This window comes from Rhinolophus ferrumequinum, chromosome 26, assembly GCF_004115265.2.
Source record: "Rhinolophus ferrumequinum isolate MPI-CBG mRhiFer1 chromosome 26, mRhiFer1_v1.p, whole genome shotgun sequence".
NCBI lineage: Eukaryota > Metazoa > Chordata > Mammalia > Chiroptera > Rhinolophidae > Rhinolophus > Rhinolophus ferrumequinum.
The window spans coordinates 3540588-4059272 of NC_046309.1; the positions used below are offsets into that span (position 1 = coordinate 3540588).

Here is a 518685-nt window from a genome sequence, read left to right on the forward strand (position 1 = left end):
TAAATCTTCATACCCAGGAATCCAATCTTGCCGCTCAGCTTCCTGGGGCTCCTTCTCTGTGTTCACTGGAAAAGGCAAAAAGCCATGCATGACCAGCAAGTTGTCCCACTCAACAGGTCAACACTGTCTAACAGCCGGAGGCCAACGGGTCATTCGTACGAGTAGCGGGGTATCTGCTTTTTTAGCAATCACCAAGGGCAGGAATATCTACCATGATGGAAGTCTCCCTAGCTGGAAATCTCCCAACTGTCCTCACTTCCCAGGCCTGGCTTTCCCCTTCATTTTCCATGACGGAGGCCCCGGGCTGCTGTCCCTGCACTCATCATTGGTGCCCCGCCAAGGGCTCTTCACCAGCACCGGGGAAAAGGGGTTGTCAGTGCGCCTTTTGTGGAAAACACGGCCGCGTCTGGAGAGGTCAGCCCACACCGGAGAGCGAGCCCCGTCGGAATGACGGTTCTGGAACGTTCGCAGCCAACAACAACTAGTGTTTTAAGTTTGTCTACTGAGGTGTGCCGCGTCGGCACGTGGCAGGGTTGAGACCGGAACTGGGGAAACGCACACATTTTGAATGAAATGAAAAACATTTTGAATTAATGCACTGTCCATTCTTCTCACGGCCCCTCACCTTGGATGACGTTTAGTCACCACGTACACCTCCAAACCCAGACTTAAACGCCAATATATCAAAGGGCCTTTAAAAAAACACAGCCAACCCACGGGCCAGGAGGTAACAGCCACGCGCCTCGCGCCTCTCGCCTTTTAACGGCTCGGGGGTAGCGAGTCCACCAACCGCTCGTCGTTTCGCCAATCACCGCGCCCCCCGCAGCTTGCTCCGCCTCTCAACCTGCTCTAACCAATCACTGGGAAGCTAGCTTCTCTCCGCTCCCGCCCGCCCCCCACCCCTGCGACTTCCGAAGCCTTCAAACCTCACTGGCGCACAACCGCGCGGTCGCAGCCTGATTTTATTTTTAGCTCCAGGGCGAGCAGCCCCGCCCTCAGGCTCCGCCTCCTCGCCACCCCCAATGGGAAACGGAGTTTCCGTCGCGTCACCGCGCGGGCGGGCGAAAGTTGTCCAATACACATTGGAGGAGAACTGGCGTAATTAAAAAGCGGCGGAAGACGGAGGGAGGGTCATGACGCAGCGAGTTTCAGTCGTGACATTTCCGGGGGTATCTCGGCGTCGCCTTTTTCTCCCTTTAAAGTAAAACGTTGCCCGACGCACCCCTGTGCTTTTCTGGGGCGGGGGCGGCCGCCGCGGTTGGGGCGGGGGCGCTGACGCGAGTCGCTGGGGAGCCGCCGGCGGCGGCGGCGGGAGGTCACGTGGGCGTGTTTGGGGGCGGGTCCACGCGGCGGTTCCGGGCGGTTGGGCGCGCGAGCTTGGAGCCGAGGCAGCCGCGCCCGCCCGCGCCCGCCCGCCCCGCCCCGCCCCTGGATGCCGCTCTGCCCCGGCGCGGCCGCCGCCGATCGCAGCACAGGAGCCGCCGCCGCCGCAGTTGATGTGGTTGGCCCGGGCCTGAGGAGGCCGCCAAGATGCCGCAGTCCAAGTCCCGGAAGATCGCGATCTTGGGCTACCGGTCCGTGGGTGAGTGGCGGGCGCCGCGCGGCCTCCTTGCGCCCGAGCCCGGCCTCGTCTAGGCGCCGGGACGCGGCGGACCCGGCCAAGTTTGGGGCTGGCGCGGCCATGTGGCGGCCGCGCGTTTCGTAACCAGCCGCCCGCCGCCGCCACCTCCATTTTGAGCGGCGCCGGCGGTGAGGCCGGGCCCCGCGGGGCGGCGGCGGCAGGGGGCGGCCGGGACGCGGGGAGGACGTGTCTGGGGAGGCCGCGGACGCGAGGGGAGTCACAGGTTCGTTCGGGCCCGGGTGGCGCTGGAGGGGTCCGCCGCCCTCCCAGAACTGCCGCAGGGCACCCCAGAGGGAGAAATCGCACCTGTCTCACCGCCTTTTCGCGGCTTGCTGTCGTGATCGCGGCTAGCAGCCTTTCCGCCGCAAATTAAATAAAGTCCGTGGGATTTTAACAAAGGAAACATCACCTCGGGTTTTTTTCTGTCTATGAAGTTAAACATTTTAAAGAAAACCAGGGGCCTAAAGGACGTTTGGCTACTGAGAGCAAGTTTCCTATCGAAGAAGCCCTACAAGAGCCCTCTTGGGTAGCCCCCAGATGCCGCCCCGACCAAAGTAGGAAGGCAGGGAGAAAAACATTTCTGATCTCTCGGTGTCCTATTTTTTTTTTTTTTTTTTTTTTGGCGCAAATAAGGTCAAGTACTTGTAACCGGGCTGTTGAAGTAATTCAGAAGTTTGTTGTGGTGGGGTTTTTTTCCCCCCCAACAAAAGGTTGACGTATTTAAAACTGTTCCCGGCAGTCGCCTTTTTACCGAACTGAGGTGGTCTGTGGTTGGGGTGGGGGGTGGACCGCGTGCCAAAAAAAAGAGTAAGAGAACAGAACCGTTGAACTTCACCGTGCTTCAGGGTGAGGCTTTATTGTCTTTGACAAGCAGAAGCCGGGGGAAATTACATTTATCTTTTCAAGTTGTTTTTAAGGAGTAGCTGTCCAAGGAAAATGTGCACTTGAGTGCAGTGGGGGGAAGGAGCTGAAAGCGAGGGCTTGGAGTCTATGGTGATTGCAACGGGTGGTAACTATACCTGCTGTAGGAAAGCTTGTAACTGCTCACAGCTCTGGATGAACTCCCGACTGCACTTGCTGTTCTCTTCCTCCCCCCATTTTCCACCGTGGGTTCCAGGGTCTGTGCTCTTTGACCAAGATCAGCTACCGCATGCTTACTCATCCTTTTATCATCTCTCTCTGTCAAAGTGCTTTGGGATGGGGGCATCCATCCCAAAGCACTTTGACAGAGAGAGATAGGGGCTTCCAAGAGTCATAGGATGACTGTTGTATGATGCAGTGCCAAATCCTGGGTGTATGTGGGGGAAGAATAGGTGACAGCCTTAACAGCGGCAGCCAAAAGGACCCATGCCTCAAAGTGAGGCTTTTACAGTCACGAATAGTGCACTCCCGAAATGTCCATATGGAACCCCGCATTCATCCATTATTGGCAGCCTGAATCACCCAGCCCTTGCTTCTGTGTTCTCCTTATTTCCTCCTCCTCTGCATTTTGAAGAGTGGGCCTGTGACATGTCTAATCAGATACATAGTGCCCACTAAATGAAGATAGCAGTCTCTGAATAATCAAGTTACAGGTGATATGTACCTGGGCTACCAGATTTCAATTCGAGAATGTCCCAAAGATGCTGACTTACTCACACCTTGAAATTCTTGAGGTGATGATTCTGTAAGCAAGTCTAGTGTTTTATCACTCTTTTGCTAAAGAAGTTCCTTATGTTCAGTTGAAATCCTTCTGTTTTCTCTTCCTTCTCATCATCCCCTTCTAAAGACCCAGATGTGACAGGTCACCGGTTAGTCTTCTCTTCACAAACGTTTATTTTAAACTGTTTATTTTAACAAACAGGCTGTTAAAATACTGTGCTAAATTAGCGTCCAGTGGGACACAAAGTAAGTTCTAGTCCCTATTTTCTGTGCCCTCAATATGTCCTGTTACTATATCCTACTCCATTTTCTCCATATTTATTTTCAAGTGTAGTGATGATTAAAGTAAAAGGTATTTTGCAAAGATTAAATTACTCCCAGTTTTTGCATTTGATTTTAAAGTTCTTAACCTTTGTTCTGAGTCAGGATACTTTGGAGTTTGTGGGGTCTTTTGTTTTGCCAGCAAGGAAGAAGAAAGTGGTTCCCTGATTCCCATGCACTAGCCAGTCTTCAGAGAATTATTCAGTGTGTGGACCTCTAGGAGGTGACTGATGTGTTTGCTTGCAAATGGTGCTATACTAGAGAAAATTTAGCACATTTGTTTCTAGGTTGTGTTATTTTGTGATGCTAATTTGTTGTATCATATTGACTGGGGTTAGAAGTGGTAGATAAAGGTATAGCTAGAAACCATGCCTTTCTTAGAATGTTCTCCTTTTTTTAAAATTTTTCTTTCTTTCTTTTTTTAAGTTTACCTTCAGGTAAAAACTACTAAATGCTATAATTGTTTTAGTACTTGACTTTCAGATTTTGTACTTTTTTGTAAACACTGACGAAACTTCCAGTAAGGAAAATAAAATTCTCAGGTAATTTATACAACTCTTCTTTTCCTGAAGTACTTTTTCCTGTTGTTTACCCTGTGACGCTTTTAAGGACACGTCACCAAAACGCAAGCTGGCTTTCAGGGAGTGCTTTGTATTAATTGTTGTAGTGGTGGCCAAATGTACCAGCTCCCTTACATCCATTGTTTCTGATACAAACAAGTATTCCCATGAGAGGGGGTAACTAAACTTAATCAAGTTAAAGTTGTAGTGTGTGGTAACTATCTTCAAATAAAATCTGCTGCATCTTTCACTGGAATCTTCTACAGAGGCTGTGATAATCTAGTGAACCACTAGAGCATAATCAAAGGTTGTTTGCCATATATCAGCCTCTGAGGTTAACAAGAGAAATGGGATCACAGGAATGTGAAAGATTGTGAGAGAGAAAAATGAAACTGTGTGGTTTGATAAAAGGCAATTCAGCAGAAGTAACTCAAATTATTACCTTGTCAAATGTTTTATGTAGTAAGGAAGATGCATCCTTTGATTTGGTACTTCATAGGGAAAGATGTCATTAAATTTGTTATAAATAGCATATCCGATTGTATTCTGATTTACTATTTTTAAATTATCTTGTTCTTTTCTGATACATTTAGTTGGAAAAATTAAAAAGTCAAACATTGTTTGCCGCCTGTAAAATCTATTAGTATGTGAAATTGTGTGTTCTGGCACTTAATAGCATTTTGAAGTTGTGTACTCGGGTCGGGGGAGTCCTGTAGTGACCACTTTTTGTTGAAGCTTGAAATTAACTTTTTCAGTGTCATTCATTGTTCTGTACAAGAGAATAATCAGAGCTTGCAATCAGGGCATGTGGGTTGCTTCTACATTTTGGCTGTTAGGAATTACGCTGTCCTGGACATTCCTGTGCAAAGTTTTGTGTAGACATGTTTTCACTATTCTTGGGTATATTTTAGGAGTGGAATTGCTGGGTAATACGGTGACTTTATGTTTGACATTTTGAGGCACTGCCAGACTGTTTTCCAAAGCAGCTGGACCATTTTACATTCCCATCAATAGTTGAAATTGGTTTCAATTTCACCAACACTTGTAATTGTCTTTTTTATTCTATCACTCATAATGGAGGCAAAGTAGTATCGTACATGATTTACAAATATTTTGTATTCTGTGGGTTATCTTTTCACTTTTTTGATGATGTCCTTTAAAGCAAAAGGTTTTAAATTTTGACAAAGTCTAATTTAGTTTTTCTTTTGTCATTTTTGCTTTTCGTATCTAAGAAACCATTGCCTAATCCAAGGCCTTGTAGATTTATTACTGTGTTTTCTTCTAAATGCTTTATACTTTGAGCTTTTACGTTTGGGTCTAAGATATATTCAGAGTTAGTTTTTGTACATGGTGGGAGGTAGGAGTACAGATTCATTCTTTTGCACGCAGCTATCGAGTTGTCCCAGCCCCTTTCGTTACAACTGGTCTTTCCTCATGGAATTGTCTGACATCCTTGTCCAAAACTACGTGACCATTAATGCACGTGTTTTTTTCTGGACTCTGTTCCTTTGATCTATGTCTGTCCAATATGCCATTATCACTCCATTTTGATTACTGTAGTTTTGTAGTAAGTTTCAAAACAGGGAATGTGAGTCCTCTAACTTTATTCTTTTTCAAGATTGTTACGGCTTTTCTGAGTCCCTTGCATTTCCATATACATTAAACTTCCTAAAGGACTCTTATCAGTTTCTGCAAAAAAGCAACTGTGATTTTGATAGAATGTTTTACAATTTTGCAAGTACCTTTAAAAGTCTGGTTTTAAAAACAGCTGAATTCTCCTATCTGCTTCTGAATTCATTCCCTTGCAATGTGATACTTTAATGAAGTATATGAAGGAAAATCCAGCTTTGCACAGGTACATAGTTGGGAAAGGGAGGAGTATTTTAATAGCTTTCTCAGATAATTGTAGATATTCTTTGATACCCACCTAAACTGCCAGAGGTGGTGAGTTTCTTAGAGGTTAGTTGTAGTATGCAATCTGAAATCATATGGATGAATTTTTCTGTTCTGTTACATTGAACTCTATTGGTTTGTTTTACACTTTGAATGGATCTACCCATGCCTGATTTTAGAACATTATACATTGGTCATTTGGAAAATATTGGTTCACTATTATGTAGATCCTTCCACATTTTGACACGTTTCAACACAGTGTTTTTTAAATCACTTTTTTAATATCACCACCAGTCTCCTCAGAAAAATCTAGATAATGGGAAGCTGTTAAGCTCACCATAAGTGATGCAAGTTTTCCAAAATCCTAATTTCCTTTCGAGAGTTTGATTTTATTGTTAGCAAAGTGCTAGCAGTTATACTTGGAGTGACAGTCTCATTTCTTTCATTTTCAAGAAAAAGTCTGCCAAATACCCACATTTGAAATAATGATCTTTTGTTGGTAAAAATGGTGTTCCATGATAAAAATGGCTATTTCAGATCACTTCTCAGACAATTGCACATGTGCTTTACTTTGAGATAGCCGTCACGCTTCAGTATGCATATGTCCCGCTTTGTCATGCAGAATATTAAAAAGACATGTTCTTAAGGGTCAAGATTTAGTAAAATTAATAATTTTACTGCTTCCTCAAGGACACTGTTAAGTGAATTTTTTTATTTTTATTTTTGTAATGTAAGTACATGATAGTGAAGAATACAGTGACTTTCCACTACAGTTTGTAACCACTCTTGATTCCTGCTAAGGATACCAAGCCAGAAGTTTTACCCGCCATTGCTTTTGCACCATTAGTACAAATATGAACATAGTGACAAAGGCAGATAATATCTTGGCTTTTTTATGAAAATAGTTTTGATCTCATGAGCCTTCTGGAAAAGTCTCGAGGACCCCCAGAGTTTCACAGATTACACTTTGAGAACCATTGAACTGTGGGTACAGAATCTTGCTAGACAGCTGCTCAGTGTTCCACGGAGTTGAATCGAGAGTGGCTGCATCCTAGATGCTGTTCAAGGGAATGTGGAGAGCACAGTCTTCGGGGAGAGGCTGCAGGGGAGAGGCCCTGCAGCGTGGGAAGAGTCAGGGATGGGAGGCAGGAAAGGAGACGGGGGGTGGCCAGAACATCCTGAGGTTGTAGGAAAGGGAGTCAGGAGCTGGTTTTCCCAGGAACATTAGGGGATCATTCCTTCTGAGCAGTAAGTTACTAAAGCCTGGGCAGACTTAGGATATCTCAATGCCAGTTGACTTGACCTCTGATCGTGGTGCAATTTGGGGTGTGTTGTTTTTTTGACCTAATAAGGGCGAGGCTCCCAAAGAGTAATAAAAATTGCCAAGGGTGGCAACGTACCAGGACCTGTATACCACTACTAACGTGGTTTTCAAATATAGCTATCAGGATAAAAGTAAAAACAGCAACTTTATCACAAAATGAGAAACAGCCATCTCTACCTGTGATTATGAAGTCAAAAATGTACACCACTTTCCTTAGTTTAAGGTCTGCAATAAGGAGTTAGTAACTTCAGTATTGTTCATGAGTAGATGAGTTATTTGAATAAATCAGAACTGAACTTGAACATGATTGTGTAAGTTAAAGCATTATGAAATCTTTAGTGATCACATTTGAGAGAACCTTTATTCTTGTGCGTAGTTTATCATAAAGTACCAAATTAAGTTTTACCAGTTGTTAGAGTACTCACTGTCTGAAACTGGGAACTGTCAGAATGCAGACTGCTCAGTACCTTTTACATGAATTGCATGATTGATTTAGAAATATAACTTAATATCTCAAACAGAAAGATCCTGGAATACTGTTTTAGTATTTTAATATCCTTAAATGTATATTGGGCTTCTGATGAAAAAGAGTTTTATGTAGGACATCTGAATTTGAAGTCTAAATTGGTATTAGTTTAGAACAGAAGTGCTAGAAACCTTGTATTGCTCTCTGTGGACAAGTGGAAGTAGGGTGATTTAAGGATCCTGATAAAATTAACTCCTTCGTGTCCTTGGTTCGTTGGTGGTGGAACTGTAATATAATTGAGTTCCCCCTTACTTCTGTTCCCCCTCCATTTATCTTGTTATTGTGCTTGCTTGCTTGCAGAAGGACTCTTTGGGGACTTTTGAAACAGAAATTGGTATTTTAACAAGACCTGTGATCCTGCTTTTTGCAAGATTAAAAGTTGGATGTTAATTCCTTGATGGCATGATAAAGAATTTGTGAACATGGAGACAAAGATACTGGCTTTTATAGTTAATATAGTTCTATGAAATGGAAATGCTTTTCTAAGACTTGTAAGTCTTAGATGGAAATGCTTTTTAGATATTTTGCTTTTTTCCAAATTTAAATCAGTCACTTTGGAATTTTTTAATTTTTTCCTTGTGACTTTAATTATTATGAATAAGCAAGTATGAGCCCCTTCAGTGCAAGGACACTGAAAAAATCCCGTTCTCGGACCCGTGTAGGTGAGGCCCAGCTTCTCAGCTAGGTTGATCTTACCAAGCACCAGTATTTCTGCCTGGGCAGGAATTCGTCATTTGGAAATTATTTCAAATATAGAAACAAGTAAAAAACGTATTTGTCATGGCTGTTGAGGAGAGAAACTGGCATTTAAAACCAGTCAATCAGACTTCAGTTTCCAATCAGGCACGTAAGTACCTTCAAAGTCATGTCTACATGAGAATGTCCAAACCTGTAAGAGAGTGTTTATTTGAGACAGACAGAATACACCTGGAGGCAGGATCGCAACAGACTGAGAAAATGCTTCCCATTTGGAGTTTATTTTAAAGAGAATGTTTTAAAATATAGGTTCCTTTTATTCTTGTTCATGATTTGGATGAGTGACTGAATAAAAACATAAATGGCAAGGTTCAATCATGGTGGCCAACATCAAGACAGAGAAGGCGTGGCAAACTGCACAGCACACCGAGGTAAAATGCGACAGTCCACGGCGTGAGTGGGAGTGGGAACACACTATGGAATTTCCACTCTGCCTGCTAGGAAGTAACGACATGAGGTCTGGTGCGTTTCTGACCCCGCTTATATGGCCCCGGGGACAGCAGGGGCAGGAAGGAGTACATGGCGCTGAGATACGAGAGCGTCACTGAGGTGGCTCCTGAAGGAAAGGAGGACCATGACACACAAGCCACAAATGTGAAAAGGCTTCTATTTACGTGTCAGAAAAACTGTGTGTATGGGGTGAGAGACCTGGATTGATTTTTCTGGGCCTTTTCGTTGGCCTTGTTCTCACTGTGAACTCTGAACCACTGGGAGAGCAGAGCGTTCCCTCCAGTCTGGGTGTCACATGGTGGGGAGCATTGCCAGCTGAGAGTGGTGGTTCTTCACTTGGAGTTCCTGAGCTTTCCCTGAGAGTGCAGGTCTGTTGTTCTGGGGAGAGTCCGGGGCTCTGATCATCCATCCATCCAGAGGATTTCAGTGCCCTCCAAAAATTGAATTGCTGAAATGACTGGTTGAAGCAGGACAGTTTGTGGCTTGTGTCACATGTTCAAATAGGTGTGCGTTAAGTGTTTGAAGAAACAAGTCCCTACTGTGTATTTAGTGGCAAAGACTATTGCAGGCCTGATCCCTGCCCTCAGGGAGCTTCAGCCTAGTGAGGGAGCCACGCTGCTCTTGGTGGGGTGCTGCTCTTGGTGGGGTGCGCATGAACTCTGTGAGTAGGTAGTATTAATGGGCCTGTTTCGCAGATGAGGAAGCCGAGCTACAGAAAGTTTAAATGATTTGCCCAAGGTCAGTTACTCAGTGTCTGAGCCGGGATTTGAACTTATGCAGTGGCTCCAGAGCCAGCACTCCTTAACCAGCTGCTACACACATTATAATTTAAATACAGCTGGGAGAAATGCTTTGAGAGGAATTATCCAAGGGACAGCTGATGGAACCATGGGTGGGGGTGGGAGAACTGTCCCTAGAGAACTGTCATTAAGGCTGGAGTTGGCCGGGCAGCGGGTGGGGCACAGGGGCAGGAGAAGAAGGGCGGAGCCTGCCAGTAGAAAGGAACTGCGTGCAGGGCTCCAAGGCGTGAGAAAGAGCTTGGCATTGGGAGGAGTAAAGAGGAGGCTGTGTCCGGACTGGTGAATGAGGGGAAGAAGACTCAGCTGGGAGTGGCCAGGAGGTCACATGGGACTTCTCTGGGTGCCCAGTGTCTACCGTGGGGCCCTGTTGAAAGTTTTAGACGTTTCCCTAGAAACGGTGGAAAGTCACTGAAGGGTTTGAAGCAACGAGTACAATGATCTTCTGCACCAGGATTGGCCAACTTTTTCTGTGAAAGGCTGGGTAGTAAACATCGCAGGCTTTGTAGGCCACGTGGCCTCTGTCACAGCTACTCACTTCTGCCTTTTGTAACACACAGCAGTCATAGACGATACGTAAACAAACGGACATGGCCGTGGGCCAGTAACACTTCATTTATGGACACTGACGTTTGAATTTCATTTCATTTTCAAGTGACATGCAATATTATTGATTCTTCTTCAAACATTTAAAGATGTAAAAACCATTCTTAGTTCATAGGCTGTACACAAACAGACCGTGGGCCCAGTCTGGCCCCTGGTCTGTAGTTTGCTGATCCCGTTTTAGCTCCTCAAAGAGATCCCTCCCACTGCTCTGTGCAGTGGATGGGGACAGCCCGGGAATGGAAGGGGGAATGAAGTTCACCCTCAAGGTGTCATGGACGAGTGTAGTGCAGGTGACATGAAGAGAGATTGGAGATGTCATGAGGAAGAATCAGTAAGACTTGTGATGTGGGAGAAGGTGAGGGTACCTTCAGGTGCTCAGCTGAGTGTCCGAGTGGGCACTGGTGCCACTGGCTAAAGTGAGAAACGGTAAACGAGGGACGGGGCTGGGGGTGGACCGGTCATTGCTTACCTGCCGGGTCCACACCCTTGCCTTGTCTTCCGGCAAAGAGGCCTCAGGGATCCACCCTGTTCTCGTGGTCAGCTGCGTCTCCATGGGTGCATTGAACCTGGGTTAGTGGAACTGGAAGTAACAGATCCTTTTCTGGAGAGTGCAGTCACGTTCATGGTCAAGCATGGAGCAGCCGACAGCTGCAGCGACCACGAGGTCTTTCTGTAGCACCGAGAGCAAAAGAGGGAAGGGACATCCGCCAGGATACCGCCTTGGATTTTCAAAGATACTAGGTTGGTGCAAAAGGCACTGCGGCTTAAAATGCAAAAACCACAATTACTTTTGCACCAACCTAATAGTTCAATATTTCAGAGGCACCATTAACAAAGCACATGGAATGCAGTAAACCAATAGAAAAACTAAGTGTTTCTTGGTTCTGAGAAACTAAGAATAGTTTATAACTATTTCAGGAGGAGGGTTTAGAGGAGACCAGGAGGGAATGGATCTTGAGTACAAGGGGCTAGAATAGCTTTTGTGGGAAGAGGGGTGTGATGACATCTTCCTTTGACCCTTGTGATAATGTAAAGAGGGCCAGACAGACAGGGCTGCATTGCATAACCCGGGGATGCAAGGAGGCGTCCACAGGGTGAGTGGAAGATAGAGGTGGTCGCAGCAGGTTGACCCCCAGGTTAGGGACCACCCCTTAGTCATGGCTGCGTCTTAGTGCCCTATGAAGTGTTGTGTGATCTGAGCTGCTGGAAGGAACTGGAGGATTTGGGGACACCCTGGAGGCTGGAGGAAATAGGTGATTTAGGGTGATGGGTTAGATTTGAACTTGTTGCCTGAGGACAGTGGTTCTTAAACTTGAGTATGCAGCGAATGGATGGGTGAGGGTGTTGTTAATATTCCCATCCTGTAGGTTTGGGTGGGACACAAGAATGTGAATTTGTAGTGAGTGACCGTGTGATGTTGCTGGGACACTTTCCTGCTGTGGGAGGAAAAGAAGCAATGACAGAGGATCCCTAACGAGACTGGGGGCGGGGTGCACACCTTCGCTTGAGAATGGTCACCAACCCACTTGCTTGTGGGACTTTTCTGCAGCAGAGCTCAACAGGCTCAACAAAGCAAATGACTAGATTAAGATCACAGGATTTATCGGGGAGCCCAGAGAAAGGAAATTGGAGGGTTCTGACAAAAGACGAGTGGACAGTGACTTAGCTTGGGACTTAAACTGATAGGGAAGAAGCAGTGGAGATTGGCAATTCAGGGTATGACGTATAAAGTACTCTATTTCTAAGCTTTTTGGCTATAACCTGTAGTAAAAAATACATCCTACCTTGTGACCCAGTCATAAATGTGTCTATAACCAAAACAAAAAAGTCTCGTAACACCTTTATTATTTGCATTCCATTCTGGTGTTCCTATTTTTTAAAAAACAGTGTTGGTCATAGTTCAGTGTGTTGATTTCATGACCTGGTGGGTTCCAAGCCCTGATTAGAAGACATTGCTTCCAGAGATGGTCTGGATGAGATGCTGGGAGTCAGAAAGTGGGGGCCCTGAGATGGGTCCATGGGGGTACAGGTGTTGGAGGTGGAGTCGTCTGGGTGGTAACCAGGTCATGGCGCGCTCCTGAGATGGGTCTCTGACGTGGCATGCAGATAGTTAATGGAGGCAGGGCCAGTGCCTGGGAAGCATCCATATACCTGGACATAAGTGATGTCAAGAATTTGAGATGAAAATGAAAGCAGTCTAGGAACAGGTTGTATCCCAAATACATTACAGGATCCTAAGTGGACCCTTCTGCCGCATGACTTGATGGATTAGGGCCTAGATTATGTCCCAGGGAACAAGGAACGTGTCAGCTGTTACAGAGAGTGTGGGTTTGAAGTGGGGAGGGGGAGAGTCATATACAAGTAGTTATTTTTTTAGGAGAAGCATGAAAACTAGTTCAAAATTCATCTGAAAACTGTTGCAGTATTTTGTGTAAGCAGTACCGTTTTGCAAAAATCATGAAGTGTGCGATTCAATCAACAATTTTGAAAGGTTGTCTTCTGCAGTGAAAATAACTGGATTAAAAAATTTACGGTGCCATTATATCATTGCAAAAATATATGTAACAGTACTATTTTTACCTGGTGAAGTTTAGGTGAAACTTTTTTAAAATAATTAAGATTTTTAAAGTTAGGGTAGTTTTTAGTTTGCAGGAAGAGTATTTGGAAGTTAATGTGAGATACTGGAGTGATGATTTTCAAACCTTTCATAATACTGTGTTATGTCATCCAATGAGTGATTTATGTCTCTGTATGTTGATAAACACACACCTGGGTGTGTGCTGCTGTCAGTTTAGTTCAGGTCATTGCTGTATTATTGTCATGCAACATTTTTCCAGGAACTGAGCTGGAGTTTGAGATTCCCCTCCGGTTGCACATATTTATGAGCCTTCTGAGAGCATGATCGTTGCTAAAATAACCAGTGTTCCAGAATCTGAATTTGACAAGGACAGAGGCCAAAATTTGTAAATGTATGAGGTTATTGGGGAAATTCAAAAGGTGATCAAGTGCAGAATATAATTTGCTCTAGATCAACCAGGCCTTTTGTAGCTGCAAGCAGACTGCATGGAAAATTTGACCAAAAGAGCTGAATTCCTTGCTTTAGAGAACAAGGACGTCCCTTAAAGCCACAAATTACTAGAACCACAACTGACAACACTATGTGCAGTGGAATTTATTTACTAAGATTAATTATCATGTAGTGCTGACTTGTAAAAATTTCAACACTAGTAGTCTAATAATACTAATTTTAATGGAAACAGCAGAAAACCACTGTGTCATGTCAGCAAATGTAGCCTTCCGGTCCCTTCTTAATTTAAATAATTAACGACCTCCCCCTAGGGGAGAGTCCAGTGGAGTGGAGGCCCTGGGGAGAGGAAGCTTTTCTTCAGTCCTGCTTCTGCTAATGAATAAGCCCTTTTCTCCCAGGACCATCTGGTTGAGAAATCCAGCTTGCTCCTTGCTGTCAACCTCCATTGTGATTTGGGTTGGACTACGTTGTCTGCTCTTGGCAGAATGATTACTTATGTTTTCAAGTTAAGTGTGACTTTAGCCTGTCAACTAGTGTATGTCCTTTGTGATACAAATGAGGAAGTCTCCTTTGGATATGTCCCAGTAATTGTATTTTTTTAAATGTGATCCACTTGTTAGCTGTAATATCTCTTGCTGTCTTATTTAATGGGTATAATTTTCTTTTCAATTTGTGGTTTCCTAACTTTCACCTCCTGAGGCTATTCTCACCCTCCCTCTGCCCCTGCAGGTAGGGCTGTTGAGACAGACCTACCTGGTGCCAATGAAGAGAACCAAATAATAGTGATTCCTACTGGTTTCCCTCAGCTTTGGAGGAGTTTTCACATGTATCGTACATAACGCCTTTCTTTACTATTTTTAATCCAGTTCTACTTCCAAAAAAGTTAGAAAAATCTTTTAAATTTCTTTCTTCCCTTTTTCCTTTGTAACTCTTACCTTCAGGGAAGAGTTTTATCTTCAGGGAAAAAAATTGTCTCTTTCTTCTTCCCTTCTTTCCATTTGTAAGGCAAAAAAACCCACTTACCCTACATAAGGGTATCAAAAGCCCACCAGAGTGCCTGGAAGTATTCTTGAGAAGCCCTAAAAAAGTTTCTTTCTTTTTAATTCTTTTGCGTCAAGCAATAACATTCAATGTAAAGAAGAATTTTCTTATTCTTTAACATTTTTCAGTTTTGCTAACATATTACAAAAGAGGGTTTTTTTATCTTGCTATTTACATTTCATAAAACAGTTGTGCTATATTCTGAGCTAAATGCTCCTTTATGAGCTAGCTTACATAACATGGTTTCTTTTGAACACAATTCATTTGAAATGTGTGCAGTTCCTGGACAACTGCCGTATCCCAATGCCACAGGCAGGCCCATGCGTGGGTACCAATAAATACTAGATAATTGTTTCTTAATTTCTGTTGAACTATGTTTCCTAGTCACATGTATAAAAGTGGGATTTTTTGTAAGATCCGAATGTATGAGCGAGCCCTTTGGAGGTCTGAGTTTTAATTCATTTGTCCAGAAACTCAAGTGTCTGCAGGGTCTCCATAGACTAATTAATGAATAAAAATAATTTCAGATAACTGCAAGCGCTCAAAAGAAAGAAAACAGGATGGTGTGATGGAGTGACTGGCGGGAGGGAGTGGCTGCCACCTTAATGGGGTAGTTTTAGTGAAGGCTTCTCTGAAGAGACGTTTGAGCTTAGACCAGAATGATGACAAAAATGAGTCAGACCTTCAGGATCTAGAGATGCCAGAACAAAGGTGCTAAGGCGGTAGGACGTGGCAGGGACAGACGGGATGTGACAGGCACCTAGGGAGAGGCTGGGTAGGGGGAAGTGGTAGCAGACAGGTTAGGGAGGTGGGCAGAGCAGGGGCTGGCCGAGAGGGCCTGCCGTCAGGAGCCATGGTTTGGAGCAGGACAGGAACGTGTAGTTGCCAGAAACTCTTGTAATCTGCTTTGTAGAGAGTGATTTCAGTTTTCAGTAATTCTAGAGACATTTCTGCGGAGCCTGCCAACCTGGGGGTGTTCTAGCTGTCTCCCAGCAGCTCCCACTGTAAGCCAGCTTTTTCATGAATAAATGTCTCAGTACATGGGGACTGCGTGTGGCGTGAACACGGTGTGCCCCTGTGAGCTGCGTCTCCGCGCTGTGGAGGAAGGCAGGCAGAACTGAAACCCCTGCACTTAGCGAATCCCACTCTTGGCTCTGCCGGCAGGACCTTTGAGATGGAAGTTGATAGGACAGCAGCATCTGGAGGGTGTGTTTAATAATGCTCTGAGGACTAGGACTGACAGGCGAGAGAGGGAAGGGCTTGGGGGAGTCAGGGAGGAACCACTTCCTATTTCCTGGTGAGAACATAATCTGGACTTGGTGCTCACACTGTTTCTCCACAAGGAAGCTTGCTCTAGTCCCCTGGTCGAAATTTAGGTAACACATAGAGGGGCGAACACTTAGTTGGTGCTTCGTTAGCGTGCAGACTCAGTTATTACTGGTGATAGTTGTGAAGTCCAGACGCTCCTAGGCCTTTGATCTGAATGATTAGGACGGGATTTCTACCTTCAAAGAGCTTTTAAATAAAGACTTTGTCATTTTTTTTCAGATGACCCTCTGTAAAAGCTGTACCTGGTAACACTTGTAACAGCCATTAGGAAGGCGCCCAAAGAAACTAATCATGTTTTATTAATTTCCATATTAAAATTAATGGCCAGATTTCAAGGAGACTAGAGGAAATCAGGTTAGCTTAGACCTAATTTAAGAGTTTACCTTTAACAGCATATGTAATGTGCTTGTTAGTCAGCAATGTTTGTTAATGTCACAAAAGTATTTAATTCATAATAGCTTAATTGCCTAAGTGCTAATTAAAAGAATGTTTTCTGATCTCAGTACCTTCACTTTCTTCATGTTTTGTTTTGTTTATTGTAAGATTAATTTTTTTTTTAATTTTTATTGGGGACTATTGGGGAACAGTGTGTTTTTCCAGGACCCATCAGCTCCAAGTCAAGCCGTTGTGTTCACTCTAGTTGTGGAGGGCGCAGCTCACTGTCCCATGTGGGAATCGAACTGGCGACCTTGGTATTATGAGCTCGCACTCTCACCAACTGAGCCAACCAGCCGCCCTAAAATTAATTTTTTTACCTTGATATGCCACTATATACTGAGCTGTTGCTTTCTTTTATAGGGAAATCCTCGTTGACAATTCAGTTTGTTGAAGGCCAATTTGTTGACTCCTACGATCCAACCATAGAGAACAGTAAGTATTGTTTTCAAGAATTTATAAACTGAGAAGCCTGCCTGTTGCGTACAAACAGCCATTGTGTGTTCCTGGAGGCTTTGGTTGCAGGGCTATTCCATTAAACATATAGATCTCCAACTCGGATCTAAAGCTGCTGCCAAAAACTTTGCCCACTATGCAGTGAATCACTTTTTATTCCTTGTCCAGTGTAGAAATCGTTACTCAATTCCACAGGAACCCGGAGTCCTCATTTTCCAGGCTTTGCTTTAGGAAGATGGAAGTAGTGTGCACCCTTTCCCCCCGCTCAACAGTACCCTTTCTTAGGGATCCTGAGCTTGAACAGAAAGGATGGAGACGCTCCTGATCTTTTGTATCCTACCCTCGTGCTGCCGCAAGCCGCCCCAATGCCTTCCAGTTTGAGAGACTTCGAGAAGGCTGTGGAGACGTGAGTTGTCATGGGGTTGGAGAGAGCAGCTGCAGCATGAAAACAAAGCCTGTCGGCCCCTCAGGCCAGGCGCAGACAAAGCACTGAAGACCAGACCAGCCACAGCTTTTATCTTGTCCAGTTTCAGTGGTTTCAGAATCTTCCTGTCGGATTCTAGGGCCCTGAGCCAAGTCTTAATTCTAGGGCTCGTGGATGAGAATCTGAAATAATTCCATTCGGGGAAGTTGTTGGGAACTGGTCTTGTTTCAGGCCACCTTACAACCCCACGTAGCTTGGAACCAGTCTTCTCAGCTTCTTGACACCTCAGATTTGTCACTAGGAACATAACACATTTAAACATGGGAGTCATGAACACCTGACTGGCATATTAGACATGAAGCCGCCTTAACAGCCAGGCTCACAAACTTGAACAGCTAGATTCGCAGATTTCACCAGCCCAGAGCTTGCGAGAGAGACTTCAAAAGAGGCTCTTGACAGGGGGGTTGACAGACAACATACAGCCCGCAGGCCAAATAGGTTTTTGCATTTTTTATATTTGTAACAAGTCAAAAGAAGAGTAATGTTTGTGATATGTGAACGTTATATGAAATTCAAATTTCAGCATCTATAAATAAAGTTTTATTGGAACACAGCCATGCTCATTCATGTACATACTGTCTATGGCTGCTTGTTCTCTACAATAGCAGAGTTGGTGAATAGTTGCAACAGAGACCATATGGCCCACAAAGCTTAAAATACTTACTATCTGGCCCTCTGGCTAAAAATACTCAGCTGTCCTGTGTGTCCCAGTGTGACAGGGAAGGTACCTGACAGCGTGTCTGTGTCCTGTCTCCTTCCTTCGTTGGGGTGTCAGCTCACTAAGGTCGAGGACTGCAGTCTTCAGCACCAAGAGCAGTGCTAGTGGTGATAACGGGCACTCGAGAAATAATTCTGGAATGAATGAATGAATGGTGTTTTGTTTCGATAATCTTTTCATAATAGCCATACTTCATAACCACGGTTACCTAGTTCTAATCGAAGGTTGCTGTTTTCTTGCTCGCCATCATTTCTTATATCATTTTCATTGAGTCTAAAATGTACTTTTTGATCTTATCAAAGGTATCTGAGGCAGGTTTTCACACAGGTACCACATGACTGCCTCCTGGCCACCAGGGATTGAAAGCATAGTTACGCACTACGCCTCCCAAGTTCAGGGAAGTTGTGGTGTGAAAAAAAAAATACAGTAGAATATTTTCTTGGAATTGATAAAACGGGTTCTATTGGGTGTTCCCTATCTTGAAACAATCTGATTTAGTTTTCATCTAATTTAACTATTTCCTTAGGTGATAATTTCCAGAAAAGGAATGATATCAAGTGTGGCAGTTGGCTTGAGTAGTCTGGTCTGATTTTCACTCTCCTATCCTAGCACCCCTGCTGGCATAGGAAAAGTATGATGCTAGTACGCTTCTCCTGGATTATTGCTTCTCTTCCAGCGCCCTTTCTTTCCCCAGGGAGCTCATCCTTCTGCTAAGATCTCCTCTCTGCCTTCCTTGTTGCTTGCAGTTTTCTCTCCTAACTGTCATCTGTCTGTTTTTTTTCCTTTTGGCTGTGGGACAAAGTGGGCAAAAGTGCACATAGATTCTGCTGCCCAGCTTTGATCAAGTCGAATGGGCAGCCAGGACATTTGAGGACTCCTCATGAGCCAAGATGCTGGGACAGCGTGCAGAAATCTCTTCCGTTTAGTTGTCAGGGTTCCAGATGGTTCCTTGTAATAGTCAGTTACTATTAATAGTTCTTTCCTCTTTTGTCTATATTTGTTTGAAGTCTGCCTCCTCAGAATTCTGAATTGTCTTTTCCGGAAGTTTTTTGAGTCTGATTTTTTTTCCCCCCCTTAGTAGGGAAAAGAAATTGTGACAAATTGCTTGGATCCTTAAGCTAAATGGGAATGATGGCTTCACACAACACAGCACATCTGTTCCATTGCGGTTTTATCTGTCAATAAAATTGTTAAATTTTTTTATGCTAAAAAATGTAGCATTTCAGTTAATATTAGCTCTTTGTGCTCTGACACCAGACTTCCTATAAATTAATGAAAAGTTTTGTGCTTTTGATTCATTCTAGAAATCAAACTTCATGTAATACATTTCACTTTTTCACAGGAGAACAGACTGTCCACAGATAGAACACTCAGATTACTTTGATCAGATAGGAATTATTGCTTGATTTCAGTTTCTTTGAAAACATTCATTATTTACCCAATCTTGATTTTAGTCAGCCAGTGTTTTTTGGTTAAATAATGGAAGTAGGGAAGCATCTATAAACTCAGAGATCTTTTCTGCTCTGTGAAATGTGGTAAGGAGATTATTAGGGACTCTGCTTACTTACGTGTCATTATTCAAGATTTAGTGATCTAAAGTGAATTCCTTTTTTATTTAGCTAACATGTGACTTCCTTTTCCCCTATAGCTTTCACAAAATTGATCACAGTAAATGGACAAGAATATCATCTTCAACTCGTAGACACAGCCGGGCAGGTAAGTATCTCTAGGAGCTCAGACTCTCCATCACACAGCAGCTATGATGGTCCTGGCTCTGGCTTTGATGCTAAAACACAGCAGCAGCAAGACTGAGAAAACCTCAGATGATTTATGTGTGACTATCGATAGGCTGTCTCCTTTACCTTTTTTAAAACATTTGTAGCAGTTTTTCAAATAATCACTTTGGTTTTCTGCTTTAGAATTGTTTTAACTATATCCATAACATTGTGAAGGTTTATGTTTATTACAGGAGAGTGGTTTTTCTGTTTTCTAAGCTTGAATTCTATATCAGAGACTCGTGTTAGTGCCTTTTCTCCCTTCGTAGTATGTGTTCTCCTTCCTTAAGAACAAAAGTACATTTTTTCTAGGGGAAAGGCATGAGAAAAGCATGGGGCAGAAACGAGTTGGTGTATAGTATTATTATATATGATTACAAGATTAAGAGGTTTCGATTTGATTTACTAGACAGTAGGTAATTGTCAAGGGTTAAGTAACCCAAAAAAAGAGATTCTTGGGTTAATGTGACAGTGATTTGGGGAATGGATCACTAGGGGAATTGCCTGGAAGCAAAGGGTAAAAAAAATTAAGAACTTGAAGGGAACAAAGAAACCCCTTTTGACAGCTTAATTTCCCCATTACCATAGCATCCAGTCCAACTTTTACTAGAAGCCATTCCATTAAGCTGAATTTATTTCAGTTCACTGGAGGATGGGGAGTGGAAAGCAGCTGCAGTGCTAGTTTCTAACACCTCACCTCACCTTGCATCTTATGATCAGCAAAGGACCAGGCTAGCAGGAGGGGGAGTGTATTTTAGTTTGGTTGGCCATGTTAAATGGAGGCCTTTTTCTGGAACTTGGGAAACTTGGGATAGGCCTATCTTGGTTTGGGATGAACTCCCTCTGCTTTGTTTTGAAGTGAACCTGGAAGGAAAGTGTAACCCCTAGTGAAGCAAGAAAATAGCTGTATTGAGTCGTCATAGCACTGGAGAAACCCTGGAATTCCCCATTCTGGAAGCTTCAAATAAAGTAAATCAAATGTCTGTGCCAGAGGGTTATGACATGTAACTCTCATTCACGCTACACACTCCTACCTGGTGGTGGACATAACAGGTGTGACACAGGCCTTTCTTTCTGCTGCAGTTCCATCCTCATTCTGTAGAGACTGGATGGGATGACACAAACGCTTATTGCTCCAAGATCTGTTTTTAAATTAGATTCATATGGGCTGGCTCTGGGGTTAAGACACCTAGTACGAGAGAAAGGTGATTAAAGGGCAAATTCTTTAAAAGTAATCTAATCATTTTGTTCACTAGCTTGCAGATTTTAGGAGTAAAAACGCCCATAATAAATTGCTGTATAGCAATATATGACAGTAAGTGCTGTTTACTTAGTTTATGTTCTAGCCGATAGAGTTGCCCAGCTAGGGATGATGATGAACATAGTTAAATACAAGTTGATTATTTTTAGTTTGTCTGAAATACTTTGTTTTGGTCTAATTTCAGTAGACTTAATGACAAGTGAGTCAATGACAATTGATGTTATGTCAGATTCCCCTTTTAAAAAAAAAGTATTAAGCTTGTTTTCTTAAAATAGTGATAAATGCATGTTACAAAAATAAAGTAGCACAAAAGAGTAAGTAGCAAAACTTAAATTTTTCCCATTCTACCTACCTAAGCTCCACCCCCATAACAGCAACCTGTCGATCAGTTTCGAGTATATGCTTCCAAGATATTTTATACATGAACATGCAAAGGGAGTTTTAAGTCAGTTTTTTACACAAAAAGTAACATAGCTCTGTATCTCCATCTTGGAGATTATTCCATATGAGTACATATGGCCTCTTTTTTTTCTCCCCAGGGCTGCAGAATATCCCGTTGTTTGGCTCTATCGTAATTTAACTTGACGTACAGTTAGGTTGTTTCCAGCCTTGCTCCCACCAGTGGTGCTGCCATCAATACTTTGTGTCATTTTAGACAGATGGTACGATGTAAGAGGATGCCTGGGTGGACTTGCTGGGTCATAGGGTCACCGTTTACATGCTCCCCAGCGGCGAATCGGAGTGCCCGCTTCCGTAACCCTCCCCGACACCGTCCATCTGCTAGGGAAAAACAGGATCTCAGCATTATTTTAACAAGTATTTTTCTTATTAGGAGGAAGTTCGATCATATTTGCCCATGTTGGAGGGTATTTGTCTTTCTTTTTCTGTTATTTATCCTGTTTATTCATGTACTTTGCTGTTGGGTCTCTGCTTACTGATTTGAGAGACCCCTTAATATGTGAAGAAAATTAGTGTTTTGTATATGATATGCAAGGTTTCGTTTTCAGTTTGTTTTCATTCATGGTTTTGTTTCAAAGGTTTTCAAACAAAAGAACTTTTTCATTATTTTTTCTTAAATTCTCACATCTACTGTGCACGTAGTTTCAATTTCCATCTTTAAGTCTTTGATTCCTCCGGAATACATTTTCACTGAGGTGTGAGTTAGAGATCCAGCTTAGCCATTTACCCCCAGATGGCTCTGCGTTTGTTCCCTATACATTTTGTTGAGGGTTACTTTTTATCCTTACTGATTTGAAATGCCAATATTATCATATCCCTAAGTCCCATATGTGTTTGGGTCTGTAGATTTTTAATTCCTGAAGCTTTATGGTTTCCACCCACCTGCCTCCACAGTTGCTATTCTTTGTCAGAAATTATGCTTCTATCCAGGATTGTGTTACATTTATATATTAATTTAGGGTTAATTAATGGGTGTCCTCTGACGATTCTGCAAGTTCCTGCTGGAGACTGGCATTCTGTTCTGTTTAAGTCTTATCTCTTGGGAGTATTTTAACCTTTTCTTCAGATGAATCATATATTTTTATTTTGTTTGGTTTATTCCTAGGCAGTTTGTCCTTTTTGGTTGCTGCTGCAGCTAAGAATCTTTTTCCTCCATTATACTTTCTAACCAAGTTGTTTTTTGCACCATGCTTCTTAAATATGATTACTCTTTATTTCCACATCTTCCCTTCAGGGAAAAGGTAATTTGAACTTTGGATCCACTGTAGCTGAGCTGGTGACTAAAATCATTTGGAATTTTGTTTTTAATCTGGGTAGAGAGATCTGTCGTTTCATTAATAATTTGTTTTTAAAAAATCAACACTAAAATGGATTCAACTTAATGGAACTTACACTAATAATGAAAACAAACAAAGGTTTTATTTTGCACATGTAGTAAGCTCTGATGTAGAAATGCTATTTTCTGATTAATGACCACTATTTATGATATCAAATAGTTGATAGTAAAACTTAATTTTTGTTTTTAAAAGACACATTACCATAGGGCAATAACTCTAGGTCATCGTGAACATTGGTTGTAACCACATTGTGGAATTGCGAAGTTAACAGTCTCTTGATCTAATAGTGGCTGGCCTTGATTTTTCATGATAGCGCCTGGGATATGTGGTATACTGACAAGTTATATTTCGACTGAGGATGAAATGTTTGTACCGGGCAGTGGTGTGCATTAATGAAAGCTGCATTGACATTAGAACCTCATGTATGCTTTAATAATTCTGTATCTAATGCAGTTTCATAAAGCCTTATGAAACCGGATACTACTACCGTGGTTCCCCAAAAATAAGACCTAGCCGGACAATCAGCTCTAATGCATCTTTTGGAGCAAAAATGAATATAAGACCCGGTATTATATTATATTACATTATGTCATGTCATATCATATCATATTAATTATATTCCTGGTATTACAGTAAAATAAGACCAGGTCTTATATTAATTTTTGCTCCAAAGACACATTAGAGCTGATTGTCCAGCTAGGTCTTATTTTCGGGGAAACACGGTATGGCGGCTGCACAACGTGTGCCTTTGTTTTTAATTCCTAAAGTGGTTCAATAAATAACTCATTTGATCCTCAAAGTCTGGGCCCCCACTCTGTTTGAGTGTCGTGCCTTGATTCCCTTCTCCTCTTGCTCCACTGACGACCAGTAGGTTGGTGTTCAGGCCATTGTGACTCACATGCAGAAAACAGGGCAAGCGGTAATAACAGTAATTCGATATATGAAAACACAGATTTATGGAAGAAACCAGGAGCACTTGTCAATTTTCTGTGAGGTCAGAGATTCTGGACTTTTCGTGCATACAAGAAACATCGTCATGCTTCTCCCTTAAAATGAGAACATGGAATCTGTCTTTTCAGTCCTTCCATCCTCTTCTCCCAGGATTTGTGAGTCATTAGCCTTCCCCAAAAGTCTTAGAATAGCCAGAGTCATTTTTGAAAATTACCTTAAAGCACATTATCACCCCCACCCCAGCCAGTCATAAGTAAATCTTGAGTGTGTAGGCTATGTTTCTAGAATAATATTGTAATCCACTTTTTGTTTAATTTCTTTTGACCAGGTAATATGTGAAAAACGGGGTGCTCGTTATGCCATATGATGATTTTTTTTCTTCCACAGGATGAATATTCCATCTTTCCTCAGACATACTCCATAGATATTAATGGTTATATTCTTGTGTATTCTGTTACATCAATCAAAAGGTAAGACTCTTGCTTCTTGTTTGAGTTTGTTTGCTATGTAGAGGAAGCATTAATCCTTATAAAGGGTCATGCTGGAATTGGTAGTAGTAACAGTCAGACTTAATTATTAAGCTAAGTGTTTTTCAGTAATTGTTTTGTGGCGCCAACAGATTGTTTAGGGATGAAAATTATCCTGATAGATGTTGTCTTACACTGATGGACTAAAAGCTCTGTTTCTTACCTAAAGCTGCCTAGATTGACCATGACTGAACACAGTATGAGCTTTTCTGCTAATTGAAATAGGAAATACATAAATTGATTCCCTTTTGGTGTGTTTTCACCATATTAATGTGGAACACGGTTGACTGGTAGGCTCTCTCACTGAGGAACTTTCTACAGACAGTTACTCAGAGATTAAAATTTGTGTTTATGTGGTTTGTCAGGTCAGTGTTAGACTTTTACCATTTAAATGTCATACATATTTCATTTCGAATATTCTCAATAAGGGTTACTGAGTGTTAAATACATGCACATGTGAAATGTTGCTAGGAAAAAAATAAAGGAATTTTGTGTTCAGTTCATTTTATATTAAAATGGTGAGTCTGTGACATTTTCTATTTTTCCCCACAATAAACATTATATCGCAAACATTTAAAAACATCAGAGATAAGATGGATGTCTTAATTTCATACTTTTTCTTTTATAGTTTCGAAGTGATTAAAGTTATCCACGGCAAATTGTTGGATATGGTGGGGAAAGTGCAGTAAGTAGTAATATTTTATCTCTTGTTAGATATAGTCATTATAACAGTACCGTCTGAACAATAAAATCTGGCACTGACTACTTTGGCTTTCTTTTTTTTTCTCTTTTATTAACAGAATACCTATTATGTTGGTTGGGAATAAGAAAGACCTACATATGGAAAGGTATGTAGCTTTTAAATAATTGCTGATTTATAAAATCAAGTATAAGGTGATTTATTCGCTGAAGTTTTAGTTTTAATTATTGTTTTTAGGGTAAGAATATTTTTAGCTGCAGCGTATCTGTGTTCCTTCCTGCTGTAGCACATACAGATACAGCATATCTGTATAGCAGTGATTGTGCTTAGAAGCAAAACTGCCTTGAAAAATGTTTCCTCTAGAAAAAAGAGAGCAAACACTACAGAAAATTATCTTTAGGTTCTTCTGTCACTTTGTGTAAAGCAGACTCTTTAAAAGACAATGGGGCCTGGATGTATACATTGTTCCCCAATAAAGTCCTGTTCCCCTTCCCCAATAAAATCTTTAAAAAAAAATAAAAAATAAAAAAAATAAAGACAATGGTAACAGTCATTTATTCAACATTTTTGAGTACTTGGGGTTAGGATTAGAGTGATGAAGAAGGCGGGCAAGGACCCATTCCCTTGGATCCTAATTCTAGAGAGAAGACTTAAGCAGCTAGTGCACAGCAATCAAACTACAGGCCCTGCCACAATTGCTCTGTTCTTGGGTGCTTCCAGCCTCGCTGGAAAACATGGACGTCCTAGAGAACAGTCATGCCCTGTGAGCTGTCGGGCCTTGCTGGAGCACAGGCAGTCTGCAGGGCACGGTCTATTCTGTTCCCCAGCTCGGGCGTAAGCAGAGTACTCGTCTGTGTCACACACGGGCGTGAGGAAAGAAGTGAGGAAAACAAGGCCCGTTTCATAAGTATTGACGTTTTAGAGAATCAAGAGCAAAGCTCTTTAATTAGAATTTTCTTTTTCCTTTAGGGTGATCAGTTACGAAGAAGGGAAAGCATTAGCAGAATCTTGGAATGCAGCTTTTTTGGAATCTTCTGCTAAAGAAAATCAGGTTCGTAGTTTTTAAAGCTCATTCACACTGCGTCCCATCCCTCGCAAGCACGTTCCTCTTAGTCAGCATTTCAGCACCAATTTGATGACTTCTGTTTAATCTTGATCCTTCCCTCATTTCTGTTATCTATCTCTCACTTGTTTTAGGAGATACTATTTATGTTTTAATTCAGTCAATTTTCTACTTACGGTGGGACCTGGAGTATTTGTGGGATAAACAGAAATCAATAGTAAAAGAAATACTACCTTTGGGAACATATATTATCATTTTTGTTTTATACTAAAGGCTGGTTCGGAAATGAGTCCCGATGTAGAAAAGAGACAAGAAAGGTCTTAAATCACTATGGCAATAATTTTGTACCCACACTTCCTCTCTTTTTCTGTAGCATGCAGCTGAGTTAGGTGCATGTGTTGTTTTTAACACAAACTATTAAGACCTGTTTTACAGACATTTCTGACCAATTTCAGCCCTGCAGATGTTCCTTTAAAGGTGTATCCGAGGGAGGACTATTCTGTGTCAGAAGGCTTCACATAGCGACTCTTTCCTTTCATGGCTTTATTCAGATCTGCAGCGCCCAAGCTTGTCTCCTGCCTCCATTTTCTCACCAGTGTATTTCTCTTTGCTGCCGTTAATTGTCTAAAGCTATAGATCAGATGCTGTCACCCTCTACTAAGAAATTGTCAATGTGTTGCCATTGTCTGTAGAGCAAGGCTCAAAGCCCTTAGCATGTTCACGATTTGTACTTATCCAGTTTCTTCTCTCCCCACATCCCTGTACTTGTCAGTCACACCAAACTACCGTGTTTCCCCGAAAATAAGACCTAGCCAGACAATCAGCTCTAATGTGTCTTTTGGAGTAAAAATTAATATAAGATGCTGTCTTATTTCACTATAAGACCCGGTCTTATTTCACTATAAGACCGGGTCTTATATTAATTTTTGCTCCAAAAGACACATTAGAGCTGATTGTCCAGCTAGGTCTTATTTTCGGGGAAACACGGTACTCCCACTTCCTTAAACACAGTGGGTACTTTCAAAATACCTTTCCTTTACCCGTGTTCTTCTCTGGCTTAAAATGTCCTTTCTCTCATTAACTGCTTACATTCAAATGGTGTTTTATTTACTTTCTACATGTTATCGTGTCTGATCCTCCAATGAGATTAGCTGGTTTTCTTTTCTGTGAGGAACCTACAGTTCAGTGAGGGCGGCGGGTTCTGGCAGAGGATGTTGGGTACAGTCAGCCTGGCACTCCTGTTTCTTAGCTCTGCCACATCTCCCCGTTACTGAGACCCCTAACCCCCCAGATTCTGCTTCCATTTCACCTTCATTGACCCATCCCACTAAAATTACTAGTAGTTTCTTCCCTCTTCTCCCCTTAAGTCATTCCGAGACCCAAGGCAGCATCATGGACCTTCAGATTCTCCGTAACATCTAGCACAGTGGTTTTGTATCTAGTAGTTGCTCAGTCAATCCAGGTACCATTTAATAGTCAAATCCATGTGTCCCTGTGTCCAGATAATGAGGGATATTGCATCTGTGTAATTGGTTTCTAGGTTCCAGAGAGCAGGGGGTTTATATGAATGTATTCAGTTCCTGAATACAGACAGTGAAAGTTCAGATAACAAGACTTAAGATAGTAAGAGATACCCATGTTTTCTAACTGAATTAAATCAAACATTTATTGGGTAGCTAATCTGTCCTTAAGATCATCTAGTTGAACCATCTCGTTTTAGAAGTAAGGAGTTGAGCTCCAAAGAGGTAAATGACCTTCTAAGATCACTATAAATGGTATAGGAACTTGGACTAAATTTTAAATCTACCCCAAATTTAGCCTTCTCTCCTCCATACCGTGCTTTCTGATGGGTGAGAAGAGGGGGCCGTGTACATGACCAAAGTGTAATGGAGACTAAAGTCTTCCTGGGGAGAGGTAGAGACTGTTCTGGATTAAAGGATCTAGATGTGAACCTGATTGGAATCTGGTTCTAAAATTCCTGGTGTAAAAGGCATTTTTGGTCATTTGAGAAGATGTGATTATGTTCTGGATATATTAGGGAAACGATGTTCATTTTCTTAGGTGAATGATGGTATTGGGCTTATGGAGAGATATCCTTATTAGGAAATGCAAACCAAAGCATTTAGGGGTTAACTTTCATAATGTCTGCGACTTACCTGCAAATGGGATGTGCTGGATGGGTGGACGGACAGAAGGAGAACAAGCAAATACAGCAAAGGTGTTAACATTTGTTGAGTTCGGGTAGAGGGCCTAGGTAATTATTGTACAGTTCTTTGTGTTTTTCTGGATGCTTGAAAATTTGCATAACAAAAATTTGAGGTAGAGGAGTACAGTTGAATGGCCCCAAGCTATCTTTGGTTCTGTTTGCTAACTTTATTATTTGTTTCTCTTAAGTGAAAACCTGAGGGTCCTAAAGCAATTATTCTATTAGCCATTGTAATTAAATAGGTATCATGAGCAGTGTGCACTATTCACATAGATTTGTGTAACTGCTGTGAAGTGTGTGTGCGCATGCGCCTTACTGTTATGTGAGTCTGGCAATTCCTTTATTATTCCTTCCAGCAACCTGGTAGGCGTAGGTACCTTATGGAACCTCCTCCAGTGTATTAAGAGGGTTTGCTTAGTAAGGCGTATTGCCTCGGCTTAATTTATCTTTTTGAGAGTGACCTGTAATGGTTTGCTTTAGGTACGTTATTCAACTACTGTTTGGTCTTGGGTGCGGCTTTCTCTCTAGTTTATGTCGTGCTTTACTATAGCTGAAGCTTTTAGTATGCTTCTGGACAGGTTTACTCTTTAATCTTTTAGTTTCCTGCAGAAGGTAGTATACTGCTTTTTGAATACCCAGAGAAAAGATGAATTGTGTTGAGGCCTTAAGCCAGACAAGCTCAAAGATCAGATGTTCCCCCCGCTCCTTGTATGGGTCTGCTCTAGGGTTGTCATCAGATCAACAAATACCTTATTAGAAAGGAAATGAATCCTTTAATAAAAGCAAAAAGATTTCTGTTCCCAAATTAGGTAAATACAGTAGAGGTACGCATATCCGTAGGAAGCTACAGTCCTGATTAAATCCCTTAGCGGCATGACTAGATCATTCTCCACTCCTGGTCAAGTCTCTTGTTAGGCCCTGCTCACATCATCATTGAACATACTGGAGACAATCAGGGGACCCTAAGCCGAGTGAGCAATTCTAATCCCCAGTGTCAGAGGTGTAAGTGACTCTAATCCACATGCATGCGCAATGCTTACGACCACTTGTCTGTTTAGGAAGAATTTGTCTGTATATGTAGTAGAACACACACACACACACACACACACACACACACTAGCGGTCACGTGATCAGACCAATTTGTGTGAGTTCAAAATTTTTATTGATAAATCTTCACATATCGCCTATTTGTAATTTATATTACTTACCAAAAATCCAGTATTTTAAAATAAACTGTTCTAAGCAGAGTTCAGTTTCCTTGATAACAGTGCATGGTACTAAAAATGACCCAGTCAGTGAGAATACTGTACTTGACTACTGCTGAACTGTGGGTTGTTTGCAGTTTGGGTTTATTTACTGTGGAGGCCTTCGGCTGTGTGTCAGCAATTTGATGAAAGAGAATATACTTTGGCAGAGTCAGGTCACACAAATAATCAGGGAGAGTTCTAAGATTGATCTAGAAATCCAGATTCCAGGCACACTGTATTTTCTTAGTAAGAGTTTGGCATGTATCTTTCCAAACATCTTTCCACGCTTTATTTTTAGGATGAGATAAATAACAACTTGTTTGTATAACCAAGGGAAAAGAGGGGTGTTGATAATGGAGGAAGACGGAAGGAGACTTGCTGAAGCCGGCGACCTTCAATAGAGAGGAGGGCTGGACTCGGGGCTGGCGTTAGCTTGGTTAGGGTTTTCCTTCCTACCAGCTGGAGAGAGGGAGCAGGGTAGATGGGTCTGTATGTGGCTTGAAAGAAGCAAGACTCGAAGGTGACATATTTCATCTCACGGCATAAGAGTCAATCAACACTGAGAGTTTGAAGGAAGTGGAGGAAAGGGTCTGAAGGAGGGGCGTGAGGAGCGCAGGGAGCCCTGCCTGCCTTTGTCCCTATAGAACCAGGGGTAGAAGAGGGAGCGTGGCCCTAGAAGGGGCTTCAGGGGAGCAGAGTCCTGAGGGAGAGGAGTGCCAGCAGGTGAAGGGCAGTTTGGCTGATCCTGGACCCTAAAAATCCAGAGGTACCGTGGGAGGGAGGGAAGGGCTGGAGCGGGACGTGGTGGACGGGGCCTGGGGACGGGGGCTTGCTGTGCTGACGGATGGAAACAGGACCAAAGGCATGATAGGAGGTAAGCTCTGCTGGTGTCAATTCAGGGTGAGGAGGGAAGGCCGGGGCTCCTGCGCTTCTGGGGCGGCCGCTTCACCTTCACCCTGAAGAAGGGGCATGGCAGCGGACCATAGCCCTGCCAGCGGTAAGAATGCTTCTCAGGCGTCCACTGCACAGCTAACGGTCACTGGGTTGCTCTTCCTTTTTCAGACTGCTGTGGATGTTTTTAGAAGGATAATTTTGGAGGCAGAAAAAATTGATGGGGCCGCTTCACAAGGGAAGTCTTCCTGCTCCGTGATGTAATTCCACTGCAGGACCTGAGGACACGGACCTGTCCTACCTGAAGATGCAAACTGCCCGTTATCCTTGAAGATCAACTCTGCTTCGTTTTTCTTCTGTTAACCTGAACGATTTCATTTGGGTCAGAGCTTTTTCCCACCCCTTCTTTCAGATTATGTTAAACTCTGACTGTCCACATGAGTTCACTTCCACTTTCAAATTTTAAGCAATCATATTTTCAATTTATATATTGTATTTCTTAATATTATGACCAAGAATTTTATCGGCATTAATTTTTTTCAGAGTAGTTTGTTGTTAAAATAATGTAATCATCAAAATGATACATACTGTTACACTACTGTTAACTAGGCTTCCATATATCAGTGTTTATTTCATTGTGTTAAATGTATACTTGTAAATAAAATAGCTGCAAACCTTAATCCCTTGGGCTACTCAGTGTGGCTTTTAAAGAAGAAAAGCTTGTCCTGCCCAGGGTTTCTCTCCTGGTTGGGTTCCAGGAACTGGTGGGGGAGGTGTCCACGGGCAGAGGCCAGTGGAGCCGTTGGGCCCACCGGACGGCAGTGATGGTTAGGGTAGGTGCCAGAATTGGGGTGGATCTCTGACCATTAAAGTTGAGTGGCCTTAGGGGTCTGAGGGCGCCGCTCCCAGGAATGACGACCCCCTGCATCCTCAAAGGCCCCGTCTTGGCTGGAATGCTTCGTGCAAGTAGGGCTGCGGCGGTTACTCTGCAGAACCTTCTCGTCACCCTCTGACTTATTTATTTGGCTACTTGAAGAAAAGGAGACATTGAGAAACACGTATTGTCTCTCTCCTTGTGCTTAGCTTGACGTCTGTCCATGGCAGACAGGATCTGATTTAGAAGATAGGTTTCCCTGCCACCATCCCCAAACCTCCAGTAGGGTGAGATAGGGGACATTGCCCACTGAGTGTCCTGTGCAGGGGCTTCGTGACCCTCCTTCAGACCAGCCCACATACCTCCTGCTCTGCAAGGGGCAGCATCAAAGGACAGAGGACTTAATGGTCATGGTGACCAGTACAGTGACTGGCAGGCGGAGTGTGTTGAGTGGTTTTTAAATGATGCCCTTTCCCAGTTAAAATTTCACACGGCCAGTTCTAATGTTTAGGAAATGTTACTCTATGAAAAAAATATAATTTTGCTTTGTAACAGATTTTTTAATGAAAAATTAATGGTTTTAGAATATGCCGTTGTTTTGGATCTTTTAGGTATTTTTGTCCTACCGTTCCAGGATGACATTTGAGCCTTAGAAGACCTCCACCAAATACTCACCTTTTAAATAAAAATAAATTTTGACCATATAGTATCATTACTTATTAACAGGGTTGATTCTTAGGCCCAGTATTATGTGTCAGCACTCAGTGTATGGGACCACGTTACGTCCAGGTCCAGTTCATCCAGTCAGCCTTTTTCATCTGAGAAGTTATTTCTGTGTAAATGCAAACTTGCAGCAGTGTATCCACACTGAAAACAGCTCCCTCTCAGCGTGGGCCTTTCGAGCCTGGCCCGGGTCTCCTGTTTGGAGGTGGCGTGGGATTCCTTTCCAGGGGGCACTTCACCCATTCACTCACACTGTTCTAAGTGCCGTGAACACAACAGACATCTTCACCCTGGCAGAGCTGGCGTCCGATCTTGACTTCGAAGACACCACAGGGTGGGTACAGCCCTGCTCTGCTGTGCAGTGGTCCCATTGCTTGACCTGAGCTCGTCACAGGTTCCAAATGTGGAGCTGCGGCTCTGGACTTGGAGTGATGGGAGCTTGTTACCCTAGGGCAGGATAGGAGGTGGTGGGTAGGACCAGAAAACATGCTTGGACCTGCCAGGTTTGGCTTAAATTTGTTATGACTGTATTTCAGCACTTCCAAGACGTTTTTTACACTTGAACGTTTCTGAAGTCGGAATGAGCCTTACAGTCTGTGTGCTGCAGTCTTGTGTCACCAGGTCCCTGGTGGCACTCCCGCCAGAATTATTCATTACCTCCTCCTCACCAAATCCAGGTGCTACTTTCTCGTTTCTTGACCTTTCAATGGCATTGCAGCTGGCTACCTGTCATTGGAAGTCTCTTTCCGTGACGCCACATTTTCCTGGTTTCCAACCAGCTCTGTTGCTGTGTTAGTCTCTCTCTCTCTCTCTCTCTGTTTCCTTTTCTATTAACCTCTGAATAGACCCCTTTTCCTATTCACACCCTCTTCCTTGATTTCACCCAGTCACATAACTTGCACTAGCGTGTTACCTGAAGACCAAAATTTATATCTTCCACCCTGACCTCTGTGGGCCCCAGATTTATCTTGTCTTAATGTCTCATGTGTTATGATGTATTATGTTCAAAATTGGACTCTTGATTTTCCTCAAAAACCTGAGTCTCCCCTAGATACTAAGTCAAGAGATTTGGGAGCCATCCTCTCCCTATCTCTTCCCTCATCCCCTCCTATCCATTCCGTCAGCAAATTCTAATGGCCCTGCCTTCCAAAACCCGTCTTGTATTCGATCCACTTTTCTCCATCTCCACTGTGTACTGGCCTACTGTAATAGCACACCCTCCAAACCACTTACGCTGCAGCCCAAACCAACTTGTTGGAAACAAATTGTTTTATGTTACTTGCTTCAGATCCTTTAATAATAATTGTGCCAAAATCAAATGTCCTACCCCTGAGGCCTACCCTGATCTAGCTGCTGCTTAATGGTCAGCCTCACCTGCCACCCTGGATATGCTAATATCCTTGTTTCTTTTGTTATGTATGTTTTAGTTCTTTTCTTAGTGGTTGTCCTAGGAATTACAATTAACTTAGTTTGGATTAATACCAACTTCAACAGTATACAAAAAATTGGCTCCTGTAAATAACTCTATCCCTCCCCCTCATTGTGTTGTACAAATCACATTTTTACATATTGCATACCCATCAACAGATTTGTTATTACTTTATGAAGTCTCCTTTTAAATCGAATAGAAAAAAGTTACGGTAAAAAAGTTTGTCTGATAATTACCTATGTAGTTGCCTTTACTGGTGCCATTTCATTCTTCATGTGAATTCGAGTCATTGTCGAGTGTTCTTTGATTCATCCTTCAGTATTTCTTGTAGGGCAGGTCTGCAAGACAGGACTTCTCTCCATCTTGTTTATCTGGGAATGCCTTCATTTCCCCTCCGTCTTTCAAGGACAGTCTTCTCGGATGTAGACTTTTTTTTTTTAATGGGGATGTAGACTTGGTGGCGAGGCTTGATAGCACGTTCAACCCACCGTGATCAGGTCTTTCATAAGCGGCACAGCTTATACACAATCAGTCGCCCTTCTGGGTTCCCAGGAGTGTGTTACTCTTCCAGAGCCCAACCTTGGACATCTTATTTTCCAGTTTTTTGTTTAAAAAAACAAAAAAAAATTTTTTTTGTTAGCTTGTTGCCCCAATATCTAATAAATTGCTGATTGTTTTTGACAAACGCCTCCAGGGAAAAAGGCAGGTCAGATGAAGACAGGCCTTGCCGTGGGGTTCTCCAAGGAACTACCAAATGGGACAAATAATGACAGTGCTGAGCATGGGGCTTTGAAAGCCCTCCAACCACATCTTGACCCTTCCAGGGGCTCCTGAGGAAGGTCTGGCAGCAGGGCAAGTGGAAATGCCGCAAAGCTCACTGCTGAGAAGCAGTCAGTTTTCTAAACGCTCCCCACATTGTGGCAAGGCTTTCATTTCGAGTTGTGAAAAAGTTCATTTTTTTGGACAGTTTTTGCCAATGTTCTCACCGGGTTCGCAGAGCTCCTGACTGCCGTGTGTCACCACGGCCTGCTCTGTAGCTCCTTGCCTGTTGGATGGATGAGCAGATGAGCCTCGTTACGGGGCCGCATCCTGGACAGGCTCCTTTGAACTTCACCCACATGGGTTGCAGTGTGGTTGAAGTTACCCACCGTTCACACAGTGCATCCCCAGGGGGGACGGCCTTTACTTCCTGAGTCCACCCGTATGGACTAAACACTGAAGGTTGCTGGGTGCCCCCTGCCATTGTTAGTGCAAACTGCCTCGGACTCAGTTATCAGGACTGGTTATCAGAATATGCTGCTGCCTTCTCGATTATCGTCTAAATGGAAACCGGTTTAACAATTCTTGGAGCGGTGTGGACTCCCAAAAAAATGTCTGGGCCCCATCGGAAAAATGTGTGTGCAGCCGCCTCTCTCCCTGTGCCCCGGCCTCACTGGCACTGCCTGCAGCGTTCCCAGGAGTGCATGTTTGTAGAAGGCCTTTGGCTGCCATGGTTACTCCAGCGGACCAAGACCACTGTGCATATTAACAGAGGCTGCCACTAAGGCTATACCAGCAGGAAACCAGAAAGCATTCCAGAGCCATGCTATCTCCTTCACCTCCGCCAAGAGGGGAAAGTTATGTTAAGCAAAAGTTTTCAAAAACGTTTACATTGAGCAAAACTTTTTGTTAGCCATCCTTATTACCTTTCCTAGAATAACCAGAGGAAGTCTGTTCTGGAGTTAGAACCGAAAAAAAGCTGAGAGTGAACTTAGCATCCCTATTTTCAGAGGAGAGACCTGCGTTCCAGAGGAATCTCCCAACTCTTAGTCCGTTGTTGTTTGCACTGCCCATGAGCCTGACACCCACAGGTAACCCCGAAGAAAGGAAGCGTCAGACTAAGACAGGAGCATAGCAGCTGTACTCCCAATTTTGCAGCTAATGGGTGTCTTTGGGCAACTCCCTTACTCTCTGCTCTTGATTCCTGCATCTACCGTGTTTCCCCGAAAAGACCTAGCTCGACAATCAGCTCTAATGCGTCTTTTGGAGCAAAAATTAATATAAGACCCAGTCTGACTATAATATAAATATAATAAAAGTACTATAATAGAAAATAAGACCTAGCTCGACAATCAGCTCTAATGCGTCTTTTGGAGCAAAAATTAATATAAGACCCGGTCTTATTTTACTATAAGACTGGGTATAATATAATATAATATAATATAATATAATATAATATAATACCAGGTCTTGTATTAATTTTTGCTCCAAAAGACGCATTAGAGCTGATTGTCAAGCTAGGTCTTATTTTCGAGGAAACATGGTATGAAACTTCCCTTTGCAGGGATTGTTGTAATGGCCACAAGTGTGAAAACCTTGGCTGTTCCGCAAAGCCCTGTACAATGCAGTCAGTCCTGCAGATATGGCCCTGACCCGGACATCCAGCCTGAGGTCTTTCCCCTGATGTCAGGGTCTCCACTGCTTTCTGGAGCTCCCTGAGCTCCCACAGTTAACGCATCTCCAGCTGGCTGCTCTAGAGGTTGCAATCTTGTAACCTGAAAGGTCTTCCATTTTTCTTTTTTAAGGTTTTTATAAAAAATATAGCTACATAAAATATTATATGAGTTTCAGGGGTATAACATAGTTGTTCAACATTTATATACCTAGAGAAGGGATCACCATGTTAAGTCCAGCAACCATCTGACACTGTACCACGCTATCACAATATTATTGACTGTATTTCCCCATGCTGTAGACTGCATCACTGTGACTTGTTTTCTACCTGGAAATTGGTACCACTTTTGCCCTTTACCTCCCTCCTCCTTAATTTTTCAATTACAGTTGATATACAGTATTATTTTGTATTAATTTCAGGTGTACAGCATAGTAGTTAAGACATTTCCATAAGAAGTGACCCCTGACTAGTACCCACATGTCACTATGCATAGTTATTACCATATCATTCACTGTATACCCCGTGCTTTACTTTACATCCCCATGACTAGCTTGTAACTACCAATTTGTACTTCTTAATCCCTTCATCTTTTTCACCCTGCCTCCTAATCCTTCCCATATAGCGCCCCAATAAATGTAGTTCCCATCTGACACCATACATAGTTACTACAATCTCACTGACTATTTTCCTTATGCTATACCCTACATCCCCATGACTACTGTGTAACAACCACTTTGTACTTAATCCCTTCCCATTTCTTCACCCACACCTCCAATCCCCCTCCCATCTGGCAACCATCAAAATGTTCTCTGTATCTGTGAGTTTGTTTCTGATTTGTTTATTTTATTTTTTAGATTTCATATATAAGCGAAATCACATTCCATCTGTCTTTATCTGACATATTCCACTCAGCACAGTACCTTCCAGGTCCATCCATACCACTGCAGATGGCAAGAACCCATCCCCTTACATGGCCGAGTAATATTCCACTGTATATATGTACCACCTCCTATTTATCCATTCATCTATCAACAGACACCCAGGCTGCCTCCACATCTTGGCCATTGTAAACTATGCTGCAATGAGCATATGGATGGATACATCCCCTTGAAGTAGCACTTTGGGTAAAAACCCAGAAGTGGAATTACTGGGTCCTTCTTTGCCTCTTGTTATAGCCTTTGTTTTAAAATCTATTTTATCTGGTATAAGTATGGTTACCACGGTTTAGTATTTTTTTTTTTCATTTTCATGAAATCTTTTTCCATCTCTTTACTTTTTATCTGTGTGTGTATCTTTCAATCTGAAGTGATTTTCTTGTAGGCAGCATATGTAAGGATTTTGTTTTCTTATCCATTCAGCCCTCCTGTCTTTTGATTGGAGCATTTAATCCATTTACATGGAAAGTTATTGTAGATAGATATGTAGCTATTGCCGTCTTATTATTCATACTTTTTATTCCCCCCACCCTCCATCTTAAAGAAGTCCCTTTAACATTCCGTGTAGTAAAGGTTTTGGTGGTGACGAACTCCTTTAGCTTTTTCTTGTCTGGAAAGCTCTTTACCTGTCCTTCGACTCTAAATGATAGCTTTGCTGGGTAGAATAGTCTTGGTTGTAGATCCTCGCTTTTCATCACATTGAATATTTCCCGCCAATCCCTTCTGGCCTGCAAAGTTTCTGTTAAGAAATCAGCTGGCAATCTTATGGGAGCGCCCTTATAAGTTAGTAGTTGCCTTTTTCTTGCTGCTTTTAGAATTCTCTCTTTGTCTTTAACCTTTGCCATTTAAATTATGTGTCTTGGTGTGGGCCTGTTTTGGCTCATCTTGTTTAGGACTCTGCCCTTCCTGGGTTTGTATGTCTATTTCCTTTGCAAGGTTAGGAAAGTTTTCAGTCATTATTTCTTCAAATAGGTTCTCAATCCCTTGCTCCCTCTCTTCTCCTTCTGGTACCCCTGTGATGCGAATGTTGTTACGCTTGATGTCGTCCCAAGATCTCTTAAACGATCCTCATTTTTGGGGGGATTCTTTTTGCTGTTCTGATTGGGTGTTTTCTGCTACCTTGTCTTCCAAATCGCTGATTTGATCCTCTGCTTCATCTAATCTGATTCCTTCTAGTGCATTCTTCATTTCAGTTATTGTATTCTTCACTTCCAACTGGTTCTTTTTATAGTTTCTCTGTCCTTTTCTATGCTCGCTATCTCTTTTGAATTTCTCACTGCGTTCCTTGAGCAAACCATTGTTTTCAACTCTTTATCCAGTTAGATTGCTTGCCTCCATTTCATTTGATTCTTTTCTGGAGTATTCTCATGTTCTTTTAATCTGGGATGCATTTCTTTGTTTCCTCATTTTGGCTGCCTCTCTGTGTTTGCTTCTACATATCAGGTACATCTGCTATGTCTCACAGTCTTGGCCAGGTGGCCTTATGTAGTAGGGGTCCTGTGGGGCCCTGGTACAGTCTCCCTGGTCACCTGCTCTAGGTACTCTAGGAGTGTCCCTTGTGTGTATTGTGTGTGCCCTCCTGTAATAGGTGAGTCTTGATTGCTATTGGCATGTCAGTTAGTGGGATTGACACTCTGGCTGATTGGCTGTGGGATTTGGCCATGTCCACAGTTTACAGGCTCTTGTGGGGTGGGGGGCGGGGCACATCCCAGTGAGTGGGATTCCCCCCAGAAGGTTCTGGTGCCTGTTAAGACCGCTCTTTGTATATGCATTTGTGGAGCTAATTGGGCAGTGCTCTGCTGTGCTCTGAAGGCAACCTCCAAATGTGTTGGTTGTGGGGCCTCTTGGGAGGGGCTCCAGGGCAGGCCCAGGTCACACACTGCCTGTGACCACCTGGGGAGTACATGGTAAGAGCTACAAAGCGATCTGTGGTTTTTTGATGCCTGTGCTAAACCTGGAGGCACGTGGAACAGGCCACGCTGATAACCGAGGACATCTGCCACCAGTACCGGGTCTGGGTTAGCTCCACAAAGAGCCAGGACACCCCAAAGTGTCCTGCTGCCACCTGCTGGGTCCCTTAAAGTTCAGCCGTTGATAAAGATCATGCAGTATGTGAGTTGGGTGATGCAGGGTGTCGGAGAGTCACTAGAGTGGGAAGAGTTGTGGTCACCAGGTTAATGTAGATTCTGGTTTGGTGCCAGTGCTGAGCGTGGAGCTACTCAGTAAGTCTCAGAGCACACCGGAAGCTAGTTGTTGCCCACCTGGAGCCCACAGACTCTGATAGTTTTCAAAGAAGTGCAATGCAAGAGTGCAATGCATGTGGGGCTGGCTGCTCAGGAGAAAGTGCCTCTGGCTTTGGGGGTGTTGGGTGGGGAGGGATCCCAGTGAATCAGCAGGACAGAGCTCCAGAGCTCACCCTAACCAATGAGATTCAGGTTTGGCCGGAAGTGTAGGGGGCGGGCTCAACACATTCAAGATGGCGCCCGCCTGCTGCCTGTATGGGCAGAGGACCTCACAGGGAAAACGCTGACTGTTCTCCAGCCCTGGCCTCAAAGCCACACACCTCAGTCTGCTCCTCATGTGCTTCTGACTTCCTGAGTCACCGCCCCACCGCTGGAGCCCAAGGTGAGTGCCTGCGAGCGAGTGAGTCTGTGCGCAGCTGTTTAAGAGGATATCTGGGTTTCCTGTAGCCTTCCGTCCCTCCCGGATGGTTGGAATCCCCAGTTTTTTCAGCCTGATGTTGTGGGGGCTCCACTTCCTGGCACCAGAACTCTGAGCAGGGGAGTCTAAAGTGAGCTTGGGGTCCTTCACTCCTCCAGGGGAACCTCCGCGACCGAGGTGTCCCTCCCGATTTTAAACCTCCACACAGAGGTTCGGGACGAGCCCGGTTTGTATCTCCATCCCTCCTACCAGTCTCGACATGGCTTTTTTCTTTATATCATTTGTTATAAAACTTTGTTCATTCAGAGCTCAGATGGTTGTCCAGGATGATTGTTCTATAATTTAGTGGTAATTTTAATGTGTTCATGGAAAGGAGCAGGTGCAGCGTTTACCTGCGCTGCCATCTTGGATCTCTCCTATCAGGTCTTCCATGTTTTCTGCCCTTGTCTTCCGAGATTCCTTCTCAGGTTTTGGGTTCAGGGCTATCTGAAAGTGGGGGCCTCCCTAGGAAAGGGAGGTTAACCTGACAGTGTTGGGTACTGCTCTGTGGGGTTTGGCCATGTCCACAGTTTACAGGCTGCTGTGTGGGGAGTGGGGCTTATCCCAGTGAGTTGGATTTGCCCCAGCTGGTTCTGGTGCCTATTGAGACCGCTCTTTGTGTAAGAATTTGTGGAGCTAATTGGGCGGTGATATGCTGTGCTGTGGTCTTAAGGCAACCTCCAAGTGTGTTGGTTCTGGGGCCTCTTAGGAGGGGCTCCAGGGCAGGGCCTGGTCACCCACTGCCTGTGACCACCTAGGGAGTACCTGGTGAGAGCTACAAAGCGATCTGTGGTTTTTTGATGCTGTGCTAACCCTGGAGGCACGTGGAACAGGCCACTCTGCTAACCGAGGGCATCTGCCACCAGTTCCCAATCTGGGCTAGCTCCACAAAGAGCCAGGACACCCCAAAGTGTCCTGCTGCCACTTGCTGGGTCTCTTAAAGTTCAGCCGCTGATAAAAACGGTGCGGTATGTGAGTTGGGTGATGGAGGGTGTTGGAGAGTCACTAGAGTGGGAAGAGTTGTGGTCACCAGGTTAAAGTAGATTCTGGTTTGGTGCCAGTGCTGAGCGTGGAGCTACTCAGTAAGTCTCAGAGCGCACCAGAAGCTAGTTGTTGCCCACCTGGAGCCCGTGGACTCTGATAGTTTTCAAAGAAGTGCAATGCATGGTGGGCTGGCTGCTCAGGAGAAAGTGCCTCTGGCTTTGGGGGTGTTGGGTGGGGAGGGATCCCAGTGAATCAGCAGGACAGAGCTCCAGAGCTCACCCTAACCAATGAGATTCAGGTTTGGCCGGAAGTGTAGGGGGCGGGCTCAACACATTCAGGATGGCGCCCGCCTGCTGGCTGTATGGGCAGAGGACCTCACAGGGAAAACGCTGACTGTTCTCCAGCCCTGGCCTCAAAGCCACACACCTCAGTCTGCTCCTCATGTGCTTCTGACGTCTCGAGTCACCGCCCCACCGCTGGAGCCCAAGGTGAGTGCCTGCGAGCGAGTGAGTCTGTGCGCGGCTCTTTAAGAGGATATCTGGGTTTCCTGCAACCTTCCGTCCCTCCCGGATGGTTGGAATCCCCAGTTTTTACAGCCAGATATTGTGGGGGCTTCTCTTCCCAGAACCAGTATTCTGAGCAGGAGAGCCTGGAGTAGTGTTGGGGTCCTTCACTCCTCTAGGGGAACCTCCGCGACCGAGGTGTCCCTCCCGATATTAAACCTCCACACACAGTTTTGGGATCAGCCTGGTTTGTATCTCCATCCTTCTTACCAGTGTCGATGTGGCTTTTTCTCTATATCCTTAGTTATAAAACTTCCGTTTATTCAGACTTCAGATGGTTGTCCAGGTTGATTGTTCTGTAATTTAGTTGTAATTTTAATGTGTTCTTGGAAAGGAGGAGGCGCAATGTTTTTCTGCTTCACCATCTTGGATCTCTCCTAGCAGGTCTCCCATGTTTTCTGCCCTCGCCTTCCGAGATTCCTTCTCAGGTTTTGGGTTCAGGGCTATTTGAAAGTGGGGACCTCCCTAGAAAGGGGAGGTTAACCTGACACTGTTGGGTATCTTCCTGCGGGGTACTCTGCATGGTAACCCTCTCAAGGAAGGTGGGAAGGGTCAGAGATGGTGTAACGTGCCACCCCGGTGTCCTGGACCTCAGGTACAGCGTACGTGCTACCCAATTCCTGGAAAGAAGATTTGAGGGCCCAATGTGGGGAGGTCCTTTTTCTGTTTCAATGGATTCCAGCTCTGTGGGGTATTGAGCTGCGTCTTTCTCTCAGGCTTCCTGGCCCTGTGAGCTCCAGAGCGGAAGCTTGTCCTACCATCCTCAGCTGATGGGTGACTGGCCTTCAACAGTTCACCTCTTACCGTGAGGGCACTATTAGCATCTGGCCAGTGGGGTCATACACCCTCTCGTTTAGAGAGATGTCCAGCCCCGTATTCACCCCGTGCCAGCTGTCGGAGGCAGACACAGCCAGCCTCAGTTTGGAGGGGGGCACTGGGCCCCACACTAGTCATGGGCTCTGGAAATACCCAATCCAAGAAACTAAGAATTGTTTCAACCAGTGGTCCAAGCCAAACTGGGAAAAGGTCTTTACAATGCGTACACCTAGCAAAGGAACAGATGACAGGTGTACACACACATGGAACAGATAACAGGTTAACACAGAAAAGCAAAGGAACAGATGACAAGTTAACACACACACACACACACACACACACACACACACATCAATAAGGAAAGACTCAGAAAAAACGGGCAAAGGATATGAACAGCAGTTTACAGCAGAGCAAAGCCAATGGACAGTGTATGGACAGATGTTGAGCAGCTGGACACAAATCCACCTCAGGTGCCTCAGCGGGTTAGTAGTGCCCTTTGGAAAGGTCCCTGAGGATTCCAGTGGAGTTGAAGGAGAGCTCAGGCTTCACCCAATAATTTCACTCAAACCCCAAAGGGGCCGGGATTGCCCCCTGGGGGGCATTTGGAAATTTGAGGGTGTTTCCATTTGTCAGAATGATGGAGGGCAGGCCTTTACTGGACAGGCCCAGGGACACAATGTCCTGCAACTTGCAGCGAGGGACCGTCCCACAGCTTCACCCATAAACATACAGTGTTCTTTGTTTGGCTTTAATATGTGCTGAAGTTTCTAGTATGGGAACTTTTGTACGTTTCGCTCAATTTTGCTATGAACCTAACACTGCTCTAGGAAACAGAGACCACAAAAAAACAAAAGTAGTTAAGAAGCTTAATTCTCACAGTTGAAAATGAGGGAAGAGACTTCTCCTTTTTCTTCCAGAATTTCTTTCTCTGTCCTTTTCACTTGTATGTACACCTTTTTAATGGCTCAATAGGCTTCTTCCCAGTATAACAACTGGGGACTGTTTCCTGCAGGAGTTGAGAGCCATCTTTTTGAAAGGAGTAATCAAGGAAGATAACATCCCACCTCTCAGTGTCCTGGGAGGAGAGGGGCTTAACTTTAGCTGTCACCTTACTCGGAATTCCACAACCCATCTCCCAGAATAAAGACACACGAAAATCAGCCCTTTTGTCTTGAGAACCTGTATGTGACGAGTTGCCCCGCCCTGGCTGTACCCGGGCTGAGATCTCTTTAGCAGTTTGCCTGTGGTGCAGTCACATTCTGGTTTAAGGCTTATTCAGTAATACCACGATTTGCTTTCTCTTCTACCTTTATGGACTGGCTTTCTGGGTTGGGAGTTTTCGTGTTTAATTCTGTTTCCCCAAAAGGCCTGTGTCCAGAGACAAATGTTGGAATGTATGGTTGGGCAAATGTGGATGCCATGGGAGCGGCAGTCTGGCCAGGCCCCCTGGGAGGCCTGTCCTCGGGTGCCAGGGTGACATGCAGGTCCCAGTGAGTGTCCTGTTTTCCTTGGACAGCCTCCCAGAGCAGGGGCAAGGTCACTCCTGTGCCCCAAGAATTGCATGACCTCCTTTGCCTGTCCCTGAAGTGTTTCATCTGCAAAATGGTGATAAAAATATACTTTCCTGAGAGCAGCTCAGACTGCTCCCCACTGTCTTCCTTCCTTCCCCTCCACCAGGACCCACTGCCTTCTGTGAAACCCCCTGGGGTCGGCCTTGTGAGCTCCTCGGGTCTCAGAGCTGGCCGCTGCCCCAGCTAACCCCCCGAATCATTGTTGTGTGTGAACACATCTCATCTTCCCAGCAGCTTGGGGCTGCACTGCGCACCCCACAAGCAGTCTTTGAGTCTCGGTCATGTGCCAAGAACTTCTGCGCCCTGAGACAGTCAGCCGGAGTGGAGCTTCGTGTTCCTGTGGACCCGTCGTTGTCACCCAGGGTGGTCTGGGGCAGAGCACTGTGGCTCGCCAGGAGGGTAGCTCCGGTCAGGGTAGGTGACACCTAAACGATGGATCAAGGGTGAGCATTGATTTCCCCTGGGGAGGGGGGTGGGGGTGAGGGGTGGCTTTCAGGGAAGCAGGACAGCAGGAGCAGACCCAAAGGTGCGGCACCTGGCAAGAGATGTGGGCCTGCCAGGGGGTGGGGCTATTGGAGCAGCAAGTGTAAGGTGGTGCTGGCAGCAAGGGCAGAGCAGCGGTCAGGGGCAGCGGTCAGGGGCTGTCTGCTCATCCTGAGTAACCAGGGGGGAAAGGGAGTGGGGGTTTGGGGCGGGCTTTGTGGGAAGGAGTGGGGTAAGGGCCCCCCAAGGGCAGAGGGGTGTGGTCCTGACTCCTCAGGGACATTGGTGGGCTGGGGTCAGAGAGAAGAGGCCTGAGGAGTTGGCTGGGACTCACCGGGCAGTGACGTCCGTGAGTGCCGGGCGGACCCCAGGCAGGGACGCAGGGCACTGTGGGTTCGATCCCACCTGCTGGGGGGCCTCCTCGCAGGCTTACACGCCAGACAGCACTAACACGCCGGCCAAGCAAATCTTTTGTCTGGGGGTGCTGACCCAGCAGGGCGCCGCCGGCTGTTTGTGGGGGCCAGCGCATGGGATGGCTGGGCCACCATGGCGCAGTCCTCTGGGAAGGTGAGTGCGACCCGAAGGTAACGTGCAGGTCCCCAGACATACCCTCCCCTCGCCTTCCGTTCTCAGACTGGGGGGGGCGGGGACTACTGCTTGATGCGCCCTTTGCGACTGACAAAACCCGAGCAAAGTTGACCAAATTTCTTAAAACCATTGGCCTGGCCCTGGCGGAGGGCCTCTGTGCTGTGGGAAGGTACCCTCGCCTGACTCGTCCAGCACTGGCTGGGGGCCCCCCTCCCCCCTGTGGCCTGAGGAGCCGCTTGCTGTCGGCAGAGGGAAGGGAAGTCGTGCTCTGGCTCTCTCAGCTCCCACACTCGCACGCGTCCCTGTGGCCTCGCCAACTCCAGGGGCCCGGAGGGCAGTGCCACCGTTGGTGCTGCGCTCACGACGACAGACAACAGTTACTGGCTCCCAGTAACGTCACTTGTCCTTGGCCAGGGCCCTGCTCAGAGCATAATTCTTGAAACCCAAAGACTTATTGGAGGGTTAGAATTTTCGGTTCCTCAGCAGAAAGTAGTTTTGGGGTTGATATGGTTCCTGTTGCTTAGTTTGGGGGCAAGTGTTACGTCTCCATAGGTCACAGTCTGAACTGACCGCTGGGTTGGTAAACCTCCAGCTCCGACACACGCCTGTCACCCAAAGGAGTGACCTCCTAAGCAAAGGGATGTGTCACATTGAAAAAGCCATTCTGAGCCGTGAATCCTGGGCCAGGCCCTAACTCGGCACCACGGATTCAGTCTCCAGTGGAGCGGCCCATCCCAGAACCTGACTTTCTATACACTCAATGCTGGCTTGTGGTGAAGCGTTGTCTTTTGAAACCATTTCCTTGATGTTACGTTTCATCAATAAACAAAAATTGAGTTTAAAAAGTTCCGTAGGCGTTTGGGAAGAGTCTGTTTTCAATTGGGCCCCTGGTCCAACAGTAAGGCCCGGTCCCCACATACGTTCTGGAATGTGCTCAACGTGTGCTCCTGGCATGGGGTGGGCTGAGCACTGGGTTTGAGCCCAGCCCACCACCCATGCGTTCTTTCACCCAGTCAGCGTGTTGAGTACCTACTGCATGCAGCAGGTCTGGGCGTCAGTGGCCCAGGAGTCAGAGTTCAGTGGAGGGTGTTGGGCCCCAGGTGTCTGCTCCCAAACTAACGGAGAGAAGCCTATGACCCTGCACCCTCCAACCTGGCTGTTCTAGATCACTCTGTACGAGGGCAAGCACTCACGGGGCGGGAGCTGGAGGTCTTTGGGGACTGTGACAACTTCCAGGGCCGGGGCTTGATGAACTGGGTGAAGTCCATCCGTGTGGAGGGCGGAGCCTGGGTCTGCTTCCACCACCCTGACTTCCAGCAGTTCAGGAAGCCAGCAGTTCATCCTGCAGCATGGCGACTACCCCGACTTCTTCCGCTGGAATGGCCACAAGGACCACATGGGCTCCTGTCGGCCTGTGGGAATGGTGAGTGGGCCACTCGACCTGGTGCTTCCTGCTGGAGTGACCGAGGGGCAGGCCTGGTCAGACATGGGACCGATAGGGAGCGTGGCCTTCCCAGGGTTAAGATCTGACGGGACTATGGGATCGTTAAGATGGAGAGATGTCACACACAACAGCCACTCGTGTGTGTGGGGGATGGCATGGGCACCCAGCCGGCAAGCCCCTGGACATTTTCATGCCTGTATTTTCAGGCACATATGACGCAAACACTTTAAATTTCTGATCTCAAAATCTTGCTGAATTTTCCACGTCAAATGCTGTCGGAAATACTAGAAGTTTGGTTTTGCAACCAGATGGGGGAGCACTTGGCTATAGAGTAAGGCTGACTTGGGCCTGGTGTGTCCACCTAGGCGGGTCGTCTAGTAGCATTTTTCAGGACCCTTCGATGCTCATTCGTGGAAAAGCTGATGGAAGAAGCTCTGTCACTGGCCAGTCAGCAGGAATTTGGGAGCAGGAGCTAACAGGTGGCCGCCTTCGCACAGTATGGCCCCAAGTGTGTAGGGAGAGCAAATAAGGGTGTCATTCCCCATGGCAAAGGACTGTGTATGTCTAGTTGTCCTCTCGGTGGGATTTGAGGACCCAGCTTCCCCATTCCTTAGGATTCTCCCAAGTCAAAGTGAGTTCCAGACGGTTGGGTGGGAAATGGCGGATTCCCGAGCCGTGTGTCTGCAGGGGACCCTTCCCTGCATGTGGGGCCAGGGGTGCTAGTGAACACCTGAGGAACTCCTGGATGGGGCCCCCTCTCTTTTCTACACAAGTGGCAAAACCAGCTGGCCTTTGCCACCTCACGTTGTAAGAGTGCTGTCTTAGTATTTCCTCCAGGCCACGGACATTTGGAAAAAAGAATTACCGTGGTGGCCCTGGATCTTAGTGCTATTTATATGAGAAGCACCCTAGGTAGCTTTGATTGCTGTTCTCCTAAGAGCTGTCCTTGGGGCCCCTGCTGGCGTCAGAGCCAGTCGGGAGCTGGCGGGAGCTGGCCCACTTATGTCTTTTGGAAACACAGGGCATCTTATAGGGAGATCTATGTCCTCATCCCAGGGAGCCTGCAAGCTTTTCAGCAAACGAGATCTCTGTATTTGTTTTAGACTTCTGGCTTCATGTTTTAATAAAAGGTTCTATTTCAGTTTGCAAAATATTATCATGTAAAGGCTGCCTGTGGCGGCGGCCTGGGGAGGGGGGTGGCAGGTGTTAGGGACAGAGTGACGTGACTGTGTGGCTGGGGCAGGAGTCCCCATCCCAAGCGCCAGGAGGGAGCCCGATGCCCCTGGTCCTGGTCAGAGCACAGCCACTGTGCCCCGCTCTGCGACTGGGCTGGTTCAGGGGCGCTGCAGCTTTTTGAAGTAACAGGCCCCTTTCATCCAGCCAGATCTCATGTGCGAGAACAAGCAGACGTGCTGGGTTGGAGTGCGCATATTGGGGTGGGGGCACTCACAGCCCCCAGCCCAGGAACTCCGGTGCCCAGAGCCCCAGGTGATTCTGAGTTCCGGTTGTGGGGAGGGAGACTCAGTGCTGTTGGCCTTCTTTCTTTCCTCCACCCTCCCAGGGCCTGCAGCATGGGGCATTTCTGCCTAGCAATCTTCGAGGGCTGCAGTTTCGCTGGCCAGTGCTTGCAGTTCGAGGACGACTGTCCCTTCCTTCAGAGTCAGGGCTGGGCCAAGAACTGTGTCAACGCCATCAAGGTGTATGGGGACGGAGCGTGAGTAGCCGCATGGCGTGGCTGCTGACCACAGGTGGGCCCTGCACAGCAGGGGAGGTGGGGAGGATGCAGGGTGGGTCAGACCCCAGCAGGAGGGGAGCCTGTCCCATGCCCTGGTCGGACAGTGAGGTGGCTTCCTCTGTGGCACAGCAAGGCCACAGTGAGAGGACACAGGGCCCAGAGGCACCACTGAGGGTGATGCCCTCCACAGCACAGCAGGGGTACGAGGCACTTTGCACCCTGGTAGGTCTCTGATCTGACTGATTTTATGGACTGTTTTTGCTTCTCTTGAGCCAAGGAAACCGCCCTGATTACCTGGGCACCCTTCACCTGCAGCCCAGTCTCCCAGGTGGCAAAGGGTGGGTGTGTTCTCTCCTCCCCCGCCCAGGGCCTGGCCCTCCGAGGTGTCCATACACTGCTCTGTGCCTTGTCTGCCATCTCTGCTCTCAGGGTTGTTAGCCACTGCCCAGGGGCTCGGAGCTGTGGGAGCTGCAGCTGGGAGAAAGGAAGGGACCCCTGGGCCGGCTCCTCCGAGAAGCTGCCTTCACACACTGGTTTCCCGCTGGCAGCGGTGTCCCTGGGGAGCAGGAACCTGTGTGTGGGCAGACTTTGGAATCTCCAGGGCTTAAAACAGCGCTAGGCATACACTAGGAAATGAATAGTAATTGGTCCCCATTCTGTGCCAGGCAACCTGTCAAGTGCCGGCTGCTGTGTGTCCAGACCACCCTTTCTGAGAGCAGGAAAGAGAGTGAGAGAGAGAGAGGGAGAGAGACCCTGGAATCACCCCTGGTCCTTGCAGACTGGTCAGGTTAAAATCTTGGCTTTCACTGAGTACCCAGGTACCCACGTCACACCCAGCACTGACCCCAGCACAAGGACAATGAACAGACAGTGGGTTAGGGGAGTGGAAATAAGCCAAGAGCAGGGCTGGGGGCCACTGGTGTTCCCCAGAGTGAAAGGATGGCCTGGCGCAGGGAGCGGGATGGTGTGGAGACCCTGAGCTGCGCAGCCCCCGTCACCTGACCTCCTGCACCCGCCCCAGGTGGGTCCTGGGCGAGGAGCCCAACGACCATGGCCGCATGTCCCTGGTGGAGCGGGGGCACTTCTGCAGCTTCTCCTCCTGGGCGGCCCACAGCGCACATCCAGTCCCTCTGCAGGCTTGTCAGCTTGCTAGGCCAGAGCCAGGAGAGGCCCAGGAGAGGGCCAGGTCCTTCCTGCCCCTGAGACTGGGGACCATGGAGAATAAACGTCATCAAAGTGGAGAGAGCCGGCCTGAGTGATTTCTCTGCCCTTTCCTGATGGCAGGGCAGCCTGCGGGGGGCGACCGGGGCCCTGGGCAGAGGCTGGCAGGACTCCCCAGGGCAGGGGGCCCCAGGGACCCACAGGGTGGTGGAGGGTACTGTGAGGCACCCACTGGGTAAGATTAGGGCTAGAGGGGACCTGAAGGTCATGGAGTCCAACCCTTTCATTTTACACATGAAAAGCCCATGCCCTGAGTTGGAGGGACCACCTAGAGCCCCAGAACAAGCTCCTGGGGGAGCCAGGATGGAGCCAGGGTGCGTCCTCTGACCCCTGGCCATCCCCTCCCAGTTAGGGGAGAAGGGGAGAGAAGTGGTGGGAGGAGTGAGGTGTGCGTGTGGGGGGGTCTGTAGCTAAGGGGGGTCTGCAGCTGTGCCTCTCCCTGACTCAGCGACTCGGGGCTGCCGGGCCACGTCCTCCTCTCCAAGCCGTTAGCCTGACTCCCACTTGGTGTGTCTTGGCCTTGGGGTTTATATGACTTGGTCCCTCTCAAATATGGGCTGGCTCCCAGGGACACTGGCCCCTTACATCCTACAAGGAGAGGGAAATCAGGGGAGGCGGTGCTTGAAAGCTGAGGGAGGTTATTTGGGGAACAGGTAGGCTCCATGGGAATGGAGGGGAGGGGGCTTGGAAGGAGCTCAGAGCCTCTGCTCCAGCCCCACCCGCTCACAGGGCTAGGGAGACCCTTCACAGCCGTGGGGGCGTCCCGGGGACTTGTCTGTGGCCTGGGCCCTCTCTAGGACACTGGGTCCATCCTGTTGGGAGTGGCCACTGGCCCGGGAGGGCAGAAGGAGGAAGGAGCCTATTCTGGGGGATTTCTGGGAATAAGAGGTGCTTGCCTTGTGCCTCCGTTTCCACAGCAGGATAGCAATAGCACCCGCTCCAAAAGATCAAATGAGAACGGCTGATGAAAGAAGCCCTCCATGGGTCCAAGGAGCTCAGTCCAGCACCCCAGCCGCCAGGGCAGGGGCCAGGCCTCACAGCCCTTCCGTGCATTCCAGAGGTTTCTCCTGAACGAGTCCCCCAGTTCCGAGCACTGAGCAATAGTGGCAGCTCATTAAGCGGTGATTTACTGCTTCATTGATAGGCTTGTGCTCCGGGGTGACCTCCCCTTCACCCCAAGCCCCTGCTCCCTAATCTGCCAGTAAATCTGCTTTTCCTTGGAAAGAAGGACAACAAGATTCCCACCAGAATGCTTGTGGGCAGGCTTGTAATCTGTCTGAAGTCGGTCCAGGGGGCCGGAGGACCCAGGGCCAGCGCCTTTTGAAGAGTCACGTGCTTCACATACTTGTCGCTGCTCTGTGGTTAGGAAAGCTGGGGCTTTCGTAGCCTTCCGTCCTGTCCTCAGTCCTCAGCCCTCAGTCCCCGGCCTGCCCGCTGGCCCCCTGCTGACCAGGGGCCGGCATGTGGTGTTTATGAGGCCCAGTGTGACCACAGGAAAAACATTCCCTTTGAAGCCCCTGGGAGGGGAGGGCAGCTGAGGGCTGGCCCAGGAGGGTTCCGTCCCTGTCCCCTCCCCCAGCCTCCCTGCCTGCTCCCTGCAGGTGAGCCCAGCTGTCTCCCTGTGCCCCTGGGGGCTCCCCACATTCTCTGCTGAAGGCCTCCTGTCTCTGTCTTCACCCCACCAGGAAAAATCCCGTCAGAGTCCTACATACCTTTGTTCCCCTCAAGAAACCACACGGAGTTTCAATAAAAACCTGTTGTATGAGAGTTTTAAAAATTTAGCTTCAGAGCTTCAATTTGGGAAGATGAGAAAGTTCTGGAGATGATGGTGGTGATGGTTGCACAGCGGTGAATCTCGTGTTCTGTATATTTTACCGCATTGAAGACGAAACACGAGCTCCTCGTGGCTGGGGTGCTGGGGGCTGTGGGAGATAATTTGGGTGTGATGATCTTCCCAGATCCTGGAGGACCCTGTGGGTCTTACCTGCCTGCACGTCCCCTTCCCTGAACAACCTGTCATCTTCTTATTGATCTCATGTTGAGGCTGTGCGGCGACAGCCAAGGAAACTGAAAGTGCCCAGGGAGATGTCCTCCTGCATGGTGGCTCAGCTGGGTGAGGACGTGGCTGAACCCCAACTTCCTGAGCCCCAGCCCCTGTGCAGCCACACAGGTGTCTGGGAGCAGTCCTGTGACCCTGGACGGAGCGACTGGCATTGCAGGCTGTGAAGCCTGGATCTATAAAATGGTCATCTTTCTAAACAGCTCCTTGGCCTCCCTGCTGACTACGGCTAACCCCCTCTTTGGACTCAGCCATTGAAAACATCCTGCAGTGGGGGTGGCCGGTTAGCTCAGGTGGTTAGAGTGTGGTGCTGATAACACCAAGGTTGCCGGTTCGATCCCCACAGGAGTCACTCTGAGCTGTGCCCTCATTAAAAAAAAAAAAGAACAAAGTAAAAAGAAAAAAGAAAAAGAAAACATCTTGCAGAGTCCAGCTGATTCTGTTCCTTGACATGGGCTCTGCCTAAAAGGGGCTGGCGGGTCCCTGGAAGGGCCTGCAGGTTTGGAGAAGGCCGTGCTGGAAGCTGAGACCAGCCCCGTGCTCCACCAGCGTGTGTGAGGGAGCAGGCTGAGCAGTGGGCAGTGATGACCCTGCATGTGGTCCATGCCAACCTGGGACCCCCAGGACTGAGCCCCCTGAGTGGGGAGCTGGGGTGAGGAGCTTTCCACCATGAGGGAGAGTCCGTGAGCAACCGGAGGGAGTTGGGATTGTGTAGGACTGCTCGGGTTGGGGGTCAGTCAGGGGCGTGGGCAGGAAGACCGAACCACACACCCTGCCAGGCCCCCCAACTCCCACAATTTAGAGCTAACCTGCTTGTCTCCAGGGGTCCTTTCCCATGGGAGACTGGGCAAGCTGCCCCTGGGTGCCAGGCATAGGAGCTGGGCCCAGACGTCCCAGCAGGCCACAGGCATGGGCACACCCACCAGTAAGCCTGCTGGCCGGACATCCTCCAGAGATGGCAGCAGCCCTCCACACAGAAAGGGGAGCCTCCAGTGCCACTTGACACGTCATGGAGGCGCTGGATGCCGAGGCTATCTTACTCAAAAAGCAGGATAGAAAAGGTACATGAAGACATCTTTGAAAAAGGTAGAAGAAACAAAAAGGTGAAGCTGGGATGAGGGGAGCATCTACACTATCACCCACAGAGCAAAGTCCTGATTCCTTGCTCGCCTGGGGCTCGCGATCGGGCCAAAGCAAGCGGGGTCAGTTCCATGAGGCCGAGTCCAAAAGATAAAAAGAAACCATGGTCCCAGGAGGAGCACAGCGATTCCTGGGACTCAGGCCAGAGGGAGAAGTCTTCCCGGGACCCATGCTGACTTTCACGAGCTGCATCGGCAACATAGCCCTCCTGCAAAGAAAATAACAAGCTTCCTAGGATTTTTGCTAATAACACCCCACAGGGTTAGGCCAATGGCACAAGGCCAAGGTAAACTTTCCCGTGGGGGACATTTGAACATCCCTTGTTTACACAGGAACATTTAGCTGATTCTAAGGAATCTAATTGGGCTGTTCAACCCCGGGCCCGGCCATACTTGGTCATCAGTAAATACTAATAACAACAACACAGCTAACATTTATTGAATAATTACTGTGTCCAAAACACTGCCCTCAACCATGTTTACAGATAATGAGGTGGGTAGGTTACTCTCTCTTACAGCTGAAGAAAAAGACTTAAAGAGGTTATTGTATAACCTTGGATGCCACTTGAAGTGTGGCTCCTTGTGGGAGAAAAATGGGAAAGGGTTCCAGAGGGAAGAGATTTGGGTGGAAAACGACGAGGCGCCTTGGCTGTTTAGATTAGAGAGGGAGGGGGGAGGGTGTGTGCTGGCTGCAGCAGCACATCCAAGTTCATCCCTGTCTTCAGTGCCATCCAATGATAACCCGTCAGGAGGGCAGGACTCGTGCTGTGGTTCCAGTGGACAAGATACTGAGGCGCTGAGAGGTGAAGGCGTTCGCTTGTGGTCACACGTCGGGTCTCCGTTGTGCAGTCCAGCCCTCATCCAAGACCGGGGGCTGCCTTTGTCTACCCAGAATCCCTTCCCTGGGGGAACTGTCTTTGGGAACGGAGCAGTGCACGTGTGGTTCACGTGCGGGTAGTCCCTGGAAAGCGGGGGCACTGCTGGAACTGTGACCATAGAAAGAGGGGTGACTGTGTGTGATCCCTGGACAGCCAAAGGACAGACTGCAGTGGGCGACGTGCTGGGTCCACTAGGGTGGCTGTGATGCGGATGAGGCCGTCACAAGGGCCTGCTCCCAACCAAATGCAATGCACCGTAGAGCCATTAAATTCTCTCTCCTTGGAAATTAAATCTGGTGCCAAATCACACCAGGAGAGGGGGTTGATGGAGCCAAGGAAACTCATAGCATCCTAGACATGAATTCAAGTTCTGGCTGCTCCCTCCCTTCCCCCGCCCCCCCCCCTCGCATTTCCCTAGTTCTTATCCTTCTTTAAACCTGGACAGTTGTCTCTCCCTTCACTTGATATCCTTCCCATGAATCCCCTTTCCTTGCTTAAACTCCGTTTCTTTCGCAGCAACCAACGATCCCGACGGACGCCCGCTCACCCCACCCTTTCTGCTCCCAGCAAGATAAAGGCAGGTGTAGAGAGTGGCTTCCCTTTGGAAGGACGCTAAACGCATGTAAATTACCCTTTGTAGGATTAACAAGCTCCACAGGAATTAAACTTGGCTTCAGAATCCTCTCCGAGAGCAAGCAAATGCATCATTTTGTGGGCAGCTGGAAATCTTCTGGAATGAGTGAAAACAGATGCTGCTAAACCAGGCTCCCTGATGGTCCCGCCTGGCCACGCACGCACTAACACACACGCACACACACATTCTGTGCTGGGGGACAAGAAAAGCTGCTCATAAGAGGAGAGGCCCACAGGCAGAGTGTCTGAGATCTCTGATGGGATGGAGCGCATCCGGCATCAAGAGACTGGTTATCACCTCGCTTGTCTCCATCCGCAGAGAAACGCACTGAGGGGTGGTGGCCACATTCCTCATCTTATTATTCAGGAAAAGGCACTCTCGCCAGCCCTTTGCCCAAGATCTCTCTCCCTAGGAAGATTAATGGGATTGGAGAAGAAGGAAGGACCAAAAAGCTTCTGCGTCTCAGGCATAGAGGGGAGGCCTGCTCCTTTCACGCCAGTGCGTCCATATCCTTTGCTGGATTCCTCATGTGGACTTGGGTCCTAACAGAACTGAAATCTCCCACTCACTGGGGGAGTTACGTCACCTACTTACCCTCTCTAGGCCTCAATTTTCTCATCAGTAAAACCAGGAAGATAATACGTAGATTGACAAGTTGTCATGGAAGCTAAAAGTTATTGCACAATGTGGTCAGCAGAGTGCCTGCCTTGTAATTGTCACTTGATTATAGTGAAATAATATGAAAAATTCCAATAGCATAGGAATCTTTGTTTGTTAAGTATTTGGGGGGGATAAAATACCGTGTTTCCCCCAAAATAAGACCAGGTCTTAAATTAATTTTTGCTCCAAAAGACGCGTTAGGGCTTATGTTCAGGGGATGTCATCCTCAAAAATCATGCTAAGGCTTATTTTCCAGTTAGGTCTTATTTTCGGAGAAACACAGTATGCAGAAAAGGTTCTATCAGCCTCGTCCGTTGTCACTACCAGCCCGAGGTGGTGAAGACAGAGACCTAGTTTTGCCTCACCATGATCTGTTGCAGACAGGATGCCACTGAAAATGTGGATGGTGGGTTAGTTTCAGGTAATTAGCTACAAGAAAAGTTGCAGAGCTGGCCTGAAACTAAACCAAAGACGGCTGCTGCCTGCACAGCGAAAAGTCAGGAGGCTTGGAAGTTCCCTCTGCCCCATATATTCTTCCCTTTGCTTCGTAAAGACTGAAATCTGGAATGTAGGGGGAAAGCTTTTTTTGTTGTTCCCTTAACAGCAAATGGAAACTCAGTAATTTAGAAGGGATCAGACCAGGACCCTGACAAGGGAGACGGACACCCCTGTAGCAGCAGCCAGAGGGAGTTCCCTGCAGGCCACTTGGCCAATAAAATGGAGAGGATGTTTGGGTTGTTTCCAGTCTGTGACTATTGGCAATAAAACTGTTACGAAAATTCATGGGTAAGTCTTCATATGGACATATGCTTTCATTTCTCTCGGGTAAAGAGGAATGGATGAGTCATATGGTAGGTGTGTTTAACTCTTTAAGAAACCGCCAAACTTTTCCAAAGTGCTTGTGCCATTTTATATTTACATCAGATGTATATGAAAGTTCTAGCATATTCTTGCCAACAAGAATTCTTGGACCGATTAGCCATTCTATTAGGTGTGTCTGGTATCTCACTGTGGTTTTAATTTGCATTTCCCTAATGGCTAGCGAGGTTAGGCACCTTTTCATGTGCTGATTAGTTATTTGCAGATCTTAGAAGAAATGTCTATTCAGATCTTTTGCCCATTTTTTTAAGCTGGGTTATTTGTCTTTTTATTGTTAAGTTGTAAGAGATTTGTGGTTTTTAAAAGTATATTCTGGATACTAAACTCTTATCAGTGATATGATTTGCAAATAGTTTCTCCCATGCTGTGGATTTGAGTTTTCATTTTCTTGACAGTGAACTTTGAAACATAAAAGTTTTTAATTTTGATGAAGTCCAATTTTTCCTTTTATAGTTTGTTTGCTTATGCTTTAGGTGTCATATCTAAGAAATTATTTCCTAACCCAAGGTCATGAAAATGTACACCTATGTTTTCTTCTAAGAGTTTTATAGTTTTATCTCTTACATTTAGGTATTGATCCATTTTTGAGTTCATTTTTGTATGTGGTGTGAGGTACAGAGTCCAAATTCTTTTGCATGTGCTGTCCAGTTATCCCAGCTCCATTTTTTGATAAGATTGTTCTTTTGAATTGTGTTGGCACCTTTGTAGAAAATGAATTGACTGTAGATATATATGTTTGTTTCTGGGCTCTTAGTTCTATTCCATTGGTCTATATTTCTATCCTTATGCCATGCACTGGTTGATTTTTGAATGTTAAACCAACCTTGAATTCCTGGGATAAATCTCAGTTGTTCAGTTTTTAAAATAGATATGGAGTTATTCAGATCATATATTCCTTTTTATTTTATTTTTTATTTTTGACATTCAATATTATTTTATATTAGTTTTCAGCATACAACATAGTAGTTAGACATTTATATAACTTATACAGTGATACCCCCCGATTAGTCTGGCGCTGTACATAGTTGTTGCAATATCACTGACTATATTCTCTATGCTCTACTTTACAATTATATGTTCTTCTTGATGGAGCTTGTGTCTTTCATGTTTCCTGTGCTTGGGTTTGGTGAGTTCCTTGGATCTGTGGACTTCTAATTGTCATCAAATTTGGAAACTTTCAGCCATTCCTTCTTCAAATATTTTTTCTGTTCTTTCCTTTCTCTCCTCTTTTTCAAGGACTCTAATTACTCATATATTAGGCTACTTGAAGTTGTCCCACAGCTCACTTCTACTCTTTCATTTTTAAAATTTCTTTTTTCTGTTTTTCATTTTTGATAGTTTCTACTACTGTGTCTCCAAGTTTACTAATGTTTTATTCAGTCATGCCCAGTCTGCTGGGTTGTCATTGTTGTTTAATTTCAGACATTGTTTTCATCTCTAGAAGTCCAGTTGGGACTCTGATATCTTTCATGCTCCTACATCACCTTTTGAGCTCACAGAATACAGATAATAACCTGTTTTCATGTCCTCGCTGCATTCGTCTGAGCCCCCTTGTGGGGTTGGGCAGTTACCTCTATTTCTTTTCCCATTTTGAGTCGTTTTCTTACATGCATGTGTTGATCAGTCTCCAGCTGCATACGGGAGAGGGACCTTCTATAGATCTCCAGGGATCTCTCCTCTGTGGTACTCTATCCTACCATCTCTTGCCACTTTATTCCTCCTGGATGCTCAGCTCTTTCTGTAACTCAGGGAGTCCACTGGGCTCCATCTGGGTTCCCCCTTCCTGCTCTGTGGTCTGGAAATGCTCTCAGGGCAGTGAGCTGGCCGGTGGCAGGGCTCACCTCATTTTTCCCGTCTCCCAGGAATTATTGTCCTTCACTGCCTGGCATCCATTGTCTTGAAAACTATTGCTTCATATATTTTGTGTGTTATTTTGGTTGTTTCAGGTAGGAGGCAGGAGGATAAATCTAATCTCTATGACTCCATCTTGGCCAGAGGTGGAAGTCAACGCTTATAAATTTTAAAAGCTGTTTAAAAACTGCCTTCCCTTTGTCTAGTTAGCCTTTGACATTTCTCTGAAGCTGCCAAGAAGTCTGTAGAGGAGATAAAGTGAAAACTTGGGGAGATGGGATGTTTACCAGCTGGTTTTCGTACTACAGAACAGCCAGGTCTTTATTTACTAAAAAGGCCTGGTCAGACACCCAGGAAAGGCCCAGACATTCCAAACCCTAAGGTCTTACGGGGTGATTTAACGAGGGCCATATGCATATCCAGACTCTCCACTTCACTCTGGGCCAGTCTCTCAGCTGCAAGTCCCTTGCTCAAAGGACCTAAGCCCTGATTTCAGAGGCCAGCAGCCAGAGGCAGTGGCCAGTACAAAGATTTTTCTTGGCATGAGAGGGAGATTTTGTTTTCTAAGCCTGCTTCCTTTTTAATCTTAAACTAGATTGGAAGGACAGTGACCCCTTTGAGCAACTGAATGTCATCTTGATAGTGAGGGGATGTGGGGAGTATGGCCGACTTGGGCCCAGGACTCCACCTCATCCTGACTCTGGACCCTCACTCAGGGACTAGGGGACTCTCTCTGGTGTCCAATGCTGGTTCCATCCCTCCCTGGACCCTGGCAACATTAACGACATGGGACACGTGTTTATACAGGGACCTAAGGGTATATGGCCATGTACTATTCTCCCAACAATAATTTTAAGTCTCTGATAATTGTCCTCCAAACATGAATAACAGTCGTAATAACACTGAAGCTTCTTGCAGCCTCCTTTTGTGAATGGTACAATCTGTCCTGTGCTTGTAGGTGTTCAAATACAGCACCGTGGACATTGCTTAGGGTCCTCCCTTCCGCCCTGCACACATCCAGTTTCTGAAGTCCGCCTCCGGAATATAGCACCACTTTCTGCCTTCCCCTCTCCTGCTGGATCACTGTAGCTCCCTCCTGCCTCCTTTCCACCCACCTCCACCAGTGTCTTCCGGTGAGTCCAAATCCCACTGTACCCCACCCAACCCTTCCGTGATGCTCACTGCCTACAAAGTAAGGTCCTGCTCCTCAAGCTGAGCTGCAAACTGATTCACGAGTTTGGGTTTCTCACGTTAGGCCACTTGGAAAATAAATGTCCAAACGCCCTGTGGGACCCCACTATGGGGTTTTCTTTGAAGTCTGGGCAGGGTCAACCACTGGGAGAAGGTCCGGCCTTGTAATGAGGTCTGGCTTTCCAAAGCCACTCTACTCCCCTGCCCCGCCCCCCCCAATCATAAATCCCATGGAGGTTTGCCCCACTAGCTTCTCGAAACAGCCCTAGAGGGAAATCCTGTTGCCTTTAGGACCTGGAGGATCCGAGTTGGAGGTCACCCGCCCCTCCAACGCCCCCTCCCCCGCAGCGTCTCAAGAACTGCCCTAATGGGAGCCACTAGACAAGCTCCCGGTTGGGGGTTCCTGTAGAGACCTCGGTGGACAGTCCCAGGCATGGGGGGTGGGGGGGTGGGGGGCTGAAAGGTATAGGCGTGGTGGGCGGGGCTCCACGCCCCCAGCACACTACCCGCTGGAGATGGCGTCTTGGACTGGCGGGCTGCTCAAGGGGGTGACCCAGCCCTCTCCCGGAAGCCCCACAGCCCTCTCAGCCTGGGCTTGCATTCTGCCCCCGCCTCTAGCCCCCCCACACCCTCCCCGGCGGTCTTCTTTAGAATTGGGGGGCGGTGCGTCGTGATTTCCCAGCAAGGGTAGACTAGGGCTCTTTCCAACAAGGGGAGCGCCCCCCAGGCTGCCGAGCATTCTTAAAGCTGGGAGCCTGATAGGAGCCGACTAGCCCGATGGAGGGGCGCAGCTGCCGGCTCAGCGAGTTCCTGGGTGTGTGCGCGTCTCCCCTACCCGGACCCTCCGTCCACCTCCTCTCGTGTCCCGGCCTTTGATCTCGGCAGGCTTGGCAGAGGGCGGGAGCCCAGAGCCTCAGCCGGCAGCTGGGAGGGTCGCACGTACAGCCGGTGCCCCCGGTGCTGAGGCCGGGGCCAAAGTCGGCCCGCGGGACCCGGGAGCTGCGGAGCGGAGCGCGGGGTAGGGGCTGGAGCGCAGGCCCGAGGAGTGGGAGGGGACAGGTTGAGGGGTGGTCTCTGAGGAGGAGCCAGGCTGGACTGTATTGTTCGGCATTCGACCGCCCCAAGCGCGTGTCGCTGGCCTGGGAGGGCGCGCGGGGCGCTGGGCGCTCGACTTTCCGGGTTTCCCCCACCATCGGCGCCCCGCAAAGAGATACGGGATTCCCAGCGCTCCCCGAGACGTCTCTGCCTGGCTCGCCTGGGCCCCAGAGGGAGGGGCCTGCTCAGGTGGGGTGCGGGTCTCCTGAGGGGCATGGGGAAGGGAGGCCCTCTGCACCGGTGGGGCTGGGACTGCCCCATCAGAAGAGAGGGGATCCCAATTGGGCCGCTCCCTCTGGATCAGCGGTCTGGGAGGCCTTGTGGGCGGCGTGGGAGCCAGGGTCCCCCATCTCACCCCACCACGCCCCGTGTCCCTGCAGGAGCCTGGTGCCCCGGCCCCCTGCGATGGCCGCCGGACGCAGCCCCAGGGACTGCGGATGCTGGGGTGCTCCTCCTTAGCGGGCGCAGCCTTTTCCTCACCTACCGCGGGGGCCGGCAGAATGGGGGGCGGCGGGTCGGCCCTGAGGGTCTGCGCCGAGCACCGCGGGGGCATCAACTGGCTCAGTCTGAGCCCGGACGGGCAGCGCCTGCTGACGGGCAGCGAGGACGGCACGGCCCGGCTCTGGAGCACCGCGGACGGCCAGTGCTGCGCCCTCCTCCAAGGTAGACCTGCCGCGCCGTGCCCTCCGCGGCTCTGGCTCTCTTCTCCGCCTACTCTCCTGCCTGCCTCAGACCTCGCTTCTTCCGTCCGCAGACCCCATACCCAAAGTCCAGCCCCCACCCAGCCCACGGTACTCGCGGAAGGGCGCCCGCCTGGATCCAGCATCCAACCAATCCGGCGCACACGGGCTGGGGGTGCTAGGTGGGGTGGGGTGGGGGCGCAGAGCAGGCTGAGATCCGGGTCAGTGGGCTGAGGGGCGCCCTCTGCGGGGAGCGAAGATCACTTGTTAAACCGCTGCGTGAAATCATTTCCATTACAACAGTTTTGCCAACAGAAATCGCACCCGTACCCCTGCAGCTCAGCAGCGCCTTGCCTGGTCTCTCACTGGCCGGGTCACCTTTGGCTGCACACGTCTCTTGAGAACATTAGGGTAGCAACCAGGGCTTGTTAAGTGCCGGCGGTACTGAGCACGGCCGTGTGCCCTGCTCACACTACTGGGTAACTGAGGCACAGAGTTAAGTAACTTGCCAGGGTCACAGACAGTGGGGGGTAGAGTTGAAGTTTGAACCCCTACCCCACCCCCTGCCCTGCTCTCTGCTGTCTCATTTCATCTGCAATTTAACATATTTGGACACTGGATGAAATAGCAGGAGTACTGTGAAAGTTTTACAAATACATATCGGTTTATATTCGCGTTCTTACTCATTGGAGGTGGATATATTTCATGTATCAAGTCTCTGGCTGGGGCTTCCAGCTGTCTGAACCCTACCGGCGGGGGTGGTGGCAGTGGTGACCTTACAGGGGATGAGGGGAGCTGCAGAGAGTGGGCTGGAGAAGAGGAGGGGTGTCTGGAGGGACAGACAGAAGCCTTGCCAGGGACAACAGAGGGAAAGGCACAACTTTTCATGCTGAGTCGAAGGTGGTTCCAGCTTGACGCGGCCGCTCCAGCCCACCTGTCACTGCAGAGGCTGGATCCCTAGCACTGAGACACTTCTTTATGTGGAGGGACACTTTGACTTTGAACTTGCAGCAAGACCAAGGGTGTGTGGGCAGGCAGGCAGGGAGGGCCTTGGCAGGAGCCCGGGAGGCTCAGCATGTTCTTTGAACACAATAACTGCATCTTATCTGCACTCTTCATCCCTTCGAAAATATTTTTAGTTTGGCTTTTTTGCTTATTCTGCACAATTCCAACAGCTCGAGGCCAAGGCGCTGTGGTCCCTGGAGACATAATGAGCCCTCCCTCCCCCACACCAGCCCTCCCTCATGCCCTCCCTCATCCATCCCCCTGGTTGGGAGAGGACTTGTTCCCTCAGTGACCCCGAAACCCTTGGGGCAGTGAAGCCCTGTCTCTGGTCTGTGGATAACGGTCAGGGACCCACTCTGCCGTCCCCAGCGCCCCTCTGTTGATGGGGCTCTGAGCCAAGACTCACTTGGCTTGTGTTGTCAGATGCCGGGTAGGTGCTTGGCACACAGAGGAAGGGGCTGGTCCATTTGGGAGCCTTGATCCCCTAAGGGCGCCTCAGCCAGCTCAGGGCCAGCCCCCCCACCCTCGGAGGGTCAGCCTGGCCCAGCTTCAGAGATGAGGTTCTTTTTCATAGAAAAACTTCATTATCACTTCTTAAGTCTTTGTTTATGTGGTTGTTATATTTTTATTGACTCACAATCAATGTACATATTCTTTTTCTTCTTTTTCTTTTTTCACTTCCGTGTGTCATAAAAGGGGTCCCACATCTCCTGGTCTTCAGCATCCATGGTTTAATAGCTTCAGTTTCCTTTTGTAGCGGTGTCCTGGTGTACTAGCATTTCTCAGCGTTTTTCCTGGCCGAGTTCTCACTTACACTTGGCACGGTGCCTTCCTGCTGTCGAGGTGATGTTGAGATGGGAGGATGCAGCCTGAATGGGGGTGCTGCCCTGAAGTAGCCTGTCCGGGGGGCCTGGGCTAGCGCCCTACCACCCGGCGGTGTTTGTGGAGGACTGCAGGATGGGAGCCCCCGCCCACCCTCTGGACACCCTGGATGCCTGCCAGCAGCTGGAGGCAGCCTGAGGCTCCTTCTTACAGTGCCCAGCCCTCCCGCTGGCAGAAATGCTCTCAGGCAAAGCTTGTTGACAATCTTAACATATTTTATAAACTCTTTGGGGTTGGCAAAAAGCTGGGCTGTGTTTTGCCAAACACAGTTAGCCCTCAACTTTTAAACTGACGTGTGTTTTAAGGGAAACATAATCTGCAACTTCTTCGAGTGTTTATTTAATTCGCACAAACGTTGTTTGCTTAGAGGCTTGGTATATGCTATCCAAAAAGACTGGAAAACATTTCTTTCTTAGTCTTTTTTTTTTTTTAATTGTTTCTTAGAACACAGGAAGTTGAATTCTTGCAAGAGTAACTAGGCTTAAACTCAGGGTCAAAAAAAAAAAGTGTGAATTTGCTTGAAACTTCCGAGGAGATTCTAAGTTCTGAGCCCAGACAGCTAAATGAACTTTACAACTCAATCAAAATCCTTAATATCATAAATATTTCTCCCAAATGTGTGGCTATTTGAATCTATCAATGTTCTTATCAGTGAAATGGCTCATCGGTCTCACATTCCTTTGATTCTGTTGATTCTCTGGTGCCGGAATCCCCCTCAAATAGACTCAGCTTCAATGTGCTGTCGAAAGTTGTTGTCTGAGGTGCCCTGCTAGGATGGGGACCCCGAAGTCTCCTGGGGCTGCTGAATAATACCTGAGATACAAACACAGGTCCCATGACGAGGGCGCTGTTTAAAATATCTGACAACTGCACCTATAAGAGGGACGACCAGGTGCGTGAGGCCGAGGACGATCTGGTGGCCCTCCCTCCGTCCTAGCTGTCTCTGCCTCACCCTCCATCTCTGCCAAACACCTAAATTCTGGCTTGAGGGACCCCTCCTGCTTGGTGAGGACCGGCTCCTCTCCCCGGTGCTCTTCCCCCACCAGCACCACGTGGACGCTTGCTCTGTGGCAACACACAGGCTTCTGCTCCCTTGACCCGACACGCTCTGTCCTGCAGTGTCACGCTCCCTGGTGACCTTTCCTGCGTGGGCTCCTCACTTTCAAGGCAGGAAATGTGTCTTAATCATCTCTGTCTGCATCTGGATTCGTTTCCTATGAGTGCTGTGACCTGGGTGCCTTAGAACAACAGAAGTTTATTCTCGCACAGTTCTGGAGACCAGACGTCCAAAATCAGTGTCCCTGGGACGAAATCGAGGTGTCAGCAGGGCTGCGCTCCCTCCGAAACCTGTAGGGGAGAATCCGGCCGCCTCTTCCAGCTGCTGGTGGCTGCCGGCACTCCTTGGCTTGTGGCCACATCACACTGTCTTCAGAGCCAACACCCGCAAGTCTCTTTCTGCTCTATCCTCACATCTCCCTCTGTCTCCTTCTGATGAGGACACTTGCGGTTCCATTTGGGGCCCATCCTGATAATCAAGGATCATCTCTCCATCTCAAGATCTGCCAATGCATCTTTTTCCAAGTAAGGTAACATTTCTAGGTTCCAAGACTTAGGACCTGACATCACTGGGGCCATTATTCGGACTACCATAGTGTTTCTCCCCAAACAGCTAACACCTTCTTTTATTCAGTCTGTGCAACAGCCCCCCAAAAATAAGCCATGTCCTTTGCCATGTCAAGGAAATCGAGGCACCTCCGGAGAGATGAAATAACTTGCCAACAGGCAGACAGTAGCAGAAGCGGAGCCCAGGCATTGGGCTCTGAAGACCACATCCTTAGCCTCCAGACTTGCCTTGTAACACTGGGTTTGTCGAATGGTTGAGTGAATACAAGTAACTGAAAAGTTTGAAGAAGACTGAAAGGTGATGATGATGAAGAAGGGGGAGGGAAGGAGAGCAGGGAGGAAGAAGAGAGTGGAAGGTGAGGGAATAAAAGGATTGGGGGGCAGGGTGATTGCCCTCTGAGTTGTTCCCGGCACCCCACAGATCCTGAGACTACCAGATGTAACTTATTTCAAAGGGCTTGTCGATTCTGGACTTATCTGAAACCCTCGCTGCCCCCTGCTTTCTTCCCTTCTTCCCGGAAGAAAACCTCGAGCTGGCATGCCCTGGTAGGCTCACGTGTCCCCTTATCTACAGGACATGAAAGCTACGTGACCTTCTGCCAGCTGGAGAATGAGGCTGCCTTTACGTGCAGCGCTGACTGCACCATCAGGAAGTGGGATGTGCTGACCGGGCAGTGCCTGCAGGTGTTCCGAGGACACACGTCCATTGTGAACAGGTCAGCGTGACCTGGGGCCCCGGGCTGCCAGGCAGGGAGGACTCAGCTTCTTGTCATGGTACCTGTCCATGCAGGAGTGTGTGGAGGTGTAGATGGCAGTGACCAAGCACATCTTGAGTCTGGGCTTCCTTCTGTGGGTGGTGGAAGCCCAGAAGCCGAGCCTCTGCGTGGGTCCCCTGATATTCCTGGGGGGCTCGCCTGGCCTTTCACTGCCCCTCCTGAAGCAGGAGGCCTTGGATACTCCAGCCCACGATTTTCTCTGAGAGCATTTTGTGCTTTCCGTCACCTGGGCTCATTGAGCGTGTAAGACACCAGCCAAAGGTCTCCTGTGACAGCCCGCCAGGCAATCCTGCATGGTCTGAGCCCTGACCTTTCCCCTCTTGCCACCAGGATCCTGGTCGCCAACAACCAGCTCTTCAGTGGCTCCTATGACCGGACAGCTCGCGCCTGGAGTGTGGACAAAGGACAGGTGTCCCGAGAGTTCCGGGGCCACCGCAACTGTGTGCTGACTCTAGCCTACTCTGCACCCTGGGACCTCCCCGGGGCCCCCTTTGAGGAGGAGGCTGCGGCGGGGGGCCTCCTGGTAACGGGCAGCACGGACGGCATGGCAAAGGTGTGGCAGGTGGCCAGTGGCTGCTGCCACCAGACGCTGCGGGGCCACACTGGCGCGGTGCTATGCCTTGTGCTGCACACGCCCAGCCACACGGCCTTCACTGGCAGCACCGACACCACCATCCGCGCCTGGGACATCCTGAGTGGGGAGCAGCTGCGGGTGTTCCGGGAGCACCAGGGACCCGTCATCTGTCTGGAGGTGAGACCACCACCCGGCTCCGGTGTACTAGTCACTTGGGCTGTGTAACCACCTACGCCGACGGGGTGGCTTGAACACAGAGACTGGTTGTCCCCCAGTTCTAGAGGCTGCAAGTCCAAGATCAAGGTGTCCACAGGGCTGGTTTCCTCTGTGGCCTCTCTCCTTGGCTGTTCGATAGCCCTGTGTCCTCACGTGGCCTTCCCCCTGCATCCACATTTCCTCTTAGGAGGACACGAGTCATGCTGGGTTAGCAGTAATCCACCTACCTGACACCTTGCAGTTATAATCACTGTGCTGGGGAACACCGGCCATCCGTGCTCTTCCAGTGCCGAGTACCGTAGGGGTTGTATCTGTGACAGCCCTGGAGGGGCTGGCACCGTCCCCACCTAGGGGGGAAGCAGCTGCAGGGCAGAGTCTATGACTTGGTCCAGGGCAAAGTGACGGTCAGATGGCCTGCTTGCCTGCCTGACGCCAGACTCTGCGGAGAAGGGAGGGGCAGCAGGATGTTGCCAGCCGGAGTGGCAGTTGGGTGGGACCCACAGGCGGGGGTGTTTGTGGCCCCTCTGCGGCTAGCGATACAAATGTCCAGCGCCGACCTTCCCTCCCCGCCCCCTCCCCAGCTCGTGAACCAGCACGTGTACTCAGGCAGCGCCGACAGGACGGCCAAGTGCTGGCTGATGGACACAGGGGAGCGCGTGCGCACATTCACGGCTCACCGACGCAGCGTGAGCACCCTAAAGTACCATGCGGGCACCTGTAAGTGGCCCCGGCCCTCCCCACACCGCCCCCGCTTGCTGCACCCGCTTTGCCACTGCCTGTCCCCGTCACGCCTCTCCCCCCTCCAAATCTTCCCTGGTCAGGGCCTCTCTGCTTCTCTACTTCTCCTTCGAGGTCCCCTTGAGCCTCCGCTGCCATTCAGGATGGTCAGTACTGAAAGGCAGCGGCCATTCCCAGATAACAGTGGTCTGAATGGGATCGCGGTTTGTTTTTCTCTCAGCTGGAAGAATTTTAGGGGCTGTCAGTCTAGGCTAGAATGGATGGCTCCATGAAGTTATGAGGCTCCCAGGTCCCTCCTGTCACTTTGCTTCATCCTTAGCACGTATCCTCCATCTTTAAGGGGCCTTATGGTTCAAGAGAGCTGCTGGAGCTCGCGTGTCATACATCAGGCTAGCAGGAAGAAGAGGGAAGGGCAAACGGATGAGTCTCCTGGCTGAGTAGGCCCCTTTCAAGATCTTTCCTGGAAGCTCCACCCAAAGACTTCTGTATACATCTCTTTGACCTCTTCCTGCAAGAGAGGCTGAGGAATGAAATCTCTTACCGGGGGACACTGCTCCCAAGACTAATCAGGGTTCTTTTGCAAAGAAAGAAGAACAGAATGGCTTATCGGGTAGGCAACAAACTGTCTATCCCATGGGTCTCAAATTGTCACACATCTGGGCTTTGCTGGCTCTGTCGAACTGACTTGCCATGCGTTCACACTCCAGGCACACGCAGAAGACAAACCCTGTTCCGGGGAAGCAACCGCCCCAAGCACACCACACAGGCATGGGAGGGGGCTCCCAGGTTCCTGAAGATCTGTTTCCCAATGCGGTCCCCAATGTTACGATTTGCTATCAGTCCCTCCAACACACACTATTCACACACACACACCAGCAGGAAGGCCCAGAGCTGAGCCTAAGTCGGCTTCCTAGCACTGGGGTGAGGGAAGAGCCACAGTGCAAACTTCCAGTGACTTCGCAGCACAGGTGTTAGATGAAGACAGAATGTGGATCTCTGAAAATAGAACTTGAGATGCCCTTGGGTTTAGGTGTTTGACAGGGAAACATTATTTTTCCCTTCTTCCTGTATCCAAACCCGGAAGTGTGATTATGGCTCCGCTCCCAAGTCCGGGACCTCTAACTTAAAAAAAATGTTGCCTAGAGCGCCTCCCCTTGGCAGCAGCTGGGATGGAAGCTGCTGCTGTATGCAATCCTAGGGGCCCTACCTGCTGCCCACTGTTAAGGAACTTGGTCCTTGGTCTTTGCCAGCAGGCTGCAGGATGGTTAGACTTAATTCCTGACCCTCTTCCCACCCGCTGCATGTTCAACAGCTACACTGAGTTGGTGGGAGGGGAAGGCAGGCAAGGAGCTGAAGACCCAGAAATGGAATTTCCCTCAGGGCCACATTTACAGGTGGCTGTAACAGAAAGGCTGTCAACAGGCAGGTGACACGTGACATGGAGTGGGAAGGGAGCCCTCTGGGGGTTCTTGCTGTGGCATGCTCCAGCTCAGGCTGCCGGTGGGTGTAGCAGATGCTGTGGGTACCACATTCAGAGGTGCTTCTTGCTGTGGCACCTGAAGTCCTCTGCCTGAGGGCATGTTCCTGTGAGGAGCGCTGGGAATTGACACCGAGAGGCCCTGGGCCAGTGACTCATGGAGTTGCTGGATAAGCAGCCCAGCATCCTTGCCCCCGGGTGGGACAACTGAGACGTGGTCTGCACCTTCTCCCAAGGCCCCAGCAGTCACCGGCTCACCAGCACACCTGTATGGCATCCTTTTTTCCTGTTTCTCTCCCCACTTCCGGGAAGGCCCTGCCAGGTGAACTATTTGCACTGAGCCCTAGTGTCAGGTTCAGCTGGGACAACCAGGCTAGCTGCTCGTGTACCAGGTCAGTGTTCTCAGTGTGGTCCCTGGCCAACAGCAGCAGCAGCAGCATCTGGAACGGGTAGAAATGCAGGTTCTCAGGCCCCACCCCAGACCTCCTACGTCAGAAGCTCAGGTGGGCCCAGCAGTCTGCCTCTTAACAAGCCCTGCCCGTGATTCGGACACACATGGGGGTTGGGAATACTCCTACGAAATTACAATGTAGGAAACCGGGCTCCTCGGGGCCAGAGGTTGGGCAAGGACACTCTGGTGGGCCCCACGGACCTGGACTCTGGGGAGCCCAGTTCATTGCTGGGGGCGGGGATCTGGCTGATCCTTGCTCCGGAGGCTGCTCAGATGGTGGGGAGAGGGGTGATACCCCTGAGGCAGGGGCTTCAGAGCTGCCGGCAACACCCGGCTGCCACCAAAATGCCTGAGTGGGAACCTGGGCCCAGATGGTGCTCAGCAGACAGAAACACCTGGAAGGCCAGCGCAGGCGGATTGGAAACCCGAGAAAGGCCCAGCAGGCCCCCAGCCGTCACTCTGACTCACAGAAATGTAGTTAAGATAATGAAGGCGCCGCCTCCTTCCTTTCAAGGGGCTTCTTCTATTCCCCACTTGAACCTTATGACATCCCTGTAAGGCGGGCGGATGGGGCCTGGAGAGGGTCCAGGTGAATCGGCCCGCCCTGCCCCTGCCCTGCGGCGTCCTGGAGACGTGGAGGGCTCTCGGGCGGGACGCCCAGTGGCGCGTGTGTCCACAGTGTTCACCGGCAGCGGGGACGCCCGCGCGCGCGCCTTCGACGCCCAGTCCGGAGCGCTGCAGAGGGTGTTCCGCGGCCACGCCTTTATCATTAACTGCATCCAGGTAGGCGCTCTCGCTGGCTGTCCCCTGGGCCCCGCGGCCTGATGGCCGAGCGGGGATGCACCCCCTGCCCCGGAGGCAGTGGGGGCCGAGGGAGGAAGGGAGGGAGGGAGGGAGGGAGGGACGGCTGGCCGGTCCCCACGCCCCCAGCACTCCACCACACGCAGAACTGCGTCCCTGAAGCCGAGGTCCTCTGGGCTGAGAGGTGTCTCCCCCCCGCCGCCCTGCCTGCCCCCATCAGTCGGCCTTGGTAGTTGACGTTCACGCCGATGCCCCAGCATGCAGAGGCGTCGCTGCGAGCAGAGCAGGGCCTGTGCGTGGTTGATCTCCTAACTGCAGGGACAGCTGCTGTGCCGCGCTCGGGCAGGGGGAGGGGGTAGCTGAGAGCCCCACGCCCCGCGCCCGCAGGTCCACGGCCAGGTGCTGTACACCGCCTCGCACGATGGCGCGCTGCGCCTCTGGGACGTGCGCGGGCTCCCGCCGCCGCGCCCCACCGCACCCCAGCGCAGCCTCTCCCGCCTCTTCAGCAACAAGGTGGGCTGCGCCGCCCCCGCGCCCCTGCAGCCGGCCTGAGCCCGCCGCCACCCACCCGCCCAGGGACTCACGGAGGGAGCGCGCCCGCCCCCCGGTGGCGGGAGGGGACGAGGCGGCCAAGCGGCGGTTTTGCTTTTCCTTCGGGTTGGTGGACATTTGAGGCTCTCCCCGGGTCCTCTGTGAGCCGGCCCTTGCGGGGAGACCGTGCTCACTCCCGGGGAGCCCGGCCCCAACCCCTTCAGCCCGAGGCCCCGGCAGAGCAGGCCCACCCGGGACCTTCCGAACTCAGGGTCCCCAGCCTACAGTCCTGAGCGCCCAATGTCCCCGGAAGCCAAACCTTTCCTGCTGAGAGGAAACGGATGTTTCTTCAAAAAGCCACTGAGCCGCAAATTGTCATTATTTTGGCAAATTGTCTTTCGGAAGACACTTGTATAGAGCCGAAATACATGTGCGTAAAAGTGTACTGGAATATATCGTCTTTTGTTCTACAAACAGTCTCAGCGTCCACTCAGAGGGAGGAGGGGGTGCCAGGAACCGGGGGCCTCACACACCTGTCCCTCCTCGTGAGTGAAATTAGGGGCTGCGACGTGATGATCCCTCCAGTGTCATTCGTGTGGGGAGTGGCCGGGGAAGAAGCCAAGAAGCAAGGAACGGGCTCTCTGCTTGTCTAGGTGACAGCAGGGACCTGTCACCCCTGCTTCGGAGCTCCCATTTCTGCATGAATCCGGAAGAGCCCCTTCTCTCAGGTCTGGAGTAGAAAGGCCAGGGCAGTAGCTCCCTTGCGCCATGCACAGGAGCCAGCTCTTCGGGGACATAGATACAGGAGGGACTTAATGGGGAGTGGGGCACAGGTTCTGGAGAGGACCCCAGGGAAGCAGCCCCCAGCAGTCCCTCTCATCACCACATGGGGGCGCGCTTCCAGCCCTTGGCTGGTGCCCACTTAGTGCATCCACGGCGCCCTCGGTGCCAGGCCCTGGCTGGCCCCTGATGTAGGAAGAGAAGCTACAGAAAACAGTCTGCCCTTGCGAGTTCAGCATCTCGCCAGGGACAAGCTTCCCCACGCAGAGGCAGGCCTTGATGCAGAGAAATGGTCTCTCTATTATCTTAATGCAAAGGGCGTTTCATTAGGAAGATGCTCTGCTGGACAGGCCTCTCCTGCTCCCGGAGTGCCCAGGCCCAGGCCTGACGAACAAGTACAGTATTGGCAGGTAGGGTGGTAGGAAGGGGTGCACACTTTTGTGATGTGCTCTAGACCACACCCCCAAATCCTGGGAGCCCAGGGGCCTCCCTAGGAAAACAGGCTTGCTGGTGGGGAGCTTGCAGAAGCCGCATCACTCCCTATTCTTTGGGTGGAACTCCAAGCACACAATCCAGGTGTAGGGTTGGGGCCGCCTGCCCTGTCTGGGAGCACTCACTTTCTAGCAGTTCTTCTCCAGGGCCCGCCCACCCCAAGGGGGCTTCCCAGGGAGGTGAAGCTCCTCTGGGAGGGCACGCTGAGCATCCTGTTTCGCCCCTTCTCAGCATGTTTTGCTGACAGAGGCAGCTTGAGTACGGAGTCGCTGGGGACGCTAACAGCTGACGCTGCATTCCTGCCTCACCAGCTCTTGCTCATCTGTCATCTTAGATTCCCCTATCGTAGCCACGCACAACAGAGAATAAAACACACATGCTACCGCACGTCCAGGAAAACAGCCACTGGGTGCGGATCGTAAAGCGGGGGGGCTGCTGCATTCGTTTCTCCAGCCTGCCTCCCCTGGAGAAAGAGTAGGAAATGGAAAACCACTATTTTGCATTTATACAGCATAGCATTTGAGAAATTATTTCAGCAACACAGAGGCCTTTGCTAGATGTGGAGGATTTAAAGAAGACCAGCCAACCAGAAGATGTTTATTTGCCTTTGATAGCATATTCTTGCCTTTGTTATATCCAGTTGGATAGCAGGACAAGAAGTACTTAAAGGATACATGGACAGGAAAATACGGACAGGACACAGCAGTGTCACCAGAGCCAAGAGCAGACAGAATTTCGCAAGAAAAGTGGTGGGCATCAGAGCTGATGGGTGCTGCACGTTCCGGCCACAGCCTCCTCTCAACCCCGTCCATCTACATCTGCGCTGCCCCCCGATGGCCCCAGTACGCTGCCACCCAAAGCTAGACCCCTGCCTGCCTTTCAGAGTGCTCCGCAGTTGGATTCAGCAATCCTTCCAAATCCTCCTCCTCCCCCAACACACACCCTCTGGTGGGTCTAGCACAGCCCCTGTGACCCCATGAATATGGCACACTGGGCCTGTCCCACCCCCTCTCCTACCTCATTCATCCCAGGTCTGGAATGTTCCCTTTCCCCCTCTATCCCAGGACAGCCCCTCCAAGGTCCACATCCTCTGTGACTTTTCTAGCCTCAGCATGCTCCTCCCATTTAACAGCATTTTCATCACAAAAGTCCTTTGCTTCCTCTCTTGCCTTCCAAAGCAGGCAGCACCACTTGGTCACTGCCTGTGCAGTTTCACACAACCAGCAAGAGGCAGCGCCTGGGTCAGAGCCTCTCTCCCAGCTCATGGAGGCGGCAGCTCTGCAGAACAGTGTATGCCCGAAACTGTCCCTAACTCAAGAGCTGACTACTATGCATCTCTTCATGAGACAATGCAGCAAAGTCAGAGACCTGCTGGCATGGCTGCTTCCCTAGCCTTTTCCGTTGATCATTAAAAATCACTTGGAAAGCTAGAGGCTACGTCTGGCCCAAGCCCAGGACAGTAACTTGTTAGCCAAAAGCTGCAATTCAGGCCCAAATCGGATGCGTCAGACACGGTCCCAAAGGAGGCCAAGCAACCCTGTCATCACGGCTCTCATTACCCGACCCCCCTTTAGTCTTCCTCCCCACCATCAGCCCCAGCCCTGCTTTTTACATTCATCTTTTTATAACAGACATTGATGTTTTCATTTCCTCACAGAAATCAGTGGAAGCAAATGTCTCAAATCTAAATGAAGTTCTAGACCACCCAGGCATTTTCAACACTCAGAACAGTTTAGTTTGAGTAACTTATCACAAAATTAGGCTGACAATTTCTGAATATATTTTCCACCTTTTATTTCCGTCTGTATTACCCATTTTAAAAAGAATCATAATAAAAACTTCCACCAATTCCAAGTGGACTGCTGTCCAAGCTTTATGAAAACAGTAAGAGAAAAAGTCAAAGCATTTCCGCCAGCCCCTGGACAGAACGTGGCAGTGACCCATCTGCCCTCAGTCACAGGAGCTTCCAGCGACTTCTGGAAGAGCAGGAAGTGTCTTGAAAACATATCCACGTACTTGATTCAGTCAGTGCCTGGCTGCTGCCAGCTGTGTCCTGGCGCTGGGATGGGTTTTCATTTCATATACGAGGACATCGAGAGGAATGCAATAAGCGTGGTTCCTCAGCCAGTAAAAGGCTAAGGACACACCTTTAGAAATAGTCTTCTGTAATACAGATATACCAAAAACCCTCACAAAACCTGCAGAAAATATCCCTTAATCTCTTGGTAGGTATCCTAGCCAGCAGTGGGTTTAATATGACAGCATAGCATTTGAAAAGGCTAATTAAAAATAAGTTGCTTCTATTAGCATTTACGACTTTCTCATTTAATAAAAGATTTTGTTTTTGTAAAGGAGAATTTCGAAGACATATAAATTCTGAATTTCAAGTGCATATTTTACTAAATTAAGAGCAGAAAACATTGGTTTCAGGCTGACGGCGTCTGGCACAACTGGAGCCCGTGCCTCCTCTTTACGCCCCCAAAGCACCTGGAATGGTTGAAGATTCAAAGGACATTCAGGGGCAGGCAGTGAGGGGGAAGCAGGAAGGCAGAGCTGCATCATGGGAAGTGGGCCCAGGAGGGCAGGCGAGCCAGGCAAGATGAAGAGGAGACAGACGGGAGACTTCTCTCAGGGCCACCCTAGGCTTCAGTCCTTCCCTTTTCTGGGTGGGAAGAAACCAAGCCGGGAGGGCGGTGTGAGGACTGCGGGAGCCGCAGGCAGGCAGCCGGGGAACAGCAGACCAGGCCAGACAGTACTTCCCCAAATCAGCTGGAGGGACCAGCACCCCGGCCCCACCCCACGTCTCCTCTAACCTTATACGTCCCTCCCTGTCCCCTGCCCGCCCCTCCTACACCCAGGTAGAAAGCACTCGGAGCAAAATCAGATAAAAAGTAAGAAGAAAAAGAAGACCTGTAATACATTTTGCATAATGATAGAATTTATAAGCAGAAACTTAGTACTTATTTCTGTTCACTATTTAGTTTTTCTTTGTTGCTGACTTTGTATTTTCTACGTAGGATAAGTACTTCGCAATAATAATTTCCTCATCTTCCAGAGTTGAGTCCAGATAATCTTCCTCGTGTTCTGGAATATCATCCAATATTTCATTGACTGCCTCTGTCTCCATATCTTCATCTGTTGAGGCACTCGAGGTACCTGCAATGAGGTCACACAGTAACACGTGAGTTAAGGCAAAAGAAAGGAGGAGAGAACCCACGGCAAGGTGGCACTGACCGCCGTCGGCCTCGACTACACCTTCCCTGGCCACGTGGAGCCGCCGGCAGCACGACGTCCATGCCCGTGTGTCCCCAGGTCCCTTCCCACCTGTCAGCTTCCAGTTCAGCAGAACATGGCTCTCAGCTGGCCTTCCGAGCCCGCGGACCTACCTGCCGAATCAGAAGGGGATGTGGATGGGGTTGACGACGAGTCTTCCGCCACGAGCTGCAGGTCAGAAGGGAGACTGCCTCCGTTGAGAGCCAGGGTCTGCGCTGCCAGCTGGACGTTCCCCCTGAACACTCTGAGGGCAGCGGTGGCAGCTCCAGTGTCGAAGCCCATGTACACCAGCTGGGGGAGAACACAGGGAGGTGGCGGCACTGCCGACGCAGCTCGACTACACGGGGCTGACACACGTGCAGCACGCCTGCAGCGAACACAGCCATACCTTCCAGGACATACGTTTATAAAACCCACGGCACGCATATACCACGGGCCTGCCTTCCCACGCCCCTCTGGGGCACCAATGTGAGCAGAAGTGACCTGGAAAGGACTGAGAGGGACTCACACCAAATGCGTCAGTGCCCAGTCATCTGAGAATGGTGACAGGCTGGCAGGCTGACAGCAAAGTGCCATACGAACGTGGTTACCAGTATCATCAGTTAAGTGGCCACAACGACCCAGGCACGTTACTGTGCAGGGGGGCAAACGTGGGCAGTTGCCACAGTGACACCCGTTTAGGTCACAGGCAAAGAAATGGGCGAGCTGCGTATCAACTGGGATGTGTACACAAGAGGAGAAAAACCTGCACAAAGGACTTCCAGTTGCCCTTATTTTTCCTACTCTCACAGGAAATACCTCCTGCTCTCCTTCTACCCACCACAAATGCCACGTCCTTGGCTGGCCCCTAGGGCGGGCCTATGTCACACCAGGAGCCCCGGGAGCCAAGGACTCAGCCCTGTCCTGCTGCCAACCTTGTCACCCCACCCATCCCACCCGAGGCCGTGCAGGTAGCGAGGGGCGCAGGTGACTCACTTACTTGGTCAATATTTTCCTGGGAAGGACTTTCTTGATGATGGTTGGTTTCAGGATCGGAATTATTGAGCCACCACCTCTGAGGATTACTGAGAAGAGTCTAAAAACACAGGAACACCCTTCACTCATCACTAACACCTGCTCCCTTATGCAGACTGAGCCTCTGTCATGTGCTAGGCAGACAAGTGCAGGCCACAAACACATGGAGGGCACCGCGGTTAATTCTGCACAGGGGCACCTCACCCAGGCTGGGCCGGGAGGGCTGGTGTTCAAACACGGCTTCCTGCCCAGGGAGGAATGAGGTGGGCCCAGCGATCTGTCTGTCACTGGGTTCCAGAACAAGACAGTGCTGACCCTTAGAGCCCAGCCAGGAATGAGGGGCCCGCAGAAGCAGGCTCCGTGCACCGAGGAAGGACACTGCGGCGTGACTGGAGAAGTGGAGGACGTGGTGCCTGGGCCGGAGCCAGGGCAGCGCGGGCAGGGGAGGGGTCCGTGGGGACACCGTACCTTCAGGGCCTCGTCCAGGTCCCCCCTGGCCTGACGGAGGGCATGCCTGGCTGCGTGGGTGGAGTAGCCCATTGTTTTCAAGACGTTGACACTCTCCAGGCGGCGTTTTCTCTTCTCCTGTTCCTCTTTCCTTATTTGGGCCAATTCCTTTAGGAAAACAGCAAAGTCTCATTGAGTTGGGGATTGAGATTTTGTAGAAAACCTTCTCAATGTATGCTCTGTAGGATTTGGGGGGTTGCCAGCCTCAGTGAAAAATAAACTGAGAGGTGGCTGTCTGCCTGTCTCAGCCCGTGGCGCTGCTCCCGGGGTGGGCACTCGGGAGTCAGAGGCCTCCATCCAGGACCAGAACAGGCCACTGAGACACAGTGAGCTCACTGCTCGGTCCCAGAGAGGTGCACAGACCCCCTTCTAGGCAGGGGCTGGGAGAGCTTCCCACATGGGTGGGAGGGCTGCTCAGCCTTTGATGAGTCACCCGGGGTCTTGGTAAAAGGTGGATTCTGAATGGTGGGGGGGAGGTCCCAAGTGATGGCAGAGCTGCTAACCCCAGACCACACTCTGGGTATATACAGATGTAAGGAATTACGAGGATTGTTTTTCAAACAGACATCTCATTTGAAAATACTGGCTTTCCAAATGCTGCTAAAATCTTACTGACGATCAAGTAACAACACAGTAACGAGGACAGTATTAGCAATGTCTGCTTTTTATTTGTACTGAACTGGAGGACGTCAAATGAAACACCCAGAACTGGCCTTTCCGAGCCTTTGTCTACGGCTGAGGTTTACAGCTAGAAAGGACCTGTGACATAACCTACACCAGCGTCATGTGTTAGAGAGAAGAAAATGGTTGCACTCCTCAGCATCGACTCATTACCTATCTCTAGACCTCAGCTCCTTGACTGTAAAATTAGCACATTAGACACGTAACATTCCTTCCAACTCCAAAATTCTAAAGTTCTTTTTTTTAACTGTACTTATTTCTAATTATTTTAAATGATTATACATTTTGTGCCTTTTCCTAATATAATGTTGATTGTTCCTATGATTTGACTTATGTCTAGGCAAGAATAGCATCTCAAACCGTAAAAAGGGCCCCCTGGGAAAACACGGCCCCCTTTAAAATGGTTTCCAGAAATACCCTCTGTTGAAAGTGAAAACGAGAAAGAGAGAAGACCACTCGGCTAACCGTCCTGGCACCACAGCAGGAAATATAGAAAGTGCACTGTCTGAAAATTAATGCAATTAAAACAGACAAGCTTCTCCTGATTTCCCAGTGGGAAGTGACAGTTAGTAATACCTACTGCAGAATTCTCTCTTCTGCTCTTTCATATCCGCAAGCTAAGGCACTTCGTCAATAAGTCTGCTATGGCCTCAAGTTTCACACCTACTCAAAGGCACAGGCGGCAACCCAGTGTCACCGAGACCACATTAAGGTACCTCTCTGCGGTGGGTAATGTGGGCGGCTGCGTGGTCCACGTTCCCGTCACAGGCCCTGAGGCCCAGCCGGGCTTCCTGGGCAGTGAACCCCAACTGCAACAAACTGTGAAATTTTGATGGATCAATACATAGCTCTGTAAAGAGCCGATGCGCCTACAGACGGGAAAAAATAGAAGAGTCATGTAACCATAGAAACAGTACAGCTTCCCACAAAGCTAATCCTGCAGGACATTAGACCGATGTGAATTAGGGTATGTCAGGTTTTCGATAACAACTCTGTGACCGGTAATCAACTAGCACGTGCAGACAGACAGCACTCTGCCCACGACTTACACGTCACGTAACATGAGCAAACAGGCTGAGTAGTGGGAGAGGGCCGGTGTCCATGATTTCCTCCTCCTTTGTAATAAATCCCCTACATTTCTCACCCTCCCTTGCAGCGGGGGGTAGGCACCGGGTTGAGTCTATGCCAGTGGCACGGAGCAGACCTGAGGGGCACAACTTCTGCTCATCTCTCTAGAGAGGCTTATCCTGGACTCTTGTCCCCTCTGCTGGCCAGAAGGGACACTTCCAGGAGTAACTTTAGATGGCAAACCAGCACTGCCCTGGAGTACTCACCCCCAGACGGCTAGATGAGAGGCAGGGGGACTTCTAGCCAACTAAAATCCCACCTTTTTGAGGTTCCCTTATTATGGCCTCTCCTCTAACAAATACAAATGTGTTTATGGTGTATGTGATGGAGGGGGATGGGAAATACACGCCTGTTCCTCGCAAGTCACATGCTACTGAGTTTACGAAATACTTAACTTCTGGGGATTAAAAAAAAAAAAAAGTGAAAATGGTTACAACTCTGAGTGTTCACTTTCTTACCTTGTTGAGATATTCACAAGCCTCTTCACCATTTCCACTGTGATAATTTCGGATACCTTGAAGCAAGTAAAGTCTTAAAAACAGTACCTTCTCTTTCCCACAATTTCCCTAAAATTATTGGGGGGAAAAAGGGTAAAACTGTTATTTCTAATTACAGGTGAACAATACTCACATTTACAATTCCCTTTGTCTCCATAGGGGCAGAATGTCATTACTGAAACATTTATCTTTCCTACCGCTGATGTAAAAGTAAAGCCCCCTATGGGACAGCCCGTCCCATAGGAAGAAATGGTGTCAAAACACCTGTCACCAGACACCCAGGGCAGTGGCCCTTCTGGTACGTAGGGAAGTATGCAAACACCAAAACCAGGAATATCTTACGCTCTGCTTGGGTCATTCCCAAGCAGAATTCTGATGACATGTGGAAATCACCCAAGAAGAATCCTTATTCAAATCACAGCACTTGAGCTCACTCAAGTGAACCGTTACTCTTCAAAGTGTTTATTTTCTGCAATTACACTTTTCATTAGACTCTGAACAGTCACCTGCCCTCTCACGCAGGGTGATCAGTGGGATTCTCTGACCAGGTAACTGTGTTCTCCAGGGCTGAACGCTGCATAGACCAAAGCCATAGCCAGATTTGTGAAACTTAACAATCCTGTTAAAACTACAGCTTACAAAGAGCACACTGCATCCAACTCAAATCACTCTTTGGCAACAGTCTAAATAACAGGAATAAACTCAAGTTTTAGAAGGGGGCTCAATCATACCTAAAACAAATTACAGTAACATACTTTTATGTTGACCAGTCTCTGATGATTTTCTCCATAACATTTTTTAAAGCATTTCTGTGCCGAGTTTAATTTTTTTTCTGCATCGTCAAGGCATTCCAGTTGTCCCAAGTGGAAGTAACACCATACTGTGTCCAGCTGGAGCACCGCATAGTTATCCACTGTATCCAGTAGCTCTGTGCCACACTCACTAGGAAAGAGAAAGGAAACAACATCACTGAACAATGGCCAAAAAACTTATTTGTGAATTACTGGAACTCTTCTCTAGTTTTTGGTGTATTTCCAAAGACTGAGTGCTCTAAAACAGAGATCCTAATGTTTATGAAGGGAGCTATATTTATCATCTGAATCCTTCCAATGGGAAGAAGAGAAGTTAGGACTCAGGAATAGCAGCTTCACACACACCAGCGCCACCACCACCACCACCAATCCCCGCTATGCTGGGAACAAGTTTGGCCTCCCTGGGTTCTTAGCTCCATCTCCTCAACTGAGGGAGACCATGCAGGGTTTCTCCTCCCTGCAAGTAGCCGGAAGTGAGCTGAAACCATCACAGGGTTCCCTTGTTTGTTTCCCCACCTCAGGGATCACTGTCCAGCACTGCCAGAAAACTGATGTTTTCATACATTTTGCCCAGTTTTTTAGGTGTTTCAGGTGTGAGGGTAAATCTAGCCCATTATTTCATCTTGGCCAACAGCAGAACTCCAATTTCTCATTTTATTTTATTTTAATTAGTTTCAGGTGTACAAAATAATATAATAGACATTTACACCCCTCACAAAGTGATAATCCCCCTCCCCCATCTACTACCCCTCTGACATTGCATACAGCCATTACATTTCCACTGTTTCTATTCCTTATGCTGTACTCCATTTCCTGTGACCATATATATATATATATATAAATTATAGTTGACATTCATTATTACTCAGCTTCAGGTGTACAGCGCAGTGGTCAGGCATCTCCGCCATCCATGAAGTGGTCTCCCTAATAGGACGTGTTCCCATCTGACACGCTACAAAATCTTTACATTAGTGATTGCATTCCCCAAATCGTCTTTCCTACCCCCAGGGCAATACTGTAGTTACCAATTTGTGGTTTCTAATCCCCTCCCCTTCTCCCTCATCCCCAACCACCTCCCATCTAGCAACCCTCAGTTTTTTCTCTACATCTCTGAGACTGTTTCTGATTCGTTTGCTCATTTATTCTATTCTTTAGATTTCACATATAAGTGAGATCAGATGGTATTTGCCTTTCTCCATCTGACTTATTTCACTTAGAATAATGTTCTCTAAGTCCATCCATATCGTTGCATATGGTAAGATTTCATTCTTTTTTTATGGCCGAGTTATACTCCATTGTATAAATGTACCACAGTTTTTTAATCCAGTCATCTACCGATGGGCATTTCGGTTCTTTCCATGTCTTGCCTATTGTGAATAACGCTGCAATAAACATAGGCGTGCATATATATTTTAGAATTAGTGTTTTGGATTTTTTGGATAGATACCTAAGAGTGGAATTGCTGGGTCATAAGGTAGCTCCATTTCCAGTTTTTTGAGATACCTCCATACTGATTTCCATAGTGGCTGCACCAATCTGCAATCCCACCAACAGTGCACAAGGGTTCCCTTTTCTCCACATCCTCGCCAGCACTTGTTGTTTGTTGATTTATTGATGATAGCCATTTTGACTGGGGTGAGATGGTATCTCATTGTGGTTTTTATTTGCATTTCTCTAATGATTAGTGAAGTTGAGCATTTTTTCATGATTGTTGGCCATCTGTATGTCTTCTTTAGAAAAATGTCTCTTCATGTCCTCTGCCCATTTTTTAATTGGGTTGTTTGTTTTTTGGTGTTGAGTTGAATGAGTTTTTAATAAATTTTGGATATTAACCTCTTATCAGATGTATCATTGACAAATATCTTCTCCCATTCAGTAGGTTGCCTTTTTGTTTTATTGATGGTTTCCTTTGCTGTGAAAAAACTTTTTAGTTTGATGTAATCCCATATGTTTATTTTTTTTTCTTACTTGCCTTGTCCCATATATCAGTAAAAATATTACTAAGGGTATTGTCTGCAAATTTACTTCCTATGTTTTCTTCTAAGAGTTTTATGGTTTCAGATCTTACATTTAAGTCTTTAATCCATTTTGAATTTATTGTATATGGTATAAGGAGGTGGTCCGGCTTCACTTTTCTGCATATGTCTGTCCAGATTTCCCAGCACCATTTATTGAATAGTCTGTATTTACCCCTATGTAAATTCTCACTTCCACTGTCGTAGATTAAGTGACCATATAGGCATGGATTTATTTCTGGGCTCTCTATTCTGTTCCATTGATCTATGTGACTGTTTTTATGCCAGTACCATAATGTTTTGATTATTATAGACTTGTAGTATAGTTTGATGTCAGGTAGGGTGATACCTCCCACTTTGTTTTATTTCTCAAGATTGCTATGGCTATTGAGGGTCTTTTATGGTTCCATATAAATTTTAGGATTTTATGTTCTATTTCTGTGAAAAATATCATTGGTAGTTTGACAGGAATTGCTTTTTTTTTTTTTTGGTAAAATTCACCTGTAAAGCCATCTGGTCCAGGGCTTTTGTTTGTTGGGAGCTTGCTCATTACAGATTCAATTCCTGGTGGTAAACAGTCTATTCAGATTTTCTGTTTCTTCTTGAGTTAGCCTTGGAAGGTTGTGTGCTTCTAGAAAATTATCCATTTCTTCCAGATTGTCTAATTTGTTGGTGTATAGTTGCTCATAGTATTTTCTCAGAACATTTTGTATTTCTATGGTGTCTGTTGTCACTTCTCTTTCATTTCTGATTTTTTTTCATATCTCTCTTTTTTTTTGATGAGTCTGGCTAAAGGGTTGTCAATTTTGTTTATCTTTTCAAGAAACCAGCTCTTCGTTTCATTGATCTTTTGTATTGTTTTGGTGTTTTTTTTTTTGGTCTCTATTTCAATATTTCCACTTTGATTGTTATTATTTCCTTCCTTGTATTCCCTTTGGGCTTATTTTGCCGTTCTTTTTTCAGTTCCCTTAGGTGTAAGGATAGACTGTTAACTTGAGATTTTTCTTATTTCTGTAGGTAGGCCTGCATTGCTCTGAATTTCCCTCTTAGGACTGCTTTCGCTGCATCCCATAGATTTTCGGTCATTGTGTTTTCATTTTTGTTTCTCTCGAGGTACTTTTGATTTCTTCTTTGATCTCATTGTTGACCCATTCATTCTTTAGTAACATGTTATTCAGCCTCCATGTATTTTTGTTTTTCAGTTTTTTTTCTTGTAATTGATTTCTAATTTCATAGTACTGTGGTCAAAGAAGACATTTGATATGATTTCAATTTTCTTAAATTTATCGAAACTTGTTTTGTGGCCTAACATGTGGTCTACCTTGGAAAATGTTCCATGTGCACTAGAGAAGAATGTATATTCTGCAGCTTTGGGGTGTATACATTTTTTTTGGTACCATGTGTGTATGTGTATGTTTGTATGTATACATGCATATTTATGTATGTTATAATGAATTCCCATATACTAATAATCCAGCTTTACTTAGCAAGACATGTTTGATCTTGATTCGCCTGTGTGTCTATCTCAATCTTTTTACCCTGGCCAAATGCTTCAAATTACTTTCAGGTCTCAGAGAACCTCTGAATAAAAATAACTATGTTTTCAGTTCATAGTATGTTAACATGTTCAGTAAGTAGTAGATATAATAATGCAATAATAATTGTCAGAGCCTTTTTAAGTAATGAATAACTTTTTCTCTGAAGATCTGTTTATTTGGGCCAACTATTAGCATAATTTTTTTGAGTTCCCCCTCTTCATAAAGGAGATGAATTCTAATGCATGTCCATCACGTAGCTAGAAGAAACTTCAGTTCTGTTTCCTTTCCCCTTTGGTGTTTTTCCTATCTTCCCCAAGTAGGCTAAAAATTCTATCAAAACTTGCTATTATACATATTGGGTATGATGTAATATGACCAAGCGTAGTTTCTTTCCGTATTTAAAACGAGAAATGGTCATCTGAGGGGCCAACGCTCACACAACAGCAAATGTGTTAAAATCCATGAGTTCATATATTGATACTTAAAAAAAAAAAGGAAAGGAACCTCACGGGTGATGTTATCTTTGGGGGAATGCTAGGGAAAGAACTCATTTATTCTGAAAATAAGGAGAAAGAAGCGAGCATTTTATTCCGTCTTTCAGTACAAATCATACCTTAGCATAACCAAATAGCTAATGAGGAGAAACATTTCTTTTCAGAAGAATTCTATCAACAAATACAAAAGGGATAATAAGGTATCACACCATTTTTGCAGCCCCAATAAAACAATGGATTTGGGGAATGGTCTTCAACATTGACACCAAAACCATGAGGTGAAAGGCTGGGGGGTGGGGGTGGGGAGCCCTGTATAATGGATAGTTCAGGCTGACAACACCTCACAAAAACAAACGTGATATTCCACACGTTTGTAGTAAAAAAGTATATGTTTACAGGAAAGAGAGATCAATTAGAAACACGAAGGGAAGAAATAATGTACAAATTGGTCTACATCTAACTACTCTTTCACAATTGTCTTGGGTGAAAACCTGAAGTCTGAGGTACATGGGGTTAGAAGGGTGCTGTGTACAATTTGGGGCCCATCTCCCTTAAAACGTGTTCACCGAGTACAAACGTGCCTACCAGAAATATTTGTCAGCATCCAACAGACATGGCAAGGCTAGTTCATATTGTTTTCTTTTCAGGAAAGCTCTGCCCTTCTCATGATATCCCATAGCTAACATGAGAGCCTAAGGGGGAAAAAAAATTTTTTTAATCACTTTGAACTATAATAAAACAAATTATATTAAAAGCATACTAAGCCTAAAGAAATCAAAGTTTAAAAAAAAATCACAACTAAACTTAAAAGCCAAAATTAAGAAAAATATAGTTAAAGCTTTCTTTCATTTAAACATTGAAAGCAAGCACTCAATTAATGTGGCTGATTGGTCATAACCAGTACCTGTCCGTTTGTTTCCATCAGTTTATTTTAGCATGCTCTGACCTAGATCTATTTCTAGTATTCTCTAAGATGAAACATAAAAAAGCAGCAGTAATCCCTATGTTCTTTTTAAAAGGAGCATTCATTTTACTTTCCATTCTTAATCAAGTTTCTTCTGAAGTATCTGTCAACCCTAGTATTCCCCAATTTTTAAAAGTTATCCCAAATTTTTTAAGTTCATTAATATTTTTAGATTTGAATTTTTGTATAATTCAATCATATAAAGGTTTTCCAAAAAGATCTGGATGACATCATTTAATATAAGAGAGCAGTGGGCAAGTAATTCCAACATTAAAACATAAATAATAACAATCCACTGATAGTTACAAAGTTACCTTATTCACTTTAATCTTTAATTTTAACAGAATAATATATACAGTGAAACCTACTCAAAATTATCCTTTAAAGACAGAAAAATTAAAATTAACTTGACCCAGTCATGAGAGCTTTTCATTTGAAGAAGCTACTGGACTCCAGCTCAGAGATTGATCTCAGGATCTAAGCTGCATAGTGCAGATTTTCCAAGGTAAAAATCGCCTCCAACCTGTTCCAAATTGTAGAATAGGGAATAGGAGAATGGGGAGACAGGGGAGAAGAGCAGATCACCTATCATACTTTCTCCAGCCTCCCACTATGATTCATCTCTTGGGGGACATGGCCCACACCAAAAAGCCACTGCCACAGGAAGCCATTTACGCTGAAGGCAATGTCACACCACCCGGGAATATTCCAAGTCGCTGCTACAGGAGACTGAGGTCATGCCGTTTTGTACTACTGCCTTGAAATCACAGGGTGAGCCCACACACTGTATGGTAACATTCTAAGTGTTAGGAGCTGCAGACAGAAAACTGTTTCTAACCCTTTGCAACATTCCAAGATAAAATAGCTAGAAAACTACCTCTCTTCTGACAGCAAATCAAAGAACAAGCCATCAATTTCTTAGTACTTACTTTTTTTTCTGACGGAGGAATTTTGATTGATCTGCCTGTCTGGTTAGCTATGTCTAAGTATGGTGTGGTTTCTGGGTCTACCACCATCTCAGCTGCAAGAAGACCAAAAGAAACTCCATTAATTCAATGTTAAAAAGCAGTGACAGTGACATTTCACATGTTAGACGATTGGGAAGAAAAGCCAATGAAAAATGTGATATCCTCACCATCGGGTAATATCCCCACCAGGGGTGATACCCCCACCACGGGGTGATACCCCACCATGGGTGATACCCCCCACCATGGGTGATACCCCCCACCATGGGTGATACCCCACCACGGGGTGATCGCTGCCACCTTGAAGTACTTGAGGGAGGTGAAAAGCCAAAAGTTCCGTGTACCTCTCTCTGCCAGTATCTCAAGTCCTCTCCTAGTCCTCGCAATTGTTTGTTCTTCTAGTCTGGCTTCGTTTTGCTCTTCTTCTTCAACCTGGAAGCTCTTTCTTGCATCTTCTTCAGACTGTTTTAGTTCCAGCACCATAGCTTTCACATTGTGTGTCACTCCTTGTTCCTCAAGTGATTTCCCTGTAAAAATCAGAAACGTGTGCTGTAAACAGAGCCATTAAACGTACTGGTAACAGGCCATTCTCAATGTTAAACAGAATTCTTAAACCTGCATTAGTACTTGCAAATCACCATGCCACAAGAATACGCTTAAACCTGCTCGTGCAACTGTTACTGCGAAGCCGTGGATAACATCAGCCAGAGGAAACAGAGCTGACTAAATCCACCCTTTCCAATTTTCTTTATTCTCATCATAAAGTCAAATCGAAGCAATAAATATTTGAGAATCTAGGACAGGGAGAGGACTGTGCTAGGTAAGGTAAGAGGAAAACGAGGAAGCATAATACGTGAGTTTTCCTCCACTCTAGTTGGAGAAATAATAAACCCAATTCACAGGCCTGGGCGAGCAGCCACAGTGCACGGCGCACTGGGAGAGCTCCTGGGCTACAGCGGGTAAGAGCCAAGACCTTGACTTCTACCCCTTTGGACCTGGAGGCCCCGAGGAAACTACTTATCTTCTAGGACTGTTTCCTCATACATAAAATGGAAATAAAGATAAGGGCAGAAATCGATGAAACAATGAAAGGGAATATTAACAAAATCAAAAGCTGGCTCCATGAAAAAAATTAATCAAATATACAAACACAACAGAAATTAAGTCAAAGATGCAAACAAATCAGCACCAAAATGAAAAAGGGTATATACAGATGCAAACAGATTTTAAAATAACAAAATATTATGAACTATACATATATAAATTTGAACACATTTCAAGAAAACGCTTTTTTTTTTTTTTTTTGAGAAACTTGACAACCACTCTAACATTTACATAGAAAAATAAAGATCCACTGATGGCCAAGTCACCTTAATAGATGTGAGCCAAGGGGGAGAACTCATCTTACTAGATTTTAAAACTACAACAAAACGACAGTAAGAAAAAACTATCGGTGAAGATGGTCAAAAGGCACAAACTTCCAGCTGTAAGACAAACACGTCCTGGGGACACGACGTACAGTACAGTGACTCTTATTAACAATACTACAACGTATACTAGGAAGTTGCTAAGAAAATAAATCTTAAAGGTTCTCATCACAAGACAAAAAATGTTTGTAACTATGTTAACTAGTCTTATTGTGATGGTGATTTCATAATATATGTAAATATCAAATCATGATGTTGTATGCCTGAAACTAATATAATGTTATACGTCAATTATGTCTCAATTAAAAAACAACTCTACAGTTCTGGCCAAGGAATAAACCTACACGTAAACGGAAAGAATATATAAATCATAAAGGGGGCACGAGATATCAGTGTGGAAAGAATAAGTTTAGTAGGGGAATTGGAAGAACAATCAAGCTGGATCCTTCTTCGCCTTATATATAAATGGGGACTCGGGACAGATTAAAGACCTCATACAGAGGAAGCTAATACCAGAAAACACAGAAGACTCCCTGTGGCCCTCGGGTTAGGAAAAGAACTTCTTAAAACACACACAGTAAGGTGAAAAACTGATGGGTCTGATAACAAGATCAAGGATGTCCGCCCAATGAAGGCTACCACAAACAGGATTAACTGAGATGAAAGGACAGACAGTGAAAGGATACCTACGACATCTAAAATAGACCATGGGAAATGGCTAGCAGGGATGCTGGAAAGGAAGACGGGCGAGGCTGTGAAGGCAGCATTCCATCAAGCTAGGATCTGAACTTGATTCTCTCGGCCACAGGAAGCCACTGGACAGCGACCAGACGACAGTGCCTGAACTGCTGCCGGAAGCAACTGGTCTCCCACGTCCACTCCGCCTCCTTCAAACCTATGCCCTACTGCAGCCAAAGTGACCTTTCAACACAGACCTACCGTGTGTCCCTCCCTGGTGTCAATGGCTTCCCAGTTCTCTTAGGAAACACTCTAACACTGAACACGGCTCAGAGGCCAGCGTTTCTCAGCGGGTGCACTACTGACATCGTGGGCTGCTTGAGTCTTTGTTGTGGGGGCTGCTCCGTGCCTTGTAGGATGTCCAGAAGCATCCCTGGCCTTCTCACCAACTAAGGGACAACAGCACAACCTCCTCTCCCCCCTGCCACCAGGTCATGACCACTAACAATGTCTCTAGACTTTGCCAAGTGTCCCCTAGGTGGTGATTTTGCCACTGCTACCCCCTTTCCTGTGTGACCTCTGCCTTAAACAGAGTTGCCCTCCCTCACTGTCCACACTCGGCCACCCTGGACCCTTTCTCAGTTCTTTCAATTTCCATCACGTGGCTCCACCATGAGGCTCTCTCAGTCTGGAATACTCCCCACCACAGCCTTCCCGTCCTCACTCAGCTTTAGCTCGTCTCCCTCAGGGAGAATGTTCTGGAACCCCAATCTTCCTCTCAGCACACCCAACACTTCCATTGTGTAACCTTTTGTCAGACTGATAGTGTCTTTCTTCCCTACTAGCAGACAGATATTTATTAGAAAAGTTTTTCTGCTTTACATTTTTATTTTAGTAAACTCTAAAATAATTGTTTTTGGATTATACATGCAATAAAATCACTAGAAATTTGTGAATAAAGAGAAAAAAAGTTACAAAGTCATTATTTCTTGATTTTAAAATGCTGCATAGTTTGCCATAACATACCTAGTTGAAGTTGTTTCTTATTTATGATAATTTTGATATAATTTTCTTGAAATCCAAAGGTTTCAGCTATTCTGTAAAACAAACCAGTGAAAACTGTAGGTAATCAAATTTGTTATTTTCCATTAAGATTTTAGTCATGATAGCTATTTTATACGTTTTACTCAGAAACACGCACTATTTCAATTTACTGACTTACAAACATCACTTCACGATAAAGCCAGCTTACAAGATGGTTACTTGAAACTGCGCAAGAGATATGTTCCTTTTCAAACTGTTATACTACTTGTTTCCTCCTCAAGTGGAGACCACTGGTGTGGCACATCCATTTGAACAGGTGAGCCCTAGATGCATGTCAGGAGAAAGTACATTCTCTATCTTCCACGGTCTCCTGGGAGGAACCCATAGTAGGTGGCTGTTCCACACAATCTCCTGCTCATGCAGGTTGAATGAATGATGCCTCCTGAATCCAACCCTAACAGCCCCGATGTAGACCAAAGAAGAAAGTGAGAAAAATCAGCTTCAGAAACCCGGGCTTGGCTAGCCCTGGAGGTGCTGAAAAGACTTGTCATTCAAAAATATACCAGTGGATGGAATAACCAACCAAGACTCAAAAGTTAGAATTTCACTAGTGTGTGACAGGCAGGTATTTTTTCTTTTTGCAGATCAGCCAACTGCCTGAAATCGGCTAAAACACTTTGCTGATCATCCCAGCAAGCTGTTAGTGCACTGAGGAAGCAAGTTCAAAGCTAATGATGTGGTGAACACCAGGCTGTCTCCTATTTCTATCACTCATTCATTAATTCAAACATGTAGCAAGTACCTGTTAAGTGGTGGACTCTGAGTTCCCACCAAAAATTCTAAATCACTAGTACTGGTTGCAAAATCATAATTTGTGACAATGACTCAAGTTGTGCCAGGACAGGAAGAAATGTGGTGCCAGTTTCGAGTTCTCACTTGCACTTAACTACCAGTGTGAGCCTGAGTAAGTCCTGCAGCCTCAAAGCCTCAATTTTCCCTTCCCTAAAGTGAGGAGAATAACACCTGCCCTCTGTCTTCTTGAGGCTGGCCACAGGATCCAACGAGCCAATGGAACAGGACCCGGGGCACCGGGCACACAGGTACTTACTTAGACCTCAGTTCTTTGCCACTAACGTGCAATCGGGTCTCCAACAGGGTGTTCCTATCCTATTCAAAAATAAGATAAAGAAAGTAACTTCAGACTGTTGCTTTAAAAAAAAAATCTTAATTTAGTCAATCACATCACTAAGTTAACTAAGCATTAGAACCTACGTAAATTTGAGAAAATTACTCACTTTTCTTCGCTGTCGAGGTAGAAATACCTCAATCGTGGCAATTCCTTTTGTCTTAAAATTTTCATTTCTTGTGCCACGCTCGATTGCTTTGCAACGTATTTCTTCTAGTATCTTTTCTACTTCATTTCCATGACATTTTAGCTTGTCCGCGTACTTCTTAGCGAGGTCCTATGAAGAAATATCAGCAAACACTGATCAATGTAGCGCCAACTCAAAAAAAGCTGGGGGTGGCAAAATACAGAACAGTCCATGCAGGACTCTAAGGCAAAAACTGATGACAAGTGGTCGCCCCTATTACAGCGAAATCCAGACTGGTTTGACATCTTAATAGGTATAGAGGTTAGAGAGGATCCAGGGAAAAATAAAAACAAAAAAAGGGTAGGAAAACAGACCCAACAGAAAAAGTGAAAATAACTGGGATTATCCTAGGGGGGAATAGAAAGGTGGGCTATCGCTTATGTGACTGTAATATATAAAAAATTACTTTAAGGAATAGCAAACTGAACAACTCCACTGGAGGGGAAAAAAAACAGAAAACATTTCTACAAGTTTGGACATTCTTATGTCGACACCAAGGAGACACAACACTGCTAATTATTTATATCTTAAAAGAAAAATACCGTCAATGCCAAACTAGCTTCTTTATTTTCATCTGTATATGGAGGTTTCCAAAGTTGAATTCTGTCTTCCCTTAAAAACTGGGTCAGTTTTGCTTGGAGATATTTCTTTTGCTCCATTCTTGAAAGCAAAACAACACAACATGATAACCCACACCACATTTTCAAAGTGTCTTACAACTACCTAATACGTTGATGTGTTTTATAGAGTAAGCAGAGGTCCCCTACACTCTTCCCACTCCAGTTTAATCTCAATTACTTTTAGATTAGGTTTTAACTAGCTCTAGATGTCTCTAAAATATATACCGGGGGAGGCCAAAAAAATGTATACAAGTGGACACTTTGGTCAACGTTGCTCAAGTAGTAGTTCGCCATAATCAGAAGTGTCTGGACACTGATGGTAACCACTTTGAGCACCTCTTATAATTGCAGAACTCAAATGTGACTTGTATTCATTTTTCGTTATCGGTATATATTGAGTATTAGAAGTTTAACAGTGTTTTCCTTTCTTAAAATGTGTATACATTTTTTTCGGCACCCTCTGTGTATAACATACATACTGAAATATATATTATATATTCAATTATATATTGTATGTACATTAAAATATGTATTTCAAAGTTGCTAATATGTAGCAAGGTTATCACACTTTTCTATTTCTTAATCTGTTATTCTATGATCTAAGAGAAAAGATAAGAGAAAGATGAATTCCTAAAGTAGTGAACTTTCATAAGACACAACACAGAGCTTATAAAGTCTCTCATCTTTTGGCTAGTTTAACATGAAACAAAAGACTAACTATCCTGGTAGGAAAACATAAAGATAAGTTAGTTGAGCCGTGAACTATCAATACCAGATATTCCCTATATCTGAATGTTTTTAATTAATTAGTATTGACAATACTAGAAAAGTATTGCGTGATATTTACGACAACAGCACAACAGCAGATCTACATATATAACAGATTGGTTGGCTCATCATTTTACAGCTGATAAAACGCAGGCCCCAGGTTTGTAAAATGACTCCGACAAGGTCACAAAATTAGGCAGCACCCCACTAGCACTGGGACGGCTGCCTACAACATCCGACTCTGCATTCCGTCACAAAACCCCTTGCTGCTTCTCTGTCCTGTGTGTAACTAACTGCTCTCACCCAAAGAAACACCTGCCGGCATCAGAGCTGGCTACGCAGCCCTCAGTAGCAGAGCAATTCAAAGGGGTGGGCGAGGCTGCCTGGGGTATGAAACAGCTGAAAGGGGTAGTGCAGCCTAATCAGACAAGCGGTAAGAAGAGTAAAAAGTTATTAGATCCTGAAGGATGAAGACAAATTCTAGAGAGTGAAAAATATATGAGTTAAGGTAACCTAGAGAAGTAACTTTCTTTTTTCTCTTCGGGGCCTCTATTCCACACTCCCCCAAACCCAATCAGCTGATTTTTTAATCAAGTTTGAAAACTTAAGTGTATTCCATAAATTAGTATTTTAAAAGACAGTTCTAATCTATTTTATATCAGTTTGAGAGAGAAAGAGGATAAACAGGACAGGAGGAGGAAAGGAAGAAATAAATACGTTCAAGGCGGGGGTTGTGTGCCAACAGGCAACCTACAAAAGAACCTTAGACTTTCAGCACTAGAGAACTGCTTCTCACACAGAAAAACGTATTAGTCCTGATGGTATTAGCTTCTCAAACACACATCACTTACACGACCACCACTCAAAGTTAATTCCCTACTCATAAATCTTCAGAAATTCTGCATAAAATATCATGGGGGGCGGGGGACATTTCACCGGCTGCTTACTGGAGCAAAGCTTTGGAAGGCTGAATGCACAGCCCTCTGCCATCCCCTCCAAGAAACTACCAACAGAAGGCCCAAAAGGTTTCATACACCCAGTGTGTCCCTCACTCCACCCACCGGGCAAATATTAATAACTAGCAAGGAGGCTCTACCGGCTGCACCACTTAATGTTTAACCAAAGATGAAACCACTGTTGTGAAACTTAACAAAACTCCAGTTAGAGATAACACAATAATTGAACATACAGATTTTTAAATCAAATCAAAAGGAAAAAAAGGTTTAAAAGATCAGTTTTCGGTTTTAACTGGAGAAATGAAAGTTTTGTGCGTGCCATACAATGTTCCACGTACAGCCCCCAAAAAGGAGAAATCCACTAACCACCGCTCCAAACTCAAAGTGAAACGTTATAAACCATAAACCGCGCCTTGAAAATTTTCACTTTCACTTTTGAAATAAATTGATCTACGCAACCTTTACCCAGAGCCCCTCAAACACATATATTCAAAATACATTAAATTTTTTCTCAGGCGGAGTAAAAGATTCTTGTAGTAACAAACAAGAGTAAGGGAAGGTGAGAAATACAGAATCAGATCGTCGAGGTTGGAGAAAATCAAACGTGTTCTCTCATTAAACAGCAAAGAAAATCAGGCTTTGATTGCAAATAAATCCCAAAGGGAACATGTGGAATAACTGCGTTATGATTCAAGCTTTTGTGTGGCTAATTAATTTTAATGTATACATATATTTGTCTCCCCCTCGAAAACAGCATTTTTTTTTAATACCTCACCACCCCCCGCCCAGCCCAGCGCAAACCTAGAGCCCCGCGAACCGCCGGCGCGTCCCGAAGCCCCAACCTGCAACCCCCGGTCGCGGTCCCGGTCGCGGTCCCGGTCGCGGTCCCGGTCGCGGTCCCGGTCCCGGTCCCGGTCCCGGTCCCGGTCCCGGCCGGGCCTCCGCGCAGGGCGCCCACCGCCCGCCGCTGCGGCAGCACCTGATTCGGGAGGGGGAGGCGTCGCGATCGCGGCAGGGACGGAGGTCGCCAAGCCGCGCCGCTGAGACCCCGAGTCCAGGACTGGACGCTTGGCCGCTGTCGCCTCACCTCGCCACCACAGTGCTCGCTGCGACCCGCCGAGTGCCCGGATGCGGCAGCGGCCGCCGTTTGTTTTCATTCCGGGTGAGGCTGGCCCCGCCCCGCCGCCGCCCCCGCGCGACCGGGAAGAAGGCTTATGAACGGGGCTAATACGGGGGCGGTCCTTGGGCGGGGGTCCTGGGCAGGCTGTGGGCGGGGCTAACCGAGCGGGGGAGGGTTGTGGGCGGGGCCAGGGCGGGCGGGGCCAGGGCGAGGACCTGGCTGGATTGAGGGAGGTGGAGACCGCGGGAGCCGGGGCTGTGTCGCCGCGGAACCGCTGGCCAGGCCCAGTTTGCCCACCTTCAGAGGAAATTGAGCCTGGCTTCGTTTCTCCAAAAGCCTTGAAAGAGGCCAGAGCACGTTGCAGGAAGACCCAGAGGTTGGGTCTGGACCTCCTGCAGCAGGGTCCCTACCCCTCACCCGCCCCTCCGTCTAAGCCGGACCAAATGCGTTGTCCCCCCTAAACCTCTGGGTTTTATCCCCCTCCATCACCCACCACCGCCGCCTCTCAGGGGGAAGTTTGGTGACTTCACCCGAACTTCCCTGCTCCTGGCCCTGAGCTTCGCTGCCCGATGCCGGCCCTGCAAACCTCGTATCCATCACACTCTCCACGACGAGATCGATGGAGATCCGAAGCGGTACTTCGGAAGCACTCTGCCCCGTGCTGTGGTAAATACAAATAAACCTGTGGTTCGGGCTGTGTCCGTGTGTCCAGTGGAGGAAAATAGACAGTATGCAGAACAACTAAGTGCAATTTGAGAAATGCACTGAGAACAGGGCCAGAGCCCAGGTGGTTGAGCACAGGTCCTGGCAGAACTCTCTTTGCGAGATGATGGTTAGATCGGCCTCGGGAAGGTGGACTGAGAATGGAAGCTAGAAAGAGTCCGTCTCAGACCCCAGAAAGTTTGCTGGGATGAGGCTGTTAGCCCATCCTTGGACCTGCTCTAGCACTGTCATGGGGTGCGACCTGAGGGCATAGGTCGGTGCACGCAGGCAGAGTGTTATCTCAACGGGGCGCTGTGGATAAAGTCTCGGGTCAGGGTCTGTCCCTCTCACTACACCGGGACAACCCCCAGAACACGATTAGCCCCAGCAGTACATTTCCAAATATGGACATATTGAGTCTAGAATAACACCAGGGGGCCCTAAGGCAGATAGTCTGACCCAGGCTTTGCATACCCCCTCACACCCTCCACCAGGAGAGGGGAGGCAGGACTCCTCCTCCTAGTGCCCTTCCATTCTCTGATGGAAAGCCTTAGGCGGAATGTACACCTAAATCCATATTAAGGAAGAGAAATGTGTTACCAAACATGCCGTGTCTGCCAGTGTTCCCTGCCCATCTCGGAAAGGACTCTGCACACACTGCACAGGAATTTCAGTTCCCTTTTCCTCATCTGGGACTTGCAGGCATTGCCCACTGGCCTAGTAGTGCCTACAAAGCTGGTAGATTTCTGTCTTTCCAAATAAGAGTCTGTCTCAATAGGCTCCTTTGGGTACATAAACACATAATCTTTGAAATGAAAATGCTTTATCTTGGGCCAAATCAACTTCTTAGTCAAGGCAAAAGACAAATAAATGGCCCAATGGGGGAAATTATTGTCAATTCACATCAAAGACAAATATCTTTAATATATAAAGAGCTCTTACAATTTGATAAGAGACCAAAATAGAAAACTGGACAAAGGGTATGAAAATATGATTCCCTGAAAAGGAAATATGGTTCACAAATATATGAAAAATTACTTAACCTCACTCATAATGAGATAAATATAAATTAAAACTACACCAGATACCACTTTTTACCTATCAGACTGGAAAAAAATTGATAACATGCTATGATGGCAAGGTTGTGTGGAAATAGCGACTCATAAATTCCTGGTGAAACGACAAATTGGTACAACACCTCGGAGGGATATCTGGCAGGGTCTATCAAAATCAAAATGCATATTCTCTTTGACCCAATAATTCAACTTTTGTTATTCTTGCTGTATTTTATTAATTTGCCTTCTTTCTGTTGTTCCTACGACTGACATTTAGTGGCTTCAACCTCAGTTATTTGAGGTGAAGAATTCTTCCCAATTTGTGTTTGTGTGTTTGTTGCTATAGGTTTTGTGGAATCAAGGAACTCCTGAGTAAAATCAGAAAATCCTTAAACAACCTTTGCATGACGGTGAAGCTTAATGCTGAATGTTATCAATTCTTAGTAGAAAAGTGAAAAGTAACAGGAAGCTCTGGCTTTTCAGCTTTATTTATGGTTGCTTTGATCAGAACAGTGGACCTGCCATGGGTGGCATTGTGTGGTAAACTCATTTTTTAGAAATGAGGGGTGTGGATTTAAAAAGAAAAGAAATTCATTCTTGATGTCTCTATTTATACATGGGAATTTCTGGGGAGTGGTTATAAACTGGAATTTTGGGGGAATTTGAATGATGACTAACACTTTCAGTCTGACACGCTTTCAGTTTCACCGATAACCGTATTTGGAGACTCAGTCATTTTATTTGGCATCTTGGCTGCACTAGAAGAACATGGCAGGAACAGAGGAAACAAGCAGGTAGAGAGGGAAATTTGTTTACACCTGATGGGAAATATATAATTTCAATCACCCTTGAATATGATATTAGCTGAAGGAAGTTATGAAAAGGTCAGATGAGAGAGTTACTCTGATTCCCAGGAAATGTGAGCGGGGAGATTACATCTCTGGTACTATCAGAAAGGGCTTGGTCTGCTCACCTATGACTCTGGCAGAATCTTTCTGGAAACAGGTAGTCCTCAAATTCTGTTTCCTAGTTTTGAATCTCTGACATATTCTGGTCCCAAAGATTTAACTCAAGTACCTACATTCATCTGTCTCTCAGTAGATGGGTAGGTGATATGCTGACTCTGAAAAGATAAAGACATAAGGACAGAGATGATGAAGTAAATCAAACCATGGTATCAATACTATTGAATTAAGTTCAGGATAATCTGTGTCTTATTGTTTAACCCATTTTCAATGTTAAAAAAAATTTTATATACAATATTCATTTTGTAATTTTAAGTTTAAGGGTGAATGAAAAGTAAGGTGAACACGGAGGCAAGAAAGTCACTAATCATTGCTGTAGGCTTGTGGTTTTAGAACCTTCTGATAGAAGGTACTAGAATAATTTACTTTTGTTAAACTTAACTCCAGAAAATTATAAATCATGTATTGTGCCTGACAATTAAAAGATAAAATCAGATATGTCCACTATCCCAGTTTTCTAAATAAAACTTATTGCCTAAAACCTAAAAAGAGTGCAGCATACACTGTTCGTATGGTGTGAAGTGTTTCTTCCCAGACTGAAGGAACAAACTCACAGTGGAGGTGGGCCACAGACTGATGGCATAAATACTCAGGGAAGACGATATTAATGCTATGGGAACCCCACATAACCACGGAAGGACAGTAAGAATTGATCATATTGTCAGCTGATAGATCATTGAAAATAGTTACAAAAGATGGACCACTGTGAGATTTCTGGCATATAACTCAAGAGTTCAAACAATTTTGTGACCTTGCTTTAAAAAAACCCCTTCCGTTCCCTTCTACTAATCTATATGAAAAAGTTTCTTAGTACCAGTGTCTATAACAAAAAAAGAAGGAAACAGAATTGATGTTAATTATGTGTCTTATTCCAGCAGAGAGATAAATAAACTGATTGGAAAATAAAAACAATGCCATTTACCTCATTAAGAGATGGATTTCCAATAAAATTTTACTTTTTTTAGTTTAACAATTATTTATCAAAACTGGCAACATATTTATATTGCTTTAATCAAATATACATTACTAATAATGGCGATGATAACCCTAACCAGAAGAAACTCTTCAGTACTTAGAGACTTTTGTTCATAGGATATAAAATTTCCTTAAATTTCAATTTGTATTTTTGTTGAGAAGTATGATAAGAATAATCCATAAAAGACTTCCAAACATAACATATATTAGGATAAAATTAGGTGAGGGAAGTGGATGGTAAGACAAGTTTATGAAGAGAAAGGAATGGTTAAAGAAGAACTTATTTATGTATTTTTAAATGGTGTGTATCAAATTGGTATGGTATTTAGGTATCACTGAATACAAAGAGTCACATAACAGTTTTGTTTTTTAAATATATCAATATTTGCAATAACCTGGAGTTACATCCTTTGCAGCCATTTAAACGTGTGAGGAAAAATTTTAGGTGAAAAATAGGATATTGTGAGGGGTACAGGGTTGTTCAAAACTTGGAAGACAACACCTCCCCAACCTTCAAAATCATACTGAGTTTGGGGTTCCCTCTGGTGGTGAGAGTCAGAATTTGTGTGGGTCAGAGCTCAAGAGAAGTATCTGGCAAGAACGCAGTGCCATGTTCTGCAAGCCACACCCTTCCGGGCGTATATCCTGGGACCTTCACTATAAAACTTGAGACGAGTAGGGTTCATTATACCTGTTCATCCTGGACTATCGTGTTCTATCTCCACCTTGGCTCCTCTTCTCCCAAAGCAGGCAAAGATTTCATTCCTCCATCCAAGCCCAGAATCAACCAGGAGGGCAAAGAGCGGGACAGAATAGTACCCTACACATCTCACCAAGCAGGATCCTTGATCATACCCTGTTTCCCCAAAAATAAGACCCAGCTGGACAATCAGCTCTAATGAGTCTTTTGGAGCAAAAATTAGTAAAAGACCTTATATTATATTATATTATATTATATTATATTATATTATATTATATTACATTATATTATGTTACATTATATAATATCTGGTCTTATAGTAAAATAAGACCAGATCTTATATTAATTTTTGCTCCAAAAGACGCATTAGAGCTTATTGTCCAGCTAGGTCTTATTTTCGGGGAAACATGGTAGTTGCCTTTCTCTTGCTGCTTTTAGGATTCTCTCTTTGTCTTTAACCTTTGCCATTTTAATTATAATGTGTCTTGGTGTGGGCCTGTTTGGGTTCATCTTGTTTGGGACTCTATGCTTCCTGGACTTGTATGTTTATTTCCTTCACCAGGTTACGAAAGTTTTCAGTCATTATTTCTTCAAAAGGTTCTCAATCCCTTGCTTTCTCTCTTCTCCTTCTGGTACCCTTATAATGTGAATGTTGTTACCGTGATGTTGTCCCAGAGGTCTCTGAAACTATCCTCATTTTCTTGGATTTTTTTTCTTTTTGCTGCTTTGATTGGGTGTTTTCTGCTACCTTGTCTTCCAAATCACTGATTCAATCCTCTGCTCCACCTAGTCCGCTGGTGATTCTGTCTAGTGCATTCCTCATTTCACTTATTGTATTCTTCACTTCTGACTGGTTCTTTTTTTATGGTTTGTATGTCCTTTTTTTTATGCTCGCTATCTCTTTGTAGAAGTTCTCACTAAGTTCCTTGAACATCCTTATAACCAGTCTTTTCAACTCTGTATCTGATAGGTTTCTTGCCTCCATATCGTTTGGTTCTTTTCCTGGAGGTTTCTCCTGTTCTTTCATTTGGGATGCATTTCTTTGTTTCCTCATTTTGGCTGCCTCTCTGTTTGCTTCTATGTATCAGGTACATCTGCTATGTCTCCCAGTCTTGGCCGGGTGGCGTTATGTAGTAGGTGCTCTGTGGGGCCCAGTGGCACAGTCTCCCTGGTCACCTGCTCTGGGTACTCTAGGAGTGTCCCTTGTGTAAGTTGTGTGTGTCCTCCTATTATATTTGACGCTTTATTGTTACTGGCATGTCAGTGGGTGGGATTGACCGCTTCTGTGGGGGTGGGGCTTACCCCACTGAGTGGAATTTACTTCAGCAGGCTCTGGTGACTGTTGAGATCACCCTATGTGTGTGCCACTTGTGGGGCTAATTGGGAGGTGCTCTGCTGTGGTCTGAAGCCAACCTCCAAGTGTGTTGGTTCTAGGACCTCTTGGGAGGGGCTCCGGTGTAGGCCCAGGTCACCCCTTGCTTGTGACTGGCCAGGGATTACCTGGTAGGAGCTACAAAGCAATTGTGGTTGTTCACTGCCTGTGTAAAACCCATGGGAGAGGCCACGCTGCCAATCAAGGACATCTACCGCCAGTACTAGGCCTAGAGTAGCTCCGCAAAAATCCAGGACACCCTGAGGCCTGCTGCCATCTGCCAGCTTCCTTAAGGTTCAGCCACTGATAAAGCCTGGGGTGGTATGCAAATTGGGTGAGGCAGGGTGTCAGGGAGTCACTAGAGTGGGAAGAACTGTGGTCATCGGTTCATGTAGATTCTGCTTTGGTGCCAGTGCCGAGCCTGGAGCTACTCAGCAGAAGTCTCAGAGCACACCAAGGCCAGTCACTGCCCAACTGGGATCTGCAGACTCCAATAGTTTTTAAAGAAAGAGTGCAATGCTGGCAGGGTTGGCTGCTCACAGAGGAAATGCCTCCAGCGTTGGGAGAGTTGGGTCGGGTGGCTTCCCAGTGAGTCAGCAGGGTAGCACAGTGGAGCTCACCAGGCAAATCACTTCATATTTGGCTATGTGAATGCGAACTCAATACATGAAAGATGGTGCCCGCCTGCCAGCGGTATGGCAGAGAACCCCTCACAGGGAAAATGGCGACTCTCCCTCAGCCCTCATCCTGAAGCCACACATGTAGTCTGATTCCCATATGTCCCCGACGCTCCCCAAGTCACTTCCTCCACCAGAGCGCAAGGTGAGTGCCTGTGAGCGAGTGAGTCTGTGTGTGGGCCCTTTAAGAGGATATCTGCTTTTCCTGCTGCCTTCTGTCCCATCTGGATAGTCAGAATCCCCACTGTTTTTCACACCCAGATGTTGTGGGGGATCCTCTTCTCGGAACCAGTACTCCGGGCTGGGGAGCCTGGTGTGGGGCTCGGGTCCCTTGCTACTCTGGGGGGAATTTCTGCAGCTGAGGTATCCCTCCTGATTCTCAACAACCACATGCAGGTGTGGGGCTGGCCTATTTTGCGTCTCTGTACCTTCTACAAGTCTTGATGCATCTTCTTTATATCCTTAGTTATAAAACTTGTGTTCAACTAGACGTCAGATGGTTCTTCAGGTTGGTTGTCCTATAATTTAGTTGTAATTTTAATGTGTTCATGGAAGGCAGGAGGCAGAGTTATCTACTCAGCCATCTTGGGTCTCTCCACTTCCGTTTTTACAGAGCAGCCTCATGGGTCTCTGCTCCCAACATCCTCTCTCTGGGGAGAATGAGGAGAGGGGTGGATAGACGGGTGCCTGACTCAGCCACCCAGGTCCAAGGCCTCAGGCTCCACTTCCCACCACACACACACACACACACACACACACACACACACACACGGAGGGTGGAAAGAGCACTGGATTTAAACATGACATCATGTGGTCTTACCCCTCAGAGTCTCGCAGGCCTGCCCCACCACAGGCCTGGTTTCCCCCGCACCCTGTTCTCAAATTAGATTGGATGAGCTCTCTGAGTTCCACAAGCTTTAACCCTAGCTCTGCCCTCAAGGAGTTTGTTGAATAGTAAAGGAGGCTAGAGACATATCTCAATTCATGCAATCATTCATTGAATGCTGCTAGGCCTTCAAGCTATATATGTATAAATATGACATGCCTCATCCCTCTAGGAGTTTACAGTCCAAACAACAGCACAAAGTAAGACGTAACCAATGTTCTGTGAAAGAATTCTCTGCACGTTCAAGGAAAACAAGACACATTTGTGTGACGCTGGTGGAATTTTAGGTAAATAAAAATAGTGGCCTGGTCTTAGTGCCAAATGAGCATACATATAAAAAAGTGCCTGTGACATAATAAAAAAATATCTACTTGGTGTCTGCCCCCATTTCCTGGTACCCAGCTCCTAAAGTCGTGGACTACCTGAAGTGATGTGTCCTTTTGTATGCCAATGAGATGGCTGGGGGCTGGGGCTCCTGGGGAACCTCAGGAGGGGGCTGGCTGCCAGGGCCAGCCCGGAGACACAGAGCAGGACCAGGAAGGGTGCAAAATGAATCTGGGGGTAGGGTTGTGGGGACACAAAGGGGAAAACCAGCCCCACAGGGTGTGGCAGTAAGTGTGACCCCTGAGATGTGGGACGGCAAGGGCTTTGATGAGCAGGGTTTGCATCAGCAGCTGAGGCATTGCCCATCTATGAACAATCGTTGGCCAAGGTCCTCAGAGCACTGTAGTGCAGTGACAACCCCTCTGTAGCTCGTTTCCTATGGGAACCTCAGCACATGGATCCCTGTGGACCCCGCCGAGCCATGGCCTTCAGGGGGCTGGAGGGCACCTGGCCTTCTGGCTGCTTTCATGATGGCTGCACCCACACATCTCGTGGGAGGTGCGCAGAATACTAAAAAATGTAAATGCTGCAATCAGGACTCTGAAAGTAATGTAGCTGGAATTATTGAGAGACATTTACAAGTTAAATAGCCTAAAAGGCTGCAAATGCAAATGGCATTAAATTAACAGGGACTTGGGTAACACAAGAATGACACGTCCCTCCTCAAAAAGAAAGTGGTTAGAGATCAAATCACAAGCCAGGATACCCTCCATGAGGCCAGCAGAGGCCTTCGTTTCACAGGTGGGAGCCCGAGTGGTGGCCGCTACTGAGGCTTTCGTCACTGCGGCATGACGGCACTAGATGGAGACCCAAGCTTTCCAGGCCCTGGGCTGGGTGCACTCTTCCACCAGCAAGTAGTTTGTGTCGAATCATGGCTGAGCCAGTCCCTGTTGGCTCTCCCGATGCCCTTGGGCTGGGGCCCCACGGTGTGAGAGGACGGCTGAGAGCTACCGTCCCATGTGCCGTCCGTGGACCAGGGGACCAAACCCCAGTCTCACGATGCTAGTGGTGGCTGGGCTGGGCAACACCCATGGCAGGCCGACAGACAGACAGACAGACAGACAGACTAGCCTGGCAGGTGGGAGGCAGAAAGCGGGTGACGATTTGGGCAATACATTAGGGCCACAACCTTGAATGGCCTAAATAGCAGAGATTTATTGTCTCAAGGTTCTGGAGACCAGCAGTGTGAGATGAAGTGTCAGCGGGGCCGTGCTCCCTCTTAGCTTCTGCTGGTCCCTTGGCTGTGGCAGCAGAGCTCCAGTCACCACACAGCATTCTTCCTGTGTGTGTCTGTCTTCTGCCCGACTTCCCCCTTCTTAAAGGACACCTGCCATATTGGATTAGGGCCACCCTAATGACATCATCCTAACTGAATCATCTGCAGGGGCCCCATTTCCAAATAAGGCCAGATTCACAGGTACAGGGGGTTAGCACTTCAGCGTCTTCTGAGGGGAACAGTTCAACCTATGACAGGCAGTGACTCTACACCATGTATTTGGTAAGTTCTGTGTGTGTGTGTGACACCGTACCAGCCACTGAGGGGCTGTGGCCCCTGCCTGCAAGGAGCTACACCTTGCTACCAGCCACCTACATGCAAAACTGAGCGCCCGAGTCATTCTGAACTGAACCCACGTTTTATTTGGCTCCAGTTCCCTCTGGGAGCTGGCTGTCCACCACATGCTACTCAAGGCTCTCTGGTAGGGGTTGTCCTGAGAACCCTGACTTGGGGAATACAGTGGTGACCATGCAAGTGGACATAACTGCCGGTAGCACTGGACTCCTCAACGTGAGCTTGAAGCGCGGATCCTGAAGTCCACTGTGGCCCACTGTCCCCTTCTCCCCCAGTGGGACACCCGTGAGGCTGCCGAGGCGGAGCCTCTGATGTGAGCACAGGAAAGGGAGCGCCCTCGGAGAGCAGGGGAGTGGTCCGGAGACCTGGGTTCTAAAGCCAGCTCTGTTACTGATGAGCAGCATGACCCTGGGCAAATCCCACCCCGTGTGGCCTCTGCTCAGGGGCTGGGTGGCTCTAAGCCCCCTCCCAGTGCTGAGATTCTGACTCTGGGGGGAGGGCAGTGTGGGTGGTGGAGAAGCCTCACAGGGCGTCTTACAGGCAAGACCCATTGCCCTGCAGTTTCCGAGAGGAACCTTTACCGGCTAATCAATCTTCACCTAGCAGCGTGAATATAAGTATATACAGCGTTATATAGGAGTATAACTATATGACTTTAAACTGTAATGTTGGTAAAATTGCAAAAAGTGACACCCTAAAGAGTTGTTTGGCTGTGCCGTGTGAGTGGGCTGGGCCTGTTTGGCACCCTCAAGAGGTCCTCTAGCGAGCGGGGCGCCTGGGACCCCTCCCCCCATCACCCCGTGTGGCCTGCAATTCACACCCAGGACGTGCGGCCTCCTCCAAGGAGTGGGGAGTGAGGGTCAGAGGAGGGCCCTGGGAGGGCATGGCTAGGCTGCGGTGCTGAACGGGCCAGGGCAGCACTGGGTGGGCCCGAGCCTGGCGTGGCGTGGGGCCCGGCTCGGGTTTGGAGCACCTGTTTTGCCCGGCAGATGCTCCCCAGAGCCCGTGTAGCATCACAGGGTGTCGGCCCCGCGATGGCCGCCAGGTGGCACCAGAGCCCGCGCCAGCCTGCAGCCTGCGGGGCGCCCCAGGTCGAAGTCGGAGGGACCCAGGCGCGTCTGCAGGTACGGATCTCCCGCCCCCGCCTCGGCATCTCCAGGGCAAAATTATTTTTAATGGAAAACTTCAAATATATACAAAAGCAAGCCGAACAGTATAAGGAAAAAGCTAATCCAGTGTCTCCTATTCCTCCACCCATGCCGCACCCCCGTTTATTTCTAAAAGCAAACTCCAGACATCCTAACATTTCATCTCAGTTGGTAACTCCATAAAACAAGAACCCTTAAAAAAAAGAAAAACACAGTCGCAACGTCATCACCACAAACGTCGAACAAATGCAGATCGTGAATCAGGAATCCCAGGCGTTGGGGGAGGGGGCTGGAATCTGCAGGTTCAGGTACAGAGCCAGCAGGAGCTCCACCCAGCATGGACCTCGCTCCCTCTTCCCCAGCCTCTGGCCCACATGGTGGGAAACTGGCGCCGCGGGCACCTGCGGAAGCTGCTTCCAGCCCAGCCACCTGGGGAGACACTGAGTCGGTCAGAACTCCTCCGAGCCCAGGATCAGTCAACTACGGCCAATTGGGTCACATTGTACTAAAAGCCACGCCACCCGGTGACTGTCAGGATGAAAGGAGAAAGTGGGGATGGGGGGGCAGGACCACCTCCTATCCTCCTGAGGGAGCTTCTCTTCCCCCACCCAAAGGGGCCCATTATACTTTTTGTGAATGAGGAAACTGAGGCTTAGGGAAGTGGATTGTTTCCTTTGTAACACAGTCTCCCAAACTTGGTGACTTAGAACAATAGAAACTTGTTCTGGAGACCAGAGGTCTGAAATTAAGGTGTCAGCAAGCTCATACTCCCCCCAGAGGCTCCAGGGGATAATCCAATCCGTTCCTTACTTCCTCCAGCTTCTGGTGGCAGCGCCTTCTCCGTGTATGGGCCATCTCCCTCTGCCTCTTTCTACAAGGACATTTGTGATTACATGTAAGGCCACCCAGATGAACGAGGGTGATGTGTCCAACGGCCCTTAACTTCATCACATCTGCAAAGACCCTTTTCCAAATAAGGTCACATTTACAAGTTTCACTGATCAGGACCTGCTGTCTTTGGTGGTCATTGCCAGCCTACCAGGAGGACATCAGTAACTTGCTCAACGTCACACAGCTGCGTAAGTGGTAAAGTTGATGTCTGAACCTTGGTCTGCCAGCCTCTTAAATACGTTGATTAAAAACCCAGGCTCTTAATCAACATATTCTTATTTCCTTGTGCTCCAGAAGTCCCTATTTCAGGGGCCACATCAGATCACTGTGTCCCATCCTCTGGCTCTGGTCATCAAGCCAGTGGTCACATGAGCTGAGGGATGCTGAGAAAGCTTCCTTGCTGGTAGGCATGTCCCCTCCTGGCCTGTCCCTCAGGAATCCTTCTGAGAGCACTCCTGCTGAGAGCTCAGGCTACCTGCAGGGACTACCTGCGGAGCAAAGGAAGCCATTGTCACATCCATTCTCTTGTTCCTTCAGACCACAGCTGTTTCTCATCACCTATCTGGTTTCCTCACTGCCTGAGTGGGAGTAGGAGTAAGGGATCACAGCGTACACCCCAGGGTCAGAGGAGGCAGGGCTGTCCCTGTGGCCCCTCTCCCGCCCTGACTGGGCCAGGCTTAGGCCAACTCTGGGCCTGCTGCCTGCTGCTGCCCCCACTAGTGTCCTGGCTGCCTGCTCTCCCTCGGGGGGGGCCTCTTCAATCACCCCACCACCACCACACAGACCCTCATGTCAGGACCAGGCCATCTCTCCTCACTTTCAAAACTAGCCACCTGTCCCATCGGAAGGGCTCATTCTGTGCGGAGCTATTCCACCAAGTTAATAGCCAGTATACTGGGAGAGGAGGAGGATGGGGGCAAGAGGGTGGTACCATCTAAATAGACTTGTCTCCACCCAAAGGAGTGAAGCTCCAGCACTGACCTCCAGGCACCAGGACCCAGGTCATGGGAGGAAGCCTCCCAAGCCCTGTGATCCAGATGGTCCCACTTCTCCCCGAGGTCACTGAACGAAGCCTTCCTCAACTCAAAACACCCACCCACCACGCCCTTCCCTGCAGCACCAGGAGTCCCTGGTGAAGGGCTAAGCGTCCCCAGGAAGGACATCCCCGACTCACCTGCACGGGGATCCCTTCACAAGGAGGGGCATGGGAATACCTTTGATGAAGGGCATTAAGTGAGCAAGTTGGGGTAAAGAGGCCACAGTGCGTCCTCTGAGTAGCCAGGGGTATGCAGGTGCTCAGCGAAGGTCCTGTCAATAGAAACACAGGTGCTGAAGAGGACTGAGGGAAAAACTGAGCGTTTCTTCCCAGGGCTGAGCCAGAGTGAGTTTCCATCCCGTTAGTGTCAACATGTTTTAAAAGCAGCATTGTGCACAGTGGCCAAAAGGTGGAAGCAACCCAATTGTCCGTAGACAGGTGAATGGATCAACAAAATGTGGTCTACATACGTATGTACATTGTATATATATGCACGTTCTGTGGAATCTTATTCAGCCTTAAAAGGAGGGACGTTTTGACACCTGCTACAACGTGAATGAACCTCAAGGGCGTTGTGCTAAATGAGATAAGCCAGTCACAAAACGGCTAGATACTCTGTGATTCCATTGAGGGACTCAGAGTAGTCAAATTCACAGAGACAGCCCACGCAGTGACCAGAGCTCTCTTAGACAGCTGCATGTCCAGAAAGCACTTCTCTTGGCTGCTAGGGACCCAAATTAGGACCTGAGTGTGCGAGCCACGAAGGTCTGGGGCGTCAGTCAAGAGGCTGACCCTGAACCAGGAGTGGAGCTGAAGCCCCGCACCCCAAGTGTGCGTGTGTGTGTGTGTGTGTGTGTGTGTGTGTGTGTGTGTGTGCGCGCGCCCCTGGAGTAATGTCTGCAGTCACATAAAATGCTCTGACGGTCTGTGTGAATCTGTGCGCAGTAGGTATATCCACAGACCTAAGGCACATCTATGCACAGGCTGAAGACCACAACGGGCCTGGCCAGGGCGCGCTACCGTGCTCCCAGCGTGGGGATCTCACGTTCGGATGGATGGGGAGACGCTGCCTGCTCTGATCCCTAACTCATTATTAAGCTCCTCGCTCTTTGCAGACGCTCCCTGCGCCTCCCCCGCTCAGGGCTGCAGCGGCGCAGGCGCCGGGCCGAGCCGAGCGCCGAGCGGGGAACAAGCAGCCGCGCTCCGGGCCGGGGTCCCGGGGGAGCAGGTGAGCGACCCGCGTCGCGCGGCCCCTAAGGCCCTTGCAGGAGACGCCTCCCGGCCGCTCTGCGCCGGCGCCTCCGCCTTCCCTGCCTGGCAGTACCAGTCTTGCCTCTATTGGCATCACCCTTCCTCCCCCTGCCTGGCATCCTTCCTCCCCCCTGCCTGGTTTCTCTTCTCCTCCCGCCTGCCTGGCATCCCTTCTCCATGCCTGGCATCCCTCTTCCCTCCTGTCTGGCATCTCCCCCCTTATCCCTTGCCTGGCACCTTCCCCTTACCTGGCACCCCCCTTCTTCCCTCCTGGCATCTTCCTCCCCTCTTCCCTTCCTGATATCTTCCCCTACTCCTGACTGTCTTCCTCCCCTGCCTGGCACCCTCCCCCACCAGCCTGGTACCTTCCTCCTGCCCCCTGTGGTGCACGGCTTCCATGACTGGCAAACTCCCACCCACCTTCCTCTCTGACACTTGCCCCCCCCCATGCCTGCCTGGTACCTTTCCTTCCTTCCCCTACCTGGTACCTTTCCATGCTCCCTCCACCTGCATTTCCCTCCTTCCCTTTGCCTGGCACCCTCCTGCCTGGCACCTTCCTCTCCTCCCTTGTGTCTGGCACCTTCCCTCCTCCATGACTGCCTTGCACCTACTCCTCCTCTCCTCTGCCGAGCACTTTCCCATTCTGTTCTTGCCTGGCATCCTCGCCCTCCTACCCACCCCCTGGCACCTCCCATCCTGCCTGACACCTCCCCTCCTCCCATCCTGCCTGGCACCTTCCCTCCTTCCCCCTGTCTGGCACCTTCCCTCCTCCCATCCTGACTGACACCTCCCCTCCCCCTCCTTGCTCCTCCCATCCTGCCTGGCACCTCCCCTCCTCCCTCCCTTCTGCCTGGCACCTCCCCTCCTCCCCTTTGCCTCCCACTTCCCTTCCTCCCAACCTGCCTGGTACCTCCCCTCCCCTCCTCCCCCCTGTCTGGCACTTGCCCTGTCTCCACTTGGCATTGTACTGCCTGGACACCTCTCTCCCGTCCAGGTTGTCCCTCTGTCTCCCGCCTTCCTGCAGGGCACCTCCCCCAACTCTGGGCTGGTAATTTCTTCCTTAACTGGCATCTTCCTCCTCATTGCCTCTGTCCTCACCCTTTTGCGAGTCACCACCAGCACCTACACGTGACCCTGAGCCACTCAAGTCCCCCACTCCCCATCCCATACCTACAGCACTGCCCTCTCCTCATCCCCCAAATCCCACCATCTGCCCAGGGTCTTCAGCTCTGACTGCAGCCCACAGCCCCTGGGGGTGAATCCAGGAAGGCTGTGCACCCAGGGAAGGGAACATGCTGATTTTCCCTGAGTGCTACCCCTAAAATTCCCTCAGGCCGCCCCCGGGGATGACCAGAAGTCATCCAGGTCCCATCCTGGCCTGATGGTCAGGCCCTTCACCTCCCATGCCCAGCTCTCTTGCCCACCTCTTACCCAGTCCCCAGAACTTGCCCCCCTGCCGGGGCCTGGGCCCTGCCTGGTTCTCTGCTCTGTCCTAGCTCCATCCTGCACGACTGGGTCTCTGACTGCTTCCTGCACTCACTCTGCTGCCAGCCTCCGCCCTTCCTGTACCACCCAGCCCAGGTGGGCCCTCACCTGAAGCCGCAGCCCTGGTCTCTTCCTGCACACCTGTCCTCCTCAGATGTCCCCGCCAGGGAGTTGGCCCACACGTGGCCCCTCAGGCCTCGCCATCAGCCTCCAGAGGCCCTCTGTGAACGTGCCCTTGGGGCTGCAGGTCTGGCCTGCCCCTCCCACTGCCCTCTCCTTTCAGATCCTCCTCAGAATGGCGCTTGGTGCTGCAGGCACGGTGGGCTTTGGGCCCGAGCACCGAGGGGGTACTGGATGACTCCCCTGCTGCAGGACCCTGCCACCTATGACTCCAGGCCTTCAGCACCCACCCGCCGTGGTACAGGTAGGCACTGCCTCCCCTGCCAGCCCAGGAGCAGGAGCCCTGGGGCCCCACTGAGAATTGTTGGCTATTGGTCTCTGGCCGCACCCCATGGCCCCCTCCCAGCACTTGTGCCCTCAGCCAGACCCCTGGCAGTGCTTCTCCTCAGCCCTCCCGTATTTGGGGCCTCTGCGCAGACCCTGCTGACACTTCTCCACCTTGCGCTCCCTCTGGCTGTGTGCCCCTCCGCTCCTGGCATCCCTGGGTCCTGTCTCTCAAAGCCAGCCAAGCCAGGGACAAACGAGCCTGAAGCCGCGTTGTTGGCTCAGGTGAAAATGGTCTGGGGCTCTGGCTTGTTCTACTTCCTTCCCATCGTGGCACCCAGACACACACCTCCTCCCCCCTCCCCCACGCGTGTGTGCAGGGACACACACACACACTCCCTTGTGTACACATGCTCTCTGCTAGCTGGGAGGGACCTGCTGATCCCTGGTGCAACGTGGGCTCTAGAAACCTAACCCCAAACAGCCTGTGGCAAACCTCAAAGCCTCCCAGGACCCAGACAGGGGTTTGTTCTGGACAGGAGGGGTGGTGGCAGCCTGTCGTGGTTGCATGGCCTCTGGTGGGAGCCAGCCTTGCGCTCACAAGCCAGGCCTGGAACTCAGAGGTGCCCTCAGGCCCACTACACGCCACTTGGACCCTCCTCAGCTCCCCCCTGGCAGAGTGAGCAGAGGGTGGTCTAGCTCCCCTATCAGTCCCCCAGGTGCAAAAGGAAGTGCTGAGGCACTGGGTGGAAAGGCCACCTCCCCGAGAGCGCCATTCATCTGTGGGAAGGGGTTGGCACTGGGGCTGAAGCCTGTGGGTCTGTTCTGTGTTCTGCCTGCCTAGCCCCACCTGTCACTGTGGCGGCCTCACCTGTGGGAGTCCCCAGGCAGCAGGCCGGGTGCATGGGACCCAGTCCCTGCCCTCAAGGCCCGAAGTCCAGCAGGGGGAGCTGAGCCAGGCCATCCCACAGGAAGTGCCACAGGGGATGATGCAGGCCTCAGGCTCTAAGGAGGGAGACAGGGGGAAGCCCTTGAAGTGCAATTTGCGGTGGTCTTTCAGAGGACAGGAGAGTGGGGCCAGCTGGTGGCAGGGTCAAGGGGTGGGCGAATGAGAGTCCCTTTCTCAGCTTCTCCTTCCTCAGACGCAGTGGAGGAGCTCACTCTCCTGTTAGGGCTGCTCTGACGGCCAGGACAGCCCTTCCCCCTGTACCTGGGCTGTGCCCAGGGCAAAATGGTGTGGGGCACTGGCTGCTGGGGAACCTGGCTGGCCCAGTGGAAGGAGCAGCACCAGGTGGCAGCGAACACCGCTGGTCACCGTGGAAACAAAGGGAGTCGGGCAGAAAAGTCAAGGCCCCCAGACAGAGGTCCCCCCACTGCCCCATAACCTAGCCCCCGCCTGAGGTTAAGTGTACCTGTTCTTTGGCTCGTGGGGTTTGGTTTTTCAATGCGGAATCCTAATGGAAAGGTGTGAGCTAGTGTATCAAACATATTCTTTCTGGGCGGCTCTAAAGTTCTGGGGTGCCTGAGGGTGCAGGCCAGGTCCAGTGGTGGGGCTGATGGGGGCAGCTGAGCTCCCTGGTAGGCACTCCAGGACCCACCTGGTGAGTCCTCGTAAATTGCGGCTGATTTGGGGTGCACTGAGCTGAACCCAGCGGGGCTCCTCAGCAGGAGTAGGTGGGTACCTCCTAGTGACACCTGGTCCCCGACTGGCCCTAGTCACGTGGTGAATCAAGGATTCATCTGGGATTCCTGGGGAGTCAGGAGCCCCAACCTCCTCAGATGATGGTGGTGGGGGGTGAGGTGCTGGGGGAAGTTTCTGGCAGTTTATTTTGCAGTCACAGTAACATGAATTGGCTTTCATTCAGCGTGTGTAGTCGCAGGCGTGGAGCCGGCTTTGACGCTTGGCGGCTTGGGCATGTGCTGTCATTTGGGTGCTGACAAGCCCCCTGATAGCATCTAGACCAGGAGCTGTCTTTGCCCCTCCCCGGTTCCCTCCAGCCTCTGTGGCGGGTTTGCAAGTGAGAGCTCATTGTGAAGTGGCTGAGGTAATGAGCTGGAGGTATCACCTGGAGGAGGTGTCAGGGGAGGACGCCACAGGCAGACACGTGATGAGCAAATGCCGTCAGGTTTGACTGGATTCTGAGCCCTCTTAAATTACTGCACCAGAGGGGTCAGCCTGCTTCTGTTGGGCGCTTAGCTGAGGGACACTCTGTGAGGGTCTGGCTGTGTCCCCTAGTGTCCTGGTGAGGCATGTGCAGACTTTCAGTAACTCATAAGGACCCCACGAGAGAGGAGTTGCTCGGTTCAGCCCAGCCCACCTCTTGATTTGTTTCCCAAGCTATGAAACCGATTTCTTGTGAACTAAACATCCAGGAAAGTTGAGAGTACGTCTCATGAGCGTGTGCTGTCCTCATGTCCTTACCGGAATTTCCATGCTTGGGTCCTTTCCATGTTAACCTTCTTTCCAGACCAAAGAGCATCTGGGCTGTGAGGGAGGGGAGAGGAGTAGGAAGAGAAGATGAAGGAAGATGTATTTTTGCTCCACCTCATTCCAAGAAGGGTTGGAGGTACTTTGCAAAGACACCTACACTGAGGAAATCGGGACACTGGGAATACAGGAGGGGAAGTCTGTGTAGCCACGAGGAGGTTAGTGTATAACCTCGGGGGACCCCGGGGCCCTGGGGAACATGAGCAATTATGTTCCAGACAACAAAAATCAAACCATTTGCTCAGAGACACTGATTTCTGACCCTGAGACCCCGGGAAGTCTCTCCTGTGTAGTGACATAAAGGGACACTGGATGACAAAGTTAAACAATGTCCTCACAACACCACAACTGTTTCCTAGGGTAAGGCAAGGCCCAGCACAGAGCTGGGCAGCCATAGAAACATTGCCAATGATTGTGTCCAATCCACAGATAAAATTTAGAACAACTAGAGGAATGTATTGCTGGCCTTCAGGAAATAGTCTCTATGTTACTGTTTGCAACAATGTTTTTGATCAATATCAGGCAGCAGGAAGGTTTGTTTCAAATTGGGAATCCCTGGGGTAAGGGTAATATCCTCAAAAGAAAATAAAGACCTCAATCAGCCAGTATGCCCAACAGGTGAGTTTGGGTTCAGGGAGGGACCCATCCCACGCCTTACCCCCCAGGTCCTGAACCTACTAAGAAATAGGCACTGATGGTGTTCCGCAGGGAAAGCTGAACTGAAGAAAGGCTTGAACCTGACGCCCAGATGTAGGAGGCAGACCCTATGTCCTGACCTGTGGAGCCTGGAAACAGGAGGCGCTGAGCTTCCTCCTGTAAGCAGACTTGCTGAGAAAGGAAGGACAGGTCTCCGGGATGACCCTGACGTCACTGCTCCCCACCCAGGAGAGGAACTTGTCCAGTGGGTGTCAGACCCTCACTACCTTATCAGACAAAGCCCCACCCGAGGGGAAGGGGGTGGGGAGAGGTGGCCCAGGATTATTCCAGAGTCTTCTTTCCAGGGGAATAGAGTAGAAGCTTTCTTGTGAACACATGAACACACGAGACCAAGTCCTCTCTGCCGTGAGGGTGGAGCTAGCCACATTGCTGACAGTGACATCAAGTCCAGACCTGGGAGTGATCTTTGACCTTACCCCTTCTCTCTCCATTGGAACAATCACCTCCTCCTTTTATTTGATTTTATTTCCTAGACCCAAACCGTGGTGGCCCTCAGAGAGACAAAACAGTCAGCCCTTTATACAGGCCCCTGCCGTTCCCCTTGTACCTCTAGCACTGAGGCTCAAGGTCAAAGGCTAACTGTCATCTTGTTCAAAGTCTAAGCCTCTCATTTACATTAATTGCTGGCCCCCTAGGATCATTAGAGTTTGTGGCCCCTAAAATAGGGAACGAGGGGTGAAATGGAGAATTCTTGCTGCTTCAAAAAGGGGCAGCCCTTCCTGAGCTCCACGTGACTATTCCAAGGTTTTGGTAGGCGTATGTTGCCAGATTTCCTGTTTCTTAAGAGATTCTGGAAATCTGGATTTTTATGTATAAGCTCCCAATTTTTAAGTTTTTTTTTTTTTTTTTTAAAGAGTGTTTAAGACGCAGCCAGGGCTAAGCAAAAGCTGTCTGCCTTGCCCGGTTTGTAACATCGGCCTTGAACTTCCCTCGTCCCATCACCAGCCCTGTCTTCTATCCTCATGCCCAACATGCTAAATCAGCATTTCTCACCTCAAGATCTCAAGGGCCCCAGGCATCAGTGGGCCTCGTCTGGGGAACACTGCATTGAGAGCCGTCGCTTTAGGTAGTCTCTTGTCATCAGTGAATTGCAAACAAAATTTGAAGAGTGTTGTCAAAACTTGAGGGCCGCTCCTAGGGTGTTGGTCAGGGATCCCGTTTTGAGGCGCGCTGCTCATTAACCCTCAGTGAAGGCTGCTGAGGGGAAGGGCCGGGCGCTGCTGTGGGACCCCCTGTCACCTTGTCCGTATTTAAACCGCAGGCAATGGCCCCACCTGCGACGTTCGTTCACTGTCTGCCTCTGAGTCAATCATTACCTTTGTGTTCCTCATCTTTAAAATGGGTACAGTCGTATCCATTTAACTGCCTGGGGTGTTGAAAGAACTAGATTACACAATGCATGTGGAACTGTTTTGTAGGCTATGAAGCTCTGTAAAGATGGATGTGTGAATTTGGGGGTGATTGACACAGTCTCCCCCAATGCATTGACGAGGGCACGTAAATGTGTACTGTATGCAGGCGTCTGCTGGTCAATATTCAACTACTGGCTCCTGACAGGCTAGGAAGGGGGTGCTGAGCTCTGATTTGTATCGTTTGCCAATTCCTGTGGTGTAAATACTCCCCTACTGTGGCTGATTTAAAACGACCAACATGACACTCATGTTCCTTTGATGGAGTAAATTTGCTGCCAGTTGAAGACTAAGTGCAAAGGGTGTAGATTGTCTGGAGAGGGGGCTTGGTCCTGGTGCCTGTGCTTTTTCAATACCTTCAGCAAAGACTTGGATGAAGAGAGAAGGTCATGCTCACTGGATGTATGAATGACGCACGGCTGGAAAGGACGGTAAATATATTGGATAATGGAATTGAGATTCCAAAGCTCTCAAGCCAGAGTAATGGGCTAATGCTTACACGATGACTGTTAATAGGAATAAACACAAATATCTGTTCTTGAGTCCAGAAAGGCAACGTGACAAGTATGGGATGGGGAGACATGCTTTTTGGCACAATTGCAGTAGAAAGAGAATTGAGGTTTTAATGGACAGTGTGTTCAGTACACGTTCAAAGTGGGAAGGGTGGTTACTAAAGACTGATCCATCGTTCACAGTGGTGACTGTTCAGCCTTCTGTGACTTAAAGAGAATTTTCGTGTGTCCTCTCGTCATGATTTCATTGTTGACAATAACCCAGTGGGACGATGGTATAACCACGTTAAAGGTGAGACCGAGGTTCAGGGAGGTTGACGTGATGGCACCGTTGTCCTGTCTGTGGGAGGTGGGATGAAGATTCGAACTCAGGCCTTCGGGCCCCAGGTTCTGCCCTGTGTCGTGCTAAAAGAGCACATCGTTCTGAGGGTCGCGCTTTCAATGGCTTCAGGCAAACCCAAGGATGTGGCGGCACGCTGGGGTTGGGCACAGACTGGCACAGCCGGTCACCTGGGGACCAGCATCGGAATAGTGAAGAGCAGTGTCGGGGTGGGGTGTGCGTGTGCTCGGGTGGCCAGAGCAAAATGCCACTGATGGGCGGCTTAAACAACAGCAGCACAGGTTTTCACGGTTCTAGAGGCCGGAAGTCCAAGGTCACGGTGTGAGCTGGGGGGGTTCCTTCTGGGGGCTGTGAGGGAAGACCAGCTCCAGGCCTGGCCGCCTGGCTCGTAGACGGCCATCTTCTGTGTCTTCTCTCTGTGTATGTCTGACTCTGTGTCCCAATTGCCCCTATTCTATAAGGACACCAGTCATATTGGATTAGAGTCACCTTAACGACCTCATCTTAACTTGATGACCTCTGTAAGGACCGTGTCTCCAAATGAGGTCATATTCTCAGGTGCTGGGGGTTAGGATTCCAACACATGAATAGGGAGGGAGCTAAGGGGGCGCAATTCAACCCCTAACAGGGAGACTGATCGCTACCTTCAGTATTTGGAGTCGTGTCTTATTGAAGACATAGGAGATGAGCTCTAGGTGGCCAGAACCTCCAGGACGTGACCCCGGGTCATCTCCACCACAGGGAGAACCGGGGACAGTTTGGTCCCTGCCACTGTGGAATCCCTTGGGCCCCGGGCCTCTGGAGCACAGGCCCCTTGCCTGGCTCTAGCTTTCCTCGTGGGAATGTGCGGAGCCAGAGAGAAGCTGCCTTCCTTTCTGTGCCACGGATGTCCCACATTCAGTGGGTCACTGGTACATGTGGCGGCCAGCCCATGGTGGCCCTGCAGCCAGCTCCCTGGAACTCTCGGCATAGCTGCAGCTGTTAGCTTCTCCACCACTGCCAGCTGTGCCAGCTGTGCCAGCAAGGCCCCAGCCCTCTGATCAGGTGGCTGTTAGGCGTGACTGCCCCCTCCCCATAGGACTTACTCTTCGTGCCCAGGTGCTGGGCTCCCCTGGTCTGCAGGCTTCACTGGGAGAGGCTTTCTCACAAAGCTCTGGGATGGAAGCACAGCTCCACTCCTCCCTACCTCGTGCCAGAGCTGGCCGTCCTGGCGCGGGAGCCGCAGTGAGCTTCTTGCATCTCCCACCCTGTGGAGGCCTCCAGCCCCATCGCTCCCTGTCTGCGCCCCAGATTCCCTGAGTCCTGAGGGCTGAGGCCGTGTCTGGCATGGGCACCAGCAGCACGGCACAAGCCCGTCACCTGTAGGTGCTCACTAACCACGGGAAGGGGACGGCAGAGGGGGAGGGCACCGGTGCGGGGAGGAGGTCCTGCGCTTCCCTCAGATGCTCCATCTGCAGCTCCCCAACCTCAGCCTCCCCAGGCCACCCAGTGGCCTCGCGAATCCTTAGATTTAAGTCCAGTTGATTTGCTGCTTGTGGCTCCTGGGTGTCTCCTTACCCTCCTTAGGCCAGCTTGAGTTCTTCAGACCTGTGGCCACCAAGTGGCACCAGGAAGGCGGGAGAACACGGCCCTGGGGCTACCCGGGCACCCTGCCTGCTTATGGCCTTGTAAGCACGTGTTCCCAAAGGAAGCAGTGCTTCAGGTGGGAGGGCAGGGAGCAGGGCGATGTGATCATGTGCGTGTTTCCTCCCCAGGAGTTACACGGACACACGTGTGTGTCTATCCAGGGAAGCCACTGAACCGCCCACTGCTCCATGCACAGGAGTTAGGGGCTAATTCAAAGTGTAATGAGGATTCTACCCTGTTTCCCCGAAAATAAGACCCAGCCAGACCATGAGCTCTAGTGTATCTTTTGGAGCGAAAATTAATATAGGACCCGGTATTGTATTATATTATATTAAAGACCCGGGCTTATATTATAGTAAAGTAAGACTGGGTCTTATATTAATTTTTGCTCCAAAAGACGCCTTAGAGCTGATGGTCCGACTACGTCTTATTTTCGGGGAAACACGGTATTTGGGGGCCTAAAGGGTAATTCTTACACAGGATCTAAAGGAACCTACTGAAATTTATTTTAGACACCTTAATAGCAAATTTTCTGGAATTTGTATTCCCAATGTTTGAAACAATCTGCTTGAGATTTTTTGGGGGGTTTATTTCAAAAGGTAATTGAGGGTAAATCAGCTTAAATATACAGGCCTCTGGGGATCTTGATGTCCTTCTTTAAAAGACAGGTGTAAGGGCCTGTGTGTATGTGTGTGTGTGTGTGTGTGTAAGTATTTCTATCTGTCAGGCATTACGCAAGGGCATGTTAGGGAGGCAGCTTGGAATAAAGGAGAAAACCCGGGGCCTTGAATCGGGAGACTGGTTTGCAGTCCCAGCCCTACTTCATGACAGCACAGTGACTTTTGGCAAGTCACATGGCTTCTCCAGGCCTCCTTTTCCTTATCTTTAGAATGGGAAGCCTCCCCGCTACCTGGTCGGGTCTCTGTCAGGATTAGGCCAGTGACTGTGGTGAAAGTGCTTGGTCAACAGTAAAGTCGTATACAAACCTAAGCTGTTGCTATTGTTATCAATCCTACGATAACATGAGCACAGATTGTAACATCATCCGGCATTTGGAAGCGCGTGAGAAATCCCCAGCTGACTTGGCGTGGGTGCTCTCTCTCCCTCTGAGATATCACGGTCTCTACCAGGTGCCAGATGCTTGGGATTTATCCATGAAAAGACATAAAAGAGTCTTTTTGGAGCTTACATTCGAACAGGGGAACGGAGCAGTTAAACACTAACATAATAAGTAAGTAGATTATATAGAATGGTGGAAGGTGTACAGTGCTATGGGGAAATGAAGCAGAATAAGCGAGATAAGGTGTGTGGAGTGGACAGAGGGCTGCAATTTTAATAGCGTGGACAGAGTTTGCCCCTTTGAGAAGGAGACATGTGAACAAGATTTCAGGGCCCTAGCCACGCAGGTAGCTGGTAGACGGGTGTTTCAAAGAGGGAACAGAAGGCCCAAAGCCCCCAGGCTGGCGAGTGCCTGGAGTTTCTGAGGAACCACTAGGAGGCCAGAGGCTGGGCAAGAGAGAAGAGTGAGGGAGTGGCGGGAGCTGAGGCCACAGAGGGAGCAGGCAGTGGCGAGGGGATTGGGTCCTGGGACCCGCGGGAGCGTGGCCCTTACTTGGAATAAGATGGGGGGCTTTGGGAGGGTTTCAAACAGAGAAATAATGTGATCTGACTCCCCTTTTTAAAGGATCGCTCTGGTTGCCATGTTGAGAATAAACTGCTGGGGGCAGGTCGGAAGCAAGCTAGTTCATATTCACCAATTGCACCAGGGTGGGAGCTGTGCGAGGTGAGAAGGGGTTGGATTCCGGATCAAGAGGCAACAGGACTTGCCTTCAGATTGGATGTGGGACGTGAGAGAGAGGCAGGATTCCAGGGTCATTCCGAGGTTGTGGGCCCAAGCAATCTGAAGGAGGGTGAGGACGGTGAGAAGGAGAGGCCACATTTGAGGCAGAGGAGCAGGAGTTTTGTTGTGGGCGTATGAAGTTGGAGCCATCGATGAAAGATTCAGGTGGAAATGCTGAGTAGACAGTTGGATGTAGGAGTCTCAGGGCTGGGAGAGAGGATTGCGCTGGAGGAAAACTTTGGGAGCTGTCAACATAGAGATGGTATTTAAAGCTCTGAGACTGGATGACAGATGAAGTCGCCAACCAGGTGATTGTGGAACAGTGAAGAGGACCAAGGACCGAGCGCTGAGGTGCCCCAACTGAACGGAAAGAAGAGCTGGACAGCCCAGGAGGTGAGAAGGGGCAGCAAAGGACCCAAGAGGAAAGCCCAGAAAGAGAAACGTCCTACAGCCAAGGGAAGAGAGTAGGTCCGAAAGGAGAGAGTGGTCAACTGTGTCAAACGCTGCAGCTGTTTAAGCAAGATGATGTCTCAGCGTTTGGCAGTATGGGCTGAACTCACTGGTGGCCGTGACAGGAGCATTTCCAGGCTGGCAGCGGTGGGATGTGCCCCTAAAGGAATTGGGGTTTCTGGGGAAGTGAAGGCAGTAAATAGAGACAAGTCTTTTTAGAAGTTTAGTTGCAACTGGGCCGTAACCGATGGGGGACAATGATGGGACTTCGTGTGCTCACAGGAGGAATCCAGTAGCCAGGGGAAAGCTGACCGTTGGTGGTGAGGGAGAGGGTTGCTGGAGCAAAGTCCTTGAGGGCGGGAGAGGTGACGGGAGGCAGGACACAAGAGGATGGGCTGTGGACCAGCGCACAGATAACTTAGCTGTAGGAACACGGGAGAGAGCTGCTGGGAGGCAGGAGGACGGGTGGGAGTCTCTGGAAGGTCGTTGGAAGCTTCCCTTTTCTCAGTGAAGCGAGAAGCAAGGGCACCAGTTGGGAGTGAGGAGGGGAAGGAGTTGGAAGTTGGAGGAGGAAGACGTGGAAAACTCAAGTGGAAGAGGGCAGCGGAAAGAGAGGGAGGTCAGGCAGGTGAAGTCTGTGCTCCTGAAGCGCCAGGGAGACCAGGTCAGGACGACTGAGTGTCTTTCTCCTGCCACATTCAGGCGCTGGGTGCAGGCGAGGAGTTGGTGAAGCTGGATTTAACTCTTAAGTAAGAGAGTCCAGAATATATGCAGGGGAGGTTAACATGGTAACTTTCGTGTTACGTCTCTTTTACCATGGCTTAAAAAGAGTGGGTAGGTGTGATGAGGGGTACAGGTCCAAGTAAGAGATTGCAGTGGAGTCACAGTCTTTTGGGGGTCAAGGCACTGGACAGAGTGAGCTGTAAGGAAAGGAGGTAGTGGTCAAAGAATGGGGTGCATTAGACTGAGTTTGAGGGTGGGGGCTGCAGTTGCTGGAATGACGAGGTCCAAGAGATGACTGGAGTTGTGGTGGACGGAGGGGGAAGGATCACCGCAGGAGAGGTCGCCAGGGAACCAAGCCCGTGAGAATCCTGAAAAGCAGTAGGAAGTAGATAGGAGTCGTGTTGGCGGGAGTGACAGTGAGCCAGGAGCTGGAATCCTCAAGAAATGAAGGTACTGTGTATGTGGGTAAGATGCAAAGCCACCTGCCAGGGCAAGGCCAGTGGTAGGGGGGCTCTGGGAAAATCATCCTTGGGGGTGGAGCATAGCTTCTGTTGCAAGCAAGCCAAAGCGATGTTCACAGAAGTGGCCACGTGGATTGGGAATTTTATTTATGACAGACACACAGAGGGTTTAGGTCGGTGGGAGGTGAGAGAAGCAGAGGGGGACATGGAGCCTGTGGAGCTGACAGTGCAGGAGTTGAGGGGAGTCTGGGCTTTCCATCGCACCTGACACAGTCATGAAAGAAGGGCATGTGACAGGCAGGTGCACCAAGGCAGAGGTGGCAGAGAGGCAGCTTGCGAGGTTAGGAGAAGAGAGGGCAGGGCTCCCCGGGCCCTGTCGGTGAAGGGGAGAAAATGCGTTTCAGATCCTGTGACTGAGCAGAACTCATCCTTGACTCTGGATGGAGTTGAAGACATCTGGGAGGCCAGGTCCCTGTGTTGTTTCCCTGGATATACTATCTATACGGTCCACTGCCAGCTGCCCTTTGGTTTAATTTCCCCAAAAAATGTCTTCAAGGAAATGCAGAGGAATTCTTTTCTCTATTCAGTTTTCTTCCCTCAGCTGATATCCCAGACCTCAGAATGTAGGGGTTGGCAGAAATCGCTCTGACCACCTGGTCAGAGCAGTAGCTGAGGCCTCGGAAGCTTCCCAGGTGAAGGGCAGGACATATGCCACCAGGAGACTGAAGTACAGCCAAAGGCCTTCCCAGCCCAGGGAGGACGAGGGAGCCAGGGCCCAGGCTCGAGGCCTGGCAAGGGGGGACAGCACCCTGTCCTTCCCCTGGCACTGCCAGCCAAGGCCCTTCGGGCCTTCCGGAGGTCAGCAGTAAAGCAGCAGCATCTCATTTCACAGATGAGGACACAGCACACGGGGAGGAGGTAGCATTCCTAGGACCATGTAGCAGGCCGTGAGCAGAGCTTGGTGTTCTCAAGAAGCCGCGCGCGGCTGCCCTGAAGCTCCCCAGGCCATGAACACAGTGAGAACTGGACCAGTGTCTGTTCCCATCCTTGCCAAAATGGGGACCAGGCCAGTGTGGCTCCTTTTGGCACACAGCCACAAGCTGTTGGGCGTGAACTGCTACAAGACACTGCCTAATGAATGGCGGCCATGAGGGGAGTGAGCGAAAACTGGCGGTGAATCTAAAATGTGCGTAACCTCTAGGCCTGCGCATGCTCAGGGCCCCAGAGCCCCAGCTCCTCTCTCCTCCCAGGACTGGCAGTTAGAGCATCCTCTGTTTGCACTTACTGTGTGTGAGGTGTGTGTGAGGGCGGGGGGGGGGGGGGGGGGGGGGGTGTCATAGAGCCCCCATTAGACTGAGGAAACCCACCCAAGCAAAGAAGGTTTCCAACTACGCTTTATCCTGCACCTGCTTACTATGCAGGCCCCTGGGGGCCGCAAGGGGGCCCTGCTCACAGGAAGCTGACAGCATTGGACGTATGTGTGACAAGGGACCAGGCTTCACCTTGGGTTCGCAGCACCCTCTGACTGGGCGTGGGCCTGCTTCTCTGTGTCTGCCTTGGTTCCTGTCTCTGTCTTATGGAATCCTTGGATTTCAGGGCAGGAAGGCCCTTCTTTTACTCCTGAGGAAGCTAAGGGACAGGGAGGAACAGCGACTTGCCCAAGGTCACACAACTATTTTGGTGTCCTATTTTTCCTTTGTTTTTTACTTCTTTCTATCATACGTGTTTCTCTTGTGTGTTTGCAAAACTGACACAGAAAGGCGAAGTCTCACAGAGGAATAGACAGCCCCCTCCATAGTAGCAGAGGGTCCTGGACCCAGAAACATTCTCCCACAAAGAGGAAGAGACCCGGTGCTGCTCTGGCCTGGGAAGTAGTGAGGGGTGGGGTGGAGGAAGTCCGTGCCACCAAGCCTCTGGTCTGTTCTGCCAATGTCCTTTCTGCTGGCTGGAGGAAGCCCCTCACTAGAGGTGGGGGTTAAGGGACAGACTCCCCTCCAGTCATCTCTGGGCGCTGGGCCTGGCCCCATTGGCTAGCCAGGGTTCCCTGGTGTCCCAGGACTTAGGCTGGGGCAGAGCCGCCTCTGGGCCCCCTGGCTTGCCCTGGGGTTTAGTGATCAGAGGGGAAAATGGGGGCTGGCTTTAGGGATGGGCCAGATCACTGAAATCAGGGGTCCTTAGCCTGAGAGCTTCCCTCTCTCTCTCTTTCTCTCTCTCTCTCTCTCTCTCAACACACAAACACACACGCCAATCCACGAAGGTAATTCCGTTTCGCCAAGGAAAGCTTTCTTGCTGGGAATAGAGGAAAAACCGGGCAGTGCAGAGGTCTCTCCCTTCAGCTGGCTTTCCTTTGTTCCTCCCCTGCCTTCCTCCCTCTCCCCTTCCCAGCTTCCCTCTCTCCTCCTAGCTTCCTTCTTCCATTCTCTCCTCTTACTCCCCTCCTGCTCCTCCCCCGAGCAGGGTCCCCGCAATAGGACTTCCACAGAAGGTGGGGAGGGTGGGACTCCGGGTTCCGGCCCCAGCCTCGGTGACCATCTTCCCGCAGGGAAGGAGTTAAGTCTCCTCGCTGCATCCCTCCCTCCTCCGCCTCCCCCTGCCACTCCGAGTCCTGCAGCTAGGCCCTGGGCTGACCTTCACCGGGAGGGAGGCCGCAGTGCGCATGCCCGGCCCGGTTACTGCCCGGCTCCCACCGCTGCCGGGGCCCGGGCGGCCGGGCGAGGGAGGGCGGTCGCGGGCCGGGACGTGCCCCCGGCGCTCGGCGCGGTGGGGGGGCTGCCGAGCCTGTCCCGCCGGCCGCGGCGCATCTCTCCCTGCGCGGGGAGCGGCGCTTTGCCATTTGGTGCCGGTGGTGCTTCGGCGAGGGAAGGAGAGATGGGGGGACGGCAGGGGGGACTCCGGCTCCGGGCGCCTGGCGGCCGCCCTCCACCCAGACACGCACATGGCCTGGCCAGAGCGCGCCCTGGGCCGGGTCGGCCGAGGCTAAGGGGACTGGGACTAAGGCCCCCTGCCCGCTGGAATGGGGCATACCCGGGGCCTCCTTCCCACCCGGCAGGAGCCGGTGGCGGGGCACTGCTGAGCGCCCGCCGTATGGGAGCTGAGCCGTTGGGGATCCTGGCCTTTGTGAGGTGGGAGTCCTGGCCGGGCACCCACACTCCCGCCTCTGCTTTCTAGCCCGAAGGCTCCCCCGTGACCACACCCCTGAGGTCGCCCCTGTAAAGTCGGCATGCAAACGGGACTGCGGGCGGGTGCCTTGTGAGTCTGGCCTTATGAGTGGGATGTGGAGTTGGTTAAAGTGTGCCCGTGAGTGCCGAGCCGGGTGGCTCCTGTCCCCTGGTGTTTGCATTGGGGGGAGGGGGCGGGGCATGTATGCATTAGGTGCTGCATAAGGATGTCTCCCAGGGGGGTGGCTGCAGGGGAGGCCCTGGTCCTGGGGGGGTCTCAGGAGGGGGTTATCTATGGACTTGAGTGATTCTCACCAGCTCCTGGTTTCACCATAGCCCTTGGTCTACACCCCTCCTGCAAACTCTACCACCAGCACCACCTCCCTCACAAACGCTGGGAGGGTTCCACCCTCAAACTTACCAGCTACCCAAGCTGGGGTGCCCATCTGTCTCCTCTGCTGTCTTCTTTTTCCAAAAGGCCTATCCAAGAGTTGAGAACTCTGTGCTTCACACAAAGCTAGGGGAGTGTACCCCTGCCCCAGCCCTCTAGAACCTCCAAGGCCTGTAGTTTCACAGGGCCATATGAGAAGCACCCACAGGGGGTGGGGGTGCCGTGGTGACTCCCACCTTCAGGTAAGTGGCAGACTATGAGCTCCATCCACTGGCCCACTGAGCTGTGGGCGGTTGCAAGTATTAGCAGACCTTTGGTCATGTGGACTCCCTGTGTCCAGGCATGAGGGGGGAGTGGGATGTAAAGGCCACTCAGGGGGCCACAGCCGATTTGGGAAACCAGACCTACCACACCTGAAGCACAAAGCATATCAGACATGAGTCAGCCCAGTGCCAATTTATGGCTCAGGATAGGTGGCAGTCGGCATTCAGATAAGAGAAAGATCTGTGCACACAAGTGGGACCAGGGAAGGCTTTCTGGAGGAGGCCTGAGCTGGGTTTTAAAGGATGAATATGATCTGGGCAGGTAGATGGGCAGTAGAGGGCATTCCAGGCAAAAGAATATCTGGAGCAGAGGCTTAGAAATGGGAATAAGTGAGGAGTTTTGTTTTGGAGATTAGTGGACAGACTGGAGAGATTACCTCCCCAGGTTGCCAGCAATCACAGCCACCGTCATGGCTTATGCCAACCACCCAACCATCCTCAGTGCCACTCCAGTGCCCAGCCTTTGTGTGTGTGGGTCTGGGCTAAGGCCCAGGTAGAAATTTGGTAGAAAGGGGATCTCTAGGTCCCCTGCTAAGGGAGCAGGAGGGAGGTAGAGGAGGGGCACCCTGGACCACATGCCCCCTCTGGCCTTTCAGAAGATTCACTGAGGGCCCTTACATGGCCAGGGAGCACACCAGGGCTCAAGGGAAACCGGGCTGCAGGCAGAATGGCCTCCCCAGGCAGAACACTGCCTCAATTCTTTGTCCTGACCTCTGAAGGCATTTTGAAGGGTTGAGGGCAAGGACCCCCAGGGCAATGCTGGGTCTTTCAGGCCTAACCTCAAATAAGTTTTCCTACAAATTACCCCTGGCATTGCCCCACCACCACCACCTGGATTCTGACAGTGCAGCCCCAGGAGGCCTATAAGCTTGACCCACGGTTGTCCCCAAAGGAGGACAGAGGGGTGTGGTCTTTAGGGGCATGGGCAGGTCCAGGGCTCCAAGCTTGGGGATCTCAGGACTTGCTCCTCCTGTTTCCTGTCTTTCCTTCACCCTGGGCTGCCAGCTACCTCCACATCGCGTTTCTGAGGCTCCCTCACACCTCCTCCCCTACCCCAGTGCTCTTTGGGGTCTTGAGGCTGGCCCCACTATCCCCAGGAGCCCCAGCTCCTCTAGGTCTCCCACCCCACACCCTATTCCAAGGCCATCAGGCCCTGCTTGCCTCATTCTGTCCACCCATCCACCGAAGCACCCACCCCAGCTCCTTGCCTTCCCCCACATTTTTCTCTTCCTGTTCTCATGAGCCTGATCCACCTCCCTCTTTCCAAAGTACATCCCCTATTGCCCTCACTTTCTCACATAGAGACAAAGACTCACAGACCCAGAAATAGACTCACACGGAGCTGGAAGACACGCACCCACACGCGCGCACCCGAGGCTCCCGTGGAGGGAGGCACACAGAGAAGGCGTTTGTCTGTGCACGCACGTAAACATCCACACCCACAGCCACCGCCGTGCCCACACAAGGATGGAGACACACTCGGCCGGCGAGACAAGGGCGCACACATCTGTGAACGCAGGGGGACACCGCCTCCCCGGCACACCCACCACTGCCGCCGGTGGGAGGAAGGCCTCGTCCCAGCTCCGGCTCCCCCCATTCCTTCCAGCGAATGTTTCCCTACTTGGCCTGCCAGGTCTCTGGGGAAAGGGCCTCAGAAATGCAGCAGGAGCCACTTGGGGCAAAGTTGGAACTGACTGTTCCCTGCCTGGCCCTGCCGGCGGATTCCCTAACCGAGAAACTATTTGTGGCAAGAGCCGGGTGGCCGGCGAGCCCCCTGCCACCTCCCCTCGCGTCCCCTCCCCGCACCGCCTCCCGCGGCCCTCGGGCGGCCTCGGCTGCAGTGCCGCTGCCCAGCGCCCAGGAGCCGGCTTGCCGGCGTGCCTTGCGGCTTATCTGCGCTGTTTGGACAGCGAGGGTTGGAAAGGCAGGCTTTTTTGTCCCCGCCGAGTCAACAGGCAGACCCCGGGCCGCCGGACTATTTCTGTCTTATCAGTGCAGGAATGCGGCAGCCGCGGCGGCGGCGGCGGCGTGGGCCGTGGGCCGTCGGGGCAGCCCTGACGGGGCCCCCTCCCCACTCCGCTCGAGTAGAAGTGTGAGAGAGCCCAGCAGGACTCAGAGGGGAGAGTTGGAGGAAAAAAAAAGGCAGAAAAGGGAAAGAAAGAGGAAGAGAGAGAGAGAGTGAGAGGAGCCGCTGAGCCCACCCCGATGGCCGCGGACGAAGTTGCCGGAGGGGCGCGCAAAGCCACGAAAAGCAAACTTTTTGAGTTTCTGGTCCATGGGGTGGTGAGTGGGGGAAAGTTAGCGGGGGAGGGTGAGCGAGCTGGCTCGGGCTGAATGGAGGGATGATTGGGAGGGGCCGGGAGGGGGCTCGCTAGCCAGGGCACCACGTCCCGCGGCCCAGCCCCAGGACTGTGCCGGCGCCCTGGCCCCCGAACACGTCGTCAGGCGGCCGGCAGGAGATGGGTGCCCTGGCAGGGAAGGGAGGCGTTCGCATGGGTTCTTGTCAGGGGCTGTGGGTGGGACTTGGGGACTGTCCCCCCCAAGTGGGGGGGTCCCATCTGTACCAGTCGTATTTTCCTCGGTTCTTTCCCTTGTGGGCCCAGGTGTTGACCCTGCCATGGGGGTGGGGGTGGGGGACATGGCATGGGCTGGGCTGTCTGTTCATCGTTGGGAGAGTGTCTCTCTCTGTGTCTCAGGAGCAAGGAGCAGGTGACCCCTGGAGGGCTGAGAGCAGGAAGCTCTCTGGCTGAACAACCTCTACATCCAGTCAGGAAGGCTCGGGGGCTTTGCTGATGGCCTCTGACATCAGGGTCAGAGAGAGGCTCTCTGTAGGGACAGACCCCAAAGTAAGAGGTCTGAGGATCCCCTTGGCGGACTCAGCCACCAAAACCGCTGTCCTTAATACCTCAAAGGTGTGAAGGAAGGGCTGGAGTCAGGGACGCGAGGCCTAGAGACCGAAGGGGAAGGACAGCACTGTCCAGGACTTGCTGAGGGTCTGGGAGGCAGCTGGGCCAGGTTGGAGGGGAGTGGGAGAAGCAGGGACGCTAGGACTTGGGATGGGTGCTGGGGTTGGCATAGTGGAAGCAGTCAGGTTTCCTCTGGCCAAATTTGGTTGTGACCCCAAGGAAGGCACATTCTCGGTGAGGGAGGCCAGAATCCCTTGCATCCTGGCCCTTCATTGGGGGTGGCCCTGGTAGCTGCCACAGCTCCCTGGGGCCTCTTCAGCAGATCCACCAGTATCGCTGGCCTTGATATATCATACAGCAGCTGATAAGGAAAATGGGCTTATTTGGGGTGGCCTGTCCTCCAGCCCGGAGGATCTTTGGAGTAATTTCCCAGGGGTGTCTGTGTTGGTCAGCCGAGTGACCAGTCCTAACTTTGCTGCTTGGGTGGGATTCCCTTTAAAAAGGCCCATCTAGGAAGGAGAGATGCTGTACATATGAATTTTTTATTTGGCCAACTTAGAGCTTCAATTCTTGGGTGGCTGTGGGCCTCACTGCCCACTCCCAGGGCCCCATCTATGCCAGTGGGGAATGATGGGACCTGAGCTCCATTCTGGGCCACCATCCTAGAGGTGTGAGTGACAGGGTCAGGTGGGCGGGGGGTGGAAGACACATGGACAGGCAAGTTTCACTGTGGGAGAGATGGACAGAGACAGCTGGCTGGCTGGGGGTTAGGGTTAGACAAACTGTAAGGCGGGAGGGAGAGTTGGCAGATAGAAGGCATTCACCGGGCTCAGGGTCAGGGCTCCTCATGTCTGGGGGCAGCTGCAATCCTAGGGGTAAAGGGGTAGTGTTTAAATGATAATGGGGACACAGGGTCTGCATCCCTTGCTCCCTAATCTCCTTCCTGCTGTCCCTGCCCCAGACCCCATCTTACCCACCCTCCACTTTAGAGCCACTCAGGTCCTCTCCTATCCCTTCTTCTAGAATTTGGACAAGTGGGGTTTAAAAAGTCTGTGGAACACCTCACTTGATGAATTTGCATCTCATCTGCATCCCCTCTGAGCACCTGGGTAGTGTCAAGGGAATACACCTGCCTCATCTCCTCTCCATGACCCCCTTTGAACCCTGACTGGTGACCTCATTGGGGTGAGGTGGGAAGTAGAGGAGGTCTGTGGATGGGACCATCTCTGGTGAACCAGGTGGACAGCAGGAAGGGAGAGATGGATCTAAGAGGAAATGCAGCTGCTTTTGACCTACCCAAGCCCTCTGGGCAGTTCACCTCCAGGTGGCTCCTCCCCCCGCCCCCCCCCCGCCCCTCCTCCCAATCAGAGAGTCTTGGTGGGGTTTGACCTCAGCCCCTCAGGTTGTCTCCAGCCCCACCTCTAGCCTCTACCTTGGGAGCAAATTATGGGAGTGAGCCGAGTCAGAGAAGCCCCTGGTTCTGGGGGCTTGGAATCAGCCAAAGCCAGTAGGGGTGGGGGCTGAGAGTTCAAAAGTAGGCGCCCAGAGAGAAGCGTGGGGTGCGATGGGGAGGGAGAATGCAAGGCAGGGCGGCCCAGGAAGTGGATTGGGAAGCAGGGAATGGGAAGAGGAGCGCAGGAGTCCCAGCTGGGAGCTCAGCCCCAACCTAGGGGAAGTAGCAGACAGCAGAAAGCCCTGGCTTCTCAGGAACCAGCCGCTCAGGGCTGCCTTTGCCAGGAGCTGCGTGACCTTGGCTAGGTCGCTTTTCTCCTTGAGCCACGGTTGCCTCATCTGTCAAGTGGGATGGAAGGACCTGCTTAATCTGTCTTGCAGAGGAGCGTGTGAATGTGCACATCCTTTGAAAAGGTTGAAAGGAGCCATTAATATTCATTTTCGCGGTACCTTCCGCAAATCCGACGCTGGCAATGCCCTGTGCAATTGCCTGGCTTCAGTTAGCTTCCTGCAGCGAGACGCAAAGCCCCTCCGCCAAAGCCGCGCGGTTCCGGCGCCCCCACCCTTCCCACCCCTTGCTCACGCCGGCAGCATCAGGGTCACCAGCCGGGGTTTTGGGGTGGGGGAGACGCGGCTCACCGCGTTTGGAGCGGGGCCCTGGTCTGACCCGCGGGCTCCTGTTTCTGCTTCACCCCCCGCCCCCCACCCCCTCGCCTCAGCGCCCCGGGATGCCGTCTGGAGCCCGGATGCCCCACCAGGGGGCGCCCATGGGCCCCCCGGGCTCCCCGTACATGGGCAGCCCCGCCGTGCGACCCGGCCTGGCCCCCGCGGGCATGGAGCCCGCCCGCAAGCGAGCAGCGCCCCCGCCCGGCCAGAGCCAGGCCCAGAGCCAGGGCCAGCCGGTGCCCACCGCCCCCGCGCGGAGCCGCAGGTGAGTGGGACCCAGCGCGGAGGGGGCGGGCCGCAAGACCCGCAGGGACCCGGTGGGCGAGGAGCGGGATTGGCAGAGGCGAGGAGGAATGAGCAGCGAGGAATGAGTCGTCCTGGGTGGGATACCGTCCTGGGAGGTGGGCTGAGGGGCCACTGCTGTGCTTTCTTTGTGTGCCCACCATAGACAGGCCGCGGCCGTCGCGTCCTTCTCCTTGTCACCTGCTCGACCCTCTACCCCTTGTCCCCAGGTTCTGGGTGACGCTTCAGTCTTTGGGGTGGGTGGACTGGCAGAAGGGCTGAGGGCAGAGCTTTGGGACTGTGTTTCTCAAAGTGTGGTTGTCGGCTGCACCCTCCCCAGAATCCCCTGGCTTGACTGTTTAAAAGCCCCGGGACTCCAGGTCTTGGAAATCTGAATCACTGACCAGGGGGGTGGAGCCTGGGAATTTGCCCTACGTGGGTGTGTGTGTGGGGTCTGTGCTCAGTCCTGCTTTCAGGTGATTGTTAGGCACTCAAAGATTAAAGAGCTGTCATGATCTGCTCGGGCTCAGGTCGGCCCCCAAGCCACCAGGGGCCAGCCCATTTCCTTATGGGAACCAAATGATGGTACCCCCAAAACCCCTGCTGGTGCCTGACAAGAGACATGCCCCTTTGGGTTTCACTACTTAGCCACACACACATGCTTCCCTTTGCACACCAGATGGGGTCCTATAAAAAGTGTAATGTGGATTGTACCTCATTATTAAGTATTTTTTACACATCAAGGAAAATCCCGTTTATAGGAATACTATGAATTCTTTTACAAAGTGAATCGTGCTGTTATACAGTAAACAAGTCACTGATTTATCTTGTATAAATGGAGAGTGTCACATAGATAATTTACTCAAAACAAGTCAGACCTTTAATGAAAGCTCCTTGCCTAGCCGTGGATTTTTGGACAGGGAGGGGCAGTGGTTGAGAACACCACATGGGGGCAGTATAGAGCCATCCTCTAGGCTGGGTTCTAATCTCAGTTCACCAAGGATTTTCTGGGGTGCTTTCGGGAGTCAGAAGCAGCTACAAGGTCAGGAAGAGTCCAGATCCAGCCCATGGTCACGTCCCACAGGAGAACATCCACACACACTCTCTGGGTCCCTATGGGTGTCTCTCTGGGCCCTGTTGGCAGGTGGGCCAAGGTAGAGTACCCTGCGTGTCAGCGTCTCCTTCCAAGCCCCGGGTAGCAGTGGTACAATCCTCACCAACTTCATACTGTCACCTCCTGCCCCAGGGGTCAGAGTGGGACAGGGTCAGCTTCCCTCCCTCTGGGCTCAGGCCACCTTAGGGGGTGCACCCCTGCTTAGCACAGGAAAGTCCTCAGAAGCCACCCTCCTTCCTTGCCTGTCCTCCCTCCTCCCCAGCTTTCCTCAAACACTTGGCAGCTCCACCGCCCCCATCCCCTCTTAAATCTACATATCTCTGGCCCTGACAATGTGGTGGGGCAGAAGGGGGCTCCCAGGCCAGAGAAAGAACGGGGTCACCTCTGCTCTCGGCGACAGGACAGAGCGCCAATGCCACACACCACTGGCATAGCCCCTTGGGTGGGCAGACTAGCCGGCTGTGGGAACCCCAGCCAGGCGGGGGGGAGATGTTGGGATAATTTAGCAGGTGGCCTCGTTACTCCCAGATCTGTCGCCATGGTAACCTGGTTTTTTCTTTAAAAAATGTACAGTGCCAAGAGGAGGAAGATGGCTGACAAAATCCTCCCTCAAAGGGTGAGTGCCTTTCACAGCAGCCCCCAGCCCACCCCCCCGCCCCTTGCTGCTCTGCTCTCCTCTCCCCCACCCCTCCCACCCTGGTCACCAACCCTCCCCCCTCAGGAAGACAGCTTCAGTGGAACAGTCACTTTCACTTTTTGTTTAAAAAGCTAATTAAGAAGTGAGGCTCCTTAGGTCAGAGGGAGGGGGTGGGGTGGAGGGAAGGAGTGGAGCCAGAAAGGGGGCGCATCCTGGGCCTGGGGAGCTGTGCACTGAACTACTGCGGTCTGAAGACATACTGAGTGCGGTGGGGGGGTAGCTCGGTTGAGACATCAGTTGCAATGACTGGGTGAGGTGCCACGTAAAGGCAAGCAACCACAGAGCCCGTCTCAGGGACCCCGAGGTCCTAACCACTTCGCAGACACCCAAGGGAAGCCCAGAGGCTGTGTGACAAAGGAAAGGACAAGATGAGGTGAAGCCTCAGAGTTTGCTGGGCTCCATGGTGGCTCCAGCCTTCTCTAGTGATGACATGGATGGGTCCCTCTAGAGGGAGAAGCAATGTTTATTCCTACACGTCGAGGTGGCGACTGCTGAGTCAGAATCCTAGGGAGAGGTCCCATTCTCACAAAATCCCAGCATCTGGCCAGCTCCCCTCCACGTCTGTGTACCCTGGGGTCACATGACACGCACACATTCCACCTGCAAGATTGGTTGAGCCCCTGGTTCCCTGCCTCGCTCCTCCTCTTCCAGATCCGGGAGCTGGTCCCCGAGTCCCAGGCTTACATGGACCTCCTGGCGTTTGAGAGGAAACTGGATCAAACCATCATGCGGAAGCGGGTGGACATCCAGGAGGCTCTGAAGAGGCCAATGAAGGTGCCTTGATTTGGGGACAGGAAGCGGGCTCTGTGTCCTGTGCCCAGAATGGAGAAGCGGGGTTGCCCTGGGGCGGCGGGGGCATCCATTGTTCACTCTGTGGGACACTCTTTATTTCGACAGCAAAAGCGGAAGCTGCGTCTTTATATCTCCAATACCTTTAACCCTGCAAAGCCGGATGCTGAGGATTCTGATGGCAGCATCGCTTCCTGGGAGCTGCGGGTGGAGGGGAAGCTCCTGGATGACGTACGTCCTGGCCCAGGTCTCTCCAGGTGTCCTGGGGTGGGTATGGGGCTGAGCTGAGGACAGAGCTAGACGTTTGCAGAGAGGGTCAAGGAGTCAGCCCTGGCCAGGGCTGGGTGGCCTAGAGAGACATCTCTGTGGAGGCCTGCTGCTCTACCCGACCAGCCCCACCCACGCCCCGCTCATCTGCCCCCACGGTCCCTGTTCTGCCCCCACGGTCCCTGTTCCTCTCCCACAGCCTAGCAAGCAGAAGCGAAAGTTCTCTTCCTTCTTCAAGAGTTTGGTCATTGAGCTGGACAAAGACCTCTATGGGCCTGACAACCACCTCGTGGAGGTAAGACCCAGACTCCTCTGGCCCTAGAATCGCCGCCCTTCCACAGGCCCCGGTCCCTGAAGAATCTAGACCACAGTCCCACCAGCTGCACAGATTTGGATCAGGGACCCCCCTAGAGCCCCAGGCCCCACCAGCCCAGATGGGCCCGTGAGGTGACCCAGCTCTTCTGCCCTGGACAGTGGCACCGGACGCCAACCACCCAGGAGACAGACGGGTTCCAGGTGAAGAGGCCAGGGGACCTGAGTGTGCGCTGCACGCTGCTCCTCATGCTGGACTACCAGGTCCGAGCCAGCCCACCCCTACACACCAGGCCCTCGGCCCCCCACACCCTTTCTCTTAGGGTGGGACCAGGCCTCCCAGGAGCGTATCCCAGGAGACCCCATTCTCCTCCCTACCCCCCTTTTCCAGAAGCATGTTTACAAGGAGCCCCATCCCTGGTCCCACGCTGCCTGGCCCTGAGTTCTTTCCACTCCCTTTCTCATTTTCATGGTCACCTTTTCGCAGCCTCCCCAGTTCAAACTGGATCCCCGCCTGGCCCGGCTGCTAGGGTTGCACACACAGAGTCGGTCCGCCATCGTCCAGGCCCTGTGGCAGTATGTGAAGACGAACAGGCTGCAGGACTCGCATGACAAAGAATACATCAATGGGGACAAATATTTCCAGCAGGTAGCCTGAACCGAGGGACCTGGGACGTGGGGAGCAGGCAGAGTTACTGGTAGGGGAAGTGCCTCTACTAAAGTAACACCACCCCTACCTTCTAGATTCCCAGGTATCAGAAACAGTACATAGATACGGTCTCAGAGCCAGAGACCAGGGTCCTCGGCCAGGCCCTAGCACGACGCAGCTCTGTGTGGCAGCCATCCATGTTAGCTACCCCAGGTTAGGAAGATCTGGACCCTACAAGGCCAACAGCTCTGGGAATGTAATATTCTTGGCACTGGGAGTTGGATCCCCAGGTTCTAATCCTGGGTCTTGACTCCAGTAAGTTCCTTAGCTATTTTGAGCCTTGTTCCATCTTTGCAATAGGGTGACAACACCTGTCCCATCTAACCCACTGGGCAGATAGGAAAATCAAATTGTTGTGAAAGGGATTTGACAAACATTCTACCAAAGCAGAGTTTACTGTTAATACACTTTAAATAAGTACAGCAGATAAACCCGAGGAGTAGAAAGAACAGCCGATGTTTATTGAGCACTTACCACGTGCCAGGCATTGTTTCAAGCACTTTATGTGTATTGATTCATTGACTTCTCACCACAACCTTGGGAGAGGAGTACTGCTGCTATCCCCATTTTAGAGATGAAGAAACTGAGGTCTGAGTCATTAAGTTGCTCAGGTTGCATAGTAAGTGCTGGAAGCAGGATTTATACCTAAGCTGGACAACCCAGGGCCCTGTTCTTAACTGACCTGCAGCCACCCTAGTCCCCGCCCTGTGAGCACTGAGGAATTAGACTTGCTCCTGGCTTCTTGTGGTCTTTCCAGAATGAAGGATCTACAACTGCACTTATGTTCTTTTCAAGCACAGAAGAGTGCTCTCTCTCTCTCTCTCTCTCTCTCCCTCTCCCTCTCTCTCTCTCTCCAGATTTTTGATTGTCCCCGCCTGAAGTTTTCTGAGATTCCTCAGCGCCTCACAGCCCTGCTGTTGCCCCCTGACCCAATTGTCATCAACCACGTGATCAGGTGAGGCCCCGACTTGCTCCTAAGACCAGGGAATCATTGTGTCCGGCCCTCCCAGACCCTCCCATCCCTGTGCCCCCTCCCTCCCCGCTGCATCCGCCCTGGGGCCCTTGGCCTATGTGGGGGCAGGTGAACACCAAGGGCCGGACTTCCTGGCAGCGTGGACCCGTCGGACCAGAAGAAGACGGCGTGCTATGACATTGATGTGGAGGTGGAGGAACCACTGAAGGGGCAGATGAGCAGCTTCCTCCTGTCCACAGCCAACCAGCAGGAGATCAGCGCCCTGGACAGTAAGGTGGGGCCAGAGCCCAGAGCTGGAGTGAGACTTTAAGCCAGAAACGACAAAGCGCAGACAGAACTGACAGGAGCGTGGGCCAATGGAGAGCTGAAGGACAGGGGTCTCTTCCCTCCTTCCCTGGGACTGCATAGGCGGGGGAGCAGGGGACCCAAAGGGATTGCCCTTGAAAGGAACAGCAACAGTCCTCCCCCCACGTGCCCCCTCCGCCTTTCCCTTCTTCTCCCACGTCACCATGGCCAGGTGAAAGCGTCTGGCTTTCTACCTGTAGATCCATGAGACGATTGAGTCCATAAACCAGCTCAAGATCCAGAGGGACTTCATGCTAAGCTTCTCCAGAGACCCCAAAGGCTACATCCAAGACCTGCTGCGCTCCCAGAGCCGGGACCTCAAGGTGAAGGGGACTCGGGGAGCACTGGATGGAACACAAGCATATCGGGAAGACAGTAAACGTTGTACACGGGGGCTGGAGGGGGTCCAGGCTCAGGCTGACCCCACTGCTCCCTCCCAGGTGATGACAGATGTGGCAGGTAACCCCGAGGAGGAGCGCCGGGCTGAGTTCTACCACCAGCCCTGGTCCCAGGAGGCTGTCAGCCGCTACTTCTACTGCAAGGTGTGGAGGGGTCCATGCACCTCAGGCCCCCACCTCTCCCTCCCAGAGAAACCATGGCCCTCACCTGGTGGGAGCCCTCCCTGCTCCCAGATGCTGTTCCGGGTCAGGCAGGGGGAGGGCCAGGTGGTGGGAGTCGTGCTGTCACTCACCAGCAACGCTAACCCTGCTCCTGCTCTTACTTCTTTAAAGATCCAGCAGCGCAGGCAGGAGCTGGAGCAGTCGCTGGTGGTACGTAACACCTAGGAACCTTGGGAAGGAGCAGTGGGCCGCTGGGCCCGAGCCTGTGCCCTGGGGCTCGGCCGTCACCCCTCTGCCGCCTGCCTGCCTGCCTGCCTGCCTGCCTTCGGGTGAGGCGGGGAACTGGATTAAAGGTCATTCATCTGATAGCAGCCGTGTGGTCATTGGCAAGTGGGAAGGACGAGGAAGGGGAAGGCACTGGGTCCCCCTGGGAAAACTCCCCAGCCCCTTCCCTCAGATTCTTCTTCTCACTCGTTTTCCCTAGACCTAAGAACACTTTGGCAGAAGACACTTTTAATAACATTTTCTTATTAAAAAAATACAGCAACCAGCTCTCCATCTGTCCATCCATCTTGCCTCGCCCTCCCGGGGCTGAGGCCGAAAAGGGAAGTGTGCACGGTGCAGGCCCCGGGGGGCTAGGTGCTGTTGGCCTGCTCCTGCTCAAACAGCGCCATGGCCAGCTGGGCGCGGCCCCCCAGCCCCTCCAGGTTGCTGAGGCGGCAGCGGTGGTAGAGTTCCTCGCTGAGCCGAGGGCTGCAGTCCCGCAGGGAGAACTTCTGCACCAGCCCTGGCTCCACGGCCCGGAAGAGGTGGAGCCCTGAGAACCGGAGGAACACATCCATCACCTCCAGCCCCTCCAGGGCTTCCTCCTCTTCCTGGCCTGCCAGTTCAGCAGCCAGCCGGGCGCGGGCCGCCAGGTAGTCGGCGTTGTAGAAGCAGCCCTCCGCAGACGAGTGGCGGTCAAACCTGCCTCCCACAGGAGCCCCCCGGGAAGGGTCAGCACCAGGAGGGGATGGGGGGTCAGGGCCAGCCCCCGGGGGCCCTGGAGGAGACCTCTGTGGTGCCAGCGTGGGGTTGAACTCCTGGAAGTGGACTGGAAAGAAGGCCTGCCAGCCGGAGATGGCATTCATGCGGCAGCGGTTCAGGACTTCGGGCCCCGGCCGGGTCCACACAGTGGTGAGGAAGAAAAGCGTGTCCACCGGGTGCTTCTTCGAGACCACATCCATGAGCCGTACCTGGGAAGGTGCCTCTGCTCGCACGGCGAGCCAGGCCAGCCTCGTCCCAGGGTACCGTCGCTCTAACTCAGCTGCTGCGGCCTTCACCCCAAGAAATGGGTCCAGGGCCCCTCGGCCACCTTCCCGCGGCCCATAGACCAGCAACAGGGTGAGCAACGCGTGCTCTCGTGGTTCCAGAACACTGGCCGCAAAGGCCTCGAGGAAAGCAGGGGCCACGGCGGCTTCGGCCACCAGGAGAGGCAGCACCAGCTGCACGCGGGTGGCCTCAGTAACATAGGGCATCGGTAGGATTTCTACCCGACTCAGGGGCCGCAGCAAGCTGACCCTGCGAGCCAGGGCCCGCCGGTGCCCACGCTGCGTGACGGCCTCCAGCAGCAGGTCCAGCGTGTACTCCATGCCCCGCGCTGGGTCGAAGCGCCGGTAGCCGTTGAGCAGCCTCTGCTTCTGGAAGCGCAGGCGGGGCTCATAGCGCCGATTCAGCTGTTCCACGGCCGTTTCCACAGCGTCGCCCACATCTGCCCGGCTAGCCCCTTGCAGTGGGCACTTGGGGGCCCCGTCTGCACAGGAGAAGGTGTGCTGCTCTGTGAAGTAGTCCCAGCCAAGCACCTCAAAACGAGAGTGCGGTGTGAACGGGGCCGGGAGCCCCACGGGCCAGCTGAGCCCTGCCTCTCCCTCAGGGGTCAGCAGGGTCAGGTTCCGGATCTGAGCCTAGGGGGCGAGGGACGCACAGTAAGTGCCCATCTAAGTAGCCAGGACCCAGCCTGTCCTGGGCTCTGAGCTCTCGCCTGACTCTGCCACCCCTCAGCTAATCCCTGTACTTGACATCCTGTGTGAACCGCGGTAAGCATCTGAGATGAATCACACCCACTTCACACCAGTGCAGAGGAGGACGAGGGGGGCATGTGCTGTGGTGGAGGGTAAAGCCCACCAAATACACAGCTCGGCAGCCTCTCCCACATCTAAAGCGCTGCCATCCTCCTCAGAACAGGACCTTTGCTTTCACCTGTGCTCCACCTCTCACAACCTCTACAATTAACTAGGCAGTTCTACCCTTGGGTTTCTTAAGGACAGTACTAGGAGTTCAGGGACTTTGGGGTTTTTGCCTCCTCGGTGGAAGGAGCTACTGGAGAGGAGCTAAAACTATTCTAAGCAGTGTACCAGGCCCCGGGCTCACTGTTCACCTGCAGACCCTGTTCACTGCATCCAAGTTGTGCCAGGAGCTTCTCTTATGATTCACCTGGACCCCTACGAGCCCCTTCTCCCTGGAGCTGTCAGTCTAGGTAAGGTCAGCCTCCCCTCAGCCGGCTGCCCGCTCACCTGCAGCTGTTCTATTTCGCTGTACGCCCGCTCCAGCTCCAGGGCGCTGAAGCGCTTGTGCAGCCGGTACATGAGGGTCCCCTCAGAGACAGGGTGCACGGCGAAGGCACTCAGGAAGGCCGGGCTCCCCTCCTTCTCGGGGTCTCTATTCTTGGCCAGTTCAAAGGAGCGATAGTGCTGCCCCTAGAGGAACCAATCACACAAATCAATGCCCCACGTGGACAGCTGTCCGTCCCAACCACCCGACCAAACTCAGCATTCAGCCCATGACTCCTGATGCCTGGAAGGGAGGAGGGAGCAGGAGCTCGCTCCCATGTCCCCTCAACCTTGGCCTTACTCCCACGTGACACTGGCGTTTCGGAAAGAGAATGCCCTCTTCCCCAAAAAACCCTACTGTTTCTCGGGGGAATGAAAGCCCTGAGCCAGCAAATACTCCCCAAACGTCCGTTTCATCCCCTGATTCAGTCCCAAAGACAAGGGGGCTTTCTCTAGAACAGTCTCAGATTCTTCATGACTGTGAGTGTGTCATGGGAGGGGTGGAGGGTGAGGGGCTGTTGGGCGGAGGACGGGTGAATAGGGGCACCTTTCTCTCGTGTTCACAGGGTCCCTGACAAGATTCCACTTTTGACAGCCCCCAGGGTCTAAACAGCCCCAGGGGAGCAGGGGAGCCAGAGGAGCGTCCTGTGGCTGGAAAGGGCAGCACAGCGAGCTGCTAGCAAGGCGCCGGCAGATCCCAGCCTGAAGACCAATCCCTCCGTCCTACTAACGTCAGGGACCGGGACTGACTTGTCAGGGCTGTTACCTGGTGCTGTGAGACGCAGCCGATCCCCAGAGAGTCAATGAGGCAGCGGCCAAGCCACTCGTCAGGACGGGCGCTGAGAATGTCTCCTCGGCAGCCATCCAGGTGTGGCCGCAATCGCAGCAGGAGACTCCGTGACAACAGGTAGCCGAAGCCCCCGTGGCAGTACCGGGCCTGCTCGCCAGCACCAATGAACTCCTCTGCCCGGCCCAGGTACAGGTCTTGGTTGATGCTGAGGTGGCCGGCAAGGGCTGCCAGGCGGGGGGCCTGCACATACGTGTCATCCTGCATGATGAAGAACCAGTCGTAGTCTCCTCCGAAGTGTGAGTGAAGATGGCGCAGGGTCTCTGACATGAGCCAGGCTGGCCGCTCATCCCCATGTGACACCACCTGCATCCCTGCTGGAACCCGGGCCCCTCGCTGCCCGGTGAAGTAGAGTAACCGAGGGAAGTGGTGGGCCACTGTGCGGTTCACGGCCACGGCCAGAGTGGACAGTGTGGCCCGGGAAGTAAGGACAGCCACCAGCAACCGCTCACGAGAGCCCAGCTCTGTCTGGATGTACCGAGTCCTGTGGAGAGACCAGTGTGCCAGGGGTCACCTCCCTCACCTTTAGGAACCCAGCCCGGCCAGCATTTACACCCTCCAATGAATGAGTGAGTTGGGGGTGAGAAAAGAGAAAGGAAAGGCGTCCTTATCGATACGCATTAGCTCTTGGAGTGAGCATCCTCTGAGCAGCCGACACTGGAATTCATTTGGGGAGGGGTCTCGTAAGGACGGATTAGATGGGTTAGACACAATTCCTGTCCTGTTCGAGAACATCCAACACTAATTTAATAGCAATGGGTGAGACGGTCTTAGACTCAGGAGGAGAGAAACAATTGGGACAAACCATGATGGACAATAAGGCAAAGCATTGCTCCAAGGAGCCCAACACGGATCGCCAGCGAAGGCAGAGGTGAGGCCTACGAGCAGCCCTAAGCTGGGCTCTGGGGCCTGGGCCACACACACGGCTCTCACCTGAGCACCTTCTTGTAGGGCTTGCTGGGATCCCTGTAGTAGGGGACAATCCGGGGTCTGAAGTCTTCATCACTTTGGTCCAGCCGAGTTCTTGAGTCCTGTGGCCCTCCTGCTTCCCCCACAGCCTCTACGCAGGGATCTTCTCCCTCGCCCTGGATCCAGGAAACCCGCAAGAGGCTCAGGCTGCATCCCAGAGACAGCCCGAGGATGAGGGGCAGTGCTGGCCGCAGCAGAGCCAGCAGGGAGCTCAGGCGCATGTTGGTAGGCTCTGCTGTGTGTGTGCCCCGAGGGCACAGCTTCCAGGATCAATCAGGCCAGTTGTTGGACTACAGTTTTAAGCAGGGAACGTGGGGTCAAGGAGGCCAGCACCAGAGCAAGGTGTGGTTGCTTCCCGGCCTGGCATCCCCAGGAAGCTGGACTGTCCCTTCTTCACGATCCTGTCTGCCTGGTCTTCAGTTGTCGAGATGCCAGATCCAGCCCTCAGTCCGAATGGTAATAAACATTAGAATCAATTTCACCTACTAATGGATTATGGTCAGTCTTCCAGTAGAAAAGGGAGAAAACAAAACTCACTCCTGCCAAACCTAAGCCAAAAAGGACTACACACATCTGTAGACGGGCTCTCCGTCAAGAGCTAGCAGCAAGGGATCCAGAAGCACATGCTCTATCCGAGCAGGGGCCCAGCTAGAGGAGCCTGCCCAGGTAGACCTTTCCCAAGAGCGCCTGGCTGGCACGTTCTCACTCCGTTTACTGAAGGAGCTGGTGACTGGCTACCGAAGGCCGGCACCTGGGAAGGAGCAGGGCCTTTCTACTCCACTCCTGAGGGGTAAGGAAACACAGGGCTAGAGTCACCCGTCCTTCCAGTCAGGAGTGGTCAGGAGCCCCTGGCATGGCACACCGATGTTCTGCCCACCAGAACGAGGGGGCAGGTATGGTGACTCAGCCCTGAGAGCCTCTCAGAGGAGCGCCACGGCTGACTGAGCCGTTTTGCCCCGCAGTCTCCTCCCAATCCCACCTGCTGAGAGGTTGGTGCTGCCCACCTCCCTCTGGGAGGAGAGGAGAGGGAAGCAAATGACTAACTCTGGCTGTGTAAGAGCGATTGGGTGTCTGGTTTGACCAGGGCCCAGGTACCCAAACCAAACGAAACCGAGAGGAGGAGAAGCAGCCAGAGGCCACGCAGGGATGCTCGGAAGAAAAACGGACGCTCAGCTCTGTGACCGTCGCCAGGCCTGGCGCCCCTGCTCTACGTTCAGCGATCCAAGACCAATTCTAGCCCTGGCAGGAAGGCTCAAAGAGACTTTTAGCCGTTGATCTCAAAACAGAAATAAAACCGGCTGCGTCACGGAGCTGTGGAGAAGGGGTGGGGGGAAGGGGTGTCGCGGCTGGAGGAGGAGGGCAAAGACGCCGTGCTCGGGCCCTTCGGGGGGGCGGCAGCCCCGCCCGTGCCAGCGGGCAAAGGACAAGCAGGGCCACCCCGAGGCCCGCACACGGAGGCCCCTGCAGCAGGGCCAGGGACAGACTGATAAAAAGATGAGACCGACGCGACCGGCGACGCGACCCACACCGTTCCGGGGCTCGGGGGCGAAGGCGTGGGGGTGGGACCTGATCCTGGGGCCGCGAGCGGCACTCCTGTCGCCCCTCGCAAGGGAAGGGCGGGGAAGGGGAACAGACCCCAGTGCTCGGCCGAGGCGCCGGCTCCGCAGTTTGCAGCGGCTGCCACCTCACAGCCCGGCCAGCTCCTTCCTCTTCCGCCCGCTGTCAGTCCCCGTCTCTATGGTGACCGCATCCGGCCGCTCGCTCTGCCGCCGCTCTCTCTATGGTTGCCCCGCCCCTTCTCTGCACCGCCCGCCGGGCCCAGGATGACGTGGAGGGCCCCGCCAGCCGCCCGCCACCTCAGGGATGAGCGTGCATTCCACAGACGCTAATCCGAATGGACCCTAAGGTGCCCCAAACCTTCCACCCCAGCTTCCGTCTGCCCTGGAAAAGTAATACCCGCCCCCTCAATGATCACGCTTCTGCCCGTATCCGACTTCTCCCAATGGGCTTCGAACCCCGTCATCCACTTAGTTATTTCAGAACTGTTGTTGTTTGCCGACTACATTCCTGGCCTTCGTCGTGAGTACTGATGGTGGGCGAAGTGGGCATGGGCCCTGACCGCAGGGAGCTGAGAGTGGACAAACAGGCATTCATGGCACACTGACATAGCAAAAATATAAACTTAGGTAGCAATCCCAAACTGTCGTAAATACCATCGCAGAAAAGCAAGACTCCAGTGGGACAATGTGACAGGAAGAATTAGACTGAGAACTTGGGAACGCTGAGATCCAAAGTTTCAGTAGGTTACCCAGACAAAAAGTGAAGAGGAGTTTTCCAGGTAAAGAGCAGAGCAGAGAAGGCCCTGAAGGAGGGAAGAGATTGGCTTAGAGAAGAAGGGGGAAGGCTAGGGCAGCTAGGGCCTGGTGAGAGAGGGGAAAACAGCCTAGGGGAGGCAGGCAGGGCCTTCCGACCACCGCAGTGGTCTCCCAACTGGGATGGCACGTCCCTAGGGGGCAATTTACAAGTGTACCTGGGGCAATTGTGTTGTCAAATGGTTGAGGGGAGGAGCCAAGAAGGCAAGATATCTTGCATGTTGTAAGATAGTATCACACGAGCCGGCCCAGGCAGTTAAAGCTCCCTGCTCCTGACTCCGAAGACTGCCAGTTCGATTCCCACATGGGACAGTGGGCTCTCAACCACAAGGTTGCCTGTTCGACTCCCGCAGAGGCTGGTGGGCTGCGCCCCCTGCAACTGGCAATGGCAACTGGACCTGGAGCTGAGCTGCGCCCTCCACAGCTAGGACTGAAAGGACAACTTGAATCTGAACGGCACCCTCCACAACTAAGATTGTGGACAACAACTTGACTTGAAAAAAAAAGTCCTGGAAGTGCACACTGTTCCTCAATAAAGTCCTGTTCCCCTTCCCCAATAAAATATTTTTTTAAAAAAAGATAGTATCACACAAGAAAGAATTGTCTGTCTCACAGGGCTTTCAAATGTCCTGAACATTCATGTAAGGGGAAAAAAACAGTGATAATCACTGATCCTTGAGCCTGTGTTTTATATACAAAAATGATGTGATTTTGCAGGATGGTGATACGTGCTGAGGTCTCAAGGAATGTAACTATCACGTAAATGGAAGGAAGATTGTACTCTGTTTTGTTCAGGAATCTACTGTGAGTGACCATTTTGGAGAACTATATCATGGGTAGCAATGTCACTCATGGCGTTCCGTCTTCATTTGTACCGTCACATTCAAGGTGAGCCCACCTATAGGACTAAGCGTCTAATTATGTTTTCCAGCAGACTGAAAGAACATTTTATTAGAAAGGATTTCCTTTTCTTTCTTCTGTTATGGTTAGGACACTCTAATTTTTTGAAGCTTTTGTGTGTAGTTAGGTTATGTCATCTATGAACTTTATTTCTACACAGTAAAAGGGGTGTCACAAAAAATGTTTGTGATTAAAAGGGAGCATTAGAGCTGGTGGAGTTAAGAACCACCATTCTAGGAAATATGTGAGCTAGAACTCACCAGCACTGTTATCCTTTACTGTGTTTGGGTCTTATCCTCAGTTAGACTGCAATTTGAGCTCCCCTCAGCAACTGGCACAAAAAAGAATGAGTTGTTAGAAGAGACTCTGAGAAGTAGAGTAGGGACCCTCACCTGGAGTTTGGAGGATACAGGTTCCAGACCAGCATTGTCCAATAAAAATGTAATGTAAGCCACCAATGTCAGCCATATATGTAATTTTAAATTTTCTGGTAGCCAAATTTTTTAAAAAACAAAAAGAAACGTAAAATTAATTTTAATAAATTTTATTGTGTTATTAAATATGTCCAAAATATTATTTCAACATGTAATCAATATACAAAATTGAGATATTTTACATTTCTTTTCTCCCCACACCTTTGAAATCTGATGCAGATTTTATGCATATCTCAATTTGGACTAGCCACGTTAAACACTCCATAGCCACCTGTGGCAGGAGGCTACCACACTGAATAGCACAGTTCCAGACCCTTCTCAGTTAATAAGTTCCTAGGTAATTCTGAATGAGACATTTCCTTCCATGAGTCTCAGTTTCTTCATATTTGAATGAAGTATCTAGACCAACTGTCTTGATTTTTCATATTTATCCAGCCCTTTTCTCCTCCTCTCTATCCACATCTCTCTCCCTCTCATTTCCCCATTTCTCCTCCTCTCATCCCCAGGTCTGTTCCCTGCAAGATATCCAAATCTTGGGTGGGAACCGCAGAACTTCTAAGGGGCCAACAAGTTTTCTGAGCCACTCTTGCTGTGCTGAGGGAAGACTGCCCAGCAACTGTTGACTCATGAGAAATCCTGGACCTGATTGGTTGTTATACAGGCGACTTCAGAGAAGTAACTGGTTATAGTTTTCTCTTGCCATCCTGAGCCATTTTACAGAGCTGGAGTTCTGTAACCAGAAAATTCCAGCCTCATATCCCGGCACTGTCTCCTACCAGCAGTATTGTTTTATTATAGCTCTGTGCCTTTGTTTCCAATCTGTAAAATGGTAATAAGACCCACCTCAGGGTTTGGTGGGGAGATTAAATGGGATTGCGTGAACGAAAGAGCATAATAAATGTTAGTTCTCTGTAACCTGTATCCTGTCTGTAACCATACATTTTCATTAGGCTGCGAGAGAGAGGCATATTGCAGACAGTTCTCCCAGGAGGCTAGGTGCCTGGAAGAGTGATTTTATGTGATCCACGCCATATATATCTTCTTTGCTTCATAAAGAAAAGCTTTGCAGTCAACCATTGCCCATATTCTTTACCTAAAACAATGCTTTTGCCCAGAGTAGATGCTTAATACTTGTTAAATGTATTAAAGAAATATCTAGCGCATACTTAGGCCAGGATTCTACTAGTAGCAGAGAAGAAGGAAGCCTAACAGAACTCTGGCTAAGTAATAATTAGCAAATTAACAAGAATTAAACTCTATTTTTCTAACAATCATATTCTGTAAGTACTACCATCATTCCCATTTTACAGAGGAGAGTATGTATTTTGCCAGAGGTCACACACTGTAAATGGTAGTGCTGGGGTTCGAATGCAGGCAGTCTGCCCCCAGAGTTCATACTCTTCGTTATGACATGTCAGCGAGGTCCCCGCCTAGCAACTCCAGCACCATGAAGAAGTCACTTTTAAGGCACTCATCACCCAAATGTCATGGTCCGTTTACTTTGTGAAGTTTCCTTAATTGTGAGCTCCCTAAAGTCAGGGAATGACTTGTCACCACTGCAACTCCAGCATCTGGCTCTAAGCCTGACACACAGTGGGTTCTTAATTGGTGGAAGGTATTCTAGCAAAAGGAAAGCACAAAGGTGTAAAGGTGTGAAATAGTGGATTACTTAAAATACGAGTAGTTAGATTCTACTGGAGCATCAAGTTTGAGGAAGAAAACTAGTTCTGTGGAGGGAGGAATGAGCTTATTTTTTAAAAGCGTCAAGAGGGCCACTTTTGGAGAATGTGCTCAGAGGGAGTAACAGTGTCCTTTGCTTCCCTCCAGCCGTGTCACTGATGGTGAGGCACCGTTGGTCAGGCGGCTGGAAAAGTAACAGAGATCACAAAGGGCCTGCCTTGCATTTGAGGCTATGAGTTTGGGACTTAACAATGTAGGCGATGAGAAGTCTACGACAGATTTTAAACAGTGAGATTCAAAGGAAAAGTAACGGGCAACGTCTCATAGCAAACGGATGATACAGGTACACTAAGAAAAGGGGTCTTATTCTTTACTTCAGGGTTTTCCCACCAAACTTAATGGGTGCGATGGAAACCTAACAATTCTACAGTAGGTTGGCTACGAGGTCAAGGTTTAGGAACAACGTTTGGCACCTCTTGCCTACTCTGGACCAAGCTCTAAAATCGCGGTTTCATGAAACGAGGACGCCTTTCTTTCATGGACGTATTCTGTTCCTCGCATCTTCCCCGCCGCCGCGTCCCTCTTCCTTCTCCTCTCCCTCCCCTTCTCTGCCCATTGTTTCTATCCATTCCCGCCTGATGAATGCTGGGAGGTGTAGTCGCTCGCCTTGCTACCTGAGCCGGTAGGGCGGCCCTATCAACTCGGTATCAGAATTCAACAGAGGCGGGGTAAAGCCTGGAAGGCCCAGCCCACTTATCCGAGGAGCAATCTGGGATTTGCAGTTTCCAGTGTCCGAAGGGATCCTGCTGGCAGAGGGGTCTTGGACTCTAATCCACCCAGACTCGCGCACCCTGATGACGTCACAGCACCCGCGAGGCCCCTGGGATACGTCGTAGTTCTGGAGGAGGGAGCTCAGCCTTGTCCGCCACGACTCGAGGACAACACTTCCCAGGAGTCTGCAGGGCGGCGCGCCAAGAGCCGCGCGAAGCCGTGATTGGCTGGTGAGCCGGCCGCACGCGGAGGAGCCCAAGAAGCAGCTCTGTTGCGACAGTGGCCGAGCGGCGAGGCCCAGTGAGTTGGGGGAAGGGGCCCTGGGGGGAGGGTGCCGGCCAGTGAGGGGGAGGGAGGACGAGAAGAGGGGGAAGGAACGGGGTCAGGATGGATGGAGGAGGCTTCGAGGGAGAAGAAAAGGCCAACGGGAAGAAGCGGACGGGCGGGGGCTGGGGTCGGTGCGGGGGCTGGCGAGTGAGGAGACCCCGAGGGAACTCGCTGGGGTGGAGGAGGAGTGTGTCCCGGGAAGAAGCTGGGCCCGACGGCTAGGTGGTATGGAGGGGCACGACGGAGAGGAGGCCCGAGGCAGGCGGGAGGAGGAAGCCCGGCAAAGCGAGGCGGCCGGCTGGAGCGCTGAGCGCCAAGTTGGGGGAAACCGGAGACGGGACCTCTGCCGAGGAGCAGAACCCGGTCCCTAACTGGCGGGCCTGAAAGGAGGAGCGTTTCCAGAGCGAAGCTGGCCGTGGAGATTGGTGGACGAAGCCCCAGGGAAGAGATGTGAAGATTAGAAGAGCGGCCGAGGATCAGAATTGGCTTGAGAGACCCCGACAAAGTTGGGAGCGACCAGGCAGGGGCGGAGCTGGTTCTCCGAGGCTTGATAGGAAAATTCCTGTGAGGGATGGAGCCGGGCCCAGGCACTGTCCCGTGAGTTTAGAATTTGGAGTGTTTGCCTTTCTTCAGGCTCCCTGAAAGAACAGTAACCTACCCCTGTGGTCCATCACCATGCCCTCTGACCTGGCCAAGAAGAAGGCAGCCAAAAAGAAGGAGGCTGCCAAAGCCCGACAGCGGCCCAGGAAGGGACATGAAGAAAACGGAGATGCTGTCACAGAACCACAGGTGGCCGAGGAGAAAACTGATGAAGTCAATGGACAAGAGACCACAGGTGAATTGAGGGAGAGGTGGGTTCCTGGGATGCTTGCTACGACTTTAAGGATGCCGTATGGGGGGGCCCTGGAGACTGTATCTGGCGCCATGAACCAAAACAGTAGAGTTGGAGCTTGTAGCATCCTGTGATCCGTCAAGGGAACGACCCAGGGGTCTCACGTACTCAGTGGCACGCAGACATGAGAGTTGTGCTGCTTTGTTGCTCTGTCACTGGGCTGTGAGGAGGAGGTCAGTTTCCTGTCCCTTTCTCAGTTTTCATTTCTACACACAGTGGTCAATGTGCCAGGCCTTTGCCACATTATACCCTTGGCCTCCCATAACAATAAGAGAAACTTACCAATTGTTTTGTTTTTTCCCCTGGTTTTTTCCCCTGGGAAAAAGATGTCTTTTTCTGTTATTTACATTTTGGGAAATATTTATCGAGCTCGTCTCAAATGCTAGACAGTGTGCTACATATTGAGGTACTGTAAACACAGTCTGCCCTCTGGTAACTTATAGTCTGGATGGAGAATCATGATAGTGTGTGATAAAGAATATTCCAGGTTCTTGGAAATCTATTTCCAGCCTTCTTTTTTGCCCGCTGAAAACTCCCTAATCAGGCCTTCTGCTCCACCACATTTTGGTCCTTTTACACACTAAGTTCTAATACCACAATTTTTGTACTAGTTACAGCTGACATTTTTCTCAGGGCCCAACTCAAGATAACAAAGCCTTTCCCAATCAAACCTGACCTCAGTTATTTCTATTTATCATACCCCTGTGCTGTCTTACAATGTTACGTCTTTACCTTTGTGTCTTCTGTTTCTTCATCTAAATTGTTTAGTCTTTGAGTGCAGGGACCAGTGTCTTAGGGGATACTTTTTGCAGATAGAGATATTAAGTAAATGTCGGAAAGCAAAGAAGTGTTACTCATGCAAGTTATGACAGACAGACAGGAGTTCAGAAAAGGGGGAGTTAAAAATGATTGAGAGAAGAGAATTGGGTGGTAGGAATTGTTTGCAAAATAAGAATTATGGAAGAAAGCTGGTGCATTAAAGTCAGGCCGTGGGGGGAGTTTTATTCCTGGCCAGAGTAATGGAGGCGTGAGAAGTTAGGGACGATGGAAGTGAGAGCGGAGTCTGTCTTTACAGCCCTCTTCTCAGACTTTTTCTTTTCTGTCCCCAGAAGTGGATGTGCTGACCAAGGAGCTAGAGGACTTTGAGATGAAAAAGGCTGCTGCTCGAGCTGTCACTGGCGTCCTCGCCTCTCACCCCAACAGCACCGATGTCCACATTATCAACCTCTCCCTCACCTTCCATGGTCAAGAGCTGCTCAGTGACACGAAACTGGAGTTAAACTCAGGCCGTCGTTACGGCCTCATTGGCTTAAATGGAATTGGTGAGGCCCTTGGAAGGCGAGGTGGGAGGGATCTCTTCTCGGCTCACCTGTCGCTCAGCAAGTATTTACTCAGCACCAGCTCTGTACGAAGCAAGGAGTTGACAATATGGGTGGGAGAGCTGGTATGCCCAGGGAAAAGGAGCTGGCCATACAGAGCGGTATGTGGTATGTACCACATGAGTAGGGACAGACAGTAGGCGCCGGAGAAGTGGGCAGGAGGGGTGGGTGGCAGTGTGAACAGACTTCACGGAGGAGACGTGGGACAGGAAATGGAGAAAAGGCGTTCTAAGAATGGGGCTGTGTGTAGAGGGGAATAGCAGGATCTGAATGAAGGAAAGCAAAGAAGATACTCAAAAACAAATGGTGAGGTGGTGGTTTAGCTGGGGTGGAGGAACTGGGGGGGCTCCCTGGCCAAGCCGTGCTGAGTGTCCTCTGCCCGTTGTCGGCCTGCCCCTCAGGAAAGTCCATGCTGCTCTCTGCCATTGGGAAACGCGAGGTGCCCATCCCTGAGCACATTGACATCTACCACCTGACGCGGGAGATGCCCCCGAGTGACAAGACGCCCTTGCAGTGTGTGATGGAGGTCGACACAGAGCGGGCCATGCTGGAGAGGGAGGCTGAGCGGCTGGCTCACGAGGACGGTAGGGCTCCCGGCCCAGGGGGTGGGGGTGGCCTTCCCCCCAGGAAGGCCCGGGGCGCCTCACGGCCATGCACTGCCCGCAGCGGAATGTGAGAAGCTCATGGAGCTGTACGAGCGTCTGGAGGAGCTGGATGCCGACAAGGCGGAGATGAGGGCCTCCCGGATCCTGCACGGACTGGGTTTCACACCTGCCATGCAGCGCAAGAAATTAAAAGACTTCAGTGGGGGCTGGAGGATGAGGGTTGCCCTCGCCAGGTGAGTCCCTCTCTCCTTCACCTTCTGTAGCTCCCCATCTCGCGCTTCAGTGCTCGCTCCAGGGGAATTGTTTCGAACGGGGTTTCGTGGTCAGTAAGGGCCAAACACGATGCAGACAGCCACAGACGTGGAGTGCGTGGGATGCGTGGGTTGAGGGGTGTACCTCCTGACTGACTGGTCATTGTTGGGTTCCTGGCAGGGTTTGGGAATCCTAGGACCAGCCCTAGGTAAGACGGTGGAATGAATAGTTCTGTTTTCTTCTTTCCTCCTGACTGCCCTCTCACCCTTTTTTTGTGCTTCAGTCCTTCTGAGTTTTGCTGTATAAAGATGAAATGTCAGCTATTAAGATACCTGGTCCCCTCACCCTCCTGTGACTTGGACCCAAAGAGAGTTTCCTTAACTACCATTCCTCCAGCAGTCCCCCCAGAAAGTCCCCAGGTGCACGGGTGAGCCTTGACACTGCTTCAGCAGGCCTGCCTGTGTGCACCTTTGAACAGGAGCACGGTGGTTCCGTGTGCTAGCAAGGAGGAGCCACCCCAAGTTCGCTTAGAGAGCTTTTCAAAATGCAGATTTCCTAGCCTGCCCTTCAGATCTAGGCAATTACAATGTCGGAGTTTGGTGTCCAGAAATCTTATTTTTAAAGAGCTCCACAGATGTTGGAACCAGAGCTGTCCCCTTGCTTCTCCTGTCTTAAGATTCCATCTAAGAAAAGAACATTCTTTGGCTTCCTTGCTAGAGTACGGCAACCCTGCCAAATAGGTCGAACATGAATAGTGTTTGCTGTAGCCATTTATTTCCTCTCTACCCTTTTGTCTTTCTATTGGTCAGTAGCCTCAGTGTAGAGGACTTGCAGACTCGTAAGGACTTTCACAGCCTCGTCTCCAAACGACATCGTCCGTCTGCTTCTCAGCCCCGCTTTCTGCTCTTTAATCTGCACTCTTCACCTCTGGTTTCTGTCCTGGCTCTCCCCTTCCTTCTGAGGTGTAGAACCTGGAGGAGATTGTAGGACTCAGGCCAGGCCTGGCCAGCACTGCAGGTAGCAGGCAAGGCCGTCCCCTTCTGTGGAGCACTCATTGGGCTGAGGTGGCTTTGTCTCCTTTCCGTCCTGCAGAGCCCTCTTCATTCGGCCCTTCATGCTGCTCCTGGATGAGCCCACCAACCACCTTGACCTGGACGCTTGTGTGTGGTTGGAAGAAGAACTCAAGACGTAAGGGGATGGGTCTGGGCCTTGGGAGTGGGCAGGTCCTCAAGGGGGAGTTGGGCAGAGTCCCGAGGAAATGGACACCCAGAAACCACACTGATATTAGAGCAGTGAGCACATGACTGGTGAGGCCAGCGGGAAGGCCGCGGTGACAGCGGCACGCACCTTTAGCTGCCGGCCTTGCTGTTGGTTTTTGTTTCCTCTAAAATGTGTGGGCTGTTTTCTGTTTCTATTAAAGACTGTTTCTCTAATGGTATTTATAAACATCGCGTAAAGGGGAACTCCTCTAAGATTATGACGTAGTGACAAAGGACAAAGCACCCGCATGGCAGTGGTCGTTCTATGGCTAAAGAGCTGCAGAACCACGAATGTTGTACTAACTCGGAAAGAAGGCTTTTGGTGGTCTCTGCCATGACTTGGCACCTTCTTTCAAAAAGAAGAGCATGGTGATTTTGACTGTGCCTGCTCCAGTTCTTCCCACCCACAGTTCTAGGTACTGATAGGTGTGTTTGTAGACATACACTTCTGTTTTTACCATGGCTGTTACTACCATCTCCGTTCGTTCCACTGAAAATTAGAACAGAAGATGGAGGAAACTCAGACCGTGTCCCACACTTTGAAAGGCCTCAGAGTCTCCTTACAGGCAGACGGGGCACTGGCGGCTTAGGCGCTTGCTGAGAGCAGGAACTGGCCCGGGAATCTCAAGGGTGCTCGGTGCCAGCATGGGACAGGAGGCGGCTTCTGGGTCTGACTGAGCCCCGCTGCTGTGGCTGGCCCGGCTTTGAGCGCCCCCCTGACCGGGTCTTTCGCTTCGCAGCTTTAAGCGCATCCTGGTCCTCGTCTCCCACTCCCAGGACTTTCTCAACGGCGTCTGTACCAACATCATCCACATGCACAACAAGAAACTGAAGTACTACACGGTGAGTGGGCCGCAGCATCTCCACGGTGACCTCCGTGCTCAGCTGCCTGACGTCCTCCTTCAGAACAGCCAGACTTAGCCGCCCTTTTCTGTCTATTGCTGTAAAAAGACGTGGGCGAGGAGTCCTGTAGCCTGTTTGCTTTGAATCCCACAGTAGTTGCTTTCAGGCCGTAGTCCATGGATTGGCAGCCTGTGCACATGGTGGGTACTCGCCTATGGCAAAGAGGGTCAGTCTTCATGGTACCCAGGCGGGCCCTGCGCCCTCTGCCTTCCTCAGTGGCTGCTTGACGTTGCTTCCTGACAACCAGCGTATTTACCTCTCCTCCCACGAAGAACGGAAGGCAGGATCTCGGCAGCCTCCTTTTGTGCTTGCCTTTCATATTCTGCCTTTCAAAAAATATATCAAATGAAAAATGAAACATAGAAGTCCTCTTCGCTCGTAATTACGCTTGTCACAGGAGTATTAATAGTTTCTTGTATAGCCTTCCAGAAATTTTCCGTGTTCTTTCAAGCATTTACAGAAAATTTCCTGTATATGTATTACAATTGTAATCTTAGTCGTTTTCTTCTATAGGTTGCTTTTAAAATTTAGTATACATTGGACTGCTTTCTGTATGAGTATATATAAATCAACCGCATTCATTTTAGTGGCTCCATGGTTATTTCGTTGTGTGGCCATCCTGTTCCTTACTTGTCAGACCCTTTTTGATATTTTGCTGATGGAAAATAACATCAGTCCAATTGGGCAGGGTTTGCAGGTCCCACATCTGATTGGTGTCATGTCTTCCCTGCTAGGGGCACTTACTGTCATCTGCATGGGGCTTCAGTTTCTAGGGGTGGGGTGTAGGAGGAGGAGGTGAGCTGGGAAAGCGGTGAGCTTCGTGATGGCGGTGTGACAGTGGTTCTCAGGGCTCCGCTCACTGCTGGGGGTGTCTTCTGGCTCACGTGAGGATTTGATCTGGAACCTGCTCTGCCTAAGCCAACAGGGAGAGGCACACAATTCGAAAGACTTCAGATCCCAGGTTAGGGGTTCGTCTTGAATCACTTCCTCTTTCCCGACGGCACAGTGGTTAGGCAGGGCCCAGTCAGATGCCACCCGCAGGTGAGAAGCGTGGGTGCGAAGCAGGACCGAGGCTCGGGCTGCCCGCCTCACTGGCCCCTTTCCTGCAGGGTAACTACGATCAGTATGTGAAGACACGGCTGGAGCTGGAGGAGAACCAAATGAAGAGGTTTCACTGGGAGCAAGATCAGATCGCGCACATGAAGGTAGGGCGGTTGGCGAGCCGGTCACGTTCTCCCGCAGAGTTGGACGAGGCTTTGGGGAGTTTGGGGGTGCCGCGGTAGGTCAGGAGGAAGTGATGTTTGACATGAGTTATTTGGCGCCTGCGCGTACTCCAGTGCCCCTCGGTCTCTTTCAGAACTACATTGCTAGATTTGGCCATGGCAGTGCTAAGCTGGCCCGGCAGGCCCAGAGCAAGGAGAAGACGCTACAGAAAATGATGGCGTCGGGACTGACGGAGAGGGTCGTGAGCGACAAGGTGGGGTCCGCCGGGTGGCGTCGGGGGGTCTCCAGTGAGGTGATTCAGGAAAGCCCTAACGTGGTAAATGCCCTCTCGCTTCTAGACACTGTCGTTTTATTTCCCACCGTGTGGCAAGATCCCGCCTCCCGTCATTATGGTGCAAAACGTGAGCTTCAAGTATACAAGAGATGGGGTGAGTCCCGTGCTCGGGTGGGAGGCCGCATGCTGAGCACACCTACTAAGTCGTGGGGTAGGGGCGGTCTCAGGGTGGCAGCTGGGCCCCCATCCAGGCCTCACAGTGGCCCCTCTGCAAGTCCTTGGAAGGAGAAGTGCTCTGTGGGGCTGGTGTCTGCCGCCAGAGCTGCGTCCTCCGCTGGGGACTGGGGGTCTGCGGCCTGGGTCTGCCGGCAGAGGGACCGGCATCCTGACCCCGTGTCCATCACTCTCTCCCTCACTCCCTCAGCCTTGCATCTACAACAATCTAGAATTTGGTATCGATCTGGACACGCGTGTGGCTCTGGTGGGGCCCAACGGAGCAGGGAAGTCCACTCTCCTGAAGCTGCTGACTGGGGAGGTACGGTGCCCGTGGGGCTCCCACGGCCGGGGTGCGTCTGAGGGACAGGAGGTGGCCGGGCCACTGCGCTGGCGGGGCGCGAGTCCCCTGGTGGTGAGCGAGGGGTCGTCCCTGCAGTGCTGAGATGTGGGCTGTTTTCTCAGAGAAGGCGAGGAGGAAGAAGGGGAGTCTGCGTGTGTGACCGAGAGAGAGACAACACCTGCGTGTGTCTCAGCCTTTCTGTGTTCTCAGTCAGAGCTCTTTAGGAATGTCTGTGCATTTAGAGGCACATTTTTATTTTAGAAAATGTACTACGTCCCCGTCCTCGTTGTACGTGTAGTGTGTGTTCTGGTGGACATTTAGTGACCGCGGAGGAGATGTGCTGAGCACACGTGTCGTACATCGGCCTCAGTGTGTGTCAAGGGCCCGGGGAGCAGTCAGTGAGGTGACGCGGAGGTTCTGTTTAGGAAGTTGTGTGCGTCTCGTTCAGTGGGAACAGACGCTTATGTCCCTGCTCTGCCTGTTTCTTTTCTTGTGTGCTGGTCTTTTCATTTCCTCTTCTTTTCTTTCTAGCTCCTGCCCACAGACGGGATGATCCGAAAACACTCTCATGTCAAGATAGGGCGTTACCATCAGGTACAGGCCTGGGCTCGCGTGGGGGTGGTGCCCGGGGCGTGGGAAGGTGGCTGCGTGTGACCACGTGGGTTCCTACCTGCTTCTCGTGGAATCTAGAGCAGGGGCCTGGCTGTGGGGTAGAGAGTTCCTCGGCAGGTCACCCAGCGGGGTTCCTTTTGAAACGGGGCGCACGTCACACCTGCTGGGCTCCTTTTTCCTGCAGCACTTACAAGAGCAGCTGGATTTAGACCTGTCGCCTCTGGAGTACATGATGAAGTGCTACCCAGAGATCAAGGAGAAGGAAGAAATGAGGAAGATCATTGGGCGGTACGGTCTCACTGGCAAACAGCAGGTCAGTGCAGGGCTGTGGGGGTCGCCCCGAGGACGGGCGACCGGCGGGTGGCCAGAGGACACCGCTGTCCTGAAAGTCTCCTCGTCTGCTTCTAGCCCTTGAGACAGCCTGCTGCCTTTCCTTCGCCCTGGGTTGTTGTGTATTAGAGCATTTAGGTCTCTTTAAGGGCAGAGCAGGGACAGCCTGCCAGTCTCTGACATGCCTTGGTCCGCAGACTAGCAGGACGAACCGTAGTGCTCGGAGGTGAGAGAAATTAAACCTAGAAAGCAGTTTCTGGATTCGGATGTGGAGTGAGGGACCTCTGGATTGCTCTGATTCATTAAGATTTAAGTTCTGAGAGAGTGCGAGAGGTGTGGCCTTGGTCACGGCCAGGGTTTCCGGCTTCCAGATGTGTCCATCCTCAGGCCCCGAGAGGCTGATGGCTGCGTCACCATCTCGCTGTGTGATCTGGGGTCTTCCTGACCCCACTTGTTGTAAAATGGCGGAGCCGGGGGAAACGGGGTGGGGGGGTGGCACCGTCATGCACGTGGTACGGTCCCACTCAGGTGAGCCCGATCCGGAACCTGTCCGACGGGCAGAAGTGCCGCGTGTGCCTGGCCTGGCTGGCCTGGCAGAACCCCCACATGCTGTTCCTGGACGAGCCCACCAATCACCTGGACATCGAGACCATCGACGCGCTGGCGGACGCCATCAATGAGTTTGAGGGCGGTATGATGCTGGTCAGCCACGACTTCAGGCTCATCCAGCAGGTGAGGCCCCTGGCCGGGGCGGGAGGCCCAGCTGGCAGCTGGGAGAAGGCTGCGCGGGACAGGCGTGGCGCGTGCGGGCACTTAACGCGTGTCTGTGCTGGGCTTGCAAAAGGGCGCGGCCTAGACCAGATCTCTGGCAAACTTAGAACGCCTTAACAGAAATACTTCAGTTTTTCAGTGGCTACTTGGGGATGTTAGCCTACTGGGCATGGTCGGCCCTCATCGGAGAGGGTGTGGGGTAGAGAACGGTGCTTTCACTACTGTCCCAAGATGCTACAGCCTAGAAATGGTATTGGACTAAGGAAGGTTTTGATTACACAGCGGGCTACCCCCAGTCTCGGGTGAAAAAGCTGCCCGTCATTTCTCTGAAGCTTTGGGGAAGATGGGGTGGAGCTGAGAGTGAAGGCTCTGCACGGATCTAGCCCCTGCTGGGGACCTGGACATGGGGGTGACACAGCAGGTCCCGCTTGGGGGGCTCCAGGCCTGTGGTGACAGTACCCGTGGCTTCAGCCATTCCAGAGAACGGCGAGGTAGTGAGACCAGCCGCGAGCTGCATCCGGGGCTGTGAGGGGCCTGGGAGAGGCTATGGAGGTTTCTTCCCGGAATTCCCTGAGCACAGCCTTCTGGGCAGTGATCGGGAGAGTGCTGGCCAGGGTTGTTAAAGCGAGGATTTGCTTTCTAGGTTGCGCAAGAAATCTGGGTCTGTGAGAAGCAGACAATCACCAAGTGGCCTGGGGACATCCTGGCCTACAAGGAGCACCTCAAGTCCAAGCTGGTGGGCGAGGAGCCCCCGCTCACCAGGAGGACCCACAATGTGTGAGCCCGGGGGCCGCACTCCTGCATTGCTGCAATTCCGCTCCCCAGCCCCTGCCCTGCCCCCACCAGCCTTAGCTGCACTCTGTGATCCTCTCTACAGCTGGACAGTACCTGTCCGTTCCCTGTCCTTCCAGTTACTTTTGTCCATGTCTGGACTCAGCTGGCTGTTCCCTCCGGCCCTGTGCTGGTTCCTGACCCCGAGTGATGCAGCCAGAGGTATCTGAGGGTCAGCCCAAGGGCCCGCACCCTGCTTAGCCTGTAAAGGAGCTGAGGATCCTGGTTCTCTGGGATTTGGTGATGTGGGAGGGATACCCCCAGCCCACCGTCCCCATTCCTTTCTGCTTCTGGTTTGGAGCTCTGGATCAGGCCTGCGTCCTGATCGGTTTTTAATTAATTATTTAACTGTAACTTTTAGACCTGCGTGACATCTACAAAGTGTCCAATAAAGAAAGAAGAAGCCCTGGTCCCTACCTTCCTTCTCGGCTCTCGGGGCCTTTTGCCTCCCTTCTCCCTGCAGTGCCAACTTTCATCTCCCCTCAGCAAGAGCTGGGGCGGGAGTCGTTGGGACAGAGGTGGACTGAAGACTAGTCCCCAGGTCCCGGGAGAACCTTCCGTCCCTTTTGCAGATTTGAAATCGTGCCTTGTCATAGGCCAGTGGTGCACAAACCTTAATGTGCCTCAGAATCGTGGAGAGCTCGTTAGCCCACGGGTAGCTAGGTCTTGCCTCCGTTTCCGGTTCAGTGGGTCTGGACCAAGGCCAAGAACCAGCCTTCTAACAAGTTCTCCGGTGATGCTGATGCTGCTGGCCTGGGCGCCGCATTTGGGAACCAGTCTCCTGGCACATGTTTTTCTGAGTGCTTGAGGCTCTCCTGTCACACAACACTTGGGACGCTTGTTAAAAATGCAGCTTCCTGGGCCCCAGATCTACGCATTCCATTGGGTGAGATAGCAGAGGTGCAGGAATGGTGGGGAGGCTGCCCTTTCACACCGAAGTTTGCGAAGCTCTGTTCCTTTCACACCGTGATGCAGGGAGTGCTGTACTTACTTGTCCACGGCCTTGTGGTTGGTGCTCCCAGCCCAGGGCTCTGCACGGCCCATCAGCGTGAAGAGCTCTTCCGCCTTTGCGCCAACAGTGGCCATCCCTCCCCACACGGGGCCTCACTCCGCCTCTGAAACCTCAACACAGCAGCCATCCCTGTGGGAAAACGTACACAGCCATCATTTTCCAGTGCCCGTCATAGTAATTCACGACTAAACAGAAGTCCCAGGTGCTGTGTAAATCCTCAAGGAGCTCATGACCTAATGGGAAAGCCAACCAGACTAGAGAACAAATCAGAAGCTAAATTGTGGCTTAGGTGGTGGGAGCCACAGAAGGATTTGAAAGGGAGGGACATTTCCCCAAAGGCGGGGCTGGTGCTCTAACATGAAAGATGAGAAGGATCTTCTCAGGTGGCCAAGAGCAGGACAGTGAGCTTCAGGTGGGAGCTGTAGCTGAGCCTGAGACGCCGATGCCACCTGAGGGGCGAGGGCTCCTACCCCGCCTGCCGGTCCTGGCTTTGCTGCCTTGTGCCCTGAGTGGGGTCAGGAGCAAAATGGCCTCAGCCTATTTGGCCTCAGCCTGTCGGAGTAGCAGAGACTGGGTTTGGGGGAGGAATGGTATTGAGAGAGCTGTGGGGATAATGAGAATGAAGACGAATGGGAGCTCCTGCTACTTCAGCCCAGGGGCTGCTGGGCTATGTGAAGAAGTCCTGTGAAAATCGGTGGGGTCCGCGTGTAGTGTCCCTGGGGTGCTAGTGAACTGGAGGAGTGGAAGTAGGAGGCGAGTTGGCTGGTCTGTCCAAAAAAACTCATCTCAAAAATTTTCAGAATGCTTAAAAAGCCCACAAAACACGTATTTCTGTAAATGCCTCATTTTGGATGAAGAATTGCCCTCCTGGTCCTCTTAAAACAAACCTTAGCATGTAAGCTACGGCAGGATGTTGGGAACCGAGTGCAGGGGTGAGTCGTGTGGGGTGGTTGCTCAGATTTGCCTTCGCCCACTGACAGCTGATGCTGGTCTTCGCTGCTCTTCCCACCTCTTCCTGATTCCAAAAACCCTTCTTTTCCCCCAGCCTATGCTTTTCATGTTGCTCCAGATTTCTTTAATCACGGCATTCAAGGACCTGAAAACTGGCTCACCCATAGGCGCAAAGTGAGACACCTCACTCATTTCACGGCAGCCTTTTGCTTCCCTGAGTTGGCAGCTAACTTCCACAGGGACCCTACATCTGCTTTTACGGAAGCATCCAGTGTTTCTCCCCCCGGCTCCTCCAGTCCTCCAAACACCCCCCACCCCCGCAGCGCCTCCCAGCTGTGGTTTCCAGGTGCTGAGTCTGGGCTGTGTCCATCCAAGCCTCTGCACCCTGACATGTTGACTCCACTCGGATTTTCACACCATTGATCTCCCACTCTTCCCGATTACATTGCCCTCCTCCCCAATTGTAGCCAATCTACAAAACCAGCTTCAAATCCCCTTTTGTTCCCAAAGCCTTCTCTGGCTACTGTAGCCCTCACTGATTGTCTTTTCTGTACGCTGTCCCCACCACACACTAGCCCTTTGACTCTTCCCTAATTGTTCCACGTGAACCAGTCCTGTCTCTTCGGCTGTATTGCAGGGCTAGGGGGGCGCAGGCACAGGGGAGTGGTGCGGAGCCTGTGTCCTTTCCAACTCTTCCCCAGCACTGAGCCATGCAGAGCCCCGTGGGTGCCGGGAGATTGCGTGGCGAGGTTTGTTGGTGTGAACTAACAAGTGTGTTACACTGGAAGATGGTCGCGTGGGGCTGGGGGCTGGTGGAAGGTTTCTTATTCAGAGACAGGAAATCACCAAGGGAGAGGAGAGAGCAATTAGTCTCTTTCAAGATTAGTCCAGAGCCCGTCCTGGATGGGGTTGGGCCAGCCCCGCCCCTCCGTCCCAGGTGCTGGTCCCCAGCCCCACCTGGCCAGCTGCTGCAACTTCATAAGAGGAGCCCCAAGGGGTGGGAGACAGCTGCAAGGAGGAGAATGAGCACGGAGCATGGACAGCAGCAGCCGTCCGGGAGCCGCAGGGGCCGTGGCTCCAGCGACAAGAAGTCCCGGAAGCGTAGTCGGCGCAAAGAAACCTACTCAATGTACATCTACAAGGTGCTGAAGCAGGTGAGAGTGGAGAATGTACCGGCCTGGGGCGGGTGCTGGACTGAGTCGGGACTCGGGGCAGTCCTGCACGGTGGCGAGTGGCCTCACGCACGCCACGGTCGTACTTGCTCTCGGAGGCTCCTATCCCTCTTAATATGTGTTGTGCACCTGTGATGAGCAGGGGACGTGGAAAGCCTGCTCCCCACCACCGTCCAGAAGCTTGCAGGGCTTTTGGACAGACAAGACGATTATGTGGAACGCTAGGTGGGGCATAATTAATAGGGAAGGCCGGAAAAGTAGGCTGGTGGTGATGAGATGCTACGCACATTATGGTGTGAACGAGAAGCGCTAGTTAGCGATGGCTAGGGCCAGGGAAGCGTCATGGGAGCTGAAGTCTTGGGACAGACCTTCCAAACAGGTGGTGCGCCGTCTCCGAGGAGCTGTGGGGTTGGGCTACCTTAGACATGAGAAACCTGACGTCCATATTAGACTCAGGGCTGCTGAGTCACATGGCCTGACAGCCGCAGAGGTCAGGCCCCCCCTAGCTCTGGCTGAGCCCCTTGAACACTTCCCGCTGGTCCCACCCCCTAGCCCACAGGTGCCCTCTATTCAGGCAGCCTACCAGTGCACCTGTGAGAAGCCCCTACTCCTGGGACTCGCACACTGACAGTTTGAGGCATCAATGGGTACCCAACCACCCATGTGTCTGCAGGATCAAAGGCAACCCTGCCTGTAAAGCTGCTGCCCTGCTCAGCAGAGCCAGGCCCACGGAGAGGCAGGTAGCTGTGTAGCCTGCCCAGCTCTCTCCAATCTGCCTAAGACGCTTACCCCTCCATTAGATTGGCTCCCAGACGTGGAGCCCGTCTCCAGTCTGAATCCCATTAGCAGTTTTAGTGACCTGGCAAGCTGGTCTCTGGGAATGCGTGGTGGGGTGGAGAGGATTGGCCAAAAGGGCAGCACCAGAGAACAGACTCCAATGTCCTGAAGAAAACGGGGTGGAAGCGGGTATTTGTGAGCCCTGTGGCTTAGCCTAACTTTGGGGCTCAAAAATGGTGAGAGAAGGGTTGGAGCAGGACTGGCCCTGCAGAGAGCTGCTGAACGAGTCACCCACACACTGCAAAATCCTGTCAGGGGGCGGGGATGCAGGTGTGGGGAGCCACTGTTTCCCCCCGCAACCCTGAGGAGAAGGGGAAGTGATGACAACACAAGGGGTTTAGGCTAAACCGACCTTGTACAGGCACAGATTCCCTGCACTCAGTGGTGACCGGAGGCATCTAGTTTGGTCTCCACCATTGGCTTGATGTGTATCATTGGGGAGTCACTCACCTCCCACTTTGCCGAGAAACACTTAATGTCTGCTTCCATTTTGGGATTATTTTCGGGTCCCTACCATTTGTTTTATTAGAGATCACCAAGTTTGTGACAGGAGGAGAAACTGAGGCCGAGGAACATGACTCATTTGAGACAATAGAGTGATTCAAGGTCCTGCCACAGAACCAGGTCTCCTAACTCCTAGTCTGGTGCTGAGACTGTGTCTTACAAGTGTGACCTCTGGCAAGTCATTTGATAACAATCCACCAGGTTAAGTGCGCACCTCTAGGAATAACCTTCCTTATGCTTGTACAAATGTTCAGAGACGTGTATTTACTGTAACACAATCTAACAGCAAGAAAACAGACAAAGCCCCGAAATGTCCATTAAGAGGACTGGTGACAGAAACTGATTCTTCCACACCATGGGACACTACGCAAATGCGTTCACTGGGAAAAGCACGACGCTGTGGAACTGACTCCGTTTGTCAAAGACAGACGTCCACATGTGCTTCCACAGGAACTCGATCGCATTACCGCTTGCGGTTGGGGGAAACCTTTGCTTTTCAACTTGGCTATAGTGGTATGAAAATGAATCCCTCTTGCCATGTCTCTCGGCCTCTGGGAAGAGGCTGACGAGGTGGCCTTCCAGTCCTGCCTCCCCAACTTGGGGCCGGGACCGCGGCCTCAGGCAGAGCCTCCTCGTTAACAGAGGGGTCCTGCCTTTTCTCCAGGTGCACCCCGATATCGGCATCTCCTCGAAGGCCATGAGCATCATGAATTCATTTGTGAACGATGTGTTTGAGCGGCTGGCCAGCGAGGCCGCCCGGCTGGCCCAGTACTCGGGCCGAACCACACTGACGTCCCGGGAAGTCCAGACAGCCGTGCGTCTACTGCTGCCCGGAGAGCTGGCCAAGCACGCCGTGTCTGAGGGCACCAAGGCCGTCACCAAGTACACCAGCTCCAAGTGACCCAGGGCCTAACTTAAATAAAGGGTGAACCACTCCCGCGCACTGTGGTGATTTGAAAAGTGGACATTGTGAAGTTGAGGTGAGTTGGGGCAAGGAGATATCACCACTTTTTATGGCCCCCAAGGTGGAATAAGAACACTTAGTCATAGTGTTGAAAAACTGCTTTCTGGGGTGTACCCCATGAGTGACGCATGACAAATGTTCTAATTGGTAGTGAGCTGAGGTAGGACGTGGGGCTGGATTAGAATCCTGGATATGCTGCCAGCTGTTTCCATCACACCCTCTCTGGGGCTGAAATTCCTCCTGTATGTTACTCTTCAGGCCACGGTTTGGGGGATGCTGTTTCCGGCAAGCTATCATTTTTGTCCTGTGGTGGGCATAGGGGCTGTGCAGGGCTATCCTTCAAGATACAAACATGGAATGGATCCCAGGAGGCTCCCGGGATCTATAAGATGTCTTTATTTTCCCCTAATATTTTCTTCTCCTTCGTTTCAGAACAAATTGGTGGGAATGTTTCTGAGACTCCTAACTTTTCTTCCCCATTTTTTTTTTTTTAATCTCTAACCCACATAAAAAAATGGCAAAATAGTGCAGTGACCACTTGTACGTCCCTTACCTGGATTCACCACTTAACATTTGACCCACTGGCTCTTTCTCTCGCTTTCAGCTTCTGCTCTAGCTTATGGGCATGTGACTCATAAAGGCTGGGGGTTGGGGGGAAGGGGTGGGACTTAGTGAATTAGTGCAAAATCCTCTGTGTTCTCTTCGTCACTGGATACGCTCAGCTTGTGGCTTTGGACTCTGTGCTGAGAAGGCTTCCCGCCATACCAGCTGCCACTGTCTTGCCGTCCTACCTACTCCACACGCATTTTCTCATACGAAGAGCTTCACGTGGCAGTGCTCTGACCTGAGAACTGATTTTCCACACGTGGCTCCCACAGCTAGAAGGGGGCCCCCTGAGCCTCCACTCTTCCCAACTCCCAGTAAATGTCCTACCTTGCTACTCAAGGGGCGATTCAGAGAGCAGCAGTGTCGACACGCCTGGGAGCTTGGTGGGAATGCAGAGTCTCGGGCCCACCTCATTTTGACAAGAGCCTCGGGTAACTCGCACAGTGACGCCTGAGAACTCATCTCTTGCTCGTCCTCACTGCTGCCTCCCTTCCCCGCCTTTCCTTTGCCCTGTGCCTTATATATGTATTTATTCCTAAGCCCCTACTTAACACTGAGCTGAAAAGGTCACCCTCAGCTGACCAGAGTCAGGAGGAAATGTTTTGTAGTTTCCTGAGAATAGTCTTCTGAGCCTCCAGGACAGCCATCTACCAGAGCAGAGGGTGCTGGGTCTGAATCCAGGAATATAGGGTTCCTCCAGCTGAGAAGTGTATTTGGAGTAGTTAATGCCTTTGGGACTAATATTCACCCAGAGCCTCAGTTACAGGGTGACTTCAAATAGTGACCATTCTTTATTTGATCCTCACAAAAAAAGTGAGGACCAGAGCTGACCCCACACTCTGCCCTGACCTTCTAAGGCTTGCTGCCCTCCCGCTAGTACGTCCTCTGAGATAAGTGTCCCCAATCCTGAACCCGCAGCCACCTCCCCTCATAGCCTTAGAACATTGAGACAATGGGACAGAACTGGGTTGTTCTGGCTTTGGGGGTGGAGTCAGGGTGGGACCACAGAGATTCTGTGGATTCCATGACCAGCTCAGAGGGCAGCGTGAGGAGTGGGCACGATGTCTGAGCGGTGAGTGAGGGGCCGGAGTGGAGCCCCCAGGGCTGGAAGAGCAAAGTGCTTCCCGGGTGCTGTCAGGCTGGGGCCTCTGGGTGGGGCGAAGGCCTGGGGGGGCGCGGTTCTGTGCTGGGCCAGGCCTGGCTGGGCCCCAGACTCACACACAGCCACCCTGGCAGCTCCCGCGAGTCAGCGTTCGCTCTTCAGACTTCCTTTGGATTATTAATTCCAAAACCAGGGCTCTGCCCTGGGGAAGGGACTGTTCTCTGCACTCGTCCCTCACCCCACTTCTGCCCACCATCTTAGACCATTGCAGCATCTCTGGGCTGCACCCTTACGCTGGAGGGGCCAACTGTCTGCTGACTCCTAAGGCGTCTTCCTTACAGTGACCCCCTAAGGGCCATGTCCATTCTTCATTCTCCTTGCTTCATTCCCCCAGTGACCTCCGTCTCACACCTCCAAGCCCCAGTGTGCTCACTGTAACTCCCCTCTCCCTTCACTGAGCTCCGCTTGGGAGCCATGAGTAACCTTCACATCACACCTTCTGGAACCCCGGCAAGTTCGCATTCCTCCAAAGGCCCCGCGGAACCCCTCCCACCGTCCCCACTCCTCCGAGGCTCAGAGAGCCCGGGGCTCGCTGCCTCCTCTCCAGAGCTTACCAACGCCTCTGGGACTCCTCCCACGCCACCCTGCAAGAGCTGCTGGACCGGGAGCAGCCCCTGCTGGAACCCGTGCCCAAGCGGGACCGGCAGTCCTTCCAGTACAGGATCTCGTCGCTCTACCTGTGCTACCTGGGGCTGCTGCGCCGGTTCGACACCCTGTATGACCAGATGGTGCAGCCGCAGAAGAGGCGGCTGCTGCGCCGCCTGCTGGACAGCGTGGCGGGCCGCGTGCTGGAGCTCAAGGAGGAGCTGGTGCGCGCAGACCTGTGCGAGACCCACTGCCTGGACCACGTGCTGCAGGACCTCAAGCTCACCACGGTGCGCAGGCCCCTCGTGGAGCCATGTCCAAGCCAGCGGGGGGTGGTGGAGGAGGTGGACTTCACCTCCTTTGGACACCCCTAGCGTTGGGACAGCTGCAAGGGAAGGAGGGCAAGCAGATCAGATCGGGGGATGAGGTGTGGTCGCTGAAGGGCTTCAGGAACTGAGGTGGGAGGTGGGGTCCGGGGGTGCATGCAAGTAGTTGGGGATCGCTAGAGAGTCAGGCTGGAGGTCCAGCGTGGCTGGGCAGCCCCGGGAACACAAGGGATTGGTGAAGAGTCCTCCAGCGCTGCTCCTCCAAGTGTGGTCCGTGGGCCAGCAGCTTCAGCATCACCTAGGAGCCTGCAGAATCTCCGGCTGCACCTCAAACCTACTAACCTGCGCCTGCACTTTAACAAGACCGTCCGGTGATCTGTCAGCACCAACAGGCTACAGTGTACCGCCAGTCGGCCCCCAAGGTCATGGTTCACTGCTCCACACCCAAAGCAGTCGCAGAGCTTCCCGACAAGCTGCGTCCAACTGAGCTGTGCACCTGAAAAAACAAACAGATTCTCTGGGCCCTGCCATTCTGGTGTGGGAGTATTGGGAGGGCCTAGGAGTCTGCATTTTAAGAGCTGTCTAGTTTATTCTCATGCGAAGCCAGGTTTGGCACCACTGCTCATTAGCTACCATGATCCTCCAGAATTCAACTCTGGCCACGTGGTCGGGGCAAGGGAGAGAGGCATGACTGTCAGGGGGATGGTAACCCAGAAATCTCCCACCCCAGGGCTCTAGGATAGAGGAAAACAGTGCCAGGGTCTGTGTGTGCAGCTGAAAATGGTCATGGATTGGCTAGATGGCCCGGCATTTGATTCCTGACCCTCTTTCCCCCATATTGCCCCAAAGACAGAACTGGAGGTGCCAATCCCCAGATACTTCCGGCTGGAGCAGTCCAGTGTTCTGAGGGAGCAGAGGCTGATGCTGGCGCAGATCCTGTCCAGAATGGGTTCAGTGTCCTTAGAGCAGGTAAGTCAAGGAGACCCCTCCCTTACACCTCCCAGACGCCTGCTCCCGGAATAGAGATGCCTCCCTCTATGGGACGCAGAGAGGCCCTGCCCTGCCCTGTGCCACTCGCAGAGTGAACTTTGGGTAATCCCTGGTCTCCTTCAAGGCTGCTCTTGTGTCTAACACCAAGATGGAGGGATAGCTCTTGGGTACCTAGGTACCCTGGGATGGCCATGCCCCCAGCCTGTCTTTTGGTGGCTGATCTCCCAGCTGCCCGCATGGATGCAAGCCCTCCCTCATCTTCTTCTGCTCCTTTGTCTCTGCTCTGGCCAGGACTTTCCAACAATGCACCGCACTGAGGCCATAATCCTATTGCAAACAGCCGAGCGGGCCAGGCAAGGCCGGCTCCGAGCCGCCATCATGCGAGAGATTCGAAGAGAGGAGGAGTGGGATCAGAAGATGAGGGAGGACGGGGGGCACACGTTCAATCAAGACCAAGCGGCTATCACCATACAGAAGGTAACCCTCTAGTGCCCAGGAAGAAGGTCAGGGTAATCACCTCCTCCAGGAAGCCTGCCTAGCTCAGCAATGGATGACAAGAGGTGCAGGATCTCTATCCCCAAAAGGACTTGAAGTGGGAGACCATAAAAACCTCAGAAACAGAAGGGTCATTAAAAGTAGGGGAGAAAGATCCATAATAAGGGAACAGAACAAAATAGATGATCATTCCAGTAACTCTTAAGACTGTTAAAAATGAGTAACTAAAATGTGTCCAGGGCCTCTTAGCACCTGAGGCAAAATGAACCATGATGAAGAGAACTGACGTGATCCCGTGTGTGGGCCCGACCTCTCTTATCATTGTCCAAGGGGCTGCTAGCACAGCCCCACTGGGCAGTAGTGGTTACCAGCTTGACGAGCCTGGAAGGGCCCTAGGAAAATTTCAAGCAAAGTGGCAGAAAGGGGCCACTTTGCTCCTGTAGCCATCGCCACTCCTGGGGCTCACTGGCCCTGCTCGGTCACAGGAAGTCACTTGGCACCTTTTCTTGCCAGAAGCAGGCCCAGAATGGCCAGTGTAGGGCTGGGTCTCTCCATCGGGTATCGGTTTCCTCTGCCACGCCATCTTCTCTCTCTCAAGTCCCAGCGCCTCAGAAACTTCTGTCTGCCAGCCCAATAGAAGAAGTTTAGAGCCACTTTCTACCCCAAACCAGAAGCAAACCAACTAAAAACGTGAACCCTGAGGAAAGATACCCTCTCCAAATAGGATAGATTTGATTATTGATCAGCACGCAGAGTGTTCCAATCTGATCCCTGCATTTGGGTGACAAAACCAATGTCCCACTGCCCCATGGAGGAGGAGATCCTTGCCTGCAGGGCTCGCTAAAGCAAGTCTTTTGAGAGGAGGGTCGGCCCCAAAGACAGAGCCCCGGTTCCCCCTGGGAACCAAAGCAAGTCATTTTGTCCCTGTTACCAGCCATCAAGAGTATGGAATTCCTGCATTCCAGTCTTCCAGTTCCCCAGTAAGGGCTAATCAAAGGCCAGGAAGGGCACTGAATGAAAAGCACTTAGTTATCATGGGCCTGCTAGTCCCAGGAACAGGAAGACAAGCCAGGACAAGAGCTGGCTCCCTGAGGCGACCTTAGGGAGTGGAACCTGCCCGGCAGGTACTGGCCCCGCCTCCCTCTGTCCGCTGAGCTGCCCTCCCCTGGCTGGCACAGGGCTGTCCACAGGGCTGAGAGTGACTGGCGAGCTGAGAGAACAGCACTGGGCAGGAGTCAGGAAAACTGGCCCCAGTCTCAGCTCTGCAGTGACAGGCGTTGGGCCTAGGAGAGGCCGTGACCCATCACCAGCGTTGGTTTCCTTGTGTCCCAAATGTAGGACTGAATTAGGAGAGCTCCACAGTCCCTACAGCACTGATGACTATGTGCCTGGGTGGGATCAAGTATTTATTCCAAGTGCTATGGGAATTCTGAGACAGGAGAGCGGCGAGTGCTTCTTGGAGAAGGTGGTGCTTGAACTCTAATCGGTGCCTCAAAAGACACCGCAGAGCGGGACTGCTTGGGAGTGCCTCCGCTCCACCCTGTTCCAGGCTGTTCCAGTTGCCCACCAGCTGCCCTCCTGGAGGTGCCTCCCACAGCTCCTCCCCCACTTCCACCCAAACCTCCCGTGGCCGGACCTTCCGAGATAGTGACTGCTCGTCCTCCCTGGGGCTGAGCTTGAGAGCCACGTCCCCTCAGAAATGCAGTGTGGGGAGTGTCTGGGCCCGTGTGTCCCCCCAGGTGTGGAGAAGTTACCTGCAGAGGAAACGCACTCAGCAGGACCGGCGAACCGAGATGGAATTCATCGGCATGGTGAGCGCCTCCTGGCCCAGGCGGCCGGCTGGCCAGTGCCTGGGGCCGCGCCCTCATCGTTGCCCTCTGTGCCCCACCCCAGAGCACAGCCCTGTCCAGCCCCTCACTGCCCACCACTCAGGACTGTGGTGGGCAAGATGCAGGAAGGCAGGCTGACGCCAGGGGACCCTGAGGGGTGCTTCAGGGCTTGGTTGAGAAGGAGGGGCAGGACCTGAAGGCTACTGCCAAGCCACGCCCCTTCCCCGCCCTCCTGCTCCTAGAGCCCCGAGAAGGATCTCAAGTGTAATTGGGGGTGAGGGATGGTAGCACGAGCGTCCTGGGCCCCTCGTCTGTGCCCCTGGCTGGAGGAGAGGCTGCATGCCTGGGCCCAGCAGTGGGAGGAGGTTCAAGGCCAGGGGGAGGCTCTTACAGCCTCTGGGAGAACCCCGGGGACGGGGCAAGTTGGGATGAGGCAACCCATCACACCAGAACATTTTGGGGACCATGGGCTCCCCATTTGCTCTGGGGGCCCCAGACTCACTTCGGCCCTGCGTTCAGGGGTCAGGGAGTAGTGTGAACAACACGAGGAGTGTGCGTGTGCGTGTGGGGGAGTGTGGGTAGTAAGAGGGGCAGGCGGGGGTGGGGGGTGGGGGTACACAGGAGGTGGAAAGGCCCGCTCATTCCCTGAATCTTTCTGTCCTTGCTCTCCGATCCTTCCTTCATCCAGCTGGCCTCCACTGACTTAGGAATGGAAGGGCGACAGGGATGAGGGACATGACCCCTGGCAGGGGCTTTGCAGTGGGCAGAGCCCATGGAGTCCTGGCTGATAAAGAGGGCTGGGGAGGGAGCTGAGGGGGGGCAAAGGATCAGAGACCAGGGCTGGGACGGCTCCTCTAGGAGCCTTGGGGACATCAGAATGAGAGAGGGGCCAGGGGTCCTGCCTGGGAGCGGGTGTTGGGAGGCTGGAGCTGGACGCTAGGGGGCCAGCGGTGGGCCTTGGCGGGGAGGGGCCGGGGCGCCGGGCATGGCAGTGGGTGAGGAATGAGCCTGGCCTCCCGGCCCATCAACAGTGTGAGCTCAGCGTTTTCAGTAATTGTCTCTGCGCGGAGTGATATTTAAAATACATTTGGGAGCCAATGAGGCAGGAAAGTGGCTGCTAGCGCCGCTGCCAACTCGGGAGCGGGCGGGGGTGTGGGTGGGGGCTGGGGCCGGAGGCTCACAGGGGAGGGGGTGCTGCGGGAGCAAGCAGGGGGGCCAGCCCGGATGCATCTAGCAAACTCATTATCGGAGTAATTTACACAGACGAGTTTCGGCTCCAAACACAATTTCTCCTGATGTAGCAAGCCCGTTGTTCCGTGTGGGTGTGTATGCGAGGCCTCGTGTGCGCCGTGTGTTGGAAATGAGTGGGGGGCAGGTGTGCGTGCCTGAGGCCCGGTCCCACTTCCCCACTCCCACTCCTGAGTCCCTCAGCCTCCTCCCCCCCCACCCCACTTCCCCAGCTCCCCTCGCTCAGGCAGGTGGAATCCTTGGGCAACATGTCCCAGGCCAGCCCCAGGGGGAATGCCGGCAGGCTCCGCCAGATGGAGAAAGAAGAGGAGTTCCAGGTGGCGCTGGGGAAGACCCAAGACTCGCTCAGAGACCTCGAGGGGCCCTTCCTGAAGGAGCAAATGAAGGAGCAGATCCGACAGTGGTTTATTGAGTGCCAGTCAGTGCCCAACCTTGGCGGACTCAGCCTCCACCCCTTTCCATCCTCACTTGTGTCCTCACACCTTCCTCTCCTCTGATCCACAGTGTACCCTTTTCTCCGTTCACCCCCATCCACGCGACACACTGCTCACATTCGGGTTAAACCTGGGGCCCCCAGCCTGTGGGACCATCTCCACACATGACTTCCCATCTCCCCAGATGGAAGAAAACACGGCAGAATAAGATGGGAAGAGCATCCAGGAATGTCCCCTGACTCATCCGTCCTTTCTGTTCTGAAACTATCTGTTTCTTCCCTCTCCCCCTGAATCTCCCTGGTCCTATATCTTTGCCCATATTTCTCTCTCTCTCCATCTATTCATCCATCCACCCACCCTCTACCCACCCCTCCATCTACCCATCCATCCAGCCATCTGTCTATCCACCCACATGTCCATCTCTCTAACCATCTTATGTTCCCTTAGTGCTCTTACTGGCCGGTTCCCTGATTATCCAGATGAGTCTTTAGGTGGATCCTACCTGATCTTTGCAGACAAGACTCCGGAACAGGTACTCTGAAGGTGGAGGCAGGAGACTTTCTGTGGCCGATGGAGTCTGAGGTTGCAGAGAGTACTGAGTATAAGCTGAGGACGGCAGTGGGGGGAGGCAGGGGTGTTGGAAGAAGCACATGTAGTCAGCAAGACTTGGGCAGGAGGAGGGTACCTGCGTCTGGAGAAGGCATCCTTGGCCAGGGAGAGGAACTGTCTGGTGAGAGTATTATGGCTGCAGAAGCCTGTGGGCCAGGAGAGAGCGGCAGCTCTGATTGGAACACTCCATCACCGGTGCCCTTCTTCCTGGCCCCCAGTGAAATCTCTGGACGTTGAGCCATCTGGACCTACCAGTTCCCCTAGGCTCTGGGGACCCTCACTCTACCCCAGTTCTCTTATTTCTGTAAAATCCCCTTGATCTTCATTTAAATGTCTTTATCCTGGATCACAGGTGAAAATGGAACTGGAGATGCAGGTCGAAGAGAGCAAAAAAAAGAACCAAGAGAAAAATAAGGAAAAAGAACAGGAGAAAAAAGAAAAGAAGAAGAAAAGGAAGGAGAAAAAAACCACGATAGAGGACGTGAGGACCAAGTGGGCAGAGACAGCAAAGTCTGAGGGGATTCTGGTGGGAAGGCTGGTCTGGGTGAGAACTGGGGTCACAGTTTATGACTGATGGAGGTAAGGGGGTCGAAGTCAAAGGATGTTTCTATTCTAGGAAGAAGATGCAATGCTGAAAGTGTTGCCATCCAAATTTATACCCATGATTAATGCTGGACATGAGGAGTATAAAAGTAAAAGGGGAGAAGCCCGGGAAGGTGTCCAGGCCTTGTGGGGCCTTAGGGGGACATTTGGTCCTGGGGAAAGTGGACATATGCCACGTAGACCATGAGGTGGCAATGTGGGTGTGTAGGCCAAAGGAAAATGCCAAAGGGGAAGGGGATGGGCGGCGTTACGGGTTTGGGTCTGTATCCTGCAGTCACAGGCCTTGGCATCAGGCCTCTTTCTGTGGTCTGGGGAGAAGCAGTGGCAGGGAGCCAGGTGAGGAGAGGGGGACCAGCCTGGGTGAGGTTCCTGGCCCATGTGCGTGAGCAGGTGTGTGAGTACACCTGGGACTCTGACCTCCATTTGTCTGTCCATCTCTCCGCACTCAGATCTGTGGAAGAACCATATGACAGCGTACACCCCGGTCAGAGTTTTGACCCTGAGACCCTCCGGGTGGAGAAGAGGAAGGAGGTGGAGCAGGAGCTCCGGAAACAGGTGGGCGTACTGGCTCAGAGCTTCGCTGCAGGGCCCCTCTTCCCACCAGGGCCTCCAGCTGCTTCGGGCTCTGTCCTCGCTCCTCACGTCCCCAGTCTGTCCATTCTCTACAGCATTCTCTAGGCACTGCCTTCCCTAGGTAGTCCATCTTGGTCCATCTCGGTCCCCACTGTCCTCTGCCTCTCCGGCATCCCTCTTTCTCCCGGGGTGGAGGTGTGGCCTGGAGGTGAGGGAATAGGAGGTGCTCTGAGCCGAGGTCACACCCACCATCCTCTCACCAACGCTTAAAAGAGCTGAGAAGTGTCCCACCCCAGTGCCAGGTACCTTAGAAACATGAGATCACGTGACCTTTGCAACAACCCCTGAGGTAAGCACGGTGATTTTCCTGATATTAAGCGTGAGAAAACTGACACTGAGAGACCGTGCAATTGCTCAGGGTCACACAGACTCTAAAGGGTTGGTCTGGGGCTTCAAATGAAAGCTGGTTGATTCCATCCTGGGGCTTCTCCCACACTGCTGCCAGTTGAGAGCAAGGCAGGATGTGGATTAGGATTGGGCATGGACGGGGGCAGGGACCAGGGAGAAACACCAAGGCTGAGGGTTCCAAAAGAACACCTGGGCAGGTAGGTGGCCACCCGCTGCCTTCCCTGGGCTCTGCTGGCTCCACCCCGAGGCTCCCCTCCTCTCCTCCACCCCCGCCTCTGTCCCCACCTCTCCCACCTCACCTGCCCAGCCCCTGGCTGCCCCACCGCACTGTCTGCTGTCTCCCTAGGTGGATGAGCTGATGCGTCAAGAGCTAAAGAATCTGCGCCTGGCTGTGGACAGGGAGGTGGGGAGACCCTTGAAATTTCCAAAGGCAAGATGAGGGGCTTGGACTGGGACTGGAGAGGGTACACAGTGGGCGAGGCACGGAACAGACGGCAATTTCCTATGTGCTTGTTTCCAACCAGAAACTACTGAGAAGAAAGCTGGGAAGAAGAAGGAAAAAGATCTGACATCAAACAGGTAGTAGACCTTCCACATCACGGGGGGCGGTGGAGCAAGCCCTGACCCAGGACAGATCCGGCTGCTGGTCCTGGTTCTGTTGCTGTGTGACCTTGGGAAAGTCACTTAACTTCTCTGACTCCCTGTCCTCATTAACCAAGCACCTCTCCTGCCAAACTCACAAGATAGCTGTGAGGATCAAATAGAGACATAAGAAAGTGAATTGAAAATGGTGATGCAGAGTAAGATGTGAGTGGCGTGTTGTTCTAAACGCTCCTGGCCTCTGTTCGTCCTCCGATCAGCTCTTCCCCCTCCAGAGCCATCTCCCCCCCTGGCCTTCCCACTTTGAGGTGTTGAAGAACTTGTCAGTGGTCCCTTTCTACTCACTCCTCTGGGGAAGCGAGTCACGCACATATTGACGTTAGCTGCTTTAACAGCCACCCCCCCTGGAGCGTGTAACACCTTAAATGTGGTTTCTAGGTAGAGGGCAATATGTCACCCAAATGACTGGGTTTCTGGTGGTGGAACTTTGGGCCGTGAGCAGGCCGAGGAAAGTTGTATCTCAGAGGGCGCTGGCCCTTCTCACACCCTCTTGACCCACAGAGCACCTGCTGTGGGCAGAATGCGTCCTGGACCAGTGGGTTGGCACGGCGCCTCCTGACGCTGGCTGTCCAGTGGCACTATTGATATTTTTACCCACAGGGTGTTGGGCAGGAGGGTCCCTGAGGCCCCTCTCCTCATGCCTGTGGTGCTCATCTCTGTCTCCATATCCTTTCGTCCTCGGGGGTCCCCTGCACCATCTTCTGCCAGGTCCATGGACTCTCTGTTTGAAGAGCTCGTTACTTTGAACCTTCTAAAGAAGAGCGAGACCGTGGCATTGAAAGACTATGTGGGTGAGACCCCCCCACCCCAGCGTAGGCTCCCAGGCTAAGGCACGGTGCCAAGGCCCCCGGCCACAGCCTTCCTGGTGGCCGAGTGACACCCTCTGGAGTGAACCTTCTCCTGTGTGGCTCTCTTTCCTGGCCCGCCTAAATGGGTCCCACTCACCAGGTGGCCATCTGTCCCCCAGGTGACTGCCTCTATCTTGGATCCACTCTGAGTTTGGCCAAGAAGCTGCCCATGCCTTCCCTGTTTGACATACGACAGAACATGGCCTTGTACGGGGTCCTTCGTCTCGGTGAGACGCCCTGTGGGAGGGAAGCCTGGGTGGCTGAGGCGTGCATGTCCCCGGTGCCAGGAACCAGTGGTGGACTCTTCCAGTCCCTTACTCAATCTCAAGTGACATCTCGTCTCTGTCCCATTCCCAGAAGACTGGAATCTTTCTGAAGCGGTTGGTCCCTTGCCCTTTAATTGCACCCCTTCATGATACAGGGGTGAAAACAGATGGCATGGGAAACAGAAAGGGCAATGGAAGGAGGCAGAGAGCTCCCTCCTGACACCCATGTATAGTTGTCGTGATTGCTGAGCCATTGGAAGGCCTCTAGGCTGCCACTCTCGCCTTGCTTGCCTGGGGACTGCTCAGGTGTCGGGAAAACAGTGCAGCCAGGCTCTGAACCTCATCTGACCCAGCCCCGGCCTTCGGCCTCGCCTTGCACAACGTCCCACCCCAGTTCCCCTGCCGACCCACTGTCTGCCTCTGGCCCTGCTTCCTCTCTCAGGCTCCCCAGATATACACTCCATGGCTCCCCTCATCCGCTCCATCCTCCTGGTGGGCCCCTCCGGCATGGGGAAGAAGATGCTGGTCAAGGCTGTGTGCACAGAAACTGGTGCCAACCTGTTCGATCTGTCGCCTGGCAACCTGCAGGGCAAATACACTGGCAAGACTGGGGTGCAGAAGATAGTGCAGATGGTCTTTAAGGTGTGGCATTTCTAGTTCTCAGACTGTGACAACAGGGCAGGGTGGGCTTTATGCTCAGCAGGTCACACATCTGCCTCGCTGGTGTGACTTCCGGAGCTGGGAGGTCCTCACCAAGCTCTGCTAAGAGCTTGTGGACACCTGGAGCCACAGTGCTGGGGGAGGTGGGTGGAAGTGGGGAGGAAAAACAAGGCTGAAGATGCAGCTGGCCCCCCCGCACTCCTCAGGGAGGGTAGGGACACTGTTCCCATGAGGTGCGATGGGTGTGCAAAAGGGCTGGCAGGTGAGGTGGGCAGGACTTGGGGAGTGGAGGTGGCGCTCTGAGGCCGCCACTGCCCGAGGCCGGCCCTGACCCTGGCTTGGACCAGATGGGGGGTGAGCCTTGCCCAGGGATGTCTAACGTCAGGTTTCTGTTCTCTGACCTGCCCAGGTGGCTCGACTCCTGCAGCCGTCTGTGATCTGGATTGGGAATGCTGAGAAGAATTTTTATAAGACGGTCCCAAAAGAAGAGCAGGAGGTGAGGGAGCGTGGCCAAGCAGCCCGAGCCCGTGGCGAGCCCCCGACACCTCAGCCACTGCTGCAGTCTGCCTCTCAGGCTCCATGTGAGGCTGAGCAGGTACCCCGAGAACCTAGAAGCCCATCCGATACGTCACGGTGTCCTGAGCCCACCAACCCTCCCTCCCCAGAGCAGATGGACCCAAAGCAAATAAAAAACGACCTCATGAAGGCCGTGCGGCTGCTGAGTCCCGGAGACCGCGTGCTGCTAATAGGAACCACGGAGCGGCCCCAGCTGGCGGAGATGAAGGCGCTGTGCCAGACCTATGAGCGGGTCATCTTCATGCCCCGGCCTGATTATGCGTCGCGCTACGGTGAGGCCCCGGGGAGCAGTGGCAGGCCCGGGGAGGGGGCCGGGGACCACCCCTGCCAAAGCCTCCCCGCCATTCTTCCCATCCCCCATCACGGCTCTGAGCAGTGCCACCAGGGCCAGGTGCTCTGGAAGGGCAGCCACACAAATGGCCCAATGCCCTGGGTGCTGGCCTGGTTCTGTGGACACAGGCAGGCCACCTAAGTCCTTGGTGCCTCATTTCCTTGTGTTGAGTGGGGGCGGGTTACCCTACTTTCCTGGGAGGAGTGGCGATGCTGAACCTAGAGACGCTCACTCTCCAGAAGCACACGGCTCGTTTCAGGCACAGGTGGCGGTATCCACTGCCTCTCCCCGCCTCATGTCTTCCCCCAAACCTGCAGTGCTCTGGAAGCGGATGCTGGAGGCCCAGGGAGTCCAGGTGACCCAGAGCCTGGACATCAGTGCCCTGGCCAAAGTGTCCGAAGGCTACACAGCTGGCCACATTCTCAAAGCCATCCAGTCGGTGCTGACCGAGCAGCGGCTCCTACGGCTGGCCAAGCGGCCCCTGGTGGCCTCAGAGTTCTTGGGTCATCTGGCGAAGCTGGAGCCAGTGTACAAGGAGGAGGAGGAGTCCCTGAAGGTGAGGCTGAGGGTGGGGGAACCCAAGGGGGAGGGTCGTGGGCCCGCACCCACCAGGTAGTCAGCCCTCTGAAGCCCCAGGTGCACAGCGCACCGTGGCCCCGTCTCTCTGTCTCTCTGCTCCCCCATGGAGTTCCTTCAGCCTGGAGGGCAACAAGAGGTCACAGGGAAGGCCGTGTAGGCAGGACCAGCCCACCTGGTTTCCTTGAGGGTGGGAGCCTGAAGCCCTAACCTGTGTATTGGGAGCCCTTGGTTGCTTCTGGCACCAGCTGCACTCACTTCCCCACCTCAAGTCAGTGGCCACCCCCAGGGTGGCAGGATGGCTGCAGGGTGGAGGGGGGAGCGCTTGTCCCTGACAGTGGCTGACACTGGAGCCCGGAGCATATGGTGCAAGCAATAGAAACCGTGACTCTAGCAGGATACTGGCCTGGGGAGAAAAGGCTACTGAGGACACAGAGCCATAAAAACGGGAGGCAGAACCCAGGGCTCGCCTCTTCTTCTGACTCAGGACTGGTACTTCAGCACCCCGCTTGGCAAGAAAATGATGAAATTTATCGAGGACCAAGAGGCCCAGGAGGCCAAGCTGGCGAAGGAGAAGAAAAAAAAGAAGTGACAGCTGAGGCTGAGTGCCCGAAAGTTGCAGAGGGACTGGGCAGCCCCCCATGGGCAAAGGGGCCAGAGAGCAGAGGCATAAACGCCCAGATGGCTTGGGGACCAGCTCTCTTTGTTCATCTCTGTGCTTCTGCCCCTTGTTCTGTGTCCCCTGCCTGTGCCCAGCCTCCACCTCTCACCCCACCCCTCCCAGATCTCTGACCCCCCCACCCCGGGCCTTCTTCTCTTGTCATTCTCCTGTCCTGGCTCCCCGCTCCCTTTCCTCCTTGAGGTATGTAAGGGAGGAAAATAGGAAGAGAAGAGAGAGGGAGAGGGGATAGTGGGAGAAGGAAGGTCTCAGTAAGTAGAGAAAGGGGAAAAAGCAGGAGTCTGGAGGTCCTGCCGCATTTAGCACTGACGCCCTGTGTGGTCTGCATACTCCTTTCCTGTGTCTGCGCCCTCCTGCCCTCCTCTGTAAAGTGAGGAGAGGTTGGGCCAGCCAATCTCCAAGGTTCCTTCTACGCTAGGGTTGGATTATTCCTGCAAAGGTGCCTTCGAGTCAGGGAGGTGGTGGGGTGGGGAGGAGAAAGGGTGTGAGGAGATGGCGGCATTTGTGGCTGGAGCCAGGGTTGTTAGTAGACGCACTGCCTTCTCTGAGTGCTCTTCACCTCTTTCCTCCGGAGACGGCCTCCCCTCCACCTGACCAAGCTCTGCCCTCCAACCTTTAACCCGAGCCTGGCCCCAGGGGGCTGAGTGGGACACAGCTCTTGTCCCTGGATGGATGTCCATCTGTGGGTCCCCCTTGTGGAGAGAGAAGAGCTGGGTGGGAGGCTGGAGTCAGGAAACTGGGAGCAGGGACAACCATGACGCCACCAAAGGCTGGGAGCCCTGGGTTTTTCCCAGAAGACGCAAAGCGTATGTGAGTAAAGGTAAGGTGTGTTCCGCAGGTCATAAAGGCGGTGAGAACCAGGTGTGGGGAGACCACCCACGGGGGCGGAGCAAGCCCAGAACTGCTGGTGGGCAGCCGGGGCTTGGCTGAGCCCAGTGGCGGGTTTGAGTTTTTTTCTGCCCTTGTTCATGTTATTTCCCCAAATGAAAGTAGTCTTATTATCCAGATGTGCCTCGATGGGTATAGTCTCTTCTTCCTTCCCACTCTCCAGGCGAGCAACACCCTAACCATGGCAGCTACAGGGGACACCCAGGGAGATGGGGGGTCAGCCCCCAGGATGGAGGGGTGAGGATTCTATTGCTGCCTTGGGGAGCCGTATTCCCCTGGATAGCGTCTGTCTTCCTAAGAACCGCGGGAGGGGATACCTCAGGGAGGAGGCCTTCTCTGCCATTTGTCACTACTGTGAACCCCTCCTTAGGTTTGGGAGGGTAAAGGTGTGGGTCTAACTGGGACATCTGGGAGGATAGGAACAATTCTAGGCACCCACCTGCCCTCCCTCTGGGATCAGAGCACAGGCTGCTGGCAGTCTCTTAGTGGAGTAACGGGAGATGGAAAAGACTGAGGAGTGGCAGCTGGAGAGCCCCACCCCACCCACTTCTAGTCCCTGCTCTGCAACTAGTGGTCACACCTGCGCCAATCACATCCCACCCCTGGGCTCATTTTCCTTTTGCCTGTGAAGTTGTGATTGGTGCCACCGTCTGGGTGGTCCCTTCAACCCTGCTGCGGACCACTCGGGGTAAAGCTCTGCGTCGAGGGCTCCATCTTCCTCAGTCTGCAGGCTCCTCCCTAGTTCCCACTGCCAGCCTGAGTGCTCATTCCCTAGGAATGACAGCGAGGGCAGTCAGGGCTATTTACGGCTTGGCTCTCCCGCCCCTCCCACCCTGGGCCTTCCTAGGGCCCAGCACCCACCTGCTGGCATTGCCCTGAGTCCTGCTTCTTTGGCTCTCTCTCCCTAAAACTGGCCATGCCAGGGAGAAGGAGCTCCCTTCCCCACTTGGGACACCGTCTGGGATGCTTCCCCTTGGCCCCTGCCTGCCGAGTCTGGGGGCCTCAGCGCTGCCCAGCCTGGGAGCCCCCCCAGGCGTCACCGCTGCTGTGCCGTGACATGGCCCTGCAGAATGCCCTATACACTGGGGACCTGGCGAGGCTGCTGGAGCTGTTCCCCCCGCACAGCTCAGCTGACCTGCTGCTGGAGAGCCGGGCGGCCGAGGCTCGCTGGAGCAGCCAGCAAAGGGGTAAGAGGCAGTGGGCGGGGAGGGGGGGTGGGGGGTGCTGAGGACCAGCTGGCCACATCAGGCACAAAAGTACCAAGTGCTTGAGGAAATGAAGACGCCCCTGGCAGTTTCTCCCTCACCCCAAAGCTTGCTTAAACCTTGGCCCAGGAGCAAAGTCATGTGGAGCTCAGAATAGCTCCTGGGAACCTCGTGGCTGGATCCGGCTCAGCTCAGGCTCCACTCAGGGACGCAGACACCCTCTCCCTCCATCTGTCTGTGTCCCTCCTTCTTTTTCTCTTTCTGCTTTTGGCCCCCACCTCTCCTCTCTCCCACCCCTCTTCCCACATGCTCACACTCTGCCGTCATGAGCTGGTCTCCAAAAGAGTGCAGGGGGCAGGAAGAACCCCTGGATGATAGACATGCCCTCTGTGCCAGGCTGGTGGAGGGGCCCAGCAGAGGGCCTGCAGAGCACCCGGAGTCTGGCCCGGGACCCATCGTCGCCCGCACAGCCTCCGGACCTGCCCTGGCCTTGTGGCAGGCAGTGCTGGCCGGGGACGAGGGCTCTGTCTCCCGTATCCTCGCCGACTCCAGCACCGGCCTGGCACCAGATTCCATCTTTGACACCAGCGACCCAGAGCGATGGAGGGACTTCCGCTTCAACATCCGAGCTCTGAGTACGGGCCAGGGGCCCTGGGGTTCTGTGTGGGAGAGGGGAGGCTGGGATGGAGCTCTGGGCTCCCTCGTCCCGGCCTCTGCCCACCTCCCCGATTGCCTGGCAGTGCTCTGCCTCCCTCCAGGGTCTGAGGCCCATGTCCCCTCTCTCCCTAGGACTCTGGTCCCTGTCATACGAAGAGGAGCTGACCACCCCCCTGCACGTGGCAGCTAGCCGGGGCCACACAGAAGTTCTGCAGCTGCTGCTGCGGCGGCGGGCCAGGCCAGACAGTGCCCCCGAGGGCCGCACAGCCCTGCACGAGGCCTGCGCTGCTGGCCATGCTGCTTGTGTCCACGTGCTGCTGACGGCAGGAGCTGACCCCAACATCCCTGACCAGCATGGGAAACGCCCCTTGCACCTCTGCCGAGGGCCTGGCATCCTTGAGTGAGTGATCCTTGCGTTCACCTCCATTCCACTCGTAGGGGAGACAGAGATGAGCTCAGGAAGGCAGGGGGAGCATTCAGGAGCTGGCAGGCTGCTGGGCTGCATGGAGGAGTCAGGGCTCACGTAGTGTGTCAGGATGCCATTGCTCCCCAAACCATCCAACCACCGGCCTCGGGAACTTTGGAATGACCCGGACTTGGGACCATTTCTGCTTTCCCAGCGGTGGAGGAGGGGTGTGACGGGGGCCAGCTGCATGGCCTGCATTGGGGAGTTTGTCTGGGTCCATTATGCGGATGTTTGAATGTTTTCTCAGCTTATCCTATGTTCCAGGCAGTGTGCTGAGTATACACCACCAACGAAGGCACAGTCCTGCCCTCAGCGACTGGCTGTGCAGTGATCCAGGTTGGCTTTACAGAAGAGCGGCCCCCACTTAGGGCCTGCAGAGGTCACTGTGGGCAGGTCTGGTTCTTCACTTGGCAGGTCTGGCGTTTCCTGATTAGTAGGCACCCTCAGACAAATGGGCTCCAGGGCTGAGTCCAACTAACTCAGCTCACAAGACACTGATGGAGATACCCAAATGGGACAACATATTATTTACTATAGGGAATATTCCTTTACAGTGAGCGACCCAAGTAATTATGCCCTATATATAGGGAACCTCAGAGGATGAGTCCTCACAATTCTTTGAGGAGCATGGAATCCCACAAAGGGAGCCTTCGAAAATCTATAACCTAGCTGCACATACAATGGAGGCTTTCTCTCTACTGACTGCGCACCTGCCAAATTTCACACCTTGCCCCTGGATGGTACCAAATTTTTGGTCCTTGTGTCCTTCTTTCATAGACCTTCTGCCACCTGTTAACCTTGCCAGCCTTCAGAGAACTCCAGTGATTTAACAAATTATGGTTGAAGATGTGTTTGTCTTATACCAGTGTGGTCCAGTAGAAATATGATGAGCCACGTAGGTAATTTAAAATATTCTAGGAGCCTTATCACAAAATGAAAAAGAAAGAGGCGAAATTAGTTTTTTACACAGTGATGAAATACACGTAGCATAAAATTTACCATCTTGACCATTTCTAAGTGTCTCATACAAATGGAATCAAACAGTGTTTGTCCTTTTGTGACTGGCTTATATCACTTAACATACTCTCCCCCGGGTTCATTCACACTGTAGCATCTGTCAGAATTTCCTGCATTTTTAAAGGCGGCATAATATTCCATTGTATGTGCATTTATCCATTCATCTGGTGATGGACACTTCGTTTGCTTCCATGTCTTGGTTATGATGAAAAATGCTGCTGTGAACATGGGCGGATAAATATCTGTGAAACAGGCGAAATGAATTTTAATAATATTCTTAATACAGTAGATCCGAAATGTTATCATTTCAACATGGAATCCATACAAAGAAACGATGAGAAAGTTTACAGTCTTGTTTTGTACCAGGTCTTCACGCTGGTATGTACTCTCCACTTAGAGCGTGTCTCAGGTAGGATAAGCCACATCACAGTGCTCAATAGCCAGATGTGGCCGGTGGCTACTGCACTGGACAACGCAGTCCCAGCCTCTGTGACGTCACCCCCAGTGGCGATCCTTCCTTCCTGTCTTGAGTAAGCAAATGTATATGTATAATTATTATGGAGATTTCAGAAACATGGGAATGTGGGCAGGATAATATAATGAACCCCCCCACGGGCCGTCGGCATCTGTACCGCCCACTGCCCCACCCGACGCTGCCGTTGTGGGCCCTAGTAACAGCTTCTCAGGCCTTTTTGTGTCACATGCTGCTCATACCAACATCGTCTAAGCCTAGGTCTCAGCCATTATCCTCATTCGACACATGAGGAAGCTGGAGCTCGTCTTAGCAATGAGGCCAAGCCCTTAGCCTTGGATTTTGGTGCATGTGTTCTCACAGGTGTACACCCCTTCCGTGGGGCCGGCGTGGGGCAAATCTGGCCAAATTGGATTTTGTGGATCTTTGTCCCACTGCTCTCATTTCCGTTTGTGCCCACAGCCAGGCCCCACTCTCCACTTCCTCCTCCAGTCCCTCCAACTGCCCTGCTGTCCCTGGACCCTAAGGCCAGCGCCGCCCACCCCACCCCCCCGGCCCCCGCCAGCTGTGTGAATGTGGGTGAGATCCTCATACCCTCAGGGCCTTGGTTTCCTCATCTGAACTGGCCGTAGGAATGCTGTGAGCCTCAAACAAACGAGCGTGTAAGGCCGTCAGAAGGCGCCTGTTCTAAGTGCCTAATGGCGGATCGGGGCTGCTCCTGCCACCAAGGTTTTAGTGCACTATTCATTCCTGCAGAGAGTATGTGGACTTGAGAAGAGGGCATTGTTGACGCTACAGAATGCAGACAGAACCAGGAACCACCCAAGGCTCCTCCGTGTTTGCTTTGCTCAGACTGGTGGGAAGGCGGGGGGAGGTCTGCACCCCACTTTCCTCCCCACCACCCTCTCGCCCTCACTAGGTGTGCAAAGCTACTCCTGAGGTTTGGGGCAAAAGTCGATGGTCGGTCCGAGGAGGAAGAGGAGACCCCTTTGCATGTGGCCGCTCGGCTTGGCCACGTGGAGCTGGCAGACCTCCTTCTAAGACACGGGGCATGCCCCGATGCCCGTGATGCCGAAGGCTGGACCCCGCTGCTGGCTGCCTGTGACACGCGCTGCACATCCCCTGCTGACACCGAAGCCACCACGGCCCGCTGCCTCCAGCTGTGCCGCTTGCTGCTCTCAGCTGGCGCCAACCCTGATGCAGCTGACCAAGACAAGCGGCGGCCCCTGCACCTGGCCTGTCGCCGCGGCCATGCGGCGGTCGTGGAGCTTCTCCTGTCCTACGGTGTCAGTGTCAACCTCATGGACTACGGGGGACACACAGCCCTGCACTGTGCTCTGCAGGGCCCACCCGCTGCCCTGGCCCAGAGCCCGGAGCGTGCAGTGCGGGCTCTGCTCAACCACGGCGCCGTCCGAGTCTGGCCTGGGGCCCTCCCCAAGGTACAGGGCTGGGGGCAGAGGGAGCGCAGCAACGGGGAGGGGACGGGACACCCAGGGATGCCACGGCTCTGGATACAGCCTGGAGCACTTGGCTATTTGATAGGTCCGTTCAGTCTTTCATTCCAAAGTCAGCAAAGCCCAACAGGGGGTAAAGGTGAGGACAGAGAGCAGCAGGAGGGGTGTGTGTGTGTGTCCCCATGTGTACACATGCTCACATTCATGCATGTGGATGCATGGGTGCGTGCACACGTGTGTACATGTGTGCTGAAGGTGCATTGAGGGCAGGGGGGCCAGATTATAAAGGATCGGACGAGTCTTGAGGGAGGAGCCAGGATTGATGGGGGCAGAAGTAGTTTCTTCGTTAGGAAGTGAGCTGATGAAAGAAGCATTTAGGAAGCTCCCCCTGGCAGCGGGATCCATCAGTGAGACACTCGGGGTACAGGAGAGGCTCCCCTAGGGCAGTGACGAGCCCAGGTCATGAGGTCCAAGGCTTTCTGACCATTGCAGATGGACGTGTCCTGGTGTCCAAGAGCTTAGCAGGACACGCACCACCCAGTCCAGCCACTGCTTTCTTGGCACCTGAGAAAAAGACTTTCGCTGTCCATTTGCAATCTGTATCTTATTTTATGTTAATTTCCCCAAAGGGGGTTCAACTGCTAGACCTGTGTTACTGAAGCCCTGCAGGGGGCCCTGCTCATGCTGTCGTGTCTAGAGGGGCTGTATGATGTCATGGAGGGCATCATGGAGGGCACTGGGCCTGGGGCGGGGGACCAGTTCTCTGAGGAGTTGGGTCAGGACCAATATGGCTGTGGACAGGTCCCCTGCCAGCTTGCCCCACTTCCCCCACCCCATCCTGGATGCTCTCCGGCTGTTCCCGCCTCTCCCCTTCACTCGCAAACCCAGAAGCATCTGTCTGGATTCCTAAGCAAGACCAAATAATTAAACAGCCCGAGAGTTCGGCAGATTGGTCTCCCCTTTGGGAAAATACAAGAAAATCAACAATTAACACTAATTAATCTCCTATTAACACCAGATAATTAGGAGACGAGCAATTCCCTGTAATCTGATGGCGGCTCTGACAGCTAATGATGTCCCCGCAGTCAGGACAGGGTGGGAGGAGGAGGCAGAGCGGCAAATGGCTTTCCGGACACCTCACTGCCCGCCTCTCTGGCCCCATTCCTCCGAGGGAGCCATCACAGCAACGTGCCCCATTCACCCCTTCACCCAGGCGAGCGCCGGTCAAAACGTGCAGGAAGGAGTCCACAGCCCTTTCCCATGATAGGCAGCTGTGCCAGGCTCAGCTGGGGTGCCTGTCTTCCAGGGAGGGGCTCCTCCCTGCAAGGAGGCCTCCATGGCCCATCTGGGCCAGCCCCAGTTCTCCATATCGGACGGGGCCCTCAGGAGGCCTGGCTTTGATGTTTGCCCATGTGACTGTAGGCAAGTCACTGGAATTCTTTGAACCCAAGTCCCCTGCATGTGATACAGCCTGGACCTAACAGTGATGCAAAGCTGTGGGACCATAGTGGGTAACCAGCAGGAGCCAGCATAGCCGACCACACCTGATGCTGTTCGAAGGTGTGTGGCCTATTCCATGGGTTCTTCAGTCCTCCCAACGACCTCTAAGGTCAGTGGTGACTAAGAGTGCAGGCTCTGGAGCCAGGCACACTCCCTGTGTGACCCTCAGCAAGTTGCTTAATCTCTCTGGGCCTCAGTTTCCTCATCTGTAAAATAGGGACATAACAGTATGCATGCGTGTGTCTCAAGGTTAGTGTGGGAACTAAATGACTTCACACATAGAAAGCCCTTTGGACGGGGACTAACCTGGAGTTAGTACTCAATACCTGTTAGGTGGTGGTGGTGGAAAGTTCAGTGATGTATGTGAAAGCACTTGGAAAGCTGTCAGGCGTCATCCAGTGTAGGAGAGATGCAGCTTTGAATAGCTCCAGGAGGCCTCCTGGGAGGCTTCCAGGGAGCCTTGTACAGGCAGCTGGCAGAGCACAGTGGCGTGGTAGCTAAGGCTAAGAACCACAGCACGGGGCTTACATTGCTTGAACTACAACTTGGGCAAGTTACTTAACTTCTCTGTGCCTCTTGTCTATAAAATGGGATAATAAAAGTTTTAGCCTTGTAGGGACAGGATTAAGAGAGTTAACACAGGAGAAGTGCTAAGGAAATTATCTGGCATAGATTATGCACAATAGAAATGTTGGCTGTCGTATTGGTTTCCTGTCACGGCCATAACAAAGTACCACAAACTGGGTGGCTTAAGACAATAGAAATGTCTTCCCTCACAGTTCTGGAGGCTGGAAATTTGAAATCCAGGTGCTGGAAGGGTTGGTTCCTTCTGGAGGTTGTGAGGGAGAATCTGTCCCGTGCCGGTCTCCCAGCTTCTGCAGGTCGCCCGTAACCCTTGGCGTTCCTTGGCGGGTAGGTGCTTTGCTCCCATCTCTGCCTCCGCTGTCACAGGTTGTTCTCCCAGCTCGTGTGTCTGCCTCTGTTTTCTCTTCTTATAAAGATAACAGTCATACTGGATTAGAACCCACCCGAAATGACTTCACTTTAACTTGACATCTGCAAAGACCCTATTTCTGAACAGGTCACATTTATAGGTATGGGGGTTAGGACATCAACATATCTTTTTGTGCTGTCTGGTCCTCCTGTGTGGACGGACTGGGGCCTGCGGGGTACGGTAACCCTGGGGACGCTGACGCAGCTCTGTCTCCTCCAGGTGCTGGAGCGCTGGTGCACGTCCCCGCGAACCATTGAGGTCCTGATGAACACGTACAGTGTCGTGCAGCTTCCTGAGGAGGCCATGGGCCTGGTGCCTCCCGAGACTCTGCAGGTTAGATTCCAGGACACAACCACTCAGCCTGCCCCAAGAGAGTCCCACCTCCTGAAAGGAAGCCCTGTCAATCGCCCCACTTTGCCTCACAGAAATGACCCAGAGACCCTCTCATGGCCCAGAAGAAAACTCACAGAGCGAACCCCCAAACACACTCCCTACGCCTAAGAGGCTCCTGAAGACACCCACTGGCCACCAGCCTCCCCCTGTGGGAGGAGTGGGTGCCACTTTCCCCAAGCTGTCCTGCTGAGCCGCTCATTCTGTCCCCAGAAGCACCGCCGTTTCTACTCGTCCCTCTTTGCCTTGGTGAGGCAGCCCCGGTCGCTGCAGCACCTGACTCGCTGTGTGCTCCGTGCTCACCTGGACGGCTGCCTACCCCACGCCCTGCCCCGCCTTCCCCTGCCACCCCGCCTGCTCCGTTACCTGCAGCTGGACTTTGAGGACGTGCTCTACTAGGTGAGTCCTGGGTTCTGTGGACAGTCCCGCAGGGTTTTTTTTTTTTCCAGAGGGAGGGGAGTAGGCAAGAGAAGAGTTGAGGGCAGGGCCCTGGCCAGAACCCGCCAGCCCCCCAGACCCCCCCTGAATGCACACCTCTCCTTCCAGGTGTCCACTGTCTTTTGAGAGAGGCTGAAAGCAGACGCTCCAGGCCCCAGGGCACCAGCCCTCTTCTCACAGTGCCCCGAACCAAGGACTGAATTGAACCAACTGGGGCAGAGGGGGCCCTCTCAGCAGGCGGTCCATCTCCACTGGCAGAGTGGATGCTGCCATTCCCACCAGGGAGAGGCAGGCGGACCCATGTTTGATGGGCAGAGAGCTAGGACTCATGGCAAGTGATGCACTCCCCTTGGGGCCTCCCGAGGTCCCCTCCGGCCCATCCCAACCCTGTATGAGCATTAAAGTCTCCAGACCTGTGTTGTTTAGTACTGTTTCCGAAAGACCTGCCTCTGAGCTGGCCCACTCACGGGCTCGCCCCTGGATCTGCCCTCTGGTGTCAGCTGTGTCACCTTCCCACTTGGTCATTCACCAGCGGTTGAGGGATCCCAGGCAGGTCCCTGCCCCTCTGGCCCATGATATGGCAGAATGGCTGCCAGGTGATAGTGTCAGAAAAGGCCTAAAGGACAGCTGGCCAGTGGTTGGCTTGGGTAGGGCAGAGCCTCAGTGGATGAATCAGAGCAGACAGTTAGGACAGGACAGAGCCAGGAGGAGAGGTGAGGGGCAGAAAGGCCAACGGGAAGGTGGGTGCAAGCATAGAGGGGAGACTGGAACACCCAGGTTTAGAAAAACAAAACTCAAAACAACTCTCCTCACTGCCTGTGCTGTAGGTCAGGGAGCACCGATGCACACCTGGTTCCTGCCTCTCTTTGTGGCGGCAGGAGCTGAGCTGACAGTTATGCCCCTGGGTTCTAGTCCTGGCTTTTCCATTAATTGGTGGAACATAAGTCTCTTCCCCTCTCTGGGCTCGTTTCCGCATCTGTAAAACAAGACAGGAGGGAGTCCCTGAGGGTCTTTGCAGTACCAGGCTTTTGAGAACAGACAGGGAGCCCCAGCAGCCGGCTTAACACAGGAGGGAGGTGGAGGTGACGGAGCCGCAGAGCAGCCAATCAAATGTACTACAATGCGTGACGACAAGGGTTGCTGGGCAGATTTCCTAGGGTTCCGGAGTGTGCACGCGCTGGAGTTCACGACTTTCCCGCCAAGCGCTGGGAGCAAGAGGTGGGGGGCCAGGACCCTGCGAGGCGACGGGGGCGGGGCCGAGACTACAAGAAGCCCCGCAGGGCGTCCGAGTGAGCCGCTGAGCAGACGCGGGGCGGAGGCCAGTGGGCCCGGCTTCCCACCTGGCCTCACCTGCCTTGGGACGACGCACCTGGTTTGTGCTTCCAGGCGCCAGGACCGGACCGCCTGCCGGGAGCGGGGGTCGGCGCGCAGAGCCCAGGCTCAGGCCCACAAGCGGTGGGGCTGACATGACAGGCCCTGGCCCTCAGCTGTGGAGCGTCCTCTCGGGCCCCACCTCCGGGGCACGTGGGCGCACGTTGAGACGGTCCCGAGGCAGTTTCCGCGGGGCGTCGGTGAGTTCCGCCCAGGAGAGCGCGGGGCCTGGGAGATCGCCCCGCGAGCCTGCTGCGGCGCAGGCGCCCGGCGCGCGAAGGCCTGGCTCCCATCCCAGTCCCTCCGTGGGGGCCACTGAGCCGAGCGCGGGACGGAGCGCAGTGAGACGCCCCCTGGAGGAACTCCCACGGCGCTGACACGGAGTGACGGGGAGCTGTTCGGGATTGGGGGACAGGGAAGCCTCCTCCTTGAGGAGGTGACATTTCCCCTGAGGCCTGAATGGCAAGGAGGACCCCGCCGTGTGAGTGCGTGGGGGAAGAGCTGGGCAGCGACGTGAGCTGATTTCGGTTTCAAAAGGTCGCTCTGGCTGCTGAGTGGCAGGCGGGCGGAGGAGCGGAGAATCCGGGAGCATAGGACGGCTCCTGCAGGGGTCCAGGCAGAGGTGGTAGAGCAGTGGGGGACACCTATGGGAGCTGACCATGGAGTGGACGTGGGGGGCTGAAGGACGCCCGGTCCAGGATGCCTCCCAGTGTGTTGGCTGAACAACGAGCTGGGTGGTGGTGCTAGTTACTAAAGTGGGGAAGATGAGAAAGGGGCAGGGGGCAGGGGAAATCAGAAGTTCAATTTGGAAGCTATGCAGTGGCAGCTGACTATGGGACAGCTCAAAGACGCTGTGTTGCAAGGTCTTTGAATCTGGCATTCAGAGACAAGGGCAGGTCTGGGCATATCACCGTGGGCTTGTTGGATTGTGAAAGATGTGTCAAGCTCTGTCCTAAGAGAATCCTGACTCTCAAGGCGATGACTTTTCTGAGAGTCCTGTTTATGCATTTTGATGGAAACTCCGTTCCACATTGTTTTCTGCTTCCCGAGACCCAGGTTTTAGGCACTAGGTGTACATACACCTGTTCCTGCCCTCAGTGAATTTTCCATCTAGTGTGAAAAATAAGTGAGTGAATAATTAGTTCAAATGCAAGAGGCAATGAAGGTTATGAGAAAGACACGTGGGAGCGGGAGCTGAGGGTGTGAAGAAGGCAGGCAATAGGACAGGCACCTGGAAGACTTCCCTGGAGGCGGGTGCCTCTCCCAAAGTGATAAAAAGGGGTAAGGATTTCTGACCAAATCTGGAGACCTTTTAAGGAGGGAGGGGCCAAGGGAAGGAAGGCGGTTTGGAGTGGTCAATGGAAGGGCCTGCTCCCAACTTCACCTGTTCTCCCCTGCGCGGGCCAGTGTTAGGAAGGTCCTTTCTGGGATCAGATACCCAGACACACTTGCAAGCCAGGGAGCTTCCTCCCCTGCCTCCCGGCTGCGGGTCCCGCGGGCCCAGAACCTCTCCCCGGTAATTGCTTTCCGTAATGTGTTTGCTCCAAACCAATTTCACGCCTCCGTGAGGACTCCGCCCTGCACTGGAGGCGCGGACCTCCCCACCACCAACCTATCCGCGTGTAACATGTGCGCACACACAAACGGCACACATTGAACGCAACAGATACACAGGGTTCAAGTACCTGAACACAGCAAACATACATGAACCTACACACGTGATGCTAGATTTTAAGACTCGTGTACAACCCCAGCGCCCAATCTGCGCTCACAGTTGAGTACCCAGCAGCGCCCCGCGGCGGGTCCTCGGACGGCTTCACCTGGTCCTGTTCCTTTGCCCTCCGCGCGTCTCCCTGACTAACGCGAGGGGGCGATGACGTACTCCGCACCTCTCTCGCGGTGATGCAGTTGCGCTCTGCTGCCACCAGAGGGTGCCCGCGGACAGGGCCCGACGCTGCCCACTGTCAGTGGACTTTCTTCCGCCAAGGAGTGAGGCGGAGGTATAGCTCTACTAGCTTTGACTTTAGATACTTTGTTCGTTCTTCGCATCCTAGGTGCTGGTTCCCAATCCATGAAGGGGAGGCCAGATGATGGGGTTCAACACGGGCACCCACAGAGAGGGCAGAGTCAAACTAAAATTCCTCTGTAGGAGCACTTCCCCAATAGGTGGAGTAATGAGAGTGGGCCAATCAGAGTACGTGGACAATTAAAGAAGCAATTTTAGAATTCCATGTTAGACAGCGAGGGCAGGCACTTGCCCACAATAGACCCGGTCGGGCTTCAGTAGGAGAACCACAGTTTTCCCTTGGTTAAGAAAGTAGCCGCCGCTGTTCAGATTTAACAGCGACAGCTTCTGTCCTTGGTACTGATAGGAGAGTAAGAAGTAGTTTTTGGAGAGCCACTAGTTTGGGGCATTTCCATTGTTGACCACCCTGCTCTTCTTGGTCCATTTACTGTAGGAAGAGCTCATTTTGAAAGGCATTCCCTCATATTCACTGGATCCTTGCACCAGCTCTTTGACTAAGCAGAGTAGATATTATATTAATCACTGTCTCCCATAGATGGAGAAGTTAAGGCAAAGAGGGGCCAAAGTCACATGGCCCAGTGAGGGGTCAGAACAGGAATTTAACTCCACGTCTTTTTACTGCAGCCAACGCTTTTTCCATTTACCGTGTGGCCTCAGTTCCATGGTTCATGAAAGTGCAGAGAAAGGATATGGGCTGCTTCAGTTGCCACTATGTATATGAGGGCTTTTATCCTAGTTTAGCTACGGAATGTCAAGGCCTATGAGAAGTCACACTTCATGACTCCAGCGTGACAAGGGAACAGATAGAGGATATAAATGGATTATAAAATACAGTATCTAACAAACACACACCACACCAGGGCAAAACGAAGTCCTGGGGTCTCACTTTCCTCATATCAGAGTTGGTGGCCCACTGAGATTTGTTGGCTACAGGCTTTATGCCTGTGCTCTCTGGCACAGAGGATTCCACTTTCCTGACTGTAGCTCTGGGCAATAAGCTCTTGGCTTAAGCGAGGTGACATACATCTTCAAGATCAGAGGGTCTTTAACCTTGAGTCCTTGACAATGTGTGATCCATTCTGTCCCACCAGAGAGTGACAGCCTTTTAAAGTGGCCTTTTAATGAAGGGACTGGTGGGAGGGAGATGTTTCAATATATATACCCTTTGAGCTTTTGGAATTTTGTGCTTTCTGATTTTATTACCTATGCAAAAAAAGAGAAAAAAAGAATGCAGTTCCTTTTAAAAATGGCTCTTCCTTCATGCTTTATTTGAGTGGTCCTGTTACTGCTCATACAGCTTCAATTTCAGTGATTGTAGCCCAAAGTTCCCTCAATAATTTATCAAGTCAATAAGGCTCTATTGTGTATCCAACACTGTAAAGCCATCAAACCAAGTACTGACCTCTTTCTCGTTTTAAGTACAATACACTTTGAAGTCTGGTCTCCATATTGGTACTGCGAAGTCCTTGGTTAATTTAACAAAGGGTTCGGAAAAATATCTTTAGCAGAATGTACAAGGATTATCCTCGTAGTTTCGTAGTGAGTTTGGGTCCCCAGACCTAGGTTAAGCCACCTCTTTTTTTTTTTTTCCCTGTCAACGTCTTCCCACCAGACTCTCTCTCAGAAGTTTCACTGAGTTTAATGTAGAGCCCAAGATAGACCAGGAAGGACGGTATGGAAACCACACTCTTCTCCCTTTGCCTCTGAGGCATTGTCAGTCAAGCATAACCAACGAAAACTCCCTACTTGGGTCCCACCCTCTTCTGTCCCTCTGTGGTGAGTGTCTTTCAGGGTGCGTGAACCTGACCTTAATGGTGTTCGCTCGGCCAATACAGCACTCCTGATTTGAACAAATGTCACTGAGATCCAGAGTTCCCTCCTGCCCTCCTCTGTCTCGGCTCGGAGACTCTTTGGCATAGATATTCCTCCTCACCTGAGCCAAATCCTCCTCCTAAACTTGCCTGGCTTGCTACTGTTACTTTTGACTAGCTTGGCTCTCCCCTAGCTTGGGGCCTGACTAGCTTGGCCCCACTTGAATAACAGTTTCCCAGTGACCAGATGTCCCCCATTTTAGTGGACCAGGCTTGAAACTCTATGTCCTGAAGCTCGGGTCACTCTTCTTCTGTTGAGGTGCCTGTCTTGCCTTTCTTGCCCACTGACCTGAGACTCCTATCAAGCAAAAGTGCCCATGACTTTTGCCTCTGGATTGACAACTCTACTGCTGGGAATCAGAAGGAGGGGGAGGGTAAAAGGCGCCACCATTTCAGTGTCTGAGAATGAGGGAGGTGAGCAGAGTCATCGGCAATTAGCGGATAATTAGTGCTGCTGACCCTTGGGGCTCGTCAGCTCTCCTGGGGCCAGCCCCCAGCAATCAGCCACGGCAGGTCGAGAGTGTCAGGCCCGGGAATGAATAGGGCTCATCAGCAGCGCTGGAGCTGGGGAGCCAATCAGGGAAATTAATAGCAGAAGAGGGGGAGAGAGAGAGCGAGGGAGGGAGACAGATAGACAGACAAGAGATACAGACATAGGTGAGAAATGGGGGGGGTAGAATAAGCACGGGATAGGGAATAAGCCATAGGGATAATCAAATAGGAATAGGGATAGAAAGGAGGGCAAGACAGGGAAGAGCAGGAGGAAGGGAAAGAATGGAAAGGATGGGAGAAAGATGGAGGGGGAAAGATGAGAGGAGTGGTAAGTACTTGGCATAGTGTGGGCCCTCGAGGAAATTACCCAGGAGGCCAGAGTGAGGGATTAGGGAGCCCCGAGACCAAAGAGGGAATGAGGATGAAGGGGCAGAGCCCGTGCCATGGGAGCCCAGCGGAGTGTGAACGGGGCTGGGGAGAAATGACCAAGAGGGAGAAGGGCCCCAGTACGAGCGGCCCTGAGCCTCCTGCCGTCCGTGCCTCGCGGCCGGAGCGGGCACCGAGGTCCTGTCCCGCCTGTCCCCTCTGGGCTTACTCTTGATGCCGCCAAGTCCTTCGGCCCAAGAGCGGGGAGGGGGCGGCAGGGGCGGAGAGACACGTGGGGACACAGGCTCGGGGTCCGCCAGAGGGCGGCGGCCCCCGGACGCTGTGGTCGGGGCCCGTCCCTCCCGGTTCGCCCTCTTTGCCTGCCGCCCGGCGCCCCGTGCACGCCCTGGCCAACTGGGCAAAGTGGGGGGCGGGCTGGCTGCAGGGAGGGGCACCGGCCCAACAGCTGCAGCCGCCTTCTCCCCGGCCGCAAAGTTTCACAAAGCGGCGTGTCCGGCCTCATCAATCTCCATTAATAATAGTTGGTTGGGCCGCGGGGGGCGGGCGGGGTCCCGGGCCGGCCGGCAGGGCCGCTGGGAACGGGCTCTGCGGAGGGAGCGAGAGCCGGGCACGGCGGCGGCGGGCGGAGGGAGGAAGTGAAGCGTAATTTGAGGAAGATGGATGAGTCCGGAGGGCGACACCCCCAGCCCGCCCGCTCGCCCGCCCCCTCCCTCCTTATGAGAGCGAGGGAGCGCGGCGCCGGAGCCACACTGCGCCGAGCCCGCGCCCCGCCGCCACCTCGGCCCGGGAGCCCAGGAGCGAGCCCTGCGTGTCCGCGCGGGGCGCCCGAGCCGCGGGGCGCACGGCGGCGCCCGGAGGGGAGTGCCCCGGGGCGGCCGCAGCTCCGGGCACGATGCAGAGAGCCGGAGGCGGGGGCGCCCCCGGGGGGAGCGGCGGGGGCAGTGGGGGGGGCCCGGGCACTGCCTTCTCCATCGACTCCCTGATCGGGCCGCCGCCGCCGCGCTCGGGCCACTTGCTCTACACCGGCTACCCCATGTTCATGCCCTACCGGCCGCTAGTGCTGCCACAGGCGCTGGCCCCCGCGCCGCTGTCGGCCGGCCTCCCACCCCTCGCCCCGCTAGCCTCCTTCGCCGGCCGCCTTACCAACACCTTCTGCGCGGGGCTGGGCCAGGCCGTGCCCTCGATGGTGGCGCTGACCACTGCACTGCCCAGCTTCGCCGAGCCACCCGACGCCTTCTACGGGCCCCCGGAACTCGCTGCCGCCGCCGCAGCCACTGCTGCCCGAAACCACCCGGAGCCGGGCGGCCGACGCCCAGAGGGCGGGCTGGAAGCCGACGAGCTGCTGCCCGCCCGGGAGAAAGTGGCAGAAGCCCCACCGCCCCCGCAGCCGCACTTCTCAGAGACTTTCCCAAGTCTGCCGGGTAAGCGCTGGGGCCGACCGGGGCGTTGGGCGGGAGGCTTGTTACCCGGAAATCCCAGACGGCAGCCTGCTCGGGATGTCGGCACGTGCCCGGAGCCCTGGAATCCCAGGCCCGCAGATGCTGGGTCCTGCGGAACCATCGCCAACTCCGTTTCGGACACGGCACCTCTAGATCCCAGAGCCGTGCCCTGCTCGGCCTCCAGAGCGAGTGAAGCCTCACCGACGACCTCTCGGTGCTCCCTCCCAAATCTGTGCCTGTCCTCCCAGCATTCTAGTCCTGGAGTCTCTGCTCTCCTGGGTCTCCTTTCCAGAATCCCTTCATTTTTCTCATCTGCGGGGAATAGAGAAGCTGCAAGTGTGGGATTCCTGGGGAGAGCAGCAAGACCCCAGGTTGAGGGTACATTAGGGCAGCTGTCAATTCAGTAAGGGGAGGGCACGTTCTGGCTTCTGAGGGGAAGGTTGTATTGACCCTAAATGGTCTCTGTGAGTCCGGGGGCAAAGAGAGTGTCTGAAAGCCGAGGTAATACTGTTGGTGACATGTCTTCATCTTACTCATAGAGGTCACTTCTGAATTGGCAGGTTTAGAGCTAAGCCTTAAAGAACTGAGCAGCGCGTAGTGGGCCTAAGGAAACCTTAGCTGTCAAGGGTCCTAGCACCTGCTGGACCAGGGCTGACTGGGGGCCAAGAGAGAGGCTAAAGGCAGGGGTGGGTGGGATTGGGTGTGGCCCAAGGGCCTGGAGTCAGGAATTCAGCTAAGATTCCGGAACCAGTGAGATTCTGCTAAGAGGTAGTTCAGGAACCCTGGGTCCTCCATGGGGGAATGCCCTCTCACTAGAGGCAGGATGTATTCAATTGAACCCCTTAAAATCAATCTACTTAAAGGCCTCCTGGCTTCCCTATTTATTGGTCCTTAACCCCTGGAAGCCAGAAAAAGCTTTTCCCTACCCAGGGGCAGATTCAGGTGTGCTGACATACAAAGCATATATCATTTGGCGGACCCTAGTTAAAAACAGGGGCTTCACGCAAGGATGGGATTCTTGAAGCTTAAACTTCTTTAGCATCAGGATGGATCTGCCTCTGCCTAACTGTTCGCTGCATCCAGCTTAGCTGGTGGAAGTGACCCCACCTGCTGACTCTAGCAGAGACGAGGAGGAGATGGCGATAGGCTTTTTGTCCTCTGCCAGGAGAGGGCAATTCCCAGTGACAGGTTTCCTGGGCCCTTCCTGGAAATTGACCAAAGGGCTAATCACTCTTCCAGACCCCAAGGGCTGTTCCAGAGCCCGTCTTCCTCTCCTTTTCCCCTTTAATCCCAGGCATTTTGGCTTTGGGCATTCAGCTGTTGTTGTTTTTCGTACTGATTGGACCAGGAGAACCAAGCAACTGAAGTGTGAGCAGCGTATCCTAAGGAGGATCAAAAGGAAATGATAGAGCAGCTGGAAGGTGGGAGGAAATGTCCACGAGATAAAAAGGCCAGAGTGGGGGCGGGGGGGGAGCAGCCAGCAGGATGATCAGAACAAGAAAGGATCAGAAGGATTTTTGGAATAGGATAGTCCTAAAGCAGAAAAGAGCGTAAGGCAGGCCATCAGAGGGATGGCTTTGGAGGCAACAGAAGCTAGAGGAAGGACCAGACACACCTGGGAACGCGATGAGCTGAGGGAGAGGAGAGAGACACCCCACTAGAAGGAAACTGAAGGGGGAATATGCCCAAACAATGGCAGGACAAGCAACTTGTCATATTCTTGCAGGTTCCCCTCAGTTTTGATTTTTACCCATTTGTAAAATGGGGGCTCTTCTGAAGCAGGTAGAATAGTGGCTGTAAAACAAGACATTGAGAGAGAGGGAAAGGAATAAGTGGAGGAAAAGAACAGAAGAAAGATATTGAGGAAATAAGAATAAAGAAAGGAACAAACAAACGAGCGGTATATCCAGATTATCCAAAGAGAGAATGTGAGAGAGGGCTGTCTATTGGAAGATGTATGTACAAGAGATTTTTAAGCTGGGCCATATGAAAAGGGAACCATATCTCTGAATCAGAAATGTGTGTGTGTGTGTAAGAGTTCTGTCTTGAGAGAACTGGGAGGGAGCTGAATAAATATACTAGTAGGAAACGGAAAACTTTCAACACTAGGAGTAATTTTTTAAAAGGTTTTTCAATACTGAGAGTGATGTGAAACTGGAATTTACATACATAGAATGATGAAGGAAAAATCATCATCTGAGGAAAATGTTGGATGCAAAAAAAAAAAAAAGACTTAGTAGTTGGAGTAAAGACAAGGAATTTCTTTGCTAAGCATGGTGGGAAGGAGACCTAAAGAGGAAGGATGATGAGAGGTGCTGGAGTATTCGTATTGGGAAGAGATACACATAAAAGGTTTATAGTGGGGCTTCTGGTGCAGAGCAGTACAGAGAGATTTCAGAAGAAACATTCCAAGAGAATAATGAGTGAGAGATCTTATCTGTGACAGCTACTTGTCACTCTCAGGACAAACTCTCCAACTCTTCCTCACCGTGCCATTCATGCCCACTTACCTCCCCAGTCTTGGTTTTCCCCTTAAAAGAAAAGGCAACTCCAGAAATGTAGGACATAAAATCAGTTTGGGGCGTGATGACACATGGTCCATGCTGAAAATGGTGGGAAAAAACCCGAACACTCCATTTTGAAAATGTATTAGAGTATTTAGCATGAAATAAGAGACTTCTCTGCTCAGATAATCGGATTGAAACCTTAACATTAGAAGAGTTTGGAGAAAGAAAGCTATCTTTCAAATGACAGAAGAAGAATTGCTGTCCTGGTGTGAATGGGTGACATTGATCTGAAATTATTAATTTATATTAGTTTAGTGTTTTACAGTTACTAGCCCCTTTAAATGAAATTATAGTGAAGATAGGCCAATTTGGAGGATGATAAGTGAAGTTCTTTTTCTTGAGAATCGTTAGGACTATTTTTTTTTTTAAATTTTGCTGAGAGTTAAGACAGATACCACCCTACTAGAATTGATGAAGAAGAAAACAGAACTTTATTATGATTTGATTGCAGGGGTAGAAGCTATATTAGGCACAAAGGAATACTATGAACAGAAATAATGGGGTGGAAAAGGCATTGAGAATAGTAGATTGAAAATCTATGTTTCAAGTGTGAGGAGCATTGAGTATAATCAGGGAAGGTATCTCAGTAGGAGTGATGAAAGAGAAAAGAATTTTGAATTAGTAGGGAAGATTTAAAAGTATGAATCAACAGAAAAGTCCAGAGTAGTGTTGTCTAGCAAGGATTTATGTAATTAAAATTTTTTATGGGGTGGCCGGTTAGCTCAGTTGGTTAGAGCATGGTGCTATTAACACCAAGGTTGCTGGTTCGATCCCCTCATGGGCCACTGTGAGCTGTGCCCTCCTCAAAAACAACAACAACAACAACAAAAAACCCATATAAAAAGTAAATAAAAACAGTTGAAATTAATATTTTATTTAACCCGATGTGTCCAAAATGTTATTTCAGCATTAATCAATATAAAAATGTTTAATGAGATGTTTTATATCCTCTTTTCATACTAAGTCTTTGCAACCCCGTGTGTATTTGACACTTCCAGCAAAACTCAATTCAGACTAGCCATTTTTGACATGGTCAATGTATTGACCAGTAGTGACCACATTCAACATAACAACCCTAGGGAGTTATAAGAACAGAGTAATGTGAAAGTGATGGGGGAAAAGGAGCTTCGAGGAAATAAGAGGTAGTGGCTAGTGGAGTTCTCGATGTTAGGAATAATGGAGAGAAGAGAGCCGTGAGCTCTAAATGGCAGGAAAGAGAGGGTCTTCCGTGTGAAGGTGCGTGTAAGCTCTGACTCAGAGTAACTGAAGTTAAGTTGACGCTGTGGAGATCTGGTGCAAATATACACAGACAGTGGGTTAAGGGGGTGCTGTGTGCTGGGGGGTGATGAAAAGAGCTGTCTGTTTGGAGAAATGCAGAAGAAAACTTTACCTTGGGGGTTTCTAGAGCAGTGATTCATTCAGGGAGAAAAGAGTTGGATTGCCTGGACACAAATACTTAAGAAGTGAGGGATGGTAGGTACTCCATATATAATTGTTGGATGGATGATAAAAATATAGTGAGAGATTGAGATGAAAGATAATGCCAGTTGAGTGTGGTGAAGAAAACACTTGTAGTTGAGATGACATAGAGAAGAGAACATGATGGGACAGACCTGAGAGAAGGCAGTGTAGTGAACTTTATTTTTAAATACTAAGCAGAAAAAGATTTGCCAATTTCTGAATAGAGATTGACAACAATAATGGAAATCATGCCAGAAGACCAGGGAAACTTACCAGGAGCATGATATTTGAATGCTGATTGCTGCAAGCTAAGCACCTGATTGTAGCTAGAGACCCTTTGAGATGACCGTCAGTTAATTTCTGAATAGGTATCTATTATGACTGTCAAGATATATTTACTCATGAGAGAAACACAGGAAATGACAACGTGATGTGGAATCAGAGTTCTGTGATTAGAAACAGGAGGGAGATTTTCCTTGGAAGTGGGGTGTATTTTCTAAAAAAAATGTTGAGGACGAGCATACATTGAGAGTGATTGCTCCACCGACCTTTAAAGAAAGGCAAATATTGCATTAACTTAATGTGAGGGAAGCAACTTTTATCTAGGAGGCATGACACATGGGTTCCAGTCTCATCTTTAGAGTTCAGGTCACTCATTAGCCAGGCAATTGTGTCGAGTCGCTTAGTTCAATTCAGGGAACGTGTATTGTGTGCCTCTTATGGGCTTAGTATGTTCAGGACACTCTGAGAGATTCAAAGCCTTATAACTTCTCTAGGCTTCAGTTTCCTCATCGGTAACATAAAAGTTTTGGTTCAGATGATTTTTAATGTTCTTTTCAATTCCACAGAATAAAAGCTTATTTTTGTAGCCTTCGTGTTTAAAGTAGGGTTCTTAATATGGACTCCACGAACCTCTTGTGAGGGGATCTGTTAATTATGGGTGGGGAAAAAATTACATCTTTATTAATTTCTAACTAAAATTTAGCACTTCCTTTAATTATAAATGTAGGCCAGAAACCACTGTAGTTTCAGTTGTACCTGAGATTTTTGTCACCAATTGAAATCACAGATATTTTCATATACATTTCTAGTCTTTGTAGGCATCTTTTTATTTAATGAATTAATAAAGAAGCGTATATGGTTATATCACAAATTCATTTTAAATGTTTGACAACTGTATGTTTACACAATTGGCCTCTAATATAATCCTATGTGTTTTAAGTTACACAAGTAAAAGCATTATAGGTTTTATCAACCTGCCAAGGAGTTCGTGGCTCAGAAAAGGTTAAAAATCCCTGGTTGAGAGAGACAGAGACAGAGAGAGAGAGAGAGAGAGAGAGAGAGAGAGAGAGAGAGAGCACTCAGAAATGACAAGGGGAAAATTTTATTAGGAGTGGAGTGGGATACTGAGATGCCCTGTACCACAGTGAAGGTAACACCCAAGCAGTGGGAGAGAGAAGGGCCCTCTGCAGTGGCACATGTAAATTTGGAGATGTATATTATAAATAATCAGGGTTATTCTTAGCATCATGGGCATGAACAGTCTGTACTGGGAATAATAGAAGAGAGGCAGGAATTGGAATGAGGAGGGGGAAATACTTCACTGGAAAGAAGGAAGAACATAATACGAGCAGCGCTTTGCATTGAGAGTGACGTTACAATGGGAAGCTACAGGCAAGGAAGAATTTTGCCTTGAAGGTAATGGGGAAAGAAGAATCTTTGCAGGGAAACTGGGAATTAGGAAATGGAAATGAGAGAAGTAATGGAGTGGATGTTCAAAAAGAGAACAAGATTGAAATAGGGACGATAAAGAGAGTGGGGGGAGAGAACTTTCATCTAGAGGGAGTGGGGAGGTGCCCCCGTGCTGAGGTGGAGAGAAGACTGCCTGTGTTGGGACCAGTGGAAAGGACAGAGCTGTCTATGCAGTTGGTGATGCACCGCTGCAGAGACCATGATGGAGTCGACAGACGTGTGGATTCGGGGTCAGAAAGAAGAGGTTAGGGTATTTCATTGGAAACATGATCACGCTGGGGGAAAGGTATCAGCTTTGAGTCATGTGAAAGAAATGTTGATGTGCCTAAAAGGGAGAAGAGATGCTTCAATTTGGTGTGATAGAAGATGGCCTACTCCAGTGGAATTAAGTTGTGGGAGGCAGAGGGAGCCCTGCACTGGATGAAGCAGCGTCTTCATCCCTGTCTCCTCGTGGGAGGGAAAGGAATAATCTAAGTGACGACACACACAAAAAATCTGTATTAGAAGTGGGGAGACTGGCGGGCAGAGACGAGGGTTCTGAGGAAAAAGCACGCGTGAAAAATGAGAACAGGAGACACAGGCTACTGGTTCTGCACTGGGGGTAGTGGGAGATGGGTTTCTTGACTGAATTCTGGAGGCAATGGTGTTATAATAGAAGTAATGGAGAAGATGGAGCTGTATTGGGAGCCATGGGAAGAGAAGTAAGGCAGCGATACACTGGGAAGAGAGAGGAGGAGGGAATTATCCTGAGAGTGAAGGCACGAAGCGCTCTGCGCTGGAATGGATGCTGCGTGTTCTGTCCATTACATGTGGAACTGGGTGGTCTTGGCCAAATCAGACCTCTCTGTCTTACCTCCCTCCTCGGTAAGATTAGGGCTTTGAGTTAGATAATCTGTAAGGTTGCTTCTAGCTCTACAATTCTGTTTTTATCTATAAGGATACCCTTATTCATGAATTGTTTCCTTTAAAAAAAACACCAAGCATCTGGAGCATAGGGATTGGGGCAAATTCTACACTTTTCAGTGCTGAGTTGTCGCGGTAGCTGACGAGGAAGAGGGAGGCTGGGATATGTACATCTTGAGGTGAAACCAGGGCTGAGCTTTGAGGCTTTGTCATTGCGGACCGGGGCCGTGTTACCTGAGCTATGGCTGTGTACAGCCCTCAGAAGACATGAGAGAGAAAAACATTTGAGAAAGGTGGGAGCAGCTCTTCTCCAGGCCCAAAACATTGAGGATCAATTGCGACTGATTTTACCTGGTGAGGAAGAAAGCAATGCCCGTGAGGGAGGGAGAAAAAGAAAGGATGTGTTGTACAATCAGCTCCTGTGTGGAATCAGTCCTGGCCTTTTATGTTATTTGTCCAATGGGTACAGTATTTATGATAGGTGACGTTAGAATTCAGCCTCTTTTTCATTCAGTGTTAACAAAGAGATGTGGTGTCATGCAGAGGAACGAGCACAGGCTTTGAACACAGATCTTGGTGCCAGCCACCCTGTCTTGTGACCTACCATGAAATACTAACCTCTGAAGTCTCAGTTTCCTCACCAGTAAAATAAGGGCAACAATACTTACCTCACAGAATTAAGGATTAAATCAGGAGATATTTGTCCAGCATCCTAAAGTACTAGGTGTGAAAGAAATGATCCGTGTTCTCCTCGCCCTGGAAATGGATGGAGAGCTTTCCCGGGAATTAAGGTGGGGAAGACATCTTCCCTAGGAATTGTGTAGGGTAGGTGACACTCTTTCTACTGATAAGGACGGATATTTCTGGGAATAATAGAAATAGCGCTGTATTCTGAGAACTGTTCACACGGAAACTGCCAGGAGACAACATTGTATGAATCGAATAGGGGTAGAGTGAGCGTTTGCGTTTGGCTTTCTCCCTCCTTCCGGCCTCCCTGTCTGACATTTAGCTTCCTCTGTAGACCTTAACGCTGCCCAAAGCCCTGCCCTGTCCCCCGGGAGCCTGTTCCTCCTTTCTCTCCACTGAAAAAAAAATTACCTCTCCTTTTTCCTTCATCAAAATTCCTATCCTTCATATGTCTGATGTCTACTTGTTAGGAGCAAAGCCATTGGATTAAAATAATTCACACTCGGATGGAGATTTTTTTAAGTCCAAATGAATTTCAAGCTGTTGGAGTTTTAGGTGCGGTTATTACGAATAATTTCAGGGAATGTAGCAACATGATTTTGGATGGGAGAGTTGTGGGTGTAGGGTGGGGAGGCTTGCTTCCCCTGGAGTCATGCGATCATTGTCACTTCTAGTTAGAGCATTGTATGGAGTCAGAGCTCTTTCCATTGCTAGTGACAGTAGCTCAATTCTAATTTGAGCTAAAAAGGCACAGTTATTGATTCACGTGACCACGAGGAATACAAACAGTGTTGTTAGGTCTTTTTTTCTTACTCTCAGCCTGGCTTCTCTCTGTGTCTTCACCTCATTCTCTCCTTAAGAGGCAGGTGGCACAAGCATAGGCAGCTCTTCATTTTTAAAACCCCAGGTTGGGACCCCAGTGAATTCTAGCACATATAATATCCTAGGATGACTGATTAAGCAGCTTGAGTCGGGTCCCCAGGGAGGTGGGATGTTTGGATTGGTCAGATCTAGCTCCCTACATGTCATGAAGGTGGAGAAACGTGACTGACAATCCCAGTGCCTAAAGGAAGGGGGCACGGGGCAGACAAAAACCAACTCCAAACAGGTACCTAACTCAACCAGAAAGAATGACAAAAGCATACCTTTAATTCCCTTTTAGTATGAGGAGGGAAAGCCTTCTCCCGGGCTAGTTACGTAGTCCTAGGGGTGACAGAAGAAATACCAGGAGTAAGGCCCTGAAAAAAGAGCTCTCTAATGAGGAAGGGAGAGAGAGAGGAAGACGGCAGAAAATTTCTGTGTCTCGACGAGGCTGATGCATGAACAAGAAAGAGCTGTACTTGACGGGTGAGGGAGACAGTTGCAAACTAGAAGCTAGAGAAAATTGATATTAAAACAACGCTGTTTCCATAGTTTGGCAATATTATTTTTCAAATGTGAAAGTGCGTTTCTAAATAAAAGGCATGTTGACTGGTAAGCTTACCTTATACAAACCAATAATGACAGAAAAAGAAAATACGAGAAAGATCTGGTGGGAATTTTGTTTTGGGAAATGAGGAGAGGAATAGCCTGTTAAAGGACCGAGGTGACATTTGGTGAGTGCGGCCTCTCCTACAGCAATTTTAAGAATCTTCTCTGAGAATGTTGAGGGAAGATAGCAATCAGGATAGAGCTCGGAGGTGACAAGTGAAAGGGATGAGGTCTCAACTAAAACTGGATTTGATAGGGAGGTTATTTATCTGCTGAGGCATCCGGGGAAAGGGCTTTGTATTTCGAGTGGGAGGAGAAAAGAAGATAAAAGGATAAAATGCAAAGGATAAAACAGCATTGATTATTTAGGAGACCAAGTTTCTAGGCATGGCCCTGTCCCTAGCTGTACGACTTGGGAAAATCATTTAATCTTTCTGAAACTCAGTATCTTCAGCTGAAAATAAGGTTACTAGTCTCCCAGTACTACTGCTAATAAATAGGTCTACTCCAACTTGGGTGAGAAGATCAAATAATGCATGTGAAAGTGTTTGGGGAAAGCTAAAGCTTATAGAGGCAACGATCATGTCTGTCTGCCGTGAGAGGAGCTCTGAGCTTGGACTGCTGGGAAAATTGCCCTGAACTTGTTCTGAAGGTGGGAGAGGCTCTGGATGACAGTGGTGGAGAGAACATTGTCACGTCGACCTGGAGTAAAGTATGCCGCAGAGTCATGGGACGAATAGAGAAAGTGAAAATGAATGTTCCTTCTTGTACCTAAAATTATAGGAAGGAGCAATAGCATCCCGGAGGCATGAAAGGCATGGGGATGAGGGAAAAGCCAACTGAAAGTCGGTTTGTTGCTGTAAACGATGGGAGAAAGTACTGTCTCTGAAAAGAACAGAGAAATAATTCTGTGCTGGGCATGATGGTGAGATGAGGAGTTAGAAATGAGAGGGGTGGCAAATGTACCTCTTTTTTGTTTTTTTGAGGGACCTGGGTTTCTTCCCACCTTTTGACCACCTCCCACCAAAAGAAAAAAAATTTGGTTCTGTATTTAGGAAGCTGAGTCATTGACCTGATGAGGAGAATCAGGAGACTCTGTGTCCTGAGAGTGGCTGGGGGCTGTGAAGGCAGTTTGTTTTGAAGTGGAGGGAAGGGAAGGGAAGTGAGAACTGAGTGGAATGGGGGAGAGACTTCTCTTCCGTGCATAATAAAGACTATTGATTTTATATCAACTAGAACAGAGCAGGGTGGATGAGGGACAGCACAGGAACTCCTACCTTCCCATAGCTGGGATCTAACATGGTTTTCTACTCCCAGGGTGCTTTTCTGCACCAGAACTCCAGCCCACCATCCTTGGTGACCACAGTTGGGGGACGCCCCCTCCAGACAGCATGAGCTTGGTGCTGTTGATTCTTTCTACTGGAAAATACCTGCCATGGATTCTTTGGCCCTTGACTTCTTCTCCAGCCTGACTGGACCCATTACCAAGGTGGGGCTTCTCTGTGTCTGTGGAGCTGCGTCCCTTCCTCTTGGAAGGCAGGCCCCCTGTAAGCACGTCCCTGGAGCCTGAGTGCTGCTCTCTCGAGTGGGATTAACGCCCTGGCATGGACTTTACGAGTGCTTGTGGCTCAAACCTTGTGATTTCTGGTACGTAGGGTAATAGTACCCACCGGAAGAATTCACAATGAACTCTGAATGTTTCCTAATAACCAGTCTGCCCCACAGTTACCCCCCTGGGCAGATACCACACTTTTTTCACTGACTCTCGACCTGCCCACAGGGAACAAGTTGAAAACTCAACCAATCTTCTGTTACTTGTAATAACATGTTCATACACAAAGGACAGAACCTTTGGATCTGTTTGGCTTACCTACCGAGCACAGTCAAATCATTTCCAATTAAAAATTTTCCTTTTGCTGAAATTATTCTCATCAGAATCATTATTTCTCATGTAAAATTTTCGATGAAGTCTTGGTTTGTTGATCAAGTTTTTTGTTCCTATCAACCAGTTAGGGCATCTATAATTAGAAATGTACTTTTAGTGACATTATATCTACCAAGCCCAATTATTCTACATCAAATTTTGCAAATAAGAATTTTATCAAAAAGATTTGCTTCTGTCCATTTTTAGTCAATAACACATTTTTCTATGTGCAACTTTTTTTTTGTTTTGTTTGATTATATTAACGATTAATATTCATTACAAATCAGATAAAATAGTTTGCATTTCTTTCTTAGCTGATTCAAGAGAAAATAGCCAGCTGTTTCAGGATTACTATATTGTGCAGGATTGGTTGTAAAGGACTGTATTGCTCATTCAGTTCTTGCGTGTTGTATTGCGTTCTAACGTACTCCACTGTTGGTGGAGCAGAATACATGGCAGGGCCAAAAGGTTTTGCTTTGCTCCAATGGATCAATGTTTGGGTAAAAAACGTAGGGGTGTGGGGTTCAAAAACAAAAAAGCTTTTTGCTCTCTTTTTTCCTCTTGATGTGTTCCCCTATTTTCTCTCTCTCATCTCTAAACTTTTTAGCTCTTTCAATTCCTCTGTCATTTCATTCTTCTGCCACTATGTCTACCCTACTTCTCTCGTGCCGCACTCCCCTGTCTGTCTGCTTTCCTTCTCTCTCCCACTCCTCCTTGGTCTCATTCACTGTCCCATACTCTCATGGAGCTGTATTTTGCCCTCTGGGTTGCTTTCTTCTTTGTCCCACCCCCATCTCCTTCCAAGAGTTGCTTATCAGAGCCCTCAGTGTCATGATTATAAAGGCTCAGAGAGAAACTCTTGTCCTTGCCGCTCAGCATCCCACTGGGATCAAGCAACCACGAGAGGTTGTGAACCTGTGCTTCTTGTCTGGCTTTAAAAGCAGCACTGAGGGTGGCCCGCTTATGTGGCCTTGATTTTATGGGATCTGTCTGAAGACAGAGGGATGGATGATGTGATCTCAGGAGGGCCCTGCCAGATCAAGGAACCTGGGAGCCTCGTCTCGATCATCATCAATTTAGATTTATTGGACAGCCCTTGGGTACCCCAAGCTGTGCTAAATGAGTTCATCCTTCAAGCCCTAAAATCCAGTTGCTGCCTTTTTAGCAGCTGTTTAAAATATTGTAATATTGGTCCGAGTTTTCCCAAGATTCTGTTTTTTCTGTGATTATTTACTACAAAACCATGTTTTAAAAGTTAAAAGTTAGAGGGTGTAGTAATAATGTTGGAGATTGTCCTTCGTTTTTTTAGCATAAGATCCTATAAATTTCCGTTCCATGTGGGTTCCTCTCCAGCTACTGTGAGATCAGAGGGCATCCTGAAAAGTGGGCAGGATACTCCTGGAGAGAATGTCTCATGGGCACCGGAGGAGCTGGGATGGGGTGGGACGTAGGTAGGGAATATCTTAGGAGAGGCTTGGGAAAGGAAGGACGGAGAGAGAGAGAGAGAGAGAGAGAGAGAGAGAGAGAGAGAGAGAGAGAGAGCAAGCTTGGGAATAGTTTATTTAGTCAACAAATATCTATTGAGTGCCTCCTGTGTGCAGGTACTTTTCTAGATGCTGAAGATACAGCAGTGAAAAAGTATATGAAAAATCCCTACCTTCATGGAGTTTATATTCTAATAAGAAGAGAGAGCGCGCCAATAAAATGAATCAACAAAGTTGGTGACATGTATTATAGCAATAAATAAAGCAGAGGTGGGGAGTACTGAGAATTTTAATTTTAAAAGAGTGATAAAGACCTTTACTTAGGGAATGAGCCAGTGCCGAACCCTAGGTGAAGGGTACGTGTAGTATTCCAGAGAAGAACGTGGGGAAAGGGGAGAGGGCAGAAGCAGGAAAAGCAGTTTGGAGGAAACGTCCGTGCCCCAGGGGAGAGGTGACTGATTAGTTGGATGCAGAGAAGGTGGTGAGAAGAGGTCAGAGTCTGCGTGTATTTTACAGGCAGCAGCACTCGCGACCAGTACCCGCTGGTGGATTGGGCCTGGGCTGTAAGAGAGCGAAGGTTTGAACTACAGGGAGGATGGAGTTGCCTGAGACGGGAAAGCTGGGTGTGGGGCTGGGGCAAGAGCTGGCCTGGGAGACAGATGGCGAGTTCAGACTGTGACATGTTGAGTTTGCATTCTGTGGACGTGGAAACTAGGGTGGGGAAGAGCCCTGGCACACGAAGGAGGAAACCTAGGCTACGAGTCTTGCAGGAACTCAAAAGGATTTGGCCGGGGATGAGACAGGGAGGAAGCACGGGTGGCGGTGGCGAGAGGGGTGCCCTGAGGCGCGCATCCTCAGAGCACAGGAAGCCGGGCAGCTGGGAAGGAGAGGAGGAAGACCAGTTGCTGCTGAAAACAGTACAGGAGGCGGGTGCGCCGAACGGGGTGCGCCGCGTGGATTTGGAGAAGGTTACACAGAGAGTGAAGCACTACAGGGAGAGAAGGTGGGCTGGGGGGTAGAAACACCTTTGAGGGGTGAAGAAGCAGACCGAGATGGAGGTGGGATCTGGACATGGACCGAGGGTTCTGGCCTCTGAGGGAAATGTCAGCGTGGCTCTGGAGGGAAAGGCATCAGGGCGTCAGTGAGGGGAAAGGGCCAACCCTGGGGGGGGGAGGGGGTTGGCAGCGACAGCGCTGGTCCGGAGGCCCAGCTGGCACGCAGGCAGATCCAGGTGGGGTTAGAGGTCAGCTCTGCGTGCCGGAAGGTGTTCTAGCCACGTACCCACATGCGCGCCCCTTTTCTCTTATACAGCATTTCACCGTTCCCTGAAGTGATTTTGTTTTGGGTTGTAGTCTCAGTCACGGGGTGCTCGCGAGCGTGCATGCACTCCCACATTTGTGAAGTCCTGCCCATCTTTACTCAGTGAACTCGATGGGTAAGGAGCTCTTCAGTTTACGGATTATCCATTTTCTCTTGTTCTCGTTCCTGTTGGGTAGTTTTCTTTTGACTTTTTGCTGTTTTACTTACCGGTCCTTTGGGCAGAAAACAAGAGATTTTGTGAAATTCAAACACTGAAAACATTTGTAATGCATTACTTGCAGATCTGGCAAAAACATCAGTGGATTAAGTATAAACCCAACGGTTGAATTAAATTTTAGAATTATGTAGGGGTTAACATGTTTATATGGCTGTGATTACAAATAATCAGTGATCTAAATGAGACTTTCTTTTTCACCCTCTACATTTTTCCTTGCCGCAGTTCTGTTTCTTCCCATATTCCCTCCATGTTCCCAGCTGACATCAAGCTCAGGGTCCTCAGGATTCTGAACTTGAGCAGAAAGCAGCTGTGCTGCTTGCTGCTCAGGAATCTGGACTAGGAGAGGGGAGGTGGAAAAGCGATGACGTCATTCTAAAATAAGGAGAAAGACTGAGAGAGACTTCGGGGGGCTAAGTAATTGGAAGAGACATCGGGCCATGTGGCTGGGAGGGGTCCCCATTCCGGGCTGGATGGTCTGGTTAAGGACAATTGGGCAGGGGGTGCAGTAAGGAAACCTTCTGACTCCTAGGTCCTTGGATAACATTTCTTGGACCCAGATTTTGGGAGCAGGGGTGGGGAATCAGATGACCCTCTAGTTCCCATCTGGAAATGATATGTTATGGTTCTAGATCTAAGTGAGGGAAGGAGAGGAGACAGAACAGAGGTCCACACGTGGCTCTCCCCACTGGGCTGGATGAGGCTTCCTTCCTAGGAGAATAAAAGACCAACAGCCCCCAGGTGCCCCTCTCGCCTGCAAAGGTGGATTGTCCTACGTCGCCCACTCCTGCGGACGGCAACTGACAGGCTCCTAAGCCAGGTCCACGGCTTCATTCTGGGCCGAGGCTGCGTGGTCTGGGCTTGCAGAAACCCAGGCGGTGTGAGTAGGCAGAATGAGGTGCAGGTGGTGGGAATGCTGAGGGGACAGCCCCGGGGATTACGTTCCTTTGACAGACATGCCTGCCCGGCCCCCTTTGCCGTAGTGAAAGCTGTGCTCGCTAATTCCTTTCTTCCCATTTCTGTCTCCCCTGAACCTCTTCCCCACCCCTCACCCTGGATGTGCCTCCTCTCCATCTCACCCCCTGCACGTCTGTCTCTCTTCCTGCTGTCCGTCTGGCCACGGTTCCATGGTTCCACGTGCCTCCTTCAACCTGTCTGCCTTTCCCTGCCTTCTTGGTCTTTGCTCCCAGAGGGGAAGGTGTACAGCTCAGACGAGGAGAAGCTGGAGGCGCCCGCGAGAGACCCGGCAGGCAGCGAACAGGAGGAAGAGGGCTCAGGTGGTGACAGCGAGGACGACGGTTTCCTGGACAGCTCTGGAGGGGGCCCAGGGGTGCTTCTGGGACCTAAACCGAAACTCAAGGGGAGCCTGGGGGCTGGCACTGAGGACACAGCCCCAGTAGCAGCAGGAGTCACAGCTCCTGGGGGCAAAAGCAGGCGCCGCCGCACCGCATTTACCAGTGAGCAGCTCTTGGAATTGGAGAAGGAGTTTCACTGCAAGAAATACCTGAGCTTGACAGAGCGCTCCCAGATCGCCCACGCGCTCAAGCTCAGCGAGGTGCAGGTCAAGATCTGGTTTCAGAATCGGAGGGCCAAGTGGAAGCGCATCAAAGCTGGCAATGTGAGCAGCCGTTCTGGAGAGCCCGTAAGAAACCCCAAGATTGTGGTGCCCATACCGGTGCATGTCAACCGGTTTGCCGTGCGGAGCCAGCACCAACAGATGGAACAGGGGGCCCGGCCCTGACGCCTCCCAAGGACTGTGCCTGCTCTGAGACTGGGTGGTGGTTCTGCAGACCAGAGGGGTTCCCACTGTGACTCTGCCCGGGCAGGGGGCTCAGATGGCAATGGACTTAGCTCCAGGGCTGCTCTCCTGGCCACCTGAGGTGTGAGCACTTGGCCCTGAGCCTGTACCAGAGACCCTCAGGACCGGGGCGTCAGGGTGCCAGGGGCTCAGATTCCCGTTGGGACTGAGGGGGACTCCTGGGGACGGGGTGGGTTCTAAAATGCCTAGGGGCCTGAAAGGTTCCTGGAATCACTTCTGACGGGTGGGAGGAATCCAGGGCGATGCCTCGCCATACGGATCACAGCTCCTTATTTATTTTGTGTAAAGTTTGTATATATGGATCCATCAGCCTCTGTCTGTCTGTCTGCACCCCTGAGAGGGACTGGGAAAGTTGTGTTTCCTCGATCCTCAGCCAGAGTTGAGTTCCGTTTTACTGCCCCCGCGTGGGTACTGCCTTGTCTGTCTATAGTACAAGGACATGCAAAGAAACGAAAGGGACGGTCACTCACCTCCTTAGGAGCTCCTCGGGACACACCATCTCCTCCCACGTAACCTACCTCCACATCCATCCTTTGCCGCTGAGACCTCATGCTCCTAACTGCACTTTTCTTGACCCATTAAACAGGCAAGCTTCCTCTTTCTTCTCTTTGGAAATGCTGGCAGCCCTCAGGACAGAGGAGTCACTCCCTTCTGGTTACAGAGGAATGGCGTACGTGACCCTCGTTTAGCTGGGGTATGTAAGGCCCCGCCTAACTAGGTAGCGGTTACCAGTCCTGCCACTGACGGGCGGGCCGGGGACCTCACCCTCATCGGCGGGGACGGCATTCATCTTTTTCTACACAGAGGACACAGCAGCTTAGTCTCTCCCTGCCACTCTTTGGTATTCCGGACGTGAGGGTCTGGAGGGAAAGACCCATTTCCACTGCTCTTTCTTAGGGCATTAAGTACGTCTCTCCTTCTCCGCATCACAGCCTTTACAAAGCTCGGGACACCACACCCTCTTCTGTTAGACCATGAGATTAGGTGAGAAGGCCCACTGCAAAGTGCACGAGGCCGGGAAGACTGATGGTTCTGGAGTGGTATGTAATATGGGGGAAGCTACGGAGCCAGGAATTTGAAGCTTTGGGGCTGCAATTCTATGAGCAAATTAAGGAACGTTAGTGGACCCTAACTTAGCAAGTTCTCATCCTTCTAGAACAGGTACAGGGGTTTCCCCTAGGTTTTCTTTCTAGAAGAACTAAGGGATAGAGGGAAAAGCAGGGGCTCTGGATTCTGCCCCAGCTTGGCAAGGTGATGGGCATCAAGATGCCCATCAGATGGACCCTTCTGCCCCCTGTGCCCTGCTCCTCCCCGCTCCTCAAAAGCAAAGCCGAGGCATGGGCCCCGAGAGAAGTGCCGCCCTACTAAGCACTTACCCTGCGGCGTTCTCAGAACTTCTCCTGTGCGTTGACTCAGGCATCTCTCTGTCCATCTGGCTGTGTGGGCTCGTTCCCAGACTCTCAGCAAGGGGGACAGTGCTCATGCCCGTTCTTTGGGTGAACTTTGGCCAGTACATGGCAAGGCAGGAGGTTACTGCCATGATAGAATGTTGAAGAAAATGAGACTAGCTGGAAAAGTTTTTTGGGGGTGGGGGTGTGAGTGGGGAAGAGCTTCCAGAGCTCCCATCAGGGTTCATGGCCAGCGCTGCTGACAAACTCAACTACACCCCCAAGCAGGAGGGCTGACAGAAACACATGTGGAAGGCTGAGGGGAGACCCTCTGGGCCTCAGACCAACTGAGAGGGGAGAAAATCCTAGAGTACAGACAGAGAAAAGGAGAAGACAGGGACAGAGAAGTAGAGATGGGGCATTTTGGGAAAGGCAGAGATATAAAGGGGCAAACAAGGCCGCACACAGTCTGCTTTATTGGCTCATCATACACGCACACCAAATATGTACACAAACATAAATATTCCAATGTACAAATTTACACGGGACTCACAGATCACCCCCATCTCTCTCATCCAGCACCCCCAACCTGTGTCCTGGTGGCTCCACTTTAGGATGCAAGTTTGCAGGGGGCTGGCACTAGAGGGTAGGAATCTGGAGGAGGGAGAGGTCCTGCTCCCCTCTCCTCACAGGTACCTCCAAAGGGTCCTGTCCCTTCTCAATGGCACCGTAGGGCAGGAGGCTAAATACCTCTACACCATCTGCTGCGGTTCAAATCCCAGACATCTCTGATCATCTCCCCCACTCAGCTCTTGTCCTCATTGACTCTCCGTTTTGTTTTCCTTCTTCCTTTCCGCATGTGCCTGCTGCTCGTTCTGTGTCTCTCTTTCCCCAGCGCCTGTAGGGAGGGTGGTCCCCAGGCTACGCAGTCCTTCGGGCCCGTCTGCCTGGGCCTTAGAGGAGGCTGGGACTTCGGTGCAGCTCGGCAGCAGTGTTGGCGCCATTGGCAGGCTCTCTGTTGGGGGCAGGTGGTAAGCCACAGCCCTCCCCAGGGCAGCCATGCTGGATCAAGATATCTGCGCACTCCTGGCTGCCGGCCCGGCGCGCGTAGGCCAGTGGGGTCAGGCCTCGGGCATCCCGGCTCCTCACGTCCACCCCGTACTGCAGGAGAAAGCACGTGTTCACAGCTGACATGACGTGGTGGGAAAGGGGGGTTCTTGGGGACAGAAAGGGGACGAGGCAGCCCGCGTGGGGGAGCAGAGCCCCGGCTCACCCAGATGAGCAGCTGCGTGAAGACCACGTTGGCCATGGCGCTGGAGAGGTGCAGCGCCGTGCGCCCGTCGCCGTCCCCGTAGGTCTCGTTCACCTCCTCCTTGGACCCGTGCGCCAGCAGCATCACCAGCAGCCGCAGGTCGTCCTCCACCACGGCCCGGAGCAGCTGCTGCCCCAGCGGCACGTCTGAGCTCGGCAGCGGGGCCAGGAAGAGCTTCTGTTCGTACTTGGCCCGTATCCAGCGCTCCTTCTCCTCTCTGCAATCACAGGTCCATCGAGGCATGAGCCGCAGAAGGGCCCAAGGGCAAGGGCCAGGGAGGGTGGGCAGGCAATGACATGAACACCCCAAAGGGAATGAGGAGGAAACGGAGAGAACGTGTCAGAGCTGAGAAGCCTCAGAAATCAAGGGCATATGGAGGGGCAGTGGGCAATGCAAAGGGTGTGGAGGAAGCTGAAAGGAAGGAACCCCTGGGGGCAGCAGGGATGGGGGAGGCTGAGAGCGCAGGAAGATTCCAGGCAGGGCTCGTGTGGCAGCTTATCTGGCCCTGCTAGAACAAAGCGGGTGGGAGCCTGCACTGGGGGCCCACGCACCACCCTATCTACCACCCATTCTCCCCATCTCGGAGCTCAGACTGGGGCCTTCGCACCACAGAGCAGATAGGGCCCCGCGCATGCGCCTCCTGCTGGCCCCCTGACCTGCTGATAACGACTGAGAAAGGGCCTGTTGTTGTGAGGCGCCTGAGTGACAGGCCGAGAGGGGGAGGGGAACCCCAAGGGGCCAACTGCCAAGCAGAGCAACGGCCAGTCTTAACCCTTCTGGCACTGTCACAGCCACTCGGCACCATCCCAGGTTCCCCATGCAGGAGCACCATGTCCCCTCCTGCCTGGCCACTCACCTGCAGGCGTCGGGCCCTGGCTTTGCATAGCCATCCAGGGCCCCCTCCCAGACGCTATTGGCCAGGGCATTGCCCATGGCTGTCATGACAGCCAGCAGCTCAGGTGGCCAGTCGTCAAGGTCGAGGGACCGGACGCGGGACAGGTGAGCTCCCAGATGCCGGTGGGTCCCCGAGCACTCGATGCACATCAGGGCGCCCAGGTTCAGGCTGGCCCAGTCGGGGTCTGGGTGAGGAGAGAAGCACGATGGAGCCTGCGGCAGCCAGCGTGTCCAGGGCAGAGCCCTCCCTGCCCTCCCCCTGGGCCTCCCGGAAGCCTCCTGCTGCACCTTCTCTGCGCCGCCACCCGGCCCTGGCACTCACTGGGGGCGTCGCAGTCGATACAGAAGCTGTTGCCACGTACGGTGCGGACGGCCTGCACGGCCAGAGCTGTGTTCTGGTTCCCCAGTCGAGTCTGCCACGCGGGAGAGAAAAGGGTGGCTAGTCAGTCACAAGGCCACCTCCGGGTCCCACCCCACTCGGGCCTCCGTGCCAACCTTGTCCTTGGCGCTGCGGCAGGCCTGCAGGCTGGCAAGGATCTGGGCCTGCACGCTCTGTACCCACAACTCCCGCTCCTCTGCCGTCGACGCCTCGAAGTGCCACGTCTGTCCCGTGAGGGACACCACCACGAATTCAAACGACTCCTCTGCCTCTGTGGGGGACGGGAGCATTTAGCACCATCACCGAAGCGTGCCACCCAGAGACATGCCATCACCACAAGGTCCACTCACTGCCCTGCCTTCCTGGCACTCCTCCTCCTCCCTGGCCCCAGCCTCAAGGACCACGCTGCCAGGGCAACTTGCAAGGGGGCTGGGGAAGGGGGGCAGGGAGCAAACGTGCAAGAGTGTGTGGAGCCTCAAGCCTCCATTCCTGACCACCTGTGGAGCCTGGGTGAAAAAAGATGGCGGTGCAAGGTTTTGGCATCAATGGCACTGCCAGGAATGGGTCTAGAAATCAGAGAGGACTGCTTCCTGGAGAAGGAAGAGCTGAGTATCTGGAGAAGGATGCGACTGGGTGCTAGGAGGCAATGCTGGGAAAGGGTGGGGGAAGGCGGGTGTGGGCACCATCCGTACATGTCAGCTGCAGCCGCCTCATTTTGCAGCTCATTAAACCCAATATTCCTGACGGCGTCAGCGTGGGGCTCCTGGGAGCCGGGCCCCTCCCCCACTACCCTGGCATAGACAGGCAGGAAGGGCAAGTGCATGGGGAGAGAGAGGTTTTCTCCACGATCTAGGGTGTATGAGCAGATAGGGACCTGGGCACATCTGCAGTGACAAGCACGTGGGCTGGACTGTGACCCCACGCTCTGCTCCCCAGGCCCCCAGCAGACAGCCACCTGAAGCTCGTTCCCAGCAGTCACCCCCCATGGGTGAGCAGTTCTTAACAAGCAGTGTGAATGTGTCACGGGGGGAGAGACAGCTCAGGTACCTGTGGGAGGCCCAACGGGGAGCAGCCTCTCACGTCAGACACTGACGTCCCCTGAAGTCCCCCTGAGGCCTCCTGCTCTAAGGGTCCCCTTAACAGACCTGCCTTCCCAAGGAAAGAAAGCTGGCTCCCTTTCTTTCCCCAGGCCCTACTCTTCCACATCACCTCGCTCTCAACACTGCCTTCGAACTACGTCATCTCCATGATTTGGGGCTCAGTTCGCTGGGCCAGGTGCACCCCGTGCCATGAACACTTAAGCATCACCATATCACAGGTTGGCTGGGAAAGGCGGCTCTTTCCCACAGAGGTGGTCTCTGCCCACCTACCCACACCCCTCACCCTGACAAGCAGCAGAAATGAGAAACTAGGCATCAGTATGTCACTTATTGAGGACCCGAGAGACTCCACCACTGAGCAGAGGGAAACTTTAAAGATACTTCTCAGAAAACCAGAGAAGCAGCACTGACCTGACCATAAAGGATTATGCAGAAGGGCCTGTGGAAAAATGAGGAGCTGGGATCCCTTAGCCTACAGACCACTCAGGAGACACTGCTCATCAGTACACACATATTAAACACCTAGCATGTGCCCAGCACGCGTTCAACTCCATGGGTGATACAAGAGACGCAGAAAACGTAGGTCCTGCTTTTCCGCAAGTCTTAGAAGAGCTATTGGAGGAATAGCCTGCGGTCTTTTACCTTCTATAAGAATAAAAGGAGCCATGTTTTAACAGAAAGGGTTTAAATTAGGCCGAAGAAAGCTTTCCTAAGACACCAGGTCTGGATTACCAAAAGAAGTTGTGGAAGTACTTTTACTGGGAGTTATTACCAGCGAGTGCTTAATCTACCACAGGAAAAAAGGGTGTTACTTTTAGGGCACTATCCCCAAGTCCCACTGCCCACCTCCTGGGCCCCGGTTTCCCTCTGGGTCCCCCTAACCTTCTGCAGCACTGCTGGGGCCATCTGGTCGGGGGGTCCCGGTGCTCTTTTTCCTCCGGTGCTTCTTCCGGTTGGAGTGGGGAGATGGGGGAGGCTCCAGCTTGGGGCTGGAGCTGAGCACCTCAGCTGGGCCACTGGCTGGTGAGGGGAGAGTTGGAGAAGTGTGGGCAGCAGGGAGGGTGGGGACAGGGCACCAGTCCTGCCTCGTGCCGCCGGGCCACCCTGGGAGAGCCAGACTTACACCCTTTCCGGGGGAGGCCTACCCGGCCAGTCCCAACCCCGAAGCCTCCCCAGCCTCGGTGGAGAAGGTGGGGAGAGGAGAGTGTAGGAAAATCCGGCAGAGGCGGATAAAAGCGAGGAGGAAAGGTTGCCTGCTGCAGCCTGGAGGGGTGGAAGGCGGCCCAGGGAACTCACAGGGGGCTGAAGCCCCAGCATCTCCGCACCAAATTTATCCTCAATCACACTCCCCGCTCCTCACAATTAATAGCAGAATTAGAAACAATCAGGGAGCTGCCTAATTACCGTCAATTAGAACGCGCTAATCAAGCTCCCGTCTCCTACACGCGCCCGGCGCTCACCACTAAATGTCAAACTTCATTAGAGGCAGACACGCTCCCTCCCTCCCTGCCTTCCTCCTAACAGACTCAACAGTGGGGCCCGCCAAGGCCAGCACCGGCCTGGGGACGGTGACCCAGGACGGGCCCTCGCTCCCCGTCTCAGGCCCTGCACTCACTGCCCGGGGGCTTGCACTTGGGTCCGGAGCTGGGAGGGCCCAGGGCCTCCCTACGGTCCCAGCACAGGCGCAGGCTGGGGGTCAGCGCTTCTACTGACGGGCAGCCTGGCTGGGTAAGGCCTTCAGGAGGCAAATCCCGGAGAAGACTTAATGGGCCTCCGGCCCAGCGGGAAGCGGGATGGGGCGGCCGGTTTGCAGGTAGCCACCTCCTCCCTCCTGGTACCCTGGGGTCTCCTCCCACTTACACCCTCACTTAGGAAAGGAGGGCAGAGCTGCATCCATTTCCCTTTCAGCCTTCAGAACTGCTGCAGGGATCTGTGGCTGAACAGTTAGGATATGAATGAGAGAGAGGAGGGGGGGAGGGAGGGGGGAGGAAGAGAGAGAGAGAAGGTCCTCACTAAAGACGCAGGAAGAAGAAATAAGGAGTTGAGATGCAAGTAAGGTACAAAAATGGACAAAGGGGTAAGAAAATGAAGAACAGCCAAGGAAAGAGGAGGGTGGGATGGCAGAGGGTAGGTGGGGTTTTCAACCACCGAGACAGGTGGGGCCTCAGCCTTTGGGGGTGGGAACTCTACCTTTCCAGACTATTCCCTGGATCCTGTCTGCGGGGACCCCCTCTGCCTGCAGCCAGTTGCCGCCTTCAGAGCCTGTTTAAAGCCCCCAGCCTCCGACCTCCCCACTCAGCCCCCGCTTCCCTGTCCCCCTGCGGTGAGGCTGATGAGCTGGCTGCACAGGGGGCTGATGGGGATGCCAGAGCCACCAGCATCACTGCTGGCGGCTTCGGAGAAGCTGCAGAGGGCGGGTCTCCAACACCAGCCCAGCCATTGGCGAGGGCCTGGGGGCCAGGGAGAGCCCAGGGGTAAATGGGCAGGAAGTGGAGGCTGGAGGGGGTTAGAGCCCCAAGGGCTCCACTGGGCCCCTCCCCCTGGCCTGGGCCAGGTCCCATCACACCCTTGCAGGCGCAGACACTGCAGGGCTGCCTTCCTCGGTCCCTTAACGGGGTCCTGCATACCTGGGGGCAGGGCAGCGGCCTCACTCCACTGGTCGGCGCTGGAAACGGAGCAGGAGCGCTGGTGGAGCCCCTCGGGGCGTGGGCCAGCCCAGGCTGGGCTGCTGGCCAAGTGGGGGGCACCTGGGGGGGAAGGGTCAGACTGGGAGGGGAGGCTGGGGCAAGGGTACAAGGCTTTCCTGAAAATACCGTTTCCCCGAACATAAGACCTAGCCGGACAATCAGCTCTGATGCATCTTTTGGAGCAAAAATTAATTATGAGACCTGGCATTATATTACATTATATTTTATTATGTTATATGATATGATATATTATATTATATATTATATTATACAAGACCTGGTCATATATTATAGTAAAATTAGACCGGGTCTTATATTAAGTTTTGCTCCAAAAGACGCATCAGAGCTGATTGTCTGGCTAGGTCCTATTTTCGGGGAAACACCCTAGGACTGTGGGCACAGCTTTTGAGAAATTGCAACAGAGGCTAACCGGAAATGAGGGGAGCTTGGGTCCCAGGTGCCAGGCCAGTCTTACTGGAGAACCAGAGGCCTCACACAGGCTCTCCACGGCTTAGGAGGCAGCCAGTCCCAGACTTCGCACCCCTCCCCGGCCCGTGAACATAAAGGTGCACATCTCTGTCTCCTCCCTGGGATCTGGGAGCTGGACACGTTGGGGGAGGGGTACTGACCCCCCCAACCCCCCCCCCGCACAGCAGTGCCCCTCAATTGGCCATTATCGCCAGCCCCCTTCCCCTCCTGGTCAGGGCCCTGTACCCTAGATTCTAATCCACAGATGCTATTTGCTTTGCCTCAGCTTTGCTGCCATTCTGACGAGAAATAAGTATATCAAATTCAAGTAATTATGTCTAATTAGTATTAGTAATTATCCTGTTGGGCTGGAGAAAATTAATCTTTGGTTTCCCATCAGGGAAGAACGGCAGAGCCAAGGGGAATGGAAAGCTCCAGGCGTGCCCAGGCCCAGGCAGGCAGGGCCATGTGTGCCCTCCGGACTCTCTCCCTCCTCACCAGGCACTAGTCACTTGTGGAGAGCTCATGGAGCAGCCACAGGGCTGCCCTCTCAGGGCCGGGACGGAGGCAGAAGGCCACGGTGGTGGGAGGTGAGGACAGGTGGGCCCTACCCGAGGTGTTTGGACTGAAAGCGCAGGACCTGGCCAGGTGCTGGAGGTCAGTAAGGAGGCAGAGACAGGCCTGCAAGCTGGACAAAGCCGGAGAGCAAGCAGCACACTGAGGGCTCAAGCCAGTCCTGTGAGCACATGGGTGGATTTTCTGGAAGCCTAGGGATGGGAAGCTGTGAGCTGAAGCCACAAGAAGGTAAAGGAACAGGCCGGACATCCCCGACACTCTGGGGACAGCACGACTCTGAAAGGCGGAGGGCAAGTTTTGTGTTTCTCTTGTATTTGTCATAACACCCAAGGCAGGACCAGGCACATAGTAGGTGCTTATTAATATCCATGGGGCGGAGACTGCAGCCAGTCTACGTTTCTAGTCTCCTCAAGACAATATGCTGATGCTTCCTCTTCGGAATCCTGCCCCGCCACCTCCCGCTCTGGCCTAACAGGCCCCTGCAAATGTAGCCTTTCTTGGAGTCAGGAAATCTTCTGGGGGGGCAGCTCAGTCCCTAACCTCTCAGACACCGCGCTTCTCCCCCACTCCTGCTGCCATCCCCTGCTGGTTTCTAAACCTTATTCCCCCTCATTCCTAGCCCGACCCAAAAATCGCAAGCCCAACTTTGTCCCCCAACCCAAAACCCCAAGGGAGGAAAAGTGCTCTCCCTTTTCTTTGTTAATTCTCCCCTCATTACGCCTGCAATCCCACAATCAGTGTGCACTGTAATTGTCGAATTTGATGCTAATGATTAATGAATTAAACATGGAGCCATCAATTAGTCCTCGGAGGATAATTCTGCATAAAGCAGCGGATAATGTAATTACAGTAACAAAGATAATGAGATGTTAACATCGCCCGGTGAGCGGGAGACATGTGTGTGTGCATGAGGTCGGTGTCAGCGTGTGGCGGAGGGGACCGGGCTGGGGCGAGCGCCCGTCCGTGTTCTGGGGACGTCGCTGAGGGTGTGTGGGTGCTGAGTCCCCCTTCTCCGTGGGCCGCTTCTGCTCCCCAGGTGACGGCTTCAGGGCCCGGGAATGTGACTAGGTAGTGTCTTCTTATTTCTCTCCTCTGGTAACAGCCCAGCTTTCCTCTTGCTACCTGCCTTCAAGGAAATGTTTCCCTCCACGACCCTTACTCTTTCTCCTCCTCTGGCATGTGAGGAACCTCACGCCAGACGGGAGTCTGCCACTCGCTGTCTGCCAGCAGTTCTAGGGGAGCTCCCAGGGCCCTGGGGGGTCCCCAGGCCCCTCCCCTGCGTGCCAGCACTTTGCAGCAGCCCTGACCTGCCCTCGGGCAGAGCCCTGGGACCTGCACCCTGCAGGTCACTGCCATCCAGCCAGGAGCCAGACCCCTCTCGCAGAACAGCCACACAGGAGGCCGCAGGCACCCCTCCCCGATGCAGGGGCAGTCTTTCTCACCTTAGCTTCCTTCCTTCCTTCCCTTCGTCCACCAGAGCTCTCCCTTTGCACAACTCAGAGCTCAGACTGGCTGAGGACAGCAGAGCCTCTCCATCAGGCACACTTAGGTTCAAACCCCCGCTCTACCCCTTCCTGGGGGCTTTACAGACAAGTTATTACGCCTCTCTGAGCCCTTGTTTCCTCACCCATAATATGGGGACGACCATCCCCACAGGGTTGGGACACGGGGCCTTCTGTGGGGCAGACCTCCTGTGCCTGGCACATGTCGCTCAGCGGGTCCCAGTGCCCCAGGCCCGGCACGCCTCACGGCAGGTGCTCAGGGCCCTCCTCAGGCAGGAGCACACTCAGGGGGCCATCGTCCAGCCTACCTTCCTGAACCCCACATTTCTCTATCAGCATTTTGAGTGGGGCAGTTCTTCGGGGCCTGTCCCATCCATTCTAGGGTCTCCTGCTTATGGAATGTCCGCAGCAACCTGCTCCCATGTGACAAACAGAAACACCCCTACGTCTCCACCTGCCCGGGAAAGGTAACACACCTGTGCTGCGAAGAGCTAAGCCCAGGGGCAGAGACAGTGGGCAGGACACTATCTGCGGCAGCTATTTCTGGGCCACATGAAAACAAGACCCAATTATCTAGGATAACATGAGGGATACTGAGGACTTGGGAAGAAGGGTCCAGAAGCCAAGCGATGTCTGGGGCAGGGCACTGGTCACGGGAGGGTCAGCCCTCCAGAGAGCAATGTGGCTTCGGCGCTGGAGGCCGAGGGCGTGCACAGAGCCAAGGCCAGGAAGGAACGCAGTGCCTGCCTTTCACCTGGACCCAGTATCGTCTGGAAAGGTAACCACTGGCTAAGGCAGAGCTGCCGCCTCCAGTTCACACGCTCAGGCCCTGGCTCTTCTCCCCAGACTGCTGGGCCTCCAGCTTCTCTCTGAACTCCATCCTCTCTGAGCAGAGGCGCTACCTCTCACTGCAGACTGAGGACGTCTGCCAGGAGGACCCCAGGCAGCTTTGTCCCCTCCCAGACCCCCACCCCCGCCGTCCCCACACGGCAAGCTGGGCAGAGATGCTGGCCACGCATGGCACAGGTCCTGTGCCCTCCGTCACCTGCCTCAGCTCCAGATGTGGAGGAGAGCTGGTCCCAGGCCCACGGATACCACCTGTAAGCGCGAGGCCACCTGGCCCCATTCTGCTCTCCGAATCACCTTCCAGGCTGTACCTCGGCTTCTACCATGAGGGCAGCATTTTGGCAAGTGCGTTTGGCTGAGCTGCTCCTACAGCACAATGGCGGGTGGCAGGCATGTTTAATGCCCTGAGGACCCAGCCGAGAAGGAGCGAAGCCCCTTCATGCCTCTCCCAGGCCCCCGTCGCAGCACCCCCCCATTCTTCCAGACAAGGAAGATGCTGGCCACCCCCCACCTCAGCAGCCACCTCACCTGCGCCCCCACCCAGCTGTGTGTTACTCCGCTCCAGGGCCAGCCCGTTGGCCCGGGGGCTGGTGCCTGGGGCTGTGGCAGGCGTGGCTCGGGGCAGGCGCTTCCCTGGCACCTTCACGGTGGTCCGCAGCAGGTCGATCTCCTTGCCGTGGATGTTCTGCATGTAATCCTAAGGGCCGCATGGGTGAGACAGATGGACAGTCGTCAGGACAGCTCCCTGTTGGGCAGTGCTGGTCTCCAGCACTGACCCTCCCAACTCTAGGTCTCCCCGCTGTGCTGCCCGGGAGCGCGAGGAGGCCAAGCCCAAGCCGTAAAGAGCCGGCCTGTGAGGCCGACAGAATACCTCCAAGGCCAGCTGTCGCATGCAGCTCTCGGGGGATGGGGGTGGGGCGGTCAGCCAGGAGGGGTCAGAGTCAGGGGCGAGAGAAGGGCCTGGAGCAGAGCTGAGGCTCGGGCTTCCATTAGGGAAGATGGCTCAGGAGGCAAAGAATTGGACCAAGATGGAATTTAGGGAGAGGAACTGACAGACTCCGCAGGATGCGGACGCCTGGGTTCCCCAGGCCATGGGTGGCTGGCCACTGAGCACTTCAGCCCAGGAGTCTGCAGAAGCTCCTACCACCACTTGGGGCATCGAGAACTTTTACAGCCTGAAACAGTTCCCAGTCCTTAGAACAGTGCCTGACACAAATACGTGTTGAAGCCTTTGACTGTTCTTAGGAATTATGAGGCCCAGGGCTTCACGGGTCACAGGGGGATCCCCTCCATCAGCAGTGACAGTAACAACCGTTATCGTCATCACATCTCCTGCCCATTTGGGTGCTGGATAGTCACTGCACCGCAGCTGTATCGTCTATATAATTGTCACACCACCCAGGAGGGAGGAGTCACTATGTCCACTTTACAGAGCAACAAACTGAGGCTCACAAAGGTTAATGTGCCCAAGGTCGCACAAATAGAAGGTGGCGCCAGACTGAAGCCCAGGCTTTTCCGCTTCCCAAGGCTGTGCACGAAGGGCCGACTTCCTCCCACCGTGCCCTCCAGTCAGCACCTGGAGGGCCCAGAAGTAGAGCAGTGGGTGGGTGGGTGGAGGGACCCAGAGTGGAGCCGCTCAGTGCTTTGACACCACCATCCCCGCTGTTGGCACCTCGGCCTGGGTGCCTCATGGCGGAGTGGCCACAGGGTGGGGGGGCCACTGCAGAGCAGAGCCCTGTCCCTGCCCCGAGGCTTCCGCCAGGCCCCACTACTTCTGGTCTCTCCTTCCAGACTGCTGACTCCTGTCCCGCCGTCCCCCGCCCCCCACACCGGGGACTCCCTGAGAGCAGAAGCTGGGTGGGTGGCACTGATGACACTTTGCACAGAATTCCACTGACTGGACTCAGAATCGGCTCCGCTTCCCTCGAGAGCACCTCTGGGACACCCTGTGCCCAGACAGCATCCCTGAGCAGCACAGCACCGTCTCGGATGCGGCCTTCACGTCCTGACAGGGCCCAGACCTCCTACTTTACCCACTTTGGGGCATCTTGTCGCCCAGCCAGGGGAGGAGCAGCCCCAGAAGCATCTGTCCAAGCATGTGTCCCCTCCCTGCAGCTGTGGGTAGCATCCATGCCCTCCTGCCACCACCTAGTCCTCTGAGGGACAGCGCCAGGTGCATGGCCTCAGGCACACCTTGCTCTGAGGGTGTTTGCTTCACGTCTCAGAACGTCACCGAGCAACGTCACCGAGCGGTCACTGAGCAGCCTCCTCCACCTGCTCCGCTGACAGCCTCACACCCCAACACGGCTGTCCCCTGCCCTGAGCCTCACCATGGTGGCTGGAAAAGAAACCACCCCAGGAGCCCCTTTCCTGCCACCCCAGTACCCACTCTATCCATCCCTTCCCAAGCAAACTCGGCCCACCACCGGCCCTCTGTCCTGCTCTCAGCCTAGGAGCCAGTGTGTGATTTCACTCTCGGCCCTCCCCACGCCAAGCCTCTACGAGGACCCGGCTCCTGCACATACCTAGCCTGCGTCCCTCAACACAAGCTGCTCCAGACAACTGTCAACAGCCGGCTGGGCCGAAGCCACAGCTGCAGTCCCTCTCCTGGGGGCGGGGCTTGGGCTGCTCTAGTTCACAAGGAGGTCACAGCAGCTGCAACAGTTTTCAGGCCCCACGACAGCCTTGGATGCCTGGGCTGGGACATGGCAGGAGAAGCTGACCCCATGCCAACAAGAGCTGCACAGAGGGACTCCGTTCAGGGCCAAGGAGCCAGACGCCAGACAGAAGGGGAAAGGACGGGTCGTGCTGGCATCTCTGACCGCGTGGACAGGCAGTCTCCGCTCCCTCGCGGTGCCAGGCCAGCTCCGGGCCCAAGCCGAGAGATGGAACCCAGCCCAAGGAGAGTGCAGCGACGAGCTCAGGAGCAGCAGCGGGACAGGAGTGTCAGGGGCAGAGCAGCGTTTCCCTCCGTCAGCAGAACGGGGAGCGCGGCGGTGGCAGTGGTGGCGGCTGCTCAGGAGAGCGGTCACCACGGCTGCCTTTATTACCCACCATCAAACAGCAATTTCTTCCCCAGCCTCCTCACTAATTACCCAGCCAGCGTTCTCATCTCGTTTTATTACTGGAATTAAAAACGAGTTCAGAGCGTGGAAAGCTATTAAGATGTGTGATTAAGCCACATTCAATTAGTTTCTACAAACAATTTAATTGATGTTGCAGATAGAATTAACAGAAGGTGATTGTGTGAATGGCTCCGCTGGCTGCAAAATGGGGGAGGCTGTGACGCGCTCTCTTGGGCCAGGCAGGATCCGGCGCGAGGCCCGAGGCTTGCCCACCAGCCATGCAGCCGCCCGGCCTCCGTCAGCAGGTGAGTCACCAGCACTGCTGCCCTCGGGGCTCGGGAAAGCCGTCCGGGGGACGGGAGCCAGGCTAGGCCAAGAGTTCTGCGTGTGCCTCTGCACGGCGCCCTGCCAGGACGGCTCCCAGGGAGGCAGGGGGCCTGCTCACGCTGGCAGCTAAGCTTGCTCAGGTGGGAAAAGACGGCAACGGGGAGGTGGAGGCAGGTAAGCCAGCAACAGGAGTGCAGTGGCACACCAAGGAAGGAAATCAAGGAGCGAGAGGGGTGGCAGGAGAGAAGCAGCTCTGCCCGGAGCAAACTCAGGTCGGTTCTCACAGCCGCCCGCTGCGACCCTTGGGACCTGGCTTTCGCTCACATTACCACACAGTTCTGAGTCTGATTCATGTCTCCTGAATGAGACGGGAAGCACCTACAGGGCATGATGTCACCATCTGCATGTGCCAGTTCCTCCTGGCATGCAGTGTGGGAGAAGCACATGCATTTTGACCCCAGAGCCAAAGGGCAGCCAGTGAAGAAGTGACAGACGGGGCGTCCAGGCTCTCAAAGGAGCCTGTCGCTCAGTCTCATCATGAGAGCCGGAGCCGGGGCCTGGTGTGCTGGGCCAGCAGAGCCAGCTCGTAGGCTCACCTTGCAAGAAAGCAAGGACGGGGGGCGGCCGGTTAGCTTAGGTGGTTAGAGCGCGGTGCTAATAACCCCAAGGTTGCCGTTCATTCCCCACATGGGCCACTGTGAGCTGCGCCCTCCTTAAAAAGAAAAGAAAAAGAAAGCAAGGACTGGCCTGGAGCCCCTGCCACTGCAATCCTGTCCCAGGCCTCTGAACACTAAGCTACACACAGTTCAACAAGCGCGGTGCTAGGGGGACGGGGGAGCTCCAGGGAGCTCAGACACCCACCCTGACCCACCTTAAGTGACAGTTAAGTCTGGGCAACATTTGCCTTGATTCGAACCATCCAGCGACTTTCTCAGCCAGCCCCGCAGGGAAGTGCTCTTTGCACGTGCAGAAAACTCTGGGTAATGCTTAGAGTCAAAGTCACGGGTCCAAGTCTTAGCTCAGCCACTGGCTGGGTGACTTTGATGACCCAACGATGCCCACGAGCCTGGGCTCTGCAGTTCAGGTGTAAAAGCAGCACTCCCTTGGGCCTCTCCCGCCCTTCCTGCACCCAAACCCAACACTGCACCCCACGCGACCCTCTCCTCCGTGTCTCAGACCCCACCATCAGCCCTCCTCTCACCCTGGGGCCTGGGGACAGGAGAGGGGACAGAGCGCAGTGCCCAGCTCGGGCAGCACAAAGCAGAAGGAACAGGTAAGAACACAGCAAAGGGGAAAGGCTAAGGCCCCTGCACACAGGTGAGGGGACCTGGATGCTTCAGACGAGCCAGTTCCCAGCCCAGCAGGCAGGACGGGGCCTAAGCAGAGAGCACACGCATCCTGCCCGAGGTGGGGCACAAGCAGCCCAGTTAGGAAGCACCAGTGTGGGCTCCACCTCAGCCTGGGCGCGGTAGCCCCTCGCCTGGGAAATACCGCGGTTCTGCTGTCTTTCTGATACTGACTCTGCACCTACAAACGGCGCCTTGGTGTCACTGCTTTTCCTAGTGACCCTGTAGCATCTGCTGGTGTCATCCACTCAGCAGTGGGACCAGGTCTGAGTGCGAGACAGGAGCAGGCAGAGGACGGCGCTGAGCGTTTGTACGAAATATCTGAGGTCCCCTGGGTGTGGCCCCTCTTCTAACGCTGTCCCCCAGTACCCTGGCACCGGCTCACAGCCTGTGGAGTCAGGGAGACTAGGAGCCAACAGTCTAAACAGTGCCATGCCCTGGGCCAAGAGGAAGCGCCAGTGCCCGAGGAATCGGACACAGGCCAGGCTGGGCTCTGGCAGGACTGGAAAGGGACTGCCGCTGGCTGTCCCCAAGCCAGGCCTCTGCGTGTCTCAGTAGGGCTGTCTGGGCGGTGCCTGACCAGCCTACATCCGGAACCAGCCAGAACTTTGGATCTCGGGTCGGGCCTCCCTGACACCTTGTACAGAGTCAAAGGCAGGCGAGGGACCCTGAGGCAGGCCCTGGGCCTCTGGGCCGGGGGTGGGGCCGGCCCACGTGCTGTGCTTGAGGGGCTTCACAGGAGAACTCATTAGCCCCACAGTGGGGTGGTGACAGAGATGGATTCTGGTGACAGCTGTGTGCTGGAGCCACGCAGTGAGGGGAGGGGGAAGAAGGAAGGGTGGGGGGAGCCACTCTACAATCAGTGCAACCCCCCCACCCCGGGCCATAGGCCATGCACCCCCGAACCCCTCTACTCACAAACAACGCCACCTCACTCTCCTTCTCCCAAGAGGACCTGTCCAAGGCCCCACGCGGTTCTCCAAAGCCCTGGCTTCACCTCTTGCTCTCCATCATCCCCGGCCCAGGAGCCCAGGGCTCCCCCACGGGTGTGGCTCCTTAGAGATAACTGGCTGGCAACACTGGTACCCAACTGGCTGGCAACTTTAGCAATTCTGCACAGATGGGCCCAATCAGCTCTTGAAACAAGCAGAATGTAGGGTGCAGAACCTGACTGCCCACACCAGCTTAGCCTGGGTGATCACCCCCGGGGGAGAGTTGTCTCCAATGGGCTTGGCCACAGCTCAGAGCGCTAATGTAAGCCTCCGGCCCACGCTGGGGCTTGGGGTCTGTGCAGTTCCCAAGCCACCAAAGTGAGGTCCTTTCTCAACTCCAGGGAGAGTCTTGAGCTGAGACTCTTAGGTCTGCTTCCCTACCATCCGAGAGTCAGGCCCTCCACGCTCTGCTCCTGTCCACCTGCCCCCAGCCGCCCCCAAGGCCAGCCCTCCCCCAGACTCACGTGCAGGCTGGGGTGGTAAGTGAGTAGCCCGTTGTCACACAGTGTCACGTACTTCTTCTTCCACTCCTTGTTCAGGGACTTGCCACTCCGCTTCAACAGGATGCCCTGAGGACAGAGGCCAAATCAGAGACAGGAGCCAGACCCCAGGGGCCACCTTTCCAGGAGGGGGGTGTCTTCCCTCCCCAGGCTGTGGAGCTGTTTCAGCAACAGGACCTGGGGTACAGATGGCCTCCTAGCAGGGGTGGTCCTGCCTGGACCTCTGCAGGGGCACAGAGCCCTTAGGAGGGCCCTGGCCTTCTGTCCTCTGCGGTGGCCCCGGAATAGGGCAGAAAGCCCCTAACCGTCCCCAGAATGCCCGACCCCGCAAGGCAGGCAGCGGTAACACCCAGCTATAGAACCCAGCAACTAGATTCCCCTCGTAAGCAGATAAAGCACCCCGAGTGTGAAGGTCAGATGAGCGTGGGGATGGATAAGAGCTCATGAGAGCAGGTACTTGTGTGTTTTGTTCACTGACACACTTAGCACTGTGACAACGCCTGGGACACAGCCGATGCCCAGGAAACATCTGTGGATGGGTTGGGGAGAAGCCAACCAAGGCTGTGCAGCTGTCAGAGACCCTGAAAGTGGGCAGAGGAAACGCAGCCATACCCAGAGGCAGCCTTTGCTGCCTTCCGCTAATGACAACCTCTGAAGATGCCCTTACCCGCCTCTGGTCTCTCCCTGGAAGAACAGTCTGCAGGAGAGAGAGGGGAGGGACAGGAGCTGGGGTGGGGAGAGGGCGAGGCCTGCCATGAATGTACATGTGGCAGAATCCCCAAAACCAGCATCACCCCGCGGGCCGTGCTCCCCACAGATGCCTGACCCCCCCCCCCACACACACACACAGGGGGATAGCCACACAAAACCACAAACTGGGGACCAAGCGAGGACAAGTCAGGATCAGCATTGGTCGGGAGAGTGGGAAAGCACCCTGAGTCCATTCCAATGGCTGTCAGAAAGGAAGAACTTCAAGAGAGATGGGCCCAGTGATGGGCCTAGAAACAGGCCCCGTAACGGGCCCAGTAAGCTTGTCCCTTAGGAAGGGAGGGCCCTGCCCTCAGATAAGCAGGAAAGTCGGGGTGAAGAGATTCAGGTGTGATGATCTCACTTCGATGAGGAATCTAACAGAATAAATGAACAAACTAAACAGAAACAGACTCAGAAACAGAAGCAGAGTACAAACTGATGGTTGCCAGATGGGAAGGGGTTGGAGGGCTAGGTGACATAGGTGAAGGCATTAGGAAGTACAAATGGCCAGTTACAATAACAATCACAGGGATGTAAAGTACAGGACAGGGAATATAGTCAGTGGTATTGAAATAACTATGTATGGTGTCAGATGGGTACTAGCCTTATTTGGCGGGGGGGGGGCACTTCATAAATTACGTGGATGTCTCACCACTGTGCTGTACGCCTGAAACTTATATAATATTGAATGTCAACTGTAATTGAAAAATAAATTGTTAAAAAAAAAAAATCCGGGTATGAGAAAGCGGGCAGTCTCTCTGGCATCAGCTGGTGGTGGTGGGGGAGTGAGCCCCAATTCCATTCCACCTGCCCTTGGAGTTCTGCCAAATACAAGGCTCAGCCTGGAGGGATTGCAAACAGGTGATGTAGGATTTCCTGCCTGATCTCTCCTCCAAGGAGGGAGGCAGGTGGCCGTCAGGGCCCTACTCCCAGTCCCTATTTTTCCACCTTCCTTCCTCCCTCTCTCCCTCCCTCCTCCCGCCTCCTGCAGCCCCCATGTGAGACAGGAGGTGTAGGACCTGCCATCTGAGGACACAGCCTGCTCAGTCTGGGGGACCCCGTCCTCACAGGTGCTTCCTAAGACAAGTGCTGTTAACAGGACCCTCACTCCACAGAGGGGTGGCTGGACCATGCAGCCTGTGAGGGGCCTAGGAGACCTGCTTCTGGGCGTGACATCCACCCCCTCACAGGCCAGGGAACAGTACCTCAGCCCCGCTCCCCTGACTGCAGCTTCCCAGTCTCATTCTCACTCCCTGTCAGGATGGGCCGGGAGAGGAGAGTGACGTGGAGGCCTGGCTGCCACCCTGCAGCGCCTCAGGTCACTCCCTCCTTTTCCACGCCCACCCCAGCCTTTCCTGGGACAGTCCACACTGCCTTCTCAAACCCTCCACACCCAAACCCTGCCCTCCCTCCTGGGTGCAGGCTCTCCTCCCCCTTCTAACACCAACTAGCCCTTAGCAACAGACAAGTCGTATCACTGCCTGGGCCTCAGTTTCCCCAACAGGTAGGGAGTGTGGACTCACGGAGGCCCTCCCTCCTCCGAGCAGGAGCCCACGAGTCACCAGGGGGCGGGCGCGGAGAGAAGCCCTTTCCTACCCGAACTCTCGCCCCTCTTCACGTGGGCCTCCCAGGGAGGAGGCGGCGGTAATGAGCTCGTTAGCCGGCAGGCCGGGCGGGTGTGGGCGGAGCGCCGGGCTGGGCGGAGAGAAGCCAGTGCAGTTGGCCCGGGGATCGACCTGCCGCCCACTCCCCTCTCCGTGCCCCTAGCCTCCCGGCCCGATCCGCCGCAGCGCCAGGCCGGCCCAGCACAAAGCTGGGCCAGCAGGGCCTGCCTGCCCCAAGCCCCGGTCCCCGCGCACGTCGTGCGTCCCACGGAGGGAGAAGGAGCTCCAGGGGTTCCCGCTCCCTCCCCGGCCGGCCCGGCTGCGCACGGCGGAGCAGGAAGCAATCTGGGGCGGAATGGGAGCGGTGCGGAGGCGACAGCCCCCAGAGGACCCGTTCCCGCCGCCGCCTCCCTCCCAGCTCCGCCAGCCGGCTTAATTGCGGAGTCCGGATTGATTGGGAATGCAAATGGCAACTGAAATGCAATCTCCACTCCCAGCAGGAGCAGGGGGGAGGGGAAGGAAGGCGTCGGGAGAACGGGACACCAGGCGGAGAAAGACCGACCCTGGGCACAGGGAAGTGTGTGGGGGGTCGCAAGGAACGGCAACAACAGGCAGGCCCCCAAACGCCTTGTGTGATGGACGGCCAACACCAGCAGCGCTACCTGCCTCTGGCCAGCAGGGCGGCCCAGGGCCCTGGTGGCCTGTGCAGCCTCCGTCCTAGTCCTACTAAGGGACCGTGAGGTTTAGGGACCTGTAACACCCATGCGACCTAACTGGTGCCCCCACGGGCCCAGAGCCCCAGGTGCTGCTTCATGGAGACAGGGCTTCCGTTCCCACCCCCCAGCTCCTGCTCCCCCACATGTGGGGTCTTCAGGAAGCAGATAGGTCAGCCCCACCTCCACGCCAGGCGGGACCAGGCATTGGGCCTACCTTTATCTCATAGCAAAGCCTGGGGAAAGTGTTCTCGCCATTTATTAACCATGCACAAAAGATGCACATGTCCCCCTCCCCCCCACCCCGGAGTGACCGTCCTGTGTGAGCACATTCCCATCTCCTGGCAGAGACCTCCTGGCGGGCGCGCGTTTACACAGGCCCAGAGACAAGCGGTCACACCGTCAACAGGTTTGTGGGGGCCGACTGTGCACCCACACACACAAAGGGACAGGGAGGAGACAAGCACTCACCCAACAGAGCCGTCCCTGCCAGATGTGAGTGCAGTGACATCTCAGGGGAGGGCTGAAGCAGAAACACAGGACGCAGAGCCACGCAGTGGCCCCAGGACCCTGGCACATTCCCCGGGCTCTCCATTCTAAATGGACCTTCACTGCAGGCTCAGAACCCAATCTTAACACATGAATTCTGGTCACACTGCCCAGGGGCCCCCAAAGCCCCTGATTGGAGGGCCAACCCCGGCCAACTGGACCTCTTATGCTCTGGCTACACCACTCTCCTCTGTGGTCAAAACCTGACAACATGGCCCCTGGAGACATGGCATCTCTAACCCCTGGCTCCCAAGGTCTTTGCCAAGCCAGCATCCTGTGGGTACAACAGACTGACAGCCAGGTGGGCACCTCAGCCTGCAGGCTCTTGCTGGAGCTCCTGAGGGACACCTCCTCGATTGACCCCCATCCGCCCAGCAGTTCCAGGGCCCTCCCCCGCCATCTTTGCACAAAGGCACCCTCCATCATTCAATGTCCTTTCCAGCACTGGGACCCACAACAGGTCTGGGAGGATCCAAGTTTCTGGCAGCCCAGCCCTGCCAGGCAGTGACTCAGAAAAGAGTTGGGGAAGACTAGGAGGTAGCACCTCAACTAAGTTTTTTCCTTTACAAATAAACGGAGGCCCCTATGGATAAGAGGAATGTGCCACAGAACCTAGGGGAAGACCAGCCCTCAGTATGCCCTTCAATGCGTACACCGCGGGGTACTGTTTTGTGAATTCTCTTCCTTTTCTGGGAGAAGAGGTAGGCCGGAGAGCCCAGACTCAGCCCTCTGGCGGCGACAGCGGGTCTCCCCCTCCACGTCGCAGGTGGCTCTCTGCTGCCCCCCGGTGGTGGTGAGGAGGTACAGGCAGAGCCCCGTGAACAGGCTGCTGCAGCCACAGGCCCAGACCTCGGTAAACGCTCCAGCCACTCTTCCCAAAGGTTGGCCCTTAGAAGGAGCTCAGGCCTGGCAGGAGGCGTGCTTGCCTTTTACACTGTCTCCCCTGTCACAGAGGCCTGGAAAAGAACCATCCTCTAGCGTTTCCTGGGCCTCCGCTCCTCTCCAGTTGCAGGGGAAGGGAATGCTAACCTGTTTGATGGGGATGGCCCGGCCACTGCCGATACTGTCCACCTTGCACTCGGCGGCCTTTTTCTCCCGGTCCAAGTCGGCACCCTTTCGAGACTGGAAGAGAAAAGAACAGGCGCGTTAAAGGGGACCGGGGTCGGTGGGGAACAGCTGCCCACCTGGTATCCCCAGCCCTCCCGCCCTCCCTCCGCCTGGGCAGGCCCTAGCAGTGGGGCGGGGCCGGGGCGGCGGGACCGGGAAGGAACTGAGACCACGAGTATTCCAATGGGTTTATTCTTACACACGGCACCATACAGAGCAGCACAGGTCACTGAGCCGGGCCCGCCCCTTACAAAAGAGCAAGGACACGAAATACCGAGAGCGCGAGAGGCGCGCAGCCCAGGGGGCTGGGGCGTAAGAGAAGGGAAGGGGCGAGGAGAGGTGGACAGTTGGACTGAGGGATAGCCGGGAGCACAGGGCACGACAACCGGGGAAAACAATGTCCAGAAGTGAGCGGGCAATGGCCCGTCTGCGGCACAGACACCACACGGCACGTTGCACCGAGCTCGTCGGCGTGGCCCGAGGGGCACAGTGGATGGAGAGAGAGAGGAGAGAGGCCAGAAGAGGCCCTGCGCCCCTGCCAGGCTCCTGGGGCAGAGCCCGCCCCAAAGCGGATCCTAGGAAACGGGGAGGCCAAGAGAGGAGAAAGGCAAGCGCGCGGCGGTGGCTGGCGTCCAGAGCCGAGCAGGAACGCAGAAGTCCATGCAGGAAGGAGCAGAGGAGGGGAGGGGCGGGAAAGCTCCCCCCAGGAGCAGCTGGGCGGGGCCGGGCGCTCGGACGCCCCGCCCCTCTGGGCGTGTTGCGCTGGCCCGGCTTGGGCGTGGGGCGGGGCCGAGCTCCCTTCTTCTCCATGCAGCGAGCCTGGCGCAGCGCGTCCAGCCGGGCCTGGTCCCCGGCAGCCCCCAGCCGCGGGCTCCAGCTTCCTAGCCTTCCCTGGGGGTGGGGGTTAGTTACAAAGGTTCCTGTGGGTCTCTGGAGTGGGGAGCACGGCGGCCGCTTCTCATCTGAGAGCAGTCCCAGGGCCCGGCCCGCCTCCGGCCCCGCACAGGGGACAATGTCCAGAGGTGCTGTGTGTCACCACCTGGTCTTCTAATTTGGAAGGAGTTGGAAAGGCCTTTTTGTTGATGAAAAGTTGGAAACAGTGGCACATATCTGCAAATATCGAAAGAATAAAGATTTTGGCAAGTTATACTCAAGCCCCGCGTAAGTTGGTCAGCACTGGTGAGGGCAGAGACCCAGGCACCTGGGGAGAGGCGGCAGCGGTGTGAAGAGGAGAAGGAGGAAAAGGAGGAGGAGGAGGAGAAGGAGGCGGCGGCCCGGCTGCCGGCTGTCCATCTTCGGCCCCACGTCCCTCTTGTCCTCCCAGGCTGCCAGGAGCCAGGGCACAGGGAGGGGACCAGGGACTGCAGCAGTGGGCAGCAGAGCCAGAGCAGCAGGGAGAACTGGGGCCGAGGCCGCCACCTGCAGCTCCACCATCAGCGCCGGCCCCGGGCCTCTCCTGGGCGCCACAGCCTCTGCCCCTTTGGCCCAGGAAGGAGGAAGGTGGATGGGACGGCTGCCACCGGGTCTCCGGACAGAAGAGCCGGTTGGGGACAGAGGGTGCAGCCTGCCCCAGTCAGACTGGTGAGCCAAGAGGCCCCCAACCACCAGAGGATTCCCCAGGAGCCCAGAGGGGCATACCCCCATGGCAGGAAACGGGGCAAGAGTGGCAACAAAACAAGTACATGAAGTCATGGGGGAGACGGGGGATGTCAACGGCCATGTCCAGCAGGAGGGTCACAAGGCCACCAGCCACAGAGCAGGCGTGGCTCTGCTGGGGAGGACGATGAGGTAGAGGGGGTGGCCCCAACAGCGACGATGAGGGGGAGGGCCCCAGATGCACCCCTAGAGACGGACACGTCTGGAGGCCACCTTCGGGGACAATGGCGCAAGTGAAGTCACCATGGAAACAATGGAAAGAAAAAAATAAGGTCGCCACCATGAAGATGGAGAGAATGGGAGTGCCCGCAGGAGGATGGGAGGCGGAGGCAGCAGTGTAGCAGGCAGCAGAGGGCACGGGGCAGGGAGCGAGAAGGTGCCGCGGCGAGGAGGCCGTGAGCTGGGCATGGGCGGCGGATGAGGGAGGAGCGCGTGCCCTGGGAATAGCAGGACTAGCAGCGGAGGAAGGTGGGAGGTTAAGAATGGTGTTGTGGGAGCAGGTGACTGAGGCAGGGTGTCAGGGAGCAGGTGCCGAGGGCACAGATGGCGGTCACCAAAAACACAGGCACCCAAGGGCTCTACAGCGTCAGCAGCAGCAACAGCAGTGGCAGCAGATGTGGGCACAAGCAGGCAGCCCAAGGCCCTGCGAGTCTCAATGGGCGTGAACAGAAACAAGAAGCTTCGAGTCTACGCAGGGTCAGGGCTGGGAGTGCAAGGCGTGGCAGCAGCTGTCAGCAGAAAGAGGGTCGTCAGCATGGGTGGGGAGGGGGCGTGGGGCAGGCACGGGATGGAAGCAGGCAAACCGGGCACGAGTGTGCTGGGCGGGCGGAGGTGAGAATGAATGCGCGAGGCCTGGGAGCACTGGCTCTGCTGGGCAGGGCTCCGGAGAGCCTGGCGGGGGCCTGGCCTGGCAGGCAGGACACAAGGCCAGGCTGAGAGACCAGCCCTGATGCTGAGAGAGAGGCACACTGAGAGACGCAGCAGGACAGTGCGATCTCCTGTGAATCCACACGGCAGCTCACCCACCTGCGTCTGACCCAAGATCCCGGAATGGTCCAGCCAAGTCCCAGCTGGAGGGGGAGCGTGTGGGGGTGGGCACTGTGTGTCAGATGCTGGGCGTGGACAACCAGCAAGCTCAGGGCACCTAAGAGCTCCGGGGCCGGGCCCCGAGCAGTGAGAGCCCTGTGGGACCCCGGTGTGAGGTCTGCAGGGAGGGGAGAGAGAACTGACCTGGGGTCGGAGGCAGGGTAGTGAGGCACGGAGGCCTGGGGAAGATGCCTAGGGCTTTGCAAGACCACCCGCAGTGGTGGGGGGAGGCGTGGGGTAACGTGGACGGGAGGCCTGCGCCCTGGCTCCTGCTCTAGCAGCCGGCCCCTCAGTGCAGGCTCGGTGCACAGCCACAGGAGGCAGGCTGTCCGGGGAGTGAGCCGACACCTGCAAAGGTCCCTCAAGCCGGCCAAGAAGCCCGCAGGGGTCGGGAGCGAGGGTGGCCATGTACAACGGGACAGGCAGGTGTATGTGGATGTGCTGAGGGCAGCCTGCTGTGGCCTCAGAGGAACAGTCTGGAAGAGGACGGCTGTGCGTGAGGGCTCCGGCAGGGACCTACAGAGCGGTGTCTGTGTGAGGAGAGACGGCAGGGGCTCCTCCCTGACTCCGTGGCTGCTGCCTGCTCCCCTCCTAGCCGGGCCCTACCTGCTGGGTGGAGGCAGCGGGGCAGGTGGGCGGGGTGGGGCACGGGCACGTACCGTGAAGATGTTGGAACGCCGCTTGGACTGCTTGCGGATGGGTGTGGGGGTGGAGGAGGCCGCGATGGTCTCGATGCGCAGCTCCCGCTGGCTGATGCTGGGGGTGGAGGGGACTGAGGAGGAGTAGTCGCTGAAGGCGCTGCTGCCGCCATTCGTGGCCTAAGGACAGAGAGGGCTGCTGAGGTGGCTGTGGGGCGGGGTGCAGGGGCAGGCGGCAGGGGGCAGCCGGGAAGCCCTGCAGTGTGGGGGGCCTGGCCTGGGGCTCAGGGGGCAGCAGAGGCGGCACTAACTCCTAAAGGCGGTCCTGAGGGGAGAGGAGGCCTGGCCTGGAGGCTATCCAGTCGTCACTGCACGAGGCTGCCAACTGTGCCAACCAGGAGCGAAGTCAGAGGCAGTGGCTGGCAGGTTGGAATCAGTGACAGAGGCCGGAAGTGAACTGTGGAGTCTTGGCTCACAGGTGGGGCTGGCTCGAGGTAGCAGTTCGCCCTGGATGAGCTCCCCAAAATCAGTGACATGTATCAAGGATGTGGGGCTCGGGCCGGGGAGGATGAGGTTTGCTTGGGGCAGTGTGTGTAACGGGAGAGGGACGCAGCAGAGCCATGGCTGAGCGGGAACGCAGCTCAGACTGCTGTCAGAGTACATGGCAGAGAAGGGAGACGGCAGGACAGGAAGGGAAGATGGCAAGGGTGACAGGATGGGGACAGGAAGTGCACAGCAGTGTCCACCCCAAGGCTCAGGAACGGGCACAGTACAAGCCCTGCTCCCTAACTGCCCCCACGCCGGTCCCTGAGTAGAGAATGTGTCCGCCCTGGCAGCCGTCCTAACTGCACAAAAGGAGCAGAGTACCCGGACTGAGCCCCTCGGCCGCCAGGGCCCCTCCCTGGGTAGCGCCCATGTGTCTTGAATTCTGTCGGCTGAGGAGGACATAGTGAGGAACGACCCATGTCCTCCTTTTTCCCAAGGGGACACTTTCGGGGGAAGCCCGGCTACCTTCTAAAGCACTAAAGGCAGGCGTGTGGAAAAGCAACCAGGCTGTCATGAGGAAGCGGCAGAAGTAAAGCAGCAGCTGCTGGACAGCTCCAGCCCGCACACCTGTGATGGCCCAGCGCTTTCCACAGAGCAGGGAACGGAGTGGGAAATGCTCTTACGGAAGGATGCTCCGACGCATATGCCAAGAGCCAGAAAATCACCTGGCAGCATGCCAGAAGTGGACAGGTACCCAAGTGGTATTATGGGAGGGACACTGGCAGGACTGCCTCAGAAGTACTCTCAATATCCCGCAGGGCATGAAAGCCATTGGTCCCTCTGGGGCAAGCACGGCCCTCTAAATGCAAACACTGACAGAAGGCCAACAGTGGCGGGGACGGGGCCGCACCTGCTTCCTGGTTTTGTCAGGGCTGGTCCCCAGCAGGCCTACAAGTGTGCCCGTGTGCCTCTGAGTCTGCCCCCGGGGAGGCAGCTCCTGAAACAGCTCTAACAGCACCGACTAGAGTGAACGTTCAGTTGCCTGAGCTGGAGTGCTGCCGGGTGAGAGGGTGGCGAGCAGGGATGGAACACTAGCACGATGAGGCCAGGCCAGCCATGCAGGTGGCATGAGCTGGTGCTTCCAAACCATCCGCAAGGCAGGAGACTAGCCGAGGTGGGGACACGCAGGCAGACAGACAGTACGGAGAGGGAGGGCCACAGCGGGCGAACGCGGGGAGGAGGAGGCGAGTGGTACCTGGTTGATGTGCACGGCCGGGATGGAGGCGGCGGACACGGCCGAGTGGCTGGGCGAGTTGGGCAGTGACTTGCAGGGCCCTATGGCCAGCTGCTGCTTCTTCCGCAAGGCCACTACCTTCTGGGCCACTGCAGGGGACAGCAGAGTCAATTACCCCTCTGGGGAGAAGGGAGAAGCCCAGCTTAGAGCCGCCCCCCAGAGCACACAGCCCCAATGGCCAGAGGGCCCTCCTGAGCCCGCTCTGGGGGAGCCGTCCCGCCCGGTACCCGAGTTACCGTCCTGGAAGACGCGCTCCACGTTGAGTCCATAGGTCGCACACGTCTCGTAGTAGGTGCAGCGCTTCAAGTCTGTGGACAGCTTGCGGGCCCTGCTGTCATCAATGACCCGGGGGTTTGCGGCACTGATGGCATCTGTGGACGTGGGAGGGTGAGGGTTTACTCAGCCTGCCTACAAGCTGGGGCTGCTGGGGGGTGGGCACTTGGTTAGAGGGTAGGTGGCAAAGAGGCTGGGGCAGCAGATGACACGGACCATGAGAACACGGTATCTGGGCCTTGTTCCAGCTCCGCCACCGGCTCACTGAGTGGAAATGAGCCAGCCATTCAGTTTATTCCTCTAAAAACGCGGACACGACCGTCACACAAAGGGCAGGATTTAGCTGGGAAAGACCCAGTATGGAGCGAGGACGCGGCCGTTCTGGGGCCACACGAGAAGGGTTTGGTCAGCTCTTGGGGTGGGAGCTGGGCGTTCTCCCCCCTGCCCGCCTGGGGACCCAGCCCTGTAGGCCTGCTCACCCTGCGTGCCCACCAGCACCATGGGCACCTCGCTGGCATTGCGGAAGCTGCAAAGCCGCAGGAAGTAGTTGTACACTGTCTGGAAGCTGATTTCATCCTCCAGGCTGAACACAAACACCACTGCGTCCACCCAGGCAGCAAACTAGGGGGGACCGAGCAAAATTACCAGCCTCACCTGGTTACCGGCGAACTCCATACCCCTCCCCACACACGCAAGGGACCAGGGCTGGGCAGGAGCCTCACCTGGAGCTCAGGGGGGCCTCCTTCGTCCCGGATCAGCAGCAGGTAACTCTGGCCATCCACCACAATTTCCTTCTTAAACCGACCCCCTAGGACAAAGCGCACAGTCAGGCCCAAGGGGCCAAGCAGAAAGAAACCCACAGCTTCCAGTAGAGGCGAAAGAAAGACTGAGCAGGATGAGGGACTCACGACGCCCCTACACAGACAAAAGGGAGAGGGCCGTGTGGCCAATCTGTAACGCTCACCTTCGGGGGACTCCTCCTGGACATAGGTCCCCGTCAGATAGCGGTGCACCAGGGCCGACTTCCCACTGGACAGGTTCCCTACAATGCCCTGTGGGAGAGGAAGGGGTGAGCAGTGGGCAAAGGGCGCAGGGGAAGAGACAGGGCAGGAAAGGCAAAAAGCATGATAGAGAAGAGACAGTGCTGAGGACAGGAAAGAGGGCCAGGAGGACGGGCTGCAGGGAGAGGCATGGTGGGGAGAAGGGGGAACCGGAAGTGGGGAGCAATGCCCAGGGCTACCACTCGGAGCTCGATCCCACCCAGCCCCAGGGCTGCCTCACTCACCACTTTAAGTTCCGGCACCGAGCGGCTCAGCGTCCACTCCTGGCTGTTCACAAAGGAGTCTGCAGGAGACAAGGCCACCTGTCAGGGTGGGGTGGCATACACACCTATGCTATCTGCCACCAGCTCTCTCCTACGCTACCCCTTCCTACGCCAAGGCCAGGGGACACTGCTATCCAGATGGGACCCCAACCCTCACCAGAGGTCCATGCCTAGGGAGCAGCAGGAAAGTGGAACGGACTGATGACTGTCCTCATGGAGGGGCCTGAGGGGTATGGGCAAGGTCCCCTGCACCTGGGTCCCTCCTCCTCTTACTGCTCCACCAGCAGCTCCCACCTTGAGCCACACCCAGCCTGGAGCCCCTGGGGCCCAGACACTAGACCCAGGTGAGAGGCAGCTGCAGCAGGTCTCAGCCCAGACCCAAGCCGGGCTGGGCACTTGTCGGCTGGGCAAGGGGGCCAGCCTCCTGCAGCGAGTAGGAACAGCTCCCCCATACAGGGTGGGGCCACCCACTACATTCCTAGCCTGGGTAAAGAGGGAGGAGCCCTTACCTGGCCCTGTTCTGTGATAGGCAGGTTGAATGGGGAGCGATCTGCCCCACCCAACTGGCCCTTCTCCTGGCTCCTCCTCCTAGCGGTGGAGGCCACCACCCTTTCTTTCCCAGAGACCCGCCTCCTGGGCTCCCTCCTCTTCAGTCCATCTCCACTTGCCACTGGCACCTCCTGAGAGAGGGGAGCCTCATGCTGCGACCCAGAGCCCTCCAAGGGCCTACTCCATCTTCCTTATCTTCTAGGTTGGAATGGTCAATCTCCAACCATTCTAGATGGCTCTGGCCTGAGCCACGCTTGCTTCTCCGCCCCAGGCCCCATCAAAGAGCTGTTATTACGACCGGGTCCACAAGCTGCCCCTAAACGCATTCGCAGAGGCAGCTAGAAGGGGCACAAGCCCTGCCTGGGAGCTAGAAGTGTTCTAGCCCCGCCTAGAGCCAGCGGACTCTGTTGAGTCTCAGCTCCCTGGGCCTCAGTTCTGCCGGTGCCAAAAGCCAGGAAGGGGCCCTTCAGCCCTGACCTGCTATGTCACCACTCTATGGGCCAGCACTAGTGCCCAGAACGCCTACACGTCCTCCTCTGCCGCGCCACCTTGCTGGATCGTCACCCACCCCAGAGCCGGCCTGGGCGCTGACCGCACTTGGACACCCTGGCTGTCTCCAGCCACAACGGCACGCCCCCCCGTCCCAGGTAGGTTCAAGGTTTCCCACCCACTCTCAACGCGGACTCCTGCCAGAGAGGACCCGAGGCAGGGCTCTTCCCCTTACCGCTGGGTGAGCCCAGGAGCCCGGGGTCCACGGCCGCCCGGCGGCTCCACAGGGGCTCGGTGGGCGCGGGCTCCCTCCGGCGGAAGCGGCTGGTGAGCAACTTCCAGAGGCCGGCGGCAGCGCGGGGGCGGCCGGAGTGGGGCACCGCGCGCGGGGCCTCTGTGCCCATCAGCAGGTCGCGGCGGCTGGGAAAAGCGCCTAAGGAGCTGGCGTCGCCATCGCTGCGGGTGCGCGCGCGGGGCAGCAGCCCGGACTCGGCGCGCCGGATCTCCTGGCCCCGGCGTAGGCGGAAGCTGAAGCTCTTCCTCAGGGCCGACAGGCCACGCCGGGGACCCGGGCCAATGCGCCCGCCGCTGCCGCGCAGCACCTGCCAGCGCTGGCTGCTCCACAGCGAGGAGCCCCGCAGGAAGCCGGAGCTGCCCGCACGGCCCAGCCCGGCGCCCGCGCCCGCCCCCTCGGCCTCGGCCAGCTCCAGACGGTTCACCTCCAGGAACGTCATGCTGGTGGGCCGCGGCCGCGGCGCCTGGGTCCCGCGCGACCGGCTGCGCCGGGTCGGTGCGGGGCTGCACGGCGGGCTGGGCGCGGCCGGGCCGGGGGGCTCTGGAGGCGCGGGTCCAGGGTCCGGCGGGCGCCCGTCGGCGGGGCCGCGGCGGCCGAGGCGCGAGCGCAGGAGGCCGAGCAGCAGGCTGCGGGCGCCGGTGGGCGGCGGCCCCTGGCTGCTTGAGCACACACTCCGCGGCCGTGACGGCTGCTCGTGCGCGGCGCACAGGGCGGCCTGCAGGGCGGGGGCGGCGCGGCCTGCCGGGGCGCCGTGCAGGTCCAGCGAGTCGCAGACGCTGAGGGCGCGGCGGCAGACAGTGGGCCGCTCCCAGCTGTAGCTGTCCCCCGGCTGCCAGCCCCGCTCCATGGTCAGGGCCCGCGGGCGTGGGCCAGACCCATGGCGAGGGGCGCGGGGCGGGGCCCGGGCCGCGGCCGGGGCACACGGACCTCCGGCCTCTAGGCACCTGGCGTCGGCCCGACTGAGTCGCTCACCTCCTCCGCCGCGCAGCGGCAAGCCCAGACCTGGAGAGGCCAGGAGCCAGCCCAGCAAGGAGAGAGAGGCAGCAAGCCCGGCCTGGAACACCCAGGAACGGCGGCAGCCAGCCTGCTGGGGCAGCCCCCAGAGTCCTTAGAAAACAGGAAATTCCTGCCCAGGGCTCCTCCTCGGATTGGGACAGGTAGGTGAGGAGCTGTCATTAAGAGCAGGCCAAATAAATAACAGTCCTCAGCACACCACACACTGGGCCCGTTTTGAACAGAAGTGGGCTGACCCCTTGCTCTTTCTCCAAAGATCTAGAAGGTAACAAATACACCAGGGCCAGAATTAATAAACGGGTAAATTAGTCGTCAGAAGGCAAGTCATATGCCCTCTCTGGGTCTCGGTCTCCTCATCTGTAAAATGGGGGGTCTGAAGGAGGCGATCCTATCTTAGTTTTCCGCTCAGACATTCTGAGGCTAGGAAAGGCAAGTCGGCTGTTCTGTTCATAACTGAGGCTGTCTTCTTCCTCGGGGATTATAAAATCGTCTGCACCGGGTTAAGTGTCGTCCTGCCTAAAGGCAGTGGAAAGTCAAAACCTCTGGACCTGGACCATACAGTTCTGGACAAGGGACTTACTTCTGAGTCCCTGAGGTCTCTGGGCTCCTGCCGCTCCTGGGTCTCACCTCCTATCCAGAGGTTGTCCAGAGGTTGTGCAGAGCTAAAGCATTAGCTTGCAGTACTAGCTGGAGCACTGATGTCCTTTGAATTTCATGAGTGTGGGCTGCAGCACCAGACACTCATTAGACGCAGGGCTCTCCCCCGTCCTCTCCCCAAGGCCCTGGAGATGAGCCAATTTACCATAGCCCACAAGGACCCCAAGCAGATCAGGAGGAGCCAGTTTAGGTAGTGGCAAGGATGAGGGGGCTTGCGTTTCCTTTAACGAGACAATACTCCCAGGTTTTCTCCACCCTTTGAGTCCAACCCAATTCCCAACTTCCCTCTCAACTTTAGAATTCCAGGGCCCTGGTCAGAAGCAAAGTACAAGATAAAAGTGGCACATTCCAGAGGGGGCTGGAGTGGGGGAATGCCTGAGGAAGGCAGGGCCTCTCCATCCTAGGTGCTCCCGCAGAAAAGAGCTGGAGACTGCCAAGTCCCGGGCTGGATCACCCAGAGAGGCCCCAGGGTGAATTCGTATTCTCCTGGGACTAGTTATTAACAGTAATGAGGGCGGCTTCTTCCACTCTGGGTGCACAGTCCCCACATAATAAATGGTTCAGCCGAAGGGCCTTTCCCAGGATCCTTCAGGCATGGAGACAAGAACACGACCCAGGAATCCTGACTCACATTTCCAAGTTTAAGACTCCTACACTCAACTTCCCTATCTGCATGTCTGTCTGTCACACACACACACGGAATTTCCCCTTCCCCAAAGAATAAGGCTACTCATTGCAAATCGCCCCCCAAGCCAATGAAAATGGAGCACAGGACCTCAGACTGGGGGCCACTTGGGGACCGAGGAGGTTCTTTCAAACCAACTGGCTCTCCTGGTGAGAGAGGAGCAGGATGGACTAGGAGGAAAAAGGCAGGCGTGCACATGGGCTCAGGGAAGGTGGGCAGCAGTGCCTGGTCCCAGAGGTGAAAGGACAGCTCACGTTCTCAAAGGACAAACCAGTTCCCAGCTCCCACTGCGCCTGTAGAATAAGCCCAGGCAAAATGGTCAATTCCCAAACCTGAACAGCTTCCTCTTCCTCACTGGGCTGCCGCCTTCCTATCCGTTCTTCCCAGAAACCGTTCCTAACCCAGAGAAACAAGGCAGAGCAGGGCACCTGCCTACACATAAAAGTCCCAGGGCATCAAGGCAGTCAAAGGCCCCAGAAAGAAGAGTGGCGCGACAAGATTCTGCTCCAAGAGAAGCGGCAAACACAGCTCCAATGGAAATGAGGGCAGACCCACAAAAGCTCCAGGCTGGGACCACAGAAATTTCATAAAATTAGCCCTCGTGTCAGCTTTCTGTTTACTGGGTCATCAGAAACACCAGGCTAAACCTGTCACTAGGGAGTGAGAGTGACCATGGAAGTTTCTAGGGGAATTAAAGATGCAATGTCTCGCAATGCCAGCAGTAAGCATTTTGGGTAAGGATGGACACACGCTTCCCAGGGAGTAACGTGTAGAAATTGAGCACCTCACAGCTCGGCTGCTCTGAGGACCAGGAAATCAGCAGGAGAAGGAGCTGACTCTGGCTGCACCCACAGCAGGGCGAGCGGGACCAGCTACACACACCAGCCCGAGCCTCAGATGGTCTGCCCCGGGTGTGCAATCACGTGTCTGGGGACAGCGGGGATACACTACTGACCTGCATCCAGGTAGCCAGGGTGAAGCAGAAAGACCTGATGATGTGACATGCAAGGCACTGCAGAAACAGAACGCTGGTCCTGAGCAAGGGGAAAGGGCGGACTTCGGCCCAGGAATCCCACCCAACCTGTACCTCATCTCCAGTCAAATATTTGCTGGGTGATTGGCTGATAAGTGTGGAGGTGTGCCCAGCAGAGAGCCTGTGGACGGCCTGCTCAGAGATGGGAAGGGCTACCTTCCTGCTGAAACCAAGTGTGTCTGTGGGCGACTCAGGGAAAGAATGGCTTCAGCTTCTTCCCACAGCCCCAGCAGTCCCAGAGCCACAAAGCCCCCAAAGTCACAGGGACTCCTCTTGCCCACAAGGTGGCAGCAAAACATCTTCCTGCAGCCCTGGCTGCCCGTGCAGCAAGCAGCAGGGGACCCCAGCAGAAGCATGTGCAGGTCTCCTGTCTGAGAAGAAGGGAGACTCAGGGCTGTCCACCCTGCCCCCGCCTGCCCAAAGCCTCCCCAACAACCTGCCACTCGTGCGGGAGGCCGGCAAGACTCCTGACTCTACACGTGTGGGGCTGTCCACCGAGAGCTCGATGTGGCAGCAGTGCCATCCCCAAAGCACTCAGCACTCATGTTCTCCACCCTAACCAACGGCTCCGCCACCTCAACTTCTCCCACCGCCGGAGCACAGCCCAAGACAAGCCGCCGTCCTCGCCGGCTAAATCCCCACTTGCCAGTCCGGAAGTGACCTGGGCACTTCCCAGCCAGCGCCTCCCAGTGGCCTCCCACTTGATGCAGAATGTGGTCTTCTAATGCCCAATGGCCCCCATGCCTCTTTGAGCTCATCTCCTGTAACTAACTGTCCCCACTCCCCACCTCCCTCAGCCACACAGCTTAGGGCCCCTCTGCCTGGTTGTGCTTCTGCTCACCCGGCTCCCCTCCCCTCACCAGCTGAGTGCCCAGCTGCTCTCCATCACAATGGTCGTCTAACATTCATGCTTCTCGGGTATTTTTCCGGCGTGTTTAACGCTCCCCCACGAGAACTCAGCCGGGCATGTAGGAGGTGTGTAATGATTCTGTGAGTGAATGAATGAATGAATGAATGTCTTTGCTGAGCATGAACTGTGCACCCAGACTTCTGTTCTCCTTGTGGGGAGGAAGGGAGGCAGGCTTATAAGATGGTCCCTGGCTGGGACAGTCTGTTGAGGGGATAAATCACAGGAAAAATCATCCACACAGACCCCAAGTTGAGAGGCAGACAAAGAATAATTTATACCGGTGCCAGCTCTCTTCAAATCAGACATCTAGCTGGACACTTGAGCAGTTCCACATCCACTCAGGCCTGTTCTACTGATCCCTCCATCTCTTCCCCAAGAGACCTCAGAGTTGGACCTCAGAGTTCTTGCACCCATGTGGATCACAACTTCTCTGAAAATCTGCTGAAAGCTGCTATGGGCTGAATTGTGTTACCCCAACATTCATATTTTGAAGTCCTAAACTCCCCGCACCCCGCCCCTTAGAATGTGGCCTTATTAGGAAATAGGTTGGTTGTACATTGTACATGTAATTAGCTAAGATGAGGTCTCCCTGGAATAGGGCGGGCCCCGAATCCCATAGGATTGGTGTCCTTATAAAAAGGGAAATTTGGGCACAGTCACACAGAGGGAAGACAATGTAAAGAGACGCAGGAAGACGGTTGTCCACAAGCCACGGAGAGAGGCCTGGAACAGACGCCAGCACCTGATTTCAGACCTCCAGCCCCCAGAGCTGTGGGAGAATATATTTCCCTTGTTTTAAGCCCCCCAGTTTGTGGCACTATGTTACAGCAGCTCCAGGAAACATGCAGAAGCTACATACACAAGGGGGCAGGCTCCAGGGGCCCAGCAGGTATGACTACACAGAAACCAGCCCCCCCCACCCCCAAACCCCCCCCCCCCGCAGGACTGCTCAGAGGAGCCAGAGAATTCTGCCCCCATCTCCCAAGTTCAGAGCATCAGAGAGCTCCCTAGTGGCTGCGTTCCCCTCCTCCCTATGGAAAAGCTGAGGGGATCAAAGGGGCCCGGCAGGTGGACAAAGGGAGGAAATCTAAACCAATCTCTGAGGAACAGCGTCATCCCAGCCCGGAAATGACCTTCTAGCACCAAACTAGCTACTCAATATGGTGTCTTCATTTTTCTTTCCGTGCACAAACTCTGTGCTCGGCATGACAGTGGACAGGACAAAGCCCTCCCCTGGAAGACTCAGTCCCTCTGCGACCCCACTGGCCTCCTGACCTTGTCCCACCTTGCCAATTCTAACCCCCTGAGTGGGACCCAGACACACGGAACCAGACACACGGCTCAGACCGGGAAATACCCAAGGGGCCATCTCAGGACCAGGGGCCCTGCACACACCATCCTCTCCGGGGAAAGTCCGCTGCTTTTCAACTGCTCCTCCAAGAGGAAAAAGGGAACCAGCGCGTGTGTATCTGCCCTGTGACCAGAAGGGCGGGGTGCAGACGGCAACTGGCACCTCACAGAGGGGAACTGGACTCAGAATGTAAAAGCGTGGACGCTCCCTAATGGCATTTGTCTTTTCACCCCAATCTTGACATATTTCCTGTATTTCATACGTTTTTAAATGTTCCTTCCTTCAAAACTGAATACATGCTCAGCTACAAATCTGCTTCTTCCAGCCCAACGGGCTACTAAAATGTCTTCAATTTATGAACCTTCATTCCTTATCAGCAGTACCAGCACTCTAGTTTCCTTTCATCTTGTTCTTACAAAAGTAAAACAGTTGAATCAAGGGAAGATGCAATAAAGTATTAAAATAATTGTACTAATTTTGTTCTGAGATGGAGGAGCCGCAGAAACGGAGCTGCTACTGCCAGGTGGACCCCCACGCAGAGTACAGACGTGCAAGTTCAGGATCTCAAGAAAAAGGGGGCAGAGGGTTGTGAACACAATTTAAAAAAAAAAAAAAAAGACTCGGGTGGCTTGAGAGTCTAATGGACAAAAGTTTAAAAGTATCTGAATTCCCAGTACAGATTTTGAAAGTGGGACAGGTAACTTCCCCAGGGGGTGGGGGCCTATACTGAGTCCGAGCCCACCCTCTGCCCCCAGAATCCAACACACAGGCCCAGGCCCGGGGAACCCTTGGGATGGGCCCCGACTCAAAGGAAGCCGCAGGGCCAGGGCCAGGTTGACAACAGCAGTGTCTGGATGTGGAGGCCGCCTCCCTGCACCCCGGCCAGTTCAGCAGCAGACCAGTCCGCAGTCGTAAGTCAGCCCTCAGCTCATGCCAGCTGTCCCCACAAAGCCCCAAGGAGTCTCTCAAACCTGGTGAACCCCCTCAACATCCCAGCTCATCTTGTCTCTGCTGTCGAAGCTAATATCTAATCTGCTCTCACTTGTCCGGGGCTCTCGGGCACGCGCAGGATGACACACACCTGACCCTGCCGCCCAGCGCCACCTCTGGTGCCCCATACAGCCAAGGCAGTGGCCACATGGGACACCACTTGTCACCTGATGATAACAGCCACTTATAGAGCACAATAGGCTGCACTCCGGGCACTTTACACATTGACTCATTTAACCCTCACAATAACCCGTTGAGAAAGCTACTGTTGACCTCTGCATTTTACAGATGGGGAATCTGAGGCACAGATGCCAAGTAACTTGCCTCAGGTCACCAGCTAGGAAGTGGCAGAAGCTGGCATTCCAGCCCAGGCCATCCGGCTGGCCCTGAGCCCTTGGGCCTCCCTGGCCTGGCGAGCTGTCTGCTGACACAGGACCAAATTCAGCCCATATTTCGTCTTACAGGCACTCCCTGCTTAGCTTCCTTTCCTACTGCCCTGATGCCCACATCGAGGTGACCCAGTTGGCCTTCCTGGCAGGGGCCTTTACCCTTCTTCCAAATAAACTCCTGCCCTACTCCCACTCTCCCAGCGCTGGCTCAGGACGAGAAGCTGACGCACACAGATCTGGCGCTACTCTCCCAGGGATCTGTGGCACTTACAAAGGAGTGATTACCTCTGACGGCAAAAGGGGACCAATTTGGGGCTAGTGAGATTTTGGCAGAGCCACAGAGCAGCCAGGGCAGGCCGGTGGTCAAGGAGAAGAGGAGTGAGTGGGTAAGTCAGACCACTCTCTTGAACTGCAGATACAAAGGACGGGGTGGGGCAGGGCCACAGGGCCACCCCAGATGCACAATTTCCTGCCATGTATTCCGGGCCCACTGGTTCTCTCCCAGCACAGAACAACTGAGACTTTCATCTTAATTCTACTCTCATCTGCCTCTAGCCTGATGACTGCTGCCTGGGCCAGCCCATCAGCTCTCAGGCCTGGGCCCCAGGGCTGCTCCGTCACCTTAAACCAGCGTCAGGTAACCCTGGAGACCACATGGGGCCACAGGAGGACATGATGGAAGGAGCTCTGGGGCTGACAGAGGCCGTCCCCTGGCTGGGCCACCAGGCCTTCAGCTGTGAGACACGAAGGGCCAGGAGATCTCTAGGACCTTGGCAGAGCTGCGGCCTCTGCGACCTTAAAGGCCAGAGTCAGAGCTGACCAGGACGCCCCTGGCAGGACCCCTCCCGGAGAGCAAGGGGACCGAGCAACAATTGTGTATGGCCAGTCTCAGGGCTGCCAGTCATTGCTGGCTAATGACAGTGGCAGTGGCAGAGGTGGCTGGCTCCCTGGTTACCTCGTAACGGTTTGCAAACAGCCCGTCCACTGCCTCACAACCCCAGCAGACAAGTCTCCTCACCCTCTCCCCCGCCCGCACCTCCTCTGTGTGCCCTCATTAATAGCCCACTGTGCAGAAGGCCTGGCTCACTCACGCCCACCTCCTCCCTGAAGCCTGCAGCCCCCTCCCCAGCCCTGCTGAGCCCACATGGTGCAGGGTAGGGCGGCCTCGGAATGAACCAGATAGGAAGCTGTGTGGGGCTGTGTGAAAGGAGCAGGCAGGAAGCGACATGTACCAGGGCTCGCAGAATTACAGGACACGAGAGAGAAGATCAGGAGATTCAACTACATAAAATAAAAAAAACCTTTACAATAAAAAACTGTCAAAACTCTAATGGAAATACAATGAAAGGGAAATCAACACCTGGAAAAACAAAGTATGTCAGTGGGCTAACCGTCACTCCTCATTAATACTGGCAGACCTCGTTCTACGGCCCTTCGCAGACACTGCATTTTATCGGCATCGAGGCAAGACCCTCCACCAGCAAAAAGACTATGACTCGCTGAAGGCTCAGATGATGGTTAGCAGTTTTTAGCAATAAAGTATTTTTAATTAAGGTACATACTTTTTAAAAGACATAATGCTACAGCACACTTAACAGACTACAGCAGAGCATAAACATAACTTTAATATGCACTGGGCAACCAAACAACTCGTGTGACTCGCTTTATTTCGAGAATTGGAGATGTGGTGGTTGTCTCCTTAAGACCACTGCCAGCAGGGCCCGATGGGACACCATAGGAGGTACCCCTGGAGCTCATCGAGCCCCTAGACCTCACTTCAGGTTGTGGGCAGGGCTGGGGATGGACGGACAAGTTCAATAACGCCCAGCGGCCGCAGCCTCTGAATCCAGGGCACCCAACCTTTTATAACAAATGTGGCCTGGACTCTTCAAGAGTCTGTGTCACGGGGAACATCACCACGATGGATCCTGGTCCATCCTGATCCAGCCTGATCGGGAAAAACAAAAAGGTTATACAAGACGTTGTGGGGAAGACTGAGGAAATGTGGTGACAGGTGAGCTATCAAATGTTAGAGAATCCTTGTTAATTTTCATAGGTGTAATACTGGTCTTACGTCATGTAGAAGCATGTCCGTTCTTAGGCAATGCCTGCTGAAGTGCTTACGGGGGAGATGCCACCATGTCACCATGCCTACAGCTACTGAGCACTATCACCACCAGAAAAATGTGTGTGTGAGAGGGAGCGGGGAGAGCGAGCGCGCGAGAAAGCAAACAGGGTAAGACATTAACGAAGAGCCCTTCAAGGCAGTCATTTTTCAAAATAAAAAGCTGGGGGGAAACCTGTCAGTCCTTTCCTCTATAAATTCTGGGCTTCCTGTCTGGTTTAAGAGGATCCCTCTTATCCCAACATGAGACAATACTCTTCTCATTTCCTCCTGTATTTTTAAACGTTTTATCTTTTCCATGGTGCAATAGCACATGGCAGCTCGGAGCACAGGCTCTGAGACCAGACTTTCTGGGTTCGGGTCCTGCCTCTGCCATTATTAGTGAAACGCTGGGCAATTCCTTTACATCTCCGTGCCTCAGTTTCCTCATCTGCAAAAATGGGGATGATAACACTGACCTGAGTTACACGCAAGCGTGTAGGGCAGAAAGCGGCACACAGGAGCACCAACAGAAGTTCCTCTTTTCAGTACCATACTGAGGTTCCAAATCTGATCCTGCCGCCCTTAGCTCAAAACCCTGTAACTCCGTCACCCGCAGCAAGAGCTGTCAATCTTGTGACATTTGCAGCACCAACACAAAGTGCTAGAGTGTGGGGTGGCACGTTTGAGGAGCTCAGAAACACACTATGCCAGCAATTTTCATAATGAAACCACTACTCCAGGAAAGCAGTGCCTCGCAGCGCCTATTGAAGCAGCCAGCTTGCCACAGCGGCCACACGGCTGGGTCACTGTGTAGGAACTGTACTACAACCCTGGGCTCCTGACGTGCTCTTTCGAAAAACACTGTGCTTCTTCAGTGCCAAGCCAGCGTTACTCAGCCCAGCCCCTGCTCAGGGCAAGGGGGCCACACTTCTGGGCCCTCACACACGGCCCACTCCCGGCTCAGCTGCCTCAGGCAGCAGTGTGAGCTCCATCCCCACTTGTCACAGAAATACATTTTACCCTTGATCAAGTTTGGGGGACACTGTGGGAAGAAAGCTACGGCACGCTGAGTGGGGCAAGCCCAGGAGTGACCAGTCTCCCGGAATCCGAATTTAGAAGGACCTCGCCTTCCTGCAGCCGTACCCCTAGCCCACAGCCGGTCATTCAGCTCCCCCTATCTGGACTGCACCCAGCCCACCTCACTTTCAAGATGAGAGGGCTGGGGTACCCCAGCCCCTCCCTCTGAGGACAGATTTTCTTTTACCACCACCAGGAAAGTTCAGTGTCTTTCCCTCACACCTTAGAGAAGAAGACCCCACAGTCCGGGGATGATCCACAGCCGCCCCTCAGCCCTGGATGGGTCTATATTAAGCTGTTGGACTTGGCTCCGGACCTCACGGGTCGCTCCCACCCCGCACCGAGAAGGCACCTCGGGGTGGGGACGGCCTCCTCCCCTGGAGGAGGAAAGGCCCCTTACCCACCAGCACCCCACCACTCCGCCCCAGCGGCGGGGGTCACACAGCCCGGGCCGGGTACTGGGGGCCTGGCAGAGGGAAGGCCACTTCCACACTTCCCAGGGAAGCTTGCTCACCAGACAGGTAGCTGGTTTTTAAGGCCTGAGCCAGCTGACCTGTCAGAAGCAGGAGCCAAAAAGCAGGACACCCATGTTCTCAGTGACCGGCCAGCTCTGACCCAGCTCTGACCCCTCGAGGAGAAATGGGAACTCCGAGAGGGAGGACAGAGAACTTGGCGCACTGCCACCCTCTCCCAGATCACCTCAGTGCGGCCACTCAACAAGCGCCAGCAGCTGGGCCCAAGCCAGAGACCGCCCATCTCAAAGACTCAAGCAGGAGGCACCTCCCCACCCTCCAGCCAGAGGGAAGACACGGGCTCTGAAAGACAATATCTGGCCTCCCCTGCTGACCCAGCACCTGTGCAGGCCCCAAAGCTCCTTCTCAGGCACCTGCAGCCACCTGCTATCTACTCCTTGGGGCCAGCGGGGGCCCACCTGCCTGGGGGGGTGCCCTATGACAGCACTGTGGCCCTGCAGCAGGACAGACCGACATGATATGGGGGGGCTCCCTGAGTGACCTCCTATACCCAACAGGGTTCCTGGGCTGGTCACTGGTGAAGCATCACCTGCCAAGCCGGTACTGAGCTGGGAGCTCAGGGCTCAGCGTCCAAAGGGGAAGCACTGAGCAAAGCAGACACCAGCTCATGACAAATGCTGGCCAGGTGAAGAGCACCGACTGCTCCAGGCCCCATGAGGGACCAGGCTAAGGAAGGCTGGTGAAGGGGGCAGCCAATGGACCACGGCCTTGGACCAGAAAGCTTCCAGCGCTGGAGCTGGACAGAGCCAAGCTTAGACCCCAGCTTGCCGGCTGCCTCGGAGAGACACTCTTCTCACAGGTAAAGGGCACTCACATCACCTGGAGGGGCTCAGGGCCCACAGGACACCACCGGCAGGGAGATGGGGACCCAGGAAGGCAGGAAGGTCTATTCACGTTCAGAACAGCCCCTATCTCCCAACAGCGACAAGGCTGGGGAAGGAGAGCTCTACGAGACGGTGACCTCTGCCTTCTCTGGGTTGGCCGGAGGGGCCTCAAGACATCCCATCTAAGATGTCACAAAGGACACGCTAAAGGCAGAGGGCTGCCTGGACCAGCCCACCTGCAGGCTCCCTGCTGCCGCCCTGAACAAAGGTTACCACGAGGGGATTGCTAAAAGGTCCCAGCATGTATTGCTGCCAGACAAGCGGATGGTCCTGCAGGGCAGACAGGCCCATCGTTCTCTCATCTCCAAGCGGGGGGAGGACAGGGGCAAGACCTGATTTCACCGCAGGGACGCGGGCTGACAGCCTGTGCAAGACCGGCCGTGGGCTGCTGGCTAAGGGGCTGTCTTCTGTGCCACGCGGTTTCCAATAGTACACGTATGTGCACAAACTTCCCATACATGTATTCATGTATGTATGACTTAGCACGAATTCAACACAACACACAAAACACAAAAACTTACAAAAACAGCCCCTGCCTAAAATGCCAGGACGGGGTGCGGGGAATATTGTGACATTTGCTGGTGACATGTAGCATCGCGGCACCCCTGCTGGGGGTCATGGCTGGGGGGAGGTGGCTGGCAGGGTCACCCAGCCCACCTCTCCTCGGAGCTGGAAGGAGACCACCAGGATGCAGAAAGGCCTGGGGGCTTAACCAGACACTGCTCCAAAACAGTGACCTTGAATCCTGGGGGTCACGTCTACCCTCTCTCGCCGTGAAGGGAGGGCGGAGCTCGCCCTCCTCCATCTGCACTGTCTGGGCTGAATGATCAGCACCTTATTCCCGGCACCACCCGCACCTCACAAGCCAGTACTTTATTTGATTGGGGGGTAACACTGCTGGGGAGAAGGCCACTAGTCCTCAGACTGCGCTGTTCACACTAGTCTGTCCAGCAACAGGCTGGCGGGCGGGCACATCCACTTGTGAACTCGCAGGCCAATCCCACAGTAGACAGAGGAGCCGGGGGAACTGACGGCTCCTTTCCCTGCCTGTCTTTCTTCTCCTCACCCTCATGGAGGATTATCCTCCAGGCAGGAGAGGGAAGCGGGGAGGGGACCTAGGTAGGGCAGGAGCAGCCACGTAAGATGAAACCACCAAACCAAAGTGACATGACACACTGAGGCCTGGGACCAACTCACCAGTAACCAAGACCCTGACTAACGGGCCCACGACACAGCCCCCCAGACATGGATACTTTTGCAGATCTTCCTGCAAGAGCGGGGCCTGGGCTCGCTCCCCACCTTTTCTCTTGGAGCAGAATGGTGTGAGCTGTGGTTCCCAAACTGGGAGCGGGGGAACCCGCTGACATGAGCAAGTTGTGTGGCTGGCCTTCACACCAGTAGTTGTATTAGGTTGGTGCAAAAATAACTGCGGTTTAAAAGGTTAAAAACAATTGCAAAACACCGCAGTTACTTTTGCACCAACCTAATACTTCCAGGTTGTAAGAAAATCCATAGTACAGAAAGCTACTGTGAATTCAGTGACAGTTTTTAATGGGTTTCTCTGCCATCAATCACCACGGCCTTAGCAGGCTCTCGATAAATGTGTGTGTGCGTGTGTCTTGCCCAAGTTCTCACAGCCAGTCAGTGGCAGAAGAGGAATGAGAACCTAGGAACCCTGACACCTGTCAGAGAGCTGCCAGATGGGGGACATGAACCCCAGGGCCTTTCGTGAGTCTGTGACTCTCTGGTTCCCCTTCTCCCAACAGGGCATTTTCCACAAAACCCCACCTTTGTTGTGAAACGCCAGTGACCTCAAAGTGATCACATAGTAGCTGACGGCAGATATATGGAGGATGGCAAACGGTCCGGAAAGGCACACATCAAACAGGTACCCCTTGGGGGCGGGGGGAGGCAGGGTACACACATTTCTCCTACTTCCTTCCACATTTCAATCTGTTAACAACAAGCATGCATTATTGTTGTCATTTAAACATGTATTTAAACTTTACCAATCTTTAAATACTTGAAGTATTTCTCGATCAAGCACCTATCTACTATATGTACTATCCATGTCCCCATGGAAGGGAGACGCACGTTCAAGGGCCACCGTCCAGCTGGGGACTCGAGACATCAGAAGACAGTTAGAGCAGAGAAGAAGAGCCCTAAGTCGCCCATAAGTTATATTCTAAACGTTTCCAAAGGTTAAACTCAAGGTCAAAAGCATCCCTGAGAGGCACCTTAGAAGGGCTGGCTGGGGTCTGGCGGGGCCCCCCAAAGCTCATTTGTATGGATGCATACAGGGGAAAAGCGTGAGCTGGAGCCAGAAAACCAGGTGAAGCCCCTGGTTCTCTGGGGCAGGCCGCCGGCTAAGTCCTAGGCTCTCTCGTTTGCGAAGTGGAGATGAGACTTGCACACCTCGAAAAGAGCCTGTGGGAAAATAAACGGTAAGCTGCAGTGCCGCAAAGGCCTGTGACAATCTCCAGCGGGCAAGCCCAGGAATGCTAATCGGCGAAATACTGCACAGCGCAGCGTCTCCATCCGCAGAGCAGGTGGCCCAGGTCACGTCCCTTTGCCACTCTCACACCCGCATGCCGAGCCCCATGCCCCAGAATCAGCTGCCTGCCCCTCATCCCTTGGCCTGCACGGTGGAAGGCAGCCAGGGGTCAGGGGGAATGCACTTTGCAGTCATCTGCATATTAAAAAGAGAATAAGAGCAAGCCAGAGGGTCCAGGTGGGTGCTCAGGTGATGCTGAAGAGTGAGCCCGGAGCTCTAAGGGCCCTCTCGGCCTCCCCCAGGCCTCAGCTCCCCCCACTTTGCAAGAGCACCTTTACTTCCCGTCCTCCTGCGGTTCTGAGGCAGAGCCGGGCTGACAGCTGGCAGGGAGGGCGCCCGCCCGTGGACACTACACTACGAGCTCACTAATCCACTCCTCCTCCCACTTGCTCACCCTCTGATCCACCCGGCAGGCACGCTGCACACAGAGCACGTGTTCCCCCAGTGCAAAGCACACATCACCCCTGCTTGAACCCTCCCATGACAGCCCGTCTCCTGCAGGATTTAAGTGCCATCTGAAAGGTCTCCTGGAACTTGGCGAGGTGTAAATGAATGATGAAGGATAACGCACTAAAACTCCTCAGCCAGGATCCTCCTGCCCATCCCCTGTGGACTCAATGGCCCAGCCTGCTGTTCCTTCAGTGCCGTGCTAAGGCGTCACCCTCCCCTGTCATCTTTGCAAACCTGTTCCCTCTCCTGGACCCCCATGCCCGGCACTCACTTTCAGTTAGAGAAATAAATGATAAAATTAAGTGGTAGGCGCTACTAGCCACGAGGTACTCAGCAACAATCACTGTCTTATTTGTGGGGTGTTGCCCACCTGGCAGTGAATGAGGACTGAAGTGGTTGGCGGGGCGGGGGGGGGGGGGTCCTCACTGCAGCCTGAGGTCAGGTTGGGGTGGGGCTTTCCATCCCTGTCCTCTGACCTTGAGGAAAAGGGTCTTGTGGAGTCTTCCCCAGTCTCTAACCTTTGCCCTGATTTTTTAAAAATCTGGGTTTATTCCTGCCACTCCCAAGCCCCCTGAGGCACCTCCTACAGGCTGATCCATTCACCTCTAGGGTCCAGAGTGCTGGCACATTCCTTCCTCTCCCCTTCTCCCCTTCCTTCCTGCCTTCCACTGTCCTGATACAACCGGGCCACACAGTAGGAGCTAAATAAATGCATCTAGAACAAACGCGGCCCTCCCTGGCCACTAGCCCCACAGGACATCCTCGTTTTCAGAATTCCTAGAGCTCTTTTGCACAAAGTCCTAACTAGACAACCAGCCTCCTACCAGGCACTCATCCCCTAAACCAGCTAATTCCCCTGAGGAAGTTCTCATCGCAGATCCCACAGGTGAGTAATTATCACCGTGTTGGGGGATCCCCACTCCGAGGAACAGGCAGAAGGGACAACTGGCTCAGGAGAGAGCCTCCCTGTCTCTCTGTCTATAGTTCTCTCTGCGTCTCAGGGCTCTTGCCTCATCTAGTCACGGACACACAGGGGATCCACTCTGAAAGCCTGGGAATGCTTTCCAGGAAGTATAATTGCTGAGTCCCACTGAGCCCCCAGCCCAACAAGCCCACCCACAGCCAGTGTCTCCTCTCTCTCTAGCCTAGATGTGAACCCACAGCAAAAGCTCTGCAGAATGTTACCCAGCCCTGAGCCCATGGAGACAGGAAGAAAGCGCCTGCACGTGTGCATGAAGAACAAGGTGAGAGTAAGACCAAGCCAGCGTGCCACTGGAAAGCTCCCAGGGACTTCACTGTTTAAAAAGACCCCCGGGGAAAAGGAAGGGAGCAGGAACAAGTCACCCAGTTGACAAAGCCTGGTTCCTGGGCACAGCCATGGCCACAGTCCACTTCCAGGCCCTCCCTCCCTGGGGCCCTGCTTGGCCCCTCAGGCAGACCTCCTCAGGGGTGCATATCTTCTCAGGGACAAGTCTGCCTTTCAGGCCACCTGCTGGGACCCCAAAGGCTGCTTCTCCCAACAGCTCACCCAGCTCCTGCTCACTTGGCCCAGCTCCCTGACTTCCAGGTGCCCAGGCTGTCCCCCATCTGGCCTGAGGCCCGGTTCCTCTGCCACCTTCTTTCTAGGACACAACAGGCGACCCAAGCAAGTAGCGCGAGTCCTGACAGTTCCACTCCCTGCACGCTCCTGCCTGAGGCCCCACATAAACCGTGGACGACGATCAGCTTGGATCCCTCACTTTCCCCACAAGGGAGGTAAGAGGGGCTCAGAGGCTCTGCATGCAGTGAGCCTTCCTTCCTCCCACCCGCATCGCAGCTCCTGGTTATACTTCTTTCTTTCTTTAGGACCCCAGGGTAGCCATGTTTTCTCCTTCCTTGGTCTTTGGTGGGAAAAGGAACTTTGAAAATGGTCTGCCTTCCCTCAAATCCTGTCCTGAAACCCCAGACAGCTGAATGTTACTCGGCTTCCTCTTACCCTGGCCATGGGGTCAGAGGTGACTGAAAGGAGAAAGGAGAGGACAAGAGGGCAAGGTGTCACCGTGCCTCCTGAGTCCCAGATGGATCCTGACATCTCCTAGGTCCCCTTCAGAGCTGGGGCACATACACCTTTCACTTGAGTAGTACCAGAAGGAGGTGGAGGCTTATTACACACCAGGAGAATGTCATCCCTTCCCACTAAGCCCCATCCTTAGTAAACACAGGATCGGGCCTCCCAGGCGCTGAGGGTGTTTATGTAACAGCCGCAACCCAGGTCTGCTGGGTCCTGGCAGTGGGGGCTCAGTCAGACTCAGAGTGAGCAGGGAATCGCCTGGGAGGCTGCTCCCCTCCCTCCGCCAAGAAAGAAGGTGGGGCCGCTGCTTTGCAGGACAGCAGCAATATGGTTTGGCAGATGGAGAGAGAAAGGATATAGGGCAGAAATTGGAGAAGGAGTTTTCTGGGTTGTTTTTTTTTTTTTTTTCCTTCTTTTGATGCCTGCCTACAGCAGAAAAGCTGGGGCGACAGAAGTGGGAAAGCACAGGTGAGGTGGGTAATAAAAATGGGTTCCAGGAGAGAGGTTGGGAAAAAAGGGCAGAGAGAAGAAAGAGGTGGGAGGCCTTGCCAAGAAAGAACAGGGAAGCAGGGATCAGGAAGGATGTGTGAGGAGCAGCTGGGTCTGGTGACAATGAGACATCAGGTCCCAGGATTCACGAGGGTGCTACCAAGATCCCAGGCTAAGAAGACGGAACATGGGGTACTTTCAAACCGCAGTGGGGAAGTTGGTCACAGGGGAGCGCTCTAAGAGGGGCCCTGCCTGTCGTGTTGAATTTACGACCGGGGTGAAAATCAGTGCGCCCAGCGATCATAGCCTTCAAAACCCAGAAGATGCCTGGCCAGAGATGCCCTGAGCTGTTATGGGGCGAGAGGGTAACCACTGCTTAAGGAAGCCGGAGTTCCATGTGGAAGCCGGATTCCTGCCTCTCCTTGCTCTGGAAAGCGCTCTGCGCTGCAGATGTCTTCCCTCACCCCTACTGTGTCTGTCCCACCAAGTCTCTTCACTAAAAGGTGCGGGGGTGGGGTGGGGTGGGAGATCTTGGAGCTGATCAGGAACTTCCTCCAAAGGGCAGTGAAGCTGCAGCGAATGGCGGCTCTCCTGGCCCCACCCCCTTCAGCTCTAGGAGGAAAAATTGGTCATCTCTCTTTGGGGCCCCAGGCTCACACAAATGCCACCTCCAGGTCCCCAGCCATAACGGTGATTCAGGCCATTTACTCAGATCCATGTTAATGAGTTATTTCTGTCACCTAATTAGTTCACAAAGAACTCAGCCTTGAGAGGAAAGAGACAAGCGAGAGGGGTTGGGGAAGGACAAAAGGAAGGCAGACTGGGATGTCACAACAAAAGGGCAAGACCCCATCTCCAATGGGGTTTTCTACTCCCAACAGACACAATGCTTCCCCAGCTATGAGGACCTCTTAAAGCAGAATGGGGGTGTTCAGGTAAAGGGACCCCCAGAACCTCACACAAGATGAACTGTGAGGCCCAAGTAGTGGACAGATCCCTGCTTACAATTCCATGTCATCAGCAAAAGGCCTTGCACTCTCCCTGCATTTCCACTCAGGCCAAACCCACCACCTGCTGGTGGGCGTCCCCCTTCAAATAGAACTGGAGGAGGAAGCAGATGGCCCAGGGTGAGGCCCATCTGCCCACTGGGCACTCAAAGGTCACCATGCCACTGGGGTGCGGCGGGTGGTGTTGGCCCTCACACCAGGGGTCGTGGGGCATCTGCCAGCAGCGTGCACCCACTTCCTCTGCCCCTAGATAGCTGAAGTCCAAGGTCCAAGAGCCTAGAAAAAGGAGCGCAGGGAAGTGCAGTGGCCAGGGGTTCCTGCCCCTGACGCCCCACACCATGTCCCTGGAAGTCGGTCAGCGCCCCGTAGTCCCGCGCCGGCCTCTGGAGAGGCTCCCTGGAAAGCAGCGGCGGGTGCCCAGCGCACGCGTGGATGGACCCGCCGGCACCTCCTACGCGGTCGCGGTGCCGGAGCCCCTGGCCAGGCCGGGCCTGCCGGGCCTAGGCAGCGTGCGGGATGTGCGTCGGGAGAGGGCGCAGCCGCGAGCGCCACCCTTCGGGGCCCGCGGGCGCTGGGCCCGGGAAGTCTGCCATCCACTAACGGGAGGCTCCGATCCCCGCCCCGCCGCGGGACACAGCCCTGCCAGCAGCTGAGACGCCTCTCCGGCAGCTGCCCCACCTCCCGGCCCGCCGAGGCCCTCCGGGGCGCCCACCCTCCCCGGCCACGCCTGACCAGATCTAGCCAACCCCCCGCCCTCCCACCGAACCTCTGCGGCTCCGAGCACACCCGTCGCCAGGGCGACACCACCCTCGAACCCTGGAGCACTAGGAGCAGAAAACGTGTCCCCTGGCACGAGACCGGCCCTCAGCCCCAAAGTATCCCCAGACGAGATACGGCGAAGCCTGGACGCCGGCTCTGCAGTGCCTGGCGTTCAGCAAGCCGCGTGGCCCGGACCTCGGGCGCGCGAGGACCCCCGATGGGGAGAGCGTGGCTGGCCGGGCCCGCAGAGCCCCCGGCCGGCGCCGGAGGAGCCACCGCGCCCCGGCTCCCGCAACCCCCGGTTCCGCTTACCCTCGATGGAGATGACGTGCTCCCGGATCTGGTTCTGCAACGCCAAGTCCTCAATGCGCTCGATCAGGTCGTAGATGGCGTAGATATTGGGATGTACGGACTCGAAGCGCTGGATCTCTGCCCGGATGGCCGCCGAGTTGGAGAGCGCGAACTGCTGGGGGGGCCCGCCGGCCAGCTGCTGCGAGGGGCCACCGCCGCCCCCGGCCCCCGGCCCCGCGCCGCCGAACTGCCCGCCGCCCCCCGCGCCGCCGCCGCCGCTGCCGCCCCCCGGCGCCGCCAGGCTCGGCTGCTGCTGCGGGCTCTGCCCCCCGCCCGCCTGGAAGTTCATGGCTCCGGAGCCGCGGGGCCCAAGGCGGGCCCGGCCGGGGCCCGGGGCGGCGCAGCGGCGGCGGCGGCGGGCGGGCGCGCGGGGCTGGCGGGGCTGGGACTACAGAGCCGGCGGCGCGGGGCTAGTGCATGGGGCCCGGGACCCAGGGCCGGTGGCCGAGGTCGGAAGGCGCCGCCGCGCACGCTGTGGCCGCCGCTGCTGCTGGGCGCTTCCCGGCGCCGCAATCCCGCTGCCTCGGAACAGCCTCCAGCGGCAACAACAACGGGACCGGGAGCGCGCGTCCCGGGCCCTCCCCCCGCGTCATGCGCACGCACCGCCGCCCCCGCCGGCTCCGACACAAGCAGCCCGAGCCCCCCTCCCCGCCGCCCCCGCCCCTCCTGCGCGCCGGCCCCAGCGCCCCCGCCCCTTGCTTGCTGGCTCTGCAGCCTCCACCCCCCAGCCGCGCGCTACAGCCCCGGCTTCCCGGCCCCTCCCACCTAGCCTAGGCCCTTCCGCCTCCCCGCCACCCCCCCACCCACACCCACCGCTGGGGCCACCGCTCGTAGGGGACAGCTGCCCTGGCTTCTTCCAACCCCGGCCGTCACTTTCGCCTCCCTGCGCTAGTCTGGGTGGGGTGTCCGATCTCTGGGCAGTGCCCGAAAAGTGCCCTGCGCCTGAGGGTGCTGATGAACGCGGCTGATTGGCCGAGAAGGGCCGCCAGCCCAGGCCCAGCTGCGCCTCCTTTGGTTCGTCCTGCCTTCAGTGCGGCACAGGCTCCCTTGTCCTCCGGCCCCAGGTCATCTCTGGAGACCACCCCGTCCCCGAGGTTCTCTCCCTATCCCTGCCCTGGACTCTTCACTAACCGTGCAGCACAGAGGCTGGAAATCCAGGTCCCTGGCTACTTATTTTCAGTTCTCCCTGAGAGCGTCATTGGTGGGGCTCTTGGAAATGACACTTGAACAACAACTTACCTCCTCCTATCTACCGGTTTCTCCTTAAAGAACCCTCCCCCGAACTGGGGAGGGTTCGCTGACCACCGTGGGACCCCACTGGTACACAGAAGGAAAAGGAATCCAATATTACGTCTTCTTCTCCAACTCACCCCATTCAAGAGACACCAGAGCCCACACGACTGTCTTAATTTTTTTTGTCTTCACCCCTTTGTTCATCCTATGTTCCTGTCCACTCCTTCTGGGGCCAGGGATCTCCCTTCGCTGTCCCAGTTCTCTGCATTTCCACTGCCAAAGCTGTCTGCAATTCTGCTAGTCACCCCCATTGCCAAACTTTCCTAAAACCCACAAGAGGTGACATGTGCAGGGCACTGACCCAATCAATCAGACTGCCAGGGCTGTCCCCCCCTCCCTCCAGCACAGTTGACACATGTCATCCTTTTTACACACACTTCCACTTCCCAGGCCAAGCTAGGTTTTTTCCCAACATAAAGTTGTCCCCCACTTGGCCACCCACATAACTCTGCCCCAGTACCAACCCAGTCACCGTTCCTAAGTTTCTTGAACCTTCCGAAGAACCCAGGGCAAGCTAATCAACACTAGCGGCCTCCCGGCTCCGGAAAGATCTGGGTTCTGTCTACCTGTTTGACCTTCAGGATGTCTTAGACTCTCTTTGGGCTTCATCTGCAAAATACAGTGGTTGAACAGAACAACTAACTCTGATGTAATTCTAAAAGCAATGTCTAACATCTTGTTTAGATGCCTAATTAGAATTGACAGCAAGAAGTTGCACCAGGTACCTCCCAGGAGAGTTGCCAAGGGAAAGAGCTTCTCAAATGTGTAGCCCCAGCAGCCAGCACACACCTGCTGTAGCACTGGTGGGCTGTCTCCATGTCTGTTTCCTCTATCTGAGAAGCCCCAGGAGGGCAGGGACAGGGTCTGATTCACCACTGTATTCCTAGCATCTTATACAATGCCTGGCACGTAGTATACATTTAATGCATGTTTCTAGAATAAATGAATGAATGGGAGGAAAGGAACCAGATATAAGTTAGTTCTGCATGTTATAAATCAAAACTGATGTTCTCAAGGCAACTTGGAGTACTTGTTCCCACAAGTATTATGTGCTATGGGAACACGAGGGTACATTTTAATCCAGATGGGCCTATAAAATCCAGGATGTGAGATCTCTGTGGCTCTAGGAGTCCCGAGAAAGGGGGGTAAACCACAAAAATTAGCTGGCCTCCACCAGGCTGGGGCTCAAATCAACATCCTCTATCCACCTAGTAACATGCTAAAGACAACACTTCCGAGCCCAGATTTGAATGGAGTGTACTAATACTAGCTGAGGAAATATGTAATGTGTGGCGGATTCCTCACAGTTTTCGCTTTTATTTAACCAAACACTTAATTTCTTCCTTACAATTGCCTTATGAGATAGGTCTCAGGAAGGAAGAAATTTAGATTCAAAGAGGTTCAATAACGCATCTACGGTCATTAACGGATAAGGAATCAACATTTGTGTCAGGTTCCAAAGTCCACGCTTCGTTCAGTTTTGCAGGGGACAAGGTGGACGAGAGGACCAGGGAAACAGGACAGACAGCTCAAGCCACCCTGGCCAGCCCTGGGGACAGGTATACTCAGCTAGACTAGTGGGGCAGCCCATGGTTACTGGGCTGTGGGCTGAAGAGCCAATCCGTGGGGCCCCAGGTGCCTTCTGGCGTTCATTCTGACATAAGTAAGAGTAGGCAGGGTAGGGGCCACCTGAGCTCACCAGAGCCTGCACCTCGGAAACACGGGGGCTCTGACGTGCTCCTGCTGACGTTGGTTTCTGCAGTGACAGATGCCCCGCTGCCGGCGGGGGAGGGTGCGGATATTCCTACCACCCAGACCTCTTAGGGCTACCGCAACTCCCAAACCCGCCCCGCCGGCCTCTCAAAGACTTGCGGGTACCGGAACCAGTCCGCCGAGCCCCGCACGTGGGTCCGCAGAGCGGAGGGCGGGGACTGCGCACGGCCCGGACTACAAGTCCCACAATGCTCCAGACGGCGGCGGCGGAGAAAGGGGGGTACCTTCAGGTGTCTACGACCTCGGCGCCTCCCGCCCGGAAGTGCCCGAGGGTCCGCTATGGGGCTGGCGGAGCTGGGCGGTGAGTCCCTGCGCCGTGACCGCGCCCACGCCGCCGTCCCGGGCCCCAGCTAGCACCCGCTTGCCCCGTCCCGGAATCGCCCGTGCCCTCCCACAGATCAAGGGTCGGGAAGATGGGAGGGGTGATGGAGGAGTTGGGGGTGGGGAGAGCGAAGCATCGGATTCTCGGGCTGGATCTGGGGTCCAGCAGCAGACTGAGTTTGGAGAGGCTTCCACAGGAGGCGCGGAGTTGGGCCTCCACGGGGTGGGGCTTGAGTGGACCGGGAGGGGCCGAGTTGGGTGGGGGGTGGCAACCCTCAGAGGCTCCAGATTGCCAAAGGGCGGAGTTTGACGTCTGGGGTGGGGAAGCCTTGGGAAGCTGTCCCGTCCCGGTGGGTGGGGTTTGGGTAAATGGTAACCGGCGTGGTGTGGGAGGTGCGGCATAGAGGCCCTTTTTCTTCCCCCATGGAGAAACTTTAACGATGGAGGAGTTGATAAGCTTTGGGGTAGATAAGCAGCTTGGGGGTGAAATAGGTGAAGGCATTTAGATAAACTTTGAGATGAAGTAGACAGAAGAATAGGTAAGCTTTGGGGTGAAGTTTGGTGGGGGTTGAGTTTAGGGGACAGGTTACTTAGAAGATCAAGGCTCTTATCTTGGGATAGGGTTTAGGTGACTTGGGGAGCTGGTTAAAGACCTAGAACTCAAGTTCTGAAAAGTTAGGAGTTGGAATCTGGGGACGGGAAGGGGCGCATGAGGCCAATTTGGGCAACCAGGAATCCGAGCAGTCTGTGCCCAGGGCGGGGCTTGGGCAAGGGGGCAGAGAAGTGAGGGCTGTGGGAGAGGTGGGGTGGGGTGGGGTCAGGAGCCTGTTGAAATTCAGAGAGATGTTGGCGGGTGAGCCAGCCCCTCAACCCCTCATGGGTTCTTTGTGCCTCTCCAGCTCCGTAGCGCGGCGGGCAAGGCAGGTGCCATGGCCCTGATTGAAGGGGTGGGTGATGAGGTGACCGTCCTTTTCGCGGTGCTTGCCTGCCTTCTGGTGCTGGCTCTCGCCTGGGTCTCAACACACACCTCGGAGGGTGCTGACCCACTGCCCCAGCCATCAGGGACCCCAACACCAGCACAGCCCAGTGAAACCATGGCGGCCACCGACAGCATCAGGGGGGAGGCACCAGGAGCCGAGACAGCCAGCCTGCGACACAGAGGTCAGGCTGCACAGCCAGAGCCTGGCACGGGGCTCCCAGCAGCACCGCCACCCTCAGACTCCCCCCAGGAACCCCTAGTTCTACGGCTGAAATTCCTCAACGATTCAGAGCAGGTGGCCAGGGCCTGGCCCCACGACACCATTGGCTCCCTGAAAAGGTAAGCTGGTATGAGGACTGAGGACGGGTATGAAATGCTAAAGAGTATGGGGGAAGGGCCATCGGAGACACCTGAGACTTTCCCCTCGTTTTACAGATGATGGGACTGAGATGCCCAAATCACACAAATGTTCTCCTGTAGCAGGAGGGGACACCCTTGGAGGCCATGACTGGGTAGAGGGCAGAGGTGAGGGGTGGGAGTGTTATTCTGGGCAAGGGACTAGGATTGCCTGAGGCCTGCTCTATTACCCAGGTCCCTCTCTCCTCAGGACCCAGTTTCCCGGCCGAGAGCAGCAGGTCCGACTCATCTATCAAGGGCAACTGCTGGGAGACGACACCCAGACCCTGGGCAGCCTTCACCTCCCTCCCAACTGCGTTCTCCACTGCCACGTGTCCACACGAGTCGGTCCCCCACACCCCCCCTGCCCACCGGGGTCCGAGCCAGGCCCCTCCGGGCTGGAAATAGGCAGCCTGCTGCTGCCCCTGCTGCTGCTGCTGCTGCTGCTGCTTTGGTACTGCCAGATCCAGTACCGGCCCTTCTTCCCCCTGACCGCCACTCTGGGTCTGGCCGGCTTCACCCTGCTCCTCAGTCTCCTGGCCTTTGCCATGTACCGCCCGTAGTGCCTCCACGGGCTCTTGGCAGTGTGGCTGGCCCCTCCGGACTTCGCTCCCCGCGACAAGGTGGGCGCTGCTGTCTGCCTAGGCCCACCTCTGCAGCCTGCCTCTTCCCACTGCCCTGGAGCCCAGCCCTGCGCCGCAGGGCACTCCAGGGGCAGGCGGAGGCCCCTCCCTGTGACCTCCACGGCTCTGAGCCACCTCCCGGGGCTGTGGGCCCTCGACCCCCGCTGACAGTGGGCTCCTCCAGGTCAGGCAGCTGCTGTCGCTGCCTTGGCCCTGGGCAGAGCAGGGCCACACCCCTGGACCCGGCTTAGTGTTCAGCCTGAGTACCCAGCCACCTCTAGTCCCCAGTTGCTCCTTGTGCTGATTTGGGGACCCAAGGACCATGGGGGCTGGGAGAGGTGGCGGGGGTTCTCTGGAACACGTGCAGATTAAATGACTGTGAAGTTTTCACTCTCGGTGTGCGTCTGTGTGGGCGCGGGGGACGGGGGGCCTTGTGCACTGGGAGAAATGAGTACAGGGTGCAGACTGCGCCCTCCGCCCTGGCCGGCCCGCCCAGGCCGGACGCGGACCACCCTCACCTTTCCGCAGCAGCTCCGGCACCTGGCCCCTTGGCTCCGCCCCTCCGGCCTCAGGTCCGCCCCCGCGCCCCGCGCGGAGCTTCCCGGAAGCTGAGGGCAGCGCTCGCGGCGCCCCGGCGCGCAGGGCCTGACGGGAGCCACGTCTTGGCTGGCCGAGGACTGGACGGCGATTGGCGTCCGGGGGCTGCCGGGAAGATGGCGGACTCGGTGGCCTGCCGATGAGGAGGCCGCGGGGGGAGCCCGGCTCCCGGGCCCCGAGACCGACTGAGGGAGCGACCTGCGCGGGGCCTGGGGAGTCATGTAGGGGGGCGCCTGCGGGGCGGGCCGCGGGAGGGCGGAGGGAGTTGGTGTTGACGACAGTGACCACGGGCTCCTGGCGTGCCCGGGCTGGGTGGGTGTGGGGACCCCTGACACCGCCGACTCCGCGCTATTGCAAACCTGCGCACTCGGGTTCCACGGGCGCCCTCCGAGGTGGGCGCTGCGTTCTCGTTTCACAGGCGAGGAGGCTTAGAGAGACGAAGCCACTTGACCAAGGTCACGCAACTGGTAAGTGGGAGCGCCCAGCGTGGAACCCAGGACCGTCCGGCTGCGGAGCCCGCGTTCCACCCTCCATACCGCCGCCGCCTCCCGCGGGAGGGGAGGTGGTCGGGAGGGCGTATCGCCGGGGCGAGCTGGGCTCCAGGCTGGGCACGACCACTAACCAGATTCGTGACCTCAGGCTTCACTTAACCCCTTCACCTCTCTGGGTCTTGGCTTCTCCACCTGTGAAATCGAGGTAATGCCAGCCCTGCCTGCCTCCTCATAGGCGTGTAAGAAGGATCAGAGGAGATAATGCATGTGGAATTGCTGTGTGCTATCCCCGCTCTGAGAACACTGAAGGATTATGATTGCTGTTTAGAAGGATGGAAGGAGGCAGGGGCGGGTGGGGAAGAGGACCAGAGCGGTCACAAAGAAGGGTGAACATGAGTCTGGGCTGCTCTGACCCCAGGCCCCTCTGGATGGGGAGTGAGGTGAGGAGTAGGTAGCAGGCTTTTCTCCCTTTTGGAGAAAACCTCACCCCCTTTTCTGGGCCGCCCCTCAGGGTCTCCATCACCTAACTCCATGCTTCGAGTCCTGCTCTCTGCCCAGGCCTCTGCTACTCGGCTGTCTGGCCTGCTGCTGCTCCCGCCAGTACAAACCTGTTGTCTGGGGCCCAGCAAATGGGGGGACCGGCCTCCTGGAGGAGGCCCCCATGCAGGCCCTGTGCAGGGGCTGCAGCGGCTTCTGGAACAGGCGAGGAGCCCTGGGGAGCTGCTGCGCTGGCTGGGCCAGAACCCTACCAAGGTGCGCGCACACCATTACCCTGTGGCACTTCGGCGGCTGGGCCAGCTCCTGGGGTCTCGGCCACAGCCCCCTCCTGTGGAGCAGGCCACACTGCAGGACTTGAGTCAGCTCATCATCCGAAACTGCCCCTCCTTTGACATTCACACCATCCACGTGTGTCTGCACCTTGCAGTCTTACTTGGTGAGGAGGGGATCTGGGGGGTGGGTGTTAACGGAAGAATAGAGACAGAGCAGCGGAGGACCCAAGATCACTGACAGAATTCACCTCTTAGGCCTTGCCAGGAAGGGCACGTACCCCAGCACACTCACTGCTGCTCCCCCATCGCCACAGCAGACATCAGGCGTCAAGCATCATTTGTTGCAGCTTAGCTAGGGAGCTACCCCCCCACCCCGATTCCTTCCACTACAGTGCTCTAGGAGCCACTACAATTTGTCACCATTAACAGGAGATGAGTACTTATTTGCCATCTTTGTATAAGGCCTTTTCCAACCGGCTGTTCTGATCCCTCAGTTCACAAGGTATTGCAGGTTTCTCTAGTGTTTCCATTTACACTGTAGCAAATCTTCCAGCCCAGAAAATGGAGATAAGAGAGACTGGGAATCCACTAAAAACCCAAAGGCCGGAGCAGAGCAGAACAGCTCCCTGTTAGCAGGAACACCTCCTCTAATCCTCTCCCTCTCAGGCTTCCCCTCAGATGGGCCTCTGGTGTGTGCCTTGGAGCGTGAGCGAAGGTTCCGCCTCCCTCCGAAGCCACCTCCCCCTCTGCAGCCTGTCCTTCGTGGTGGGCAAAGGTTGGAAGCTGCTCTGAGCTGCCCTCGTTTCCTGCGGCATCCACAGCAGCACCTCATCCGCAGCCTAGCAGGTGCTGGAGGGGGTTAAAGGCAGGTTGGGGGCAGGAGCTGAGGAGGAGGCAGGTGGTGGTGTCTGGGCTAAGGTGGACACTAGTGGTCTGAGCTGAGGGTCCAACATGATACTCTTCTTCACAGGGGCCAGGCCAGAGGAACTGACTCCCCACGTGATGGTGCTCCTGGCCCAGCACCTGGCCCGGCACCGTTTGCGGGAGCCCCAGCTTCTGGAAGCCATTGCCCACTTCCTAGTGGTCCAGGAAGCCCAGCTCAACAGCAAGGTGGGGTTGCCTCCCACCCTCCCATACTCCTCAGCCACCCAGGCAGGCCCAGCCCCCTGCCCAGCTTGATTGGCTGCTGCGTTCTGCAGCAAACAGCCCATCTAGGTTGTGTCCTCGTGGGGTTCCATCTTTGCTGCACCCTCCTTGGCTTGTCTACGTCCCCAGCACGTGCCTGGTTTTCTGCAGTTCTCCAAGCACTCAGCACTGTCCTGGCTTCATTGATCCCAGCCCTCTAAGCCTTCGGGCCAGGCCCCACAGCGCTGTCTCCTCCGCTTGGTGACTAATTGCATGGGGGGCTCGAGACACTGCTTTATGCTGTGCCGTGAATTTCTGGTTGTCAGGTAGAGGGATTGTTCTGCTTTTGCAGTGATGTTATGAGCTTACAGGCCGAGCCTCCCTGAGGCTCAGCCTGTCAGGTGTTTTGGAGAACTGTTTCGTGCCAGGTGATGGTGCTCTCCTTCCACAGGTGGTACAGAAGTTGGTCCTGCCCTTTGGGCGGCTGAACTACTTGCCCCTGGAACAGCAGTTTATGCCCTGCCTTGAGAGGATCCTGGCTCGGGAAGCAGGGATGGCCCCGCTGGCCACTGTCAACATCTTGATGTCATTGTGCCAGCTGCGGTGTCTACCCTTCCGAGCCCTGCACTTTGTCTTTTCCCCAGGTTTCATCAACCACATCAGTGGTGCGCGCACGGAAAGGCTGGCTGGGACCCTGAGGGCCGGTGGGCTGGGGAGAGCGGGGTGGGGGCCCGCAGCCCAGCAAGCGTGTCCTGCTTGCCTGCAGGCACCCCTCATGCCCTCATTGTGCGGCGCTACCTCTCCCTGCTGGACACGGCCGTGGAGCTGGAGCTCCCAGGATACCGGGGTCCCCGCCTTCCCCGAAGGCAGCAAGTGCCCATCTTCCCCCAGCCACTCATCACCGACCGTGCCCGCTGCAAGTACAGGTGGGGCAGCCTGGGGAGGGGAAAGGACTGGCCTGAAAGCAGCAGAATAGAAAAGCCAGGGGAACTGCAAACTGTCTAGGTTGATGCCCTCTCAGCAGTCTTGAAGGAACAGGCCTTGAGGCAGCAAAGACATTTGCCCAGGACCATGGACCCAGAGGGGTTAGAGCTAGGATGAGACTCCTGAGGCCTTCCTGCTATCTGTTCCTCTCCCCTCAGTCACAAAGATATAGTAGCAGAGGGGCTGCGCCAGCTTCTGGGGGAAGAGAAATACCGCCAGGACCTGACGGTGCCTCCAGGCTACTGCACAGGTGAGCTCCCACTGGGCGGGCAGTGGGCTGGGGACATGGAGCTTTGGCTAAAGACCAGTGGCCCTTTCTTTTCTCTCCTCCAGACTTCCTGCTGTGTGTCAGCAGCTCTGGTTCTGTGCTTCCCGTGAGGACCCAGGACCCCTTCCTCCCATACCCTCCCAGGTCCTGTCCCCAGGGCCAGGCTGCCTCTCAGCCCACTACCCGGGACCCTGCCCAAAGGTAAGGGAAGAGGGCGGGAGAGCCTCCCTGCCTTCCTGGACAGAGAACCTGAGCCGCAGCCCTCTCTCCAGGGTGGTACTGATGCTGCGAGAACGCTGGCATTTCTGCCGGGACGGCAGGGTGCTGCTGGGCTCCCGAGCCCTGCGGGAGCGGCACCTGGGCCTGATGGGCTACCAGCTCCTGCCGGTGAGAGCCTGCCCGCCCTACCCCTCAGGAGACTGCCTCCCCCCCCAACCCCAGGCCCTGTGGGTAACCTGCTGCCCTCTTTCCCGCAGCTACCCTTCGAGGAACTGGAGTCACAGAGAGGCCTGCCCCAGCTCAAGAGCTACCTACGGCAGAAGCTCCAAGCCTTGGGCCTCCGCTGGGGGCCTGAAGGGGGGTGAGGGGACGCACAGGGGGTTCAGGATGGCCCCCCTGTGGGGGGTGGACAATTTGCACTTTGGCTCCCTCTGTTTTGGTTTCTCATTAAAGTCCCTTTCCTTCCACATGGCACATCTCGTTTCTGGGGTGGGGAGTGGGCTGGGCCCCTCCCACCTCTTTTCCATTCATCACCCCACCCCACCCCCATGCAGAGACAGAAGACCAGGAATAGGAGGGGGCTGAAGCACTTTACTGTGGGGGGTAAGAGGACTTTAAATTATTCACTTAAATAAAAATGAGGAGGGAGGGAGGTGGGGCGAGCACCCCCAGTCCGTTCCCTCTGTCCATCAGGCCCTCGGCTGTCTGTCCAGGCAGCAGCTACACAGGCATCGGCATCTCATTATACTCGTCCACACCCTCACGCTCATCGAACACCGGCTCCGCCTCATTAGCGTCCAGCTGCGGGAGAGGATGGAGTCGGGGCTTGAACCCAACTGTGACCTTGGCAGGGACCACAGAGGGGAGGCTGGGGGAGGAAGGGCAGGAGGCCTTACGCATTTCATCTCTCGCTCGGTGAAGATGCGGGTGAGAACCACCATGCGGAGCGGCACTGTGAGAATGAGGATGAAGGGGAAGGCCAGGGAGGCAGCTGTGGACATGACCGCCCAGAGCAGGGCCAGGCAGAGCAGCTGCAGGGCTGTGAACAGGTGCATACGGAGGGTCCGGACCTGGGGGCGGGTGGGGGGGAATGAGAGGTGAGCCCAGGCTTCTCCCCAGCCGCGAAGACCCTGGTCTCCAGAGGGCCATCCGGTTCTGCCCCATCCAGAGGACGGATGATCCTGTTCCCCTCCACACGGGTGGGGCGAGAAGCGCCTTCCAGGGTGCAGACAATGGTGGCTGGTCAAAGTGGGTAGATGGGGGGCTGGAGGGTGGCCCACACAGCCCAGGTGGGGGCAGAGGCACGGGGCCCTGCTGAGCAGGGTCTCACCTTCTTGACATAGGTGACGTCTGGGTGGTGTTTGGGCGGCATGAGCAACAAGTGCAGCCGCTCGTAGAACTGGATCCCGTTAAGGGAAGTAACTCCCATGTACAGGAAAATCCCGAAGAGCACAGCCAGGGGTATCTGCCGGAGCAGGTCCCCGATCACCATGGAGAGGCCTGCGAAGGAGGGGGAGAAGCCGTTGGCCCCAGAGCTTCCCGTCTCCACTGGACCCGATGCCCTCCGGGGTGGGCAGGGCGGGAGGCGGACATACCCACAAGCAGGGCCACCAGCAGGCCCGTCACCCGCTGCTCTTTGACCTCCTGGATCTTGGGCTTATCCCCAGGCGCCACAGCCTTGCTCATGACGGTGAGCGCGTTGGCGTGAGTGACGGAGCGGACGGTGGCGGCAGCCAACCAGGGCAGGCCAAAGAGGGCACAGATGCCGCCCATGGCCACGATGAGCAGCAGGTCCAGGTGGAAGCCAGAGCCCTTCTGCAGCATGCGCTCCTTCTTGGAGATGATCAGCCTGAGTGGGACAGGTGCTCCCTGAGGCCCGGGGAGCAGCTTGGCAGACAACCAGTTCTCCCCAGAGCGCCCAACCGCTAGCCTGTTTTCGGAACCGGGTGGTCCCAGCCCATTCCGTCCGGATGAGTTCCATCATGGAGCTGAGCCTTCTCTGAGCTGCCCTCCCACCCTCCAGGACAGCTCCTGGCCTGAACTGGGCCCATCCCAGCAATTGTCAGCAGGATCTTCTGCCGTCTACAAAATACACCCAGCGGCCAGCCTGCATCCTGGGCTCCTCTCACCCAGTGAATGCAGCTGTGTCCCCCCGCCTGGCCGGGGCTCTGGGCCCTCCAGCCACCAGGTGGTTCCTGTCTGCCCCGCACGCCCATGGGCTGTGATGACTCACGTGGTGATTTGCGTCTCCATGAAGATGAGGATGAAGACCAGGATGGCAGGCAACAGGCTGGCCACCATCATCCACACCGGGAAGGAGCTGTTCTCACCTAGGGGGTTGATGACCCAGCCCCGCTTTTCGGGGGCCGTCACCGAGAATCCACTGGGCACGCTCAGCTTCTGCAGGGCAGAGGGTGGGGCTGGAGGTGGGTGAGCCCTGCAGGGCGAGCCCTGAGCTGCACTGGCAGGGTGGGCACTGGGGTATGTTGTGCAAATGGCCGTGTCTGCCCAGTTAAGAGGCAGCTTGGGTTGGGGGTGGAGAAGAACACCCAGAGAGCCCAGCGCCAGGCAGCACCTCCTCACTGCTGCGGGTGCTCCACCTTACCTGGGTATAGGTGTCCTCGATACTGTAATCCACAAGCACCATGATGAGGATCGCGATGGGCACCCCAAAGTCCCCAATCACCCGCCGTACCTGTGGGCAAGCGCCATGCTCAGAGGCCCCCTGCCCGGCTCCAGCCGTGACGCCAAGTCGCCCCCTCCTGCCCCCAGCTCCTGCTTCCCTCGGGCCTCCAGCCCACACACCCGGCCAGGGAAGAACCGACTGTTCTTGAATTTGCGTAGGAAGAAGGCGATGAAGAAGGTGCCAGCCATGAGGACCAGCGACAGCAGGGCCGTGTTGGGCTGGCCCCGGGGCCTCCCCTGCCCAGACGGCCCAGCCGAGCTCCCATTCCCGGGCCCCAGCGTGGCTCCTGCCCCAGCCCACGTGGTGTTATTGCCGCCGTCTCTCTCGCCATCTGCCTCGGAGCTGTTGGAGACCGAGCAACCATGGAGGGGGTGTTCCTGGAAGATCTGGGGAGAGGACGAAGGACTCCATCAGCTAACTGGCAAGGCTTACAGGCTCAGCTGTATGCTGAGACAGGCGAGGCGGGGATGGCTGGCCTGCCCTCAGGGAGCTTGTCTTACTGATTCAGACAATGACTCAAAGGACCGATGTGAGCATGAGGCAGCCAGGGATGGAGATGCCTCAGGAAGGCGTGTGGGGAGTGTGGCTCCAAGCCAGGACTGGAGGACCAGGCTGTGGGCTGTGGAGGACCATGGGGACACGTCTGCTCCGAGCCTGTCACACACATGGGTCTGATGTGCTGACTGTGACCATGTTTGTCCCCTCGGGGGCCTTTTCCTTTTTACACTTCCTGGAATGTGTGCCACTTTAACAAAAGTGTATTACCTTTGTTATTAAAAATATGTGTTTTTAAGACTGATCTGAAGTCCTAGTGTATGTGGGTGGCCTGACGGGGGTGGAGGAGGCAGGAGGAAGAACCAGCCCGTGCTCTGTGGGCTCCATGGACTGCGGCGAGGGGGGATCTCAGGGCCAGCCTGGCCTCACGAGGGGCAGCACAGCCCCTGGCTCCCTCAGCCCCGAATCCTTGCCCCTCCTGGCCCAGTTCTCGCCGGGCCTGCCCACCTTAATCAGCTTGTAGAAGGTCTCGTAGATGAAGATGAGGGAGATGAGGAAGGCAAAGATCTCCTGGGTGAACCGGGAAACAAAGCGCACCAGGAAACTCCCCTCCAGCGCCACCATGAGCAGGGCCAGCAGCACCAGCCAGAAGCCAATCCACACGCGGCCCACCAGGTACTCCAGATTGTTGCTGCTGCAGAACTGGGGGGTGGGGGGGGACACGTCGGTCAGGTCCAGAGCCCGGGGTGGCTAACTGGGTGGGAGTGTTCCAGGAAGAGGACGGGCAGCCCCAGCAGCCTGTGGACCCTCACCGAGAAGAAGGCCTCCTCGAAAACCAGCAGGGGCCCCGAGAAGCCGATCACCAGCAGCGGCTGGGCACCCAGCAGGCAGAAGACCACGCCCTGGAGCGCCGTGGACATGATCAGCTCCGACACCCCGATCAGGTCCTGCGTCTTCTCTCCTGGGGTGGCAGGAAGCAGCTCAGGAGCTGGCGCCGCCAGGGCCTGCTGAGCTACCCACCCCCAGCGGAAACCCCCCCCTTACCCAGCAGCCCCCCGAAGGTGATGGCAGGAGACAGGGCTGCAAAGTAGATGAAGATGACGGCCGCCAGACACTGGGGGTCCAGCGCATCCCGGAAGTCACTCAGGTAGTGGGGATAGCGGCGCCGCACGTCTCGGATCAGCCCTCCGAAGGGCCGGCCTGTCCGCCGAAGGGGATCGTCTTCCACTGTGTCTATGGCCTCTACCATCTGCAGGAGCGCTGCAACCCAGGCCTCCATCAGGGCGCCCGCCACAGCCCCCGCCCACCCCACGCCCCTCCGCAAACACAGAGACCTCCCCAGCTCGCCGCAGGCAGCCGGGCCTGCACTGGCCCGTACCCTTATCTTGGGCCGACTTGGGCTCCAGCCTGGCCCCAGTGGGCAACAGCCGGCCCTGCTCCTCCCGCTTCTTGAGCATCTGGCGCTGGAAATGCGCGACGGACCGCAGCAGCTCCTCGCCCTGCACTTCCGAGGGCGGCAGCACCACGCTGCAGTCCAGAAAGGCGTTGATGGCGGTCAGCAGGTCCTCCCGCTCGTCTGCCATGTAGGCCGCCTCGTGGAATTGCTGCCAGGGGAGGGCCAGGGCGGGTAAGGTGAGGGCACAGGATGAGGGCCGGGGGCCTGGCGCAGGGCTGGCAGAAGGGCGGGGGCTCTCCCAGGGGGCTGAGGGGCAGACCTGACCTTGTCGGACATGAGGGTGGAGATGGAGCGGCCGATCTCGTGGTAGTCCATGTTAGCGCTGCTCGGGCCCAGCAGCAGGAAGAGAAAGCGCACGGGCACGGGCACCTCCAGCACGGCGTCCAGCTCCACTGCCTCCCGCAGCCGCACGAAGGCCATGGTAGGGCGGGAGAGGAACTCCACGCAGCCTGCGGGCATGGGGCCTCCATGGGCAAGAGCAGGGCGCAGGCCACGTCCTAGCCCGCTGCCCAGGGGCAGCACCAAGGCAGGCTGGCCGCCGGGACCCCCACCCCCCAGACTCGCCCTACATACCCACAAGAACCACTGTCGCCTCGGCATTCTCGGGGATCTTCTCCAGCAGCTTCAGCTCGTGCTTGGACTTGGAGCGAGTGATGCCAGCCGGTGGTGCTGAAGGCGGCAGCTCACGCTGGGGATGCAGGAGAACGGAGCTCAGGCTGGCCTGCTCACCGTCCTGCAGCCGGCGGTGGTGGCCGGGACCAACCCAGGCAGGGCCCCCTTCTCTCCTCACCTCTCTCTCCACTTCCAGCCGGGTCTCGGGAACCGCTCCGATGAGAGGCTCAGTGACATGGGGGTCGCTCTCGGCCCCCTGGCCATGGTGATGCCCCAGCAGGGAGCCCAGGGAGCCGGCCGAGATGTTTCGAGGGAAGGAGAATTCCTTCTCATCACTTGGGTGGCTGGAGGGGCAGAGGGCGGTGAGGTAAGGAGAGTGACAGCCTGGCTAGGGGCAGGGGAACAGTGTGCAGTACATGCGGCCTCACCTGTGCTTTAGCAGCAGGGCCCGCAGCACGTTGGCTCTGTCCTCGGCCTTGATCTGGTCAGAGATAACCATCTGTTCCACCACCTGGTGGGCCACGCCGGGCAGGGTCTGCTGGTCCAGGTCCAAGAGCACGGCCCCTGGAAGATGGACGACATAGGGGGGCCCTCATCCCCAACCAAGAAAGTGCAGGGTAGGGGTGGGGGACGATGGGGCAGTCAGGTCAGGGTGGTTCAGGGGACAGTGAGCTGGGCTTCAGACCCAGGTCTCATTGCCGCTTTGACCTGTTCCTTCCTATGCCCTCTCCCCTCGGGAATGTTGGAGGGCTCAGCGGAGGCCTCAGGAACCCAACCATCAGAGAGGCCACCTGAGCTGGGCCCTGGCAGATGCCACTTCCAGGGAACACGCAGCCTCCACTGAGGGCCCCAGGTTGCCCACTGGGCTGGACCGCTCTTCGCTGTCAGAAAGTTCCTCCTCTCAGTGAGCTGCACTCCAGATACCCCCTCTAGGGCCTGAGATCTCCTTCTGGAGCACGACACAGCCGGTCTGGGGCCTTGTCCACATGGCAGCCTTGAACCATCTGAAGACGTCCCCCTCCAGTGGGCTCCTCAGCTTCCCCACGTCCAGCAGCTGCTCACAAGATACTTTCTAGACCTCTCCCCACGGGTCACTGCTCTGAGCTGCCATTTCATATAGAAGTGAAAGTCCTTTCAAAAGTCACCAGGTCACTCTTCTGTCAAGGTCAACTTTCAGAACACAGAACTAAAGAACAAACAGAAGCAGAGGCCCCTGAGCAGCCAAAACAGCAATGGCACAGCCTGATGAGAAAGCACCTGCGCTGAGCACCTCACCCAAAGCATTCAAGCCTCACTCAGAGCCTACTGACTCCTAGTTTGCAAACAATTCTGACAGCAGGTTTCTTAGTCTTCAGTAGCTTGGGAACAGGCCTCCTGACAGCAACTGGGAGTGATTTCCCCAGTGGGAAGGAGGAAACAAGCAAAGAATAGAAACAATAGACACAGAGCTCGGAAGTCCTGCATCTGTGGTCATTCAGGGAGATTAACAGGCCTACGGGTTCACCATTTCAGAAAGCTTTCCATCAGAACTGTCTAAAACCAGGTTAGCATCCAAAACCTACCAGCTTTAGTTATCTGAAAACGTCACTTAGAGAAGGTGCCAGGTAAGACAGAACAGTGTCAATCCCGCCCGGCAACCACCCCCGGACATCCCAAGGGGCTCCCGAGACACGGCAAGCCGCTGACATCCTGACAGGAGGGTCCCTCCGGGCTCTGGTGACATTGCTGACTATGTTGCTCAAGACAAACGTGGGGGCCATTTGGCCGTTTGGTCCTCTGAGAACGGGCTCGGGTGAAGGGTGTTTCCTGGGGTGAAAACGGATGGGGCAGCAGGGCAGGGCAGATTACCGTGGGCCAGCGTCCGGCGGAGCTCCAGCAGGCTGCGGAAGGAGAGGGAGGCCACATGGGGCTTCCCCCAGCGCTCCGTCTCCTCCTCCACATCCTCTTCAAATTTGATCCAGCGCGCCGTCTCTCTCCATTGAGGCTCCTGGTTTTTGTCCAGCAGCAACTCATTCAGCTCCACAAACACCTTGGGATGAGATGAACGAGCATGGCAGGGTCCCCAGGGACTGCCCTGAGACGAGCAGTGTCAGGATGGGGGCATGTGACTCTGGACCGCACAGGCCACACGGCACAGTCATGGAGTCTGGATGAGTTACTATCCAATCTGAGACTCTCTTTCCCTCATCTGTAAAACGGGAGCGATACCACCCCGATAGGGATTAAAAGTAAAAGCACCCAAAACAACACTGACCACCACACACGACTCACAGTAAGTGCTTGATGAATAGATGTTACACACACACATACACACACACTCGTGTATGATTCCATTTGTATGCATTCAAGAACTGGCACAATTAATTGAGAATGACAGAAGAGCGGCTGCCTCTGAGGGTACTGCCCGGGCGTAGGTGTGAAGGAACTTTCTGGGTACAGGAAATGCTCCATATCTATCTAGCAGGCTTAGCCAGGTGTGCAGTCATTAAGCACTTAGCCCGAGTGCACTTTACTGTACGTCTGTTAAACCTCAATAAAAAGGTTTAGAAACAAAACCACTGGAAGGGTCAGGGTTCAGGACCAGAGCCTTGGAGTCTAAGACGGGCAGCGTCACTCAGTCCCTGTGTGACCTTGGTCAATTACTGCCACTGATTTATGGCTGGTGTCACCTGGGCAGTCATCTTCACAGGTGTGGGAAGCTCCAATGAGCACCGAGATGACTGGATTCCGGAGAAAAAGGGCACGGCTCCACAGAGCCACCTCTAGCCCAAAGCGTCCACAGACGCCTCACTGCCAGCTGCCAGAAAATGGCCATGACACGGAAATCAACCATGTGGAAGATATCACAACCATGGTGGCACCCCTGGGGCTGGAGATCACTGCTGGCCCGAAAGGCAGGGGAGTGGACCGGGGAAGAAAACGGAAGCACGTGAAGCGGAGAACTGTACCTCATGGGGCTTGTGGGGGGCCCGGGGCCGGGCCCGAGGGGTGGGGCCGGGCTCACGCCCCTCCCGGCCACTCTGCGCAGACCCTTTGGCATTCTTCCGGACCAAGTGCCGCCGTACCCCAGGGACGTCCTCAAACCGGTGACCTGGGGAGGTGGGAGAGCAGGGTCAGTGTCCCCCTTTCTCTTAGCCCTGTTCCCACCAGCACTGGGCTCAGCCCCAGCCCCACACTCACTCTTCATGAGGTCGAGATCGGCTGTGGCCAGCGTCTGCGCCTCGCTCTCGTCCGTGGGGACCCGGGGCAGCAGTGCCTGCTCAGCGCCGGTCATGCTTCCAATGCGTCTCCTCTCCTGCAGGTTGTAGCTGCGGTGCCCAGGCTGCGCTTTGGTCAGGGGGCGCCCAGAGGCACCCCCGTCGTCACCTCCTGCTGTGCCACTGGCCACTGCCACCACCTCTTCTACCACGCCTCTGGACAGACAGAGTAGCCATGAGCCACAGACAGCCAGCCCCCTCCCCCTCAGCCAGGAGCCATGCAGGAGGAACCCAGGCAGGGGACCCCACTAGAGACCACCCTCCAAGCTCTCCACTCTAGGTAGTATGGATGTGAACGAGTGAGGGTTCTGGAAACAGACTGCAGCATTTAAATCCGGCTCTCCCCTTTACTGGCTGTGCCACCCCAACAATCACCTAGCCACCTCAGAACAAACTCCTTAGCTACAAAGCAGAGCACAGGCCCCCGTCTGAAGAGGTATCAAATGCCGGCCACTCAGAACAGTGACCGTTCCCTCCTGCCCTCCCAGACACACCCTTAACCATGGACTTAAGAGGGTCACAGGGTCCCACGTTTCTGACCAAATGGAATAAAGTACATGGAAATGGGTCTTTGAGACTGTAGACAGCTCCCTGTGCTCATGAAAGGAAGACAGAAATCCCTGTCCCTCACAGATGTCAACTTCTGCCCTTGCTCCCCAAGTCGGATGTCTCCTTGCTCTCTGCCATTGCCAGTGTGTCCAGGTCCCCTGCACGTCCTTCTCAACTGCTCTCCTAGTATCTAGCGCCTCCCACATCTTCAAGCCCATAACCAGAAGCCCCTACCACCAGGTTTTCTCTGCCTACGCCCACCCTCACTGCGCTCGGTTCTGCTCACATCCTTGCTCACAAATCTGACCCACTGCTGCAAAGCCAGGCTTTCTCTGAGGCACCCCCACCTCTTCCTGGCCATGGGCCTGCCCGCAGCCTGTGCCCACCGTGCAGACCCAGCTGTGGACCCAGCACAACTGGCACAGCCTGTCTCTCCAGCGAACTCGTGCACACCCTGGAGGGGCACTGCGCCCTTCACTTCCCCACAGCCCTTCACGCCTGGCACCCAGAAAACAAGTCAATGACAGATAGTAGTGACCTTGAGACTAGTTCAAAGTGATTTCCTCCAGGCAGCCTTCTCTGGTTAACACCCCCAAACTCCAACCACCCACTGGTACTGATACTGCCTGAACCAGGCCATTTGGCACAGTAACTTGTTCTGGTGCCATTTCATGTGACGACAACCAGGGTGAACTGGCAGCTCCCCCAAAAGCAAGAGGGGGGGTCTATTTCTCTCATGCCCTGAGGGCCTCAAGCGGTGTTTGGAGGTCACCAGATCAAGTGCTTGATGCTGGTCCACCTGAAGCCTTGGGTGAGGGCATGGTGGGGGGTGGGGCGGCAGCTTAGGCTGCACGTCTGCTCCATGCCAGGCTAAACCACTCTTACACCTTAACTCACAGCACCTTTAATCCCTACAACCGCCTCGTGAGAAAGGTTCTATTCTTCTTGGTTTACAGACAGGGAACCAGGCTCAGAGAGGTTGTGACTTGCCCAAATAACTAGTGAGGGGCAGGACTGAGATTTGAACCCCAATCTGATGATTCCAAGGCTCATGCTTCATTTCTGGCATCACTTCATTGACACAGCAATGTCTCCTTTTGGGAACACTTACCCAGTCTGGGCCCCTTTGGTGGCCCGGGGAGCTGCCTCTTGGTGGGGCAGAGGCAGAGGAGGAGAGGGGCTGGTCCTTTCTGCCTTCCGGTCAGTGCTTTCATCCTCCTGGAGAAAGAACTGGAAAAGAGAGCCATGTAGGCAGGCGAGGCCAGGCCAGGGACCCCCCAGAGGTCCCCCAGGAGCCCTCCCCCAGCTCACCTGTACCGAAGAGGGTGTGGAGGCAGGGGATGGCTGGGCAAGTGCCCGGACCCCCTCAGCCTCGCTGGCCTCATCCTCCTCTTCCTCCCCCTCCTCAATGGTAGGGGTCTCCCCAGTGGGGGAGGCTCCAGGGCGCCTTCGAGGCTTCCGTCCTGGGCCCTGGGGTGTCTTGCGGCGGCGGGTGTCCGGAGGCAGGTGGGTGGACAGCGGGTGATGGATGTGGTGGGAGGACTGGCGGTGGTCTGCGGGGAAGAGGGGACCTGGCTGCGGGAAGGCACAGCTTCCGTCCCAGGCCATACTGGGCCTTCCGCAAGGCCCCTAGCCCCTTCCTTGCTGGGGAGTCAAACCTGAGGGCCCCTGCCTCCCCTTTCCTGGTCTCCCCCTCACATTCAAAGTCTTCCTCCCCATAGCTGCGGCCTGGCTCCTCCCCTCCTCGAGACCCAGCCTCGTGCAGGATCTCTTCAAACCGCTCCACGCCCAGAGTGCGGTGAAGTTCATCCTCCTCTTGCTCAGGGAACCCAGGCGCTGCAGCGCTCAAGCTCTCTGCCTCTGGCTGTGAGGAAGAAGGGAAGGGGTAGAGAGAACACACAGGGACTCACCAGGCATTGTGACCCCAAATTAGAAGAGACCCACCCAACCCAGCGCTACAGCTCCAGGACCCCGCAGCAGCCTATCCCTTCAAATGATGAAAATCCTGATGTTCCCCCCTCCCCACCACCACCACCCAGCGGCCGGTCCCCTAGGTTTGGGCTCTCTGGTTCCTGGCGACGCCCATTCGTCAGTTCTAGGGCAGGTGGAAAGGGTCTCCCCTGGGAGTCTCCGCAGAAATCCTGTATCTCCAGCCCCTTGGCAAGGTGTGTGAATTGGGCAATTCACAGGGCTGATAGTGGACACACTCCCTCTGGCTGGAGGCAACTGCTGAGCCTGAAAAAGTAACTTCTGGAGGCGCCCAAGCTAACTGACCTGGACTCAAACTGAAATCCAGCCCCTGGACAGGAATGTGGCTTCACCTTGTCAGGAAAGCCCCCCCCCCCATTCACCACAGCAGCACCCCACTGGGGTCCTTCGGTGGCTCCCTGGCCCCGCCCTTCACCCCACCCCCACTCCCCCCACCTGAGTCATACTGCAGGAGCGGAGCAGCGGGACTGCGGTGGCGCTTTGGAGAGCTCAGCCTAGCTAAGCGGCCGGCTGCCTAGCCGGCCTCCTTGGTCCAGCCCCCCACCCACCCCCTGCCGGTCTCAGCTCCGAGTGCGCCAAATATTTGCTCAAGAGCTTCTGAACCTGAAGGGCATCGAGATCTCAAGGGCGGGGTATGGAGCCCCCTCCGAGGCGGTGCTAGAGCGAGGCTAGAGCGGCTGGAGCAAGGAAGAGCAAGAGGAGGAGGGCTCGGAAGAAGGGCGGGTCTTGGGGAGACACCGAGGTGGAGACAGGAGCAGCTAGGGTGGCAAGGATACTGGATACAAGAAGAGGCAGGGGTCAGGGGGCTGCCTCTCCCCAGCCCATCTCTGAAGCTCTAGCCCAGCTCCCCCCAAGCGCTTGCCCCACTCTCACCAGAATTAGCACGAGGGCCGGCAGAAGGCAGGGGGAGGTGCTGAAGCGAGAGAGCGCGGGGAGCTAGCCGGGGGTGGGGGAGGGGGTCTCGAACCCCTCGCACCTGAGGGCGCAGGAGGAAGTCCATGGCCAGCAGGGGTGAACTTGGGAAGGAGGGGGAGGAGACTGGCCCGCGCCCCTTCCCAGTCACATGCCTGCTGGGCCAAAGTGACCAATAAGGGGCTGATTATGGCACTCCGAGTTAATCATTAGACAGCCCAGGAAAATAGGGAGGGGGCCTTGTGGGGCGGGGGCCACGTGGGGGCCGGGAAGGGCGGGCCTGGGTGGCACGTGGGGGCGGGGGCGGGGCCGGTCACTGCTAGTGAGCTCCGCCCAGGACAAGTGTGCAGACTGCCACTGTCTCTAAAGCCCGGTGGGGGGGTGGGGTGAGGGACTATCAACGGGTTAGAAACCCAGGACCCCTAAAGTTCCTCTCACTTAGGCTACCATCTGGGTCTTCAGGAAACAGCCTCAACTCCCTCCCAGGACTGGAATGCCACACCAATACCCAACCCAGACCCCTAGTCCCAGGCAAGGCCAGGGTAGGGATGGACCAGCCCACCCCTCCTACCCCATCTCCCGCAAGGGAATCCATCACAGGTTCCCCTTGTTCCCGAGCCTCTACACACACACACACACACACACACACACACACACACACACACAAAAGCACGTGCAGACATTTGAAGGGACTCCTCAGCCAGCACACCTGTGGCGTGAGGCGGGCCGGTAGGATGACCCACCAAGCTGGCAATACTTACAGTGCGGAAAGAATCTGCGCCCGAGGCGGGGCGCCGGGGCACACTGCTCATGGCCAAGTCTTAGCCCTTTTCACTGTCGCTGCGGCTTTCAGGGCAACAAGGCGGCGGCATAACCTGGGCCAAGTAGAGGACCGATCACCACATAAGAGTGGGGCCAGGCAGACAGGAGGGCCCCGGCATTTCACAGCCCCCACCCGTCCAGCCCAGAGGACGACAGGACACGGGGGCTTCCGGTGGGCCCGCCACGATGGGTCGTCCGGCTGTGCAGAATCCTCCCAGGCTACGAAGGGCCTTAGAGTGGCCCTTATAGGCAGCGAGATCAAAGAGAAGCGTTATTTATAGGAAGGAAGGAGAAGAACAAAGAGAGAGGTGAGGGCTGGGGCCACTGAAGGAACAAGAGACTAAGGAGGAGTGAGGGGTAGCGAGGAGAAGGTGGGAGAAGCTGAAAAAAGAAATGGGACAAGAAAGAGTCAAGGCCCAGACCTGGAGTGAAAGCAGCAGAGATGGGTGTGTGTGTGGAGGGGGGGTAGGTAGAGGAGGGAGGGAGGGAAAGGGTAGGGTGAGCCAGAAACAGGAACAGTGACCAGTGATGGCATGCGGAGGTGGGCTGAGACCAGGGAGGGGTGAGCTGGGGAGAGTGAGATACCCCATGGACCAGGGACGTGGGGAGGAAGGAAGGGAGAAAGAACTCTGGAGAGAATCCAGAAGGGCAAGCAAGGGAATCCTCGGAGACAGCCACGGCAGGGAGGGGGAGCCTGACTGTGCCCCCTTCCCCAGGAAGGCCAGGCAGGGACCAATGCAGGCTCCCTGGGGGACGGGCAGGAGCCCAACTCCACTCACGCAATGGGAGGGAGGGAGGGAGAGGACAGCAGGCACAGGCCAGGCAGAGCTTTATCGTGGGGGAGGGGCATGTGACAAACTGGAGGAGGGGGGGCACACAAACCCTGAGGTTCTGTCTTGAGGGGCAGTCTGATCCCTCCCCGCTCCTCGAGCCAGGAAAATCTGAGTGGCAGGGCTGATGCCCTCCTGACTGTGACTGTAGGGGTGTCTGGGAAGAGAACGCGGTGTGTATGGTGGGGGAGCAGAAGGGTTGTGGTTAGGGAACCTGACCAGTGCAAATCGGGGCACCCATTCCTAGTGGGGAAAGCTGGGGGAGAGGGGCATCCAAGGCTCGCTGAAGGCAAAAGGACTGAACTCCCCAGTGTGTTTTTGGGAGGTCCTGTAGCGGGACTACCTCGGGGGTAAGATAGGTCAGTGGAGAGTCAAACAATATAGATCTGGGGGGTCAGTCCAGTATGGGGAACCTGAAGCGACACATTCCTGGCAAGCACTCCAACTCAGCTGACGGCTCTCTTCACCTCCCCCAGCAGGCCTTCAGCCAGGGCACGTCTGGTGTGGGGGAGAGGGGCACTGGAGGGAGGGACAGTGGTCTGGGAAGCCTGTGGAGTGTCCTGAGGACCTGCAGGTGCCCCTCTCCCACCTCCAAGCTTTGCCCTCAGTGTGCTCCACCATCCTCCCTCCTCCCTTAAACATCCCCCCGCCCCCTCCCCCGCCACCCTAGAACACAAAGCAGCTTCTGTCCAGAGCATCCGTGCCGATAATCCGGGGTGGGGGCACATTCCGGGGACCAGCCCCGACCGGCCCGGAGGATTAGCATCTTTCCTCTAGCCCAAGGGATTAGCACCGCGGACCCCCACTTGGGCATTAACCTTCCCGCAAGTGAATTCGCACATTCCACAGCAATTCGAAGTGGGGTTGGCGGGGGTGGAAGGCGGAGAGAGGAGGAAAAAGTGGACCCGGGATTTCAAGCAGCACCGCCCCCGACACTCAGCCCCCCAGGAGTCAGGTTCAACTCCCGGGGCTCGTCTTTCCCATCCCCACCCAGCTGCTCCCACTTCTGCCTGACTCCTTGTCCTGACCCACCACCACCCGCCCCTCCCCCGCAGCCTTCTCGGCTCTTCCTCCTAACCCAGAGGTTGGGGGCGAAGGCCCCGGACACCTCCAGGCTGGGCGCCCAGGACAGCCCTGAGATGGAGAGAGTTGGGGGTCGCAGGGGATGGGTGTCATCTGGAGCCCGCCCAGGAGCTGCGAGGGCCGGCGGCGCCTCCCTGAGACTACTACCCGCTCCTGGTGGCAGGGGGCGCGGCACCCTCGCCTTAGGAGACTCTAAGAAGCGGACCCCGGATCCCGCTTCGGACCAGCACTCCGCTCGCCTCCCCATCCTTCCCCCCAAGACCTCGCTTGCCCGCGCCCCAGTCTCCGCCCTTTCCTCCACTTCCACTCCCTCACCGCTCCGAGTCCCGAGTTCCCCCCTCTCCTTCCCCCTCCCTTCCTCCCTCCGCGGCCCTGGCCCTCCCTCGCCGCCACCTCTCGGCTTACCCGCTTGCTCTGGACTTCGTGCCCTGGGGGTCTCGGGGTCTCTCCCCCTTCTCCGGCGCCCTCGCGCGCTCCCGACGACTCCCCCTTGCCCACCTCGGAACGCGCCCCCGCCGCTCCCAACTTCTCCCAACTCAACTTTCCCCCGCGCCGTGGGCAGGCCAGCCCCCTGCGTGCGCGCCCCCCTGCGCACCGTGCGCGGCCCCGCGTAGCGGGTGGGGAGGCCGGGAGCAGCCGCGAAGACCCGGCGGCGGAAGCGCGCTTCCAGGCACCGCCAGGCACTGGAGCCCGCGGTCTGGGAGGCTGCCCTCGCTGTCCCACGGCCGGGCCCCGCGAAGCCCCCGCCCCGGGCTTCCCCACACGGGGCTCGGGCGCCCCGGAGACGCCGTTTCTTAGCCCCACTAGGTACCTCTAGGCGGAAAGGAGTCCGCCTCACGCTGGGTAACCCAGGCAGGAAAAACCGAGGCACAAAGATGATCAGGAAATTCGGAGCGGAGGAAGTTGAAATATAAATACATCGGGATCAGAATTCTCTCGTGCCTGCCGTCCCCTTCCTCTCCCCCACCCCCCAGTAATCCACGCTGCCTCCTAGAAAGCCCCTGTCTTTGCTTGGAGGACAGGGCGCGGCGGGGGGTGGGGGCGCAGAGAAGGGTGATGCGGGCAGGAGGTTGGATGCCCTTTAACCTGAGCTGACCTAGACTTTCCGAATGTGGGACAACTTCTGCCTCCGAGAGATTCCCTGCCGTCACCTCCCTCCTCGAACTTGATTCATAATTATCACCTGCCATTTAAAAACCTGTCTACTTTTGGTTTTCTCAACTAAATTATAAATTCTTCCAGATAAGAAATATACTTTTCGCTTCTTTCCTGCCATTGGGTGAAGCACAGCATAATGTATGCAGAAAACGTTCAGCTATAAACGAGTTAATTAACAAGTGTTTAGCACCAACTCTGGTTCCTGCGCTGAGGAGTGCTGTTGGGGGCTGTTTTCGTCCAGTTCACAGCCCTCAAAAATGCAATCATGAGAAAATTAGAGAGCCGTGCAAGAAAATCTATAATCAACTCCTTAAGGGATGAGGTCAAGACTGTTGCAAGTATAGCCATCCGTCTGTGTTTCTGTCTGTTGAGGGCGGTAACCAACCTGCCAGCCCTCTGCCACACCCTGGCTGACTCCCGTGGGCCCGGGTTCTGGCGACTAGTATGGGGATGGGGGTGGGGGCAACGATTCCCAGTGCTCCAGCCAGTTTGCCTCGCGATGTCAGAATACAGCGACTGGAGTGAGGTGGGCTCCAAGCCGACAAACAGGGTCCAGAGAAAATAATGGTCTCTGTCGTCTGTTTCAAATGGGGCACACCTGCCTCTCTCCCGTCCCTATGGTCAGCTGGTTCTGTAAAGTCATCAGAAAGATACGGCTCGGAGCCATTCCCCCAATCAACCCCAGGGTCACCAGATGGCCTGGAGTGAAGTGGAAACCCGTGCTGAGATTGTCAGGAGGTCGTTGGGACCTCAACACCATCATCAACCGGGTCAGAGCCGGGCCACAAGAGCCCCAGATGTATGCCGTCAAATCCCAAACCCCAGAGAGCGCCCCACCCCTACCCCTGCTGCATTCTAGAACATGCAGTCCCGAAGAGGCCCTTTATAAAATAAAGTGATTACAGAAAGAAAGAGTAAGTGGGAGGCACGCTGGGAGCCGCGGCGTTTCGACGGGGCGTCGGGAAAGCGGACACGTGATGCTTCCTGGGACTTGAAGTCCAGGGTGTGCCTCCGCGATCGAACCTGAGACCCGGGAGACGTGCGCTGCAGAGAGTCTAAGCGCAGCTTGCTGGGGGTTGTAGTTTTGTTGTCTAAAGCCCCCGGCATTACTGGGAAACCTGGTAGTCCTAGGACTACAAGCCCCAGAAACCCATGCGCAGGCAGAAAGGCGGGGCAGGGCCGGAGGCTGGGGTGCCGCCTCCTCTGCAACGCCGGGGCCGAAGTATTAGAACCGAGGGCCCACAGGGGTCCCCGCGGCTGCTGCGATGCAGAAATACGAGAAACTGGAGAAGATTGGGGAAGGTAATGGGACCACCAAATGTTCCTACACGATCTTCTGCATTCCTTGCATCTCTGGCTCCTCTACCATCAGCAATGCCCAGACTCCGACCTCAGCACTGGCTGCATCCCTGGCCCCGAGCTAAATACTCGGTGCAAACACCAATCCTCCCGTCAGCATTTCCTGCAGACGCCCCCTCCCAATCTTAGCACTCCCTGTAGGCCCGATCTCCCGACCTCAGCACTTCCTGCATTTCCTACACCCACCTTCAGCACCACTTAAAGAATCCACCCCCACCCTCCAGCCTCAGATCTGGCAGCAGACCTCCAACCTCAATATTCCTGCCGGCCTTCATTCCTCTCCCAGACCCCTGCTCACTGTTTCCAGACCCTCCCAAAGCACTGCCTTTATTATAGATCTACCCCGGCAGCCACTGCCTCTCCCTGCTGCAGACCCGTTGAGCCTCTGCAGGCCCCTTCTCTGCCACGTCCTCACTCTCGAAGCTCTGCCATGCCCAGCCTTCACCCTGAATCTCCTCCCTTACTCCTGCAGGCATCAGAAATAACACACTCCCATGATGTCTCCCCTCCCAGGAGGGACTTCCTAGGGTGCCCCATCCTTTCCCTCGCCCCTGATCTCCTTCCTCTAGGCACCTATGGAACAGTATTCAAGGCTAAAAACCGGGAGACTCATGAGATCGTGGCTCTGAAACGGGTGAGATTGGATGACGATGATGAGGTAGGACTGGGGCATCTGGGCCAGGGGGGTGGTTGAGGGCCTAGGCACGGTGGGATGTGACTGCATACCCCCACTCCCGGCCCCTCCTATGTGTAGGGAGTGCCGAGTTCTGCCCTTCGGGAAATCTGCCTCCTCAAAGAGCTGAAGCACAAGAACATCGTCAGGTGTGTAGACTGGCAGAGTCCTGCTTGCCTGTGTGGCCAGTCGGAGGAGGTCGGGGCTTCAGACATGGGCTGCTAGTGGGATATTAGGCCACACCTGTGGACCTGCCTGGCCAAGTCCTTCCTTTTTCCTAGGCTTCATGACGTCCTGCATAGCGACAAGAAGCTGACTTTGGTTTTTGAGTTCTGTGACCAGGTGAAAGGGGGATTTGGGGGACAGTAGCCTTGGGAGGGTATAGGGGCCCAGACTAAGGTTAAACCCTGTCCCATTCCCTCACCCCCACCCCATCCTCTTTTAGGACCTTAAGAAATATTTCGACAGCTGCAATGGTGACCTAGACCCAGAAATTGTGAAGGTGAGGGGGCTGGTGTTGTGGGGACTCATCGAGGCTGGGCTTGGAGTTTAGAGTCAGCGTCCCTGCTCTTTAGCACCAAGTTCAGGCCCTGGACTTGGACACGCTGGGGGGTCAGGGACTGAGAAAACCCTGTTTTTGCTCTCCACGGGCCTCCCTCATAGTGAGCATATTTTCACAGGAGCTCTTCGACCTCACAGTAATGCTCTGGTCTCAATGCTATGATTTACGCTTGAGAGATGAGAAAATGAGATTCAAAGAAATGTGTTCATCCAGGCAATACAATAAGTACTGAATGCTTTGCCATGCACCAGGCACAGTTCTAGGCCCAAGGCCACATGCCTCGACTCAGGTTCCAGGGTGCTGAATAATAATACAGCACAACATAGATGTTGAAAGTCACAATGTGTGTGTTCAAATGAGGCCAGGTAGGGGAGAGGTCCGTGTGGGGTTGGAAGGTAGGAAGGCCCGTTAGGCTGTAAGTTCCAGAAAGGTGGGGACCAGGGCCCCGTTCACTGTTTGCTTCTAATACTTCACGTGCAGCGTAATGTAAAGTAGGTCCTCAATAGGGAATGAATGATGTCGAACTGACCTTGGTGCTGAAAGACAGGTTGGTTCGAGGCAAAGCAGAGGGTGAAGACGGGTGCGTGATCCACTGCTGGGCACAGCTTCCTTTCCAGAGGGTCTGATGCCTGCCTCCCTGTCCTTTCTCCAGTCATTCCTCTTCCAGCTGCTAAAAGGCCTGGGATTTTGTCACAGTCGCAACGTGCTGCACAGGGACCTGAAGCCCCAGAATCTGCTCATAAACAGGGTACCTCTCAGGGAGAAGGGGGGAGACTAGGGAGGCTGGAGCCAAGGATTGAGTGATGGGGGAGCCGGCCTTCACACTGTTGAGACGCCCCTCTCCTGTTCCTCCCATCTCCATCAGAATGGGGAGCTGAAATTGGCTGATTTCGGGTTGGCTCGAGCCTTTGGGATCCCTGTTCGCTGTTATTCAGCTGAGGTGAGCTGGGGGGTGGGATGTGGGGGTGAGTGAGGAAGGGTATCCCCCAGTGAGCATCTCTCAGCTCTGACTCCAGGACCCAAAACATTTTCCCCTCCTCTCCGAGCTGCCTCCTCCCAGCCCTCTAAGTGGGCGGTCCCTGTGGGTGGGGTCTTCTCCAGGTGGTCACGCTGTGGTACCGCCCACCGGATGTCCTCTTTGGGGCCAAGCTGTACTCCACGTCCATCGACATGTGGTCAGCGGGCTGCATCTTTGCAGGTGATGCCGCGGGTCTGCAGAGGCACTTTCCGTCCTGTTTGGGTTGACAAATAGGGTTTGGAGGGTCCCCACGGGGCAGGAAGTGGCGCCCTTGGGGATGGGGCACAGAGGGTCCCATGGGAATGAGGGGTTCTTCATGTGTCAGGTCCTCTCACCCCTTCCTCCTTCTCCCAGAGCTGGCCAATGCAGGGCGGCCTCTCTTCCCTGGCAACGACGTAGACGACCAATTGAAGAGGATCTTCCGATACCCTTCCATTTCCATGCGTCGGGGGCCCTCTGGAGGGGGAGTGACAAGCTGTGGAGCTCAGAATGCAGAGAGCGAGGGTGGCGATGGACTAAGCCAGAATGGAGAGGGGCTGCAGGGCTTCTGAGGGACGCCCCTGGTTGTCACAGTGCAGCAGCATGCTTCCAGCTGGAGAGTGTGTGACATGTAGACATGGAGGGCTCCCTGGGGGAAGAAGCCAAGGAGATGCTCCTCCAGCCAAAAGGAGCCAAAAGGAGCAGCAGAACAATCTGTGGGAGTCGGGGAAGGCTGGCTGGTCATCAGGACCACGGACATCAGGATGTAGGTCAAAGCAATTCACTTCTGTATCTGTAGTTCCTGGCCTGCGGTAAACATCATGCAGGTGGGACAAAAAATGATAGTTACATGTGTTGGGGTGGCTTCTGTCATGAGCTGGGGGATAAAGTGAGGAAAGCAGGGGTGGGCATGAGGAATTTCCCCTGGGGGGGAAGAGCCCCCCCCCCGCCCCTTTGCACCAAGTGATCCTTGACCCTGTGGATACACTGCTGGGGACGCCAACCGAGGAGCAGTGGCCCGCCATGACCAAGCTGCCAGACTATAAGGTGTGATGGGCATGGGGAGTCATGGTTCATCGGTGGTCCCTTGTTTCTCAGCTCTAGCAGCCTCCACGCCCCACACCCCTGGGCTGACTCTCCCTGCCCCCCACAGCCCTACCCGATGTACCCAGCCACAACGTCCCTGGTGAACGTCGTACCCAAGCTCAATGCCACAGGGAGGGACCTGCTGCAGGTGACCAAGGGCAGGGCTACAGGGTGGTAGGATAATTGTCCAGAGGGACTGGGGGAGGGTAGGCTCTGGGTTGCTGACGCTGCCTGACCCGGCTATACCTTCCTTCTGTGCCTCCAGAACCTCCTGAAGTGTAACCCTGTCCAGCGCATCTCAGCAGAGGAGGCCCTGCAGCATCCCTACTTCTCTGACTTCTGCCCCCCCTAGGCTCCTGGACCCTGCCGCCAGGCTGGGGCCTGGCCTACCTCTGCCCCTTTCCCGGGAGGGGAAGAAAAACAGGGACGCACAGTGTGCTGAGCTCCAGCTATGCTGGGCCCGCCAGGGTAGAGGCGCCTTCGTGCGGGTTCTCCCTCCCTCCACGGACTTTATTTAATTTCATAAATTGGCTCCTTTCCCACAGTCTGGCTGATGTGGTGGTAGAGTGGCTCTGAGAGGGGGTGGGCTTGGGTGGTGGTCTCTGCTCCGTTTCACCACCCTCTGCTACCCTGCTTCCAGCTGGGACACAACTTAGCTGTGCCGTGCTTGCTGAGCTTCTGTCTAAGTGGCCTGAGGCTGGGGGCTAGAGGCTGACCCGCACCCCTTATGGCTGGGCTCAGGGGCACTGCTGTGCCCACACATGTGCGTACGCACTCGTGTGTACCCCTTTTTCCCTCTACCCAGGATGGCCTGTGACAGTCCTGAGGGGTTAGGCAGCCGGTGTTTGAGAGCAAGGATGGCCTTCCACAGAAGTAGAAGAGGGCCGGGCCTTTCCTTGTAGTTCTCCCTATCCCACGGGTACTCACCCTGTCCCTTACCTCTTCATTCCCTCCCCCCTTCCCTAGGCCTGCAGAGAGGCTGGGACAGGAGAGACCCAAAGATGTGGTTAGATCAGGAACACCCCCTCCCTGCTCCCTTATCTGTCAGTTTTCCAATATTGGGTACAGAGAAAGAGAACAGGGAAAATGGCCGTGGCTGGGGCCTGGGTGTATCCTTGCTGGCAGGAGTGGGAAGGGAGAGCCTCCCTCACCATCTAACCTGGGGCCTCTGTTGTGGGCAGGCTGGGAAAACGAGACCTGTTCCCATGGAGACGGGGTGTGCTGGAGCTTGGTCCTAAATGTGGGAAAAAGGCATGATCTAAGTAAGGCAGGACACGGCTTGTGTTCTAGGAAGTGGGGAGTCCCTCTACCTTCTCGCTGCTTGCTCTCCCACTTCTTACCAGGCTCTGGGTCAGAGCCTTCTTCCAGCCATTCCCTACAATCCCCCAAATGGGACTACCCTGCCACTGACTCCTCTCCACGCGGACACATGACGTGAGGTTCCATTCTCTCTGAGCTGTCAGTCTGACAAACTCATTCTCACTGAGATGCAAACAACTGGTGCTCTTGCCCTGTTCTCTCCCAGAGGGATTTCTGGAGGTTAACTCAGATCCCTCCCATATTTCAGACACCATGTCCTCTAGATGATGGCTGGCAGAGCTCTTGTGCCTGAGTGTGCTAACTTTGGCCTGACTAGTCTGCCTGTAAGAGGAGTAGCTGAGACTGATGAACAGCTGAGAACTTTATTGGGGTGAAGACAGCAAAGTTATGTGCAGGCTGGGCATGTCCAGGATGGCAAGGTGCGGCCCTGAAGACACAGACATCGGGTCTAGAGCCGTGTGACGAGGTAGCAGGTGCGGTGGGAGGCAGAAAGACTCCTGGTGACGGCACAGGGAGGTGTGGGAGGCCTGCTGAGACACAGACCACAGTGCTAGGACAGGGGGCCTCGCACCCACTGCCCTGCTCCTGCCTCCGCCCTTCTGGATCTGAACTTTGCCCTCTGGACTGTACCTGCCCCTCCTCCCTTGACCTCAGGGAGCCATTTCTTGTTACCTGGGGCCCAAGCTGAGATGGGGCACTTCATTTCGATGGCTGCCCATCCCTTCCTGAAGCTGTAGGAGGAGGGACAGGGTCAGAGGAGGGGAGGGGTCCTCCAAGGACCAGCCAAGGTCGCTGCTCACCCCTCCCTGCCACTCTGTTTTTCTCCCCAGCTAGGCAGGGATGGTGTTCTAGGCTTGGGTGTGGGGGGGGAGGGCTGGAACACTCAGATAGAGATGGCAGGGGAGGAAGAGGAGGTTGTTACCAGATTGGTGCTGGAGTGCTTTTGGGAGCGCTTTCGGTTCCAGAAGTATCCCAGGACCCTGTCTCGGAATACCTGGGAGCAAGCAGTGAGGCAGGTGGCCACCTTCCACCCTGCCCTGGGGCCTGTGGCTGTTTCCCCCTCCCCCAGCTGAGGCCCCCGGCCCACCTCACAGAGGTAGTCCAGGATCTCAAGGATGGTGAGCAGGCTGGCCCCGATGAAGAGCCCCATCTGGCCCCCAATGTCGCCTGTGGACACCCAGGCACCGTCAGTCAGTCAGCGCACAGCCACGTGCTGTGCCCACCCCTCCCCCACCCCAGGTGCGCGCGCACACACCAAGCAGCTCTGACACCTCATAGGCCTTCTTCTGCTCCACTGTCTCGTAGTTGAGGGCCTCAAAGAAGATGTCTAGTACCAGCACGTTGTCCCTGGAGGAAAAGAGGCGGGATGTTCACTGGACAGCCCCCGGTGCCAACTGCTGGCGGCAAACAGGTGATCATTCTTTAGGCTCTGACTCCTTTCAAGAGCCCCAGGAGGGGCGTCACCGCCCCGTTTTGCAGAAGACACAGCTTCAGAGAGGTTAGGCAGCTTGTCCAGAGTCCTAGGGCCCGGTGATGACGTGCAGACTGGTGTCCCACCCAGGTGTGAGAAGGAAGACTCGGCCAGGGGAAGGGTGTCCACCCCACCCCCGGCCGCCCCAGCTCACGCGATGTAGGCCTCGCTGCGGTTGTATTTCCGGGCCAGGTAGCGGGTGGCAGGGCGGCTCGGCATCCGCACCATGGAGAGCTCCTTGGCGTAGCGCGTGCTGGCGCACGGGTTGGGGCAGGTGCACGCGTCCTTCCGCAGCATGGCATCTGCGGGCCACAGTTGCCCGGGTCAGGGCTGTCCGCCGCCGGGTGGGGGTAACAGGCCGAACCGGGTAGGGACGGTATGGGATGCGGGGAGGCTTGCCCCTTACCCAGCGCGGGGTTGGCGCAATCCTTGTACTGCTGGGGGCTGCACACGGGAGCGCCACCTGCTGGGGGGGGACAGTTTCAGGGAGGCCTCCCAGGCTCTGGGCCCCTCCCCATCCGACCCCTCTTTGGCTCCCCAGCCCTTTACCTGGCATATGCATCATTCGGCAGCCGCATTTCCGAGCCACGTAGCGGGTCTCACAGGCCAGGCGACACCCCATTAGACTATAGGGAGGCCTGGGGCCTGGAGTGGGGCCGGGGGCACCCAGGGGATCAGAGGGTTCGGAGTCAAAGTCGGGGTCCAGAGATCTCGAGCTGCAGTCGCCCCAGGGCGCTGGCAGGAAGCTCAGCTTTAGAGGGACTGGTTAAGGATGCTTCGGGACAAGCGGGGCACCCCGGGAGAATGTGATCAGTCGCTGGGGAATAGAGGCTCCTGGGTCTGAAGAACTGGGGGGTTGGGGTCTGAGGTGGTGTGAGCTGATGGAGCGGGTTGAGACCCTTGGGGGGAGGGGAGTTTGGAAGTGCAGGGGAGGATACTTGCTGCTGCTGGCAGGACACAAAAGTCTGGTAGCCAGGGGCCACCCCAAAGCCCAGCTGGTCGATGATGGGTGGCTCCTCCTGGCTGTGGATCTGCACTCGGATTCCCACCTCAAATGGGGTCTCCTCTGTGGAGGAAGAGGGACCTAAGACCTGGGTCCCAGGAGCTCCCCTGCTGCAGCCCCTTCTCGAGGACGATGCAGGGCCAACCCCACCCACCCCCTCTCACAAGGAAGGACGGCCTTAGGTCCCACCCCAGCACCTCCTCTGCTCCCCAGAGATGTCTGCACCCCATTGGTGCCCCACTCCAGCCACCCCACGCGCACCCTCATACCCACGTCCTTCCACACGGGCAGGTACTCATCCTCCTGCACGTCCAGCATGACCTCCAGCCCATTGCCCGCGCCGCCCTTGGGGGTGGTGAGAAGCTCTGCCCCATTGGCGCCAGAGTTGAAGGTGTAGCACTGACCCATCCGGGTGAAGATCTGGGGGTGGGCAGACAGGGGCAGACTTCACCAGGGGACAGGAAGCCCCGCCAGCCAAACAGGGCCGTGGGACCCATCCCCTCCCCACCCCCTCTTTGTCGTCTCTTCTTTGAACACTGAGACCCACATCTCAATGGCCCCGCCCTGCCCTCATTCAAGCACATGTAGTTGGACCCTCATGGCTCCCATTACTCCAACTCTTCCTTCCTCTCCACCCCCAGCACAGGGCACAGCAACTTTCTTTGGAGACTGGGGTAAAAGTCAGTGGATCCCATTGCCCTCCTCCAGGACTGGCAGAAGGTTGAAGAGGCAGAGAGAAAACCAGCCCCTACCTTGGCAGGGAGAGCGGTCTTTTGCCCTAGAACAGTCCCACTAGCTCACCCCCCCGCCCCAGGATCAGGGTCTCCACAGATCAGACCCGGGGCCTGGAGACAGCCTGGGTGAGTGTCCCATGCTGGTAGGTGTGACCTTGCAGGTCAGCTGAGTGACAGAGAGAACCCCATGGAGGACAGTTTCCTGGGCTGAACAGAAAGGCACTGGTGGGGTGGGGGCCTGTGGCCTGGCTGGGAAGGAAAGGGTCTCAGGTATGGGTCTTAAGGTTCCCTGGCTTTGGGGGAGCCTGGGCTGGCAAGGCTGGGGATGGTGGGTCCTCGGCAGGGATGGCTGGCACTCCTGGGTCCCCGGCAGGACAGGTCAGGTGGCCAGCTCACCGCGGTGAAGTTCTCCGGCCCGCACGGTTGGCCGCGGTAGCGGCAGTCCAGCAGCATGTCCTCCAGCGTGTGCCCTGCCCGGGCATAGAGTCGGGCCATGTCGAAGGTGGGACTGGGCATAAAGCCGGGTGACGTGGGGGGCCGGCCCAGGGCGCGCAGGAAGGCGGCGTGCTCGGCGGGCTCCAGGCCCAGCAGCGCTGGCCCAGCCCAGTGCAGGTCGTTGGGTGTGAGGCGTGAGCGGCGCAGTGGGTTGATGTTGCACAGGGTGACAGCCGGGAAGGTGAGCTGGTGGCTCTCACGCTCGTCCAGGGCTGTCTCATGGTGGAACTCCCCGTAGTAACGCACCCTCTCTGCCACCTGGTAGAGGAAGGCAGCCAGCGACAGGAGCACAGCCACAGCCCACAGCCCCCGGCGCGGGGTCAGGCTCCCCGGGCCGAAGACATGGCCCAGCCCGTGCAGTGTGCAGCTGCTGGCGAACACGCGGATGTCTGAGGCGGGCCGCCGGGCCTCCTCCGGCCCTGAGGGGGTCTTCATGGCCGGAGCCGAGGTGGGGGGACTGAGAGGGCTGGGGGTGGTGACCAGGTGGCAGGGGCTTAGAAGGAAGAGAGGGTCGGTCCCAGGGCCTGGCCAGGCAGGGGGTCACTGCAGGTGCCAGGCGAGGACCCGAGAGGTAGAGGAGAGGAGCCAAGCCCGAGAGGGAGGTGGGGAAGCACTGGCCTGGCTGCCTTGTGTTCGGTGGCCTGGAGGGTCTGGCTGGCCTGGACCAGAAGCAGGCTCTGGCTCCTCGGGCCGGTGCTGGGCTGGGGTCTCCGTAGCAGAAAGCAGGTAGGGTGCGGCTGGCCTGGCAAGCAGGGCAGTCTGCTGCTCTGCTGAGCCAAGCTGCCGCAGAGGATTGGGTTTCAGCAGTGAGGGGGTAAGGGGGCTGGCAGAGCAGCCTGGGGGGCGGGGGAGGTCCCTGGAGCCCCAGGCTGAGCCATTAGTGCAGCATGGGGGGTGCCATGGCTGTGGAGACCAGAGGCGCCAGCAGGAAACCACAGTAACCCCGGTAGGGCTTGGGGGGAGCCCAGAGACAGTTGGGGCTGGGGTACCCTCAGGGCCTCCAGATTCCCGGCTGCAGCCCCTGTGTATAGAGCTGGGAGTCAGTCACTGGCCCTTGGCCCAGCCCCTCCCTCCTCCCGTCTCCTCCCTTCCCACTAACTTCACCAGGGTTATTGTTCTTTCACAAAGAGCGGAGTTGGCGCCTGACCAGACTGGAAGGTGGTGGGGAGTTTGGCATTGGCCACCTCCGCCTTCTGAGCCCCCACGTCCCAGCCTACACCAACAGCCAGGGCCTCTGCCGGTCCCACGTCCCAGGGGTCGATCTCTTGAGTGACCCTCTTTCCCACTCCCCACTCCACACCCAGGCCCATCTGTCTGGGAGGTTGGCTTCTACCACAATGATTGTGGGCTCACTTGCCACCCTCCCAGGTAACATGGGGTACCCCCCCGCCACTCCCAGGTATAACACAGGTGCCCACCTGGTACCCAGGTGTGACATGGTGTCTCTCCCAGGTAACATGGTCCGGCTTCTAACACGGATGCCCTCTCACTTCACATCTTTTTTCACTTAACATGTTCTGGGGACCACAGGATATCCAGTACCTGGAAAACATCCCCAGTTTTAAATGGCTGCATACCATTCCACTGTGTGGATGCACTCTGTTATGTCACCATGCTCCTATGATGGACCCTGAGGGTTTCCAGTCTCCCATTACAGACAACAGTGTTCCCAGCGATATTGCATAACTGTAACTGCCAGAAACAGGACTGCTGGGTCAAGAGGCAACTGCCTGGGTCATTTGCTACATGCCACAAAATTCCTGGCCGTAGGAGTTACAGCGTTTTACACTCCCGGCCGTCACACGGGAGTGTGCCTATTTTGCGTGGGGCTTTTCTAAAGGAAGACACTGTACCCCTACACAGGCTGGGGGGCCCTGGGCCAGTGCCTAGTATGGTGTGACAACACTGGCCTCGAGAGGACAGAGCTGGCCCATCTGAAGATGCTTCAAAGGACCCAGGACGACGGTCCTCAAGGCCCGCTCATGTTTGGTTAATGCTCACCTCTCCCCACCTCGTATGTCAGGAAGGGGGAGACAGGTGCCCACGGTGGGCCGGAGGGAAAGCAGGTTTATCTCCATCAATTTACTTACTGAAGTGTTTCTACTCCGTCTCCCTCCATGAAGCATTGGAGGCCGCCAGGTTCACGCTGGTGGTTTCTTGGCTGTGAGTAGCAGAAACAACAAAGCTCGCCAACCAAACACCATCACAGTGCTGCAACCGCCTGCCCAGCTGTCTGCCCTCGCGAGACTGCAGCCATCACAGGGCAGGGGCTGTTCTCATCCCTATCTTGGGCACAGTGACACAACAGGTGTGTAATGAACACGCTTTGGACAGAGTGAGTGGATGACGTGGTTTATTGCACAGATGTGACCACCTCTGAGGCTGCAGCATTGTGACTTTTCAGTACTTGACCACAGATTATCCCATTTAAGCTCTTAAAACAAGTTTTCAAGATTAAGCACAGCCAGGCTTAAGATCCACCTTGAACAGCTGCAGGAGCCAAGGTCGAGGTTACGGAGACACAGGGCCCGTGGCACAGCCTTCAGGCTGAAGGCCAGTCACGGATCTCACTAATTCCCTAGTTGGGCTGGGCGGGAGGCAGGATTCGGAGGCCGCGCTGAGGGGGAAAGAAGAGACCTAGAATCTGGTGTCAGAGGCTGGGGGAGCAGGAACTGGTTCTCCCAAGGGAGGGGCTGGGCAGGCCAGCGTGGACTTGGCCAGGGCGCTGAGGCCAGCTCTTGGCTGCACTAGGAGGTGTTTAGTGGCAAAGCCGCCCAGCGCCTGCCCCATGCTCTGCCTCCTGGGCCGAGGCTGCCCTAGGATATGACCTCTGATCAGTCAGGAAGTGGGGCAGCAAAGCAGGGTGGCTGTGGCCCTGGAGTACTTTGGGTGGTTTGTCCCCAAAGTGGCATCTGGTCCTAAACCACACCCAGAAGAGGTAGTGGGGTCTCCCATACAGATCCTGCACTCACACCTGAGCCACTGCTACCTCTTCCAGGCTGGCCTCCAGCTGTAGCCAACTCTGCTCTCCTGCCATTGCTGCTACCCCTCGAAACATGGCCTCACCCTTCTGTGCCACATGATCAATCCAAAATCCTTGGCTGGCATTGAATTCCGATACAGGGCACAGGTAATTCCTCTTCCCACCGTAGGGAGCAGGGTTCAGTGGGGCCTTCAGCCTGGACATGGCTGTGAAGGGTAAGGGTGCCTGGTGGGAGGTGACGTGGGCAGAACATAGGCGGGAGGGGTGAGCGTCTCTGGGAGTCCACGAAGGCTGGTGGCAAATCCTGGCTACTCACAGGTCCTCCGAAGCCGATGGAAGCCGGTCCCACCTCACTCACAGCTTTAGGGCCAGAGGCTCATGCCATGGGGGCAGGTGGCCAGTCCTTTTTCAAGGTGAGGCTCTGGTCCCATCCTCCATGCTCTGGCAGTGACGGCTCCTCCTCGGACTGGTTTTGTATTTTGCCAATACGAGGGGCTTAGCATTAACCCTTCCCGAATGGCTTGGTGACCTTGGTGACTGTTGGCACTATGTGCCCCGCGGCTGGAGTTTGGGCTGTGTCCCAAATGCCTTCTCTGTCCCCTTCCAAGCTGGTGTCTTCACAATGAAGGGGGCTGCCCACAAACTGGCCACGTGACAGACTCGGGGTTGGGGAGGCGGGGCAGTGGTGAGACCGCCAGGCTGGACCACAGAGCACTTGCGGCCCCTTCCTCCTCCCGGGGGCTGCGGCCTATTAGGCATCTGTCCCATTGGGATGACGGGAGGGCGAACTCTAGAAATAAGGACCGTGTGAAGGAAGAGAAATTGTTCTGAGGATGGGGACTGTGGGTTCAAGGGGTTGGCCCAAGGGGTGAGCTCCTTCTCCCAGGGCCACGAGAGACGGTGGGGAAAGAGGGGTGTCAGGAGCCAGCCTGGGAAAGTGAGGTCCTGGCACGGGTGTGGGGAAGAACCCCGGTGAGAATTTCCTACCACTCCCTGACCCTGGGTGTGCTCTCCGGAGCTGGGGCCTGGGTGCCTTTAGGCTGTCAGGTAGAGGAGAGACTCCGCAGTTTCCGAGAGGGGCTGGGGGAGGTCTGGGCAGAGGGAGGGAACAGAGCAAGGACCTGGGGACTGTGCCTCTTCCCTTGTGCAGACCAATGACTCAGTGGCTCTGGCAGGAGGGTGGCAGCCTGGCGGCAGGAGAGGGAGTAGATGGGAGCAATCCCGACCTCCTCCGAGCCCAGCGCTTGGCTGGGGTTTTATTGGGAGGACAGCCACAGCCCAGCACGCTGGCCCTGCTGGGGACTCAGTCCCTGGCCCCAGGCTTTGACGCTCAGCAGTGACCAGACTGCAGGGGGCTGCTCTCAGGAATTGGGGTGGTGGTTCCTGGGGCGTCCGGGGGCCCCAGGAGGTGGGCCATCCACGGCCTGTCTGCGGATGAGCTCGGCATACAGCCCACCTTTCCTCAGGAGCTCTTCATGGGTCCCGGCCTGGAGAGGAAGGAGGGGCAGATGGTCACCTGACAGAGCTCAGAGTTCAGGGCCCGAATAGGGTTGGCTTTGTATCCGCTGTTGGGGTCACTGTCACCTAAGCCAGCGTCCCTTCTGAGGACACTGTGACACAAAGGCACAATTGGTTACAGATGCCACTGGCGCATCTGTATTTGTAAGCGCCACCTCCCTGCTTAGGGGGATGTCGGAAGAGCAGCTGAGTCCCTTACAGAGCCCAGATTCCAGCTCATAGTCCAGGGTCCCTCGTGAAGCCCTTGAGCTTTTGCTGGAACAAGTGGCTGGGGGGCTGGGAGCCAGGCCCCACACGGACTCTAAGCCCCGCGGTGGACCCAGGCTCTGGGTGCTGCCTCTTTTGCACCTCAGCCCTGGTCACCACACGCTTCCCTATGATCCGGGGAGCTCTGCTGCCCGCAGGGGACAGAGGAGGGCACTGGGGCTCTGAGGCCAGCTCTGACCTAAGGGAAGGAACTCCTGAATCCACGTGGGCTGCTGCTTCCAGGAGATGGCCCAAAGCCTCCAGAGCCAGGCCCGACCCTCACCCAGCTCAGCGGGGCCACTGCTCCACTGTGTCCATAGCTCAGGCTGCCCCACCCACCGGCCCGCTCCCTGGGCCCCGCTGACCTCACAGACCCGGCCGTGGGCCATGACGACGATGTGGTGGGCCCCGCGGACGGTGCTGAGCCGGTGGGCGATGACCAGCACGGTGCGGCCGGTGCTGGCGCGGTCCAGGGCCTCCTGCACCACCCGCTCAGACTCCGAGTCCAGGGCGCTCGTCGCCTCGTCCAGGATCAGCACCGCCGGCTGCTTGATGAGGGCGCGGGCGATGGCCAGGCGCTGCTTCTGGCCGCCAGACAGGGTGGCACCCCGCTCACCTGCGGAGGAAATGACCCTCAGCTCTGGACTTGGGGGCGGCCCCCCCAAGCGGGGGCTCCTTGGGGTCTTCCCCTGGCCTGTGCATGTTCTTCCTGCTTCTGCGAGGGCAAGGACCACACCCGTCAGCATCCGGTCCCACATTCCTGGGCAAATGCGTGCACACTCATGCAAGGTGACCCAAGTCGGTGCCTCTCACGTACCAGAGCAGGGCCCTAGAGGCAGGATGGGACCTGCAGCTCTAGCTGCCTTCCCGGGCCTCCGGGTCTCTGCTGCTGTGGGGACATCCAGGACCCAGACGTGGGTTCCTGGAGTGTGGTGACAGCACAGTGGGGTTTGAAGCCCACCACCCAAGAATTCTGGGAAGACCATATCTGGGGAGAACTGCGGAGGCAGCAGCCTGGGAGCCAAAGAGCCTCCAGGTGACAGTAATCACAGAGCAGCGAGGGACAGACTGCAGCGCAGAGTGTGTCAGGTCAGAGGTACAAAGAAAGTGCGACCCAAGACAGGGAGGCACGGCCCCTCCAGTCAGGGGAGTGTGGAATCTGAGCAGTGAGAAAACCAGCTGGGTCAGTGACACAGAACATGAAAGATTGCCACAGATGGGGGACACCCCTTGGGAGGCAAAAGCTCAGCTAGAATAGGGCCCAAGTTTCAAGAGTTGAGCACCCCAGATAGGCCTGCACTTTGAGATACGCGAGAACAGTCTGCAACAGAGCCTGGAGACTCTGGATGAGAAACCCGGCCCCAGAGTTGGAGAGACCTCTGAGATGCACGACCAGGCTGCTAAATGCCACAGACATGCTACAGGGCGATGCGACCGCATGTCAACCCAGTGGTGCTTCCAGAACCACCAGAGCCCTGTCCTGGCTACGTCAGGAGACAGACCTGCTCACCACGTCAATGCCATCGATAACATGGGGACAGCTTCCAGCTAACGAACAGGACAGGAAGGACATAGGAGCCAGAGGACACACGATTATGATGAGGTAACACCCTCTGCTTCTGGTTGGGTCTTGGGACACAGAGTCCCCCAACAGCACGGATCACGACGTCGCTGGCTGGTCCTGTACAGCCACACAATGCATCTGAGAAATGGGTCGTGAGGCGCTTTCGACGTTGTGCGAACATCGCAGAGGCACCTGCACAGACCTAGGTGGTACAGCCTGCCACCATCCTACGAGCGGTCTGTCACTGACCGACACGTTATGTGGGTACGCCGTGTCCCCTCTCTGCAGCCTGCTTGTACCTGCACTCCCTGTCCCCACAGAACCGTCTCTGTCCTCCTCGGCCACAGTTCTGGTCTGGCCTTCCCTGATGCAATGCCTGTGTTCCTGTCCCCACAGGCCCCTCCTGGCAGACCCAAGCCAGACGCCGTCCCTGCGCTCACCGACGACGGTGTGGTACCCCTCCGGGAAGCTGGTGATGAACTCGTGAGCGTTGGCTTCCCGCGCAGCCGCGTAAACCTCTTCATCGGAGGCACCCAGCTTCCCGAAACGGATGTTCTCCATGATTGTGGTTCCAAACAGGACTGGTTCCTGGGTGGGGGTGGGGGCGAGGCCACAGGAAGTGTTCTGACTTTGTCCTGAACCCCTGAAGGGCGTGTCAGGAAAAGCTATTCTGGCCAGACCAGGACCCCTTGGAGGGCAGGTAGGGGCAGGTCCAAGTTAAAGGTCAAATGAGAACAGAGGTCCATCAAGTGGGCAGGCCAAGCTCCTGCAGGGCATGGAGCCCGTCAGGAGTGGGAACAGGAAGGTGGCAGTGGGAGCACGTCCAGCTGGCTCCACAGAGCTCCCCGCCCCCCCGGAGAGAAGGGGAGGGAGGGAGTTTGCACTGTGGCTTTGTTCTGCCATGGCAGCAGCCCTCGTGGGTTAGTAGGATGTCCTGCTTCTGCACACACAGTGGAAAGGTGGACTCTCTGTGGGCGGTACCACCCCCAGGCCGAGGGAAAGTGGTGGGGCCTCGCTTAGCGGGGGTGGGAAGGATGCGGGGAGGGGAAAGAGGGGAGCAGGCCACCAGCAACAGCGGGTGGGCATCGCTAGGCCCCCGGCACCAGGGCTTGTCAGAGAACCCGGGGACCCTCAAGCAGCCCTCCCAGCCCCACCTGCGTGGCCACTTGGATGGAGGAAGTGTTCCTGCCTTAGTGAGACGAGGGCAGAGCTGGGGTGGCCCAAGACGCGGAAACCGCAGACCCTGAGGAACACCGGAAAACAACTGAAGAAGGCCAGAGGCCCCCAGAGCAGGGGCTGGCGGACTGGGAAGGGGAGAAGGCCTGGGCGCCGTAAGGACTGAGAAGCAGGGCTGTGGGGAGGCAGGAGACGGGCCTGGTGGACATTAAAGACCCGTCTCGGTGACCCCGTGCGGTGAGGAAAGCCTTCTCTCCACACCTGGCTGATGAAACCGATGACCTGGCCCCGGAGCCAGGAGGGGTCGAGGGTGCGCAGGTCCCACCCGTCCAGCGTCACCATGCCTGCTGTGGGGTCGTAGAAGCGCTCGAGCAGGGAAGCCACGGTGGTCTTTCCTGTGGAATCGGGTTGGGGAGACAGGGCAGTTGGGGGGGGGCATGGGTTTCTGGAGGCTGTGCCAAGAGAGAGGGACCCATGATGGCAGTGAAAGGGCTCTGCTCTGCGTGGCCACCACGGGAAGGAAAGGATGAGGGTTCTTCTTACCTCCACCGGACTGGCCCACGAGGGCCACGATCTTGCCAGGGGGTAGCGTGAGGGTAAAGTCTCTGAGCACCTGGAAGCCAGGGCGGCAGGGGTAACTGACAGGACCAAGACACCCTCAGTTAGATCGGGTTCCTGGCCCCATGTTCCCAGGTCCCCCCTGAAGTCTCACCGTACCGCTGAGGGGGCTTATTCCAAGGGAGACATTGGCCTAGGTCCCCAGCCAGCTCCCCTCCTGTCCTCAGCCTGGAGAGAAGGACCCCAGTGCTCCCCCGCTGACACTGACCTGAAGCTGACGTTGTGAAATGTGATGGACCCACGCAGGTGCTCCCTGGGGATGCAGCTGCCCCCAGACAGGGGGATGCAGGGGCTCAGTGTCATGTACTCGAAGACCCGGGCACCTGCACTGAGGCCCCGCACCACCTGGGGGGGATTTGTCTGCGTTGAGGGAGGGGTGGGGTCCAAGGGGAGGGAGGGGAGTGATAGCAGCATCCCCTGCACCCCCACACAGCGGGCAGGGACGGTATCCCCTCTGCCCAACACCCCCCCGGCAGCACACACGTGATGTTGGTGGCTGATGGCACTCCAGCCCGGATCTGGGACCCACCCCCGACCCTGCCACTCACCTGACCAAACAAGACAGAGAGGTTGGCCATGGACCTGTGAGGAGAAGAGCAGTGTTGAGAATGGGGACAAGAAGTGCCTGAGGGAAGGCAGGCCCCGGAGGGCCGGGTCCGGGTCTCAGCTGCTCAGGGGACATATGGGTGAGGCAAGGAAATAGGTGGCCTGCAGCCAAAGGCAGGATGTCCCTGGAATCTGGGACGTAGGAGCCCTGGGACCAGGCAGGTCACTGGGCAAGTTGCTTCTCCTTTCGGAGCTGCGTCCTCTCCTAGGCTGGATGAGGCAGACCACTGTCAGCTACCTCAGGACTGGGGGCCCCAGGGCTCAGTGGGGCTGGATTCCATCCGGCCTAGAGCCTGCAGGGCAGAGGCCGGCTCCTGAACGCCATCAGCAGAGGTCAGGGTTATGAGGCCCACATGGGCAGGTCAGATCTAGGGCTGCACACTCCTGGGGGAAGCAAGGCCTAGATAAGGTGGAAAAACGGGTATTCATCCTTTCCGAGAAGGAAGAAAACAGAAGACACTGGACCGACCACAGGGAGACCTCTGGGGGACCCCAAAACAAACTCCCTGGAGGCATTTTATTGTGGGCTTGCCCTGTGTGGCTCTGTCTAGACAGTGGGTCGCCTCCTCCGTCATGCGGGGCTGTCGGCTGCTGGGAGGGAGGTGAGTCACTGCTTCTTAGTCACCACTCCTGACGGGCCTGGGCGGCCCGTGACAGTGTGTGCGTCTGTGAGTGTGTGCACAGGCCCTTCCTGAAGAAAGGAAAGACTGACTCCTCAGCAATCCCACTTCTTCCAGCCCCAGGGTGGGTGTGGGGGGAGGGGGAGGAGCCTGCACGGAAACGGTTCTGGCGGGCTCAGAGCCATCAGGACTTGCCAAAAGGAGTGGGGAAGCACGGAGCAAGGAAGAGCCAGGATAGCGAGTTATCTGTGGGTGAGAAGGGAGAACATTCTCAAGAGATCTGGAAGCCATTAGTGCCTGGCAGAGGTGCCAGGCAGCAACCGAAAACCAGATGCACATGACTCGCTGGTGTGCGATGACCTTGCTCTCAGAGATGGCTCAAAAGAAGGCCTCAACTCTCCCTGGAGGCTGGGCGGGGTTGGGGGGGGCACTCATTCCCAGTGGGCCCCAGACTTGGATGTGGACCAGGTGGCCTGGCCCTGACTGTAGGCTGTCTGGGCACCTTTCCATGTCCTCCGGGGCTCCGATGCCACTAAAAAGAACCCCGCACTGGGGCCAAAGGTTGAGGCTGCTTGAAGGCAGGGGAGCACTACCTCCCGCCCCCCACCCCGTCTCCCACTCCCGTGGCACCCCAGGAGGAAACACATCAGCTTCTGTAATAAAACGAGAGCCGACTCCTCCCTGTGAGCTGAGAGGCCCCCACATGGATGGGCCCAGGGCCCGTGGCTGTGGCAGCAGCCCCGCCCGGCAGCCTGTGACACAGGGCACACATCTAAAAGTCCTGGGCTTCCTCTGTCTGCGTGACTCTAACTGCCGAGGCAGGGCAGTGGGGAGGAAGACAGAGGAAGGGGGCCCCAGGGAAGGCGAGTCTAAGGAAGGGGGGCCAGGAAATTTTCCTGCTACTGCCCCAGAGAAGGCCGAGGGTGGCTGCATGAAGGGAGCCAGTGGGGTCGTCAGGGTCTTCAGGACTAAAATGAGAGGCCAAAGGTCAGCCTGCGGAGGGGCAGCAAGGGGAGACCTCCTGTGCCTGTCTCTGCAACAGTCACAGCTTCTTAGTCCCAGGGCTACCAGGGAATAGTTCCCGGGCTGGAGGAGGGTGGGGCCACCCAGGACCAGAGGGGACCTGACCGGACCCCAATCAGACAGCGCTGGGCAGAAATGGGGCCGAGGGTGGGGGTCTTTTCCACCTGCTCATCTCCGGGTTAGCTCCACTCTACCCGGGACAATAAAAAGGCCTATGGTGAGGGATTCTGTAGGACACAGGTGGTAAGAGACAAAGCTGAGCCACGCCACACGTGCCACCAGAATCAGAAGCCATGGGGATGGGGCACAGAGGGGCATCTGGGGTGACATTCTATTTCCTTGATGTGGCCGGTGCCAGTGCAGCTCTTCACTCCTCAGTGACTCATTGTAGCATACTTCCGTTAGTCATCATAACGTATATTTACGTTTTATGTATTTTTATACATACAGTATGGATGTGGGGTGGGGGAAGGCAAAGTGAACAGAAACGACAGGAGGAACTGCTAGTGTCTGGCTGCGGGGAGCCAGGGAAGGGGCGGCCTTGGGCGGTTTGTGGCAAAGTCAGCCGAGAGGTCAGGGCTGCCGGGCCCAGAGGAACAGGTGGGTTTCAGAGCAATTAGTGCAACGAGCCACCAGGATGGCCATGCATGGGAGAAAGCCAGGCCGAGCAGGGGAGGGCGTCAAAAGCGTGTCAAGATGGCCTATCCATATGTGGACCCTCATTCAGCCCTAAAAAGGCAGGAAATGGGGACACACACTACTACATGGATGACCCTGGAAAACGCTATGCTTAGTGAAGTAAGCCAGACACAAAGGACAAATACTGTACGACCCCACTTAAGGGGGTACCCAGAGCAGCCAAATTCACAGAGACAGACAGTCTGCCAGGGGCTGGGGGAGGGGGCCAGGGGGTTAGCGTTGAATGGGCACAGAGTTTCGGTTTTGCGAGATGACAAGTTCTGAAGACGGACGGTGGTGATGGCTGCACAACAGTGTGAGTGTATATACCACTGAACTGTACACTTAAAAATGGTTAAGGTGGTAAATTTTATGTTATGTGTATTTTACTATAATTTAAAAAAGTTGTAAAAGTTGGTCAAGGCAACTTCTGAGGTGTTTGCAAGGCTGAAGGTAACAACTGCTTTTCTGAGTCTAGTCAGTGAATCAGGCTGGAGGGGCTGCCGCGAGCCCTGATGGGCTCTCGTGGAGGGCATGGGCCCTCCCCCCAGCCCTGTGCTCCCCTGGGGTGCTGGGCCAGTCCCCAGTTCTGGGGTGCGCGGCAGTCCCCAGAACAGGCTGGCACCCTGGCCCTTGACCCAGCAGGGCTCCCTAGGGCCGGGAACGGCCCCCACACTCACCTCTGCACTGTCTGGGAGGCCACCAGGAAGGACATGAGGTCCCCTCCTGTCAGCTGCTGTCCAGCCACAAGGGAGCCCCCAACAAATAGGGTGCCCAGAACCATGCCTGCACAGTGAAAGGGACAGGTGGTTAGGGAGGAAGCAGCTGGAAGCGGAGCAGAGCCTGGCCCAGGGTTAGTCCCCAGTTCCAGTCCCTGCTGTGCTTCCAATGGACTGGAATCTCGGTGAGTCGCTTGAATAGTCTCTGCCTTTGTTTCCTCATTTGGAAATAAGTGGCGGAAGGGGTGGGGGGTGCCTCCATGGCTTCCTCCTGGGTAGGCTGGCAGCACAGGCTGGCAGCACCCTACACACAGCTCGGTGGTGACATCAGCCCACCTGCCCACTGCCTGTCACCAGGCTCGGGCACCTGGTACCCGACAGACATATGAAGAACGTCAAACAGGCGAGAGCTGGCCCTCACTGGCTTGCTGGGACCAGTCCTTTGCTCCTCCTCAGCCGTGACCCGGACCCCCAGGCAAGGCTTTGCTCACTCACAGTTGAAGGCGATGTTGGAGAGCCCCTGGAACAAGGCGATGCCTCTCCCCAGCTCCTCTGCCTTGCAGCGAGACCCCTCCAGCTCTGCTCCGTAGCGTCTGGGGACAGAGGCCAAGCCCTGCCCTCAGAAGGCAGCTGGGTCGGGGCACAGGGCAGGTGGGGGTGCGTTCGGGAAAGCCCCCTGCTTGAGGTTCTGCCCCTGCCCGGGACTCACTCTTCTTCCCGCTGTTCCATGGCGAAGGCTCGCACGGTCCGAACGTTGCCTAGCGCCTCATCCGCTACCCCTGTCGCCCTGGCAACCTACAAGGTATCCGGGAGATAGGAAGTTGGGCTGGCGACTGAGAGAAGGGGGACGGCAAGGAGCAGGGCGGGAAGTGTCGTACCTGCTCCTGACACTGGCGAGACAATTTTCGCAGCGCCGAGCCCATCAGGGTGCCCACTGCCATCAGGGCGGGCGTGGCCACTGCCAGCAGCAGCGTGAGGCGTGTGGACAGCATGGACAGGGACACCAGGCAACCAGCCACCTGGGTGCAGCTTCGCAGCCCCTGGGGAGAGGAAGGAGGCAGGAAGGCTGTTTGGCACCAGCATCACGACACGCGGGGCATTACCAAGGGTCAGCTGGCTACAGCCCTACCCTCCCAAGGCCAAGGCCACAGGACTGAGACCTGTGCCACTGGGCACAGAATGTAACCCCCTTCCTGACCAGCAGGCATGTCGGGGCTGGGTGAGAATGCCTGTGCACTTGGCACCCTGCCCGACAGATCCCAGTTTGCTTCTCTTTCTGCTCTAGAAACTGAACAAAAAGAGTCACATGGAGATGCTGTGGGCGTGTCTGCCATGATCTAGCAGCCATGGCGCCGTCACGGGTGGATGAGAAGAGGACACCGGTAATACAGTAAAAAGCCATTGCTCATTCTTAACACTTGTCAGCATGCCAGGCTGGGGGCAAGGCAGGCCAGGGCGACTGTGCTCTTGGCAAGCTGGACCAGGAAAAGCTCTTTGTCGGAGTCCTTGGGAAGATTTTCTGGGGAGGTAAGCTTTCAGAACAGGACAAACAGCCTGTCCTGACCTTGGACACTGCCATGGCACCTCCCTTCCACGAACTCACGCACTTCCCCATTTCCTCATCAGACAGCAGGCTTCGCGCTCTGCTCCATGTAAGCTTAGGCTCGGGGCCAAAGGACGGGCAGGGCTGGTGCATCTGCACGGGGGGGGGGGGGGGGGGGGGGGGGGAGGGGGGAGGCGTGTGGCACTGACCTGAGAGATGACAAGTTTGAAGGATGATTTAAACTCCTGCACGTCAGTTGTCAATCGGTTCACCAGCTGCCCAGTCTTTTTAGCATCAAAGAAAGCAATGTCTTGTCTGGTGGTGGGACAGGGGAGAAGCAGGTGGGGGAGACATCATGTCAGGGTGACACCCACCCCGACTCCTGGGATCCCGGGGCCCCTCGGTCACCCCGGCCCACACCCTGCCGCTGGCAGTACCGGAGCAGGTTGCTGAAGAGGGCCCTGCGTATGTCCAGGGCCATGCGCTCCCCGACGCGGGACAGCAGTACCAGGTACCCGAAGGTCAGCAGTCCCTGGGGGAGAGGCAGGGGCACTCAGGGGCGCCTGGGAGGCCCCGCTGGCTGCCCCCAGGCACCCCCTCCTGCTGTACCTGGAGGCCGTAGAGGAGGAGCAGTTTGGTGCTGAGATTCCGGGACTCATTCATGAAGCTGCCCACGTGCTCCCGTGTGTACTTGGCCACAATCTCCACCAGCTGGCCCAGGAGCAGGGGGATCTGCACATTCACCAGTGCCGCACCCAGTGCCAGCTGTGGGGGCAGACATTTGGGGGGGGCATGGTCTTCCCCACCGCCAGCCTTGACCTTGGCCCTTCTCTCCTGCTGTCGTCCATGCTTTAGCTGCTCTCTGACACTTAGCGCCCAGGCTGCCAGCCCCTGGGGACCCGTGAACCCTGCACACCCAGCCTCCCTGTGCAGGTTCTCCTGGTAGCTCTTGGCCCCTGGTCCCTAAGCCAGCCCTTGCTGCTTCCTAAGTCTCGTCCACGACTTGACAAGGCAGTCAAACTACCCCTACACAGCTCTGGCTCGGGCTTCTGCAAACCCCTGGCTGGGTCCTTCCTTGTCTCTGGTTTTGGGGGTGCCGGGGAAGATCTCACCACGACAGCGGCCCCCAGGACCAGCAGGTGAGGATGCAGAAACTGCCAGAAGAGCTTCCAGTTGAAGCGGGACTCCACGACACAGGGTTTGGAGCGGGCAGGAGGGGCCTCTTCTGCCTCACACAGTGCCACAAGGCAGAGGCGGGGGCATTTGCTCAGCACCACGGGGCTCAGGAGGGCTCCCCCCACCCAGCGCCAGGCAGAGAGGCTTCGGCCAGGAGCTGGGGGCGCTCGAGGGAGGCGGGCCCGGAGCTGGCACCGCAGCTGGGCCACGGCCCTGAGGAGGTAGGAGCTGTGCTGGCCATCAGAGTGCCTGTAGGGAGAGAATCACACCGATGGCGCCAGGCCACGACTGTCCTTCCACTGAACAACACACCAGCAGAGCCCTGGGCTGACCTTGCTGGACAGCAGTACTTCTTCTTCCACCAGGCCCTACACTGCCTTTCTCAGGCTATTCTTGAGCAATCTCGGTTTCTGAGACAAACACACATATGCAAAGTAGCTGAGGAATGACACAAGCACATGGAATGAAGCCTGAAGGGTGTTCTCCCTGTGCCATCGCTCAGTCAGGCCCTCAGCCTCCAGAAGCACCTCAGGAGCAGTGACCCGCTCCAACCCTCGTTCTTTCAGATCACAGCACGTCAGAGCTGGAGGGCACTCCACACGGCAGCCAGCCCACGGCACTCCCTTACAGATGAGGACACAGAAGTCCTGAGTGCACATGGCTTGGAGAAGTAAGAGAGGGAGCCCCACCTGGTGGCCGTGGCCCCGCCTCACCGAGTTAACAGTCCCCTGACTTTGATCCTCGCACCCGGGAGGGAGATGCCATTCTTCTCACCTGACAGACGGCAAAACAGCACGTGGGGCTGAGAGGCTAATACCCTGTCCCCAAGCAGCAGAACTGGGAGACGAGGGGACTGCCGTGTGAGTCCAGAATCTAGGCTCATTCTACTCGGCCTTGTAACCTGCCCAAGGCCATGTGTGGCAGGGCCAGGACTGGACCCAAGGCTGGTGACCATTGGTCAATGCTTATTGCCCACGCTTCTAGCATCCTGGCTCCTCCCAGGCCTCGAGTGCTTATGTGACAACGTATGGAGGGAAAAAGGTGACATAGTCCCTCTCCGTCAGCTGAAGGAAGAAAAAGAAATGAAAATCTAAATAACATACCTTGTCACCTTAGATAGGCCAAGACCACCTCCTCTTTCCTGCGGTTCCCACATCTGTAGGTGGCAATTTAGGGCTGTGTGCCTACTGTGGGCAGTGCTCGGCTATGGGGCACGGGGCAGGGACAGGGCAGAGGGGGTAAATACCCTCCTGGTGGCTAGGCTTTAGTGGGGGCACAAGGAGCTCGTGACAAAGCTTGCGGAGTGTGGGGAGCATTGGGGAGCACAAAGCAGGCGCTCCTCCTTCTGTGGGAGGGAGTCAGGAAGGGTGGAGGTGGGCGGGAGCAGTCATTACAGTCTTTACAAAACAGCTGGACGTTGGAGGGCAATGAGGACCATGGTGGTTTTCAGGCTAGGGTGTTGACAGTCAGATTTGCACTTTCAAGATCACAGCAGAGGGGAGTGGCCGGAAGAGGACAAAACTGGCTACAGAGGCCTGTTAGAAGCTGAAGTTATCTGAAGAGTACATGGTAGGATGCTCACAGATCCAAACGAGATTATTGATGGGAGAGGCTTTTAAAGAGAGACCAGAGTGAGTGAGAGGTTCTTCCTTGACTATGATGGTCTTTTCTATTCCCAGGCCATCCTAACCGCAGACTTTGACCCATCCTTCCCTGTGTCAACGAGGCCCATGCTTCTTGTCACCTCCATGTAGTGCCTCCACCCACACCCCTTTCCACTTGCCTGGTTTTTGTGTCTTGCTCTGCACAGTGGACTTTACGTCTATCCTACATTTTAGATGGAGAAGCTCCCTCTGCTTCTACCCTGTGTAATTGTCCAATTTCCCCATTAGACGGTATGTTCCTTGAGGGCAGGGAGCTCACTCATTATTGTATCCCCAGCACTTAGCAGCGCTCTGGCACCTAACAGATGTTCAGCAAATGTTTATGTTTGCTGAGTGCATGACCGCACTAGGAATGCAGAACAACCTGACCCACTACTGCAGTGTCTGCAAAGTTTTGGACTTACCGAGGCCAACAGGAAGAAGTACACTTTAGATTGTGACCCAGCACAAGGAACATATATATGTCACACAAAACTGAAATTCACAAAATAATACTTTCTCTATTTTTTAAACATATATTCTATTTTCTATTATGTTCACTTTTAAATGGTCCCAACCCACTAAGTTCATTTTATGATCTATTGTGCTGTGACTTACACGTTTGAAAAACACTGCACAAATGAATGCACAAATACTTGAATGTTATTGGGTCTCTTTCCTTGGGTTTCTCTTTGGCTTAAATAATATCAACACCTTTACTCTTTTCTTAAGGACTGTTTTCAAACCTTTTAATAATTTACCATGGCCACTTTCCAGCTTCTCTCATCTTCTCCAAACTAAGTAAGACTCTAAGCAGGGCTTGGTCACTGCCAAGAGCTGCCGCTTTACTTCCCAGCGCTGGTACTTGTGGCTCCAGCTCCGCCCAGCTCTTGCCCTCTATTAATCAGATGGACTCTCCCAACAACACAAGTCCACAACCACCCTGTCACACAAGGTGTCATGTGGGGTCTCTGGTCCCGCTCCCTGCATAAGAACACAGGATATGGCAAGGCCAAAAAGGAACATCCACGGAGCCACAGATAGGGGAGTCATACCATTATAATCTCGCTGGCAGCTGGGTGGGAGACACAGGAAGCAGGAGGCACACGATCCGCAGCCTGCCGTCCACTTCTCTGCCAACCAACCCCACTTGCTAACCGCAATCCGCGCTTACTAGCTCAGCCACGGCAGTTATATCAGTGGCTAATGGCTAACTGGTTACAGCTGATGGCCAACTAATCACAGCTGATGGCCATCTACTACCCGAGCCAGCACCTTTCCACGTGAGGCCGAGAGCCTGGAAACTGCTCTCTGGAACTGTCCCCACACACCTGCTCTGTGACTCTGCTGCCTGCTTGGCCCTCTTGTGATTATATTTACTCCAGGAGCAGAAGGGAGTCAGTTTCTCTCATACAACATTTACATTGGACTCTCAGGGTCCTGTCCGTTTCCCACCCGTCTTTCTCTCTCTTTAGACCAACGTGTGTCAAGTGAACACAAGAACTAACATGTACAAGTTACTAGACTACCTCTGCACCCACATCTAGGAACAATTTTTGTTCGGCTCATTTTGAATCTTGGGAACACCACCAATACTGAATGTCTCTGCATAGGAGTAATTTCTATCCAAACCGCCAGATCAATTCCAAGAAAAGTGGACGGGGGCCAGGAACGACATCTGTGCTGCACGGCGCCCCCTGGCGGGGAGTACGGACCGGGCGTGGTCACCCACCCAAAGCGTTCCCTCAGTCCGCCTACACGCGGATACAGATGCGCGGAGGCTCCTGCTGGCACCTGGGTCATCGCTATAAATAATTGAGGCCAATCCCCCGGGGAGTGACATTCCACCCCGGGCCAGGTAGGCCTACAACTCCCAGCTGGCCTCGCGCGAGCCCAGGACTCCATCTCCCGGCGGGCCCCACGCCCGGCTGGCGGGTCAATGGCCCGTGCTCCCAGTAGGTTTGTCCCTTTTTACCTGACGGCTGAGAATGTCTGGAAGCGGAGGAGGAGTAGCGGCCTGCCTGCGACAGGACCGCTCCTAATCCCGACCCGAAATAAATGCAACAACATGATGCGACGGGAGAACAGGAGTAATCGGCAACAGCAGTTTCACCCCCATCTCACTGAGGTCTCCATGTTGGCTCTGACCCCCATCCCGTCAAACCCCTCGCGCCTCGGCGATGATTGGCGGAAAGACGTATCAATTTCTTTGCAAGCTGTGATTGGAGAAAACCTTGTCCGCCTCCTCCTTTAGGAACCGTGATTGGAGAGAATCTGCCCCTCCTCCCCAGCTCGGGGCGGGGCCCAGCAGCCTGGGGCTCTGCCTTTTGCCCCGGGCTGGACCTTGCTCTGGGGTGACGTTTTGAGGGTGTGCAGAGTGCATTCGCCACGCCTGGGTATTCATAGTAACGCGTCAGCGCTGACCTCCGGGCCATTCTATCCGTGCTGCTGGCTGACTCTAGAGGCCCCTGGGTCTCCAGGGAGTGTAGAGTGCTGGCTCTGGGGAAAGAAGAGACGAGAATCGGCTACGGAGTTATTTTCAAAATACGTGCACGTGCCTTGCCACCCACTCCGCTCTCCCGGGGGAGTCAGAGCTGTGGGGACGGCAGCGACATATATTTGAGAAAAAACTCCCCCGGTGATTCTGATACGCTCCCCCTACACACTCAGATGGAGGTCAGGTAGCTTATGAAGGCGCGACCTCAGACCCATCTCCCCCAGAGAGACCGCAGGTCAGGCTGACTTGCCTGAGGCTCCCACCACACAGCTCTTGAACCTCTGTTTAGGGCTTATTTATTTCTTCCGTGTAATTATTTGTTTGCGTTGCTGCCTCCCCCACTGGGCTGTGACTTCTTTTGGGTAGTGGCTCTGTCTTGTTCATCTATTCCTCCTGCCCCTCCAAATGCCTGGCAGGAAAAAAGTGCCCTTTATAATAAATGGATTTGAACCAGGGGTGGTGAGGAAGCTGTACATGGATGAATCTGGGGTGGAACAAGGTAGGAAAATGTGCTAGGAGTAGTTTGAGGTTGGGCTGGGTGTCTGGAGAGGGTGTATGTGAGGGATCCAGATGTGAACGGTGGGATATTGAGGTGAATGAGGTTGAGGAGAGACCAGACAAAACCCCACATAACCCATCTTGACAGAAGTCTCAGAGAGAGCATGGGAAATTCCTAGCCCTTCTACAATATGGGATTCCCTCTGGGGCACTAGGATGGCACCTCTAGAAGAGGTGAATCTTGTTATAGCTCTGCCTCCTGATCAGGGATAAAATTACGCAAATCCTGACCTAGGATGACAGTTCCCCTCCCAGGAAGGAGGCACAGAAGGAGAATCAGGCATATCTGGACTCAAATTTTGGGGGCAGTTTTATGATTGATTGCCTCCATAATCCTCCAGTGAACAATCTGGGAAGCACTCTGTTTCTCTCTTTAGTTCATGGAGACGCCCCTACATCAACCCTTGGGCCTAAGCCCTGGAGGCCGGGCATCTCAGTGGCTGAGTCAGCACCCCAGGCATGGACTTCAGTAGGAAACCTGGTGATTCAGGGCTTCAAGAATGGCGTTGGACAAGCCACCAGACCAGCTGCCTGGGCCTCTTCCTCCTCCTCGCTGAGGTGGCAACAAGGAACTCAATGAGCTCATCCCTGAGTACCCAAATTATCCTTCCAAATCCTGGACCCCCGGCTGCCCGCTGCTGGTTCAAGGGCCCCAGAAACTAGATCAGGTCTTGGGGGACAGGGTTTCCGTGGTCAAGAGGATGATGAGGTATACATAATGGAACTTCCAAGGAGCCCCACTTTTCTACTGTAAACTCCAAGACCTGCTTCTCACATCTAAGAGAGCTTCCTCTCCTTTCTTCCCTTTCTTCCTCTCCCCAACCTGGCAGCTGCAAAGTCAGGCAGTCTCCCCTCTTCCCTTGCTGTTATTGTCACAAACAAAATAGTAGCCTTTTCTTTCCTTTTTCTTTCTTTCTTTCTTTCCTTCTTTCTTTCTTTCTTTCTTTCTTTCTTTCTTCCTTCCTTCCTTCCTTCCTTCCTTCCTTCCTTCCTTCCTTCCTTCCTTCCTTCTTTTGGTCACAAAGCATTTCTCTGTTGGTCACTGTGTGTGTGTGTAGAGAGAGAAGACAAGATTTTAAGAAATCAGAGGTTTAATATCTTGGCTCCATAGACTTATAATCCTTTGATAAGGTGTTCCTTTTGCTTTTGTTAATTTTGGCTGCTACTCTCTGGCATCCCCTTTAAATCCACTTGAAGTCTGAAGATGGGACGAGAGGTGTCCCCTCTGGTCTCCTTCAGCCTCTGCCTCTCCACCTAACACCCCTCCCAGGCACAGAGGTGGGGCCCTGACAGCTTTGGCTGAAGGTTGCCCTGGAAAGGGGTGTGATGCTTTAGACAGGTGGCTGTGAGCTGGGACGCCTGGGGCCTGCCCCAAGTGAGTCACTGCTGTTGTTGTCACCGTCCTGTTGAAGTCCCTGCTCAGCTCCCCAGACCTCTGTGGAAACAGCAGCAGCTCCCATCTTTCAGAAATTTCAGGAGAAGCCACCAGCCTGATGGTGAGGAGAATGGGCTGGGGGGGGAGCCGGGGTCGGCTGGGGCAGTGGGGAGACCTGGGGCCGGCATCAGTGCCCCTCCTCCCCATGCCACTGCCTCCTCTTCCTGCTCCTCCATGTCGGGGGTCTGGGGGAGGGAGGGTCTCCATCTTCTCTCTGTCCGCTGCGCCTCACACAAGAAGTGCGCCTTCCTCAGTTCCTCCTCCAGCCCCAGGGCGCCCCTGCTCAGCTGTGCAGGCCCCAGGGGCTTCTCAGCCTCGCCACAGTGCCCTCCCCAGCCTAGCCACCCCCGCAACACATGTAGGGCGCGTGATGACACCCATCTCTGCTCCCCCCTCCTGGGGTTCCCATTCCACCCCACCCTTGGCCTCGGTGACTCCCCCTGCTTCGTGCCGATGCCCCCAGGGCAGTCCTGGGCTGCGGATAGGCCCTCTAATTCCCGAGCAGGATTATGAACGGCTGGAGGACTGTGACCCTGAGGGCTCCCAAGATTCACCCCTCCAGGGGGAGGAACAGCAGCCCCTGCTTCATGTGCCTGAAGGGCTCAGAGGTGAGCGTGTGGCAGTGGGACTGTGGGGGGAGGGGAGTGCGAGGGCCTGGGGGTTGAGGCAGCAGGGTGAGAGCGGGGAGAGCTCCCTCAGATGAGAGCCGAGTCCCAGCGCTCTCCTCTCTGTGCCCAGGCTCTTGGCACCACATCCAGAACCTGGACAGCTTCTTCACCAAGATATCCTTTGTGCTGGGCCTGGCAGCGGTGGCAGGGGAGGGCTCCTTGGCACTGGCGCCATTCTTGGCAGGGGGACTCTGAGGGTTCAGTAGGTTGAGGGACTTGTTGGGGCAGTGAGGGGGAGGAGTACTCAGGAAAGGCCATTATGCCTCAGGCTTATTTCTTGACACGCTGGCTACATCTACGGCTATCACCAGAGGAATGGCTTTGCCTGTATCCTGCTGGAGGATGTCTTCCAACTGGGGTGAGTTGCTTGTCCCTGCAGGGCCTGCTACTTCAAGTCCACCCAGGGCCGCCCCAAGCAGCCCAGGGGCCCAGCTGTGTGGGCAGGAAGACCCACACTGCCCTGGAGGCTGGGCCGAGGCCCACCCACCCCTCAGGCCTGATCACTGCATTCCCTGCTCTTCCAGACAATTTGTTTTCATCGTCACCTTAACGACCTTCCTCCTTCGCTGCGTGGATTACAATGTTCTCTTTGCCAACCAACCAAATAACCGGACAAGACCTGGGCTGCCTCACAGCAAAGTGACCTTGTCGGATGCCATCCTACCTTCATCCCACTGCGCCCAGCAGTGAGTGACAACCAGTGGGAGGAGTGGGTGGGGCAGACAGCAGACCAGAGGCCACTCCCCCTCACTTTGTCCCTCAGGCTGGATCATTGGTTCTCCAAAGTTTGGGTCTCAGGACACCTGTATATACTTAAAATTGATGGAGAACCCCACGAGCTTTTATTCATGAGACTCATATCTGTATGTACCTTACTAGAGGGTAAAATTGAGGACAGCTTTAAAACTTTAAGAATGCATAAGCACATCTTCCACTGGCTGTCAATGTGACGTCACGTAGCCTCTGGAAAACTCCACTGTACACTCGTGAGAGAATGAGAGAGAATGACAATGGCAGAAAATATTAGTATTATCTGAAAAAAGTTTTGACCATGCAGACATTTGCAACGGTTTCGGGGACCCCCAGGACCCATCTTTTGAGAAACAATGGTCTTGCTAGATGCCCTCCATGCCCTTCCCGTTGCTCTCCCAGTCTCATCTCCCTTTCTAGAGGGTTCCATTTCTGGCGCTATGTCCTCCCACCCCCAGGATCCGCTCCAGCCCCCTGCTGGTCTTCCTTCTCATCCTGGCTGCGGCCTTCTGGCTGGTCCAGCTGCTTCGCTCAGTCTGCAACCTCTTCAGCTACTGGGACATCCAGGTGTTTTACAGGGAGGCCCTGCACATCCCCCCGGTGAGCGGGGTGGGCGTGTTTGGGTGGAGGGGTGCCATGTGCGGGGGCAGAGGACAGGGCCGGAGTGGGGGCTGTACAGACAGAGGGGCCCACTGAAAAGCAGGCAGAAGGCCTCATTGACACCTACCCTAGACCCCAAATAACGTTACTCCCCATTTATAAAACACGGTCCTCACCCTAGTGGAGCTTAGTTGATTTAGATGGGTTATAAAAGATGACTTATAGTCACATGCTGATGGTGTTTGGAGGAGGGCCGGTCATCTGGCTTTATAGAACAGGAGGAATTGGGGTGGGGCAGGGAAGGACAGGAGGCAGGGAGGCAGTCCAAGCCCCTATGCGGGAAGCGGGTAGCTTCTGTGGGCAGCACTGAGATTTACCCACCGGCCTGCACCTGAGTGTTCAGGCCCTGTCGGGTGACACTACTCTCCTTTGTGGCCTCACCCCCTATTGCAGTCACCCACTGCATGGGGTGACTTCACTCTTCCTCCCCGTCCCGCTTTGCCCTTTCTTCCCTCCCTGTCTTGCTCACACTCCTTGCTCTGTACCTCAGTTCTTCCTTGAAGGCACTACTCAAAGGCTACCTTCTGCAGCTGGCTTCCCTTGCTCCCCTCAGAGGTCTAGAGCCTTCTGCATGCCCTCCTGCACAGCCAATGGGGGGTTCTAGAAAGCCCCCCTGAGTAGGGAAGCACTAGGCATAGTCCAAGGAGTACCAGGAGGGCCAGGGCAGAGGCAGGGGTGAGACCACTGATCCTCCAGGAGGCTGCTCACCCTTCTCTTTCTCCTCCCTTCTTTCCCCTCCTTCCCTGTTACTTCCAGGGGAAGGGGAGCCCCTGGGATGGACTGGACAGGCTGGCCTGGGGCAGCTGGGTGAAACTGGGCTAAAATGAGGTTTGCAGAGGCGCTCCAAGAGAGATCTGCACCCCACACGTGGACACAGCCGGTGTCTTGGGAAGGTTACTGTGCTGATGGAGTGGGATGGGGCTGGGGATCTGAAAGCATGCTGAGACGTGAGGCGTGAGGCTTCCGGAACATGTTCAGTGTCTTCTGTGTGTCGGACTGCTGGGACGGGGAGGGCGCTGAGGAAAACCTGCTCTTAAGGGGCTGAGGTCAAATACCTGAAGAGATGAACTTATGAGGTATCATTGGGGAGCACGTGACTCATGGCCTCAAGAGCAACACAATTCAGAAGAGGGTGAAAGGAAGTAGGAAGGTCCCTGGTGAGCGAACCAGTTAGGGGAGGGCAGAAGTCAGAAGTGCCAGGTTTCCCGCCTGAGGGACACTGGTGAGGACGGTGGGAAGGGGGCGCTGAGGCATGTGGCTCACGACATGGTGAGTTTGGACATCGCCATGCAGAGGACTGCAGGTCGCTGGCCCTCACCCGTCCCTCGTCCTCAGGAGGAGCTCAGCTCCGTGCCCTGGGCCGAGGTGCAGTCGCGCCTCCTGGCGTTGCAGAGGAGCGGGGGCCTGTGCGTGCAGCCGCGGCCGCTGACGGAGCTGGACGTCCACCACCGTATCCTGCGCTACACCAACTACCAGGTGGCGCTGGCCAACAAGGGCCTGCTGCCGGCCCGTTGCGCGCTGCCCTGGGGAGGCTGTGCGGCCTTCCTCAGCCGCGGCCTGGCCCTCAACGTCGACCTGCTCCTGTTCCGCGGGCCCTTCTCGCTCTTCCGCGGGGGCTGGGAACTGCCCGACGCCTACAAGCGCAGCGACCAGAGGGGCGCCCTGGCTGCGCGCTGGCGGCTCACCGTGCTGGTGCTGGCCGCCGTGAACCTGGCGCTGAGCCCGCTGGTGCTGGCTTGGCAGGTGCTGCATGCCTTCTACAGCCACGCGGAGCTGCTGCGGCGAGAGCCTGGCGCGCTGGGGGCGCGCCGCTGGTCCCGCCTGGCCCGCCTGCAGCTGCGCCATTTCAACGAGTTGCCACACGAGCTGCGCTCTCGCCTGGCCCGCGCCTACCGCCCCGCGGCCGCCTTCCTGCGAGCCGCCGCGCCCCCCGCGCCCCTGCTGGCGCTGCTGGCCCGCCAGCTGGTTTTCTTCGCCGGCGCGCTCTTCGCAGCGCTGCTCGTTCTCACCGTCTACGACGAGGATGTGCTCGCCGTGGAGCACGTGCTGACCGCCATGACCGCGCTCGGGGTGACGGTCACTGTGGCCAGGTGCGGCGGAAGTTGCGGGGAGCGGGGATTCCGCCGACCTGGGGCGGAGCCCTCCGCGATCCCGACCCCTCCCACCGCCAGCGCCCCCCAGCCCTGCCTCCCAGTCGCACATCCTCCTAACCGCAGGCCCCTTTCCCACCCGACCCCGCCCTCCAGGTCTTTCCTTCCGGACGAGCAGTGCCAGGGTCGCTCCCCGCAGCTCCTCCTGCAGTCGGCTTTGGCTCACATGCATTACCTCCCGGAGGAGCCCGGCGCGGCCGGCAGGGCCAGCGCTTACCGGCAGATGGCGCGGCTGTTGCAATACCGAGCGGTGAGGGTCGAGACCCGAGGGGTGCTGCTCCAGAGGGATGCTGTGCAGTCCGCGGCACCTGGCAAAGGGCGTGGACTGGCTATCCCAGGATGCAGGGTGCGGGGAATGAGCGTTCCTGCCCTGGCCAGCGTCCCTGGGGGGCCTCTTGGTCCTCATCACGATCGTGGGCAGCCTCAGCAACCTCTTCTCATCCTCACCCCTGCTTTCCCAGGTGTCCCTCCTGGAGGAGCTTCTCTCCCCTCTCCTCACCCCGCTGTTTCTGCTCTTCTGGTTTCGCCCTCGTGCCCTGGAGATTATTGACTTTTTTCATCATTTCACTGTGGATGTGGCTGGGGTTGGTGACATCTGTTCCTTTGCCCTGATGGATGTGAAGCGCCACGGCCATCCTCAGGTTAGAGTCCTTCTCTGGGTGTGCGGGGTGGTGGTCAGATAGCGGTTTGTTCCTCAGCTCCATCGCTTGCCACCTGTGACCCTGAGCTAGTCACTTCCCTTCCCTGTTTCTTAGTGTCCTCATCTGTCACATGAGGACAATGACCATAGTCAATGAGCAGGGCTGTGTGAAGATTACATGACATGATGTGTGTACAACCCTAGCGACAGTAAATGGGAGTAAAGGCCGCCAGAGAGGTAGAGAAATGAGCTGGCCAGCGGTTGGGGCTGGAGTGAGTCCGGGCATCCCCACCCAGGCCTCAGGCCAGCCCTGGGTCTGGTGGGCACAGGTTTGCAAAGCAATGAGCCCGTCCTCTCTTCCATTGCTGGGTCTGGACCCAGGTCTTGCTCTGCTGCTGTTTTGGGGTGATCTTGAGCAAATCCCCGTCGTAGCCTTCATTCTTTTCACCTGGAAACGGGAGCTAATGTTTCCTGTCCCCCTACCCCACGAGGCTTCCACTGCAGCTATAAAAGCAGTGTCCACAGCTTTTCCTTTTTTTCTCTCAGTGGCTCTCAGCAGGCCAGACAGAGGCCTCCCAATCTCAGCGTGCAGAGGATGGAAAGACTGAGCTCTCCCTGATGAGGTTCTCCCTGGTACACCCACAATGGCGCCCCCCAGGGCACAGCTCCAAGTTCCTGGGGCACCTTCGGGGCCGAGTACAACAAGATGCAGCCACCTGGGGCGCTACCTCCGTTCGCAGCCCCTCCACCCCTGGGGTGCTCAGCGACTCTTCCTCCCCTCTGGTGAGCCGCAGCCTGGCCTGCCTTCTGGCCTCACCACCTGCCACTCCGCCTCTCCTCCTCTGCCTCACCGTTTATATTAACCTGCTCACTCACTGGTCCAGCCTGCTCTCCCACCTTGCTGAGACCTCCGCCCTCCCTTTCTGTTCTCTCTTCTGACCCCCTCTTCTCTTGCTCCCAGCCGGAGACCGTCCTGGCCAACCTCTTGGTGCACCCCCTGCTGCCCCCACGGGACCTGAGCCCCACAGCCCCCTGCCCAGCTGCAGCCACTGCCAGCCTCCTGGCCTCCATTTCGCGAATTGCCCAGGACCCCAGGTAAGGGGTGGGGGCCTGAAATGCAGGGGAGCAGGGGTGGTGAGGCTGACCCTCCAGGGGAGGATTCAGGAGCACTGGGGGGGGCATAGGAAGGGGAGGTCAAGCCTGGCCCTCCTCATGGGGTGCGGGGGAGGGGCATGTCTTTGATCTACTGCACTATCTGTTCCAGCTGTGTGTCCCCAGGAGGAACCAGGGGCCAGAAGCTGGCGCAGCTCCCAGAGCTTGCTTCTGCTGAGATGAGTCTCCATGCCATCTACCTGCACCAGGTGAGTAGAGGGTGCCAAAAAGAGAAATGTGCGTAGAGCAGCTGCACAAAATGGAGGCTGGGGAAGGTAAGAAAATACCCAGTAGGAGCTAGGGGAAGAGGTTTCAAATCCCTCTGCACCTAGCCCAGGGCCTGGGCCTTGCACTGTGGGGCAGGAGGGAGCCCTCATTCCTCTTTGTTACATTTAGCTCCATCAGCAGCAGCAGCAGGAACTGTGGGGCGAGGCCTCAGCTTCCTCCTTGCCCAGGCCCTGGGCCAGCCCCCCGCAGACACTCTCGCCTGATGAGGAGAAGCCATCCTGGTCAAGTGATGGTGAGGCAAGCAGGGTGTGCAGCGGACAGACCCTGGGCAGACAGCAGGCATCATGGGACTGCCCCGCTGACGGCTTTTCTCGTTAGGTTCCAGCCCTGCCTCCAGCCCCAGACAGCAGTGGAGAACCCAGAGGACCCAGACTCTCCCCCCTGGAGCGTTTCAGGAGACCACGGACACCCAGAAGGAGCCTGGCCAGGCCCCTAGCACTGACTGAAAGGGCTCCTCAGGGTCAGTATTGTCCAACTGTGGTGGGGGCAGGATGAATAGGAAATTGGGTGGAGCCAGACTTGGAGGGATGGGAACAGTGGTGGGCACTCAGGGTGAGGGGGTGATCATCTCTGGAACCGAACCCCCTGGACTGCTTGCCAAGAGCCTTCTCCTCCCTCAGGTTCCCTGGCTTCTCCAGCCACAGGAGATCGGACGAGGTGGAGTAGAAGAACACACCGAGCTCTCTTTAGGGATCCCCCCCCCCACAGATGCTTTAGTTGGGCAGAACTTGGGGGTCACTGATGAACTCGCCCCAGAGAGCACAGAAAGGGTAGGAGAGGAGATGCCAAAGGCATCTGGAAACAAGTCTTAGAGACAATCTCCCCATGGAGGGGAGAAGGGTACATACCCCGAATTAGCTGTCCTGGGGTGGTTGCCTGGGGAGAAGTCCTCAAGTATCCCCAAGGTGGGGGCAAGGCCAAGGCAGAGGCCAAGCCAGGTGAAAGGGAAACAGTGAGGGATGGGACCAAGAGACACGTGTGGCTCTTCAGGTTCCCATGGGATTTGTGGAGGGGGGCCATGGGGACTTGGGAGTGGAAAGCCTAGCCAGGGCTGATGTTCTCAGAGTTCCACAGCGGTGTGATGTCTGAGGAAGTGGGTGTGGCTCCTTATCCTGTCTAAAACAAGCAGTAAAGATTGCTCATGGCTGCGTCACACATCTTTGAGACCTTGGTCTCTGGCACCCCCATTCCTGGCAGCGGAGGGCAGTCAAGAGCAAGGGAGCAGCGCCGGAGAACTGCCTGTGACTGTCTGGGTCCGAGTGGAGCAGTAGAGGAGGACTCCCTGGCAAAGAATTGCCGCCCCCACATCTGCACAAGTTAAAGGACAGAGCTTATCATTCTATCATTTTAATCCGCCCGGCTGGGTTAGGCATCTCAGCAGCTCCCATAACATCTGGTTCAGTCTCTTATGGTGAATCTTCAATAATAAATATTTCAATGATTTGGAGATTAAGTTTTAAGATAAGATATTCCTGGGAGAGGTACGGCAAATCTAAAATTCACCTCGAGAACCCGGAGCGGGTGACAGCAGGCCCTGGAATACCACTGCTGGGAGCGGCCTTCCACATTCAGTGAGAGCCAGGTAGGGAACCAGGGCTAGAGAAAGACGTTTCGCTCATTCCTGGGGGTTAGGAGAGTCTCCGCAGACTCTGGACAGACGTGGGAAGGCACCTCGGGAGGAGAGGGAGAGGTGGCTGGTCTTGGGCAGGCCGACAGGAGAGCGGCAGCGCCGCGGAGGGCTGACGGCCCCTCTCCGGGAACTGGGATGGAAAGCGAGAAAGAGGGCTCTCAGGGGCCGGGGGTGTCTGGGCCGGGAGTGTCGAACGCCCAGGGCACTGCTCCCCGTAGACGCCGATCCTGCAAGGAAAAGCTCTGGGTGCGTATGCGGCTTGTCACCTCCTGGGTGCGTAGCGTGAGCCCGAAAATGTCCTCGTGATAGCGTTGCTGATCCTGCGGGGATAGAGAACGGATCAGAACCCGAGTCGGAGATCCGCGCGGGAGCGTGCTCCGCCCCTATCAGGACTCCGCCCCGCCGGGGCCCCGCCTCTGGCTCCGCCCCTGTTAGGACTACGCCCCGCCCAGGCCCTGGCCGGGTCCCGCCCCGGAATGGTCCTGCCCCTTGGCACCCGCAGCACGCCGATGACGTCGCCGGCCTCGTCCAGCTCCATGTCGCCCTCTGTCGCCAGTATGCGCTGCACTGTCTGCAGGACGCTGGTTGCCATAGTGACATCGCCGCAGACAAACATGTGGCCTCGTTCGAGGCACAGCACGCGGTGCACCTCAGCGGCCAGCTCTGTCCGCAGGATGTCCTGCACGTAGGTCTGAGGGGAGGTGGAGTTAGGGGCAGGTCCAGCAGGGAACAGGCCGGGAGGGGAGGGAAGGTCCCGGGGTGAAAAGATTTACTGCGGGCCTGATGGGGCCTAAGTGAGCTGGGATGGCGTCTACAGAGGTGTAGTGAAACCGGGGCGGGGCTTGGGTGAGAGCGTGAGACCAAAAGGGGCTTTGGGCTCGCTGTGGGCAGAGTGGGGGCGGGGACTGCTGTGTCTGGAAGCTGAGGGGCGGGGCGGGGTGTGTGTATTGGAGGGGGCGGGGCTTGGCCTGGGCTTGTCCTCCCCGCGGGAGCGCGCATCGGTCCTCCCCGCGTCCCTAGCTGCTGGGTACCCTTGCGCCCTCAGAGTCCCGCACCTTGGGGCTGTTGGGTTCCCGGGAGAAGGCAGTGAGGACGCGGCCAAACACCCCGCGCTGCTGGGCATCCTGCACCTCGTCGCGGTAGAGGTGGTCCAGCTGGGAGCATCGGCAGCCGAACACCAAGGTCATGGGGGCGGGCTGCAACCCTGCAAGCAGCACTGTGGCTTGGGAGAGCCCCCTCTGTCGGGGCGCAGCCCTAGCGACACCTCCCATTGGCTGCTTTCGCCTAGGCGCACAGCCCACACCTTTCAGCTGTTTGGCCTCTAGGATAGTGCAGTGCAGGACCCACTTTTCAAAGACCCTGCCTGAGCTGGATGCCAAGCTCACAGGTGGTGCCTTTCCTCGGGTGGCGCTAGAACGTGGGGCTTCTGACTCAGAGTTCCATGTGCTTTGCACCGTCTAACACTATAGTTCTGGGGCTCTATCTAGTCCCTTCCTTGCTCCAACCCCATTTTCTCCCACACCTTCAGCTCCCACACTTCCTACCTTTCTCTCACTCACAGTCTCCTTCTTTTGATTTACCAGTTGCCCTGGGCACCCTTTGTAGCTTCCTTGGGTCTTGGACACACCTAGGTGAGCTCCCGTCACAGTCCAGCGTCTGCCTGGGGAATTTCTGTCTCCTGAGTCCCAGCCCCATCCTCTCCAGACTTCCGGTTCCTTTTGTCCTTTATCCACTCCAACACTATGTGCCAGCACCAGGAAGCCAGACCAACGGGGCACTGCCCTGGCATCTAGACCCTCCCCTCCTCGTGGTGTAATAAGCTTCTTTTCATCTTTGCGGCCCATTTCTTGCCCTCTTTCCTACCTGGTTCCTGCATTCCAGCCCCACCCTTTGTCCCTAGATTGGGTGACTACTTCCTGCCTTCCAGTCCTTCCTGCTCTTGGCCCCCAGCCTCACCTTTGCTCTCAATGTCGTGCAGCCGCTCCTGCCAAAATCCCCGGAAGGGGGCTATGCCAGTGCCTGGGCCCACCAAGATGCAGGGCAAGTTGGGGTCAGGTGGCAGCCGGAAGGAGGGAGCCCTAGCAGAGAGACATTCCGTTAGGCTCCCTTCACTTCCCAGCTCCCCCTTCTTAATGAGCCTTTGGCGGGGTGGAGAGCGGAGAGCTCAGCTTCTGTTGATAATTGAGTTAATACTTGTCAAGTGCTTACAACAGTGTCTAGTTCATAGTAAACACGATGTGTTTATTAAAAGAACTCTGCTAGCTGGCAGAAGCTCCCTGGATCTGTGGTTTCTAGAAGTTGGGACACAGGAAATACAGTTCAAATTTGAATTGAAGAATATTTTGATGTCTCAGTTTAGGAGATTTAGAAACTAGGAGAAGGGAAGGGAAGGGAAGGGACAGTCTCGTGGTTCATAATGAGTTCACTGAGTGTGTTAATTTTAAACTGTATCCTCAATATTGGTATTTGGTTTGTATTCAGTAGATTGCTACTGAATTTGTAATTTAGCCTCCTGGATGAGTTTGGGTCAGTGGGCCTAGCTGGTTCCATCCTGCAAACTCTTCACATACCCACCGGGGACTTTTGACTCCTGGCTGCTGGATGGGGCGACTTCTGAACACAGCATGAGGGAAGGATGTCCTGAGAGTCCTCATTGATCCTTTAGTGACCTAACCAGTTCTCCCTGGACTGAGTAGGGACTTATTCTTGAGTGGGCACCGTTCCCAGGTGCCATGCCTCCCAATATCAGACTGACTCCAAGGATGTAGCAAGGGACACAGTACATCTTCTAAAAGCAACAGGGCCTGCTGGTTGAACCCCAGCCCTGCCCCTGGGAGCTGCAGTTTCAGGGCAGGACCCTACGTCCAAATTGGTTAAAGGCCCAAAGCGGAGCCTAAGTTCCAAAGCGCCTTAGCTTGGACTCACCATCCTTGACGTGTTAAGTGAGTCTTCCCTGCCCCCTCGCCAAAGCTCCCCCCTCGCCCTGTGTAACCCCCACACAGCTCTCCAGCTGTCCCAGCCCTCTGTGGGGCACTTTCTCCACTCCTGCTTGGACAGACACTCTCTTCTTAGTGCCCCTTTCCCCTCGGCCCCCACAGTGCTCACTTACCCCCTGATGAAGCAGGGGACAGGGTCTCCAGCTTTGAGTTGGCTCAGCCACGTGGAGCAGACTCCGTAGTGCAGGGGCCCTAGCCCATCTAGTTGGGGCGGAGGGGAGCCAGTGAGCAGCCTGTTGGGGGTCACGGTGTGGCCCTGGCCCTGGCCGCCTCCCCAGCCTCACCCTGGGTCCTGTATGCCAGCACGGCCACTGTGAGGTGGATCTCTCCTGGGCGGGCGCTGGGTGCTGAGCTGACTGAGTAGTACCGAGGCTGCAGCAGGGGCAGCTGGGTGAGGAGCAGGGGGGCAGGCAGTGCCACCGAGGGAAACTGTTCCAGTACCTCCAGCAGCGTGGGGCACCGGAACCACTTCCACTCCTCGTAGCGCCGGGGGTCCTGGTGGGGACAGGGTGCAGTGGGCTTGGAACATCTAGCTCTCCCTGCTGATCTCCCTTCTTGACCCCTCCCGAGCCTAGCCTTCTCCCCGGTTCAGGCCAACGAATGTTTGTCCAGCACCTTCTCTGTGCCCAGCGCTTTAGGACCTTGAGAATTCTGAGATGAATTAGTAACTGAGCTGGGTCTTAGAGCCCCAGTACCTGTTAGCCAGGTGGGCTCCCTTCCTCCCAGCTCTTCCCGCCTCACTAGCCCCTGCTCCTCTCTGGGGTGCCCCCCAACCTGGCTGAGGGTCTCCAGCTCCTGCTGTTCACTGGGCTCTTCAGCCAGGGTGCTGAGCAGTCGAAGGAGTCGAGGGCTGGGCGTGGAAGTGATGTCCAGGAAGAAGGTGAGAGCTTGGCGCAGCGTGCACGGGGGTAGCCGGGGGTCCCGCACCCAGCCTGGGGGAGGGCCGCCTGGGGGTGGGGCACAGGGGAGCTCTGAGGAAGGGGCCAAGCCAGAACTGCATTGTCTGGGAGGTGATAATTGCTTCTTGGTGGGGTACATGGGGACTGACCATGCTGTTTGGTGACCTTGCCCTTGAACAGCTGTGCTGGGCTTGTCTGGGCAGCCCTCATGCATTTGTTTGGGGGCCCCTGCCTGGATTGGCTTGGTCTTTGCCTCTCTTCCTCTCTCCCACCCAATTTATTTCCTTCCCAGGCACTGGTGTGGCAGAAGGTAGACCGCATGCCAGCTACTGAGCAGGTTAGGTTGCCAGCGCGAGGAGACAGACTTTTGGGGGGGTGTGGGGATAGGTTCCGGGAAAGGAGCCGTGCTCTGTGGACTGTCCAGCAACAAGGCCAGCCTGGCAGGAGGTGGCACAGCCAGCAGTGAGCAGATATATAGCAACGCTCTGCCAGGTGCTGAACCCAGGGGACCCTGGGGCACGGGGAGGAGCAGGCTCTCAGACCGTGCCTTCTCACCAGGGCTGCCCTTCTCCAGCTGCTCCACTGCCACAGGCTCGCCCGGTGGTGGCGGGTCCTCCACACGGCTCAGCAGCGCCTCCACGAGGCCTGGCCGATTGGGCGGGCAGACGCCGATGTGGTCCCCGGGCTGGTACTGGAGCCCCTCCTGGCCTCCAGTGTCCAGGCGTACCAGGATCGTGGCCCGGCTGGGGGTGGGGACAGAGGGCAGTTACAGGGGGCAGGAGGCAGATTGTGGGAGGCGGAGGGACAGGGACAGGTGGGGGATGTCTTCCTCACGTGGACTTGCTGCTTTGCAGGTTTTCCACTGAGAGGACTGTGGCTTGGAACATCTTCCGTCTGTGCACGTGGATCAGGCCTGGGGAGGGGGCAGACGAGGCTGAGCCTAAGGCAGGGAGGCTGCTGTGCCTGCAGGTTAGTCCTGGGACCCTGGGGAGTCCAGAGGTCCATCAGGGCCGGGGGGAGGTCAGGGCCACACCTGTCAGCAGCTGGAGGCCCTCAGCCTGAACACTCAGCCGGTACCTCTGGCGCTTCCAGCTCCGTTTGGGGCTGAATATGTCCCGGGCGGCGGCCTTAGCATCCTCTCCCACACAGAAGGTCTCACAGGAGGCCTGAGGAGCAAGGAGGAGAGGGCAGAGGAGCTCAGGCGCCTGATGTGAGAGGTGGAGCTGGGTCTGTTGGGTCCCCAGTTGCCACCTTCCATTCATGGGGTTGTGAGTTCCATCTGAGGCTCAAGGACAACTGTGGGATTGGCAGCCAGAGTGGCAGGAGGGAGAATGGCATTGAAACGGGTTGAGGCTGTGGCACCTCGTTCTTCAGCCCAAGTCATGCCTCGGCCGCTGTGCTAGCTATCTCTCTGCACATATTTGTGTCACACCCATTAGTTACTTAATCTGGTGTGTTGGTCTCGTGTGCCAGGGATCACAGTGCTTGGCACATGGTAGCACCCAGCGAATGCATCTCTTGTTGTCTGTGTTCAGATCTGCATTCAAATTCTGACTTCTACACTTGCAGTAAACTGCCTTACTTTACATCTCACATCTTTCCATCTCATTAGGTTCCCGTGAAGATGAAATGAGATACTTTATATAAAGCTCCTAAGAGCTTTATGGAGTGGGGCCATGGAGGGGTCTCCGGCAGGTCTGTCCTCCCCTGTACTGCTCACAAAGGGCTGGAGGGGGCCCCTGGGGCCGGGCCCTGGGAAGGTGCGTGTTTTATTTGTTTCTGCTCAGGCACAAGTCTGGCAAACTGCTTGGCAAGTCCCTGGCTTGCAATCTGGGGCTCATCCACGTTGGGTTGCTCCCTCTCCTGCCACCCCGTATCACCAGTCCTGTTAATCTTTCTTTTGTGTGTACAAAGTCTTATATCTCTTCCTTCCTTCCTTGGCCCCCTCCCTTCCTTCCTCCTCTCACTGCTACCACCCTAGTTAGCTCAGAGCCTTCCTGCTTCCAGTTGGATGTTCCCTCCAGCTGACCCTGTGCCTCTAGAGGACATTCCTAAACTTCATGTTGTGCCCCTTCCCTCTTGTCCCACTCCTAACTTCCGGTTGCTTCCCTTTGTCTGGATTCTTTCGCCTTGTTTTCTATTCCTGCCTCTCCTCCCAGTCTGGGCCTGTTTGTCCAGCTTGACATTCTCCCCAGCAAACCCTCCACCTGTGCCAGGTGGCCTCCCCAGCCCACTTCTGAGGATGCCCTCGTCCTCTCCATCAGTCCAGACCTGCTGAGCTCAATCCTGGGAGCCCTGGAGGGGAGCCCCCTTCAGGTTCAGGCACAATCCCCAGACCAGGCAGAGCTGCCTCTGGAGGAAGTCCAGGCTGAGAAAGTCACAGCCCTGGGACCTGCCCCTCCTTGCATTCTCCTGGCCCAGGACCCCCTCCAGTCCAAGCCTGTCTGGCTTCTGATTTCCTGGAGTTTCTGTGCTGGCGTCAGCTCCAGCTCTGTCTAGCTTTTTCTTGATCCTTTCCCTCTCCCTCCATCCTGCCCGCCCTGGGCAGGGGCACCTGCTCTCATTCCTTCCCTTTGTGCACCTACTGAGGCTCCTGCCTGCCAGGGTCCTGCCTGCTCTCTTCTGCCTGGGTCCGGCCCCTCCTGTGTCGTTAGGGTCCTGTTGTCCACTAGTCAGGACCGAGCCAAAATAAGGGTGGACTTTGGAAGGAACAGGAAGGGACCAGAAAACCAAACAGAATTGGGGCAGCAGTGAGGCCCCCAGTCTCAGTATTGCAGGCCTCAATGGGGAGGTGTCCAGGAGTGAGTCAGAATTGGGGTTCGAGGGGTGGCGGGGATCGGATGTCGGGACAGGCCCAGGGTGTCACCTGGAAGGCAGCCTTGGCCCAGCCACGGAAGGACTCCTCCTGACCGCACAGCTCATCACCCTGGCCCAGTTGCAGAAGCCGCTCCCCACCCAGCTCTTCCAGTCGTGTGTCCACCGCACGAGCAAAAGCGCAGAAGTGGGGGTATGCCCGGGAACCCAGCCCGAACACACAGAACCTGGGGGCAGGGAGCCGTCACAGAAGCCCATCCCTGTCCCGCCCTGCCCATGTGTGTCCAGGGGGCTCGCCCTTCCAGCGCGCCTCCCCTTAGAGGCCCCCAGACCTGAGGGTCCCCAGTGCCCCCGCGCTGTCTGTATTACTGGACTCCTTTCTCTTCCGCCGCCAGGAGGACACCAGCGGGTCTGAGCAAGAGACACTGTTGAAGCGGATTTTGTAACTCCTGGCAAGAGAAGACAAAGACAAGGGGGTCACAGGGGACTGGAGACATGGCACAGGTGCAGACCTAGGCAGGGGACAGCTTTAGGGTCTCTGCACTGGGGACAGAAAAGGCCCTGCCCTGGGGCTTGGCTTCGCTTTCTGCAGCAGACTTGGGACGGGAGCCGAGGGCCAGCGCCCTAGGGCCAGCACCCTAGGGCTCTCTGGACCACTGGGCTCTGCTCTCCTTCCCTCCACTCTCTGAAAGCCACGTCCTCTTAGAGTCCTGGGGACTGCGTGTGGGCAGGTCGCAGGAAGGAGGCAGTGCGAGGCTGTGTGAGGCCCAGGCCTGCTCCATCTGTCCTCCAGCTTTTGGAGGCACAGAGGGGGAACTCTTCAGACCTCCTTTCCTCTGTGTCTCCAAATGCCTCCCTGCCCCCATCTGCCTGAAGCTCCCACCCCACTCACCTGTGCTGCTCCGGCCGAGGGGAGCTGTTGTAGGGGCCAGACATCTCCATCAGGGCCGCTGCGAAGCTCTGCAGGGGTGGGGGGTAGGGGGGGAAGTGTTGGCATCACGGTTAGTGTTGTTTTATTTCAAACAATACAGAAGGTGAAAACTGGACCGGGCTGGCCCTTACTGTGATTTGTAACTTTTAATTAGTTTTGAAATTTTCAAAAGAGTTATTGGCTTTTTGAAAACATTCCAGAAGCGTGTAAAGTAATAAAAGAAAAAATCTGCCCCTGTCTTCCCTCCAGTCTTACTCCGCAAGGCGTGGGCACTATTGATAATTGTTTGACACGCCAGCTCTTGTCCGCCATACTTACACACATATCTGGATTTATAGTTTTTTAAAAAAGTAAAAATGGGACCAATATACCCATTTCCTGTGGGGTACACACCTAGGTTTGCACCATTTTTTAAAATTTGAGGTAAACTTTACATACATTGAAATGCACAGAACTGAAGGGAGCAGTTCAATCCATTTGGCTGTTCAGTAGTTAAAAAAACAAAGTTAAACATACATCTACCCGATGACCCAGCAATTCCACTCCTGGGTATTTTTCCAAGAGAAATGAAAACATAAGCCCACAAAGGCCTTGCACAAGAATGTTCATAACAGCTTTATTCATAAGAGCCAAGCACTGGAACCGGCCCAAGTGTGTGTCCACAGGATAGTGGAGAAACACACTGGGTGTATTCACACAGCAAGGCTGCACAGCCGTGGGGAACGCGCAACTGTGTCACCCAACTGCAAGATGAGCCTTGAAAGCAGGCCGAGCTGAGCGAAAGAAGCCACAAAGGAGTCAGAATGGTGGCGCTTCTGGTGGGGAGCTTGGGAAGGGGGTTGACTGGGGGAATCGACAAGGGAACTTTCGGGGGTGATGGAAATGTTCTAGATCTTCATAGAGTGGTGGGTCACATAGCTATAAATACTTTTATAGCAAACAAAAGCTAGTGATTCCATTTTTCTTTCAAAGGCAGATCAGAATGAGGGCTGGAAGGGCCAGCAAGGCAGGGCGGAAGTCTTAGGTCAGAGTTTCCACTGTAGGTGTTAAGAAGGCATTTACCACTGAGAAGCCTGTCGGCAGAAAGGCACCAGAAATGAATGGAGACCGAGAAGCTTGAAAGAGAATGGTCAACAATCAAGCGACCATTCAAATGAGTGGTGGTACTCTAGTTTGTTTAAGGTTTGTTCAGAAAGTGAAGTGACCTACTCTCTGCTGAGATTGGAGCAGGGCTCTTTTCTTTTGTTAAGCAGAAAAAGCTGAAATTGCATATGAAGTGGAGTATTCCTGTTTTTCTCATTTGTCAATGTCCAAGAGCAGTCTAACAGAAAGTGCCTTCAGCGTGATAAACACTTGCACTGATAATGGAAATGACGTGGGGACACAGTTACGCAATGTGTGTGTCGGGGGCAGCCCGTGGGTGGGCCTGGAGTGTGGCTTGTGCAGGTCACAGTCCGGGGGACTCTCCGGGCGTCTCCACTTTCCACTGGGGAGCGGGGGTCCTGCCCAGCCACTCCAGTGCAGTCTCCCCTCATTCCCAGTGGCCCCTTTCTTGCAGGCCTCACCTCTCCGTTCTCTGGGGGATCCCCATTCCCAAATGTGCTGGTCACCACCAACACCAGCGTCTCGTGCTCGAGGGACACCACGTCATACTCATCCATGCACAGGACCTGGGGGTGAGGAGAAGACAGACGTCCTGATGCCCCATCCTTCTCACTCTGGCCCTCCCGGGGGCCCCGTCTCGCTCTGACTCCCTGTGGATCCCTGGAGTCCTCGTGGGCCTTGACTTGTGAACCTCTCCTGTCTTCCAGGCCGCATCTGAGGATGCTGGCGGACCCCCTCTTTCCAGATCCCTGCTCTCTTGGGCTCAGCCCTACCCGAGGGTCGAAAGCCTTCCGGAAGAGCCTCCCCAGCTGCTGTGCGTAGCTCTGGGCCCGGCCGGTCTCGGAGCCATACAGGATTGTCGCTTTCACTCGCTTGGCCATCACAGTGCCCATGAGTGAGGCAGAAATCTTCACTGCACTGTGGGAAAGGGTGGGGTGAAGGGGGTCCCAGCACATGGAGCTGGGCCTCCCCAAGTGCACAGTCCAAGCAAGGTCTTGGGGCGCTGAGTGGTGGGTGTGGAGGGCTGGTGCCCAGACCACTGCTGCGGCTGGTCCCCGCCCCCCCAGGGTGGGGGAAATGGCAGCACGCCTAGGTACCTACTTGGCCACTTCCTTAAAGGTCTTCTTCCTGGTGATGCCAGCACCCTTGGCTGCGCTCCCCTTCCAGGGGTCTGGCTGCAGGGGAGTGAGGGGAGTGGAAGGGGGAGGTGAGTCAAGAAAATAGAAGTTTGGAGGCCCCTGGGGCCTGCTTTGTTAGAGCTGGCCCCATTGGGCAAAGCCAGTGGGGTGGGCACCTGGTAGCGGAAGGCAGGGGACAGGAAATAGTTGACCATCTCCTGATGGAAGACAGGGGTGAGGCTGCCCGAGATCGGGGGCACGATCCAGGCCCAATCGGCAGGGCAGCCCCCCCTCGCCTTCTGCTCGTTCTCCAGGTGCTTCATGAAGGAGGATGTAGCAGCGTGGTGGTCCACAATGGTCACTTTGGCCAGCTGGGGTGAGGGAGGGAGGGGAGGGGCTTAGACTCAGCCTGCAGGCCCCACCAGTTGTCACCCCAAACCCTACTGTGCCCTGGGTCACCCCAAATCTAACATACTGTGCAGCATCACCCCTGACTGAAGCATGCATGGTCATGCTCAAAGCTCAATATGCAAAGCAGCTTCAAACTCCGCTATTTGTATGCCTTGCCCCCAACCTCGTATCTTAAACCTTGACACCCCAGACAAGTATTCAGCAGGCACTATTTTCCCCAAACTACAATGCTCGGCACGCCCTTGATCCTGGAACTAGAGTTTCTAGACTCCAGTGCGTCCCGCAAACTTCAATCCCCAGTGTGCCCTGGGAACCGGAATTACTGAGCGCGCATGCGTCAGCAGTACCTGGAACAGTACGTGCTGTGTCCCCAGAACTGCAGGCCCACGGGCCCCCGTAACACTTAGACTGTGGAACTCCTTCCCGCCCGCCGGCTCACTCCTGCCCCGGTTCATAAGAGCCTCCTTGCTTCCAGCCCCAGCCCTTGCCCTCCTGGCCAGTCTGGGCCTGCGGACCTGGTAACTGTGCAGGACAGCCAAGTTGATTTCCACCGCTGCCTTGTCTTTCCACAGGGATGAGGTGGTCCGGGTATCTAGGTCCATGCAGACAGCCACGTCCTAGGAGCAGGGGTGCATGGCGTTGGTAGGGGCTGGGTGGTGGGGAGTGGACGGAGAGCATCTTTGTCTCAAACTTGTGAGTGGAGGGAGCGAGGGCGGGGGCGTGGACTCCGGGAGGCCTGACGGCCTAGTTTGGGGCTGGTTCAGGTTCTTGCCGGCAAGCGCACCACAGAGCAGAAAGGGACACTTCTCAGTCATTTCTCAGCCCTGGGCCTCCATTTCCCATCTCTAAAATGGGTCTTAACATTTTTGGGGGTCAAGGTCAGCTGTGAGAATCTGATGAAAGCGAAAGATCTATAGATCCCATCTCCAGAAAAATAACTACATACTTTTGACCCTTGAACAAGGTGGGGTTGAGCTGCGCAAGGTCCACCTATAGGCAGGATCCCCCAATCGACCCTTGCAGTTGCTCGCACGCACGCATGCACGCACGCCCAGCCTAATTCTAGCTTAGGAGGGAGCCTTGGCCCTATGCTCAGACTCTGCCCTGGCTGGCGTTGTGTAGATGTATTTGTGAGTCAAAACCTGCAGCCCCTGCCCCCGGGGCCCACCCTCGGGCGCTCACCTCCAGGATGTTGTAGCGGTGCGGGTCACACAGGTTGCGCGTGCCGATCTCCGAGCTCATGTACCAGCCGCTGAAAGGGGCCGCGGGGAACTCCAGGCCCCCGATTTCCAGCAGCATGTTGGACACGGCCGGGAGGGCGTACCAGCGCAGGCCCAGCGCCGCGAACCACTCCAGCCTGGGGGCGTGGGTGGGCGCCGGGGTCAGGCGCCTGGGGAGACTTGCCTGCCTGGCCACCCCCTAGGCAGCCCCCTCCTCCACCTGACCCAGTCCCTGTCGTGCTCACGTGGGGTGCTCCAGGGGCACCTCGAGGACGAGCTCGGAGGGCAGAGTGAAGAGTTCTGGGGGCTCATCTGGGGCCTGGAGCAGCAAGGGCAGCACGTCGAAGCGGCCATTTCCTGGGGTCCAGCCGTGCTGGGTGCAGAGCTGCAGGGAGCAGGGCCAGAGTCAGGTCCGGCCCAGCGTCGTGCCCTCCTCAGCGACTCCTTCTTTAGCCATCAACCGCCCTTCACCTCACGGATCCCCGGGTGGCTGGATCTCCATGCCCACCCAGGGACCCCCTTCTTGGCATTTCCCATCCTTCATCTCAGTCAGGGTCCCCTGTCCCTGCTTCAGTGACTCTTCTTTGGCCCCCCTGCTTCACCCCAGAGCCCTCACTGCTGGCTTCCCCCTTCTCCGCCTCCCTGTGCCCACCTCGGTGATCTCCACGTTGGCTGGGTCCCCCCGCACTGAGCCGTCCTGCTGCCTGTAGCCCGCGTAGCGCACAAGTTGGCTGTTCCAGATTCGGAAGTCTCCACGGCCCGGGACGCGCTGGGGGAACACTGTGATGGCTGAGCTGGCATGGGACGAGAGCTGGTCAGAGCCCCAACTCCTCTGCGGTCAGGAGGAGAAGTGGGTGTGGCGGGTTGGGGACACTCACCGAAGGTTGCCCCGGTTGGTGGCATACTTGACGTGGCTACAGATGTAGGTGAACATCTCCTGGGCAGAGCTGCAATCCCGGGCATCAAACACCTGAGCCAGCCGAGGTGAGGGGACGGGAGGGAGACAGGGACTTGAGGCCAGCTCCAGGAGAAGGTAAGGAAATGGCGGAAGGAGTAGCAACCTCGTCTGCAGCCTTCGATGGCTGGGGTGTCACTCAGTGTGAGAGCTATGGTTCTTTCTCCTCTGGGGAGCCTCCCTGACCATTCGTACCCTTCCTGCCCTGTACTCCGCACACCCGGATAGCCTGCTCTGCTTCTTATCTCCATCCCTGCAGAAGCCACTCGATACCTGGTACAGTCACTGCCCATTCCCGTAGACTGAGGAAGGGCACGGACTGATGAGGAGACGTGGGTGTGAGTTCCCTATTAGCCACTGTGCGTAAGCAAAAGCAGGCGACTGAGCCAGTCACCTGACGCTCCTCAAGCACATTGATGATGGGAAGGAAGGGTGGCTGTACTAGATGGCCACCAGGGACTCTGCCCATCCTGGCATTTTGATGCTAGGAAAGACATCTTGACTGGCTGAGTGGAGGCCCCAGCAGGAGGCTGGGAGGTCCCTTTCCTGTCTGAGGGAGGAGGAGACTTGTGTTAGTCACAGGGCAGGAGGTGGCAGCGTCTGGCCTGGGGCCAAGGAGGGATGTAACAGTGAGGGGGTCAAATATGGAAGCTCGGATGGGTTCAAAGTTGAGGTAGCACTTTGAACAACTTAGAGCGCTATGCGGGTGTCACACCGGATGGTTCTTATTTGACTCCTTTGGGATTTACTGAGCATGTGGCTTTATCCTAAATTCTTTGGTGGCCAGTTACAGTAAGGAGGCCAAGGTCACAGATTTAGTTCCGTTGTGGGTCAACTTGTTTCTCTTAGTGCCAGTCTGTTCTAGTAGTGCAGGCTGGCTTTGAGTCACGTGGCAGGGCATGGAGGGAGCAGTGTGTTTGGGGTGAAGGGCCCGGACTGGGCAAGTAAAGCCCACATGAGGAAGCAGACAGGGGCCTTTTCCAGAAGGCAGCTTCTGTTGCTTTTGACCCCCAAGGATCACTGCTCAGCTGTTCTCACCGACCTGGTATGTCTGGGTGTTTCTCTGGTAAGGCACTGCTATGGGGCTTAACAACCAGGTGTCAGCTACTGGGAGAGGGCTCCCAGGGGGCCAGTCTCTACAGAAACGGGCAGGGATCTCCCCATTGCTCGGGACCCCCCAGGGAAGCCTCAGGAGCTGCCCACACCTGTCCTCTCCTCTCCTCTTTCGTGTCCCCCAGTTCCCATCCTGCTGCCTGCTAGCCAGCCATACCTGCAGCTTCCCCCACTGGATCCGGCCCACGCAGCGGGGAGCGTTGCGCCAGGCCTGCTTGGCTCCGAACACCAGCTCGCTCTCCCGGAGCTGGTAGGTGCCTGTGGCTGCCACCTCGGCTTCTACCTCCTGAAGCCGCTGCTCGTGGGCCTGGGAGCCGCTCCTGTAGAGGAGAAGGCAGCAGAAGGAAGTCTTGTGGGTTACAGAGGGCTCCCAGGCTCCCTGTGGCTATTGGGGGGAGGCCAGTAGGTGCTGAGCTCAGGCCCCGTGTGGGTGGTATCAGGATGGCGGCTGGGAGTGGATCCTGGGGAAGGACTGGGGGGGTGGCTGTGGGTGTCAGGTCAGGGTCACACCTCTTGATGGAGCTGTAGTACTGGTTGATAAAGTCCTTGGCCTGGCTCAGCAGCTGCTCAGGGGGTGGAGGGCCCTTGGAGGGCCGGCTCTGCAGTTTCCGTGGAAATACCAGGGAGCCCAGGCAGCGTCTTGGGGTGCAGGGTCCGTCCTAGATCGAGGTGGGGGGCAGAGGTGGAGAAAGCAGGGAGCACAAATGTCAGGGCCAGGTCAGGGTGCAGGGGCCAGGGTAGGGGTGCAGAGGGAGGGTGGGCCTGGGGAGGTGAGGGTTCAGTGCTGGGGCTGAGACTGGAAATGGGGTGAGGTTGGGCTGCGTTAGTGCAAGACTCCAGCAGGGCTTGGGGCAAGGGCTGGAGGTTGAGAGTCACCAGCGTCCCCTGCATGTCCCTTAGCTCCTCTGGTTCTTCCCGGTCTCGCCCTCCTGACCCCGATTTGGGATGGGGGACTCCTGCCTTACCTGTTGTGCCTGGGCACTCAGGGTGTCATACGTGATGCTCCCCACCTCCCAGTTCTTCACACGAGGGAACTTCGGCCCCTCCGGAGGCTGGGTGAGCGGGGGGCTGTGGGGAGCCAGGGTGGGGTCATGGGGGTCGAGTGTGTTTCCTTTTGGGTGTACCCCAGAGACCCCTCTGACAGCAATCATAATCCCAATGATTTTGTTGTTGCTTGCCATATGCTTTCTTTGATATTTTCTCACCCCATAACAACCTTGGGAGGGAGGCAATATTTGTATCCCATTGACAGAGGAGGGACCTGAGGCTCAGAGAAGTTAGGTATCTTGCCAAGGACCACACGGGCAGAGCTGGTCCCTTCCATACCCAGGCCTGCCTGACTCCTTCCACGGCCTCCTGATGCTCAGCCAGACCCGGGGTTGCCGGGGCCGTGGCGCTGAGCCCCTGAGGCCCTGGCCCAGGGCTGGGTTCTCATCCCCATGCAGGGCTCACATCGCCTCTGGACACGGGGTGTCCAACCCCTTGAAATTGTGATGAGCCCTACCGTCAGGGGGTAGAGGACCGAGCAGAGTTCAGGGAAGCCCAGCAGGGACTCGTCAGCCCAGATTTCCCTCCCCGCTTACACCCCTCCTGACGGGGGCCCGTCGTGTGAAGGGAAGCCTCGGAGGCCTTATCACTTCCTCCCAGAGCCACCAGGCCAGCCTCGGGGAGGAAGGGAGGGACACAGGGCCGGGTGCGCCTGTGTGCAGCCCTTCCCACAGAGCTGCCTGGAGCCCCAGCACCGTGCTCCGTCTGCCACCCCACCTGGCTACCACCTCGGCCTTCCTCTCTTCAGGAGCTTCTGCCCCAGGGAGGCTGCTTTGGGGGGCTGGGGCTGCCCAGTCAGTCTTGGGGTTGATAGTTACTAGGGGGAGGGGCTTGGAGCATGGGGAAAATGGCCTAACTGCTCTGTCTTCTCAGCCTCCCTCCCCAAGGGCCTGCGTCTCCTGCCTCAGCTCTCCTTTTTCCATGAGTCCTGTGTTCTGGCTGTCCTATAACTATCCCCCTGCTCCTTTCTTCTGTTAAATAATCATCACTGTTTGTGGAACACTTGCCATGAGCTAGAAACTTAAAACTATAGCAAGTACATTATATCCCTATTTTAGATAAATGAAGGCTCAGAGAGGTTAAGTAACTTGCTCAAAGTCAGACAGCTCTTGGCAGCACAGCAGCATTCAAACCCTGGCGATTCAAACCTGGTAAGTTGGTACCCTTCCCTCCGACTTTCACCTTCTGCCTGCTGGCCCTGATCCTGGTCTCTCGTCTGAGTCCCCCTGACAGCACTTTTGCGTTGGCGATATGGCCCTCCTGGCTGGGCTGCAGGCGCCAGCCCTTTCAAACCCCGGCCTTCAGGCCTGGACACCCGCCCTTTTGTCACTTGCTCCTAGCCCCTGTGGCCCTCACCTGTGGTCTGGCGCAGGCGGGGGTACAGGTGCTGGCGTGCGGCTGGGCTCAGACGACGGGGTAGCTGGGGCCTGCTTTCCGCACAGCCCAAGGCCCAGCCCCAGCCCCAGGCCGCAGGGCGGCCCCGGCTCCTGGCCCACGCTCTTTAAGTTGCCCATATCGGCCTCACTTCAGCTCTGCTGCTCTGAGCAGAGCCCGGGCCTTTTCCTTTTTTCCTTAGGAAGGGGAGGGGGCTCTCCGGTGCTGGCCCTCGCCCCGCCCCTGTCCCACACACAATGGGACAGGAACAAGGCAGCTGGGAGGCTGTGAAGCCTCGGCTCCCTGCCCGCCAGCCCAGAGGGTGGGGAGCCGGACGCCTGGGTTCCGCTCCAAGGACTAGGGCTGATAAGTGGGAACACAGGTGTCCAGCAGTACTCTGGGGCTGGAGGGCAGGAGTGGGGTGTGGAAGGAATGGCAGGGTGGACAACCAGAGAACCAGAAAGGCCCTTCTGTTGTATCAGACCAGGGGACGCCTTCCATCTGGCCCTGGCTGGCAGTGGCCTGAGGGGTCGAGTGGAAGGTGAGCACTGTGTTACTAGCAGGGGATGAGTCCCAGACTCTTCGTGACCACAGGGACCCCTGGGGTCGCCCCCTTCACCACCCGCGCTACGTCTAAGCACTCCTGGACTCCCGCCTTAGAGTCCTTTTGGAACAGGCCCAATGGGGACGCAGGGACCCTTTGTCCTTGAGTCTGGCATTAGGGCATCCCTTCCCCTCCCAGCACCAATTTCCTGGAACCCCCGCCCCCTGTGACTCAAGTGGGGGACACAAAATTGCAGGAAGCTGCCATCTAGGGCCTCCACCCCCACCCTGTCATCCAGTGACGCAGGATTCCCTGGGGGCATTAGGTCAGCAGATAGACACAGCATTCAGGGCCAAGGCAGGGACTGCCCCCTGGGGAGAGCTTGGAGCCCTAGCAAGACTTTGATGTTAGGGAAACTATAATTCCCAGAGAGCCAGTGGCACACAGCAGCCTTCTTCTGGCACCTTGGAGAGCAGTGCATGCTGGGGCTTGTAGTCCTAAGCCATCTGGGGGCTGGAGAAAGGCCATGAACCAGGGGCATCACAGGTCCAAGCCTTGTAGATTTGAGACCACAGGGACTAAGAGAAACTGCAAGAAAGAGATGGAAGTTGAGAAACTGGGACAGGCAGAGACTGGGAGAGGCAGGCAGGCAGACAAACAAACATGTAGATTTGTGTTGGCTGGACTCCTTTGGAAAGTAGTGGAGGATAGAATTGGGGTGGGCCTGGGTGGGGGGCAGGCTGGCGGATCGGCCGGAAGGAATGGGCTGTGCTGTGAACTCTGGGGTCACACCAAGAAGGTGGTAGGGTCTGCCAGTTGGAGGGAGGACAAGCCTGAACTCCTGGATACCCGGAGAGCTTTGCTGCCTGTCTCTCAGCGAAGGGGCAGGTAAGAGAGAGGAAGAAACGCAAGATCTATGCTCAGTCCAGACCTGTGCCTGTGGTGCAGGAGCCCGAGGCCCCACCCCACTCGCGCCCCTTTCCCTTGAGGCAGGAGATGGCATCCAGGTCCCACCTCTCAGATATTTTCACCCATGATAGCCAAGGAGACAGATCCCATCTCTGGTTCCTGTTCAGCCACCACCTAAGTGTACATGGCTGAGAAAGACTCCGTGTTTGTAGATTCCAGGTAATGGAGCTGTGGCTGGCCTCCTCAGGGACAAGCTGATGACAGGTGTCAGATACTGCGGTCCTCATGACCTCTTGCCTGCACTGCTGGCCACAGGCCCTCCCGTGGTCTCCTGACCTTGGGCCTCCCCTCCCATCAGTGCTCCACAGGGCGGCCAGATCCATCTCCAAAGCGGGGCTTACCTCATGCTTTGGCTTTCCCTGAAACCTTCAACCTAAGGCCAAGGCCATTCCCACACACTGGCCTGACCCTCAATTTTCAAAGTGCAGTGCCACACCCTCTGTTTTAGACTTCCTCACGGATTCCCAAATAGTCCTTGTGTTTTCCTGCCTCTGGGTCCTTGCCTGTGCTGTCCTCACCACCTCTTTGCCCTCTGACTAAAGGAAATCTTTCTTCCCCTTCCTCATGACCCAGACTTGGCAGCTCTGGACGTGTCCTGCTCAGATCTGCCTTCAGGAGAGAACCTGCTTCGGGAGGTACAGGTGGCAGACAGCTCACAGCTGCCATGCCTCCAGAATCTGCCCAGCTTGCAACCCAAGGCCATGTGGTTCCCCGGAAGCTTCAGACAGTCCCTGGGCCCTCTGAGGGCTGTCTTTCTGCAGAGCTCCTGTTGGCCCGAGGCTCTCCCCACCCGATCCTCCCCCTCCCCTCTCTCCTTTCATAGATGTCAGACCTGCATCCCGTTCCCCAGGCTTTTCCTGCTCCCCCATCATCTTTCACAGGCATTACCCCAATCAATCTCTTGTGCCTCTAACTCCTTGGTGTGCTTCTCGGACGCCCCTTCCCCCTGTATGATTCCTCTGGGAGGCCTTGCTCAGCACCCCTTCTCCACGTTCCCCAGGTCATGGCACATCTCTTGCCTGGTTCCTCCTGGAGTGGTTTTGTGCAGCCCCTGTGTGTCTGCGATTTCTCTCCCAAATAAACGTGTGTGTGCTCTGCAAGAACAGGTCAGGTGCCGCTCACCTGGGATCCTGCCGGCCCGAGTACCCTGCACCGAGTAGGTGCTTTGTGAACATTGGCTTGCTTCACCACAGATGTGTGTTCTGGAGGCAGTGGAGAGGGGCCACCAGGAAGGGAGTCAGCTGAAGCGGGATGAGTTTGAGGAGGAGCAGAAAGAAGGGGTCAGGCTGGCGCAGGTGTTGGGTCCAAGAGGGGGCATTCATTCTCTGGGCACAGGGAGGCTGGGAAGCTCAGCAGAGCCACACGCCAGCAGGGGCCCGGGTAGGCCTGAATTGGTGTCGGTCTAGGAAGAGGGAGGCATGGCATGGGTTGAGGAGGAAAAATCAAAGTAGAGACACACCAAGTCGAAGGTGGAAGCTTTGACCACAGGGAAGTTTTCCTTCTCCGCTTGTCCTCTGGCTGTGGCCTACACGGCCCGTTGTGTTCTAACTTCCATCAGGGGACTCTGGCAGTCCTGACAGTTTTTCATTCTTCCCCCTCTGGAAAGGGCGTCTCCTCCCCTCCCTAGGCCCCTGCTCAGTTCTCTCCCTCTGCCTTGCTCTTTGTCAGCCGTCCTGCTAGGGCAGTAGGGCTTATGCATCTCAGTGGCTGACTGCTCTTATTAACAATTGCACTTTAAAGAGTAATTTCTGAAAAAACAAAAATTTCAAGGCCTGCAGAGTTGAAGTCCCACTGATAGGAAGGAATTTTAATTTCAAACGGTGAGATTTCAAGCTGGAAGTGGCTTTGGAGAGAATCTGTTTGGGAGCCCAGCCCCTGGGTCCCTGACAGTGGCTGTGTTTTCTGCCACTGGGGAGGCCGGCCTTGACCCCAGCAACCATCGGCCCTGGTCCCTGAAGGTGACAGACCCTTCTGTAGCTGAGTAGCCAGGCCCTGGCTCCTCCTGCTTCCTTACAGGGCAGCAAACCTGACTCTCGCCTTCCCTGTCAGAGAAGAGAGCTGCGCAGGGCTTGAGGTGGGATGCCCTGACCTGGGGGAGGGGACGCCTTGGCCCTGAGAAGTGTGAGTCGGGCTGTGGGGGGTGGAGGGTGGAGGGTGACGGCTGATGGGAGCGGAAGGCCCTGACTCTTTATAGCCCAACCCGGGGTTGTTCAGTGTGAGCTGGAAGTGCCCCACCCTCCCCACTATGAGCAGCTTCCTTCCTGCCTGCTGGCAAGGCCTGGGTGGGGAGCGGAGGGGAAAGGAGAGAAGGGAGGGGGGAGTGGGCAGAAGGGAGGGGAGCAGCCCTCTTCGGCTCAGGGTGGCCCAGTCCTCCTTAGGCGGTAGCTCCCGCTGTATTGGGAGGTTGGGACAGAAAGGTTTGCCCAGCTTCCAGATTGCAAGACGGAGGCTGGACATTTGGGGAGGGGCTTTGGGCAGGGTCTGGGGTGTGTAGGACTCAGGCAATGGAACGTGTTGCCTGTCTGAAAAGGGCCCCTGCCCTTCTTAGGGAACCCACATGGGGGCAGCAGAGAGCCAAAGAGAAGAGATTGTAGCAAAGGCCTGGGCTCAGCCTGCCAGAGACAGACAAGGAGACCCAGGATGAGTGAGGGCCAGTGGCCTGTGCCCGAGCCGCGTTGGGGTAGTGGGTCCACACTAGCCCTCTGGGACCCTAACGTAGTGTTTGCATAAGCCCGACGTTTGTGATGATGACTGACCAGCCCACCCCAGAGGAGCAGGGGTGCCTTCCTTTGGGAAACCTCCCTACTTCTGCACAGACCACATGGGGTGTGGTGAGCTGAAGGCACAGGAAGCCATGTCTAGGACAGCCTGGGGTGGGAGCACCAGGCACTTTGTGTCCCTTGAGAGGAGAGAAGGCAGTTCCGGCAGCAGCTGGGGAGGGATGGGAAGTTCAGGGGCCCCCATCCCACAGGTGGGCTCCTGAGGACAATGGCCCCTGCTCTGGAGACTCTTCTGCCTCCTGGCCCTCAGCCTGGAAAGCCACAGGACCGAGAGGCCTTGGAGAACCCTAGATCCGTGGAGGATGGGTGACTGTCGGCCTGTGGGAGCTCTTGGGGAGTTTGCATTAATTTCCTGAGGGAAACTTGGGTGTCTCCAGGTCTTGATTCCCCTGAGGTTTAGACTTTTCCTTCTGAACCACTGCCCTGAGCAGACTCGGTGCCTGTGGAGTGTGCGCGGGCGTGTGTGTGCATGTGTGTAAACACACATGTGCATGTGCCCTGACGCTCAATCCTTGATTCCCTCTTCATCTGGGCTCTGCACCTCCAAAGCTAATTTGGACCAAGAACATGGGTGTGGACGTGAATGTTTTCACATCCGTGAGGACTTGAAATTGTCCTTCGTTCTTGGGGTACAGAGTGAAAACGAAGAGTTTTTAAGGTCGGGCTGAGGTCTCCCAAATGATGACCAAGGGGGCCCCTGTCTCAGGCCATGGGGGCCCTACATAGAAGGGCATGGTTGTCAGGGATCAGTGTGACAGGCCCTGACCCCCTTCCCTCCGCCTCGCCATCTTCTCTCTTTCAATTTCTCAGGCTGGCCCATTTTCCTGGTGTGGTTGCTGTGGTGCTGGGTCTCTTGGGAACCAAGGTTTTGAGCCTCAAGTGTGCCCAGCATGGGAATTCTGTAGGAAACATCAGTGGGTATTGGCTGAGGAGACCCCTTCCCTCTGTCTGTCAGATGCCCTGGAAAGAGGCCAGGCCCTCTCTCCAAACCAGGGTGGGCAGAGAAGCTTTTCCGTCCTGTGCTGACTGTGAGATATGGAGACCCAGATCCCAAACCCTGATGTACCTTCAGTAATTGTGTTGTCTTTTTCCTACCTCCCACCTGCAGTATAAGCCCCTTGATTCCCAATGACCAGAAAGAGAGATGTTCCTGTATATTGCTGTTGGTGGTGGTCTGGGCCTTTCCTGGGGTCCCCATTCCGTTGTCTGGCTTTCTAACCCCAGCCTAGGCTGCTGAAGGACTGGCAACGCCAGTTCCTAGAGGATCCCGATTCGCACGGTGTTGTTCCTCGTGGACCCAGAAGGGGGAGCCCTCTATACCTTTCTTTTTCAGGGGAGAAAGATTCCTCTCTTCCTGGTCATTCTGGGCCCCTGCTGTCACCTTCACACCTTCACCAGCTTTATCTTCCCACAGGAAGGCTCCACACGGGGCAGCTATTCTCCAGAGGCACAGATGTGAGGTGCCTTACCTCTGTTCTCAGCTCAGCCAAATTCTCCCTAAATACTGCTCCTTTGTAAAGACTTCACCCTTTCCAGCCTTAAAAGGATCTCTCCCTCCTCTGGAGTCAATGCTTTCATGGTCTGCACCACTCCTTAGTACTTGGAATCCAGGCACTTCTCTCGTTGGCTGCCATTATTTGTACTTGGCTCCTGTAATATTGTCTATTCATATATAAACATCTTTTCTTCCCAACTAATTGCAAACTTTTAAAAATCTTTTAAAGCTTTTTATTAAAATACAGCTAACACACAATATTATATTCGTTTCAGGTGTACACCATAGTTAGTCAACATGTATATACCTAAAGAAGTGATCACCATGATAAGTCCGGTATAATTGAAAACTTTTTAAGGCCCAGGGGCTGGGTTGTCTATATTTCCCTAGGGGTCCCACACAGCTTGGGGCGCATGGAAAGCAATGAGCAATTGTGAGTAGATTAGGGAGATGATGGAGTAGGCGATCTGGTGGACCTGAGTTCTCTTCTCTGGCCCTTCATGTTGGCTGGTGATCCGTGGGGTGGGGTAGCTACTCTGCAGGATCTGGAAGCAGTGTTGCGCTGGCATCTACATGCTCATCCCCCATCCAGGCTGGGGTGGGCACTGCATTCTGCCTGATGACTTTAGCAGAATGAGCAGGGCATTGTCTAGAGAGAGGATGGAGCCACCTCTGTACCTGCAGCTCTCTGGGTCTGCACTGCTCTGAATCTTTTCTCTCATCTAAAAATACGCAAGTGTTCCCTTCTGGCTCTAATATTTCATAAAGCCACGGAAACCCCCAAGGGAAAGCCCAAGAGTTGCAAGTGTAAAGTTCAGGGGAGGAGCCATATCTTTGCCTTGCTGACTTGGGTGGGAGTGAGGGCGGGGAAGGCACATTCTAGACGTAGGGAAGTGAGACCTGAGTCTTCTTAGCACCGATTGGTAAAGCCAGCTCTTGCTTCACCATGTGCTGCCTCCTGGAGCTCCTGTCCAGTTCCAAAAGCATTTTTATGGTTTGGGGTGACTGTCTAATTCACTGTGTCTCGAGGATGGCCCCAGTCTTGGTCACCTGAGTGGCCCTCCCTGGTTTCCTGCGGAGCCTGGCATGAAAGGCTTTCAGCACCTTGGACAGGGACAGAGCTCCAGCCCCGCTGGACCTGAGCAGCTTGGAGAGCTTGGGATCTCCTGGCAGGCCAGCTTCCCTGGCAGGGTGGCACCAATGCGTGGTTTGCTTCTTAATATTTTTCAGTCCCTCAAAGACACTCTAAATTAAAGTGGTTTAGTTCCCTCTCCCCGTCAGTGCCTCCTGTATAGTACTTCTTGAGCTTTTACTAGGTAAGTTATGGAACCTCCCTTAAGCCCCTTTTTGTGTCTGAGGAGGCTGTGCTTCTTCAAATCTAAGGGACAGGTGGCTGTTAAGTTCTCAGGCAGAGGAAACTTAAAGTGGCCCCTCTTCTTTCTCATTTGGGGGTAAGTAGATTGGTGAGGGGACTCCGCACCTGACCCCCCAACCCCGAGGATCTTGCTTTATGAAGATATTCACTCCCTTCCTCTGTGCCTGAGAAAACCCGTGCCATCCAGGAGGGCCCAGCCTTCCCAGGAAGCCCTCCTGGCTGCCCCAGCCCGCTCAGAGCCCCTCTGTCCTCCGGACTCCCCTGCACGTATTGTCAGTAGCAAAGTGTCACACCAGCTTGTTTTCATGACATTTCATTCCCATTAGTTTCTCTCCTTGCAGGTGGCACCCACACCACATGTCTGCTTTCAGGAGACCCTCCAGTGACGAGCACATCGCAGGGTGGAGTGGGAAACTGATGGTTCTGAGGGACTTCTCACCTGCTCTTTGGGGTCTCCCACTCCACTTTTTTTTTTAAGTCTGAAATAAATACATAGGATGGGCCAGGGTGCTATCTGTGGAGTACCCATCAGTCTCCAGAGCACCCAGGATCAGAGAGCAGAGGCGGGAGGTGGAGGTGGAGATGGGTTTTGAGGGAAAATGGAGGGCCCGTTGATGAGTGGGGAATGTGAGTGTGTAACATTGAGGTATCACTCCCTGTTGGGGCTGGGGGGGTTCTCAGAGATCAGCTTGTCTGGTCGCCTCATTTTACAGGTAAGGAATGTGAGATTTAGTGAGCCTCCTAAAGTTACACAACAAGTGGGCCCCTTTCCATCACCTCTGACCCCGTCCAAGCCTTTGGCACCTCTCTCCTGGATCAACGCGTAGCTCCCGGTGGCAGATTATATTTTCCTAAGATGGTCATGCCAGTAGGTCCCATCACACACGCGTTTCTCATACTATGTCAGTGACAATCCTTCACTGAGCGGTGAAGTTCTTCATTCCTCTCTGTGAATCGGAGCGGCCACACTTGTGGCAGAAGTTACTTTATGTGACTTCTGAGGCTGAGTCATTAAAGGTGCTTACAGCTGCTGCCTGGCCCTCGCTTGGGACACCTGCCACCATGCTGAGGAAGCCAGGCGGCCACGAGGAAAGGCTTCATTTGGCGTTCTGGCCCCAGTCCTAGCTGAGGTCCCAGCTGACAGCCAACATCAGCCACCAAACGTGAGTGAATGAGACTTTCAGTCGTGCGTTGAATGGAGCAGACACACGTGTTTCCAGCTGAACCTGCCCACATGGCAGACCCATGAACAAAATGAATGCTGCTGTTGATTTAAGCCATTGGTGTTTGGGATGGCTGTTATGCAGCACTAGTACCTAACCGAAACACCTCGTGTCTGCCTCAGTTTCTCCAAACTATTATACGTGGTTCATGAACTCAACAGACCTTTATTAGATACTGACTACATGCTAGGGTCTGTACAAAGACAGACATGATTTCTATATTCATGGACGATACATTTCAGCTGCCACCACTGCTCCTTTGCACACAGAATAAAAACCATCCTCCTCAGCCCTCCACGAATGGCTCCAGCCTATGACTCCACGGACACCACGCCAAACTGTTTTGTCCCCTGGTCTTCATTCTCCACTTTCTATGCCTTTGTTCATGTCATGCCTTCCACCTGCAGTGCTTCTGCTCTGCCCATCTTGACCTTCAAGGACCTGCTCTGAAACCTCCCCTCTCAAGGCCCTCCTGGACTTCTCCAGTTGAAAGTAATCGACACCTCCTTGTAATCCCACAGCACTGAGCCACTCAGCGCAGGCCGCACAGTTCTGTCTGCCCACTGCCTCTCTCAGCCTCAGCAGACCGAGCCTTCAGAGCAGGGATCCTGGCTGATGCCCCTGTCCCTTCTCTGCCCCCACCCCACAGTGTCTGGCACAGGGCCCAGTACGCAGGAGGCCCCCAGGAAACATTTGTTGATGTGACTAGTAGCAGAACCAGAATTAGAAATCAGGTCTCCCGAATCCTTGTCGCCAGAGTCTTTTATCACCATGGCAGGGAAACACTACCACCAACGGTGGGTATCGGGTTGGCAGGAGAAGACCTTGGTGATGGCCCTGGGTGGGGGTGGGGGGTGACACGATCCCTGCATATGGAGCTGCCGATGGCAATGAGTGGGGGAGCCCTGGCTCCTGGCTAGGGGTTTGAGATGAGTCCCTCCTTCCTTCTGTCCTTCTCTGCCCTTTCTCCCTTTCTTGCCTTCAGCAAGCCCAGAGCACCCACTTCTGGACAGAAAACATGCCGTTTCTTTGATCTTCTCCCATCCCAGTTTGTATCTGAAAACATCTCCATCTTCAGAACCCAGCTGCACAGAAAAACAAGGCCCCGCCATGCCATCCAAGCTTCCCCTTGCATATTAAGGGCTGCTCTGTGTTCTTCCTCCCCCAGGGTTTCTGAAGAACCATTCCTCCATAAGCTGTCTTTGCTGCACCCATCTGACTGGAACGGCGTCCCAGTCCCCTGTGATTGTCACTCACTCTCCTGGGCTTGATTTTGGCTGTGTCTTGCCTGGCCCACTCCTTGGGGGTCCACCAGCAGGAGCAGGCTTCAGTTGTATTTTTCCTCCCAGGATGCCCTGGTTCGACTCCCTCAGACTGAGCAGGAGCAGAAGGCTGGGTGGGCAGGATGTTTTGCCAAGACTTTTCACCCTAAATTGTCTCTGGTAGCTGGGAGGAGACACAGCCTCTCGGGTCACTCAGCCAGAGGCAAGGTGGGGAGAGCTCTTCCCAGGAATGGTTCCTGCGAATGGCTCTGTGAGCAGAGGATGGGGTCGGGTGGATTCTAATTGCTCGGTGTGCTAAGATTGGGCGTTGGCCTGTTTCTACCGGATCTAGGCGTAGTTCAGGTGGCAAGGTGATGGGTGGAGAGGCTTCTCCATCAGCTCATCTGTTGCCCTTTACATCTTGGTGCCTGGCACATGTGGGCCCAGGAAGGATGAGGGCTTGTCCCTATCTGAAAGCCTCTCTTCTTTATCCCAGTTTTTGGCTGTGGGGGTGGCTCAGTGGGAGTGCCTTCAGGTTCTCTCCCCTCAGGAATGAAACTCCAGGAATTGTGTGTGTGTGTGTGTGAGAGAGAGAGAGAGAGAGAGAGAGAGAGAGAGAGAGAGAGAGAGAGAGAGGTCTGCCTCTCCTAAACCAGCCTCAGGGAGCAGCTCTCTCCTGCCTGTCTCCTGCTTGCTTCTATGCCCAGGAGGAGGGCTACTCTGAGTCTTCTGTCTTCTCTTTTGGGAGGATCAAGGGCCCCTCTGATTCCTCTGTCCTCCCATGGGATGAAAGCAGAGGCCTTCCTGGGAATGTGGGTACCGCAGTGTGGAGCTGGAGGGGCCAGATGTGTAGCCCTCTCCCTTCCGACTGGCTCTTCCTTGCCCTTGATGTGGAGAGAAAGGGATGCTACCTACAGGTGTCCCTTTCGTGTCCTCTCTCCCTGTGCCCATTCTCACTGCACACCCTTTCTCTAAATCCCCTGACCTGGAGGGGAAGACACCCCACTCAAATGGGAATCACGCTGGTTGGACGTAGGGCAGGGGGTGGGTGTGGGTCAGGGAGGGGCTGGGCCAGTCGTAGACTGGGTTCCACCCAGCAGCCACGTGGGTTGATGTGCCTGACGCCAGATCACAGAGTAAGGGATGTCTTGCCACCGAAGACCCTGGGCATCTTGGAATGTGAATGAGAATGCCAGTGAGGAAGCTGCCGGAGGTGGAGAGGGCCGAAGGGATGACTGTACAGGCAAGAGCCTCTGGTCTTTTTTAGCATCAGCTGATGGAGCCACCTCCTTCTCTCCCACTGGCTGCCTCCCTGAGTCACTGCCCACCCACCAGCAAATAAAAAAGGGGTGTCATTTGCTGGTCAGTTGCCCCACCTGGCCCCAGTGTTTGCATCTTTTTGTTCTTGGGTGGAACGTGAGAGTCTGGGTAGGATGGTCTCGCCAAGGCCTCTTCTTCTGGGCCTTTCTCCTTCCAGACTAGGCTTCCTTCTTTGCCCTTTGTTCCTCCCCTCCCCCCACATCCCATGATGGTTCTCCCTGGTGACAGGACCCACCCCCTTGCTCCAAGGACAGAGGCAGCTGCAAGTCCTCAGGGGCCCCCACATGGCCCCATCCGTCTAGCCGGGTCTCAGATCCAGGCTGCAGGGGAGGGGACCCGGGCGGCTGCTCAGCTGTGGCCTCCTCCCGGCCTGCCCGCTCAGCTGTCAACACTCGCCTCCCAGCCCTAGCCTACTCGAGGCCATGCCTGGCAGCTCAGGCCTGGGCCGCCGCGCCCGCGACCCTCACTCAGCCCCAGGCAGGCGGTGGGCAGGCGGCGGGCAGACACTCTGCCTGCCCTTGACCATCCTCAGGCCTCCTTGCCTAAATAAGGGAGCTGCAGCTGCAGCGAGCCAGCTGGCCTGGGGGGAGGGGCCGGCGGCTGGGCCAGGGTTTTCCGAGGGGCTGGGCCGCCGCAGCGCCGCAGGGCCCCGAGCCCGCCGCGGATTGGGCCTGCTGGGTTGGCTCCGCGCTGCAGACGGAGGGCGGGCTGCTCGCACAAGGGGGATCCCCAGGCTGGAACCTCGCTCTCAGGGGTTTTTCTTTGATCCCGCAGCTAGGAGGCCGCAACTCCTGTCAGCATGACCCTCTCTGTGCAGAAGGGCCCGGAATAGAGGGGTGTGTGTGTATTGTGTATGTGTGTGGGGGGGGCGCCCCCGCTCTGGGTGCGTGCCTCCTAGTCTCACCCACACTTGTCTCAGATCTCGGCTATCCTGGGGCCTCCAGGTTGTCTTGCCCTTCACATTTCCTGGGTCTCCCCTGACCCTGGGCTTGCCCTCCCAGGGTTCAGGCCTCGCCCGCCGGTGTCACCCACAGTAGGCATTGAGCACATGCTGTGTGTACCAGACCCGTGCTTGGCGTGGTGGGGGGACGAGGGTTTAAGGGACCCGCCCCTTTCCCTTCAAGGCAGGTTCCCCAGGTCTTCCAGTCCGGGGGTGGGGGCGGAATCCCCAGTCGTCTCCCTGGCCGCCTCAAGGCCAGCTGTCGCACCTGTCCTCATGGTTCCACTACCTAAGGGTCCCTTCCCCCTCTTCGGGGCGTGCGAGTCCAGGGGGCTCCCGGGCTGAGCTTGGGGCTGTGTGTGGGGGGAGCCCTCCGTGCAGTTCAGCCAATGGGAAAGGCGGGCGCGCGGGGTGTGGGGCGGGGGAGAGGGCGGCGCTGCGGGCGCGCGGCGGGAGGGAGGGGGCCGGGAGGCGGGGGCCGGAGCCTGAGGGGCGCGCGCCGCGTTAACCCTTCCGCGGCCGGGCAGAGCCGCAGGCGCAGCCCGAGCCGCGGGCGCCGGAGCGGTTGTCGGTGCGGCGGGTGGGAGCCGGGTGCCCGGCGCTCGGGCGGGCGGAGTGCAGCTCGGGGACGCGGCGGAGCGGGGCCCGCGGCTTGGCGGGGTCCGGCAGACAGGTGTGCGGGCGGCCCGAGCTCAGGCGGCTCCAGGCCGGGCCCGCGGTCCGGAGCCGGGAGCTGATCGGGGACCTCGCGCCCGCAGCCCAGTCTCGGCCTCGCCCGTGCCGTGCTTGGCCGCGCGGTGCGGGGACCACGGCCGGGCCGGGCTATCCAAAGCCTAGTTAGTGTTGGGCCGGGCCGGGCCGGGGTGGGTGGGGGCCCGCCCGGCCCGCCCATGGGCTCAGGATGCCGGTACGAAGGGGCCACGTCGCGCCGCAGAACACCTTCCTGGACACCATCATCCGCAAGTTTGAGGGCCAGAGTGAGTGGGGGAGGGGGCCGGTGGGGATGGGGCTTTGGGCCCCGGCGAGTTCTCTCGAGTGTGGATGGGGGGGCGTGCCCGGGCCGTAAGCATCCGCCAAGTGCGCGTCAATGGGGGCTGGTGGACTCAAGGCGCTGGCCAGGGGTCCCCGGTGCAAGGCTTGGTGCTGGGGGCTGTGGGCTTGGGACCAAGAGACCTGGTGTTGTGGTGCGGGGTGGGACACTCAGCTCAATTTGGGCTTCTGGGATTGGGGAATGTGTGTGTGACAGTTTGAGCGTGCAGGGCAGAAAGATGGGATGGGAATGTGCGGGTATCCCTAACTCTGGGTGCCTGGATGAGGATGGGGCTGGGTGGGGGTAAGGACGGGAGAATGGATATGGTCCAAGCTGGGACCTCCACGGGACCACGCGGATGCCCGTCTTGACTATATTGTGAGACTGACTGCCAAGCATGTGGGGCCAGTGACCGACCTGCTCTTGGGTGTGCGTATGTGTCACCCATGAGTTTGACCCTTCATGGGCAGTGGGGTGCAAACTGTGGGTCCTAGGGTGAAAGAGAGGGTGTCATGGGCTGCAGCCCAGTTTTGAGGGTCTAACAGCCTCAATGCAGTATTCCCATATTGTTGATTTTCCTGTCCTGAGCCCCTTTATGGGGACTACAGCATCCCTAATACTGGCCCTCTGGTAGGGGAGGCTTCCAGAAATGTCCCAGGCGCGGTGCACGTTCTGGGCCTGGGCATTTGCACCTGCCCCAAGTGCATGTGTCTGTCTCCAAGGCTTTGTGTGCCACGGTGGGTGTGACTGCCGAGGGCCCTGGAGTGGGTGACATTCCTTGCTCATGACCCTGTGAGCACAGGACAACGCGTGCTTGGAACCGTTGTGGGCGGAGGGAGGTGTCAGTTGGATGGGCAGCATTGTCTGAGCCGAGGAACAAGACGATCCTGAGGGGAGAAGACTGACGTAGTGGAGGGCCACAGGCAGGGGCTTTCCTTCCGGAAAGGAAAGCTCTCGGAGGTTGTGTGGGCACCTCGGCTGGGATCTGGGGGCCTGGCTTCTGGCCGCACCTCTTCCACAGATTGCCACGTGACCTTGAGTGACTCTCATCCCTTTCTGAGCCTCAGTTTCCACATCTGGGAAGAAGGGGGCAGCCAAAGGTTCCTTTCAGGTCCCTTCTGTCCCATATTCCAGGAGCTCAGTGAAGGGGGTGGGGCCTGCCTTCTAAGAAACAGGCTCTTCTCTCCAGGCCTGGGAGTGGGGGCCGGGTGGTTTTTCTTCTTCCTCCAAGGATGGTGTGTGGCTGGTTCTCTGGACTGCCTTGGGCTCAGGTGGAGATGGAGGCTGAGTCAGGGGTATTTTTTATATGAAAGGGAACCTTGCCTCCTAGGGTTGCCAGCTGCGTGGGAGTTTTGGGGGGCCTGGGGAACTGACCTAAAGATGATCCAACTTCAAAAAGTAACTTCCTGGAGGCCAGGGTAAGGGAGGGTGGAGGAAGGCAGGAGGGAGCCAGATCCTGATGGCCTCGGCCTCATGCTGCTGCAGCCTGGGCCTTTCCCCCCGGGGATTGCCCAGGGCTGCAGCCTGAGGCTGTGCCCACTGGGAAGGGAGGGGGCAGAGTTCTGACTGCTACTGAAAACCTCAGCATTAAAGGCCAAAGTGGCCGGAAACTTCTGCGTTTATAAAAAGCTTTTATCCCGGGAGCATCTTCCCTGGCATAGGCTGGGGCTGCTGCCTGCCTGCCTGCCTGCCTGCTGCTCACCGCCAGGGCAGCTTTTAGGGCAGGTGTGCAGGGGGGTGAGCCAAGTCTAGCTGAAATGGGTTCCTTGGGGCACAGCTCCTTGATGGGTTCAAAACGCAGCAGCCCTCACATCCCTGGGGGAGGTCCCTTTCCTGGGTCTGTCTTCTTACACGTGGGCTACTGTCTCAGGCCCTCCCCGGGCTCCAGGTATTTCCAGGGCTGGAGATGCAGGTCCCTTTCCTTGCTCCCTCTGACCTTGGACATCTGCCCATGGCCCTCAGCTTATTCCTTCCTCTCTGCCACAACTGGATTCAAAAGCTGGCTCTGTCATTTACAAGCTGCAAGCTGTGGGCACGGTTCTGAACTTCTTTTGAGCCCCAGTTTCTTCATCTATAATACGACAATATGAGGATGCCTATCTTATGGGATTGTCAGTATTTCATGACATAAAGCATAGCAGGTGCTCACGTGGTACTTTCCTCTTCTTCTTTAGCCCGCCCACTCCCCAGCCCCTAACTGCCCTCCCTGAAGTACCGACCCAGCAGGGTCCGCTGATACTTGGGAGAGTGATTCCCTAGGGATCCCCGGGGTAAGGAGTGCCCAGTGAGCATCCCCTAGTCTAGAGAGTGGGGGTCAGGAAGAGAAGCCATAGGAGCGGGTGCAAAGGGAAGGCTGGCCGCCATCTCTGGCCCTTCCCAGGCTCCCTCGCCAGGCCCAGTGTTTATCCCTTCGCCGCGGCTGCTAACACGCGTTGCTGACACCCGCCCAGGCTGGCCTCGGCCCCAGGCGCGGAGGGGGCAGCAGGCCGCTGGCAGCCTGCCCGGGGGAAGCCACATAGCCTGCCCACAGGCCGGGCGAGGGAGGGGGCACGCCGCACGCCCGGCCGAGCCACCTGTGTCAGGGCACAGCTGCATTCGCCCCCTGCTGGGGACCCCAGTCCCCGCCGTGCTTCCTGGGGCGGGGAGTCCCCAGCAAGCGGCAGTGTGTGACAAGAGAATGTGGGGAAGGGCTGGGATCCCCCGAGGCAGGGGTCCCTGCTCACGTGCCCCCTCATCTCCACCCCCCAGGCCGCAAGTTCATCATCGCCAACGCTCGGGTGGAGAACTGCGCCGTCATCTACTGCAACGACGGCTTCTGCGAGCTGTGCGGCTACTCGCGGGCCGAGGTGATGCAGCGGCCCTGCACCTGCGACTTCCTGCATGGGCCGCGCACGCAGCGCCGCGCTGCCGCCCAGATCGCGCAGGCCCTGCTGGGCGCGGAGGAGCGCAAAGTGGAGATTGCCTTCTACCGGAAGGATGGTAGGCGGGGCCCCCGCGGGCCACGACTGGGGGCGGGGCCACGGTGAGGGCGGGGCCTAGAGCGACCGGGGTTGGGGTTGGGGACAGTGGGATGGGGGCCGCAGAAGAATGGCCGGGACTTGGCAGAAGAATGGGCGGGCTTGGGGGCGTGGCTTCAGCTTTGGCCATTGCAGGGGGCCAGGTGGGAGGCGCGGGCTGAGCGTTGGGGCTGCAAGGCCGTCTGGGTCACTACCTCACTCCCTCTGGTGGGATGGTTTTCAGGGTGGCCAAGGGGCTGCTTGGCTGTGGGTCTGGCGCCTCTGGTTCCTTTCTCCGTGGGCAGATGTGGGCATGTTGAGCTAAGAGGGCTGGAGTTTGAAGGGGCAGCGATGGCAGCTGCGTGCGTGGACGGAGGTAATAGGTCAGGCTGGCGGATGAGCGCTGACCTCAGGCCACAGGCCACAAGCTATCCTAGGGCAGCCCCTGCCAGGTGTCTGGTCTGGTGAGCTGTCACCGAGGGTGAGGGTGGGGAGGACCACAGAACTCTGGCTCACTCTCTGCTGTCCCTCTTCTGTCCCCTTTCTCCTCTGCACTTCAGCTGCACCTGGCATGAGGTGTGTACCTCTCCCCAGCCTCAGTTCCCTTTGTCTCATCTGTTGAGTGCCTCACCCTCCATCCTGCGCCAGGTGTCTCCGCTCAGCCACCGCCTCCTAGCCCAGCTGCTCTGGGCTTCCGGAGAGCGGATAAACAGAGCCCTGGCTGGACTGCTCCCACATCACGCCTGCCCTGGTGGGATGGGCTCAGCTCAGGGAGTGCAGTGCAGCGGGCTGGGGAGGTGGCTTCAGAAGGTGCTGCTGGACTGCCCACAGGTGCCCAAACCTCGCTGCTCACCAGTGTGTATCCGATGAGCATTTGCAGAAGCCAGGGTCTTGCAAATAGAGCAGCGATCAAGACAGATGAGGTTCCTACCCACAGGGAGTTTACCTGCTGGAGACAGTGTGATCTGCCTCCCCCCGGGGGGTAGGCAAAGTGAGCCAGCAGCCCCATGGCCTGGCCCTGTCTCTTGGAACCAACCCTGTATGCTCAGGGTTGGCTGAGGCTGCCCTGTAAAGCCTTGTATTCCCTTATGGCCCTCCTTTTGTAGGGGTGCTCAGGCTGTGACATCACTGGTCAGCATTAGAGGGGGCCCTGTGGAAGAGGATTTGCTCACAGCACATGGGGGTTCTGACTAAGAGGCAGAGGCTGCAACACTAGATGGAAACTCTAAAGGCAGGGCCTTCTGTCTGCTTTTTCATTGGTGTTTCTCAGAACCTTAATCAAAGCAGATCTGCTTATCTCTTTGCTTGGCCGTCTGGTACTAGCTAACATTGGTGGGTGGTTTCTATGAGCTGGACACTGGGCTAAATGTTCCACTTACATTATCTCATGGAATCTTCACAACAACCCTGGGAGGTAGATAGAATTTTTTTTCTCCATTTATGGATGAGGAAACAAGTTCAGGGAAATTAAGAAACTTTTCCAAAGTCACACAGCGAGTGAGTGGCAGAGCTGGGAGTGGAACCATGTCTGATCAGAGCCCTACCCACTCTGCTCTGCTGTCATATACTAAAAATGACACCAACCACTTACAGGGGTACCTATAGATGCGCGTCACTTTATGGACAATTTTATTTTGAAAGTTGCAGACCACTGGTGTGATGAACAGAATGTGAATACACTAAGTCCTGGGTTCAGGTCTAACACCAGAAATTATGTCATATGGGGCAAGTTGGTTACTGCCTTGAGCCTGTTTCTGCTTCTGGGCTAATGTGCTCACTCGACCCTTGGTGCCAGGGGCCCTAGTATTTCTGTCTTCGCTGTAGTGTGTGGGGAGCTAGCCCTCACCCCTGCCCAGGCTGGCTCCTCTGGGAGAGGATGGCCACGGGTCCCCTTCTGCAGAGGCACTATTATGGAATCTTGGTGACCTTGAGGGTCACTTAATCCAGCCCACTCGAGTTACAGATGGAGAAACTGAGAAGCAGAGGTCCAGTTACCAGCGAATCCGTGGAGGGAGTGGGACTAGAACCCAGGCCCCCTGCCCAGGTTCAAGCTCTTTGCCCCCTTCAGGTTACTACGCCAAATAGGGCTGTGACCCAGAAAATCCTGTGCCGGTCATCTCTGCTTGCCCCTTCTCTGCTCTTACTGAGTTTCCATGGGATCAAGTATCTCTTGGGCCCTCAGGTCATGTGGGTCTCCCACTTGCCCTGGCGATGGAGGCCTAGAATGCAGACAGATTTTCTCTGCCTCCCTTCCCTTGGCCTTGAGGTGCTCAGTCCCTTGGGAAGATCCCCAAGACGTGACCTGGGCTCTGTATGCACGTGTGCATGAGCTCGAACCTTTGTGCCTGGACAGAGTATGGAGGCAGAGGTGTGGAATGCCAACGCCATGTCTTGTTTCTGTCCAGGCCTTTCTCAGGGTCTCTGCTTGGGCCCACCACGGGGGAGTGTGTCCCTGTGAGCCCCAGGGCGGTGGGTGGCTGGGCAGGAGGCGGGGCCTTGTGCTGGCAGGCGCCACTGCGGACAGCTGTGCTGTGTCGGTGCCTCTGGCCTAGCTCTGTGCAGTATCAGGGCCTGGAGCCAGACAGCTCCGTTACTTAGTGCTGGGACGGCTGGGAGGCAGGGAGGCTGGACTGGGGGGGTATGGGCTGCAGGGAGAGACAGAAGGTGCCAGGGACTCACTGGCCTTGTGTCCATGCCCCTTACTGTCAGGCCCAGGGTTAAGGCGGCGTTGGGAGCAGAGCTGGGCAGTGTGGGGCTGGCAAGTGGTAGCATGGCTGCGGGGCCCTGGGGCTGTGCCTGGGCAGCAGGTGCTGGCGTCCACCTATATCTCCGCATTGCCGTCGGGGTGGCTGTGGGTGCCTTCGAGCACGCCTCCTCCTCGCTGGCTGCCTTCTTCTGCCAGGCCACATGGAGGTCCCCTGCTCTCCGTCTCTTGTGGTCTCTCTGGTCTTTGTTTCCATCTCTCAGCCTGTCTGCCTGTGCCCATGGTCTCTGCTGCTTTTCTTCTCCCACAGCTCCCTCTCTGCCACCTCTCTGTCCCCACAGCCTCTATCTCCTTCTCGCTACGTCTGTCTCTCTCCTTCCTCCCACCAGCCCCCTTGAGCCTTTCCCTCTCTGGGCTCTGTCTGGCTCTCCATACCTCTTCCTGTCCTGGCTGGGTCTCCATGTCCCTGTGTCCCCTGGAGCCCGTGCGTGGGTGGGGATGGGGGTGTCTCTAGAGAAGAGTCTGTCGGCTTCTCTGTTCCAGCTGCAGGCTGGTTGCCATGGTAACAGGGTCAGAGGGCCCCCACTGCAACAGCTGAGTTGTGGGCTGGGGGAGGGGTGGGGACCAGCAGGCCGTCATGCATCCCGGTGTCCACAATGCCATGGGGAGCCAGAGCCCCAGAGGTGGCCCCACACCCACTAGTGTACGGTCCCCAGACTCAGACCCCAGCTTCCCCGGTGCTTGTACAGGCACTTCTAGCACCAGTGACACTTATGGGCCTCTGATGACCCTCCACACACCCCAGGCCATTTCCCGATCTCCTCCCTGTCTCCTGAAATAAGAATTCTCGCTGTGACACTCCCACACCCCTCCTCCCACATGGCTGACCCTTCCCCGAGCTCAGATGCCGCTCACCTTCATCCTCTCCAGGCCCTGACGCCCTGACCCTCAGGCCCCAGGCCGCCATCAGTCTGGGTTGCTGGCGAAGCAGCCCCTGGATATATTGAGTTGTGCAGGCGTGTCAGATGGAGGCTGCTATCTAGGTGTGTTCTTGAGATGGGAGCAGCCTGGCATCAACCCCAGAGGATGAGGTGACACCCAGGGAGCATTTTTATTGAGACGCAAAAGCCATCAGCGGTCTCCCTCCACCTGGAGCCTTCTGTTTAGGGTCTGGGGCTGCGTGGAGACAGGGTAGGTAAGAGCACCTGCACGTGGCCGGGAGCTGGGCCCAGGGTCCTGCCTCAGAGCCCAGCTTCTATCTCACCCAGCACTTCTCCTCCAAGGCTCCAGGGAGGGGTCACTCCTGAGCAGGAGCAGGGTGATCTGGCCTGCTTGGGGACTTCCTGTCCCAGCCCCACCTTAGGGACAAGGCAGGCCTGCCAGGATTGAGGGTGTCAGCCACTCCTGGCCAACTCTGGGGTCTGGAGAGTGTCGGGAGGGTGGCTCCTCCATGTTGTGTCTGCTGTAGCCCCCGGAGAGGAGCTATGTAAATATTTGCACAGAACCGGCTGGGATGGGAGCAGAGTTTGATGGTGGCCTTGGGCTCTGGGGAGGGAGGCTGTGGGCAGCAGGAGGATCAGCGTGGGTGTGTGTGTGTGTGAGACGGGCTGAGACGCAGCCTCTTTTCTGCTCAGAAGTGGCTTCCAGGGTAGTGTGACTTGAGCGGTTCCAAGAAAGCCCTTTCACGCTTAAACATATCTCCCGAGGGTGCCTGAAATGCCTCCCTTAGAGAACCTTTCGTTTAGGTGGAGAATGAGCCTTTTTCTTTAAAAACACATTTTCTCTCATCACCCCTGCCCCGTATGCAGGAAGGACGGCGGGGGGAGTTTAACAACAACTTTCCTCCATGACATGAGAAGATGGCCCTGGGGTCAGGGACAGAGGGGGGATTGGAGGGACACCTGGGACAGGTGGTTGTTATGGGAGAGGCTCTGGATGAGCCACTTTCCCCATAAAGTCCCCTCCTGTCCTTAATCCAGGGCCCATAAAGATCTCCATGCTGTGATCTGTGGTTGACCTTGAATGAACCTCTCTCTGATTTGGTGCCGTGAAGCACCCTAAGGCTGAGGCAAAGTCTTCTCCTTGGCCCACCATCTCCCTTGATCACGGTTCTGGATGAGGTGGCCATGTCCGAATTCTCCCACTAGATTGTAAGCTCTGTGAGGACAGGCAGCAGCCCGTATTGTTCTCTATTGTAGCTATGTGTCTCGTGTATAGTGAGAGCTCGTGTATGTTTGCTGAATGAATGAAGGAATGAAGAGGTGGACAGCGTGCTGTGTTGCAAAAGCCCTATACTGGGTGTCAGGGACTTGGGAGTGATTTCTGGCTCAGTTTCAGAGTGGCTGTGTGACTTTGGCCAAATCACTTTCTGTTTCTGGGCCTCAATCTCACCCTCCGTGAAAAGCCTTAAGTGTGATAGAATGCCAGGGCCGGGAGGGATCTGAGAGGATGGGGCGGCTGTCAGGACCAGAGGAAGGTGGGCTGGGGGGAGGTGGCCCGGGGTGGTCACTGAGACAGCGGGGAATCCTGCTGTGTGGGGGAGGCATTGTGGGGTACAGGGCAGGCATCTGGGACTCCTAGCTTCCCCCTACTCAGAGAGGGACGGAGGAGGCCTAGGTGGGGGTGCAGAGCAGGGGAGGGGGCCGTGGCAGCTGCAGTGGCAGGCTCAGGGGCACACTCCCTGCGAGTGCACTTCCAGTTTGCAAGCTGGGATGTGCGCTTTCTGGCAGGTGGGCCTCACGACCCTCTCCATCTTTTCACAGGAAGGAAACTCTTCCTTAGAAAGGCTTGGGGCCTTGCCCATTTACCCAGCTGGTGGGTACCTGAGTGGAGCCTCAGATCCAGTTTCCTTCTTTCCACTCCAGAGCCTTGCTGGGCGTGGAATACCTCCACCCACAGGCTGCCTTGCTGCCGAGGGCCCCTTTGGGGTATAATGGCCTCAGGGCCCCAGGAAACGTGGGTTTAAGCTCAGTTCCCAGAGCCGCAATTCCTCATTTGCTAAGTGGGATCAAACACCTGTCTTCCCAGGTACTGCTGGGAGAGGTGCCGAAAATCAGGTGATAGATGCCAATAAGGCAGAGTCAAGGGCCAAGACTCCTTTTGCTTGTCACTAGGCAGGGTGTCACCCAGGTGGCTGCAGGTCCTGGCCAATCGTGGGAAGTGAGCCTGCCCTGTAATGCTTCCCTGCTTGCCCTGTGTCCCGCTCACAATCCCCGATTGTTCCTCTCTCCCTCCCCAGGCTTCTGCTGGCCCCAGCTCCTACCTCTCCCCCAAATCACGGAAACCATGATATTTCTGTTATTGTTTTTTTTCTTTCTCTTTCACTTGAAGGTTTTTTTTCTTTTTCTTTTTCTTTTTATCTCACTCTCCAGTCGCATTACCCTCCCCTTAGGCAACCATTCAAATGTACTTCCTGTGAATGTTTGCTCGCATATGTTCTTGCAAAATGTGTATTTTGTCTGGATGCATATAGGTTTAATTTATGTAAATGACATGTGCTATGTATTGTATTCTGGCATTCACTTTCTTACACAGGCGTACGCCTTTAAATCCATCCAGGTTGCTACTTGACATCGAGTCTGCAGCTTCACATTCTGTGGGGTAAACCCACCTTATGTGCTCCCGGGGGAGGGGGGCCTCCGAGCATCTCCACAAATAGTGCTGCAGTGAACATTCTCACCCATGGCCCCTTTGGGACTCATGTGACGGTGTCTTTGGGATGCATCCCCATGGGTGAAATTGCTGGGTCACAGGGTCTGTGGATACATAATTCCACAAAGTTCTGTCCGACTGCACCAGCATGGCTGCACCCATCATCACCCACCTACACAGAACTCCAGATTCCTGTTTCCCCCTCATCTCTGCCACACCTGGCCTTATCCACCTGTCTAACTTTTTGCCAGTCTAATAGGTGAAAGTGATATCTGGCTGCTTGAATTTGCATTTGATTTCACATGAGTCTGAGCGCCCATCTCTTAGGCTGGATAGCCTGTCGGGTTTTCTTTCCTATGAGTCTCCGGCTCATGTCCTTTGCTTACTTTTCTATTGAAGCCGCTGTCTTTTGTTCTTGTTGGTTTGCAGGAGTTGCTTGTGTGTTCTAGAAATACAAATGGATACAGTTAAATGTACAATAGATATATACTGGTTATTAATTCCTGTTGAATCAAGATATTGCAAATACCTTCTCCCATTCAGTCTTCTGTTAAATGTATCCAACAAAGATGCTTAGTTTTGATACAAAAAATGTATTGATTTTTAGCTTTGTTTGTGCTTTTGAAGTTTTGTTTAAGAAATTCTTCACCATCCAGAGGTGGCAAAGGTCTAGACTTTCTTCTATTAACTTAATTGTTTTACCTTTCTCAGTTGGGTCTTTAATCCATTCTGAGCCTACCTCTGTCTGGTGTCAAGTAGGGATCAAGTTGTATTTTTTTCCGTGTACTGAGCCAATTTTCCCAACACATCTAGTAAACAGCCTGTTCTTTTCCATTGATTTGTGGGGCCACCTGTATCACCGGTTAATTTCCCGTATATCCATGGGTCTGCCTTTGAACTCTCTGTTCCGTTCCAATCTTTATTTGTCCGTTCTTGCATCAAACCACATTAAAAAAACGATCACATTTAATATGTCTCAGTATGTGGAAAGGCAAACCTTCCCTCTTTATTCTTGTTTTTAAAGGTTGAGATAGGTATTGGAGGGCCTTCCTTTTTCTTTATAAACTTTAGAGAAAGTTTATCAAATTTCTGGAAAGAAAAACCCCATTAGAATCTTGACTGGAATTAGATTGGTTTTGTAGACTGATATCTTTATAACATTTGCTCCATCCAAGAGCCCGATTACCCTTCTATTTATCAGATTATTTCTGTATCCTTTATTAGTTTAAAGTTTTGTTTTGTATTTTTTTCCCCATAGAGGCCTTGTGACTTCTTGGTCAATTCCTAAACATTTGATTGTTTTGTTGCTGTTATGAAAGAGGTCTTACTTTTGACCACCAATTCTAACATATTTATGCTGGTGGAGAGAGATGCTGTCTGTTTGTGTGGGCCAATCTTGTATCAGGCAGCCTTGCTGAACTCTCATTAGTTCTAATAGTTCATCTGTTGATTTTGTTGATTCTCTAAGGAGAAAACCCTAACATCTGCACAGAATGCCAGTTTTCTCTGTTTATATTTGGGTCATTGTCATATGTTTTGATGTTTAAAAGTTCCCTCGGACTTTTCCGGAGGCTTTCATGTGTGCCTGTCTCTGTTGGAGTGTCCTGGTGTCCCATGAAGTGGGTGAGTCCTCTCGGTTTAATGAGTGAGAAGCTGTGGCCAAAAGGTTGACCGATGGAGAGCGGGAATTAGGGTGGGGTGTTCTCAAGGTATCTCCAGGCTGTCTGGGGTTTGCTGGGGGCCAAGATGGGGCACAGTTCTAGAAGTTTTCAGAGCCCTGGAGGAGGGCAGGGCCCCCAGGTTGTCTGGTAGAGGTGGCTATGTGGGGGTCGCAGTGAAGTGGTCTGAGGCTCAGCAATACCCACCTGTATTCCATGCTGACTGCTGACCAGATTACACAGAACTTCAGCCAAAGATACCACCTTAATTCCTATAGTGGTTCCGACTGCTGTCTGGACTCAGGATAGGTTTGAAAGGGGCAGATTCTGTTGTGGAAGGACAGTTGGGGTCTCTGAGTCTGAAAGGGAAGATAGAGGGTGGGGAGATGGCCTTGAGTCCATGATCAGTCTTCAGACTCCTACTTACCCCGTATTTCCCGTGAAGCCAGCCCGACTCTGGCCCCAAGGCTCTGATTCTGGGGAGAGAGGAAGCTCTCCCCAGAAGCCAGCATACAATTATCTCCTAAATCAGGGATGTAGTTTTAGAAGCGTTCTCAGGGAGAAACATCTAGGCGGGCTGGATGGAGCCATCGAAAAAATCTTTATAGAGGGGTCCTGTGTGGCCTAGAAGGATGGGAGGACTGGAGGGAAGAAGGGTGGGGGCCGTGGGGAGCAGGAGAACCTGAGGCGGGGTTGCACTGCAGGGGTGCTGAGGCCAGCCTCTTTGGGGCTCAGTGTGTCTGTGTGAGCAGGGAGGGGAGGCCTGGCTGGGAGGACAGGCTGAAGGGCCTGATACGATCGGGAATAGGGCATCCTGTTCTCAGCGGGGGACAGACTCCAGGAAGTCAGAGGAGACAGGTGAAGTGTGGAGGCCTCCGGGAAGAGGGGATGAGAATGGATCCGTGAGCGTAGCTTTCTGTGCATAAGGATGGCCTTCCTTCATCTTCCCAGGGCTTCTGGGGAGCAGGGCCGGTGACACCCACTTGATAGACCAGGAGGCTGCATTCCTGAGAGGTTGAGTGGTACCTAGAAGACAGGGTGTACAGGGCTGGGCTGGGCCCCAGGGCTTTTCTAGAAGAAGCATTTCTCTTGAGGCTGTTGCCGTGGTAGGGATGGTGGGGGGAAGATGGCACAGGTGGGTTTGGGGGGGTCAGGATGACTGCGCATAGGCCCCTGAGGCCCTCTGTATGGTCCTCTATTAATAAATCCCTGGGAAGGTGTCAGGTTGGGAGGGTGGTGGAGGGTCCGTCTGGAGATGCCCCTTCTCTGTGAGCTGTGGTCTAGATTGTGGTTTCCAGCTCCTGCCCCACAGTGAGTATTCCCCGGGGACGTCTGTATCACTCAGCCCCTGGAGGCCGGGGCAGAGGACGGTCTCTCTCTCTCTCTCTCTCTCTCTCATACACACACATACACACACGCATGCACGCTTACTCACTCATTCACTGGCTGGCCTCTCAGGCTCCCCCATTCTGTCCCCTGGGCCTTCAATGTCCCTGGCTTCCCTAGGCCCCTGGCTGCCCATTAGAGCAGTGTTAGCGACACGGTGGCCCCCGTCCAGGAGCGGCTCCTTCTGCATCTTCCTGTCGCCGCCACCAGGCTAAATATAACCTGACACTGCACAGCCCTGGGCTGCACGGAGACAGCCTCTCTGCCTGGGGGCGGACAGGGCCGACTGGGGCCCCAGCCTCCTGCCCTCAGAGTGACTTTGGGCCCAGCTCCTCCTGCTGGGAGTGAGGCAGGGAGGTGACCTGGGCTAGGATGGCTGCTTCCCCGAGGTCACCTTCCCTGCAGGGACCTGGCATCCTGCCTCGTTACAGCTCTGGATGCTTCCACAAGGCCATCTGTCATGTTATCTGGCACCCAGGGCAGGAATCACTTGTCCTGGTGGTACCCCCAGGGAGTCTGAAGCTCAGAGAGGTGGATGACCTGCCCACAGTCACACAGCAATTGACCAGTCTCTTGATGGTCCAGCAGATCAGCTCTACTACCTGGGCTCCTCTCTCTTCCTGGGTTATTCTCGCTTCCTCCATCTCACCCAGGCTCCAAATTGGGGTCCTGTTGAGTTTGTGGCTCAGTGAGGGCAGGTGCCAGGCCCATGTTGTTCATACTGCCCCAAAGGCTTCACACGCATGCTCTCAGTGAGTACTCGTGAGGGAGGAAACTTTCTCAAGGACACTCAGGGTCCCTGCCAGCCTTCCCCCATCCTGTGCTGCCCCGATGTATAAGGCCTACTCCCCCTAAAGCCGAGTGTGGCTCTTGCCTGGGGCCCAGCCGAGGCCAGGGATGCCCAGAGGTGGGAAACCGGGTTTGGGACTATGGGTGGGGCCCCTGGATGGGTTGGGATGCTGGGCAGGGAGAATGTCCCTGGAGGTACTGCTGGGCGTGGGTTGGCACCAGATGAAAGCAAGCCAGCGTTGTGTTCTGATGAACCATGGCATTCTCTGGGGTCAGGAGGCACTGTGCCTGCTACAGCTGGAATGTGTCCAGGCCTGGTTCTCCCCCAGGGCCCCTCCTACTACCCCTCCCGCTCCCCTGCTGTGAGCTACATGACCTCTGTCTATGTGTGACTGCATCTCCTTTCCTTGTTTCCATCCCCACAGGGACAGGGTGCCTAGAGTCCCAGGAGGCAGGCAAAGGCTGGGCGGGCACCCAGCCTCCTGACCCAGAGCCAGGAGTCTTCTGCTGGGGCTGGGGTTTGGGGTGTGTGAGTAGAGTGTTCTTCACATCAGCCACAGGAGCCAGGTGGCCCTGGGGGCCTTTGCATTCCTGAGACCCATCCACCCACCTCTCCCTCTCTTTCTTCTCCCATTATCAGGACCTCCCATGGGCCCAGTCTCTGCTTTACACATGTCATGTCATTCATTCCTCCAGCCTTGTGGGGTGACCTCCCCCATTCTACATAAAAGCACCCTGGGGCTCGGGGAGGGGAGGTGACTTACCCAAGGTCATTCTGACACAATGAGCAGAGGCCACTTGACTCCACAGCCCATGCTGTCCACTTTGTGTTGGGGAACCCCACAGCCTTTCTACGGGCAGTGTGGGGTTTCTTCTGCTTTCTTCCATCCCTCCCTTACTTCCTGGAGAGCTCCCAGCAGTGGCTGTCTCAGGAGTGTGGGCTGTGCCTGCCACAGAGTGGCTCTCGGAGGAACTGCAGCCTAGCTCCCGAAGTCAGCCTCTGCTCCTCAGGGAGCCAGTCTGGCGGCAGGGCAAGATCAGAGGGAGAAGCTAGCAGAGTGATGAGCAGGGCCCTGGGCTCAGCAGGAGCAGGGCTGGTGGGGGGCGAGGCACTGTTGTGTGTGCAAGGGCCCGCTCAGGGCCCCCAGAAGCAACTTAGCCGCTGACTCCCAACGTTTCTGTTCAGCTGTCCGCAGGCTGTGATTTCTTCTGCACTAGCTCTGGCCGTCCCTGTGCCCCCCCATGGGCTTGGCTGACCCTTAGCTGCCCTCAGGGATTTTGCCCCTCATAATCCCAGCTCGTGATGGGATGGGATCCCCTGGCAGGTCTGGCTGGAGGGCTGGGGGTGGGTGATGTGGCAGCTACAGAAGATTCAGCCAACCTTACAGGATGGTGGGAGGCAGAGCCTCAGAGAGCCCTGGCTGACTCGGGCCACCCGCTTTCCTTCCTTCCATGTCCCCGAGAAAATAGGAGCTGGAGCCTCCTCCCCGCCCCTCCGCAGCCATCAGGCAGGGCTCCAGGTCACATTTTTGCAATATGCTGGGCTTTGACAGGGTTATTTGAAAGGAAAAATTCCTTGAATGTCACAAAGGGAGAGGGCCATGGGGGCTCTGTGTGTGAGTGTGTGTCGAGAGTCTGGGGTGAGCCTGAGCTGTCAGGCGGCTTCTACCTGGAGTTTGTGCAGCCTGCCCGGGGCTGTGATGCCAGGGTCCTGGGCGGTTCTGGCCTCTCCTGCTGAGAATCCTGAGTGGAGTGGGCAGCGGACTGAGGCCTCAAGTGCAGAATCCCAAGGCTGTTTGTTGTGGGCAGAATCCCCAGGCTGTCCTGAAGGGTTGGGCTGCTCCAGGGTCCAGACTCCGGACTTCTCTGGGACAAGTTTCCTGGTGAGGAATGGGGATCATGGGCTGGATCACTGGGGTTCGCGGGGTGGGTATTGGGGGTCTCCAGGGCTAAGGTTTCTTGGTCTGTGGCCTCTCCTTAGTCCCAAAGAGGGCCAGTCCCTGTGCAGGCCGTTGCTGGCCATCACCATATTAGGACATAAATTCTAGGCGGGCTGTCTGAGTGCCAAATGGTCTCCAGCTGGGCCCGGCCCCCTGCAGCTCCCAATACCACAGCCATGCTTCAGCTGGGCCATGTCAGAGGCCGGAGGTCAGGGGACAGGAGCGGCTGTTGGAGACCCAGACAGAGTCCTCCAGCTCAGGTCCTGCGGGCTGAGCCATGAGGGCCTGGGATACAGCGCGTGGAAAGGCTTTGGGCAGGGTGGAGAATTCTGGCCAGCCCCTCTCCTGCTCCAGCCCCCTCGTTCCAGTGCCATCCTATTCCAGTTGGTTTCAGAAGATCTCCTCCTTCAGAAGACCAGCTATTACAGTTGCTGGTGTGTAGGAATCCGGGCCTTTGTACCTTGTCGGCTCAGGCACACCCGCCACCCCGGGCTTGGTGGCAGGCATCAAACACCGTCCAGAGCCCCTCCAGCTTGCTGGCCTCTCCCTTGACTCGATTCACCACCGTCACCTCCTCTCTACCACTCTCCATCCTGGGCCCCTCCCTCACTGTCAGGATTGTCCCATTACTGACCTCCCCTGGTCAGGGCCTGCTCCCTGGTGTGTTGCTCTAGGCACTGGGCCCGTCAGAGGGGATGCGGACACTGGTGAGCTAGGCCCCTATAGTTCAGAGAAGACATGAATAGGGGAAGTGAGAAAAGAAAGAAGTCTCTGTCCTGGGGAGAGAGGGACATGAGGGACATGCCTGGTCCCACAAGGTCAATAGAGAAGGAGGAACAGATGTTCACATGTGTGTCAGGGTCTCTTTGAGAAAACAGCAGCGGGGAGGGCGACTGGGTGTGCCCTCCCCCCTGAAATCAGCAGGGGGGGCGTGTGCTGGGCAGGGAATAGGGGTAGACTGGGTGTATTTGGCCTGGTGGACTGCCCTCACCTGCTACGGGGCTCTGGTAACCAGACAGACAGACAGAAAGATTGGGAGAAAAAAGAAAGACAAGGAGAGACAGAGCTGTAAGTAGGACCTAGAAGCAGTGCTTCTCAACTCCGGTGAAGGATCACTTCCCTTTATTTCTAATATGTCACAGACCAAGGCCAATACCGTTGTGAAATACAAAATCACATGCTTGGACATCATGGCAACGCCAAATTGCTGTAAAGAGTTTGAAACTTTTGCTGCACATATCTTGTTGTGGACCGACACCACAACTGGGGACGAATATAGAAAGAGCAAAGATGGGGACAAAGAATCGCTAACCTGTGTATAGTGTTCATTGCATGCCAGGCATTGCCCTAGGTGCTTTGCGTACGTTGACTTATTTAATCTTTGCAACTCACGAGAAAGAAATTATTATCATTCCCATTTTATAGATGAGGGAAATGAGGCACCAGAAGGTTAAAAAATTTAAGACTAATGTGGAACTGACTAAGGAACAGAGCTGGATTCTGAACCCAGAGACCCTGGGCTTAAAGTCTGAGGGCATAACTACCACGCCACACTGCCTTACAGAGAGAAAGCAGGCGTACACTGAGAGGCCAGGGAAAATGAGATGAAAAGGTGGAGGGCAAAAGGAGCAGTGTGAGGCAGAATGTGCATCGGAAGAGATGGCTCCAGAAGCAAGACGGGTGGAGAGAAAGGGAGAGCCTCGCCAGCAGCAAGCTGCAGCGGGCAGGTGGAGGTGGAAGCTCAGTCTGGCAGCGTACGGTGGGACGACAGGTTGGGGCAGGAGACCCTGGCAGGACGGGGTGGCACTGTGTGTGTGAGGCCGTGGGGGAGGCAGAAGGACACAGGCCCCTTCAGCGTCCAGCCCTGCCCACAGAAGGCCTTGGTGCCACAGTGGCCATGTTCCCTATTCTGTAGGGAGCTGCTTCCTGTGCCTGGTGGACGTGGTGCCCGTGAAGAATGAGGATGGCGCTGTCATCATGTTCATCCTCAACTTCGAGGTGGTGATGGAGAAGGACATGGGGGGGTCCCCGGCCCGTGACACCAATCACCGCGGCCCCCCCACCGGCTGGCTGGCTCCCGGTAGGTGCAGCCGGGCTCTCAGGCTGGTGCAGGAAGGTAAGGTCTCCCTTCCCTGGGGCTATGAGGATACAGACCCTGTCGGAAGGGATGTGTGTGGGGGGGTCCCTTCAGAGGTTGGCACCATGTACTGTGTGGCCGCCAGCAAGTCACACAACTCATTTAAGCCTGCATTTCCTCATGTCTAAAATGGGGATAATGATACCCACCAGCATGGTTTTGAGAGTCACCGATGGTTTGTGTAGAGCCCAGGGTGACATGGAGCTCAAGAAATAGTCGTTTGTCCTCAGGGCCTTTGATAACAGTGTATTCTAGAATTTTGGGGGAACTTGAGTCGTGTGCAGTGGAAGGGGGTGGAGGAGTGCAGGCTGTCAGCGCTCCCACTTCCCCTCTTTCCTCCACTGGGTGGAAGGGGCTCCAGCTCCAGGCCGTCGGTGTCCCCAGGCCACACACCTCCTCCTCCCCGCAGGTCGCGCCAAGACGTTCCGCCTGAAGCTGCCAGCTCTGCTGGCCTTGACAGCCCGCGAGTCGTCGGTGCGGCCTGGCGGTGCGGGTGGTGCAGGCAGTTCAAGCGGTGCGTCCGCCCCTGGGGCCGGGGCCGGGGCCGGGGCCGTGGTGGTGGATGTGGACCTGACACCCGCGGCGCCCAGCAGCGAGTCGCTGGCCCTGGACGAGGTGACGGCCATGGATAACCACGTGGCAGGGCTCGGGCCCACGGACGAGCGGCGTGCGTTGGTGGGCCCCAGCTCCCCGCCCGCCTGTGGACCCGGCCCACACTCGTCGCCCCGGGCGCACAGCTTGAACCCCGACGCCTCGGGCTCCAGCTGCAGCCTGGCCCGGACGCGCTCCCGAGAGAGCTGCGCCAGCGTTCGCCGAGCCTCTTCTGCCGACGACATCGAGGCCATGCGCACTGGGGTGCTGCCCCCGCCCCCGCGCCACGCCAGCACCGGTGAGGGCACCCGCCTCCACCCGCCAGGCCCGCCCCATTCCAGAATCTCCGCTTCTTCTTGGGTCTCCGCCCCGTCCTGGGTGCCTGGGAGATGGAAAGCCCATTACGCACTTATTTAATCTCATTAAGTGGCCTTTTACTCCATTGAATGTCCATTCATCCCCTTACATTCTTCTCCTCTCAGAGCCTCCGCGGGCTCGCGGAGCTGATCCCCCAAGATGGCCTGGAGCAGGGGGGATCGGCCAGAAAGGCATCTGGGTCCCTGCCCCCACCTGGCCCTCTGGCCAGGCAGTGCTGGTGAACAGACCCTTAGGGAAGCTCCTTTTCCTCTCATCTCATAGTTTCCTCATGGTGTGCTTTCTTCAAGTGGGGAGGACCTGGCCTCACGTGTTTCTCAGTGCCTCTGCCCCTGTCTCCTGAGCTGGCCTCGATGGCACACTGACCCCCATGGCCTGGCTCCTGCAGGGCCTGGTCTCCACCTCAGTTCTGTGTCTGCCCCTGACTGCCGCCCTGACCCCACTTTCCCCTCCACTCCAGGGGCCATGCACCCGCTGCCTGCCGCCCTGACCCCACTTTCCCCTCTACTCCAGGGGCCATGCACCCCCTGCGCAGCAGCCTGCTTAATTCTACGTCAGATTCGGACCTCGTGCGTTATCGCACCATTAGCAAGATTCCCCAAATCACCCTCAACTTTGTGGATCTCAAGGGCGACCCTTTCCTGGCTTCACCCACCAGTGACCGGGAGATCATAGCACCGAAGATAAAGGAGCGGACCCACAATGTCACTGAGAAGGTCACTCAGGTAGGTGCCCAGTCCCTGGCTCTCCCCTCAGCCTGGAGGAGCTTGAAATGGGTGGGAGTGGGCTTTGGCCACAGGTGGGGTGGTGGAGGGGTTCAGTCAGTGAGGACCTGTTGGCTGGGGTGAGGTTGGGAGGTTCCAGAACTGGGGTATGAGAGGACAGTTCGGGAGATCCAGGAGAAATGGAGACTGGAGGGGAGGTAGTCTCGGGATGGGGCAGGGACAGAGGACAAGTTGAGGGGGCACAGGGAGGACAGTGCAATTGAGGCTGGCCACCTGACCGGCTCAGGGTGGGCGGGAGAAAGCAGCCCCAGGGGCATAATAGGGTCCGCCCACAGCGTGGTGAGCAAAGTGCTGGGTGGCACGTGACAGGAGGCTTTGAATTAGAGGGGACCACAGAAGTCAGAGTTGGGTGTCCTAATTCTTCTAGGCCAAGGTGATGAGCCAGGAAGAGGGTGGGGGCCTGGAGTGAGGGCCAGGCTGGCCTGGAGGTGCCTGCACATGTTCTCTAAGCATGTCGGGAGGATAGCTTTCTCTCCTGCATCAGGAGGGCAGGGTATGGTGGGGAGTGCATGGATATGGAAGGATCAAGTGCCTGAGTTCTGGGCCAGAGAAGACCATCAGCCTCTTGGGGCAATGCCCGCACTCCTGGTGGCAGGGCCAGCCTGGTCTGCTCCTTCCTGGCAGCAAGATCGCCTGCACCACCCCTGGTGAGAAGCCCGGGACAGTGGGGCTCCTGTCCCCGCCCTGCCGTGCCGTAGTCCCTGTTGCCCGCTCCTGCCCTTCCACAGCAGCTCCCCGAGTTGGCCCACATGAGGGAGATGCCACCACTGGCCTCCTCCGCTCTCCTCCTGGCCCTGCTCCTGCCGCCTCTGGCTCTCTGGGTCCCTGCCAGGTCTCCAGCCCCTTGGCCTTGAGTCCAGAACGTTCCCCCACACGTTCGGCCCATATCTGGCTGCGCCGTACCCCTCTCCCCTCCTGCCCTGCCTCTCTGTTGTTCCCACCTGGAGCCTGGGGATCTGCCCTGCTCCTGGCCAGCTACACTGCCCTGTGTTTGTAGTCTGTGCGTGTGCGTGTGTGTCAGCGTGCGCGTGTGTTCCTGGCTCTCTTGGTCTCTGGGCAGTCTCTCCATCTCTGGGTGTCTGACTCTGGCTGGCTGGGCACTGGACTGGCGGGGCGGGGGTGTCGGGGCAACCATTAATCTGCGGTGACAGGCTGGGCTGCTGGGGGCGGGGGAGGGGTGCGAGCTGCGGGAGCGGCTGCAGCAGGAGCCTGGAGCGGCCGCGGGGGAGGGGGCCGCTGGCCAGGCAGGCGGGGTGGGGGTGGGAACCAGGGAGGAGGAGGGGCCGGCTGGAGGAGCCCAGGTTCCAACCGCGGCGGGCGCCACTGCTGGGCTAGTGGCAGGCAGAGCGCAGCGCCCTGGCAGCTGGGCCCGTACCAGGGGGCCATGGGCAGCCTGAGCCAGGCGGGCTGCTGTCCATGCTCACTGCCAGGGTGACCCCAGCCCTGGGGCCCAGCCCCAGCGACCCTGGCTTCCTGCCAGAGGCTGCTCTGGGAGCCAGGCCGCCAGTCTCTGGGGTGCAGTCTGGACTGGGACCGCTGCTGGGGCGCAGGTGAGAGGCTGGCCGGGCCCTCGGGCCCCAGGGCAGGCAGGCTGGGGGCAGCCAAGTCCTCCATGGCGGCCCCAGCCAGAAAGGCGAGCGGCACAGGTGCTCTGCAGCCCAGGGCCCAGAAAGGCCGGGTGAGGCGGGCCGTTCGCATCTCCAGCTTGGTGGCCCAGGAGGTAGGTGACCCCCCCAACCCCTCCCTCTCCCTTCCGGGGCTGGGACACTGGTTTGGGATGCAGCCCAGAGGGCTCTGGCTCCAGGCTGGAGAGAGCGTCTGAGAAGTAGGATGGTTTAGGAGCCAGGGGGTCCCCCGTAACCCGGCTTATCCCACTCTTGGCTCCCGCCCGCTCTTCCTCAGGCCTGGACCTGGGTGGGCAGTGTTTTCCTTGCCAGGGCTTCCCTTATCCATGGCTTCTGTGGCCCACAATCTTCTAGCTCAAAATGCAGAGGGAGGAGAAGAGCAGGAATGAAATGGATGCCCAGAGAGAATGGTGGGAGATGGACGGGGACAGAGAGGAGCGTGTGCCTCCTGCTCCCACCCCACCTCCCGCAGTGGGCAGCGGCCAGGCCTGGCCTGGAGGCAGTGGGCTCCACTGCTCCTGTTCTCCCCGTGCTGGGGGTAGACCCTGGGGCAGGTGAGGGAGGCGTGGGCTGCTTCAGGGGTCCAGGTTTTGGGGCTGGAGTCTGAGTGGGGTGTCCAGAGGCCACTGGACAGTGGTGAGGGCAGCTTAGCCGAGGCACCTGGCTTACCTCTTCCAGGGCAGCCTGAGGTGCTGGTGGCTGCCCCATGGTCCCTCAGGCCGATGACTCTGTAGACAGACCCCTTCTGGGAACCACCTCTCTACCCCGAGGTCAGAGAGCCTGGAGTAGGCTGGGGGAGGGCTGCAGAGGGGCATTGGAGGTGGCTCAGGGGTGAGTCTGAGACTCCTACCCCTGCCACTACCATCTGGCACCTGAGCTCTCTGCCTTGGCTCGGATACTTCTCCCAGCTGGGGGACAGGTATGGGGGGGATCCTTCTCACCCACAGGTGAGGACCCAGGGTTTGTCTTAAATGAGCTTCAGTATTCTGTGGGACAGCAGGTCATGGGAGGTTACACACCTGGCCCAAGGCCATATGGTAAGCGGGTGGGTGCAGAGCGAGGCCTGGCCCTGGGGAGATAAGGTGTTCCAGGTCCAGGTCTGTGTCCCAGGCTTGCCGTGTGCGCGCGCACGCGCACACACACACACACACACACACGGGAGGTGCTGGTCCTACTGTGGACAGACTTAGGGGCAAGATCACTATTGTCAGGTGTGGTTCAGCTTCTGAGACATCGGGAGGAGCCCCCTCCAGGGGCAGTTACCTTCTTCTGTCCCCTTGTCTGCGGTGGCCCTGGTCAGTTCCTTTTGCTCAATCCCCACTTGACCCCTGAAAGGTCACCGCCCCATGCTCTCTGGCTCAAGAAGTCGGCATCTTGGGCTAAAGGCAGGGCAGAGTGGGGGCCTGGGGTTCCCTCACCACCCATCATGTGCCTTTGGAGTCCCCATGGCTAGTCCAGGGTAGCCAAACCCCTAACTATGGCCCGTCTGAACTTCCAGTTAATTCTTTTAAGGTGTTCTCCAGACAGTCCATCTGGTGACGGTGGGTCTAAGAGATGCCCCGCCTGGATATGAGTGGGACTCTTTGATGCTTCACCCCTCAGAGGCTTGAGGATGTAGAGACCTGGGAGTCAGTGCTGCTGGGAGCAGGGCTGGCAACCTTGGGGTCGGGCTGGGTGAGGCCTTGGGGTACGCTGGCCCAGGCTGGGAGAGCTTGGGGGGGGGCTCTCGGGTTAAGTCAAATGTCTGAGAGGGAGGATTCTGGGGGGCAGGGAGAGAACACAGAGGGACAGTGTGGGAAAGCTGGCCTCAGCTCTTCCTACTCTGGCTTGGGAGAAAGAGTGGCATGGCTGCTGCCACCTGGTCTGGATAGCGAGCCTGCCTCTGCCTGACTGTCGAGGGCCAGAACCTGAAAGGTGAGCCTGTGCAGGGCTAGGTGTGACACCTTTGTGCAGGTCCCTGTGTATATGTAGGCACAGCTATGGCTGGGTTAGGTCTTTTGTGTATCTTCGTAGGCGTGTGGGAGGGCTGCCTAGGCCTGGGGAGAGGGGCCTGCAGGAGCAAGGGGTGGGAGTGTCTGGTGTCTCCCCTCTGGGGGGCAAGGGGCCTGAGTGTGGACGGCTGATATCCTTGGGCCAGTGCCATGGACTGAGGCCAGGGTGTGTGTGTGTGGGGGGAGGGGGTGTGGCAAGACAGAACTGGGATTCATACCCCCAGGCAGGGGTCTGTATCGCTGGTGCACCCCTAGGCAGTAGTACATCTGGGCACTACCGCGTGGTGCCCTGGACTCAGGGAGCCAGCCAAGAGGTCCCTGTGCTGCATAGGGAGCTGGAGTACCCAGGCTGAGGGGTGATCAGTGACTCTGTGCACTTGGCTGAGGGATGGGCATTCTGATGGAAACTTCTTGGCCTCCCCCTTCTTCTGCTTGGCTTCTTCTCTGGAGCCCCAACGCAGATGTCACTTGCTCCCCCCCTGAAGGTCGTGCTGGTTGGACAGCATCCCCTCACCCACCTTCCCTACCTGTCCAGGTCCTGTCTCTGGGTGCGGACGTGCTGCCGGAGTACAAGCTGCAGGCCCCGCGGATCCACCGTTGGACCATCCTGCACTACAGCCCCTTCAAGGCCGTGTGGGACTGGCTCATCCTCCTGCTCGTCATCTACACGGCCGTCTTCACACCCTATTCGGCTGCCTTCCTCCTGAAGGAGACGGAGGAGGGCCCTGCGGCCCCCGACTGCGGCTACGCCTGCCAGCCGCTGGCTGTGGTGGACCTCATCGTGGATATCATGTTCATCGTGGACATTCTCATCAACTTCCGCACCACCTACGTCAATGCCAACGAGGAGGTGGTCAGCCACCCTGGCCGCATCGCCGTCCACTACTTCAAGGGCTGGTTCCTCATCGACATGGTGGCCGCCATCCCCTTTGACCTGCTCATCTTTGGCTCTGGCTCGGAGGAGGTGGGTTGCTATGGAGGCCGAGGGAAGGGAGGAGAGCAGAGGCCAGGAGGGCGTGGGGGAAAGGAGAGAAGTTGGGAGGTGGTGGGCGAGAGAAGGAGGGCTGCGGGGACCCGGGGCTGCCTCTGCTAACCCACGCCACTGCCCTCTCCACCCGAGCTATTCCCCAAGCCATTCCCTGGGTGGAGAGGTCCAGAGGGGGCACTTTTTTCTCATTTGTTTATCCAAAGAGGCCATTGTCTTCTAATTCATACAAAAGTGTCCTGGAAGCTAGTGGGACCTGTGGCCAGGCACCTTAGAGTGGGTGTTGCCCATTTCCAAGTCCCACTTTCCTCATTCTCACCACGGAGACCATGCACCCTTTGTCATAAAGCTAGCGCAAAGATTAACCGGACTCTCTGCTGGGCTCAGCATGTAGGCGGCGCTTCCATTATTAGAGGAGGCTCTGGGAGGAAGTCTTTGGGGACCTTTCCTCTGATGCCCCCTGAAGGCTGCAGTGCCCCCATACGGAGTGTCTCCTCTCACCCCAGCTCATCGGGCTGCTGAAGACGGCCCGGCTGCTGCGGCTGGTGCGCGTGGCACGGAAGCTGGACCGCTACTCAGAGTACGGGGCAGCCGTGCTCTTCCTGCTCATGTGCACCTTCGCGCTCATTGCGCACTGGCTGGCCTGCATCTGGTACGCCATCGGCAACATGGAGCAGCCGAACATGGACTCCCGCATCGGCTGGCTGCACAACCTGGGCGACCAGATCGGCAAGCCCTACAACAGCAGTGGCCTGGGCGGCCCCTCCATCAAGGACAAGTACGTCACGGCGCTCTACTTCACCTTCAGCAGCCTCACCAGCGTGGGCTTCGGCAATGTCTCCCCCAACACCAACTCAGAGAAGATCTTCTCCATCTGCGTCATGCTCATCGGCTGTGAGTATGCCCAGGGAGTGGGTGCAGGGCAGTGGGGAGAGCCCCGGAGGGAGGAGACGGAGGATGCTGGAGGGCCAAGTGGGGCCCTGGCGCTTAGAGACTCTAGGGCCACCATCATGGCGTGTTTGGGGGTTGGGACACCAGGGTAGGGGCACAGGAAGAGCCCAAGGGCGTGCGTTTGTGCCTCTTGTATGTGTGTGCTCACACGGAGACGCGACCGTGGGTCCCTCTGACGCTGATGGCCCCACTCACCCCCGCCCCCAGCCCTTATGTACGCCAGCATCTTCGGCAACGTGTCGGCCATCATCCAGCGGCTATACTCGGGCACGGCCCGCTACCACACACAGATGCTGCGGGTGCGCGAGTTCATCCGCTTCCATCAGATCCCCAACCCGCTGCGCCAGCGCCTCGAGGAGTACTTCCAGCACGCCTGGTCCTACACCAATGGCATCGACATGAATGCGGTGAGGCCACCTGCTGCCCAGAGGCCGGTGGTGGGCTGGAGGGAGCGGGGTGGCAGTGGGGACACCTCTTGGTGCAGTGAGCACGTCTCACACTCTGTGGTTCAGGTGGTCACAGTGCTCAGAAGGACCCTGAAAGGTACATCACCCTCCTTTTGCCTGTGGAGCTCCTTTACTGGGAGAAGTCTCACTTCGGGCAGGTGGTGACCAGGCTGTTTCGTGCAGGCCATCGTGGTTAATCGTTATGACGGCCCCTCCAGGAACTAGTCTGCACACCTTACACATAAGGAAATGGGGGCTTACGGCAGAGAGGCAGCCTCCCCACGAGTGCCAGCTAGAAGGAAGGGGTGGAGGTGGAATGGGCACCCAGGTCTTTGCCCCACACTGGGTCCTGATGCTCCTCCTTGGATCTCCGGGTGGGGCTATGGTGGTGTCGTGCTGAGCCGGCCTGCCCCCAGGTGCTGAAGGGCTTCCCGGAGTGCCTGCAGGCCGACATCTGCTTGCATCTGAACCGCTCGCTGCTGCAGCACTGCAAGCCCTTCCGAGGGGCCACCAAGGGCTGCCTGCGGGCCCTGGCCATGAAATTCAAGACGACACATGCCCCGCCAGGCGACACGTTGGTGCACGCAGGGGACCTGCTCACTGCCCTCTACTTCATCTCCCGGGGCTCCATCGAGATCTTGCGGGGTGACGTCGTGGTGGCCATCCTGGGTATGGTGGGGACTCGGGGCTGGGCTGGAAGTGCCTGCCGAGGCCTGGAGAGATCCGAACCCTCTGAGTAGACAGTGGGGGGAGGGCTGTGGACCTGGGACAGCCTGCAGAGACCTTAGGCTCCTTTAATTCACCCCAGCTCAGGCCCTCCAAGGGCCAGTAGAGAGGAGCCCCACAGAGGGGGTCGGGGGGGCTGCTGAACTCTGGGGGTTTCCCAGACTCTGCTTGCCTACGGGATCTCCCCACAGGCTGTGACACCCTGGCTTCCTTAAAGTAGCACCAAATCCAGATGCTGTAAGTTGGGCAGTAGAGGAAGTTAGACATCCGGTTTTACTAAGTTCCTGCAGCTTCATGCTATACAACCCAGCCCAGCCTGCACTGTCTGCAAAGCAGAGGCAGTCTGCCCCTTTTCCCCTCCCGCCCCTTCCTTCCCACCCTACCTGTACACCTGGGCAGGTGTGCCTGGGCAGGGGACCTCCTGCCCTCTCCTTGTTCTACCCTCGTCACGGTGGGCCATTTTAGATTTTTATTTCTCAGTTCACTACACACACACACACACACACACACACACATACACACATACTCACTCCACAAACACCCTGAAACACAGCTAAAACCAGTTTCTTACACAACGCTCAGCCTTCCTAGGTGTTTTCTGTTCTGTGCTGCGCTAAGCGATGCAATCCTATTTTCTTTCAGTCAGCAAAATGCCCGTATTGATTCACTACTGTGTTCCGATCTGTAGTTTGAAGAACACTGTTTATGAGGGTACAGTGATTGGCCAGGGAGTGTCTGGGACCTGGGTTTCGGGGTGGGGGGCAAAGTAGAGTTGGAACCTAAGGAAGCCTGGGCCGTGGGCAGAGCGGGGCGTCTGGCGGGTCCTGTGGGCCGGTTCCAGTTGGTGGCAGACACCGAGAGCCCAGCTTCCTGGCCCTTCACCTTCAGGCATTGCTGGCCGCGCTGCACACGTCCTGCCTTCGGGAGCCAAGGGAGGATGGGGCTGGCTGATGTGTCCAGGGCTCCAGGGCGTGCTGGGGGTGAGAGCGGGGGAAGAGGCGCCTGCTGCCTTTGCTGCCGCCCTTGAGCTGAGCCCCTTCTTGTGGACTCCAGGGAAGAACGACATTTTTGGAGAGCCTCTGAACCTGTATGCCAGGCCTGGCAAGTCCAACGGAGATGTGCGGGCCCTCACATATTGCGACCTGCACAAGATCCATCGGGACGACTTGCTGGAGGTGCTGGACATGTACCCCGAGTTCTCCGACCACTTCTGGTCCAGCCTGGAGATCACCTTCAACCTGCGAGACGTGAGTGGGCTGCCCACGCCGGCTGTACCCTGGGAGGCTGCCACTTCACTGTGTGGCCTTCTCTTGGGCCTGCGTCCCCGCCTGTCCGATGGCGTGCAGTCAGACCAGGATGTGTGGATCCCAGCCTCACCCCTTGACCTGGGCCACAGGTCACATCTGTGTGGGAGCGCTTTCCCAGCGCAGGGGCTCCCCTCCGCACTGTCTTGAAGTTAATGGGCGGGTCGAGGCCTGACGGGCAGGGCAGGTGGCGTGGAAGGGCCCTGACGCCTCCCTTGGTTCCAGACCAACATGATTCCCGGCTCTCCCGGCAGCACGGAGCTGGAGGGTGGCTTCAACCAGCAACGCAAGCGCAAGTTGTCCTTTCGCAGGCGCACCGACAAGGGTGAGGCGGGACGACAGGAGGGGACAGGAGGGGATGGGGGTCTAGGGGAGGCGGGAGGAGGACAGAGCGCACAGGGTCGAGCTGTGTCTGCTCTACCCAAGCTCCACAGACATTCCCACCCTACCTTCCGTGTTCCTCACTCCTCACCCCAACTGTCCAAACGCAGCCCGTCCTTACGGGCCCACTTGAACTGTCACCTCCTCCTGGAAGCCTTCTTCTATCCTTCAGGGCAGGGGTGTGCCTGACCTTTTTTGGTCTTTACAGGGCTGGACTCTGGGTGAGCACTAACTTGAAGTGACGGGGGGAGAAGAGACAGGACAAAGGAGGGCTAGGGGAGCAGGGCTAGGGGCCGAGGGCCCAGGGTTCCCAGAGAGCCTCACCCCACAGTACCGCTGGCTGCCCATGTGTGGGTAGCCAGTGATTGGAAAAGACCTGGACTCGTTCCCCCAGAGTTCTCGGTCTGCTTGAGAGTGGGGGACAGATACAAGTAACAACTAGGACACACCAGGGTGTCCTGCCACAGCCGTCACCCAGGCCTGCCCTGGTCCCCTTCCCTTGGCTCTGTGCCTCCTGCCCTCTCTGAGGCCTGTTCTCTGTTTCCCACAGACCCGGAACAGCCAGGGGAGGTGTCCGCCTTGGGGCCGGGCCGGGCGGGGACAGGGCCGAGTAGCCGGGGCCGGCCAGGGGGGCCGTGGGGGGAGAGCCTGTCCAGTGGCCCCTCCAGCCCTGAGAGCAGTGATGATGAGGGCCCAGGTCGCAGCTCCAGCCCCCTCCGCCTGGTGCCCTTCTCCAGCCCCAGGCCCCCCGGAGAGCCACCGGGTGGGGAACCCCTGACCGAGGACTGTGAGAAGAGCAACGACACTTGTAACCCACTGTCAGGTAGGGCAGGGGCCACCGGGCGGGCAGGGCCTGGCATCTGTCCTGGTCTCCCTCAACCCAGCTCTCTGGCTCCAGGCGCCTTCTCAGGAGTGTCCAACATCTTCAGCTTCTGGGGAGACAGTCGGGGCCGCCAGTACCAGGAGCTGCCTCGCTGCCCTGCCCCCACCCCAAGCCTCCTCAACATCCCTCTTTCCAGCCCTGGCCGGAGGTCCCGGGGCGATGTGGAGAGCAGGCTGGATGCCCTCCAGAGGCAGCTTAACAGGTGAGGGTGGCCCCTGGGGTCCAGCCTAGCCCCCAGCCGTGTGTGTGTGGGTGTCTATAGATTATGGGGTATGGGAATATTGCAGTGTGATATCTGGCTCCGGGCAGCATGGTAGGGGGAAGGGAGAGCGTTCTGTCTGGGCCTGTCTGTGTGTACAGCCGCGTGACTCTCTCCTTCCTTTTAGAGCTACACTAGCAGTTGCCACACCGGGGATGAAGAGTGGGTCTGGGGTTGACCAGCTGGTCCGTCCATAGGGTGGTCCCCAAAGTCAGTTTCTGGTGCCTCCACTTCGCCAAGACCCAGGGCCTCCTTCTCCTTCTTGCCCCAGGCTGGAGACCCGGCTCAGTGCAGACATGGCCACCATCCTGCAGCTGCTACAGAGGCAGATGACACTGGTCCCCCCCGCCTACAGTGCTGTGACCACCCCAGGGCCCGGCCCCACTTCCACCTGTCCTCTGCTGCCTGTCAGCCCCATCCCCACCCTCACCCTGGACTCGTTTTCTCAGGTAAGTTCCAAAGCTCCCTTCGAGCCCATGGCAACCCAGTCCTGCCTTGTCTGAGTCAATTCCACCCCAAACCTGCTTTGCTGCCCTTTCTGCTCAGCCGTGGGTCCCAGCCTCCTCCCAGACTGTACTCCTGAAGGAGGTCTGCCTCAGGAACTATGGGCAAAGCACAAGGCAGGGTAGTCCCCAAATCAGAGCCGCCTGCTGGGTGAAGGAACCAGGTGGCTGAGTGGTGTGGGCTCCCCTAGTGTCACCTGAACAGCCAGAGCTGCTCATGGCACCTGTCATGGCCACGTGTGGTTTCTGAAGAGGGGACTGATGGAGCCCAAGGCCTGGCGGGGAGTGCTGCATGCCAGTGCACTCTTGGGACAGGGTCCCAGGTCCCTGGTGTGACTGGTGCCCCCAGGCCTGACTATTGCCAGCCAGTGGCCCTCATGCTGGCCACCTTACCTTGTAGGGTTGTCCCGAGGGCTTTGGCGAGGCCCCAGGGTAGCACTTCTGGCCCATATTGTTCCCCACCTGTGGCAGATGGGCCTCTGTTACCCTTTGTCCTTTCCCGAGAGGCCTGCTGACAGGACAACTGTGTCTGGGCCCCAAGAAGGGGGCTCCTCTGGCTACCAGAGGCGGCCTGGGATCGGCTCCACCTTCCTCTGGCGTCTGCTCCCCCTCCCATATGCTGCCGGCTCCTGTTTGCAGACACAGGGCCCACGTCAGCAAATGTGCCAGTCTCCCTTCACAGCCTCCCCCGCACACCTCACGGCAGACTCGTCAGCACCCGCAAACCCCCTCCGCCAGCCCTGGCGTACTCCCTGGCCTTCCCAGGCCTGGCCGCCAGCCTGCCTCTGCTCGGTCCCTGAATTCTTTCTGGCGTGGAGGAAGGAACCTTATTTCTTTCTGTCCCAACTCAGGCCCTCTTATTCCGGGTTGGGTTTGGATTCAGCTGCCATGTTCCCTGGGGAAAGAAGCAGCTATGGCCTCAAGGTTTCCCCGTGTCAGGCGAAAGCTCCCAAAGCTGCCAGCTTCCTCATTTCACTCTTGCCCACCGAGAGTACATGTCTCTATTTCCATTCTCAGTGCCTCCCTTTCTGGTCCGTGTCCTGCTCTGTATTCCTTGGCCCTTCAACGTGTCCCCTCCAGCCCCTTTCTGTCCTCTGTCACCGGATTCTCCTGACCCTCTCTGTCCTCTGACCCTCCTCTCTATCCACTTGACTGTCCCTCCATCCCCTCCCTCTCCCTCCACGAGTTCCTTGCTTCTTATACTCTCTGTTCTTTGCAGGTTTCCCAGTTCATGGTGTGTGAGGAGCTGCCCCCAGGGGCCCCAGAACTCCCCCAAGATGGCCCCACTCGACGCCTCTCCCTGCCAGGCCAGCTGGGCGCCCTCACCTCCCAGCCCTTGCACAGACACGGCTCAGACCCAGGGAGTTAATGGGGCTGCCCAGTGTGGACACATGGCTTACCCAGGGTTCAGCGCACTGCCTGGGCCCCTCCCCTCAGAGGCCCTGCCCGGGAGGCCCTGGCCGAGAAGCGGAGAGGAACTCAAAGGCACAGCCCCTCCCCAGCCCTTGGGACCATCTCCTCCTGCAGTCCCGTGGGCCCCAGTGGGAGGGACAAGGGCAGGGCCGGGCAGTGGCTGGGGGTCTGTGGTCCCCCCACTGTCCTGGGGGCAGTAGCTGGTCTAACTGCCCGGAGGCACCCGGCCCTGGGCCTTCGGCACCTCAAGGACTTTTCTGCTATTTACTGCTCTTATTGTTAAAGATAATAATTAAGGATCATATGAATAATTAATGAAGATGCTGATGACATGAATAATAAATAATTATCCTGAGGAGACTCCAGTGGTATGGGAGGGTGTGGCATCAGCGCGCTGTGTCCTGTGTTCACATTCACCCGTGTACTGGTGCACTGGCGTCTCTGCATTCATCCCCGTACAGGGCCTGCAGGGGCTGCCTCGATGTCTGAGTGTGCGGTGTGTGTGCGTGGTGGACGGTGCTCCTTGCGGGCTGACACAGGTCACCTCCAAGGCTTCCTGTCCCCAGGTTGCCCTGGATTCAGGATAGCAAAGGACCATCTGGACCGTTTTGAATGTAGAGGCAGTCGGAATGGGATGCTGGCCCGGGTCTAGCCCCTCCAGGTCGTGTTGGTTTGCTGGCTGCCATACTGGCCCCCAAAGATGGGCCCACCCTAACCACCAGTGCAGCCAAGCTCTTGTCCCCTTACACCGTTCCTTAACTCAGCCCACGCTGGCCCTAACCTGGGGCTGTGCTTGGCCTAAGGCCTGGCCTCTACCCCCAAACCCTCGCCTTGGCCTTATTTTGACCGTAACACAGGCTCACGTGGACCCTGTATCACTGGGCCCGCGGCACACCCACCGGTCTTCCTGGCCCTGTCCAGAGCTTCCCCGGTGTCTCCTGCACACGGGCCCCACCTTGACCACTCGATCACCTGTGCTCCTTGATCAGAGAGGACGTGCCTAAAGAGGGGGGGAGTTTCAGGTGGTTCATTCCCATTATTGGGGAAACAAATCAGAAAAAATGTCGCGGGTCCAGTGAAGGCTGGTGCACGTGGGTGGGCAGTTAGTCTGGCGAGGATACGCAGACCTCCCCGCGAGCGCCGTTCAGTGGTCGCGGCAGGGCAGCGGGAGGAGCGGACAGGCAGTGGCCGGCTCTGCTGGTGGGGAAGGGTGCTGCCAGAGGCCTCTGGGGATCTCTAATCCCACATCCACTGTCCACTTGAGGTGAGTTTGTTAACCTCGCTTTAAAGTCAAATGCGGCCACGCTCAGTGCCCGGGCCCAGGAGGGGACGGGTGTGGGGAGGAGAGATCGGGGTCTCAGCAGCCTGGAGAGGTCTCACTTTGCCTGGGGCGAGTGGGAGGGAGGGAAAGAAGCTCCCCTGGCCAGGGGGTTCTGCACTAGGGCCCTGGCTCCCCTCCCAGAGGCCTGCGAGGGAGGGAGTTGGGGGACAGGGCTTGGAAGATGAGCATGGAGCATAGAGCCAGGAGTCGGGTGAAACCCTGGGGTCAGAGGTGAGAGGGACGGCAGAGAGGCGGGCCAGGCAGAAAGGGCAGCTGTGCCTGATAGGAGCTTGGAGCCTGGGAGGAGGGGTGCCGCAGGGGCAGGTGGTTCCTGAGCCTCAGGAAGAAAGGAGAGAGGGTGGGACCCCTCTGGAGCCACTCTGTATCCCAGGACAGGGATCTGGTCAGACTAACGGGCCCGAAGGCAACAAGCTACGACTGTCAGCTCTGCGAGGGTCAGAACTGTGTGATTCTGCGAGGCCTAGAGCAGAGCCTGGCACTGAATGTGCCCAGTGCTCCCCGAGTGAATGAATGTAAGCACTGCCCTCCTCCCTGGGACAGACACCCTTGGGCTGGACAGGCAGGGCTGGAGAAGGCCTCACGTGGCTGGTGGGAGAAGAGGGCCATCTCCCCTTGCCCTGGGGCGCCTGGCCACCATGGTTTCCTTTGGGTTTGTCCTCATGCCTGCCCCAGGCCTGCTGCCCACTTTCCTGTGACCTGGGCTCCTGGAGCTCTAAGGACTTGGTGCCGGGGCGGGCCGGGGCAAGGGCGGTGGTGCAGGCTTCTCCTCTCCTGCAGGACTGGGTACCCGGCTGTCGGGGGGCTGCTGGCCAGAGCTGAGGGCTCTCCCAAACCAAGAGGGCCGCAGGGGTGGGGCGGGAGCTGGAGGGGTTGTGGCAGGTGAGGAAAGAGCTCCACGAGGTTGTCAGCGCCCAGGAAGGCAGGTAGCAGAGCCTCGAGCTGGAGCACAGTCAGGGGTGGGAGGCTGGAGCTGAAGGGGCAGGACCAGATTGCCTCCCTCACCTCCACCTTTGCACCACAGGTCCAGAAGCCGAGTGAGTTCCTAGAGGTGCGTCCCTGCCTTGTGACTCACTGCCCAAGGTCCAGGTGCAAGCTCGCCTCCGCACCTGTCCTTACCTGGACTCCTGCCCCTGCTCGGCTACAGTGGCAGCTCTCACATTTCATTGACAAATAGGAGGAATTGATACTGAGCACATCCTTTGTGGCCAGCGTTATTCCCACTGCCTGAAACCAAAGCCCGGGGCTGCCCCTGAGGCCCATAGCTGCTGAGAGCAGAGCTGGAGTGAACCGGGCAGTCTGAGCCACCGCCTGCTGGCTTAACCCTCTGGCACACAGCCGCCCTTGCTCTAGGGACAGTGACTAGGAGATCTTTGTGTGTGTCTGGGATTTCTAGAACCTTCTTTTTCCTGCAGATTTGTACCTTCTGCTCCTTTGCCTGGAGCATCCTTAGCTTGGTGAATTCCTACTCGTCTTCAGGGGACTCTTCTAGGAAAGGCTGGGAGCCCCGCTGTGTGACCGCCCCACCCTCTGCTCTCCCCATCTCTCGCTCAGTACCCGAGGCTGCTGGATCTGGGGGGCTCATCGCCTCTGTGTCCCTGTCTCTGTACCCCCAGTGCCTAGTACAGCAGCTCCTGCAGAGCAGGCACTCAGCAACTTACTAAATGAACACCTCTGGATTCTGGTAGAGATTAGCAATAAAATCCTTCACACCAAAAGGGCCTGCATGCTTGACTTGGGAGGGCTGTGTCTTTCTGTGCAGCCAGGCTTAGCGTGTGAGGGCTGAGGAGGGGTATCTGGGCTTCTGGCACTCCCTGAATCTTATTTGCTGATAGGCAGGCATGGGGTCTGATATTCCAGGGGCAACACCAAAGGACCCCAGCTGTTTACATCCACCTGGGTCCGTCTTCCCTGTTCTCGTAAAGCAGACTTGGTCCTTCCTGGTCCAGAGAAACCCTTCCATTCTTCAAGTCCTAGCTCAGATATCACCTCCTGCAGTCTCAGCTCGAGTCCTGCAGGAGGACTTCTCCAGGCTTCTCAGTTGACCTACACCTCCTGTAGCACTCAGCTCAGAACTTTGCTAGAGCCACCCACCCCCGTCCCTTCCTCTGTCCTCTGAAAGGGGACGGCCTGAGCAGTGAGCATCTTTGTGTCTGCCCGAGACTTCTGTTGTGGAGCCCAGAGATGTAAGTATGTCTCCTCCCAGTCTTCAGTTCCCACCTGCCCCCTGTGTGGCTGCTTATTTGTCCTTTGACAGCCTAGGCTGAGGGAAGTTCCTCCCAGGGCTTTTCTGTTCTACCTTCAGGTGTGTGGGACCCACCTTTCCCCCCAGGTGGTGGGACAGTCCTATGGGAACTGAAAGGGGCTTGGCCTGGCAGCTCAGGTGCGAGCTGACACTGCTCACACAGGAAGAGGCATTTTCCCGGCAGGATCCTGGTGGTCTGGTCATACAGGGACCATGAGAAGGACACACACAGTCTATCTCAAGTGCTCGGAAATGTTGAAATTAATTGGAAGCACAGGGCCTTCCAAGGTGACTATTTTGAGACATTGTTAGATAATTATGTATCATAAAAGGGTGGTTGGTGTGAAAATGAATGAGGATTTAGTAAAAGAGTGAATAGTTACGTTTTCTTAAAGCTGCATAGGTGCATGATATTAAACCTTATAAACACTCAATTTATCTCGATCATCTTATTGCAATAGTAAAGTGATTCTTGACACTTTTTTTTTCTGGAAGTCCAAGTACAGTCCAAGCTTTTTTTTTTTTTTCGGTTAACTTTGTTTGTCCCTCCCCGCCCCAATGTCTTCTGAAACGTTTGTTTAAATAATCAGCTTCATTATTTTATAATCACACCTCATAAGTGAGTTGGAAGTCTGCAAGAGCTATCTCTAAGAAACCAGAGCAGAAGAATTTAGCACGACTGTCTTACCATTATTTTAAAATTAGCAATAGCATAAGGTCTGGCTGCAAAAGCCTCAAATGCTAACTGGCAAGAAAATCAGTCATTAGGGAAACAGTCTGGAGAGGGCTCGCACAGTGAGGTAGCTGTGTGGAACCGCCCTGCTTTCTCTTTCTGCTCCACCAGGTGGTGAGAGCAGGAGACAGCAGAGGGACCTTGAAGATTAGGGACACCAGGAAGGTCAAATGAGGCTGTTCTCATGGTCTTGAGTGGCCTACGCGGAACAAAACTCTTAGCAGATAGGAAAATGACCAACTCTTTATTTAACATCAAACTGCCCTAGGCGCCCCAGAATTGTGACTGTCCTGCAGGCAAGTGTGGCTCTGTGTGGGGCTCTGAGTGGCCATGAAGAAGAGTTATTCTGGGGACTGGTGACAGGAGACTGGGGGAATGAAGATTGGGTTAAACGATGATTAGAGACGTGACTCAGCCAGCCTCATCCTCCAGCCCTGGAGGGGGGCTTCCATCAGGAATCGGCTGGAGCCCCGTCCCTTGGAGAGGAGGGTATGCCCGGTGCCTCCCCATCTTGGGGTGCCGAGGAACAAGGCTTCTGATGTGGGTCCATCCCCCTGTGACTGGCATCTTTGTAGGCTCCTGTCCCCTAAGCTTGCTGTGGCTCCTGTGCCTGCCACCATCTTTCTTCCATGCCACTCTGACTCAAGCTGGACACTCCCCACCTCCTTCATTATCCCAAAGCCCCTCTAACCAAAGGTTGTTGCCTATAGCAGAGGATTAGTGAAGATTGCATGGGGGGCAATACGCGTGCTGGGAAAGTTGTCTCACAGCACAGCTTAGGAAACAGCTTAGAAGAGTATCTCAGGGGCCGGCCCGGTGGCTCAGGCGGTTAGAGCTCCATGCTCCTAACTCCGAAGGCTGCCGGTTCGATTCCCACATGGGCCAGTGGGCTCTCAACCACAAGGTTGCCAGTTCAGCTCCTTGAGTCCCACAAGGGATGGTGGGCAGACCCCCCCTGCAACTAAGATTGAACACGGCATCTTGAGCTGAGCTGCCGCTGAGCTCCCAGATGGCTCAGTTGGTTGGAGCGCGTCCTCTCAACCACAAGGTTGCCGGTTCAACTCCTGCAAGGGATGGTGGGCTGCGCCCCCTGCAACTAGAAACAGCAACTAGAAACGGCAACTGGATCTGGAGCTGAGCTGCGCCCTCCACAACTAAGATTGAAAGGACAACAACTTGACTTGGAAAAAAAAAAGTCCTGGAAGTACACACTGTTCCACAATAAAGTCCTGTTCCCCTTCCCCAATAAAATCTTAAAAAAGAGTGTCTCAGACATTCTAGTCCTCAATGCTTAGCAATTTCCTTGTCACTGCCTTTCTCAATGGTGGACTTCCTTCGTTGTCCTTCCAAGACTCTCTTGGTTGGTTCCCATCTTATAAAGACCCTTCTCTGTCTTGTTTCCCCCCAATTTCCTGGCCTGCCCCCAGAAACTCAGATTCCCCCTTGCAGGATGGGGCATTCCATTCAAGTTTCTTGAGGCTGCTCTCAGCTGACCTTTCCAGGGCTCTACCATTCTCCTTGTAAGAGGTGCATCCCGGCTATGGGGACACTATCAGGCAGGCATGTGATGGACCCAGAAGCGAGTTAACCACGCCCCTAGAAGGGAGAGGTGGCTGAGGCGAAGTTTCCTTCCTTCATTCCCTCCCTCGCTCCCTCCTCCAGTTCTGTTTCCCCTTCTCCTCCTCCTCCTTCTCTCTCTTTCCTTGCCTCCTTCTCTTCCTTTTCCTCTCCCCTTCCTTCCCCTCCCTTCCCCTCCCTTCCTTTCTCTCTCTCTCTCTCTCTCTCTCTCTCTCTCTCTCTCTCTCTCTCTCTCTCTCTCTTTTTCAATTAGCAAACAGTTTCCCACGATAATAACTAGTGATTTACAACAAGACACCTGGTCACAGAGATGGGGCATTAGGTGACAGAGATGCAAAGGAAACGGAACAGGAGGCAAGGAACCTCCCAGGAGATGGGGGCATGGTGCAGAGCTGAGGATGGCTTGGCTCGGTCCAGTGGCTCCTGTCACTGTCCCTCTACACAGGCCGTCCTGAAGGGCACGGGGGGGTGGGGGGGTGCTTGACTGGGGGCAGAGCTATTCAGCCCAGGTCTTAGAAAATCCGTTCATGAGCCATTAGCTTCCCTCCTGCAGAGGCACAGGCTGCAGCTCCAGCCCAGGCCACCTTCCTGTGACCTCAGGCCTTCGGTGAAGGAGCAGGGTCTAGAAGGGACTGTCAGTGCCACAGCTTGTTAGAGACCCCCACTCACATCAGATGCGGGGCTGGGGAGGGGCTGGGGCAAAGCGCTGCTTTGAGGTCAGACACCGTGTTGTTTCCCACTAATTTTTTTGCCTGGCAATCATTGAATGTTCTGGGTAACTGTCAAATGTGTGGTTTGGAAAAGAATAAAATGCAGAAAAGCTGAAAGTGACTTTGATCAAGAGGCAGCTGCTTTGAGTGAATGCTTGGCAAAGTTGGAAGTGACGGATGCCACCAGGATAAGCACTTGTCTCTCTGCACACTGTCCTCACCCTTGAGGGGACCGTCTCTTGAATGGGGACAGACATGATCTCTTCAGTAGGACATGTCACCTCCCCATCTTCCTGCCTGGACATAGGCACATCCGTTCAGCCCTACTGCACGGAGCAGATTCCCTGTGGGGTTTCCATGGAGGGGTGGGAGGCTATGTCTAGAGTGTGGCAGGAAAGGCCTGGGATCCAGCCGCTGTTTCCTTCATTCAGCCCACCTCCAGTTTGGCCTGTTTTCTCAGTTCCTGATTTTCTCCCTGGATGCAGAATGCTTCCTGACTTACGAGGAGCTGTGTCAGTGCCTTGCCCCTTCTTCAGCTCTGTACCGGTCAAGTACAGCTTGTAATTTGGGGGGAATGTGCACTCTTTCTTCAATAGCAGAGGCTCCCCCTAACTGTGATGTTTCTAGTTTTAGTCCTTGAGATCCGCTCTTCCCACAAAAAAGCTGGAAGCTGCCCCATGCGGGGCTACATGTCTGCGTGAATTACAGCTTGGGACCTAGGTAAACTTTCAGAGCTACCTATGTGCTGTCTGGTTACCTGAGATTCTGATCTCACCTGTGGCCGCCCTCCCACACTCAGGTGGTGAGCCCCAGATGACTCTTGAAAGGACTGAGCTTCCATTTCTTACTGCAGAGCCAGCAGGGGCAAAGGTTTCCTGGACTGATACTCTGTTTTCTTTACTCTAAAGGAAGGCTTGAAAAGGGGGCTTCCGGAGCCACACCAATACCATGTCATAGAGTCGTTTTCATTTTCGGACACCTTTCAGGCCCCAAATTGTCCCACGTAGCAGAGGAATGCACAAATTGGAATCTGAGCCTGGCAGCGTCCCATTTGGCCCCTGGCTCCTCAGGGCCAGTCTGAACACAATTCAGTAAGTCATACAATGATGTATGATAGCAACCTGCAGAGTTGTGAGGGGGGCAGGGTTGCTCGAAAATTGGGCAGTGGTGTGGCTCTGAGAGCCCCTGGAATGAGATGGAGGGAACCACAGGAGCTCAGAGTGCAGCCCGTGGGAGTGCGACGTACCTGGGTGAGTCTCCGTGCATTGGGGCAGCTCTAACAAAAATGTCACAGACTGGGTGACTTAGATAAACAACAGATACTTATTTCTCACAGTTCTGGAGGCTGGGAAGTCCAAGATTAAAGTGCTGGCAGGTTCTGTGTGTGGTGAGGACCCACTTTTTGGTTCATTGACAGCTGTCCTCCCTTGGCTGAAGGGGCATGATAGCTCTGGGGTATCTTTAATAAGGGCAATAATCCCATTCATGAGGGCTCCAGCCTCATGGCCTAATCACCCCAAAGGGCACATCTTTTAATAATCACCTCGGTCAACAGGTCTCAACATAGGAATTTTGGGGTGGACACAGATATTCAGTTCATAGCAGAATGGACCAACCACAGCAGGATGGTCCAGTGAGATCAGCCGGCTCATCCGTATGTGGACCAGGCAGCCTCGTGCTCCTTGACCAGGGGGAGAAGAAAGAGTGAGGGGAATGAAGTATAAATGACGGATTTGTTCTCTTTGTGCTTTAAAGTAGAATTTAGAAGCTCACGTTAAATAAGGATTATAAATTATGAAACAGACCTGGTATAAACCAGGTTATTATGGGGATACATTTTACTGGTTGCTGTTGTGAAAAAGGTGGCATTTTTCACCTTTGGTAAGATAAAATAAAAATGCGTGCTAGTCTTGACTTCTTCACACAACTATAAATTGCTTGAAGACAGGGCTGAGACTGGGGTTGACATGAAGTGAGGGGCCGTCAGAGAATGTCTCTCAGCAAAGGAGCCCGTGCCAGGCGCTTCCCAACTCCTGAATCCTTTGTCCCTGAGTGTAGGAAATAGAAACCCGGTGCTTTCACTTTGCCCATTTTTGTCATTGTCATTTGTCACTGAGGCTGGCATAGGGCTGGGCTTCATGAACGGTGGCTAGCTGATTGAAAATATCAGCGTTGGAAAAGTGAGCTGTTGTAAAAACTCAACAAGTGATGGAGAAGGAGCCAGGGTGGGTATGGAAACAGGCTATTGGGGGCAGAAGGTCAGAGCTGACTCGGGAGAGCCCTTGGCTGCATCCGTTCATTATGAGACGAGGCAGCTGAGACCCGGAGAGGGCATGCAGCTGGCCCAAGGTCATACAGATAATTAGTGGCAGGCAGGGCCAGGTCTAGAACACAGGTCTCTGGCCTCTCTGTGCCACCGGATGCCCAACTCATGACCCTCCTCACCCTTGTGAATTCCAGCGTGTTGTTTGAACGGGAAGATGAGGCACTAGACTCTGCCCGGAGAACATGTGTTTGGGAGTCTTTTACTGGATTGGGGCAGGATTGAGCTGAGCCATTTGCCCCTCCCACCTACTCTTCCCAGAGGTGTCACTGTCTCTAAGGGGAGGGGACTGGTGGGACCTGTTTCAGCATCTACTTAGATACCTGCATCTCGCCCTAGTTCTACTGCCTCTTGGACCCTTTCACTACCCACTTCTCCCTGCCAGCTGGTCCTGCTCACTGGATCAACTCAAGTGGGCTGTGAGAAGAGCCTCAGGTCAGAAGGCATAGAGCGAGCTTGTCTTGTCCTGCCCTACACATGGCCAGGTGTATCTTTCTCTAACCCGTGGTTCTCAACAACCCTCCCCTGCCCTCCCCACCCGATATATTTGACAATGTCTGCATACATTTTTGGTTGTCACAACTAGGGGTCGGGGGTAGGTGGCATCTAGTGGGTAGAGACCAGGGGTGCTGCTAAACATCCCACAAGGCACAGGGCAGCCCCCACCCCCGTGACAAAGAGCTGTTCAGCCTAAAATGTTAGTAGTGCCAAGGCTGAGAAATCCTGCTCTAGCCCCACCCCTGATAATTTACCAGGAAGAGGGCTTCACAGCCTTCTTCTCCCCATCGTGTGGCCAGTCACTGTTGTACCTAATTTGACTCCCTGCTGTGATGTTGACTCACTGAAAGTGGAGACAGCTTTTATGTCTTCCACATGTAGCAGAAAAAAATATCTTAAAAAGCTGCTTATGGTCTGAGTTGAACATCCTAGGAGAAAGGCAGAATATACCTATTAGGAAGGGAAGGGCCCCTTTTGTTTAGAAACACCTAAACAAAATACCTGGGCTTTTTCAATTATTAAAGATGAGGTCCCTAGAGAATGGCCTGGATAAGTGAGTGCGAGGCAGAGATGGAATAACAAATAATTTATGGGCATCCCAGGAGAGAGGGTGTGGGACCCACAAGTGAGAGGGAGAAGGATCCAGAAGACATCCAAGGCCTATGAAGACACATCGGCAGTAAGAAATTGTTTTTTTGGCAGGAAACGAACAATGCATTTTTAGGAAGATTGATATGTGACCTCCGGCACTGTGATATTTCCTACCTGTGATAAAATTACTCTGTTGCTGCACAAGCCTTTAGTAGAAGTCCGTTACAGACACTGCTGTGCTTTGGGCAATGGAGGGAGGGGGTGTTTCCAGGACACACCTGCAAAATGGATGAGGCAGAGCAGAGAGAGATGGTTAGGAGCCAGGGGACATTCTTCTTCCTCTCTTCTAATCTCTGGTCATCCATTCTCACTGATGAAACAACCAGAAGCCAGTTGGTAAGCAGTCTGAGATATATAGTTTTTGGACTTCTAGCCCTCACAACACAAAGGCAGGTATGGAAAGGTGAGTGTGGGTCTGAGGCCCAACAGACAAATAATTGGCTCCTGGAGGAAAGTGCTCAACTTTCCAGATGAGCTTCACTCCTAGTATATCTTTTTTAAATTAAAATTTATTTTTATTATGGAAAATTTTAAACATATACAAAAGCACTAAGAATAGTATAATAATCCTTTATGTATTTATCATCTTACTAACAGTGATCAAGTCACGTCCAATCTATACCATTCACTCCCTGACATCAGATTATTTTGATGCAAATCCCAGAGACCATATAATTTGATCTGTAAATATCAAGGTATTTCTAAAAGACGAGGACTCTTAAAAAGAAATAACCACAAGAATATTACCACACCTAAAATATAATAATCCCTTGATATCATGACATCTCCAGTTAGTGATCCAACTTCTTCATTTGCTTCACACATTTAAAAAACCCAATTTCTTTATTTGAATCAGAAACCAAATGAAGGGCATACATTGCGATTGGCAGGTAGAATCCTTATATACCTTTTAGTCTTTAAAGTCCTGGTCCCTGTTTCTTGCTTGCTTTTTCGGTTTTGATTGAAGCAACTACATTGTTTATCGTTTAGAGTTTTCTACAACTGGATTTTGCTGATTTCATCCCGTGGATAGCAGCTTCACTCACACTAGGTCGACAAACCAACCCAGTTCACCCCACCCTCAAACCGGGGGAGTCCTGAGCATGTCACTTACCCTACATTTTTCTCTGTCACCTATATTTCTCATAAGTTGATAATTAAATCCGGAGCCTTTATTAGACTGAGGTTTAATTTTCTGGCAGGATTATTCCGCAGTTGGTGGTGCGTTAATCCAACAGGGGACATATAAATAGTTGATTGCCTTTCTTTTTGTGGTATTAGAAACCATTAATAACCATCGCTTAAATCCATTCATTCAATTAGGGGTTGCGAAATGGTCATGTTCTAATTCTACCTTCCCTTCCTATTTATTAGCTGGACTTCTTTTTTTTAATTCTGTTTTTCTTGTGATGTAATTGACATATAACATTATATTAGTCTCAGGTGTACAACATCATGATTCTATATATGTATATGTTGTGAATAATTGCCACAATAAGTCTAGTTAACAGCACCATAGTTACAATTTTTTTCCTTGTGATAAGAACTTTTAAGATTCACTCTTTTAGCAGCTTTCAAATATGCCGAAGAGTATTATTGACTATAGCCACTGTGCTGTACATACGTCCTCAGGACTTATTTATTTTATGAGTGAAAGTTTGCATCTTTAGGCTACTGTCACCCATTTTCCCTGTCTTCCAGTCTCCCCGCTGCCTCTGGCAACCACTACTCTGCTCTCTGCGTCTATGAGTTTGATTTTTTTCTTTTAAAGATTTCACATATAAGTGAGATCATATGCTATTTTTCTTTTATTTATCTGACTTATTTCACTTAGTACAATAAATACCTTTGAGGTCCATGTTGTTGCAAATGGCAGGATTTCTTTCTTTTTTTTATGGCTGAATAATATTCCACTGTATATACACCACACTTAAAAAAAAATCCATTCATCCATCCATTTAGGTTGTTTCCATGTCTCGGCTGTTGTAAACAATACTGCAGTGAACAGGGGGTGCAGATAACTTTTTGAGTGAATGTTTTCATTTGCTTTGAATACATACTCAGAAGTGAGCTTCTTTTGTAATGAGGAACTTTCAGTAACTCTGGTTATCCAGAGCTACAGTTCATGGAGAGAGGCAATGTCAGTGTTTGATTCTTTCTCTTCATTTACCAGCTTTTCAAAATATGGTTTCTTGGCGTGTCCGAAAAGTGAGGAGTAAGTTTCCTTTAGTTAGCATTATAAACTCATGGATTGAAAAAAATAACATTCCAATCCTTTGTAGTTATTATCCTCATTGATACTTATATGTTTCCGTCTTTGGCCAGTGGGGCTTATTTAGGTTGGTTCCTGAGTTATTTTGACATGACCTTAGTAGTCTTGATAGCTTCCTTGTTTTATGATTTGACAAGATGTTCCAAAGCAAATTATTGTGTACATTCTTGGGCTGGTTTGGAAATAGCCATTTCTTCAACAATTCCTGGTTCTTTTTAATGGGAAATGTACTTATAGACAGGGATGTTCGTGCTACTAGACTCGTCATTGTTTCTAGGTCTTTCAGTGGCTCATGCAGGAAATATGTATGATTTTTAAGAGAGAAAATGCATAGTGTGTTCATACTGTTATTGCTAATTCAAATTCAAACCCACAGTGTTTTAATTGAACCTCATCTTTGTCTCCTTTTCCTACACTGAAAATACTGACCCTTAATGGTACCAGAATAATTACTCACTTGCTTTCCCCACGACAAGCACACAAACAACAGTCTCAGAGTAATAATACGAAGCACTCCAGCTAACAATGTGATTACAGGAAACAGCTTGTGATGTTTCTGAAGTTCTTTTTGTCCTTTGAGTGAATCCTACTGGGGATATATAGTCAAATAGCTGTGTTTGCATTCCTGGGAACAATTCTTGCTTGGGTGGTTATATTACTAACTGGTGGTTATGTTACATAATTGTGGTTCATTTGTGTAATTTCCCTTTTCATTTTTAGAGCTTGCCTTTTAAGTTTAATTCTGAGATTGAATTTATAAAACAAGGCATAGTCAAAGCCATCTAGCTTCTCTTCTAGTTCCCTCTGTTCCATTCCCTTCCCCTCACTGATAACCGTCCAGGTATTTTTGTCCCTTCCATTGTATTTTAAAATGAGCACATGTATGTATTATCTAGTTTCTCTACTTTTTTTGTTTTAAATAGATGAATGAGAGTGTTCCAGGCACATTTTTCTCTTCCTTGCTTTTTCCACTTGCTATCTGGAGAGCACCCCACATTACCGTGAAGAGATACTCCCCATTCCTTTCACAGCTATTAATACATAGTACTTCATTTGGGGTGTACTGCATTTACTTAACCAGTTCTTTATTCATTGTTTTTTGTTTCCAGTCCTTTTGTTGATCCAAAATTGTGCTACAATGAATAGCCTTGTGCATACATCTTTTCATATATTTGCTAGTATATCTTTGGGATAAATACCCAGACTTGCTGGGTTAAAGGGTTACTGCATATGTAATTTTGTAAGATATTACTAAATTTCCCACCAATAGTGTAGGAGTACTTCTTTCCCGAACCTTGCCAACAGAGTATGTTGTCACACTGTTGGCTTTGTGTCCAATTTGGTAGGTGAGAAATCATGTCTCAGTGTATTTTTAATTTGCATTTTTCTGTCACAGTTGAAGTCCCTGCAAGCAGACTCTGAGATAGAGACTATCCTGTAAGGCATTTATTAAAGAATGATCTTTGGAGGAACCCCTGTGGAAGGGGTGGGAAGGAGGCAGGATCGTGCAGTGGAACAAGTTGAACAATCTCAGCAGAGGACCCAGCCAGCCCATGGGGAGCTCTGGGGCTGGGAAGAACCTGCCAGGGTGTGGGGTGGGGATGACAGGCAGGGTGGTTCTTCTCCGTGTCAGCCCATCATTGGATGTGGGCTGCTCTGGAAGGAGGTCTGACCTTGGAGGAGGCAGTTTTCTTCTGCTGAGGGCCATGGCGGCACTTGCTGTAAGTGAAGGAATTAAATCTTTCATTTCTGAAGGAAAATGGGTAGCACACATCGCAGCATCCACTTTCTTTCTTAATTTTGTCTCTATAGGATCTAACTTCATGATTTTTTTAAAAAGTTTTCTCCAGGAAGCCTTATTTTTATATCTACCTATCCATCCATTTATTACCTATCTGGTCGATCTATCTTGGTTTGAGATAGGTATGTTAAATGTTGTTGCTTTTTTTTTTTTTAAATGTCTTTCTGTATATTTCTCCTGTCATCTCCTCCAGTTTCTGCTAAGTCATTACACGCATAAAAGGCATTGCTGTTAAATCTTCATCAGGAATTGCAGACTTGAGAATTATAGTGTCCTACTTTGTCTCATTGAATGCTCTTTGGCCTGAATTCTGCCTCGCTGGATAGCAGGATGGCGACTCATGATTTCTTTTTTATTTGTGTTTTGCCTGTTATACCTTTTAATTATTTAACGTTTTTTTCTATCTTTTTATGTTTCACCTTTCCGAATCTCTTTGTATGAGGAGTGTCTCCAGTATGTAGCATAGTATTAGATTTTGCCTTTAAAGACAATCTGAATATTTTTTCTTTACTAGCTGAGTTAAGCCCAATTACATTTGTTGATGCGAAGGATATGTTTGACCCCAGTTCTGTCACACTGTTTTGTTATGCATAGATCTAACCGCGCTCTATGTCACGTGTTCTCTTTCGGTACTTAGGAAGATTTGAATGATTGTTCTAATGAGAGTGTTTATTTATTCTAATACCCTTACATGATACTTTTTGTTCCATAGTTTTGCTTATTTCTGTTACTTCCCTGGTAGGAACAATATTAAAATGAGCTGGTAACCTCTTCTCACTCCTTCTCTCTCCCCCAGTATGTAACGCTCTTTGACTTCCTGTTTCTATGAGGCCACGAGCAAGCGAGCTAATTCTATGTTTAAGTCTCACGTACTTTCCTGCTCTCTCCCACCCCCATTTTTGATAGTTGTATTATATCTACAGTGTCAGACACAGCCACTACCTTCTTGATGGACTGTCTTACAATTATCATTTAGTCTTGGCACCAAGCTTGCTGCCTGACCTTACCCAGATAGCTTCCAAGTCATTTTCGTTGTTTGGATCTGGTTCCTTGGTGGAGTTTTTAATAAGACCTCGTGACAGTAACAGTCCTTGAGTTTTTAAATGTTTTATAGCAGCCTGTCTATGGCCTTTATACTTAAAGGTTGGCTCGGCTCACGTTTTCTTTCCTTGAATATCTTAAATATTTTACTCCCCTGTCTTCTGGCATACGTACAGTGTAGACGTTGAAAAGTCTAAAGCAATCTGGTAGTCTTTCCTTTATAAGTGACTTGGACTATTTAATCAATGTCCGAAGATATTTTTCTTCTTTGAAGTCCAATAGTTCTACTAGCATTTGTCTGTTAGCTGTGCTGGGGTGATTTTTCTAGTGTGTCCTTTAGTGTACTTTTAAGTACTTTTTATTTCTGGAAAAATGTTCTAACTTTTAGTTTTGAGTATTATTCTGTTTTAAAGCTTTGGTTTTCTTCTTGGAAGGTTCCTTTTATATGAATACTTGTTCTTCTTTAACCATCTCCCGTTACTTTCTCTTGAATTATTTTTATTTTCTCATTCATTTTTTTATCTAATTCTTTTTTCTCTTTCCTCTTTTATTTCCCTTAAGACATTAAGCGTTCAGGAAGACATTGTGTTTATTTGCATTTGTGATTCTTCCAGCTTGGTCTTCATTTCTAAAATAATTTTTATTTCATATCTGATTCTCCCTTCTTCTTTTCATACTTTCCTTTTCTTCAGTCACTTCCTTTCTGAGCTTTCGAATTCCGGTTCATGATGCTGTTTCCTGGCTTCTATCATTCTATTTATTTTATCTCATTTTGGAATATTAAGTGACCACTTTGTACTTGTGTTCTGACCTTGTCATTCTGGGGTGGCTGCACTGGCTGTAGGGATGTCATGCTACCCCTCGTCTCTTTTCTCCCAAAGTAAATTAGGATGATATTTGAATGAAATTCTTTCTGCGGCTCATGTTTGAGTAAAATGAAGTTTTTGTACTTCTAGAGGAGAAGGTTGGGCCAAGACAGCTCTTCTGAACGTCATGAGTCTACAGCTCCTGTTTCTGCTCTTTTCATAGGGTTGACAAAACAAGCCCCCCACTTCCTGTAATTTGTCCTCTCTGACCCCCATCCCCACTGTTCCTGGGACTTCTCTTCCCTTTGCCTCTGTTGGTCCGGACCTGATCAATTCGGATTCTTGGCTCAGCAGTTTTCCTCTCAGTGCTGGGTTTGGATGTAGAAGGGGTTCTGCTTTGCCAGTTTTGAGAGTTCACAGGGTCTGGGTCACTCTGCGCGGTTCCATTGTATGGCGGTCCCTTGTTCTCACCTGTGACTTGGCGCCTGGAAACCGCCCTCCAGCTTTGCCTGCTGTCCTCAGCGTGGCCGGCAGTGAGTCCCTAGAGAAGTAGCAGAGAAGTCGTGTTTTCATGCTCCTCAGGACCAGCAGGGAGAGGCCCACGTGCTTGTTGCTGTTTTCCTCCTGAAACCTAGTTGATATCATGCTGCTCCTGTCACTGTGAGCGGTTTGCCATTACACACTCATATTTTCATTTATGGGGGTACATTGTCACAGTTTTTCATGTAGATGTTGGCCATGAGATTTTGGTTTTGCTATTCTAGTTCTGTTCTCTTTTTATATGGAGATTTGGGGATGTTTGAAAAAAACACCAACAATGGGCCATTGATATTCCTCTCCTATTTTTTTTATTAATTGAAATGTTTAAGAAATTTTAAGGGGCAGTGTGTCCTTGGCAGTATTAATGAAATGCTAACCAATCACTGTATCCTGTGTGTTGGAAATGCCCTATTCAGGGCGAAGTGTCCAAAGGGCATGTGCTGAGCAAAATAAGAAAGATTTAGGGGCTGTATTCATTTCCCAGGGCTGCCGTAACAAAATGCCACCAGCTTTGTGGCTCAAACAACAGAAGTTTATTCTCTTGCTGCTCTGGAGGCTGAGGTGTTGGCGGGCTACGCTCCCTGCGAAGGGTCTAGGGAAGAATCCTTCGGGCGTCCCAGGGCTGCTGCTGGGAGCCAGCAATCTTTGGCTTGTGGCAGCATCACTCCAATCTCTGCCTGTCTTCATATGGATTAGGGCCTAATGCAATAGGACCTCATTTTTAATGTGATTATATCTTCAAAGACCCTATTTCCAAAAAAAAAAAAAGCCACATTCACAGGTACATGTGGATATGGATTTTTTGGGGACACTATTCAATCCAATGCAAGGGTATTATGCTAGATAAATGTGTATTTCTCTAGTAGGGGGATTTCCTAGATAAAGAGAAACAAAAATGTCTCCGGAAGAAGAGAGTCAGAAGGTTTAAGCCCAGGTCTTCCCATCTCGGACATCAAGCAAGAGGCATGTGCCCCATTAGTGAACCAGGGCCATGGTGACAAGCCCTCTCCAGGGCTCCTCCTGAGGTCCCACTGTGTCCTTGGATGTCGCCCTTGGGCTAATCTCCACGTGGACCCTTCATCAGGCTGGGGGCTCAGTTTGGTTTGAAGAGAGCTTAATTCCCTGCCATCCTTCCGGAAGTCCAGAGCCTAAACAGCAGTCAAAGAGAAGCCTTCTGTCTCCAGTGGGTGGGGGAGGAAAAGGAGGGCTGTGCTGTGCTCCCTGATCTGGCCATCAAGTCCCTATAAATGAGTTTCTTTTTAAAAGCCTGAAGCCCTCACACAGGTGGAGAAGGAGAAGAGGAGTCAGAGTAGGTGCCAAGAGCCCTAAATTCTCTGCCTGTCTGGGGTCATTATTCCGTTGCCTACGGGCATTCACTTAGCAGCTCCGTAAATCAGTCACCTTCACCAGGCCAGGTGGGTGCACCAGCTCTTTAATTAATTGGATGTACATAGTTCAAGGCCCTCCTAGTTCCGGCATGGGGCATCTGCCAAATTCCCAGTCTAGAAATATCCCAAGGAACTTTTCTGACTTATAAATAGAATCATTGTAATCATTACCTCTCTTGGTCTACCTCAGAGCTGACCTCTTCTCAGCCTACTTTAACAAGAGTGACAACAACAGTCACCCCGATCCCACCCACCATTTCTGGACACTGGTTTATGTCGTTAGAGCATTTGCAGCTGCTTTGCAATGAATGTGGGAGAAGTCTCTTAGCTCGTTGGCTCGGTCTTATGCCTGATAAAGGTGCCCTTTGCCTGTATGTAGGCTTTTTTCAAAGATTTGAGCAGCTTTTCCAGGAACTTTAATTCCACCGGAAATCAACTCTTTGCGTTATCTTTGCAACATTCCTGTAAATCTAAAATTATTTCAAGATTATAAGTTTATTTTAAAAAAAATATATCTTCAAGGGAGTAAAAAGCCACAGGTAATGGAAGAAGATACTTGCAATGCATATAACCTGCTAAAGACTCACAGTTAGATGTACAAAGAATCCCTGGAAATCAATAAGCAAAAGGCCAACAAACAAACAAAAATGGGTGAAAGAATAATAGAACAAGTTCGTTACAACAGAGGAACGCCAAATGGCCATTAAACAGGAAAATGTGCTTTATCTCATTCGGGACATGCAAATGCATTGCTTCTTTAAATATTTGTTTTTCTTCTTCAGGCACTCCGATTATGTGTACGCTGGAGCTCTTTCATCTCACACATCTACCATTTTCTCCCTTGATTTGCCATTTGTTTTGCTTATTTTTCTAATTGATGTCGTGTGTCCCTTTCTGTACTCAGAGATCTCCATGCTCTCTTGTGCTGTTTCCAGTTTTATCTTCATTTCTGTGATGACTTTGTTTTGATTCTACTTTTCCCGGAATTTTGACAGCTTGCTTTTCATATCCTTCTGTTTTCTCACCATCTCTTTCTTGAGCTGTTGCTTCATTAATTTTAACAAATTTATGGCAAAATATTTGGATACAATTTTTATCTGTTCATTGCAACACATTTTTTTTAATGAGCATTTTTTCATCTGCCATTTTCTCATTCATTTTTTTAAAAAATTTTTATTGGGGAATAGTGTGTTTCCCCAGGGCCCATCAGCTCCAAGTCATTGTCCTTCAATCTAGTTGTGGAGGACGCAGCTCAGTTGCAAATCCAGTTGCTGTTTTTCAATCTTTAGTTGCAGGGGGCACAGCCCACCATCCCATGCAGGAATTGAACCGGCGACCTTGTTGTTGAGAGCTCACGCTCTAAACAAGTGAGCCATCTGGCTGCCCCTTTCCATTTGTTTTTTTTTTTTTTTTTTACAGGACTTTATTGGGGAACAGTGTATACTTCCAGGACTCTTTTTTTCCCAAGTCAAGTTTTTGTCCTTTCAGTCTTAGTTGTGGAGGGCGCAGCTCAGCTCCAGGCCCAGTCGCCATCGCTAGTTGCAGGGGGGCACAGCCCACCATCCCTTGTGGGAGTCGAGGAGCGGAACTGGCAACTTTGTGGTTGAGAGCCCACTGGCCCATGTGGGAATCCAACTGGTAACCCTCGGAGTCAGGAGCATGGAGCTCTAACCGCCTAAGGCACCGGGCCGGCCCTTCCCATTCATTTTTATGTGACAGTGTTTTTGTGTAGATTTTGTATAAATCTGAATCTTATCCTTATTTGTAGCAGGCAAATTTTTCCTGGCTCAGATATTGTCAGGAGGTTCATGAGGGTTGGGGTCCAGGGCCTTTCCAGGCTAGCAAAAATTAACCTTATAAGCTTTTTTTTTTAAAAAAATTGAATTTGTTTAGCTTTCACTTTTCCCCACTCAATGGTGACTGGAAGGTGAGGAGCAGGGTTTGGGGGAGGAGAAGGGATCCCTAAAATCAACTGGGGATTGCACTCTTTTACGAAATGGATGGTTGAAACATTTATTTTGGAGTTAGACAGATGTGGATTCAAATATGAGTTCCAGAGTGTACTGGTCGTGTGACCTTGGGGACACTGCATAAAGTCTCAGAATCTTAGTTACTTCATGTATAAAATGGGGGTGATATTACCTCCCCACATGGGGTTATGAAAATTTAAAAGATATGTGAAAAAACTTGGCAAATCATTAATTAGGTTAAGCAGTGAGAGCTTCTAGGGCAGGCAAACCCCCAAATCTCAGAGGCTTTCCACAACCATGGTTTGTGTCTTGTTAGTGCAAAGTCCAGACATCTCTGCTCCATGATGTGACAGGGACCCAGTGACTTACATCTGTGGTTCTGTCCTCTCAACATGTGGTCTGCACAGTTGCTGCCAAGTGGGGCTGGAATAGGCAAACCAGCTCTTTGTGCCTTGGTTGGAGCTGGCCACACAGCCCCACCTAAACTCAGGGGAGGCTGGAAAACATAAGGGATATTTTTTTGGGGGAGGCACGATTTACTCACTCATTTCAGGTCTTTACTCCATGAACTGGATAACTTTGCCTTTGAATTATTATCTCCCAACAATTCATTCAGTGTATCCCAACGTTGCCTCAGCTGTAATATCAAGAAAGTGGTTTTTCACACTTTCAGACTCAGGCCAGGATTGGGGGAGGCCCAGGGATCACCCAGAGGATTTGGCTGGCAGCAGGAAAGATATTTCTAAAAGAGTGCAAAAATATCTCAGAAAAACAAAGGAAACGAGAAATAGGTTAGAGAAGTTAAAAATTCTGTTCTGAGGTGAGTGGGGAAAAAACCAGGGCTAGTGGTAAATATAAATTTTTTACTCTTGGAATATTCTACCAAATCCGCACGCCCCCAAACCCCCACTGCATCCCAGCTGGACGGATCGCTGGGCGCGAATGGAGTGTGTTCTGATTTATTGGATGATGTCTATTTTTAGGACAAACCCGTCTTCTTGCAACTTCCGTCCATTTGTCTTCCATCCGTTTCTTCTTTCGGCAGCCCCATCAGCCCAGCACCCTGTGACTTGATGTGTTAGGCAGATGCTCTGCGCCCTTCAATGTCTTCTCCCCGCAGAACAACCCCAACCCTTCAGCCACTGCTTGTAGGATGTAATTTTGAGATGCTGAACCACAAACGACACTGCATCCCTCCCCGGGGGCCTGAAGCCTCTGGTTTCATTAGCCTGCAGAACTTCAACCCTTGGTTACTCTTGTGGGGAGGAAGTAGGGGTCCCTCAAGACTCTGAAAGCTTGATCAATAAAATCAACACAAATGGTAAGAGACAGAGCACCTCTGGGCCAAAAGCAAACCAACGAGATGTCATTAACGGAGCTAAAGCAACAATGTGACAGGAGAAAAGGGGGTGGGGGCATAGATGCACCACCGAATGGGGAGTCAGAGTCGACAGTGTGTCCAGTGCAGTGGGGCGACCGGAAGTTGAATGTGAGTGGTGTCGGCAGTCAGGTCATGGGCGAGCGGGTTTGCTCGGGCCGGGAGCCTCATCGGCTCTCCTCACAGCCCGGCCGAAACCGCCTCCGACATTAGCCGCCTGGCTTGGGTCTGGTTCTGTGTTCACCAAGCAGTGTTTGGGTTAATAATTTCAATTCCTGGCTTCTTGGTACTGGGGAGGAGGGTGTTCTGGTGGGAAACATGAGAATTCTGGTCCCTGAAATGGGATCCCTTGCACCAAGAATGAATATGTTGGTGTCTGGTTCATACCTGAGTCGATTGTAAATTGGGAAACGTCAACCATTCCCCGCTAGAATGATTACCCACGTGCTGTGCCTCACGGAGAGTTGCCATCCTATCTATTTGCCGTTCTTCCTTATTAATTGAGTCTCATGTGTCCAGCAAAAAATACTCACCTCCCCAGATTCCCTTGCAGCTAAAGGTAGCCATGGGCCACAGTGCTGGCCCATGCTATGTAGATGGAAATCCCTAGGGAGTGTGTTCCTTTTTCTGGATGACAAAAGCAAAGCCTTAACAGAGAAAGTGTTTTTACCATTCTTTTTTCTGTCTACCTGGAACATGGATGTGAGGCCTGGAAGCACAGCAATGATTTTGTGTCACTGAGGACAAAAAGCACTCCCAAAGATGTCAGAGGAAGAAGCTAGAGGGAGGCTGGCTCCTTGTTGACACCCACGGGCAGCTGCGTCCTGGAATTGCTTTCCTCCGCACATTTTTAGAATAATAAGCCCCTGTCTGTTTAAGCCAAAATAGTGCTTTCCTCTATTTACAGCAGAGCACACGACTCAGTGACACAGCTTCTAGGTGGAGTTTCTGAGTTAGCGAAGCTGAGAACAAGACTCTAGAATGTGGCTAATTTACACGGTGGAGCAACTATGGTGCTCCTTGGTGGTGACCTCCTGGGGTTAGCTCTCAGTTTTCTTCTGATCGGAAATATAACTCAGATCTTTGGTGAAAATTCACATGAAACAGTAAATCATAAAGAATAAGGAAAAAAGGATATTAATTCCTTATCACATACACGATTTGCAAATATTTTCTCCTATTCTTTGGGTTGCCTTTTTACTCTGTTGATAGATGCACAAAAATGTTAAGTTTTCATGTCCCACGTGTCTATTTTTTTTTCCTTTTGTTACCTGTGCCTTTGGTTATAAGCAAGAACTCATGGCGGAAATCCACTTTGTGAAGCTTTTCCATTTTGTTCACATATCGTGTTCTTGACTCGCTCCACATCTTCCTTTAGTTCTTCAAGCATCTTTGAGACAGTTGTTTTAAAGTCTTTGCCTGTATGTTGGCCGTTAGGTTCTTTTCTGGGACAGTTTGTATTGAATTATTTTTTTCCCTTTGAATGGACCATACTTTCCTGTTTCTTTGTATGCCCTGTGATTTTGTTGTTGTTGAACACTGCGTATTTGAATCTAACAATGTGGTAACTTTGGCAATCACTCCCTTCTCCCCAGGGTTTGCTGTTTTTCATTATTTATTTTTTGTTGTTGTAGGTTGTCTGTGGGCCAAGGATAAGCCTGAGGTGCAAACCTAATGTGCTCTCAGGTCTTTTCTGAGCCCTTCTCTGGGCATGCATGGTAACTTTCTAATTCCCTGTATATGGAATTGCTTTTTAATGTCCTAGTCTTTTATGTCGGGCTCCTGAAGGGGGGAAAATCTTATTTATAAAATTTTCCCTGAATCTTTAACCGCAGGTATCAAACAAATCATTGTACATTTTTTCCCCTCTTAGCTTTATAGTTATATCTTTCCCATTTAGATCTTTAATTCACCTGGAACCCACCTTTGTATATGATGTACAGTAGTAATCCAGCTTCCCCCCCGTCAGCATAAAGATCCAGTTTCCCCAACAATCATTTGCTAAACATGCTTCTTTCTGCACTGACTTCTCTCTCATGAGCCAAATTCTCATATATACAGGGGTCTATAGCTGAGCTCTTTATTTTGGTTTAAGGTGACAGCACTTTATTGTTTTATTACTATGGCTTTTAAGTATGTCTTCATATCTGATTAAATCAATTTCTTTTTGGCCTTCTTTTCTAAAATTACCTTACTAATTTGGGAACTTTTACTTTTCCTTATAAATTTTAGAATAAGTTTGAGTTCCTAAAAAAAATACAGTTGGAACAATAATAAAAACATAACAAAAAGTCCCGGAACAATAACACAGGGAACTATGGTAAAAAAACAAAACAAACAAACAAACAAAAAAACGGTTGGAATTTGATTAGGATTATAATTGTGATAATATTTGGGTGGAAGTGACATTTTTATATTAAGTTGTCCCATCCAACAACACGGATTTTTCCATTTACTTAGATCTTCTTTTATCTCATTAAATAGAAGGTAAACATTTCCTCCATCAAGGACGATGCATTTTTTGTTATATTTTCAGATATTTTATAGCTTTTGTTACTATTATGAATGGCATCCTATTTTCTGTTATGTATTCTAGATGGTTATTGTGGTATAGAGAAAGTGTTATTGATTTTGTAAGTTGATCTTACATCCATCCAACAACCCTTTTATTAGTTCTAATAATTTGTCTGTTCATATTTCTATGTAGCTCATCATATTATCTGCGAATAATGACATTTTAATCTCTTGCCTTCCAATTCTTATGCCTCATTTCTTTTTCTTGTTTTATAATATTGGCCAGGACCTCCGGTTCTTTGTTACATAACAGCAGCGCTAATCGGCATCCTTATCTCGTTGCCAATCTTAATGGAAATGTTTTTAAAGTTTCTCCATTAAGTATGATGCTTGCTGTGGGTTTTGATATACAGCCTTTAAAAGTTGAGGCAGTTCCATTCAGATTCTAGCTTGCAGACTTACTCTGTGACTCCGTTCCGTGAAGGGCTGTCATCCCCAGTCACCCAGCCCACACGGCATGACCAAACATCAGCCCTTGGCTCCACACTGCAATTTCATGATGTAAAGGTTTTTTAAGTTAAAAGGGTGTTTTACATATAGGATGTCCCTGCCAGGGGAAGCATCCTCCATCATGGTCCTGGAGGGACATATCTTAGCCCAGGTGGAGAGTGGTGACGACTTTCTATTACACAGACATCGCTTGGACACACCTGTGCGATAGAGTGTGCAGACGGGAGGGTGGCATGGAGAGACTGTCTTGGGTTCAAAACTGGAACCTGACACTTACTAGCTGGGTGACTATGACAAGTTATTTAACCATTCTAAGCATCAGTTTCCTCATTTGCAAAATGGGGAAAATAACCATACCTATTTGCTGGGGAAGGCACAGGATAGGTTGTCAAATGAAATAATCCAGAAAAGCATTTAGCAGAGAGTAGTAATTGCCAGCTGTTCTGTTAGTAACCCATATGAAGAATATCACTGACAACATGAAAAGTTTAACAGGATTTTTAATGATATGCAAAATGCTCTTGATAAAAGGTTAAATGAAAGCTAGACACAAACTACGTCAACATTTGTCTTAAACTGTTTTTAAATCCTCATAAATAAGAGACTAAAGAGAAATAAATTGAAATGAGGGATTATAGGTGATTTTTTATGGTCTCCTTTATATTTTTCTGTTTTCAAATTTTTCTCTAATGAGCACATGATTACTTTTATAATCTTTAAAACATGTTTTATGGAAACAGAAAACTCAGTGACTCAACTGTGACGAGGTTGCCAAGAAAGCTCGTGCCGTCTTTGGCTGCCGTAGTCCAAACAGAATGCCCAGGATCGGAGGTAACAGCCCGCAGTGCTTGGCGCTGGCCAGACCTGTCTCTATCAGCGTTTTGTTTAGCTCTGGACATAGGTAACCATGGGGACCTTAAATGTCATGGAGGAACAAAAATGTGGCGAGTGTGTGAAGGCCTCAAAATCTAGAGGAAAACAGGCCTGGAAAAGCAGGGAGAGAGTGAGAGCCGATTGGAAGGAGCAGAGGAGTTCCCAGGGGGGTGAAGGGGGTGACGAGATGACACATGGGGGTGGAGGAGGGAGAAGAGAGGGAGACAGAGAGGATGAGGGACGGGGAGGGAGAGGAAGAGGGGGAGAGAGAGAGAAAAAGAGAAAGAGGGAGAGAAAGAGGGAGACAGAGAAGGGGAGAGAGAGGACATCAGCATGAGGACGGGGCTTCTGAAGGGGCCCATTTGAACTTAGGGCCCATCCATTGCTTTCTTTCTGCCTGGGTGCTGGAACATGCTTCCGGGCACTGCCCTTCCACAACCCACCCGAGGCTGAGTTTGAACTGCAGAGTTCCTATAGATCTTGCCCACTGCCCCATGGCCCATTGATCCTGGGCAACAGGTGTCCTTCTGGGGAGTTTGCAAAGTGGCCCTGGGGACAGACTTGCCCCCTCTCAGGCTGAAGACACATGTGGAGAGCTCCCTACAGATGAGGTTGAATTCAACCACTGAGGGCTCAGGCACGAGGCCTGGACGTTCACCTCTGCCGGTGGGCCAGTCCTGGCCCCGGGACTCTGGAAGTCCCAGCAGATATGTCCCTCTCCAGGGCCCGGTCCTTTAACCCGCCTGCACTGGGAGCAGCGCCCAAACAGCTTTTCAAGGCAGGGCGCTTTTTCCTTAACCTTGCTCATTCTGGGCTTTTATCACTTGAAACCAGAAAGGTCCTGAGTAACACAAAATGACAGATATTAGTGGTAAAGAGGAGCTGAAGTGAGAGGCTCTCAGGAGAAGATGGCATGTGAAAGACACTGTGACAGACATGTCCCCTAGAGGGCCAGGGCCTGCCTTACCTGCATCTGCCAGTGCTTGCTCTCTGTCTGGGGTGGGGGGGCTCATGTGCCCTTGGCTCTGACCCCCTCCTCCCCATTCATCAACAGGCACAGGCGCCCCATCCCGTTCCCTCCTCTTCCACCTCCCGTCTGGGTCCCTCTCTAAAGTGCTGGTACCGTCTCCACAGCAGGCTGGAAGCCCCACAAGCTGCTTCCCCTCCTTCCTCTTCTACATCCCGTCAACACATCCTGGTGCTTTGCCTCCTGGAATGTTCTGGAATCTGCCTCTCGGTTCTAACTCTCCCACCCCTGCCCTGATTTAGTGCCTTATCATCTCTCTGAATATTTTCAGAGTTTTAAATGCTCTCTCTGCCTCCACGCTTGCTCCTCCCAAACCCACCCTCCTGGCTGTCACCATGGCGAGCTTGTACAGTCGCAGATGGCATGGCGCCCTGCCTGCAGAGGGCCCTGCCAAGGGCTCCATCACTGGGGAGTAAATCTCAAGGTCGTCGCTCCCTCCTAGCCTGAGCCAGCAACCCCCGCCCTCCTCGCCCTGCTCCAGCCCCGCGGGGCTGCTGCACCTCCCTGCTCAGAGCTGAAGCTTCTCTTCTCTGGGCCTCTGCTCAAGCTGTCACGCTCCCTCTGAGTCCTTCCCTCCCTGCCTGGCTCCCTCTGCCTCATCAGTTAGGCTCAGGTCTCTGCTAGAGGCCCTCCACCCCTGGCCACACCCCTGCTGGACACAAGCCACCAGGGAGGGGATGTCTCTGCATTACCACCCTGATTCCTAGTTCTTTCCTCAGGGATCGGGGCTTCCCACTAAGGCAAAGAAGGGCTTCCCCCCTTTGTAGTGTGGTCCAGAGCTGGGGCGCCGCAGAAACTCAGCAAATGCCAAAGGAACCCACAGGGCTGGCCCTCTTGAAGGAAGGAAGGAAGGGACGCTGGGTACTGTGGGGCAAGGCTGTCTGGGCTGTCCGTGCCAGTGCCAGCCCTGGAGGTCTTGACAGATCGTCACAGAATTCAGATTCCCCCCAAGGACAGCGGGGAGCTACTGAGGCTTTAGTCAGGAGGGCGACGGTTTGATTTGGATTTTAGAGTGATCCCTCTGGAAGTAAAGCTGAGGATGGTCTGGAGGAGCTGAGACGGGACCACGCCTCAGGCCTGAGGGGATGAGCAGGAAGTCCCCGTGGGAGAGGGAAGTAGACTGGATACAAGAAGGGTCAAGAAGTTGGGGTGTACAGGGTAAAGAGACGGAGAGGTTGTGTGGGGGCAGGGGGTGTCCAGGATGGCTTCCGGGTTCTTGGCGTAGGTGGAAGGGATGCAATGGTGGAAAGCAGTGCACAGGAGAAACAGTAGGTGGAGGGGAGCTGGGGAGCTGGCTTGCAGGTGTCGGCTGTGAGATGCTTGTAGGACACTCAGGTAGACGGCAGGTCTTGGAGTTTAGGAGAAGAGTCTGGACATGGGACATACCTGTGGGAGTCATACCAACTAGAGGGTCGGCAGCAAGGGAGGCTAATATGCTCTGAGGATATGAAGACGTTTCCAGTGGCATATAATAACTCGTGGCCAGCGTGGCTCGTTGCTTTCAGCTCTCCATGATCACATTCTTCTTCCAAATTGAACCCTGAAATTATTTGGGGGTGGCAATGCTCAGGTAAACGACTCCGGTCCCCAGCCTCCCTACGTGGCTAATGAGTTGTAAGTAGAAGTGATGACTGAATTCCAGGAACACTCCTTCGAGCGTGGGGCCTTGTTTCTCTCCCTTCCTCTGTCCTATAGCCTGGTACTCAGACGTGATGGCTGGAGTTCTGGCAGTCACTTTGGACTTGGCTACATCCAAGGTGGCTGCGGTAAAGAGGAAGGAGGCTGTGTCTTGGACACCTTCATTGAGCTCCTATACCAACCCAAGGCTGCTTTTTACACAAAAACAAATTTCTCTCTCGTTGAAGCCACTGTTTTGTTTTTCTGTTAAATTCAGCCTAAATGAGTCCAAATGAAAACATTATAATTCTGCGATACTTGGTCAAGCTGTGGGCTGGCACCTGGGGGCATTTCCAGACTCTGCTGTGTTAATCTCGGGTGGGTACCAGTGAAAGGCCGAGCGCCTGAGAGAGCGGACGGCTAAGGTGTGCTGCGCCACCTAGTGGACACAAAGCAGACAGCGTTCCTTCCGACGAAGGTACAACACAGCGAGGAGCTGGGATGCTCTCCTGGGCGGTTAGGCTTTTACCAGGGAGCTGCACCCAGTTTGCTAATTGGACCCAAGCCCCAAGTCATGTGTTATCCGATGACGAAGTGAGTGCTGCAGAGTCCTGAATGACAGTGGACCTCTGAGAACTCCAGGACTTCCCCACTGTGCCGAGTCTTTCCGCTGTTTCTCGCTACCCCGGCCGGCGGTTTTCCCTTTCCCAGGTGGAGAATTTCTGTACTAAATAAAGGATTCCATGTGACCTCTCCTTCTGCAGACTCTGGTCTCAGAGCAATAGTTAGAACCGGAGAGAAGGGAGGGAGATGACTCATGGCCTCGTTGAGCAGGAAACGAGCACCAAGGGAGCCTAACCTGGCAGCAGCCTGGAACAAACGGATGTGCAGTCGTTGGAGCCCTCGGTGGAGTGGGCTCGAGTGGGCGAGCTGATTAATGCTGCCTTCAGCTAACCGCAGGTACAAACCCGACACGGCCAACAATGTAGACAGTAGAGTTCAAATTGCGAAAACCAGTCTTGGAGTTTTAGAAATTCTAGAGGTTTGGCAGAAAGCCACTGGCACCTGGGCGTACAGGTGTACACACAGCCTGCCACCAGTGGTGTGTGGCCGGGTCTGCCTTCTCTCTCCAGGTTTTACTGAGTATCTAAGGTGGCCAGAGCACTTTTCGGCCCTGACATTGTGTTACCACTATGGCTTTCGTAGTTTGAGTGGCCCTGAGTCACTAAGGCGAGATGGCAGAGGCTTTGGGGGAGAAGCACAAACAATAAAAGCGGGAAAATGACTTCCCTCGCTTTTACCCCAGATCAGAAATGGGACACCTGCCTGTCCATGGTGTGTGTGTGGGCAGTTGTTCCGTGGGAAGTGGTAGGAGTCAGTGTGTTGATGACAGTCCTTGGTTCTTCCAGGTGGCGCCTGTCAGGCTGGGTGGGAAGGGGAGGTGAGCCAGAGGCAGACAGAGCAGCCCAGGGTCAGGGCAGTGGGTCAGGGGGTACTGAGAGGAAAGAGCTGGAAAAGGAAATGATACTGGGGGGTACAAAGAACACCCCTGCCCAGAAGCTGTGCACCTCAGGGCTGCAAGGAAGGACCTCAGAGTCCACCCACCATTTTAGGGAAAGAAAACTGGGTCTTGGAGGTGTGTGACCTGCACAGATATGTGCAGGGTTTACTGGCAGAGCTGGGGCCAGGCCAGGCCCTCCTCCTGCCCTGGCCGCTGGGCGGGGAGAGTCCTGCTTGGGATGAGAACCCAGACAACGGGAAGCCCCAGCCTCGTAATTCTTTACCTTTTTTACACCTAAAATAACCAGAAGCGTTTCTGTGTCGGCCAGGCTAGGTGGGTGCACCCCTTTCCCGTCTTCCCAAGGCTCCCCTTGTGTGGAGTGGCCTGACTTTGACACCCCTCAGGAAAGGCCTCTAGAAGCAACAGTTTCTGGTCTCCCGAAATTTTCTAGCTTCCTCCTCCTGATGTAAAGCAACTGCGGTCTCTCTCAGCTTTCTTCATTTGCATCTCCACCTGGAAGCGGAGGTGCCACAAACAAAACAACGTTCTGTTTTCTGTTGGGGAGGAAATGCTGATCTGGGGTGGGGAGAGGGTGTAAATCCTCCTGTGTCTCTGCTCTCACTTCTCTCGGGATGTTTGTGTCCTCGGCAAAGAAGGTTTGGGGACCATTTGTCTCTTTCTACTCAGAGCCCAGCCCGAGCTTCTCCTTCTACTACTGCCCCGCCCCCTCACGTGGGCAGCTCCGCCAAGCCTGGCATGGGGGTGTCTCCAGCATTCCAAAGCAGGACTTGGAGCTGGGATTTTGGCCCTGTCCTGAGGGAAAGGCATAGCCTCCCACCGCCCACCGCCCACCCCCAGGGTCTGAGCCTCTGGGAGGGAGGAAGCAGAGGCATGTATAACAAGGGTGAGCCTCCTGCTATGTCCTTGACCCACAAACACACACACAGAGACGTCAGGGCAACCCCGAGAGTGTCCCTGTCGCTGTCCCTGGGTTCTAGGGTCTGTGAGCTGCCTGAGGAGCGGGCCAGCCTGGCCACGTGGGAGACAAATTACGGGAGTGCCCGTGACTCAGGCAGAGCCGTGTGCCCCCCCCCCCAAGGGAGTGGTCAGGGTAAGCCTCCAGGGCAGTAACCCCACCTGACTTTGGGTCCAGACCACCCCGGCATTGCCTGAGCACCGTTGGTCCTACTTACTGGGGGCCAGCCAATGTGGCTATTAGCTGTGAGCTAGATAACGTGCAAAATAAAATGGAGGTTCCCCCTTTTCCATTCGCTGCTGTTCATCCTGCTGTGCGGGTCCTCAGCCCTTCCTGCCATGTCCCCCTGCAGCTGTGGACGAACAGGCCCACAGGCAGGGAGTCCAGCCTGGCCCCTAGGTCAGGGGACACTCCGTCCTCCCTCGTTCCCCTCTTCCTGAGCTGCAATGCCTGGCCCCTGCTTGCTTCTTAGCTCCTCTGTCACCCGAGCCACCAGGTCCCTGACTTCGTGGGTCTCTGTGCCAACCGCCCTAGGGTTCTGGTTCCCAATACCCATGTCCGGCGGGGCATCCTGGCCTTAATGACATTGGGAGCAGATCCCACCATCAAATGTTTCATTATGTTTGGATATTGAACACCCTGTCAAGTTAATTTAAAACTCTTATCCGACATCCAGCTCAAAGTTTCTCCTCCCAGTTCAGCCTGACCCCTGGTTCAAGGGTCCTGCCTGGGGATGGGCAGGGTCTGCTTTCCATTCTTGCCTCCCTTCCTGCAAAGGGTTAGGGAGGCCGGGCAGGGGTGGGAGAGGGACTGAGGAAAACTGGCCCTGCTGGTGAAGCCTGTTCTTGGGGTCCCACAGGCAGTGAAATCCCTTAGGCTGAGGACCAGGAGAAGTGCAGTGAGCTGGGTGGGAACCCTCTCCCTCTGGGTGGGGGTCACCTCTGGAGAGAACAGGGAACTCATGGTTGGGCCCTGGAGGCCTGTGATGCTTGAAGATGTCAAGGCACTCAGGTACTCTGTGCTTCACAGTTTCAGCTTTGGGCTTTACCAAAGATTTGGACACTGCAACAGTCCCATTCAGGTATCTGTTTCCCCTTTCTCATCCTTCTTTTTAATTAGCTACCCTAACAGTGAGATGTTAGCCATCTGCTCAGGATTATGGTCAAGTCTAAATCTGTTTAATTACTTCTTGACAATAAATTGTTCCCGCAGTGACCTGACCTGCCAGTCAGGACCTCCTGCCGGGCCACCAACACTGGACACTCGGCTGGATGGCCGGCAGCCAGGTCATTTGGGTTTGACTCTCATCCTGACATTCCTTCCCTTTGGTTGACATGGATCATTTATGGATCCCAGCCAGGAATTCCAGTGTAGCAGCACATATCTTTGTGGCTTGGGGGCACATATTATTCCTAATTCTAGATCCCATGGAAGGATTGTCGTGTAGGGGACCCTGCCGACTTTGCCATGTGTCATGCAGGACGGCCTGCAGGGTCTCAGCTCCCGCTCCCCACATAAGAACGCAGGACATGCTGAGGCCAAAAAGGAACACCCACGGAGCCATAGGTAGGGGAGTCACACCACAATACTCTCGCTGGCGGCTGGGTTGGAGACACAGGAACCAGGAGCCACACAATTCTCAACCCTCACTGTGCCGCTTGCAGGCTCAGCCACCATCTCCTTGCTAGCCCCCATTTCTGCTAGCCTAGCCACGGCAGTTATATTAGTGCCCAATGGCTCACTGGTTACAGCTGACGGCCAACTAGCCACAGCTGATGGCCATTTGATCACAGTCGATGGCCATTTACTACCTGAGCCAGCACCTTTCTATGTGAGGCCGAGAGCCTGGAAACTGCTTTTTGGGGCTCTGTCCCCACACTTCACCCCTACAGGGTCTCGCCTCACAATCTACGCGACAAGCGTCTTCCGCGAGGGGCCCTGTGCGAGGAGCCTGGAGGTGAATGCTATTTCCTGGACACAGCCAAGCTCTCTGGTCACAGCCAGGGTTTCTCAGGGCACCACCAGTACTTCTGGGCACAGCCAGACTTCCTGGGCTTCTTAGGGTACCACTAGTCTCCCCGGACACAGCCAGGGCTCTCAGGGCACTGCCACTCTCTCTGGGCACAGCCAGACTTCCTGGACTCAGCCAGGGCTCTCAGGGCACTGCCACTCTCTCTGGGCCTCTCAGGGTACCGTGCTGGAACAACAGCGGCTCACAGTCAAGGTGCTTACATATTCTCGATGGCGGCCGGTCAAGACACAAAAGCAAACATCCGCCAGTTCCACTACATGGTGGTATGTTCCCAAACAATCAAGTGGTCCATTAAGTTAGGGATGGAAGGCAATTCCCCATAGTCCATAGTCATTCGCCAGGGCTGTCCTGGGGGTGAGGGACGACCTTGACCTCACCCTCAGGCTCCCACGGAGGACTCAGCAAGCCTTTCCTCCTGGGACTACAAGTCCTGCATCCGGGCTGCCTCAGCAAGCACTTCCCAGCCCACAGGGCCGCAACAACCTTCGCTTTCTCCGGCCTCTGCTGGTTGGGGAACGGTCCACATCTTCCCACCCCTCCACGGGGGTCCAGTTCTCAGGCAGCTGCTCCTTCTGAGACGGAGTGTTCATAGGCACAAACTGCTCCACCGCCCTTCGGAGAGTTTCAGCCAACACTGTACCCTGCTCGCTTCGCCATTTGTCATGCAGGGACGGCCTGCGGGGTCTGATCCTGCTCCCCACATAAGAACGCAGGACATGGTGAAGCCAAAAAGGAACACCCACGGAGCCATAGGTAGGGGAGTCACACCACTATACTCTCGCTGGTGGCTGGGTTGGAGACACAGGAAGCAGGAGCCACACAATTCCCAACCCTCACTGTGCCGCTTGCAGGCTCAGCCACCATCCTCTTGCTAGCCCCCCTTTTCTGCTAGCGTAGCCACGGCAGTTATATTAGTGGCCAATGGCTCACTGGTTACAGCTGACGGCCAACTAGCCACAGCTGATGGCCATTTGATCACAGTTGATGGCCATTTACTACCTGAGCCAGCACCTTTCTATGTGAGGCCGAGAGCCTGGAAACTGCTTTTTGGGGTTCTGTCCCCACACGCCACCCCTACAGGGTCTCGCCTCACAATCTACGCGACAAGCGTCTTCCGCGAGGGGCCCTGTGCGAGGACCCTGGAGGTGAATGCTATTTCCTGGACACAGCCAAGCTCTCTGGTTACAGCCAGGGTTTCTCAGGGCACCACCAGTACTTCTGGGCACAGCCAGACTTCCTGAGCTTCTTAGGGTACCACTAGTCTCCTCGGGCACAGCGAGGGCCTCTCAGGGCATTGCCACCCTCTCTGGGCACAGCCAGACTTCCTGGACACAGCCAGGGCTCTCAGGGCACTGCCATTCTCTCTGGGCACAGCCAGACTTCCTGGACTCAGCCAGGGCTCTCAGGGCACTGCCACTCTCTCTGGGCCTCTCAGGGTACCGTGCTGGAACAACAGCGGCTCACAGTCAAGGTGCTTACATATTCTCGATGGCGGCCGGTCAAGACACAAAAGCAAACATCCACCAGTTCCACTACATTGTGGTATGTTCCCAAACAGTCAAGTGGTCCATTAAATTAGGGATGGAAGGCAATTCCCCATAGTCCATAGTCATTCACCAGGGCTGTCCTGGGGGTGAGGGACGACCTTGACTTCACCCTCAGGCTCCCACGGAGGACTCAGCAAGCCTTTCCTCCTGGGACTACAAGTCCTGCATCCGGGCTGCCTCAGCAAGCACTTTCCAGCCCACAGGGCCGCAACAACCTTTGCTTTCTCCGGCCTCTGCTGGTTGGGGAACCGTCCATGTCTTCCCACCCCTCCACGGGGGTCCAGCTCTCAGGCAGCTGCTCCTCCTGGTCTTCCTGAGACTGAGTGTTCATAGGCACAAACTGCTCCACCGCCCTTCGGAGAGTTTCAGCCAACACTGTACCCTGCTCGCTTCGCCATTTGTCATGCAGGGACGGCCTGCGGGGTCTGATCCCGTTCCCCACATAAGAACGCAGGACATGCTGAGGCCAAAAAGGAACACCCACGGAGCCATAGGTAGGGGAGTCACCACTATACTCTCGCTGGTGGCTGGGTTGGAGACACAGGAAGCAGGAGCCACACAATTCTCAACCCTCACTGCGCCGCGTGCAGACTCAGCCACCATCCTCTTGCTAGCCCCCCTTTTCTGCTAGCGTAGCCACGGCAGTTATATTAGTGCCCAATGGCTCACTGGTTACAGCTGACGGCCAACTAGCCACAGCTGATGGCCATTTGATCACAGTCCATGGCCATTTACTACCTGAGCCAGCACCTTTCTATGTGAGGCCGAGAGCCTGGAAACTGCTTTTTGGGGCTCTGTCCCCACAAGGTTGTAAGAAGTAACGGAGAGGGTTTACATGCTTTACCCCAGAGCAAAAAGTCCCCCCTTTCCTTTAGTTTTCTTTTTTTTTTTAAAAAAAAAATAACAGCTTTATTAAATAAAATAAAAAATAAATATAATTCACGTACATTATAATTCATCCATTTAAAGTGTGCAGTTCAATGGTTTTTAATGTATTCACAGAGTTATGCAACCATTGCCACACTGAATCTTAGGACATTTTTATTATCCCAATAAAAAACCCCCTGTAACCACGAGCAATCACTTCCGGTTTCTCCAGCCTGAGGAAATCACTCTCTGCAGAGTAGGGAGGGCCAAGGCCGCACCATTGTACATTCCCTTCGGCAAAGCATGATGGTTCCGGTTTCTCTGTGTGCTCACTTGTTATGGTCTATCTTTTTGATTACAGCCTTCCTAGTGAAAGTGAAATGGTGTCTTTGTGGTTTTGATTTGCATTTCTCTAATGAATAATAATGTTGAGCATCTTAGGTGCGCACAGGCCATTTGATACCTTCTTAGGAAAAATATGGATTCAAGCGCTTTGTCCAGTTTTAATTATTTACCTGTTTATTATTGTGTTGCAAGGCTATGAGCACTCCCTCCCTGCCTTGCTTCCTTTTTGGTTAACCTGTGGGTTAATGACAGAATTTGCCAAATGTTAGAAATGATGTCAGGATGTGGGATCCTATTAATAGGTGTACTAACTAATGTTGAAGACACTCTTGTTAACTAAAGAAAAATATGATCGGAAAAAGAAAATAATGTTTAAATTAAAGCACAGTACACAGCTTCTTCAGTGAGGCCGAAGGTTCAAAGTAAAACGTTTCAAAGCAAATCCATTTCTTGGCTCCTCTTTACAAGAAGTTATTGTCTACTGAAACTTTTTTGTTTAACAAGATTAGACTTTTTCCCCCCCCAATGCTAAAAGATTTGTTATTTCCCTTTTCCTTTTATGGACATTCACAATCCTTTGTCTTTTAGTAGTTTCAAAGCTTTGAAACAATGTTCAGATAATTAAAAATTTTTTTTTAAATCACTACATAAAAATTGTTGATGGTTTAAATATTGTATCAGTTGTTATAAAAGTGCTTTGTCCAAAGCCTATGGTATTAAGAAGAAAGCTTTAAGATTCATCTTCTTACTGCTGTAAAAATAACAGCTATTCAGACAGGTTTGTTTGCTTAATCAACATCCCTTGGACACCAAGGGACCCAGAAAAATCCTGACCTAGACCATAGCCACCCACACATCCCCACAGAGTAAGGTGATTAAGTTGAGAAAACCAGGAGCAATGACAAATGCAAGCAAGGTCACATGAATTGTTAGCTGGCGGTGGGCCCCAGGCCTAGTGAGGGACCCCACACAGCTTCCCTTTCAGGGAAGATAACGGGGGGCTGCACTGTGCGCCACAAGTCTGAAGCCCAAGCTCAAGTCTCAGATGTTCCCACCAGCTGGCTGCCTGGAAGGGAGAGAAGAGAATGATGGATGAGGAGTGTGCTGGTCTGCTGACCCCCTACCCCAATTCAGGTGGATGATACAGAACAGGAACGGGAAGGTTGGGCCAACTCCCAATGGGAATGGCACTAGCTCTTCATTCGGGGCGGAGTGGGATGGGGAAGCAGAAGAGAGCTGCGTCTGGGGGCTGAATCCCCGCCCCTCCCCCCCCCCATTGCTTCCTCTTTGAGAACAGAGTGGAAAGTCTGGGGAAAGGTGGTGCCCCAGGAGGAAGGCGGCTTCTCCTCCAGCTTGCATTCTCCATGTTTCATTGTCCCTTGTTAACCCACTCAGGTAGGCAGTGACGTCAGGGTGGCCAGTGGAGTGGCTGCAGGAGAGTGGTTACTTCTGTCACTTCTTAGAGCCACTTGTGTGACCCCTGTCGCGGCCCCGGGGTGCGCTCCTGGGACCAGCAGACGGGTAGCCTGCGTGTCTCATTACGAGGATTCCCGATTAGCTCAGCGTAAGCCCACACTCCTGCCATGCAGTCCTCTCCCATGATGGCCAGTGACATAGTCATGGCAGCCGTGTGTCCTTGATGCTTAAGCTATTTGGAGATGGTTTTGTTACTTCGACTAAAGACAAGAGGAGACTAATCTACAGAACTGAACTAATTCCCTAATTCAACAAGTAGTACTTTCCTTTCTAATAGGAGAAGCATTTGTAGTTTATGATGGGCGCTCTTTCCTGCAAACGTGTTGCTTGCCCTTCCCATTTGGAATTGAACCACTGGGGGCGGAGGGGGAGGGCTGAGACAACCCAGGAGGTTTGGGAAGAGAAGGTGAAGGCACAATCTTAGACGGCCCGAAGATGGAGAAACAGAGAGGGCAGGAAGAAGTAAGGGAGTGAAACATACAGATAAACACGTCAACGCCTGGGGCTTTGGGGAAAACACTCCCCGAAGGAAGGCAGGCACTCTTGTCTTTAGCCTTCCATCCCTCCCGGTCTTCGCCAGGTGCTCCTGTCTGAACCCTGAACGGGAATCCAGTGATGCAAACCGCAGGGCGGCCTCAGATCCTCTGTTCAGGGGGGAACCTTTGGCGCTGCGGGGGCGGGGCGGAGAGTGGAGTGGGGAGTGTAGAAGCGCAGCGGCGCCACCTAGTGTTCAGCTGGCGGCGGCGCCGGGAAAGCTCAGCACTTTTCCCACCAAAGGAGCAAGAAGGGGAACCTAGAAAGAATAGGTCTTCCGTGCCTGGAAAGCCTTGGTAAAGGGAGGGCGTGGAGATGCTGAGGAAAACAAGCATAGGAAGAGCCTGAGCCGCATTTCTTTTCAAGGTTGAAATAGGCCCTTGAATTCTTATGTGTTCTTATAAAATATGGTTATTTGGTGCCCGAGATTTTAATAGTGCTTCCTTTCTCTCTTTCCTTCTGCATGGTCTTCATTACTTTTAGTAAAATAGTAATTGCTGGATTATTGACATGCAGTGTTTTGTTCTAAGTATCCAGCTCTTGAATTTGGAAGCTGAGAGTTGGTGAAAGACCCCCACCACAATATTTGTTCCTGCCATACCCCTTTCTTTTTTAAAATTTAATTTCCTTCATTTTTATTGAGGTGTAATTGACGTTACTTTGTGTTAGCTTTAGGTGTGTGATGTGATGATTGATACATGTTATTTTGCAAAAGGATCACCACAATAAGTTTAGTTAACCTCCACCACCTCACGTAGTTACAGTTATTTTTCTCGTGATAGTAGTTTTAAGATTTGCTTTCCTAGCAACTTTCAAGTATATAATACAGTATTGTTAACTACAGTCACCACACTGTACGTTATGTCCCCAGAGCTTATTCATCCTATAACCGGAAATTTGTACCTTTCGACCACCTTCACCTATTTCTTCCAACCCCACCCCTGCCTCTGGCAACCACCGGTTTGTTCTCTGTTTCTATGAGTTCGGTATCCTTTTCAAACAATTTACAGAAAAATGCATAAGAAACCTGAAAAAGTAACAAGAGTGTTACAATATCCTTTTCTTGAGGATATATATATATATATCTCTCCACTATACTATATATATGTGTGTATATATATATATATATATATATATATATATGCACCTTTTATTTTGAAGTAATTATAAACTCACAAGGGATAGCAGAAGTAGTACCAAGAGTCCAAGTACCCCCTACCCCCGATTTCCCCAATAGTGACATCTTATATAACTGTGGTACAATATCACAACCAGGGCTTTGACATTGGTACATGATTGTGAACTAGACTACAGAAGTTACTCAGTTTCTACCATGTTACTCTCAGCTGTAGGCTTGTGTAACCGCCACCACATTGAAGATACAGAATTGCTCCATCACCACAAAAGAACTCCCGCCTGCTACCTCTTTTATTCCCATCCTCCATCTCCTTCTGATTCAGAATGAGCTTGTCTCCATCTCGGTGGTTTTCTCATTTCGAGATGCTGCCTGAATGAAATCATAACTGGATGTCACATTTTGCGATTGACTTTTTTTCCCACGACGCGTAATGCGTGCTGAGGCCCACTCAGGTTGCTGCCTGTATCAGCACTGCATTCCTTCTTACTGCCGACCAACCGTCTATTGTACCAGAGCTTGTTCAAGGATCTCTCCACTGAGGGTCATTTGGGTCGTTTCCAGTCCGCTATTATGAATAAATCTGCCGCGAACATTAGTGTACAGGCTCTTGTGTGAACATAAGTTTCCATTTCTTCGGGCTAAATGCCCAAGAGTGTGATTGCTGGTCATGTGCTAAGTGCATATTTAGTTTTATCCATCTTTCTAAATTATGTATTAGAAATTTCAGACTATGGGATGAGGAGTTGGAAGTGGTTCCAGGACAGTGAATCATACAAGCAAAAGAGCAGGTCACTTATCACATGTGCAGTAGCAAATTAAACATCTTGCCCTAACTGGGAGAGCAGAGCAAATATAAGAGGAGAGATTAATGAGACAATTAATATATGTGCTCTGAGAAACCACTGGTAGCTGGCGAAGACTTTAGGCTTAGTCCGTGAGGAATGTCCATTTAACTAATCATGTCTTTTTAGCAAAAAAAGTTTGCTCCCATGATAACTTAGGGTTAAGTGTCTAATTGCTCCTATTTGCATAAGCTTGAATTTAGTTGAAACATAATGGCAACGGGCATATTGATTTAGTAAATATTTATTTCCTTTTGGGAGGCATAAATGCATTGAAGATCACATGCTATATTGCTATATTGCTCTGAGAAAAGTAGCCAGGAAGCAGCCTGCCTCTCTGGGGAATGGCTGGGGTGCACTGTGTGTACAGGCAGGACACATGGCCTTAGTCTGGAGAGCTCTGTGCTTAGTTTAACTCTCTTGTGATCATCTTGAAATTCTTCATTTTTTAGCCAGGGGCCCACGTTTTCATTTGGAACCCACAAATTGTGTCGCTGGTCCTGGTGGACAGTAGTCCCCAAGAAGACAAGCTGCTGGCTTGAATGTAAGCTGAGACCTGTCACACGTTAGGAAGGACACATGGCTGGTTCTGGAGGGTGTGCAGGTCCAGAGGGAAGGTTTAAGGGCACGCAAAGGCAGAGGGGCATGACAGTGGGGGCAGCTGGGATGTTTAGACCACGGCCAGCAGTACACTCGTGACGAACCAACGGAGAGCCCCAGGATTTTGTTTGGCACCCCTCTTATGGGGGTCCTCCAGCTGTAGTGACCTTGTCCTGTTTATGGCGCCTTCAGGTCCTGCGAGTGCTGGAAAGTTGTTGTCAAGTTCTGGTCCCTTGGCTGGCTGGGCGGGCCACATCATCTAGCTGGACTTGGGGCTTCTTGGGAGCAACTGTGTTTTCAGAGGATCAGTCAGGAGGCTCATGAGGATTTTGGGGTCTCCCTGTCTTGCGTCAGGGTTGGGACTTGGGTGGGGACACTGGCTGCTCTCCCTTCTGTGACCTGAGGAGGTGCCTGACAATGGGCCACTTTCCCTGCCTGGGGTGCTGCACACTTGAGAATGCTGGGGTGACACGTGAGCTGTTGGTGAATGTGTTCATAAAGGCCACACCAGGATGACATTTCTTGGGGCCACTTGCGGCTCTAGGGTCAGACCAGACTTCTGGTCTCTGAAACAAGATGACCGTCTGAGGGAAGCCAGGTCTGCAGTGTAGCACCCACACGCTGCACTGCACTGCCTTCCTGGCCTGTCCCCCCAGTGTGACCATGGGTGTTTTGACAATGGGGCTACCTATTCCTCATCTTTGCATCGTTGGCAAGTCGTATTCTGGGGTTTTCATCGTGCTTAAAGAAAGGAGGCGCAATGAGAGAAATGCTGGGAGGTAGGCGCCAGGGACTAGATGGGAAGGTTGGTAAGTGGTCACCTGAGAGGACCACCAGGGACCTGGAGTTCCTAAGACAAGGCTCTGAATTCTCTAGGGTTCTTGGGGCCGCTTTCTCAGGGGTGAAGATGAGGTTCTTTCGCCTTCTTCTTAGGGGGGGAGATGGTGTTGTTGTAGCCAAGGGACTGGCCAAAATCATGACTCGGGCCAAGGGCCGAAAACTCAGCGGGGGGCGGGGCGGGGAGAAGGAGGGGAAGAGGAGTAGGTGTAATTTGGTGTTTGCCTTTCCTAAGCTGTCCGTCACTCAGTCACTCAACAAGCACAGCTGAGTACCTGCTAAATGCAGCACACAGACATACCATGAAAGACAAAATATGATGGTAGCAGGAAACAGGACCTTTGGGCGATGCTTAAGTCGTGATGGTGGACCCTCCACATGGGACTAGTGCTGTTATAAAAGAGACTCCAGACGGATCCCTCACCCCTTCCCACGTGTGAGGACACAGCCAGAAGTCAGAAGTCTATGACGCGGAAGAGAGCCCTCACTTGACTATGCTGGCACTTTGATCTTGAACTTCCAGCCTCCAGAACTGTGAGCAAGGAACTTCTGTTTATAAGCTACCCAGTCTGTGGTACTTTGTTACGGCTGCCCGAAGGGACTAAGACATACAGGCCACCAATTGGATTAGTATCGTGTATGTCTTCTTAAGGTTTTTATAAATAAATATAAATGTCTATATTTATAAAGAAATATAAATGTATACATTTACAAATAAATATATAGCCTCCGTTCTCTTATACAAGAGTTAGCCAGTTATATATGTATTGTGCTATAACTATTTTCTTCCTTAGTGTATCCTGAAGGTCTGAAGGTTTTCTGCCGTCAGTACAGAGAATGTCCTCATTCGTATGTTCCTTTTGCGGTCACCTAGGACTGCGCTGTGTGGATGTGCAGTAGTTTATCCAGAGCCACAGGGGCTCTCCCTGGATGGACATGGGGATTGTTTCCAGACTTTGCTATTACAAACAGTGCTGCGGTGAATCACCGTGTACATACATTTTTTTCTGTGTTTGTAGGTCGATCTCTGGGATAAACTCCTAGACATTGGACCAGTGTGTCAAAGGGTAAAGGTGTTGGCGGTTTTGCTCGGGTTTTCCGTAGCATTTGCCTGCCAATCAGGGACGTAGGGGAGTTCCCTCACAGACTCTCAAGCAGGAGCTGTCAGCCTCCGATTTTGAAAACTGATCTGATGATAAATCTACTATTTCAGTGGGTGTCATCTGCCTTAGTAATGGAGGTCTTTCCTGGGGTGGAGTAGACCAAGGTGAATGGAGGACAGGCCAGGAGCTTTCTCACCTGTGGGTGACTCAATGCATGGCCTGGTTTGTGGCCTTGCCAGCTGTGCTTCCCTGACAAGAAGCAACACTTGGAGTTGAGTCCTGAGGGGTTTATTGTCTGGGGTGGGGGGGGGTGTCCAGACTTGTAGGTAGGAGTTAGCTGGGGGCAGGGGACCTTCACACAGGCCTGTAGGTCCCATTGTAGCTAAAGGGGGCCGGCATCAAGCAGCTCTCTTCCTCTTCAGGGATCCAGCGCTCGACATAGTTGGGGCCATCGTCCCGAGGCCACACGATCACAGTGTCTCTGGACGCCAGGGATGGGTCCTCCGGGAAGAAGTTGAAGGGCCGGAGCAGGAAGCCCACAGAGTTTCCTGGAGTGGCCGTGTTGGGGATGTCTTCTGAGTGGGGGATGTGCAGAAATCCCACTGTCACCCAGGCCACCAAATCCTGTGGGAGAGAGGGGTGGGCAGTGCTGAGGCGGCTCATGGAGGCAAGGGGTGGGCAACCTCCCCGAGCCCCATTTTTAAGGCATGGACAGGTCTGGTGAGCTCTGAGCGTCTTCTCCCAGCAACAAGTCACCACTGGGCACAGGTCCTGGGACTGAGCTGGGGCTGGAAGGAGGCGGGGCCAGTACCTCATCTTCAATGTACTCATTGTTGCGAAGAAACTCCTCAAAGACCACAGGCGGGTCCCAGGGGTCGTTCTGGTTATATATGCTGCTGCTGTACAGCTCAGACTCCCGGTACTTGGTCACTGCCAGGGGGTACCTGCCGGGCAGAGAAGCCAGGTGACTCTGGGCACTGTGGGGAGAGGGGGGCGGGGCTCCCAGTCCCTCTCAGGGAAGATCTTCAGGGTCAGTGATGGGGAAAGTCACTGCTTTCCAGATCATCTCCTGGGAGTCAGACTGACCGGCTGTCAACTGGGGCTCCGGTGCTCAGAACGGCCCCCACTACCCCTCCCCAAACACGGAATCACACCGTGGCACACACACACACACACACACACACACACAGGCACACCCCACATACACTCAGAGTCTCAGAGACAGAAACATACACACAGATACACGGAAGCACAGGGACACTGAGGGCCTCCTCACCTGGCCCAGGTGACAGCCCGCTCCTCCTGCAAGCTAGGGGGCAGCACTTGGTCTGCCATGGAGTGGATCTGCAGACGGTAGCTGCGCTGGTGGCCCCAGGCATTCTTCTTGGGGCTGGTGAAGAGCAGGTACTTGGGCAGAGTGTGTCTGAAGTGGAAGGCCGCCTGGCGCTCCCGGAGGTACCTGGTCTGCTCTAGAGTTGGCTGGACCAGGTGGTGTGTCCGGCTCCAGGGGTTGGTGATGTTTTCTAGCTTCATCCGCAGGGTCTGGAAGCTATTCTTGGTGCCTGCAGTGGGCAGGGAGATGGAGGAGCATCAAACCCCTAGACTGAAACACACTCCTTTTGCTCTGGGATCTCCATCTCAGACCACATGCAACAGCAAACCATCGTGGGGAAGGGCATGTTGGAGGTACACACTGAGCTAACTTGGAGGGGGAGGAAGGGATTGAAAAGAGAAACGACAGAGGAGCCAGAAGACAATTTAGTGTCAGTCAGTGGCAGCTGCAATGATGGATCTGTTGTGACTCTGGGCAGTGCTTCTTGAGTCCCGTGCCCCAAGTGTGTGGGCTGCAGCTGCTGTCCTAAGGAAGGGGAGGCCTGGCCCCAGGAGGGGACTGTGTCCAGTGCCCTCTGAGCCCAGGGGTGCGAATGGGGCTGAGCAGGTTGGGGAAGCCACTACCTGGTCCTGGGGGCCTGTTCTGATGTGTGATTTGATGTCAGGCCAAATCCTCTCATTGAGTCGATGCCATGGTGACACCATTAATCCAAGAGACACAATGAGTATCCCGGATGACACTGCATTCACCTCAACGTGCTAGGCAGCAGGGACATTTCCTACATTCCTAGGCATTTCCCCCTCCCCCGCCCCGAGCATACCTGTCTGCCCAACCTCCCTCTAGGGGGTCAACACAGCCCCAGGGCAAGGACAGGGTCCACGCAGCCACATCCAGGGCGATACTCGCACTATTCGCCTTTACTCCTTTTCAGGGACACAGGGATTCCAGTCCTGCAGGTTTCAACAGCAGGCTGGGCAAATGCTCCTGATCTTATGGCTCCAGGGGGGGTAGCACCATCTCCTGGGAGTGGGCATCAGTGCTCAGACCTGCGTGTTTGGCCAGGAGGGTGGTTCCCAGACGAGCCCTACCTGCCACGTCCAGGTCGACGCGGTAATGCATCAGGTGAGTGTGAATGTTGCCAATCAGGTGTGTGTGCAGGCGGGTCCCGTAGCGCAGCCCCTCGGGGGTGTAGAAGGTGGCGTGGACATAGCCAGTGGCATGCACCTTGGTTTCCATCACCCCGTTGGGGTAGAAGATGAAGTCCCAAATGTAATCATAATTGTAGACTGTGGAAGTTGTTCGCAGCACCAGCACCTGGCCCTGGAGCCCTGCATAGAAGTTGAAGCCACCGCTGAAGTTGGAATTAAAGTGCCGTCGGAGAGGCACCTGCATGGGCATCTCGAAGACACAGAGGGCTCGGGGGTAGTGGATGGGGTCGTCAGTGTCGTAGTAGTGGAGGGCATCCAGGAAGGTGGCCGTATTCGGGCAGTCGATGCCAGGGGCCAACTCATGAGTGACGGTGCCCAAGCCCCAGCCCACGTCGATGTACTTGGTCTGACTGCCCGCGGGTGTGTGGCCGCCGTACAGAGCCACGGCCTCTTGCACGCTCACCTCATAGGCTATGCGCTCCCCCCCAAACTGCACATTCAGGACCTGCAGCCCCGAGGACCGCAGCCTGAAGGAGAAGCTCCAGCCCCCATAGAGCACGGTGTTGCCCTGCAGCTTGTAGCCAGGGCCCTGGGGCTGGACCAGGCGGGGGCCGTGCCCTGTGATGGGGCTGGAGAAGTCCCCGCGTGGCTTGTAGGAGGAGAAGAGGGGTGGATCCTTCATGTTCTCTGCCCCTTTCCCCTTGGGTAGTGGGTCTTCCAGAACAACCACGTCCACCTCTCCTTTCTTATACTTCCGTGCCAGTTCTTCTGGGCTCCGGTAGAACTTCCCGTTATACCAGACCTGCTCCACGGTCCAGTCCTGGGTGTTTGTGCTGCTGTGGTCTAAGAGGAGCTCCAGCCCAGTGGGGTGCAAGAAGTAGCCCTCTACATAGCGCTGTAAAATAAACCAGCTGCGGCGCTCGCCGGAGGCCAAGCCCCGGGGTGCCACGTCTGTGAAAGTCAGGCATTGAAGGTGGCAGTTGTGGAAGGAGAAACCTGTGGTGGCAAGGAAAAATTGGTGCAGGGGCTTGGTGGCTTCTTGCAGGGCGTGGTTCAGCAGGCTATACTCCACAGAAGAGATGGGACGGGAGGTCCAGGAGGCCCGGTGCCCAGGCCTGGGGGGCAGCTCGCGCATGTACTGGGGCTGTGGCAGGGGCCCCACGGCAAACTCGGTGACATTGGGATGCTCCTGGGCTCCGAAGAAGACGACGACTCGCGCCTCCCGAATGGGACGCCTTTGATGGTTGTCCAGAAATTTCAGTACTTGTTGCTTCTTGGGCAGCAAAGTCTCAATGAGGAACACAGAGTTCTTGGTGATGGTCAGCGCTCTGGAGGACTGCAGCCGAAGCTCCTTCCGGGACCAGAGGAAGCTTCGCACAGCCTTCAGCTCGTGGGCACTCAGGTCTGCGAACACACTGGCCTTGCTGTGTGGGGTCCCTGGGGAGTGCTCCGCCATGGCCAACGCCTGTAGCATTAGCGTGGCAGCCACTGCCCAGCCGAGGGCCAGGGTCTCTCTCCCCATCGCTCTGGAATGCAAAGGAGGTGAAGTGAGTTGTTTTATGGGAACACAGGGGTTTCCGCCAAGCTGGGACTGCCATGTCCCGTGGCCCCGTGGTTTTCCTACAGACGCAGCTTCCTCACTTGCCCCACCCCTCCGTCCCGGGGCAGCTGGAGACCCATGAAGTTGCCAGCGCTGTTCCATCCGTGTTAATCTGCGCTCTCCTTGCTTGTCCGTGAGCCTCTTGTAGTCCTGCGGATTTTCTTACCGATATCAACTCCCCGTTTTCCCGTTGTCAGTGCATTATCTCAGCACGGCTCTTACCTCTGCACTTGAGGTTACTCAGCCAGGGCCTGTGACTCACAGCACCGTTCCAAATGCCACAGAGCACTTCTTGTGTCCTGGGTGTCGACGAAAAAGGGGCCCTGTAATAAATCGTAGATCCCTAGCTAGGCAGGCCAAGGGGGTAGTTACCATATTTTGCCGTGAATAATGAGCACTTTTTGGCTCAAATTTGTGAGTGAAAAATAAGGATGTGCATTATACATGGGTGGTATTAATTCGTATATATATATATGTTTTTAATGCTTTTGTTTATGCTTGTGAATTAAAAGTGTAACTCAAGAAATCAATAACGATATCCGTATACAAAGTAATACCCTGAAATACCATCATCTGTTTTGTTGAACTTGTGACAAACTTGCAACGATGAAGAGGTCTTGGCCTTCTATGATGCGTAAATACATAAAATTTCTTGTATCTTAATATGTTAAAAAATAAATGCTAGAATTCCTTTATAATACAAACAAACAAGTACCTAAATGTAAACAAATAAAAATTTGAATTAAAAAAATTAAAATGAAAGATTTGTTTTCCCTGAAAATGGTGCTTATTATATAGGGGAGTGCGTTATACACGGCAAAATACAGTACATCTCAGGCATATAAAGTTTTAATGAAAGGTTTATCTTTGCCTTAAGCAAGCCCCATCCATTGTTAGATTTGAAAAGCCAGAGTAATCCTCTTTTTCATACCCTTTGTCGGCTAACCACCTTCTAGGAAAAACGTAATCTTGTTACCCGTCCTGTAATCCCATCTCCTCCTTGCTTTCTCCCAGGCCAGGTAAATTTCTTTAATTCCAAATGCGTAACAGAAGCTGCAAACTGTTCTGGAAGCATTTGAGCTCTTGCTTCCTGTCGAATGTCATCTGTTTGGGCTCAAATAAACTTTTAAAAATTCTCGGCAGGTTTGAATGTTTCTTCTGTTGTCATGGTTATGACAGCAAAACTCTATTTTTGATACAACAATATTGTTCATGTAGATAAATTTTGAAATTTAGTGTAGAAGTTCAAAGACTGGGCTCTGGAGCCAGGCTGCCTGGGTTCATGTGCTGGTATGTCCCATCACTAGGACCAGCTGTGTGACCTTGGGCAGGTTGCTTGAACTCTCTGGGCCTCCATTTTCTCAATTGTATAATAGAAGTAATAACCACGGTACCTACCTCCTAGGGTTGTTGGGAGAAATCAATTGAACAATAGGATAAAGTGTTGAGAACAATGCCTACTTTCTAGGAAGTACTCAAGATTCGCTAGCTACTTTTTAAAGCCAACCCTGAGGAGACACCTGTGATAGCAGCACATTTAAAATGTAAGCAATGGAGAGTGATTCGACTGCGATTAGGCTGTAGACCTGTGACTTTGAGGGTGAGGATGTGGTCGCCAGTCCTCACCCTCTGGTGGGGCACTGAGGTACGGCCACTTGACCATCCACAGCTACTAGGAGGGCACCTCAGGGTGGGATCATCCCAGGTGGCAATTCAGGGAGATGCCCTTTTTCCTTGCATTTTTGGGGGATGGTGTGGTCAGGGTCTCCCCCAGAGTGGCCAATATAGACCCCTTTGGTAGCTGTATCCTGTCCCCTTGGCCCTGGTGGGAAGGCCCGGGGACTCACATGATCTTGTGCTCTCTCCAGCCTGAAGGGATGTCTGACACATAGGGGTCTCTGGGTAAATCCAGAGCCAGCAAAAGGGTATGGAGAGAGCTCTTGTTCTACTAGTGAATTCTGGCTGAGCTTCCTTCCTTTCTTTCTTTTTTTTCTTTCTTTTTTTTTTTTTTAATAGACTACTTTTTAGAACAGTTCTAGGTTCGTAACCAAATTGAGAGGAAGGGACAGAAATTTCCCATAACTCCCTGCCCCCCACACATGCGCAGCCTCCCCCATTATCAACATCTTCACCAGATGGGAACATTTGTTACAATCTATGAGTCTACATTGATGCAGCATAATCACCCAAAGTCCATAGTTTACATTAGGGTTCACTCTGGGTGTTGTGCAGCCTGTGGGTTCGGACAAATGTACAATGACATGTGTCAATCATTACAGTATCATACAGAGTATTTTCACTGCCCTAAAAATCCTCTGTGCTCAGGTGTTCATCCCTCTCTAGCCCCCAAACCCTGGCAACAGCTGATCTTTTACTGTCTCCATAGTTCTGCCTTTTCCAGACTGTCTTCTGGTTAGGATTATATAGTATGCAGCCTTTTCAGACTGGCCCCTTTCACTCCATTGCCCACCCATCCGCCCTTTATTTATAATTGTTTATCCCCAAATTTCTGCTGTGGTAAGGAGATGACTTGGCTATTCCTTTAAGCTTTACCTTCCCCAGTAGAGTCCTCTGTGCAGTGACCAAGTGGGCAGCCAGTGAGTGGACGATGGCACTGAGCCATGGGAGAGGGGAGAACTTGGTGGCCTGTGCAACCTCGGTGCTGGGAGACGAAAAACCTGCCCTCTCCTGCGCTCTGCTCATCTCCAGTCCCAGAACAGCATTCGCCTCCTCACTGCGCCTTTCCCGTCTCGCCCGTGGGTGGTGGTCTCTCCCTTTCTGTCCCCTCCCTCTTGTCTTTTTTTCTCCTGGCCCCTCACTCCAGGCCCTTCTTCCCTTGCTTCCCTCCCCTCCCAGTGAGCCCCTTTTCCACCCTCCTCAGATATCAGAACATACCTGCGTGCTCTCTTCCTCTCACCTCTGCTGCCAGCCTTTGCTTGGACTCCTGGAGCTTTATGGCTCTGTCAGACCCCGCCCTGGAGGGAGGGGCAGGGTGAGGCCTGGGCCGGCCAAGGTGGGGTCTTACAGCTCAGGGGGTTCCACAGTGGGCAGGGGCGGTGGCCCGAGGCCATGCATGGGGCTCTGGCTGCCTCAGCCCAGGGGGTTCCTGTTGCCTCTACAAGTCCCCAAGTTTGGAAATTTCCAGGCCTCTGCCCCTTCAGCGGCAGGGTGCATGTCTGTGTTTCCCAACACACGTGTTCTAGATCTGTTTCCTACCACTCCTCCCGCCACCGTGGCACATGTCACAAGCTTTATCTGTGGTATTCCCTGTTACGAGCTGTGCGATGACATAATTTCCTAAAGTAAATGGTGAGTTTCAGAGGCCAGAGATAAGGACAAAGGGAAATTCACCAGCAAGTAGTCTGAGCTGAAGCAGATATACAGACAAAGGCAGAGGCTGGTGGCGGCTGACACCATCAAAAACAGGGATCTGACCCAGGTGTAGAATGGGGAGCCAGAACGGAACATTTGGGAGAGTGAAGCCACCAAGCTGAGACGCTAGAAGTTTTATCAGCATCTCTGAGACCCTGACAGGATTCAGAAAGGCGGGAGGAGCTGACCGGGGACAAAGTCTTCAGGATGGCTGTGGCTAGGACCCAGAGAGAGAGAAGGGAGAGGGAGGCTGCAGGGTGGGAGAGACACCTGTATAGGGAGGTGATGCCATAGTAACCTCGCTTAGTTAGAGGACAAGGGCAAACCTGGGCAAAGGAGGGAAACAATAGAGTCAGGAATAATGTGTGTCTTAGAAAAAAGAACCAAGAGGTTATCTCCTTAATCACCAAGCTTTGATTACTTATTCTTTTGTTATTATATGCTTTTGTGTTGCTCATCATTAACTTCCTGCTACTTGCACTGCCAATGATTTCAGCATTGATTGGCACCTAGATAAAGGAAGGAGAAAAGAACTAGTCAATCTGATATTTGTTTGCAATTTCAGAAGGCCTTTTGGGTCTCCAAGAAAGGTGTCTCACTTTAATGCATAAAAGACAATTGGTATAGTGACTTTACTTATGTCTTTCACACTCATTGTTCTGAAGGATCCAGAGTTTGCTAGTTTCGGTCCCGGGCTCACCACTCCATGGATACTTGGATCTAAAGAGATTCCCGGGAACAACTTGACATTGAGAAAAAATGCAGCCTGTTTCTGCTCCACAAAGAATATCATAACTAAGTTAATGGAGTAAGGACAGATCGGGAGAAGATACTTATAAAGGTTAAAAGAGAAAGGGACCGTATGCAAAAGAACGAAGTTTGACCCTTAGCTCACGCCACACACAAAAATTAACTCAAAAGGGATCAAAGACCTGAATGTAAAAGACAAAGCTATAAAACCCATAGAAGAAAACATAGGAATAAATCTTTCTTGACCTTGGGTTTGGCAAAAGATTCTTAGCTGTGACCCAAAAGCATAAACAACCGAAGAAAAAATAGACTGGGCTTCATCAAAATTATAAACTTTTGTACTTCAAAGGACACCATCAAGAAAGTGAAAAGACAACCCACAGAATAGAAGATATTCGCAAATCATATATTTGATAAGAGCATTGTCTTATAGAATATATAAAGAATGCTTACAACTCAGTAATAAAAGGACAAATAATTCAGTTTAAAAATGGGCAAAGGATCTGAATAGACATTTCTCCAAAGATACACAAATGAATAATAAGCACATGAAAAGATGCTCAACATCACTAGTCATCAAGGAAATGCAAATAAAAACCACAGTGAGAGACTAGTTCATACCCACTAGGTTGGCTAGAATCAAAAAGTCAGATAACAAGTGTCGGCGAGGCTGTGCAGAAACCAGAACCCTCCTACATTGCTGGGGGATTGTAAGTGGTACAGTCACTTTGGAAAACAGCCTGGCAGGTCCCCCAGCAATTAAACATAGAATGACCATACGATCCAGCAATTCCACTCCTAGGTGTCTCCCCAAGAAAAATGAAAACCTATGTCCACACAGAAACTTGTACACGAGTGTCCATAGAAGTGTTATACATAATCACCAGAAGGTAGAAGCAACACAAGTGTCTATCAACTGATGAACGAGTAAGCACAATGTGGTCTGTCCACACAACGGAATGTCAGTTGACATTAAAAAAGGATGAAGTACTGAGACATGCTCTAATACGGTTGCATTTTAAATACATTATCTCAATGAAAGAAGCCAGTTAAAAAACACCATGTATCATATGATTCCACTTAGATTAAATGTCCAGAATAGGCAAATCTATAGAGACAGAAAGTAAACTAACGGTTGCTTAGGGTGGGGCGGGGGTTAGGATGCAATAGCTAATTGATATGGGGTGTCTTTTTGAGGTGGTGAAAATGTTCTCAAATTGACTGGTGAGGGTTGCATGTATCTGTGAGTATACTAAAATCCATCGAATTATTCACTTTGGGGGTGAATTGCATGGATGTGAATGATATCTCAAGAAAGCTGTTTTTTAGAAAGTGAGTGGGGAATGTAAAGTACAGCATAGGGATCATAGTGACCAATACAGCAGTGACTATGTATGGTGGCTGGTGGGGACCGCACTTATGGGGTGATCACTTTGTAATGTCTCATCACTGCGTAGTACACCTGAAACGAATGTAATATTGGATGTCGACTAGAATTGGAAAGTAAAAAATGTTTTTAAGTTAAAAAAATTATTTATGAAGAAAGAAAAGTGAGAGAAACTATTACCTAGAATACACAGGAACTCCTACAAACCAGCCAGAACGACAAAGCGATCTCAATGGAAACACAAGGATCTCCAGGCAACTTACAGAAGAGGGAGCCAACAGGGCTCCCGGGCACAGGAAAAGATGCTCAAATGGAGTGGTTGTTAGAACAATGCAAATTACTCAATGACAAGAGTCGAATCCAGTGAAACACAGGCAGTGAGAGAATGAGAAGGGGCGGAGAAGGGTTAAGAAAGAAACAGAAATCAAGAAAGTTATGAAACAGGGGGCCAAGGGTCTCCCAGCCTCAAAGGACTGAGAGCCCTGAATCGGGCTGCCTTCTGGCTTTTATTGATATACACACAAGGAAGTCGCATTGTTTTCTCCACGCTCTGTGAGTCTCATACATCATACCAGAAAACTGATTCAAATCAATCACCCTTGCCTGCAAACAGCCGGAATAGAAAGTCCCACGATGTCTTAACAATTATGGTGTGTGACTCCCCAGGGACAAATCCTTTATGATGAAACTTATTGATAAGAATGGAAGGAGAACTGATGTTATCACATCATTGACTCACTTCCCAAGCAGGTTGTGGGAAGGAATATAGCCACATAGGCAGAAGCTCTCCTTAGCCGGGGGAAGGTGAGGGGCTGTGCCCATCTCTGTCTATCCCGTGAGTTCTCCTGTTGGTCCCCACACAGTTCTGCCTGGCTTGGGTTGTTCCTCCCATGAGGAATCTTATCTGTCATTGGCTGATCAACCATCTTTTGGGGGCCAAACAGAGAGACATGAAGTGTAAGCACAAAGGTGAAGCAAAGTCCCTGAAAGGAACAGTCTCACAGACTCTTCTTTCTTTAGGGGTAGGTACAAGGGGACAGACGGTTAGGCTGCTGGGTGACAACATCTCCCCCTTTTTGTTTTAGAAACATGAGAAACACAGATCTCGCAGATTCTTCATTCTTTGCCCGTTGGAGGGCTGTTTGTCCATTTCTGAGGACTAAACAAAATAAACATGAAACAATAAAGAGAATGGCAATAACACTCACAAATCCCCTACCCAAATCTTTATCCAATTGACAGGGTTTAAAGTGGAAAGTCCTTCCGCGGCCGCAGAAAGTGTCTCTTCTCCAGGGAGGAGTTGAAGTTTGGCGTTAGACATCTGCTGAACTTCTTGTTGTAGCTGTAAAATGTCCACAGTGAGATTAGGCGTATGTCCCAGGAGATGGGCTCGCACCTCAGACCAGGGGGTATGAGTTTGATTAAAGGGGTTACACAATAGATAGATATGTTCCAATCACATTTTTAAATAATCATAGTACGGAGATTTTCCAATTGATCACCAAGAAATACAACAGTAGTTTCTAAATCAGCTAACCTAACAGTAATTTCCTGATCAGTCTTAACTTGTTGATTCCAAGATTTACTAGCATTTTCATGCTATTTTTGTACAAATTCAGTGGTCTGTACCGTCTGGTGTAGCGCTGCTACAGAAACAGCAGCTACAGTGGTTATAGCAATTATTCCCATAATAGCTGTCATTAAAAGTCCAATAAATCTTTTGGTTCTATGCAATACCTGATGAAAAAATGGAAGATAATATGGACTGTGGGGGAAACTTTCCACACCTGTGAGGCCTTGATATTCAGATCTTGTAAATGGTTGCAGCCATCTCTACTGGCGGCGCTGTTGTTGATTCTTCCCGCGGTCGACTGTCAGGCTGGTCTTTGATGTGTTGTTCATGATATGGTTTAATACACCGACTGGGCACCCACAAAGGATGTTCTTCCGTTCCTGGAGAAACACAAGCATAACCTCGTCCCCATGTTAACAAGGTTCCTAACTGCCATTGATTAGTTTGGATATCTTTCCAACAAATGGGCACATTCTCCAAAGCTTTAGGACTATGGAGATTGTTAAAATGTCTTTCTGCAGCGGTGTGCCCAAGGTCTTGTTCTGTGCTAGAGCCAGAAGAATTCAAAAAATTTAAAGTAAACATGGCTTTAGCTAGTTGAACTTGCGGAGGATCCTTGCTGTCTCCCCCTTTTTGTTTTTGAAGTTGTTTTTTCAAAATACAATTAGCATGTTCAACAATGGCGTGGCCTTGAGGGTTATAAGGGACTCCTGTGGTGTGATTAATTTTCTACTGTTCACAAAACTATGTGAACTTTGTGCTGATATAAGCGGGGCCATTGTCTGTTTTGATTGCTTGAGGAAGCCCCATGATTGAAAAACAGACAAGTAAATGGCGGCAGGAGTGTGTGTCAGTCTCACCAGTTTGCGCAGTGGCGGTGAGATAGCCAGAGGCAGTATCCACAGTAACATGGACAAAGGATATGTGTCCGAAAGAGGTGACATGAGTCACATCCATTTGCCAGATAGCATTGGGGACTAAACCCCGGGGATTGACCCCTGCAGGACACTCCTGTGAAGCATTAAGAATTTGACAAGTTGGACAGGTTTGAATGATTTGTCAAGCCTATTTGTAAGTAATAGGAGAACGAGCGGGAGGCCACCTACATTTGTATGAGTTAAAAAATGGAAATGGGTTGCCTCAGTAACCCATCTGCTAGGGCAACAGCATTGCCACACGTCAATGGTCCCGGTAAAGGGGTATGAGAGCGAATATGTGTGATAAAAAATGGATGTTGACGGTTTCTTACAACCTGTTGGAGCTGATTAAAAAGAAGTTGGAGAGACGGGTTTGAATTATAAAATAGAGACGCCATCTCAATGTTTTCTACTGTGTGTACAACATAAGCAGAATCAGAGACAATATTTAAAGGCTCAGTAAAATTTCTTAAAGCAATTAGGACAGCTACCAACTCTGCTCTTTGTGCAGAGGTACAATTAGTTTGTATGATTTGTTGATCTGTTTCACTGACAATTGCTGCCTTACCATTACTAGATCCATCAGTGAAGACTGTGACACCTTGTGAAATAGGAGTTGGTCTGAGGTTTTTAGGCAAAATCCAATTAGTCTTTAAAAGAAACGGGAATAATTTGTTTTCTGGACAATGATTATCAATTACTCCAAAAAATTCACAAATAGCAGTTTGCCAAGATTCAGGATGAATGTTTAAATGTATTATTTGTTGTTGTTGTTGTTTTTAAAAGGAACTACTATTTTAGTTGGTTCCTGTGCATTTAAATGAAGCACTCTGGTGTGAACTTGTGATATGAGTTCTGTGGTTAATTCTACGTAGCTTGGGAGTGACTAAACGAAATTGTTAGGCAAAAACAGCCACTCTACCAGGTCACTTTGTTGAATAATGACCGCTGTAGGTGAATGTGGAGTGGGGAATATTAAAATTTGCAAAAATTAAGATGGATCTATGCGCTGAATTTGACCATCCTGAATTTTCTTTTCAACTAATTCTAACTCTTTTTAGCCTGAAGAGTTAGAGTGCAGGGGCTATCTAGTTGAGGGGGGCCCCGCAAAAGACCAAATAAATTACTGAGCACGTAAGTGGGAATTCCCAGAGTTGGACGTAGCCAATTAATATCTCCTAATAATTTTTGTAAATAATTTAATGTAGAGATTTGATCTCTCCTAATTTGTACCTTTTGAGGCCTGATGGTCTGTCTATCCACTATAGCGCCGAGATATTTTATAGGAGTTGTAGTTTGAATCTTATCAGGAGCAGTACAGAGACCTGCTAACTCGAGCTGCTCCTAGAGTAACTTAAAACAATCGGCTAAAATCTCTGTAGTAGATGCAGCACAGAGACTGTCATCCATATAATGAATGATATAACAATCTGGAAATTTTTCTCTAACTGACAAAACAGCTCTAGCTACAAAAAACTGACAAATTGTGGGACTATTAAGCATTCCCTGTGGAAGAATTTTCCATTGATATCTTTTGATAAGTTTTTTGTTATTTATAGAAGATATTGAAAATGCAAATCTAGGGCAGTCTTGAGGATGTAAGGGAATAGTGTAAAAACAATCTTGTAAGTTTATTACTCCTAGTGGCCAATTTTTAGGAATCATGGATGGTTGTGGGAGTCCAGGCTGTAAAGAACCCATAGGTTCAATTAGAACATTAATAGCTCGCAAATCAGTGAGCAATTGCCATCTTCCTGAATTTTTTGTTGTTGTCACAAACACAGGTGAATTCCATGGACTAGTTGAGGGTGTTATATGATCTTGTTCTAATAGGATCTGTACTAATTCTATCAAAGCCTCCAATTTTTCTTTTGAGAGGGGCCACTGTTCTATCCCAAGAGGCTGGTTATTAATCCATTTAAGAGCTATAGGAGTCCATAGGTCTGCAACAGTGGTCCCTACACAAAAGGCTCCTGATTTTTTGAATTAAAGCCCAGTCCCTTACATCCTTGTTGAGACGAGGGCTGTATAGGTTGAGTGATTCCCTGATTAAACTTTCCTAAACCTTTTCCTGGCTGATAGCGCATATGACTCATCATATTTTGACTTTGAGGACTATATTGTCCAGGGGGTATCCAGACTTCTGCCTCCCATTGAGTGAGCAGATCTCAACCCCATAAATTTAGTGGAATGTCAGCAACATAAGGTTGCAAAAATCCCTTTTGTCTCTCAGGTCCGAGGCAAGGAACAATGCAAACACTTTGAAGCAGACCTGAGGCTTGGCCCACCCCAGCGATATTAATGTTGGGTTTTTGGACTTGCCAGGTCGCTGGCCATTCCCGAGAGCTAATTATAGAAACATCAACTCTGGTATCAACAGTACCTCTAAATTTTTTGTCTTGTATTTTAATTCGACACATAGGACGGATTTCTGAAATTCTTTCTGCTAGAAAAATACCTGCCAGACCGGTACTTCCAAATCCTCCAGTTTTTCTTTTTTGGGTTCCCTTTTTTCTTGGGGGTATATAGGGAATCAGAAGGAGTTAAGCAACCTGTTCTCCCTTTTTAGCTGACCAGGGAACAGAAGAGGACATTATAGTTTGAATCTCTCCCTCATAGTCTGGATCAGTTATTCCAGTGTGGACTGTAACTCCTTTTAATGTTACGCTTGAATGACCAAGGAGAAGTCCGACTATTTGGAGGGATTGGTCCAATTATTCCTGTGGGTACACGAAGGGGGGTTTCCCCTGGAAGCAGCAGTATATCTTGAGCTGTACAGATATCAACTGCAGCACTTCCCTCGGTGGCAGGAGTTAATTGTTGTACTAATAATTTTGGGGAGAAGGCACAGCCTGGTAATTTTGAGGCATCGCCTGGCTCACATACACCCTGGTTATTGTCTGGGCATGGGCTGGCCCTGCCTCCCGTTTCCCTGAAGGAATGTTCCATCTTTGTGATATATTGATTTACATTTTGATGTCCAATGATTTCCTTTCTTGCATCGAGGGCAAATCCCGGGTGGTTTAGGACCCTGGGGAACAGAGGAATTCTGTGGTTGAGAGCCGTTTTCACTTTTCTTATGGCACTCCCTTTTAGTGTGGCCTGTTTTTTCACAAATTATAACAGGTGCCTGTGAACTTATTTTTTCCTTTTGTAAATCCTGTAATTGCCTGATGTAATTTTTTGAGTAATTTAAAAGAAAAAGGTTCATGAACTGCCTCATGAATCCCACCGGGGTGTTCTGCAGCAGGGGCTTCGCGTTCACTAATGACTACAGGGAAGACCAAGGCGTCTACATCCCCTTCTAACCTGGCCTGGCGTGTGCCACGCTCTATGGCTGATAATGAAGAGCCAGTGCCCTTCCTCAGTGTGGGAGGCACACTTTTGCAAAGAAAAGGATTGTTACTTTTTATTACTAATCTTCAAGGCCCCCACGCCTGTTCCCTAAAGGAAGATGGTAGTGAAGGCAAATGAGACAAGCGTGTGGGAGGTGGACAAGGGTCCTTTAAACAGTCTCCCAAGTTTGGATATAATGATTTTAGGACTACTGTTGATGCTGTCTCAGACTCTATCTTCACCTTGTTTGTCCTCCCTCTCTCCTACCTGGTCTTTTATCTCTTTCTCCATCTCTTGCTCTGAGTCTGTCTGAAGAGGTTCCAAAACTGAACGAACTAGTTCCCATGTTTCCCATATTGAACCGGGCAAAGAGACCGCACTGGAATGTAAATTACGGCGGTCTTGGCCAACTTCCTCCCATTTATCTAAGTCAAGTGTTCCAAGGTTTGGAAACCAGGAACAGTGAGTTTCAATTACCTTAAGAAGTTCCTCGACTTTCTTTTTTGAGGTTTTATGTTTTCCCTTCTTAAGAAGTTGTTTAAGCAGGCAAATATAAGGTCTATACTTATTCTCACCATTGCCCATGTTAGTAAAAGAAAAGAAAAAAGAAAAGAAAAGAGCTTTCACTCCAAGTTCACTCTGATGCTCGTCTTGCTCCTCTGGCTGAGTCCCTCGCGGGACTTTCAGGTCCGTCTTGGCTTATAGTGTACTCGTATAAGCCCCAATCCTCGTTGGCTAAACGCCAAATCACCGTTTTGCCTTATGACGTGACCACGGAACCGCAGATTAGAGCCCACACAAGCTCCGTAGACGAGGTCGTGGAGCTAAGATTAATCACTCACACAATCACACTCTCACATACAATAGTATTTAGTAAGATTTTTTTCTTTTTCACTTCCCCTTTACCTTGGTTAAATTCTCCGGGACCTTCCCTACCTCCTTACCAGGTAGTTGTCACGCGACGGTTGCCCGGAGCCCTTGCTGTTACTCCACCGGTTAATTATAACTCGTAGTCGTCCTTCCCTCCTTGAGCACCACAAGTGAGTCCCAGAATAGGGTGGCTCCACGTTGGGTGCCAGATGTCGCGTCCAGCGCAACACAGGCAGTGAGAGAACGAGAAGGGGTGGCGAAGGGTTAAGAAAGAAACAGAAATCAAGAAAGTTATGAAACAGGGGGCCAAGGGTCTCCCAGCCTCAAAGGACTGAGAGCCCCGAATCGGGCTGCCTTCTGGCTTTTATTGATATACACACAAGGAAGTCGCATTGTTTTCTCCACGCTCTGTGAGTCTCATACATCATACCAGAAAACTGATTCAAATCAATCACCCTTGCCTGCAAACAGCCGGAATAGAAAGTCCCATGATGTCTTAACAATTATGGTATGTGCCTCCCCAGAGACAAATCCTTTATGTTGAAACTTACTGATAAGAATGGAAGGAGAACTGATGTTATCACATCATTGACTCACTTCCCAAGCAGGTTGTGGGAAGGAATATAGCCACATAGGCAGGAGCTCTCCTTAGCTGGGGGAAGGTGAGGGGCTGTGCCCACCTCTGTCGACCCCGTGAGTTCTCTTGGTGGTCCCCACATGGTTCTGCCTGGCTTGGGTTGTTCCTCCCGTGAGGAATCTTACCCGTCATTGGCTGACCAACCATCTTTTGGGGGCCAAACAGAGAGACATGAAGTGTAAGCACAAAGGTGAAGCAAAGTCCCTGAAAGGAACAGTCTCACAGACTCTTCTTTCTTTAGGGATAGGCACGAGGGGACAGATGGTTAGGCTGCTGGGTGACAACAGACAAGATGTAATTTTATACCCATTGCTGGCTGAAATGAGAAAGCTGGATGATGCCAATTATTGGCACAGATGTGGGGAAACAGGAACCTCAGGCATGGCTTGGGGGGAGGGGCTGCAGACACACAGCGGGTCCTGAGCGCCATCTGCAGTACATGGGCCGTGAGATAGTCACCTGCGGTGCAATGGTCGTGGGCAGTGGGATGGTCGCGGGTGGTGGGCTGGTCAGATGCCCCACAGGACTGAGTGGTGGTGCTTCTTGGTACCTGTGCCAAAGCAATTTTCGTGCAGATCCCCAAGGCAGGACACAGACAGGCATTGCTGTGGTCGTGGAGATGGAGGGCTGGAGGCCATGTGGGTGTCCGTCACCCAGAGAGTGAGCCAGCGAGAACCAGTCAGGGCTCACTGTGGGGTCCCTTGCAGCCGAGGATGCAAAGGAGTGGACGTCCACACAGCAACTCACTGGGGTGGGTCTTAAGAAAGTAGGAAGAACGGGATGATGAGGGAACACAGTGCCATCACAAATTAAAACATGCTCACGCAGAGTGACCTGACGTATTCAAGGACAGATGCAAATAAAAAGATATACATTCATTCATTAGAATGGTTGCCTGGGAAGGGTGAGCGTGGGAACACACACACATACAATACGCATATATGCACTCACATGCACATACACCTACATGCATACACACATGTGTACACACATATACATGCATATAGAGACACACACATGAGACAGACGAGCGAGGACTTGTATGGCCAATGACAGTGCTGTCCATGCACGTAGGTCCATGTTGAACCCCATTCTGCGGTGGATGTCCATGCACAACTCCAGAAAGGCCTGACAAGGAGGGCCGAATGGCTGCAGGTTGTCACCCCAGGGTACAGAGGGCCAAGGACCACTGCAGGTCACACCTGGAGGATGAAGGATGGTGAGGACCGGCAGTAGGACCAGCACCTCTGCGTGCAGGCACGGAGGTGGGACCTACAGGTAGAGAGTTCACTTTTTATTTGCAGGAGTACACAAAATGTATATGGGAAGATAAATAATATCACAAGGTAGCATAAGTACGACGTGAGTTATGGCCCTGAGGACTGCAAGCCCCTCAAGGCCTGGGGGTCTGTGCCCTAACAAAGTACCCCAAACTGGGGGGCTTAACACAACACCAATCGATTCTCTTACAGGTCTGGAGGCTGGGAGTCTGAAGTCGAGGTGCTGGCAGGACCGCCCTCCCTCTGAAGGCTCTAGGGGAGGGTCCTTGCTTGCCTCTTCTGCTTCTAGGATTTCTGGCATTCCTTGGCGTCCCTTGGTCCCTTGGGTTGTAGATGCGTCACTCGAGTGTCTGCCCCATCGTCACATGGTCTTCTCCCCTATGTGTCTGTATCTCTACATCCTTTTCTTCTTATAAGGACATCAGTCCTTGGATTAGGGACCCACCGTACTCCAGTATGACCTCGTCTTAATAATTACATCTGCAAGGACCCTATTTCTAAATAGGGTCACGTTCTGAGGTTCCGGGAAGGATGCGGATTCTCGGGGGAACACTGTCCAACCCAGCACACCCTCTTATGTGAACCCCACCTTGCAGATGCCTGGCCCATGGCAGGTGAGGGATTCCGAGGTCTGTGCTCTGGGTGGCTGCTGCTCTGAGGGCTCCACAGAGAAGAGCCCGAGTGGGGTCTTGGGTGTGTGAAGGACTTAAGAGGAGGAGGGCGTCATGGGTGGGGGCCTCGTAGGCGCAGAGCCATGGGGCTGAGGTGGGGCGTGTGTTCCCAGGAGCCTGAGCAGGGTGGGGGTCCTCGGTGGAATCAGGTCCTGTGCCAAGAAAGGTGGAGATGTCTGGGGGGAGGTGGTTAGAGCGAGGGGCCCCCTTGTGCACGTCTGTAGAGATGTGGGATGGAGAGGAGGGACTTGAGGGAATGGCATGGGGACCACAGAGAACAGATGCCTTTAAAAACGACTCCAAGGAAACTGAGACGGATGTAGCCCTTGGACAGAAATGCTGGGTGAAGCCATTGGTTTTGACTCTGGTGGAGGAAATCGATGATGACAAGTGAAGTTCAGGAGTTAGGGCTTGTTGCCCTGCCACTGGCCCTTTTTCCTAGCTTGCCTGCTCCGCGTCTGGCCGCTGGCCCCTTGCTATTGTAGATGACCTTGATTTCTGAGGTGGGGTTCCTCCCTTCTTGTGGTTAATGATTGGTGACTGTTACTGATAACACTTGGGCAAAGATTGTGTCCTTTAAGTTCTGGGCTGCCTGCCTCCCTTAAAGGGGCAGAACCGGTGGCCTTGGGGATGAAGATGTGTATGTGACAGGATGATGTCTAGTCTTGGGGCGGGAAGGACAGTGCAAAATAGGAAGGTGTCTGGGGTTACTGTCCAGAGATAAGAGCTCACAGCTTCCCCTTTGCTAATGTTTCGTATTTTGTTTTCAGAAAGTCACAACACGACAGAGATAATAGACCATCTAGAAAGTGGGTTTCCATGGAACCACAGGAAAGAAAGACGTACACAGGTACCCACACTGGGGCCCACTGGGGGTGGCCAGAGAAGTGACTCGATTAAACCTCCAGGCTAATGAAGGCAGTCTCGTAGATTTCATCTCTGACGAGGGACGACTGGTTGACAAAGAGAAACATCGACTGATTTCCAAATGCAGGGCCACGGGTCATGAGGGGTCTTAACACCGTTAATATTTAGGAGCCGATAATCCTGTTAGGGGACTGTCCATCTGTGCATCGTAGGGTGGTCAGCAGCGGCCCTGGCTTCGACTACTCATAGATGCCAGTAGGACCCCACATCTCCCTCCCCATTGGTGACAACTAAAAACATCTTCAGACGTTGACAAACATCTGCTGAGGGACACACTTGCCCTCCTGTTGACAACCACTTGTCTCTATTTAAACCCTCATGATTTGTACCTGGAAACTGCACTTGCCTCCAAAATCTCCCTGACTCACCTGGAGCCTCTTCCTCCTGTCCTCCATGATTTCGCAAGAACACGTATCCGACCATGGCCTCTCCCCCTACTGGATAACATTTAAACTAATCCTCATGAGACACCCCAGACAGCCCAGCCCGTCTTCCTTTTGTTCTCGATATCCCCCTTCCTCCAACTCCCAGACCTCTCCCACCTGCTGTGTGCAAGCCATTCTGAATTACACCAGGCTCCTGGTATCTCCTGTCCTTTGCTCTGATCCCTCCTCTGAAAGGTACTCTCTCTCCTCTCTCCCTCCTCCCTCTTCCTCTCACCCCCAGTTCGCTTACTGAGCTCCTTCCTTCAAGGCTCAGCACCAAAGCCCCCCTTTAACCCTTTTCACATCCTCTCTACGGCAACTTTCAGCTTGTTCTTTGTATCTATGGGTCTGTTTCTGTTTTGTTTTTCAGATTCCACATATAAGTAAAACCATACGGTATTTGTCTTTCTCTGTCGGACTTATTTCACTGAACATAATTCCCTCTCGGTCCGTCCATGTTGTTGCAAATGGCAAGATGTCATCTTTTTTATGGCTGAGCAATATTCCATCGTCTATATGTACCGTATCTTCTTTATCCATTCGTCTGTTGATGGACACTTAGGTTTCCCTATCTTGAGTATTGTGAAGAATGCTGCAGTGAACATGGGGGTGCAGATATCTTTTTGAATTAGTGTTTTTGTTTTCTTTAGGTAAATAGGCAGAAGTGGAATTTTTGGGTCATATGGTAGCTCTGTTTTTAATTTTCTGAGGAACCTCTGTATTATTTTTCATAGTTGCTGTACCAATTTACAATCTCACCAACAGTGTATGAGGGTTCCCTTTTCTTCACATCTTCACCAACACTTGTTATCTCCTGTCTTCTTGATAATCGCCATTCAGACAACGGTGAGATGACGTCTCATTGTGGTTCTGATTTGCATTTTCCTGATGATTAGGGACGTTGAGCATCTTTCTATGGACTTGTGTACCTTTTGTATGTCTTCTTCGGAAAAATGTCTGTTCAGTTTGCAAACATTTTCTCTCACTCTATACGTTGCCTTTTCATGCTGTTGCTGATTTCTTTGGCTGTGCAGCCTTTTAGTTTGATGTCGTCCGTTAGGAGATTACTATGATGATAGCCACACAGATGGGGTATGGGGTGACCGAATGGGGAAAGAGTCTTTATGTGGTGTCACAGGTCCCTTAGGGCAAGGACAGCAGAGAGCGTGTAAGTCAGCGCGGCTGCACAGGCGTAGGACCTGCGTGGTCTCCCAGGCCCCACATCCGAAGGGCCCTGCACTAGGTTTAATATTCTATGATCGCTGTCTTGAAGTTCTTCACTTTGGAACAAGGGGCCCCACATTTTCATTTCATACTGGGCTTTGCCAGTTATGTAGCTGATCCTGGCTTTAGAAGGCCAAGTTGGGGTAGGGCAGGGAACCAGGAGGGAGGGCAGTCCAGGTTAGCACACTGTAGCCTGTCAAGTAGATGAACTGGGTTGATAAGATTAAGGGGTGAGGCTGAATTGCAGAGGGACCCAGGCCAGGGATCAGGAAAGGAGGCTTCAGGTGCATTGGAGGCAGCAGCAAAAACGGAACAGGTAATTGAGGCCAAAGTCTCAGATGCCTGATTCTGGGCGTCGCCCTGCCGGCTCCTAGTCCCTCCTCTACGGTTTGCTCTTTTAGCCCCTTTCCTCTTATCCGGCTCCCCCTTGGCTGAAGAACGGACCGCTACACGAGGGCTGATTTCTCTAAGAGCAAATACTCCCTTACAGTGTTACAGCACCCGGTCTGGAGGGAAGTTGGGGCCTGGAGGAGCCTGACGGTCACATCATCGTGCACCAGAAGGCAGGAAGTGCAGTCTGCAACCAGCACCATGAAATGCAGGAGCGCCTCCACCTCTAAAACTATGCCCCGTGTGCTTCTTCTCCAGCTTAGGCAGCTCTTCCTCTTCTTTTTCATGTCATTATCCTCATTTTTCGTTTGTTTGTTTTTTGCTAAAGGCTGTGGGATTTTACAAATAGCAAGAAAAAGAGAACATAAATTATCATACATTATCCACAAAATGAAAGATGGATGAAGCACAGCACACAGCTCAGATTAACAGCCGGATGAAGAATCAAGATATCAGGCCCTGGAGGGGCTGGGCTTAAACAGAACACGATGGGACGGGTTTTGTCAGGTGCGGTTCTGCAGGATCAGAACCCACGCCCCACACACCAGCGTTTATCCTGTTCTCATTTGTTCCTCGCTAGGATTCAGTCTAGTTTTGTTTTGTACGTTTCCGCACAAGTGAGCTGTGCTAAGGGGAACGGTCTGTGCCGTGTCCTTGTTAAAGGGAGGTGGGCCTGCAGGCAGGGAACCTAAAGGAGGTAACACTTAGGGGATAAACAAAGGCCACTGGTCAGCTCTCCTCTCATTTTAGTGTGGGAGGTTCTTAGTTTTATAAGGAGTGAACACCCTCCACTGTGCCCACCACTGGCAGAGGCCCAGGCACCCCTGTGCCAGGAACTCTAGTCTTGCTTATCCCTAACGATGACCCTGCAATAGCCAACAGCCCAGAGGCTGCACAGCTAGTCAGCGGCAGGACCAGGATTTGCATCTGCAGCCATTCCTGAAGGTCATTGCTTCCCTGTGACAAGGTGGTGTCAAGTCCTCTTGGGCAAATGAGCACCTTCCCCTGCAGGAGGCGTGTCCTGAGCCCCCTTCACCAGTGTAGGCAGCCCTTCCAAGTCTTTTTGGGAAAGAGCTCTGGGGTCTATGCTATGATGGGTGTGTGAGAGAAAGGCCCATGTGCTAGTAAGTATGCCCACGCCGTTGCTTATGCATACTTTAAAAAGATCTTCAAAGAAATATTACACCTTGAGTATATCTTTGACCATCTCAATGGCATTATAACTTATCCTAGAAGGCAGGCCTCAAGTCTGAACAACTAGCTTTTTTGTAAGGATGAGACATTTTTTGCACTTAAATAGGTACCTAATCTCTGATTTTAAGCTATTGGACTCTATCCAGAATAAACCCAGATTCCATGCATGGGAGGCCTCCTCTTAAAGCTCCTGGTCCCCAGTCCGGATGAGGGTCTGTGGCAGAGTGGGCAGCCGAGGGGTGCTCACCAATGGGGGTTTAGCAGTGGTTCTGCACGTGAGAAGCTTCCCTGCTCCCGCCAATTGGCTGGAATTCCAGCAGCTTCCCCTGAAGGACAGAGCTGACTTCCCAAACACCAGCAGAATGGCGTCTGTGCAACATGGATGCTCAGGTCCCTTAGCAGGCTGCCTTTGCTTTGGACACAATTCACAGCTTCTAGAACGGTAGTTGCTGATGAGCGGGCATTTTTCATAGGCCTCCATGGCTTTGGAGATTTACAAGCACTCAGGGTAGAAAAGGCTTTTCTGCTATGGGGCTCTGCCACTTGCCCAAAGAAGCAGGGTCCCGGCTGTGCTGCTTGTCTTGGTGAATGAGTTCGTCTTCTCCTGCAAACTCAAGGCTAAACTTGAAGCACTGCTCTCTTATTTTTGTCTTCAGGTCCGGCCACGGGCTCTGGTAGGAAGGAGACTCATAAATCAAGTTCCTAGGACAGAACCTAATTGGTTTCCGCGTGTTCTATTCTGAGCACCGAAATTCAGCCCAGGTGCTTCAGGCAGAAAACGTCACGTTCAGAGTCATGGGCAAGACGCAGCAGAAGGATTTGGAGTCCCAGAGGAATCCTGCACCACCTTGGACCAGCGGTGTTCTTTCCCAGGTAATGGAGAGGTGGGGCGGCCTGAGGAGGTTCTATGTAAGTGGGTGACCCCCCTCCGCCCCCCACCCCCCGGGGTTGAGGCACCGGGTGAGGATGGCCTGGGGTGGGCACGGCTTCTGGGTGGGGTCCCCTTGGAGGCCACGTCCCACGGAGCCAGCCTCTGTTAGCCTAGGGGCTCCTGCGGTCTCCAGGTCCGAGTTCAAGGCCCACCTCCCATTAGGGCGTGTCCTCTCGGTTGGCCCGAGCACAGCTCCCTTCTCATTAGCTGTTACAGAGTGAGTGGCAGGCAGTTTGTCCATTCGTCATGAGGATATGGCTGCCCGGGGACCTTCATGTATCCCCTGAAGCTTTGGGAGTAGCACCACCCTTCTAAATTCCTCTCATCTGTTGCCTGGCCTCCAAATCATGTGACCTTTAATGAACTTAGCAACGGAATGGGAGTTCATACTCCCGGGAGTGTTTCTAGCTATTCCATTGCTTCATTTCGTACGGTCCTTACGCCTAGCCTCATTCTTTTACTGCACTTCCCACTGTTTCTGGCTTCCGACACGTTTCTGGAACATGTCCTCTCATGTCCAACATAAGCGCGTCGCTGCTGTTGGTTTTTACTTTCTTCTTCTTTGAAGTGCTGTTCGGCATATGAATTCCTCTTGTAGGTTGTGGTCCCCAATTTTGGGGACTGCGTTTCCAGCTTGCTGGGGCTTACAAACAACTAGAGTACCTGGTTGGGATGTGTCTGCGTCCTCGTCTGTCACAGTAATGGGACACCCTGAGCTCTATTTATAGTCCAAAATAGGGACTTTTAAAGAAAGTGGTCGTTTAGCTTTCCCTCTTAGATTTGGGTTATATTTCTAAGATTTTAATTAGATTATAATTTGTAAACTCCTGCCCAGGTTGCTACACCGCGTCAGTGAAATTTGCATTCCTGTTATCCTTAAAATTTATCTAAAGATCTTTGAACTTAGAATTTTGAGTTCTTTTCTTTTTCATTGTAAAATATGACATATATACATCTGAACATTAAACGTAAATATGGTTGGATGATTAATTATAAAGCAAACATATATCTCTAATAAAAAACAGCTCAATGCCCCAGAAGCACCCCCAATTACCTAATAATGAGTCCCCCCTTTTCCCTCACTCCACAAGTGACCCATATAATGTCTGTTGTGCAAATCACTTCTTTGCTTTTCTGTAGACTAGTGTTTTGCCATCTATGGGTGTGTCCCTAAAGGATATAGATGGGTTTTGCCTGTTTTGAATTTTCTATAAATGGAATCTTACTGAAGGTAATTTTTTGTATCTTGCATATTTTGCTCAACTTAGTTGTGGATTGTTCTCTACTCTGGGAGTTTGCAACAGTTTATATACCCATCCTGTTGAGAATGGATATAAGGCTTGCTTCCGGTTTGAGGGTACTATGAACAACGTTTCCATAAACCTTTCTGTTCATATGTGCTGGTGAATATGTGTACCTGAGTGTACCGCGTAGAATGCAATGGTGCATCTGTAAGCCACACATCTCAGTTTTACTAGTTCATGCATGTTTTTCCAAGTGGTTTTTGCATGTGTAGAAGGCCTCAGTGAAGCAGCAGAACTGTGCCTCATGGGCCAGGATTGGGGCTGGACCACGTTAATGTCTGTGTGGATATTCAGGCAAGCTGGGCTGACAGGGGCTGACTCCATCCCAGAACTGGGATATTTGGTTTTTGAATTGTGTGTCCCTGAAGCAGATGAAATGAGACAGTGAGAAAACTGGCTGGAGGCAGTGGAGCAGTAGGAAACCCCCCACCTATGCTCTAATTCTGGGGTTTGGGGGTTGTTATAGCCTGACTCTGACCAATTGGCTTAAGCAGAGCTGGTGTCATGGGGGTACCCACGCATAGGAAGTATTAGTAGATATTTGTTCAATATTGCATTAGTCATTTTCAAACAATTGTGTGTAAAACTGACATTTTTCTTTTCTAGTTTCTCCTGAAGAATACTCTTTATAGCCACTAGTGGCTACACAAGCCTTACAAGCCTAGATGGCTTGTAAGGGGGAATTCCGACAGGGAACCAGGCATGTGACTTTAAATTCAGTCTTGTTTCGGTTCTGTCTTTGAACTCGTTAATCATTAAGTTTTTAAAAAAAACATGTTGTCATAAGAAATGTTTGCAGCAGAACACTGAAATAAAGACCCTGGTGAATTACTTTCTTCCTCACACTAAAGATGGCGTGAATTTCTCTTCTACAGTGTTTCTCAATCAGCCCTTTTAGGGCCTGACTAAATGTAAATTCTTTCCATTCTTCATTCAGAGAAATGAATGTGAACTCTGTTTGCCCTTCTGCTCGGAAGTGGTCTTTTACTGTCAGCATCTGGCAACTTCCTCTGTTTATTGCATCTGGAGGATCTGAATCTGGAGAAATCTTCTTCCTTCGGCCTGACCCTTCATAACCCCCCTCCCCCACTGCCCCCGGACCCAGCGTCTCCTGAGCTCTGTCTCCAGACGGAATTTGCATTTATTTCTGACAGATGTCTAGAATCACTGCCATCTTGAGGACTTTACATTCTTTTTTAAGGGTTTTGGGGTGACCTAAGCACCGGGAATTGAATCCACAAATCTCTGTTAGAGTCAGCCTATATTCTTGAGTCTTCATTTCCCTTTTTCAACCAAGTGTTTGCTTGTCATAACCTTTGATGGGGTGGAGTTTTCCCCCAATTGTTCCCTGAAATGGCAGGTTTATACGGGGTTCTTCACGGTGATGCCCCAATCCAAGTGACTCTAGGGTTTGTTGACTGTCTTCAGCATACTTATTGAGTGTAGTTTTGGGTTACAGGAGTTTGGCAGATGCCCCTACAAGAGTGTGCAGGGGAAAGTTAACATAGAGGGCTGCTCCTTATAAGGCCGTACTGGCAGGGTTGGCCCTTGGCTGTCTTCTTGGAATTTGGCTTTTGAAACATTCCTACGTTGAGAAGGTTTTTTGTGTGTCTAAAGCACCGAATCCCACTGGATCAACCTGCCTAGGACTATTTGTACAATGTGACGTCAGGTGGATGCCTGCATTTCTTCTGGGAATCTTGAATTACAGCAGTTGTGCGGGCAGAGAGAGTGCCTGTGTGACAGCCCCCAATAAAAATCCTGGGCTCTGAGATGTAAATGGGCTTCTCAGGGCAGAAACACTGCATACGTGTTACTGTGACCTCTCACCAATAGGAGAATGTAGGAAGCCTATCCCTGGGTTCCTCCAGTGTCCTCCTGATGTCTTTTTCCCTTGTTGGTACTGCTGTGTACCCTTTGCTTTAAGGAAACTTAGCCATGAGCACAGCTATGTACTGGGTCCTTCTAGTGGAGCATTGAGTGTGGGTGCTTGTGAGACTCTGAAACAGGCAGACACTGGTTTCAAGACTCAGCTCTCTGAACTCATGCTCCCACTTCCATTAGAGCGTATTCAGGTTAGCCATGAATTTAAAAATATATGACTCATAGTTTATCCAACAGTTTTTGGTATTTTTTCATAGGACAATTATTCGGGGTTTGTATTTCATCATATTGTTGGATGTCCTATCTTTAGAAAAAAATTTTTCCCCTAAAATGGTCACATCTTGGTGTGATGTCATCTCCTTCTTAATATCTCCAAATAGTCAAAATAAAAAAAAATTTTAAAAATCCAATTCTCAAATTGTCAAGCATTCACCTTTTGAATCTGAATTGTGGGGAGCGGGGTGAGTCTCAGCTCCCTTCATCCTTCACACCCACATTTGGACCCAAAGTCCAGGACCAGCCTCAAAGAGAACTTGTTTTCAGGGTCAGCAACTCTAGACCGAGGGAGGAGGTTGGAGGGGGCGGAGCACTGTGGGTTTGCTGTTGGTTCTCCACTGCCTCCCCCAGCCAAGGGAAATTCCAAACGAGAAGCTGGGAGCAAGAACATGAGAGTTTATCCTCATTGCTCAAGAGGGGATGTGAAGAGGGGCAGAATGGTGACGGTGCACAAGAAATGGGCAAGAGGCACCGAGAGGCCCGGTGGGGCAGGGCCGTGGGGCAGGACAACTGGGCCACGGAAGAGTCTCATTTCTTCCAGGAGTCAGATTCAGAGATACTCAGTCCAGAAGGAGCTCCAGGCAGGAGTACTCAGAAGAAGCATGGCTGGATTTCACTCACTCCCGGCAGTTTCTTCTGGTCTCTTTTCTAAGGGAAGAGGAGACAAGCCAGCCTGATGGGGTAGAGAACGCAGTTTCTCTACTTCAAGGCAGCTTAGTTCTGGGGTCAACCAGATCCAGCATCAGTCTCCTGGTACTTGAGGCAAAGAGCCCAAGGTCCCACCATGGACATGGACTTCCCTGTCTTCCTGGGCTCTATGGCTTGGGGGCCACGTGGTCAGGGACAGGAGCTCCCTGGGCTGGGCCACCACTGGGGTAGAAAGACAGGAATGATGTCCCTTGGAACCTACTGTAATGGGCCCTCCGCTCCTACTCGAACCATCAGCAGATGGTTCTCCATTGCTGTCTCCTTTGGACAGACCACCGCATAGCCTGCCGCCCCCAAACATACAGGCACGTATGTTCAGGACTCACTTCCTTGGGTCAGAGTCTGCTCCAGCAGTCCAGACAGAGGGGGACTAGAGATGCCGGAAGCAGCAGCACCTGGACACCCAACATCATGGCCCGAAGGCTGATGAGCAGGGCCTGGGGTCAGTGGAGCAAAACTGTAGGCACCAGGGACTGTTGTCATCTGCGCTCTGTCCCCAGCCTCCTCACTGACAGTGGGTCACTGTCTATCCTGTCATCCCCAAGTCTGTAGCTGCTGGAGGGGCCGAGGAAGGAGCACTGTGTGTGGGGCCCGGGGAACTTCGTGTGCAGACAGCACCCAGCAACCCCTTCATTGGGTCCGAGTGTCCTCATCTGAACAGTGACAGGCTTGGGCTACGATTGGGTCTCCTGACCACCCCCACATTTGGGAGGATTTGGGGAGAGCATGCATTCCCGCCTCACTCACCACCCTGCACACACTTGCAATATTAATTGATTCCTTATTATTTTAATGTTTGTATTTCCCACTCATCAGTAACACCCACAACCGCGGGGAGTGTTTCGTTTGTTCAATGCCACCCTCTGTGGGGACAGTAGTCAAGGTGGGTGCAGAACAGCTGACACTAGTTTTGATGCAGTCTTACGGTTGCCCACTGTCGTGGCTCTGCCTGCCCACCCCATCCTGCTGCCCTTCCCTTGCCACCTACTGTCAGCACGGGCACAGCAGAGGAGCAGACACAGCCTGCTGACTTCTGGACTCAGCGTGCTGGGGGCCTGGCGGACCCCAGGAGGGGGAGCTAGTACAGATAGCATCTGTGAAATAGTAGTCCTGGAAAGGGTAAGCCCCAGTCCTGATGGCAGCAGTGGCCATGAAGAAAGCTGCCAGGGCGAGCAGAGGCCTCAGCAGAGCCTGGGGAGAAGAGAGACAGAGAGACCTTGGTGACTCAGTCTGTCCTAGAGCCCAGCCCGGGGGAAGGTGTGCAATGCCAGTGGAGCCAGCGTGCAATGGTGAAGGAGACTTGGGGTGGCCTCCAGCTTCTGGGCCTGGGGTCATCCCCTGCCCTTCCCTGAACTCACGCAGCTGATGCTACCCTGTTTCTCATAAATGAAAGCTGTGACTCCAGCCAGCCCAGCCTGGGGAGAGACTGAAGTAGGGTGACTCAGGAAATCAAGCCCCTCCAGCTGCCTGCTTGTGTTTCCCTCTGTAACTCTCACAGATGGAGCCAGTGGTCCTTCTGCCGCCCCCCGCGCCCCCAGCAAACCCTATGGCCCTTCCTCTGGACACGCCGGAGGCAGGAGTATGAGTCGAAGAGTAAGGTGTCTTCCCAGGACCCCACTCCGCAGCCACAGCATGACCTGCGCCGCCTGAAAGTTGAGCCCGAGAATCCAGCTCCCGAATTCCTGGGCCCAGGAGCAACCTGTCCCCAAGTCTTGGGGTACCTTTGAGGACCTGCCACGCTAGGTATCAACTGTTAGAACCCCATAAATGAGAAGGAGAGAGAGAGAAAGAGAGGTGGATGGAGGGAGAGGAGAGGGGAGGGGAAAAGATGGAAGAGGGGAGCCACCCATGCTGGGTCTGGCCAAATGGAGAGGATGGACTCCGGGCTCCAGCAGCTGGGATGTTCAGTGGCCACCCCCTGAGCCCACAGTCTACCCAAATTACAGCGTTTATTGAGAAGGCCGGTGAGGGAGGAAGAAAGCAAGAAATGGAGCACAGGGCAGCTTGGTCTCTGGGAAGATCAAATTGACTCAGCATCCTATTCAGAGTGAAGCTGGTGGAGACTGTTCACAGCAGGAGAAGGCATCTCTCCTTTCCTGATAAGGGAGCCTGGGGAGCCCTCCGTAGCCCTGCTCACCCGTGGGGCCACCAGCAGCCATCTGGGTCTGGGAGGTGGTGCTGGGGGCAGAGGGAGTACCTGCTCAGTGGACTCCTGGTGGATGTGCACGTTGAGGGGGTGGGCTGGGGGGCCCCAGGTGCCACCTCACCACCATCTGCCATCCCCATGCCCATGGACGTTCGCCTGGGGGAAAAATTGGCAGGTTTTCACAGATTTCACTGGGGTTGGGGACTGGCGGAGGCCCCTGGTCACACAGCAGCTTCCCCAGCTTCTCGGAGGGGTGAAAGGTGTCCTGACAGGGCAGCCTGACTCCGCTGAGCCCCTGGAACCACCCCCTTCACCTTGGATCTGCTCTGTCCCCTCGTCTTCCTCCCACAGCCTCAGGGTCTGGACCGAGCAGTGCCTGGATCCCTCCTCTCCACCCTCTGCTCCCCGTGTGCTGGCACCATCATGGCCCCCACCCTGGCTCTTCTCTAGACCTCTCCTCCAGGGCCCTCGGGCTACTGGGCGGAACCTGGGTCCCCGCCGCCTATTGAGCTTCTATTGTAGCAGCTGCTCCCCAGCTGGGCCCAGAAACACCCCTCAGGCCCTAAATATCTCCCACTCCACCAGTGGCCACCCAGCCCCCTGCTGCCTGGTCAAGCCTTTCCCCACCCCAATGATGGACTGAGTTGTGGGCGGAGATGGAGGTCAAAGGCCAGACTGACTTGGCATCAAACAGGGATGCACCTGGCCTCCGATCCTGCCACCTTCCTGGAGTCATTTCCTCTACATGGTGGTTGGTCCCTCCCTCCCTCCCAGCAAGTTCTGGGGGGCGAGACTGTAGAGGCCTATGGGGGACAAGATTGGGGGGCCCCCTGGAGAGGGGTGCTGTGAGAAGGATCTCTGGGAAAGGTGTCCTGGGCTAGCGGCTGCCTCCCCTGCAATCCTCAGGGACCAGGGGCGGTGGGCGAGCAGGGAGGGCTGGGAGGAGCTCAGCCAGAACTGAGAGCGGGCAGAAGGAGGAGGGAGTTGAGAGCCCGCCAGAAAGGGGAGTGGTTGGATTTTAGTTTGCAATTTCCCAGCATCCAGCTGGGCCAAAGGGGCCTCTCTGGGGTTTTCCAGCTGCCAGGGGATTGTTGGGCTCTGATGAGCTGGAGAGTGTGGAGCGAGGTGGGTGACCTGGGGGGCTGTGGAGCTGAGCAGCCCCGAGAAACCACATGGGACTGTCCTCTCCCCACCCTTGTGGGCTGGGGCTTTCTGAACAAGGCTTTGCCTGTGCTGTGAGTGTGTCCACCGCAGTGTGGGTGTTGTCTGAGTAGATACGAGTGTGTGAGTGTGTGTGCGAGTGTGTGTGTGTGCTCTGCCTTCCCCAGCCAGCCTGATTATCTACTCAAGACCAACCCCCCAGAAGGGCCCTTTGGCCCCAGCTGTTTTCTGGGAAGTTGTGACACTAAAGGTCAGGCCCTCACCCTCCACCCCTTCCTTCTGCTCTTCTCTCACCCACCCGCCAGCAGGTCCTCAGCTCCAGGCCAGCTTCTCCCAGCACTGCTCTGTCGGGTGCCACCTCCCCACGGACAGCAGGTAAGCTGTGCCCTCACAGCTTACGCAGCCCCTCGTGGCAGGCTCTCTCTCTCTCTCTCTCTCTCTCTCTCTCTCTCTCCCAGACCAGTCCTAAAGCCCCCATCCTGTATTACAGGTTGCCATTCTCCTCCCATTCCTGGTTCCCATAGGATTTGCTGGGGAGGGAGGGACCCACGAGTTAGAGGATGTGACCCTAGGAAAATGGCAGGGGAGGGAGGAGGGTCACCTGCCTGGCCATGTCAGCCTGGCTCTCCCTGTCCTTCACCAGTGCCTCCCGCCTTTATTCCAGGTGGGGTGGCTGAGGCTTAGGCGGTTGGGAGGTGAGCGTTCCTTCAAGAGTGAAGCCTGAAGGTAGAGGACCCAGGGCGGAGCAGGGGTCCTGGCCCTCTCTGCTCACCCAGCTCCAGGGACACTGGGAGGGGCTGGGCAGAGAAGAGTGACTAGGGCAACAGGGAAGAGCCCCACAGCCTAGAGTCGGGTGTTGTGGGATGCCTATCTCCAGGGGGGTGGCCTGGTTCAGAGGACGAGTGGGGGGGCTAGGCTGATCTGGGGCTTGGAGTGGGGTGAGGTCCCCAGGGGCTCAGGAGGAGCTGGAGCCCAAGGCACATGCAAGGTGCAGCATGATGCTGACCCCCGGGCCCCAAGGGAAGATGCGGTTGGAATCCTGGCTGGACTTGCTTGCGTGTATCTGTGAACAAGTCTGAACCTCCTGTATGTCTGCAGAATTGTCGAGCACCTGTCCTTTCTGCTGTAAAGGACGCCAGGTAGGTGAAAGAGTGGAGCTGCTCTCAAAAGTACATATGGGAAGGCTTTCAGATTACTGCTATTGCTGCCATTATTGGAACCGTTATTAATAACATTAGGATTTAAACTGATACTTAAGTATAATGCCCGTTAGAATTACCTATAGAGGATTTCTTTGGAACTAGGCAATTGATTCCAATGTGCATACGGCGCAGTAATCTAGCAAAAACGACCATGAAAAATAAAAAATGGGGGGGGGCATGTCATGAAACAGCTCAACTAAATATTAAACTCTATAGTCATAATTAAAATTGTGGTAATGGTTCAAGACTCATCAGACACACCAGTGGGCAGTATATAAAGATGGAATAGATCTGACTTCCTATGGCAATTTCCGTTTTGCTCAGGGGAGTAATTTAGCTCCGTGGGAGAAAGATGCTATATTCCACAGAGAGATCATACCCTTCAGAAGTTAACCACCAAAAAAAAAAACAAAACAAAAAACCAACCCAACTTGGATCCACATTTTCCAGCTGACAAGGTACATTCCAGATATATCAACATTTACATGTGAAAATGGAAAGCCTAAAACCACTTAAACCACTTAGGAGAAAACACGAAAGAATTATTTTATAATTGTGAAATGGGAAAGTCTTTTTTTAAGTATGATATAAAACCCAGATTATAAAATCATAAAAAAAGATGGGAAACTTTGATTGCATAAAAAAACATCAATCACAGATTATAAAGAAATATTTGGAACTCATGGCACAGATGGTAATTTTTCAAATACACAGAGAACTCCTATAAAGACCGAAACACACAAAGTAAAACGAGGAGAATGCTGGATAGGAATGGAGCACTCACAAAAGATGGAAATAAAAGAAGGGTTCTTAAACATTTGAAACGATGACCAACCTCGCTCACCATAAGAGAACTGCAGATTGAAACTATATTGGAATAGTCACGGAAAGCAGTTCAGTGTTTGCCTGGGGCCAGAGGTTGCGAGGATTTCCTAGGGGAGGGGACGTTAGGGAACTTTTTGCAACATCAAAATATTTTATAACTTGATTGTAGTTGTGGTCGTGCAAAAGTACAAATTTGTCAAAACTGGTTGAGATATACATTTAAAAGGGGATAATTTTAGTGCCTACAATTGATTCAAATCTACAATGGAATGTAATTTTCCTGATGTGCATTTGAAAAAGATTCAAGCAAAGTTTGGTGACACCTTCTGCTGGCCAGGGGAATTCGACCTCGCTCCTGCATGGGAATTGCATGGAGATGGCTCCATGGAGGGCACTATCTACCAAAATTACAAACACAAACAAGTATTCCCATTGGCCTGCCAATTCCACCTTGTAAGAAAAAAGTAGTCGTCTACCAATAGGACACTGCTTAAAAAAATGATGATGCATTCAGACAATGGAATTCTAAGCAGCTGTACAAACGAGTCAGGAAGTATTCCATGGACTGATGGAGGATTGTTTTAAAAACATGGTTCTGTGAACAAATCACTGAGCAGAATAGTGTGTGTAGTATCCTGCCATTTGTGGGAAAAGGGGGGAGAAAGGATATTTTACATGCTTTTGTATGCAAAAAATGTCATTGTGGGATATGTAAGAAAATGGTAACATTGGCTTTCGTCTGGAAGGCAGCTAGGTGGCTGGGAGAGAAAGATGGGAGGGATTTCAAGGTATATCCTTTGCATCTTTTGATTTTTTTAACAATATGAAACTATTACGTGTAAATACATAGTTGACCCTTGAACAATATGGGGGGGTGGGGGACAGGGCACCAAACCCTGCCTAGTCAAAAACTGACAAATAACTTTTCACTCCCTCACAACTTAACCACTAATAGCCTCCTGTTGACCAGAAGCCTTACCAATAACATAAGCAATTGATTAACACATATTTTGTATATTATATGTATTATACAATGTATTATTCTTACAATGCAGTACGCTGTAGAAAAGAAAATGTTATTAAGACAATCATAAGGAAGAGAAAATATACTTACAGTGCTTATTGAAAAAAAGTCCACATGTAAGTGGACCCGTGCAGTTCAAACGCATGTTGTTCAGGGGTCAACTGTGTACATAGCGTCACTGAATTAAATAATTCACGTTATTTTCTTTGTCCAACCCAAGACCCAGACAAACTATATCAGACTCTTCTGGGGAGAGACCCAAGAACATACGCGGTAAAAAACTCTAGAGTCCATTTGGGTTTGCAACCCAGATCAAGGTCACTGGGACATTGACACCTGCACTGGGAAGCCCCTTGGGATCTTGACAAGGAGACAGCTTTCTCCCTCTTCACGCAAGCAGTGTGTGCCTTGCTGTCTCACCTGCTTCCCAGACCTCACTTCTGTACGTCTTCTCTCCAAGAGGCAGCATGACCCAAAACATGGTGACTGTGAATGGAGTCGATGTGGCCTCTACGCCGGCCCCGCCCACCCACATCAACATCCATATCCACCAGGATTCAGCTTTGGCACATCTGAAGGAGCTCGTTTGTTGCCCTTGGAACACTGGCCCTCCCAAGACCAGGATAAGATACGGGCAGCTGGCAGTTGGGGTAAGAGTAGGCTGGAGAGGTGGGTGAGCAAGGTGGTCGTCCTTCAGTAGGATGCAAAAGAGGAAAGTTGGTTGAGTCCCCAGGAGAACCCGCTCTTGATATCCCATCTTGTTTGGGAAAAGGTTTTGGAAGTTTCTGCACAAAGATTTGTATGGAGAGGAAAATGATGGACCTTGCCTTTGGTGCAGCGGGGACAGTCTCAGTTAGAGGTGGGTGGTGGGTGGAAGATTGCCAGAGGCTCTTAATGCCGTTTAATTAAGTGCACTGAGGGCTTGCAGGTAAGACAATGGGATAGGCACTTGGGGAAAACTACGGAGAGAATCCCTAGGCTATCACCGGCAAGGCTCAGCGCCCGCCAGAAGGAGTCAGGCAACCTCACAAATGCCTAGAATTACGGGTGACATCTAGGCAGGCAGGATGGCATCCTGCAGGAGTTGGCATCTGAACCAGACCTTGAATGGAGAAGAAGTAGGTCTAGATAGATAGAGGAAGGGAAAACATTGCAGATTAAGAGAATGGCAGGAGCAAAGAAGCCAGAGTGCATAGGGCAAGTTGTGGCGGAATACAGAGAGCGGGACTTGCGGCTGCTGAGACTGAGAGCCTTAAGGGACAAGGTGAGGATTCCGTCCTGAATCAGCTTCCATAAGGCTTTAGGCTCCCTCACAGCCAGGAGCTGTCCAGGTAAGAAGTGTGGAGGGGCTGCACTTTGTGGTGATGGCAGAAATGATGAGGAAAGAGAGGAGTCCAAACCCTTTGTGGATGTGGTCCCCACCACTCGGGAGTGAATGGTTTGGGGTCCAAGGGATGAGAGAAGTCCGAGAATGTGCTGAGGTTTGGGGTGTGGATGGCCTGGAGATTGGAGCCCTGGAAGTCAGGAGAGGCAGATACTGGGCGTGTGGATGGGCTGTGGGATTTGAATGTGACAAATTTGAGGTGCCGGCAGGACGTGTAGGTGGTGACATTGAAAACGTTGTGATAGCTGGATTCCCCAGGAAGCAGATGCTGAGTCGGAGTTAGGTATGCAAAGGTTTATTGGGGTATAAACCTCCTATGAAATGGCAAGGCGGAGACATCAGACCATGATGGCGGCCTGACAAGGTCTCTGCTGGCCCCGTGGGGAGCTCGGCAGCTAAGACTGCCCAGTATAGGAGCTCCATGTGAGGTGGAAATGGCCTGGACCACGGCCTTGCTTAACCATTGGCGGGGTGGCCGTCCTCAAAGATTGTGTCCTAGGTGAAAGATGAGGGGACTCTGAGGGAGCTGATCCCTGTAGGCTGTTAGCCAACCGCACTCCTTTCTTGAAGGGGGTCTTTGTGGCCCATCATGGACAGGAAGACGGGATTCCTAAGGGGAAGGCATTTGGGAAATGTGCTATTTGGGAAAAAGTCATGAAAGATAAAAGCCTGGTATGTCAGAGGGATTGGGGAGAACCAGGACATGCTTCTTCATGGATGTTAAGGGAATAGAACCTTCCAGAATCAGAGCGGCAGAGAGGTCAAGGCAGAAGAAAAGGAGAACGGCACCTAGATAGGAGGTGGACGGCTGCTACTGAGCGTGTGGGCTCGTGGGAAGGGGTCTGACTCTTCACCCTGTCTTACAGGTGACCCAGATATTGCTGGGGGCTGTGAGCTGTGTTCTTGGGGTGTTTCTGTACCTCGGGCCCTGGATTGACCTGCGTAGCTCAGGCTGTGCCTTCTGGGCAGGGTCTGTGGTGAGTAAGGAAGGGGCCGTGAGCTCAGTGGGAGGCAGTGGTTATGGCCCCAGAGAGAGTCTCTTTAGGTCTGAGTCAAGGATTTGGGGAAGAGACCAAAGACCCAGAGTCCAAATGCCCGTTGCTATGAGGAAGCTGCCTCAGAGCCTGAGCAAAACCCCTTTCGCTCTCCATGTTCCTCTTCAATGCGAGGTTGGGAAGGGCGGGGCGGCTGTGTGGAGTCCTGTCCATGTGCTAGGTTTCTCTGCCCATCTTTTGGACCATGTTTCAAAGCAACTGGTTGTTCTGGGAACTGATGGAGGAAGGGTAACAGATCGTTCCAGGAGAGTAAATGGGAGGCCTTGCTGGTGTCTTCTCTTCCCAGGCTATTGCTGCAGGAGCTGGGACCATTATCCATGACAAACACCAGGGCAAACTTTCAGTGAGTCTTGGGCACCTGCTGTCCCCACCTTGTCCTCTGCCCCTTCCTAGGTCTCAGGTTTTCTGTTCCACGTTCTGTCTTCTCCTCTTTGGGCCTCAATGTCCTGAGATCTTTCCTGGAGGGGTGGGAAGGGTTTCCTGGGCCAGGGAACCAGGGAAGAGGTAACAGGGTTGAGGCCAGAAGCCCCGGCTCTGCCGTCAGCAGAGGGAGTCTGCATCCGGAACCTCTCTCTTGTAGGGCTGCGTGTCAGGTCTGCTCACCCTGGCTGGCGTTGCCACGGCCGTGGCTGCTCTCGTCCTCTGTGTGGATAGTGTACTCTGGGAAAATATTCAATACTTCTTCACGGAGGACGACGTGTGTGATCGCGCAGCCCCTGCCACCACCTCCACTTGGTACACTTGGAACCAGCAAAGCCGTTACCAAGATTCAAACTGGCAGGAAGATCGGTGTAGAGCTTACATCGCTATGCTGATGGTGAGAACAGAGGCCCGCCTCCCCGGGGCCCATCACAACCGTCTGTTCCTAAGGAACTGGGCACTGCAGGGCAGAGATGTCGGCTCTTTGAACTTAGATCATCCTAGGTCTTTGGTTCAGGCGGTTTTAACTTAAGCTGAAGACATTTCTCAGACCCTCATGGCATGAAGATTCCTGGAATCAAATGAGATGAGGGGCAAAGAAGAGACATTTAACAGCAGATATCGTGGGCCACCCAGCTGTCTTTCCTGGTGTGCGGGTGTTTCCAGTTATCTGTGTGCTGCATAACACACCGCTTTCAATTATAATGGCTTAAACCTGCCGTTTTTTTTTTTAAATTACTTCTCACATTCTGTGGGTTGACTGGGCTCAGATGGGCAGCCCTTACTTTGGTTTTCTCATAAAGCTGCAGTCAGATGTCAGTTGGGGGTGGAGTCATCCAAGGATTGGATGGGACTAGGTATCCAAGATGGAGCACTCCCGCGGCTGGCATTTGCTGGCAGCTCTGGGCCGGGAGCTCACCTGGGACTGTCAGGCAGACAGCCGACAGTGGCTTCTCCATGTGGCTTGGGCTTCTCATAGCATGGCAGCTAGGTTGCGACATGGAGCATCGTGCTGTGAGCTCTCCAAGCGGTAGGAATGGAAGCTGCCAGGCCTGTTAAGGGCGCCACTGTAATCGGCATAGTGTCACTTCCACAATATCTTATTGGTCAGAGCAATCACAGGCCCTTCCAGAGTCTAGAGGAGGGGAGAGATAGATTCTACCTCTTCATAGGGGGTGGCAAGGCCACATTGCAGACAAGCAAATGGGGTGGAAGCTGTGGCTGCCCACATCGTTGGAAAATGCAGTCTGCTTTGGTGGGAAGTAGTTATTTGGACGGTCTGATACCTGGGGGTGACGATGAGGTGGTAGAGCAGAATCAGAGGAGTGGACTCCTGACTAGTGGTTTTTTTCTTGCTTTATCTCCAGAACTTGTTTCAAGGGATTCGTATTCTGCTCCTGGTTGTCTGTGCCCTGCTGGTCATTGCATCCTTGGCTTCCCTGGGCATGGGTCTCCGAAGCTTGTGTGGCCAGTGCTCCCGGTCCCTGGTGAGTCATCAGGGAGGCACTGGAGAAAGAGTGGACAGGTTGGTGCGGCCCTGGAACAGGGAGGAACGTGGCAGCCAGGAACACTGCTTGTCAGAGGCCATGCGTGACCTTCCACAGCTTCTCCCTAGAGCGGAGCTCTACCCTTCGCTGTCTGGGGAATGTGACCCTGTCCCTGCGTCCTGGGTTAACTTCTGCTGTCTGCCTCCCCACGCCCTCCTTTACTCTCATTTTCCCACTTTCCCCCCCTTTCTGTCCTAAATCTTTGTCGCTCACCCCTTCCTCCATTCCTCACCTTTTCCTTCCCCTCTTTCTTTCCTTTTCCTGATTTCCAGTTCTATGAGGCCAGCTCTGCCTCATCCTTTGCCCCCAAGAAATGGTGTTTCTCCTGTCTTTTTTAGGATGAGGAAGAGTCAGAGAAGAAGCTACTGGGGGAGAATTCAGTGCCTTCCTCCCCCTCCAAGGAAAAGACCAAGGCTGCCATCATCCTGTGAGCTGCCAAAGACTCCGCCTGAACCTGCCCTCCCCGCCCCATGTCCCTCTAGAATAGCCCAGGGCAGGTGGGGAGGGCATTATTCACTCCCAGGGCCCCTCACTGCCCTGCCCCTCACAACTGCCTCTCCTTTGGCTACTGTCCCGCCCCCCGCACCTGTCCCCACCATCCTCACTCACTGTTCCCATCCCAGTGTCCTCAAGTCAATGAACAGGTATTGCCACAGTTTTCCCAATGCTGATTAAACAGAAGCAGCCACAAAAAAACAATTTAAAACAAAAAGAACGTGGTCTCCCTTTGTTTAAACACATGCTGTGTTGTGAAAGGCCTTTGTGTGTGTATGTGTGTGTGTTGATACATATGGAATTAAATGAGAGCTGATTTATTACACGGAAATAAGGACCCAACAAGACTAAATTTAACTACATTCTGCTATATCCCAAGTGGCAAAAATCCTGTTTATGATTTCCTTCCACTCAATGTAAAGTGAAAATCTTTTTGCCCACTGAGATCGTTTTCCAGCATCTACAAGCTTGACCTGTGGGATTTACAGAACTATGTGAAATATGGAACATTTTTCCTCCCTCCCTCCTTCCCTTCCTCCCATCCTCCCTTTCTCTCTTCTCTCTCTCTCTCTCCCTTCCTTCCTTCCTTGCAATAATCAGTGTTAGCTCTTTCTTTCTATACACACCTGTATTATTCTTTACTTTCATTGTAAACGATATGATCAGTTTGTTTTTCACCTTTTTCATTTTCTTTACATGTATATAAATGTTAAATATAAATATGTAGATGTAAGCATTCTGAAGGGTAAGAAGGCAGGTTAGAGTCTGTAGAATTAAGAAGTGATAGTGATTCTGGTTTTTTTCTGATTCCAACATAGCAAGCAGCCTTGCATCTCCACTGTGACTTTGAAATCTCTATGAGATAGGTTTCATTCCTTAGCAGACCCCACGGAGAACTGGCTCAGAGCCCTCACCTTTACCCAAGGCAGGGGCTGTGCTGAGGGGCACAGAACTACTGAAATGTGCCACATGGCCTCTTTAGTGGAGTTTTAAAGGGGAGGGCCTACAGTCTCTCCTCAGGGCTCCCCACCTGCTGGCATAGTCCTTAGACAGAAGGCAGGGGGGAGGCGGGGCAGAGGGAGGGAAGGCTGGAGCCGCCATGCCTCCACTGTAGAGATAGAAGGGACCTTAGAAATCAGGTGGCACCATCTACTCCTTTTAATTATGAGGAAACTGAGACTTTAGGGGCATGTAATACAGCCATGACCCAAAGCCATCTGCTCCCAGGACGGTGGGCTGAGAGGGTACCAAAAAGCAGTGGCAACCCCTTTGCAGTGTTTCCCAGCGATCCGGGAGCGCAGACAGGATGGGACGTGCTGGGGGGCGGGGCCTCAGCCCCCTGGAGCGCATCACGCCGATGTGCTTTGCCACACCGCTAGTGGCAGGCCATTTCTTGGGAGAATTACAGGCTTAAATTGCTGCTGATCCAACCTGCACAGAAAGAGAAGTGAAAGGAAGTGGTTCTCCTTCTCAAAAAACAGCTAGTGTTTTTCTCATCTTTCTCAATTATTGTTGAGGGCCCCATGTGCTGCTGCCGGTGACGCAGCCGGGTCACTTCACTGCCCAGGACACGGTGGCAGTGAGGAGGGTGAAGGAGCCATAAAACACGTGGTCGTACTTTTCACCCACAGGGAGGACTTAGGGGGCAAGTACGTGACCAACACCCGCTACTGCAGCCTGCGGGGCCTGGTCCAGGAGTGCGGGCGGAGGTACTCTGCCTTCAACAGCCAGGCCACCAGCGACCAGCAGGGGGAGCAGCTGGCGGAGCTGATGGCTGTGGTGGAGAGTCTGGAGACGGAACACAAGGGCGCCTGCTACAAAATCGAGCTCTTCTATGAGGCGCAGTCGTTCCTGGACGGTGTGGGGGACACCCGTGGGGAAGGCCACAGGCGGTACCTGGCCCAGGTGCAATCGCAGGTGGAAAAGCACAAGCGAGACCTGAGGGTCATCGGGAGCCACTGGGTGTTCAAGGGGCTCCGCAGGGTCCACGAGTGGATTCTTGTGCCTTATGAGCTTTGCGTTTGTTTAGTTTGGTGCAGCTTACTTATTCTTCTTATGTTATCGATCGCCTGCTTTCATCTTTGATTCTGTATGTCGTCTGTGTGTCGGAGCATTTCCTGAAATCACCTCATGGATTCATTCTTCTGTGTCCTCAATTCAGAAATTAATTCTCACGGTCTGTAGAGGGCAGGCTTTGTCTACGCAGCTCCCATTTCCCTTTTTTTCTATAGACTCTAGGTTTGGTTCAGGCCTCTGCCTCTCCCATGGAGCTCTGGACTGTTCTCTTCACAAGAGACTAGTTCAGGAATGGGCCTGGAATCCAATGCAGGCCAAGGAGAAGCGAGTACAGGTCTGTAGAGGTGGGGTCACAGGTCTCTCCTTTCCCAGGAGAGACACACAGAGGGAGACAGTCTCTGTTCTTTCTCTGGGCACTGGTGGGTCTAAGTGCAATGCTTGGAACTCACCCCAGCAGCCCTGGGCTCCCAGCCTCAGGTTGATGGCAACACTTCAAAGCAGAACAGGCCCAAGCCGCTGAAGCCTCCCCCTTCTCTGGGTTTCAGCCAATAAATTCCCTTACTGTTTAAGCTATCTGAGTTTGGGGTCTCTTTTCCCTGAATTTGAAGACATTTGAGCTAATGAAGAGTACTCCATATTCCTTAAAAAAAAAAAAAAAATCCTTAAATAAATCTCTCAGAAGTTCCCCATTCTCACACTTCCTTTGAGGAAGTGGTGAGAATAAATAAACTGCTTTCTTTCCGCTAGTTCCGAGAATGCCTGTTACATTCACTGAATCCTGAATAAAGTGAAAAATGGTTTTAGTTGTATTATTTTGGAGGATGACAGTGGGAGAGGATGGAGGAAGTACGACTGCCTCCAGGCAAGTGTCTGTGGTTCCTTTCCCATTGGGGGGAGAAAACAGAGCTCACGTCCGAACACTTTCTGGGAATTCCTTTGGCGAACATTCACGTGTGAGTCAAGGATTAACAAGACCCTTTCTCCTTCTCTACTGTGAAATATTCTTGGGTAACTCTCCCGCTTGACTTCCCCTGGAAATCGAGAAAGGTGAAATGTCATCTGGATGCCCAAGTGACATTGCTTGTGGTGAAAGAGACGCCTTGCTGCTGCCCTGCACCCCGGCCCATCTGCACCCCTGGCGGGAGCTGACCTCCTGCAGCCCTGCTCCCTAGTACTTCCTGGTCTGGATGCCTCCCCTGGAGGGAGGGTGAGATCAGCCATTGTCTGCTGGGGGACAGGACATGCCCCACAGGGCTTCCAGGTAGGCACCTTCAGATCAAAAGTCCTCACCGTCCTCTGATCAGCCCTTTCCTTCTGAAGGCCCAGGGCAGTGAAGGGAACCAGTTGTCACAGGGTGGCCCAAGACAGAAACCTGGTTCCATCCCCAGTACTGCCATCAGTGACCATATTGTGTGGATTCCACCTCCTCGGTGTCTCTCGTTGGTGCCCTTCCTCTGCACACCATTCCTTTGGTTATGGCTCAGGCCCCGGTCCCTGAGATGGAATTCTTTTCTTCTTCTACACGTGATCCCTGTCCCCAGGTTTATGCTTACACAGTTCAACTGCCACATTGTAGCAGCGTGACCTCCTAAAACGGCTAACCTGCTGAAAAGCCACCAGTGACTTCCTGTTTGCTGCAAGACAGCCCACGAACTCTGAGGGTGACACACAGGCCCTGGCCCAGTCCCATGTGTCCCTTCACACCCCCTCCTGTGTGCTGGTTCACAGTCCCCAGCACACAGGGGAGGCCAGCCTGGTCCTTGCAGCTCAAGCACCTAACCCCATCTAGGGAGACTTGGCCGAGCCCAGTGTTCTCCTTCTGGCTGATGTCCTATCTCCAAATGTCTCTCATACCCCATTTTCACATGCCTTCATCCCTCTGCCACAGTCGTGTTTGTGCAGCAGGAACTTTGCATTATTTATCTTATATTCCTGGTGTTGAGCACAGAGACTGACGCTCATTTATGCAATAAATGTCTTGCTGCGGAACTGAATTAAGTCCGGGAAGGAAGAGACCAAGTAAGGCTGGACAATTTGGGGATACTGCACTGAGGAGGTGGTCCTGGGTCTGAGGTCTCAGAGTTCCTTAGGATGTCCAGGCTTTGAGGAGCTTACATGTGACACTCCCTGCCTGGGTTTGGAATCAGTTATGTGATACAGCTGTGCAGATCAGCATGACCCCCTGTCATGCTGAGTTCCATGCGGAATTGAGTTCCTGACTCACCCGAGGATTAATTACTTACCCGTGCGGTCACACGCTGCCTGGGACGACTGTAGGCCTCCCTTCCAGGGGACACACAAAAAGAGAAGAGTGCCGCTACCACAAAGGAGAGGGTGCCAGAGGGGCCACGTGGGGACTCCTCATCGGATTTCCTGTTTCCACTGACTTCACGACCCCTGCTCAGATGTCACCCCAAATGTCCGCCCTCTCCCCTTTGCTACCATGGAAATGTGGAACACCACTCCTTCCCCAAATTCCCACAGATCTCACACATGACAGTGCTGCCTTTGGAGGTAAAGAGGTTGCCTTCTAACGCAGCTCAGCCAACGGGAAATTTACTGGAAGACTAGGGTTGGATCACATCTGGCCTGGTGCCTGATTGTTCAACCTGTGAGTTAAGAAGGAAGGGCTTTTACATTTTTAAAAGGTTGAAGAAATTGAAAGAAGAAGGATGTTTCAGTGCCACATCTGAAAGTGACATGGAACTCCAGTTTCAGTGTCCACAGAGTTTTATGGGAATGCCGGCTCTCACAGCACTTTTGTCTACGTGTGTTTTGCTCTATAAGCGTCCGTGATTGGATAGTCTGGTAAGCTGAAGGTATTCACTATCTGGCCTTGCTCGAATGAATTTCAGTTCCTTTATTTCCCAGCCACTGACTCTGTTTGCCCCAATGTGTGGTCCCCATCTGGCCGCCGTGACCCCTTTTCTCTGCTTTGTGCATGTCCAGGTCCGCTCCTCTCTTCCTCCATGGCCCCTTCACGCCTCCAGAACTCCCCTCAGAGTGCCCTCTCTTGTGGGGGTGAGGATGGTGATGGGTGTCATCCCTTACTACCTATAATGAAATCAGAGTACGTTTCTGAATAAAATAAGGAATGCTGCGACCAGCTTTTAATGCTAACATGTTACTCCCCTTGAAAGCACAACTGTGTACAGTAGGGATCAGAGACGAGATACTCACACAGTATCAGTCCACTCACCAACCTTCCTGCAAGCCCCCAAAGATTTCAGGATGGCATCCAATTTGTTTATTACTTATCCCCCCAGTTTCTAACACAACAAAACAAAAAGAGAGAACTATGGTTTCCCTTGGATTTTATTTATCTAGAAGCACTTGAAGAACACGGATGGCATGTCTCACGTAAGGAAGAGAAATTGCAAGTGGAATGAGGTAAAAAGCAAATAAAGTGCCTTATAAACAGACAGAGACGGTGAGTCTGAAAAAAACAGCTGATTTAGCAATCATCTGAAAAGGCTCAGAATCTCTGAGTTATGCAGAGGTTAATTAAAACTGCGAGAAAAATCAACAGGCATATAAGAACAAAAGCAGATAAGCAAAGGTGAGAAATCATCCACTCGTGGACCCTGCGGAGCCCCTGGAACACCCAGTGGCTCCCGATCCCCTTCAGGTCTCGCTTGTGCTTTTCCACCTGCGATTGCACCTGGGCCAGGTACCGCCTGTGGCCTTCCCCACGGGTGTCCCCCACAGTTTCCAGGAACAACTGCGCCTCATAGAAGAGCTCGTTTTTGTAGCAGGCGCCCTTGTGTTCCGTCTCCAGACTCTCCACCACAGCCATCAGCTCCGCCAGCTGCTCCCCCTGCTGGTCGCTGGTGGCCTCGTTGTTGAAGGCACAGTACCTCCGCCCGCACTCGTGGACCAGGCCCCGCAGGCTGCAGTTGTCGGTGTTGGCCACGTAGTCATCCAAGGAACCTCCCTCTAAGTCCTCCTTGTGGGTGAAGAGCACGATCACGTGTCTCATGGCTCCTGCCCCAAAGATCTCCTTCAGCCTCCTCACTGCCATCGTGTCCTGGGCAGTGAAGCGTCCCAGCTGCGTCACCAGCAGCAGGACATGGGGCCCCGGGGCCGAGAACAGGTAACAGTCCCCGATGTCCCTGTACATATCTTGGGTCTGGGCATTTGCCTCAAAGAAGGGGGGCGTGTCCACCACCAGGATTTTCCTCCCTTTCCACGTGCCTGTCGCCCTGCGGCATGTCCTGGTCACGGCCTGGGCCCCCAGCTTGGACTCAAATACTGTCTGGCCGAGGATGGTGTTCCCCGTGGCACTCTTCCCGCTGCCGGACCTGCCCATCAGGATGATCCTCACTGAGGACGATACAAAGTAGTTATCGTCTAATCTGCCTGCAAAAGAATTGTTGCGTCTTGCTAAGTAGGTGATTCTTAAGCTTTTTTGGTCATGAACCCCCTGGGATCTCATGAAAGCCATGGACCTCCCTCCCAGCAGAACAGTCAGGTCTGAACAGTTACAAAAGTTTGCAGACAACTTGAGGAGGTTCTCGGATCACAGGAAGTCCACAGAGGAAGCCCACACTTGGACGCATACATAGCCACGTGTAAAAACTGCTATGCTAAGGAGGGTGTTTGCAAGCACTTCATCTAGACCAGGGAACATACAGTTTTTCTGAAAGAAAAGTGGTCCCCTTGTTTTTCCATAGATGGTGCCTAGGCCAGTTTCATGCTGAATAAATGTGAGATTAGCAGGAGGCAGAGGATGAGAAGTCACAACGGAGAAAATGTTATCATCTCTTTTTCACCCTCAGTTTCGCAGGCACACTCATCTAGAAGTGCTCAGCAAACCTTGGGAGCAAAGGAACGCTCCGATGTTGGAGCCATAGTGACTTGCCACCAAGGACCAGCTGAGGGTCCCTGGGGCTCTGCTTTTTGGGTGGGGATTTGGATGTTTGAAACTGGGATGGGATGACAGAAAGGCCCCAGTTAACGTCAAGGACAAAATTCGGGAGATGACACTGGATGGGTGGCGGAAGACAAGTGGAATGTAAGACCACTAGCCGTACATGGGCTAGAAAGGTCATCTATTTGGCTGATTGAATTACAGGAAATTAACACATCTGGTGTTGGAAACAGGGTGACACAGCTGAGAGCTAAAATCTTCAAGGGATGAAAAAGGGTCTAGAAACCGAGGATTTCTAGAGTTCTTATGAGCCCAAATGAGTTCTAAGTTCACTGTAGGCTCCTAAAATCTATTATTTTATTCCTTCTACTCTGTGTCGGTTCTTCCTTTCCTTAAGTGTTCTGGGATGTTTTCTCTCGGGGGCCTTCCCATTTTTTTTTCCAACTGAGAGCAGACAAGGAAAGAAACCATATTCACAATTCAGTACCCAGTCCTCCAACTTCTGACTTGAAGTTTCATTCCCACACATCAGTGGTATGATGATAATGGGGAAAGTAAAGAACAAATAACAGTTGCTTTGTTCTTCTTTAGTTTAAAATAACTGGGTTTCTGTCACTGTGTTTGAGGTGAGGGACAGGTAGAGAGAGAATAGTGACTCTCCCCTTGTGCCTGGAGTTTTTGAGAACTTTGAGGTTTCCTTACCTTCAGTCATAGTTCCATAGCTGCTCTTCTGAAGCCCTTCCATTGTCTTCTGGAATGAAAACAGGAAAGGAATAAAAAGCAAGTGTCCATATGGGAGTTGGTAAAGCCCGAGGACACCTCCAGTTCAGACCCATAAGAATAATTCTCTCCTTCAATAAACCATTTCCATTGCTAGTTTCCTAAGTCACATACTTTCAAACGTCTATAAATAACTTTAAGCAAACCAGATGATGCTAGTTTATATTACCACAATGCACTGTGTTTTTTGTTTTCAGCTTACAGGAAAGCAGGGAATGTTTTAAAACAAATCAGTTGATTATCTCCCTCCAACTTGAAAAGGCATGAAATGAAGTAAGCATTCTGTTATGGAATGAGGAGTGGAATGTTTATTATTATTATTATTATTATTATTATTATTATTATTATTATTTTGGAATCAAAGTAGGCAAATGTGCTATGGGCAGTACTTTCCCTCATGTCAGTCCTTGAAGGAATCTTTGTCCCTGATACCACCTTCTCATTGGAAGATACATTGTACTTTGCTCTTGGCCACTGGAATGTCCGTCTAGCACAAAGAGTTTCTGGGACCAGGAATTCCCACTACTTCAAACAAGCGAATGTCATGTACAGCAAAGTGATTTTTTTCCTCTGTTCTAGCAAGTTTATTGTTAGTCCCCGAGCAGTTGGTGGAGAGAAGGTGGTGCCAAGATTGAAGAGAAAGAATCAACATTCAGGACAAATTCAAGAGAAACTCATTTCCTGCTCAGTGTTAAACCAGATGTTTTTCCTGGCTGGCTCTGAGGTCCTGGTCTCCCAATAATCACCAGGTTTGTCTCCCAGTAGGTTAACTGGAAATTGGCACAACCATTGGCATCTACTGGCACAAATGTTTTACTCAAATGAGGCGTAATATTGTGTCACTCTTCTTGGTGTTACCGTGTTTCCTGGAAAATAGGACCTAGCCAGACTATCAGCTCTAATACGTCTTTTGAAGCAAAAATTAATATAAGACCCAGTATTATATTTATTATATTATACTATATTATATTATCATATTATATTATATTATACCCATTCTTATATTGTATTATAATAAGACCAGGTCTTATATTAATTTTTGCTCCAAAAGACGCATTAGAGCTGATGGTCCAGCTGGGTCTTATTTTCGGGGAAACACGGTAGAAAAGGCAAGCACGTGACATGCAGCTATAACTAAGATGAGGTATTTGACTTACTCCATTTTAAATATTATGCAGTTATGAAACAAACTTATTACACAGTAATAAAACAAAACCCACCATTTGCAATGCAGAAATGTAAGAATTTTGGCATTTTTACTGCAGCTATTCTGTTTGAAAGTTAAAACATTACACATAGAATTCCATTGATTTTTTTTTCAACTCCCCACTCTCATTCTCCCTCCTTCTGTCCTTCAGAAACAATCAGTATCCTGAGGTTTTTATGTATCATTCTCATTTGTGTATTTACACTTCTACAAACACGTTTCCTCGTATAGATAACATCTAGTGCTGTTTTTGGATTTAAAATTTTTACATAAATGACATTATTTGTGTAACATTTTATCCAATTATTTATTAACGAACATTCAAGCTATCTCAAAATATACCCTTGCTTCTACAAACAATGCTGCAAAATAATGCCCACATACTGTGTATCTCCTGTACTACAATTTATCTGGTTTACACAGCTTCCATCCAACTAGATAGTGCCAGATATGACTTTAAGAAGATTGTGCTGACACCATATGCTGACACCAGCCATGTGTGACAATTCCCAAAATCTTTACTTGCATTTGCTGATATTAGACTAAATTTTTTTACTCACCCTTATGGGCTTAAATGAGGATGTCTTAATTGGTTTAAACTTGCATTTTACTGATTACATCGAATTCAGAATGGTTTTCATAGTGTGTTTGCTATTCAGGTTGCTTCTGCTATATAGAAATAATGTATGCACGTTTTTCTATTCATTCAGTGGATTTTTTTTGGGGGGGCCCTCCTTAGGAAAACCATCCATTTTCACATTATCAGAATATACTAAGACAACTTCCTTCCTTCCTTTCCTTTTTCCTTTTTTCCCCCCTTCCAGCCCATCCTTCCTTTCTTTTCTTGAGCCCAGAAAACAGCATCTTCCTCACCACCATCTTCCATATTCTGTCTTTGACTCCAGGAAATCATACTCTGGCTCTTGCTAAAAATGCTCAAATTCTCTGACACCTTTTCTACCTAAATGCCTTTTCCTGGGGTTGGAATCAATCTATTGATGAGGTAAAGATGATGACGTTGGTGATGAACTTTATTATTGCAAGAGTCCTCTGTGCTGCCATTTATAATTTTCTAAGTTCTTTTATGTCCATTATTTCAATTGTTCTCTAAATTTGCTGTGATGGAATGAAGACAGGTCTTAAAATTTCGATTAAAATGTTAGGAAACTGAACATCAAATGACCTACCCAAGGTCACACAGTGGCCACAGAGTTAAGATTAAAATGTGGCTCTTTTTGCCTGCATATTCTCCTTGAGTCTACAGGGGAAAGATTATTTCAAATAAGTCCCCAACTTCTGGGACCACCACCTACAATGTTGCCATCTGTGGTCAGAACATAAACTGATGGTTGACCGGATGGAAGTCAGCCCTAAAACAACACAGAGAATTGTACTGCAAATTCTTGAATGCGTGTTTTTCCAAGAAAAGATTATTCAAAGAGAAAATTGCAGGGGGCAGGAGTTGTTCTGCATAGAAGCATTTCAGTTGAAAACAATCTGGTGGTTTTACTGACTCGAGTATGATTGTGACCCAAATAGAGGGATGTGCCTGTCCCAGAAAGTCAATCAAACTCAGGTTACATTAGCCGAGATGCAGTACAGTGGTGTTTCTGAGCGGGTCGGGCTGCAGGCGGCACATGTGTCCCGCTGAGGAAGAGGTTTTCAGGCAGATATCAACAAATAACCAAGTGTCCAGGGACGAGTCAGAAAGTATATTGATGGAGATGCTAAACTGATCCTGGCATAGACAAAATATTAACAGGACTGAGGAAAGCCTAGGAAAAGACTGGGGGGGACGAGGGGGAGTACCGCAGACCTGAAGGATTGTGATATGTGCCAATCTCCGAGTAGGCAAAAGTGGGAGAATCCAGAATGGAGGCAGATTTCTTCTCGAAAAGGAAAATTCTACTAATCTCCAAAATGGGACCAGGTATCATGAGGGAGCACCAGGCACAGTGTGCAGGCAGAAAGTATAAGAGCATCTGATGGGGACCGGAGGAGGGCTTAGTTCAGCCGGGGGGGTTGAAGGAAATGAACAGAATGCACCTTCCGATTTTAAAATTATGAGCCTGATTTTATCATGATTTTATCAAAGCGAGAGAAAATAGGCTTTCTCATGCTGTTTAAGGAAAGACCAAACTATTTCTTGTCTGACTCGTTTCTAAGTACCTTCTTTGCTCATTTGCCGCAGTCCCTATATTTCCCGGTATTAGAGTCGCCTGTTTTGTAATTTAGTTCTTGTGATGTCTCTCACATAAGATTTAGCAGGCAGAGGGATTGTTCCCATGTGCCCTGAACATGAGGCTGTTTGCCATAGAGTCGAGTCCTACAATGTGTCAGAGGAAGGCGGAGGGTACTTGGGGGAGAATGAGGTTTCCAGGAGGTGGGGTCCTAAGACAATGTCTGCTCAGGGGTCTCTTGCAGGAAAACGTGGCTCATTGTGGGAGGGGTTAAGAAGTTAAGCAAGTATATTGAGAAGCATGCCCCCAACTACCTGGGGCAACTGGGGAGGTTCAGTTTTCTCATCTGTCAAATGGGAGGAGATTATTAGTCCAGCTTTCTGAAACCCTGTGAGTCTCATGAAGACCCAATGGGCTAAGCAGTAGGCAATTAGACAGAAAAGCCTGTGGCGCTGTGGAATGTGATGGGTTGCGGATTTGGGGCGAGTGGTTCCCGTGCCTGTTTCTCCCCCCACTATAAATCTCCTGTTCCCCATAGCGCTCGCCATCATCGCCCCATTTCACCGACGGGCGAACCCAGAAGTTGGGGGACCTGTGTGTGATCACACCAGCAATCGGAGGCTGTGACTAGGCCGTGGGCTCTCAGACCCCCATGACGCTGGGACAGTCCCCAGGGTCCTCTTACCTAGCAGGGCGCTGCGGCTCGCGGTGCTTGGAAGCTTTGGCAAGGTATGCACGGGGGGTGGGGTGCTGGCGGTGAGCGCAGGCGGCCGGCGCAGCGGGAAGCCCGGCTGTTAAGTTGGTCCCGGTGGCCTGAGAGGTCGAATGTTCCAGGGAACGGCTCCAGGCAAAGAAGAAGAAAGGGGAGTACGGAGCACGCCCAGCGCCCCACGCAGTCCTGCCTCCGGGTGGACGGCGAAAGTGCTGCAAACAGGACCCAGAGACTAAGTGAGCTCTGCGTGCTGTTCCCTTAGTGGGACGCTTCCTGTCAGAGACTGTCTTTGTCTTGCCCCCTCCCATTTCCTTTTTTATGACTTGTTTAAATAAGCGCTATTTGGAACAGAAGGCTACGAAGGTGGCGACGGATTCCCAGGTTCAGAAAAGCCCCCTGTGGCACAAAAAGTCCTTGAGGGTTGCGGGGAGCGCAGGGGGAGGCACCAGCCGCTCCCCTCAGCAGCTGGAGATTTTTCAATCTTGTTTTGCTACGTTGTTTCTTCACAGTAGAACTTGATCTCTGAGGCCCTCAAAGCTTTCTAGACCTAACATAGAATCTTAGCCAAAGTGAGACCTGCGCGCGTGGGCTTAGGAAGGTACAATTCAAAATGCTCTTGGAATTCTGTTAATTTAACAGGACCGTGTTGGTGACATTGTACTCTGTCAACTTCAGAAAATGTCTTCATTTGGAAAAAGGAAAATATTTTAAACAATGCCATTTTCTTTTGGAACTGAGCAAAGTATTTTGTTTTAGAGGGTAACTGGGTTGTGACCATATTCTCAAAGAATTATTAAGGTATGATATTTGAGGAAATATATGTGGTATAACATGGATAAACGGGTGAGTAAAGAAGCAGTTTATAATGGATGGAAAGCTTGGGTTGGTGCAAATGCTTGGCAAACAAAGAAGTTGCACTTTTGATTTTGCCATCTTGTGCCATCAGGATTTAACCTCAGTAGATTCCTTCCGTCTTCAAATCAAAGCAAGTGAATGATAATTATTCTTCATACCTCATGAGGTTGTTTTCATCATAATATATTAAGAACCATTTGTCACCCCAACCCTGGCCCCTCCCTGAGCCCCTCAGGTCACCAGAGGAAACTCTCTCTGGCTGAGCCCCTGCGTGGACCCAGCATGGCTGCCGAGGATGCTAAAAACTGGAATTAAGAATGGTCTTTTTCAGAGAAAGATAAGTACCATATGATCTCACTTATATGTGGAATCTAAAGAAAAGAGTAAGTGAATGATCTAATCAGAAACAGTTTTGGAGACAAAGAGGAAAAACGGAGGGTTGCTAGATGGGCGGGGGGGTGGGGGTAAGGGGAAAGGTGAGGGGATTAGAAAACAATCGGTAACCACAAGATGGCCACGGGGTTTGAAAATTAATCTGGGGAACATAATTTAGTGGTTACCAGAGTGTAAGGGGGTTGGGGGGTGGGAGATGAGGGTAAGGGGGATCAAATATGTGGTGATGGAAGGAAAACTGACTCTGGATGGTGGACACATAATGTAATTTATAGATGATGTGATACAGAATTGCACACCTGAAATCTATGTAATTTTACTAACAATTGTAACCCCAATAAATTTAAAAAATAAATAAATTAATTTAAAAAAAAAAAGAATGGTCTTTTTTCCAGCCGGCCTTCACAGAGTCCAACTCCCTGCAACAGCCACCGTGGCCCCCAGGCCCTCTGCCTGCAGCCCATCCCCACCCAGCAGCCCGCGCTGAGCCTCCCTGGGCCCAACCCCACGTGGTATCAAAGCACATATGTGTGGGCCCTTCCTTCTCTGTGTGGCTGGTATAAAGACAATGACTTCCTTTCATAAAAGTGTTCTGTCACATTCAGAAATAGAAACAAGGAATTTTTTTTCTTACACAACCTAAGGATGGCATCTGGTTTTCTCATGGTGTAGCATTCAAGAACTTTTGTGAACTGGCTCATCCCCCAGAAAATCGGACAGCACAGCCATACCTACCTAACCTCAGGGCTCTGCAGCTTTCTGCCTACGCCCCTGCTGCGCCCTCTCTTCTCCAGGAGCAGAGAGGAGCTGGATTATTATTATTTTTTTGCATAAAATCCCAGGTAGGTAACCAATTGGCACACATTACTTGTGATTTTCCCAAAATCCTACTTCATCTTGTAAAGACATGAACCATACATGCTAGAAAATTGGAAACTTTGTTACTTTCATTATAGCTACATTTATCTTTCTGGTAGTAAATCATTGCGCTAGTAAAAAAAACTGATGTATCAGAAGTTAACATGTAGGACCCTGATGTCTATTTCTTTGATGATGAGAAAAACCTACAAGGACCTCAAAGGGCCAGATCTACTCAGGTGTGAGAACTAGAAAAGTATTAAGGAGGGTCAGTGTCTGCTCTGGTCTCAATGTCTGTGTCTCCCCGCCATTCCTACGATGCAAACCTAATGCCCAAGAGGATGGTATTAGGAGATGGCACCACTGGGAGGTGACTAGAGGACAGGTCCCTCATGATTGGGATCAGTGCCCTTACAAAAGAGGCCCCAGAGACCTGGCTCATCCCTTCCACCATGTAAGGACACAGCCAGAAGTTATCAGTCTGCAACCCCAAGAGGGCCTTCCCCAGAACCCGACTATGCCGGCACCCTGACTTTGGACTTCCAAATTCCAGAACTGTGAAAAATCCATTGCTGTTGTTTAGAAGCCACCTAGTCTGTGGTATTTCTTTGCTTTGCTTCACTTTTTTATTTTAGCAGCCTAACGGCCTACGATAGTGTCTACATTTCTTTAAATGCTCAAAATAAAAATGATTATTTTTCCATTGCCAGGAATCCTTTGTCTACTAAAAACTACCAGCCCTTTCACTATTTTTCAAGGGAGGAAAGATGTATTGGGACTCCTAAGACATTTTAAGGACTTTTTAAAGTCAGACATTTCTTTTAAAAGTGTATCTATAGTCAAAAGTGAAACTTAACAAGTGAACTTTGAGCCTTTGCAAAGTTGGTAGTGTTCAGTGTTCTATGTCATTAAAACTCTGTCTGAAGCTACAGGATTCCTCTGCAATGAACTTTTAATTCCGAATCCGCTCCACAGTTCCTTTCAAAGCAGATTCCCTTAATTTTTAAAACTTGGACTGTTGGTCCTGTCCTGGGTTCAGAGCCTGGGGAGCAGCAGGCTGCTGGAGGGGTCTGAATGGGGACGCAGGGGGAGATGTCTCCTGCTGGGACAGGTGGACTGTTCTTCAGAGTGCTATCTTCTGATGAACACCCTCCACCCCCCAGGTGTGTATGTGTGTGTCTGTCTGTATTTGGGTGTGTGGTTTTTGCAGATGGAGTTAGGAATGACAGGCTCTGTTCAATGGGCATATAAGGCAGATGAACAAACATCTACAAATAGTGATTTCCTTTAACAGTGTGATTGCCCCGTGCATTTATTCATTTAATTCAAACAAAAGGGTATGGACTGAGGCTCTGTGTTGGCTTTCTCCCTTGGTCCCGTGGGGAAACCAGGGGTGAGAGGACAAATGCTCATCTGCTCTTAGGAGACAAGACAATTCAATGACAGGGAAGGGCGGCCTGAGGTCAGGGGGAAACGGGCAGAAGCAACAACAGTTGTTTGGCTTCAGTAAGGGGAGAACTCAGGGAGGGCCAGGTCACAGGGCAACGTGTTGGGGAGAGGTGGGATCTCTCAGCACTCTGTCCTTGTTAGGTTATGTCCAGGTGAGAGAGGCAAGGAGAGCCCGCGGGCCAAGGAAGCTCACACACCAGGGATGAATGCGCTTATACATCGATGGGTCAAAGTCCCCTTGGCTGTCACTCAGGACCTAACTCATCAATGGCCTCAGGCCAGAGCCTGGAGAGCACCAGGTAGAGCAGGACCATTGCGCCCAGCAGCGCGGACACGCGCCACCTCCTCGCCGCCACCCACGCGCGCAGCCGGGAAAGCAGCCCACGCCGCGCCCGGGCCCGCGCGCGGCACGCCAGGCTCTCGGCCACCCGGCGCTGCCGCTCCTCCGGGCTCGCCGCAGCCAGCTCCTGCGCCAGGCGGTACACGTCGTTGCAGTAGGGGGCGCCCTGGTGGTACCGCACCAGGGGCTCCACCAGCTCCCGCAGCTCCCGCACCTGGGCCTCCAGCGCCCAGCCCTCCGCGCGGTTGTTGAAGGCGCACACGCGGCCCCCGCACTCGGCCACGAGCGCCCGCAGCGCGCGGTTGTCGGTGTCGCGCACGAAGTCCTGCAGCGAGGCCCCCGCCAGGTCCTCCTTGCGCGTGAAGAGCACGACGGTGCGCGCCAGCACCGCGTCGTCGAACAGCTCCTTGAGCGCGCTCACCGCCTGCAGGTCCTGCGCCGTGAAGCGGCCCAGCTGGGTCACCAGCAGCAGCACGTGCGGCCCCGGCGCCGACAGCAGGTAGCAGCGGCTGCGCTCCTCGAAGCCCGGGTCTGTGTTGGGGACCTGGGAGCTGAAAAGGTCCGGGGTGTCCATGACTTCCACGTGCCACCGGCCCCACCTGCAGCTCCCCACCTCGCAGGTTCTGGTCACCGAGGTGGCTCCGAGCCTGGAGAGGAAGCGCCTCTGGCCCAGGATGCTGTTCCCGGTGGCGCTCTTCCCGGCTCCTGTCCTCCCCACCAGGATGAGCCGCAGCCTGGGCTCCTGCAGGCCCTGCGTGGCGTCTTCGGAACCTGGAGGACACGTGACTTGTCAGCTTCCAAACCTTAAAGCACCGCAGCCTGCTTACCTGGGCCTCCGGGAGCCCTCTGAACAAAGGAGAACAATAGTGCCTTCACCTGCGCCTTTTCCCCCTAACCCTGCCTGAGCTCATCTGGTCGGAGCTGCCTGCACTCCCGGCATCTTCACCTTCTATTTCTTTCCCTGTGGCTTCACCACGTGCACCTGTGGATGCTCAGCACCCGGTGAGCGTTTCTCTAGAGGATGCCCCTTTGCAATTCCACACTTGACCTCACCAGACGTTATCCCTGCTCGTCCTTACCTTGCACAGCTGTCCCTACTTGACGGCTTCAGGGGCCTCTGCCATACTTCTCCCAGAGTCCATCCCAGGGAGGAAGGGCAGGAGGGGGCAGTAGACGGGAGAAGAGGGGCTGTCTGGAATCCCAGACATCTGGGTTTGTCTCGCAGCCCCGCCATCGCCAGCTGTGCAGCCATGGGGGTTGCTTAATCTAAGTGTTAAACTGTAGTCACACAACAACCTAGCCAACTGTCCCTCCACCCCCGCCCGTGTCTTTCCTTAAAGAAAGAAGAGTCTGTGATAGTGTGCCTTTCTGGGACTCTGTTCCATCATTGTGTTTACACCTTATGTCTCTCTGTCTGGTCTCCAAAAGATGGTTTGCAGGCAAAGACGGGTAAGATATCTCACGGGACATACAACCCAAGCCAGGTGGAACTGAGTTGAGCCCCCGCCGACGTGATGCCTTAGAAAAATATGGGAAGGGCCTTGCCTCCCCTTCCCCCTGCCTAGGAAAAGCCATTGCTAGCTCTGGCTCCTCTTTCGCACCTGTTGTGAGAGAAGTCATGAAGACAATAAAGATCAGTTCTCTCCACTTGTCTCAACGGAACTGTTACAATATGAGAGACTTGACCCTGAGAGGGTACTGTCATGCGGGACGGCCTGCAGGGTCTCAGCTCCCGCTCCCCACATAAGAACGCAGGATATGGCTAGGCCAAAAAGGAACACCCACGGAGCCATAGGTAGGGGAGTCACACCACTATACTCTCGCTGGCGGCTGGGTTGGAGACACCGGAACCAGGAGCAACACAATTCTCAACCCTCATTGTGCCGCTTGCAGGCTCAGCCACCATCTCCTTGCTAGCCCCCATTTTTTGCTAGCGTAGCCACGGCAGTTATATTCGTGGCCAATGGCTCACTGGTTACAGCTGACGGCCAACTAGCCACAGCTGATGGCCATTTGATCACAGTCCATGGCCATTTACTACCTGAGCCAGCACCTTTCTATGTGAGGCTGAGAGCCTGGAAACTGCTTTTTGGGGCTCTGTCCCCACAGGTACATACCGTAATTAAGACATCATGGGACCTTGTGCTCTGGCTGTTTGCAGACAAAGGGTGATTGGGATAAACATTTTTCTGCTATGATGTATGAGTCTCACAGACCGTGTAAGAAACAGTGTTACTTGTATGAGTGTCAATAAAAACCTCCAGTCAGTCTGATTAGGGGCTCCAGTCCTTTGAGACTGAGAGGCCCCCTGGCCTTCGGAGAGATTTAACTACATTAAGTCTTTGTTTGTTTCTTTCTTAGAAACGTAACCCAAAGCCGCCTCTTCTCGTTTCCTCACTGCCTGTGTTGCGCGGGACGCGACATGAAACCTTTTTGCGAAAACGGGAATAATGATATCGAGTTGTCTCTCTCAGGGTTGTTGAGAGATTAGATGAGATCAGCTCTTTCCTTCTCCCGCTCCCTCTCTCCCTCCTCCTCCCTCTCCTCCCTCTTCAACCTGCTTCCTAATAAGACACCTGTTTAACCCTCCATCTTGGTTCTCTAACATTCTACCTGGTCAATCATACTCCCTCTAGTGCACGGTCTGATACCTCTACACCCTCTTCTGTGGACGTGAGAATAGGTTTACTGTCCTCATTTTACCCTTTGGGAACAGGTGCAGGCTGGTCAAAGAAGTTAATATCTCACAGTTGGACAGGGGCAGCAGCGATCCAGCTAAAATGCACATCTCGGGCTCTTGCTGTTTCGCCCCAGACACCTCAGAGACACCCTGGGGCTTGTCTGTTCAGTCCTGAGTCCGCCCGACCCCCTCATCCCCCAGAGCGCACCCGTGGGGGCAAGTGTGCGAGACATGTTCTTACCATAGGTACTTTCTTCATCTCTCGCCAACTTCCGTCCTCCCATGCTGACCTGAAAGGGTCCCAAACACAACTTGTTGGTTCATTCATTCGTCCAATAGGTGTAACTACCTACAATGTGTCAGGCAAAAGCCAAAGAGCTGGTGACAGACACGACAGTGACAACATCGTGGTTCCTGCTTGCCCTGGGACTGAGAGTTGAGGGAAGACATTGGAAGGGCCTGGGCTGGGGTTGGAATGATACAGTGAGAGCCTGCGGTGAGCTTGGCTTTTTTTTCTTTTTCTTTTCAGAACCCAAATGAGAGGGCAGACGGGAGACTGGAACACTCACTACCTCGGTGAGGCAGTGTTAGATATTAATTTTTCCCAGGTAATTCTATGTCGGTGACAAAAGCTGTAGATACTACGTTTTCCCAGGAGATTGAGTAGTCAGGGAGACTTTAGAAAAACATGAGAACCAGAAAATTTGCTCAGTAACTTCGGGAACCATCAGGGTGGTTGGCCTGGGAGACAAACAGGAAGAGAATTGTAATATTGTTTCTGGAAATTGGAAAAGAAACGTCTCCCAAGCTGATCCGGAGAGCTTCTGACTCTGCTCTCAGGAAGCCAAATAATTTGTCCTGTGTCAAAGTGTCTGAACATGGTCGTGTGCTGGGGAGACTGGACAGGCCCCTCCAACCCCTGCCATTCCTGCCCCTACAGCTGAGGCTTCTCCAAGTAAGGTGGTTACACCCAATCCGTCATCATTGAATACAAACCTTCTGTGGTCACCGAGACCCTGAGCACAGTGCAGTCTCCTTACCTGCCTCTTCAGCCTCATGACACACCACCCCCCAACCCTCCAGCTGCTCCCCAGAGAGCAGATTTCAGGGCCTTTTCCAGGCACCTTGTGCTCTCTCGCCTGTGGCCATTCAGCCTCTGCCGTGCTGCATCTGAGTCCTGTCTGCGCCTCACTGTCCCTTTCAGATTCTACCTCTTCCTGGTTACCACAGGTGACTGTATTCTCTCCCGAGGAAAAGCAGACGGAGAGGCTGGCTGAATAGCTTGTCTCTGGCCAAAGGGCTTAGATGACAGGCTCGGCGGGTCCCTGATCCAACCATGTTGGTGGTTCTGCAGGAACTCCCCTGCCCCCCCCAAGCCCTCAGTCAAGTTCACCCCCATCCCAGGCCTCGTGTGAGTATTTTGTGTATAGAATTCAACACACTCCCATGACTGACGCCAGAGCCAGAATGGAGAGACAGCCACAGGTTCAGAGCAAAGAACAAGAATTTAGCTAAAGCCAGAAGTCCTGGTCAAAGATGGAGATGAGAAAGTACAGGGAACCCCCAGGACCCGGGGGTAGGCCCTATAGAACGTCTCACAGAGTTGGAGTGGGGCTGAAAAGTTCTTCCGACGCCTGAGAGCTCAAGTCTGGGGTCACAAAAGGCGCACAGTTATTGAAGACCGGAACTCATGTAGAAGCCTATAATGTTAAACTCCAAGGGAACGACTTCATCCACCTGGTTCAGCACTTCCTGAACCTGTTCTCTTTGGGAGTTAATTATCTAGGGGATTCTTTAACATGTGTAGTTCTTAGGGATTTTGAATCACTGATCTGTACCTTTAAAAAACCACTAACTCTCCCCACCCAGTGATTCTGATGCATTCAGTCCATGATGTGACTTCTGGCTCGGGTATCCTAGTCCACCCCCTTCATCATCCAGAGCACGTGAGGAAATTCAGATGGCTCAGCGGCCCGCACAGCCCTGGAAGCTTGGGTGGGGGAGCAGGTGTTCAAGGGCACAGGTTTGAAGCCCGTGTTCTCGGCCTTCGATGCCTCTTGCAATACCCTCTTGAGGAGAGTGGAGTGAGTGCTTTGGGCGGTTCAGACCAGATGGCCACAGAATTTTCACCTTGCATCTTGTTCCGAGGTTAGACTCGCCTATACGTCCCCAGAAATAGCTGCCTGTGCCGAATATGCTTTTGGGGAGTGTTTACTGCCCAGAAGTGTTTTTGTTCCCTGCAGTGGTCCTAGTCAACTCAGCAGGGGAGCAGGGAAGGGGTGGAGTCTGTCCCAAAGAAGAGCGAGTGCGTCCAGGCTGGATGCTCATCCTTCTTCTGCATTTACTCGGTGTGAAGCTCAGAGCCTCCTTAAACACCTGGGAGTGTGCAGTGACTGTCTAGATCCCGCTCCCCTGCCTGGTACCTACTAGAAGGCAGGTGCTCACTGAGCGAGCTTCCTACAGGCACTGAATTCTTCTGGGTCCTCACATTTCCCAGTTCCGCGCCGGCTCCCTTCCCCTGCTTGGGCTCACCTTTCCTGCAGAAGTGGCGACAGGCTCTGACGCTGGCCCCCAGAAGCCCCTGACCTATTGCTTTCCCTTTGGCTGTGAGTGCAGCAGTCTGTGTTCCCAGCACACAGGGAAGTGTAGGCATCTCTCAGACTCAGAGGGCAGGAAGCCCCAGGGGGGCGGTGCCCAGGGTTGACAACTTAAAGAGACAGAAACATTTGTCTGGATGTGTGTGTTTGTATTGTTTCTCCTACAAAACCTCCCTCCTGCTGTGACTAAGGTGACATGTGATTCTAGCAGGGCCCCTGATATCCAATATTTTGCTATCCCCGAAGAAGGGAAGGGTGTCCCGAGCCCTGACTCTGCTTCTAGAATTGGTTATTGATCTAATCTTCAATTATTTTTCAATGTGTAGGGATTGTTTTCCTACAAAATAGATCCAGAGAGTCTCCTGGCCCAGAACACAGGACATAATAGCAGTTCTCCACAGCAGCCCATTGATTGGACTTCCATCTGGCCAGTGCTACTCTGGGGTCCCGTCTGTGTGAAGAATCTGGCAGTAGAGTCTGATCCTTCCTAAGAAAGGAAGGCTCCCCCGCTAATAAAGGACTTGAGGGCTAGCTGGTATGTTGTGGATGACTACCTTTCTACAATTCTGAAATTAGCCTATTACGAGGCGTAGTCAGGTGTCTGTGTTGGTATCACCAATTCTAGTTATTGTGTCTTTTCTCAAGAGGGTCATGAAAGTGAGGTTAGCAAAAGAGCCAATTGTGTGGCGAACAGGACTGGCCCTAGACCTGGGCACGTCACTCACCAACAATGTGTCTTTTCCTGGCTCCCTTAAACTTCCTGGAGTTGACTGTCTCTATGTGTGGGAAGGAGAGCTATCCTGAGCCCTAGTCTGCTGGCTGAGATCTGCTCTTTCTTGCCAGCCTATTTTTCTTTCAGGTAGGGAAGAGGCTCAACCTGCATTATTTCCCATCCTTTTTGGGGGTCAGCGTGTCTTGGATGGCTGACATTCCCACTGTTTCCATGCAGGCATGGCAGAGAGCCTCTCATTCTCCCAGTAGATTAGCAGGTCCAGGACTAGTGGGAGCCACCTATGGTGTTCAAGGCACACAATTGAAGGAGGCACTCAATCCCAGGGTCGTTCAAGGGCCAATCCTGCAGGTGAACGACTGAGACTGACCAGGAGTGCTTCCTTAAGTGGGAGGGGCCTATGGCTCCTCACTAGCCTCACCCAACTGCAAGCTATATAGATGGCCTTTGACTAAGTCTTTGACACGCAACATGTACCTGTCATGAAGACACTCTCTGTGCCCGTCCAGTAACTCCCTGCCTTTCACTGTTCGCATGCATGCATGTGCTGTCTCATGTCAACCACCTGTAACTCTCTGTCGGAGGGTTTATCTGGCCACAAGAATATGCTTGGCTAGTGCCAGGAGCAGCCTGAAGCTGTCAGAGAGCTGCTGTCATCAATGACAGAAGTTAGTGGCGAAGGATCCTGGTTTCCTTGCTTATCAAATTGCCCACTGCCCGCCAAGGGAGGGACCTCTCGGGTGTATTTTACACAAAGTGCTGCGGTCTCCAGTAGGCCTGAGACCCAGGTGTCTGCAGTGGTATTACGCTCATCAACACAACCTGTTGGCTCCTTTCTCTTCCCTGTTTCACATCCCCACGTCCCTCCTAGGGCTTTCTAGGATCACCTTCCTATCCGCAAGTCACTGCTTCTGTCTCCATTTTCCTGCACATTCCTGTCAGCTTTTCATCATTTCTCATTGTCTCTGGGCTTGGTCCCCTGTTATTCACTGATTTGCCATCAATTGTGGGAACCCCTCTGTGGCCCATGGTCCTGAGATTCCTGGTTATCAAAACCATCAGGATCCTGCTTCCTCCCCTCGCCTCTTACACTTCCTTGCTCCTCTTTCAGTATTTGCTTGTCCATTGTTTTCTTCTCTGTCTTTATAAACCCAGCAAAAATGGCACAGAAAACATTGAGTTCACAAATCTTAAGAAAAACATCCTTCCTGAACAGACCTTCAGTAATAAGAAGTTCAAACCTTCTGGGGTCATTCTTCAGCCTTGATGTCCCCTGTCCTTTCTTGACACACACAGAGCTCAACTGTGGGCACCTCAGGGCCAAAAAGGAACCAAAACGATCCAAATAGCATCTGAGGAGAGGAGGTTATAGGGGAATCACTCCTTCAATCAAATATTGACTGTCTGGAAGACATTGGCCCCCCTGTACCCCAGCACTTAGAAGCACTATTTCAGTGTCATGTAGGTCCTGCTTTCTTTTTTGGGGGAGAAGGAGGTTGTGGCAATCAAAGTTTACTTGTTAAAAGTACCAGCCAAGTAGGTGGTATCCAGGATTCAGTTTCACAGGACAAGATCCAGGGCCAGCTTTTCAGTTTGACACCATAACAAAAAAGGAAATGGAAGCTTGTAAGCCAAATCAGATATTAAAATGTTATATATTTCATCTTCTAGTAGTATGTACAATAGGACACCAAAGTGAAAGGTATAGAATAAAAGTTCTGAGGGAGAGAGATACAAACATTGCTGTAAACCTAGACTTGTGCAAGAATCTAGGATGAGCTTCAATTAATAAAGGACCAGGAGACAGGACTTGGGTGGTGGTATATTTAAAGAAACATCAGCATGCTATCCGAAGGAAAATGAATGGGGAAAGCCACTCAGAGAAAATGTATCAAGCATAAATAAAAAAGGATTGAAAACATTGGAGAAAATCTAGGTGACTCTAGGTTTGGAGATCACTTTTTAGATACAACACCGAAAGTATGATCTATGAAAGAAAAAAATTAGTAAGTTGGACTTTATTAAAATAAAAAGTTTCTGCTCTGTAAAAGAAATGGTTAAGAACTCGCAATAAAATGGAACACAGAAAATATAATAGAAAAATCAAAGTTTGATTTCTGTGAAGTTTAATAAAATTAATAAACCTCTAGCCAGGCTGATCAAACAAAAAGAAATAATCATAAATCACCAATATCAAAATTCAAAGAGGAAATATGACTATAGTTCCTGTACATATTAAAGACATACTAAAAAGATTTTATGCATTTGTGCAAATACATTCAACAACTCTAATATAATGATAAAAATTCCTTGAAAATCACAACTTAACTAAATGAGCATAAGAAGACATAAGAAAATCAGAACTGCCTTATGTATTTGATTTAAAAATGAGCTTGTAATATTAATTGCCTGGGAAGGGCCTAACTTAATACAGACCTCTCAGAATCAGCTCTCCAACTTTACCAACAACCCAAGGCTGAATGTCTCCATCTCAGGACTGATACCAGCATTTGTCTACTGGTCAACAGCTTTCCTTAAGTTCTAGTGAGCTCATCAATCATAAAGATTGTGTATATTTTAATAAATTCAGCTTCTATTCGCATGTAACAGGGTGATGTTTCAGATTGCCCCGTCCACCATCTTGGCTGAAATGTCAGCCTCTCTGGGTATTTCAATGGTCAATGTGATTGGGGCCAGGGATAAACTTCTGGCTGAGCTTCTTTCAATGTTAAGCACATTTGATTTACATAAAACTTGCTATTGATGTGTGAGTGTGTCTGTGTATGGTTTGTGGGCATAATTGATTTCATTATCAAAATGAATCATGTGTCCCCTTACTATCCCTCTGAGGCTAAAACCATCATAGAACAGAATTACAGATATGCGATCTCAGGAACTTTACAGCTTACTTCTTATTGTTATTTTATTCAGTAGAAATTTTTGGTTATCTTCATTATATTCTGTAGAAACAGTAATAGTTCAAAGAATAAAAGGAGTTTCTAGGAACACAAAACTGGCTTTAGACATTTGCAAATGGGAGGAATTTTGGGTGTACAGCTTTCAGACGGTTTTGGTACTATATTTCAAAATAAACAGTAACTTCTAAAACAATTTGGCTCATTAATAAATTGAGTGATGTTAAGATTTAAACACTTTGCAGAATCTCAAATACTGACGTCAGGCACTGCCCTTTATCGAGGAGGCACTGAGATTCCCCACTGTCTGACGGTGAGTGTGATTACTGACCCGTAGCTAGCATCTAGGAGTCTTGCTTTCTAGACCAATGGTCTTTCCAGAAATCCTCATTAATTTTCTGAGTATAGTTAATGGTAAAGTACAGAACAAATTGCACATACTGCAGAGTAAGTAAAAGAAATTCCATATTCTGAGCAATATACACAATAACAGAATTAGAAGTTTGACAGAACTTTTAATACAAACTAAAATAGCCAGTAGTAGTTTGATGAGGGCACTTTTTAGGCAGTTTGCGTTGGCCATAGTTGTGCAACGTCTCTGAGTTTCCATGTACTTTCTGAGACTCTCTTTGAAGTCCTTTAACGTTCCCTCTGCCGGCTCCGGTCCACATTCTGACCCTGTTACGAGGCTGTACAGCCCATTGGTATAGTGGTCACCTCTGTGCTCCAACACCAGGCCCTCAATCAGGTCCATGAGTCCCTTCACTTGGTCATCACGTTCGCTCCCTTCAGCTCGGTTATTAAAGGCACACGCTCGCCCCCCGCACACGGCCACCAGCTCGCTTAGGGCTCCATTGTCTGAGTTGTGGATGTAATCCACCAAGGAGCCTCCTTCCAGGTCTTCCTTGTGGGTGAAGAGGACAACTGTGTGTCTCAGGGCCTCCTCCCCAAAGATCTCCTGCACCCTCTGTGCAGCCTGCTGGTCCTGGGCGGTGAATCGGCCCAGCTGCATCACCAGGAGCAGCACATGGGGGCCCGGCGCCGAGAGCAGGTAGCACCTGTGTACCTCTTTGTACAGGGGATCAGAGTGGTCCTTCCCAGAAAACAGATCTGGTGTGTCAACAATGACCATCTCTCTCTCTCCCCAGCTTCCCCGACTTGCACAGCAAGTCTTAGTGAAGGGCTGGGCGCGCAGCTGTGACTCAAATGCTTGCTTCCCAAGGATGCTGTTCCCGGCGGCACTTTTGCCGGTTCCTGTTTGGCCCACCAGGATGATTCTGAGCTCTGATCCTCTGGCATGTTGGTTCTTCATAGATGGTCCTGTGAAGAGCAAATTTACTGTGTTATTGGTATACTGATCACTGTGGTACTACTATACTATTGTGCCAATAGAATATCTTTGATAAGGAGTTATTCCCACTTTAAGGGAAAAGATACTGTTACAATATATGGCATTTATGAAATAGGCTCTAACTCCATTACCAAAATAAAATAAATATGGTTTTTAAAACATCTAGACTTCTCTGTGGTGTCGTGCCATGTTGGATCCTAGAAAAACATACTTGGGGGGGATGAGAAGGATTTAGGAACATATCTCATCATGCAAGACTTGCCCGAATCACTCCGTTCTGGCCGTCTGGAAGACACATTTTCTGTGGATCAGAGATGTTTAGCCAAGACTGTGGGTTCCACCTCCAGGTGGGTGACGTAACCTGACTGTTCCCAGGCCAGAGATGGAGAGATGGCTTCTCTGACCTTGGCTGGGCAAAGGTGTGATTATGACCACCAATGAAGTGGCTGGATCTGGGACATATTGGAATGAGCAGTGTAAACCGATTCTCTCTAGTGAAGAACTAACTGATAGCTTATACTCTGCTTAGAGAGGATAGCATGATTTTTATATAAACTAGGCACAGAATATGGCAAAATAGGCATGAATACTGGAAGTCACTTTCTTACCCAGGTGACAGCCTTCATTTTGGTCCATTGTTCCTCCTAAGGAAGAAAGACACAGGAGACCAATAAAGTAACAACAGAGGCCTATCATTATTAGTTAGTTCTGGATCACAAAAGACCCTTACACTCCTAGAGCATGTTCACAATCATGTCTCATTTGTTTACACAGATCTGGCAAGGTGGGTCGAAAGAGAATTATTCTATTTTACAGAGAAATTGAGTCACTTGCCCAAAGTCACCCACTGAGTTGAGTGAAGTGTTTTTATTTGTAAGTCCCACCTATTTCTTATCTCCATGCTCACCTCCACTTCTCTCAAGACCACCCTGCCCCCCTTCTCTTGCTTTCTTTGGCCACACACTTTTATTTCTCTCAACTTCCTTCCTGGGTCCTCCTCCCCTGTATCTGAGGTTCAGTCTCTTCTTCCTTTTTCTCCTTCTTTCACCACCTTGCTCCCCTCCTTTTACTTCTTCTCCACTCTCTCCAAACTCCTCCCTTCATTTTGAGTCCTTGCCAAGAGACTCAATGAATTAAGAACATGACTCTGGAAAAGTATGCTATCCCTTAAGCCAGAAATACATGTCATTTGATCCCTCAGTTACCTGAATTTTCCTCATTCCTCACCAGCCAGCATGAAGAAGCCCTGCCATCTGGTCCCCTTTCTGATGTAGTGAGAAGTATTGGTTCATTTTCATCAGACACTTTTTTCTCTTGCTTAAATCTGGCAGCATAGCCAAAGCAACAAAGCACAGAAAACTCTGTGGCCACATGTTAGTGTCCAAATTCTTCCTAGTTCGCACTTCTTACTGTCTTTATGCTAAGGAAATTCTCTTTGCCACTAATGTGTAAATTATATGACGTTTCCAGTTCCTTTAAACTGACTTCACCGAAGCCAAAGGCAGTCGCATTAAATCGTTTCCCTTACAATAGGGCAAATTTGTTCTTAAAATAATATCTTTCCCCCCGATGATAGCCTAGGAACTAGAAATCAATGCTGCAGAGCTTTCCCTGAATGTCGGCATACCTGATTTACTGGTAAAAGACAAAGATGGCTCCTCCGCTCAAACCTGTGACTTGCCAGCTCAACTCAAAGACAAACAGAAAACAAAAGCTAAGAATCTGCGTCTGTCTTCTTCCTCTCTGTAATCTCCGCCTAGCCAGCCCTGTACAAAAAGTACATATTAAGATGTATTTGACAATTCTTCTGTATAAAAGCTTCTGCTTTCTTTGTTTTTTCCCCCTTTCTTTCGCCTCCCCCCACCTCCCTCCTCCGGTTCAAGTCCTTGTTCCTCAGTCTAGTTGTGTAGGACACAGCTCCCTGGCCCAGGCTGGTATGATGAGCCTTGCGCGCCCGCCGGCCTTTCACTCCCCCCCAGATGAGGCAATTGGTCGCCAGTCAATCAGCTGCTCACAGCATCTCACGGCAGCTCTCACCAGCTGCCAGCCACTCACTCTGGCCACCGGCCGCTCATGGCAGCACACAGCAGCCGGCAGCAGCTGACGCCAACCTCCTGCTGCCTCACTCACGGCAGCCCAGCTCCCAGGAGAGCTGTTGTTCACAATCTTAGTTGTAGAGGATGCAGCTCACTGGCCCATGTGGGAATCAAACCGACAGCCTCGGTGGTAGGAGCACGGCGCTCCAACCACCTGAGCCACCGAGCCGGCCCAAGCTACTGCTTTCAATAGAGTGTTCTATACAACATGGTAGCCACCAGCCAGATGTGACTATTGAGTTCTTGAAATATGGCTAGTGTGATGGAGAATATAAATTTTAAATTTTATTTAATATTAATTCATATAATTAAATGATCTCGTGATTAGTGGTAGCATATTAGACAGTGTAATTATCGAGTATATAATTTTTAATAAGGTGATACAAAACATTGTGTTTGTTGAAGGAGAGGGTGCACAAGTAAAAAATATATATATGATGAAAAAATGCAAAGTAAAAGGAACAAATTGATTTAACACCAAAAAATTCTAAACACTGGGGTGGGTTTAAAAATTGCAGTGGCTTCCTTTAGTCTTGTTAAAACTGTTAAGCAGTTTTCAACCCACTATATATTTTCGAATCACTAAAATTTCAGAGGATGTTTAACCTCAAGGTCGCCATCACAATTTGAACTTGCACAATTTGAATACAGTGGTACCTCGGTTTTCTAACGTAATCTGTTCCGAAGACCGTTCGAGTTCTGAAACGCTAGAAAACTGAGGCACGGTTTCCCCATAGAAAGTAATGCAAAATGGATTAATCCATTCGAGACCTTTAAAATCAACCCTTACAACTGCAAATTTAGCATGAATTTTACTATCTAATGATACCATAGATCCATAAAATTTACGGCGTTTGTAAACTGAAATGGTCATCAACGGAGACGTTCGAGGTACTACTGTATTTGTTATAAACAACTTTACCCAAAATGTATTTTTTGAATTGAAAATCCACTCTAGCAAGTCTGGCCATGCATACCTATAAAAGTGAAATGTTGCACGTGAGTCTGGGAAAGAGGCCGTAGAGTGAACTGTATTCCTACCTCAGCGGTTTCCTGGCAGGATCGTGTCTCGGGCCATTTGGGTAGCTTTATTGAGGTCCTCCTTTACTTCCTTTGCCTCCTACCCCCTTAGTGCATAGAAACAGAACAACTGCAATTGTGGTTTAAGTGAGTAGGAGAGGAACCGTGGCTGTGAACTCTGAGGTGAGCGCACTGAAACCTTCACACGGATCTGTTTACTGACACCTTCCCCTGTCCTGTGCTCAGGACCTTGTCAGCCCCACACCCAGTGGTTTCCTCTCGAACCACATCTCGCCTAGGACCCTTTGATTTTTACTTCTTGCTCTGAGTTCAACCATGTTTTGAGAAGAACTTAGTTTCTTGGTATTTGTCTTTTTTTGCCAAGAGTGAAAAATAACTTTTGTGGTTCAGTCTGTGTCAAGAAACTGCCCGACCCAGGGCTGCTACTGACCTAATTACTTCTGGCTAGACACTGTGTTATATCTCCTTATTTAATACTTACAGTAACACTGGGAAGAAGGGATTATGATCTCCATTTCTAAATGGGTCACTAAAATTCAGAAAGATGAGCAACTTGCCCAATGTGACACAGAGCATAACTGTGGGGACAGAGACTGGAATCTAACTTTCAGGACCCCAAGCCTTGTGTTGTTTCTCTTATCAGCGGGCAAAACAGAAGGAGTTGGGGCCGTGAAGAAGGTTTGCAGCCTGATGTAAATCTGCCAATTGTGGCCCAAGAAGAGTGAACTGTGACCTCTGGCGCTGGTGGTGTCTTGAGCAATGTGATAAATCTGAGTTATGCAATCTTGGTGTGGTAAATGTTGATTGAATTAAAGAAGTGAGCCTGGGACAACAGGGAAGTTACTTTGCATCTCCATGAGCCCCCCTTATCTCTGCCTTCTCCCACTTCTCTCTTGCTCCCCACACCGAGTGTTTTACTCACTGACCATTATTAGCTTGTGCCTCTCTCCTCCATTTGTTTATTTATTTTTTTCCTCCTCCATTTCTTTTCTTCTTTCCTTTCTCTCTTTCTTGCACAATGCCCTTTTAACAATCCTGGTCCCAGTTCCTTACCCCACAATATCAGGTAATCTACAGTACCCAACTTTTCTAGAACATTTTCCCTTCCATCTTGGCTTGGGATCCTGACAGATTCCAGAACTGATGGGTCCTGAAGGTCAAGAAAAATAGAGCAGAGGCACTGGCTTTCCTGGAAAGGCCACTTGAGAATCTGCTCAGGTTGCTCTATCCAAAGTACACACATGCTCATGGTGGGCAGCCCCCAGTCCATTCCCAGCTTCTCTTACTTTCTGAGTTGAGCATCTCTGTGGAGAAATTTGCTTCAGAGATTAAATTAATCTAGAGACTAAGCAATGATTTCCTTTTCCAAGAGATGGATAAAGTTTCAGGGTGCAGTGCAGACTGTCAGGCTAGGGTGGTTAGAGATGGTTGCCAGATCCTCTTTTCCAATAAGCATGAGCCACTGGCCATGAGACGGTCTTATACAATGACAGGAATTAGAATTTCTACCAGGAGAATTGTATCAGTGTTCACCAAGGGAAGTATATTAACTCCAAAAGCCCTTATTCTACTGCTTTAAAATATGTAGAGACTTTTTTTTAGCTTTTCCCTAAAGTTACCTCTGCCCTTTTCAATTGATACATTAGATCTTACCTTCTCTGAGTGGTACCATGATAACTTTAGGACTTTTCTGCAAGCACAGGGGCACTGGTTTTCCCATGAGCCTGTCAGCATTAGACTTGCCCATTTGTCACCTTGGCACTTATGCCTCTCATTAATACACAAGCAGTGTGGAGAGAACGTGTGTGAGGGTCAGAAGATGAAGGTGATAGCCAGGAGGCTGCCGCCATATTTGATGGCTGTGGGCAAGGCTCGTGGAGCCTCTGAGTCTCACTTGGTCCAAGGCCTCTTCCTATTACGGCATTGAACTTCCCCAATATGTCTGGCCTTATCCAGTGAGCATCAGTGAAAGCCCTGGCCCACTGAGCAGTCGATGCTGGTTTTATTCTCAGAGACCTGGCTCGGTCCTAACTCTGCAGGGCTGGTTCAGAGGACTAGAGATACCAAATGGGAGACCATAGGTAGTGATCAGACCAGGGGCATGGACAAATCTAGGAGGCTGGGAATCAAGACCCTGTCAGGGCAATATCAATGAAAGTCCTGGGGTCCTGACTCCTATTTCATCAGAGAAGTGTTGAGTTGGACACACTTAAGGGTAAATTCAGTAAATGTATCCACCTCTTCGCACAAAATTACCAAGGAGACGGGTACACAGCCCCTGGTATTCTAGGTCCCTTTCTCACTTCACCACAAACCAGACTATCCACGTAAATATTCCATGAATTCTTATCTACTCCTCAGTGGCAATGGTGGGAGCAAGTCCTGCCGAGGAGAGCCTGGTCAGGAACAAAAGGAGTCAGCGTCAGCTACCGGCACTGCCCCCCGCCCCCCAAGACTTTGACCCAAGGTTTGGACAATGCCTCCTACTATCTTCAGTTCTCCCCTTTGCAATTTAACACTTTTTCTTTACACACATTCTCCATTCCTCACAAAATCAGTACCCCTTTATTAGATACTGTCTAAAAGTTCAGAAATAACAGATGCAAAACCTATGAACTACCTACCAAAGTTGTAATTAGTAAAAGTTTCTTGTGCACACACCAAAATGACAGCTTGCAAACCAAAACATGGGAGTACTCAAACCAAAATATGGAATGAGGCTCAGGGGGATATTGGTATAAAGTAGCTTATATAGTGAGAAGGCAGTGACTTTATTATTTACAGTGACTGCTTATAATATTAGAATTTTCTTGAATGATTGGGAAACGGTTAGTAGTTATCGCATATCAGTTTTGGGCAACAGTTTAGGTTTTGTTTATGATTTCCAGAGCATAAGCAAGAAATGACCCAGGTCAAGGTAGTCTTGCAAATTAAGCTCCATTAAGCTTTGTTTGTATGACTGAACTGGTTTATCTGCTCAGAAAATTTTCAAGGCTAGTCTGAAAAATAAATTTATTTTGATTTTAACAATACAATATGGATAGAATTCATGTAAATGTTAGCATATCCTCAGGAAGTTTGTGGTACACAATTGGTATCACACCATTTCTCAGAAGTGTCTCAAATTATGAGAACAAGACTATTTGTTGTTAAGGTGTGTGTGTGAGTGCAACCACATTACCGTCTGTTTCTACCACTGTTATTTCCTTCCTCACCTCCTTCACCTTGGGTCTCCTCCTGCCACCCACCCCTCCGCTCCCGTCACATACTGTTGTGGTTACTTCACAGGATTGAGTTAGAATGTTGGGCCCATGTCCCTGATAGAAACAAATTAAGGAAATACGAATAAGAGAACATAACTGAGTGTATCAAAATTTAAAAACAAAAGCTGAGTCTTTCGAATGACTGATCAAATTCTGCTAATACTAATCAAGATCAAGAAGAGAGAGAAGCAAACACAAAAATGTTCGGGACTTAATAAGGAATATACCTGTATATTCAAAGGAGATTTAAAATTGAAAGAGAATTCCATGAATACATTATACCAATAAATTTGAAATTACAGATGAGTGGATAATAAAAAAGATAAAAGTGACAACTAAAAAGATAAAAAAGATAATAAAAATATAGATGAATGGATAAATAGAAACTATGGAATTTCATGTATCAAAGAAAGTAATGGCATTATTATTCCCATGGCAAAAAATACTTTCTTACTGTTTCCCAAATTATATCCTTTAAATATTTGATTCTTTTAAAATTTTCTATCATTATAGACCAATTGTAAACAAGACCAATGTTTTAAGAAGATTCCAGAGACTATGCTCCCATAATCAACAATGGCTTAATTTTAACAAGCTTTTTTTTACCCCCTGTGAGCTAAGGTGCTCATTTCGAACTTTTTCCATTTTTTCACAATGTATCCAAACTTTTTCAGTAGCATTGACTTTGGATTAGGAACCCTAAAAAAAATCAGTCTCTTTATTTTATGTCTACCCCTTCTAGCTTGTCCATTTAGCCTAATCACCAGACTGGGGCATTTTGAAAAACAAAATTCATTCTCAGGTCAAGTTGTGATCCCCGGAAACAGTCAAAAGTTTTGGTACAGACACACCACAGGACCACAGACGGGACATGAGAAGTCCCGTACACAGGTGCTCTTTTCCTCTGCGAGTCTGAGAGCCACTGGTACCTGTGGCTGGACCTTTGGTTGAGGGTAGCAGCTGGCCAGATTCCACCAGGTCGAGAGAGATCCAGGAGACTAAATACCCTAATCTGATTCTCCTAGTTCCCACAGATCCTCTGCTGGCCTTCCCAGTGGCAGAGCTCAAGCAAAATTCAGAGGACAATGGAACCACCGGAGTGGTCCCTACATGTCCACCTGGCAAGGCACGCAGATGGAGAAGGCTGGACAGTGGTTCTGCCGGAGGTGGGGGAGGAACACATCTGGCACAGAAGCTATCTTATTTTACAGTCAGGGGAATTTTAAGTTAGCACATAGAAAATGACAGAGAAAGAGGAAAGTAGGAGACTTGGTCAATTTGCAGAGCTCTGCAAACCACAGAACAATCTTACCAGAGGAAACTGACAGTTACAAAATGACGACCATGGGCAGTGCTAACACTCAACAGAGGATGTGTTCTGGCCTTGAAATTCCTTGCATTTGGGTCTTTAAACCACGTACAATGAATTACTGCTCCAACATAGCAATTTTGTAATTTCTTAAATTTGTTGGTGTTTGTGGGGAGGGGCAGCTCATGGAGAATGGTAGGGAGTGAGCTGGAGAGATGCTTAATGAATCATAGTTAATTGAGAAAAAATTCTGACTTCTTGAACAAATGACATACTTTTGAAAGCAGCATCCTAATTCTATCAAAAAGGTGGCCAAAGATATTCCTCCTGGCCTCTTCCCTTACATTTCTTATTTTTAACTCATATTTCAGCTTTAGTAATTTAATGTTTTCCTCTTTTTCCTGCACAATCTTCTAGCATGCCTGATTACACTCCTCTTCCACTCTTTGAATTTCCTCTTCTAATTGATCAGCATACGTTGTCTTCAGGATCTCTGTCAGAGTATCCAGCTTTTCCCCTGTGGCCTTGTAGATGGCATCAGAACCGTGAGCCGAACAGACTGCAAACTCAACAATTCTTCTTGGATCCCTAAGAGACCCCTGTGAGGTGGACACAGGGCAAACTGCCAACCCCAAGACTGGAGAGACAGACAGGCAAATATAGGGTTTACCAGAGCAGACCACGGTGGGAACCAGTGCTGGGTAGGAAAACCTGAGCTATAATTGAATTGTTGGAGGCTCAGTGTGGACAACCCCAAGAGTTCGAAACTGGGGTAAGTTTTACTTCTAGGAGCTCAACCAGGTTATCATGGTAAATATCAGGAAATAAATACTGTGGGGACAGAGTCCCAGAGAGCAGTTTCCAGGCTCTGAGCTTCAAGTGGAAAGGTGCTGGCTCAGGTAGTAGATGGCCATCAGCTGTGACTAGTTGGCCATCAGCTGTAACCAGTTAGCCGTTAGCCACTGGTATAACTGCCATGGCTAAGCTAGCATGCGCGGATTGCAGCTAGCAAGTGGAGTTGGTTGGTCCTCAGAGAAGCAGGACTAGAGACCCTGCATGACAAATACCTGGTGCTTCTGGCAGGGAGAGGCTGTCATGCGGGGTGTCATGCGGGGTCTCTGGTCCCGCTCCCGCATAAGAATGCAGGATATGGTGAGGCCAAAAAGGAACACCCACGGAGCCATAGGTATGGGAGTCTGTAGTGCAGGGGATCCTGCCGACTTCGCCATGTGTCATGTGGGGCGGCCTGCGGGGTCTGTGGTCCCGCTCCCCACATAAGAACGCAGGACATGGTGAGGCCATAAAGCAACACCCACGGAGCCATAGGTAGGGGAGTCACACCACTATATTCTCACTGGCGGCTGGGTTGGAGACATAGGAACCAGGAGGCACACAATTCTCAACCCTCACTGTGCCGCTTGCAGACTCAGCCACCATCTTCTTGCTAGCTCCCCCTTTCTCTGCTAGCCTAGCCACGGCAGTTATATTCATGGCCAATGGCTCACTGGTTACAGCTGACGGCCAACTAGCCACAGCTGATGGCCATTTGATCACAGTCGATGGCCATTTACTACCTGAGCCAGCACCTTTCTATGTGAGGCCAAGAGCCTGGAAACTGCTTTTTGGGGCTCTGTCCCCACACTCCACCCCTACAGGGTCTCGCCTCACAATCTACGCGACAAGCGTCTTCCGCGAGGGCCCTGTGCGAGGAGCCTGGAGGTGAATGCTTTCCTGGACACAGCCAAGCTCTCTGGTCACAGCCAGGGTTTCTCAGGGCACCACCAGTACTTCTGGGCACAGCCAGACTTCCTGGACTTCTTAGGGTACCACTAGTCTCCCCGGGCACAGCCAGGGCTTCTCAGGGCACCACCAGTACTTCTGGGCACAGCCAGACTTCCTGGACTTCTTAGGGTACCACTAGTCTCCCCGGGCACAGCCAGGGCTTCTCAGGGCACCACCAGTACTTCTGGGCACAGCCAGACTTCCTGGACTACTTAGGGTACCACTAGTCTCCCCGGGCACAGCCAGGGTTTCTCAGGGCACCACCAGTACTTCTGGGCACAGCCGGACTTCCTGGACTTCTTAGGGTACCACTAGTCTCCCCGGGCACACGAGGGCCTCTCAGAGCACTGCCACTCTCTCTGGACATAGCCAGACTTCCTGGACACAGCCAGGGTTCCCAGCGCACTGCCACTCTCTCTGGGCTCAGCCAGACTTCCTGGACACAGCCAGGGCTCTCAGGGCACTGCCACTCTCTCTGGACACAGCCAGACTTCCTGGACACAGCCAGGGCTCTCAGGGCACTGCCACTCTCTCTGGACACAGCCAGACTTCCTGCAACTGAGTGTTCATAGGCACAAACTGCTCCACCGTCCTTCGGAGAGCTTTGGCCGGCACCGTACCCTGCTCGCTGCGCCATTTGTCGTGCAGGGGATCCTGCCGACTTCGCCATGTGTCATGTGGGGCGGCCTGCGGGGTCTGTGGTCCCGCTCCCCACATAAGAACGCAGGACATGGTGAGGCCATAAAGCAACACCCACGGAGCCATAGGTAGGGGAGTCACACCACTATATTCTCACTGGCGGCTGGGTTGGAGACATAGGAACCAGGAGGCACACAATTCTCAACCCTCACTGTGCCGCTTGCAGACTCAGCCACCATCTTCTTGCTAGCTCCCCCTTTCTCTGCTAGCCTAGCCACGGCAGTTATATTCATGGCCAATGGCTCACTGGTTACAGCTGACGGCCAACTAGCCACAGCTGATGGCCATTTGATCACAGTCGATGGCCATTTACTACCTGAGCCAGCACCTTTCTATGTGAGGCCGAGAGCCTGGAAACTGCTTTTTGGGGCTCTGTCCCCACAGAGTCATACTGCTATATTCTCGCTGGCGGCTGAGTTGGAGACACAGGAAGCAGGAGCCACACGATCCACAATCTGCCGTCTGCTTCTCTGTCAACCGACCCCACTTGCTAACTGCAATCTGCCTTGCTAACTGCAATCCCCCGTGCTAACTGCAATCTGCGCTTGCTAGTTTAGCCACAGCAGTTGTATCAGTGGCTAATGGCTAACCGGTAACAACTGACGGCCATCTACTCCCCGAGCCAGCACCTTTCCACATGAGGCTGAGAGCCTAGAAACAGCTCTCTGGGACTCTGTCCCCACAAAGGAACCATCTGAAAATGTGCCAGGGCCCTCTGTGCTACTTAACAAGGCCTGCCTTTCGGAGAAACTAGTTAATCAGAGCCTAAACTGCTGGGGATTTATCAGAGTCTAACTGACCTGGAGGAAGACAAATACCCAACAACAGTCAGCTCCAAGCCTTCCAAATAGGACAAGGGAAATACTGAACTGTCCACTCTAGCCATCGTGTCCCACCCAAGGGGGACAGAAAACTGAGAAACACTTGTGAAGCTCACACTCCAGAGGCACAGGCTCACTAAAATTGAGACCTAATCGTAGGCCTATAGAATGTTTCCCCTCCTCCACATCCTGTCACCACGTTGCTAAAGGTTTGTTTACAAGAGTTCCTCTCCCCCAGTACATCATGTCCAGCTAGCAAGAAAAAGTTACACGGCATGCTAAAAGGCAAAAAACATACTTTGAAGAAGACGGAGCAAGCATCAGAACCAGACATGGCAGGGAGGTTGGAATTGTCAGTCCAGGAACTTAAGACAACCAAGATTCATATGCTAAGAGATAAATTAAATGGAATGCAAGAACAAATAGACAGTGTAAGCAGAGCGATGGAAATCCTAAGAAAGACAAAAAATGAATGCTTTAGATGAAAACCAGTGTAACAGCAATGAAGGAGACCTTCGATGGGCTGATTAGACCTGCTGATTATAGTCTGCAGTACCGTTTTCTGCCAAAAGAAACCAGGAATTCTTGGAGAAATTACTGATTCAAAGTTTGGGGCAGGAAAAATGCATAACATGATCTGGGATCGTCTTATTGGACTTTTTTCCTTTTTGTATCCTGATTCAAACAAAACAAAGTATAAATAAATTGAGAGATGATCCATGAAATCTAAACACTGGTGACAGGATATTTGATAAAATTGCAGATTCATATAGGACCTTGGGTATTGTGGTTATGTTTTTAAAAAATAATCTTTATCTTTTGGATGTTCATACTAAAATATTTACAGACAACCTTATAAGATGCCTCGTATTTGCTTCCAAATCCACCAGGGGTGGGATGGAAAGTGGGTTGGAATATCCATGTAGCCCCCCTTTGTCCAGCGTATCCCCACACTGAAGATGCTCCCCACCCATTAGCCATTTAGTAGCCATCTCCATTAGCAGATCGATTGTTGTGCTATGGCAGTGCTTGTTGAGTAACCCTTATTCTACTTAATAATGTCCCAACGTGCAAACGTAGCAATGCTGGCAGTTTGGATATGCCAAAGGGAAGCCATCAAGTGCTGCCTTTACGTGAAAAGCTATGTACAGGGGAAATCAACATAGTGTATATAGGGTTTGGTATATCTGTGATTTCAGGCATCCACTGGGGGTCTTTAAACATCTCACCAGTGGACAAGGGGGGACTACGGTATAGTTCGGCTATCCTAAATCAGAGGATTAGAGGCTATTTAATATGAACGTATTTTCTTCTTTTTATGCATCTTGTTTTTCAGATGGTAATGTACCAATGATACATACAGGATTTTACATACTGTTTGTTACCCATCATAAGGAATTCTTATACTACAATTAAAATTTTTGTGAACACCAAGAAAGGTCTGTCCTGTAAATCTGAGATGTATGGACATCACACTAATACATCTCATAGCTTGCCCTCCTACAACTTCTCCATTCCCATCAGACTCGCCGTCACCCTGCCCTTTTGTGCCCCACCCCCACTCCCACATTCACACTCACACTCTTCTCAGCTACTCTCACCTTCTCTTGCGAAACTGATGAAACCTCAAGTTCTCTCCAAGAAAGCTGCCTGAACTGGTACTCTTGCAAAGTTTGTTTGCAGAAAAGTATGTTTACTCTCTCTGAAACCTCTGGGTCTGTCAACCTCGAAACACTGGTCAATGCAGAATTATAAAGACCTGACCTTTTGCCCCAATTTGGGGCAGCTCTACAGGGTCATCTTAGCTCAAGCTGCCATGAGGGTGGCTGACGCCCTTTGTCATGTCTCCTGCCCAATCCTGCATCCTTCACTCTCCCACCTGTTTGGATCCCAAGAGCACTCCTAAATAAATTTCATGCATGTACATCTTCATCTCAGAATCTGACTCCTGGTGAACTCAGGTGGTGACACCCCTCGAAAGCATGCAGTCTAATCTTCCTTCCTGAGTTGAGTGAAAAGCCCAACACCACGACAAACACGTGAGTAATGAGTTGTGCTATGACATTACAATGGTTATGAAGTCGCTAGGTGGTAAGACTTTCAGCTCCATTATAATTTTATGGGACCACCATTGTATATGTGGTCCATTGTTGACTGAAATGTTATGTAGCACATAACTGTAGTTCCTCAAAAAAAAACCATTTAAAATAGAGTTAATAGTGAACATTTTAGGGCTGGCCCAGTGTCTCAGGTGGTTGGAGTTCCATGCTCCTAACACTGAAGGCTGCCAGTTCGATTCCCACATGGGCCAGTGCCAGAGGGCTCAGTTGGTTGGAGTGCATCCTCTCAACCATAAGGTTGCTGACTCCCGCAAGGGATGGTGGACTGTGCCCCCTGCAACTAAAAATAGCAACTGGACCTGGAGCTGAGCTGCGCCCTCCACAACTAAGATTGAAAGGACAATAACTTGACTTAGAAAAAAGTCCTGGAAGTACACACTGTTCCCCAATAAAGTCCTGTTCCCCTTCCCCAATAAATTTTTTTTTTTAGTTTTATTTTCTTTGTTGTATTGAAATGTCAACATATATTTTAATTTTATGACTTACTTGAAAGGCAGTAACATATATAAACACTGTGTTCATCCAAATGTACTAGTATCTCAGTGACTTCTGGTTTTTTTTTGTTAGTTTTAGGTGCACAAGACAAAGTAATACTTAGATGTTTATCATTTCTATCCCTCACACTGTGGACCCCCTCCCCCCATCCACTATCTCTCTGACATCGCACCGAGCCATCCCATTTCCACTGTCTCCACTCCCAATGCTGTACTCTGCCTCTTGTAAGTGTATACATACATATATATACATATATATGTATATATATATATACATATATATATAATATTATAGTTGGCATTCATTATTGTTCAGCTTCAGGTGTACACTGCAGTGATCAGGCATCTTACATCTTCCCTGAGATGGTCTCCCCAATGGGACACGTGTCTATCGGATACCCTACAAAATCTTTACAACATTATTGATTACGTTCCCCAGATTAATTTTCAAAACCCCGTGGCCATCACAAATATTTTTTTAAAAAAGTGAACATTTTAAACCTCCAATCTCCATTAAACCCTCCAAAATATTTATCAAACTCTTTCTATAATAGAGTACACTCCCTGAGAAACATTATGGTTCCAGTTCTTCACAGAAATTCCAGAGAAAAAAGATGGGATGAACATTCAATTAACTGAAAACGTCTCTCAAGGCTAGAGCATAGAGAAGAAGAAAGAGGCTGTAATAAAATGAGAAGGAAAAGCCGGGAAGTGACCATATTTTGGCCTGTGTTACCTAACGGGGGAGAGGGGGAGGAAAAGCTAAAAAAACTAATGATCACAGTGAGGACACAGACTCACTAAAAGACTACGATTTAATCCCAAGACAACGCGTCCCCTCCCTCACGCCTTACACCACATCAACAGGTCTCCAGGATAACAACAGTAAATTAAAACTGCCAGAACTGTAAGGGACAAACTCTATTGAAGAAGGGTCCTTAGGGAAACCCACAGACAACAGGTGAGACGAAACACTGGAGGCCTGTTTACCTCAGTTCCTAATAAACAATACGAGGTTGCACGATTAAGTTCGTGAACTTGTTGCAACGATGTCGCTAACCTTTTTTGATACCAGAGGATTATTCATTATTAATTTGTACCAACTGGACAAACAGTTAACCAAGTTACTATTTGGAAGTGCTGAAAAGGCTGCGTGAAAAAGTTAGACAACCTGAACTTTTCGCCAACGATTCATGGCTCTTGCATCACGACAATGCACCAGCTCACACAGCACTGTCTTTGAGGGAGTTTTTAGCCAGTAAACAAATAACTGTATTAGAACACCCTCCCTGCTTTCCTGATCTGGCCTCCAGTGATGTCTTTCTTAACCTGAAGATAAAGAAAATATTAAAAGGAAGGACATTTTGATGACATTCAGGACATCAAGGGTAATACAAGGACAGCTCTGATGGCCATTACAGAAAAAGAGTTCCAAAATTGCTTTGAAGGGTGGACTAGGTGCTGGCATCGGTGCATAGCTTCCCAAGGGGAGGACTTCAAAGGTGACCGTAGTGATATTCAGCAATGAGGTATGTAGCACTTTTTCTAGGACGACTTTGCAAACTTAATTGTCAGACCTTGTACAGCATGTCCAGCTTTCAATAACATTACAAGAAATGCTAACAGGTGAGAAAAAACAGTCTGAAGACACAAGCAAATATTACATCCACTCAGATATGACACAGATCTTGGAATTGTCAGACACAGGATTTCTATAAGAAATATTTATTTTAAGAATTGACTCACATGATTTATTATAAGGAATTGGCTCATGTGATTGGGGAGCTGACAGTCCCAAGATCTATAGTCCAGCAAACCAGACCCAGGAGAGCCGGTGGTGAAGTTCCAATCTGAAGACATGAAACTCAAGCCTCGGGAAGAGCCATGCTTCAGTTCAAGTCAAAAGGCCTGTCTTGAGAGAAAATATTAATGTTTAAAGGAAGGAAGGGTTAGAGAAAGAAAAGAGACAATGAATGTCTGTCACGATAGTGAAGGCATAGGATCAGGCCATTCTCAGAAAAGATCAGTAAAAAATCATTCCCCTGACACAAAATTTTCTGAAGGATCTGTTATCTATTTTTTAAGTCACTGAGTTCTAGTTATCCTAGTTCAGGATAAAATAACAGTCTCGTGTTCTTGTTTATGTTACCAAGGCTGCAGACAAATGCAAACAGCACGGTTTTTCACAGTCCGGAAGTCCTAACCCTGAGTGTTTCTACCTACTTCCTGTTTCTCCATCTCACAGCTGATGGCTGCTCTTCCCAGAGCAGTTCTTGAGCTTAGCTTGTGATTGTGTTTTACTGAAAAATATAAGCACTGTCTTCTCTGGGTTGCATGCTTTCCTCTGCCTCCTCCATTCAGTGTTCCCAGAAGCCTACACTGTGTCAGCCAAGAAGGAGAAACAAAGAATTCTCAAGAGCACAAGGGACTTGGAGTCAGGAGACGTGCTATTTCCTCTCGTCCACTGACCAGCAAGGTGGTAAGTCTGAGTGTGGGTGAGTGTGTCTGTGTGTGTTTTGGGTGTGTGTATTATGTTTGTGTGTATGTTTGTATGTGTGTGTATATGTGTACATGTGTGGTGTGTGTGTATTATGATTGTGTGTATGTGTGTTGTATATGTATGTGTATTTGTATGTTTGTGAGTGTGTGTGTGTTGTTTGTGAGTGTATGTCATCTTGTATGTGTGTTATGTTTGTGTGTATGTGTGTGTGTTGTGTGTATGTGTGTGTGTGGTATAATAGAAAGATCTGTGAGTAAAACATCAGTAGAACTTTGTACCCTTTGTGCCCTGCCTCAAACTCACTGCTTAATCTTGGGGGGTTATGCTTATGTTATGCTTCCGTGAGTTTCACTTTCTTCTTGAGAAACATAACAGGGATTTATCTGCTCTGTGTTCTATATTAGAGACAAAAGCTGTGACGTGTGGCAAAGGTACAAGGCACTGTTCAGGGCATGACCTATGGAGGCCTCGGAGCCTTCATCTGGAGACAGTCTCTGACGGTGAAGTCTCCGAGTGTCTACGTGTTCTGGAAAACAGTCATGGGCTATGCAGTTTCCTCCCTAATCCCACAGAAAATATGGAGCAGATCTAACAGGATGGGCTCCTAAAATAGGAACTATGTTCGTCCGTGAGGCAGTGTGGGTTGAAGAAAGATGACGAGAGATCCTGGTTAGAGTGACATGGCCCTCATTGCAAAGAGGACTAGGAGTTGCTCTAGAAAGTGTCACAAAATGTGTTGGAATCTTGTAAGGGAAGAGACCCCAGGAACACCTAGTTCAGGCCCAGCATTCACACTTCTGGGGACACTGAGGCCCAGGCAGGGTGACCATCCTAACTGATGGTCATGGAGATGAGCACGGAAGTCTCCTGGCTCCCAGCAATCTGTCCCCCACCCCACGAAGTCCCTGGGCCGAGGCTGTCAGCCTCCTCAGCACAGCACCCAGCCACCTACCACTCGGCCATCTGCCATCCTCACTGCCAAGACTTCCTCGGAGCTCAATCCCAGACTGCTCTTTCTGGCACCTAGACACACCCCCCCTCCGCCCCCCTCCCCAGTCAGCCCCAGCTTCCTGCTTATGCCCTCCAGCACACTCTGTCCACAAATCTTCCCACTGCCCTCAGGACACAGTGTCAGACCTGCTTCTGCCTCCCTGCCCCTTGGTCCCCCTCACAGGGCAGCTCCCGGACACTCTGTCCATCTAAATGCCACCCATCCCTCAGGCTGCAGGCCAACTGCAACTTCTCCATGAAATCTCTTACACTCACGATGCAGACCACAGAGGGGGGAGAGAGAGAGAGAGAGAATGTCTCAAACCTTTCTCCCCTCTCCTCGCTGAGTTCACTCCTCCCCCCAAACTAATGCAAAAAATATTTTTCTGATAAGAGAAAGGCAAAGTCAGGTGCTTCTTAAAATTCGGTTGAAAAATCAGTAAGACATATTATTATTTTGTCTAGATGGAGGAAAAAGACTATGAACATCGCGAGGACAATCCCACAGAAGCGATGTCCCAGCATCCTGAACCAGACATGTCGGGAGGTAAAATGACTTTCTAGCATAAGTGAACTTGAGAGCGGTGCGGACGGGCATGTTTGATGTGTACGGGGTGCACTTGGAGAAGCAGCAGAGTTCAACCCAGTCCAAGGCCCATGGGATGGCCTTTGGCTGTGGCCTTTCTTTACCCCCACCAAAGAAGAGGGAGAGGCCTCCGACAGGCATAGGGAGAAAGGAGGGAGATAGCACCAGTCACCCCTTTACTATCTCTGTGCCAGTCCCAAGGGAAGGGTTTGCACTTGCCTTCTCAGAAGGTGGGTGTGACGACTTGCTTTGGTGGAGGCTTGGAAGCCACCAAATGTGGCTATGGAAGCCACCTATGTGGGCGCTTGGCTGGTTCAGATATGGGAGCACTCATTGTCATCAAAACACCATGTGGACAAGCAGCATGTGCTCAGCCACTGCCTCAGAACTGGGCTGGGCCTTCTCAAGTGGTTCTCTCCCCGAGAAACTGTTTCTTCAGGGTCAGGCGCTTAATTGTCATGGGCTCAATTAGTCATCCAACCTGGAGAAGCAGAATTTAGGGATGCTGAAATCCATCCATTTTCTTGGCCAGAATGAATTGTGATTCATTATGTATTTTAACACAAATTTTTTTTCCTAAATGTACTGCAAGGGCCCAAGCCATTGGGAGAAAGCCATACTAACAAACTGTGTAGGAAAATTACCAATACAAGTGCTGACACCTGATTTACCCTTTCTCATAGCAATCAGCGTTAAATATTACTTTAAAAGTCCTCTCCAAAGCTCAAATGATGTATCTGGCTTGAGAGTCCAGGGGTGTGTCCTGGCTCCAGATGGAGATACTGTCTTCGCCCAATTTCGGATTGGCTGGGAGGGCAAGGATGAACGGCCCACCTTCCATGCTTGTTTGAAACTCCCGTGCATTCAGTCATTCTTTCAGGCCACCTGGGGGAAGCTGGAGGGAGCCAATGTCATCAGTCAGAAGAGCTTGGTGGGCCAGCCGGCCAAGCGTGCCAATCCTGCCGTTAGGAGGCTTAGGGATCTGTTGTTGAGACACATCAATGTCTTCAATGAGGACCGACTTGGAAACCAGCCGTCACCTGGCACTTCTCTAGGTGCTCTGGGTCTGACACCTGAAAGGCCAGGAGAAGGAATTCTCTTCCTGCCCTTCAGGCCCAGCCATTTCCAAAAATCTTGACATTGGTTTCTCAACATTAGGTTGACATCTCCAAGTCTTCTCTCAGCGGATGGTTCTGATATTTGGCTGGGTGAGAATGTTCAGCCCAAACTTCAAAAATGTAGCTTAAGAACACGACCCCACTGTGCCTCTGTGCTGTGGAACCTGGGGCCTGGCTGAAAGGTCCCACACACCCAACAGTCACCGTTGGAAAAGCTGAAGGAGTCGGTGTGGTCAGTCACGTCGGGGATAAGATGTAGACATGGAGCCCGCACCCTTCTGTCTTCACCACTCAGGGACACCTGGGGAAGCTCAGGGGCCCATATTCACGATGGGCTGATTCCCAACTGGGTGAGAACAGGTGACCCTGAGAAGAAGTTTCAAAACCTAAACAAAATGAGGTTTTCTACCACAGTGTCCAGCAATTCTACTTCTGAGTATATACCCCAAAGAATTGAAAGCAGGGACTCAAACAGGCATCTGTACACCGGTATTCAGAGCAGCATTAATCACAATAGCAAAAAGGTGTCCATACATATGGATAAACAACCTGTGGTCCATCCATCCAACGGAATATTATTCAGCCTCGAAAAAGAAGGAAATTCTGATACATGCCAGCAGCATGGATGAACCTTGAAAACACTATGCCAAGTGAAATAAACCAGACACAAAAGGTCAAATATTGCAGGATTCTTCTTATCGGAGGTCCCTTGAATAGCACAATAGACAGAAAGTAGAAGAGTAATTACCAGGGGCTGAGGGTGGGGAGAGTGAGGAGTTATTGTTTCATGGGGACAGAGTATCAGTTGGGGATGATGAAAAAAAATTTTGAGATGCATAATAGTGATGACCACACAACAGTGTGAATTGAGTACAATTCAGCCACTGAATTGCACACCTAAAAGTAGTTAAAACAGCAAGTTTTATGCTATGTATATGTTTACCACACACAAAAAATAAAGCTACAAAAAAAAAAAAAAGAAGAAGAAGAATGTGAGCCCAACGTAGGTCTCAGGTGCAGATGCTGGCCTCTGTCTCTCCACCCAGGACATGTGTCCCCGAGGCCAGGGAGCATCCCCAAGGCCGAGGACTCTGATGGGCCTAAATGGGGTGGACGGGCTCTAATCCCAACCTCTCTGCTTTCTCTTGATGATTCTAGGTCTAAGGGAGAAGGAACAGACCCCAAAGACACTGAGGCTGATGCTGGTGGGGAAAACTGGAAGTGGGAAAAGTGCAACAGGAAACAGCATCCTTGGCAGGGAAGTGTTTGAGTCTAAACTCAGTGCTACACCTGTGACCAAAGCCTTCCAGAAAGAGAGACGAGAATGGTCTGGGAAGGAACTTGAGGTGATCGACACCCCTGATATTTTGTCCCCTTCGGCTCCTCCGGAAGTGGCAGTCCAGGACATCTGTACTGCCATTGTCATCTCCTCCCCAGGGCCGCATGCTGTGCTCCTGGTGACACAGCTGGGCCGGTTCACAAAGGAGGACCAGGACGTGGTCAGGCGCCTCCAGGAGGTCTTCGGAACGGACATCCTGGCCTACACCATCCTGGTGTTCACCCGGAAGGAAGACCTGGACGGTGGCTCTCTGGATGAGTATATGAGTGAGACTGACAACCAAGAACTTGCTGAGCTGGACATGATGTGTGCGCATCGCCACTGTGGCTTCAACAACAAGGCAGAGGAGGTGGAGCAGGAGGCCCAGCTGGAGAAGCTCATGGAGAACATCGAGGGAATCCTGTGGGAAAATGAAGGCCATTTTTATAGCAACAAGGTTTACCAATACTTCCAGCAAAACATTCTGCTCAGAGAAGCGAAGGGAAGGCAAATAACCCAGGAACTATGCTCTGAGAAAGTGCTCAGCGAGGTGTCCTGGATGGAGGACCTGTGCCAATTCCAGAAGAAATGTGAGGAAAGTAACAAACCTCTCCTGAAGAAGACATGCAGCTGTTGGAGCACAACCTGGGCTCTACTGATGATACACAACTATTTCACGTCAGCCCCCATGTCCAGCTTCCAGGCCATCACTTGCCCTCTTCATCCCACGCGTCGCTGACCAGCCTAGTCTCCAGGTCAATGTCGGGTGTGGTGAGGGGATGTGGGTTCCAGAGTTCCCAGCTCACATCCAGCTCCTTCATCAAATCATCCAGAAGACATGAGCGCTCCGTCCTCTGCCCCCGTCCACACGCTCTTCTCAGGTGGAACCTCACATCCATTGGCACTGAATTTCTTGACGTTCTTGTCTTTACCCTGAGAGAACCAAAGCTTCCTGAGGGCAGGCCTGTGCCTCATTCTTCCAGGACCCTCACAGCATCCTGGTCAACTGGACTCTCTCCTTGAGCGATGAGAGCAAATCAGTGGGACAATGACCAGGCGACTTTACATCTCTTGGGCCATGTCCTGGCCTGTAAAGGGGGCAGACATAATGACTTTTAAGGTTCTTGTTGTGTGTGGTAGGTCAGGACATAACAATGGCTCTGTGATATGCGGGGAGGGACAGCTGCTGGGCTGGGGAGGAGAAGGCCAGTAGACACAGGGAAGGGGCAGAAGGAGAAGCCCTTTTATTCAGCCCTGAAAGAGGCCATCGGATCCAAACAAATGAGCTCCATGGGAACTTCCTGGTGGCGATCATTGGCAAAGTTGGGTGGGGATATCGAAGAAGCCAGGCCTGGTCAGGAAGGCAGACCCTAGACCTGGCTGTAGGACGTGGAGGCCCCAGGAGGTGCCAAGGGGACTTGTGCAGAGAGGGGCACTTCCCTACTGCGGACTTAGGTTAGGGAGGTCATGCCATTATTTCCACTTCATCATGTCCTCCTTTGTGTTAGAAAACAAAGGTGATTTTCAACCCTGTCTCAGCCTGACCTTCAACCTTTTCCTTTCTCACTTGATAGTGGGAAGAAAACGTGGATGGGGTGAGTGTCTGGGTGTGTAAATGGGTCCCCCAACAAGGTATGTGGGGGTGTAGAATGGAGGGAGGCAGAGAAGAAAGGGACCCTGCAAAGGTAGCAGTGGAATGACTCAAACATTGTCTGGAGCAGCTGCCTGGTTGGTGGGAGAACTGCTTTGCGTGGGTGGCTTTCTGGAGCACTGCTCCTACAGACAGGATTCCTAGGAAGTGAGATGGAAGAGGACCGGAAGACAGCAGGATGTTGGTCTGGCTGTGGCCTCTAACGGGTGCCATCGAACCTCACAAAGAGACTGACATGCTTCAGATGCACCTCAGCTTCTCTGAGGTTCAAGATGCTCCTTGGGGAGTCTGATCAACTGATGGAAACAGGATAGGAGGGAACGGGGGCGGAGTGGAGGACTACCTCCTGATAGACCCCTCTTTTCCTTTCTTCAAACTGTGCGGCAGAGGATCTCTACTACCTTCCCACTCCAGGGTGGGAAGTGAGACTGGGGGTAACAGTGCTGGGGGACAATCAGAAATTCGAGATGCAGCCTCAGGTCTGTCTGGAGGCTCATCCGCCTGCCAGAATCTTCTATCAGACGCCCTGTCAGGACCTTGATAGACATGGTGGACTCCCAAGAACGATGGAGCATTTCTTTTGCTAAAAGATTCAGAAAAGTGTCCCAAGGTAGAACAGAAACTTATTTTGGTGTATACTTAAGATAGCCTTGGTGCCAGGACCATTTATTCAATGAGCGATCCATTTCCTGCTGAAATACAGTATTTGTCGTCTCTTAAATTTTCATACTCCCTAAGATCCATGTCAGGATTTTTAATTCTGTTCCTGTCTTCTGTTCTTCTATATGAATAAAATATTGATTTGATTATAGTGGCTTTGATTTCTTCACTTGTATATTTCCTTTGTTATTCTCAGGCATTTATTCTTCTGTGTGAAAAGTAAAATCGCTTGTTTAATTTTCAGCAAAGCCTTACTGGTATTCCAGTTGGAATCATCTTACATTTACGTATTAAGTCTGGGAAAATTGGTAGATACTTCAAGGATATGTGACTCAAGGTCATGTTGTTTCTAAGTGAACAGACTCACAACTTCAGAGCTATTGAATAAAAGTTAACATCATTTGCATTTCCATTGGGATAACAATACATTTCTTTAAGTGTTGATTTAACTGTTAGCTTAATTAATTTCATAATAGAAAAATACAAGCATTTCACCAAATGACACTCATTCCGTGATTCTAAACGGCAAGTCACTCAAAATATGTCATTCATTAAAAATTCTACCAGGAATTATTCTTAATTATATATGATGTTTTCTCTCCTTGATTACTAAAAATCAGAGAGGGTGCCTCCCACAACATTTCAGGATGATGGATAGATGTTGTCACGGTGCCGTCACTCCCTCTGGCTCAGAGAATAGGGATGGCACATGTGGGTGTGTTCTGGAAACTCCACAGTCTGTGAATCAGTAAGAAAGATGTGGTGTGGGAGGGGGCGGGGTGGGGAGAGAGGGTTGTCTTGGCCAAAGCTGAGAAAATAGTGAACTTCAGAATGTGTTCATTTTGAAAACTATCTCAACACTGGAGTAAAACATGAATAAGAGGGATTGGGCAATTTGAAGAGCCCAAAGGAGTCCGAGATTGTTTGCTCCTTGGTGGGTCAAAGCAGCTGCTGAAAAATCTCAGGGAAGTTTTCCAGCTCCCAATTCTTCTGGAATAACATTGATAAACTATGTAGAAAATACATAATAATAATAACAACAACAACAATAATAATAATTTTAAAACAACTATATGATGGCACTGGGAAGTGACCAAATACAAACAGACACTATAGGAGACTCGACCCTTTAGTTAAGGGTCAAGATGAGGGGACCACACTACCACCACACGTATGTGGTTTTCCCCTGAAAGCACTGCCTGTCCTGCTGACACAGTAGTAGGACTCAGGCAGACATTTACAGTGACCCGAGAGAAAGAGGATGGAGTTTGCAGGCAGCCAGAGCAGGCAGAAATTGATGGGGGACTCCCAAAAAGAACAGAGCTGCAGAGGGAGTGGGGGCATTAGAAATTCTGCATATAAGCTCACCTCACATCTTTAGCTGACCCAGGCACTTTAATCTCCAAAGGGTCCAGGGAAAATTGTTCTGGAAGGTTGGAAGAGCTCGTCAATGAAGTCAGCAGTTGACCATAGCAATAAAGATAGAATTTGAGGCTCCAGTCCAACAGGTATTCCACTGAAATACAAAAAGGGTCATACTTTAGGAGTAAAAACCACATCAGGACAAAGGGATTTGCCTAAAGGAAGAGCAAAATTGGAGTTGTCCCTTATAAATAATGTCTAAAACCAAGCCTTCCCAAGATCAAAATGATCTGCCCATAATTTATTAATAAGTGCCCACTTAAATTATGAACAAACTCAGTAATCTTCAAAAGAAGACAATATCAATAGTCTCTACCAGCATGTTATCTACAAGATCCTGTAAACTATTAAAAATTCTTCTTTTCTAACAAAACAATCGAAAGCTATAAAATTTCCCTCCATGCATGTCTATCTATATCTCATAAATTTTTGTATATTCTGTTTTCACTATCATTCAGTTTAAAATATTTTCTATATTCTTTGCGATGTCTTTTTTTTCACTCATGGATTATTTAGAAGTGTGTCCAAATAGTTGAGTATTTTCTAGAAATTGCCTTATCCAATATGGAAGCCACTACCCACAAGTGGCTAGCCCTTGAAATGTAGCTGGTGTAGCTGAGAAACTGAATTCTAAATTTTATCTAATTAAAAATTTAAATTTTATCTCATTTTAAACATGATCTAGTTTGAATTTAAATTTTAAAACGGAAGCAGTGTAAAATATTTTACCATGAAGCACAGTTTTGTTGTTTTGATAGAAATATATTTCCCTCTAACTGCTGTGTCCCATAGTACTGCTGTATTGCAATTCAAGTGTCATCCACATGCCTTGTTTCTAGTATTACACCTAAACACGTCATGGATCTAGTCAATGCCAATAGATGGATGCTTTTGAATAATCTTTTTTACACACTGATGTAATACTTTTATTTGAATGGTTTCTGTAGACAGCCTGAGTTACGGTGATACCTACCTACATTGTAGTTGGCAATTACATGTAAGTATTGATTATTATTTCATATGTAAATAATTTTTAGTTTCAAAAACAAGTATGGACACGTTTTCAACTTTAAAATGAAGGTGTGATATAGATCCTTTTATATATAGAAGGAATGGAGATGACTAAATGAGTATTGTCACTGGCACGGGAAAGGGAAAGGGAGACTGGAAGAGGCTTAGTTACAAAATGCATGACAAACAGCAATTGCAATTTGCTGCAGTGCAACAAAACAAAACAACAACGAAAAACTGTTAGAGACATTTTCAACAAAGAGATAGGGAATTTGATGAGACATTTCCTCTCAACAATCAAAAACAGAATTGGCAAAGCTAGGAACTGGAGCCAGAAGTAAATGTCCAATAATATAAGTAAAATGTCCAATAAGTAAAATGTCCAAAATAACCAAAAAACCCTAAACCATTTTTAACAGGATCTGAACTTGTAAGTTGAGCCAGCTATTAAACCGCTTGGATTAAATTGCACAAAAACAAGAAAAATACTTTTAGATGGAGAGATGGTAAAAGAGATTATTACTTTGGTTATGGAAAGTTTTGTCGGAAAATTTTAAGAAAAGGATAAAAATTTTTAAAGTATATAAAACATGAACTGCCTTCCCTAAAGGCACCAAACAATTGCCCATTGAAGACAAGACCTTTTTTAATAACACCAAAGATTGATTTAAAATCTGAAAAATTGTATTTTTCTTTAGCGCTACATGAGAAGTGTAATAAAAGTCACTGCCTAAATAATACTTAAGTCTTAAAGGATTCTATTCTTAAATCTATGAAGAGATACCGTAAGCTCAAGGAAAAAAATTCAGATTAATGGTATAGATATTTTCAAATCTTTTGAAGCTGTCAGATGAAAATTTTAATAAATGTTTGGCACAAATCCTCCATAATGGAAGCACCTGCATTAGACTCCAGTCTCATTCTCATGCTCTATGCCCCAGAATCACTGGACCATGTCTTCTTCACTTCTGGATCCCACCTTTATTTTGTCTCTATTGTTTCCAGAAACATTTCATCTCCCTCCACTTATACAGAGTATTTGATTAGGAAAATTGAAGTCATGTAGGTATTAAAAGTAGGATGGTGATTTTCAGGAGCCATGAGGTGAAATACAACTGCTGTGTGTTTGCAATAGCTGCCAGACTACAATGGTACTCCTTCTCATCCATATTCCAAATCTCGCGGGAGTGCCTCTCATCTATAGACTCCAACCTGGACCTATCCAGAAAGGGATAATAAGGAACGTCGTTCCAGCCTCCTTCCCTGTGATGCAGAGAACACAGAGGTACAATCAATGGTGTCACGTTTACAAGAGAGGATTTAGCACAGCTGAATAATTCATGTGTAAGGGTTCACCTTTTATCTGACTTTCTTTTGGAAACATTTTGATCTCATCCAAAATAACAAACAAGGACTCACACCTATTTGGTGCTGGGTATGCCCAGGACAAAGTATTAATTCATTATCTTGTATTTTACATACTTGTCATCTCAGTGTACTAATGTATACTGCCGTCATAGTGGGTGGCAGCGAGTTTCTCCATTTTTTTCCCAAGTTCCTGGTGTACATGAGGCACTCACTAAATATCTTTTCACCCTACTCCTTGGAGATTTGCTGCAACTTCGCTCAGGCTACATTTCCACTACATAGAGAATCCAAAATCTTTCTTGCTCTTTTGGGGAACTTTCTGAGCTCGCTTCCTCATGCTTCCCTCTGCTTTCAGTCATGTGCCACTGTCCTCTATTTTACCCCATTTCATGAAGACTTGAAATTCAGTTCTTGGTGTTGGAAGGAGAACTGACTCTGGGTGGTGAACACATAATGGGATTTATAGATGATGTAATACAGAATTGTACACCTGAAATCTATGTAATTTTACTAACAGTTTTTTAAATTAAAAAAATAAATAATTTTTTTTTTTACAATATAAGAACTTAGCTAAAAGTGTTTTGTAATTGGGAAATGTATTATAAAGCCCAGTTTTATCAAATAAATGTTGTTCAATTATAATGGGGAAAAAATATTCAGTTCTTTAGCTGGCTTCCATAATAACAAGATATATGAAGCGTTTTGTAGGCTTTAGCTTCTTTACTGGAGATTTTGAAAGTCACAGGATTGGGGGTCCCACCAGCAGCAATCAGCAGCAAGCTGACTGTCTTCCCTTTGGAAAGTGGAAGTGCTTACCCCTCCATATGCAGGAAGGAGAAGCTTTGAAGTGACACTTCACAAATTATCTCCTTGAAAAAGGCAGAGAGGTTGACTTTTTCAGAATGTGAGGATCTTAGGAGAGCCTGACATCCATCAGCCCACTTCCTACTATTCTTTTTACTGTTGAAAAACAGGAAACAGACTGTCTTCTGTCCCTTTTGACCGTTGGTGACCAGATATGACCAGCACTTTGGTTCCTTGTTTCATTCTTACAGGCAGACCAAAGAAGTTCTCTTTTTGGCAGGTTCAGCTGAGTCTGACTCTTGGGTTTTATCTTCTCAGATTGTGACTCTTTGATTGTCAAGTGGCCCCATATATGCAACTAGGTCCCTTCCATTCAGAGAGAATAATCAAGACCCCTCACTTTGGCCTCTGGTCCCTGCTATGGTCTCCACTTCACCTTTACTAGGCAATCCGAGACTTGTTTGTAGACTTTTCCTTTGGAGTCCTGGAGGGGTGAGGGGCCTTTGGCACCCTGGATATAGCTGGTAACACTGGGAAATGCCTTGAACATTATTGAAGCAATTTTTCCTTTTTAAACACAGAATATTGGCTCCAGTGTGGTCACTCTCAAAGTGTGGTCCCAGAGCAGCAGAACCCGCAACTCCTGAGAACTTGTTAGAAATTCAGAACCCACAAGAACTGAATCAGAAATTGTGTATTTAAACAAGCCTTCCAGGTAGCTCTGATGCACGCTAGCGCTTCCCAGAAGACAGAGGGGACACCTGAATACTCCGTTTCTACTATTAAAAAACCATCGACAGGATTTTGTCAAAAGATGACAGCCTTTAGACCTGGGTATTTTCTTTAAAGCGGATTGTCTATATTCTATCACTTACTCGACTTGCATAACAAGGTCCAGATTTCATTTGTCTAGGCAATAACATTTTATACAGTAGAAGTCCAGATAAGAAGAGATGGGAAACCCCTCCTCTTACAGGGAAAAGGGAAGAGAAAAGAAGGCAGAAGAGTAATCACATGTGTCCCAAATTGTGTCTCTCCAGGTTTAGGACACAAGTATATCAGATAATGGAGTTCTAGTCACTTCTTGATCTGTAGTCTGGGGAGTGCCCTCAGGGAAAAAGGCTTTTAAATATGGATGTCACCTTAAATAGTTCTTATTTCAAGGATGGGGACCCTTTAGTTTCTATCGGATTTGGGTTGCTCTCCAGTATTTGATTTTTAATAGTTTATCTGTAGAATAGTGAAGTCTTTTATAAACTTTTTTGTCATTTTTGGAACCAGACTCAAGCACTGAGGTTTTATTTTCCTGTCCTTTCCTTGGTTCATGTGTAGAATGAACAGGAGTTGAGAATTATATGAAAGTTATATGAATTTCATGTTATATTTATTAAAGTTATATTTAATACATAAGATTCATATATTATATGAATCTTAGACGATTGTCTAAGGAATCTCCACAGGGTCAGAGTGAGGAGGCTTTGGAGTGAGCGGTGGAGCAGATTCACCCAGGCTGCACACAGCACGTGCTGCCAGTCACCTGCTTATTAGCCATTTTCACCTTCCTCCTTCCTAACAAAACTGCAGTCTTGCTTATAAAAGCAATGTGCCCAAGTGAAGTACCAAACTGCACAATGTTTCTTGCAGCCGGGTTAACCATAGGACCATGAGATACAAGCAGAAGTCGTGTGGGGATTTCTGGGTTGGCTTTGCTTTTGTAATAGAAATGCCATTCTGTCTCCCTTATTGTTTCTATTTTCTTTCCGTTTGTGATTCAGACATGATGCTGAAGGTGAAGTAGCCATCTTGCCACTCTGAGGACAGAAGATACTTGCAAAGAATGGTGGAACAGGTAGGGAGGAAAAAATCAAGTTCTTTGGATAGTTACATCAGCTCTGGACTTACCACTGTACACTTCTTGCTGTATCAAAATTGAACCTTTTTGTTTGTTAAGCCGCTTCAGTGAAGTTTCTCTGACGTGCAGCCAGACACACTTCAGGCGGATATTCCAGGACAGAATGAGAGTCATTGTCACAGAAGCCACGGAGCATTTTAGACCAGCAGAGCCAAGCTGTGGTCAAGTCAGCCAACGAGTATCCCAGGGGGTACTGCCTGGACTGAGAAATTCACTCCGGGTCACACCAGCTTGCAGCCTTCCTTTTTGGGGCCAGCAGCACTTCAGAGACATGATAGGCAAGGAACACCACCCAAGCAGAGAGACAGAAGTTGAGGTCTGGGGACCCCATCTTTCTCCATAAACTACAATGTCACATAAAGCATTCATCCCACTGAGGGAGAGAACCACGATGGTTGGCGGATGGCTCTCTAAGTCACCTAAATAGAAAGACTGGACACCACCTAAGGGGACTCCTTCACAGATCCGATTGGACTGGTTTAAAAAAGATTAAACACTTAGTTATACTTTTTTTTCCTACAAGTAATGGATGGGAGCTAGGAAAGGTTTTAAAAAATTAAAAATGTACATTTTCTTTTTATATTCCAAATGTAGCCTATGTTTAATTTTGCCATGTAGGCTGTTTCCAGTGAATCTGAAGTTGTTCCACAAGGAGTAATTTGCTTAAAGTCTTAGAGGATTCATTTCCGCAAGCTTGTTTGAATTATTTTTCCTACAAAAGCAGCTATTACCTCAAGAGGAATTAAAAATAGAATTAAAATTTGCCCATCCCATTGTCCTTTCTGACAAATTCTATATCAGAGATATAATGCTATATGCCACATAACACAGTAAGCATGTTTATAAAGTAAAAACTACAGGAAATGCAAGGTGCTACAGATTAAAATACCCCAATAGTAGGAGACCTTAATGCACCATTTTCAGTACAAGACAAACAAAATAGACAAAAAAATAGGTAAGGAGATAGAAGAATGAAACAACATAATGAAGAAAGTAGATTTCCTGGATATACAGAAAATGCGCTCTCTTTGCAATAATAACAGAGAATACTGTTTTGCAGACACACATGGAATATTCACAAAAATTGATCATAATAATAAACATTAGCAACCATCAGAGTTCCATAAAGTCAAAATATTACAAACGACATTTTCTGATCACAGGGCAATAAAACCAGAAATTACTTTAGAAAAAAATACCCTCTGTGGAACAACTCTCGCTGAAAAGAAAAATACAAATGGAGACTAGAATTTCTTAAAGATCACAATAATGAAAATACTGAATATCAGAAGTTATAGGTTTCATTTAAAGAAGTGATCAGAGGAAAATGCTTTGCATTAAAGACTTTTTCAATAAAAATAAAAGAATGAAAATAAATTAAATGCTCATAAAAAAAACTAGACAATAAAGTACAATAAAGTAAATCAAAAGAAAGCACAACTATGGAAAAGAAAAATTAATGTAGTAGAGAATAAGAAACATTAGGCCTAATTAATAAATCAAAATCCTGGTTTCTTGAAAAAAAAATTAAAATAGAAAAAGTACTAATTAACTGATTCAAAAACAAAAGAGAGAAAAGGGCACAAATAAAATTTCCAAAATGGCAAGAGGAAATAACCATTGAAATTCAAGAAATTTTGAAAATTTAACAGCTCTTTGCAAAGAAATTTGAAAACCTACATGAAATGGATAATTTCCTAAGTAAATGCAGATTACCAAAATTGCCTCTATTAGAAAGAGAAAATTTAAATAGACCGATTTTCATGGAAGAACTAGAGAGAGCTATCAAGGAGCCACACCACAAAGAAAACACCAGGGCCACACTGTTTTGTATGGGAATTCTTCCAAACCTTCAAAGTCCAAATAGTTCCAGTGCTCTTTAAATTGCTCCAAAGCATTGAAAAATGAAGAAAATGTCCTTATTTCCTTTCCAAAACAAATATGCCATTAATAACCTAAGCCTGATAATGAAAGTATGAAAAAATAAATCTATATACTGATATGTTTCATGAATAACAATACAAAAGTACTAAATAAAATATTAGCAAATAGACTCCAAAACCATATAAAGAATGTGATACATCATCATCAACTGGGACTCAAAACAATGAAATGAAAAAGTCGTTCAAAACTGGAAATCTAGTATCATTCGCTTTATTAATAGATTCCAGGGAAATCATAAGATTATTCTCATAGATGATTTTTAAAAAGGCTTTGACAAAATTCAATAGCCATTCATGATAAAAACTCTCAAGAAAATAGTGATAGGGAGATGCTTCCTTAATATGATCACAGACACACACACACACACACACACACACACACACAAATACATACCATATCGTATGTATTGCCGTATCTCACTTACTTAACACTAAAGGCATGTCCAGGAACAAAGAAAGCATGCCCATCTGCTGTTATTCAACAATATAATGGAGGTTTTAGCCAACACAATTAGACAAGAGAAATCAATCAGGGGCATAAAAATAAGTAAAGAAGAAGTGATAAAGAAACCGTGGTACATCCATAAGATGGAATACTACTCAGTAATAGAAGAGAACAGCTATTGCTTCACACAACTTGAATGATTCTCAAAATCATTATGCTAAGTGAAGGATGCCAGTCTCAAAAGGGACTTTGTTTTACTTATTTCCAGATTCTCAGTGTCTGGTATAAAATCTACCACCAAGTACAATCAATGATTGTTAATGAATGGATGACTAGGTACAAACTCCCAAAATGCTTGAGAGAAGGGAACTTGCCTCTTCTATTGTATTAATCAGAATGCATGGTAGTTGTGAAGGACCTTCTCTCTGCCTTCTGCCCTGGGTGACAAATGGGAACACTGCTCTTGGGGGTTTTCACAGGGGCTTCTCATCTCCTCCCTGCTTCTCAGGAGGAGAACCTTTTTCTTTGCCTAACTTACAGCATAACCTGAATGCAAGAGTAAAAATAATTGAATGTGCATTTACACAGAAAATAACCCCAGCAGTTATCATTTTTTTCATGTTAAACCTGTACTTACTTATTCTTGCAAGTTATATGTGGCTCTTTGTTTAAATATTTGCTTATAGAAGGTTTGTGGTACAATAGGATGTTAAACTCATATCTTAGAATTTTGTCTAAAATTCCAGTGATGAGAACAATAGACACAAAATGCACCCATATTCTGCAGAATGAAACCCAATCTGTCTCACTCTTAGTGACTATTTCTGAAGGAATCATGAACTTCTTTATGTGGTGCTTCTCTTATCCTTGAGCCTTTGCTAACTTTTATTAAGTGTACAGTCTAAACTCATGTGTGTTTGAGGGAAGTA

General features: G+C 52.7%; 27 protein-coding genes, 1 long non-coding RNA gene and 1 other non-coding gene across 75 annotated transcripts; 18 read left to right on the forward strand and 11 right to left on the reverse strand.

The window, feature by feature from the left end:
• Nucleotides 1-1096: 1096 nt before the first annotated feature.
• RHEB (Ras homolog, mTORC1 binding) lies at nucleotides 1097-31084 on the forward strand. Its single transcript, XM_033099043.1, has 8 exons — nucleotides 1097-1582; nucleotides 16692-16763; nucleotides 19635-19702; nucleotides 24157-24239; nucleotides 24925-24981; nucleotides 25097-25144; nucleotides 25966-26047; nucleotides 30576-31084. Exons 1-8 carry the CDS (start codon nucleotides 1531-1533, stop codon nucleotides 30666-30668), a joined length of 555 nt encoding a protein of 184 aa, XP_032954934.1. The 5' UTR covers nucleotides 1097-1530; the 3' UTR covers nucleotides 30669-31084.
• Nucleotides 31085-44462: 13378 nt separating this feature from the next.
• CRYGN (crystallin gamma N) lies at nucleotides 44463-48942 on the forward strand. Its single transcript, XM_033098632.1, is given in 7 exon segments — nucleotides 44463-44483; nucleotides 45670-45691; nucleotides 45694-45821; nucleotides 45823-45927; nucleotides 47519-47523; nucleotides 47525-47662; nucleotides 48705-48942. Coding segments are annotated over 7 exon segments (657 nt in total).
• Nucleotides 48943-58728: 9786 nt separating this feature from the next.
• WDR86 (WD repeat domain 86) lies at nucleotides 58729-69473 on the forward strand. 4 transcript variants are annotated; one of them, XR_004422206.1, is made up of 7 exons: nucleotides 59285-59479; nucleotides 59671-59953; nucleotides 64055-64196; nucleotides 64587-65007; nucleotides 65628-65763; nucleotides 68227-68495; nucleotides 68901-68942. XR_004422206.1 is itself a non-coding variant. In XM_033099225.1 (7 exons), exons 2-7 carry the CDS (start codon nucleotides 59728-59730, stop codon nucleotides 69063-69065), a joined length of 1194 nt encoding a protein of 397 aa, XP_032955116.1. In that variant the 5' UTR covers nucleotides 59285-59479; nucleotides 59671-59727; the 3' UTR covers nucleotides 69066-69473. The 4 variants fall into 4 exon arrangements, 1 of the variants encoding a protein (XP_032955116.1); XM_033099225.1 differs by having other exon boundaries at nucleotides 68392-68495; nucleotides 68901-69473; XR_004422205.1 differs by lacking the exon at nucleotides 59285-59479 and adding an exon at nucleotides 58729-59213 and having other exon boundaries at nucleotides 65628-68495.
• A 3759-nt stretch (nucleotides 69474-73232) lies between these two features.
• NUB1 (negative regulator of ubiquitin like proteins 1) lies at nucleotides 73233-92242 on the reverse strand. Of its 2 annotated transcripts, none has more exons than XM_033099113.1 (15): nucleotides 92144-92242; nucleotides 89269-89379; nucleotides 88649-88816; nucleotides 88462-88520; nucleotides 87336-87406; nucleotides 84549-84731; nucleotides 84169-84260; nucleotides 82861-82967; nucleotides 78172-78358; nucleotides 77378-77485; nucleotides 76508-76660; nucleotides 75072-75218; nucleotides 74569-74664; nucleotides 73703-73880; nucleotides 73233-73472 (listed from the first exon to the last, which is right to left on the reverse strand). In XM_033099113.1, the coding sequence occupies exons 1-15, from the start codon at nucleotides 92225-92227 to the stop codon at nucleotides 73294-73296; spliced, it is 1923 nt and encodes a 640-aa protein (XP_032955004.1). In that variant the 5' UTR covers nucleotides 92228-92242; the 3' UTR covers nucleotides 73233-73293. The 2 variants fall into 2 exon arrangements, with proteins under 2 accessions (XP_032955004.1, XP_032955003.1); XM_033099112.1 differs by having other exon boundaries at nucleotides 89269-89386; nucleotides 92050-92214.
• Nucleotides 92243-105685: 13443 nt separating this feature from the next.
• Nucleotides 105686-133613, forward strand: SMARCD3 (SWI/SNF related, matrix associated, actin dependent regulator of chromatin, subfamily d, member 3). 2 transcript variants are annotated; one of them, XM_033098885.1, is made up of 14 exons: nucleotides 105686-105839; nucleotides 107631-107771; nucleotides 127307-127518; nucleotides 129223-129265; nucleotides 129998-130120; nucleotides 130244-130366; nucleotides 130602-130697; nucleotides 130877-130978; nucleotides 131202-131363; nucleotides 132281-132378; nucleotides 132535-132670; nucleotides 132942-133064; nucleotides 133182-133283; nucleotides 133473-133613. In XM_033098885.1, the coding sequence occupies exons 2-14, from the start codon at nucleotides 107733-107735 to the stop codon at nucleotides 133524-133526; spliced, it is 1413 nt and encodes a 470-aa protein (XP_032954776.1). In that variant the 5' UTR covers nucleotides 105686-105839; nucleotides 107631-107732; the 3' UTR covers nucleotides 133527-133613. The 2 variants fall into 2 exon arrangements, with proteins under 2 accessions (XP_032954776.1, XP_032954775.1); XM_033098884.1 differs by lacking the exons at nucleotides 105686-105839; nucleotides 107631-107771 and adding an exon at nucleotides 124055-124512.
• Nucleotides 133614-133792: 179 nt separating this feature from the next.
• CHPF2 (chondroitin polymerizing factor 2) lies at nucleotides 133793-140148 on the reverse strand. 3 transcript variants are annotated; one of them, XM_033098882.1, is made up of 5 exons: nucleotides 139341-140148; nucleotides 137670-138488; nucleotides 136656-137220; nucleotides 135854-136036; nucleotides 133793-135244 (listed from the first exon to the last, which is right to left on the reverse strand). In XM_033098882.1, exons 2-5 carry the CDS (start codon nucleotides 137924-137926, stop codon nucleotides 133937-133939), a joined length of 2313 nt encoding a protein of 770 aa, XP_032954773.1. In that variant the 5' UTR covers nucleotides 137927-138488; nucleotides 139341-140148; the 3' UTR covers nucleotides 133793-133936. The 3 variants fall into 3 exon arrangements, with proteins under 3 accessions (XP_032954773.1, XP_032954772.1, XP_032954774.1); XM_033098881.1 differs by having other exon boundaries at nucleotides 137670-140148; XM_033098883.1 differs by having other exon boundaries at nucleotides 133906-135142; nucleotides 137670-140148.
• A 3859-nt stretch (nucleotides 140149-144007) lies between these two features.
• Nucleotides 144008-154486, forward strand: ABCF2 (ATP binding cassette subfamily F member 2). 2 transcript variants are annotated; one of them, XM_033099171.1, is made up of 15 exons: nucleotides 144008-144162; nucleotides 144823-145024; nucleotides 146191-146403; nucleotides 146862-147044; nucleotides 147127-147259; nucleotides 148428-148505; nucleotides 149317-149419; nucleotides 150589-150684; nucleotides 150837-150956; nucleotides 151042-151131; nucleotides 151402-151512; nucleotides 152065-152127; nucleotides 152330-152458; nucleotides 153004-153207; nucleotides 153890-154486. In XM_033099171.1, exons 2-15 carry the CDS (start codon nucleotides 144865-144867, stop codon nucleotides 154025-154027), a joined length of 1821 nt encoding a protein of 606 aa, XP_032955062.1. In that variant the 5' UTR covers nucleotides 144008-144162; nucleotides 144823-144864; the 3' UTR covers nucleotides 154028-154486. The 2 variants fall into 2 exon arrangements, with proteins under 2 accessions (XP_032955062.1, XP_032955061.1); XM_033099170.1 differs by having other exon boundaries at nucleotides 144120-144162; nucleotides 147127-147298; nucleotides 148410-148505.
• Nucleotides 154487-155718: 1232 nt separating this feature from the next.
• LOC117017973 (late histone H2B.L4) lies at nucleotides 155719-159454 on the forward strand. The gene is made up of 3 exons (XM_033098634.1): nucleotides 155719-155783; nucleotides 156978-157194; nucleotides 159218-159454. The coding sequence occupies exons 1-3, from the start codon at nucleotides 155719-155721 to the stop codon at nucleotides 159452-159454; spliced, it is 519 nt and encodes a 172-aa protein (XP_032954525.1).
• Nucleotides 159455-161184: 1730 nt separating this feature from the next.
• IQCA1L (IQ motif containing with AAA domain 1 like) lies at nucleotides 161185-174096 on the forward strand. Its single transcript, XM_033098635.1, is given in 20 exon segments — nucleotides 161185-161195; nucleotides 161833-162160; nucleotides 163046-163165; nucleotides 163478-163663; nucleotides 165421-165492; nucleotides 166971-167176; nucleotides 167640-167724; nucleotides 168154-168282; nucleotides 168418-168493; nucleotides 168854-168868; nucleotides 168871-168959; nucleotides 169732-169827; nucleotides 169921-169964; nucleotides 170754-170836; nucleotides 171013-171120; nucleotides 171602-171801; nucleotides 172229-172315; nucleotides 172490-172667; nucleotides 173044-173282; nucleotides 173790-174096. Coding segments are annotated over 20 exon segments (2457 nt in total). The 3' UTR covers nucleotides 173895-174096.
• Nucleotides 174097-175722: 1626 nt separating this feature from the next.
• ASB10 (ankyrin repeat and SOCS box containing 10) lies at nucleotides 175723-183879 on the forward strand. 2 transcript variants are annotated; one of them, XM_033098690.1, is made up of 6 exons: nucleotides 175723-176056; nucleotides 176864-177131; nucleotides 179606-180125; nucleotides 182854-182967; nucleotides 183238-183423; nucleotides 183571-183879. In XM_033098690.1, exons 1-5 carry the CDS (start codon nucleotides 175786-175788, stop codon nucleotides 183421-183423), a joined length of 1359 nt encoding a protein of 452 aa, XP_032954581.1. In that variant the 5' UTR covers nucleotides 175723-175785; the 3' UTR covers nucleotides 183571-183879. The 2 variants fall into 2 exon arrangements, with proteins under 2 accessions (XP_032954581.1, XP_032954580.1); XM_033098689.1 differs by lacking the exon at nucleotides 175723-176056 and adding an exon at nucleotides 176154-176709.
• A 6622-nt stretch (nucleotides 183880-190501) lies between these two features.
• On the forward strand, nucleotides 190502-206571 carry GBX1 (gastrulation brain homeobox 1). Its single transcript, XM_033098658.1, has 3 exons — nucleotides 190502-191030; nucleotides 192137-192139; nucleotides 206021-206571. The coding sequence occupies exons 1-3, from the start codon at nucleotides 190502-190504 to the stop codon at nucleotides 206569-206571; spliced, it is 1083 nt and encodes a 360-aa protein (XP_032954549.1).
• Nucleotides 194327-194400, forward strand: TRNAN-AUU (transfer RNA asparagine (anticodon AUU)). The gene has a single exon. It is a non-coding gene; the product is annotated as a tRNA-Asn (tRNA).
• Nucleotides 206572-208494: 1923 nt separating the features above from the next.
• AGAP3 (ArfGAP with GTPase domain, ankyrin repeat and PH domain 3) lies at nucleotides 208495-256678 on the reverse strand. Of its 9 annotated transcripts, none has more exons than XM_033098717.1 (18): nucleotides 256096-256423; nucleotides 235473-235531; nucleotides 235152-235239; nucleotides 234910-234995; nucleotides 234667-234808; nucleotides 234151-234285; nucleotides 233876-234003; nucleotides 232156-232314; nucleotides 228677-228769; nucleotides 223996-224100; nucleotides 218330-218498; nucleotides 214350-214469; nucleotides 212605-212742; nucleotides 210739-210893; nucleotides 210566-210656; nucleotides 210206-210428; nucleotides 209311-209566; nucleotides 208495-209198 (listed from the first exon to the last, which is right to left on the reverse strand). In XM_033098717.1, exons 1-18 carry the CDS (start codon nucleotides 256421-256423, stop codon nucleotides 208992-208994), a joined length of 2682 nt encoding a protein of 893 aa, XP_032954608.1. In that variant the 3' UTR covers nucleotides 208495-208991. The 9 variants fall into 9 exon arrangements, with proteins under 9 accessions (XP_032954608.1, XP_032954605.1, XP_032954607.1 ...); XM_033098714.1 differs by lacking the exon at nucleotides 256096-256423 and adding an exon at nucleotides 236785-237277; XM_033098716.1 differs by lacking the exons at nucleotides 232156-232314; nucleotides 256096-256423 and adding an exon at nucleotides 236785-237284.
• A 278-nt stretch (nucleotides 256679-256956) lies between these two features.
• On the forward strand, nucleotides 256957-261909 carry TMUB1 (transmembrane and ubiquitin like domain containing 1). 2 transcript variants are annotated; one of them, XM_033098727.1, is made up of 3 exons: nucleotides 256957-259501; nucleotides 260421-260839; nucleotides 261108-261909. In XM_033098727.1, the coding sequence occupies exons 1-3, from the start codon at nucleotides 259196-259198 to the stop codon at nucleotides 261457-261459; spliced, it is 1077 nt and encodes a 358-aa protein (XP_032954618.1). In that variant the 5' UTR covers nucleotides 256957-259195; the 3' UTR covers nucleotides 261460-261909. The 2 variants fall into 2 exon arrangements, with proteins under 2 accessions (XP_032954618.1, XP_032954619.1); XM_033098728.1 differs by lacking the exon at nucleotides 256957-259501 and adding an exon at nucleotides 259802-260060.
• A 266-nt stretch (nucleotides 261910-262175) lies between these two features.
• FASTK (Fas activated serine/threonine kinase) lies at nucleotides 262176-266576 on the forward strand. Of its 3 annotated transcripts, none has more exons than XM_033098724.1 (11): nucleotides 262176-262337; nucleotides 263119-263541; nucleotides 264044-264223; nucleotides 264348-264487; nucleotides 264954-265167; nucleotides 265269-265428; nucleotides 265645-265736; nucleotides 265820-265955; nucleotides 266027-266141; nucleotides 266231-266334; nucleotides 266528-266576. In XM_033098724.1, the coding sequence occupies exons 1-11, from the start codon at nucleotides 262256-262258 to the stop codon at nucleotides 266556-266558; spliced, it is 1677 nt and encodes a 558-aa protein (XP_032954615.1). In that variant the 5' UTR covers nucleotides 262176-262255; the 3' UTR covers nucleotides 266559-266576. The 3 variants fall into 3 exon arrangements, with proteins under 3 accessions (XP_032954615.1, XP_032954616.1, XP_032954617.1); XM_033098726.1 differs by lacking the exon at nucleotides 262176-262337 and adding an exon at nucleotides 262364-262812; XM_033098725.1 differs by lacking the exon at nucleotides 266528-266576 and having other exon boundaries at nucleotides 262177-262337; nucleotides 266231-266440.
• On the reverse strand, nucleotides 266545-281223 carry SLC4A2 (solute carrier family 4 member 2). Of its 2 annotated transcripts, XM_033098712.1 has the most exons (23): nucleotides 281070-281223; nucleotides 278691-278804; nucleotides 276727-276892; nucleotides 276340-276581; nucleotides 276140-276258; nucleotides 274403-274635; nucleotides 274171-274313; nucleotides 273071-273251; nucleotides 271651-271786; nucleotides 271401-271566; nucleotides 271184-271298; nucleotides 270875-271059; nucleotides 270533-270758; nucleotides 270199-270414; nucleotides 269967-270115; nucleotides 269662-269856; nucleotides 268779-269045; nucleotides 268579-268668; nucleotides 268207-268373; nucleotides 267569-267822; nucleotides 267304-267473; nucleotides 266870-267043; nucleotides 266545-266774 (listed from the first exon to the last, which is right to left on the reverse strand). In XM_033098712.1, exons 2-23 carry the CDS (start codon nucleotides 278739-278741, stop codon nucleotides 266694-266696), a joined length of 3726 nt encoding a protein of 1241 aa, XP_032954603.1. In that variant the 5' UTR covers nucleotides 278742-278804; nucleotides 281070-281223; the 3' UTR covers nucleotides 266545-266693. The 2 variants fall into 2 exon arrangements, with proteins under 2 accessions (XP_032954603.1, XP_032954604.1); XM_033098713.1 differs by lacking the exons at nucleotides 278691-278804; nucleotides 281070-281223 and adding an exon at nucleotides 277994-278072.
• A 1764-nt stretch (nucleotides 281224-282987) lies between these two features.
• On the forward strand, nucleotides 282988-287043 carry CDK5 (cyclin dependent kinase 5). Its single transcript, XM_033099219.1, has 12 exons — nucleotides 282988-283124; nucleotides 283751-283839; nucleotides 283936-284003; nucleotides 284136-284196; nucleotides 284300-284356; nucleotides 285069-285164; nucleotides 285282-285356; nucleotides 285518-285614; nucleotides 285789-285858; nucleotides 286400-286460; nucleotides 286567-286647; nucleotides 286765-287043. The coding sequence occupies exons 1-12, from the start codon at nucleotides 283088-283090 to the stop codon at nucleotides 286849-286851; spliced, it is 879 nt and encodes a 292-aa protein (XP_032955110.1). The 5' UTR covers nucleotides 282988-283087; the 3' UTR covers nucleotides 286852-287043.
• Nucleotides 285854-292316, reverse strand: ASIC3 (acid sensing ion channel subunit 3). 9 transcript variants are annotated; one of them, XR_004422201.1, is made up of 12 exons: nucleotides 291424-292316; nucleotides 290563-290713; nucleotides 290229-290356; nucleotides 289840-290041; nucleotides 289697-289753; nucleotides 289445-289592; nucleotides 289091-289166; nucleotides 288907-288986; nucleotides 288742-288813; nucleotides 288492-288550; nucleotides 287659-288349; nucleotides 285854-286220 (listed from the first exon to the last, which is right to left on the reverse strand). XR_004422201.1 is itself a non-coding variant. In XM_033099217.1 (11 exons), exons 1-11 carry the CDS (start codon nucleotides 291955-291957, stop codon nucleotides 288268-288270), a joined length of 1602 nt encoding a protein of 533 aa, XP_032955108.1. In that variant the 5' UTR covers nucleotides 291958-291962; the 3' UTR covers nucleotides 288163-288267. The 9 variants fall into 9 exon arrangements, 7 of the variants coding, with proteins under 7 accessions (XP_032955108.1, XP_032955107.1, XP_032955105.1 ...); XR_004422202.1 differs by having other exon boundaries at nucleotides 287659-288346; nucleotides 289697-289756; XM_033099217.1 differs by lacking the exon at nucleotides 285854-286220 and having other exon boundaries at nucleotides 288163-288346; nucleotides 289075-289166; nucleotides 291424-291962.
• Nucleotides 292317-295029: 2713 nt separating this feature from the next.
• Nucleotides 295030-309806, reverse strand: ABCB8 (ATP binding cassette subfamily B member 8). The gene is made up of 16 exons (XM_033098965.1): nucleotides 309611-309806; nucleotides 305929-306241; nucleotides 305426-305581; nucleotides 305254-305348; nucleotides 305026-305131; nucleotides 304152-304313; nucleotides 303983-304068; nucleotides 303769-303866; nucleotides 303235-303340; nucleotides 300176-300209; nucleotides 299836-299972; nucleotides 299553-299647; nucleotides 299271-299404; nucleotides 298274-298421; nucleotides 296635-296885; nucleotides 295030-295992 (listed from the first exon to the last, which is right to left on the reverse strand). The coding sequence occupies exons 1-16, from the start codon at nucleotides 309703-309705 to the stop codon at nucleotides 295867-295869; spliced, it is 2142 nt and encodes a 713-aa protein (XP_032954856.1). The 5' UTR covers nucleotides 309706-309806; the 3' UTR covers nucleotides 295030-295866.
• Nucleotides 309807-311828: 2022 nt separating this feature from the next.
• On the forward strand, nucleotides 311829-319880 carry ATG9B (autophagy related 9B). Of its 4 annotated transcripts, none has more exons than XM_033099102.1 (14): nucleotides 311829-312733; nucleotides 312864-312907; nucleotides 313087-313151; nucleotides 313318-313479; nucleotides 314002-314143; nucleotides 315539-316293; nucleotides 316450-316603; nucleotides 316815-316994; nucleotides 317540-317776; nucleotides 317955-318088; nucleotides 318258-318354; nucleotides 318542-318665; nucleotides 318752-318893; nucleotides 319054-319191. In XM_033099102.1, exons 1-13 carry the CDS (start codon nucleotides 312184-312186, stop codon nucleotides 318877-318879), a joined length of 2772 nt encoding a protein of 923 aa, XP_032954993.1. In that variant the 5' UTR covers nucleotides 311829-312183; the 3' UTR covers nucleotides 318880-318893; nucleotides 319054-319191. The 4 variants fall into 4 exon arrangements, with proteins under 4 accessions (XP_032954993.1, XP_032954994.1, XP_032954995.1 ...); XM_033099103.1 differs by lacking the exon at nucleotides 318542-318665 and having other exon boundaries at nucleotides 311830-312186; nucleotides 312380-312733; nucleotides 319054-319880; XM_033099104.1 differs by lacking the exon at nucleotides 318542-318665 and having other exon boundaries at nucleotides 311830-312186; nucleotides 312589-312733; nucleotides 319054-319880.
• Nucleotides 319881-320015: 135 nt separating this feature from the next.
• Nucleotides 320016-336230, reverse strand: NOS3 (nitric oxide synthase 3). Its single transcript, XM_033099105.1, has 26 exons — nucleotides 336028-336230; nucleotides 334590-334692; nucleotides 334135-334283; nucleotides 333782-333944; nucleotides 332435-332526; nucleotides 332209-332350; nucleotides 331802-331941; nucleotides 331519-331693; nucleotides 330852-330953; nucleotides 330102-330296; nucleotides 329909-329982; nucleotides 329581-329725; nucleotides 329269-329373; nucleotides 327665-327732; nucleotides 327105-327221; nucleotides 326825-326999; nucleotides 324992-325124; nucleotides 324793-324871; nucleotides 324514-324701; nucleotides 323834-324006; nucleotides 323344-323554; nucleotides 323173-323260; nucleotides 322020-322141; nucleotides 321119-321267; nucleotides 320560-320754; nucleotides 320016-320383 (listed from the first exon to the last, which is right to left on the reverse strand). The coding sequence occupies exons 1-26, from the start codon at nucleotides 336183-336185 to the stop codon at nucleotides 320222-320224; spliced, it is 3603 nt and encodes a 1200-aa protein (XP_032954996.1). The 5' UTR covers nucleotides 336186-336230; the 3' UTR covers nucleotides 320016-320221.
• LOC117018218 (uncharacterized) lies at nucleotides 320656-324928 on the forward strand. Its single transcript, XR_004422188.1, has 3 exons — nucleotides 320656-320748; nucleotides 324251-324295; nucleotides 324813-324928. It is a non-coding gene; the product is annotated as an uncharacterized LOC117018218 (long non-coding RNA).
• Nucleotides 336231-348525: 12295 nt separating the features above from the next.
• On the forward strand, nucleotides 348526-379827 carry KCNH2 (potassium voltage-gated channel subfamily H member 2). Of its 4 annotated transcripts, none has more exons than XM_033099231.1 (15): nucleotides 348526-348930; nucleotides 351732-351962; nucleotides 366023-366223; nucleotides 366654-367133; nucleotides 367724-367935; nucleotides 372147-372575; nucleotides 373103-373490; nucleotides 373755-373954; nucleotides 374410-374662; nucleotides 375773-375966; nucleotides 376249-376348; nucleotides 376955-377227; nucleotides 377303-377489; nucleotides 377818-377995; nucleotides 379269-379822. In XM_033099231.1, exons 1-15 carry the CDS (start codon nucleotides 348855-348857, stop codon nucleotides 379416-379418), a joined length of 3552 nt encoding a protein of 1183 aa, XP_032955122.1. In that variant the 5' UTR covers nucleotides 348526-348854; the 3' UTR covers nucleotides 379419-379822. The 4 variants fall into 4 exon arrangements, with proteins under 4 accessions (XP_032955122.1, XP_032955123.1, XP_032955124.1 ...); XM_033099232.1 differs by having other exon boundaries at nucleotides 348527-348930; nucleotides 366023-366187; XM_033099233.1 differs by having other exon boundaries at nucleotides 348529-348626.
• Nucleotides 379828-421346: 41519 nt separating this feature from the next.
• Nucleotides 421347-428155, reverse strand: AOC1 (amine oxidase copper containing 1). Its single transcript, XM_033098633.1, has 6 exons — nucleotides 428051-428155; nucleotides 425378-425478; nucleotides 423496-425081; nucleotides 422351-422636; nucleotides 421886-422018; nucleotides 421347-421698 (listed from the first exon to the last, which is right to left on the reverse strand). The coding sequence occupies exons 3-6, from the start codon at nucleotides 425075-425077 to the stop codon at nucleotides 421429-421431; spliced, it is 2271 nt and encodes a 756-aa protein (XP_032954524.1). The 5' UTR covers nucleotides 425078-425081; nucleotides 425378-425478; nucleotides 428051-428155; the 3' UTR covers nucleotides 421347-421428.
• Nucleotides 428156-452436: 24281 nt separating this feature from the next.
• Nucleotides 452437-460687, forward strand: TMEM176B (transmembrane protein 176B). Of its 3 annotated transcripts, XM_033099188.1 has the most exons (9): nucleotides 452464-452482; nucleotides 452827-452893; nucleotides 453617-453657; nucleotides 456030-456219; nucleotides 457820-457930; nucleotides 458295-458351; nucleotides 458589-458825; nucleotides 459796-459915; nucleotides 460314-460687. In XM_033099188.1, exons 4-9 carry the CDS (start codon nucleotides 456037-456039, stop codon nucleotides 460404-460406), a joined length of 801 nt encoding a protein of 266 aa, XP_032955079.1. In that variant the 5' UTR covers nucleotides 452464-452482; nucleotides 452827-452893; nucleotides 453617-453657; nucleotides 456030-456036; the 3' UTR covers nucleotides 460407-460687. The 3 variants fall into 3 exon arrangements, with proteins under 3 accessions (XP_032955081.1, XP_032955079.1, XP_032955080.1); XM_033099190.1 differs by lacking the exon at nucleotides 453617-453657 and having other exon boundaries at nucleotides 452437-452482; XM_033099189.1 differs by lacking the exons at nucleotides 452464-452482; nucleotides 453617-453657 and having other exon boundaries at nucleotides 452694-452893.
• A 5105-nt stretch (nucleotides 460688-465792) lies between these two features.
• Nucleotides 465793-472532, reverse strand: GIMAP5 (GTPase, IMAP family member 5). Of its 4 annotated transcripts, none has more exons than XM_033099093.1 (3): nucleotides 472209-472532; nucleotides 468059-468104; nucleotides 465793-466809 (listed from the first exon to the last, which is right to left on the reverse strand). In XM_033099093.1, exons 2-3 carry the CDS (start codon nucleotides 468099-468101, stop codon nucleotides 465962-465964), a joined length of 891 nt encoding a protein of 296 aa, XP_032954984.1. In that variant the 5' UTR covers nucleotides 468102-468104; nucleotides 472209-472532; the 3' UTR covers nucleotides 465793-465961. The 4 variants fall into 4 exon arrangements, with proteins under 4 accessions (XP_032954984.1, XP_032954982.1, XP_032954983.1 ...); XM_033099091.1 differs by having other exon boundaries at nucleotides 465793-466845; XM_033099092.1 differs by having other exon boundaries at nucleotides 468059-468107; nucleotides 472209-472531.
• Nucleotides 472533-475386: 2854 nt separating this feature from the next.
• On the reverse strand, nucleotides 475387-481509 carry GIMAP1 (GTPase, IMAP family member 1). 4 transcript variants are annotated; one of them, XM_033099096.1, is made up of 3 exons: nucleotides 480649-480664; nucleotides 479052-479100; nucleotides 475387-476901 (listed from the first exon to the last, which is right to left on the reverse strand). In XM_033099096.1, the coding sequence occupies exons 2-3, from the start codon at nucleotides 479092-479094 to the stop codon at nucleotides 476036-476038; spliced, it is 909 nt and encodes a 302-aa protein (XP_032954987.1). In that variant the 5' UTR covers nucleotides 479095-479100; nucleotides 480649-480664; the 3' UTR covers nucleotides 475387-476035. The 4 variants fall into 4 exon arrangements, with proteins under 4 accessions (XP_032954987.1, XP_032954988.1, XP_032954985.1 ...); XM_033099097.1 differs by lacking the exon at nucleotides 480649-480664 and adding an exon at nucleotides 479807-479825; XM_033099094.1 differs by lacking the exon at nucleotides 480649-480664 and adding an exon at nucleotides 481343-481509 and having other exon boundaries at nucleotides 475388-476901.
• Nucleotides 481510-484292: 2783 nt separating this feature from the next.
• On the reverse strand, nucleotides 484293-489628 carry GIMAP2 (GTPase, IMAP family member 2). Of its 4 annotated transcripts, XM_033099087.1 has the most exons (4): nucleotides 489541-489617; nucleotides 488031-488169; nucleotides 487012-487047; nucleotides 484293-486372 (listed from the first exon to the last, which is right to left on the reverse strand). In XM_033099087.1, the coding sequence occupies exons 3-4, from the start codon at nucleotides 487037-487039 to the stop codon at nucleotides 485390-485392; spliced, it is 1011 nt and encodes a 336-aa protein (XP_032954978.1). In that variant the 5' UTR covers nucleotides 487040-487047; nucleotides 488031-488169; nucleotides 489541-489617; the 3' UTR covers nucleotides 484293-485389. The 4 variants fall into 4 exon arrangements, with proteins under 4 accessions (XP_032954978.1, XP_032954980.1, XP_032954977.1 ...); XM_033099089.1 differs by lacking the exon at nucleotides 488031-488169 and having other exon boundaries at nucleotides 489541-489628; XM_033099086.1 differs by lacking the exon at nucleotides 489541-489617 and having other exon boundaries at nucleotides 488031-488542.
• Nucleotides 489629-502261: 12633 nt separating this feature from the next.
• GIMAP6 (GTPase, IMAP family member 6) lies at nucleotides 502262-509002 on the forward strand. Its single transcript, XM_033099226.1, has 3 exons — nucleotides 502262-502507; nucleotides 503984-504065; nucleotides 506381-509002. Exons 2-3 carry the CDS (start codon nucleotides 503984-503986, stop codon nucleotides 507277-507279), a joined length of 981 nt encoding a protein of 326 aa, XP_032955117.1. The 5' UTR covers nucleotides 502262-502507; the 3' UTR covers nucleotides 507280-509002.
• The last annotated feature ends 9683 nt before the right edge of the window (nucleotides 509003-518685 follow it).

Bases quoted from the DNA above. Each gene is read 5' to 3' on its own strand.
- RHEB (XM_033099043.1), top strand. From the start codon at position 1,531: ATGCCGCAGTCCAAGTCCCGGAAGATCGCGATCTTGGGCTACCGGTCC. The intron at 19,703-24,156 runs GTAAGTATCTCT...TTTCTTCCACAG, and splicing joins TCGTAGACACAGCCGGGCAG to GATGAATATTCCATCTTTCC. The intron at 25,145-25,965 runs GTATGTAGCTTT...TTTTTCCTTTAG, and splicing joins AAAGACCTACATATGGAAAG to GGTGATCAGTTACGAAGAAG.
- WDR86 (XM_033099225.1), top strand. From the start codon at position 59,728: ATGCTGGGGTGCTCCTCCTTAGCGGGCGCAGCCTTTTCCTCACCTACC. The intron at 64,197-64,586 runs GTCAGCGTGACC...TCTTGCCACCAG, and splicing joins CACACGTCCATTGTGAACAG to GATCCTGGTCGCCAACAACC. The intron at 68,496-68,900 runs GTAGGCGCTCTC...CCGCGCCCGCAG, and splicing joins TTATCATTAACTGCATCCAG to GTCCACGGCCAGGTGCTGTA.
- NUB1 (XM_033099113.1), bottom strand. From the start codon at position 92,227: ATGAAAACAAACGGCGGCCGCTGCCGCATCCGGGCACTCGGCGGGTCG. The intron at 87,407-88,461 runs GTAAGTACCTGT...TTTGTTTTACAG, and splicing joins GGCAAAGAACTGAGGTCTAA to AATAGCTGAAACCTTTGGAT. The intron at 73,881-74,568 runs GTAAGTGAGTCA...GTTCTCCCCCAG, and splicing joins CCCAGGAAAATATTGACCAA to CTGGTGTACATGGGCTTCGA.
- SMARCD3 (XM_033098884.1), top strand. From the start codon at position 124,435: ATGGCCGCGGACGAAGTTGCCGGAGGGGCGCGCAAAGCCACGAAAAGC. The intron at 130,121-130,243 runs GTGCCTTGATTT...TTATTTCGACAG, and splicing joins CTCTGAAGAGGCCAATGAAG to CAAAAGCGGAAGCTGCGTCT. The intron at 130,698-130,876 runs GTAAGACCCAGA...TGCCCTGGACAG, and splicing joins CTGACAACCACCTCGTGGAG to TGGCACCGGACGCCAACCAC.
- CHPF2 (XM_033098882.1), bottom strand. From the start codon at position 137,926: ATGCGCCTGAGCTCCCTGCTGGCTCTGCTGCGGCCAGCACTGCCCCTC. The intron at 137,221-137,669 runs GTGAGAGCCGTG...GTCTCTCCACAG, and splicing joins CCCTACAAGAAGGTGCTCAG to GACTCGGTACATCCAGACAG. The intron at 136,037-136,655 runs GTAACAGCCCTG...TGGTTCCTCTAG, and splicing joins GCTGCGTCTCACAGCACCAG to GGGCAGCACTATCGCTCCTT.
- ABCF2 (XM_033099170.1), top strand. From the start codon at position 144,865: ATGCCCTCTGACCTGGCCAAGAAGAAGGCAGCCAAAAAGAAGGAGGCT. The intron at 149,420-150,588 runs GTGAGTGGGCCG...CCTTTCCTGCAG, and splicing joins AGAAACTGAAGTACTACACG to GGTAACTACGATCAGTATGT. The intron at 152,128-152,329 runs GTACAGGCCTGG...TTTTTCCTGCAG, and splicing joins AGATAGGGCGTTACCATCAG to CACTTACAAGAGCAGCTGGA.
- LOC117017973 (XM_033098634.1), top strand. From the start codon at position 155,719: ATGGGAGCTCCTGCTACTTCAGCCCAGGGGCTGCTGGGCTATGTGAAG. The intron at 155,784-156,977 runs GTGGGGTCCGCG...CCTCCGTCCCAG, and splicing joins AAGAAGTCCTGTGAAAATCG to GTGCTGGTCCCCAGCCCCAC. The intron at 157,195-159,217 runs GTGAGAGTGGAG...CCTTTTCTCCAG, and splicing joins TCTACAAGGTGCTGAAGCAG to GTGCACCCCGATATCGGCAT.
- ASB10 (XM_033098689.1), top strand. From the start codon at position 176,400: ATGAGCTGGTCTCCAAAAGAGTGCAGGGGGCAGGAAGAACCCCTGGAT. The intron at 177,132-179,605 runs GTGAGTGATCCT...CGCCCTCACTAG, and splicing joins CGAGGGCCTGGCATCCTTGA to GTGTGCAAAGCTACTCCTGA. The intron at 182,968-183,237 runs GTTAGATTCCAG...TTCTGTCCCCAG, and splicing joins TGCCTCCCGAGACTCTGCAG to AAGCACCGCCGTTTCTACTC.
- GBX1 (XM_033098658.1), top strand. From the start codon at position 190,502: ATGCAGAGAGCCGGAGGCGGGGGCGCCCCCGGGGGGAGCGGCGGGGGC.
- AGAP3 (XM_033098716.1), bottom strand. From the start codon at position 237,283: ATGACGTTCCTGGAGGTGAACCGTCTGGAGCTGGCCGAGGCCGAGGGG. The intron at 210,894-212,604 runs GTTAGGGGGACC...CGTCCCCCACAG, and splicing joins CCCCAGCAGTGCTGCAGAAG to AGGCAGAGGAGTCGTTTGAA. The intron at 209,567-210,205 runs GTGAGTGGCCAG...CTGTGATTGCAG, and splicing joins CCAGGGCCCGACGCCTGCAG to AGAGGAGAAGGAGCGCTGGA.
- TMUB1 (XM_033098727.1), top strand. From the start codon at position 259,196: ATGCCCCGCTGCCGGCGGGGGAGGGTGCGGATATTCCTACCACCCAGA. The intron at 259,502-260,420 runs GTGAGTCCCTGC...GTGCCTCTCCAG, and splicing joins GGGGCTGGCGGAGCTGGGCG to CTCCGTAGCGCGGCGGGCAA. The intron at 260,840-261,107 runs GTAAGCTGGTAT...CTCTCTCCTCAG, and splicing joins ACCATTGGCTCCCTGAAAAG to GACCCAGTTTCCCGGCCGAG.
- FASTK (XM_033098724.1), top strand. From the start codon at position 262,256: ATGAGGAGGCCGCGGGGGGAGCCCGGCTCCCGGGCCCCGAGACCGACT. The intron at 264,488-264,953 runs GTGGGGTTGCCT...CTCCTTCCACAG, and splicing joins AAGCCCAGCTCAACAGCAAG to GTGGTACAGAAGTTGGTCCT. The intron at 265,956-266,026 runs GTAAGGGAAGAG...CCCTCTCTCCAG, and splicing joins ACCCGGGACCCTGCCCAAAG to GGTGGTACTGATGCTGCGAG.
- SLC4A2 (XM_033098712.1), bottom strand. From the start codon at position 278,741: ATGAGCAGTGTGCCCCGGCGCCCCGCCTCGGGCGCAGATTCTTTCCGC. The intron at 270,415-270,532 runs GTACGGGCCAGT...CCTGGGTTGCAG, and splicing joins CAAGTCGGCCCAAGATAAGG to CGCTCCTGCAGATGGTAGAG. The intron at 267,044-267,303 runs GTGAGACCCTGC...ACCCGCCCCCAG, and splicing joins ACGTCACCTATGTCAAGAAG to GTCCGGACCCTCCGTATGCA.
- CDK5 (XM_033099219.1), top strand. From the start codon at position 283,088: ATGCAGAAATACGAGAAACTGGAGAAGATTGGGGAAG. The intron at 283,840-283,935 runs GTAGGACTGGGG...TCCTATGTGTAG, and splicing joins GATTGGATGACGATGATGAG to GGAGTGCCGAGTTCTGCCCT. The intron at 284,357-285,068 runs GTGAGGGGGCTG...TCCTTTCTCCAG, and splicing joins TAGACCCAGAAATTGTGAAG to TCATTCCTCTTCCAGCTGCT.
- ASIC3 (XM_033099212.1), bottom strand. From the start codon at position 291,957: ATGAAGACCCCCTCAGGGCCGGAGGAGGCCCGGCGGCCCGCCTCAGAC. The intron at 290,714-291,423 runs GTGAGCTGGCCA...GCCCACCCCCAG, and splicing joins GGCCGGAGAACTTCACCGCG to ATCTTCACCCGGATGGGTCA. The intron at 290,357-290,562 runs GTATGAGGGTGC...CTTCCTCCACAG, and splicing joins GCCCGTGTGGAAGGACGTGG to AGGAGACCCCATTTGAGGTG.
- ABCB8 (XM_033098965.1), bottom strand. From the start codon at position 309,705: ATGTTGTTGCATTTATTTCGGGTCGGGATTAGGAGCGGTCCTGTCGCA. The intron at 305,132-305,253 runs GTACTGCCAGCG...TCCCACCACCAG, and splicing joins CTCTTCAGCAACCTGCTCCG to ACAAGACATTGCTTTCTTTG. The intron at 295,993-296,634 runs GTCAGCGGGGCC...CTTCCTCTCCAG, and splicing joins CCCACGGCCGGGTCTGTGAG to GCCGGGACCCATGAAGAGCT.
- ATG9B (XM_033099101.1), top strand. From the start codon at position 312,184: ATGGTGAGGAGAATGGGCTGGGGGGGGAGCCGGGGTCGGCTGGGGCAG. The intron at 313,480-314,001 runs GTGAGTGACAAC...TCCCACCCCCAG, and splicing joins TCATCCCACTGCGCCCAGCA to GATCCGCTCCAGCCCCCTGC. The intron at 318,089-318,257 runs GTAAGGGGTGGG...TATCTGTTCCAG, and splicing joins CGAATTGCCCAGGACCCCAG to CTGTGTGTCCCCAGGAGGAA.
- NOS3 (XM_033099105.1), bottom strand. From the start codon at position 336,185: ATGGGCAACTTAAAGAGCGTGGGCCAGGAGCCGGGGCCGCCCTGCGGC. The intron at 334,693-336,027 runs GTGAGGGCCACA...GGCTCCCCACAG, and splicing joins CCGCCTGCGCCAGACCACAG to CCCCCCGCTCACCCAGCCTC. The intron at 331,942-332,208 runs GTGGGCACAGGG...TGCTCCCTGCAG, and splicing joins CCAACGTGGAGATCACCGAG to CTCTGCACCCAGCACGGCTG.
- KCNH2 (XM_033099231.1), top strand. From the start codon at position 348,855: ATGCCGGTACGAAGGGGCCACGTCGCGCCGCAGAACACCTTCCTGGAC. The intron at 367,134-367,723 runs GTGAGGGCACCC...CCTCTACTCCAG, and splicing joins CCCGCGCCACGCCAGCACCG to GGGCCATGCACCCCCTGCGC. The intron at 377,228-377,302 runs GTAGGGCAGGGG...CTCTGGCTCCAG, and splicing joins CACTTGTAACCCACTGTCAG to GCGCCTTCTCAGGAGTGTCC.
- AOC1 (XM_033098633.1), bottom strand. From the start codon at position 425,077: ATGGGGAGAGAGACCCTGGCCCTCGGCTGGGCAGTGGCTGCCACGCTA. The intron at 422,019-422,350 runs GTGAGGAGGCCC...TCTGCCCGGCAG, and splicing joins CGGGCTGTCACCTGGGCCAG to GTACCCCCTGGCAGTGACCA. The intron at 421,699-421,885 runs GTACTGGCCCCG...TCTCTCCCACAG, and splicing joins ATGAGTACATTGAAGATGAG to GATTTGGTGGCCTGGGTGAC.
- TMEM176B (XM_033099190.1), top strand. From the start codon at position 456,037: ATGACCCAAAACATGGTGACTGTGAATGGAGTCGATGTGGCCTCTACG. The intron at 458,352-458,588 runs GTGAGTCTTGGG...TCTCTCTTGTAG, and splicing joins AACACCAGGGCAAACTTTCA to GGCTGCGTGTCAGGTCTGCT. The intron at 459,916-460,313 runs GTGAGTCATCAG...TGTCTTTTTTAG, and splicing joins GCCAGTGCTCCCGGTCCCTG to GATGAGGAAGAGTCAGAGAA.
- GIMAP5 (XM_033099091.1), bottom strand. From the start codon at position 468,101: ATGGAAGGGCTTCAGAAGAGCAGCTATGGAACTATGACTGAAG. The intron at 466,846-468,058 runs GTAAGGAAACCT...ATTCTTTTGCAG, and splicing joins CTATGGAACTATGACTGAAG to GCAGATTAGACGATAACTAC.
- GIMAP1 (XM_033099096.1), bottom strand. From the start codon at position 479,094: ATGGGAGGACGGAAGTTGGCGAGAGATGAAGAAAGTACCTATG. The intron at 476,902-479,051 runs GTAAGAACATGT...CGTGTCCTCCAG, and splicing joins AGATGAAGAAAGTACCTATG to GTTCCGAAGACGCCACGCAG.
- GIMAP2 (XM_033099089.1), bottom strand. From the start codon at position 487,039: ATGGACCAAAATGAAGGCTGTCACCTGG. The intron at 486,373-487,011 runs GTAAGAAAGTGA...TGCTCTTCACAG, and splicing joins AAATGAAGGCTGTCACCTGG to GACCATCTATGAAGAACCAA.
- GIMAP6 (XM_033099226.1), top strand. From the start codon at position 503,984: ATGGAGGAAAAAGACTATGAACATCGCGAGGACAATCCCACAGAAGCG. The intron at 504,066-506,380 runs GTAAAATGACTT...TGATGATTCTAG, and splicing joins TGAACCAGACATGTCGGGAG to GTCTAAGGGAGAAGGAACAG.